Source organism: Apus apus, chromosome 2 (assembly GCF_020740795.1).
Source record: "Apus apus isolate bApuApu2 chromosome 2, bApuApu2.pri.cur, whole genome shotgun sequence".
Lineage (NCBI taxonomy): Eukaryota > Metazoa > Chordata > Aves > Apodiformes > Apodidae > Apus > Apus apus.
The window spans coordinates 84,816,356-85,313,315 of NC_067283.1; the positions used below are offsets into that span (position 1 = coordinate 84,816,356).

The 496,960-nt window shown below is 40.3% G+C and overlaps 6 protein-coding genes and 1 long non-coding RNA gene across 17 annotated transcripts; 3 read left to right on the forward strand and 4 right to left on the reverse strand.

Moving 5' to 3' along the window:
• Positions 1–273: 273 nt before the first annotated feature.
• On the reverse strand, positions 274–29,129 carry ZPBP (zona pellucida binding protein). The gene is made up of 8 exons (XM_051610262.1): positions 29,009–29,129; positions 22,904–22,984; positions 19,752–19,877; positions 13,771–13,914; positions 11,700–11,918; positions 8,862–8,938; positions 7,154–7,331; positions 274–735 (listed from the first exon to the last, which is right to left on the reverse strand). The coding sequence occupies exons 1-8, from the start codon at positions 29,127–29,129 to the stop codon at positions 644–646; spliced, it is 1,038 nt and encodes a 345-aa protein (XP_051466222.1). The 3' UTR covers positions 274–643.
• Positions 29,130–30,172: 1,043 nt separating this feature from the next.
• On the forward strand, positions 30,173–57,956 carry SPATA48 (spermatogenesis associated 48). Its single transcript, XM_051610263.1, has 10 exons — positions 30,173–30,262; positions 31,693–32,212; positions 36,356–36,438; positions 39,154–39,227; positions 39,872–40,010; positions 40,462–40,529; positions 41,475–41,516; positions 42,055–42,162; positions 54,527–54,634; positions 57,836–57,956. The coding sequence occupies exons 1-10, from the start codon at positions 30,173–30,175 to the stop codon at positions 57,954–57,956; spliced, it is 1,353 nt and encodes a 450-aa protein (XP_051466223.1).
• A 50,992-nt stretch (positions 57,957–108,948) lies between these two features.
• IKZF1 (IKAROS family zinc finger 1) lies at positions 108,949–176,571 on the forward strand. 4 transcript variants are annotated; one of them, XM_051610006.1, is made up of 9 exons: positions 108,949–109,012; positions 121,695–121,748; positions 128,557–128,676; positions 155,628–155,687; positions 157,771–158,031; positions 163,627–163,794; positions 165,765–165,890; positions 169,995–170,129; positions 174,459–176,571. In XM_051610006.1, exons 2-9 carry the CDS (start codon positions 121,709–121,711, stop codon positions 175,163–175,165), a joined length of 1,617 nt encoding a protein of 538 aa, XP_051465966.1. In that variant the 5' UTR covers positions 108,949–109,012; positions 121,695–121,708; the 3' UTR covers positions 175,166–176,571. The 4 variants fall into 4 exon arrangements, with proteins under 4 accessions (XP_051465966.1, XP_051465967.1, XP_051465968.1 ...); XM_051610007.1 differs by lacking the exons at positions 108,949–109,012; positions 155,628–155,687 and adding an exon at positions 109,651–109,953; XM_051610008.1 differs by lacking the exons at positions 108,949–109,012; positions 155,628–155,687 and adding an exon at positions 109,651–109,953 and having other exon boundaries at positions 169,995–170,099.
• Positions 176,572–195,468: 18,897 nt separating this feature from the next.
• FIGNL1 (fidgetin like 1) lies at positions 195,469–200,308 on the reverse strand. The gene is made up of 2 exons (XM_051610004.1): positions 200,283–200,308; positions 195,469–197,619 (listed from the first exon to the last, which is right to left on the reverse strand). The coding sequence occupies exon 2, from the start codon at positions 197,609–197,611 to the stop codon at positions 195,536–195,538; it is 2,076 nt and encodes a 691-aa protein (XP_051465964.1). The 5' UTR covers positions 197,612–197,619; positions 200,283–200,308; the 3' UTR covers positions 195,469–195,535.
• Positions 200,309–203,687: 3,379 nt separating this feature from the next.
• On the reverse strand, positions 203,688–279,217 carry DDC (dopa decarboxylase). 3 transcript variants are annotated; one of them, XM_051610010.1, is made up of 14 exons: positions 279,046–279,217; positions 259,925–260,161; positions 253,715–253,828; positions 252,981–253,100; positions 247,472–247,606; positions 243,982–244,125; positions 234,271–234,337; positions 232,121–232,215; positions 230,257–230,324; positions 225,135–225,211; positions 221,419–221,438; positions 220,588–220,686; positions 211,032–211,133; positions 203,688–207,631 (listed from the first exon to the last, which is right to left on the reverse strand). In XM_051610010.1, exons 2-14 carry the CDS (start codon positions 260,123–260,125, stop codon positions 207,416–207,418), a joined length of 1,458 nt encoding a protein of 485 aa, XP_051465970.1. In that variant the 5' UTR covers positions 260,126–260,161; positions 279,046–279,217; the 3' UTR covers positions 203,688–207,415. The 3 variants fall into 3 exon arrangements, with proteins under 3 accessions (XP_051465970.1, XP_051465971.1, XP_051465972.1); XM_051610011.1 differs by lacking the exon at positions 279,046–279,217 and adding an exon at positions 265,909–265,964; XM_051610012.1 differs by lacking the exon at positions 211,032–211,133.
• A 4,726-nt stretch (positions 279,218–283,943) lies between these two features.
• Positions 283,944–435,195, reverse strand: GRB10 (growth factor receptor bound protein 10). Of its 6 annotated transcripts, none has more exons than XM_051609643.1 (17): positions 434,767–435,195; positions 398,853–398,950; positions 370,841–370,934; positions 344,037–344,253; positions 341,096–341,237; positions 309,485–309,641; positions 303,592–303,707; positions 300,996–301,070; positions 298,611–298,748; positions 297,886–297,996; positions 296,733–296,831; positions 293,996–294,073; positions 293,213–293,329; positions 292,253–292,319; positions 291,146–291,233; positions 288,304–288,397; positions 283,944–287,080 (listed from the first exon to the last, which is right to left on the reverse strand). In XM_051609643.1, exons 2-17 carry the CDS (start codon positions 398,901–398,903, stop codon positions 286,934–286,936), a joined length of 1,791 nt encoding a protein of 596 aa, XP_051465603.1. In that variant the 5' UTR covers positions 398,904–398,950; positions 434,767–435,195; the 3' UTR covers positions 283,944–286,933. The 6 variants fall into 6 exon arrangements, with proteins under 6 accessions (XP_051465603.1, XP_051465604.1, XP_051465605.1 ...); XM_051609644.1 differs by lacking the exon at positions 434,767–435,195 and adding an exon at positions 423,632–423,648; XM_051609645.1 differs by lacking the exon at positions 300,996–301,070.
• Positions 371,509–378,620, forward strand: LOC127380533 (uncharacterized). The gene is made up of 3 exons (XR_007888518.1): positions 371,509–371,559; positions 373,417–373,476; positions 373,573–378,620. It is a non-coding gene; the product is annotated as an uncharacterized LOC127380533 (long non-coding RNA).
• Positions 435,196–496,960: the final 61,765 nt, after the last annotated feature.

Here is a 496,960-nt window from a genome sequence, read left to right on the forward strand (position 1 = left end):
AAAAGTAAAGGAGTATCGTAAGAAGTACCATGGTATTTTATGTTATCATTTGTTTCTTCAGGTAAGAGCAAAAATGTTACGCTCAACATGGTATCATCAAAGATGGAACAGATGACTGACCCAAGTGGAATTTTGCATTCTTTGGGAAGAAGTTGCCAACTGTTCAGTAGTGGTATTATAGGTCATCTTGAAAGAAAGCTTTCAAGATGCTTTTGCATTCAAGGCTACATGGCAACATTCATGACCTTTCAGTGGTGGATGTACACTACAAGCTGCTCACTATAATCCTCTTAACCAACAACTGAACAGACAGGAAGATGAACTACAATATAGACTGCTAATGTCAGTCTGTATTAAGAGCTGCTGGGGTCTATCAGCAAAGGACTAAGCATGCAAAGTATCTCTACTTTTGTATTTTCTCCTTGTGATTTAATTAATTGTCTCTATATGTATTAAGCTAGCATAGCACTCCTAAGTGCTATGACCTAAAACATTACCAATATGCTGATGAATCATTCTTTCTTGAAAACAAGTGTATTCTGTAGATGTATCCAAAACAAAACTGTACATTTAAAAAATATTTATTAATATTACCATGTTAAAATTCATAAGAGCTACCACAAGAGTACAGATCCCTCGGTCCTTAGCACTTGGTTGCTCCATATACCAAACTGCTGTCGCACTGAAGGCAGTGAGTTCCATTACTAGGATTGTATGATCCTGGGCTGCATGCAACTGTGGTCAAAAAAAAAAACAACAAAACAAGGAAAAAAATGTGGAATTTAAGTGATAATAATAATGAAATGTCTGGAATACATCATTATCTACTTGAAAAAAGATCAGATTTTTTCAAGCATTCTGCTAGTTGATAAAAAATGGTATATATTTTATAATGATGATTTATTACAACATATTTTTCTCCTGATCACTTTTCACTCCACTGACAGGGGCTATCTTTATTAATTACATTTTAATATGGCCTATATCCAATAAAGTTTTAAATAAACTGCTATAGTTGCTTGTGTGACTAATATAAGATGAAATAAAGCTGAAATCTAAGCTCTGATAATTATTAAGAAGTAGTTCAAGAAGAATACATCAAACCAGAAATCAGTTTATGATGCAGAACAAGTGTTCTGAATTAAACATGTTTTTCCTGTTGGATCATGTTATGCCATTTGATAAAGTCTGTACAGTCATCTGCTAAAGGACCTTGCCACAAAAGACTAACTCAGCATTATGTTCTTAGCAAGAAAAGCAGAATGTGAGCTATTTCTTTGTAACAATGCTGAGTCATGCTTCAGTCTGGCAATGCCAGTCTTTCTTTAGGATAGATCTTTAATTAACAGCATTAGTGTTCAGTATGCAAAGGTGATTAAGACCTCTATGCCTTTTGCAGAATGGCTGCTTACCTGCTTGCTGTGTTTTGCCTGGTTAATAATGAGATCTTAGTCAAGGGCAGGTTGGACAGGGCTTTGAGCAACCTGGTCTAGTGGGAGGTGTCCCTGCCCATGCAGGGGGGTTGAAACCTGATGACCTTTAAGATCCCTTCCAACCCTGAGCATTCTATGATTACTGCACAAACCTTCAGATGTTCAGTATTTGGTTTGATTTATCTTTTTTTCTTGAGGCTGGCAGGAATCACTTGATCCCCAGTGCCTGCTACTAGCTTGCCTAGCATTTTTTGCCACTGAAGAAGGTTTCAGAGGTCTTATGAAATGTTAGAGAGCAGGAGTCCTCTGCAGGTGATGTCAAAATCTTACATTTTTGGTACATTAATGCAGGCAGACCAAGAAGGCTTTACTGGAAATAGAAAGCTTTACAAATACATGTAATTGAAGGCATTTTCCAACCTTTCTGTCCAGAAAATCAATCATCTGTGTACCAGAGAAATAATTTTACTCTTTTATATTGAACTTTTATATTGAAGATTATAAGCACACTTCTAGGAAATCCTTCAGAATTTTCAGTTTATTTAATTGGAGCAAGGTAGACTTCTCTTACAATGGGATAAAAATGTTATTTCTCAGAAGCATCATCTGTTTGCTATTTAGCAGAAAGCATGAAAAAAAAAGCAAGGAATCTGAAGTAGGAACCTATAGCTTATTTAGCCAGCTGCTGGAAAGTTTCTTTAACCTTAAGTAAACTTGTTTTAACATTTTCATTAATGGAAAACTCCTATTGGAATATTTTACATATTTCCCACTTCACAAACTGAAATTCACGTTTTAATTTGTTCTTGTATCCTATAAGCTAACTAGTATTTGGCACTCTCCTCTGATTTTTAGGACTATTTCAATATTCTCTTGAATACTGTATTTCCTTTTTTAACTTCAAGTTACTATTTTTCAGTAATGTAATCATCACACTGTGAGAAAGAACCAAAGAAAACTAAATTAGGACTATTCAGTATCTAGTCTACTAAAAATACCACAGAATTCAAGCTCTGCAGAATACTAATACAGGACAAAAAATATTTCATAAAGCTAGTACAAGGCATGATATCAAGCTGTGTCTCCAGAGGAGCCCTAAGCAACATATGACATCTTCTACTGTATTTATATCACAGCTGCATCTGATTAAATATATATATATATATTTATAAAGCAGAAAAATTATATTTAGAAATTATGATTATGTGAACGTGACTCAATTGCCTATGTTAAGTAAAATGTAATGGTAGATCATACCTCATGTAGCTGGAACCAAAATATTTAATTAACTTATCCTTTAATAATGTGCTTTATTTAACATAAAATAATATTAAATGATTTCTAGGATTTTTATTCTCGTCAATTATGTTTATTCAGGCCTGCTTTACAGAGGCAGAAGAGTAAGTGGAATTATTAATCAGCAGTAAATCTGTGTCTTTAAGTCTTTGCCTCTCCAAAACCACTCAGTAAAGGATTCTGGCTGAGGTGGTACCTGGTACCTGATGAACAAAATATTGGTATGTTTTACCTCCAATATTTTCTGCCAAGATTTCTCTAAAGATAGATACATCACACCGTGACTAATCAGGTCAATGTGTTTCATTGACTAATTCAAAAAGACATTTAGACTAGAAAATGGGAGTAGAAAGTGAGACAATAGCTCGATATTTAATGCCATTTTAATAAAAAAGCAGAGGGGGGAAAATAAATGAGGATACAGTATGATATAGAAGATAAGACCAAAGCATGGGGAAGAAAATGAATGCAAGTTCTAATACAGGAGAATCAGATTGGTAGATGATACAGTAAGTGAAAGGGTTATGCTTAGTGCACAGGTTGTGTGATGGCAGTGTGAAATGATGGATTGTTCACAGAGCACTGCACAACAGCTTGGAGGAAACAGAACTACTAGAACAGTACATGAAACTAGATATTCTAAAATCAGTAGATGAAAGAGAACAGGTGTAACTGAATATCCATCTATTTTGCTGTATGAGAATTAAAGAGAGTAGGTTTGTTTATGAAGCCTGCAGAGGATATGCATAGATCATTATTTCTCCATGTTCTTGGGCCTACTCCATAACCTCTTCCATTCTGTCACATCCTTACCAAGATCCAGAGACTAGAAAAAGTTGCAGTATTCAAAGCTTAATGTACTCTAAATTCGAAAGTCTGAGTAACATCTGTTTCCATGTTCCAAAACAGAACTGCCCCATGACAGGGTAACACAGATGATAATCTGTGTTTGCAATGTATCTGCGGTGATACCCTGTGACTGGAACTAACCTATGACTGGTAAGAAATGTTTCATGAATTTTGCAGAAAAGGAAAAGAGAATCCAAAAAAACACAGAACAGCTGATCAGGCTTCCATACTATGTGAAGATTTCATGAATGAATGCTGGAACACATGCAGGTAAGTGGAAAGTAATACAATTTGATGTTTCACAATGAAGATAAACACATAAATAACTTGAAAGCAACTGATAACGCAGCACACAGAAATGTAATAAACTGCAGAAGACTATGATAAGAATGGCATTTAACAAGAGTGCTGAATGATGCTTAAAAAGCGAAATAAGCATTGGACAGAAATTGCTAAAGGGATTGCTCATGAGCTTCCTCTTAGATGGACTTTACTAAGTATTTCCACTACCAAGATTATCAGAAAAAGTCCCAGTGAACTATGCTGACGACAAAACTGGGAGAAACTGTAAGGACAAGACTTTAATAGGCAGAAAGAAATAATAGAACGAGAAAGGTTTGTATATTTTTTTTTATTAAAGAGTACTGTGAGCAAAATCAGTCACAGTGAAAAGGGGAAGCATGGTATTGTAACATAGTTTGAGAGAGAGGTTCTTAGGACCAAAAGCAAAACACTAAAGATGTAAAAGGCACTGGCAAGAGCTCATCTGAAATATGCTGAATTCTATTCACCCCTGTCCAAGAATACTGAACTCGACACAGGGCATGTGAGATACAAGCTTGCTGATGCAAACTAACAAAAGCAGGTAGAAGTAGCTACCTTGTTCTGATAATAAAACAGGAGACTCAAGTTAAAGGGCATTCTTCCCATCAGGGCAAACGAGAATGAACTTTCCATGAATTAATTTAGATTGAAAGCTTGAATTTCTAACTACAAAACAAGAGTAGCTAAAGAAACCGAAACTCCCCAGTTGTTCTAAAATGGACCTTAAAGCTGTTTTAAACTGATCACAGGATCTGGTTCCTGCAACTACAAGGGGAACTCAAGAAGCTGAACTCTGCTGTACTTCCATGGAAATGTGTTTATCAAAATGTTTCTGTGAATAAGTTAATATTTTGAAAAATGTTCCCCCACTAATAAAGATCTAGAGAAAATATTTTATTTTCTATTTAAGTAACAGATCTAGGCATTTTAGCAAATCACAACTAATTCTCCCATGTTAGCATGCTCTCCTGAGAACTACTGCATAAATTTTGAGGCATTGAAACAATTGTGGAAAACCTGTAGGGGGCAGTATTGCTGAACAGTCTATCAAACACGACCAAATAGACTGAATTTTAGGTGGTTTAGTTCAATTAAGTCAATATCAAGAAAAGAAAATGGTCAGAATCTTCTAGAATATACAAAAGCTATTTCAAATATAAAACCAGAATAGTTTTCAGATTTACTGAAACAGAAGTAACTGGTATAAACTAGAACAAGGGAAATTACATAAATATCTTAGAAAAAAAGCTTTAAATGGTGAGGATGTGCAGTCCTGAGTTATCTTTCCTTGCAAGTCTATATAGTCTTCTGAGATTTTCAAGATTATGCAGGATACATCTGTTGGAATAACTGAAGCTCATATTTTGCCTTGAGGTAAAATGATAAGCAGAGGACCCTTTCAGTTTTGCTGCCTATGAGAAGGCATTTTGGACTCTGGGAAAGCAAATTACTAATTTTACCAAGAGTTTAACTACAGCGTGTTTGAGCATACTGACATCCTGACAGGATGACATCCCTAACTATGGGAAGTAGTCATCAGTCAAGTTTCAGGGCTGACTGTTTTAGATGCTTAGGTACCTCAGGTGTGAAAGCTTACCCCTGTATCTGCCAAACAGGTGTCTGTTACAATTCCAGCTGAACATGGATCAGCTTCATGGGCTGACACTGGTGTAGGGCTGTGCAGTTTTTCTGTCTAGCACAAGAAGTAAAGGAGCATGGCAGCTAAGAAAACAGTATTATTTTTTACTATTTATGTTAAATATTCACCGGAGCCAATATGAAAGTTTTGTTTTGAAGAAAAAAGGAATAAAAACTAGTTTACAGGGGAATAAGATATTCCGGAGAAAACCCCAAAACAAAACTGCAGTCCATACAAAACAAATTATCTTAAAGTAGACATGCTTTTCTGAACTTGTTTTTCATATCAATTTCCTTGAAACCATATGCAACAATGTTCTGTATTACAGTAAGTGTAATAAAATAAATATTTATATGTATCTCTTCCAGATATGTCACGTTTTGCTGGAAGACATGGAGCAAAAATTTAAAGTTCCTTCTGATGAAGACAACAAACCACAGAATCATCACAGAATCATAGAATGGTTAAGGTTGTAAGGGACCTTTAAAGATTATCAGGTTCCAACCTCCCTGCTATGAGCAGGGACACCTCACACTAGACCAGGCTGCACAAAGCCTAATCCAGCCTGGCCTTAAACACCTCCAGGGAGGGGGCTTCCACAAACTCCCTAGGCAACCTATTCCAACACCTTCCTACCCTCATGGTGAAGAATTTCTTCCTGATGTCTAACCTAAATCTACCCTCTTGTAAAAAAAAAACTGGAAAAACAATTTCATATGGGAACATTTTGCATGTCCTCCAATTTTTAGTTGTCTCTGTTTTCTTCCATATTCTTACTAATTCTTTTCAAAGTGTATTCTGTTCTGTATGCTGTGGTTCGATAGGTAATAGAGAGTTTTCTTTCACTATTTCTAGGTCTGTAGGGAATGACGGAGATGTCAAAAGCCTGACAACAGATTTATTCTGTTTGTTGTCTTCCACTGTTCTTTTGAGACTTCAGGTTCAATATCTGGGACTCATATGAATAACCTGGTCTTGGGCGAAATGCCATCTGGCAAAGCCAGTCTTTAAAGCACCGATCCACTCCTCAGTATCTATGAAGGGCAATATCACTCATTTTAATATAAGAATTGACAAAAATAAAATCACCAGAATTCTTTCCCTCCCTTTCCTTATTCTTGCAAATGGATTACAAATATTTAAAAATTTAATTCTATTTTGCAAAGCTACACAGAGCGATCATTTTATCTATTATTCTTATTTTACTCCAATCTGGAGCAAATCTACATTTAAGTTTGTTATTAGATAAAAGCATTGCATTATTATGCCCCCTTTTATAAACTTAAGAACAAAAATTACTGTCTTGTTTGTTGCACCATAAAATAGTGCTATCTAGAGGTCTGAACTTAATCTGATTAATTTTAATTTAAATTAGTCCAGAGAAATTGTGAGTATGGCTTGAAATCTAAATCAACAAGTTCTTAGAAAAGTTCTGCCCAAGTACTAACCCAACCTACTACTGATTACCTTGACAGACTTGACAAGATCACAGTCATAAACATTAGGGCATAGCAATTTAATAAAGATAATAACAAAATACTGAGTTCAATCAGAGAAAAAAAACCCACAAAAACATTTTAACAGCAGTACAATAAATTGATTTGTCACTTACCACAACACTCTGGACAGTCTGGATGCATTAGAGGATTAATTCCATACCCTGGATAGCAGCGATCAACCAATACTGTTTGTAGAGTATCTTCAATGTAGTATATTTCAGACAACGGTTCAGAACCTTCCCTGCTAAATTTCAGCTGTTTGTTAAAAAATATCTGTATAAATTCTTTTGCCTAAATTGAAACAAATAATATTTTTTTTTTTCAGAATATTTGATGGAAAAAGGTCAGAATACAAGAAAAGACAGAAGAGTATGAGTTAGGATTAAGATTTAAAGGATGTACCACTAAACCTTTTGATCCTAACTGAATGGAAACAGGAGGACAATCTGACATTCTTGGATATGTTGGTTTTAATTTAAATAAACCTCAATTAATTAATGCATTGTCTTTGAAAGTGTTCAGATTACACAAATAGAACTTTAAAAGCTAATCAATGGCAATTTTGCCTACATTAGACATCTGTAGTCCAAAATCAATAGACTCAAAGGTTTTCCATCTATATAGGTTTTTTATCCCCATATATTATATAGGTTTGCTTGTATTTCAGACATACTTTCCATCTTTATTAGCTATTTCTGTTCAATAAAAAGAAAATGCCAAAGGTCTCCTGGAGCCAAGTTAAGGGATTGTTGTTGTTGTTGTTATTATTACTATTATTATTATTATTATTATATCAAATATAATAATGAAAGACTAACTCACTCAAAAAGGTTTGCACAAACACATTCCTAGATAAGGAAAAACATTCCTTTCAATTAGTGCAGAAGTAGCAGCACAGAATCACAGAAATGTTATTCTATTCCATCTCATCTACTCAATCTTTCTAGCCAAAGGCTATGTTTTGTTTTGTTTTGTTTTTATCCTTTATATTCTCTGGAATTTTGCACCAATTTTTATGAAGTGTCTTCCACTGGAATATTAAATAGTTTGTCGTAGTAGTTAAAATTAAAAATGTGACTTCTAACAGGCTAAACATGTAACAAAAACCGGATCCATTAGCAGTCTGACAAAGTCTAGCAGTAAAAAGTATCAATGCTGCATATCCAGAAAGTGCTTCATTTGTATACAGGGATTAATGATATATCTATATATCGCTAAAAATGAAAAAAAACCACCAAACAACAAACCCACAACAACAAAAACAAACAAACAAAACAAAACAAAAACCCACCAAAGAAACAAAAAGGAAAAGAAAAATTAAATAAACCAATCCAACAACAAAACACAACAAGAAAAAAAACAAACAACCAAACACAAAACCAAACCAAACCCCAAAACTTTAAGCAGCTTGCAAGGTTTGATATAGACACAAATTGGCAAAACCAAATGTATTCATGCTTTCTTAATTTGATCCTCTGTCTGTATGAAAAAGATTAACTTGAATCACCAGCTTTCCCCACAAATTTAATGTTTTTTTTCAGATAGGATGGAGGCTGCTTAATCAGTACAATGTTATTTTAGACTCCCTCACCCAAACCATTATTTGCATGCCTTCTGTTTCTTGGTATTTTTTCTATACTTCACTTCCCCTTTCTCCTTTCTCCTTTAAGAACTTCTGAATTGGTTAAACTGGTGAGTGAAAGTCTGCCTTCTTCTCTACTGTAAAAGCCAAAAGTTTGTTTATTTTTAAAATGTTGTTATACTTGACTGTGAGAGTAGCTTATCGTGTTAGTTGCCTTTTTATCCTTCTATCTACTGTACCTTCCTCAGTCTATGAGATGCTTCACAAGCACTTCGCTGACCTAGTCTGTTGTGTTTTTCTCGGCCTAAGCAAGCAACTGGAATAAAACACAATCTGTTTATAGACGAACAAAGACCATTAAACCAACATTTTTATTTCATTTATTTACTCGTTTAAGATTCTGGTCAGTTCTCATGTAAGTATTTAGGACTTTTTACCATATTTCAGATGTCTAACTTGTAATGTTTTAAAGAAATCACAGTGCTTGTCCTCTTACATACATTGCATGTCTCTATGTAATTTTCAATAAACTTACATATGATATGGGAATGGTCATTTATTTGTAAATTCAAATGGCAAGGAAATGTATAATTCTGTATTCTTCCCAGACTTATAATTATCTGAATTGTTTCAAAAGAAATAAGCTACTACCTCCCTAATTACCTGCCTGCCATTGCAGTTTGATGAAGACTCAGGTTTTAAAGCAGTCATCCAGGAACCCAACAGTTCAAGCTTCTGACTACTTCTGTGATGGAACTATCAATCAGAGCACTACCTACTGCTTTTAAAGATTTTCCTTGCCCCCTCCTTGCACAAGTTCCTGCACTTAGTTCCTGAGCCTCACCCATTCAGCCCTTTACATTCTCATAGGAATGCCTTTAGCACATAGAAACAAAGGACAACTTCAATATTGACTGAAGAAAAAAGGTATTTTTGTTATAATAACCCATTTGCATGGGACCACATTCCTTATAAACTGAATAGTACTAACATGCTATGGTGAAGGCTTGGGAGACAGACAATTAATCTGCTGGACTGCTCTCCAGAACTGACATTAGAGTAAGTTGCCATGTTAATAATAAAATTATATGTTAACAAGTGAATTTAACTCCTTATAAGCTGTACCTACCTCCATCATGGAAGCAATTCTGAAACACCAAATGCTACTTAGAAATCAAAAAGTACTTTCTAAGACTTCAAGCTACTTAAAAACGTGTACCACTGTGTCCTTTCAAAGTTTGCATCCACCTAAATGTCTAACTGGAGAAATTTCTCCTCCTAATATTCAGATATTTTATAAAGCTTGAACTTCAGCTAAATCTCATTTATCCAGTTTCAATAACCTTAGGACTGACCATAACTAACTATGCCATCAGTAATGTGGGTCTTCAGATACGTGTAATCCACTGCAAATACAATTTTCAGAGAAATAAAGCTAATATTTTCATTGATTTTATAAATAATTATATTTGTCAATAAAATTAAAATTTGAAATAGGAAAATTGAGCAAAATTAGAATGACAGAATAATAAAATTATTTTAGTTAGAAGGGGCCTTTAAAGATCACCACCTCTCAGGGCAACCTGTTCTGATGTTCCACCACCCTCATTGCAAAATATTTCTTCCTAATATCTAGTCTAAATCTACCCTCTTCTAATTTAAAACCATTACCCCTTGTCCTATCGCTGCAGGCCCTGCTAAAACGTTTATCCCCATCTTTCTTATAGGCCCCCCTTTAGGTATTGAAAAGCCACAATGATATCTCCTCAGAGCCTCCTCTTTGTTGTTTAATTTGTTCAGAAACTGAACCTTTCAAATGGCATGTGTTGATACATAGTGACTAATCTAATAGAATATATGAAAACCATGGTCTTTTTTAGACCTGAAATAATTAGTAATTTCAAGAAAATATTGCAGATGTTCCCATGTACATTCATCTCAACAACTAAAAATGGCATCTCTTTGGCTTTTAGTGATCTCTTTAGCAACAGAAAGTACTTCAAGTGAACCAAACATATACTGGGGACTGTTTTACAGGTTCATTCAGGCCTCACCCACACCATAAAGGAGTTGAGACTGTCTTTTCATATAATTTCAGTATTAAGAAGGAATATTCCGAGAACAAGTCTCATGAAAAAAAAAAAAATCTCATTTGGGCTTACATGACATGGAGGTTTCTGACTACCACAGTTAATGCTTTTAGCAAAAAACTGGTATTGGAAACATCTTCTGAAAACAAATAAATGTAAAAGTGAAAAATTATTCTTAATAAATAAATTTCAGGTAAGGTCTTTTATGTATAGATACAAATTCATTTATGTATAACAAACTAATAAATGCATCCAAATATCAGATAAAAAGTTTTATACCTATTACTATACATAATCACACTCCATAAGAATTCTTAAATATCTCCTAATTTGGTTACATCTTCACAAGCCAACTAATTATTTGCTTTTAATCAAGCCAACTCACTATTTCTGGCAACTCAGTTTTACTCAGGTCTCCTTCAGGCTCCTTTTGTTTTAAAGAAATAGAAATGTATTAAAACCAACTCTTCCATTGTTGCCACTTTAAGAAGGAAAAGTATTGCAGTTTATGGCATTTAGCTTTAGTTATAGAAAATTAGACATCCACTCTTAGTCTGTCATTTGGAAGCTGTTTATAAAGACCAAGGAACAGCCCTGGAGTGCTTTATACACCTTTTGTAGGTGGGTAGATGAAGCTAATCTGGGGAGTTAAAGCATATGGTGTATCACCTTCCTTCCTATGTTAGTATGCAACAAGGGACATGATAATGTTTTATGATACAGAATTAAAAACATAGATGTATCCACAGCTGCAGAAAGTTCTAAAGCTCTTATGAAATAATGTAAAAGATGCACTTTAGAGCAGATAACTTTTTCTGATATTGACATGAATTTCATATGCAATACTTTAGAAAAATGTCACACTCAAGAAACTTTATTATTAAACCCTTGCAATACTTTCTGCATGTAAGCAGTAAATACATTCAATTCTAAATTCTAAAAATTTCTACATTCTAACCATTATTCAAAAGCAAAGCAGATTTTTACCTGAAAATGTAAAGAAGATTACATTTTGTCCACCAGCTCTCTGCATTTTTAAATTATGGCATTCTGAATGAACTAATGTAACCTTACAAGAAAATTCAGCAACAAGTTGGCTTAGTTTTTGAAGCAACTTTTTCTCAAAACAAGTATTACGAGAACTGTTGCAGGGAGCTGCATGATAACGGGCTGTGAACTCATAGTACCTTTCAGGATCAGAATAAGCTGCAGGAAAAAATGTGGAAGATTATGAGAAACATATATGAAGTAAAAAGAAGAAAAGTTATTTTTGTATTTGAAAATAAAATTGCCAGTTTAAATCCTTAAATTATAAATAAAACCTATTTTTCACCACAGAGAATTTTTAAAGATAAAATAGTGTATGCTGGGCCAGCTGAAAACACTTAAGAGACTTTTATAAGTCAACATTTTATTTATATCCATAGGTAGGTCTTACTCCTTATTATTGTAATTTTTTTAATTTTTAAACCAACAGGAGATTACAGAAAAGGGATCATGATTATGAAAGCTAAGGTTAATCATAGAAAATACCCTTTAGTATGTGACACAGTAGTTCATCTCACACATTATGGCCATTTATAGTAGTATGTTACATATTTTTTGGTCAACTATCACTGAAATATTTTAAAGGGCTTACAAACTGAATTGCTTTCCCCAGAGTTCAACAGAAAATGTAACTAATAAGATGAACAGGAATTCTTCCTCTATGAGCAGAAGTAACTGAAAAAGCTTCCATATAGGTATGAAATTTACTTTTATGGATGGATCAACTATTTCACCTATACTGCAAAGCTAAATGCATACCTGGGCATCTTTTACAAAAAAGCCAATGTACCACAAAATGCATGTTTCTAGTTTTTTCATTATAGTCACCCTACTTACCCAAAGCTGAAGATCAACAGCACAATGTTAAACAGAAAACAGGAGTAAAAGAATGAAGAACAGGCAACATGGTATGGGTAGAACCACAGAAAGGAGAAGGGGGTGGCAGGGAAGAATGAAGAAATAGAAACTAAACCAGCTGAAAGTAGAAGCAGAACATCCAAAATATGGTATCCAATTAAGACAGCTCATTATATCCTCTACCTTGCCTTTGCCTCCCCTGTTTCCTTTGCTCTTCTGCTGCATATTCCATATTTTTTGGTATATATATATGAAACTTGAATTTTGTATGCTAACATTCATATTGGATCCTTACTGAAGGATGCAAGTCTGAATTACTGAAAACTGTAACCATTTCCATCAAAACCCTTTCAAAGAAACTTTCCTTTCTAGTTCTGTCAATCAAGCTAGCTGCTAAAAGTCATGGTTATTCTGTATGGAGGCTACTGTGCCTAAGGAAAATTAATTTACATCAGAGGTTAATTTAGGTTACTGTGCTCTACCATGTTTCTGAATGATCACTAGTACGCATTTTAAATTCAAGATCAGACATCATTCCTGCTGAAGGCAAAAGGAGCTCTAGCCTACATCTCCACAAGAACAAAGTATCCTTTACCGAAGAAAATAATGAATAAATGACATTGCCTTTACAATCTTTCACTTTACTGAAGACTTTTTACTTGCTGAGAGTGAAGGAAATGTAATCAGAACAGGAAAGAATAAGCTTCAAATATTACATCATTAAATGATACATACTTAAAAAACACAATCAAGTATTAGTTAAGGCATTAACATGTGTGAAGTAAATCCATAGAGCTGTGCTAAAAATAATCTCATAAAGAATAATTCAGTTTAAAATTATACTATTTTAATGTTATTAAGGAATACTGACCATTCAATCTGTTAAGACTTCATTATGTTCTCTGTTTCTTTTTAAAAAAAGAACTGTATTCATAAGTTTCTCAGTCAGCCATTGAGCTTCATTTAAGGCTCTGACATTAAAGGAACTGTCTGGAGTAACTAATATTAAAAACAATTTCCCAGAGAAACAGAATGTCTTTATCTCTGCAAATTGAATTATAAATAAGCCTACTTATTTAGAAATAGCAACACACATTTTAAAAAAGAAAAATTTTTCAAGGCAACAACAAACTTACCTGGTTTGATAACTTACCATAAATAGAATAATTCATTACGAGGTTTCTATCAGGTTGCATTGCTGTTAGCTTATAAACAATGGAACAACTGTAAACTCCACTCATGTTGAAATGTCTCAATATTAAAGTTCCTGTTGGTGATATCTGCACATTGCTATTTTCTAGTAAACACAAAAATGAAATAAATGTATCTGTCATCATGAGAAAATGCAGAAAGTAAGAGTTATTTACTGCTAAAATAAATTGTTATTTACTGTTAACCTGTGCACAAAATAATACAACTATGGATTCTTCTGAAGGCACAGGACTCAGAAACTGGAGCTAACTGGGTGTCACCCAATTCAGCATTGCACATATATGCCTTATTGCTTCTGTGTTTTTAAGCACTGGTTGACAAAGCAGTCCTAGAAACCTGTTTTTCTTCGATCTCAGGCATTTACCATTCCCTCCAATAATCACTTCAAAGAGCAAAAAACTCTCTCCCCCCCCCCAAAAAAAAAAAAAAAGACAAAGTGGGCAAAATAATCTTTTCTTATACTTCTTTATAGTGAAACTGACTATTAACCTTTCTTCTTTCAGGAACTGCCTCATGAATTAGCTGCTGGTGGTGTTTAACATACAGTACACTTCAAAGTAGGCAAGACAGGAAGTTCAAGTTAAGTATTAAAAAAAAATTACATGTATATGCCAAAATGAGAGTCATATATGTTTAAGATTGTAAATTAATCCTTCCATACGGAAAGATATGTGCTGTTACAGTGCCCAAAGTCTTAACACAACTCCTTAGTTCAAGGCAGAGAGAAAGCAGGATCCTACTTCAAGGGGGAAATCTGGAGCATGGTTCTTCAACTAGGTTTTTTAAAGAGAAAGAAAAGCACTGCTTAACGTCAGATATGGTCACTGATAACAAGCCATACAGTTGTCCCACATAGCCTGCATATGAGTTACATGATGACAATTGATTAGTCTTTTCCTGAATTGAAAAGTCCTCAGGCAGTAAAAATATAGACACAGGTTTCTCAAACAGCAATATGCGGCCCATCTTGCTGGCAGCTGTCAAAGAAAACCTTGGAAACCACTAGATTAGTGTTTGATTATAATGGATTTAAAGGTAAAATACTTATTTCAGTAAAATATTTTGAGAATGGATTTCTATTTCCATTTTCACGGGGCAAAAATAGATAATTTTAACATACTAAATAATTTAGACATTTTATGTAGATGATTGAAGCTTAGATAATTAGTGTGGTGCAAATGCAGCATATTTTTAGTCTGAAAAAAAATCAATGCTAAGGATGTGAGACCTGTACCACACACATTTTAGGGCTTTTACTTCAGACCAGTCCTAATCTGGTTTTACAGATTGAGCATGCATTATTTCTCAAAGCAAACATTTCCAATTAGCTTAATCCAAGAGATTCAGTTTGTGCACTCAAAGACCAGACCATGATCCAAACAAAACATGGAAAGTGGGTACAGTCAAGCAATTCACTTCAAAGCCAGAATTCTATTCAAACAAACTTGTAACTGTAGATGTAAGTTTATTGTCCTGGCATATGATTTTTAAAAAGATATTGGGGGAAAAAACCAGCCTCACTGAAGTGCATTTTTTTACATACTTGGCAAGAGGGTGTAGGACAACTTTGTTGCCCAAGAAACCATTTAATCTTTTAATAACTGAATTTTGCCACATATATCACTGGGTTTGGGAAAAAAAAAGAAAAAGAAAAAAAAAAAAAGAAGTGGCTGGTAAAAAAGACTATTAAAAAGACTGGAAGTGCAAATTCTTTTACAAGAATGGTTTGGGATTCTGTATCAGTCTAGGCTCACATTAATGGCACACTGTTTTTCATTTTTTGGATGCTGAAGAGGTTTTCATCTGATGACAAACTACTAAAGACTGCTAAATCTATAGGATGTAATTTGCTCCTGTGTGCTGGAACAGCTATCAGGAAGTGACAAGTGGTGTTCCTCAGGGATCAGTACTGCTTAACATCTTTGTTGGAGACGTGGACAGTGGGATTGAGTGTATCCTCAGCAAGTTTGCTGATGATACCAAGCTGTGTGAAGTAGCTGACACCCTAGAGGGAAGGGATGGATGCCATCCAGAGGGACCTTGACAGGCTGGAGAGGTGGGCCAGTGCCAACCTCATGAAGTTCAACAAGGCCAAGTGCAAGGTCCTGCACCTGGGTGGGCACAACCCCAGGCACAAATACAGGCTGGGGGAAGAATGGCTGGAGAGCAGTCCTGAGGAAAATGACTTGGGGGTGGTTGTTGAGAAGCTCAACATGAGCCGCCAGTGTGTGCTGGAGCCCAGAGAGGAACTGCATCCTGGGCTGCATCAAAAGAAGTGTGGCCAGCAGGGCCAGGGAGGTGATTCTGCCCTTCTACTCTGCTCTGGTCAGACCCACCTGGAGTACTGTGTACAGTTCTCGTGCCCTCAGCACAGGAAAGGCATGGAGCTGTTGGACAGGGTCCAGAGAAGGGCCACAAAGATGATCAAAGGCCTGAAGCACCTCTGCTATGAAGACAGGCTGAGACAGTTGGCACTATTCAGCCTGAAGGCTCTGGGGAGACCTTATAGTGGCCTTCCAGTATCTGAAGGGGCCTGCAGGAAAGCTGGGGAGAGGCTTTTCACCAGAGAGGGTAGTGACAGTACAAGGGGTAATGGTTTTAAACTGAAAGAGGGGAGATTTAGGTTAGACATCAGGAAGAAATTCTTCACCATGAGGGTAGTAAGGTGCTGGAATAGGTTGCCTAGGTAAGTTGTAGAAGCCCCCTCCCTGGAGGTGTTTAAGGCCAGGTTGGATGAGGCTTTGTGCAACCTGGTCTAGTGTGAAGTGTCCCTGCTCATAGCAGGGAGATTGGAACCTGATGATCTTTAAGGTCCCTTCCAACCTTAGCCATTCTATTATTCTGTGATTCAATTATGAATATTGTCAGAAAACCAGCACAGATTTAAGAACTATAGTTCCGATCTTTGGCATATATCCAACTGCCCTGTGTGGGCCAAAAGCAACTCCATTAGTTGACTGGATAGATGGAGCATCTTTAAAATCTATCACTGACAGCTTTGCTATACTTACAAAATGCATTACTGAACTGCAAAGATGATAAGAAGCCTGCTAAAGACAAAGCTTGGGAATCCAGTCAAGAAATCTGGTCACAAATATTTTTTGAAAGTCCATCAGCAGAAATGGAAAAGTAAAGTGTTTTTTTGGATGGATTGAGTCATTGAGTTTATTTCAGAATGTTATCCTGCCTTGAACAATGAATGGTTCATATACCAGAAAAGATCAGAATGTTTACATAGTAACCATTAGTTATTTTAATGGCATGTCTGTGCATAAAGAATCTCCTTTTGGATCATGAATTCAAGAGCATGTCACGTTATTGGAGTGGGTTTTTTTCTAGTGTTATAAAAGAAACCACACTTAAAATGCCTTGCTCCATCCATGGGATTATCTGGATGAATACTGCCTATGTGGACTAATCTGGCTTCACAAATCAGACTATTATCTTTAAAATTATATTTTAAAAGTGATTAACCTATCCACCCCTTTTAAAAATCTATTTCTTTTCCATATTACTCCTCTGCAGCAGGTTCTGTAAGACAAGTGAGCAGAATTTCACATCATATTTTTCATGATAATTACATTATATGATTTAATATGTCTCTATTACACAAGAGACACTTCACATGCATGAGGGGCAAAAAATCAACGTGAACAAGTTCAGAGGTTCCCAGCAGTCACTGAAAAGAGGCATAATTTGAAACAAAACAGAAGTTGTTTTTTAATTCATGCTAAAAGAAGAAGCCAGACCACTTTCCAGGATCCTCAGGAATTAGAAGGATGCTAAATAGAGGCATTCCTGTGAGAATTATGTTACAGAGACTAAATCCCTTAACTTTCCATACCCTTGTATAATTATATTACAAACTAAGTGTTCCTGTATTTTAGTTTTGCTATTTACTAAACTTAAAACCAACAGCTTGATTCTCCTTCAAGTTCTTTCAGTGCAAAGAAATAGTTACTCCCCATCCTTCCACCCCATCTCTCATTTGGACCAGTTTTACAGTAGAGCAACTTCTAATTATACAGTAAGAGCAAAAGTAAATTACAGCAGAATCAGGCCAATAGATTTTTCAGAAACAAATTTTTCAGGCATTTAGAAACAACTACTAATCCAGGTAATAAAATCTAATCTTCAGATCAAGCTACTGAGCATGTTCAAATTTTAAATATGCAATATCTGAAGATGTCCAAATAGGTAAATACAGTGATGAGTTACATATATACATGCACAGAAACATAAACTAACATGTTATATAATAAACCTGAAAAGTGTCTTAGGAATGAAGCATATTCTGTTTTGTAGTCCAGACAGGACTCTGATGGTCTCTCAGGAAACTTTCTAAGTCAAATATCAGTTATAAGGACAGTATGAGTATACATATACAAATCTACTAAAAGCAGCTTCATACTTATTCTGATTCTCTTTCCTTCCCTCTCCACAGAATACTTCTTTGATACACCAATAGTTGGTTTTAGAATATCTGTGGTTAGCTTGTAGTTGAGAGGCTGAGCACGGTATTTGCCAGTTGCTTTGTTTTACAAATCTACAGTACACACTTTTTTTAGTAAAAGTCACAATATTCCCCCACAAATATTCCTTCTATGCATATAATACATGGCAATGTGTATGAAAAGCAGCAGATTTCCTGTAAATCCAAATTCCTAGGTTCATTTTCACCAAACTAGAACAGGCCTATGCCAATGTCTCCATTCGGAAATAAAGATCAAAAGGCTTTCTCTTCTCTTGTTCTCTTTGGCTGCTAAGAACACCATCAAATTCAGAAAATCTCATAATCGTTCTGGTTGGAAAAGACCTTTAAGATCATCCAATCTAAACCTCCCCTGCTGCAACTTCAGGCCATTTCCTCTTGTCCTTTTGCTTGTTACTTGGCAGAAGAGACCATCCTACACCTCATTACAACCTCCTTTCAGGTAGTTGTAGAGACCAGTAAGGTCTCCCCTCAGCCTCCTTTTCTCCAGACCACACAACCCCAGTTCCCTCAGCCGCTCCTTCTAAGACTTGTTCTCCAGACTTTTCACAGCAGTGAAGGCTACCTGCAAACTGGGCTGCATTAGTAAAAGTGTATCCAGCAGGTCAAAAGAAGCAATTATTATCTCCCTACTTGGTACTCATTTGGGCACTCTGGAACACTGTGTCCAGTTTTAACTCCTCAGTACAAGACAGATAACTAACAAACTGGAGGAAGTCACCAAAAGACTTCTAAGATGATTAAGGAGTTGGAGCATAGGACAAGAAGCAGAGGAAACTAGGATTTTTACCCTAGAGAAGTCAAATTAGGGAAATGCAGTCCTTAAGTACCTAAGAGTGGGGAAGAATAAACCACACTTTTTAAGTGCACCACAAAAAGGACAAGTTGCAATAAGGGAAATTCTGATTGAAAATACCAAAAAAAAAAAAAAAAAAAAAAAAAGGAACAGGTTGTACAGAAAAGACAGAGAGTCTCCAAGGAGACTCCACTCAAGAGTCTCCACTCAAGTGGTCAAAGTCCTGAGCAACTTTGTATCTGAACGCAGTGTGTCATAGAGCAGGCATTTGGGCTAGATCACACCACACATCATCCTATTACTCTGTCCTTGCTAAATGCTCCCAGCTGTCTCTCAGTGCAGCAAAGAATGTCATCCTCAGCCTCTGTTGGATCCAACATATCCTGCTCTGCCTAATACTCTTTAGATATGGCACCGTTCTTTTGAGAGAACTAAAAATGTGTGTTAGTTTTCTTACTTTCACCCCTTTCTTTCTGAAAAGTGAAACTTAATTTCTACAAAATACATACAAACACTCACAAAGTATCCTCAGTTACTTCTCCATTTGTATTCCCACCTTTATAATCTTCATGCTTTGGGGAGTTGGGGGGAGCAAGGGGAAGGGGAGAGGGTGTGGGGGAAAATAAATATTTACCTGAAGAAAGACGACCGTCTGGTCCATACCACTGGAATATTGGATCAATCAGTTCTAAGTTTCGCAGACTATTCGTAAGACATAAAATATGTGGGCTGTTGTGATACAGCCTGACATAAACTTTAACTGAAAAAAAAAATAATAAAAAATTATCATTACCATCAAGTATTCATCAATGGTGTCCTAACAACAAGGTATATTAATTTCAAGTCAGTGGTTCAACAATAATCTTGAATAGAGCTCTAATTTGGGGACTGGTTCTGTTATCTCTACTGTCAAAATGAAACACAAAACAGAAAGTAGTCTTTTTTTTTCTCTAGAAACTAAAATTAAGATAATTCTTTTCAGTTCTGGCTTATCTGGTTGTGTAAACAAGTATCACAGTGCACTGTAATATCTTTCTGAAGGGAGTATGTAACTTAGCAGGTTCTCAGAAGCATGGGCTTCTGCAGCGTTCTGTCTCAACTGGTCTCTAACACACACACACGGAGAGTGAAGTTGTCATTTCCATTCTGTATAGCAATTTCCATTTACCAGTGCAGTATATATTTGCTTATAAAGGGTTTTGTGTTCTAGCTTACTAAATGGTGAGCTGCCTATTTTTTTAATGCAGTCATAATGAGACAGGAAGTAAACTGCTTAAGGAAAGGGTTTACTTAGTCTTTCCCCAGGGTAAAGCAGGTATGTATGTCTTGTATGTGATTTGTAGCATACAGGTGCTTCCAGATCTTCAGTTGTTTCTGAAACTATGATTGGTGCAGTCATGATAACTTCCATAATATGAATGATTTCAACATGTACAATTTGTTTTATTTCCCTTCCAACTGACAATCTGCAAAACACTTATCCTCTTCAGAAGCAAGGGATGCTGAATACTTCTGCTCTAGTGAGGTCAAATTTGAATATATCACGCTCTCTATCAGGCTACCCTAATACCATTGAAAAGTTACAAATAATAGAAACCATTACAGCTACAACATTCGTGATTTGGAGAATCTGACTAATAATTACAACTGAATCAAATAAGCAAATTACCACAATGCTGTCTTACCATTGACTATTTCAGGCTCCCCTCAAGTGGAAAACAGTTTAAATATTTGTTGCAGGAAGGCATTAATGCTCAGAAGAAGTGTTTTCACTTTTCCAATGTGTCAAGTGGTGGCAATGCCACCACAGTTTTATCTCCTCACAAAGTAAGAATGTTCACTTTGATTAAAAATTTAAAAGTCACTTACATTCACACTGTAGTATTTTTTTAAAACAGAATAAAGACTCAGATATAACATTTAATACATATAGACTTAGATAGAACACTTAATATATAAGAATAGCTTCAGAATTTTTATAGTCTTAAGATCAGAAGGTATGTCCATCCCAGCTAATCAGTTTTTTACAGTAGCTTATATTACAGAAAACAGCAAAGTATAGGTTTTCAATTGTACAATAGCATAGTATGGAAATTAATGTAATTTACAGGTGTTCTTTCAGTTTTTAACCCCAAAGCATGAAAATGAAGGTGAATTCTACATGTTAATGCACCTGCCAATCTGATGTTTTTTTCCATTGTAAATCCTTAATATTTTTGCTCAAAATTTACTGACTGGCTTTAGTAATAATCTCTTGGAACAAAATTGTATACATTGTATATCTCTCCCATTTCACATTTTGTTTTTATTTCCTCAAGGTCACTTTGTTCTGTCTTGTATACATAATAAAAAGTAACAAAATTATAATGTCATTATTATCATAAGCTGCCTAGATGGTAAATTCAGTCCCACTGCTGTAAATAACCATGACAGATTTCTAAACACGTATCATAGGAATAACACAACAGACAGACATCTGATAGAAAATACTGGCTGAAAAAATATCTACCAGGTATAACCTCATTCTTCCTTTTTAAAAACAGCCTCACCCTTTTAGTGAGATTTTTTTGCTATTTTTCCTATTTGTTTATATTCTCTCAATTATAAAAAAAATCCCTTAGGTAGTGATCAAAAAAAAATCCATTTATGTCATGTATTTTAGAAGTGTAGAATTTGAATAGTGTAACATTCTATTTAACCAAATTTTGGTGAAAAAAGCCCTCAAAGTAGAGACGTTGGCCAGCATCTCGAAAGAACACTGAATCCAAGTCTAGTATATTCACAATGGTCTGTCCTTGAGAAGGCAGAAACATTCTTTATTGATACTAAATTGTTCAGAAACACAGTTGGTACACAACATTTTTAGTCTTGCCTTCTAAATTTCAAATTGCCCTGCATCATTCAAGTAGTTGCCATATTTACAGATATGAGTCAGAATTGGAAGAGAGAAAAAGAACACTAATAGGGTGAACTTCTAGGTCACTCAGAGCCATGATTTAACATCAATGCTAAATAATATTATAAGTTAAATTGCTAAGAGAAACCTTTAGATAAATTCTTTCCCAGAATTTTTGTACCTTTGGACAAAAATTCATATGTCTAAGAATCTGAACACCAAAAAAAAGGTTAAAAATGTAAAACTAAAATTGGAAAACGCACATGGAAAAAACTATGGGGAAGAGTATTAATGAAACCAAGCCAGAAATGCGCGTTCAGAGAAAAAGCAACATGAGTAAATATATGGGAATGAGGAACAGCCTACTATTAAATTTATTTTTCAGATTTTTCAATAATTGTTTTGTTTAATGAGAAGAGATAATACTAGTTAATGAGAAAGTGATATTACATTTTGGAGCTAGATGTATTTAATTTAGAAAGCAATGAATTATTTTCTTAATTTTTGTAGGATGTAACATAAATGTCAAGTCTCGAGTTCTACCAACATAACAAGCAAGATAAGTTGGAACACCTATCATGCAAGAAAGCAGCATTTCAGAGCAAGAGTCCTACAGCCAGGTGGAGTGCTACAGAGAACACCGTTATTTTTATTAAAATTACAGAAAATAATTATTGTTGTTTCATTAAAATGCTGAGTAGGAATAAAAAAAAATAGCAATGAAAAATAAATGTCAGTGAAAAATATATATTGTGGGATAGCCTATTAAATACACCTAAGTCAGTACACTTAAAACCATTTAAAACAATTCAACAACAAGGGATATAAAGAAGGGCCTTTTCTTGGTGAAAAAAAAAAAAAATCATTAAAATTTGTTTAAAGAAAAATACCTGGAGATATGACAGATCCCACTATTTTTAAGCTATTGTATCTTGATCCCGCACTTCTTAAAAATGTCTTTGAGGACTGAACTGTTAAAAGATAAAACAATGACATTAATACAACAATTTAATTTATCTGAAAAAGCAAGGAGTATACTTTAGGTTAATCTAAACTCTTTAATAGACTTGTTCATCAAAGGATATTAAATGAACACTTGCATAATGTCTCAGACAAGGAATGACCCTCACTAAGGCAACAAAAACAATGACAAAAGCCTGATACAGAAAAAGCATCCTGATTCTGAACAGCACTTAAGTTTAGATTAAGTTTTCAATATATTAATGTTTTACAAAAGAACAGCCACATTTTATATTACGACTGTTCAATATGGGGATAGGTACTGTCCAAAATGAGGTTGAAATTTAGCTGCATTGTTACAATACCCTCTGTCGGGATCTCAATCAATGTGTATACTGATGTATAATGAAGTAATGAGCTTGGGTTCTGTCATGATTGTGATTTACTTAATTTTGCCATGAAAAGAAATATAAGGTATTTTATGGCTACTTTAAATGGAATTTCTTTTCTTTTAAATAGAAATGAAAAACACATTCATGATTTTGCAAAGCTTTGCAAGACATGCAGGGCTTCTGAAAGAAAACTGAATATATTTCAGGCCAGCATTCCAGTACAAGTAAGATCTGAGATTCTTTTACAGAGATACAGAACTGAAGCAAGCAGATAATGGTTATTAGACATCTCAGCATTTTGTGTTCTTTGTCTCCACCTCCTGCTTGGAAATAACAGGGGCTACTGGGAGTTAAGGTATGTTTGTGATTTCTAATTCTTTTGGGGAATCTGGGAAAGTAAATAGCAAAGAACAGAAAGGCTTGAATACCAGCAACAGCAATAAAATATGGAACATAGCAGCAGCAGCAATTTTTTTATGAAGATGGGCTAAGTAATTACATGGCATCAGACTAATGTTTGTTGCTAACTTAGGTTCAATATTAAAAAACTAAAACCAGCAATAAACACTCTGGTAAACTGGTTATAGATTAAGGCATTTGTTGAGGGTAAGGAGAGTGGGGTCAAATTCCCACTTTCTTTTGATTTATCCTGATTTATGCAATAATGGGAAATTATCCATTCACCCCCTCTATTACACAAATAGTAGCTGTACTTCTCTACAGCACTGTTGCAGAAAACAGAACCAAGGCAGACAAGATAAATAAGGCAAGTTAAAAGAAGTGTCTGTACTTGTCATTTCTGATGTGACTAGAGTATGCCATTGAAAAAACTTAGAAAATAGGACAAAATATAACCTTCCTTGAGAAAACAAACAAGCAAGCAAACAAAAGAGAGAAGATAATCCTAAGAGTAGTCTCAGATATGATGGATTAACAATTTAATATTTTGCAGTATATCTTCACTGTGTACCATTTCCACAACTTTGTTTGAGGAACAAAATTTTTAAACTAACTTAATTTTCCCTAAAGACCTCCTAGGAGGATTGGAGAGTTTTTATTGAAAAACAAAACTGGAATATTTATGTTAAGTCTTTCTGAATTCTACTGCACTGGCAGAAACAAAATTAATTTTTCACTAAAATTCAGCTCCCAAAAGAACATTATAAGATTGTCTATTGACAAAAATCAGCATATGCTATGTTTTTAATAAAAGCATACTAATTTATAGCAAATTATGAATCCTACCTGAAAACCAACCCATTTTAAAATTCCTTCTGCCACTATTATTTATACATATTTTAATAATTGTTAAATTTATGTATCATAATTGGAAATGAAAAATGTAATAATAAACAAAAATAATGAGAGAAAAAATTAAAACAACAATCTTACACAGAAAGTATTCGAAGCTTATGAGAAGGCAACTGAACAAATGCATCTAGAAAAGTTAAGCATTGGAAACTGACATAGCATGAGCAGATATAAATAACTTCATGAGATGTTTAGGCACTACTTTATCAATGCAGAAAGAATATTTTTTTACAATAATAATTTAAACCCAAAGATGGAGCTCTTGACCTTTTATTCAAAAAGAGCTAGTAAAAGTGGAAGCAACACGGTTACTGAAGGACAGTAATCTAAAACTTATGGAATTCCTTTTTCTGTATCTTCAATGGCAATGCAGGCAAGATTTTGAGAAAGTCAACTTAAATGCTTATTCGTTGTATACACATTTCAATTTACATAGCAGCCATTTCAATCAGTGAATGTTTCTGTCCACACATGAATCCCAACTCTTGTACACTCTTTCCCTCATTTTCTACGCTACCTTTTAATTTTTTTTCCAAGTTTTTCAAGTTTCCTACTTTAATTCGTTTGCTCTCCTCCTAATCAACTGGAACAGTTCTTTCTGAAGCAGTTTCTAACAAAAATGATCTCCCAATTCCCACTCTCTATTTTAAGAGTGCATATAATCAAGTTAAAAATAACATTTTCATAGAAAAAAGAAGTATCAAGAGGTCATTAAATCCCACAGAAAGAGCAACAAAGGACAAGGGAAGTGCTTAAACTGCATTTTAAAGTCATTAAATATATTCTTCCATCCCTTCGATTTGACCTTGTACTTAACAAGCAGTGTGAAAAGTTGTTTCATTCATTTTTGAGAAGAGTAGGTGAGATTTCTGAATTAATTCCTCCAATTAAGTTTTATGAGCAGGCCAATGCACTAGAATATATATATGTAGAAATAGTAACTAGAATATATATATACATATATGTAGACCCTATATATATAGGGTCCGATTCCTCATTGTCTTGTACTTCTTATAGGTATAATACAAGCTGTGAGCCACAGTTCATTCTGCAGAATAGCACAGATAAAGAAAAAGTTTTACATCACTATCAGACACACAGAAGTGTAGAGTAATTTATCCCCAAATGTCCCAGCTGCATAAAGAGCCATCCGTAAAGACTGAAATTCAAAGGAACATTTGCCATATAAAGTAGCAATGCTACCTGAGGATGTAAAGGGCTACTTTAAAGTCTGATGGAGTTAAAATCAACAGCTTTACTACTAATTCATGTAACTGAAACAGAATCAAGATCCTGCAGAGGGTTAAATGTAAAATGCCAACATCCTGTTTGATGCATCTAAAATCTACTTGGCAGATGTATATATACATTCTACCCAAACACTGAGAGAAACTGAGCACATGTATTTTGAAGAGGTTCTGCCTAAAGGGGTTCTGCCTAAAGGGTTCTGCCTAAAGGGAAAAGCATCCCAATTCAAGATCAGAAGTAGCAGGTGGCTTGTACCTTCACAGATAAGCAAACCCTTCTGCTCCTTCCTGGTTGGAGAGGGTTAAAACATTGCCAGGTAAAGAGGAGTTCCTTCCCACTGCCTCCCCAAAGGAGAAATCTGTGTAGGTGAGTACTGACCAAATCAGCATTCATTCATGTGCCCATTTAGTTGAAAGGGAATGCCATTCACCCACTTAAAAGTTTCATATAAAGTATACTCTACAATTTCATGAAGTATTTTATTCTGAATCTTTTAGTCTTAAAATTAATGTTACAGTTGCAAAATCAATTATCTTCAAAACAATTCATAAGAAAATTAAATTTGGTCTGCAAATTGTTGTGACAGGAAACAGTTTAAAATGAGCCTTAAGTAAACAATCAATTTATTAATTAATAAAATGCTGTATTACTAGAATGTTCAATTGGCATAGTTTCAATTAACTTATCTGGAAATGAAAATTTTATGAAGATACAAGAAAATATTTATTTAAACTATGGTAATTGCTTTAAGTTCGTTCAAAGTAATTATATTTTGAGATAAGTTTTGTAAAGAGGTTTCTGCACTAAAGAGTATATAAATAGCAATGCCACTTAAGTAAGTTATTTTTGCTCAATCATGCTAATAGACAAGTGTTTTTCTATATCAGAGTATTTTAATCACAGCTGGCACTTCTAAGCTGCCTATTGATGGAAGTGCTGTGCAGAACAATTACCATTTCTAATACTAGTCATATGAAGTCACACAGGAGAAAGCCAACTTCATTTTGTCATCTGTTTCAATCAAGTTTAAAACTTTTGACAAAAAGCCTGCAAGATATGAACCACATTACATTTTTCAAGTAGGCTTTCATATTTCCTTTCTGACAATTATATCCCTAACACATTTCATATGTTTAAAAGGAGCATTTTTTCCTTATCCTACTGAAAGGTAAAGTTTAGAATCTTGTAGCTTTTCAGTAAGATGGAAACCTCTTTCAAATGGCTCAGAAAAGTTGAATGTAATTAAGTCATGTTAAGAAATATGCTCCACGTTGTCCTCAATAAGTTTAATTATTCACTTCAGGAAAAACACATAAGCCAAAACTGTCAGCATTAGTAAACAAAAAAAAACAAAAAGAAAAATCCTTAGAGAAAAATGTTCATATTCTTTACATCAGTCTGAACTCAGACTATATAAATAACACTCCAGTGCAATATACAAGTGTTTTTTTTTTAGAGTTGATAATGTCGATTATGCCTACTGAAACCAAAGACAGAAGAAATCCTGTGACAACAAGGTTTCAGTGCCTATATACTGAAATACTGCTCATGAAATACTCCTTTTTTTTGTCAGAGAGCAGAATACCTTTGAACTTCGCTTCTGATCTTGCTAATGGAAAAGACTATGACTTTCTAAAGGAACTGGTGAAACTCAATCATAACCAGATTATAGAATAAGATCTAGCACATATGCAGACTAATATTAAAAATAAAATCTAATTGAATACTGCCTAAGTGATTTACTATAGTCAAGTTTCAGATCCTCACTAGGAAGCAGAAACTGTCATTTCAGGGCATTCCCACTCTTAAGAGTTGAGAGGCCATACAGCTGGATTTCCCAATCAGTGAGAGCTGACAGTGCAATTATGTACACAGCAGGTACAAGATCAGCACTAGTATGCCAGAACTGCACAGTCTTGGTACCCTACCACATCACTACTTCTGTGCCTCTGAGCCTTCAACAAAGTTATGCAGCACTTTCAGCTCAGTACCAAAGTTACCAGGTACTGACTGTGCATGCAACTCGCTTGTGGTATTAAGACTCCCTCAGGCTAGCAGCTTCCTTGGCACATAGGAAGGAGGAACACCCCTCTCCCCAGTGCTGTTCATTTTTGAGGGGAAAAAAAAGATTACTTGGATAATCTTTAGCTTTCCTACACCCATCTCTACCTTCACAGGTAGAAAGTAAGTTTAATCCCACTGGTGAATATGGTGGATGTAGGTGGGCAAAAGCATTGACAGGTATTTAACAGAACCCACAGGGGAAAAGCTGGATGTCCAATGCCTCAACTTATGACTTATGTGGAGAGAAAAGAAGTTTCCCACACCTGTCCAATGAACAACATACAAAACGTATCAGTAAAACCTCTTAGAACTACCAGGCTGTAAAGAGAGTCAGGAATGTAGCAACATATGCATCTATTTTTGTTGAAAAAGTAAATAAATGCATGAGGACAAGTCTTAAGGAACTGGAGTTGTTTAGTCTGAAGAAAAGGAAGCTGAGGGGAGACCTTACTGCTCTCTGCAACTACCTAAAGGAGGTTGTAGCGAGGTGGGAGTTGGTCTCCTCACTAGTAGCAAGAAATAGAAGAGCAAACAGCCTGAAGTTGTGGCACAGGAGGTTTAGGTTCGGAAATTAGGAAAAAATGATTCATGGAAAGGGTTATGAAGCATTAGAATAGGCTGCCCAGGGAAGTGGTGTGAACATCCCTGAAGGTATTTAAAAGATACGCAGATGCGCTTAGGGACACGGTTTACTGGTGGACTTGGATGGCAGCGCTAGGTCAATGGCTGGACTTGATCTTAAAAAGGTCGTTTCCAACCAAAACGATTCTGTGACAATGGAATAGACAAGAAATGAACTCATGAAAACCTGTAAAATCCACCTCCGATGCTGCAGGTAGGGCAGGGGAAGCAGAGAGTGAGCTTTCAGCGCCACGACAGCCACCTTCCCCGAGCTCCGCCTGCAGGCCCCGAGGGACGCGGGTGGCCGGCGCGTTGACCCCGGCCGTCCCAGCACCTGCCCGAGGCCCCGGCTGTCGCCGGCCTGAGGCGAGCGGCGTCCCCCCCCGCGCGGGACGGTACCTGCGGGGGGTGCCTGCAGCAGGAGGAGGAGGAGGAGGAGGAGGCGGCAGGCCGGGAGGTGGGCGGCGGCGGCCGTTGCCCGTCGGCAGCCCCGCGGCCGGCCATGTGCCGCACGCCTCATCGCCAGAGCCCCCAGTGCCTCTTCCGACCGCTGGGGCGCGCGGCAGCCGTTAGCCGCCCCCAACGGCCGGCGGGCGAGGCCAGCGGAGGGCCCGGGCGCCGCGGGGGTGGGGGGGGAGGGAAGGGGCTGCGCTGCCTTCCAGCCTTCCCTGCCGCGGGGAAGGCGGCGGCGGGGGCTTTCCCGGCCGCAGAGCCCGGCTCTGCCCTCGCAGCTCTGGCGAAAGAGGGGAGGAGGGGGAGGCTTTCACATCCTCAAACGCCAGGGAAACATCTGCCGCCGCGGCAGCTCCGTCCTCGGTCGCCCAGCTGCCCGGTTATAGCGTATTTCATCCCAATCCATTAGAGCACCAGCACGGCCGGACCTCCGCGCCAGGGGCAGCTCCTTTGAAACGGTCAGGCCTGCGGTGGTGCAAGGGTCCAGAAAAAAAAAAAAAAAAAGAAAGAAAATGAAAGAAAAAAGAGCAAATAAGTTTCCATTGCAAAAGCAAAGAACTGCTCTAATCTAGTCAGTGTCGTGAGCATTAGCAGCTGTGCTGCTCAGCCTTTATTGCCCTGTTACAAAAGGGCAATTAAGAAGGTGTCTGGAATCGCAAGGCCTGTGCGTATCCCTGTGGCATAAGAATATTTAATTTGTAGTAGGTTAGAGAAATCATTTTTTTGAAAGAATGGGGGAGAAGAAAGTTACAGATTGGGGAAGCAAATAAAGTCTGGCAAGAAAATGTAACTGTCTTGGAAAATTCGGTACGTTACTGTGCCCGGGAGGAAAAAGAGCTGTTTACATCAAAGAATCAAAAAGATTCCACAGGACTCCTTAAGTAAAGTAAAAGGCAGACACCTAGTAAAGAGTACTAGCTTACCTATATGACCGGGTTATCAATGTTCTTCCTTAAGTAAAGCATGGGATCACTTCTGAAAATTGATAGAAATAATTCAGCCTTACGTGGCAAATTTACTTCCCAGAATAATCTGGACAGAATCTCTGTCAATGAAATCAAAGATGAAGCTTGAATTGTATTTCATTCTGCAAAATTAATGTGGCAAAACATGAGTCATCCTTGCAGTGTCTTCCATGCTGTGCCTTACCTGGCTTCCATGTCTTTGCCTGTCATCTTCCTAAAAGCTTTCCAGGAGAAGGTAAGAAGGCTGGGGAAACATTAGTCTGCAACACTGTATATTATTTCTAGTGTAAAACTGAGTATATTTGATACGGAGATTACTGTCAGTAAATAAAGACAGCAGTAGGACATTTTAAAGGCTTGTAACAGGCATAAGTCAAATTTGGAAGCATCTTTTCACAAACATGAATGTGCAGTAGAAAGTGGACAGGAGTTGTTTCAGACAAAGGATTCTGTGTTTGCACACTGTTGGCTTAGCCTTACAGTGCTGGTACTGCATATATAGTATTCTCATTATTCACTTTTTAGCCCTCTTTAGTTCTTACAACCTATAGATGAAAAATGTCTTAATAAAGAAGGAAGCTTTATTTATTATATTCTGCTCCATCAGCAAATTACTGCAAAGAAAAATCAACATAATTCTGCATCACAGAACACAACTTTTCCTTACTATAAAGCTGTACCCTAATAGATGTTAGACCCATTTTTTGTTTCATGTTAATAACGAGCAAGTTCGGAATTCAAGGAAGTTAACATCTATGTGAGACTAATGTGAGAGAATTTTCAGACACTGTGCCCTCATTTCTCCTGACAAGACCACAAAGTAAATGCCCCATAATGTTAATTGTGTCCAAATAAACATAGTTTGATTGTTCTGCAGTACCAGGTATTTGCAGATGACATTGAATTCATGCAAAGAGGACCTCTATAAATCAGACTGCTTTTGTCTAGATTGCTAAATGAAGACCATTGAGCTTGGGATTTGGAAATGAGTGCTGCATATTCTGACCTGCTACATTAATGGATTTGCCAACCTGATACAACAAATGGCAAAACTCTGGAGGAAGTTAAGCTGCATGGAAAAATCTGATGACAATGTGCTTTATTCATTCCAAGTAATAATTATTAGTTTTCTGTATTTGCACGTAGCTGCAGTTGTGTTTGATAATTTTTCTTCATGTTAAATCTGTGTTTCTATTTAGTTCATATTTATGATACCAACAGCTTATTTTAAAATACTTCAATGAAAACACTATACAATCCTTAGCAAGACTGAAGACTTCTTAATTTTGCCTGTGCTAGATGAGTAAGAACTGTTAGTGCCATTTCAAGTTGTTATATGTGCCCACTTGAAGGACTAGGTTACTGTGTTATGGCATGAACCCTATTTCACACCAGGACATGTTTCATTGTGAGGTTGTTTCCGTCGTTACCAAGGAACAAAAAACCTCTGCTCATTCCATGGCTGTGTTCTTTCTGTACCAGACGAGATAAATCTCTTTTCAGGAAAAAATTCACTGCTTAAACTACTGTCTTGCTCTTTATGGTTTCTATGTATGGATCTTCTGCCCTCTATTTTTACTGTGGTTTGTTGGCTAGGATTTCAGAAACTTGGAGAAGCAGGAGCAAGTAGAATCTTCTGAATTTACTGTCACATAGGAACAATAGAAGAGAACGACTGTGGTTTCCCGTGGAGCTGAAGCACAGGCAAGTGCCTTTAAAAAGTCCACCTTGTCAGCTGAACCGGTTCACAAGATGGATCACCAACAGAATCAAAGTCCGTTAAAGAATACCTGTGTGTCGGATAGAAGAGGTCCTCAGAACAGATGTGGGTTTCCAAGCAATGAAAAGAAAAACAGTAATTCTTACTTTCATTTCAGTCAATTCCCTATTCCAGGATGGCCAAATTGCCCTCTGTTCCCTCACCGAATTGATGTGCCTTTAGTGGATCCCTGCTCAGGTTTTGTGAGTCCAGGAGCAGATGCTGACCTGCAGCCTAATGTTGGAAGAGTTATTGAATCCCTGGTGGACTACAGTGATGTGAAACCTCACCAGCGGATCCCCATCGGAGGACAGAGTGGCCAGACTGCGCACAAGAGGCATATGATCCTCCTGCAGGAAACCAGCCAGAACAGAAGGTGGAACTCCAGGAGTGTACCAGCTGCTTCTGTCAAGGCAGAACTCAGAGGTAAAGCAAACTATTGTTTTTTTTATTTCTTAATCAACAAAGAAATTGGTGATACTTAACAAATAAATACAGTCAGTTTCTTAACTCCATCCCCTGATGTTCTAAAAGAGCAACCTCTTAAAATATATTTGGCCTGAATATTAGAACAGACTATTTCCTAACAAGCTGCAGTGCAGCACTTTAAAGACCCAGTCCAGTGTCTAGTTGGTTGGAGAACAGAAGTTCTTTAGGACTGCCATCCCATGTTGATCAAAGTACATATTACCATCTTATTTTATATCAAGATATTACACATAAAGTTGAGTCTGATCACTTTCTATTGATTATAGCATCAAAGTGGAAATTCAGTCTTTATCATGAAGCAAAATCAGATTGATGGTTAATATTCATAGTTTTCTGATTGACATTTTGGAAAGCAGAAATACCTACCCAGGCCTTCTAAGGGCAGGCCTAATTAGCAATAAGGAGTATGCTTGAATTTTTATAAAGATGAAGCCAATTCAAATGATTTTCATAGAGAAGTGCTCATTACAGGTAGAACAAAATTTTGTGAAAACTCAGGCAACTTGCTCATGGGTGGGGAGAGGCATATCTTAGAACATGATAAAGAAATGTAAATAAGCTCCTGGTTCCATCTCACTCCACATTTAGCTCTACTTTTATCTGTGTTATTGTCACCATGAAGTCTCCAGGTGCTATAAATTCAGGCAGTGGTTTTGGTTCCTTGTTTCTGTCTTCAAACTTTGCATCTTAAATCACTTTAAGTTTGCTACAGTCACATAATAAAACCCAAGAAACCACAAGGGATAAAAAATAGACTCCATAATTTTCCTTTATTTTCTTGCTCACCGCATATAATTTTCACTCTTATTTCTCAGTTACGGTGTTCTCAGTTTACATATGAAATTAGACCTCAGACACCAATCAAAACTGATCAGCTGTTTTTTTCTGCAAGTCTCTGTAAAAGGAAAGGGGAAAGAAGATTTGAAAAATGCAATTCTATCTAACCATTAATTTTTCAGTGTAGAGAAAAGCAAGGAGAGACAGAGATAGAGATACTCTGGCAGATAGAGACACAGCTGAAATGAATACAGACAAAATCTGACTTTTCAGTCCATAACCCGGGTTACAGTCAAGAAAGTTTTCTGAAACGGAGAGAAGTTCCAGAAAGCAGATAGAAACTGATGGGTTTCTGGTGATTCTTCATTGGGTCAAGTTCACTATTAGAGTGAAGTACTGATTCCACTGAAGCTGTCAGAAAAAGTCAAACTTCACTTAGGGACAAAACTTGGAACAGATACAGTCCAGTATAAATTTCTTAAGGAAAACTGTGCAAGTATTCTTCCAAACATAATATTCATTTACAAGTTTTCCTGTAATGCTGAGCTATTAACCACAAATATGTAAATATATATATAAAAAGTAGTTGAGTTTTTAGCTACTGTTTTTAATGAGACTACATAAACCAATTCAAGATTTCAGGTATATGATTCAGGAAGCTACCAACCCCCAGGCACGTGGTGTGAAGAAAGTTGCTAATCCTTCTAGATAGCAGTCCTCAGACATTCCACAGCTAAGCTGTTCGGAGAAGATGTGCTGAAAGAGATCAGTCAGGCATTTTGCAATCAGATTCTACAGTCATGCTCTATACTGTCTCAAGGATGAACATAAAAATACACAATAGAAAAAGCCTTTGAGATGGATGAGCTGAGGTATATAAAACATCTGCAATAGACAGGAGGTTCTCTGTTATAAGAAGATGTAGCACTATGGTTTTGGGAGTCAACAGTGTTACTCTGAACTTCCCCAGCAGTCTTTTGCACCTACTAAGCAAAGCATGTTGAACTAATTCTGGTTGCATTATACTCATTTTCTGATGTCCTTTGTATAGGAAGAATTCCCTTCCCAATGCTTCCTCTCCTGAAGCAAGAAGCATTTTCTCCTGAGTAATGATTACTCTGGAGAAGTAATCAACCAGGAACAATCAAGAATAAAGCAGCACATCGAGTGTGAGGCATGTCAAAGTAGGATTCCACTCTCTCCTACCTTTCAAATAATGATAGAAAATTACTGTAGGCAATGCTGGTGCAGCCCCAGTTTGTAACATAGGTACTTAGTGAGATAAAACCATTTACCTGCCTGCAGAAAGAGAAAGAAGAAAGGTTAGTCAGAGGCAACAGCTTGTAAAGCAAAGAGCAAAAACATTATGGAACTTGAAAACCATCAAATTAGCTATTCAAGGACACTCATAAATAACATGCATAGCTGATAACTATTGTAGCATATAAACAAAGTCATCTAAGAATGCAAAATGGCCTACAGTAGGGGCAAGAATATCTGTGCTGTTAAATAATTACCCATAACACAATTAAATATATAATGGCACAGTGCCTAATAAGCTAGTAGTTCACCTGGAAATAATGCATAAAAAGTCAGAATAAACTCTTGAGGGCTGAGTGCCATCGAATAAACAGCTGTGGTTTCATGAAGGATTTGATTATTTATGGTCCCTACATTTAAATATTTCACTGTGCTTTCTTTTCACTTGCCCAATAGCAGAGTGATGCTTTATTTGTTCAACAACTTTGTTCTATCTCTGTAGCTTCTTTTGTTGAGCATATTTTCCCAATATAAACTGATGGTTTCTGTGCTTATTTATAATTAGTTTTCAGGGGGTGATTTCTAGCCTTTTCTTTCAAAGGAACAGGAGAGTAGTGTTCATAGGTTATATTTATTTATCACATATAAAGAGAAGTAGAATAATTAACCAAAGACCTAAGCACAATAATGAGGAAGAGTTATCCATCAGCCCATCCAGTTGGTGTTATTATCTCTTACTGGGCCCACTAAAGCTAATACCCCTACTAATTACAAATATATAAGGTCAAAAACAGTGCAGACTTTTTGAATGATAGTGAGGTGCAGTGAAGCTTGCAAGACTGCTGGTTTTGTGGAAACTATCTGCATATGTCTTTATATGATGACATAAGAATCCCACTTTTTCCTTTAAAAATAAACCAAAAAGATATTCTGGCTTTCATGACTTCTGGGAAACAGCTGAGAAATATGTATGAGTGCATCTTCAGTTTCTGACACAGACTCTAAACCACAAGTTCCCCAAATTCATTATCCATCACTGAATCCTGCTTTGTGAGTTTAGGAGATTAGCTTAAGTGATAAACTGAAACTGTCCATTTCCCGTGTTGATAGAGAGAGTGGTGTGATGGCTGTGTGGCTGCCTACTTCTTTTAGTATAGTATAACAAAATACATTTTACAAATACACCTTTCTCAAAGTCACCAAAAGCAGCACAGTAGTTAATGGCACAGCAATTTGAATGGTGTTCTCATACATATCCCTTATCTTATTTATAGGATTATTTTGTGAGGTGAGGTTTATCCTGATTCCTGAAAGATACAAGTTGTTTCTTTGTATGTTGTGATTTGTTTTGTTTATCTGTTGATTCTCCCCTAATACCTTTTAACCCCCCTGACCAATTTCTGCCAAATTTGATGGAGATACAAGCATCTGAAAAATAATTGCATCCCTGCAAGATTTTTGAAAGTTGAAGTCTGTGGAGAGGAAAGACATAAATGTGTGTTCTTCTTGAGGGAGCTGAAACTCATGTAACATCTTTCTAGTTGGCAGCAGCTCCCTTGGTTATCAGCATGTGTGTACTGGCTCAGCAATGAGTACATATGTGACTCTACAGTAACTGAAGGGAATGGCCTCTCGGTGGGAGAGCTTCCCATCAGGGAGAGCTCAAATTATTGGAATATGAAGTTGGGAGGATGGAGGAGAGAGAGAACTATCTTGAGGAAATCTGTCATCTTCTGGTCAAGGAACAGCTTGTTTATTGCTTTTAGGGTTTGCTAATTTGGATACTTTCCTTTATATAGTTAGTACTGTACACAACAATATGTGGAGTAGGCCAAACCATAGCCATGTATGTTGTGGTATTACTTATCACTTACTTTCATCTTCCATGTAATTTAATGTATTTTTGAGGAACTTTTTAATTCAGACTGGTAACTGAACATTGGTGCATCCATTTTTATGGGAAGCCATAAGTTTTGTTCATCTCATTTAAAACAACACAGTTTGCTGCAAATTTATTAACACAAATGAAGCTCGCTCTTTCAGGTTGGAGAGCTCCAGTGAAAGCTGCTCCCAGTCTACCTGACCGAAGCCATATTTTTGCATTTTGTGTGGAACCCAGTCTCAAGGTAAGTGTCTCATGCTCTTCTTGGAATGACAGGAAGCATATTAAATTACTTTGTTTCTAGTCTGATTTCCATTTCATCTGCCTGTGGCAGTGATTACAGTAGTTCAGTGAAATTGGACTTTTAAATTTCTTTGTTTAATTATATTGAGCTAAGGCCTAGATTTCAGGTAGCTGTATGTTAACATGAGCAGATTTTAATGGTGTCCATCACTCTGATAATTTTCCCTTTTTGTAGTGTTACTCTGGTTAAGACATTTAGACTATCATGTGAGACAGATACTACCAAAGTCAGTTATGTGTAACTGGAGACAGAGCAAAAATATCAGAACATAAAAAAAATACCAAAATCTCATGCTTTATATAAATACTCATTAATTTTATGCTTAGGCACTGTCTTATTTGGTGCAAATCACAAACAAGTAAGCAAATCAAAACACGTCAACAATTCCATAGCACTAGTCTAATTAAGTCATTCCCATTCTGAAAATAGCATCCATCCTTCTACACTGATGAAACTACTCATAGTCCTTAAAGTGTTGCACATAATTAGATAGAATAGAATAGAATAGAATAGAATAGAATAGAATAGAATAGAATAGAATAGAATAGAAAACAACACAGTAGAATAGACTATTTCAGTTGGAAGGGGCCTACAACAATCATCTAGTTCAACTGCCTAACCAATTGTCATGGTTTGACCCAGGATCAACAATTGAACCAGTGACAACAATGCTCTCAATCCCCTTCAGCTCCCAGCCAGGTAGGAAAAAGAGAGTAAGGAAAGAGACTTTCTGGATTGAAAATGAAACTAGAGAGCTTTAATTAAATACTAATAATAGAAGAAAATATATACAATTATCTACAAGTGTGTTCAGAAATGTGCAAAACCCTATTGCCTCCCCGCAAACCCAGCAATTCCCCTGGCATCTCCTGAGCTGTGAGCAGTTCCAAAATGTCCTGGAACTGCTGGAATGAGCAGCAGAGCAGACAGGAGCTGAGGGGAGAGTTATGAGGGTCAGGAATGCACAGGCCTAGGGATCAAAGTAGACAAGTAGATGGAGTCCTCCCTGGATTTCAGCCATGAACGGAAGAGAAGGGAGAAGAAGAAGGGCTTGATATCCATGATCTCTGAATTTCTGCCGAGAGCAATGTAGATATATGGAATGGAGTACTTCGGTTTGCCAACTTTGCTGTCTGTCTAGCCCCCTCCTCCCTATAGAAGGGTTATAGATACAAGTCTTCTGCTCCCAGTAGTATCCAAAGCAGTAGATTCAACAAGAGCAAAGTGTCCTTCGTCTCTCGGTAGTATCTATAAACATCCAAGCGTTATAAGTCCAGTAGTTGGGAAACTTGTGTGCTGCTTAAAAGAGAGTTCACAGAAGAAGAAAAAAAATCAGTAAAAAGAAAGTTGGCTTCATCCTGGCTCAAACCAGGATACCAATTCAGGGCTTACCAAGTTAAAGCATATTGTTAAGGACATTGTCCAAATGCCTCTTAAACACAGACATCGACCACCTCTCTAGGAAGCCTGTTCCTGTGTTTGACCACCCTCCTGGTAAATAAATGCTTGTAATGTCCAGTATAAACCTCGCCTGGCACAGCTCTGAACCCTTCCCACACATCCTATCACTGGATCCCAGGAAGCAGAGGTCACCACCTCTCTCTCTTTCCCCTCAAAGTTGTGGAGAGCAATGATGTAGCCCCTCAGCATCCTTTTCTCCAAACTAGACAAACCTAGAGTCCTTAGCTGCTCCTCATAGCCCATAGCTCCCCCCAGACCTTTTACCAGCTTTGTTGCCCTCCTCTGCATGCATTTGAGGACCTTCACATCCTTCTTGAATTGTGGGGTCCAGAACTGCACACAGCACTCAAGATGAGGCCCAACCAATGCTGAATACACTGGGATAATCCCCTCTTTTGACCAGCTGGTCATGCTGTGTGTGATGCACTCCGGGATGTTATTTGCCCTTGTGGCTGCCAGGACACACTGCTAGACTCATAATGAGCCTGCTGTCACCCAGCATCCCCAGATCCCTTTCTGCAGGATTGCTCTCAGCCACTCCACTCTCAAATCATACTTGTACCCAGCATTACTCCATCCCAGATACAGAATCCAGCATTTCAACTTTTTAAATGTCATCCTGTTAATCATAGCCCAATGCTCCAATCTCTCTAGATCCCTCTGCAAGGCCTCTTGTCCTTCACGAAAGTCAACAGCACCTCCCATTTCGGCATCAGCAGCAAACCTCTTGATGGTGCATTGAAATCCTGCATCCAGATTGTTGATAGATACATTTAATAGAACTGAGCCTAGAACTGAACTCTGAGGGACACAATTTGTAGCAATGAATATCATACAAACACATCAAGCATATTTGTGGGACTGCAAAATGTGTTTGCTATGCCATTTTATAAAAAATAGAACAAATGAAAAGCTACATTCCTGAGGAGTAAGAGAGGCAAGGACATAGTTTTTAAACTTATATTCAGTATATTAAATTTTCCTTCCTGAGTAAAACTCCTCAGAAGTAGATCCATTCTTGATCTCCACTGCTGGCTGGTGAAGTATGAGAAATGGCATGTTTCACATTCTGATGCAAAAGAGGATAGCAGACTGGGAAAATGCATATACGTACTGTTTGCTCTTTAAACAAGTAATCATAGTATCACATGCGCTGATAGCATTGCTTTCTGCTATGTGTTTTATTTCTCTTAGGAATCAAGTGATCCTTCTGCAAGGCGGAGAGAAGAAAAAGCAAGGAACTATTTCTACAAGTCCAGTACTCAAAAGTGAGACACAGTTGCTTTTAAAAACAGTTTTTGCTTGTACTTTGCTTCTTTTTTTCATCTTTGTGCTACTATGCACTTTAAGGGAGCCGGACATATAAGACTGCAAAGCATTGTTCTAGCTCAGGGTAATTCTTATGTTTTAACAGCATTTAGCATAGGATTCATCTATTGAGTTTTAGTTATCTAAAAGCTTGCATCCAGTCTGTGCCTTTCATCTCCACTTCCTCTATAGGTAGTGAAGAGAAACCAGAGTTTCCAAAAGGGCATCCTGTACATCTGTCTTCAATGCCTGTCACAGGCATGATATGACTGGTGTCTGATCTCCATGTCTCGTCTCACTTAACTGATTATTCAAATTTAGACAAAAGAATACCCATCATTACTGTAAGCTTATTGGAAGATAAGCTATCTCTTTCAATTAGTAAGTGAGAAAGTTTTAAAGAAGGTAAGCCTGTGAAATTGTACTGTAACTAATTGTTCCTCAAGAAGCAACATATAATTCCAGGCTTTTTGTTTTTCTTTAAATATACACCTTTGTTATTTTCTACATCCTTTGTCACATAATTCCTTATTATCTAGCTACTGATGTAATTCACTAATGATTATACAGGAATTTTTTGTCTTCTTTTTTATTGCTGATCTAGAGCTTACGAAGAAGTTCCTTGGGATGATATATTACCTTCCAAAATCCAGCCTCCAGAATCAACAGTGGAAGAGTTGGCTGATCCTGTTTCCCAGTGTTTCACAAAAAGGAGATACAATCCTGAACCTGAAATAAGCCAAGTCAGTGAACAATTTCTTGCCAACTGTTTTTAGGTTTTGTGAAAGAAATGTAGTCTAAATTTTGTGGGGCTCATATGCATAAACCCACAGCAATATTTTCAAATAAAACCCAGCATTTAAAGCCATCAGCACACTCCAGTAATCATTTCTAATAATTTAATATTTTTTACCTCCTCCTCCACCCCCCCTGTAAATTGGTATAGAAGAAGTTACACATGCACAGTACCAAAAGAGAGGGTAGAGATGTTGATGAAAAATTGGTTGCTAGGAATGATGATGTAGCATAACAAATCTCATGTTAAGTTAGTTGTGATTATTAACTGTAATAATTATTATTGTTAATAAACTGAAATTTAGTCCTGCAATTGTTTCTGATTGCTGCATGAAAATCTACTAAGCCAAATTAATTTGGTAATGTTGCCTTACAAGAAGCATCTGGTTATCATTTTAGCTTGTTGGAGGCTTCTGGGACAGATTTCAAAGAAGATCATTTACCTCTCCACAGAGACCTATTAATTTGTAAGTTTCATTTTTAATGTGAATATTAGGGTCCTCTGAACACTTCATTCCTGAAGTCTGTGTGCAGTTAATTATTTCAGAAGGCTAAATTTGGAAGCAGAAAAGAAGATATGTGTGAAGTAGATTATTGATGTGACTGCATAGACCTGATGTTTTCATTGAGACCTGGCATTTATGAAAACACTGGTAATCATACACATGTACAAACTCAAGGTTTTATCTGCTGCCTGTAGAATCCAAATCAATCTCAGAATGGAGCATTTTAGATGAGCCCAGTAAAGGGTGACAGGAGTTCCAAAGGTCTCAGATAAGAGCCAGGTAGTGATGGGGAAAGAAAGGTAGGTCAAAGCAAGATAGGAAAGCTAGATTTGCCTCCTTCTCAGGCCATGAGCCAGCAGGTTTGCTTGGGCACTCTATGGACAGGTGTGCTACTGGGCACAGTCAAGCATACCATGGGAAAGACAGGTACCTCTGCAGGGTGGGAGGCAGCTAGAAAACACTGTCATTATGGTACCTTGAATGTTACTCCTTCAAAGGAATATACATATGGACAGTGAGAGCAGAGACAGATCAAGAGAGGAATTCAGACCTGATGTTAAATTTTCCTCTGTTCTCAAGAACTGAATTAAAGAAGTGTTACAAGGAGAGAAGCAGTTCATTTTTAAAGAAAACTTGCATATACTTTCTTAGGAAGTTGACTGAAGTCCCAGTATCTGAGGATGAAGATTAAAAGACAAGATTCTGCCTGCTGAACTGGGCCATTTAGCATTTATGCCAATCTAATAATTTACCACGGTCTTTTACCAAATTCAAATGAGCACTGCATCATTCCACAAGCAAAACTTTTGACTTGTCACCACCTCTCTTTTGAGACCTCATAAATATTCTATCAGAATATTCTGTCTGGTGAAAAAAAATGTGATTGATCTGTTCTGTTTTTAACAGTGTAAGCCAAAGCTCTCGGACTGGTCATATCCCTTTGTATACGTAAGTACAATGTCCCTGGTTTGTTTCTACTTTCTGCATTTTTTTATTAAAGCTAAGCAATCCCATCTCTCATTTTCTGATGCAAGAGTTACAGCTGGCCTAAGTTATCTAATCTTAGATTTGTTTCTGGTGCCAAGGAAGAGTGTGTGCTGAGTCTCCTCTGCATGTGAGTGACTCCAGCCTTTTATCTGTAAACTAGAAATCAGGATCCATTATGTTCTCTTTGGAAAAACGTCCCAACCTGATTATGGGCATAGCCAGAAGGGCAAGAGATAACATATTTCTTATCTTTTTCCCATTCTTCCTAGGGCTCCTTTCCGCATGTATGTACTAGGGCTGTGATTTTTTCTGTGCTGCAAGTTCAGCAGATGATTGATTTCATCTTGGTACATGGCAAACACACAGGGCATGTTGTTTTCTTGAGGACCATTTTAATAAATAATTTAAAAATTGGAGCATGTAGTATATGGTTCAGCAGCCTCCACCAGCTGTCTTATAAATAATGTACATATCTTTGATTTCCTTTCTATCCAAACAGTGGCTGTGTTGGTGCAGTAGATTTTGAAGACATTGACAATGCTGACGCAGACTTAATCCTACTTAACCATGTGAGAACTTCAAAGCCTCGCTACACAAGCACTGCATAGTATGTTTCTCTTACTAGTATGATTTTTATGCTGCCTTTTGAGTAGTTGTTACTTGTGAAAGGGGAAAAAGCAGTTGAAAATCTTGCCTTTGGCCAAAAGAATGAAAAAAAAATGGAGGCAATGTGCCTTACTCTTTATAACGATTTGAAAGAGGTCTGTTAACACATGAAGCAGGGCTTTCAGATTCAAGGTTGAACTCCAAGAGTCTTTTTTAATAACTGAGTCAGTAGTAAATGGTAACTACAGTGGTAACTGCCTACAGTGGTCAGTGTAGGTTTGTATAAATCTAAGGGACCATCCAGCCTAAATAGAATTAGTCAAGGAAGCTGATAAAAAGTAGCAGAAAGATGTCTATTGAGATGATGGTGTAACAGATTTTATCCAGCTGCTTATGTTATGGTAAGCTTAAATGCAACCTGTTTTGACCAAGTATTAATTTCTCATAGAACATTATGGCCAGATGCTTTATTGTGTCACAGTAGTGTTACATTGTCAGGGAAACTGTACTCCTAACACCAGGCATCAAGCTTTTCAACCAGAAATGTTGATTAGAGTTGCCCAGGGCCCAAATGATCCTGCCATCCATCTAGTGCTGAGTGGTCATAATGAAGTGACAGTCACTGTCTGTTGGTCCAAAAGCTACACTTAGTGTGCCCATCCTGGGAAGGAAAAGCTGCCTGGGGTAACAGCAGCGCAATATACCGTCTTGGTGTAATAAACTCCTCACTATCAGCAGACTGACCTAGGCTGGGATAAAAATCAGAGTATACTCTCTCTCCTGCTCTTAACCTTGCTAGAGTAATTGCACAACCAAATTTTAAGAACTCAGAGACACCTTTTCCTTTTTCTCAATTGAAAAAGACTGCATATGAAGCTAGTCTGATTGAATCTGCTAGATCATACCCCAAAACACCTGACTTGTGGTTCCTAATGATTCTGAGACTACCTAACACAGGCATTTATGTAAATGCCCAGCAGTAGAAAATAAATTTGTGTTACATTCAAGGCTCAAGTGGGGAGAACATAAAAGAGTAATTTCTGAGCTTAGCATGCTCTTTTAGCATTTCTGTTGATACCATTCTGAATAGAATCCTTACTTCCAAAAAACGGTGTTTCTTTTCAAACTATGATATGCATACATACTTAAAACATTTCCTGTTCTTTAGTCTTCGCAACAGGCCTGTTGGGTAGAAGTACATACACCATTCTTTGATGGGTCGCTACCCAAGTGTGACATGAATATTACCGTGTTAAAAATGTGTGATTTTTAACTTTAGCCACTAGATGGCCTTTGTGTTTGCAAAAGCGCCCTGAATGCCAGTAGAAACACCTCCTGACTTTTTAGCTAGATCAAACTTTGACATGCAAAGGATTTCAATTTAAGCCTTTCCTAAAGTTGTCTTTAGCAGCTTGAGCTGGTATTAAGCATTTAATTGAAAACTTTTGAGCAAGTAAAACGGTAGAAGTAACAACCTAAAGGCAAGAACTAGAAGTGGTAAAACAAAAGAGGTTGCTGCAGACAGACATGTTGTCTGGAACTATTTGAAGTATATATATGGTATCATGGTGGATTTTTAAGTTTGAGCAAAAAGTCCTGCATTACCTTCTACAGTATTCTCCATGTCATTTGTCTGGTTTTTAGTAAGTGAGGCCATGGGTTTAATTGATTTCTGGCAAATATCTCTGAGACCTAAAAGATTCTGACATTTCAAAGCTGTGAAAAACCTAGTTCCTCCTGGAAAAGTCTGTTAAGTTCTTTATCAAGCATATTTAGTCGCTGTGATTGCCAGACATCAAGATTGCTATGATTTTAAGCAGAAGAAAGAAGAAGGTCAGAAAGACATAAAAGTGACCCACTAAATTTTTTTTTTTCACTTTCTGTGTTTGCCACTAGTTCTGGAAAGATACATAAATGTATTAAGGCTGCTAGACTCCCACCAAAATCCTTGAGAACTTAGATATATGCTTTGGATTTAGAAACCTAAATATACTTTATAATTGTAAAAATCTCTTTGTAGACAGTCACTTTCACTCTTTCATGGACTAGCAGTTGCACTTCCTGCCTCTAGCACTTGGGCAATAGTGTCGGTGCTCAGGCATTACTCCAGAGTGAGAGACTATTCTTCCCCAGACCATGCAAGAAAGTGGTTGCCATTCAAATTATCAGCAAAGCTGAAACTAGCTAAGAGTCATCTGTCATGTAATTTTGCAGAGACAAACAGGAAGAGTGGTGAACCTGGGCATGTTTTGTATGTTACCCTTGCGCCCACCCTCTCTTCCTTTTGGCAGAACAGGAAACCATCTTCTGTTTTTCTTCTTTTTTCTTAAGGAATTAGAAAAAAAGATAAAAGTCATGACTTCTGCTACAGTTGAGCCTAAAAGCCCTAGCATAAGTTCAGTGTTGTGAAAAGCTGTTATGCATGTACCCAGCACTCTAGGTAATACTCTGGGGTCCTTACAATGCAATTTGTTTTACAGATGGGAATCCATGTTCCATGGGATCAAGCGGTTTGCCCAATCCCATTGGGAATCTGTAGCACTGTTAGGAACTAAATGTTATGTATCCTGAGCCCTAGCCTTTTTTAAAAACAAAACAAAACAAAACAAGATCTAAGCTTTAAACTATTGAAATTATGCCTTGTTGAATCTTGGTTAAAAAAAATAATAATTAGCACAAAATGATGGTTGTAGTTCTTAAAAGTTAGGCTGTGACATAAGTGAAGACTTAGGAGCTAAGTAATTTTTAATCCAGTTTTTTGCTGTGGTTCAGACATGGAATTGCTATGGAAGCCTTTACCACGTGTCTTAAGTGTTGTGACTCATCTAGAGGTGCTAAATTTATGAGTCTGAACTTATTAATCAAAACTATGTTCGTGATATGGTGGCAATCTAGCATGATCAGTGAGCATGTCCATAAGGGAGCTATGGAAGTGCTTTTCTCACATCAGACTCTCCATCTTTCCTTTTGCCCAGAGATCCTGGATGGTAATTCAGTTCCTCTCAGTCTTTTCCAGGCTTTCATTAAAGCCTGTCTTGGGGAAAAGGGATCAAGTACACAATCTTTTGAGGTCTGTTCCAGCCTTGTAGAGTAATATCCTGGGTTTGTGTATGTACTCCTGAATCTGTTTTAGGATGAAGACCTTCCCCTCTTTCATCCTTGGCTATGTTGCAATGTTTGCCGATAATTTCTATAATTTCTTTTTGAAGGACAACATACAAGATTATTTTTGAAAAAAAAAGACCAGTCAGATCATTACGATGTTGTTGTTAAAGAACACTCTGAATCTCTTTCCAATTCAGTTCTGTTTCACCAACAGATCTCCAAAAATCTTTTAGGAAACTTGTTGTGATCTCAGTTTATAGCTCAGTGCTCCATCAAGTGGACTACATTGTCAGAGCACGGGAGTTGCCGGCTTATCCTTTTGTGCCACTAACTAGTGAGTTTCCAGATTTAATGCTTTGGTGCTTTCTTTTTGTTTTTGTTACACATGCTTGTGTAATTTTGTTAGGTATACTGGACAACAATTTTCCAGTGGATCAAGTGGCTTTTGTCATATTTTTAAATGTACTGATTTTTGTGTGCGTATTTTATTTTTCTTCTGAGTTTTTTTCCTGCTTTCTCTGCTTGTATGTCTGCTTTAAACTCTCTTCTTGTATTTACCATAGAATCATAGAATGATTAAGGTTGGGAGGGACCTTAAAGATCACCAAGTTCCAACCCCCCCTGCCATGAGCAGGGAACCCTATCACTAGATTAGGTTGCACAAAACCTCGTCCAACCTGGCCTTAAAAACCTCCAGGATGGAGCATCAACAACCTCCCTGGGCAACCCATTCCAGTTCCTCACCACCCTTATAGTGAAGAATTTCTTCTTAATATCTAACCTAAATCTCCCCTCTCTCTGTTTAAAACCATTACCCCTTGTCCTATCACTATCTTCTCTGATGAAAAGCCCCTCCCTAGCTTTCCTGTAGGCCCCCTTTCAAGTACTGGAAGGCTGCTGTAAGGTATCCCAAGAGCCTTCTCTTCTACAGGCTCCTATAAGGTCTCCCAAGAGCCTTTTCTTCTCCAGGCTGAACAGCCCCAATTCTCTCAGCCTGTCTTCATAGCAGAGGTTCTTTGTTCATATTGGTGGCTCTTCTCTGGACCCTTTCCAACAGCTCCATGTCTTTCTTGTGCTGAGGGTACCTGAACTGTACACAGTACTCCAGGTGGGGTCTCAACAGAGCAGAGTAGAGGAGCATAACCTCCCTGGCCCTGCTGGCCACGCTTCTTTTGATGCAGCCCAGGATGCAGTTCCTCTCTGGGCTCCAGCACACACTGGCGGCTCATGTTGAGCTTCTCATCAACTACCACCCCCACGTCATTTTCCTCAGGACTGCGCTCCAGCCATTCTTCCCCCAGCCTGTATTTGTGCCTGGGGTTGTGCCCACCCAGGTGCAGGACCTTGCACTTGGCCTTGTTGAACTTCATGAGGTTGGCACTGGCCCACCTCTCCAGCCTGTCAAGGTCCCTCTGGATGGCATCCATCCCTTCCCTCTAAGGTGTCAACTACTCCACACAGCTTGGTATCATCAGCAAACTTGCTGAGGATACACTCAATCCCACTGTCCATGTCCGCAACAAAGATGTTAAACAGCACTGGTCCCAGTACTGACCCCTGGGGGACACCACTTGTCACCTGCCTCCATGTGGACATTGAGCCATTTACCACAACTCTCTGGGTGCAGCCATGCATCCCATTTCTTATCCACCAAGTGGTCCATCTGTCAAATCCATGCCTTGCCAGTTTGGAGTCCAGGATGTCATGTGGGACAGTGTCAAATGCCTTGCACAAATCCAGGTAGATTACATCAGTAGCTCTGCCACCATCCACCATCTCTGCAGCCTTGCTGTTTAAGGCCACCAGATTGGTCAGGCATGGCTTGCCCTTAGTGAAGCCATGTTGGCTGTCACCAATCACCTCTTTATTTTCTGTGTGCCTTAGCAGACTTTCCAGGAGGATCTGCTCCATGATCTTGCCAGGCACAGAGGTGAGACTGACCGGCTTGTAGTTCCCTGGGTCTTCCTTTTTACCCTTTTTAAAAATAGGGGCTATGTTCCCTTTTTTTCCAATCAGCTGGAACCTCACCAGACTTCCATGACCTCTTAAACATGAAGGACACAGGCTTAGCAATTGCATCCACCAGCTCCCTCAGGACCCGTGGGTGAATCCCATCAGGTCCCATAGATTTATGCACCTTCAGGTTCTTTAGATGGTCATGAATCTGCTCTACACCTATGGTGGGGGGTAATTAATTCTCCCAGTCCCTGCTTTCACCTGTTGTGGCCTTTGTGTTGAGGCTGGAGCACTTGCCAGAGAAGACTGAAGCAAAGAAGTCATTGAGGACCTCAGCCTTCTCAATATCCTGTGTTGCTGCCTTGCCCGTTTCCTTCAGGAGAGGGCCTACAATCTCCTTGGATGTCCTTTTCTCCCTAACATACCTAAAGAAGCTTTTCACAGAATCACAGAATCTTACATCCCTGGCAAAATTTAATTCTAGCAGTTATTTGGCTTTCCTCACCTGATCCCTAGCTGCTCAGACAACCTCTCTCTAATCCTCCCAGGATACCTGCTCTAGCTTCCACCTCCTGTATGCTTCCTTCTTAAGCTTGAACTTTTCTTCAAGCTGCTTACTCATCCACACTGTCCTCCTCAAGTTTCTGCTTGACTTCCTCTTAGTTGGGATGCAACACTCTTGGACCTGGAGAAGGTGATCCTTAAATACCAGCCAGCTTTCATGGGTCCCTCTATCCTCCAGGATGTTATCCCAAGACACTCTCTTCAGCAGATCCCTGAAGAGGCTGAAATCTGCCCTTCTGAAGTCAAGGTTAGTAAGCTTGCTGTGAGCCCTCCTTTCTGCCCCAAGGATCTTGAATTCCACCATTTTGTGGTCACTACAACCTAAGCTGCCCTTGAGCTTAACATCCCTCACTAGGCCTTCCTTGTTGGTGAGGACAAGGTCCAGCACAGCACCTCTCCTTGTTGGTTCCTCAATTACTTGGAAAAGGAAGTTATCATCCTTGCACTCTAGGAACCTTCTGGATTGTTTGTGTTTTGCAGAGTCGTTCTTCCAACAGATGTCAGGGTGGTTCAAGTCTCCCATGAGTACCATGGCTTGTGAATGTGAAGCTGCTCCTATCTGTCTATGTAGTGCCTCATCTATATTATCCTCCTGCTCAGGTGACCTGTAGCAAACCCCCAACATGATGTCACCTTGGCCTTTCTTCCCCTTAATTTTAACCCATAAGCTCTCTGTTGGCTCCTCATCCATCTCCAGGGAGAGCTCCATGCACTCCAGCTGGTTGTTGACATAGAGGGCAACACCCCGATCCCACTTCCCTGTCTGTCCTTCCTAAAGAGTTTGTAACTCTTTCTTTTGCTTTCTTTTCTTTTTTTTTTTTTTTTTTCAAAGCCATAAATTTTAAATTCCATTGAAATAAATGAGATAAAGGCATCTGCTTAAAAATATTTCCTGAATAGGGATAGCATTGAGTATCTCTTCATGTATTTAGCAGAACTGAGACCTCTGTGATATGTTTTAGAAGACTTTGGAGTCTGAACTGATACTGTCTGTTTCCTTCGTTATTTTTCCTTTGTTTCTTACTGATTTGATTATTAATTATTTGTTTTTAATATATATTAATTTGTGGAAGTTGAATACTGCATTTGGTTTTATATGTCACCTAGCTAACCATATTCTAGGTAGGGAAGCAACTGGGAGCTAAGGAGTATATTTTGTGCAGCCAGCCAGGCTTTCAAAAACAGCTCTGCAACCACAGATTAAAACAAGAATTCTGAAAGAGCTCACATTCTGGGTGCATGTTGATTGCTAAGCTGTGAAAATCTGGCCACAAACACCACAATGAAGCTTTTAGGTGCTGAGCACTTCTAAAAATCTGATCCCCTGCTCGTAACTGCTGTTCCAACCTAAATGGGTATCGAGAGAGGAGGATGGTCTGAATTCTGAGGAAATGATGTATTTTCAGCTTCCTTGGGCAAGTTATACAGGGGAGGAAACTTTGCAGCACAGCTACAGTGACTTGCAGTAATGCTCAGACTGCTCAATTCTCTGGGCACTTTTGAAAAACTCCATGTTATTAATAAGTGAAAATAAGTAATGACCCGAATCATTCTTTCTTGTTATTAACAAGTACTTTGAAAAAAAAAAAAAAATGTTCCTTATTCAGAAGTGTATTTTGAACCTAATAATTTTGAAAGCCATGCAGAAACTGGTTTTACTGCATGATATGGATTCCCAACATAATTATCTGCTGTTCTCATTTCTTAATCACCTTGATAGTATGTAATTTTGTATGATACTCCTCCACTTCTAGTCATCAGCTTTTTCCTTTTCTGACCTCTTCCCCAGTCAGCTGCTGAAAGAAGGTTGTGCTCTATGTGGTATTTTAGTTCTGCAGGTGTTTTAAGGGTCAATGGAAAAAGAGCCTCCTACGCTGGTAATGGGGATTTCCTCTGTAGCATTCATGGGCAGGGCACTGGTAAATGCTCAGTCTGACAGACACAAGTAACTCTCCTCCTTGGCATTGTTAGAACTTCCTTACACCCTCAGTCAGTTAGCTGAACTTAGTGTGGATTTAATGTGTAGCACATTTAGTGCATTCCAGCTTACACAGCAGCAGTTCATATCAATCAAGTGTTGTATCTGCCTCATTTTTTGCTCTTTTGCATGCCTTTTGTGTTACAGCACAGCAACTTCCTGATTTCTTACTGTGGTACTTACTGCAGCCTACCTCTTCAAATTCGACAAAGGAGTTAGGACCAAGATTATGTTTTCTAGTTCCACATTAAAAGTCTCTGCCTCCGGAATTAAGTAAAAATCTGTGAAACATTAGCATTTTAAAACTTGCTAGTAGTAATTCATCAGCTTTCAATACTCAGTAGATGGCAGTGCTTACACAATACATGCACATTCTAACAAAGTGGTTTTTACTTAGCAGCAGTTGAGAAGCATCAGCTAATTAAATGCCATAAGGTAAATTATAATATTAGTTTTTGAAAGATGGAGACTGAGGAGGCTGAATCAACTTGTCCAAGGCCACAGTTGTCTTTGTCTGAGAGAGGACCAAAATCCATTTCTGGAAGCAGTTGATTGAAATGGTAACTTAACACATACAGTTTCTAAGAAGAAAAAGTCCTAAGTGTTTCAAGTCCTGCACTTCTTGACAAAGCTATTCCTTGAAACTAGCCTTTATTCCTGGTTTCTCAAGCACATTGGGCAAAATGCTACTATCACGTCAGTATGTCTGTAGTGACTTCAGTCATATGTCTTCAGTGTAGTCCGCTTCCAACTGACTGTATGCACGCATCCCTTATCATTTCAGGTTACCACAGAAATCTCACAGGCCACAATTAGCTAAGGACAGGACCCTCTGCTTCCTTGCACCTTGCATAGTCATTTTCATGGGCTGCCTAAGAGCTTTCCCACACTGAATCTTTTCTTCAGAAACTGACAGTTTGTCTGCCATGTCTTCCTTTTTAGAGATTTTTTCAGTTTGAGTAATTCGGGGAGTGAGGGTGGGGGATGCTGGAATATCCTACTTTGATATTTTCCAAATGAGATTTATAGCTAACTTGAAATGCTTTCTTGTTTCTGAAAAATATTGCCCCTGACTAAAAAGAGGGATTGAAAAACTCGAAAGCAGAATAAGACTGCTTGAAATTATAGAAACAAAATGCTCCAGTTCTATATGATTCAGAATATTTCTGAGGAATGGCCATTTTGATGGTTATATCCTTTTAGAAACCCCAAATCTATTTGTAATACCCATTTCCTGTCCTGCTTTGATGGTTGGAGGAGAAGGGTATGAACTGCAACCTCAAATGCTCAATTCAAAAATCCTGTTGATCCCATTCTTTGCTTTGCAAACCATTGTTTGACTTCACAAGTTCTCTCAGGTATGTTCTTTCCCATCGCAAGAGACTGAATGTATTGAGCTTTCTGACATAGCATTACATCTGACATTTTTCTACCAGGGGTTATTCTCCTTGGCAAATAGGATCATGGAGTAAAAGAAAGGCCACAAATGTGTCACGCATCAGTTTTCCTGGAAGGGAAGCTTGAGATGGATGCCAGTTGCAAGTCTTATGTACTGTGACTGAGACCTGAGAGGCTTGCGTTATAATTGCATTAACCGAAGGCACTAGTTAATGACTTAATCTGGTGGTTTGGTTCTGTGAGATTTATAAAACAGTGTTTCTGAAAAAGAGTAAAATGTTAGGAACTCTTTGCTTATAAGTGCAAGGTAAGAATCTACTGGATTGTTTTCACTAGACAAATTTTTTGCACAGAAAACTTGGACAGCTCAGTCGCTCAAGCTGAAGTGCTACATCCAAGATTTTCAAGAAATACAAATTATTTGGAGGAATCTGGATTTTGCTCCGATAAAAACAGCTTACATGGGATTTATGTGGCAAACCTGGGCATCCAATGCCCTGGAGACACCCGGAGTATCACTTCCAGCTCTTGCTTCAGAACAGTATGGGTCTCCCACAGGTCCTGTGCTACAGGGATTTATCTCAGATATCTTAAGGTAGCTCTCAAACAGCTCTAAATAGCAGTGTGGGTGTCCAACTGAAGTCCACACTGTTTTTTCCTGAACACTACCAGGAAATAAAAATCTTCAAAGACATCCTGAGGTAGACCTATGAAACAGAGGAACCCAAAGCAGAGACACTCAGAATCACTACATTCCACCTGAAAAACCTTACAGCTTGCACAGATTCAACTATCAACACTGTATGTTTCTTTTGTTGAGACTAAGAGCTGCTAGCATGATAACAAGGAAGTGGATGAACAAGAGAGATGTCATGGTTACAGAAAGAAAGCTTGATGACGACAGCAAAACCACAGAGGTGTTTTGTATGTTGCCCAGTGGTAGCCTGGCACTTAGCATTTTCTTTGGCAGCAACAGTCTGGTTTAGCAGTTCATTAGAGAAAACACGCAGAGATAGACAGCACAATCCAAAAACAAAATACCAAAGGGGTATTTTTTTTAACCTCAATTTCTTCTGCTTTATCACATACGTAACCACAGCACATTTTTGCATCTTCTTTGCAGGCTCCCAGGAGAGCAGCTGCTTTACTGTGATGTAAGGTTTCTTACTATCCTGGTGGGTTTAGCTTCTCTCTGCCCATCTCTCTTCTATTTCAGAACTACATCCTTGCCACTTGTTATGAAATTACCAACTTCTGTCAACCCATTCTAATAGACAGTCTGGAAGAAACCTTCAGCTTAGGTCATCTCTCAGGCTTGATTTTTTAATAAGTTGACCATTTGTGGTGGTTTTCTCTTTTCTTCTAGTTTCACAGGCTTTGAAGATCAGAAGATTTTTTATCAATCGGATGCCTCACAGTGCATGATGTATTTTAGTATCTACACAGTTGTATAGTTATTACGTGAGTGGAATCTCTGCATATGCAGATGAAGTTTTCTACACAGAGTTGCTTCGTCTGCACATATCTTGACAATTGTCTACTTCAACATGAAAAAGCAAATTTGTCTGCAAGCCATTTTTTCCAGTTATGAAAATATGTTCTATGGCTGTATTATACATTCAGGCATACTTGTTTCCCCTGCATGGCTACTATCAAGACAGACAGCAGACTTGTTACTCGTTCAGCCAGCTACTAGACTATTCCCTATAGGTAACAGCTTCCCAAGTCCTAAAAAGTTGATGCACTGGTTCTACAGAACCATCTTCTCTGGGTGGTCATGTGTCACACAGCCCAGGGAATAAAGCACTGTGTGAATGTCTGGGTTAGTGCAAGGCTCTTCCAAAATGAGGCAAAGAACTAGGTGGTCTTTCTGCTAACTGTGGGTACAAAGACTACAACATATACCTCAAATGTTCCTGTGGCAAGTACAGCTCACCCATAGTCCTTTGTTATAACTGTTGTAGGTAGATACAGCATTTTGTCATTACTTCTGCTATTCTGGTTAGGAATTTGAGAGGCAAGTTTCCTACTACACAAGTCAGTGAATTTTCTGGTGAAGCACATCTCTCATTTACGTCTGGCTTTGCATCCTGTGCTGACCTTAGTTGCAGAGAAGTAGCTGATCAGCTGTACTGAAACTACTGAAACTAATAGTTCTGTACACTTCATAATTAAAGGAACTGTTTATTTTTACTCAGAGTACAGGGGAACCAAAACATATCTTGGAGATTATTTTAAAGGAGCACATTTATCATTCATGCAGTCTGAAGACCCACAAAGACTAGTGCAGGTTTACAACCTAAAGTATTTAGTTCATTCAGTGGATAAAACAGCTTGTCACGAGCTATGTGTATGGGCAGTCTGGATATATGTAAAATTCAGCAGTGTCCTATTTTGTGCTGTCAATAGAGAATGGGACTGGTGATACTCTCCAAATAAGTTTGTGCTGCAAAGAAGCTGTTGTACTGGGGATTTAAATTGTTTTATTTTTATCTTCATGTATTTTCCCATTGAACTAATATTAGTACCCTCATTTGTTTTTCTTTATTTTTGTCTGTCTCTCCTTCACCTTAATCTTCCGTCAATTGCTATAAAAATTTTCTGTTGTGCTCTCTTAGATAAGTAGAATTCTTTCCTCTGTCTAAGGAAATTCCTTTTTTAGTTTCACATTAAAGCCTAGCATCAGAATTAACAAAAGGCATTAGTTTTTGAACATGTGACACATAGTCTCTCAGTTCACTGGAGTACTCAAGCTGGAATTTCACTTGATGTTTCTTAAGCGTTAATAATACATACACAGGTAAATACATTCTTAATAAATTCTAGAGGAAATTTAGACAACTTTAGAATCATTTAGGAAATAATTTGTAGCTTATGTCATGGGGAATCACACTTGTTGGCCCTGCTACCTGAATTCCATGTTTGGAGCTGGAACCTAAATATGAGCTAAATCTGTATCGTAATTTAAAATAAGATTTTCCTTGAAAGCCCCTTGACCTGATTTGTTCTTTAAGATTAAATTTTGCTTGTCATCAGGAGTATTATACAGATATTCAACATAAACAACTGAAAAAAAAAAAAAAGAAAAAAAAAAGTCACTAAAGAACTTACTTTTGTCAAGTCTAACCAAAGATTTTGGTCAGATCATCAGCTAGCTCATTAAAAAGTTGTTATACTGACCTTAAAGAAGCTATGCCAGTTAATAAATTTAAGGACTACTCATTATATTACGAAGAGTTTTTACCTTGTTCATCTTTGTTGAACACTAGCTATTTTAGATCTGATCTGTAAGTCATATTTCAAGCCTACAGTCATTTAATGTACTCTTTGTTCCCCCCACCCCCCTTTGCCTTTTTTCCTTTAGCACTCCAAATATCCCTGGATACACTGGCAAGGTTCATTGGTCAGCAACCCACCCGGCAAATTCTAATTTTCCATCAACAAACCCATCAGTAATTGCACAAACGCATGGGTAGGTATGAGGTATATTTCTCAGCTTGTTCAGAAACATTACAGGGAAGAGCCTAATTGCATTTATTTAGTTAAAGAACAATTAACATGTTCAACAATTAGCAGCAATAACAACAATAACAATTAGCATGACATTCCATTGGCTTAAAAAATATGGAACAGTTGGGGTTGGATCCCACCATATTATTATCACGCTAATCTGAAATGCTTTTGATGTTTTAGAATTTTTCTGGAACATTGTAAGGTATGGATTGGGAAGGTACCTTAACACTGAGGTAAATCATGATTTCTAAATGTGGATTATTTCTACACTGAAAATTATTTTTTTTTCAGCTACGCTTGCTAAGTACTGGCTTACATGACTTTTTTTTTTTTTTGATGGATTGATTGATCTGCGTGTGTTTGGAAAGAGTTCCATGAATGTCAAAGTGAAAAATTCCCAGAAGAAGAACGCGTAATGTTGTGTTTCCAAAGTGGTATTGGCAGACTTATGAAATGGCTATTTGCTCTACAAAAATAGTTGTTTAAAATGGGTGAGGCAAAATCATGCCATGCCCCTCACTGATGCAGCCCAGGACCCTGTGACTCTGAAATCATCATATCCCCACAACACTGTTGTGGCTACCATATGAAGCAAGTTAATAATCTTTAGTTACTCTGGCTCTTCCATACAGGGCTTGTTAAGATTATGGACCACTTTAAGTATTTAGGTGTCTAACTCTTGTTGGTTTCAAAAGAGCTGAACACCTCAGAACTGCTGAAAAACCGTTTTCCTTTTTTAGCACAAAGAGCTTCTGACAGAGTCAAAGAACCAATCTAACCTTTCCACCAGTAGCTTCAGAATAGCTTAAAAACTATTTATTTCCCCTCTCTCCTTTATGATTTTGTGCTTTATATCCTGATTTCTTGATATTCATAATGATCTAGGGCAAAGCTGAACTCAGAACAGCCTAATGCAATACCAACTTGCTTGTAAATGTCAGAGACAAATAAAAAGGGAAATACATCTTAGCAAAGATCATCAACAGACTTCCAGATTTCAAGAGCATTGTGATCTAAGAAAGGAAAACACATCTGTTACTTCCTTTTACTTTCTACAGGTGTTACAGCTGGTGTAGTTCATAGTGAATGAAGTTTCTTAGTTTTTAGTGGATAGCAAGAACAAGGTTCTTCTTCTGTGCTAATAGAGACTTTCCAGACCAGGATGGAATCCCCTGACTTTTTTGAAGAATGGTGTGTAGTAAACCAATAGCAAGTATAATCATACCCATGTAGATCATGTCTTACCACCCTTTTTCTGTGCTGAGTGGTATGCTCCCCTGCAGGCAAAATTCCAAAAGTCCTGTATTACTTTATCTGGGGCTACTTCTAGAGGAAGACAGTGTTTACTGACTTAAGATGGAATAGCATAGTCCACTATGAAACTGCTATGTAAAACTATTAGGAATGCTGGGAATCTCTTCCCAACATTAGTTAGTGATGCCCATAAAAGAGAGATGTTTAACATTCAGTTCCTTCCCTTTGTAAAATAAATTGTAAAAGTCCTGCTTATTTCAGTGGTCACAGGCCATGCTAGACTGTAGTGGAGGGGTGAAGAGAGGAGAGGTTCTTTTTGGTATTTGGAGTCAGACTACCCCAGTTCACCTCCACATGCTTTTCATGTTGGATGTGATCTCATTCTTGCTGTTTTCAAAATGGTGACCTCTTTTTTTCTTTCTTTGATCATTCTCAAGCCATGACTGTAATAATGTCTCAGAAAGTAGCAAGTGATTGCCTGTGGTGAATGTTTTTATAGCTGCTTTATTTGACATGTCTACAATATACGGTCAGTCTCCAGAAGACAATTATGGGTATTAGAGGGAGTCTCTTGTCTACTGTTAACATGGTCTAATAAATGTTCCTGTCAAAAGTGTCAGCAGTATCAGATAGACCAGGCAGCAGTCAACCACTTCCACACTGTATTTTTATCACATAGAACTTCCATGGTATGAGGGGCAAAATCCTTTATACCTCTTTTAAGCATTTTGAATACAGCAGGATTGTATAGGGTATAGAACAGAAGAAATACGGTTTCTTCATCTTCAAATAGAAATACTATTTTTATATATCAGGTTTTATTTATGTGTTTTTATTGTATTTTGATTTTCAGGTGATCCCAAGTTGAAATCAGGTTTCAAAGTCCTTTAGTGCAATTAAATCCTGGCAGCATTGTTCAGCTTTTGCATAGGAAGAAAGGTTTTGTATGCTTGTTTGTGTTTTGTTTTGTGTTTAAACTAGTTGTCCCTGCTACCCAGAAAACAGAAATCCATTTTCACCATGAGTTGTATGGAAATGTGTTTGCCTTGCCATTATAGTTCATATAAGATAGTACTGAATTTAGTTTGATTTTAGAGAGACAGATTGCAGCTTTTCAGCAAGTTGCTTTGGAGATTTCAAAAGGGATATTTAGGTCAGAAGAAAATATTTTACGTTTAGAGAGCAAATGAACGTAAGATTCTGTGGTCAGTTATGTGTAGACCCTGCTTTTGATTAAGTGTTTTGCAGCAGAGGGGCTTCACAAACTTAGGTTGTAGGCGTAAGATTATGTGTAGTGCTTCTGTCTGTAAAAGGTTAGAAGAATATCAGAAATCTAGCATAAATCGTTCCCCTCCACAGAGTCCCCAGCATATTTTCTGATCCCCATCTGAGTAGACTTTTCCACAAGGACTAGTCAACTCAAGCAGGCATGTCATGGTGGCAGCATGTGTTTTTTCTAGACTTGAAAGCCGAACCTCCAGCATCAGCAGAGTTAGGTCTCCATGCACCACAGGGCCTGACGTGCTTGAATGCATTCAGCGTGCTCGTAGCAGTTTTCCACAATGTGTGGGTTAGTTTTGCAACTAGTTAGCTGAAGCAACTGTGTGTGTCCAAGGAAGGCTGAAAGGAGGCAAGAGTCAGAACATACCCTTCTTACAGCTGCTGTAGGGGTTTGTCTTTCAACACATTACATATATCCAGAAAGTAAGATTTAATACTCACAGGAAGATTCGTCACCACTGCTCTAATGGTCTTACAACATTTAATACTGTGGAATATTGCAGGTTATTAATACTCTCTGAGGCCAATGGCTGTAACTTTATGAAGAATGCAGTGAGAGGGAATGTTTAGCAATATGCAAACACATTTTCTAAGTCTTCCTTTCTCTGTCTTTTTGTGATTGCAGATACATAGCAAAAGATGGGAGCTTGTCGCAGTACAATCAGAGACGTTTTTCTGAAATGGTGACTCCAAATAGTATTCAGAATTCTTTCAACAAGAGAGAACAAGAAACTATTACGGTTTAGAAAGTGTCAATCCTTTTTTACCTGTGTAATTGAGAGCCTCAGTGTCTGTCAGTGAGGAGGAAGGAAATGTGTGAAGATGTGTGAATGTTTTAAATACGGAACAAAAATAAAATAACATAGAAGTGGGTGTTTGTGGTACTCCTTATTACATTATGCTCATATTTATGACTTACTAGAGTTGACAGTTAAAACCATATTAAAAACAAGAGGAGTCATAAGTCAAAGGCTTGAAACTGGTTCTCTATACTGGATCGTATTGTTAACTAAGATAGAAAATGATGCTGTAGCTGTTCCATCCATTGACATAAACATTTTGTGTTTGTGTGTATATATATATATATGCACACACATATGTAGACACACATATGTAAATGCATTATTAACTGAGAAATAATGGCAGAGCAGCAGCCCTTCTCATCAGCTGTCCTAAGAGTGCCTTGCAAAGATGGTTAAATGTCACCGAGTGAGATTCTAGTCTTTGCCTGTGCTGGCTCTGTGTGTAGTAGTGAATAAAAGGAACCAGGCTATGTTCTCTGGTTTGGAGGCTAATTAAGACTCTGCAACTTGCACCCATGCTTAAATTCTCTTATGCTTAAACTGAAAGCAGTTAAATAGGAGTGATGGAGGGCTAGTACTTAAGCCTTTGTCTTGACACTATTTTATGACAGTGTAGACTTCACAGGGAAGTTGCATCCCTGAGAAAGAGACGACCAAACTCAAATCTCTAAAGGAGTTCTACTGTACTCCAGGGGCCAAAGCAGTTCAAATAGTTTATTCCAATTTGTTCAGCATGGCAGCTTGCTCAGAAGTTTTTCTTGTGGTCTCTGTTGAGTTGTATTATCCAAATAATATATATTGCTGCTCTATTATTTCTCCTGCTTGCTTTTCTCCAGTAGGTTTCTGAGGTACGTATGTGTGTAACATGTTTATAAGAAATAGCCTTCCCCTATGCAGTTAAGGGCTTTCTGTGCTTTAAAATGCACCAATGGCGAAAGGCTTTTTCAAGAGCAAACTGACTATTCATTAGAAACATGCAAAGGTAGGGAATAGAAACCACAGAGCCAGAAGACAGCAAATCCCCAGAAAGAAGTAACATCCCTCAACAAAGGGGTTAGATCCTCAGCAACAATGATGTGAATTGAGCATCCAAATCCCTGTTGCTGATGTGCAAATCTCAGGCATACAGGGTATACAAGCCCCTTGGGAATGTGAGATGACAGCTAAGCAAGATAAGCACTGGCACTAAGGTATACCATTTCTCCTAATAGGACTGTAGAATATTGTTTATCTTGAAGAGAAGCAGAAAATTCCAGTTCTGGAAATGTCTGAACTAACACAGACTTTTAGCTCTCTGTATTTGCATCATGAAAAAAACAATGATAACCTGATTTTAAGAGATCCTCTCATCCAATCAGTTTCTCTGTATGCATTAAATTAGAGTTTACATGTACATGTGTAAAATTAAAGCCTACACGCAGGTATAGAAGGGATGCAACCTGCCATTGCCTTTTGTATTTGTCTATTTTGGAGCTACACATGTATACAAGTCAGTGAATATTTTAGATTAAAACATAGTCTCTTTTGCAAATGTGACTTATTATGTCCCATTGAATTATTACGTACTACATTGCAATAGATTTCTCAGGGCGGTGGTGAAGTCACCATCTCTGGAGGCATTTAAATGGCGTGTGGACCTGGTGCTTAGGGACATGGTTTAGTGATGAGCTTGCAATGTTAGGTCTAAGGCTGGACTGGATGATCTTGGAGGTCTCTTCCAGCCACAGACTGGCATATTTGTTACTGGTTACAGAGGCTATGTTTTTATATGCTAGAGAAGGACCTTTCAGAGCCCCAACTCTGCAGTGCAGAGAGAATGATCTGCCTTTGGGTAAGAATGCAGGAACTGTCTTTGTGCTGTGCAATGCAGTGTCATAGGCTGTATCTTGAAAGAAACTTAAATTCCATTCAAACTACCAGATGAAAACTTACTACATTTTAAACCAGCAGGTGGGCTGAGAACATTGACTGCAAAGACAGATGCCATCGCTTGAGTAAGTTCAGATTGGATGCTTTTAAAAACATCTTGTGCATTGCATAATTAAAGCATAATAATCTAAGATGATGGGAGCTATATTTAAAATGGGGCAAGTTCTTAGCTGGATAACTCAGCATTGTTTGCTTTGACTTTATAGACTGGTTAAAAGCCAGAATCTCTTAATCTAATGAGTGAAAGCTGTGTATTAGAAATCCTCTAGATAAATCAAAATGGCAAAAAAAAATTAGATTTACACTTCTCTATACTGCTAGATCAAGCTGAAGAAATTTGTAAAAAAACCCAAAAAACCCACAAACAAATAAACAGTGGGGAGGAAAGGTATTTTTTAAAAGTCAGTTTCTAGTTACTTTCAGTTTCTCTGAAAACTTGAACAAAGAGCAGCAAGCTCATAGGCTTAACAACCAAATGAAATGGAAGTGCTTGTATCCAAACTAGAAAGACCCTCATTTAACTTAAACTAAAACAACAAAAAGCATGTTTTCAAACTTTTTCACGTTAAGAAGTTCTTATGATTTTGACAAATTATATTTTGATCCTGAAATTATAAGATAGTATTCCTTGAAACCTCACAGAGGGAACATTTCATGTATTGAAAGAGAAAAACTTACAAAAAATAGTTACGTGATACATTCAATACAAGGCCTATTCGTATTTCTACTGGCTGCAATTGCAGAAAATAACTCTTGCAGAAAAGAGCTCTTGCCATCATGTCCATCCTATAAATATCACCACTTGATTTAATCTGAACCTTTCTAGATTCACATTATTCATAATACTTATTATTGCTATTTTAAAATTTTCTGACTCTTCCACAATATCCTGAAGAGAAGCAATGAAATCTCCTAGAATATCACTTGATACTGAGCCATATGGTATAAAGTATATGATATAAAGTACATGGAAGAGGGTTGCTACTAAAGAATCTGTTTTGCCTCCAGTTGGAAACCAGTGAACAAGTACTTCAGTTCTTGGGACAACTTCTGCTTTCCTCTGTTAAACGCCTTGCTGAATCATAGATGTTGTTAATCTATACACAATGTTCATAAAGCAGTCAAATTTCAAGTCACTAAAAATCTTTTTTGGATCTGTTCCTTTGAGTTATGGCATCAACACCGAGATTAACAGGAACAGAGTTGGCTTCCGGTGTGTAGTAAAACCACTGAAAAACAATGCTGCTGAGAGAGAAATGGTTTCCTGGGTAAAATGTAGTTGGTTTTCCTTCCACAGTCTAGCCTTCTAAAACAGTGCATTTACACCACGCAAAAAGTCACTACATTTTCAGCTTGTTTTGCACAATTACTCTTTATAACCAACAGGCTTTGGAAGTTAAGTGCTTTTAAGTTATTTTGTGTTAAGTAGTTATTAGCATAGTCACCGTGCTTTAAGTATGGTCACTTGAGTGTAAATATATATGTCTTAAATAATTCTATTTCTTTCTAAGTATCTCTAAATAATATCTATTTTTTTTGTATGCATAGCTACTAAACCCCTTCAAATGCATTTCAAATGCATTTTTGCATTAGATCGAATGGATTCATCATAAAGAAACATTTTGATATGGAAAAATAGGCTACAACAGAATAATTATCACAACTCTAGCTAAAGTTCATATTTTTTTAGACTAGATTCTTTTCCCTATTGCTCCTTTCAGAAATAGGCATTTTAAAAAATTGGTTTCCTTTGGTTTGTTTGTTATTTTATTCCTAATGCTTCTCATCTGCCATCTAGTAAAGGTCATAGAAATATTAATGTACTTCCAAAGCAAGAGGACCAAAAAGCTTTGCTTTCAACATAGCTTAGAGTATGGGGATGCAAATTGCAAAAACTCAGTGGCCTGTATCTTCTCACAGAATTATTTAGTAATGAATATACCAAGTGAAAGAGAAATGTCTGTTGGGTAAACAATACACATAAACAACTTCATGGTAGGAAAATAAAATGATATAAGAGGCTGTGGTGATCCTAGCCTGAAATCTTGAAAATGACTGGAGAAAATAAGGTGCTTATAGAGGAAACAGAAAGCAAAAGCATATCATATCTGGAAATTTTGTTTTGTTTTGCTGTAGGTAGAAGCAATTTTATTTAATAAAATACAATTAAAAATAGAAAAACTTCATAACCAAGTAGACAATTTGTGTTGCTTTCAGAAGTTATTTGAGAGAGAATATATTATTTCTTTGGAGAAGTTTAGTAGAGCAGAGGAGAAAACATAGTGGGATATTCCCCTCCACTGATAGCTAGAAGCTCCTGGTTTTGTGCCTCAGCAACTCTCAGCCACTGCCATCTTTTCTCTCCCACCAGATATGTGGGACTTGGGATCATTTCTCGCACTTTGAAAACAGGGCTCTGATTTTTCCCGTGTACAGGAATACAAAGGAGCCCTGCAAAGTGTGTATTGAGGCATCGCAGAGGAGATTGCTCCTAAAATACAGCCCTGTCTTGTGCTAAGGCAAGACAACTGCTTAACATCTCATCCATGGTTCATTTGAAATTAGAAAATATAATTGTTGGCTTTATAGAAAGGAGTGAAGACACCCCTACACTTGCATGTACTTTTGCCTGACATTTAAAGACAGTAACTCAAGGCTGTGTCTTGCATCTTCTCTGAAAAACAGGAGCTCTGACATCAACCTGAGGACATATGTCTCAGTAAGGGCTGAGAAGAAAAATAGTCCCCCAAATCCCCTCATTTATTAAATTTGATTTTCACTGGGAGTTTCTCAGAGAACTAGGAAACAAGCCTAAGTATAGTTGCTTATGGGACCTGACAAAGCCATTGGTGCCACTGTGTGCTCATTACTTAGTTTAGTTATGAGCATATGAAGTATGTTTATGAAATATGTATACATGCACACATGTAGGGTCTAAAAGTCAAAGGTCTTTAGGCGTATACATTCCCCTTACTGGTGGTTTCATTTGCTTGCATGTGGGCACATCACTAACTCAGCAACTGAGCAACACTAGAGCACCATAAGTGGTTTGTTCCTACTGCCGTGGCTTATACTGCAAACCTCTGACAGTGTCTGTCTCTGCTACCACTAAAAAGATAATAATCAGGTTTCATCTCAGATAAAACTCATTGTTTTACTACTTTTTCTTGCTCTGCATGAAACAAATCTGTATATGTAAATTATATGCACAATAATTAATTTAGAATTTTGCAATGAATTTCTTCAGCATTCACACAATTGGAATACAAAATGAAATTTCCAGGACTTCCTAATAAAGATCTAAACCACACAAGTAGCAGTATGAAGGAATTCAATTAGACTATTCACATTAATTACATTTGTGCTGCTTCTCTCATCTTTGATGTGGCCCTTTAATTCAACAAATTATCCCTGTATAACCAAGTACTTATGAACAAAGCGGAGCACACAGTACTGAATCTTGTGGTGCAAACTTTCTCATTTACATCAATGACCACTGAAAACCTATAGATCACTCACTTAACACCACTTAAACTAGTTAACTGTTTAATTGCTGACAGGAGGTCTGGTAATATGCAAATACTACAGTTATTCAGTAAAGCAAAGACATATATATTAAATCCAGACACTTCCTTCAAAAAGAACCTTTGAATATTCAGTGAGTCCAATACTTTCAGTTTAAAAAGAAATCTTAGACTTTCTCTTTAAAAATTGAGCTAAGTTTCATAGAAGACCTCTGTGTTTTTTGAAGAAAGAATGTTCAATGTATTCTGCACCAGGTGTGAGTAAAATTCTAAGTTGATAAAATAACTTGCAGTTTTGTTTCATGTTCAGTTCACCAGTGACTGCCAGTCAATTCAGGATAAAAAGCCTACCCAAGATCAGAAAGAAGGCCAGTCCAGATGACCAGGCACAGACCCCAGAGTTAGGGTTTTCCAATTTGCTTACTTCATGTTCTCAGTTCTCTCTACCATCATCTCCTCCACACACACACTCTTTTAATATGGGCATAATAGTGCCTTGCTTTGTAAACAAATAAGGTCATGACAGAAAGGGGACAGACAAAACCTAAGTGCTCTTACTATTATTCTGTACTGAAATTAAAATTTGAGCTAATTTGTTTTCCCTCTGGCTGCATGTTGCTCTTGCTATTCCTCCATTTGTCTAATTCCAGCCCTAACCTGAAAAGCTGTTAGTGTGAAATCTGACAGAACTTCCTAGGCTCATTTCCATATATTTTTGCTGACAGCCTTGCATGGGACAATTAAATAATTTGGGTAAGCAGTCACCCCAATCAAAATATTTTCCAGTTAATTAGCAGATCAGATATCAGTGAAAAAGCATATAATTATATTAGCCACCATCAGTTTGACAGAGTAAATATGCTAGTATGTACACATCTCAAATAACGACACAGTCAGCAGGCTGTAAATCAAAATAATTTACACTTAAAATAGTTAGAGAATAAAGGAAAAATTACTGGGATGACTGAAGGTTTCATAGAAAGCAAGCTACATCACAATGTAAGCAATTAAGAAGGAAAGTGTTAATGATATCTTTGATAAAGTATCTGAAATGCAAGGTAACTTGGATTACTTACTAAACTGGACAAGCTCCAAGAAAAAAAGAAAAAAAAAAAAATTAAAAATGCAAAAGCATCCAGTGACTTCAGTGCTATGTAAATCAAGCTGCAGCTTTCTAATGGCTAAGAATTAAGTGTATGGAGGGCAATATATGCCTAAAGCAGAAGCCAGGTGGGATTTGATTACTCACATCAAACCACTGAGATTAATTCACCTGCTTACAATATACATCAAGATCCACAAACTGCCAGCATATCCTGAAGTTGACCCTTTGGCCTCAAAACTCCCTAAATACTACAGCTGTGTCCACATTGGTGAATTAAAACACCTCAAGGGCCACTTGATGGCACTTGAGTCTAGGAATGGCCAATATCCATACTGTTAGCTCGATAAGACTCCAAAACAAGGACGCCACCAGTAGGAATTGGTAACTCCTGCTGATTTCCAAATGTATGTCTGAGGTGGTTTTGGGTGGATGGAGAAGAATGCTGCTCAGCATGAACTGAAAATATGCCAGACACTGTGCTAGAAATCTAGTAGTATAGTTGGTTCAGTTGTACAGCCGGGAACAGTCCCCAATGGTGTTCAAATTGCTCACACTGACACAGCTTCAGATATTTGCTTCAGAGCTCACACAGAATTACCTGACACAGTGCACACCTAAGCCAGATCAAATCCCAGAAACCAACAATAACAGTAACAAAACAGTTTCCACAAGCAGATTGGCCCCTGTGAATTAGGATATGTCATTCGGAAGCAGAGATACGTGTAGGATTCACAGCTGCAATGGGAATAAGTTGGCCATATGTCTCAGAAAAGAATCACGGAGTCATAAAAAAATGTAGTTTGGAGGTCTACAGGTTGTCTGTATAAATTCCCTGTTTAAACTGAGGCCAACAGTGAAGCACAGCAAGTGGCTCTGAGCCTTGCTGAGCTGGATGCTGAAAAATCTCCAAGAACGGAGACTCCGCAGCCTCCCTGGGCTACATGTTCCAGTGCTTCCCAGCTCTCCCTGGGAGCATTTTTTCCTTGTATTGTCTTTCTTACAGTTTGGGACCACTACCTCATGTCACTTGGCTTTGCACCTCACAGGAATGTCTGGCTCTGTCTCTTCTGTAACCTTTATTTGATTAGTTGAAGACTGTAATTACACCCTCCCATCTGATTCCTTTTCTTCAGGCCAGAGTAACCCAGTTCGTTAGTCCTAAGATGACATACTTGAGCCTGCAGCCATCTCTGTCATTCTCCCCTGGATGCTCTTCAATTTGTCAGTAACCTCTCCTGTCTCCAGGAAGCTTATGGTTTGTCCAGCCCCATTGAATCCTTTAATCCAGGTGACAACTGAGCTTCCATACCACATAAAGCAATTGTGAGAAAGAGGACAGAAGGGTAAGTAGATTCCCCAGATTGTTTTTTATTAGAATGTCTCTTGTAGACTTTTTTTATTGTAATAAATGCTATACTCCTCAGTAGACAGTAGGGTTTTACAGACACGGTAAATATTTGTGTGTGTGTGTGTGTTTATATATATGGACATATATGTGGGTATCTCCCACTGGCTAGGTTAAAGTGGCTGCACACCAAGTGTTTCAGACAACCCAGCTGCAGATTTTCACCTGCCACTCCTTATTTTCCTCACATCCCCTTTGTCTAAGTTGGGGATGTAATTTCTAAATTTGAGATAAATACCTCAAAATTTGACCCTGCACTACCTTTAAGACACTTATGTCCTTTTTCTGGTTTGGCCCTGAGTGACTTCTCATTATAAGAAAATTTACTTTCATTTTTGCACTGCCCCTGAAGCAATATGTTACTAGTCAACCCTAAATTCCCCTCCTGAGAGGCAACTCTGTAGTATGGATGCTATTCTTCAGCCCAGGAGAGGGTATCAATTGACTTGCAACAACTAACCTGCTTCCATACACTGTTGCCGGAAGTGTACTATGAATTTCCTTTTTGTCAGCTTCGCCTCACTCTAATTTACCTTTCAAGTGGGCTAAGGAAATGCACTGCTACAGTCCAGTTGTATTAAGAAAAAAAACGCCACCAACAAAAACCAAACCACACCACCCCCATTCTGGAGTACTGAATAGCAGAGAAAAAGAATCTAATATGACAGAGACAAGCTCCCATCATATCTTTAAAACTTTCCAGGAAGGAAATCATGTCAACTTTCTAAAGTTCCTCTTCTATCCAGACATTTCAGTTAGAGCTGTGTTTTTGTGTATAATAAATTGCTTCTAGTTGGTTGAAAATCATTTTTTAGCTCTTATCTCTGTGATCGGTTACCTCTGCTGTTCTTTAATGGCCTTCACCTCATTATGCAACTAGTCATTAAAAGCTTAGTATCCAGTACAATGGTAGCTTATGTAAAGTGATCTATGAGAGCTTTATATAGGCTTACCAGCCGCAGCCTTAATTTTACTCATTCGTCTTAATTTTTTGTAATCATTTTTTGTAAAAAGGGTATAATGTCAGGCATGCTTCCCTGCTACTGACAGATCCAATCTAGCAGATAATTACCATAAGGAAATTGATGCTTTAGTGTGCAGGGGAGAATTTAATTTACTCAGACATCCTACAGTACAATGCATTCCAAAAGATATGAGGATTTAAGTTTTTAAGAAATTAAATTTCACTATTTAACATGATTACTTATGTTGAACATCATTAACTAGGTTTTTTTTTTAACCATTTGATAGAATTACAAGAACAGTTATTTAGTCTAAAATCCAAAGTCGTCTTTATATAAGGGTTAAGGATCCATGAAGTACAAAAAAGAAGGTTGCATTCTTTCTCTCCCCCGCTCCAACACCAGCCTTCCAGCAACAGCATTAAAAAATCTATAGAGATTAACTGAGCCAATGCATGAACTATAGAGCTTTTTCCAATGATGTTTTAATAGATGCTTTGTTATCAGCCCATTCCACCTCAACTCCATCAGTCAGGAAAGCATCTTTAGTCCTATTCACAAATACAAACTGTTTGTGTTTCTAAAATTATAGAGTCATGAAGGAGTTGCTGAGATCCCAATTAAGCAAGGTCATTAACTTATGTATACTTTTAGGCATTTGATTACTTCAAGAGAAATCCACGGAATTTAGAATTAGATTCATTTAACTAATCTCTCTAAAACTGTTTGCTCTCTATGAGAAAGCATTCTTTCTAACCTACAGCATCTATACCTTGCAAGCAGAACACACACATCACATCCAGGATGGCCCAAAGGGCTGAGTCTTTTGAAAAACAAAATTTCCAAATCCAGAAAATACTTAACTGAATTTTCTAAGTCTGCTCTTTTTTCTTCTTTCTTTGTTTGGAGTTTTGCTAAAAATTTGCAGACAACTTTTCTTCTTTCTATGTGTTATGAGGTTGTACGGTCAGAGAGCAAAAAATACAAAACCATGAAGAGTGTACAACAAGTATCCATCTGCAAGTTCCAGGTTCTATCAGTACATTTTAAATAGCATCTGCACGTACCTCATCTTGGTAACTGTTGCACAAACAGAGCTAATGCTGACTTTAAATATTCCCTTAAGACACAATTTCCATTTTGGATTAAAATGCCCTTCCCAAGGATGAGAAGCCCCTCTCACATGACACTCTAGAAATGACGCTAACCAGAACCTTGGCTTACACTCCATTAGGAGTGTGGTCAGGATGGAGGGTCTTCGCTTTAGTCTGGAACAGGAGAACACCCACGGAGTCCTGATCATGCTCAGTCTGATGAGCATTTCTAGATGGTGCAGAGGACTTCTGATCAATGTTTTCTCTTATTCTTTATTACAAACAAAAAACAAAAAAAACAGTAAAAACAAAGAAATAATTATTTCAGTAGGGATAGAATAAGGTCAACTGTTGGTGCCTCAGATAATCTACTTGAAAATAGCTTCTGCTGTCTTTTCTTAAAACAGCTTTGTTAAAGGCACAGCTTTCCCATTTACAGAAGAGAAGCTAAGAAACTGTGAACAGGAGGGAATTATATGACTCAGTATTATTTCTAAAATAAAAGGTAAAAGTGTGCCATTTTTACTCACAGCCATAGACACACAGTGTTAAATGGAAAGAGCATAATGTCAGCAATGACATCAGTGCTGACTTCGAAGGAGGTTTTTAGAATTACGCTTATAAGAGTGCCCCAAAATTCTGAAAAGGGCCAGACAGTAACAGCAGAAGCCCAGACGGTTATGACAGTGTGCTCTTACACAGTCAGAAGGGACTGCATGTCACTGGAAACAATGTCTCTCCCAGGTCACAGTTTACCTGGGAGGGAACGGCTGACACGGATGGAGGAAGCAAGAGGGACAGTCAGTGGCTATAGCAGACATTGTCTGCTGTGGTCCTCCACTTGGGTTATTTCTCTTCCAAGTGAGTAGATCCTCTTACACTGGAAAATACTTTCTCCTCTGTTTTTAACCATGATCAAGCTTCAGCTAGCAAAATTATTTTACAGAAATTCTTAAGAAATTAAACAGAAAAGCAATAGTTTAAAAGGAATTCTTTAACTTTCTGAAGCTTGTCAAAAGTCTACCAGCTTACATAAAAATCCCTTGCTCTGAGAAGAGAACCTGCTTGGTAGATACTTGCTTAAACACTGAGCTTGGCTTGTCTGTGCTTCAGAAAGGGGGTTCTTGGCAGCTGAGGAGATGAGCAGTTGAAGGAGATACATGTCTCATCGGTGCAAACACACCAAGACCTCTCTCCTAGAGGTGTTTGCAGTCTTTCAGAAATCCCAGTCCTACAGCTTTCAAAAGAAGTAGAGGAAAAACTATTAAATTCAATGGACCCTCAATTGGTATCCCAAGTTGTACTTTCTGAATCATTTTCTGCCTTAGACGCTCTAGAAGGGAACTTGACTAGTGCATGACATCCTAGCTGGTTACTTCATCACCTGCTCTCAAGCACATGATTCTTTATAGGCACCTTACAAACTTACATATACTGTATCTGTATGGACCACAGTGCACACTTACACATACTTATACACATTTTTATTATATATATATGTACAAACATATATATAAATCTGTATATAGTGTAAAAAGTATATACTTTATACATTAGATATAGAAAAAAGTATAGAAACACATACTTCAGCTGTTTACTAAGGCACACACAGACATATATTGCTGCCAAGTCCAACCCAGCAGCCTTTGAGCCTAGGAAATATTTTGTTCTTTTACAAGATTCTTTCTTATAATTTTTTTTTTTTTCATCTTACAGCATCCCCAGAGCTATGAAAAAGCAGTGAGGGTTTTTTTTTGTTCTATTTCAGGTTGTTGTTTTGGTGGGTTTTTTTACACAGAAGAGTGTGTTTTCCTTTCCCCTTATACTTAGAACACAGTTTTACCCCACATTTCCAAAAAGTTGTAGCTTCACACAGAGGCCAGAGGTGGAAATTTTTAACCTGAAGGGTGAAAGGTTGAGATAGCTGTTTAGGTGGGTGACTGAGGAGAGTGGGTTAGAGTGGAAATTATTGCACAATATGAACAGAGACACATGGGGGGTACCACTCCTGTAACAGACTGGTTTATTAATAAGAATATGTAATGGGGTATGCTGCACCCTTTCAGTATCTAACAAAAGCCCTAACTTCCACTGATAGATAGCCAGAGACCATTTTTAACCTGATGGATACCCTTGTCTTCTTCCTTGTTTTTTTGGGTGTTGTTTTTTTTTTGGAGGAGGGAGCAGCTAAAAGAAGGAACAGTTTAATGTCTCATTTTTAGCCAAAGAAGGAAAGATTATATCCCCTACAGGTCTATACCTGCGCAGAGCCAAGACCAGACTCCCAGGGATGTCCCTAAGAGAGCTGAAAACCAAGTCTCACCTTTCTGCCTGAGGTCTTTGGGCTTCTGATGTTCAGAAGACATCAGGACATTGTTCACGAAACAATCCAACAAATTAAAAAAACATGGTCCAGGATACTTTTTGGTTAGAGCCAAGTGAGGCATCACTGCAGACTGCAGGTAGCCAGGATTATATCCAGAGGGAGTGCCATTGTGGGTGAAATACGGATTTGAAAGACAGCTTTGGAGACTATGAGAATGAGAGTTGTCTCTCATATGGGGGAGAGGGGCAGATAGCTTCTCATCTTACTTCTTTATAATGAGACAGATGGCTCAAATAAGCTCCCTCCCTCAGTGGAAACGGCAGGCCTTCCTCTTGCCTTTCGGGTATGCCACAGCCATACAACTCATCCTGCAGGGCCCTGGCTTCTGGGGAGGTGCTGGGACAAGGGCACAGCCATGAAAATGGCATTTCACCCCCAGCGCCTCTGGGGCAGCCCTACAGCCAGGGCACCGCGGGGCCACCCGGGCCTCCCACCGCCCCCGGCTGGGTGGCTGTTTTGCAGCACCCTGCGCTGATATTTACCCCTTGGGGGAGTCCCTGTAAGATCACGCCGGGGTCACAGAAGCGCTAACGCGTCTTCGTGTCCCTGAGGAGCCTCATCGGGGGCCTTCGCCCAGCCCTCCGCCCGCAGGCCGGGGCTCCATCGCAAGGCGCTCAGCCTGCCCTGCGCTTCTGCCCCGCAGCCAGCCCAGCCCGGAGGGGCTCGGCCTCCCCCTGGAGCAGGCCCCGGCAGGGCTGCCCCTGGGATAGCTGCGCCCGGCTGCCCGGGGCACAGCCGCCCGCGGGCCCTGGGGGGCCTCCTCCTGCGGAGCTGCGCCAAGCCAAGGCGCGGGCGGATGGGCAGCAGGTGAGCGTCCGCCGGCTCTCGCCCAGGTGTGCTGGCACTGGGAGGCAGAGGGTGGAAGGGTTGGTCCCAAGCAGCACAAATCTTCAAACTGTCCAAAGGTACGCGCTTTATGTTGGCTTTTCCAAGCCCGGGGCTGTGAAAAGGTTGCTTAAAAGTTAATGTCAAGCTAGTATTTTTTTAAAAAAATATTTTAAAATTGCCTTATACCAGATTTTTCCTTAAGGCTTTTGCTCAAATTGATTCCAATTCTGGTTTTCTTCTCCTTAAGTAAATGAGTTTGTGGCTTTTGATTTTAGAATTGTGTCTGTTACAGCTGAGGCTGTTTAATACAATAGAGGACAGGCTGAGGTGTTTTTCTTCAGTTGTGAACCCTGTGTTTTTCCTGGCGCCTTCCGCAGAAGCCCTACCAGGGAAGCGCGGGGCAGTGCCGCCATTTTCCGAAGAGGCAGCCGCAGCTGGCCCCTGCTCTGCAAGTAGTTATGCATGTGCTTACCTTCATCACGTTAGAGGTTTCATTAATTGAAATAACGTTGCTTGTTCCAGTAAATATGTATATAAGCAGGCCTAGCAAATGGCTAGATAATGCCATTTTCTGGTATTTTGGCTTTGCTGGAGATGAAAAGGTAGGGCAGAAGGGTGACCCCAATGATGCTGCAGGGTTGCCAGAGGGAACGGAGCTTTCCCAAGTGCTGGGGAAGCTTGAGATTGGGACACATTGCTGCTTCTCTCCATGGCATTATCAGCACAGCCAGGCTGACAAGCCTTCCCATGACATACTGTTGTCCCATCCTGAAGTGGAAAATTCACCTGTGCCCCACATTTGACATAGTTTTAATCCCTGAATTGTCGTAACTTGACTGCAAATTCCCTACTCAAGGAAGAAGCAGGAAGGGAAGATCAAGGTTTGGGAAGGACAGGAAATGAGCACACTGACAGTGTGGGAAAGATTCCGACCAAAGTGGCAAACCTTGACAAGAGGGAGATGTGGTTGGAAAATAAAATGACTACAGGAAGAAGTGGAGATGGGGATAAAATGGCTGGTGACAGCAGGGGAATGGAAAAGGAAAGGGGTGTAGAGGTGCATGTGAGTTAAGGGGCAGAACAAAAATATCTATTTGTCAAAGAAGAGAACCAAGTGCCTGGGTGTTTAAACAGGTAGGAAAGGATAGGTGTTAGAGAGTATTAGGTAAAAGTTTATTTCTACTAAGGGCAAAGCTAAAATTCCTATGGCTTTATGAATAGATGGTCTTGGTTTTGTAAAATAAATAAATAAACAAACAAACAAACAAATAAATAAATAAATAAAGCTATGGAGAAACTTTGCTATTACTGAATGCATCGATAACCACTGAGTTCAGAGTTGTGTAAATACTGAAAAATTCCACACACATTATCTAGAAACAGTTCTACTAAAGATTTAGGATTCCTTCCACCCCCCAGTCTCCAAACAAAAACAGAAGAAAAAACCCTAAAAGTGAGCCTCTGAAATGTCTGAAATGTCATCTAGCTAGACAGAGCAACTTATATGAGGGTCTGATTTTTTTTTTCTACTGTGGACATTAGTCTCAAGAGATGGAGGAAAAGAGTATCGTATATCTAGGAACTAAAATTAAAAGATACTCTGCTTCTGTCCCAGTAACCACCATACTGTCTGGTGTGAACATGTGAAATAATGTGTATGCTTACTGTTCTGATCTCCAGCTGATATGAGCAGTGACTTATTTAATTACCACTTAGCTATTTTTAAGTATCCTTTTTCATTTATCAAAACAGAATGTATTAGAGACTGAGCAGTCTTTTTATTCCAGTCATATAGTTAGGTTATAGGAAAAGAACTGTTCAGATAAATTGTATGACTAATACTCGGATGTAAGGCAGAATTACATTGTTGTGACCTAAGACTTACCTCTTCTTCTTCCAAAGATATGACTTTAAAATTATGATTAGAAAGCCTGTTCAAGAGAGGTCTGTCTTTATTTATCATTCTTACATCCAGTTAAACTTTCTGATTGGTTTGTGTTAGAACTTGATTTGTGATGTGGCCAACCAGCAAAAAGGCTGCTCCCAACTTCAGTGGCTTTGGAAGAGGCCCATTTTCTGACAGGTAGATCAGGTACTTTAAATATATCTGCATTGAAATCAGAGCCAAAGGTATAACATCACCCTATGATACCAATTGATAAAGAAGTCTGCCCAGCTGGTTTCTCACTAAAGACACAGAATTTAGGCAATGAAGGCAGTAAGTCTGCTGCAAGCTGTGCAAGGGCTGTGGTTTGATCTTGAGTGGGTGAAAAAGAATCAAACTAGTGGTTTGATAGCTAGGTGCTAGACAGTATATAGATAACTGTGTAGAACAGTTCTGCCATGGAAGACTTGGTTATTTTTAGAGTAAATCCATCTTTGTAAACAAATAAAAGAAAATATTTTTTAAATTAACCAAAATTCTCCTTGCTTTCTGTTTCTCCTTTTACTTTCCTTTTACATGGGAATTCACTTGTACTTACATTCAGTTTCTTCCTCTTCCAGAAGTAATTTGTTATCCCAGTGATCTGTTGTTAGACATCTTGTTTTCAAAGAATTTTCATGCAAGTGAAGAAATTAAAAGGAATTGTTGAAATCTTCAGTTTTCAGAGACCGAAAAGCACAGGGAAACGTTTCTTGTGTGAACTCAAGTTGATGTTTAGATTTTTATAAGAAAGGATCTAGTAAAGGAATTTTTAATAATTTTATATTTAGTAGCCTTTGAGGTTTCTCCACAGCTTGGAGACAGAGGCTCCAAGTTGAGGAGACATTTTTTGACCCCCAAATATTTCCCTAGTCCATTGAAAGTGGAACATGGGCTTAAGACAGCCCTGGATACAAATTGATTTATGATCTGATCAATAAGGGACTTTCACCAGAGAAGCAGGTTCGAGTCCTCACCAGTGAAGGTAACTTCCACATTCTAAAAGAGTCATGTAAGAATTTAGTTACAAGACTGCTCACCCTCTGTGAAGATCAGTGGCTTAGATCCCTAATTCGCAACTAAGTAATGTATTCTTGGAACAGGAGGAGAGATTTCTCCTTGTAAGAAAAGTATCTCATGCTCCCCTAGTTGGGGCTGTAGCTGCACACCCCACCCTCCCCCCCCTTTCTTGTCAGCTTTTTCATACTCTAGACAGCTGCTGATTCTTGTGGGTGCTCATGCTTGAGCATTTAACTTCTCTACAGGTATTGTGTAGGGATTTTGAGTGCCAAAGTCAGAGCAGTAAGCTCAGCTAGATTTTTGCAAGGTGAATGTGTCGGTGCCTTTGTTCTGCAAATATAGCCTTTAGTCTGTATGTCCTAATTCTGCATCTAATATAAAAGTACTTTTTGGTATGGTGCATTTTTGGAGACATCCTGATTCCTTCCTGGGGACTTTCAAACCAAAACTAGACTACAGGTGTAGGATAAATATCCTAGATAGTGACTCATTCCAATTAGGTACATAATGAGGAGTAGCATACAGTTTTAAATATCAGTCAATTGTATCTAGGAATGAATATTTCTAGTTTCAAGATGACTAGCATTAAGGGCATCTGTGTTTAATTCTAGAGCAAAGAGAACTGAAGGAATTTAAAAGAACAAGAAAAAAAAAAGATGTATATTTAGCATTAGCTCATTTATGTTCATATGACTATGAAAAAAATACGTATTTATGTAAAGCACAACTGCCCAGGGCCACCCAGCTTCACAGCTGACCTAAACTGACAGCGTTTCCCATGAAGGTTTCAAACCTTGCCTTTACATGCAGTGCAGGAAGGGATCATGTTTGTACCCCTCCATACCAGAGTGCAAAAAAAGAGCCTTCAACTCAGCAGTTCCCTTCATATCAGATGAATCCTAGAGTAGAGCCAGTGAAGTAGCTCTGTTGTGTGGTCTGTCCGACGAAAGAGGGGCCGTGACCAGAGAAGTGCTTCATAAAGATTTGTTTCCTACTAGCAGAATGAGTCAAGCCCAGAGCAAGCTGTATGGACTCTGTGCACTGCACCTGGGACATGCTGTGCATGATCAGAGCTCTAGCTCTGCCTTGATTTAGTTGAGCTCAGGTACTCATTGTAACCAAGTCATCAAAATGTCAGTTGATGTGGGCTGCACCCATCTGCCTGGACTCCCAGGGGCAGCCAGAGCTGTTGTTCCAGCACTGCTAGGCTGAAGATGCCTTGGTTAGGTCAGTCCATGGTAGAAGGCTATTATCTCTGTCTGCAAATACAAACATGCCCTCAGAGTTGTTAGAGAGGCTGACAAGCTCCCTCACACAGGCAGATCTGGCTTGTTGTCAGTTGTTCCTCCCAGCCATTCTCTAACATGATCCAACCAAAGGCCAGAGCCTACACTGCAAAATCTCAGGTGTGCTGGAAGCCTATTGCTGTATCAGAATGAATTTTATTATTTATGCTTTCTTAATATATCTCAAATTCAGTGTTGAAAAAAAAAAAATTGTTTCACCTCTGAGATTTGGCTTTCTTCTTTGTTACTGTGTTTGTTTTTGGTAAATCATAGGAATAGAAGCTCTCGACAATGAATTTGTCCTTCCTAGCCTTGAAATACACGTTTCCTCAAACTGCTTGTCTTTTCAGATCAACTTGACTTAAGTTCAGAGCTCATAGTGAACAGTGTAGTGTTTTCTCTCTGTATATATTGAAAAGGAGAGAATTAATGAGGAAATGCATAGCTGAAAGTCTCACTGGAACTTTTATCGGAACCCTATCTGAATGTTAATACTAAAAAATTTTCGAAGTCCTGCTACGTACTGAGATTCTCACTACTTCCTTCTTTCAAACAGCCTGATACATGTATATATATACACTCAATGATTTCCAGAGGTCTCTTCTAACCCCTAACATTTTGTGATTCTGTGATTCTGTAATTCTATATGTATATATATGCAGTTTCACAGTGCTTCAGATAGCACATTCATATGCTTTAATGCATTTTCAAAATGTGAATTTATTCAAAGGGTTTTTCTGTTTATGAAATGAAATAATATTTCCCTCTTCCAGGTGTTTTAATGTGCATGCTTTGTAGCACACAGTTTTCAATATTGTGATTTTCCTGTTATTCACTCTCTCACTCAGCAAAACTACTGTGTGTGAGAATGCTTACCCTAAAACAGAGGTTACTGAGCATCATCATATGCAAGAATTAGGCATGCCTATATAATGAGTGTCTTGTAGTGATCTGATGATCATTGCTGTTGCAACAGAGGAAGTTACCATATTCCTTACTTAAAACATTCCTGCAAAGTCAAGCCTGACTATCATCCGTACATTTATTAGTGCAAAAGAAGCCTACAAAATGTAGGTGTTCCCCTTACATCAGCTTATATCCTGTTAACAACTCAGATGACACTAGGCCCATTTATTAGTTTCTAGTGGTTTAACTGACAACTTTTGGTCTCATAAAATGTACTATAAATACTATCTGTAGCACAGCTTTGCTGTTCAGTAGTACGCCAAGTGTTCAGATGGTTGAGAATGCTGTTTCCCAATGGGAAATGTGGCATTTGGCAATTGTTTATCCTGTTTTCCTTTGAGGATATGAAGAAAAGGTTTTACCAAAGTAATCCCTGAGTAAAAGACAAGCAACAAAATTATTAATACCAAAGCACTGGACTGTGGAATGAATGCTAGAGTGCAAACTTTATTATACCTTAAAAGTAGATAGGGTGATTGCATACTTCTACCTCTACAGGGAAATACTTGTTTGCTCTTTCCACACATGAGATTGGTGGGAAAATTGCATGAGATTGATTTCATGAGTTTGGAAATAAGCCCTGATGTTGAGAATGACTTCACAGCCCCAACTCTGAACTCACTTGGCAGTATGGGCGTAGGAACCCCTTGCTCCCAGCAAAGTCAGTCCTGCCAGTGGTTTCAACACAAAGAGGGTTTGGCTCAGAAGAGGCAAGTTGTTATATAATGAAGTCCCACCATGGAGTGAAAAACCTGGATTTGTTTTCATCTGGAATAGGACATTTTGTAGAGAGGGAGGAAAAAACAGCCTACGCACTTATTTCTCCTTAGTCCTCTAGAGCTGTGCCTCTCCTATCTTGTCAGGAAAAGCAAGGAATTTAAGAACTACTTTGAAGTGCAGGTTTAGCTAGTGTAAGATTAACACATTTGCTGAACTTTAATTGCACTTTTCCAGTACCCAAGTTTACTGTATTCCTCATCTGCAAAGAATTTATAATTGATCTTTTTTTCTACTCAGCCTTCTTCTCAAGGACATGAGAGTTATGAGACTGTGCTCTTACACCACCTTAGGCAGCAGGCAAACTGGTTGGTGACTTTCAGCTAACTGTGGCCTGACGTAGGGATCACAAGCATACTACATTCCTACCAGCCTTTCAAGACAATTAATGTCTGTATGGAGAAAAGAGCCTAAACTCAGTGAAAGTGCAGAGTTATCCCATGCCTAGCCTAATAGCAGAAGGCAGGTGAGCAGCCAACACGTGCATATCACCAGGCTGCCAACATGTGTGTCACCTGGAGGCATCCCCTGAGCACACCACCACTCTCTCTAGTGTGCAAGGGATGTAGAAAGAGCAGGGGGAGGCAAGAGTGACAGAGAGGCACACAGGAAGGCCGCCATGGCATATGGGGGGCTGGGGATTTTAGGAGCAAAGCATCTGAAGAATGGAGTATATAATTACAGAGGAAAAAATGCTTCATTCTCGAAGAACTTTTTTTTTTTTTCAATTTAAACTAAACATTCTGATTCTTTTTCACAGTTTCTTTTTTTACATGAACTTTCCCTGCCCACACTCTTTAACCAAGCCTGTGACAACATGGAGTTAACAGTTTGGGTGGGCTGTACATTTTCCTTAGGAAGATTTTAACCATCACTTAGAAAAATGAATTAAAACTCTCATATGAAGGTGCAGCTGCAATGACATGAAACAGTTAAATGATGATCTCAGAATAAGACATGAGACCACAAGACTATTTTTTTTTCAGCCTCAGAATAGTAGCCTTCATGCTGAAGCAAACAGAAAATGTGTTGCCTGTGCAGATAAGAGAACCTTAGACTACCTTTGAAACTGTGATTCAGCACACTGAAGTTACTACTGTTTTACAAGAAGGTGCTGACTCATTTACTAATTGCATGTCAATGGTAAAACAATCAAAAAGTGTCACTCTTTTTCTCCAGAAAATGTAGGCATTACTGTTGGCAGTGATCATGAGCAAAAAAGGGCCAGAATAGGCTTTTGGGAAGGCAAATGATTTTGTGCTCTCCAAAGCTTACTGGCTCATGTTGGCAATTACAGATAACTTTCAGTAACAAATCCAATCACTGGTAACAACAGAGGTGCTTGTTCTTCTCTGGTCCTAGATGCTTGGTCTCTTGTAGTGTGATGAGGAAAGTCTTAATTTGAAGGGGGTGGTTCGAACTTTGAGTGTTGTCCTGAGGAACCATTAGAGACAAAGGCAGAAGGCAGTCAGAGACAGGTTCAAAGTTATTATTTCTGTTCTTTCATGTTTTTAAGTTAAACTAAAAGCTTAGATCAATGACCATCTCTTTTTCGTTCTTCACAGCAGCAGTAGACATTGTCTGTTCTCCACAGAGATCTCCTAAATTCAGTAAGTGTCTATAACAATGTATTTGTTATGTTTTTGAGGTTTTTTTATGAGGCTAGTTATTTTCCTTCAAAAACAACAGGCTGAGAATTAATTTTGTTCAGATTTCCTAAAAGTAGATGCAGTAAAAAACAAGGAAATGCCAGCTAAGCAGTCTTTAGTATCTGGACAATCAGTCCCAGTTGATATAACATTCAGAATTGCACTCTGATTTTATTCAGGACAAGTGATACTGTACTTCCAGTATATGACCACCCATACTGCAAAACTCAATTACTTCCACACACATCCGAATCGACTGCAGCTTCAATAATGTGAGAAGTCGAATGGAAATATGGGCTTATTCTGTGTGAAAACACAGTATACCTAGAAGTTTTGAGCTCAGTGTTAGGACTGGAAGGCAGTGCTGTGGAATCCTCCAGGCCTTGTCTCCTGATTTCACAATGCCTCCCAGGTTAAATACCTGTTCAGCAATTTTGATGCCCTCCAGAGGCATCCTTGTCTTTGACTAGATCATGTAGTAGAATGAATACCAGAGCAGCACTGTAGAGAGATACTGGTTATGTATTTCTGAGTTTGGGCTGGGTTGGTAAGGGCACTTACCATGAAACTTACACTGTGTCCATATCAGACATCTGTCATGCAGGTTGTTTAAAAGAATGTGGCCCTAGCAAACTCCAAAAATGCTTAGGAGAGAGATGAGCTTACTTTTATAGATTGGCTGAAACAATTTGGGAAACTGAAAGCAGAGACACAGGTTAAACTAGTATTGATATAACCTTCTCAAATAACTCAAGATGGGAACTGATGGCGACTCTGCCCCATGCTTCTCCAAGAGTTAAATTCTTACATCAAACCCTCTTCTCTTTCTCGTTAATTAAATTAAGGCAGGGCAGGTATTAAAACCATAAGCAATGACCAATTTGCAAACATCACTCATTCTTCCTCTAGTTCGATGTACGGGCCTCACACCCAGGGAAACCTCCTCAGCAGACCCAGGCAGTGAAGTTTGAGCTGCATCTCTCACTGTAGGACCCAAACTTGCATTTTCTGTATTCTAGCTGAGTAATTTATTTAATATGTGTAAAATGATCCTACTGCTGCCATTTGTTCTTTTGTATAGGACTTGCTGTACTAAGAGCCAGTGACCTGGAAGTAATATAAGTCCCATCATGGCTTGGCAGGAGTGAAGTGTTTAGCTGCTCAGAGGTATCAGGACCCTAGCAGTTGCATGGTGTTCCTGGAGATCAGGCATTTGCCTGGCAGAAACAAAAGTACCCGTAGGGGTAGCAAGCTCTTGAGTGGAATGGATACCAATAGTGCACAGAAGATGGATTCATGTGCTGTAGTACCTCTTGTGAATCTAGCCCAGAGCTTTCCTACATTGCCCTGCCAAAATACCTCATGTCCAACCAATTGAGAGATGACAAGCTAGGTCACTTTTTATGCTTTTTGCTTATGGTTCCCTGAAGAGTTAATTAGTATCTAGCAATAATAGTTCCTTGGTCTATTTACAGCACTTTTCAGACCCACATTAGTTTTAGGGAAACAAAGGCAAAAAGATTATATTTGCCCAAATTCACACATCTAGTGAGGCTTAACACTAAAGCCCTCACTTTCTTTCCATGTGCCCCCAAAGCCTGATTTTAGAAATTAACACTTAAAATTTGCCTGTATTGCACATTCCTGAAGACTTGTACTAGCTAAAAATGAGAAATATCACCAAATACTGCAAGAAAAAAATATCTCCATTGCAATTAGAAGGAACTTGGACAGCAAATTAATTGGAGCAGGATTTTAATCAAAAATTTTGAAAAATGCAAACATTCCCATGAGTATGTATATGATATATAATTGTAGTAATGTACTTGTATGGCATTAAACAGCCACATGATACAGTGTATAATCACCTAATCCACTGTAGGAAATAACGTAAGCAGAGGACAGTCTCTACTGGAAGTATTTCACACACAGGTATTTGGTAATACAGATGTAGTGGTGCACACACTCTCCTCTGCATTTGGTTTTCATGGGGTCTAATAAAAAACAAAACTATGGGGAATCACAGCCCTCTTTCATGTGCTTGGGAAAGTCACAGAAATATTAATCTAGTATTAAATCTGTAACATAGTGACCTAATTTTTTTTCTGGGGGGAGAGGTGCAAGGTTGATTTGGAGGTGCATCAACATCCTTGTTCCATAATTTATTTTGAGAAAATGTATTAAGCACTGATTCTCAAATCTGACCTGTAGCTGTCTCCTCAGGTTTATGGTATAATGAGGCTTATTGCATTATGTTCTTGGTCTTCTCTTCCTAGGGCATATTTGCCTTCTTTTTTTTTTTTTCTTCTTTGACCATTACGTAGCATCTCAATATTTTCTCTTTAAATATGTGAGTCAGTTGTGCTTTTAATTCTTCTAATTGCCAGGAACTGCTTGAAACAGCAGCTAAAGCCTGGTTTTTTAATTATTTTTTTTTTGTCTGTGCCTTGCTGTTGTTTCTGCATATTGGTTTTTATCATCTAAAGACCTAAAGGTGCAGAGTATTTTCTCCTCTAGTGATCTGCTACCTGGCCTTTTAATTCTCTCTTCCTTTGAAAAAGCTTCTGCCTCTGCTTCCTCCTGAAGATGCTGGCTCCTCATATCCCTGGCATATATTGTTCTACTATACCTTGTGGCAACCCATCTGGTGCAGGAGACAGCAAAGCTGATGTTGAAATGGGAGAAGTTGCTGCCAGCTTCCTGGCTGTGGAGGATCCCTGCAGAGAGGGGTATTCTCTGGGGAGAAACTGCATGCACTCATGGCAAGCTCTGTGCCATGCAAGCAGTATCAAGGATGAAGCTGGATGGAGAACCTACCTAAATTTTATCTTTTTGGAGGAATATCTGTTTGAAGAGTAAAGTGGTAGCAATTTAGAATGTATCTCACCAAATTGAGCTGCTTTGACTGATGCCTCACTGTTAAGTTTTGTTTTGCCTGCAGTTTCCCATGGTCTCTATGTGACACTTACACAAGCAAAAATGAGGTGTTGCTCACAAAGAGTTTCCAGAGCAAGGCTAATGAGGGGTTTTGTTTCCTGGAGATTAATTTATAGCTGATGTGACTCAACCTTGATAAAATCAGCTTATAAGAAGGTAGCTGGTCATTATTTCTGTTTGTTTTGGTTTTTTAATTACATATTTTTTAAAGTCTATTTTTGACCCAAACTGCTATTTTCTGGCTTGCATTTGCTCCTAGAGAAGCCAGAATGCTATTGCAGTCAGCAGCTGAAGAGCTAAGATTTTAAAGAATGAGCCTTCATAGTCTGTGTATTGCCTTGTCCTTGTATCACAGCTCACCGAGGTGATACTGCCAATGTGTTCATATATGTACTGTATTGACACTTCTGAGGAAGTCTGCGTCTGAATGTCTCTGGTTTGCACGTCACTGGATAGGCTTTTGCTTTCTGCCTCAAGAAGAAGAGTTGCATTTAGAGACAAGGGTGTAGTCTCAAACTACTTAGAACCAGTAGCTGGGTACTCTCAAAATCCAGGTTAGGGCTCCTCCTTCCTCTGTGTCACTTCATGTAAGACTCTGTGTCTGAAGTACGGGAGTTAAAAGTCCATGTGTAATGCTGAGAGAAGGACTGTTAGACTGGGGAAAAAAAGAGTGATGTTTTAGTGCAGAACTCTCTTTGTTCCAATGGGAGTGACTAAGAGAACTGTCACCACCAAATTTTGCTCATGTTGCTGCATTAGTTTAGGGTGAGAAACTAACCAGAGCCCTGCCATGTGTATATGCCAGGGTGCTGCAAACAACTGCTGCAACCCTTTTCCTGGTAACATATGTGGTGTTTGAGGAAGGCCTTTTAGGAGTGCGAGCATAAGGGCTCTCTGCCAGCAGAGACTGTTGGTAGGGCAACCAAAGGAGGTACAAAATGGTTGAAAGAATTCTGGAGAAAGTATTTTTAAAAGAAGAAAATATGGACTTCTGTTTCTGAATTAAAATATTTATGTGCAAAATGTCCATTTCTGGTGAAAATTTGGAGCATGGAGCAGGTGGGAGAGAAGGGCTGAAAAAAGAAAAACACAACATACGAAAAATTCCAAATTTTGAAATCTGTTTTTAAAAACCTTTTAATTATGGTGGACTTTTTTGTTTGCTTGGTTTGGGGCTTTTAATCAGTTCCTCAGGAGGTAACCACTTTTCCTGGTAAGATCTGTAGTTGAGTGGTATTATAAGAATTGTCATTAGTTGCATGATACATATAGCAAATTATGCCTAAAATATGCTTTTAGAGCAATTTCAAATTAAGCAACTTCAAATTTAGAGCAATGCATAATTTTGGTTATAACTACCTTTTCCCTTTGGAGATAATAAACCATTGCACTTATCATTATAAGACCATTCAGAGATGCATAACAGTCCAAGTTTAAGATTCACTCAGTAGGTGAGGGTATACTCTGAAATGTTTACAGCAAAACTGTTGACCCTTAGGAAGAGCAATATTTTCTGAAGTAGGTCTCACTGTGCTCCCTACTCAGCAGGGTGCAATGCTCAATGTTCTCTTCTTCCACCTGCTGCCCACCCAGATTATGTCAGAAACATTTGAGCGCCTTACTATATATAGTCAAGACTTTATTTTCTCCTGACAAGGTCGGTGGGAGGTGCTGAAACCGAGACGGGGGAGGAAATGAGCTGTGTGGGGGTGAGCTGGTGCGTCCTGAAGCTGGGAGGCACTGGGAAGAGGTGGGTCAGCTTCAGCATTCACATCCAGCAAACCTGTCAGTGGGAGCGCAAGGCAAAGACTTAGTGCAAAAATAAAAACCACTAACACTTGTTTGGAGGTGGAGTTGGGTGTTTAAATGAGACGCTTGAGCTGTATGAATGAAGCTGCAGGGGAAAGGTGGGACTGAAAGACGCTGGTCAGAGGAAATTTTGAATGTGCTTGCAGCTCCCCTTTGTGAGCTGGCAGAGTGTGTGCTGGGAAAATCTCCATATAGGTTATGCAGGAATGACGTAGAAGGAGTCATATATTCCAGTAGCCATATGTGATAGGAAAGTTCCCATGCTTGAAATCTTTGTCATGGCAGGGTTAATCTGTCACTTGCAATAAGTGTTATTGTTATAATTTATATAGTTGACCAGACAATATTCCTTAACTCTGAGAACTTTCCTCCCCTCCAATTGAAATCTGGCAATGGAAAACCACAAAAATTCAAGTTAATGTTGTGGGGGTTTTTTTAGGGTTTGTTTGTTTGTTTGTTTGTTTCAGATTTTGTTGCTCTGTTTTTCGGGGGTTTTTTTAACAAACTAATTTTATTATTTTTTTTTTAAATTCAAAGTTTCTACCTACACTAATGATTGATTCTTCCTTGCACTGAGACCTCCTAGCTTGAAGGGCTGAGTGCTTCAGAAAGAGGTGCAAAGAAGCAATCCTGCTCTGAGCATCTCTCAGCCTTGGAGGCTCAGAGACAAATGGTACATCTACTTTGGGAGGATATGGTGTGTTAATATTTTTTTTAGATAAGGAGTTTAAATTAAAGACATACTAAACAGTGAAATTGCAAGGGAAAGCTAACGCAGGTTTGAATGGGAAGTGAAATTTATTCTCCCTATAGAATAAAAGTTAAGTTTAATGCCTAGCCATGACCTCTGATAGAGGATTAAAGCAACTCCTACATCACCTGGCATGTGCTTTTTAGAATTTTATTTTTTTTTTCTCAGGTAGATGAGAGTCCTTCTGTGAGAAAGGAATGTGCATCATCTTAATTTTACAATGGGAAAATGCTTGTAGTCACAGAATAATAGTTAAGTTAGGAATTGAACGTAGGTTTTCTTAGCCAGAAAACCTTTCTTTGTTGTTTTTTCTTAGAATTTGAGTAACATTTATGAGTTTATATATGAACCAGGCTATTCTGGGCAGGGTAGTACTCACAGCTCAAGGAATCTTACGCAGCTTTAGGATGTAGAACAGGCAAACCATGACACACAATGAATTTAAAAAAGAGTTGGTGTACTGGACAAAAAAACATGTTTTGGAATTAGAAAAGAAAAGGGAAAAGTAGGGTGGAAAAGAGGAACTAGTTTATTAGGCTGTAACTTGCATTCTTTATTTGGCATCTATTTCACTATCTCCCATTTCCTGATGATAGTGTAATGTCCTCTCTTTTCCTGTTACCCAAGCACTTTGCAGAACATGTGTTGCATGCCTATTGGCAATCATGGACAACTTGACATTCTCAGCTTCTTTTTACATTATTTGACATCAGTTGTTTTTTCAAAATACTCCCCCCAACCAGCAGAATACATCTCCCACTTCCCACCACTGCATTACTGGCTGAAGAATGATAGATGTTGTCTGTTACAAATTTTAAGGCTACAAATCCATTTGTGTGTACTTACTTGAATTGCGCTACTGCCTTTGGCCATTACCCTTTTGGAATGCAGGGGGTGCTCTGGGTGGTCCTTGTGGCATGATACAGCCTGTGCCTTTCCATGTATTTCAAGGAAATAACCCAGTTACAACATCTTCCCAGTGTGGGTTTTACACAGCAGATTTAAACAAGCTGTTAAGTCTTCTGCAATTACTGCGGGTGTCTGACAGTGTTTTGTGGGCAGTCTGAACAGACTCTTTATGTGAGACAGAAAGACGTGTTCCCTAGCTCATGTCAGGCATATTTCCACATGTAAGTATAAAGTGAAGTCAACATCTGTTCTTAAACCTGCTGAGATGGGTTCTTCTTCACCCTGGAGACCCAATTACCTCCCAAGCACAGGTCCACTGCTGCCAGGTAGCAGGCAGCTCCCTCCATTCAGCAGACACGCATCTTGGAAACGTCGCCAGCTCTGAAGTTCAGAGTTCTTACTCTCCTCTCCCACCAAGTCCTTGGTTGCACTATCTACCCTGGGCCCTTAGTCAGAGACGGAGATGTGTTGACACAAAATAATACACCCAAACTTCTTTTCCACAGCCGTCTGTTTCTTCACTGGAAAAGCATGCCCTGCTCAGAGCACCTGTCACCACTGCTGGGTTAGGTTGGGTTGGCTTGTCATGGCCTCAACCCAGCATCGTAGAATTTTTGGTTCAAATGTATGGGTTGTAGCTGTGTGGATCCACACCACAGGAACTTCTTTATGACATTTTGTCATAGGTAATGACCCAATGAATCATCAGTCAGGACTACTGAAACTCTTAGCTGAATCTATCTCTTCCCTATCCATTTTTCAGGGTGTCACAAAGCAGGTGCTTAGTTTCTCATCCTCTCCTCTCAGCTTGACACCTTCTTTTATATAACAGGGGAGACACAACTCTCTTGTCATCACTAACAATTGGTGACTTTTTCTCAATAATTTGTGGGTTTGGGTCAATGTGGGTCCATAGTTAACATCAATATTTTCTGACTGATGATTCCGAGTTCAGAGTCGCATTTTCTTGTCAGGTTTGACAGTTCATTCTGCAGGGACTCCAGTATAGGCCATGAAGTGATCAGATTTCCTTTGTCACTTCCACTCCTGCCTTATCTCTGGACACCTTTCTTTCTGCTTTTTATTAATTGTTCCACAGTGTATACACAGGAATGTGATTATCATGCACATGTTCTTTGCTGGTCTCTTTTTGTCCTGCTACCAGGGCTTCTTTTTTTGTCTATTGAACCAGAAGCTATTAGGGTTTGTTTAGCAACTTCTTGGTAAATAAAAATGAACTTGTTATCTGGAATTACTGTAGGGTAAGCCTTTTTTTCTTGTATGAGTCTTCATTTTAAGAGAGGTTTTTCTGACGTCTCCAGTAATGCCGAGTGAGGATCTCTGCAGATTCTAGTGTCGTCAAGTATCTAACATAAATATATGGCCTGCTTTTTTTATTTTGATTTTCAGCTTAAAATAATAATAATAATAAAAAACCCCACAAACTTTTATTTCTCAGATGTCTAATTCTGCCAGTGGTCACTGTAGTGGTCAAACACAGCTACCGGGATTTCCTGCTTTTCAGACAAGTATACTGGCAGCATTCACTACAAAACTGCAATGGTGGTTATTTAATTAACTGCCAGTAGGCCCTGAGTGAGCTGCTAAAGACCACACTTCCTGTAAAAATGTTTTAAAAAATTAATATATGATTATCAGATATTAGTATGCAGAGGAAGAAGCTGATGTACCGACAGCCAGAGCAAACTGATACTTTATCTGTGATGTACGGAGCCTCGATTAATCATCAGTGGCTCCTGAACTATTCGTAGGTGGAATTTAAATATAATTTAATATACAGTAGGTTCTAGTAAATCCCCCAAATTCTCCTTCTTTTAAGCTACTTTCACAAAGCAACTGCAACATACACTTACTTGGGTAAGTCCATATTTTTATTTTGTTTATGCAGATATTAATACATACCTTCTCCCTTATGTTTCTTGTTAAAGAAAGTGATTAGATGTGAGAAACACTTGCTTGGGAATGTGGGGAATGATTTATGATCTTGACTGTTCTCCAGGTGGAATCCTAAGGAAAAATATTGCTATGTTCCATAGATTATATCACTTTGCAATATCACATTATATATCAAGTAAACTAGCAAACCTCCCTTTAAAGTGCCTTATATGCATATGGGGTTGTTTTGTTGTTTGTTTTTTGTTTGTTTGTTTTATTAAACACCATCTTGGATAAAAAAGTTGTAAAGAAACAATTCTTCCACCTTATGATTGTAGGGTTTGTAAGATTACTCTGGTAATCTTGCTGCACATGATAACTGCAGTGTTTCAAGACACAGCTGAGGTGGATTAATGTCATGATGGCAAGGCTGATAGAAATGGCCCTCCAAGAGTACATCCAGCCCTTGCAGCCAGGGCAGCCTTCACACATGAATCCTCCATTAGTTCCTAAAGCAGCAAGAGAGATGATCTGGTCTAAGAATAGAGACTGAAGAACAAGAAATTCCTGTTCATCGGAGTTTTCTGTCTCGTCTGGAACATCTAGTGCTTCAGAGGGGGGGAAATACTATGGCAATAAGGGGCTGGAGGAGGAGGGCTCTAGCTGCCCACGCTTCTCCCCATGAAAGTACACCAGCAGAATGCAATGATAGAAATGCAGGAGAGCTGCATAAGAGAAGGTCTCTTGCCCCTTTTGAACTGTGTAAGCATGGGTCTTTGATTAGAGCACCTATTGTCATGAACAGTGAGCAGCTGCTGCTGATTTGCAATTGAGAACTGAAATCTATTTAGAGAAATAATTGCCTTAGTTTCCAAGATGCTCCTGGAAATAAGATCTAAATTTCTCATTATAGTCTTACCTGGCAAAATACAGTATGTTCTAAACAATAATTAAAAATTCTTAAATTAAAAATTCTTAAAGAAGGTGGGTTTGTCTTCCAGGTTTGTACTGGAGGAAAACGTAGGAACAAGCAATCCTCTTGTAAAGGGGAGAATACCAATTGTGTCCTGTTCTCTCATAGGAGTGAGAAATGGAACACCTGTGCTCATGCGTTCATCCTATCCCAAGCAGTGCTTGGGGCTGTATTTTTCACCAAGAGTATTTTTCCTTAAAAAAAAAAAGAATCTGGACACCTTTGTTTTTTTAATCCATTCCACAGGATATGTTGTCCCTTCTTAAATTATTTTTAAGGGATAGAACTTTTAAAATGCACGCAAAATTGAGATTAACTTTTAAAAGTTTAGCCAGCTAGCCTATTTTTTAAATCTTGCTCTTGAGTGCCCTTGTTCCTTCCTTATGCTGATGATCTTCAGGATACTTTTTCAGAATGGCAAAACTGACAGTGCACACAGTGGGGGAACACAGGTAAGGCCCTAAGTACACAAAAAATTGTTCATATAAATGTCATCTTAGAGTGACTTCCTAGGTACTATCTAATACTGGGAATCAGGGCATTGGTTAAGAGGTTACTAATTCTGAGAATTCATATCCTGCATTTTATAGTTAAGAATTTCTTCCCTTTTTTTGTACTTCACAACAAAGATTGTAACACTTGCAATCTCTTTTTTAAGTGTGGTAGCAGGACTAATAATCTTCTTTGTTGAACTGAAAAACAAACCTTCCTTACATGGCACCCAAGTTCTGAAACTGCCTTATATATACTATCGTTTCTGTATTGAAGAAAAATAGGTGGCTTAGCATTTTAGGGTTTCATTTCCTACCTTTTCCTTTCTTCTTCTTTCTTTCTTTCCCTCTGTTCCAACTAGCTCAGATTGGTAAAAACTGAGAACTGCAGGATTAAACCATCAGCAACAAAAGATGTATTTCCACAATGTTAATTTTGTTTGCACAGCTCTCCCTTTAAAAGTCTTTATTTTAAAATGAAAACCCTACAGTGACTTCCTGACAATCCTATCGTATACTGAGTGTTTGCCCAACTTTTCCAGGCCTCATGGTTATCAGCTGAAATGAAGATTTGTGAGTGATTTTTAAAAAACACTGCTTTTGCCAAGTGAGATAATATTCAGCCTTTATCTCTTAATCCACTGGCTGATGCCATGCAAAGATGTGAATATCAAGAGAGAGTGCCGGCTGGGCTTCTGCCTCACAAAACACAATTGTTCCCTTGCTGTTTATCACAGAGGAGTAATAAGAACATCTTCCTCTGTGCAGTGAGCCTCCTGATCTGCTACCAGCTGAACATTGGTGCTGCCAGGAGCCTCTGGGGGCTTCTGTACCATAAAGGCTAACTGCAGAGAAAGCGTTAACATCTGCTGTCTGGATTCTAACATTGCTTTGAGATCCCTTCAAGTGCAAGGGGACTAATCCTGCAACCTTGTATCAAATAAACCCCATCTTCTGTAGCCAAAAAAAAATTAAAAAATGCAGCTCATATCCAAGTAGACTAGGCATGGTAAAGATATGCCTTGCTAAAGACTTTGGAGAAATAGCCTCCCAGTACAATTCAGCTTGTTCTTGTGACGCTGTCACAAGGAAGGAGGGGACTATTCACTAGTCACTGAGGAAGGACGGGGACTATTCCTCTTTAGTAGTACAGTATCAATGTTGAGTGTCAGTGGAGCTGAAGAGTTGGTGCTCACCTGTGTTATATCACAAAGCATAATTAAGTTACTGGAAAAAGGGAAGGAAACATAGACAATAATTGATAGCACATTTTTGTTGGCCATCTCAGTTATGAAATCTGTTTTCATGGCTTAACTGGTTTCCACCAGTGCAGGCAGATGAGGCAGATGGCTTACAGACTGTTTTAAAAATTGCTGGAGAAAGATTTCCTTCTGTGAGTGAAATTAGTCTTCTCAATGACTGAACAGGACAAATAAGGCAGAAAATGGTCTGGAGGCCTGATCAGTTTTACACTCAGATCTCCTGTGCCTGAAAGAGCTGAAAAGGAAAAATGTGTAGACTGTTATGGAGGGGAAATTGAAGAGAAACAGGGTCTTAAACATTAAGGTAACCTACTGGCTCCCTGATCTCCAGTTAGGTTTAAAATCTGTCAGCTTACCAGGTGTTAAACCCCTTCTGTAATTATTCATTATTTTTAATCTCTGGTACTGTTGCATATTGCAAGGGTGCCTGCAGGAATGATGAGTTGCATCAGCTGAGATGCGTGATGATCAGCATCTCATACATTTAATGATTGGAGTCAGACAGCAGGTGGAAACCACTTCCACCACAACCTGGCTCGGAATGCTGACTGCCTTGAGTGATGCTGATAGGGGGCAGAAAGCCATAAAACCACTCTGTGCCTCACAACCCTAGTATCAAAATTGGATCATTTTACCTGTGAGCTAAGGAAGACTCGAGCAATTAATGTATAAGCAAGCTGATCTATAATTAGCCTAAGAACTAGTTTGAGAGCAGTATTATTGTTACAAAATGTAATAGTAGTATTACATAAGCAGAATAATAATAGTACATCTCTAAATGGTTGCAGACTGCCTCTTTTGACAGCTGTGGTAGAAAATGGATCACTGGATGGTCATGAAATGAATATTTTCCCTAATCAGAATGGAGAGCTTTATTACCCTTATAATTACTTGTTTAGCAGTCACTTATTAATTTAAATTTTTTTTAGTCCATGAGTAATAAAATGGTCCTGTTTATTAAATAACATTTTAATTAGAAGTCATTTTTAACATGTGCCAAGTTCTTAATGTTTTCTCCTATGCAATTACTTAGATAAATGCTTGTATTTCTGATAACTCCATTGACACCAGCAGCCAAACTAATCCTTCCCTGGTATAGAGCTCATATAAAATAATAGGCTCCAGATGCCTTAGCTTCCCCAAACAGCTAATTTTTAGCGTATTGCAATAGAACATTGCTTATATTACTAAATAGCTTTTACATACTCCTGGTAGATACTTAATAGTTACAGCTCATTTGAATTCAAATGTCCTATTTTTGTTAAGCTAAATTTCTTACTGACTGCACTGGAAATCTTGCATTGAAACATTTTTTTAGGAAATTTCACATTTTCATCAAAACACACCTCACAGGCAATACTGACAAGATGTTTTGTAAATGTCTATATAATATTTGGCCATCCATAGAACTTGTTTACAGCATTATGAATGTTGATGTAATGTCAAGTAAATATTTTAAGTGCTAATCTCAAGATGAAATAGTCATGATCATTCTGATGGAATGAAAATGTCTGGGTTTTATCTCTTTCACAAAAGCTAAATGTTTTTGTTTGGTTTTGTCATTTGTTTGTTTCTGTTTGTTGCTATTTTTTGAATGAAGAGTGCCCACTTGGTTACACATGAGCTATTGGCACAGTTTCTTCTCCTTAGACTGAAACTCTTGCTCAGGTCAAGGAGATAGCTATCTTTTCACTAAGATGGAACATGAGCAGATCAAACACCCTGTGCTTGTTTGTGCAAGTAAAGCCCAATTTGACCAGCTAGTACACCTAATTTTGGCATAGAAACTTAGCTAATAAAGTAGGGCTGCTGGTAATAGCATGGGACCTACAGAGTCCTTGCAGTGTCATTTGATTTTAATAAGCCTTTGCCAATCTGTGCTTACTAACAGTTTTGCTCTCTAAATACATAGTTTCTACATGCTTATCTTTTTCTTCACTAGTTCTTCTGCACAAGTGTGAGACCAAAACTGGCCATCATAGGCAGCAACGCAAATTATGAGACTCAGTTGCAGACGTGGGCTTGTATTTCAGTCCTTTGCCATTATTAGGAGTTTCAACCTTGTGTCCCAGGACTACCTGAAATATTAGCCATTCAAAAGTCAGTTTGATTTCACAAGGACGATTTAGCCACTGTGAGGCATCCCTATATAAGGGATGTCATGTGTTCCCTGCTTTTTCATTAAAACTTTTTCTTTGGGATTATTCTAGTATATGCTAGTTACTATCACTCGATGCACACTCTGGATGGATAAATCCTTGTTAATAAGTTTAAACCCATTTTTGGAGGAAAGCTGAAGTGGACTAAGGGTTCAAGCTGACTGTAAATGAGAAGCACATTCTGTTCTGAAATGAACATTTCCATTCATGCACAGTGAAGAAGAAATTGTCCTGTCCTCTGGAAAATTTCTATAGTATTTTTCACCATATGACATTATCAGTGATAAGAACATAAATATGTGAAATATCTGTATTATTATTTTCTTTTAATTCATGTGTTTTGGAGAGCTCTAAAGAGGGAAGTCTTATCTCACATGTATACCTCAAATGCTATAACTCAGCCACAATGAGAACAGGACCTAAATAAATAAATAAATAAATAAATAAATAAAAAGTAAGAAAAACTTAGTCCATAATCACTTCTCCAGGTAGAAAAGACTTTGGAGAATGAAGCTTCCCAAAATGTAAGAATCAGGAGAATTTGTCTGAGGACTGATCTGTAGACCCAACTGATTACTTGTCTGCACGTTAGATAGATGAAGCAATTTGCAAAAATGGAGAGGTTTCCCTTGATTTTGTACAACAGATCCTAATTCCTGCAGCTTGTTTCTTGTCTGCTTTTACTTGGGTTGGATTCTAGCCAGTCTTGGCTGGTCGGTCTCCCCATCCCATATGACCTTGTTCAAATTTTCTCTGCTTACAGTTGTATACTGTACCTGGTAGTAGAAGCTCTGGACCCCCCAAAAATTACCTTTGAGTCTCACAAAAGGATAATCCTTACCCTGACATCACTTCAAGTGAAGCTCTGATTATATTGGTATTTCTGTGTACTTTCTCCCAATCTAGCTCATGCTAAAGGACGGTGGAATCGAATGCATGATTTTTGTGTGGTTAGAAATGGGATTTGACATCCGTATCTGGAACCTGGGCCTTCTTTGGCCTTATTGGAAATTGTCTCCAACAAAAAGATGTTGCAGTGTTGAATTCAAATGGCATTTCAGAAGTTCCCTAGACAGCTGCCACGTAGGGCAAATATTACAGTCTCTCCATCATGTTGCCTAATTCCCAGGAGTAAGGAAAACACCATCATGTTCTTGTATAATCAGTGCTCTTTGGAGGCTTTATAAGTTGACTCAGAGGCCGATCAACCTTAGTTTTAGGGGAAAATGGTAGTGTCACTTGAGCTAAAAAAACCTACAGATTACTTTGACAGTGTTGCTGAACTTCTCAGAACAGGTCCATGAGAAGGAAAGCACCTCATCTTCGCTCATGCTGACTTGCTTATGGTCCTTCTCTTAATCAGTCACATATATAATTATAGCCTGCTGGGAAACACAAGCTGGTACTTGGTAGTCACAGCCCTGAAATCTCCTTCGATAGTTTAGTTTTACCCTACAATGTCTGCTTTTTTTTCTGACAAAACACAGTGGAAGTTCCTCCTCTCACCCAGCTTCCTGCTCTCCCCACACAAGTTTTTATCTGATAGTCCTTGTTAAAGCTATAGGAGACCTGCATTCAAGTTCCCCATCTGCCTGTAGGAAAGAGCTTATATTCGCCATAAGAGAACATTGCCAGTTGATTGAACTCCTGAGGTATTGACCGTTATGGGCAATGCTGTCTCTTGTCTTGCCTGTTAAGTTCTAACAGCTTTATACAAGTGAAGAAGCAGCTTGAATCTAGGTCTTGTAGCTGAATCCTTTTCATGGCTCCACAGGAGTGGCTGGAAGTCACAGAAATTCAGGCAGCAGGGTGTACAAGTAAATCTGATTTTGCTCAGGCAGACCGGAGATATCTGTGGATGCACTATCTGTGTGCATGGTCTAACTGCTGGCTTGTGGGGTAAAAGCAGGGTGCTGGCTTCATTGGAGAGACACAATTTGAGGGACTGTCAGATTGAGGTGGCAGAGGAGTCTTGGTTTGAGATTCTGGATTCTTCTACCAAGATACCTAAGCATATAACAGCAACATAAATGTCAGTTTATGAACTTCTGTGCATCAGCTTCCTTGACAGTTGGATCTGAGGCTTGGTCCCTGCCTGTATCTGAGCTTCTTCTTCCTCTCTGAAAAAGCCTCCTGATGTGAAGATTGCCTTATCATGACAACCTCAACTCGACTGAGTGTTTGGAAATGTTTTTTAGACAAGATAAGTTTCCTTTTTACCAAAAAAAAAAAAAAAATAGAGAGAGAAAAAGAAAATAAAAATAAAATAGGAACACTGGTACACTAAGGATTAATAGAAGCTTTTCTGCTTAATCAGTCTGTAACTCTAAGAGGCTGCTACCATGTATAGCTGTTCTGGTTTCAGGGAAAGAGGCAAACAATGCCTGTCAAACTTGATTGTGAAAAGACACTAGATTTTTCTGTGGTGGTACCCCTCAGTTTCCATTGCACTGGCTTGTCCTATTTTAAATTTGTAATGAAAGAAAAAATTCTAAAGCTAGTAATCATGTGCCTTCCTTGTATAAAAACACATCTTGTTTTTATCATCAGTAACCTGTACTACACAAGAGCTCTGACACATACATTTCAGGATAGATTAGGAATTGCCTGCTGCATTTACATAACATTAAAATCACTGTCTAGATACACAAAATAAAATGAATACCTTCTTGATTCTCTAGTATGGGCTTGCATGAAAACGATTTTACTTTTTCTTGTTTCTTTTTTCTTTTTTTTTTTTCATGAATACAACAGCCCTTCTCTTTATTTAGTAGGTTGGAAGAGAAGGATTTGATAACTGAGTGAGAGGACATTTGTGTAATTCATTTTTGTGGTATTCTTGGACAGCATGCTTACTGCATTTTAAAAAAATGGGGGGCGAAAGTGCTGCGAAACAAAGCACATGGAGTGTGTGACAGCCTGGCCCTATCTGACTCCCCATCATTCCTTGCAGCTGCCGGAAGCCAACCGCCCATCTTTCCAAACCACAGGCTCATGTGGGTAATGATATGATTTCCTCTGTCTTGTGTTTTGTGTGTGTGTTTCAAGAAAAGTAAGCCCCCCAAAACTCTACACACTCAGTTAATCAAGACAATACTGGTTTCTCTCATCTTACTGAAGTGATCCTTGCAATGCTGGGAGAAGCACCTGGAGGCTTCATCTTCTATCCCAAGCAGATTGTTTGCCGTCATTCATGTTTTTCTTGACTGCTTTGCGTTTTAGCCTTCATCTCACTACTAAATACCACCCTCACCAATTGAAAAACAGAAAGTGGAGTTCATATAATCTGGTTTCAGACTGGTATAAAATCTTTAGTATCTCATCTTATTGGGAAAATCATTCATATATTACAGGAAAAAAAATGCAAAATCAAGATCTTTTGGTTGCATTTATCACCAATATTCAGATTCCTTCTTTTTTTAAGTGATAGAATGAATAGAAGATGGAGGTATCTGGAAGAAGATGTCATTTGGTCCAAGGGGCAGGCAAGCATAATGATCTCTGTAGCCATATTTTGGATGAACATGACTGCAGCTAAATAATTTTTGCCATGGTTAGAAGAAAGAATAATGTAGTAATCAAGATACAAAGGGTTGAGAACTTGGGGTTAGCTGTTATAACTGTTGGATGTATAGCTGAGATAATTTTTAGAAAAGTTTTAAAATAGTTTTGAAGCATTGGCAGTAGTCTGAATGTGAAAAACTTGGGAGAGTTCTGAAATGCGGATGAAGTATTTGGGTGACTGTCTGAGTAAAGAGGCTGGATGCTTATTTGGTGTACTATGATTGAGAAGAAGGTCGTGGTCAGAGCTTGAGGGGAAGGAATGACACCAGTTTTTGTACTGTTTAACTTGGGCTTAGAGAAATACTCACAATGGCATGTTAGATAAGACTGAAATTTCAGTTTGGAGAGAAAATTACAGAAACCAGACAGGAAATTAATTGATAAGTCTGACAATAATCAATATGGAATTGTTTGCTCAAATTGGAATTGGAAAAGCACCTTGCATCTTATTTTGGAGAGGAAGCAGGGGGAGAAGATATGTAGGATAGAGCCCAAAACATCTCCCCTTGCCCCCTTGAAAAAAATGGTTAAAGAACAAGAAGGGCTTCCTAAAAGCATGATGAAGCTAGGAGGAGAACGAAAAATGAGCCCTGATTTTGAAGTCATCAGGAAAAATGAGATTATTTAAAAAGATGCAGACAGGACAAGAAGGGAAAGAATAAGCAAGTCCTGGCTCTGAAACTTGTCTGGAAAGTGATCATTTGAGATTTTGACCAGAACAGCTGGGGATGGTATGGAGAAAATCACTGTATCCTTGCCCATACTGATAACACTTCACAGGCATCTGGTTTCGGCCACTGTGTAAGACAGAATATTGGGTTAGGTGGTCCTCTAGTGTGACCAAGTTCAGCAGTTCTTAATTTCAGTGGAATAAAAGGTGCAGAAACTAGATTAGACACTCTAGGGTGGAAATGGAATACAGGAAGTCTTATCGGTGCTTGCAGACAGTACACTCAGTGTGCTCAGATATGAAGGGGAAGTGTAGGAGGTAACTGGTCGAGCAATGGAATTCAAGGATGAGAGAGACTGCTGCGGAATTGGCATGGAAGTGGGGAAGATGGATTATATAGAAAAGTAATGAAGGGAATGAGAATGGGTGTGAAGGAGATCGAGGGATGATAGGGTGGATGGGATTACTCAGGAAACCAGAAGAATTTGAGGAAAATAATTTCAAAATTCCAATGCCTGTGGAAGTGATGAAGGGAACTTGCAGGACAAGGGAGGCAAAGTGTTGCTATTGGGAGTGTAGAGGTCATACTGGACCAACATGCAATTGTTACACCTTTGCAAATTGTGAACAGGAATAGCAGAGTGCAATTGATGTAATCTGTTAGTTTGCATCTTTTTTTTTTTTTTTTTAGTAACACTGTAATTATGCATGCATATAAGGAATGTTACCTGCTTACAACTTGCAGTGCTTTGATCAAACAGCCACTGACAGAGGTGACCATGCTGCAGTGGCCTCAGAATAGGTAAAGAAACTGCAATTACCTCATTGCTTTCCCACTTACCCTGTGGGCTGCCAGATGGGTTCCTCTTCCTACACCTCCACTGCAGCAGCAGCAGCCAGCTTTCCCTCCACTCAATCTCCACCTCCGTGGTCAGTGGGAGGTTCAGCACATAGTTTGCTTAGTCCTATGCAGTTTCACCCAGAGCTCGGAAATCCAGGGTATAAAAGGGATTGACAAGCGCTGAAAGGTGTGTTATTATGTTTCACTCTTTCAATGGAAAAAAAATATTTTGGGGGACTATTTCCCCTGAAATGACCTGAAGTATTTAGGCCTGTGCCACTGTCCACAGGCCTTGCTTTAGACAGTCTGAAAATTCCATCCTGGCAAAAAAAGGGCAACCTGATGGCAGACTAGTCCTAATGAGAGTATCTCAATTTGCCACATAGCAGTCAATCAAAACTATGTACAGTCCATTAGGATCTGAACTCACTCAAGGAACACAAGTTTCAATGCAGTAACATAAATGTCACAGATTACCTGGATGGTATTTTCACCTGTTAGTACTGGAAATTAAAAATATAGGTTTTCCCTCAAAACCCAAACCTGACAGAGAGCTTCTGAATTTGGTTACGTATTACTGCTCTCTTTAGAGAGCAAAGGTAGTTTTTTATTATTTTACTTAATCACAAATTTATTCATATGATATATTACAAGGTGTGAATGTTCATTAATCTTTTCACTTCCCCTGCCTTAAATTAGTTAATAATCTTAAATTACTTTAATTCTGTAAAACATTTTTGTTCTTAATTTTTCAAAAGAAATGTAGCAATGCTTCTGATATTTATTTCTTAATTCTTCATGAAAAAAAAAATTAAATGGCATTCTTAACTTTGTTTTCTTGTGCATTTTTCCATGAAATATTACTGTTTCAGACTGAGATCTACTAGGTCAAATTCTCACTTACCGTAGATCAGATCAGCACTTTTGCAGCTGGCTAGCTTGCCTTACTGAAGTGAATTTGTTTATGTGATGGAGTTTGGGAGTGGTGAGTTTGAATATTGATTTGGGTTTTTACTAATAAGAACTCATAGCAGCAACCTCAAGAATGACAAAGTGGCAGGAAAAGGTTCTGTAGTAAAGGTTTTCTGCAGGTATTTGGAATAAAGAAGAAAAAAAAGAAAATTCCCAGATTCTGACACTAATGGTCAAAGTCTCATTTCCTCTCTTATCTCAAGTCAGGCTATCAGTTGCAACTGAACAATAGTTGGGATGCAGAGTCTGAAGATGTATAATCACAAAACAGGTCCTGAGATTCCCTGGATGTTTGTACCAGTTGTTTAAGCATATGCTCCAAGAAATCAAAACTAACTAAAAAGTAGAGAGATGTGTATGGAACATTGACTGCTTTAGCTGAGTTCAGCAAGATCTATTGCTCTCTGATTAGAAAATTGGGTCATATATGTGGATGTTTATCATATCAGCTCAGCAGTTGTGAGTGATAGTATTTTCTGAACCCCATACACAGCGTTCTACATATTCAGTCTGACTTTTTTAAAAACCCCAAGCCCCACCACTGTTGGAGGTAAACAAGAAAAATGTTCTCATTTACTGTATACCCACTTTTATCCAATTATAAGCCAAACTTTTTCTCTATGTAAGAATAAGTACTTATTGATTTAAGAAGAAAACGGTGTATTGATCCAAAGGAAAAACACACTGTACATGTTGATCAATATTTACTCTGCAGGACAAAACATCCTGATATTCACTTCAAGACATTGATGTATACATATTACTGCATGTTTGTGTCATTAAGTCAGGTAACTGGGCTAGATTTCCATCTAACAGTATAAACTCTCTTAATGATTATTTTCTAGTCAAATATTAGTCTCTAAAGGGAAGAAGGAGTTAAAGGAACAGAAAAAGAATAATTGTTCACCTCCCTTGAGACATATAATAATTTTCGTTAAACTCAGCCAATGCCTATCAAGAGCCTCTAGACTGATTGTAGTAAGTCCTCCAAATTCCTGCTAAAAGTATTTACCTGTAGCAAGGTAAAATTGGGAATTTAAGCATACATGTCTGAAGATATTTAGATGCCCAGCTCATAATTAATTTGATGTCAATTAACTTGTGCTAATTCCTTTTAATTTCCCAAGGTGGAGCTAGCTCATCTTAATTCCCAGAATACTTTTAAAAAGTCTGTGAAATCCAGGCATCACTGGCTCCTCTCTTTCAGCCTTGTTGCAGGCCAGAAGTTTCTTCTTGCTGGAATTCATTGACATAGAGCTAACCATAAATTATAAAAAGATAAACTAATTATAATGTAATGGAGCAGTCATGGTACACATTTTTTTTCTCTGACATTTCTTTTCAGTCCCATAATAGCTCTAACACTGGGTTAATCATTTTTATTTAAATGTTTTCTTTATGGCTAATTTCACCGTAATATCACCCATCTCCATCTTGAGTCTCCTGAGGTGCTCACTGTGAAGGACACACCCAGGGAAGGGGCAGGCATGGGACAAAGAGAAGTGGTGACAGCTACACAGTTAATATTTATTCTTGGCTTAACTCCAGAACAAAACTGTATATTGCATGTTGCTTCAAACCAGAATAAATAACATGACTGTCCCCTTCCAACCACCATGATTGCCTCCTCCTCTGAAGAATCTGCCTGAAAGTTGTGGATCCTCTCTGCATGACTTTGACCACATGGAGCCCTTCCTAAGCCTGCCCATAGCTGCAATTCATGTTTACATTCTCATCACCTTGCATCTCAGTCACCTCTCACCTTGTCTCTCTCCCTTGTCAGAGACAAGCCTATCCTGTTCGCCCATTCATGTCCACTCCAAATGCTGGAAACATCATTGCCTTAGCACATGGTTTGGGAGTTTGTGTCTACTTCTGTCTCTCTATCCTTGATTTAGTCTAAGATTGTCATTACTTGCTTTACTGTACTGCTGGGAAGCTCTTGTACCCCTGACCATTCTTCCCAGCCTGCTCATTCTCTTTTCAAATTGGCACTTTCTCTGGTTAGTTGTGGGGATGGGAAGGATACGTCTGTACATACCATGCCAGCTACTTCATTTTCTCCCTTGACCCTGTGTGTAGCTCTTACCACTACAAAACTTGATAGCTACAGTGATGTAGCTCTTCAAACCCTTATCTATTGATTTGCCTGACAATATCTCACTGTTTCCTTGCATTCCCTGGGCTGTGTATAGCTGTTGGTTACCCATTGTTGGTTAAGTATAGGTCAGGAACTGTTTACACACTGCCACACATGATAGAGTCCTAATCCCTGAGTTTGTTTCCAGATAATGCAAATATATATATATAAAAAAAAAATAAAATTCTGAAGCACAGCCTTTTAAAGGCCCAGATTGTAAAAGGCTGCTCACCTGCCAAATGGGCATGTTTGCACTCAGATGAAGGGAAGAGATTCTATGTTCCCTACCTATGCTGTGCATCCACTGGAGTAAGCAGCTCTACATTGAGAGTCAGACAGCTGTGCTCATGTATCAATCTATTTGTCTTCCAGCTCACTGGGTTTATGTGGCAAGGTTTTTCTAGGGACTTGGAGCTGCAGGGGTACCTTCATGAGCTGCCCCATGACAGAGCTCATTCCAACCTGCTCTAAGATGGACCTGCTGCTGTCCGTCAGCAATGCTGATAGCATCTTTGTGACAACATATTTAAGAAGAGGTAGAAAATGCTTCACAGAGGGAGCAAATGTGAAAGAAACAGCCCTGCAGACACCAAGACCAGTGAAGAAGGAAGGTAAGGAGAGGCACTAGGCACCAGAGTAGAGATACCCCTGATGCTCTTGGAGAAGACCATGGTGAAGCAGGTTGCTCCCTGAAGCCCATGGAGACCTCAGTCAAGCAGATATCCACTCTGCAAATTGTAGAGGACCTTAAGGCACAGCAGATGGATATGACCTAGAAGAAGACACACCTTGTGAAAAGCCCATGCTAGAGCAGGCTTCTCATAGGAACTGCAGCCCATGGAGAGGAGCCTATGCAGGAGCAGGTTTTTTGGCAGGACTTGACCCAAGCTGGAGCAGTGTTTTCCTAAAAGACTGCAGCCTGTAGGAAGGATCCATGCTGGAGCAGTTATTGAAGAACTACAGATTGTGGGAAGGACCCATGTTGAAGCACTTTATGAAGGACTGTCTCCTGTGTGAGGAACTGCTCACTGGAGCAGGACAACAGTGTTCAGAGGAAGGAGTTTCAGAGACAAAGTGTTATGAACTGACCACAAGCCCCACTGTCCATTCTTCTGTCTTATTTGTGAGGAGCTAAAAGAGTCAGGAGTGAAGCTGAGCCCATTTTTTAGTTGTTTTTTATTTCTCACTATCCTGGTCTGTTATTACTTAGCAATAAAGTAAATTCATTTTCCCAAGCTGACTCTGTTTTGCCCATCATGGTAGTTGGTGAGTGATCACTGTGTCCTTATCTCAACCCATGACCTTTTTCAGCATATTTTCTCCCCTAGTCCAACCGAGGAAAGGGAGTGAGGGAGTGGCTTGGTGGGCACCTGGCAGCCAGCCAAGGTTATTTCACCACAAGTTCACAGCTGGCTTGTCATCTGGCCAGCTCAAAGTGAAGGCAGAGAAGCTTTAGTCTTCCTTGTAGGCTTGTCCTTATAATTAACTCCTTTACCACACTTCATGAAATTTTCAAAATGTTTATGGTGTCCTCTGAGTATTCTTGTGAAATAAAGACACATTAATTAACACTGCCATTTTCTCCAGAGACTTACGGTACAAGGAGACTGAATGGTTCACCCAAAACTGCACAGCGAACAGTGTCCAAGCTTCTTGTTTGTAAACTGCAGCACTAATCTCCAGAGCACACTTTATTGCTCTGTTTGTTAGACAAGAAAGCTCCCCTTTGGACTCCTTAACAGAAAGTTCTATTGAACAAAAGAGGTTTCCAACAAGTGATAGAGATCACAACGGCACTCTGACCACAACGGCACTCTGACCACACACCTGTCATCATTAACTATATATAACATAATCCAGCGAGGAGATGTACATTCTCAACTGTATCGAATACATTGGAATAAGAAGGCACAAAAGTAAGAACATAGTTTACTTAAAATGGGTTTAATTTCTCCAGACTTGGGGTCACAGAATCATAGAATCATAGAATGGTTTGGGTTGGAAGGACCTTTAAGGTAATCTAGTTCCAACGCCCCTGCCATGGGCTGCAACACCTCCCACTAGACCTGTTTGCTCAAAGCCCTGTCTAACCTGGTCTTGAACATGTCCAGGGAGGGGGCATCCACAACCTCCCTGGGCAACCTGTTCCAGTGTCTCACCAACCTCACACTGAATAATTTATTCCTAATGTCTAATCTAAATCTACCTTCTTTCAGTTTTAAGCCATTAACCCTTGTCCTATCACTGCAAGCCCTTGTAAAAAGCCCCTTCCTGGCTTTCCTGTAGGCCCCTTTCAGGTACCGGAAGGCCACTCTAAGGTCTCTCTGGAGCCTTCTCTTCTCCAAGCTGAACAACCCCAACTTTCTCAGCCTGGTTGCAGAGGAGAGGTGTTCCAGCCCCCTGATCATCTTAGTGGCCCTCCTCTGTACTTGCTTCAAGAACTCCATGTCCTTATTGTGTTGAGTGTCCCAGAACTGAACACAGAACTCCAGATGGTGCCTCACCTGAATAGAGCAGGGGGGAAGAATCACCTCCCTTGACCTGCTGGCCATGCTTCTTTTGATGCAGCTGAGGACATGGTTGGCTTTCTGGGCTGCGAGCACATACTGGAGGCTCATGTTGAGCTTCTCATCAACCGACACTCCCAAGTCCTTCTCAGGGCTGTTTTCAATCCATTTTCTGCCCAACCCATGTGCAGGACATTCTACTTGGCCTTATTGAACTTCATGTTTTTTGCATGGGCTCACCTCTCAAATCTGTCAAGGTCTCTCTGGATAGTCTGCCTCCCCTCCAGCGTGTTGACGGCACCACACAACTTGGTGTCATTGGCAAACTTGCTGAGGGTGCAGTCAATCCCACTATCCATGTTGCCAACAAAGATGTTAAACAGCACTGGGCCCAGTACCTACCCCAGGAATGCCACTCAACACTGAACTGCATTTTGACATCGAGCCATTGACCACAACCTTTTGAGAGCAACCATATAGCAAATTATCCACTGAGTAGTCCATGCACCAAGTCCATATCTCTCCAATTTAGAGACCAGGACGTCATATGAGACAGTGTCAAATGCTTTGCACAAGTTCAGGTAGATTACATCCATTGTTCTTCCTGTATCCACCAATGCTGCAGCCCCATCACAGAAGACCATCTAATTTGTTAGGCAAGATTTGCCCATAGAGAAGCCATGTTGGCTGTCTTCAATCACTGCCTTGTTTTTCATATGCCTTAGCATAGTTTCCAGGAGGATGTGCTCAATATCATCTGCTCCAGGAAGCCTGGTACATGTGTGCAGCAGGTATCACAAATTATACAGAGGGTTACTAATTAACAGTCTCCTGGGCACAGTAGAGCTGTAGAAGATGGGAGACCTCATAAGCACCAATGTTGTCTTGTAGGGCCAAGTAAGTGGACTTATTATAAAGATTAATTGAATTTTATTAGTAGAAATGTTCAGTGCAAGTGTCTCAAAGGAGGGATACTGGATTCACTACATTGAATATTCTTACCTGTTTCTGACAGTTCAGCAACAACATTATATGATTCACATAATCAAATAAAACAATTGGGTGTTGAACGGCCATGCAATGCAAGCATTCAGAGATCTTCACTGAATAATTATCTGTAATAAATTAACTGTGAATTGCAGGGAGATTGGACTAGAGGACCTTTAAAGGTCCCTTCCACCCCAAACTATTATATGACTCTATGAACTTGGGAAAACCAAGATTTGTTATCGAAGCTTTTGCAAGCAGAGAAAAATAATTCAAGAATTAGCAGTGCTATTAGTAGTTACTCCTTCTGAAAATCAAGTGTAACATACTTCTGAATCTTTCTAATCTGACTTCATTAGAGCTGTGTGATTTGAAAAAGTAGCCTGAAGTTTTAGGGAGTATTCATAAGAGTAGTTGAGGAAGAGGATGAACTATCTATTTGCCAGTCAACTATTATTCTGAACTTCTAATGTCTTCCTTATCTTATTAAATCAAGATTAAGGCCATAGAAAAATGGACCTATATCTTTTCCCTATTTCCAGTTACCTTCTCAGGCTCAATTAAGTTTGGCAGTAGTCTCTCAAGAGAAACATTTGCCAGCTCTTACACAACTCTATCAGTGGACAAATGCCTGATTAATGATGAGGATCTTGGAATAGCTCTTTTATCTGACTAGGCTCAAGGAGATCTTAATCTCTGCCTGGGTAGATTGGGTCCTAACCACTGTGATCTTCACCGTGTAGACAGACAGCCATAGAACCTGCATGATATAATATGTGTGAAAGGAAAAATATAATTCTCTGAACCTCAGGTGCAATGGGTAGCATGAAAGAAGTGTGATAATGTCTCCTACTTCAGCCCCTTTTGTATACATGGGAATTTTCCCCCTCTTTTCCAAAGAAAAATTACTGGAGAATTGTAACACAAATCTAGCTATAGTTACACTTTATTAATTCACAGGTAAGGAAGAGATCAGTAACAGGAGAACTAACACGATAGGAGATTTATCTTTTTAAATTTATATGTACACTTAATTCTCTCTGAAAAGCAGATGACTGCCTTTTTTTTTTTAATCACAGACTCTTGTGATCATCTTGTCCACCATCCCTCTCTGCCCCCCCCCGCCCCCCTCCTCAAGCAGGGTCAGCGAGAGCTAGTTGTCCAGGACCATGTCCAGCTGGGTTTTGAGTATGTTTACAGATAGAGACTCCACAATATCTCTGAGAAACATGTTCTAGTGTTTGAACTCCCTCACAGTATAAGAATTACTTTCTTGTGTTTCAGGTGAAATCTCCTTTGCCCAGTTGCCTCTTGTCGCATTGGTTAGCACCACTGAAGAGAGTCTGGATCCTTCTTCTTTGTTCCCTTCCATCAAGTATTTAAACACATTGATAGATCCCCTCAAGCCTTCTCTTCTCCATGTTGAACAGTTCCAAATCTCCTAGCCCTTCCTCATAGGAGAAATGCTCCAGTCCCTTCACCATCTTTTTTTCACAGAATCACAGAATTATTGAGGCTGGAAAAGACCTCTGAGATTACCAAGTCCAGCCTATGACCTAACACCACCACATCAGCTAGACCATAGCACTAAATGCCACATCCAGTCTTTCCTTAAACACCTCCAGGGATGATGACTTTGCCACTTCCCTGGGCAGTCCATTCCAGTGTCTAATCTCCTTTTCCATGAGGAAGTGCTTACTAATATCCAGCCTAAACTTCCCCTGGTGCAGCTTCAGGCCATGCCCTCTTCTCCTGTCACTAGTTGCCTTTCCATAGGCCATAGGGAGCATTTCAGAACAGAGAGCCAGAATTTTTGTTTCAGTTATGTTAGATTAAATCCTACATGCCACATTTTTATATGCAGAGTAATTGCTGGGTGGTCTTCAAAGCAAGAAGTGTGGTTACTGCAACTCTTTGGTTGTGTCCTAGCTGAGGCTGCTGTTGCTGATAGTCTTCTAGTCTGTGCTTAGTCTTCTGTAGTCAGAACTGTCTTACTGTAGAAGGAAACTGTGTCCTTCACTCCTCCCCTGACACAAAGGTATTCTTGTATGTAACAAAGCCCCTGATAAGATTCTTAAGTCTGTAATCAAAGACATCACATTTTGCTAGATGGGCTAGGCAACTCATGTTGCCTGAGAAGACAGCAAATTCCCTAGAAGACTTTGTGGTATAGTGACACCTATGAACTAGCACCTCTGCGCACTTCCTAAACGTAACTACTGATACTTAAAGTGTGTCTACCCTGGGAAATGTTTTTGTGTGGCTCGTTCCTGTCTCCACTGTACATGTTCTGCGGGCAGACCCACTGGTCAGTTGTTGCAATGGAATATTCTTCAGGTGACCAGAACCATCTCAGTAAAAATGTGGCGTCAGCCAGCAAAAGAAGGAGATAACAGGCTGAATGCAAGTGAGAACTCCTGAATTAGTCCTGCATCCATGTTTATCTTTGGTCCAGAGGTGACTATGAGCACCAAGTTTTAGAAGGGACACTTTTCAGTTTGGAAAAGAGAAGTTCTGATCAAGATGAGCATGGTGAAGATTTATCACCTGAAGCATGGTAAATTTCTAGAGGCACACAAGGGTAATATATGCTGTTTTGTACAGCCAGACATCTTTTCAACCAGTGATATAATACAGTGTGTGGGACTGATGATGTCTTTGGTATCCCCCTTCCCAAGTGTTTTGTTCATGTGTGCATGTCAATTTGCAAAAAGTTTCTGTTGTATCTTTGTGTTTAATGGTTATCACCTCCCTGTTAATGGACTGAAGCAGCGTGACTGGGGCATGCTGTCCATTTTGAGAATTCTGGTTGGTAAGATTGCTGTAGGAAAGCAATAAATGTGAAACAGTAACACACAGCAGTGGAAATATTGTACTTTCTGCAATGACAATTACTGTTTTAAGAATTAATCAGAAATAAACCACCACTGTGCAGCCTTGTTAGGTGCTTCCCACAATAAACCTTATAGCGATGGCAAAGTTTTCTTTAGTAAATATATTCTGATATAAGATTTAGCTGGCAATGAATTAGACAACTGCAAGGCAACTTTGGTGTTTTGTTTGGGTTTTTGGGGGGTTTTTTTGTTTGTTTTGTTGGTGTTTTTTTTTGTTATACAGTGCTCTACCTTATATCCTTTACAACTCAGTTCCCTGTAATGTCAGTGGAAATACTGCAATAAAAGGATTGTAGAATCTGGCTACTCAGGCAAGTGCATAAGTGTGTATCTGCAACTATACCATAGCAGTTTGGCTCAAACTAGCTCTAGCCTGGGTAAGCATCACTGAGACAGTGGAGCTCCCTTCAGACTACCCACTGCTGCTATCCCAGCAAGAAACTCACTGCACGAGAGCAGGCTGCCAGCAGTGGGCTCAGTGCAGCTGGGACTATACTGCTAATAATTCTCAAGGGTTTCAGCCATAAAAGGGTCTTCACAACACCTTCTAACTTTTGAGACCTCCTATGAGGTGCTAACAAACCTCAGTACAGCAACTTGCAGAAGATGCTTAACATCTTACAGGATTTGATTTCAGCAGGCTCAGCTCACATGGCCAGAAACTTGATTCTGACCTTAAAACTCTTCTCAAATGTTTAATGAGAAATTGTGGCTTGGACAATGTGAAATCTGTCTTAAAAAATACATGCCAATTCAGCTCCCCCCAGTAGGCTGGAGCACACTCAGAGCCACTGGTCTGCAAGCCCTGTAGCAACTGGAGCACAGGAGAGCAGCTAACAGCTCCTGAACTTGCTGTACCTCAGTGGAGTGTTGGTCCTTTTGCTTCAAAATATTCAGACATACAGATCTGTGGAAAGTTGCTGCATTCCCTTGGGTTCACCCTCTTCTGCTTTTCAAGAGGATGGTTGGTGAAGCTCTCCCTGCCTTTATTCCCAGTCTTGCTGAGGCAAAGCTCTGGAATTTCCTGGAGAAAGGTAGTAACTGCCAAGCTTATGGTAGCATATCTTGTGGATCTTTTTGGGGACCTTTTTTTTTATTTCTTTCTTTTTAATGCTGGGGTGTGATTCTAGTAATCAAATACTTTTATTTCCCTATTCGCAAACCTGCTGGAAGACATAGGGTATTCTGGAATAAATAAGAAGAAAATTTAGCTCTAGTTTTCAACCCTATCAGATCCATAAAGTCTTTTTAGAAGTTCTGGTAAAAGGAGGGTTCCACAACTCTGTAAAGACTCAGTGAGAAAAATTTAAAAACTCAGAGGACAAGATATGTCTGGTTCATCTAGATCCTACCTAGATATTATGCTAGTTTGTGAAGCACACAGCAATCACATCTGCAGAGGGAAGCAGTGCCTGAAATAAATCCCCAGGTATAGTCTTGACATTTCTTCTAAAAAAAGCCCAACTTCTCACTGGACATCTAATTTGGTTGTACATTATAAGCTTCTAGTAAGTAGTAGACGATTTCTGTTCTGAAGAGGTTACATTATAAGGCTTGATCTTTCTAATGCTTACATGCGTGTTTAACTTTGCATCTCTGAATTGCCCCTTTTAAGTCAATGAGATTACTCACACGCATAAAGTTATGGCTAAATTTTTTGTAATGTGAGAGCACAGATAAAGATAGGATGTGAGAAAGGAAGTAGCATTATCCTCATCTGTCAGATGAGGAACTGAAGCACAGCAAAAATGAGATCCTGGTCCTCCACAGAGTGTATATGCACTTAAGCATATGAGTAATTTCCATCAGGTTCACTGTCCATTCTGCCCTGAAGTGTAAGGTCTGGATTTCAGTGACTGGCTCTGCCACCGACTTTAAGTAAGTTACCTGAGTTCTGATCCTGCGCCACTAATACCAAGTGCTTAGAAAGCCTGGGGCGCATTTTGCGTGGGATGTCAATGACCATGTTGAGATAAAGGAGGGTGATCTGACCCCTTTCCCCTCCGCTCCGAGGCGTTACAGGTGGATGTCTGCAGCTGGCGGCATGTGACACCCCGCCGCGACCGGCTGCTGGGAGACCTCCAGGGCCCGGGAGCACTCGGCGGGGCGGTGCCGAGCTCGGCCCCTCTCCCGCACTTCCAGCCCCACTTCAAGCCCTCGCCAGGTAAAACTCCCCCGCGGGGGGCGCCGACGTGCGAAGGTGCGGAGCGGGGGCGGCTGCGGGGGGCGGCTGCGGGGGGCGGAGGGCGGGCGGGGGGGCGAGCGGCGGGGGAGGGACCGGGCGCGGAGCCGCCGCCCGCGGGGCAGCGCCGGCACATGGAGCGGCTCCGCTCCGCGCCGCCACAGCTGCCGCCTGCCCCGGCCCCGGCCCCGACGTAGCAGGTACTGCGTGGCGGTGGGTCCCGGCCGGGCACCGGCCCCAGCCCCCGCTGGCGGGCGGGGGGTCAGAGCCGAGCGGCTGCGGCGCGGGGGTGAGGAGGGGCCGCTCGGAGCCGGCGCCGCCGGGAATTTGACGGGAGAGTAAAGTAGGAGACTGCGGAGCCCAACAGGCAGGTCCTCCCGTCCCGTCCCATCCCGTCCCGTCCCGTCCCGTCCCGTCCCGTCCCGTCCCGTCCCGTCCTTTTCTTCACCTCCTCCCCGTCCCACACCCCTTTTAAATTATATATATAAATATACACACAGTATTTTATTTTATTTTTTAAAATTTGAAAACATTGCGCCGCATTTTGGGTGTAATTGGAGCGCTTCGTTAAAATTTCAGAGATGAGCAGCCACAAGGAGCTGGCCGAGAAGGGGTGTTCATTGATTCCAAGGGGAGGGAAGCGACGGGGCGGTGGAAACCCTGCCCCCCCCGGCAGGAGCGGGTGCGGACCGGTCTGTTTTCGCCTCCTCGAGTCAGCTACGGCACTTCGGTCCATTCAAAGCCCGAGTCCGGATTCCTTGCGCCTGTCATGTGCAGAGGGGTGGCCGGCACGGAGGTTGTAAAAGCCATTAGGAACTTGTAAAATTAGCAGCCCCTGTGCGTTTGAGGGGAGCTGCGTTAGAGAAGTTGCTGACTTCCGAGTAGCGGTGCCATCAGAAGTTTTCCTCCTGGCGATACAGCCTGTCACAGCTGGAGGTTTTCTTTCACCCTGCTCCACAGTTACCCTCTCTGTGAGGCGACAGTTTCGGTCTGTAGTCGTTATTCAAGAAGATGCGTGTAGTTAGAAACTGTGTGTGTGAGGAACCTACTTCCCACTGCAGCAGTTGACTGTAAGGAAACTCAATTTTGTGCTTCAAGAAAGCTGATTACTTCTTGGATTACTTCTACCTTGGTCTCGAAGGTATGGTAAAGATGGCAGACCTTATGCAAAACATTCTGTTTCCAAAATTCTTTAAAGTTAATACTGTGTCCGAAAAATTGTGTAGCTTATGATTGCAAATTATCTCCAAAAAGTGATGTTTTGTGGAATGCAAGCATTTTTAGAGCAGTATAACCATGGCTTAAGCTATGTAAATTATTTTAGAGGAATATCATGTTGGTTTTTTGTAGGTTTTTTCTTCTCTTTTTTCTTTCTTTTTTTATTTATTTTTTTTTTTTTTACTTTTTTCCTTGCACTGAGTCTGCTTACACATGTAAGTGCAAGCAGTTTTTTCACAGGACTTTGTGTGAGGATCAGAAGTTAGAATGAGAGCTTCCTGACTAGGTATTTTTCTTTTCAATAGATAGATGCTACCAAAGCTACAGCTATGTACATTTACTCTCCAACCGTCAGAAAAAAACAACAACCCTCAAATTAAATAAACCAGGTATCTAATAATGTTTATATTTCATACATTCACTTTAAGAACCCATTTGCTAGACTTTAATAGTCTAGTTTTAAAATGGGAAGCTGTAATGCACTGCAAGGGCCAAATGCTTTAAAAGATGCACTGTGTTAGCGTCAGTTGACTGCTCACATCAGTTGTAACTCACGTGTATTCTGGAATAACATGTCGTATGACTATTAAACATTATAAGTAATCATTGAAATATAAAGAAAAAGCTTATTGATGTATTACATTTTAAAATAACTACTGAAATTCCTTTCAAATGCTTGGAAAGACTTTAATCTGAATCAACTAATAAGGAGCATGTTCTGAGTGGCTTGCGGCACTGCTCTCTCACCTTCCGGGTGAATCGCATGGCTTAAGGTGTTTAGAGTCTTAGTGAAATAGAAAAACTGAAGTCAGGATGGCTTTCTCATAAGAAAATGTAGCTGCTTCTGAATTTTGCAAACCAAGTTTTTGCCTTTAGGTAACTTTGTTTGTTCTTCTTTCTCTTCTTAATGAGAGAAATTGTAAGGCAAAAAAGTGAGGATGGATTTGTTCATGTCACCATGAAAACACCCAGTATTCCTCTTAATGGGTTAATATAATAGTAGCAAAAGGTAGTTTATACTCTGTTCCTTTTCCAAAAGACACCATCGCTTGCATGAGGAAGCTTATTTCTAATACTGGCATGCTCTGCTTTGATTTTAACTCATAAATATTTTTTTTTAAACTGAATTTAAAATACCAGATATACTGCTTAGACTGCCATATCATTCCTGCCCCCAAAGATACCTCAATCCATAGCAAAGCTTTTCCACCTTATATAGGGTGGCCTTATGCCATATTGCTTTATCAAACCCTTGAAACTGCTGTGTGTGGACATGAGAAACTAAATGTAGACCAAATGCAAGACCAAGAACTCTTAAAATGATAGCTGTCCTTAGCAGAACTGAGTGGGGAAGTGTCCAAAAGCCTGCAGAACTCTGTACTTTCCTTAGTTCATGTTTCTGTTATCCCAAACTCTCTTCCAGCCTTAACGATTTTCTCACAAATATTAGTATCCATGACTATACATTTCCTCCTTTTTTTCTTTTTTCTTTTTTTTTTTTTTTTTTGAGATAAGTGGCTCAAACTCAGAACTCAATATACTGCAAGTCTGAAAGAAAAAAAAAAAAATTGAAATAATATCATAGCCCTAACAATCAAGTAATTTAAGATAAAAAGCCAAGGAGAAGGCAGATTTATCCACTGAGTGAGAATACCAACTAGACTAAGTCAATGGAAGTCCAAAACTGGACATTTTCAGGAGCCAGGATTTCAAACCTAATTCACAGGGAGATACTGGAGAGTCCTCTGCCTCCTGGGTACAGCTTCCAAGGGAAGTAACAGGAAGGCAGAGGCGTGATCTGGAATTGTACTGATTCTCCTAATTTAGTCAGGAAGCACTGGTGGATCCCAGTAATTAAACAGAGATCATTAATCTCTCTGGTCCAATGTAGTGATGGACAGATGGGCAGACAGGGCAGAGGACTCTTCCATCATTGCCCTTCATGCTCTCAGTAACCAGAGAAGCTTAGACTCTGATCCTAAGTGCATCCTTTATCCTTGCTGAGTATTTCTCAGGGTGGCTACCTAACTCCAAGTGAGCAAAGTGAGTTGATCTTTTTTGAGTAGATCACATACTCAGGAGTTGCAGTAGAGAGACAAGTTTTTTGTACATCTGTGACTTTCCACCTTGGCTCCCAGCTGCCAGTGCTCACTCCAGCAGTGTTTTGGTGGCATGTTTCTTTTTGTAAGCATGAATGACACCTTTGTCATCTGTTACCTTCAGTGTACAATAAAAAATGCAATAGTTTTCATCTTGATGTTACTGTAGCAGTTTTCCTTTCCCTTGTGGACCTTAATACCAAAAACCTGGTCTGCTTGCCACTTCCACTGCATAGCAATGCAGCAATGTAAGTGGAGAAGCAATCCAGAATTTTACAACAATGCAAAACTTGTTTCTCATCATTGAAATCGGATAACTCCAAATTGAAGCCAAAATTATTTCCAAACACATTTTATGTGAGCTTTGGTACTTCTTTCACTAATGCCACAATCTTGCAGAAAACAAGGAAATGGGTCCGGTTTGTATTTCAGCAACAGAAAACATGGGCATGATGAATTGTATGCTGTTCTGGCAGACCATTTCTGGCAACATTTTTTCCAAAAGTCCGGAGGATATCAAAAGTCATGGATCACAGCCTAATTGTGTGGCTCTTTTTCAGGAAAAACTTCCAGTGTAGACTTGTGGGATTTTTTTTTCCTTTCCTGTTTTATGTGCAAGAAGAGCTGGGTCCATAGTGAATTTTAATGTTTTTCAGTCAAGATTCACATATGTACTTGATTACATTTTGACCAGTCATTATTTTCTACTATTATTAAAAGTAATAGAATTAGACCAAAGAAAACAGTAAAGTAGTAAAATGCAGTGTAGCAATAATGGGATCTTTGGAAAAAGTTGTTATCTTTATGAATGTAAGGTGGGATGCAATTCTGGCACTGCAGTGGGCTTCCCTAGAATTCCCCTCTAGAGCAATAAACCCCACTTTTCTAGGAAGCAAAAAACTACAGAAAGAAAGATTTGGAAATTACTTTTTCCACTTTTTCCTCTTAGAATCCTGCCTCCCAAAAAAAAAAAGAAAGGGGAGGGGATGAGGCTGCACTGTGGGAAAAATTCTGTTGGGTTAAGTGTTTTCTTGGATAGCTTTAGGAGAGTGCCGGGGCTACATTGTTTCAGTCGAGCAGTGGAAGGTAAGGGCTCTAATCAGTTTTCCTGGGAGTATGCTTCTTTGGGAAACATTTCTAAATGCTTGCAACTCAATGCAAGAGTCAAAAGAGGAAAGACATATTCCTCACTGGCATTTTTTTCTGTAATCCCTCACTGGAGGGGAAAAGCATTTAGAGACTCGCGTGTCTTCTGAGGCAAGTTAGCCAGAGTTGTTCTTGTCAGCTTTATGGCAACTTTTATACGGGAGGCTACTTTAAATACTTTCCACTCATCCAATATATCTACAGTTTTATCTCCCTAGGGGTTGTCCAGGCTGGGAAACTCTGTTTCCTAGGTCACCTGTGTTTTGTTGTCCCTATGCCTGTAATCTATACATAAATATAACTAAAACTTGGGAGTCAACAAGAGTTTTGATTGCTCCTTAAATTTAAACAGAGTTCTGTTAGACCCCGAGGGTACATTGCGATGCATCTTTATTAAGCCCAAGAAATTTCTGACTTACCCTTGTCCTTTAAGACACACCCTCCCCCATGCTTTAAGCGGGTGAATAATGAAGGGATTGCAGGTCACTACCAACACAGTGTGGTGATTGCAAAGGTAGGTCCTAGTCCTGAAAATATACATGCCTGTTCTTAGCTTTATTTATACCATTGCAAATTTATATGGATAGGACAGTGCAGGCACACTCACGCTTCTCATATAAATGCCTCCAAAGGCCATTCAGACAGTTTTTGAAGAGCAGGCACACGGAAATTGTAATAATTTTTAAGCAATGGGAACTGTCCACTTCTTTAGTTAATTTTGAAGTGGATTTCAAGTGAAAGATTTACATTTCTTCTTCTGATCCCAGTTGCTCTAGCTTTGTCAGTAAAAGAGAAACTTTCTCTGTAAGACTGATCTGATTCCCTACTGCATTTCTTCATTTTTCTGCTTGTGTCAATTCACTGAGAACAGTGGAGCACTTGCAGTGAAAAGCTGGAATTGTCTGCAGTGAATTGGGTCCAAAATATTAGCAAAAGCAGACTGAGTTAACTGAAACATGTAGTGTGGAGAAACTTGCTAATTCATTTCAAATATAGTACTTTTAGGAGTTATTTTTTTGTTTGTTTAGGGAAAAAAAAATCCCACAGATCTCTAATATGCTTACTTAGGCTGATAATATCCTTTAATAATCCATAACAGCTTGAACAGTTTGAAGGGAAATTAGGAAGCAATTCCGTGATCATGAAGCAGAGTTATTGAAAGCTCCTGTAATTTGTATAAATTGACTGCTGGTATATTGCTGGAAATACTTAGCAATAACAATTCTAGGGGAATAAAGGGATGTTTTTATCTTTTCTCTATTGCATGTTTGGATATGCTGTGCTAAGGGCATCCTATTCTTTTAAAATCATATATATATATAATATGGATACAAAAAAATTGTATCTGCTCCCTGCCTTCTCTCAGGAAGTTCTGGAAGAATATCCAGGAGCTTAGTCTGACCACTCGAGAATGTGCTGTGTTCTTAGATGGAATGCCTTAATTTACACACCTCACCTTTTTTTAGTCGGTTTATTTGTATGATGGAAATGTGTGTATTTTCTTTGCCATGGTGAATTTATTCCCCTTTTCTGCTTGATTTTTAGTGAATAAAGGTGACAGAGTTTAATGCACTAATAAAATGTGGCCTTAATTAGGAAAATTACCTTCGTGTTTTTCTCATATTGTGGAAACAATTTATAATGACTCTAGTTACAATTCAAAAATCTTAAGGAAGAACCTTTTTTTTATATTTGCAATGATATCAAGTCCAGTAATTTTCACACAGAATCAATAAAAGAACACATTTTAAAAATTATCTCTTTTAACAATGAATTGTTACATGAATATAGCTCAAACAGTAGAATGCTAAGAAGAATGCATATGGAAAACACAATTAAGAATTAAAGATGCACTTTTTATCATTTGTCAGTGATTTGACAAAGAATTCCTGAAGAACTGAGAACTATGTAAGATCTTTGAGACAACTTTTTTTACACCCTCACAATTGTTCACTAACACACAAATTAATTGTACATGTGCCAGCATATAAATGTTTCACATCTGCACTGTTAGCAGAGTTCTTTTCTTAATCTTGTGTACTGAATTACAGTGCTTCCTTCATTTTGCAGACAGGAGCTCTCCATTGAAATTTAACTGTATGCTCATAATTGTATTGTCAATTTGTGTAGTTAACCAGAATTTGCACTAGGCAGGAATACAGAAAAGACTGAATAAACTAAACATCTCCCTCGACTTTGTAGAAAAAGCTGAATATGGAATTAGTGTAGAGGGAGAGAAATTGATCCACTTAGTTTTAACCTTTTTTCTCTGTTAATGCATTCCTTTAAAAAACAAACAAACAAACAACAAACAAACAAACAAACAAACAAAAAACAGAAATTGAAGGACACAAGTGCTTATTATGACTCTCAGTTTTTGGTTTTCAGAAAGGACCACCCCTCATCTTCATAGTTATTATTTACATTGAACTGTGTGATGAGGCGGAAATTAAAAATAGAATTAAAATGGTTCTAAAGTAGTCTTTCACAGAGACTGTGAAGTCTAGCATATTAAATTACAATAATAAAGCTAATTATCAGCTGCTTGCTGAGATATTGGATGCTTTTAATTAAAACTAGTCTGTAGGATTCTAGCAATTTTCTTCAAGTATTTCCACTGGTTGTGCAATACATACTACCTTTTACCCATATTTAACATCCTTCCTGTTGTGTGTTCAGCCTCATGTAGCATATTTGTATGTGAAGTTAAAACTCTATTAAAAAAAAATTAGGTCTTTCGTTTAAAAGAAAACTAAATGCTTTACTAAATTTTTTACAGAGTTGCCCCTATTAATTTCCTCTCTTGGTTATTTGTCCAAACTCATTCATTTCAGTGGATGCAAGAAGCTTGGTTCTGCTAGGTTGAGACTCTCTGTTGCAATTAGAAATGCAGCTGTGTTATCGTTCTGCATGTAGATGCAACTGCCAACCTAAAAAAACAAAAGATGGATGACACATACATGATAATACATGTCACTCCTAACCTGTTGTTTACTGTGCAAATTCTCCCATCAGGTATGTTAAAGGCTATAGGTGTTCAACAGTACTGTGTTTTTCAGGTTGCACCCTGGTTTTACTTCATTAATTTATTTGTAATAAACTTTTCTTTATATGTCATGGGTAGTTGAATCTAGGATCCATTTTAGGAGCTTTGCTTCAATTTAGATTGCAAAGTGGGTTGGGGTTTTATGTTTCTGGCTGTTGGTTTGGAGTTTTAGTTAGTTAAAGCTGCAGCCTATGTGATGAGGAGCCAATGGGACATGTCAAAGACCACAAAGATGAGACGTGCTCACACATCAGCACTCTGCTAGGGCCAGCTGCTCCAATGACCCGTGCGAGCGGTCCCTTTTCCTGCCGTGGGGCTGCTTGCACAAACAAGGGTTGCGAAATCGGCCCTTTCCCTGTGGTGGCTGTGGAAGCAAGGCTGGGGTTTGCCTCTTTGCTTGTTTGTTTCATGACAATTAACCCAGAGCTGCCACCACTAAGGAACACATTCCCCTCTTTTTATATTTGCAAAAGCACCTGCAGAACACCAGGACCCTTGTAGAAAGTTTCTTCTCCCCTCCTCCAGATTGCATGAGTGCTCATGTTTTCTGCTTTGTGGAAACTTTGTGGAAAGGTGTACCTGCCCCCACAGGATGCACTCAAGACAGAACTGGTCCTTCAGGGACCTTTCTCTCTGCTCAACAAGGCTACACCTACATAGTCAGGAAGCATGCAGCTGGATGTGTTGTATGTTTGTGGACTCCTTGCAGCACCAGAAGTAGAGCTATCTGTAGATTGAAGGACAGCTCTGAGATTAGGTATGCTGGTGTAAATCCCAAGTGGCTCCACAAATATCAAAATCTGTGATTTCATTTCCATACAGTAAGTTATGAGCTAAGTGTGAAGGACCTGTTGTCCCAGAGAAATCAGGACATATGTAGCTCGGGAAACAAAGAAGAAAACACAGTTACTGGTCTTTGGCACTGGATTAGGTCATTGCATTGAATATTATCAGTGGCCCAATCTTGCGATCTTTTAATATCCTAAGAGAGCAGGGTTTGTAGAAGGACTGTCATGCTTACAATTTTGTTTGAATTGATAAAACATTGTATAAATGCTAAGCATTCATTTTCTTGACAAGGGGGTTTACTTTTAAATTTGCATTGTAAAACAGCAGATGAAATAATAAGCCAAGATTTGAAAACAATTTACTGTATCCTGGAAGATTAGAAAAATCTTGACTTTCAATGACTTCTTCATATTTACACTCAGAATCCTAAAAGGTTCCAGTTCCTCTTCTGGTTGTAATTGACACCAGGTGTAAATGGAGCACTGCCTCAGTGATTCCTGGGGTGTGTTTTGATATATTCTTAAGACATAGCACAAGTTATATTGTAGAGAGAGAGTCAAGGAGAGTAGTCAGTCACATGTAAATTTTTCTTGGGCTCAAGATGCTAAACTGCTCAAAGGCTGACTAATTTAAATCCAACATTTTTATGTGAGCATGTAAGTTAGGTACTTCCTTATTTAAAACAAAATTAACATGGCTTTCCAATTATTTTTTTGTTTATGTGTTATTAATTAGCCTAAGATTGCAACATTTGATTCTTTTTCCAAAGCTTTATGGTAGCTTCATCTGTGAATCTAGTATTTGAAGTCTGAAGAGGAAAATGCACAACTTAGAGTTCTGCATCTGAAAAGACTTGAAGAAATAGTTCTATCAGTTTTGTAGGGAACTTTGTAGCTCTTCCAGTACTGGCCAAACTTTGAAGCTGTTTGGATTACTACGTAGAACAAATTGCTATTATCACCCAGGTGCTCATCTCTTTCCTGGCATAAATGAGAGGTATGCAAGTTCAGCATTTGAGAGCAAGATTTCTTTGGTGATCTGCCCACCCAGCTTTTGATTTCTAAATCCAGTCTCCTAAATTAGCTGCTAACCTAAATAGATGTGACTGCATGGAAGACAGTGAAGTCATATGAGCTTCTTATGCTAGTGATAAATTTGATGCTGTATATACAATTTACAATGAAAAATTGCAAAACAATTTTGGTTTTGCCAAAGCTAACAGTTACTTAGAGTCTCATGTCATACACATTTCTAGAACAGTGTTCTTTCAGATAAATCTATCTAAAGATCTATTAATTTACAAATTGACAAGAAGTAGATACTTTAGTAGAAATCCTGGTATGTGTTCATAGGGCTGTCTTGTTTTCTGGGAAGTCAGTGACAATGTTTCTGCTGAGTCTAGAGCAGAGGAGGAACAGGAGGTAAAACTAGGCATAGTTTCCTATTTATAGATTTGCCATAACAAAGATAAAAGAGATACATTCTACTCTTAGCACTTAAAATTTATCCCAAGGTGCATTGTGGCCAAGTCTCGTATGAAAAACTTTTTAACTGTCAAATAGACTAAACCAACACACTGCTGTCTTTGCAGAACTGGGAGGGGACGCTGTGTCCCATCATGTATTCTTTGCTGTTACAGCTGAAGTTAACTGGGATTTCATTAGTATTTTCCAGATAACACAGGATACTATAGTGTTGGAGTACAATTTTCCTCTATGAGGGTTTCAAAACACCCTTTAGGGCTTTTAAAAGTTCTTTTGCTTCGTGTTATGGATCTTAATCTACATTTAGAAACCACGCTTCATTGTTCTAAAGAATTGTTAAGGGAAAAAATCTTTCTCTCATAACTTTTCCACCAGCTCTATTTTCCCTCTATATTACACCCCTGGGAAATGGGTCAGCCTTGCCAAATGTTCTAAGATCACCTAATTTAAGTGTAAACCCTGAAATCATCTCTTTGAGAACTAACAGTATCTCAGGACAGACAGTCACCTAACCTCACAGAAGGCAAGCCTAGGAGTATTCCACTAAAAAAACCCAACAAACCAAATTGTACTCTAGTTTACTTCTGTTAAAAGAAAAAACAAACACAACAAAAAATCTGTACTCTTGTTTACCTCTCCATTTAAGAACTGGGAGTGTTTTCAAACTGAATTTTGCCTGATGACAGCAAGAGGCAGGAAGCAGTAGAGCTCAGAAGTGTGCTGCTTAAGTTGTAGAAATGCTGAACATACAAGGCTCGTTATCCCAAAGCCAGATAAATTCAGGACTATGAAAATAGAAGACATTTTCTCCTTTGTCACCTTCTCCCCTTGTTTCTCCCAGTCCTGCTGAAGCCCTAGCAACAGGGAGAAAACAAGTGCTGTTGGAATAAAGTGCGTTTCATGACTGTGTCTCCCTTCTGGTTGGTATTTTTTTTGGGATGTTTTCTTTTCTTAGTTGGGGTATTCTCTGTGGAAACTGTGTACTAATTTACTGATTAATAGTAGCCAGGTGACTCCTGAAGGCAGTAGTAGATGCACGGGCATTTCTTTTATTCTTCCTTTGTGTTCAGTCATGCTTGCAGGAGAAATAAGGGACTAGACATAGCACTTGTACCATACCACCTGCCATGAATACACCACTTTTCCAGTAACTGAGCAGGCTACCATTATAGGGTTTTCCCTCCTGCAAGAGAAGCTGTATTGCCCACTGACTACTTCATTTAAAATAAACCTAGTGAAAACTCTTCAGTCCCATAGGAACTGACACAAATTGTTGAGTGGTAGGTGGCTTTTTGCATTTTGCATGGCTGTAGTAATTTCTGAGAATTATATATAGACGTTAAACAAATTGCTTGACTGGAATTAAAGTTTTAAGAGCAGAATAAAGCAAGATAGAGAGTTGTTGGATACTAAGCAGTGCAATGGTATATCTGCAATAGGCAGAATGTTCTGTGAGAACACCACACACTTTCTGGAAACTGCATAAACCAAATTCTCTTCCCCAACCTATCTGTCTGCAGTCTTGTAGTCTGTGTGCTCTCTTTTTGCAAAGCTAGCACGGACCTGCTAAGGGAGGCCAGCTTTTACAAGGGGGAGCAGTAGTGTATTGGATCTCAGGCATACAGAGGACATGAGGAGACCGTAAAGCTTATGAAATTAATAAATATGACTATGGCTATTATGCTTTCCCACTGAAGCTTCAGGGCTGAAGATTTTTTTGGAACAGAAAACAATCATGGAAGCTGGGCTAAAAAGGTTAGGATAAGGCTTGAATCCTTCTGTAGGCACTCAAGCTACATCCTCCTCTGCTTCCAGCCCTCAAGATTCCAAGAAACAGAGTCGATGGGGCAGATAACTTAGTTATAAGAATCAGCAAAGAGCCAGCTGCTCTGCTTGGTAGGATGTAAAGCCAACCAGACCAGCTAAAGATATGACCTAGCAAACCATGGCTGAACAAAAAGCTTGTAGGCTTTTTTTCCCCTCCCCACCTGAGGCTACACTTCCAGGTGGGGACCAGGTTGTGCTGGGACTACCTGCCCTGGCAACACATCTATAATCGAAGGGGCCACCAGCTGTCCACAGCCAGCACTTGAGCCTTGGGACCTGCAGTGTCCCCTTCCAACAGAAAACCTGAATTTTGTTTCTACCCCACTAACCCTCTGCATGCTTCTCCCTGGTGCTTGTGGTCACTGGTTGCTGCTCCTCGGAAGATGGTATGTTGCAAGCAGAAGGCAGGAGCTTCCCGGTATCGCTCGCCATGCCGTGGAGCCAGCCATCTGTCAGCAAAACAGGAAGGCACAGGTTCCCTTTCCCTCCTGGGCTCGTTTCGCTATTTTCGGGAGCTGTGCTTCTCCCCCACGCAGCGCCGGGCTGGTGCGGTCTGAAGGAAGAGCTCCTGGGCGAACGAGGGGCCAAAGCCTGAAGCTGCTGCTCTGCCCATCTGCTGTGGCTGGAGGTGTATTCATTATTAATGGAGGTAGTGGCGGTTGCTGCTCAGATATGCAGCCCTGCCTGGGTAAATGAGACATTCTTCAGCAAATTGCTTCGTTTTTTGATTGCTGATTGTACGCGTGTCACCAAGCTGACTCAAGGTTCATCGATGCATGCTCAGTAAATTAGAAAGAACATAACTATGGATCAACCAAGAGAATGAATTCTGTGCCTACAATGACCCAGGGCCATTTAATTTTCTGCTTAATTTTGTTGCAGTCAGTTTGCATTTTGGGTTATTATGCAGTAGGAAATTAACAATAAATAACAAATTTGGTCCTCCTGTGCTTGTAATGATATTTTTATAAATCTTTGTAATGCTATTTTTAAAAGGATCAAGGTCTGTGCCAGTCTGATACTCCAGCAAGTATGCAGGGAGGGAATAAAGAGAAAAATACATTATTCTTCCCAGATAATCTTATAGTTAAATAGTAAAAGGTTTGGTGGTTGGATATTTTTTTTTTCTTTCCCCTTCTTTCTCCTTCTCTGCATGTGTGGGGTTTTGTTTCGTTGGGGTTTTTTGTTGGTTTTGTTTTTTTTTTTTCCCTTTTTCTTTGTATGTATGTATGTGTTATTTTGCATTAACTTAAGGCTCTTCCTCTCTTTTCAGACAACTTGAGGAAAATGGAAACAGATGAGGCTCAAGATATGTCCCAGGTTTCAGGTGAGGTCCTTAACAAATAGTTATACAAAGAAAATACTAAATTCCTCCTCATCTTTCTAGCACAATACATTTTTTCTTGTTGTCAATAAAACTGCTTTGGGTCTTTTTTAAAACCAGAGTGGGAATTCAGATATAATTAATGATATAACTTGATATCAAGCCCAACAGTGCATGGATTTTTTGAAAGGAACTGGGTAAATAAAGAAGTCAAGGGAATATAGAGGCATAGATGTAATTTTGCATTCAACCTGTGGTAGCATATCCCTGAGCATGGTCAGGTGCACATTTACACTCCTCCTTTGGGGAGAAAAATTCTCATTGTTACAAAATAAATATAGAACAAACAAAGTTCACCATGTGGGAGGGGGAAAATATTAATTAAAAGAAAACTGCATTTACTACATAGGGTTACTTGACTTTTTCCAGATCATTTAGTTTTACTTATAAATATTTAAAGAAAAAAGAAAAAGAAAAAAGGACTGTTTGTCAGGAGGCTTTACACTTGTAACTGTTTTTGTCTAAGATGATAATATTTCAAAAAAATTTTAAGCAGCACAGAAGTTAGGTTTCTAAAATTTGCCCTATAGTGGCATGGATAGGATTTTGCAGTCTTACCCATATTGATATTCTTATAGGGGGTTTTATTCTTAACTTCTTTGGCAATAGGTTCCTTAAAAAATTGCCTTAGCAAGATAAAACGTATTCATATTGTTGTGCCTCCGCAGCTGAAAAAGACCAAGTTAGTCTCTTTCCTAGTTTCCCTAATATGTTGGCAGCTGCAACGGTTAATGGCTTTCAGTTTTCACTCTTAGTGTTCTCCCTGGAGCAAAACAGCCCCATCACAGGGGCATTTCCAGGCAGATACCTGGGTGTGTGGCTTGTAAGAGGCAGCTCCCAGGGACTGCTGGCTCAGGACCTGGAGGCCAGCTATAGGAGATCATGAAGGTCTGGGTACAGCGTGGGCGGGTAGGTCACTGGGTTTTCCTGAAATATATAAACACAATGTTCTTTCCCTTTTTTTTTTTTCCTTTTCTTTTTCTTTTTTTTTTCTTTCTTTTTTTTTTCTAAAAATGTTGAGGAGTTTTTTCAAAAATTGGAATAAAGAACTTTTAGTGTCATCTGAAAATTGAAAATCAAAGACATTTTCCATCTGAAAGAACAACAACATAATAATCCTTCATGCCAAGAGAAGATTTTCAGTTACATTTAGTATAGGGAAGTCATTCCTAGTCAGCCCTGTGAAGGCACATTTCATTCCCCTCCTCAAGTAACAATTTTAAAATTGTAACTGGAGATACTTATGCATCAGTGTTTTGTTGCATGCTGAAACAATTTGTACATGAACTCAAACCTGTCCTATACATTCTGTGCTTAAAGCATGTCTGGCCCTTGCAGAAAAAGCAGTTTTAATCCTCTATGCAGATAAAGCATTGTGGACCTACATGGAGCAGTGAGAGGTGCCATGATTCAAGCCCAGCTCCTCTGCCTGCTGCAGAAAACCTTTCCTTCTTGCATCAGCTCCTGGGGGCAGGAGCACTGACCTCTGAAGCAGCTGAGGCTCCCCTCGATACCCACACCTAACTTTTGTGGTAATTTTTACAACAGTGTTGCTGTGAGCTCCACACTTTCTACCTCTTACAGGGCATTGCTTTTGATATAAGGAGGAATAGTGAGAGATGACGCTTTGAGTCAAGGAGTAGATTAGAAGGTCACACACTCTGTCTTCTTTATGGTCTGCCTCTCCCCTTGAGAGGCAGTATTTGCAAGCAACTTCACTGTTTTGAATGTTTGAAATATTTACATAATAGATGTGTATCTATGTATAAAATTAATTCTCAAAGTTTCCCAAGATTTCAACCACTGTAGTGCTTTATTGTGCTATTTAGCTTCTCTAGCAAATCATGCAGATGAAAGCAGTGCTCTTCTGTGATGAGAGAGGGTTGTCTTAAATATATATATATATATATATATATATATATAAATATGTATCAGTGTAAGAAGAATTTTACTTCTGACAAGCGGTACATAAACATTACAGGGGGGAAAAAAAATCTGCTTTGAACTCTTCCTGCTGTTCCTGTCACTGAGCATCTGGTACTTTCTGTAAGCAGAGGCTGTGAGTTCAACAGGGTTTTTAGCTGGGTTTTGTGAACAATTGGCCAAAGAAAGAACTTGCTAATTTACTTTCATTTATGATTTGAGGTATGTATGAACTCAGCCTTCTGGAAACAGGAATTTGTCAGATTAGATTCCACCAATACTGCCTCTTTGTAAGCTCTTAATAGACCTCAAAAGTAGAGAATCTGAAGGTACAGGGATGTTACCTATTACCTACTTCTTTGTCAGGCTGGTGAATCCAAAAGAGTTTTCCCCTCTTCTCCTCCTAGGGATCCACATGCTTCTGAGATGCTTCCTTACATGATGAGGGAGCTCTACTATATATTAGAAACCAGATAAAAAATTGCACAGTGCCAGGAGCGTGGGATTGTCTTGCCAGCTGAAAAACAACTTTATTTCTTTCTCCTGCTCTGTGAGTAAAGCCTGTCAGATGTAGCTTACTCTCTGAGTCTGTGGATTTGGGTGTCTTGGTTCACTACCACACTTGATTGTGTTTTAAAACCAAATTAATTAAAAAATAAAATTTGTTTAGGTTGTTTCTTTGGGTTTTTTTGCTTGTTTTAGTTTTAAACCCAGAAATCAAATTGGTCTCTATAAATAGTCTTCTCAGCTCAAAAGTAGTTTTGCAGCCATGTGCTTTATGCAGCTGTAGCTCTCTCAGGTGTGGCAGGGACGAGCAGGGCCAGGAGAGCATAAAACTAATGTGAGCAAGCCAAACCATGCATGCACACAGGCATTCCCACTTCTGGGAATCCAGGCATGGCTGACTCCTAGAGGAACTGAAATACCATGTAACCAGCACAGAATTCACACTTTTTATTTTTCTCCTGAAAGTGATATTTCATGAGACAAGCAGTTGCAGTTCTGAAATGAGGAGAGAGCTGACATACATTTAGCCAAATGGTATCCGGCACCCATACGAGTCAGAGAATGCAGATAATATCTCACTTAGCTAGCAATATTTTCCTTACCTTCCTTTCTTTTCTTTCTTTCTTTCTTTCTTTCTTTCTTTCTTTCTTTCTTTCTTTCTTTCTTTCTTTCTTTCTTTCTTTCTTTCTTTCTTTCTTTCTTTCTTTCTTTCTTTCTTTCTTTCTTTCTTTCTTTCTTTCTCTCTTTCTCTCTTTCTCTCTTTCTCTCTTTCTTTCTTTCTCTCTTTCTCTCTTTCTCTCTTTCTCTCTTTCTCTCTCTCTTTTTCTCTCTTTCTCTTTCTCTCTTTCTCTTTCTCTTTCTCTCTTTCTCTTTCTCTTTCTCTTTCTCTTTCTCTTTCTCTTTCTCTTTCTCTTTCTCTTTCTCTTTCTCTTTCTTTCTCTTTCTCTTTCTCTCTATTTCTTCCTTTCCTTTCCTTTCCTTTCTTTTCCTTTCCTTTCCTTTCCTTTCCTTTCCTTTCCTTTCCTTTCCTTTCCTTTCCTTTCCTTTCCTTTCCTTTCCTTTCCTTTCCTTTCCTTTCCTTTCCTTTCCTTTCCTTTCCTTTCCTTTCCTTTCCTTTCCTTTCCTTTCCGTTCCTTTCCTTTCCTTTCCTTTCCTTCTCCTGCCCTTTCTTTGTCTGTCATTTTCTCAGTTCTAGGGCTTGACAATTAAGGAAGATGAAAATAATAGTACAAATGTTTCCACATCTAATATTAAAAGATCACACTAGCACCAACCAGGCTCCGCTGCCCTCTGCAAAAGCAGGAAGAATTTTGCATTTGGTGTTCTTGCTAGGTCCTGGGAAGGTGGAAATGAGTGTATCCTGGGCTGGTATCTCCTGCCTGAGAGCTTGGCTCCTGTCCCAGAGCAACTCTCTTCTCATTGCTAGAGGTTTGAAGTTCTGCTAGAGAAAAGGGAACATGAATTGGGTTGTGACTCTCATCCAGAAAAATATGTATGTTGCTTTTCTTGCATAACTTCTCTGGTGATTCTAGTGTTTCCATAGGAATCAACCTTCAGGATTAAATACACCCCACATTAGGTTGTGAAAGGATAGAGAATTTCTGGAGGATAGAGGATTTATGTAAGAAATCCTGCCTTGTCTTACTCTTTCATAGTTGTAGCTCCAGCACCATCCTGGCATTAACTGAACGACTCTCAGAACTGAGTAGAGATGTTAAAGAAACACCAGGCCATGGACTTGGTAGGAGTAAAGGATGCATAAAACCTTACTGGGCTGGGCACTTTGTTCCCTTCCTCTCTTTCCTTGTATTACAAGGGCAGAGATGAGGAAGCTCAAGTAGAGAGAAGTTGAGGGTCTTGCTTGCCGCTGTTGATAGGTTAGGCACTTATCTGATAATTCCCATGCAGAAATGGCAGTGTTTGGAAAACTGAGACCATTTTTCAGAGCTTCAAGATGAATGGAGCCTGCACTTGAATTTAGCTCTATTTATGATTTAACCAATAGCATAATGAATCAATGGCAGTGCCAGAAACAGAACTTCAGCTTCTACAGTTCCTTGTCTTTTTCATTGGATGTGTCAGGTGGCTCTTTAAAGACACCTCCACCCCTGGCTCCAAGATTGGATTGCATTGTTTATTCTTCACATCTTATTTTTTGAGCAAAAACATAAAATGGGAATGGAATAAATCTACAGTAGTTTGCTGTTATGTGACATTTTAGTAATTTACCCCAGTTCTTGCCACTAGGTTGTTTCGTTTTTTAGCTCCATCTCTTTGACCAGTTACTGTTCTGGACATGCCTGTCAGAAATTATGTGGGAAACTGTTCCGTCCTTTCTCCCACCCCCTTTCCATTTCTAAATTAATTGGCAGAAGAATGTTAGTGAGATTTTGTATCTGTAAGATTACCATTTAGTGGTGAACTTATTATAGTGTAACAATTTGAATGTAGTTAAGGCATGAAATACAAGTATCTTGGAATCCAAGACACAGAGCTCAACGAGTATATCTATTTTAAATCCACTATTTTTACCCTGCCTTTTTGCATTCAGGGATTTCTCAAGCATGTGTAACAGGAAGAAATCAAGTGATACAGAATGAGTCATTAAAGCCAAGATTACTAAGTTTTCTTAACTGCAGCCTCCTGCAAAAAGGGACGAGGTCCATGATGCTAGTCTGATTCACGCCACCTGTGCAAACCGCTATTAATTTAACAAGTAGAAGACTGATATCTGTTTAGTGATCCAAACAGTTCACCATAAACTGTGAAAGTACTGATCTACTAACAGGTTTCTATTCCAAAAGACTGGTTTGACTTATCTTCAAAGCATCCTACTTAGCCTACCTACTGTAGGATGCCTAATTAGACACAAAAAAAGTTCTGATTCTGTTTGCCACCCCTTATCTCATAGGTCTGATATTATGTGTTTGTATTGGTTTGTAGCCAAAAGAGCCTTCAGGTTTTTAGCGTGAGCATTCTTCTGAATCTAGACTAAGCCAAAACTGTTTTGGTTTTTGTTTTGTTTGTTTGTTGTTTGTTGCTTTGGGGCTTTGGGGGATGTTGGGTTTTTTGTGTGTGTTTTGTTTTGTTGGATGTGGAAGTTTTGAAAAAGCTGAAATATTTCAGTTGTCTCTCCTCATCTTATCTGTAAGAGACACTTCAGCTTGGCAGGATGGGACTTGTATTGGAAAGTCACTGTCAGTTCTTTAAGTTCCTTAAATCCCACAAAAACAGTGCAGAAAACTACAGGAACCATTACATAGGGAGCTAAACAATGAATGTAAAAAACTATTTTAATTAACTTACTTCCTGCTTTTACTTTCCTCTGTTGCAAAATTCATAGTCCTTCTTTTCCATTTATGCAATCTGTCTTCTCTCTTATACTTGCATCCAGTGGGTGTGATTTTGCCCATTTAAGAATATTATAATACCCATAATAAATGTGTGAAGTCATTTTAAAAGAAGCTCTGCAATACCATGGGCAGGACATATATGCTGTGACTGAAAACTAAAGCAAAAAACCTCACCATTTCTAGAATTACAAAACTTAACTAAACCAGTTCCATACTACTTATAACATACTAAAGCACCAGACTGTTTTCTTCTGCAAAACCTTGTGTGCACAGAATACTGGGGTTTGTTTCCTTTTTACAAATAAGAGACCGTAAAGCCCTTGAAGTTATGCTTTGACTGACCTCTGCTAATTGTCCATGGTTTAGGATGTTCCAGGAGCTACAGGCACTTAATTACTTGTAGGCACAAGGACCAGCCAAATCTTGATCTGTGGGTATTAGGGATGCTTGCTAAAGCTGTAGTTGAATTTTTAGGCTGAGATTAAAAAAAATATTTTTGGTAGCTCTGTTAGAGCTCCAGAATACTTGTGGGTTAGACTTCACTATCTCATTGAAGAAAATCCCAATGTGCTCTCAAGGAGCATCTGTGGAAGAAAAAAAAGTTTTTACAAAATATGACCATTTGATAACTTTTGTAATTTGTCAGTCTACATTGGCTAAACTAGATCTTCTGAGTATAGCAGGTCTAAAATATCCATCTGTGTTGCAGATATCCAAAATGTTAAGACTGATAACTGTGTATCCAGACTTGGAAGAGACACTGGCCATCCTTTATTTTCTCAAATACCATCCCCCTGTATTGAAAATATGCTTTTTCTCTATGACAGCAGGTTTTGGTCCTAAGAATGTCATGCTTTTAGTAGTGTTTAGGGTTTTTGTTAAGTTTTACTTGGTTTGTGGTTCCTCTTACGGTATTTGAAATTGAGGCTACTCTGATGACTCACTGATGCTACTCTCTTCACTACTAGGAAAGGAAAGTCCTCCAATTAGTGATGTCCCAGATGATGCAGATGAACCTATGCCTGTACCAGAAGACCTTTCAACTAGTACTGGAGGACAACAGAGTGCTAAGAATGAGAGAGTCTTGGGTAAGATGACTAGTGTACTTTGATAAGAAATAATAGTACTTAGTATAATATGACAATAATGTTAAAGTACTATATAGCAAGACATTATACAAGCAGGTCATGTGCTTTTCCATCTAGTTCAGCACAGGATCACTCAGGTGCTTATTGTTTTTTGTAGAACCTTCTCTTTGGAAAAGGCAATTTGAAGGACAACGAGCCTTTTCATCCACAGAGAAGTCATAAAGATCCTGTCATGTATTTTATTTCTAAAGCATGACTGATAGCATGCAGATCTTTCCAGGAAAGATGGTTCTCATTCTCTGTAGGAAATGGAACTAAATATATGCTACCAGGTCTAAATTATCTGAACTAAGATTTTATAAAAATCAGTAAACTCTCAGGTATTTTTAGTATTGTTTATATTATTAATTTGGATGCTATCTTGAATGTTATCTGTTATTCCGTTTTCTCTAGAAAGGCCATATTAGAACACACATAGTATTCATATGTTTCAGATTCCAATACCTGATCTTTATTTACCCTTGTTGTTTTTTACTGGGAGAACTTCAGAAAACATGTGAATTTTGTTCTCCTGGGTAAAAGTCCACAACTCATAAAGTCTGTTGGATTAAAAGAAATTATTTTCCAGAGATGATTTTGCAAAATGCTGATGATTCTCAGGGATCCCAGACTCGACTCCAAAGACTACCAATACTGCTGACTATTGCATGCATTAGTTCACATGTAGTCCACTAAAAAAAGACTAGAGTATGAAGTTTGTTTACTAGTAGGGGGAAAAAAAAATTTAAAAAGGAAAGAAAAAGCGCAATGACTCCCAGAATGCTGTGATTGATGCACTTGCTGATAAAAATATTTCAGGAGAGGAGTGGCTATCAAAATATTTTCATCCACAAATAAAAGTATAGTTCATAATTTTCATATTCCTATTGTAAGAATGAGGACCAGGATGGAAAACTGTTTATAGAAAGATTGCATGTGCCTTTCAGTGTTTTGTGCCTAAGGAAGTCAAATAAAGAATGGTATGTGGAAAGGCAGGCACAGAAAGCAAAATAACCAAGTCAAGGTAATATAGCAAGGACAGTGTCAACATTAGGAGTAGAGTCTACTCCCAAATGTCAGCACTAGCTAGTTGAGAATGCAGCATCTTATGGCTTTCCACTTGATCCTCTCTTACCAAACATGTGAGCATAAAGTTCAGCTCCTACATGATTTGACATACCTTATGAAAAAATTAATTTTTAAAAATGCTTTAAAATCAAATCACTTACCTAGTGCTTTGTTTCTCAGCCCAAAGGAAAAGCTCCTGCCTTTACTGCTTGTGCATCAAGTCAGTAAAATGAGTTAAGCCTCCTTTCTCCCACAGTAATTAAACCCTAAAAAATACTTAAGCTCTGATGTAAAAAATAATATATTTTTAAAAAATACCTTGTTCGAACACAAACAGGATTTTTTATTCCATTGAATTTACTTCATCTCACAAATATCATACAGAACCAGCAAAGATGAGATTTATATTTGCTGATTATGTAATTATTCTCCCAAAAGTTCGATTATATATCAATATAAACACATATTAGAAATTACTGTAATACAAGAAGGAGAAAATGTTATCTTTGGTGTCCTAAATGTGATAAGTTCCATATGTTATTCTCATTAGCTTTACTTTGTGCACTCAGCAATAAATTAGATTTTCCAAGTCCTGTCTTCAGCACTTTTTCTACAGCCGCTTTCTCTATCCATAGTTCTTTGGTTTTGAAGGCTCATATCTTGTTACGAGATATTTACCATAGTAAACAGAAACAAAGGCAATTCACAGTACTCTTCTATGAATGATCTTTAACTGTAGGTATCAACTCCAGTGCTTGCAATGTTTTTCTTTTCTGTAAAGCTGCATACACTTTTACATCTTCTACTGCTCCTTTTTCTAGCACTAAACTAACTTTTTGAAAACAGTATACTGAAAAACTAATTTTCCTTTTTTATGAAAAGGGTCTGACCACATACCCAAAACATATCAGGAGACATATGGTTGCCATGCATATTTTGGATCATCATTTAAAACATAAAATCTGTTAGAGATAAACCAATACCTTAGGAGTGGTGTTTGGCCCATATGGTCCCATAGATGTATTAGGGATGAAGGGGCCTGTCTTTCTATGTAGGCATTGGCTTGGTGTTCAGTGCAACCTGTCATCTCTAAGTCCTAAGATCTGTTTCTCTCTATCACCAAACTTAGGAAAAAGCAGTTTGAAGAACAACAGATAGGTAAGAGAGTATTGTAAAGACCCACTGATGTTGTATGTATCTTGTAGCCTATGATAAGTGACAGGTGATGCACAAGAGCAGATACAACTAAGCAGCAATTTTTCTCTTTCCTAATGTCCCATCTGCTTCCTTTGTCAAAAGAAAATCCCCTGTGCACTTTGCTGTATTTCAGCATATGATTTACAGTGCAGTTCCACCTAATCTGTAACACCCTAAGAGATCAGCTGTCCATCCAACATGCACTGAGGAAAGGTAATTAGAGCCAGACATTTGTGGAAGAGAGCCACTAGGCTCTGGAAGACTTCTTTGTACATGTAGTGTTCTAGAGGTAACAATAGAAATAGCAGGTTTGTTAAATGAAAAGAGTAAGTATTTTCTTTATCTTACTAAAATTAGGTGAGAAATACATTGTTTATTTTAATCACCCTGTGAGATAGAAATGTTCAAATGACCATTTGCTCACTCAGATTTGTAGTAACACTTTATGAAACATTTAACCCCAGAGTCAAAAGTTTAATTACCTTTTTCATCAATTTAGCATTTTAAAGGTCAAAGATTAGGGGAAATAAGCTATTTTCAGAAAAGAAAAATATGCTGTACTTCCTCCACATTTTCAAAAGTCTCATTTCTTGCTCCTTACAGCCCTTGACTGAGACTTGAACACAGTGCTATAGACCTAAGAGAGAGAACCATTTGAAACGTCTCTCTCACTGAGAATGAAGGTGTAGTAGACTTCAGAAGTTAAAGTACTCAATTTACTTTCCAGATTTTATTTTATTTATTTGCTGCCTTCAGATTTTGAGTATCTCACTTAAAATTATTAGAGAGGGCGCAAATTTCATAAGGGAGGTACTCAGAGGTTCATGAATAGTGTGCTTTGACTTGTGTCTCTAGACAGAGAACCTCAAGACATGCTTTCCTTCTGACCAATGCAAAAATCATAAGTGGGTGTAAAAAGGTCATTTGTGGAAGTAAAGTCATCAACAGTTTCTAGCAATAACCCCAAGCAGCACAGCAAAGCAGAAACATATTAAAAGATGTGTCCTGGTGACTGCTATGTCACTTCATTTCCTTGATGAGCTTGTTATGTTTTTAATGTTGTAACTTGCAGAATGCCACTATGTGTAGAGCAGCTTCCTCCTGCAAACTTTATTTCTGCTGCTCTGTCTACTAGATCTTCTTCCTTCCTTGTCTTCTTCTCCACCCCTAATTTTCTTCTCAGGCTGGTCTGGGACTTATAACTTTTTTATTATTTTACCTTTTTACTTTGCTCATGCACCTGCTCTACATTTAGCTTTTCTAGAAAACACAGACATTTTCAGACAAGCAATGGTCTGGATTTTCACAGCTCTTTGAAGCACTAGAGACTTTTACCATCTCTCCTAAATATACTTTTGAACTTTTGATGCAAGACAGAAATACATATCCCATTGAAATTCTGTTCCGTTAAGAATTAGTGCTTTGCAGCCTATTTTGGATAGGCAGCCCTATTTCCCATGCTAACCTATAACGCAGGAGCTGATTTGAAATATCTTCTGCTGATTCTTACTGTCTCCATTCAAATTTCAAGTTAAATGTTGCGTGCACCTTTTGTGGATTATCAGTACTGAACATCCTGTATGTGGTAAACAGTTGCAGTTTAGGGCTGTTTCGGCCCTGCGACTGGATCCTCATTGAAGCCATGTGCAGGAAGCTAATGATTCAGTGAGCTGTAGGTCAGAGCCTACTTGATGCAGAAAAAGGCATTTGCTGCAGTGATAGCATTTGCCTAGAGAGGCAAATAGTACTTTCCTTTATCCATGACTGCCCATAGCATAGATGGCCACTGATGAGTAAAAAACAAAAACATCATCTCACAGTGTTACTGGCCTCAGACAGAGGCTCTGGGCTTTCCGTTTCTGCACAGGCAGCTGCTGAAGATGACCTTGTAGACTTAAAATATAGAAGTCAAAGGTTTCTCATGAAAAAAGTGATCACCACCATAGTCAGAGATTACAGTCTTGACCTGAAAAATGTAAGGCATAGAGATATTATTCTTTCTGAGAGGAAGAGGTGGACAGAACTCATCCCACAAAGTTGAGTTGAAACTGTTGGACAACTGACAGAAGGTGCAAAAAAGTAACAAGTCAACCTAGACATCAATCACAGAATCACAGAATGGCAGGGGTAGGAAGGGACCTCTGGAGATCATTGAGTCAAACCCCTCTGCCAGAGCAGGACCGCCTCAGAATCTAGGGCAGGTGACACATAAACGCATCTGGACAGGTCTTGAAACTCTCCAGAGAAGGAGACTCCACAGCTCTCAGGGCAGCCTGTTCCAGGGCTCTGTAACCGTTATAGTAAAGAAGTTCTTCCTCCTGTTGAGGTGGAACTTCCTGCGCTCTAGTTTGCATCCATTGCCCCTTGTTCTGTCACAGGGCACAACTGAAAAAGATTGGCCATTCCTTCTTGACACCCACACCCTTCAGAAATTTGTATAGACTAATAAGATCCTCTCTCAGTCTTCTCTTCTCTAGATTAAACAGGCCCAGGTCTCTCAGCCTCTCCTCATAAGACAGGTGTTCCAATCTCTTAATAACCCTTGTAACCCTCTGTTGGACGCTCTCAAGTAAATCCCTGTCCCAGAACTGGACACAATACTCCAGGTGGGGTCTCACTAGGGCAGAATAGAGGAGGAGGAGGAGGAGAACCTCCTTCAACCTGCTGAACACATTCTTCTTAATGCACCCCAGGATACCACTGGCCTTCTGGGCCACAAGGGCACATGGCTGTCCCACGGATAACTTGTTGTCCACCAAGACTCCAAGGTCCTTCTCCATGGAGCTGCTTTCTAGCAGATCAGCTCCTAATCTGTACTGGTGCACATTGTTGTTCCTCCCCAGGTGCAGGACTCTACACTTATTCTTGTTGAACCTCATTAGGTTCCTCTTTGCCCAGCTCTCCAGTCTATTCAAATCTCACTGAATGGCTGCACAGCCTTCCAGTGAATCAGCCAGTCCTCCCAGCTTCGTATCATCAGCAAACCTGCTGAGGATACACTCAGTTATTGAAGCAGAACCTTGTGTAGCTGCAGAGTTTTGGTGCCTGGCATCACTGGGAACCTGGCATTGCCTTCACATCCTGGGGTCTTCCCTTGCAGCCTTGGGCATTCAGAGGTGGTAACCTGCACAAGTAGCTAGTTACTGGGCAGGCAAGTGCCATCACTCTGAGCTGATTTAGTGCTTTATTTCCTTAAAAGGAACTTAACCATTTGAGAGCATGGACATAAGCATTGCTGAGGAACCACCAGGCCAACCACAACAGCTTGCCATTACATCAGTCTGCTGCAACTCACACATAGCTGGGTGGAGACAGAGTAAAAGTGTGTAAAGGCTGAAGACAGGGGGGAGAAAGGAGAAAAGCCAAAAAGGGAAGTGCCCCACCCCAGCTTGCAAAATCAGTCCTGTTGCTTGAGACAGGTCCATCTCACTGCTGCCTCGGCACTTCTGTAGGTCAGGGAAAAGAGGTTAGGAAAAAGACAATCAGAGCTAAATGTCTTTGTGCGCTCCTCCTGTAGGAGTTCAGTGGCAATGGAGACAGTGTGTTGTGTATGACTAATACAATACACATGTGGAATATACGTGCATGGACATACATAACAATTCAGAGAACTAAAGTAACCTGGAGGGCTGTGTTATGTGTTGTACTTGCTCAGGTTTCAGCATCTCTGTTGCTTAAAGGTGCGAAAGTGTGTAGGAGCTGATGAGCCATGGTAAATAATTGCTGATACTTGGTGTCTCACTTGATGTAGCCCTACTGACTCTGAGAGCAGGGAGAAAATTTGTTTCAAGATGGTTTGGGGAGCTTTAAGAATTTTCTTTAACCCTAAAAATGAAATAGGGCTTGAAAGTCCAACAAAACAGGCTTCTGAAGGAATTGAAAAACATGTAACTAAAATATTTTAGAAACTTTTAAAAATAGGGAAGTTGGAAATCTCCCCTCTGGTTTTGTCCAAAGCCCCTGTGTCTAGTCCCAGTGTACCAGTCCCTAGGATGGACTGGTATTGCATGCTCTGAGACCCTGCCAGGATGACTCACCTGCTTTCAAGGGGAACACAGGAGATGGCTTTGTCAGGATTATTTTCATTTTGTATGCAAAACTCTCCTGGGAATTTGTACTGAGGAGGATGCGGTTGGTCTAGTGTGAGAAGGCATGTGACAATTTAATTAATGACCTTTTAACATGCTGTATGGGCTATGTGGTACATACCAGCCTTCAAAGGTATGTTTTGCATGTGCATAGGGTGAAACAGTGTGCTAGAGTGATGTGCAGAAGGCCCAGTTATATGGAGCTGCTTGGAAGCTGAAGAATTGCTTGAAGTAATTACTTAGAATTTAGCAAAATGTGCACAAATTTTTAGAAGGCCAGTGAAAAATAGCCCTTGTTTGCAGGCAGATTCCTTAAAAATGCTTGCTGCAGGTGATGGATGGTGAACATTTTCAAAACACGCTTGGAAGTAGTTTCTTGAAGGGAGGGTGAACCAGTCTAGAAATGAGAGCTGCCACAGCCCCAGCGTAGGCTGTGCTGTATTAGCATAGTTAACTCAGCCCATGCAACACCAGGGCAGAGCCACTGGGTAAGCAATCACATAAAAATTTGTTCACTCATGCAAGAAAAGCACATGATAAAACCAAATCCTAGAAAAAATAATTGATCCTAAAAAACAGATATACTTTTCCAGCTATGTCTGTTTCATTTTGTGGACAGTTTTTCCTCTCCTCGCCCAGTTGGTAGAAGGATGGTTTCTGTTGCTGCTGTGTGGCAACGTGACTTTGCAGTGGTGGTGAAGCCATGGTTTTTTCCGAGTTCACCAGCCCTCTGTAGCTTGTGGACAGTTTCATGGCTGCCTGCTGGGTACTGCTGTGTTTTCAGAGGAGAACACTAGTGCAAAAGCCAGGGAAAGCCTGGGAGCTGTGCATGTTCTGTTTCTTCAGTGTTGAGAAAGCTACAAGCATTTTTTCAACTGGAAAGAGACAGTATGTTTAGCCGTGTGGCTTTTAGGTACGGATACTGAGCCTGCTGATCTAATCTGTAGTTAGAGGAAGTTGTTTTATCTGAGCAGAAGAGATGTGCCTCAGAGATAAGCCCCATTCTAGCTTGGGAGTTAAAATTATCTAGCAGGATCTCAGCTGTGGCTGCAGCACAACTCAGAAATACAGGGGTTTGGCTGGAAGGGGGACATATTTTAAGCTGGGGAGAACATATATAGCTGCAACGTGCTAAACCTCAGGTTATTTTAAGGGAATTACTCTGTGTCACAAGGTTGGATGGACCTCCAAACACCAGCCATCCCTCTATTCTGTATTATTTCTTGCTTGATTTTTTTGTAGGCTTGCTTTCTCCCTTCAACAAGTTCTCATTCCACCTTGGTGCTCTTCAGGGGTGCACCCTAAGTGAAAAGCTTAAGCACTGGACTGAGGCACAGTGTAGGGACCATCTGCCTCTACAGAGGTGCTATTTCAGAAAAAGCTGCTGTTTTGATTTTGTTCAGCTTCTCACATTTCTGTAATTTCAGCTCTTGCTATGGTGCCTCCCTGGGAGGAGACGGTTTCTGGCTGCAGAGGACCTGCAGTGATGCTTTCCCCTCAGGTGCAAGCTTCCCAGGCTCTGACCCGCAGCAAAATGTGCAAACATAGTGTCACTGTGGCTGCATCCCTGCATTAGAGACTTGCAGGGAAGGATTTGCAGGATGGCATAGCTGTGCCACCACAGGCTTCCCCAGTGTAGAACAAGACACTTAGGGAAAGAGCAGGCAATGAAGAGAGCTCCGTTTTGCAGCTGTTGTCCTAAAGCCAGAGGCAAACACCACACATTGCAGCAGGACAGAGATTTGTTCCCAAACCTTTCTCAGTGAGCTCACTATGTGAGATTTATTGAAACCTCAGAAGATGATCTCTCCAGAAGAAACTTTGCCCCATGTGCAGTGAGCAGGTAATGCAGGTTCAGCCTCAGCATTTCACTTACGGTGTAATGTGACCACAACAAGCTGGAGGGTGGAGCAGCCAGGACCCTAGGATTTTGGCCTCCAGAGACAGCTTGTTGGAATTTCTGTCCTGCCTCATCTAGCTGCCTCCCTGAACAAGTGAGCCAGCAGAGCAGCAGCCCAGAAGCAGGTTAGACATGCAGCCTGCAAAGTGAGATGCTTTTCGCTGCTCCCTCTCTCCCCAGGAAGTGAATTCTGTGTTGTAAATGTGCACATGAAGGAAACATAATTCCTAGGAAAGGAATCCATTTGGTGTGTCCTCTTTCCTTGTTTCTTACATTTTTAACTTAGGAGTAGTGTATAGATCTTGTATTGATTGCCATTAAGGGACGTGATTCCTAGAAGCACTTAGATGTCTAAGTTGCTGACTAAAGAAGAGATCCCAAGAAGGTATCTAATCTGTCCTTCTACCATCAGACTTAGTAATACCACAGGCACCAAATGGGATTTTTGAAAGTAACTCCTACTCCTTTGATTTAAATGAGATTTCAACCCTAACATGCCAAAATCAATACTTAAAAATGGGATTACAAATCCCACTGAAGGTTTGCTGAGAATTAGTAAACGCAAAGCAAACACAGAATTTCTCTCAATTTCCAGCCAAAGCAGGGTTGATCCAAAAAGAAAAGTTAAGGTTCATATTTTGCTTTTTGGTTTTCACCTTCCATTTTCCCTGTTTCTCCTTCCTCAAAGATACTCTAAAATTATCATGTTTCAAAAATGTAATAAATGTAGAAAAATTGGAAAAATGTAGCAGAATTAATTGTCTTCCACTCTTCCAAGCCACATGCCAGACTTTAAACAGAAAAAAAAAAAAAAAAGAAAAAAAAAAAAAGAAAAGAGACTGAAGAGTAAGGAGGAATTTCACATAAACCAGTTGTGTTTGTTTTTTTTTACCCTGGAAATGTTACTTCTGAGGAAGTAGGTCTTACCAGAGTTTTCAGTAACTTCTGGATTATTTTATAGAACAACATAAGAACTTGCCTGCTCCCTGACCCCTCCTTTTAAAAAGATAAAGTTTGAGAGCTTTAAAAGGAATTGGTAATTCTTTCATATAACAGAGAATATCTGCACATGATTTTGCTCTCCCTGCTGATGAAGTAATGTAACAGAAATGTTTAATGCAATGGAAAGGTGGGTTTTAACTAAAGTTGGTGACACTTTCAGCTTGTGTTGCAATTAATAGGAGGAAATATTCATTCTCCATATTTCATAATTTAAAAGCATCCTGTATTTGTAAGAAGCTGTGATCCACCAACATCCCCACTATGGATTTTAACTTCCCAAATCTTTGGTGGTTTTTGCGTTTTTGTTTTTATCTAAGCTAAGAGCTTTGTGTTCTGATTTTTAATCACTGCTTAGGGTTCTTTCAGAGGGAGATCAGTCCCTTCACATTTGCAGAGCTGTGCACCTCAGCACTATAAGGACTGAGTTATTGAACCTGTTTTTTCCTGCTGTGAATATGTGTTGCAATGCTCGGAAGTGGTGGCAGTGGTTGGTGTTGAAGCGGGATGGTTTCATTAGCACTGAAATGGCGTCTGCCAGCTAGGGAACACTGCCATTTCTGCACTCCTCACAATGCATCTGGGTTTCAGAGATACCTTTCTGGATCTTTCCATGTCATAATTTATTTTTAGGGGAGAAAAAAACATGCACATAGAGAATTCATTATGAAAAATTCATTTACGTTACTGTGGGGTGAACTGAGACCCACTGCTCCATTTTTGTGCCCAGATTTGCAAAGGGAAAGAAACGCCTATGTGGACAAGGGAAGTGTTGAATTGTCCACAATCCATCTCTACCCCAGCCTCCAGCTGGTTGTGGTTACAATTCAGGCTGGGAATGTCTCTGTCTCTCCTGAGGAGAGCACTCCTCCTTGGTTTCCTTAGGCTGAAGTCCAGAGCAAAGAGGTGAGAACATCCCTTCTGCATTAACATGGTGCCAGGCCTTTCTGAGTCGAGGTTCATCCTTTTTCCTCTCACAATCCAAATAAATTTGTCACTGGCACCTCATGTCTCTGGGCATTGGAGGGGAGATGGAGAAGCCCTGATGGCCAGTGTGGTCACTGGGACTTTCGTCTGCTGCAGGTGTGGACTTACCGCATCTAGAAGTCAAATGGGAACCAGACTTTTTGGAGGAGGGGTTGGGTTTCCTGTCCCTTTGTCCACATAATGGCAAGTAGAAATAAAAATAAGGAATTATAATTATGCTAGCAAAATACTTCAGTGTCTTTGGAGCCCAAAACATATAAAAGACGAGGATGGAATAATAGTATTGAAGCATTAGCTCTGGTTTTGTTTGTTTAATCTTACCAAATTGTTGGTAGATCCTAGTAAAATTGGCATCCTATCATAGGCTTATTGTGGTGTTAAGTGGAATTTTTTTTTTTCTCCTTGCAAAACAGACTGCAGAAGTCTGATACTGTTTATTCTGTAATTATACATAAATGAGTCTGTATGTTCACTGTACAGTGTAACTGTTGGCAATAAGTTTTTGCCTGTGTGCCCTGAAAGAGACTGATTTATACAGTGCACAATTTAGCCCTTGGTGTTAAGGAGGCAATGCAAAAATATTTTTCATTTCTGAACAGTGGCAAAGTATTTTCCAGCCAACAGGAACCATTTTTTTCAATTTTCTTTCTTTTACATGTATCAATGCACATGTTTATACACATGTACATAAAGATAATGTCTGTCAGCACATGTAAAATTATATGCCTGCAAAGTCAAATTCCTCTATGTGTATGTCTATGTAAAAAGGTAAAAACCAGCACACGTGTGCGAAAGAGCCCTTATCTTGAGAGCTGAGCTTTTCATTCTTTTTAAGGGGAAACAAAAAGACCTATAAAGTGCACTCTGCAAAATAAATGCATGTCATAATTTTTTTTTTTTTTTTTCAGACCTAAAAGAGGAAAAGGTTAGTTCCTGCTAATTTGTCTGTATCCCTATAAGAAACCTAAGTGTAACTTCCATTTGGGAAGTGGGCAGCAGCTGAGGAAGACCTGCTTGTACCCATTGCGGCTTTTGCAGTCTGTGTAGAGCTGCTTGGCTGAGGTGGCTGTGAAGACATGGTACTAGAAGGACCACCAAGGAGTTCTTGAGGAGGGGAGGAGCTCGGTAGAGAGACACATAGCTTCTCAGTCTCCTGCTGCCATTCCTTGCCCGAGATGAGGCCCCAGAGAGGTTCTCCTGCCTGCCACTGCTGGGGTGTGGCAGGGTAGTGAAGGGTTACATGGGCTCTCAGGATCCTCCCCCACAGTTTATAAGTACTGGTCCTTTCCAACTTCTGATGTTTTATTTGCTTAATTTCTTACAGTGTTATTCAGGTAAGGTTTGTAACAGAGAGGTAGGATACATTGATAAAATGTTTTTTCCAGAAGATTCTTTTACAGTCCAATTTGGTATACCAAATTGGTATTAGGATTGCACAATAAAGCTTTGGGGGTGTCTTCTCCCCACAGCAGAGGGGTAGATGGCTGATATATTGAAATAATCTAATGGAAAATTAGGATATAATATCTTCTATCTCTCATTTGAGATACAGCTTTCCAGTAAAAGCTGATGCATGCCTGACTCCATAACTTTCTTGGTGATGTTTCAGTAGCTAACTGAGCTAATGTATACAAAAGCATGATGAAAAGAACCACTGTAATGTATGTAGTCATGGACACTTCTGCTCTCCTATCTTAGAAAGAGATAATGATATTCAGGGAACTTATGCATGTCTTGGGGAGCTACAGCTGAGTGCAAAATACAATCCCTCATGAAGGCCAGCCTAGTTGAGCAAAATGCAGTCCTTGGCCTTCCTGTGTGAGGACTGGTTTTTGCAGTGCAACAGTGGTTTTTTTCACCCCCTTTTTTACCCTCAGTGAGACAGAGCACAAATAGATATATTAGTTGCATACTTCCTGAGAACACAGTGATCCACACATTCTGGGCTGTGGGTTGTGTTTTGCACATTCAGGCATAGGATGGGAGTTTATCAGATAGCAATGGGGAGCTCTAGCAAATAGCACATTTGCATCAGCAGAAACACATTTCACAAGACTTGCTGGGAAGGTTTGCCACAGATTGCCCCCGGTCCCGCACTACTAACAGCTGCTGCACATTCATTCGATAAAAAAGTTGACAACAGAAAATGAAACTTTTAACGTTTTCTTCTATGAACACTTGAAAAGCACATTGCCCTGAAGGCGTGAGCCTGCGGCTTGCATCAGCTTTGCTGGGCCTCCATAGTGCCTTTGAAGTAAAGGAATGTGAAGCTGTGGATGAGCCATTCTTCATTTGTCCTGGTGACACAGCGGGCTCTTGGTACTGCTCTGATGCAAGTGACCAATATGATGTCTAACAGCTTCCAAGAATCCAAAGGCCTGCCAGAAGGGTACAGAGATCAGTGGAATTTGAGGGCCTTACATGTTCAGAAATATTCAGCCAGCACAACTTTGTGGTTTTGTACTGGAAAAGGCATAAGCAACTTTCCTAGAGATTATCTCTTCCAAATTAACAATGCATCATTTCTCAGTCCCATATTTTCGTCTCTGGCTGCTGACCAATTTATCAGGTAAACGTTAATTTTCTGAAGACCAAGTCTGGACAGCCTCTGATTTATCTGGCCATGATCTGGTTCAGCCTGTGTAACCCAACAGCCCAAACTGTATTTCCAGATATATGTGTTCCTAGGTGGTGGAGTGAGCAGGAAAGAATAAGAAACAGTAACCTTTGTAGAACTGCTTTGCATTTTAAAGGGCAAGAATTTTCACACTTTCCATTTGCCTCACTCTTAGTCCAGCCACACTGTCTGGGTGCTAGTATGAAGTTTAAGTGCATTATGAACCCTGGACCGAGTAGTAGTGATGCACTCTCTTTGGCTTGGTAGAAACTAGGAATTGCAACTTGGTAGTTCATGGGAAAGGTTTCCTAATGTGTAATAGCACATTAGGACACACATTTGGGTGTTTCTACACTTAGAATCCTTCTTGTTTGGTAAAAATGCAGCGCAATGACTGCGCCTTTGTAATAAAGTTCAAAAGCACTTTACATATAAACTGGGCACATTCTTTAGAAAGTGGCAAAGGGATTCCTTCAAGTAAAAGGCCCTGACAATGCCTAGGATATGCAACTAGAAGTAGAGGGGAAATTTGACAGAAATTTTGCCTGCTAGACACTTTCAAATATTCCATAAATGCTGAGAGAGCATGAAAATGAGAGAGCAGGAAAAGCCAATGCTGATGGTCTGAACAGATCATCAGCCCTTACGGGAGGCAAAGTTTTGATCATTCTCATACTTGGAGCCAGTTTTCACAGCACAGGTCTTGTTCTGGTTGTGTGTAATTGCGTGTCCTCTTTGTGTGTAATTGCGTGTCCTCTGTGCATATTAGCTTTTATTATTAGCTCTGTTTATGTAAGACTGAGAAGGGGATTGAATTAAGATTTGGATATTTCTGCTGCTGTTTGTCTTCAATTGTTTGATCAGCTTTGTCTGTGAATGTGTGTTATGGCACAGGGTTCCTGGGAAAGGAACAGAGCTCTCTTGCTCTAGATGCTGCACAAACACCAACAGCACATCCCAAAGAACTTACAGTCTTATCAAGGCTATATATATACACATGATTGATTAATTAACCCTTAAAATTCCTAGCTGAGGTAAGTGTGAGGTAGGGCTGAACAAGATGTGATCAACTGTGTTGTGGAATCTAAACTCCAGCTAGTATTTTAGAGACCAGAGGGCCACTTTGTTTTCCCAGTAGCTGCAGAAAAATATCTTTGCATGTTCTTGCAGGGTGCAGTGGGATTTATTTTCTTCAAAGTATGCAGCTTTGTTTTAAACATGTCTCTTTAGCTTGAAAAGTAAGATTGAAAAATATAAAAGAGGTAAATGTAAATAAATGAAGGATTTGGTGATGGTATGAGGGAATAAAATATTGGTAGTGAATTATTAGATAATTTTGGGAATCAGGAAATAATTCATTTCCCAACTTCTAATTAGCCTAGATCTTAGTACAGAGGAGCAATTCACTGTATTGCTTGGACTTTGGGAAAAAAACTGAAGGCTGATTTCCAGCTCCATGCCTGATTTGTACAGGTGGAAGTCCTGGGTCATGCCAGTGCAATGAGAGAAGTTACAACCTGGTGCTGGTGTGACAGAGCAGTCATTGCAGCTGGTCCTGTGAGGGTGGGTAGCTGAGGATAAAGTTGGGATATAAGCCCAAATTTCAGAGAGTCAAATCCATACTCTTTTCCAGACTTTTCTTTTTGCTGAGATGTTTCTGGAGTTCTTTTGCATTACAAAAAAAAACCAAAAAACAAACCCAAGCAAGTAAACCTCTAGCAATTTGTTTTAGGAGTGAGATTTCACGCCTCATAACTGAACATGTACCAAACATCTCCAGCTGAACTGGAGATGACACAGTTTTCAGTATTTAGTCATTTCCTACAAAAAAAGGTACAGACTAAGCCCCTCTTTTGTTTCATTTCTCAGACCATTGATGGCTTCTGCCATGCTGGTTGCAGTGTGCCAGGAAATTAAAAACTGGGCTGGATATTTTAAACAGCTTACACTTTTTTTCTTAAGATAGTTGCCTTTGGGATTTTTACATCTCTCTTGGAATAAAGTGGTAGCATGGGAAAATACCAGCTGAGGAAAACTATAATTCCTTTCCTGCTTCTGAATCATTAGTCAGAGGAAAAAAAGCCTACTTTTTGACCTTAAGCAATCTAAGATTAGGGAGAGCTAGCTGAGAGCTCCAAGTAGTTGATAGCCAGTATTTTATGTGTAACAGAGGTTTATCAAGCTGGACAATAATTCTGCCTCTGCATAATTCTGTAGGACACATCACAGATTATGGGTAGCATTTTCATAAATACCTAAGTGATGCAGCCTCTTGAGCTAAAACTGCTGCCTGCCCCATGGTCCCTGGTTACCTTTTGTGGGACACATGCCAGGAGGTTGACCAACCTCACTTGTTAGGACACTTGATAGGTATGTACCCAGATATAGGAATCATTATATACAGCAACATAGCTTTTGAATTTAAAAAAGTCTTCTTGTAATTGAAAAAGAATTGAAAAATGCACAAATAGGGAAGTAAGGGCACATGATGGATTAAGTGCCTTTCCCATGGCCACACAGGAAGTCTGTGGCTGAGCTAGGAATTAAACCTAGATTTCCTCAGTCTGTCTCCAGTGCCCTGTCCCTCTTTGAGACCATAAAAGTGTGTTTGTTATCAGATTTTCTATAGGCTGAAGCAGAAGGCTACTGTTTGTGAGGAAGAGAATTATTAAAAGATAAGTACTATTTATAATTGGTGAGCAACTGAGAACAGTTCTGGACCAAATATCACCCATTTCTATTGCTATTTAATATTCTCTTTTTTCCAAGTTTACATCAGCAAAAAAATCCCCTTGTGGTATTGCTCCTTAACCAAGCAAACTAGTCAGGCTTTTCCTTATGGCTAGGATTGCAATAGAGGCTAATGCTTAGTTGTTTCCATCTGTCCTAGTTTAACAGTAAGTAGCATTATGACTGGCTTGACAGGAAAATGATCATATTTCTGCCTCTTTCACTTGAGATTTCTCAACCAAAGTCAAATAGAAAAATTGCATCCATTTGCTGTGGAGAACATCCATAGTTAAGTTCTCTCTTACGATAATCACTTGACTTGCCATAGCATCATTTCTTGAACAGCTGCATGACTGGATTCTGTCTTTGGAAATGCTGAACTAAAACAAAAGGGACTCCACTGAAGTTAAAACCAGATCAGAAGTAGTAAAGCCAGAAGAAGGCAGGCAGGTCATGCCCCTCAAATCTAAAATATATGTCCTCTCTGTAATAGATAGGACATGATAAGCCAGATAAAACTTTCACAATGGTCATAGTCCCTCTCACATATGTGTACATGGCTATTACACAGCTTGGTCACCCTGCCATCCCTAGAAGATAATGCAGTGTATGAACTAGGCCACTGTGAACTAGAAGTACTGATGCTGTATCTGTAGGGAAGTGGAAGAGCAGTGAGAGCTGCAGGATCTGACATCATAGAATCATAGAATCACAGAATTATAGAATGTTTTGGGTTAGACATGCAGTGCAGGTCTCCAACAGTCACAGCTATGCAGGTAAAGTAATCTCTTCTCTGTCCCACACATCCCAAAATACATTTACTTTAGCTGAAGAACTAAACACTGATCAAGTGGCCCAGAAGATATTTCCTAGTTCACAGATAAATGGTAGGGAAAATAGCTGAGCCTGTTGATATTCTCTGTGCAAGAATGTTTCAAAGAAAGTGAAGGTTCACTAGTACCCATTTCTTATCTCCTGACAGCCTCCTTTGTGGGGGAATAGCCACAAATGGTTTTGAACGAGCTCTTCCAGAAGGGTAGCTTTCATGCAGTGATGAACTAATAACTACACCTCAGTACACCTTTGTGTAACAATTCTGTCTTTATTGACATGCAGGATTTCACCACTACCTTCCAGAGAAACTACAAAATTCAGTTAGCCACCGGATAAGATAAAGACTGGATCTTGACTCAAAAGAAATGCATAGCTATTACTCTTGTGATATTTATAGAGGGTCACTTGTCAAGTTTTTGCTTTCTGCTCAGCCCTTTATCAGACAAATTATTGCTAAAAAGTTCCTGAGAAATGAGAGTGTAAAAAGCTGGGTCCCACTCTGTTCATAAAAAGGTTCATGTTCTGCTTTGTATCACTTTTGCCTACAAATGGAGAAGAGAAAATTCTTCACGTGAATTTCAAATACTTTCTGCTCCAGCCAAGTTTCATTCTGAATGAGCAGGACAGAACAGTACATGATCTCAGTGGAAGAACTTCCTAAGCTGTCTGCTCCATCCACTGTCAGCCGGGCAGGACTGCCCAGTTAGGCAATCCCTACTCTGCTTTAGCCAATTTCCTTCTGTACTCTTCCATCACTGTCCTCAGTGGCTGCCTTCAGCAAATAAGACCATTGCCTAACTGAACCTTTTCACCCTGAGGCAAGGCATTTGAGGCCTTTCCTTCATGTTTCGTTTCCCTCTTTTCTTTCCAAGAGTGATTTGAGGAGTCCCTCCTCTTAGCTGATGTGAACATAATGAGGGGAGTGGTGGTAGGACCAGGTTTGGTGGAGTCAAGCTGCACACAGATCAGCACAGTTCAGGAACTGTCTTACAGTGGGTGAGGAGAGGAAGACAAGTCAAGTGACGAAAGTTGGAGAGGAATCACAGAATCACAGGAATAGTAATCTAGATGATTACTGCAGAGGCAGAAAAGGCTAACCCTACATATTTTTTGTTTAAATTCTTATTATTTTATTTTTTTTCTAAGCCACCAAGTATAATTCCTGGTCTGTGCTTCCCTTTCTGTCACTTCTCCATAATTCTTAGCATTTCAGTTGGGCTGCTGTCTCTCTGATGCTTCCTCTTTTCCTGCTTTCCTATATTTCATTATTTGCCCTTCTTCCTCTTCAAGTGCTTTTACAACAGAGTGAGGAGGATGTGGAAACCCAGTTACAATATGACACACAAACTGCAGTGTCACAACTACAGCTCTTCTGCTTCACCTCTGGGAGTGGGCAGAAGCAGTTCAGGTTGGAGAAGCAGGACTGGGAGGATGAGGGAAAGAAAAGAGATTTATAAATAGTGAAGAGAAATGGCATCAAGCCAGAAGATTTCCAGCTTAGGAATTTAGGATAGTAGCTTTCCACATAGTATAATCCCAAACTGAATCATCACTCTGTACCTCGGAGAGATGGCAGTCTATGCCGGTCTGAGGATCTTCCACAATACTGTTGCTGCAGAGAAGATACAGCCCTGTTGCATTTCTAAACTTTACTGTAGATACATGAAATTTGAGCAGACCTCTTGGTCTGTATTGTGCACAGCTCATAGCATTGCCATTTCAGAAAAAAAAAAACAACACCAAAAACAACAAAACAAAAAAAATCCCACCCACAACCAAACAAAAACAAACAAACAAACAAACAAAAAACAAAACAAAACAAAAACAAAACTCCACAAAAAACCCAAAAAAACACAAAACAAAAAAAATCAAAGCAAAACAAAACAAAACCCAAAGCAAAAAAACAAAACCACAATAAAACCTCAAAGGAAAAAATATTCTTAGTACCAGTGTCTATGTGTGAAGTAAACCTTTGGAAGATGCTGTGGATGCAAATGAGAAGGTACTGTAGCTTTCCTGAGATACCAGGCACCTGGAAAAACTCAGTCTTTGCTCCAACTACTTCCTAGGGAAACCATTAGTTAGAAGTGCTCTCTTCTCTTCTCTTCTCTTCTCTTCTCTTCTCTTCTCTTCTCTTCTCTTCTCTTCTCTTCTCTTCTCTTCTCTTCTCTTCTCTTCTCTTCTCTTCTCTTCTCTTCTCTTCTCTTCTCTTCTCTTCTCTTCTCCTATGCCTCCTAGAGTAGCCTTTCAACTTGGGTGATTTAAGTTTATATCATAGCCACTGGTGTAGGACTTGCTCCAAACTACTAGGCCACGACAGATGCTAGGGAGATAAACAACTGTAGGGTGGGAGGAAATAGGTAATATGTCCAGACTGCTCTGTGCGTTTGTGGAAGGAGTTAGAGGAACAGTAGATAGAGGTTTCCTGTTAAGCTGGACAAGGGGGAAGCTGTGATGTTTCTCAGCTAAGGCTGCAATTGGAACCAAGTTCAACAGCATTTTCAGTGTGAGCTTGCTGTTTCTCCATCCCCCCATAAGAAGCTCAGGTTATCTTAAAAATCTGAATGCCACTACAATCAAGGAAACTTAAATTCCCAAATCATGTAGATCCTTCAAATTTGTTCTCCACTGCCTCACAGTTGATTGAAGTCTGTGGGGCGCTGCACTGGAACAAGGGTTCCATAACCTCCCTCTGCTGCCTCTCCTGCAGACTGGGAAGCAATGCCTGAACTAGCTCTGAGCTTTGAAATCAGAATATGCCAATGCATGTCCTTATTGTTAACTACCTCTTCACTGATCAACTTACAGGTTATGGCAAACAGAGTTTGTGAGGAGCTAAGACATGCCTGCTTGCATGTGGGTGCTAAACAGAGGATGGTCCTGATTTTCAGAGGTGACTGGATTCCCAGAATTCAGCTTGAGATAGCAATCTGATTTTTCAGTGATCATTGTTTTCCAGGTTGATCTCTGTTCTGATAATCTTGTTTCATTAGTGTCTGAAGTTGGAGACCCCCAAAACATCAGTTGCTTTTATAAAAATCTTCTGTAGATGGACAAATGTTAAAATAATTGATAGGGTTATTGAAATCAGTGGAATAGTTTAGAGAAATTCAAGCAGTATTTGAATGCTGGTTAAACAATGTTAGATTATTCCTAACCTCAGCCAGAAATGAAGGCCTTGATGGAAGAATTTCTGTGGTCTGAGTTATGTAGATTTCTCCTGCGGAAAACAGTCAGTTTTGGTCCGGTCATGGAGATTCCATCTTGAGTGGTCTTATTGGAGACCATTTAATTCAACAACTACTATATTGAAAGCCTGTTGCCTTGAAGCTCTGCCAGCAACATCTTGGCTTGGATGCTTTGTTGATCTATCCATGTTAAGAAAACGGTTGCATTTTGATGTAAGATAGTGATACTCAGTGTGGTGATTGTGACTGTCTGAAGATTGTGGTCTTGAACATGTTTCCAGGGAATTTGAAATGTCAGATTATTTATTCAAGGGAGCAGTCAAATAATTTTAAAGTGCCCTTTCACATTCACCAACCTTAAGCATTGCTGAAGATTTGTTCAGGGCCTGAGTGGATTGCCATGTAGGCCTTTCTCTGGCCTGTGATGATGGACGCATGAGGACACCTGCACCAGAAACCCGACTACACCTCAGCTTGGAGTTCCTGTCTGCAGGACAGTTCCTTTCTGATTTTGGAGATGCCCTTCAGAACTGGTATAGGGACTCCTAAATTCAGTAGTTTCAAATCACAGCTGAGGCATGCTTGCAGAGCAGAGCTAGGAATTTCAGCTAGAATACTGTTCCTGATGTGATACTTTTACATATAGAAAATTATTTTGCCTGAACTTCTATCATATTTTCCCCCACATCTTTCTGAGAAACTGTTATTTCTTTTAATAATCTCTCCTTCTTTTTGAGTCAGCTGTTGCAGAAAGGTAGTGAAATCTAGGTTTTTCTTTTAGCATTGTATTCAGAGACTGAAGGAAACAGTATATAACTTTGCGATTGTTATATGTCTCACAGAAGAGGCATCCAGCTTCAGGGATGACTCCTCATGGCACTAGGATATTTAAGGTTGGATTCTGTTCAGGGAAAGGAAGGAGAACTTGTGTTTCCTGAGGTGAAAGCAAGGAAACAGCAGGCACAAAAGATGGCCAAAGAAGTGAGGAAAGACAAGAAGTCTTTTAAAAATGTAGACTGAACTGAATTTGCAGATTTTCAGAATAATCTGGATCTCTGAGTGTTTGAGAGTCTCCCATCATTGTCTGGGGTTTCTTGTCATTTCAGCACAGAGGACTGATTGCCTGAGGGGGACTCCAGGCCCCTGCAGCAAAGCACTGGCTGCAATACACAGTGTGAGAGAATATATTTTATTCTTTTATTTTTTCCCCTCAGTAGCTATCTGGTATGTCCAGATTCAGAAAATTTCTTTAAAATTTGTGTAGAACCATTTATGCCTTCCCCAGAAGATGTAGGTTAGGACTTCCTTTCACTGGACTATTGAGCACAATGTAACTAGGTAAACAGCAGTATATATTGCAAAACCTTCTCGCAATATTTCTACAATCCAGAAAGAAAAAATAACGACTCAATAGCCTTGAATGGATACTTTAAGAAAAATAACTGAGCACTAAAGATTAACAGATCTAAAGCAGGCTACCTCAGGATTATCTTCCTTGCACAGTCCAAAGAGAGATAATTTTCTTTATCACTCATAAAGTGATGACTACATTTGATCTGCTTTATTCTAAAATTAAATTTTCAGTATCCTTGGGGTTTTTTTCCTGTCTGGCAAAGGGGACACAGAAGACTGTGCTCTGCAGTTTGTTTTCTGAGGAGGCAAGATGATAAAATAGTCACAAAGTATTCCTTCTCAAGTGCTGAAATGGCTAGGTTCTTCTCCTTTTCTTCCTCTGACCTCTTCTCAAAAGAGAAGATGGACAGTGCCTTGGCACAGCCACCATAGGCACCCTCTCAAACCTAAACACAGCTGTTTGGTCTAATTTTAGATCCACTGACCCTTTGACAGCTGAGGAACTATTGACACTTGCATAAAATAGCACTAAAGACATCATCACAGTAGCTAAACAGTCCCTGATAAAAGTCCTTATGTCCATCTCACTGGCAACAAAGGCACAGCACAGTAAATGTTCATATGGGTGGACTTGCAAGGGCCTTATCCTGACCAGGGTAGCTCTGTGTCACTCCAGGGACAGAATTAAAGGCATTTGAGCAGCTCAATGAGCTGGAGCATGAAAAGGGGAAGGTTTGCAAGGGCTAACTTTGCATTCAGGGCAAGGCAAATTTAGGTCCCCTGTTCATCTCTGGCTGTCTCTGTGCCTCCTATGCCTCATCACACACCAACCTGGCTGTACGGCAAGCCTAGGAACTGTGTCCCCTCCTTACTACCATAGACGCAAGAAGACTTCATTGCTCCCAAGCAGTAGCTTTCTTCTGCAGGGTAATGACTGCTGTCTTCAGCAGGATTAAAATTCCTCCGCTAGTGACAGTTCACATAATTTGTATGTAGGTGATCACCTGAAGTGTGTAGCTGTGCTTTACATGTATTTTTGCATTTGTTAAGCCCTTTGCTTTGGCTAGGAATCCCCACAGTAACCCCTGGGTTTGCAGGAGGGTAAGGATAACTTCCAGCCATGACAGCACGGCTTCATCTAAGAACCTGTCTCTCTCTCCCACCTGTGAGGAGCTGCTTTGGTCTCCCAGTTAAATCTCAATGTCCTCTTGTCCAAAACACTAATCTTTGCAAATGCACACACTTTTAACATTCTTCCAGGTTGCCATGTCTGACTGCCATTAGCTAGAATTTTGTTGCATTAGTTAAGGACAGGTTAACACCCATGAATTTTACCAAAGCATGCTTTGTGGGAGGATTAAAGAAGGAGGATGCCTTACAAATGTTAGTATGTCTGAGGCTCTGCTTCTCTTGAGTTACTGTTGCTGTGTGGGGAAGAGCACAAACCGCAATGTTTGTGCCAATAGTGTTTCTGGAGAATGCAGGTTCACAGGTGCCAGAGTCGGCATGTAGATGTGTGCATCCACACAGATAATAACCACGTGTGCTGGGATCATTTTCATATATGGTAGTGTTTTTACCTCACTGTTATGTCTTGTCATTTGGGGTTACTTTGCTTTTTAAAAATGCCTTGCTAAATGCCCTTTTGCTACTTCCTCATCCTTTAATGTTCATGTCAAAAAAATCTGATGGAAGCAGAAGAGACAAAGACAAAGAGGATGAGAAGCTCTGTTCTTGCCATCATTCATCAGCAAACTGTTCCCTCCAGTCTGAAAATCTTCCCAGCTTACTTCTCAAAACAGAAAAGTGTTGATAAAGTTTGTTACCAACAAGCTGGCGGCAGTTCCCTTAGCTTCTCCACCATGCAGCTAGTAAAAGACTGAGAGCACTTCTGTGAGGGGAAGCATGGGTTACACATACATGGGGAACTTGGGAAATAGGTTTAAGATGGCTTTCCTTGATAATGCTCTTTCTGTCACCTTTAAAACTGATTTTTTCTGGTAATTCAGATGATGAACATTAAGTGGCCAGGTAGCTAACAGTCAGCTGAAAAATCATCTTGAATCCTATTCAAAATGTACCAGTGAGTACCACAACAAAGAGAATAAATATGAACTAGAACAGCCCCTTGGGTTGGTTACAGATTGTTCCCTGCTGAAACAGAAATTCAGAAAGAGATATAAAAAGCACCTAGCTCCAAGTGTGTAAGTAGATTTCAGAGGCATTAATTGTCTCTGTCTTTAAACTGTCTGTCTTCACTGGTGCATTAGAGGATTCCCACAGGTAACTACCAGGATGATATGGGGAACCTGCACATTGGAGCAAGCAAAAGCTACTTTTTGTACCTACAGAGAGGACATGCTTTGCTGGTTGTTTGGTTGACTTGTTTGCATTTCCTATGGCTGAATCCCATTGCAGTCCCTGGAAGATGATGTTGGTGTGTTTTGCAAAGCTGAAGCTGAGTGGTGCATGCCAGCAGGTGCTGGCATGGGCTCTGGTACCTGCTGGGCACCTCCCCACAGGCAGCAGCCGGGAGCCCAGCAGCGGGAGGAAGTGGCAGTCATGGGTGAGGACATGGGTGGAGCGCCTCATGCCGGTTGTCCCATGGGAGATAGCTTATCTGGGAACGCCTGTGTTTTTTGAATAATATACATTTGATTGAAAGCCAAAATTGGAGTAGGGAAGAAATTGGCTGCCAAGAGCTGATTTGCACTTGGAGTCAAAGGAGGGGCAGGACAGACCCACAAGGAGGATCTCCTTATCCATCAGTACCAGTTCACGCTACCTGCAGGTGTGCCCCAGTGGTTCCTGCAACTAATTTTCTTTCTGTTATTTTTGTTTCCCTTAAAAAAGCCAGCTGAACCTCTCATTAAGAAGCCTCCTTTTTCATCTGTTTCCCCCTCTTCATCGTGTTACAACCTGTGGTAAAGACAACAGCTCTCTCAAGCAAAACAATAAGGTGCTAGCACCCCATCACTGTCCTGCCTTACCAGCCTTGGACGTTTACCTCCCACTGTGCCAGTGGTTTCTCTGTCCTGTGACACAGTGAATGCTGAGCCCTTTTTTAATGGAAGCCCTACATAACAGCTGGTGTAGCATCGTCTGCATAAAGCTTTTTATTTATTCATGTTTTCATTTTGAACATAGCTATTAGCTTGCATTGTAGGCTCTAACTTTTCAAGCAATTTTGTGCTGGCCTATAACTTTAAGGATTTTGCAAATGCAGATACCACAAATGCTTGATTAACTGGGCAATGCAATGCTGTATTTAGAAAGGAGAGGGCAAAACACTTGAATACATTTGCTTTGTCTGCAGCTAAATAATTAGTTAGTTTGAATCAGTCCTACCCACGTTGTGTTGTGTCCTCTAAATTTTACTGATAAAGGACTGAGTCCTTTGCATAACTGCCCAGACCTTTTGTTGGCCTTTTTCACAATTTTGTGATTCTTCATGTCACTTCAGAAGCTCATAGGGGAAAGATACTATTAATGGAAACATAATTTAAGTTAAATAATTAGTCTTTGTTGTTGTCAAAAGGAGACAGTGAATAGTGACTCCTTAAATTTTCTGTGGACAGACAGCTCGTTGATGTGCCTTGTATTTCTGAGAATGGCATCCTTCACCTGCAGTGCTCTTACAGGGTGAGAGCAGAGCTGATACCATAGGAAATGACCATGATGTAAAAAGAACGGGGGAAAGGTCTGGATTTCAGGTCACAGCAAAGTGCTAGAATTTGGTGCACTGTAACAAAACAGAGTATCTGTTTTGTCTTAAATCCTAAGTAAGAGGTGGAATGCCTGCTCTGTTTTCTGTTTCTTCACCTATGTAAACAGGAAGAGATCCTGATTGCTTTTGTTGACAGATATTGGCATGCTGAGGTGATTTATTTTGGCCTGATAAGGGGTTTTTTCACCTTATTCTGCCTTTTTAGCAACATTTTATATATATATACATATATATATACACATATTTATAAATGGTGGTGTTAAACTTTTTCTCCTCCTCACTGTAACATTGCTAATCCGCTGTTCAAATGAGCCAGATATTGTTGTAGCTTCATCTGTCTCCTGCTTGAATAGTCGTGGTGCTTCATGAAAAACTCTTGTTTCATTTTAAAGTTACCAGTTAAGCATCAACTAACACCAAGAAAATACTTCTGACTTGTCTTTATATAACAAAAGAGCCATACAAACAAAAAATTACAGGCACCCAAGTTATCTGAAGCAACCCAAAGAGAGGTCTTTTATATGCTATTTGTTACACAGTACCAAAAAGACATTCCATGGACCAAAAATCAGATTGTTGTGGTTATTTTCAAAGAAAGGCTGAAGAACAACTTCTTAAAGGCACATATTTGCCACAAGATGCAGTTAGGTACCTACTGTGATAAAAAAAGGTGCTCAAATCCCAATAAAAGTCAAAGGGAGTTAGGGAAATGTACTGTTAAATGCCCCGGAAACTTCAGAGTGATTTGTATGCTCCTGTAATTCTCTAAATTCCTTTGATAGTCAGGCCTTATGCTTGTTCCTTCTTTAAAAGTCCCACTGGAGAGGAATATGACTTGGGAGGTGATTGCTTCCTTCCAAACGGGACTTTGGCCCAGGTACTTAAACTGATGCTGTTGCCAAAGTGGGAAGGATTTTACATCTGGGAATGAGTCCCACAGCTATCAAGGAAGGTAAATTGGCAATGGATTGAAAACAAATCACTAGTTCTTCACGTGCTGCTTTTTTTTTTTTCTAGCTGCCTATTTCTCTGTCCTTTAAAAGTCACCCTCCACATCCTGTTTCTCTGGATGTCCTTTCCTTTACTCCTTTCTCCCTACTCCTCCACTCATTACAAAATACCTCTCTTCCCTCTCCACATTGCTTAACTCTTTCCAGGGAAGTGTGACCCTGTCTCCTTCCCCTCCAACCTGCCTTCCTGACTGTCCCAGACAGAGTCTTGTGGTGAGCTAGCTACACTGCTCTTCAGTGACAAATCATATCATCACCCCTTGGAGTTATAATTATTTATTTATTTGTCTGCATGGAGGCATTAATTGAGCAGCACAGCTACAGCAATCCAGGGACATAGCTGTGGAGAGCTTTAGTAAAGACTGATTGGATCAATATCCCTTTCATTGCTTATGTCAAGTAATGAACTCCATCATCACTTGTGTCAGTGTGGCCCATGACATGTGAGTTTGCATGTGGCTACTCACATGCAGGGTATAGTGTGTGTGTGTGCAGATACATTGTGAGGACAAGACTTAGAAATAAAAAAAATAAAATGCTGATATACACAATCATAGACATAGACATAGACAGACAGACAACAGACCGACAGACAGACAGACAGATAGATAAAATTGATCTCCTTCCATGGCACAAGACTACCAGGCATGAAAAGAAAACAATGCAATTTCACTTTTTATAACTGCAGTAACTAGAAGCAAAGACATATAAATAAGAGATAATTCTCACATGATGTTGACAAGAAAAACCAAACAGTTGCATGTTGGCAAAAAAGTAAATCCTGAGAGAAGGCTTGCACTGTAAGGGTAGGTGGTTTCCCTTGGGGTTGGAAAAGGCTGTGTTAGGTGCTCTGCTCCTGCTGACCCTTTCAAAAAAGTTAAGCAAAAGTTCCTCTTGACTTCAGCAGGAGTTAACATGTGAGCAAGGGGAATACCCAAGAGGCTTTATACATCTAGAAAACATGATAAAACTTGTTGCATGCTTTGGAAGAAAAGGGCATTTTTACAAATGGTAATTGTTCTGGCCAGGTCAGGATTCCCCTGCTAACTGTCCTGCTGCTGTTCCTGCTTCATCCTAAAATGCTTGTGTTGCTTCTATGATGATAGTTCTGTCTTTCTCCTAGGTATTTCTTTTATAGCAATAATGGTATCTTCTTTTACATTTACTGCTAACAGTACCACAAACCAGCATCCTGTTTGCCTTCTTTATTGCAGCTGCGTATGGGGCAGAAGGCTTTAGGGACTTTCATGCAATAATTCCCAAATCTTTTTCCCGTAAGTATACTGCAAACTCAGCTCACTACAGAGCATTTCCATCTAGTTCCTGCTTGTATGATTTTTGTTTGTGTCATTTAGCTTCTCAGTAGTGTGTGTTTGCCTGCATATGTTACCAAAGGGCGTAAGTAGTCAGGTCTTTTTGCTTCATTCACATGTATTTTGTTTTAACATAAAGCCTACTTCAAAAGCCACCTTCTCCAACTACCTGGCAGGCAAGGAGTTTGTAATTGTTCTGCATAAAGTTATTTACATTCAAATTATCATTACTGTAATTAAGAAGGGGAAAAAATTGTATGTGAATGATAGAAAATCTGTCAAATGCTCAAGCCAAGTAGTTCTATTGCTTCCATTTGCTATAGTGAAAACAGCCGTATGGGGTTGTAGTCCTGTAAATTTGCAGAACAGTGTAGATCACTTCTTTTTAGCCAGTCATACCATCTTTGTAAATTATTGTTTAGTGAGTCTTTTTTTTTTTTTATATATATTTCTAAATTATCTCCCTTTTTAGGGCATAGCTTTTAAAGGAAAAACTGCTATTTACGATATGCACTCATTCTGTCTTGCATATGATTTCTATTAAAAAGGCAATATTTGAAAAATCATTCTGCCTAGACAGGTAGACTATAAAGGATGTTCATCAAGCAGTGTTCAGAAATGTGAACACCTTTATGCTCAGCATGTTTCCCAATAGGATTTTGAGTCAGATACTCTTGTCAGTCACATCCATGCAGTCCCACTGGGACACCTGGGAGGCTGCAGGGTGTAGCGGAGAAGAGTTTGTCAAACCTTTACATTTCAAATGAATGTCAAGATCTTCCATTTCCTGGGGTAATTATTGCCTATAGCTTAATTATGACATTACTACACCACCACTTATGAATAAGGCTACCATGAAACTACTTTTCCACAAAAAGGAAACGACCTGGCCCTTACTGGATGAAACAGATCCTTCTTTTACTCAGCTAGCCGCTAAAGACAATGCTCTCCTTTTTGGGGTGGGGTGAAGTAAGAGGTTTTTCACTGAAAGGAAAGTAAGATTTGGTGTAATGAAATGGTCTTTTTCAGCCTAATGAAGAATAATTTTTTTCACCAAAATTGTCAGATTAGAAAGGAGGGGAATAACTGTAAAGAAGATTAATTCTACACAAAACACTATACAGTCCTGTGGAGAGAAGAGCAATGAACACTGGCATTTACTGATCTGAACCTTGGCCCTTTGCCATAACATTTACCTTTGCTGTGTTCATTTCAGATAAAATTTACCAACCCACATGTTAGCACATGTAGTGAGGTTATGCCAGATTTATACCTGAATTATTCTTCTAGCTGCCAGAGATTTTCACCTATGGGTTTGTACACAAAGGACTTAACCCAAAAAGTAAAAACAGTTCTACTCACCTTCGCTGGTTGGACTATACTTTAATAGCAGCTCATAGCTGTAGAGATCCTCTCCTCTTAGTGATCATAATTCTGCTGTCCTAAAAACACAATTGTCACTCCTATAATTTCCTGTAATGCTAGCTTTTGCTATTAAATTCTTCCTTCAATCCTTCCCTACCTTGATTTCTTTATCAGTGTTTTTACTCTTTGCTTTGCCATTTTCTTTGCTTACCTCATAGAGATGCAAACCAAATATTTTGATTCAGTACAACCCTTGGGATATTCCTGCCAAGTGGAGAATGTTGCATTTTCCATCCATTTCCATCCATTACTTTCTTTCACAATTGTTCTGGACAAATGTAGGTGAAGTGGATTCATTTTAAGTTTCATTCCAATTAGGCCATAGTGTCAAAACGAACAAATGCAAAAATCTCAAAGGGACTTAGGAACAGACTTGTAATGTTTGGGTTCCCAGCTCCCTGCATGCCTTGTATTTGTCTTACTGATACTCACCGTTCATTGCTCCATGTGTTGCAAACTCATTGCATTGCCCATAGAAATGTAGTTGTGTTTGTAGCTTTTGTTATTTAGGTATACTGTACATGCTGTTTAGAAGTTAGCTCCTTTGATGTGATTGTTTCTTTGCCACCATATTTATTCTGTAACAACACTGAGTGGCATCCTCTATTGTTTTTTTCAGCTGGTAATATTAAAATAGAGACTCAGAGTGATGAAGAGAATGGGCGTGCCTGTGAAATGAATGGGGAAGAATGTGCAGAGGATTTACGAATGCTTGATGCCTCAGGAGAGAAAATGAATGGCTCACACAATGGCCCAGGCAGCAAGGCTATGTCAGGAGTTGGAGGCATTCGACTTCCTAATGGAAAGCTAAAATGTGATATCTGTGGGATAATTTGCATCGGTCCCAATGTGCTCATGGTTCACAAACGAAGCCACACTGGTAAGGCCTGCCATAGTTTTTCCTTTAGTTGACAAGAATTGGCTGCATATTAGGAATTAGGACTTATTTTCTGTTTCATGCACATGTTCCCTCTTGCAAGATAATGCAGCATCATTGGGCATTTGGAACTCGGTTAATTCATTGTGCCATTTTGGACAGCACAGGAACTGGGATTTCTTGATGGCAGTCCCATCTATTGGGCTAGAAATTGTGCAGTTTGTTTGATTTGAAGCTACATGAAAAACTAAAATGAAGAAAAAAGTGAAGAAGTCTTGCTTGATTTCTAAAAAATTTCTGAGTGTTGCTGAAGAAAAACCCATTTGTGGCTAACTCTGAAATTGACCCAGTTCTAATGTTCCCAAAAATGCAACAAAGCTCATTATGGAACAGTGATTATTGAAGTGATTGGTAAAATAAATGCTATGGGAACTGTACTGGCAGTCTTAGTAAAAAGAAGGGGTTAATTTGATGTCAAACGTTTCATGAAGTAAAAACAAGTACTTTCACTGGTCAAATGTGGACTAAAGGGTTTCCACTGGAACACTAAGAGACATGTCAAGATGTGCACCACAGAGATGACTTTTCATTATACAGTGCTGTGAATCTTCTTGCTTCAATTTTCTAATTCTAATTAGTCTCAAAGAGTGCAGAAAATTAAGAGACAGAAGCAAATAAAAAACTAAAGACAAAGGTGAGTCGCATTTTATCTGATATAAGCTGTCTAAAAATTAGACTTACAATATAAACTCTAGGGACATAAAAAGCTAGAGAAGAACTGAACTGTACTGTTGTGCTACACAAGTTACTTTGAAAATAAATAAATAAATAAATACTCATGCTAGTGAACACACAGATACTTTCTTCCTCTACATCCCTCCTATCAAGCTTAAATGATTTCACCAGAATTAGTGAAATTAGCAAAGTATTTTCAAAGTGTAATGGAGAGGATCCATGAAAAGACCCTGAGTGCCATCCATCCTCCCCAGTGCTAATGCCTGTCATTGTAACTGTGGCTTTTCAAGCTCTGGAAGGGTGCGCTCTGTTAGTGTCATGTGGGTTAGACATGTTCAGAAGCAGTGCTGGTGATAGTACTTCAAAGTACTTGTCAATTCAATATGATAAATCCCTCTGCCAGGGAAAAGCTGATCATGATCTCTATTGGAAAAGCCGCAACTCGTTCTCAGAAGAGAGGCTGCAGCCTACTTCCTAGATATTAGAAAGTACCTGTTGGTCAATTGTTTTCTTTTTTTTCTTTAATTGAATGCTAATGTGATCCTTTAAAAGTTGATAAATGCATATATGAAAAATGACTTGGAGAAGAGACTTTTTAAACAGATCCATGGGATTGAAGAGGATGCTGTAGTAGTTGAAACAAAATATTGCAACTTAAAATGCACTTAGATGTAGAAGTCTTTGTGCTCATTTGAGGAAGCTGCTGTTTTAATTAAAAAAAAACTGTTGCCGCTTGGGAGGAGCTGTTTTGGATTCCTGAGGGATAGAGACATTGTTTGCACCAGAGCTGAATGGCCAGTGTGGGAACACACCTGATTTTAGGGAGGTAGTGGGTAGAAATGCTGTTGCCTCCAGTGCACTGGTTGGTTCCAGGCAGGCCAAGACTCCAGAGGATGATATGGGGCAGCATCCCTGAGGCCACCTCACTGATTTCCCTGGCAAAGCCATCTGGTTGCTCAAACTCACTGCCTGGCAGAAGGACTCATGTGCCTGCCAAGGGTGCTCCGGGTGCTACCATGCCGGGGCTGTCTGCCCTTTGCAGAGCCCTCCCTTTGCCAATGGGACCCTCTTTTAATCAGGGAACATAATTTAAACCTGCAGTGGAAGCACCCCACAAGCTGCACTTTGCTCAGCAGGACCCCCGCCTTTTACACTTAATAGAACTAAAGGGTGTGAAGTTGTGCCTCTGAGTCCTTCCATGGAAAGAAAGCCTTGGCTTTCTCTCCCACCTCACTCTCAGCTCCTCTCCTGAGCAGCCTCATCGTGTGAACCCAGGCAGTTTTTTGGGAGCCTGGCAAGGGAGTGGAGGCTTGGAGCTGGTAGTTTAAATTAAAGGGACGTCATGGAGAAACGGTGGTGACTGCTTTTCCTTTCAGCTGTGCTGCGAAAATTAAAGTAGAAATGGGATATACTATTACAGACATTTAACTGACTACACCGAAGCCCATTTCAATACATGCCCGGTGAAGGAATAAGCCTCGCAAATGAATTACTTTGCTGCTAATTCATGTAAAACCTGCATATGCAGTGAGGTTTCCTTAAATAAATATTTGATAAGTGAACAAAACTGTAGCACACTAAAGTGCCAAAATAAAATGACTGCCTGACCTGATAAAAGGCATAATTACTTTTAATGAATACACCTGCCAAGCGCAGATATGCAGAGCAGCACCTGATATTTCTGCCCCCTCCTGTCTGCAAGCAGCTGTACAGCACTGACTACTTCCTAAAGCCTTACCTGTTGCTCCCATCTGCGGAGCAAATCCCTCTCAAGATGCCCAGCTCTCCTCACTGCCCTTCCCTAAGGCTTCCAGTATGTTGATTTTCTACAGCTTACTGCTGTCTTGCTCAGTGTTTAGGAAAAGATGATGTAGAAAAGAGAGAGAAACCCCCTCCAGCTCCCTGGTGCTGAGACTTCAGGGTATAGATTCCAGCTTCAGTTGCTCTGTGTGCACATATATGTGTGCATGTGCATACGTACATACGTGCACATATATATATATATTCCCTCCTTATGTGTATACTCCTTTAACTTGTCACCACTTAGTTCACTTGTGTCTTGCTAGTTGGGTCTGAATGTCTCAAATTTATTTAGAAAACTAATGCCAAACGGAGAATGAGAATTTAAGGGAAAAAAAAGGACAAGAAAGGGAGCAATACACACTTCCGAGTATTAGGTAGTTTTGTCATTTTATTGTTTAAGGAATCAGAGAGATTTCAATCAAGACAATAAATACTCATCACAGAGTAAGTGTCCAGGGCCCATGCTCTCACTAAGGCTTACAAATCACTCCAATGGAGGTTAATTCAATTCAGGGCCCTGTTGCAGTTTTTGCTCCTGGGCCCATATTCATCCACAGCTACACCCCATGCAGTGAAATCAGCCCAGGATAGACGTGCTGTTCAGAACTGGAAAGAAAATAATACACAGACCTCACTGTTAAAACGAAAGATGCATTGAGTATTTTTTCTTTTTTGTCCTGTCCCTTCCTCATTTTGGGGGGATAGTGCCACATTCAGTAACCTTCCATCAGCAACTGTCCCCATCGGAGCAGGGCTGGGAGCTTTGCTGGGCTCACAAGGCAGGTGTTCCCTACCCTGGTAGTTGCAGCCTGGATGATCAAGGGCTGGCCAAGCTACACATAGTTTCAGGATCTTTCAGTGGCAGTGTCATTTCCCCTGTACAGCAACATGAGGGCAGGTTCCCTTACATTTAATTCCACTATTAGTTTTGTAGAAATATTTGGTATGCAGCAGTCTTATTTGAAGTGCTCCAATTTGTCTTCTCCACCCAGTGCAATATTTCACTCTGTAATTGCAAGAGCTGTAGGTTGGAGATACATTTCATTCTTACTTGTCTTTAAATTTCATTCCTACTTGTCTTTACATTTCATTCCTGGAATATTTTTACTATTCTTGATTTCTCCTCTTATGCTCCTCTGAGTAAAAATAACAGCAATGAAAGCTAGCTTAGTAAGAATTATTAATTTCTTCTGAATTTGTGTCCCCGATAACAAACTGACTTCTTCATTACTGTTTCAGTCCATTTATGAAAAATACCTTCCACGCTGAATAACTGCCCCAAAGATTAAGAGGTAAAGCAGACAGACTCTTACCCATTTTCTTTTTTCCCTACCAACTACTGTGCATGGCTTATGAAGTACATTGCAGAATCCTGTAAGGCTAGTGCTGGCATTTTGGTGGACCACCCCAGTAAAACCAGTTGCAGATACAGTTTAGATGAATAGAGCTACTTGATGGATAAAGACAGGAGCTTGACAAGGGAGTATGCTCACCTGCTTGAAGCTGTTGGACCAATGAAAATATCTTTCCATAAAGTAGATTCATTTTACTAAGTGCTGAATGCTAAAGTTGCCATCCCTGATAGTAGAGTTTGCTGATTTTTGGGTTGGGACTGCACTGCTGTCTAATTGATTTGCAGCTGTTCCTCTGCATTACCCAAAATTCGAAACCTATCATGCTGCACATATATGCACATGTATGGACATAGAAGCTGGTCCCTGATGTGCAAATACATGATGGTTAAGTGAGAAAGAAGAAAGAAATTGTATAATTTGTGTTTCTTTTTTATATATTTTAACTTCAGCTGAAATTTTAAATTCAATATTCCTGTTGTATAAAGAAAATTAAAACTAAGAACTGGTCACTTCTGGGCTGTTTCTAATATCATCAATGCATTATAATTACTAAAGCAGATTACATTTATGCCTAAAGAGAAACAGAATTCAGAAAATTAGTTTCAAAGGCTGGTTTGATTTTGGCGAGGGCTACAGAGAAACAGGCGTGCAGGAGGAGTTCCTGCTGATGGAATGCTCTCATGTATGATTTTTCCTTTACTCCTGTCTGGTACAACTGGAAACATTTTATTTTCCAGTGCTTTGAGAAAAGAACACATCTATCTTAATTTTTTTTAAAAAAACAGCTAAACAAGTAAATGAGCATATTGATTTTAAACAGCACCAAAAAGCAAAAAAACAGCCATATCATTTTTTGCAAAGGCTGGCTGATTTGCTTCCTTGATAACAGGCAGCAGTTTAGACTAATCAAGGCTGTGTTACTTGTGTTTCTTCAAGTTTTTCCTTGTGTCTGTCCGAAGTGTAGACCAGCACAGCCCATTTTTGCAGCTCCTCTATTCATACTTTACCCAGAAAAGGGCTGGGACTTTGGACAGGGCTTCCTTTGCACTGTCTTAACTTATGTGATTTTAGTCTCTCTCTTTCTCTCTCTTTCTCTGTCTCTTTCCTGATTTGGCTGCTTAGGGACAGACAGGTAATGGAGAAGAAATTGAAAGGGAAAATACAGGGAAAATGTAAATGAAAAGAAGTTATTATAACTGTTATAATGAAGTGCCTTTCATTTAAATATAAGAATGTAACGCTGAAATGAACTTGTGATCCTGAAATGCATTTTTAATGAGTTTCCTTTTTATTTTGCTGCTTCAGTGGCATATTTTAAAGACCCTTTGAAAAAAGCCACATTAAAAACCCCACCAAATGCCACAACATGCAAAATTGGATATTGGTTTATTCCAAAACTGCTGATCAGGAAGAGTGGCTCTTCAACACAAAATGTTGCAGTCACTTTATTTAAATGAGTTTGAATTTGCATTGTGATGTGCCATTCTGATTTAGAAAAAAAAAATTAGATTTTCAGATCAAATTGACCCAGCCAGTGAAGCATTAAGAAACTGGCAGGTTTAGTCTGAAAGCCTCATGTTATATCAAACCTGCAGCCGGTGGAAGTCACAGAGCAGCAGTGAGAAAACAACTTTCTCGCTGAAATCTTGCTCTTGTTACCACACAAGATTTTTTGTACTCACAGATTTTCTCCTTCTCCCCACAGGAGAACGCCCTTTCCAGTGCAATCAGTGCGGAGCCTCCTTTACACAGAAGGGCAACCTTCTGCGCCACATAAAGTTGCACTCGGGTGAAAAGCCCTTCAAGTGTCACCTTTGTAACTATGCCTGCCGTCGCAGAGATGCCCTCACAGGACACCTGAGGACTCATTCAGGTAAGTGTAGGTGGGGGACCATCCAGGGCCTGCTCCTCACCACACCTGCTGAGAAGATGGGGGCATTTGTGGCCACCAAGCCTTGGAGGTCTTCTCACCCTGGAGAGGCGAGTGGCCCCATGTTGGGGTTAACCAAGCTGTGAACTTGCTGCAGTGTTTTACCAGCAAATAAATGACTAAACTTATCTCACACTCATGATCCTTCACCAGAACTGTTTTTTCATCTATTTCTTGGCTGATTAAAGGTTTCTGTATTAGGGTTTCATCTTACAAGCCTCATGTGAATAATCCATTTCATGGAACTACGAACATGAATTAAAGCTGAGGAACGTTTTAGGGTTTGGATGGCATTTATCCACATACCGAGATAAAGTAAGGTCTAAATCCAATAGGTTTTAAGCCACAAAGTCTGAAAAACCTCCTGTCTGGTAGTCATTCTCAACTTAAGGAGTAAACACCACCTACAGCATTTAGCAACTCTTATTTGTTGCACCTTACTTTGAAAGAAAAAGGGTGGAGAGGATGGAGAGGGTGAGAGAGAAAAAGATAATAATTTTCAAAAAAGAGGACTTGTCTAGAGTTTTTCAGTGTTTTATCTCAACAGTAATACGGAAATAACTGAACTTTTCCATTGCCATGAACCTCTTATTGACAGAAGCCATGGTCACATACCTTCTGTGAAGCAAAATAAATTTAGCACTGTTAAAGTGCCTTCAAAAGCAGCGTGTTGTCTCACCTAGTTTCTCAAGCCAATCTGGAAATGCACTTTGTTATTTGGACAGCAGACCTACAAAACCCATTGCTGGAATTGACATTGGTAACTTTACTTACCAAAATTGGCTTTGGGACCAAGTTGTGGGTAGCAGAAGGGGAGCTTGCAAAGAGGCATTTTTGTGTTGTGTGAAACTATGGAAATGCTTCTCTAGCTCACACATTAAACAATAAAATCTATAGTATTGGTCCCACAAGTCCAAAATAATTTCCACTTCTCCTGTTTGGTCTTGGCCCAATTCAGGAAAGCACATCTTGAAAATCCTATTTTGCCACCTTCTCCCTTGCTCTTACTGATTTTCATGGTTGCAGAATTTTAAACATTTTTTCTCATATACACGAAATCACACCTAGATGCTTTCGGCACACAGGAACCCGTAGCTAAAGAGACAGTACATGAACTATAGACTGTGATTAATTGCTACAATTGACATGACTACGTGATAAAACAAGCCTAATATGGATGTCTGAGTCTGATTTTCACCTGAGAATTTGTAAATAAAAGTCAAGTTAAACTGTGTAGCCATCTGCAATTGTGAATTTACATATAAGGTGACAGTCTTGCCGTGCTAAGACAAGATTCAGCTCCAGAAGTCCATGAAACTTTATTGTGACTGTGAAATTCCTGGAACTACCTACATCTGGATTGGTGTAATACAGAAAAATATTTTGTCATGCCATTTCTCTTGAATTTCCAGAAGCAGAAAACGTGAAATCTACCATTGTCCTAAAGGAGTTGAGCTGATTCTGGTTACCTCAGAGCCAGCTGTGGGCTGGTGTCTCTACCTACATCACCAGTTCCTCTGTTGGCAGTCTCTTAAGGGAGATGGGAACTAAAGCATCTACACTCAGACCTTTGAAGTTGTCTCAGTTTCTAACTTGTGTAGATGCCGTTTTTGAAGATTTAATGTCACAGTTCTTATCTGATGTTAATCATCTGAAATCAGCTTGCAGCACCCACAGAATTGGCCTATTGATGTAAAGATATACAACTAGTTTTCCATTGGTGTTTTTTGGTTTGGTTTGGTTTGGGGTTTTTGTTGTTGTTGTTTGGGTTTTTTTAATTGATGAAATCTGTCTTCAGTTCAGCAGAGCACGCATTTATTTTTGGAGTGAGCTTTTTTCCTCTTGCTCTTGCCATTATTAATATGCTGTTGAACAACTCGTCTGTATCTCTCAATTATTTGTGTTTTCTTCAGTTGGCAAACCCCATAAGTGTGGATACTGTGGTCGCAGCTATAAGCAGCGCAGCTCTTTGGAAGAACATAAAGAACGCTGTCATAACTACCTGCAAACTATGAATATCTCAAGCAGCCTTTATTCAGGTAATAAACGTGCCTGTTTGGGGGTTAACATTATCCTGTCACGTGCGCAGAGAAAGGGGTGCAAAAGGAACAGTAGCATTTGTGGCAACTTTTGCTTTGTGGAGGCACGCACACACAGCCCATCCATATGATATTGCATCTGGATTTATTCTAGATTTGATAAATATTTGGCTGTTGTCTCATTTTATTTAGCTCAAACAGAAAGCCAAAGTGAAGCACGGTCATGTAGCAAAACACTAGCCAGACCTGGAAAATTTCTGTTCACCATATCAAGACAGCATGACTACATCATCTCACTACCTTTCCCTTTTTCTTGGAATCCTGTATCACAGTGCTCTTGGTGATGTATTCTTGATAAAGACTTAATATCAGTGCTCTGGTAGGGCTGCAGAATCTTCTGCATACACATCTCCGGGTCTTCCTAACCACAGCTTAAGGCTTTTACTTGTCTGCCAGGACCAACTCATCTAGCAAGGTCTTTGATCTCACTCTTCCAAGCAAGAGGACATGAAGCCAGAGGCATTTAATTTAGCCAGTTTGACTGACACAGTCCAGAAAGGCTAATAATTTGCTGACAGCCTTCTTCCCAACACCCCGCCCCCCCCTCCTTTAAAAATGGGAGGGAGGTGAGGAGCTGTTGTGTTTCTCTGAGAGTATGTTGAAGATAAAGTTCATTCCCTAGAGAATATAAAATCTAAACCTATGCCCAGAAATAGAGCAAGCATAGTGGCATTTGGATTTTTTTTCTTTAACAAAGATCCTAAAGATATAAAATACCTTTGTGTGTGCAGTTTTAGACAGAGAATATAAGAACCAACTTCTGTGGTGGAGTTTAATCCCATCCAGTGAGTTACCTTGCTTGCATACTTTTTTGATCCTGTTAGTGTATGTTATTTGGTTTGTCAAAGGACAAAAATGGAAGGTTCTCTTTGACCTATTTGCAATAATGCCTCATGTAATATTTTCTATCTGGACAGAACCAGAATATGTTTTTACATGGTATCAAATAATGTAAAGTGTATGCACATAATAATAGCAATGAATGCAGCTGAGATGTTTCTGGCAGGCAACATGTTAGAGCAGTGCCCCTCCTAATTTCATTGAGGGCTGGAGAATGTATAAATAGAAAAGCTCAAAGTAATATAGAGTAGGCAGCAATACTTATTCCTCAAAGAGGTGAAAGAATTTAAAAACAAATACTCTGTCTTGAGATTCCAGTGTCTGGCACATGGATTTGAATGCCTGCATGCAGAACATGAAAATCTATGTGAATCAGTAACTGAACTACTACTGAAGTCTTATGAAGCAAAAATGTCCAGATGAAACTGGTGTCAGGAATCATAAACTTCGAAATAATACTATTTTAGAGATGAGCCTTTGTTTATAGCAAATCATGACTGGAGCGTTTACACTACCTGAGGACTGAATATCTAATATCTCTCTAAAACTTGGGGAATTCATGAATGCTCTGGAAAAATTACTTCTTACTTGCATATATTGAAATATCATATAAATCGATATTTGATACAATAGCAGTGCTTTTGCAAATTAAAAAATAAATAAATTAGAGGATTAACTCTGGGGCTACGACCTTGCAGCCAGCCAAAGACTTCACTCTTAAAAAAAATGTAGTGTTCAGTTAATAAATGTATTATTTATGTTTCTAAAAACTGAAACTTTCCTGCATTCTTCCTAGTGTTTTGCTCTCTATTCTATTCTACTTCACTGCAAACATATCATTTTGCCATGTTTACATTATTTCCCTTATAAACTCAAAGATTAAAATGTACAATTTAACAGCTGAGAATGAGTGGGTGTCCTGGAATTTTTAGTGCATTCTACATTATATCTAGAAAAGCAAGTAGCTACATTGCCACTGTTCTTATAAAATTTTGAATGAATCATGATATGGAGCTATTAGAGCTATAATTCAGGCCCCCCTTTTTTTTTGTCCTGACTCAAAAAAGTTGGGACAAAAATCTACCATAGAGCATCTCATTTGACATTCTGCTACAGCAGGATTGCTTTTTACTGCATTTTGAAAATAGCTGTGTGGTATACATAACAAAAATGTAATTTGAAAGGACCTAAAATGGTAGAAGAAATAATTCTTAAAAGGGTCAATTGCAAGTCTCCAGGCACTTGTGGATTTTCATTTGGAAAGATTTAGTTAGTTAGTTAGTTAGTTAGTTAGTTAGTTAGTTAGTTAGTTAATTAGTTAGTTAGTTAGTTAGTTCACAGACACCAAATTACAAAAAATCAGTTATCCAGTTGATATCAAATTTCAGGGAGGTACAGTTGCAAAGACTGGAAATTAGTATATAATTCAATTTTCCCATTTTTTTTAAATAGCAGTTTTAAAAGTGTGGAAGTTTGGAAGTTGAATACATACCTTACCCTCTCTTCAATTGACTAGCAATCGAATCTTACTATATCCCAAATAGATATTTCTTGGTCATTTAACTTTTAACTAAAAATTCAATCTTTTGTTTCCCTGTTGAACAGGCTGCTTTAAAACATTCTCTGTAAGTCTTGTCTTGAAGTGGTATCTGGAAGCCTTAGCCAGCACAAGCGGCTGGCATGTGCTTGTTCAGTGATGACTAGATACCATCAATGTCCTTCACTCTTCTGCACCTTTATGTCCAAATTCTGCTCATATATTCATTGATCACTATCTTTTGTGTCTTGTGGGGCTGGGGCATAGTTCCATGAGGCTCACTCTCAGTGTCACTGTCGCTTCAGTACGTGCTGCTGCAGCAGGGATTCAAGAACTGTTTGTATGCTCTTCAGTTTGGTATTGCAGAGTGGTGCAATGTAGGACACTTGAGTTGCACTTTCCAGTTATCCAGCAGACCCTGATTACACATCTTGCAGGAACAATGAAACTTCCACGATCATCCTTTTATGGTACTGCCATATTGCCAAAAAATAATGTTGCATAGGTATGGTGTGTTCTCAACTGTTGAGAAACACCCAGGCACGAGAGTTCTGTGAACCAGTAAATCCAGGGATAAAACAAATTCTCGGCAGACACAGAAGGCAAAATGTAGCAGAGTGGTGCACCTAATTGAAATAGCCAGCAGAAGCAAAGTCTAAAAAAGAGTATTTTGCTTCTCCCTTTAATAGCAACTCACAAGTTCAGGAAAAATATTCATATCCTAGCAGCAGGTAAAAGTAAAATTAACTCCTTTCTCTCCTGTATCTGACCTCCTTGGCAAAAAAAATAAATAAATAAATAAATAAATAAATATATATATATATTAAAAAAAATCAGTTGTGCTGTGATCTTGCTGCATATCAACTTTCCTTTAGATATCAGAAGTCAGAAATACCATTCCATACACTTTTCATAGTCATTGTTCTAACACTACATTTTCATACATCCCGACTGTCTCTACAGGAAAGTACTGAAGTAAAATGTAGTGAAAGTGAAATAGTCTCTTTCCTAGAGCATCAAAGCTCCTTTCTAATTCTACAGTGTCTCAGCAGCAGTATTGCAAAGCAGTGTTCCACTATAGATGTGACTTTATAAACTTACATCGTTATTTAAAATCTAAAATTGCATCAAGGAAGTACAGAAATATTTGCAGGGGGTGGGGAAGGATGGGGAGAAGTGAGTTGCAAATACATCTTCCACTGCTGGAGTTGAGAAGTTTGTCCATTTTTCCTGCTGAAGAAGCAATGATCATACAAGTGGCTCCCCTGGGAGAGGTGCAGAGGTGCAGTTGGGGGGTGACAGTGGGAGGGTGAAAAGACTTTTTGTATGGTGCTCTGTGTCCAGTATAACGTTAGGACCTCATTTATTTATGGCAATGCAGAGTGGCTGTAGAACAAGGGTGGAGTGATTACATTATGTACAGGCAGACACCTTGCAGTTGCAATCTCATTTTTGTATCCTAAACGAGGGAAGCATGAACATAGATTAATCAGCATGAGGGACTTTGTTACCAAGAGTCAGCAGCTTCCTGTGTCTGCAGTGGTGAGCTCCTCCTCCCAGCTGGTTGGGAGCTAAAAGACCTTAGCTGAGAAACAATAACCTGAAGACAATGGTTCCATTAAAATGGAACAAGCTTGCCTAACCCTTCTGATGTCATTTGATTTCAGTCTTAAAAGAGGAAACTAACCAGAATGAAATGGCTGAAGACCTGTGCAAGATAGGGTCAGAAAGATCCCTCGTGCTGGATAGACTAGCAAGTAACGTCGCCAAACGTAAGAGCTCTATGCCTCAGAAATTTGTTGGTAAGAGTTAAACGTTTGCTGTCTCCTAAAAATAAAACAAACAAACAAACAAAAAACCAAAACAAAATACCTCACAGGATTTTTACTTTTGCTTTATGATTTTATTTGTTTTACTAAATTAGCAATATTTATCTCTATAAAAGCAGATACAGCGATGTGTTGAGGAAAAAGAGAAACACCAGAACTTCTCCAGCATACATTTTTGCACGTTTGATTTTCCATATCTGGAGATTAATTTTAGGTCTTCTTCCTGTCTTTTTCTAATGCTTGTCAACTAGATCATTTCAAGATCTGGACAGGCTCTTGAAGTTTCCTTAAGAACCTGAAAATAGGAACAGAAGTTTCCTATTGGAAAAGCATTTGACTACTCTTTCAGGGTTATTTTATTAACTATTAACTTCTTGGATGACATCCAGATCTGGATATCTTGGTGATTGTGAAGACACGTGTGAACAGTTGAGCATACGCTCGATAATATTCTTCACCCCTTCATAAAGTCTGTATACTTTTAGAGCCTAAAATGAATAATGGAAAAAAATAAACCTAGATCTGAGAATAATACTTAAATGAGAAGGTCTTTGAGTACATTCTATAAATTATGCAAAATTATGCTTCATGCTCATTTGCTTCTAGTAGTTTTTGTCTTAACATGAAAAAATGGAGGCTGCAACTATAAAAATGGAGGCTACACCTGTATTGTTCTGTTTGGTAAGCCTGTACCAAGTAGTGGTTATATCAGTTTCGTAATAGTGAGACCCACAGACAATATTTTGTCAGCCATGTAGAGTTAATCTTAAATTAATAAAAACACGAGAAATAGAGGACAGCTTATATTCCTATCTATTTAGATTCTTTTATAATTCTCCGCACATCAGTTTATAATATCCTATAGGAGACAACCAGAGAAAACTGAATTCCTTGGAAAAAAAAAAAAATTAAAAATTAGAAACATTAGGAAGGTCTTCAGTCAAAAGTCAAGGCAAAAAAAGACCAGGTTATGGGACAGAAATTCGAAAAACACCTTCTTCAATGAGGACAAAAGGGTGAAAGGAAAGTTAGTATTTCCGAGACAAGGAAAGGGGAACCTCAGATACATCAGGAGGTGTAGCAATAGGTCTGAAATTAGGTTCAAGATTGTCTTCAAGTCCAAAGGCAACAATTCCAGGAGGCAGTCAAAGATAAGAAATACTTACACTTATAAAAAGACAAAAGTTGTAGTAGAGGTAGTTAGCAAAAATACGTCAACTATGTGATGCAAACCATATTGATTTAGGCACTCTTGTAACTGATTCCATTAGGCAAAGTACTAATTCTCTGAAAGCTCCAGGAAGATCAGAAGTGTTAAAATTTAAAACGTACTAGCAAGTATCCTATATGCAGTGTATCTGTGGGTGTGGACTACCTTTTTCTCTCTCCTTTTTTCTCTTCACTCTGAGAAACAGTAAAGACAGCCAGTTTAACTATGAGTTTTAGGAGGGAAAAGTTCCCTGTCGGTTAGTTATTCAGAGTGCAGTGTAGGAAGAAAAACCTACTGACAGCAGATATTTATGGCAATTGTCTAACCTTCAAAAGGACAAAGTTTTCTTACAAGAAAATGCCCCCAAATCCTCTCCTTTCCAATCTTCACCTGCTGCTTCATGTAATAGGTACATTCCTGATTAACACAAGGTTGGACTGGCTGATCAGGAGAGCTTTTGGGTAATAAAACATGTTTATTGCTGTAAATTACCGTGTCGTCCCAATCCCCATGCTGAATTTCAGGGAGAAGGAGTAAATGGTATCCTTTGCATAAGGGAAATACTGTCTGCTGCTTCACTACTTTTTCTCAAGCCTAAATTCATTATCTTTCAAAAGTGAGATTGTTCACCAAATTAAGCCAGTTACCTGTAAAATTTTCTCTGTATTCCAAACTGGAATATCTCCCAGACCCAAAAGCAGAACTGAGTCATCCAAACCAGACAGGGAGAACTTCAGACAAGGTTGACATGTTTATCATGTTAAAACAATATGCAGCAAAGTGAGGGTTTAAAAAAAAAACAAAAACAAACAAAAAAAACCCACAAAACAAAACAAAATGAAATGAAAAAATAATAATAAAAAATGCCCACATGCACTGAGAGCATTTTTACTATTTAGGTACCTGCTGCAGAACCCTGAGCTGTGCAAAGCTTGAAGTGCATCACACCATTAGCAGTTTAATTTACTTATGCTCTAATACCCACAGAAATGAGCTATTATTTTTAATGAGTGCAAGTATTACCTGCATTGCCCAGATACAGAATTGATACCTGCCTACCTCAAGTTTGTGTCTATTTCAGACAGTCTGCTTGGAAACAAATTTTGCTTATGAGCACTGGATCTTCTCAGTCCAGCTAACAACCAATTATGCTACATAAAGCAAATACTACCCAAGAAATAGCTACTAAAATCATGCCTTCTGGAATTTTGTGTGTAATGACCAGTCCCACTTTTCAGTGGTAACATGGAATACAGTGCCCATGGAATACAACCGATTTTGTCCTCATTTTTTTTCCCCTTGAGTGAAGGGTATATATTCATTTTAGGTACTTAATTTGAGAGTCTTTCAAAACTTCTATTTTGAGTCTTAAACTTCAAATAAAACTATAGCATTAGAAGGGGTAAATCTGGAAGAAAAAAGAATGCATCCCAGTAGAGAGGTGCTCAAATGGGCAGAGTAACAGGGAAAGGAAATAAGAGGAAGCAGAAGCTTGTGCAGCACAGCTAGAAGGTGTCTCTAGCCATGCCCTACATCCCTTATAGGAACTTATGCAATGCTCAGAGTGTTTCTTTCTCTGCTTGCAGAACATGGACACACCAGTGTGAAACCTTATCTTGTGGGAAAGGCAGACTGCAAGACTTTCTACACTTTAGCCCAATCATTGCAATAGTGTCATGCTAGAAGTTTTCTGGGCTCTTCACTGACTTTGAACAGTCAATCTGAGTAGAAGTTGGGTGGAAAATTGTTGATAAATTAAAGTGAAGGTCTTCTGGTAAAATTTCCATGCTCCTAATAGCATTTCTTTTCTACAAATTAGGACTTTTCAGGGCCTTCCAGCAAATGTCGTGTTGATAAGGAAACAGTGACAGCACCTCACATAGATGTTTGTGGCTTTCAGTGAATTTCTCAGGATCTGCAGATCTAGAAAATCCATCCCCACTGTAAACAATATGCTATCAGTAGACCCTAGGAACCTGTGGGAATTTTTTACCCCTTTGCATTTGCACAGACATATTAGGCGTCTTATAATGACATTGATGGTTTACGCTGAGAAGACTCTTCAGCTTCATAAAATCACCATCTGTGCACTTGAATAGTTTCTCCCACTCCTAACTTTTACTTTCTATCTTTTCCTTAGTCCAATCTGTCCAGAAATTTTTAGAAACTGCAGTGAAACTTAGTGCTCAATACTAGGGTATCCAGCTAGAGTTACACTAGTGCAATCTGATTTTTAAAAAAATTGAGTCCCCCCCTACTTTTGGCATCCCAAATCAAAGTTGAAGTTACAAGTAAAAGTCATCTGGCTCTACATAGGGCTTTTTACCTTATAGGAAAAATATATTCCAACTACAAATGCACTTATTTTTTTTCCATGGCTCTTCGCTGTTCCTGCAGATGATAACTTTTTAATACAACATTCCTAGTTACATGAGTAGATTCTGGTAATGTGTCTAACAGTAACAAGGCTTATTTAAAAAACAAGGGAGGGGGGGGTGTGAAGGTGGCAATATGACAATTTAATTTATTTATTTATTCTCCAAAATTACATATGATCACATTGCCAATGTAGGTTATTTGTAAGAAACTGAAGATCTACAACTAAAGCAAGCAATTTCCAGTCTAAAGTTGTAATTTTTTAGGGAAAAAAATATTGATAATGTGCTTCCTACTCTGAGACACAAAGTTGATGTTCACAGTAACTGTGCTGGTACACTGTCCTCACTAACCACAAAGGCATGTCTCAGCTCACTGTAGGAGAGAGATGAGGAAATCCAGTCAGAAAGGAGAGAGAGAATAAACCACTCAATCTGGAGCTTCCATGAGTCCCCATGTAGTTATTGCCAGAATTTGTTTTCACCCATTTGCTTTTCCAAAGACCTCAAATTATTTTACAAGTTTTAAAAAAAATACACCAACTAACCTTTTTTCTGACCACCTATTATTAGGGAAGCATGAATAAGTCAGGTGAATTTCAGAGGTGGATTTGATCAACTCTTCTCTTCCATGCTGCTGTTTTATTAATCCCTGCTGCTTGGATCCCTAGTTATGTAGAAATCAACCCTCTAACTCCCACCTGTTTTTCACTACAGGTGAGAAATGCCTGTCTGATCTTCCATACGATGCCACCACTAACTATGAGAAGGAGAATGAGATCATGCAGACACATGTTATAGACCAGGCCATCAACAATGCCATCAGTTACCTGGGAGCAGAGTCCTTGCGTCCCCTTGTCCAAACACCACCAGGTGCTTCTGAGGTGGTGCCTGTCATCAGCCCCATGTACCAGCTCCACAAACCTCTTGGGGACAGTCAGGGTCGCTCCAACCATACAGCTCAGGACACCGCAGTGGAAAACTTGTTGCTGCTTTCCAAAGCCAAATCTGTCTCCTCTGAACGGGATGCCTCTCCCAGCAACAGCTGCCAAGATTCAACAGATACAGAGAGCAATAACGAGGAACGCAGCGGTTTAATTTACCTGACAAACCACATAGGTCCTCATGCAAGAAATGGCATCTCTATAAAAGAAGAAAGCAGGCAGTATGATGTCTTGAGGGGAGGTACTGACAATTCCCAGGATGCTTTCAAAGTGATCAGTAGCAGTGGGGAGCAAGTCAAAGTTTACAAGTGCGAACACTGTCGAGTCCTTTTCTTGGATCACGTGATGTATACAATCCACATGGGCTGCCATGGGTTCCGCGATCCTTTTGAATGCAACATGTGTGGCTACCACAGCCAGGACAGGTACGAGTTCTCTTCCCACATAACTCGAGGGGAGCACCGTTTCCACATGAGTTAAAACTCCTCCTCAACAGCTGTGTTACTGGAGCTGCATGAGCCACGACAACAACAAACACAAGTCAACTGGACAGTAAAAGTAACAAGAGAATCAAAAGTTCAGATATCTCCCACAAGAAAATATTTTCCTTTGGTAGCATGCATTGCAACTCAGTTTTGTAAAATGCCTACTGAAGTTTTTACTGAAAATGTTTGATGATAAAAAAACCTTTAGTAATATAAGTAGGAGCTTTTGTAGTCACGTAGCTGAAAGCCCTTCCCTTAACTGATGCTTCTTGCAAACCTCCCTTGCCAAAACTGTTAACCATGCGCAGGATGCACCATGCGGACAAGGACAGGACAGGCAGGAGTGGCCAAGCTTTTTCTCTCTTAATGCCCTGAGCACAGAGCTCTAGCACCAGATGTGTGGTTTTTTGACTTCCTGGTATTATTTGACTCCTTTGGGAAGGTTAAACTCAACAAAAGATGGAGGGGCCCATCTCAGATGACTTCACACATAGCTGGGGGTGGGATGGGACCCCTCAGCCAGAGGGTCCTGAATTGCCTTGATGGTAAAATTAGAACTTCTCCATCTGCAAGGGTGCTGCTTGTATTGACATCACAGCACGCCTTGCTTGTGTCACTTCGCAGGCAAGCAGGCTTGTGAAAGATAGAAGAAACACCCTTGTAAGATACTCTGTGAAGTACAAATTGCATTTAATGTATAGAAAAAGGGTATTGTTGGCTCTTCTTTTAATAAATGTTTTTTCTCCCTATCCAATAAACCACCACTTTTTGTTAAGCAACCCCTCCTCTCTCTTCATAAACAAGTTACAATATATTTAAATTTTCTTTCTTCCTTTTTAAGTTTTAGTTATTTAGAATTGTGTGATGTACAGTTAAGAAAAGCACTAGCTAGAAATATATGTGAGAAACATCTCCTTGTGCACATTTTTCATCTTTTTAAACTGCTCGGAAAATATCCAAATGTCCTTTTCTTACATATGAAAAAAATCCCATTTTGCTTACACAGAAGATGTCATCTTGTAGATTGTGTGGCTCTACTCATAAGTGTTGCACTTAATTATTTTTAAAGCACTGAGCTGAATTAAACCAGCCAGTCAAAATTTGTCCCCTCCTCCATTTTTCCTGGCACTTGCTGTTTAATGAGGGACCAAGCCCTGCAAAGGAAAGGCTTCCTGATCGACAAATCGTTTCACCATGTGCCTAAGTTACTTCTATTTCACCGGAACTAATCTTAAATATTTTTAAAAATGGTGTTTTGCTGAATGGAGGAATGGAGACCAGAGACTGCAGCACTTTGCAAAGTGTAGTAAAATCCACCAAGAGCTTACTCCATGGTGCTGCACATACTGTAATTTCAGCTAGAATAAGAACTTTTATGATGAATAGCTTTTAACCTTAAACACAGTTGATATTAAAAAAAATATTAAAAAAAAGTCTTCTTCACTTCCTCTCCCAAGCAGTTCATTCCTCTCCCTGAACACCCTCATACTTTAAGATTGGGCAAAAAAGAAATTTTTGCAGCTGCATAAATATCGATCATCAGCACTGCAATACTTCCTGGGCAACATTCTTAAAAAAAACCCATCTTATTAATGTATAAATACTTCCAGTCTGCATAATACATGGATATTATCCAATAAACACAATCATACAACAAACAAGACTAGCAATCTTGTCATCCAGTTACACAGTCTCCACGCACAAGTGCATGCAAGCATATGTAGATTTTGTAAAAGAAATTCAATGGAACCATGAACTCTTGTACCGAGGCCAGTTTGGCCTGATAGAAGTAGCTAAATTTGTTATGCATTTCCTACATTTACGTACTGTTATTATAGGCAGGCAGAGTTTCTTCTTCTGCTTTCACTTTTGCAGGTGTAAGTCAGGAGCAAAAACACTGAAGTTAAGAGGAAAGATACTCATGAAATAATGAATTACAAATACATGCTTTTACAATCTCATGTCTTAGCATTTTGTGCCAACAGTAAGACACTTCATACGACAAGTGCAGCATGTGTGCGTGCCTATTTAGTAGCTTGGTCACCAGATGTGACTGCTGTCTATGAATGTCCATAGACTGATGCATATACCCACAACAGTGAAAAACAATTACTAGGACATGTTAGCCAGGCTAGTACAAACCTGTAGTAGGCCGGTGACCCCCCAGAAAAGCAGTACTGTAAAATACAGACCCAAAAGCAATCCTCCTACTCCCACATTATAACTCAGTTGGCTTAAGAGACATTGTTGCTTGTTACCTTCCAGCTTGAAACACTGTGCTGAGGGAGGGCAGGAAGAACCATCAGCCACTTTCATGCTCCAACTCTGGTTGTGTCATCAATGCCAGCTACACTTCCAGCTTCAAGACAGACTGCACCTGGCAGGGAGGGTAATACTGGAGCCTCATGGCTTGGTTGGGAATACTCTTCACTGGCTGGATGGCAGGCCCCAAAGAGTTGTGGTGAATGGAGTTTAATCCAGCTGGTGGCTGGTCATGAGTGGTGTTCCCCATGGGTCAGTGTTTGGGCCAGGTCTCTTCAATATCTTTGCAGTGATCTGGATGAGAGGATCAAGTGCACCCTCAATAAGTTTGCAGATGACACTAAGTTAGGAGGGAGTGTTGATCTGCCTGAGGGCCGGAAGGCTCTGTAGAGGGACTCACACAGGCTGGATCGATGGGCTGAGGCCAATCTGTGACATTCAATAGACCGAGTATCAGATCCTACAGCTGGGTCAAAACAACGCCAGGCAACGCTACAGGCTTGGGGAAGACTGGCTGGAAAGCTGTCCAGAGGAAAAGAACCTGTGGCTGCTGGTGGACAGCCAGCTTAATAGGAGCCACCAGCGTGCTCAAGTGGCCAAGAAGGCCAGTAGCATCTTGGCTAGTATCAGAAATAGTGTGGCCAGCAGGAGGAGGGAAGCGATTGTCCCCCTGTCAGCACTGGTGAGGCTGCACCTTAAGTACTGTGTTCAGTTTTGGGGCCCTTCACTACAAAAATGACATTGAAGTGCTGGAGTCCAGAGAAGGGGAACAAAGCTGATGAAAGGTCTGGAGAACAAGTTTTTCAGGGAGCCTCTGAGGGAACTGGGGTTATTTAGTCTAGAGAAAAGGAGGCTGAGGGGAGACCGTATTGCAGCTACCCAAAAAGAGGTTGTAGTGAGGTGGGGGTTGGTCTCTACTTCCATGTATTAAGCAATAGAATAAGAGGAAATGGCCTCAAGTCATGCCAGGAGAGGTTTAGATTGGATATTAGAAAAAAAAATACTTCACCGAAAGGGTTATCAAACATTCAAACAGGCTGCCAAGGGAAGTGGTTGGGTCACCATCCCTGGAGGCATTTAAAAGATGTGTAGATTTGGTGCTCAGGGACACTGTTTAGTGGTGGAATTGCCAGTGCTAAGTTAACAATTTGACCTGATGATTTTAAAGGTCTTTTCCAATCAATACAATTATATGATTTTGATGAAGAATGATCTGAAGAGGACCTTCAATGGTGGACCTTACAGTGATGAGTTTCTTCTTTTTTTTTTTTTTTTTTTTTTTTTTTAAGTAGATATGGATTCATATTTTCACAGTTGATAGGGATACATATAGCTATTCTTATCCCTCTCCACTTTACCAAGGGACAAAGTAATTTCCCAGCCCTGCTGCAATGACCTGTGAGAAGACAGGTGCTAACTGCACAAAAACATTCTGCTTTTACTGCTCTTACACCTTTTCCTACTGCTCTTGGATTTAGGCCACTATATGCCCCATGCCATAATTTTTTTAACTCTTCATTTTAAGACAACGCAAACTATAAAGGGGAGGGGGACAGAAGCTTACTCAGGTGGTTTTGTTTCTTTGCTTTTACTAAAATCCAACGCAAATTAAGCCACTTTCATTAACTGTGTAAACAAGCACAGCTCCAGTGGAGTTTAAGACTTCCTTGAACGTTGCTTTTATATGATTTCTCATCAGTGGGTAGTTTCACTGCCTTTGCAACATCTCCGTGCACCCCTGCCCCGTATGTGTTTCTGTGTCACTTTTCTTGTTGACATGCACATGCCCTGTCTGTATTTGTGTGTATCAATATTTTATATGTATATGCAATTTTATATATATATCTAAAATGGTTCATACGCCATGATGATGCACTGTCAGTCAGAGTGGTTTTGTTTCCTGGGTCTGGAGTTTTCTAATTTATTCTATACCAGAATATATTGATGTTGTATATTAACTGCACAGTAGCATAAGTAAGTATATTAAAACACAGTTTATCAGAGGGCATAGTCTAAAGGCAGGAGTGAACAGCATTCTCTTTTCACAAAGGCACTTTTTCAGGTTTGCCTTTTTTCAGTGTTTTTCTCTTTTTTGCACAAAATCATCTTCAATTTGTTTAGAAACAGGGGTCTCAATTTTATTTATGATAAAATGCAAGGATAGCATGGAAATAGGGTGTCGTGTGTGTGTACAATGAAACAAACTGTGCCCTCAGAAAAATAGTTTAGTTTAGTCTCCCTTTTTTTTTCTTTTTTTTTTTTTACTATGGTGCAATAACTTGATATGGTTTAGCTGAGCCCTAAAATGAGCAAATATGGCGAATGGCTATAAGTTTATATCTGTTTTTCAAAAGTAAAAAATAACTGCTTCCCAGCCCTTCCCCAGACACTGCCTTTTCTAATAGAAAAGTTGTATTTTGCCTTTTTTTTTTTTTTTGCTATGCTTTTATATTGTAACTTCAATTTTCTTTGAGAACACTGTATTTAAACAAACAAACAAACAAACAAGCAAATTCCATAAAAATTGGAAATGTTATTAAATTATGTCTGAAAAGAGAGATGTATCTTTTTAAGACAATGGAACGTGGTAAAAAAAATCCCAAACACAACAAAAAAGAAAAACCAAACCTGAACGCCAGAACATTTCTGTCATTCTCCAAGTGGGTGAAGAAGTCATTCAGTACAGATGGAGGCCCTGAAAGTGTAGGGGGGGTGGTGACTGTGTGTTGAGGTGGGCAGTGTATGGTGAGATGCAGGTGGGCAGCCTGGTGGGCAGCGAGGGAGCGCTGAGCATCGTGCATAGCCTCAGCTCTGCTGCCACACCCAGAGCCCACGGCATGGTAAGTTCATCCTTGCTGTCCTCACAACCCATCTTCTGTGGCCAAAAAAGAGCCACGTTGGGTCAGTCACCCTGCACTCACCAGTGGAACCAAACAGCCTTGCTAAGTCAGCTGGAAATCAAGTCCTGAATTGGCTGCCTCCTGTCCAGAGTGTCCCTGGCCCCAAAGCTCGCACAGCTCCTTTGAGCAGGTGAATTTGAGAAAGTCACTTCCTTTCCAGGTCTCTCCTCTTGCCCTTCCCTCCCACCAGCCAGCCAAAGTTATTACAGAACACAATTACTTCTGCATGTAGAGTCATGGTAATTCAAAATAAAACACTGAGAAATTATTTCTATTTGCCATAACAAAGGTGATTTCTCGGCAGGCGTCCCCATTTCCTTCAGATTCCAGCACAGTAAATTTCACATCACATATTTAATGCAAACAAGAACCACTGGTTTGCTTAGAAAAAACATTGCTTATGAAGTTTTAGAAATATTTTTTTTTTTAATTTGTAAAACTCTATTATTATGAACAACAAGAGATTTTTAAAAAACCCCACCAACTCTAGTTTTATTACAATTAATTCTTTTACAGGTTCCCAAAATCTACATTATTCTTAAGTTACTGATATGGTTTCATCATAAACTATGACTACTTTTCTATAGGAAGGAACCTTTTAATGTCCTAATTCTTTTGTTCACCCTCATAGCTAGTTCTCAGTAAGTAAAATGAACTACAAATTTCTGTTTCAAGAGGTGACTTTTCTGCAAAGTAAATATAGTCTGTTAAATACTAAACACAAAAATAGACCAAGTATAACATTTTCAATCAATGTTATTAAATCCTTGACCTAAAGTAGGGATGACCACAGATTTAAATGCAAGTTTGTGTACCTAAAAATCTATTCTGGGTATCTATCTTCTACTTTTCAAAGACTTGCTTAAAATCATCATACTGATATTTATTCCCGCTCCAATAGCTTGATTAAATTGTAGAAACTCTTGCAGGTGCCACAAGACAAATTGTTTCACAGACACAAACAGACAGCTACCAGGGATGAATATTTTCAGCCTGGAGTCCCCCAACAGACTTCCCAATCCATATCCAAGCAAGTAAATATCAAAACAGTATTAAGATGTGCCCAGCAACCAACGTTTTCTAGTCAGGCTTTGAAATCAAGAAATACACTAAAACACACAAGATTCTTTTAGCAGATTTCAAAAACGAGAACTTGGAGCCAGACCTGGAGCACGCAAATCTGATAACATTGCAGTTTCCTTTTATTTGGGGTGTGGAGTGGGCAGTGCTAGGGGGCTGGAGCGGAATAATTCAACATCTTATTTGAAGAAGAGAGGTTAGAAACGATCCTGACTTTGCCAGCACACTGAGGATATTGCAAGGGTTTTGTCAGCTGGTGAGATGGTAAAACATAAAGGAGAAGCTTTCATTGAAAGCCTTGAGTTTCAGCAGCAATACCAACAATTTGAAAGCTGAAAATGTTGCAAGTGGAAAATCAAAACATTGGCTTTCTGAAAAAACTGCTTCTGCCTGTCTTGTGGACCTAATTCTCTGCCACGGGCCAGCCAGGTTGTGTCCACCTTGTGGAATGCAGTCAGCTTCTTGTCTGGAAGGAAAATGGTACAGGAGAACAAACTCTGGTTTAAATTCATTATGAAAGACAAAAATCCCTCAGGCCTGGCCTGTGGAAAGTGACAGAAGCCTTAATCTTAACAGAAGATCTATTACCCTGGTTTCCCAATTTTAATTTTTGATCCATCTTTTTTTTTTTTTTTGGCTACACAGATTTTGAATTTTCAGGGCTGCCGAACATGCAGTTCTCTGTCACTGGCAGCTGCAGACATGCAGCATTTCTGAAATCCTGCCATAATTGCCAGAAGATGGGTTTTCAGAAAACACGATGGCCAAAAATGTGCAGAGTTTGGCTGAAAATGGGATAGAGGAGAGTAAGAAATCCAAAGCTGGGCTTCAGACAGCTTTCAACACATTTAAAGAAGAAAAAGGATGCAAGTGAACATGGCTGAAGGCCTGCTCTTGCTAAATGAGCAGATCCCTGTTAACTGCAGGGAGCCTTTGGCTGCATTAAGCATGAAAACTTTTCTGGTTTGTGTTGTGTTTTTTTTTTTATTTAAGGTGAGGTGTCACTGCTTTAAAGCCTGGCCCAAGACATGGAACAATTCCTGGTTTTATCTGTCCCGACCACACATACAAAACATGTGAGTGACAGAAGGCAGCTGCTGCTGTTGCTGCTGCTGCTGGTGGCTGCAAATCACACAAACCAACGCCTTCCTGTCCCTTGGGAGAGAAGTGAAGGTTCTGGTTTATAAGCAGTTAGAGAAGAAAAAAAAGAAGAAAAAAAGAAGAAAAAAATAAAAAAAAAATCTACACCTTGCAGCAGACAGTGAGCCTGGGGCTGGCAGGGTGAGGAAGTTAATCAGCACCGAGCAGGCTGTTCGGGATGAGGCCAAACAGATGGCTCGTCTCTGAAACGGCAAAACGGGAAGCAGATGTGGCCACCGCTTCTCCCCATGCATAACTGGGAACCAGCCGGTTGGTGAGGAAATTTGCATAACAAGGATAATTTGGTATCAAAACTGTCCCTAGAAGTGATCTGAATGGATCTGGGCACAGTTGACAGTTTTCACTTCTTGTTTCCCACTCAATGTTCAGCCAGATTAAATTTTAATTTTGAACCTCCTGTTTGCCTGAGGTTGCTCTTAGCTATCTTCTAGGGAAACCTATGGCACAGGCAGGGAGGACTCGGCAGGTCTCTGCTGAAGCTTTCAGGGCCAAACCCCTGTTCAGTCCCTGCTCAATCCATTGAAATTTTAGTGACTAATTTCAGTGGGCTCCGATTTTCAATTTGAAGTCCATACACTTCACGTTCAGTCCTCTGACTGCAAAGCCTCACCAGCCTGGCAGGGCCCTTGTACCTGCCAGCACTGCCCAAAAGTCTTTACCAAAAATGCTGGGAAAACGACATTAATATTGAAGGAGCAGTTTAACACATAGATATGATGTACTACAAGTAAGGGAGGGGTTTATTTTTTCTGTTCCTCCCTATTTTTTCAAAGGCTATAGTAATGTCTATTTGACTACAGCTTTTACTTTAATAGTGTTCCTGTTGCATTAACAAGGACTTAACATACTGCAACCTTAATATATCACATCCGTTCAAGGAGAGATCCAAAAAGCTCTAAACATCAAGGGAGGTTCAAATCTCAGTTCAAACATTCCAGTTTTGTTTCACTGATAGTTGTAGTGTACAAAAAAGCACCTTTATCATTTTAGGGAGATTCCTGCATGAAGCCATGGGAGAGAGTATGGGCTCATTCTCTACTGTGTTGGAGAAAAAGAAGAGGGAGTAAATACTTCCTCAAAACATAGATTTGCCAGCACTAACAAAAGTATTGTTATATTAATTTTACTTTTCTTTTTTAGCACAGCAGGCATGCAATTTAGCTCTCCACCTCAGAAGTCCTGCTCTGAAACCTTTCATTTTTGCATTGCATCCAGTCACTTAGTTCTAGACTAGTAGTATATATAGAATTCTATTTGCATAGTCTAGCAAATGCACATGGGAAATGCACTTAACACACACGTATGTAGGGGGTTTTTTGGACTCATAAAATATTGGTACAAATTAAAATGATTACTTCTGCTTTGGAAACATCTGTCTCGCCATGCCTTTGCAAGAGTAAGCTGGCTGTGCCACAAACCGGTGTTACCAAGGTCTAACGCAGATGTTCTAATAGTAACTGACAGGACAATTCCTATTGCAGTAATAAGAGTAAACCTGAATAAGTGAAAATAATCAAGGTGCTGAAGAACACACAGTACTAACAGACCCCGCAGCTGAGGCACGGACAGCTGCTTCTCCCCAGGTCACAACTACACTACATTTAACTGACCTTTAAACACAGATTGGATCCTGATCAGCAGAAATAACAGACATACAGAAGAAGAAAAGCTAGAGCAGTTTTAGGATGACAATGAAATGCTCATATTAATAGATGAAGAAGTTTAAAATGAAGCATTTTCAAGAAAAATTTCAAAGCCCAAAGCCAAAGGAGGAGACTATAGGCATTTGCCTGAGTTTCATTAAATAGTTCTTGAGAGATGAGCCATAATTTGGTCATTGAAGGTAGGGGGCAAATGTACCAGAAGTGATAGGAAGACCAGAAGGGAAATGAAGGGTGATAAAAGATTGGGTGGAAAAATTAAGACATCAAGTTCAGCAGTGATGAAATTATGCTCTACCATAAGAGTTATTACTACAGAATTAAAAAAGCCAAAAGCAGTAGATTTCGGGGTGTGGGGGGGAAATACTCTGCTATTCTTAATAGCTGCATGACTTTTATAGTAAGGGTTGGCCACTTCTCTTGATTCTTCTTCAACCTAAAATAAATTTGCGAACTAAAACTATTTTTGTTTGGATTTTAGAACTTCCCCCCACCCCACCAAATCCAGACAGCCAGGGCAGGTGTTCTTGCTATACATTCATACTTCCTTTTTTCTTCACTACCTGACAAAGCAGAGAATCACATAGTGTAAATCCTTTTTAACAATTCCTTTCATGTTTTCATTAACGTTAATAAACATTCTCTTTTCTTAATAACCCAGTATCCAGAGACACAGTTCTGGAGAATATCTATTTCTGTTTCAAATACAGGAGGTGTGTAGCTCTGTCGACTTCAAGGAGTGTGTGTGGGGGTAAGATTACAGTAAGTAGGAATGACTCTGAACCAAAAAGCAATACAATTTCATTCTAGTTTCCAAAATCCAAGATACAATTTTGGAAAAGCTGGTAAAGAGCAGCACTACTGTGAAACTACTGCATCCTTCCCCCTTCCCTGAAAGGGAAATTGTAGCACAAAAAAAGCTTAAATTCTTTACGCAAGATCATGCAATGAGTTTTTGACACAATTAGGATTGGTAGCCAGGTCTTTTAACACGTGCTTATTCTCCAGCCACAGACTAGGCTTCCTCTTCAGTGGGTACTAAACGCAGAAATCTCTATTTGCAGTCTCTTGCACTAACTCTTAAGAGCTGTAAATAGGCCACAGGCCTAAGAATTCAGGCTTTAGAACACATCAAAATGTGTGTGTGCTCTATGTGTATACATTATAGGTGCCTCTAATTAAAAATATTCAATTACTTATATACTTTTAATAAACAGTTGCAAGTTTTCCTTCCACTGCTTTGTTATTGAAAACATCTTATTACATAAATTTACAGGCTATTTTGACCAAACATACAAAGACACAGTCCTTTCCAGGATCAGTTGTTGAAATTAAACAGCTTTTGCCTTTGTGAATGTGTTTAAATTACATATAAAAGAGGAAAACTGTATTGAGAGAGGGGGTCTCTGCCTGACATGTGGCACTGTGGGCCCTTTCTCAGTTTTCCTATGGACACATCATGAGCTGCTCAAATAACAGTTTTATGGTAACCAGCTGATTTAGCAAATTGGGATGCTTTTCTAAGCCTTAAAAACACAATACAAAATCACTCGGTTTGCCCTCCCAACTATGTCAGGAAAAATAATAAAAAATAATAAAAAATTAAAATAAAAAACCAAACCCAAACAACAACAACAACAAAAAAACACAGCAGGGTAATAGCTCTGTGAAAGTATTACACTTCAAAGCAAAAGAAGCATATGATGTCTTTAGTTAGCAGGATAATTTACAGCAGAAAACAGAAGGCTTGCTGGAAACTTTGCACAAATACCAACGTGCAAAATAGAAACTTCAGATAAGCTGTGGAAAGAGGGTGGGATTTCCAGAAAATAGGGAAGGACTTGTTACACCCTCCTTGTCAAATTTTGCAGGATCACCACAGCTTCTCTGGAGAAACAGTATCTGCAGAAGGGGAAAGCTAAGAGCTTTCCTTTTGGTTCTGCTTCTCCTAAATAAACTGCTTGCCTAATTTCCTTTGCAATTAGAGAAATATTCAACTCAAAACCCATCCTTTCCACATCTTACTGTGCTGTGTACTTCTGCTCCTAAGTTTCTGGCTAGTTCCATAGTTTTGTATTATGAATACTATAATTACACCAACACCTTACTTTTTATCAAACCCTAGGTTGCACTAATATTAAGTGAGGTAAAGTCACTGGGGCAGTAAGAAGAGGGTGCTGGTGCCCTTCAGCAGCTCTCAGCAGAGCTTCTCCAAAAGGCATGCAGGAATGGAGGGCCGAGTCCCTTCGCTATTCGGGAAGTTACACAGCTCATCTTTCTCAGTGTTTTCTGAGGTCACCCTTGGAGCTTTTCTTTTCCAGAAAAGCAGAATAAATGCTTTCTCACAGGCAGGGTCTTGCTTCCTAAGCTGTCCTGTCGCGACTGGCTCCTAACAACCCGTTACTCAGAGCCCTTTCCCAGCCTATGCACACCCAGCATCTTCAGCCTGGGACGTGCTCTGCTGAAGCGCATCACCTCCTCGAGTGTCCAAGCTGCTGGGAGGGCGCGGGATGATGCAGGAGGAGAGTAGGTAGTGCTCCAGCCCTGGCCCTTATCCATCAGACAACCACCTCAGGGACATTCATCTGTCTCCAGCCTTAACCAGGCACCTTGAGACATCCCATTTCCACTCAGGGGATGTATTCAGTCCCACAGCACACTTTGGCATGTTTGCTAGCCTGTGCTTAGAAAGGAAATACTTGGAAGAAACAAACATGCAGAGGCCTGGTGGCAGTGGAAAGGGGAAAGTAAATTCACACGATGCAAAAAAATATATTCAGGGGGTGGTAAAATACAAAAAATGATGTCTTCAAAAAATGGCACTTGGCTCATTCTTGGTGTTTTTGAAAAGAAAACACTGGGAGGAACAAGGTAAATGTGAAAAACACTGGCTTGTGCAGTCAGCTTTTTAACAAGTTTTATTGCAGTGATAAGAAAAAAAAAAAAAAAAAGGAATAGTATACATGCCATCTACAATCAGCAAAGTGGGCCTGGAAACAGCTGTCACAGAGATGCATAACTCATAGAAGGGATTTATAGACTTTTTAAAGGTAGCCCCATATGAGTTTAAATTTAAACTATGGATCAGGAAAAAACAAAATAGGGATTTGGATTGATTTATGGAAGTCTTGAGAAAGTATGTAAAAAATTCCCAGACCCCACAGAGCACCTTAGCCTGCTCTAGGAACACAAAAAATCAAGCACATGTTCCAAGCGAGCCCCTCTGTCCATTCAACAGCAGGAGAGCCATGTTAGGTGGCATCATCCCAGGTGCCAAGAGGACACTCCTCCAGTGGCCACCCCTAGCAACAGCAGCAGCCTGTTCAGACCCACAGGCCAGAAGAAAAGAGAGATGTCCTTGCCATTTCCTTTCTGTTCCCTCAGACAACTGGTCTTTAAGGCAAATGCTCCCTTCAAAATAGGAAATTGCAGCAGCATCCAGCTTTCCCCCAACCATCCATGCCACCGTGCTGTGCTGCTGCCTTTCCAGGGATTTGCTGAGCCATGCTACCAGGTTGAAGACCCAATCTGTAGTCCAGCAATTTGTTGGTTCAACAAAAGGCATTGCTGAAGCACACTGCCTGACTCAAAGAGCATACACTTCCTGTTGTTGGCAGAAAGCGAGACTTCGCACTGTTCCCCCTTGCTTCCTTTAAAAACAGTGCCAGGAATTGATGTAAATGGGCTGCAAAGCATCTGACCCACAAAGCAGGGAAGTGAGAAAGTGTAGGACTCAGGAAGATAGAGCAGTATTAGCCACCTATATCTAAACATATTGGGGTTTAAGTATATTCAAAGACCTTGGATGGTCTTCACCTGAAATGTGCGCAAGGGGCTGAAGTCCTCAGCAGCTCCAGCAAATTCTTTTTCTGTGAAATCAGTCAGGTGGTTTCTTCAATCAGTAAAACTACCTACAATGCCCACCAAGACAGGCGTGCCCTCAGCTGCCCAGACCACTCAGTCAAACATCACCCAGAAAGTTAACTCATTGTCCAGCACATAGGAGTTCTGTCTTCTGGGGCTTCTGTCAGGTGGGTCAGGAGAAGGTCCCTGCACTGCTGGGGCAAGAGTGGTGCCAGATGTTTTACACTATTATGACAACACTAAAGATTTTCACTTGCAAGGTCACATGAAGAGAGCAACAAATGCCATTTGCTATTAACAAGAACTCAAATTAATCGAGACTGTCGAATTAATTGGACTCAGCTCCTGTTACCTACCTGTTCTGAACTACATTTCAATGCAATTTCAGTATCTTCAGGCTGGGAAACTGCTCATATTCACTCATTTACTCTGTGATTTAAATTCCTAAGATTGAGGATCAGTTTCAACACAAATGCACTGTAGCAGGTTTTTCACCTGTTTCCCAGCCCCAGGGTAATATTACAACCTGAGATACAAGATTAAATTTATTTTTAAAAATAAATAGGGAGTTCTAAAGATGTCAGCTTGGTTTTCACAGCTCCCTCCAAAAAAAAATCCTAAAATTCGGAGTCCACTCCATGAATCAGCAATAATCCTTAATAAATGCCAGTAAGAAGTCATTAATAAGGGATGACTTTAAGGGACAAAACAAGGAAACAACTTTGACTACGCCTGAGGCTTTCCTTAAGAAATGGGTGGACTTCTTTGGGAAAAGATCTCCATCTGGTGGCAGGCTGTAAAAAAGATCAACTCAACACGAAAGAGGTGTTACTTCGAAAAGATTGCTGTTACCAGGAATGGTGTGGATTTGGTGTGGATATATTTTTTGTCCATAAATTTCTAAACTTTCTATAGGATAGAGTGAGCAAGACAGCTTGCTAAGTTTGTCCTAAACACATGGCTAGCAAAAGCATTTGAGCTTCTTTGCCTCACGTTTCCCATCACACAACTTTTCCAACTGACAGAACTGTGGGAAAGACATCCCTAGCCTGAGGATGATGAAAAGCAGCAGAATCATGGCCATCTGCATTTGCAAGCAGGTATGTCCAGGATATTAGGACTCACCTACAGACAGTGGGTATAACCCTCTGTAGCAATAGAAATAAGGCAGGACTCCTTTCCCATTGCTGTAAGGACAAAATGATTCTAAAAAGATACACATTTTGATGGAGACTATGCTACACAGATGAAAGGTAACTTTTCCTGGTATAAATTACCCTTGTTCTCACTAGAGGAGGGGGTTTTACTGTCATAACTATTCCAGGAGTTGTCCTGCCTTAAGTATTTTTAAAAGCACATAAGAAATAGTTACCAGGAATTAGTCCACAGCATGCTCAAGTTTGTCTCTTCTGACAAGGACAGATTTACAGACAGAGCATTAGCATATATTTTTAGCAGATGACAGTAAAAAGTTCCTAAAATTTTCATCTTGAGTTCTCTTGCATTTCTGTGGTGCAAAACTTCTGGTTTTGGAATGACCTCTGATGTCACAATGTTTTAATTATCCCAGTTCATTTTTTTTCAGTCAGCTGTAACACTCACCATCATATGGCAGTGAGGCACCACAACTAGCAGGGTGGAACCCTTTGCATTTATCATTAAAATTGCTGGGGAAAAAAATCACAAAGGATGTCCAGAAAATAAGACTAAACACAGAACCTGGGAAGCAGTTTGTTATTACCACCTCCCTTGTCACTGTAAACATGTTTTCTTCCTCTTCCTTCACTCATGTTGTAGCTATACCAGCCCAGAGTTTCCGTGACCTCCTTGAAAGTGGAATTTATGTATTTTTTCTAATTTTATGTTATGGCATCCTTGGAGTCTCTGGATCCACAACAGCTTGCAGAAACCAGCTTCCAGAGTTCATGTCCTCTCTGGAAAACAGCTCTCCATAATTTATGAAAATTGGGGAGTCTTTATTATTTTAATTACATGGCTTATCCTTCATGGTAGAAGATGTATTTCCATTATGTAGTGTAAATATTTAGAATGCAAGAAATACAACATATCAAGAACATTTGAACTCCCTATGTCCATATCTCACAACTCTTCTATTTTTTTTCTTTTCATATTTTCAATTAAAAAAAAATCCATAGGTGAAATAATAATGAAGGTTAAACCTTTCTTCAGAATATTGAATTAAATATATGAGCACAAGCTATTTCATGACAACTCTTGTAAAAGCTTTATTGGTTACATCAGATCTGTAAGGATAAGCATCACCAGTTCTAACTGGCATAAAATTAAAATATTTATTTGGAAAAGAGAAAATAGACATATCTTAATCACTGCTGAATAATATTTCTGACTGGTGACACCTATTACTCTGTGCAACAGGTTTAGGTGGAAGGACGATCCCAACTGACAGGCATCCTTTCCCCTGGCTGTAGGTAAAGTTTTACTAGAAAAGTTTTACTAATACCAGTTAATAGAGTTGGAAAATCATAGAAGCATCTCTAAATTTAAAAGCAGAAGTCTAGGAAATTTCACACAGAATTGTCATGGTTGGAAAGGACCTCTGGGATCGCCTAGTCCAACCATCGACACAGAAAAAACCCAACACACAAACAACAACAAACAACCCACCACCCACCCACAAAAAAACCCAAACAAGCAACACAAAAAAACCCCACCACCTCAGCCACCAGAGCATGCCCTGAAGTACTACATCTACATGTTTCTTGAATACCTCCAGGGACAGTGACTCAACCACCTCCCTGGGCAGCCTGTTTCAGTGTCCACTGGGAGGTTTTATCACATAGCTTTGGTGAAAAGCCTCACAACAGCCTGAATGCATTTCTAGCTTGGATGTTTCATTATGCTGCACACACCAGTAGCCAAAGGTGGTATGTTCAGAAGTACGACAGAGCACAAGGTGCCACCCTATCCATGAAGCCTACAAACTAACTCAAATAGAGGAGCACTCAGAGGGTGGAGAGACCATCTAAGCTGCACACACCCAAGTCAGGATGAACTACATGGTTGTGACGCTACAACAGAATCGACAACAGCAGCAGCCCTGCCCCTATTTGAGCTTGCACAGCTGGAGGTTCCTCTTTCTGGTCCTCTCCTCTCAGCCCAGCTAATGACCCCAGTCATGCCAGGGTAGGGGAAATGGCAGTCATTCCCCTTTTCCCCAGTAACCCACACTGAGGAAGCCCAACATCATCCCTCTGACAGCCAAAAAGCAGATTCAGTATCTTTTCAGCATCCCTGCAGCTGTCCTTCACTTTCCTTGACCCTCAGCTTCTGAAAGAGAACAATATTCCTCTAGAACTGGTAATATGCCTTGGCAATATGGGAAGATATATACAGGACATATCATACAGTCTTTGAGTCTTTTACAACTCTTGCATTATATTAAGATAGAAATTATTGAATTGTTGTAATACCAGTGCACAGCTAACTGTAAAACAGTATTTCAAGTGCTGTTACAGACAAATGGCAAAGCCATATCAAAGAAGATTGATCATAGAATCATAGAATGTGTGGGGTTGGAAGGGACCTTTAAAGGTCATCTAGTCCAGCTGCCATGCAGTGCACGGGGACCTTTTTAATTAGATCAGGCTGCTTAGAGCCTTGTCAAGCCTGACCTTGGATGCTTCCAGGGATGGGGCCTCCACCACCTCTCAGCAACCCTTGCTAGTGCTTCATTACCCTCATTGTAAATAACTTCTTAATGTCTCATCTAAATCTACCCTGCCCTAGTTTAAGGCCATTGCCCCTCGTCTTGTTGCTACACACCCTTGTACACAGCCCCTTCAGGTACTGGAAGGCCGCTATAACATCTCTCCAGAGCCTTCTCCTCTCCAGGCTGAACAGCCCCAGCTCTCTCAGCCTGTCTTCATAGGAGAGGTGCTGCAGGCTTTGATTATTTTTGTGGCTCTTCTCTGGACTCGTTCCAACAGATCCATGTCCCTCTCGTGTTGGGGGCTCTTGACCTGGATACAGAACTCCAGGTGGGGTCTTACAACAGTGGAGTAGAGGGATAGAATCACCTCTCTTGACCTGCTGGCCATGCTTCTTATGATGCAGCCCAGGACATGACTGGCAGCTGTGTCAATGTTTTCATTAGTGATTTAAGTGATGGAAGAGGCTCCACTGCATAATGCTGCTGCTGAAACCAGCTGGGAAAGACGGGAAAACACAGTAAAATCAAAAACTCGTGAATCTGAAGACAAGCATTGTTTGAGCACCTGCAGTTCAAATCATCTTCAAAGTCTTAGTAAGTATAAGTGCCCACCAAGACCAATTCCTCACTGCCATAAAAATTACAATGTTAATAAGAGAAGTGGGAGTCTTGTTTGTTTGGTGGGGTTTTTTCCAAAGAAATGTTGGCTTGGGAGTAGTTCCACAATTTCTATGAGAAAAACACACCAATGCTCTCAGAGACCAGTCTGCTTTTCATCCACTTGCTGTCAGCAGATGATGATCATGGCTGCTTGATCAGCTTTTTATCTCCTTCTGTTGGCACAGTTTTCTATAAATGAAAGCCCATCTGGGGATTTCATATTGCTCTTAGACAACTTAGCTAATTTAAATTCAAGACGCACCAAGAAAATTAAGAGTCTGAATTGTCTTGCTTGCTAATAAGACCTCACCTTTCCAGGCCTGCAATTGTTTACCTTTTTTTAAGAGAAACTAGCAACTTGTGCATCAAATATTACTGAACCACAAAGCCAGGGATGAGTCCTGCATTTCTTCTTATGAAGTTCAGCCAGCCAAAAAGAATAAATAATAAAGCACATAGGTTTCTGCATACACTAAACAGATTCATTAAAGTGGATTTATCTGCACCATTTCCCTTAAATTACAATCATGCCCCACTTCCATGAAGTTTTCTGTATTTTGTGAAATTATGCTGCTGGGGACCTAATCTCATTTGGTATGTCACAGGTTGTGACATACATCTTGGACTAATACTGGAAGTCCTGCTGACTTGAGAGTCCTGCAGCAAAGCCCAAATATTGCTAGATGGCTGAAGAGGGAGTTGTATTATCTGCATCCTGGCTAAAAAATGAGAAAGAAACTCCACCTAATGTTCCCTCTCGGTATTCTTATGTATTTTCTATAACAAAAGTATGCTCACATAACTCAAGAGAGTGCTAAGTAATGAATAATGTGAGGAGGAAGAATATTCCTGCCTGGTGCTATGGGTCTTTTACCTTGTTCTCAAGTTCCACTTTCCAGAGGGGAAACACAGCAGCACAGCATTTTTCTCACTGTCCTTGCTGTCTTAGGAGGCATTTTATTTTCTGTCACCCTGTGCATTCTCACTGCTCCTGTCAGCAGAGCCATTTCCATTAACATATGAATATTCTGATACATAGATGAGCACAGTATGCTCACATAGCTTACCAGAATAACTCCCAGCATAAGTAAGGCAATTATTTAATCATACATAAGGGTTTTATTACCCTTGAGCAGCCCTTAGGTTTTACTACACAATTAAAACTCTCTGGGGTTTTCACTCACTTGCCTGAGAAAAGATTTTAAAGAGAATGTTTCATTTTTCATTAGGGTTGGAGAGATGTTTGGAGAAAGCAAACCCACTGAACTTACATTAGCAGATTTAGTCTCATAATCTTTACTCAACTGGTGCAAAAGTCAGTTTGGATCCCATCACACATTCTTACAAAATAATCTAATTATTCTAGTTTCACTATTTCAAAAATAAACATACGTTTGCATGACTGAATGCCTACATCTCTGCAAAACAATTTTGAATACATACCAGACTTTAATAAAAACATAAGCTAAGAACAGAACTTACTTTTTTAATGTTTAAATCAAGACGAGCTCCAAGGAATGCCAAATCTTCCTAACTACTCTGAATGCAAGGTTCACTGTGGTCTCATAGCCCCTGTAGTTCCCCAATGACTTTAAAAAAATGCTAGCCAAACTGTGTTTACCCATTTTTAGAAAAATCTACATATGACTAGCTTTTAAGCTCTGCATTTTCCCCCAATAGGAGAAAAAGTGCTCTAGAGAAACTGAAAGCAAAGCATGGACACCACTGCAGCCAGCCTTGCCACTTTAACAAAGCGAATCCAAAATAAAGCTTTTGTTTTCCATTTGGGGCAGCTCTGTCCAGCCAGTCGGCAAGGACAGGTTATGTGAACAAAAGGATTTGCACTTATTTCAGACCATAAGTAAGAACACCAGGAACAAGCCAGCTAGGAATTTTACCATTGCTACCTGAAGATTTTTTAATGAGTAGAGGAACCCAGGTGATGTTGGGACACGGGATTTCTCCCTCCTGGCCACGAGAGAACAGTTGGGTGCACTCTCAGTCTGAGGCTTCTCCCATCTTAGTTTGATGGATGCAGCTGATCCATCTTGTCCCTCATCTCCAGCTGTACAGGACTGAAGGTCATCAGCAAGACAAGCAGGCCCCCTCTCCAGCTTTGCAAGGACATCACATCCACAGAGCCTTTAAAGATTGCCACAGCATTTAAGTTCACCTAAAATCTATGTCCCTGGCTTAAATCTGGGCTCTTTCCAGGTGCTAGTTTCATCCTACTTGCCAGCTACTCCAGCATGATCGCTGGCAAGTTTTGTTAGCAAAGTTTGCGCACATAGCAGGATCCCTACAGCACCTGGCTCCAAGCACACTGGCTGGCCCATGGCTGGCCTTCAGATCCTACAGACACTGTGACCCATGGCCTCTTCTCCAGTTGCAAGTACCTGGGCAACAGACACAGATGCCGCACAGAGAACAAAGTCAAGCAGTAAATCATCAGAAAAAGGATTTAAGAAGCTGGGATAGACCACAGCAACGTGGCGCAGGGCTGTCAGACAAGATCACTGCTTACACGAATCGTCCCCTTTTACCCACCCTTCTCATCTTCCCACATCCACCTTGACTCTTTCTTTCCTCTGCTCCTGTCTCTTCTCAAACAACGTGCCCCTAACTACTTTTGCCCATCAGTCCAAGTTTTGCCACATCCCTGCCCAAAACTGGTATTTCTGATAACATGACCTGGGTCCCCTCAGTCTAGCATGGCATTACTGATACAGCAGTGGGCCTTGCAAAATTTCACCCCCAGTGCTTTCTTCAATTATACATGATGTTTGACCATCCTGCTCTTAAATAATAGTGAAATTTCTTCATCTGTCATAGCAGCCATCTCTATTTTTTTCTCAGCTTCTCACTCTGTTACTTGTGTTCAGCAGTTTCTCACAGAGTGACGAGCAGTTTCTCATGGCCTTTCCAGTTGTCAAAATCTCAGATCAGGGCCTAGGCCTCTGCCCATATAATGTAAGGGAATTTATTTCAAAGACAGAAACAAAAAGAAGTGCAGACACCCTAAATTATCATGCGTTTAATATGCAAGAGTGCTAAAGAAAACTTTCTACAAAACAGTTAGGATGCAATTATCTACCACAACCGAATGTCTGGTTCCAAGTTTCATAGAGCTCTAGGTCCTTCGAGGAGACGCTGGGCCTCACAGTTCTGAAGGCACTCTCAAAGTCCACAAAAGCAATAGGCCGCACCTGGTCTGGCAAGATGGTTGCAATGTCCATGGACTGAAGACTGCGGATAGGGCCCAGAGAAGCTTCTCGACAGAGCTGCGTCATGTCTGCCCCAGAAAATCCATTTGATTTCTTAACTATAAGCTCAATTTCCTCTTCATTTAGAGAGCAGTGCTCCTTTGACATTAGACGGGTAACAATCTGCTTCCTAGCTGAGGCTTCTGGAAGAGGAATATACAGTCTCTTCACTAGTCTCCTCCGGGCAGCTTCATCGATTTCTTGGGGCCGATTTGTTGCTCCAACCACTAGAATACGATCTTCAGTAGAGGTTGCTGCCCCATCTAACTGGACCAAAAATTCAGTTTTTATTCTTCTTGATGACTCATGCTCCCCCTCTCCACGCTGGGACAATAGAGAATCAATTTCATCAATGAAAATCACTGCTGGCTGTTGACATCGCGCCACAGCGAACAGTGCACGGACCATCTTTTCCCCCTCACCCACCCACTTGGAAGTCAGAGAAGAGGCACTGATGCTAAAAAAAGTGGCTCCAGACTGGCATGCGATGCACTTGCCTATAAGAGTCTTGCCAGTCCCAGGGGGACCAAACAGAAGGATGCCTTTAGGAGGACCACGTAACCCAGTGAAGATGTCTGGCCGTAGCATAGGCCAGACTACTATTTCTTTTATGGTAGCTTTAGCAAATTCGACTCCAGCAATGTCATCCCAGTTGACAGGAGGCCCATGGTCCATGATCTCATGCATTATGAGTTCAACCATTTTTGGTTCTATGTTTTTCAGTCGTTCATCTACAGGAAGCAAAGGATCTGTTGGTTCTCTTGCATGAGGTTTACACTCTACTCCTCCATTTTCATTTCCATCTTGTTTTGGAACTGGAGGAACAAACTTGCCAAACGGACCCCGAGATCTGCCTGCACCCAGTGATTTTTTCACACCTCCGTATGAAAAGGCTGGTGCACGCTGGGGTAGGTTTTGAGATTTCTTCTTCTGATCCACCCACAGCTGTTCTTTTGCAGTTCTAAAGCTAGGAATACTGCTCTCTTCATTTCTGCTTCTATTCCCTGAAAAACTATCAGTTTCTGTAATAATGGAAGCTTGGCATGGAGCAAGGCCAGGAAGCACTGCGCTGCCTTCATCAGCGAGACTATAAAATGCTTTTCTTTTTCCAGAATTTGCAGACCAGGCAGGTACAGCTGACTGATTGGAAAGAGACAAATTTTGTCCATCATGACAGTTACTCAGCATTTTCAGAGAACTGCTACTTGTCGCTTCTTTACTTCCAAATAATGGAGTTGCCTGAAAACCTGTATGAACCTGCTCACTTAAGGAGGCTGAAGACACAGGAAGTGCATCCAAAGTTTTGGTCACAGGGGGCACACTGCTCTGAAGAGACTTTGAAGATGAGGGATGCTGAAGGAGATCTGGGGCCCGACTTGCACATTTTGCTGAGCCAGCACAGAGCTCGGTCTCTCTAGCATTGCAGAAGACACTGAGTTTAGGAAGACCTGGAGCAGCAGAGGCACTGACCTCTTTATCAGCTGGTACACAGGCATCTGCTAGTGCCATCTGAGAGGTCTGGAAATTTTTGCCAGCCTGCATCCTCCCTTGCACACACTTCAATTCAAATACATTATCTGCAGTCAAGGCAGGTTGCCACTTGTCACTGTCATTTTGCTGACACTTTGCCAAAGTCAAAATGTTTTCGGCATAGTTATTCAAGCCAGTCTCTATGTTGTCAGAGTCAATAATTGCAGAGTATTTCTCTGCATATTTTTTAAACAGGCTGTCAGCACAGACCTGGGAGATCTCGGAGTTTGCCCATGCATACTGAATACGCAGGATTTTGGCACGGTATTCATCTGCCTTCTGTCCAGGTGTGCAGGTGCCAGAGGTAATAGCAAAGTAACTTTTCTGCCAGTCACTCAGGTGTACGGTGCTGTGGCTGGGGGTTTCCATCACTGACACTGAAACATACATCAAAATATCTGCTGTTATAAAATGCATTTCACAGCTACTTACTTTGGCTGCTTTTCCCCTAAATACATACACATTAAAACATACATTATTTTAATTGAGAGAAATAGCACAGTAGATCTTTAAGCTACTTAGCCTGTCTGGACACAACACTATTTTTAAAAAAGCAACCACCTTTGTGGTATAAAGCCATTTAGACTGAGGTTCTCTTTTCTTTCTTGTCCAAAGAAATTAGAAGGAAAAAAATAAAAGTTAACTTCTAACCAGAGGTCTCCTGGGGAGGTAAGTAGACTGCAAAGAATGGTAACAGATGGCCAAACAAAAATTGGCCTTGTTAAATGAAATCACCAGTGCTTTCACTCTTATTTGACAGAATATGGCACAGTGCAGAGGCAGGCAGATGATACATAACTGTCAGAAGGATGAAATTTATTACAGTCATAGTAATAAAAATTAAATAACAAAGCCAATAAATAAAAGTATATGCAAATTCTCTGAGGGAATGTAAAAGTGGAATGGATAAGCCTGAATGTAGTAGACTTTCAGATGAAGAAAATATTTAGATTCATAGCAAATGTTCAAAACTACTTGTTCCACTTAGAATATACTAAAATGTCCCCATTTTACATTTGAGAAACAAAACTCTTGTGTGTTTAAAGAAATGTTTATCAGTTTTAGAAAGCATAATTTAAATTCCTTCAGCAATTTTTTTTTACTTTTAGAAATAGTAAAGGTTACATTTGGCTAGGAAGGAGCATTTTGCTAGCCTTGAAAAGATATGCTTGCTTATGATGTATTTTCAAGTAACTCTTTCTCTGCAATGTATCTCATGCAGAGGTATTTCTGGCAACATCAAGAATTCATGATTTCAGAAGAGACAGAGGCACAAGCAAAATTATGAGAAGTGTCCTACTGCATCAACAGGGTTTGCAGAAAGCTCCTAACACAGTAATTCTGATCTTCTCATCTGTCCATAAGGGACATACATCTAATATGACATGGCTGAAATATATAAAATTCTAATTTATCTTTTTTTTTAACTTCAATACGTACTGGGATGTTTCAGAGTATTTAAATAAAACACTGTTGAAGTGGAGGTTCATATATTCCACACCCCTCCCAACAGAGTATAAATCAACTTGCAGTCTCCTGAATCAGCTACAGACTGCGTGAGCACCGATGAAGGTACAGGTGTAATGTACATAAAAGACTAGGGAGAAAGAGCTGAAGGCATCTGGGGTGTGTGCATGGGTCCTCTCTGTTTTATCTCAAAAAGTGCTGCATCAATGTAAGACAACAGAGAGCACAGTATGATTATGGCAAGGAGCGGTTTCACACATTAATAAATCAGTAAGGAGATACATTATTTTGGTTTGGATTTTGTTGGACTTAAGCCCAACTTTGTAGAGCTGTTTAGAAAAGTCAGTGTATCTTTTACGTGCAAATTCAGTGCCTTCACATGGAAAGCCAACTTAAACCAACATAAAAATAAGACTTCCTCTGAAAAATTACTGTCAACTTTCACACTGTGAGAAGTCCAACTTGCACCTTGCAAAAGAGGTGTAAATTCCCACCATAATCCATCTGTGGCCAAGCAACAGGTGAACAGGAGATGGAGAGCTGCAGCCTTTTATTTCTTTTCTCTAAACAACTACTAAACAACAAAGTAACCGCCACTGTGCACGTAACCTTATTTTGTAACCATTGAATCAAAAAGCGTCTTAGGAAACGTAAAAGCCAAGCTCAGAAAAAAGTTTAGTAGCAGGCATTGGCTGCAATGAAATACCTCCATAGATTTACATCATTCAGAATATAAGAACTCAGGTTCACCACCACTTTCTTAACGATTTAGTAATCACCTTCGCAGCATTGAAAGAATGTTGTTTAGTTATTACTCCTTTTCCAAAGGAAACAGCCAAACACATGCATGGATATAGTCAGTCCCACCTCAACAGCCGCAACTGTTGCCAGACGTTGTGGACATCGTACTTTCATCTAAGTGTCTAAAGTCGAGGGCTTATCCAAGCATTGCCAACAATGAATTCCTGGCATCCAAGCGTTCAGCCGCAGCAAAGAGCACGTAAGTAACCAGCTGACAAGCCACGTGCTGGATGCAACCACATTCCTACCTGCACACCTATTCCCACTCAAAACCTGGGGAAGCCCGGCTTGCCCTCAGCCGAGAAAACCAGAAGGGAAGCACAGCACACCAGCCGCCCGGAGGAGGCTCAGCCCTCCCCTCCGCAGCGGAGCCGGCAGAGCCCAACACCCCCCAGCGGCCCGCGCCGACACAGGCTCAAGCCCGGGGGGCTCCCGAGCGGCCTTCGATCCTCCACGCCTGAGCGAGGGGACCCCCCACACACCTGGACGCCGGCGGGGCCGGGCGGGCCGCCCGCGCGCGGGCTCAGCCGCGGGAGGGCAGGGAGGGCCCCTCGCGCCGGCGGGAAGGGGCGCAACGGCCGCCTCCAACGGCCGGGGCGGGGAGGGGGCGGCGGAGGGGGGGGCAGGCGCAGCGGGAGGCGGCGGCCGGGCCGGGGCCGGGGCCGAGGGAAGGGCCGGCGGGGCGGACGCGGAACTCCCCTCCTGCCGCGGAACTCCCCTCCTCCCCTTCTCTCCCTCCCTCCTGCCCGCCCGGCCGCCCGCGCGCACTCACCGGCCGCAGCGGCCGCCAGGCCTCCCGCAAATCCCGCGCCCAGCCCCGCCCCGCCCCGCGCCGCACCGCCCACCAATCGGAGAACGGGGCTCCGGGAGGCGCAGCCAATCAGAGGGCGGGAGGGAGGGCCGGGTGGCAGTGGGGCGGGTTGGCTGCGCTGACGTCCTCCGCTCAAGCCCTGCCGGCTCCCTATTGGCTGCGCCTGAGGGGGACGCCGGCCAATAGGCGCGGGGTCCGTGCGCGCGGGGGGCGGGGTCGTGTGCGCGCGCGCCGGGGGGGGGGGGAGGGGGTCCGGCCGGCGGGAGGCGCTTCCCGCTCCTGGCGCGTGCCCGGCGGGATTCCCGGCGCTTGGGAGGGGCTCGTGCGGGAGGGGCCTGGCTCCTCCAGCAGCAGCAGCGCCCCAGGGGCGGCCGCCCCATCAGCACAGCCCAGCTCCCGCCGCCCGTCGCTCTCCTCCGGGCTGGCAGCCCCCCTGGGGTGCCCGGCCTTCTGCCCAGAGCAGGCCAGGCCAGCAGAGCCCCGGGGCTTCCGCAGCAACCAGCTCCCACCGCGCCGGGCAGCTCCCGGGGGATGTGCCCAAGCTCCAGCAGCTCACCTGGGGGTCAGGTGTGAGCGACGGGCACCCGCACCCTCCGCGCAAGCCGTGCTTGGCCGCCACGGGCACCTGTCCCGTCTGTCCCACTGTGGCACCAGCCGCGGGGCTACCAGGGCTACCGTGGCAGCATCAGAGGCAGATACAAACGTGCTCGGAAGAGCTGGACAGGCCTTGGGGAGAATAGTTCTGCTAAAGCTCTCGGCAGCAGGAGCTGGACTCTGGCAGAGGGACGAGGTGGGTAACATGATGCCTTCTAGGGCAAAAGGTGGTGGCCCATGAACTGTTTCAGGTCATAAAATCATAGAATCATTTTGGTTGGAAGAGACTTTTAAGATCATCAAGTCCAACCATGAACCTAACTCTGCTGAGTCCAGTGCTAAACCATGTTCCTAAGCACCACATCTACGTGTCTTTTAAACACCTGCAGGGACAGTGATTCAGCCACCTCCCTGGGCAGCTCATTCCCACGTTTGATGAACAGTGAAGAAATTTATTGTAATACCAATCTGGACCTTCCCCTGGCACAACTTGAGACCATTTCCTCTTGTTCTATTGCTTGTTACCTGGGAGAAGAGACCAACTCTCCACCTCGCTACAACCTCTTTCAGGTAGCTGTAGAGAGTGATAAGGTCTGCCCTCAGCCTCCTTTCTCCCCAGTTCCCTCAGTCACTCCTTGTAAGACTCGTTCTCCAGCTCCTTCACCAGCTTCGTTGCCCTTCTCTGGGGACACTGCAGCACCTCAATGTCCTTCTTGAAGCGAGGGGCCCAGAACTGCACACAGTACTCGAGGAGCAGCCTCAGCAAAGCCGAGTATGGAGGGTCAATCACTTCCCTACTCCTGCTGGCCACGCTATTCCTGATGCAGGCCAGGATGCTGTTGGCCTTCTTGGCCACCTGGGCACACTGCTGGCTCATGTTCAGCTGGTTGTTGACTAACAACCCCAGATGCTTTTCTGCTGGGCAGCTTTCCAGTCACTCATCCCCAAGCCTGGAGCATTGCATGGAATTGTGATCCAGCTGCAGGACCTGACCCTTGGCCTTGTTGAACCTCATACCTTGATGGGTCTTGGCCCATCGATCCAGCCTGTCCAGGTCCCTCTGCAGAGCCTTCCTACCCTCAGACAGATCAACACTCTTTCCCAGCTTAGTGTCATCTGCAAATGTACTGAGGATGCATTCAATGCTCTCATCCAGATCATTGATGGTGATATTAAAGAGAACTGGCCCAAACACTGAGCCCTGGGGAACACCACTTGTGACCTGCCACCAAGTGGATTTAACTCCATTCACCACAACTCTTTGGGCTGGGCCATCCAGCCACTTACTACCCAGCAAGGAGCACACCGGTCTAAGCCATATTTAGCCAGTTTCTCCAGGAGAATGCTGTGGGAAACAATGTTGAAAGCTTTATTAACATCCAGGTAAACAACACGTGCAGCCTTTCGCTCATCCACTAACAGGTCAGCTTGTCATAGAAGGAGATGAGGTTTGTCAAGCCAGATCTGCCTTTCATGAATCCATGCTGACTGGGCCTGATCACCTGGTTGTCCTACACAAGCTGCCTAGCAACACTCAAGGTGATTTGTTCCATGACTTTCCCCAGCACCAAGGTCAGACAGACAGGTCTGTACTGCCCTGGATTCTCCTTTCGGCCCTTCTTGTAGATGGGGGTCACATTTGCCAATCTCCAGTCAACTGGGACCTCCCTGGTTAGCCAGGACTGCTGGTAAATAATGGAAAGTGGTCTGGTGAGAACTTCTGCCAGCTCCCTCAGTACCCTTGGGTGGATCCCATCTGGCCCCATAGACTTTTGTATGTCTAAGTGATGTAGCAGGTTGCTAACCATTTCTCCTTGTATTATGAGGGCTTCATTCTGCTCCCCATCTGTGTCTTCCAACTCAGGGAGCCGGGTATGCAGAGAGAACACCTGGCCCTACTACTAGACAGTGAGTCAAAGAAGGTATTAAGCACCTCAGACCTTTCTTCATTGTTGATCACTGCATCCAGTCAGGAATGGAGATTCTCCTTAGCCCTCTTTTTGTTGCTAATGTATTTGTAGAAGCATTTCTTGTGGGAGTCCCCAGCTGGATCCCACCATCCCACATTCAAATTAGTGCACCAACCTAGATGCAAATGAGCACACTGTGCTGCAGTCACACCTCTGGTATTAACATAGTCCCTTCTGTGTGGGTGCACATTTAATTCCCTACGAGAAACATTTCTTACAGTTCCTGTCAGGTTTTTGTTACACATCAAGCTTGTTACACCATTACTGCAGACAGCATATGAAACTGTCTGCACTACTACACAAGCTTATCATCTACGACCAAATTGGGCTGACGTTTATAGCTGGTAGCACTGCTGCCATCAAATTTCCCCCAAGGCCTCATTTCCCTTGGGTTGCACAGGGGCAGGGTGCAAAGAAGCTGCAAGCTTCCCTAGGGAGCACAGGCTGCAGCCAGGCAGGGCAAATGAAACAGGCCTCTGCCTTGTCCTATCTGAAGCAAACCCAAACCACTGGGTGGCTGCCTCCAGTGGCAGATCCAGCTGCAGGACTGTGCAGAACTTCATGGAAAGGTTGGCATCACCCCTGGTTAAGGCCAGACTTTTTCAGACTTGTGTTGCTGAGGAGGAAACTTTCTGCAGGAATGCTCATTTGCAAAGTAATTTGTTTGAAGAATAACACTGAGAAAAAGTCACCAGTGGAGAAAATCGGGGCATTAACGTGACCTGAGTAGGAAAGTTGGACCCCTTAGAGCACATCTGGCATGAATGGGAAAAGCTTGGTTAAGAGTAAAAACAGACAATAGGCAGTTTTGGTTTGATTTATTAATTATTTAAAACCTACATGTCTGTTTCATAGGCTTTGGATACAGACTTTAAAGCAACTCATCAGCTCACAAATTATAATAAAAAGCACTAAACATCAGGTAATTTTTCCATCTAGGTCATACAGACTCTAGGTATGCTACTGTAGATATTATCCACCAATGGTTATTTAATCTGTCCCCACCACCCTGGTCTTCAGGGTTCTCAGTTTTATTTCTCATTTGCTCCTGTCTTTGAGCAGTTCAAGTTTATGCATGTCTCAAGGTTTAGACTGCTGTTGTAAGGCAACTGCAATGGGAGTCCTACTCCTCAGATGTGGTATCCTTACAGGAGACAATAAAACCCAACAAGAAGCAACCATAAGCAGAATCTTGTGTGTAAAGGCAAGAGAAAATTAGACATTTAATCATTATAGTGAGATTCCAAATATAATATATTAGCAATACTTTCATAAATATTTTCAATATTTCACCATCAGTAATAAAATACAATCTGTCATTATTATTAAGTATTGCACTAGCACTCTACTAGTTTTTTAAAATATGTATGGTTACTGAAAAGCTACTTTTTCCTTCCTTTTCAGTAGCCGTGCTGTCTCCTTGGTGATGTGGATATTCTACTGAAGTACAATTCTGAGATTTTGTAATTATTTTTAACATCAAACACTATTAATCGGCACAGACTATATTAGCTTTGCACACAAGGCACAATAAATCCAGGTTCACATATTAACTATTCATAAATGCAGTATTTGTCACTTACAGACACGTTGCAAAATGACAGAAGAGTAACAGCAGTTGTGTTCTGTCAGAAATGTTCTTGTCAACACTTTTGTTCTTGAGTTGATTACATAGCCTAGATTTCATTTTCAAATGACCTAACATTAATAGTCTATGCAGGAACTATCACATGGGAAAAAGAGGGTTTGAGACACTGAATACTAAGAAGGCCTTCACCAATTACAACATTAACATAATTCCAGAATTTCAGAAAAATTTGAACAGTGAAATTCAGATTCCTATATTGGGCTGGCCATGGGAAAATGTAATTCCATGGGTCTTGTCACTGCTATTTATTAGAAGATTTACTTATATCACTTCTTTAAAAAATAAATTTTTTTTTTGCTGCATCTATAATATTTTAAATTAACTCTTGTCCTAAATTATTTGCCAAAAGGAGTTTTGGTATCAGGACAAAAGCTTCTTCTAAAACTGGTGCCCATATGCTGAAAATGTTTCACTAAATATCAGTTTTGGCAACATTTTTCCACAAATGTCTAGAAGGACCTGTGTTTAATTCTCAGCTGTCGGGAACAATTCACCTCTCCTGGGTCTGAATGCGCATCCTGCCTGTGTTCCTGTTCTGCAGCAGTTTGGGGCTCACACAGGCCTCCATCACCCAGCTCTGCTCTGGTTTCCATGGAGAAGATCTACACCAAAAGCCTTTTACATTCAGCTTTGTGTTGCCTTACCTTATGCATTTATTTTCCAATACTTATTAGATTTTTATTTCCATTATAGCCACATAAACCTCAACAACTCCATTTCATTTCAGTGGAATTATCCCGGATTTACTCTATGATAACTTTGACCAGAATCTCTTTTTTTCTTTTCCTGGACAGACCTGCTTATATATTTCACATACGAAATACTGGTCTGCCTCATAGAGAAGGTGTAATTCTTCCATGGCTCCTAGATTCTAGTGTTTTCATAACATAAAAGCTGTAAATTTGTATGTCTGGCCCCTATGTGCTATGGATTGTTTCCCAAGTCAGGCTGAACTGAATTACATTGTTTTTAAAAAAAACTAATAAAAAATAAAAGGAACAACTGCCAGCATTTTCCATTCTCTTTAGTCTACTAATATATTGAATTGTGCTGCTACAGATACACCCAATTTCATATTGGTTCTGCTAAAGAGAATGATGCTATCAAAATTTCTGATACCATAGCTGAGATCAGTGTCTTGTGGAATTCCTCAGTCACCTGCTCAAATATTACTTGGTTTTGCCAGATTAATTTGTCATCCCTTTATTTCATCTGGAACCTGTGACATCAGTTCCTTAAAGAAATAATAATCAGCTTTTCCCCAGTTTGCACCTTGAGGTGATTAGAAATCACCAGAAAAATCTACCTGCTCCATAGTCAGCTTCTTTAATCCCTTCTGGAAACACAGTGGGTAGGAGCAGACTGTGCCAAGTTAACTGAACTGTCCTGGTGCATATTTCATGGTCTACTTGCAACTTCCCAAATGTAGGAAGTATACTTGCAAGGGATGGAGGAAGAAACCTGAATGGTTGTGCAAGTTGTTCAAGATGCTTTAGAACCTAACATGAGCAGTAGAAGGAAAAAATTAGAACAAATTCAAATGTAGAAATCAATCCTACAGATTATTTTTCTTGGAATAGCTATTTATTTTGTTCTTCTTTACGTAGAAATAACTGGAATTTTTGTTTTCAAAATGGCAAAAGTACTTATTCAAGTCAGATATTGTTTCTGACTTTTATTCCACCCCTTTTCTGGGTCTGCCTTCAACAAAATGACATATCAATGGGTTAAGTCAAGTACACATCATTTGACTTTCTCTGGAAGTTAACTGTTTTCAATATTTTCATATTCGATGCACCACTGTTAATGCAAGAAAACCACCAATGGGGGCAGCACAGCATATTTGGGGGGGTTAGTTCCTTTAATTTCTATTTTTATTGTAATTTGTTCTCTTATTTGTTAGTTAATATCAGAAATAAAGACTAAGATTTTTGCCGTCACATTTCTTAATGCATTCTGTCACAGATTGATTACACAATGAAGTAAGCAGAATGGTAGCCATGAAAAGAAATCACAACTCTGTTTCACAGAATATAGCTTACAGATTATTTTCAAGTAATCACTGCTTATAATAACTCGCTTAAAATATAGAATACCACATTGCACATGGCTTTTGACATGACTCTTAAGGAAGAGCTTTTAAGAGGCCTCATTGTGAATGATCAAATAGCTAGCATTACCTATTTGCTGAGATTTGACAAAACAGCTGTTTTAAAAGCAAAACCTGGAGAAGAAAATACAAAACCTGCCACAAGGATGGGTAGTGTTCGTTTGTGCTCACTCTCCCCTGATCTGGCTATGTCATGAAGGAAGTCTGGAAGTCCTAACTTTATTTACCAAGTTACTGCAGCCAGCATGTCATGACATGATAGTGCCCCAAATCACGGCAGCAACATTTGTGAGTGCCTGTTTAGATAGGACCTGAATAATGTTATAACCAGGTTACTGAACTTCCCCCAACTTGGTTTCTTTCTGAAGTCATAGTAATGTTAAATTAATTGGTTATAACACCTCACTGTTTTATCTGTGAAGAAAGCAGTGGGTGTGCTAGAGATTAATGGGGATGATGGAGCGAGCACTAACCTTTCCATTTCCATTGCCTAGTTCAATAAATGCTTTTGAGTACCAACTGGTAGGAAATGACAGTTGGAGCCCCCATGGCTATGTGCATTGGCAAGATGAAACTACAGTACAGAAAAGGAATGACTAAGGTTACAACACAACTTGCTGGCAAGGATTTTGCTATTACAGCTGGGCTACATAACAACAGGTTTTGTATTTTTTCCTTCATAATTTCACTTTCCCACCTGCCTCTAAAATAAAACTTGGCAGCACAGAGAAAGCCAGTTAATTACCTCCTCCTCACTGCTACTTCACTGCTGTTACTGCTGCTGGTGGTTTTGCTCCCATGTTTTCAGAAGATCAGTTGCCAGCTGTGAGATGTGCTGCCAAGCAAACTTGATGTGGGTGGATTCCACTGTGCGGGAACAAACAGCAAAACGTAGCACAAACTTCTCTTGCAGGTGGCACGGGACCAGATGAATCTTCTTGGCCTCATTTATGATTTTAAGAAGCACCTCATTTAGTTCATTTGAGCCCTGAAATAATTGTATTTCAATGGATATGGTGATGATTTTCAGAAGCAAGTTTGAAATGCTACCAAGCAGCCAAACCCAAGTACCACAGGTAACACGCAGCCACTTTCTCATCTCTCAGTGCTTTGCCATCAAAGGATTATACAAAGATGACAGTGCAATAGATCATTTTTCAGCCACAAAGAGATTTATGGATTAACTGGGGTTTAGAAGCAGGTTTCACACTGCAGCATTTGTGATAGCTGAATGCTTTTTTGTGACCTAAGGTTGTGAGCTATGTAACTTCATATAAAAGCCCTCGTTACTGCATCCATTTCATTACACTTTTCTTAGATCTAATCAAACAAATGTGGGAGGAAGCTTTGCAGTGAACTGTACTAACATTTGTAAAACAAACCTTCCAGTCTTCACTTGAGCATGGCTGCTGCGAGAGAGTCTTTTGAATATGAAGTTGGAAATCTTACCTTTAGTTAAGAAATAGTTAAGATAATGTATGCCTGGCATAAGTAAGTTTTACTGAGGAGCTGTAACTTGCCTGCTTAGCCTTTTCCATATAAAAAACAAAGCATAAGGGAGACAGAGTTTCCCACTGGCACCGAGGATAAATGCATTGTTTTCATGGTTTTGGATCATATTAGAGTTAGAGCTGAACCCAAGTCAAAATCTTGTTTTAGGAAATTTGGATGAAAGCCGGAAATTTGTGGCTTAACCATAGTCTTCTAGGAGATACTCCACTGGAACGGGTTGCCCAGTGAAGTTGTCGATGTCTCCTGCCTGGAGATATTCCACTGGAACGGGTTGCCCAGTGAAGTTGTGGATGTCTCCTGCCTGGAAGTGTCTGAGGCCAGGTTGCACAGGGCTTTGAACAATCTGGACTAATGGGAGGTGTCCTGCCTACAGTAGGGGGGTTGGAACTAGATGATCTTTAAGGTTGCTTCTAACCCCAAACATTCTGTGATATGATATTTATGCAACTTGAATGTTCCTAACTAAGGAAAGGATCAACGTCAGGGTTTAGCAAGTCCCCACCCACTATGGGTCAGTCTCTGGTGACAATGATATACTGCTTTCTTATCAAAGGTAATTCATCATTAAAATTATGATCCTTGCCATTAATATAACATTCACAGCACTAACTTTTTTTCTGGGGGGGGAGAAAGATTTATATATCTTTCTTCTGTTCTACTTTCAAAGCTGCACCTAGAGGCTGCTGTGACACTCAGGAGTTGTGTCAAATCCAAGTTAGTAGTGACTAATCCTCTCCAAGAGCTTTGAGAAGCCAGCAGCTAGATCTGATTGAGTCTGTCAGCTTCAATAACACAGTATTATCACCCCCTTGGAGAAATTACTAACCTGACCTCTATTCATCTGCAGACATGACAGGGAGACCAAAACTTAACCCTTTGGCACAATACATTTGATGAAATAAAAATAATTTGAAAGTCATAGATTATTAGGCCATTTGTTCAGCAGTGAGAAAGGCAAAAAAGTAAAAGTTACAGCTAAGCAAAACAAGTTAAAAAGGATTTCTCAAGAACACAGGAAGGAAAAATACTTCATACTTCTACATCTGTGCGTTGTTGCAGTTCAAGTCCCCTGTCCCTCAGTCCTACTGTACTCACGTAAAAGTTCCAAGTATCCTATTTCTCAGATGCATCTTAACATTAATTACAGAAATCACAGGAAGATTTTTGAAAGATTTAAAAAGCAAATAAAGCTGCAAAACCAACTATAAAACACTTCATTAAAAAGAAAATTAAAAAAAAATAAAGCTTGTTAGCTGCATTTTTTTTGACAAGGAAGGCAAGCAATGAAACTTTTGTTTTCAAATTTCTTAGCTAGGTGTCCAATATTTACATCATACTGAAAATTGTCTTTCCCTGTAGATCTGATTTCTTCCTCTGGGGCATCTGGCACAAGAGACCAAATGTAGATGAACCACAGGTCTGCTCAAAAGTGATGATTCCTGTGTTGCGATGTTCTATTTCATCAGGACTATTCCATTAAAATAAATGTAGAGCACTGACTAACAGCTATCTCTGGATCTGCAAAACCAGTGCTTGCTGGTTCCCTGTGACAGAGCAGACTACAACCAACACCTTATTGAGCACTAGAAGCCTCAGAACCTATTCCTCAAAGTCATTAAAAATTTCTTGAAAGGAAAGAAATTATATTCATGTTTCCACTTACTGGAAAAACTCCACATACTGTAATCTATCTGATCCCCCAGGAACAGACCATTTTTTTCTTTTATTTCACATAACATAAATTCAAACAAAACCATTTTCCTATTTTAGAGAAATTCCCCATCCGCTTATTGTTAAAGATTTGTTAGTTCCCTTAGCCAGTTGCATCAAACTCAGGTAACTGGGGCAACTGAATGACTGAGAAAAGAACTTGTGTAAAGTAGTAGCACCACACTACCCAGAAGGAGCCAAGACGTGCTTGTGAGCCCTCAGAAAAAGTAAAAGCTGATTCAGGTATCATGAGAACTATAAAATACCAGGCTGTTATATTATTGCTTGGTGTTCAGATTCATTGTCACAATCTGGGCCTTTACAGAGGCTTTAGTTGCAAGCTTGTCTATTAAATGAATTCCTTACCTAAACCAAGCCATTGATCCCCTTGTAATGTCTGATCAAACACGTGAACCCTCCCAACCGCTGCAGCATTTATACCCTGAGTGCAGAGTGAGTTCCTGTTGGGCAAGGTCTAACTTGGCGCTTACAGACATTTGGGAGAAATGATAGGCCAAGAGGGGCAAAAGGGTCATGTTGAGAAAAAAAAAACACAAAGGAGACCAAGGCTAAGGGCAGTTGGGAAGCTGGCATCCTATGCAACCTGTACTTACTCATGTATTGCTCCAGTTTGCCCAGTGTGACTATAGGATTTTATAAATGAAAATGTATTTTTTAAAGAACAACAAAACAACAAAAAAGTTTACTATTCTAATCTTCATCTAGTAAAGACATTATATATAAAAATACATATATAAATTGTCTATTAAATATATAGACATGTAAAATTAAGTTGACAAGAAACATATAATAGACACATTCATCATATATAGATGTCTAGGAAAATATAAACAATCACCTTAATCAAAGCCCATCAAACACTGAACATAACAGTAATTGTGTATGACCAGGTAGACTAAGACCTTTTTTTGCCCTAACTATATATTTCCGTGCCCACATATGCTTGAATTTATCTAAGCATTTTGTTAACATTTTAACAAAATTGTCTTAAGCTTCTTTCTTTAATCTGCTTTAAACTACATGAACCCACACGACTTTCCTTAAAAAAATAATTAAGTATATTGGCTACAAAGACAATATTCTATTGCAGGTTATCATATTGCTTTAAAACATGACAGAAGAATAGGAAGCCTTAGGTGCCTTACCTTCAGCCGAAAACAAACTAGTCCCAAGATAACCTCAGCACAGATCTCAAATCTTTCATCCTGAAGGACTAAATGTTCAAACAGATGTGACAGCCTGACATGCTGAGAAGAGAAAGATAGGATCTATGTTGTAGAGTTTTGATCCATCAAGAGAAAAGACGTGCTAAATCGTTTCCATCCCTAATATTTTTTCTCTGTTCCCTTTTCTGATATGTGCTAATATTCACATATCACCATCTGTGTATGTGGTTTTACATCCCATTTATGACTTCCAGAGCTGTTACTATATTACTCTGTCTATCTTAGGCCATACTAGCCTGTTTCTTAATTAAACATTTCAGCACAGTTTTATAACTGTAATGAAACCAGATTAATAGTAAATAATGGTAATAATTCTTTTTTAGGTTTTCTACACCCTCAGTTTTGATTGAGGATGGCTGGAGAGTCTGAAACTTATTGCGATGGAAGGGGGACATGCACAGAAATAGAGGAAATTATCACAGCTCCAGTGCAAAATAAGTTGTAAAGATACACTTCTTAGAAGAGTTCACTTAACAGGAGAATAACTGTGAAGAAGGACAGGACTTGCTCACTCTTCTGACCCGGGTGCTCAAGTTCAGTTGGAAAGAAAGGTGACATCAGTGTAATTGAGAAAAGTGATGACAACCTCAGCCAACCTGCTTAAAAGCCACTGGGGAGAAAGGAGAGACATTGGACAGCAAGCCAGAGCAATTATTTTGAAGCGTAGGAAACCAGTGCTCTTCCAAAATAAAACAAATAGGGAAAATACCAACAGGCACACTAACTACCAGCTGGGAAGTCTTAACATCAGCCAATGATGCTTTCATACTCATACCACATTTTGCTTTCTTCCCAACAGAAAATTAATTCAAAAGCACTTGAAAAAAAAGAACCCATATCTTCATCAGGTACCTGCAGTACCTTATCCAGTGCCCCTCTCACTGGCTATCCTCAGTTTAGTGCTCCCTACCCTAAAAAAGGAGGAACCAGCTATCAGAGTTACAGTTTGTCTTCATGCAATAGCCAGTCTACACCAACAATTATTAGCAACATCTACAATGATGTTTAAAAGTTTCTTAGCTTTTATGCATATATGATTACAAATTATTTTATAAAAAATTAAAACCAAACTCCATTTCTTCTCCTTCCTTTGCACTTTGCCTTTTTGCAAGCTCAAGGACAGATACCAAACAAAAATGAAACATTTCACTTTAGGCCAGGGTTGTATGTGGAACATTTCATTTTACAGGAACTTCTTCCAAAAGGGAAAGAACATGGCAAAACAGGAATTACAGGAAAAAAAAATAAAATAAACAAACAAAAAAGAGAGACATGTTTTGCAGTCTAAATCATAGCTTTCTTATGTTTGTTTATTTCTTAAAATAGAAAAGCATTGTTTATATTGAATCAAAACATCAATTCAAAACCTTCATATTGGGCATACAGCCTATGCAACCCTATGCAACCAGCCAATCTTACTGTTGTTACCACTTCCTCTCTGCTGTTTGTTACATCCAGTTATCATCTCCCCCTAAAATTAGAATGAAAGCTCTTTGAGTCAGGAACCAGACCAATAAAACACCCAAACACTTCCAAGGCATTTGAATGTTCTGCTAATATTGTTTTATTAATATAAACAGCACGAATTTACAGCTATGAAAATTGATCAGAATTATGTGTATACATACAGATACTTCTATACACAAGTGCATGAAAGCCATATGTGAAATATGCACAGGTGTTGTCATGATCTTTTACAGCCTCCTCCTGCCCTCAGGGTCTATAGCCTCAACCAGACCGATGTCCTTTACACAGCTCTGCAAAATTTCACACTGCATATCCTAGGTCTTGGAAATCAAAGGCATAAAAAAAATCATGTTCAATGTGATGAGAATTTTGCAACTGTTCTGCTGAATGCAATCACCAACTGAATTTAATCAAAATTTACCTGGGTAAGAACTGGATAAAACAAAAAATGAAGATTTGGCTTAGTGCACTAGTTTGTGCATTAAAACTCTGGACCTATGCTATTCGTGGTATTTCTGTCTCTTTATTTACATTTCTGTTTTTGTCTCACTCTTTGCACTAAAGGATTTTTCAGGAATTTGAAAAACATAAAAGCAAGGAAAAATAGAGAATATTCAGTAAAACACAAATCAAAATTCTGAAAGCATTTTGTATTCATGTTTGGGTGCATGTACTTTCTATCCATAACAGACTTAACAATAAGCAACAATTTGTAAAGCCACTGGGGGGCACCAAGGCTTTTAGATTTTACAGAACTGAAAGGAGAGAAACTGAAGTTTCGCCTGCCTAGCTTTACTTAACACAGTTACCCAAGGCCCTGCACCTTTGAACCACAAGCTGTTAACCTGAATTGCTTTTACAAAGATTGTTGCAACCAAACATAATTAAACCCAATAAAGTTAAACATTAAGTCTGTAAGTTCAAAAGGCTTTTAGGTATCACACCTGCCTCGGTGAGCCCAAGAGCTGAACCTACACTCTGGATGTGAGCACAGCAATCGCTCACAGCAGGACATGGGTGGCTTTAGTGCCTCCACTTTTCAAGGCAGACAGGTAAACTGTGAAAATAAAGTCCTCTTTGGAGAACCACAGGCACTTAAACTAAGTATGGTGAAGCAGAAGAAGTAAAAATTGATAGGCTCTTCTCAGTTTTGTGTACATGGCAACCTGACCTATGGATATTTTAACCATCCAAGTGCTTTTGATTTTGACATTTGTGTCATGCTGTGTCCCTGGTACCATTAACTTAAAGTTCATATAATGATATATATTATATTAAATAATGTAAATATTGTGTTAATATTTATTATAAGTTAATAGAAATATTATATATGATTATATAATTTAATTAAAAGGTGGACATGCAGAAACCAACTCACATACAGTTTTTGGCAATATTATTTGTACAGTTCCTTTATCACGTGTGTTCCCAAAATGGAATAATATGGACTGCGTTAGAGGCTTGAAAATCTCAGTATACAGGAAAGGAAAACTAGTCCTCTCTTCACAGTGAAATTTAGTAGATTGATGAAAAGAAGCTTGTAAGGAATTTTTGTGTATCACTATGTCAGATAAATAACCATTGATCTGCAGTGAGAAGGGAAAAAAAGAAAGGGCTCTAATTCATTTGGTTATTCAGGATTAAGGGAAATGTGTTACATAATCACTAGTGGGAGCAATAAACTTGTGAGGCATTAAGATGTGGCTCCTTTTTAAATAAAATCTGAATTTGTGTATGTATATGTGTAAATATAAATACATACAAATAGAAATAAGTAGACATAAATAGAAATAGCAAAATAGAAATAGAAATGCTCATACATTGAGGTATGTAAACTGAATTTTGATTTTCGGGCAAAGTACTCAAGAATAAAATAGTTTTTCACTGACAGGAGAGTACATAAATGTGTACATGCAAATAAGTGTACCAGCCTAACTTTGATCACTTCACACTTTTCCTCCTAGAGAGGAATGCCTGCCTTAGCTCACATCCCACTACACGCTGAAGGAAAATGCTGTCAAAGAGTCTTCTCAACAGCCACTCAGACTGTGCCACTCCCCAGCTGAAATGCTCTCTCTGGCACTGCTGCTCTGTACAGTTCCAGTTTCTTGGTCTTTGCTGTTAAGTATTAATGGAATTCATTATCCTCAGCAAAGAAAGAAGTATGTGGTACTTTGATTTCTTCTGGTCCTATGGAGGATTCATCTGAGTCCAAGTATTCATGGGAATCACACAGAAAAACATTAACTGCTAAATTTCTCAAATTATTTCTGAGCTCTTTGAGAGGACTCAAAACAATGAAAGAATAAATATATGGTCAAGCAATTTGCAAATGGGCCATTTACGAACCCTGGGCCATTTGGGTTTCATATTTATACTGACTCTGAGTGTTTGGAATCAGTCCAGGAGGCTGTTATTGTTGTTGGTTTTGCACTCTTTGTACATCTCCTCCTTGGCTTTGGGACTTACCTCCAAAATGTGTATTTTTCTCTCCCCACATCCTTCAGAGATGACTGTCCTCCCCTTTACCACTGCTTTAAAACCTATACTTTGAAATAGGTTAATATTACATGTTGTGTGGGAAAGGACTGCATAACTGGAAAGTCTGGAAAACAGAAGGTACTGTATCTAAATCCAAGGCACACATTTTCATCTCCCAGGAATATTTTAGTTCCTAAATGCTTTCCTCAGTACATGCAAATGCCAGGTTGCAGTGGTTATCTAGTAATTTTGATTCAGATCTTAAGGCTGCAGAAATAACGAACATATTTTTCTTAAATCATACTAATAGATAAAAGAAAAAAAGGAGGGGGAAAAAAGACTTTTATTTTGGTGGCAGTTATATGCAAAAAATAAAAAAAGTTTGTGAACAGATTGTTGCAGGTATCTTTGGCCTTCCATATAGAAGCTTGCTACTCACATAACAAATAGGGTGGCTTCTTAAGGATGTTTTTTCCCCTCTATATTATGTCAGAAGCTTATCACTGTTGAAAATCCTTGAGATTTGTGCTGAAAATCACTTGGCTCTGCAAAAGAAGCCTAACTAGAAGTCTATCAATACTGGATAAATCTTCCTGCAGTTTCCTATGGCTTAGGAGCTGAAGTGTCTTTTTTTTTTTTTCCAAGATGGTCACTGCATTTATATTAGGATTTGTATAAATTCTGAAAGGAACCGAATCCCTGGGTCCCACATCTCCCAGCGAGGCCCAGCCCTGCAGCCTTAGCTGCTGTAGTAGAGCATGAAAAGGAATCAAGTGCCCTACACACAGACACATGGACACACAGGTATGCATCTCAAACGCAGGCACCCTCTTCCCCAGCCCAAGGAGCTGTTTCAAACCTCGGCTCTTCTGCCTGGCTCTGTGCCTGGCCCTTTCCCTGGGACGACTCCTTCATAGCATAACAGAGGCAGCTCTTCTTCCCACTTCCCCAGCTCCAGCCACTCTGCTTTCCACTTGAAGGCTTCAATACCTGCATCTTTCAGTGTTGCCAGGTCTCTTCTCATTCTACCTATGTCCACTCTATGACCCACTGTTATAAATGCAGCTTCAGAAATAATTCTGGCAACTACAGGGCTTTACTTAAAACATGGCTAGAAGTCCCAAGTACACAAGATACAGTACCAGCTATTATCGTCAAGGACTTCCTTTGCCAGCAATGGGGATATAAAAGCTGTTATTTGCAAGATGCTATGGCATATTAAAACAGAAGATACCTCAAGAGATATCTTAAATGCTGCTAGAATCATAAAATCATAGCAAACTTGCTGAGGGTGCACTCAATCCCACTGTCCATGTTGCCAACAAAGATATTAAACAGCACTGGACCCAGTACCTACCTCTGAGGAACATCACTCAACACTGGTCTCCATTTGGACATTGAGCTGTTGACCACAACTCTTTGGCTGTGAACATCCAGCCAGTGGTACCATCCATCAAATCCATATTTTTCAAATTTAGCAACTAGGATGTCCTGCAGGACAGTGTCCAGTGCTTTGCACAGGTCTAGGCAGATGATGTCAGTTGCTCCTCCCTTGTCCATGAATACTGTGACCCCACTGTAGAAAGCCATCAAATTTGTCAGGCATGATTTGCCCTTGGTGAAGCTATGTTGGTTGCTACCAACCGCATCCAAATTTTCCATGTACCTTAGCAGAGCCATCAGGTGGATCTGCTGCATGACCTTGCTGTGCACAGAGGTGAGACTGACTTGCCTGTAGTTGCCCAGGACTTCCCTTTTTTTGCCTTTTTGAAAACGGGGGTTGTGTTTGCCCTTCTCCAGTCTGTGGGAACTTCACTAGGCTGTAATGACTTCTCAAATAGGATGGAAAGTGACCTTGCAATCTCATCTGTTAGTTCACTCAGGAGCTGTGGTTAGATCTCATCAGGTTCCATGGACTTGTGCACTTTGAAGTTCTTTAGATGGTCTCGAATCTGCTCTTCTCATACAGTGGGTAGATCTTCCTTCTCCCAGTCATAGAATCATAGAATCGTCAAGGTTGGAAAAGATCTTCAAGATCAAGCCCAACCATCCACCCTACAACCCCTAACCACTAAACCATCTTATGAAACACTATGTCTACCCCTTTTTTGAACATCTCCAGGGATGGTGCCTCCACCACCTCCCTGGGCAGCCTGTTCCAATGCCTCATCACTCTTTCTGTGAAGAAATTTTTCCTGATAACCACCCTGAACCTCCTCTGGTGCAACCTGACCCCATTTCCTGTTGTCCAATCGCTGGTGACCAGGAAGAAGAGGCCAAGACCCACCTCACTATAACATGCTCTCAGGTAGTTGTAGAGAGCAATGAGGTCTCCCCTCAGCCTCCTCTTCACCAGGCTGAACAGCCCCAGCTCCCTCAGCCTCTCCTCATAAGACCTGTTCTCCAGACCCCTGATCAGCCCAGCTGCCCTTCTCTGCACCCTCTCCAGCACCTCAATGTCCTTCCTATGCTGTGGTGCCCAAAACTGCACACCGTGCTTGAGGTGCAGCCTCACCAAGGCTGAGTAGAGGGGTAGAATCACCTCCCTGGTCCTGCTGGTCACACTATTTCTGATGCAGACCAGGATGCTGTTGGCCTTCTTGGCCACCTGGACACACTGCAGGCTCTTTTTCAGCCAGCTGTCAATCAGAATCCCCAGGCCCCTCTCTGCTGGGCAGCTCTCCAGCCACTTCTCCCCAAGCCTGTAGCATTGCCGAGGGTTGTCGTCCTGCCTTTGCCTTCTGCAACTTGAATAGTGTGGTCAGAGCTCTTGACAGTGAAGACTGAGGCAAAAAGTCAGTGAGTACCTCTGCCTTCTCCATATCCTGTGTGACCAGGACTGTTTCCTTCTGGAGAGGGCCCACATTTTCCCAAGTCTTTCTTTTACCACTGGTGTACCTGTAGAAGCTTTTCTTGTTATCCTTGATGTCTCTGCTATCTGGACTTTAGCTTTCCTAACCTGATCCCTGGCTGCTTGGACAACTTCTTTGTACTCCTCGCAGGCTACCTGTCCTTGCTTCCACCCTCTGCAGGCTTTCTTTTTACATGTGTGTCCAGGAGCTCCATGTTCATCCATGCAGGTCTCCTGGCATTCTTGTCTGCCTTCCTTTTTGTTGGGACACATTGCCTCTGGGCTTGGAGGAGGTGATCCTTGAATATTGACCAGCTCTCTTGGGCTTCTCTCTCCTCCAGGGCTTTACCAAGCAGATCCCTGAAGAGGTCAAAGTCTGCTCTTCTGGAAGTCCAGGGTAGTGAGCTTGCTGTGCATCCTCCTTGTTTCCCTAAGGATCCTGAATTCCACCATTTTGTGGTCACTGCAGCCAAGGCTGCCCCTTAAACTTCATGTTGTCCACCAGCCCATCCTTGTCAGTGAGGACAGGGAGAGAGCAAATAAAATGCAATTATTTCTTGAAATTTAAGTTCAACAGTGAACTGCTGGAGGTCGAGCTGACTTTTTAAAAAGCTGCTTTGGAACCCACTACATTTAATCATCACTCATTTGTGGGAGGAACTTAACAGTTCCAGTTTGACAGATGTAGACAGTGACCCAAATTCTACATTTAATTACCCCTCTTGCCCTTTCAAACTTGCAAACATAAAGCCATAAGTTATTTTTCTCTGTACACCAGGGAAATACAATGAAATTGTAGACATACGCATTCAATTCAAGAAGTCCTTGGAAATCTGAATTACCTTTACAAATAAGGGAATGCATTTAGAATTTTACTTTGGAGTCAGTATCTTTAAGAAAAGATAATATATATTTAGCCTTCCTGAACTGTGTTGTCACAGAAAGTATAAAAAAATAGTATTTTTAAATTTTTTTGTCTTTTTTTTTTTCCTCATAGAATCATAGAATCTTAGGGGTTGGAAAGGACCTCAAATGAGTCCTGCTAACTCTTGCCCTAGGACCCTTTGTCTCCTGCAGCACAGGGTCTTCCCACGCAATGCCAGCAGGCCCGGTGTCCTGGAAATCAAACCATCCAGGAGTTTTGTCCCCTACGCCCTTCAAGTCTAGTTTAAAGCTCTCTCAATGAGTCTTGCCAACTCGGAGCCAAGAATCCTTTTCCCCCTTGTTGGTAGCTCTGTGCCATTGTTTGCTAGCATACCTGGTGCCCTGGAAACATCTCCACGATCGAAAAACCCAAAGTTCATCCGACGGCACCAGCCTCTAAGCCATACATTAATCAGTTGTGTTTTAATAGTCCTTTCAGCTTTTCCTGCCACTGAAGGAACTGAGGAAAAGAGCACCTGTGCTCCTGATCCCACAGGCATTCGGCCCAGTTCTCTGAAATCCCTTTTCATCGCCCTGGGACTTGCTTTGGTCTTGTTTATAATAAGACAAGCACTTTTTGACTGGATAGTCAAATTGTGGAATGTCTGGGAGACGGAAAAATGGAGCTTGTTGAATGTAAAAGGCCATGTAGTTAATATGGGGTTTCCAATCCTCTATTTTCCCAGTGAGGTATTTAGCCCTACTTAAAAACCTGGCATGATATTAAAATAATTGCAGTCTCCAGAAATCTAACCTGAGAGAGAAACCCACTAGAAAGTGTAATGGTAGCCTGGTAAAGCGATAACGAACCTTGTAACAACTTTTCATGAGAAGTGTATGTATCATCATACATCAGAAGGGTACGTATCAGATTGCCACAAAGATGGCAGAACATCAGGATTGCCACTGTAGTAAAAATTTATCTTGGTAAGCCTCATTAAGGATAAAAATCCAATTCAGGGATCTGTATAGTCAGTTGAAAAATGCAGTGTGATAAAAACGAGAAGCAAGGAGCATACCCTCCATCCCAGAATCTTTTCAAATCAAAAGAGACTTCCTCATGCAGTAATTTTACAACTGTGGAAAAAGCCTTTCTTAGGAATTAATCTGTTTAGTAAGAGAAAGGAATGTTTCTGCAGAGAGTTTGGTATACTAGACCAGACTCTTAGCTAATGGATGTTTTTATAAATATTTAGAGCCAAGTCATGGATCACCCCTCACTAGAAGTTTCCCTAAACTTCATAAAGATGAAAGGTATGTTTGAACTTGACTTTACTGCTACAGAGGAAGTATATTTATAGTTTAAACTGGTGCCGGGTGTGTTCTTTAGGGATTAAAAAAAAATTCTTTATAATTTAAGAGTAAACTTAAATAGTACTTATTCATGACAATGTTAACAAAATGTAAATTGTACACATCCTTTTTTAAAAATAAGATGGATTTTAAATGGGAAACAAAGAAACTGCAGAGGTAGACATGCCCAATAAGTTACTGTATCATAATTGCCGACCAATGACCTTAATCGTAATCTAAAGATGCAATCAATGCATGCATTTCAATAAAACAAAGACGTTATGAATAAACATATTTTCCAAAAAAAACCCACTGGAGTGCTCTGGCTGAATTTCAGAGTTGAACCCAACTGTCTGTGCTTTCTGTTGTGTACAGAAGTTGTGGAGTGTAGATAAGTAGCAATCTCACCTTCCCTTGCTGCCCCACCACAGGCTACCCAAGAAAGCAATTTCAGGTCACCTTACGGATGTGCTCCTGCAGTCCCTTGACCCCATACATCCTCAGCACAAACCAGAGCTTCAGAGAGCGGAACCTTCTTCCCAGGGGGATTTGCCAGTGCTGCAAGCCAAGGGGAAGGAAGGGCACCCATGTTAGAAGTCACAGTTGCAGTGATACTGCAGAAACTGTACATTCTGCAATGATTTTTAAGAGTACCACATTGCCACAACCTACAGGCCATTGCTAGAGGTGGGTCAAATGATAACAGAAATGTTTATTTCTGTTTAATGCCCTGGTGTGACTGTTTAATGCTTCACATTTTCAAATGAAAATTAGAAAAAGAGATTGGTGTCAGAATGGAAGGACGACAAGGAAAATCCAATTTTCTTTGCACATCCTGAAGCCTCCTCGAAGGCTTTGGAAAAATAAGTATCTTAGAAGCTCATGTACACTGGTTTGCTTACAGTTGTGGGGCTAGCATCTACATGACAGCCCCATTTTCCATTTCAAATTAACAGTATTTCTATTGGTTAAAGGTTAAAACACAAGTGCATTTAAAAAATTAATTATTCACTATGTTAAGGGGGAAAAATCTTTAGGATATTTCTTTCTACTGCCGAAACTTTGAGATATCACACACACAAGATGATTTCTGCTTTTCAACAATTTCTTTGGAAAACAAATAGAGTTTAAAGTTTCAGCTTGAGGAATGTTCAGTATTTATCAAACTGCATCCTTCCTGGAAAGACATAAGGTTTTGAGGTTTATGGTAGTAATAGAAAAAAAAAAAGTCCTGGAAATATAAGTGTATACAAATAATAATATTAATTATTTTGTTGATGCTGTACTTACCCGATAATCTGTTATAAGGCCTGGAAGGTAAAAAAATAAAATAAAAAATTATCACATTACTTCATCACCACAACCAAACCCTAAAATCATTCTAATGCTATTAAAAAAGCTGTCTTTTTGCTATCCTCTATGTTTGCTGCAAACTTTAGCATCATCAGTGTCAACAGGACAACTAAAGACCCAGTAGCATACTTGGCAGCATGCTAAATGAAGGTGCTTCTAGTAAGCTTCTTTCTTTACCTAGTCAGAATATACTACTAACAAATTAAACAGTTTTCAGAAGAAAAACCACAATTTTCCTTTCTGTTATACTTCAGATGACATGGAGATGATGGACTGAATACTGTAATTAGTTTCCTCTTGTAAGGAAAAGAAGTAGTAGATAAAATGACAAATATTAATGTTGTTTGAAACAGCTTGCAGAATCCCCAAACTCATTTAATCATTCGTTCTATGCTTCTGATTATATTTTATACTAATTTGTATATTTGTTGCTAATTCTTCAGCATGTCTAATAAGTTACTTGGAAATTTGATTCAGAATTGATCTCTTCCTGTGTGGAGAATAGTGTTCTGTGGTTTTTTGTGGCTTTTCATTTGATGTAGTGAAAGTCCCTTACAAACACAGATTGACCAAGCCAGAAAGCAGACCAGGGAGGGAAGTAGAGAGCATTATTAAGTTGGTTTTTATATGGGCACAGAGTAAAGATACATTCATTTTTTTCCTTTAATCAGGTAATTAGACTGATTTCACAGTAAAGGAAACTGTAACATAAAGCTGGATTACTTGCAGTAAACCAGCATCAGAAATTAAACTGAGCAAAAATCTAAAGCACTTTTTTCAGGAAATGTTCACGCATCTGCTTTGCTTTCTTATTCTGCTTTATTTTTCTGAAGTGGAGCATAAGCTTCATAGGAAAGTATATACTTAAATACCAAATGAAAGTGCTGCCTAAATGCTCCCGGAATTATGAACCACAAAGTACTATATAGAACTGCAGCTTCTGTGTTTGACAAAAATGTCATTTATGTAATTCTCAGCCTTCATATTTCTCTTGCCAATGTCCTCTCATCTATGCAGTCAAAACATAAGAAAAAAAACAGTCCTTCCTCCCTGCAACATATAGCCATTTGGTTCTTTAACCATTACTAGGTTATTTTCCAGATGAAAAAAAAAAACAACACTCAGTAACCTACAATGATTAACCTGTTCCTGGACTTCAGAAAACTAACATGCTTGTCTCGGCTCAGTAATGAGGTAATTTGATAACATTCATATTATTCTGCATTCTAGCACCTTTTTTTTTTTTTTTTTTTTGATAGCTGCAAGGCTGGTAGCAAAGAGAGTAAAGCAACTGGTGATAGATAAATAATCCTACACTCCTGGCTGTGTCTAATGATCCACAACAAAGCCTTTCACAAGCTGTGAAGCAGAATGCAATCAATGATTAGGCCTTGATTACAAGCGTTAAGTCTTACATCTGTATTTAACCAGGAGGAACTGCATTGTGGGAGCCTATGTGGCATTCACAATGGAGTGTACAGCTGCATTCTTTCTAACACTGTCATTAGGATTTGACCTACATCTTGGGTTGCCAGGCAAGCTAGTATAATCTTCCTGGTTTGATGATGCAAATCGCATAAAATTGTAATTAATGACAAAATAAAGACTTTCCCCTTGGGGGCACACATAATTGCCATATGGTTATGAAAAGTAATTGCTCACAGACAGATATATTTTTCTGCTCATTTAAATTCTTGAGTGAGAGATGAGTGACATCAAAAATGCTACTTTGTTTGCCTTGTAAACCGTGAGGAAATTCTCAAACCTGAGACATAAGGTTATCAGAAAATAAGACCCGCCATTAAATAAGTCCTATTTCCAGGAGTGCTGACATCCCATAAATCATACAGGGATCAATAGGAACAATAACAACCTAACACCTTGGCAAATTTTACTAATTTTATTGAAGGCATAAGTGTGGATTGGTTTTAACAGTTTAACTAGAGGTATCTGCATTTGAAAAGCATTGTCCAGCTCTTTGGAAAATTTGTATCAAATAGTAATAGAGCACAGAAAAAAACTTAGCACCAATAGACTGCTAGTAACCAACTGACCTATCTGGAATCACCATGTCCAGGTCACATAACATATTATCACAGCTTCTGAAGGTGAGGGGAAAGGTGAAAAACTTATCCAACTGGGGAGATGAAGTTTTCAGGTCAACTAGGTAGCCTCACTGAAAGTACCTAGTTTTAAAAAGAGTTTGATTTTTTTCTGATGTTGCTTCACTTGGGGAAAACCTACGGCTCTTGTATCAGCACTGTCAGCTGGCACAAGGATATATTTTCACTTTAGTTAAGGTTGTATTATTTCTCCTCAAGATAAGTATTGCTCATGTATATTAAGTAAAAGCTTGTAGTAAGTGTAAGCGTGGTGTAAGTACAAGCTTGATGTAAGTATATTTGTCATAACTTGTATTTTTCTTTACAAAAAGGCAAAAAAAGTAATCTTTTTTACCAACCCTAGCCTTTGGAGGGTGAACCCCAGCTCCAGAGTTACTGCATTTTGCTGTTTATTACACTTTCAATATTTGCATTGCTTAGAAATGTAGAAAAGTGATAACATGCAAAATTTCTGCCAGTTCAGGATTAAGACAAAGGAATTAATTTTTCTTAGGGCTTTTTAGTGAATGGTGGATTCTGGATGGTATTTAAATGTCCATGAGTTCATAGCCACAATAGAGAAAAGTACTCAGGATACACTTCTGAACACAGATCAGTACCAGCAACTCCAGAAAATTATGAGATAGGGTAAATGGTAAGAACATCCACCTGTGATTCAACCTCTTGAGAAAGTTATGAGGGAACTTGCACCACATATTGACACTGCACTGCTGTGACCTTCTTCACAATTAATCTGTTATTAACTGAATGTGTAAAAACAGGCTTCAGGATGGTAAATACCACTCTGCAGTTGCTAGGTATGTGCAAGGAGCAGCACTTACCCATTAAGGAGCTTTGTACAGGGCCTATGATTTGTAAGTTCTTCGTGAGCATTTTGTGAAGGGCTTTTGTGAGCATTTTGTTAGAGACAGACAGATAGCCTGCACTTACCTCCTTCTCTCCACAAGATAATGTCCCAAATAGCTATCATTCAAAACAGAGCACAGATATCAAACTCAGGTCACCTTTTCTTTGTCATTTCAGGGAATGTTTGTTCTTGACAGGGATATTTCAAAATTTGAATCAGAGCTTGCATGCATAACTAAGAAAAAATGTTACAGACTTCAGAAACCCTAAAAAACATATCAGATCTTGAAACTATTCTGGAGAAATATATGTTGGGGAAGGCAGGTTAAGGGACTTTATACACAGCACCCAATATGTTTATCTGACTACCAAAAGATCATTGAGAATTTCCTCAATGCTCCTACAAAAACTCAGTTGCAAATATGGAGCCTGGGGAAATCCCAATACAAAACTATTAAGATAATGCTTTATAAAATGGCTTTTCATCAATTGCTTTTTATTCTCATGAAAATCTCACTAGATCTGTGTTTGTACACACTCCTTGGGGTACTTTGAAAATGTAAATAGGCTCCTAGACCACTTAAGTGGTTTTAAGAATTTCAGTTTTCATCTTAAATCCTTTTTTCCCAGTAAGTATCAGTATGCAAACATAATAATAATATTCTCATTTAATTATAAAATTACCAGACTCCTGATGGTGATGCTGCAGGTAAAGAGGTTCTAATTTAAAGGCACCTGTTAAATCTGACCTTTTTTTCACCCTGTATTAAAAAATAAAAAAATAAAAAAGAAATTGAGAAACTTAAGAATGAAAATGTAAGAGATTACATTTCCACAAGAAGTGAAGGCAAATTGAGTATGTTTAAACTGGCGTATTTCCTGAGCACAGCCTGTGCCATTTTCAATGCTTTTTCACAGCCATATCAGTACTGTAATTACAAGTAGTAAAGTGCAAGGCTCAGCAGAAACGGGCAGCATGACTGCACGACTGCATATTTAAAAACAGACAAGAAACAGACAGAGAGGATCTTTTTATGGTGATAGACACTCACACCAGAATGTGAGACTAGCTAAAGCAATGCTAATGTTTGCAGTCAACAGAAGTTGCTTTGAAATTACTGCAGTACAAAGTTGTGTGGGAAGAGCTGTGGCTTCCTAGACACCCTACACAGCCGTGCTGAGGCTCTGGGGATGCTGGCCATGGGCTCTCCATGCTGCAGTGGTGGTGGCAGCAGTGAGTGGTAGGGACAAGCCACCTGGTCCAGACTCAGGCTTCCCTCTTGTACCTTGAGCTGGATCCAATATACGATGACCGACAGACACACTGCAGCACAATGTAGAACTGAGAAGTGCACCTTCCTAGTGCCAGTGGTGGTATAATGGAACTGAGGTTCCAAAGCCCGTGTGTCTCTTTGAGAGAGAGTAAGCTACATCTTGCCAATGGGTAACAAAAAAGATCTTCCTGGTTTATGCATCACTCTCTGTGTAAGATTGACTCATCTCTACAAATTATGGAGTGTATAGAGGCAGAAAAAGAAAAAAAAAAACAGAAATCAAAAAGAGAGGACTGCTACCTAATTTTATTAAGCCTATAGGTATTTCACAAAGTAAGCAATAATTATGACAACATGGGAACACTCTAAATGGCAGAAGTCCAAATCTCTTATGATCTTCTGTGCATCCATTTTGTTATGGTTTTGGGGTTTTCTTAACATTTAATGTAAAATTCTAACTAAAAATCTGATTTGCAATATTTTGCTGTGTATATATAAATGCACAGGCCAGTGCATACTCCCAGTCTCATTCATGTCTAGACTACACTCTTAAAACATCTTATTCAAACAAACAAAAAGCCCTTCTCTCACTTTTCTGTTCAGGAAGCTACCGAGGTTAACAAGGTATTTGCCTTCAGGTATGGAAAATGCAGAGCTGGACATAAGTAAGCTCATGCACATGAAAAATAGTAAAATACATTTAAAAACTCTCAAGCAAAACAATTAATAATCTATTTGTGTGTTGAAGATACCCTGTGGACAGAAGGAAGAAACTATTATCTGAAAGCGGGTTTAATCCAGGTAGATATTGTGAACAAACCTGAAGTTGTTCTACTGCGGTTTATTTGATACATTTGATTATTTTGATGTATTGATGTTTCAGTAGCTCATTTCACACACAACAAACCCTAGTTACGAGCAATATTTTTAGTTGCTTTATTAGAGCTGCATTCCTGCTCCTGTAATAAGCTGCACTAAACAATGGGACACGTAACTACTCTGGAGGAACATCTGGTCACTTAGAAGCTACAAAAATGCTGTCACCTTGCACTGCCTTAGTGATGTTACTGCTTTTTTAAAAAACTGTGTCTGTTCAGTCCAAGGACTTCACAGGTCCTAATCTGGCAACCATGAAAAACTACCTAAAAGTATTACTAAAATGCAACCAAAGCCTGGGCATTAATGTATATGAACCAGTTGAGTTGCACCTTTCTAGACCATGACTGGATTTTACCCTGTGTATTTAAACTTCTTTGCAGCAAGTGCTTGTGTGGTCTGGTAATGGACAGAAATGATGTTCTTAACTTTCTTTGCAAATAGCCCCGACTGACAGAAGGATCATGAATATGTATTTCAAAAATGTCATTGACAAACTGTAATTTTTTTAAGGCTTGATGCTCTACTAAAAGACTTACTAAGATATAGCTCGAGTGGCACAGGTTTACATATTTAGTACTCCATAATAACACAAAACACACTACAAAAGTCCTGGTGAATAAAGTAGTGAAAATCTGTGAAAAGTTACTTGCTTGGATTGCACAACTGCAGCTTTTAACAGCCTCAGTCTATTCTGTCCATTTTAAATTATAGATACAATAACCAAAAAGGTGACTTAACATTATAAACCAACAGGAAAATTTCACTTCCATCTGCAGATAGGCTTTTACTGTAAGCACCTTTCTTCCAAATACTAAAACAATCTTCCCAACCTAAAGTTAACACTTAAATCCTGAAAAGAGTAGTAAAAAAAGCAAAAATGCCAAGCCTGCAAGATTATTATTTTCACTGTCTCTGAAATAGGACACTTCTTCCTATTTAATAATACTCAGAGTACCAATTAAACAAGTCAGGCAAAACTTACTGGTAGTTTCAAGGCAAAGACTCTAAAGGACCCTAACATTTTAACAGGGAAAACAAACCCTTCTTGAATATTACATTCTTTTACAGGAAATTGACTGCTCTTTTCTGCACATCAACAAGTCTAAGAATATCTTACAAAAGGTTTATCATGAAATTGCCTCCAAATCCCAAATTACATCAGTGCTACATATTGCACTGGGTAGTTAAATAATCACATTACAGATCTAATGGCTAGATTATCTTAATCAACTTGCAGGGAAAAGAATGGGAGTGGCGTGGAGCACCTATGCTATGAAGACAGGCTGAGAGAGTTGTAATTGGTCAGCCTGGAGAAGAGAAGGCTCCAGGGAGACATTATAGAGGCCTTCCAGTACCTGACAAGGGGTTACAGGAAAGGTGGGGAGAGACTTTTTGTAGTGATAGGACAAGGGGTAATGGCTCTAAACTGGAAGAGGGTAGATTTAGGCCAGACATTAGTAAGAAATTCTTCACTTTGTGGGTGGTGAGAGACTGAAACAGGTTGCTCAGGGGAGCTGTGGCTGCTGCCTCCCTGGAAGTGGCCAGATTGGATGGGGCTTGGAGCAACCCAGTCTAGAGTAGCAACCTGGTCCAAACCACCATGGCAGACGGGTTGGAACCAAATGGTCTTTATGGTCCCTTCCAAGACAAACCCTTCTGTGATTCTATGAAAGTGCTGAGGATACTGGGTGATTTAAAAGCCTGTCTATCAATGGAATTCAGCTTGTAGATTCTGAAACAGTGTTTACTGTTTCTTGAACTCTTTCAATACTATAACAATATCATGCTTAATAATTCCCATTGATCCTAAGGGGACTGTCTCCTTCAGTTACTTTTCCTCATGAGGTTCCTTCATCCTTTTGTTGTAACATTTCACCCTTTCAGGCAGTGTTACAGTTGATAAGAAGTTGAATTTTGGGCAAGAGCCTTAGAAGTAGTTGCTCAATGGATCTGGCTTCAAGACAAAGAGTTTAAATTTAAATGTATACTTCATTCTTTATTAAGTGAATAATAAGTATATATAGATGCCTTGCTGAAACAAAGCCTGAATGGCTGTAGTTGTGAAGTTTTCATTTTAACTAAGGAGACATGTTGCAAAGATTCTCAATATTCCTTGCAATGGAATCTTCGTATGTATGACAACATGAAGCTTACCTAACAAAACGCAAGAACTAAAATGAAGAAAAATACTTTTCTAAGGCTAAATAAAGTCTAAGCTTTGCTAAGAAGGTGGCTCTCTTTCATGGGAGATGGAAAGACAAACTAACAGGCAGTATAACTGTATATACCTTGTTTTCCTGGAAAGCCAGGGATAGTACCTTTAACATAGTTCCACAGGGTTTTCAGCAAAAGCAGTATTAATGAGAAATTAAACTGGTAGGGACTAAACTGTGGCCTTCAGTTGTCCTACAAATATTAAAGAGAATGATGGTGTATTTTCTCATTTCCAAGTGGCTACTTTGTTAATAGTGTCTTTGAGTGATGGAAAAAAGATGGGAGAAACTAGCATAGGAGTTACATCATCTTCCTGTTTCCAGATATGAGAGAGACAGTTATGAGGTACTTATATACTGGAGTGTTGGGTTAATCACTGCCACTATTAAAGAACCAGGATCAAAATATAAGCCATTTAGTTTAAGTAAAGGAAAAAAAAACAACACAATTGCTTGTATTAGCTGAATAATATAAATATTTGTGGAAAAGTTAACTTTGCTGAGGATGTTCACTGAGCCAAAGGATAACTAAAAGCAACTGAGTGATCACAGTCTCACATTTATTCTCCTTTTAAATAAGTGGACCTTTTTCCAGATGATGTTTGATGATGTTTTAGAGTAGTCTTTTTAACATTCAGTTTTTCCTTCTTTTTTTGATTTTTGCAAATTGTGTTCCATTGTGACTGAAATGAATGTTTTCATTTATTTTGATAAATAGTCTGAACAGTTGTTTTGCTAATAAGTATAATTAGTCATGATGCTGGTAGATGCTTGGTTCTGATAAATTCCAGTTTGGGACACAATAAGATCATCTATTATGGAATTTTATTATTACTGCTATTATTACTGCTATCATACTTTGCTTTGTTTCAAAGCATGTCTACTACTGATTTCTATTTGGAAACTTTTTATATAAAAAAGTTGTCTTTGGTGTCATCTGGGGAAACTGAAAATCAGTAGAAAATTGCACAAACAGTCCTTCTTAAAAACAATTGCTTCTCAGCCAAATCCCAAGCATTTTTAGAAGGTTTTTGATAGAATCAAGGCTCAAACAAAATGAAGTTTTATGGAAAAGAAGAAAAAGCTCTGGTTAGCATCGTGTTCATTTCACTAACATCCTTAAATGAAGTTGTTTTATTTATGTTTTAAACAGTCACAAAATGGAGAAAGCATGAATCTGCAGATTTTTCAGGATTTCTTTCTCTGGAACATAATGTAGAGCTCTTCCTATTTCTAAATTTTACTTTTTTAAAACTTAAATTAATGGAAATTAAAATAAGTGGAAGAGTGAATGCTGTAAATATTTTAAAATCATTATAGCTATCGAGAACATCTCATTTCAATAGAGAAATATAAATAAATGTCTACTGCTAGAAAGGCAAACTAATTTAACATCTGATTTTTGTCTCTTGTAATGATTTCTTTTACTGTAATACTTACCACATAGCAGAGCAGTCAAAATTCACTAGGAGCCATTTGTGAGGATTAAAGTTAAATGAATCTGCAAACTGAGAATGGATAAATAAAAAACAAAATTATGAAAGAGAAAAGGATCCATGTGCTAAAGATACAACATTGTCAAATCGTTTGAGTACACATCAACCATGAATGAAGTATTGACATGGAGTTTTATAGATAATGTTCATGCTGATGTCACCTTAATAACTATTGTAGTTAAATCTTCATTTACCTTGGGGATGGAATTCAGGTTAGGTGTGCAGCTAGCCTACTGGTATTATCAATATTTTGACAATTTGTTAACAATTATACTGTTTAGATACATATGTTATGGAAAAGTTTATCTCTCAGTGTAAACTAAGAAAAAAAAATAATAATTTGCATACTTAGGAACATCCACTGTGGCTCATACCCCAATTTCCAGTAACAATTCACTAAGCTTTCTATTTCCAAGAATGTTCAACATACACACCCAAGATTCATACATAGAGACAAATGATGTATTTCGTTCAGAATCTGCATATCACATCCATTCATTCAACTACAGCTGATCCGAAAATGACTTCTTCCTTTTTTTTTTTCCCCCCTTTTTTTACTGCCAGGGCATTTTCTTTTAGTAGAAGTCATTTTTTCATCTAAGTCAAAAGAAAAACAAAGCATTCACAAAACATGTTTATGTAAACATGTAAGAGGCCTGTTTTACATGACATATGTTTAAGCATGGCATCAGAAGAAACCAGGTAGGGAGAGAGACTCCATGTGGGAAAGGTTTGTCTGTGCTCTGTGGGTTAACAAAGACAGAAGCCATCAGCCTTAAAAAATTGAGATGGAAGCCTAGAAGCACCAGGTTCTGACTACTCCACATAGCACTTTTCTGTTCTCATTTGCTTCTCATAACCTTCCCTGTCACTTGTAAACAATTAACAATTGCTGTCATAATAGGACATTATCTGCCTGTCTGTCTATCTATCTATACATCTAGCTAGCTAGATGTACCACGTAAGGTATGAAACCTATTCACGGTTGCTAAATATTTACTCTTACAATAACTGCTGGCCCAGACAAGGTACGCTGTTTCATTTCCTTCAGGAACCAATAACAATAATTTAAAAAATATTCCCCCACAGGAAATTACAACAAGCTTCATTTGCTGATAAAAAGGAGACAGAAAGAAATGCTTTATTTGTTAGGGGGGTTTCCCTCCTCTTCTTCATTAGTCACTACCTATCAGCGATGTGTTTAAACTTCTGGCTTTACCAAACAGTAATATTTTCTCCACTGACATGGAAGACAAGGACTTATCTGGCTGTCTGAGGGGAGCAGCAGGAAATTGAAGTATTCTTATCTAAGCAACTCAATGCCAAGTAGCTTAGTGAGGGGAGGGGGAAAGGAACAGGACTGTTGTTGGAGGAACATTTCATTTCAGCTTCTTGGTTATTAAAACCTGTCTGTTTGAGATAGAGCTACTGGCTCGCTCCTATATGACTTTCAGGATGTAAGCAAAAACTCAGACATAATGAGCTCATTTATTTGTTACTTTTCTTTTTCTTTCTTTCTTTTTTTTTGTAATGTAGAATTGGGGTGTTATAAATGTGCCTTTTCAGATATCTGGGAAATTTTTCCTTTTCTCTGTTTTGTAAGACACTTTATTGATTCTCTACTAGTGGCTGTTCCAAATGAACATAAGTAATGCAATAGAATATACAGGGACTCGTAGTGCAAACTGAAGTGCAGCATACTCAAGAGATTCTAGAAGAGCCATTAGTGTTGTATGCATAAGAAACACACAAATTCTATGGAACGGCAAGGCTTTAGCAGGCTGCGAGAGAAGAAACATTTCATTCACCTCCACTCCATTTAAAAGATGCCTGAATTCAGGGCAGATGAATGCACTCCCAGCATAGGCTGCATCAACATGTATCCAGATATTTTCCTTATTACCTAAAACAATAAATAAATAATTGAAACAGAAATAAATTAAAAGCAGATTTAAAAGCCCTATTAATTTGCATGAAATCAAGTGCCTGAGAGATTTTTCTTTGATGCTATTATTTTCCCAATTTGAAATTAAATTAACAGATTAAATGTTTCTACCATCTGGGTTTCTGTAAATACATAAAGAAGTATACATAACATATTCTTCTTTCTTCCCTCTTCTACTGTAACAGAGCCCTTACATGTCTAGGTTTATCTTATTTACATTAAGCAACATAAACTATTAAATTATTTTAAAGAACCATTCTAAAATGCACTTAAAAAGATGTACCTAGAGATGTAGTTTAGCAAGAGGAGCTAGAGCTTCAGCTGTGCTCCAAATTTTTAACTCATGAATCAAAAACACGTTTCTAAGCAGTATTGTTTACATATTGATATATGTGCTTGCACATGTTTTCAAACTATGTGCAGCAAACTCTTTGTTTCAAGAATCAAGGCACTTACGCAAGAGCAAACATAAAAAAGTTAAGAAAGTGCTAATTTTGTTCAGTCACGGAATCGTTTCTGGAGAAATATTTTAGCATATGAGCCTCATGTACTCTCTGTAGCTTGGTATTCACATTGTTTCAGATGACCTATATTAATACACATGGTAACACTTCTGGTCTGTGAGCTGATGACTGAGCCCACAAAACGTCTTTATTCTAATCATCAAATAATTCTGATGGGAATTTCCACATACTGAGGTATACCCATTCAGACCTGTAATTGGGAACCAAGTTCATGCTGGAATTTGCATTCTTGTGAACTACATTTTCTTTTTCCATAAATTTCTGGGAAAAGCTAGTAAAATATCACTCATAGCATCCATGACTTAGTTGTATTAGAAAACATGTTCAAAGTTCAACAGATTATTTTTAAATATACTTGGTTTGAGACACTGTCTGTATTTCACAGGACAACTGCTCATGTATGTTAAGAAGAAATTAACCTGCACACAGAAAAGCTAGCATGAGACTTATAACTTGGGTATTGAGTAATCCTGCTGCTGATCTCTGGTGCACAAGCAGAAGATCATGAGAGCAACTGGTGAAACACACGTGATTAATTTCTGTATTTAAAAGCATCAGTGTCCTATATAATTAGGTCAGGTCTATAGGAATAACCTGAACAGCAAAATAACCTCTAGCTTCTAAGAAGACTACTAGAAACCTCTTCAGAAAAGAAGACTGGGAAAAACTGAGTCTTTGGAGCTTGTGCTGAAGGGCAGGAAAACTCACAGAACAAGTCACCACCACACAAACCCAAAGGTTTTCGGCCCCACCTGAATAAATTAACAGAACATCAAATCTAGTGGTGTTTCTAGGAGGCTGCTTCCAATTGCTTATAGCTATAAATTTCCTGTTCTAAATGAACACTTCAACAGATGTAGGACACTTCTGTTGCATTTTCATCAGCCAGCAAATGCATGCTTTTGAGCAAGCCTTGTGTAGATCAAAGCTTGACACAACAGGACATAACACTGAAATACTTAGGGAGAGTCCATGACTTGGACACTGTATTAAACACCCTGGTACTTCTCTTGTTTTCTTACAAAGTGGAAGGAAATCAGGGAAGGCAGAGGGAGGATGAAGGAGAATACATGTGGATTTTTGGTGCATATTTCCATGCTTTTTATAATTGTTAGGCACAGAAAGAAACAAAACACTTAAGAGTTCAGCATTTCCCTGCTCTTCACCACTGCTCTAGATGCATTTGTAGGTAGAAGGGCTTGAAGGAAAATGTTACCAACTGAAGCACTTACAGTATTTTTTAACTGACAATGTTCCAAAATATGCTCCCTAAAACAAACCCTTGAGGCAAAGGCCTCTCTACACTTTAACAGTTTGAGAATGCAAGATTTCTGCTTGAGTTAATATTAGAAAGAAAACTGTATCTGAAGGTCTCATCTGTAAGTAGCCTTATTGAATTTGGATAATGACACTGCATAATGACCTGGAAATTACTCACTGTGGCTTAAACTGGTATCTGCAATTTTAGAAAGCAGCAGCAAAAACTTACAAATAGGACCCAGTTCTAAGAGTTTGTCAAAGGAGCAGCAAGATGTGGTTCCAAGTGTTGCACAGAACTGCAGAGCCAAAAGGACAAAGGTAAAAAAAAGTGTTACAGCAAAGAAAATTATCAAATTTATAAAAAACTGTCTGCAAAGGCAACAATAAACAGAGAAAATAGATTTTATAGGGCAAAATAAATTTATTTCAGTCAATACCTGACCTTCAGTAGAACTTTCAAGAATCTAATCTTTTTTTTCAAAGGTCCCATAATCATCCATTGAGAAACATGCACAAAACCAAGTGCTAATAAAAAATTGACTGAAAAGTAATGTAATATAGTCACAGTATTATATTAATGCTATATTTCATATATTTTCTGTGTTCCACATGCTTATCATGTGGCCCAATACTAACTTCACTTAAGCAATTATCATCAAAATGATTTGCAGTTTACAGCAAATGAGCACACTCAGAATTTGAGCAACTTCAAGGTACTGGAATTCCTGTTGACAGCACAGATCATAAAATGTTATTGCCTGAATTAAAGAGCCACAGCTCTTTAGCAGAGACTTGTAACTGATTTGCACTCAATGGATCTGCAGCCTGGGACCTGTTCACTAATAGCTTATGGTCACTATTAGGTTCACAGGATTTTTTCCCAAAGAAAATTTTTCTCCCAAATTCACCCTAAAATAATGGAACCATTATTTCTTCACTCTGCTAATGTCTCATTTAATGTATCCTGCTGCATGACCAGTGGACTAAAAGTAGAGGCAACATAAATGCTGAAGCTTCACAGTAGAAAGAGGATATACTGAGGTTAAAATGAGCTATGGAATATGCAGGTAGAATTTTAACCCAAAAAACGCAAGTTCCAAGTGCGTATAAATTGATGTTACCTTATTTTGCATTGCTACACTTATGTTTTAAACACCTTGTCTCATTTTTGTAAACACTAATAAAGGCTGGGTCTGGTTTTTGCCCTGTACTGAATTTTTATACAATAAAAGACACTTTACAATTTAAATAGGCAAATAAAGTATGCTGGTTTTTAGTTAGACTATTGAAATAAAAGAATTCAGATAATTTATCCAATGTCACACAAATTATACTATAGCCAGGAGATTATAAATATGTCAAATCCAGATTTTTTGGGATTTTTACTTTGTACTTCTGATTGCTTTTTCGGACAAGTACACTGTTATACTATCTCTTGCTTTCACTGTTTTTCACCATATATCTGCAACTAGCCACTTTTTCGTGTGTGTGTTTGTGAGTGTGCACAAGTCTCTCAGTGAATTCCTGTCAAGACCTGCAAGAAGACAAAGGAACACCTAGATAATACTTGTCCATCCACTAGATCTTTCAAGGAACAAACATACAGTCATATCAAAACATAGATACAATTATGCATTAAAATTCTACAACTACTTTAAAGGAGGTTGTAGCAAGGTGGAGATTGGTCACTTCTCCCGAGTAACAAGCTATAGGACAAGAGGAAATGGGCTCAGGTTGTACCAGTGGAGATTTTGATCAGGTACTAGGAAGAAACTTCTTCACTGAAAGGGACACTGGAACAGGCTGCTCACGGTGGTGGTTGAATCACCATTCCTGAAGGTGTTTAAGAGACATATAGATGTGGTGTTTAGGGACATTATTTAAGCATTGGATTTGGTAGAGTTAGGTTATGGTTAGACTTAATGATCTTAAAGGTCTCTGCCAACCAGAATGATTCTCTTATTCTGTGATTAAAACTCCATACAGCCCATTTTTGTCTCACAGCTCCATAATGTGGAGGACTTCGTAACAATGCAGGGCCTTTGAGGTCACTGCTTGCCCTTGTAGCAGGAGTGATCCCATCAGGAAGCACTTCCTGTGGTTCCTTCTCTGCTTTGGACTTCTCTGACTCATCCAACATGCCAAGTAATATCTTATTTTTCTTAAGTCTCTGCTTAGTTTGTCCAGTACAGTACATTTGTCATACTAGAGAATGTCCTCACTGAAGAACATGCCTTAGTTGTGGAGCTGCTGCAGGATGGAAATATGTTGCCAGTGCCCAGCTGAGAGGTGCAGATGGTGGCCTGAGTGTGTAGGACAGAGTAGTCTTCTGGCCTCTTCTTTTGCAACCATCATGGTACAAGTAAGCACTTCTGTAGGAAAGTATTTTGGTCACGTTTACATTACCTGATGTTCACCCTTTCTAGCACAACAAGCTTCCTACTTCTGAGAAAAATAATTTAGTGTAATTATGCCACTAGCAAATTGTTTGTGAAAATCCTATCATCTGTTTTAGCCTAATAACACATTTCACTTGCCAAGGGTATGCTCTTTTTTGTTCTTCTATCTTGGACATTCTCCTGCTGTCTCTCCTGCATTTAGTGATGTACAATCATAGAATCATAGAATCATAGAACTATTCAGGTTGGAAAAAACCCTTGGGATCACTGAGTCCAACCATCATCTCTACTCTACAAAGTTCTCCCCTAAACCATATCCACCAACACCACATCCAAATGACCCTTAAACACATCCAAAGGTGGTGACTCCACCACCTCCCTGGGCAGCCTATTCCAGTGTCTGACCACTCTCTCTGTGAAGAATTTTTTCCTAATGTCCAGTCTAAACCTCCCCTGTTGCAGCTTGAAGCCATTCCCTCTTGTTCTGTCACTAATTACCTGCGAGAAGAGACCAGCACCAACCTCTCTGCAATGTCATTTCAGGTAGTTGTAAAGACTGATGAGGTCTCCCCTCAGCCTCCTCTTTCTCAAACTAAGCATTCCCAGCTCCTTCAAGTGTTCTTCATAAGATTTATTCTCTAGGCCCTTCACCAGCTTCGTTGCCCTCCTCTGTCCTCGCTCCAGCACCTCGATATCTCTCTTGAATTGAGGTGCCCAAAACTGGACACAATACTCCAGGTGTGGTCTCACCAGTGCTGAGCACAGGGGGACAATCACCTCTCTCCTTCTGCTGGTCACTCTATTTCTAATACAAGCCAGGATGCCATTGGCTTTCTTGGCCACCTGGGCACACGCTGGCTCATATTCAGCCGCTTGTCAATTAGAACCCCCAGGTCCTTTTCTGCCAGACACTTTCCAGCCACACTTCCCCAAGCCTGTAGCATTGCCTGGGGTTGTTGTGGCCCAAGTGCAGGACCTGGCACTTGGCCTTGTTGAAGCCCAGTCCATTAACATCAGCCCAATGATCCAATCTATCCAAGTCTCTCTGTAGAGCCTCCCTATCCTCATGCAGATCAACACTCCCACCTAGCTTGGTGTCATCTGCAAACTTACTGATAATACACTCTGTGTCCTTATTGAGATCATCAAGAAAGATATCTCATTAATTCTCGGAATTCCCATTATTCAAATGTTATGTAATGCCACATTTTTCAGGAGGATCTTTTTTCCTTCTTTTTTAAAAGGTGACACACATCAGCACTAAGTATTTCTGCTCTAATTAGGCAGACTGCTTGTTACCTCCCAATATTTTACCCTTTTATTTGTTCCCTTGAATACTCCTCCTCATTCATAAGTTGTCACCCACTTTCAAGCTAGAGGTTTTATTGACTTTTTTAATTCTACCAGCTATTGGATATTGCAGACTGTTACAAATCATTTACAGCCACATCTTGAAGCAGGTCCTATACCCATCTCAGGACTAAGAGTTCGTTTTCCCTCTGGGTTCCCTAACTAGTTCTCCTTATAACTTCTCATGAAGTTTTAAGATATGCATTTATTTTGGCTTTTTACATTACCCATCAAGCTTTTTTTTTTCTTCTTTTCATTCTATAAAATAAAGTGGCAACAGCACGTTAGAAAGGCCTGGTCTGATTATGAGACAAAGAGTTGGATAAATGTGATGGGATTTTTATTTAAAAGTTCCAGCTTTTTAGATAATTCAGGCAAAGTGAGAGATGGTTGATTTACTACTTATTAACCTGTATTTTTTAATATTTCCAGGAAATTCCACACTAACATAAACATCCAGTAAAAAGGGCAGGTGGATATGTATTCAAAAAGCCAGAAATGTAAAATCATACATCCCAAGAATATTGAACTTTTTTGATATTCTATTGATATAGAGGTAAAACCTCTCATTTAAGTACACTTTTGAACATTTCTGTATCTATATTATACCATATACATCAGAGAGATTTTAAATTGCGGTAGGGAGCTGAATTTGTCCATTTAATTGAAAGTATTCAGATAGTACTCGATTATATAAATTCATGTACACTCTTAGAGGAAGTAATATCCTGCTTTTGTAGGGCAGACCTGAATAAATATAGTCATGTAAAACTCTGCAAACATTTTATCTCTGACAGCACACATGTTCCCCCAACTTAATTATTACAGCATTATTAATAACTATGATCATGGTTCATTGGACCAATAAAAAATATTAGCCATGGGAATAGTTATTATTAAAAGAAGAAAGGGACAATTCAGTATTTTTTCCATTTCAACCTATTAAGAACCTGAGTTTAAAACAAATGGAATTCTGAAAATTAAAAGCATATTGAATATGTGGTCAAAATTTTGCTGCTAACACATTTTTACCTCAAAATAATCTAATCTTTATCTGTACTAGGCCTTCCCATATTCCTGAGTCCCATGAGAAGAACAGAATACTTACAGTGCCTTGAGGTATGCTTGTGACTTTTCTGGAAGTTTAATAATCCTTTGAGGAAGGTTTCTTTAAAAAGATTCCACGATGTTTTTTTTAAAAAGGAAAAAGTTTGTTCCCTTTTTTTACTAAGAGGCCATGCATGTTTGAAGTGAAAATATGTTTATTGTGTTACTGTCTGCCTAAGATGTTCCCACAATTAAGAGAAACCTGCATTTCAACTTTGGCTGAACTTCAAATTGTGTCAAAAGTAGCAGAAGATGTCATGATGAAAATTCTATTTTTTGTATATATATAAGGAATAAAGGTTAACCCATTAGATTAGAAAATACCCAAATAAAGAGTGCACTACGGACCTAGGTCTGCTTTTATACTGCTTTTATATTTTACACTAATACGGTGTGGACTTTCTGACAAGATTAGAGTGTTATCTTGGCTAGTCCAGCAATTAAAATAATGGAGAGTTCACAACAGAAAGTTACACACTATTGTTATTAATGTTGCAGTGCAGTTAGAGTATTCTCCTTCTAATCAGCATAAAGAGTATGTTGCTTTAATGAAAGATTAGATGAGTTCGAACATATGCTTAGTTGTTTAAATAATGTCTTATTCTGTAAAGTATACCTCAGCTTCTAATATAATTTTGTTGTCTTCTCTGCAGGTGTCCATGCCTCAAAGCTACCTGTTTTAATTCCCAGAAACCACTTAAAGTGACAGCATCTGCTCTTGTCAGGACTTTCATTAGCCCGCTTCAGTCCTACACAATGAATCTAACTCAATTTGTAACCTGTGTAACATCGGCAAAATCAGATTTGTGCAAAGGGCGGGGGAAAGACTGTATCGCAAGCAGGTCTGATGGCTCAGTATAGCCTGCAGGCCTCAGCCTTTTCGGGTTGTTCACTTCAAATCTGACTCAGCCCTGGTCACGAATACAAAGCAGCTAAAATGCTTGCATCAGTTATCTCATGTATCACTTTCCTGAAATCAAGGGCTATGTCAGGAAACACGGATGAAACTTTATGATGCCTGAGAGCAGTAATTCTCAACCTTTTCAACCAGAAGATCTCCTACAGCCTTTGAAAAAGATGTGGATGTATTTTGTAGTATCACTGCAGAGCTTTTCATTTGCAATTAACTAAAATGAGGCAGAACTTTCAATGTCATCTTATTATTTTTTTCTCCTAGTCAGTTGTTTGCCAGCTTGCACTCACAAGAATGTCTGTGGCTTGAAGAAAACTGCAACAGTTTTACTAAACCACCATTAAGTATTTTACAGAACAGCCATCATTCACAAACTGTGGGCTAAGAAACATTGCCCTAGACATCTGTAAATATCTCAAAAGTGCTTCTGCCTAATGGGAATCTCTGGTCAGGATCTAAGTGTTAGCTTCTACTGAAAAAAATGGCTCCTCTGTCAGTCTAACTCTGATTTATTGTTTCCCACATGAGTCCAGATACAAACAGTCTGTCTTTACACTCAGCAGATCATCCTTCAGAAGAGTAGTTTCAGCTAGACTCAGAGAAAGACTGGGCCTTTGCTCAGCAGCAAGGCAATCATGTTATAGGAGCTTTATACTGGATGAGGTTGTTGAATTATATTGTACTATATATATATGCCAGCTACAATATATCAGTGTTGATTTATGAAAGCATAAAGCTCACAGCCCGCTTACATTCAAGTGAACCAGGCTTGAATGCAGTGGACGCTACATCTGAATTACATAGAATCACAGAATGGTTTAGGTTGGAAGGGACCTTAAAGATCATCTAGTTCCAACCCCCCTGCATGGGCAGGGACACCTCCCACTAGATCAGGTTGCTCCAAATCCCATCCAACCTGCCTTTGAACACTTCCAGGGATAGGACATCAGCAGCTTCCCTGGGCAACCTGTTCCAGTGTCTCACCACCCTCACACTAAATCATTTCTTCCTAATGTCTAACCTAAATCTCCCCTCTTCCAGCTTAAAACCATTAATCCCTTGTCCTCTTGCCTTGTAAAAAGCACACACACACCCCCCTGGCTTTCCTGTAGGTCCCCTTCAGGTACTAGAAGGCTGCTATAAGGCTCTCTCAGCCTGTCTTCATGAATTTAACCAAAATTTTTAAAAAATTTAGCAGTGTTTAACTTAGTGGTCTCCACATTTGAGCATCCTGGTCAACATTCATCCAACTTAGAAGCCTGTCTCAAGCTGGGAGCATAAAGCCCAACTGAGAAAGTTATTTACACATGTGCTTAACCACCAGCAAGTGTTTACAATTGATGAAATGGATATTACTTCAGCACAAGCTTTAAAGCTCCCCCTTAACTGGTGGCCAGATGAACGGGTACGTATCGGCAATGCTTGGAAATTGCTCCTCACTAAATTGTGACTTTAGTGTCTCACACCTGACACAGTTAAGTGCTTTGTTTGCACAGTCTGCTTGCTTTACTACACGAAAATATCTCCATTTCAAATTCTGCAAAAATGTTTTGAAAGAGACAATTTAACACAAGTCTGGACTTATAAAATGAAACAAAAGTAGAGGTCTGGGTAAGGCTACTTGGCAATAGTCTTCACTGAACAAAATTATATGCACATTACTAGAGCTACAAGATACTGATGGTGGATAAGGATTCAAACAATCATTTTAAACTCAATACCCCTCCCAAAATAAGGCTGACTGCCAAATCCTATGTATGTGAAAAGCAAACCTGTAATTACCAGATTGCTGTGATGAGAGAACCTGTTTCTCATCAAGCAAACACATCCCTGATTCTCCACTCACCTCATTAGGCAAAGCATTTCTGTTAAGTTCAGTGTAACAAGAAGTCCTCCTTTATTCATCAACTGTAAGAGGAGAATCATACCTACAAGGCATTGTAATTTGCTCATATTTTCTTTTTAATCCCCTAGAAAGCTGCTTTTTTGCTTTTTTTTCTGATAAGGGAGACTGCATCTGCTTGGATGCAACCAAGACCTCTTCATTAAAAATGATATCTTTCTTGTCTCTTCAGGCAGTTTCTTCCACTAAACTTTTTGCTTTGATGTTGAATCACTCCCTTAGTGAAGGATCAGTGAATACAGGCAGACAAGGAATAAAGTAGTGTAAGGTATTCCTTGGCAATGTGCAGAGATTTAACACACCTTTTGAGTTAAGAGGCCAACCATAAAGATAACGAGATCTAGTTTAATCTAAGATGACATTTTTTATATATACAAATAAATAGAAGACCTAGCAGAGGCCATGTGAACTCAGACTGGACCTCTACTGTCTTTGAAAGCCTGTTTTGCACAGCTAAGCAAACAGAGGAAGAAAAACAAGAGTTAAATAATCTTCTGTACAGGTGTAACTGAATGCATGAAACAGTTTTTAATTTCTCCTTGCTACACACAGAAAAACTAATAAGGGATTACTACTTACGAGGAGCAAGTTGACATTTTTTTGCTAAAGGACAAAAGATGAAGAAAAACCACTTTTTTTTTTTGTAATTAGTGCACAGAGACGTGATATAGTGCTGTACTTGTAATTTAAAATTAACGGTAAGATAAACTAGTAGAATTTTGTACAAGATATTATGAGCTGGTTACCATATAACAGTGAAATAAACCAAGCCTTATGGCACGTCTTCACTTCAATGGGTACAAACCACAAAAGAATGTTCATTTAGACCACCTTGCAGATGCTTTGTTTCTCAGTCATAGTCTTTTTATATGCTAAAGCAATTGACCATCCCAAAGACTCACTAGTTCCAGGCAGGCTAGAAAACAGCAGCGTTCTGCACGCATGAAAAACACTTTTCACCCCTGTCATCCTGCTACTACATAAAAAGAGACATTAAAGGCTAATAACAAAAAGAGTAAAAAGATCACATTTCCAAAAGAGCCTGGTGAAATTTAAGCATCTTTGTCCTCTTTGGCACTTATCCATGACTACATGCAAGCTTAATCTGCTAAGTCTTCTAAAAACAGTTATTAGACATTTAAGTCACATTAGCCCTTTTCAAAATGATACCACATGAAAGAAAAGACAAGACATGACTTTTATGAAAAAAATTGTGACATATTTTTGACTCTATGAAAAAAAAAAATAATTCTAAAGCTCTTGGTTTCTAAAGCACTTTTTTCATCCAATTTTTTTTTAGTGGAAGCCAGTAGAAACATACTATTCATAGCATATCATACCCCTTTGTAGATCTGTGCAGATCATAGCCTATATAAAGTTTTGTAGAAGCATAATTGTTGGAAACGAGCAAAAGATTTTTTTGATTATGTACAAAAACACCATAAAGGTTGCTTACTGAGTGAAAAAAATAAATTGTAAGTAACTTGAAATAATAATTTGGTGTTCTAAACTGACAAGAGGAGTAGATCCAATGAAAAAGTAAATATTCTTTTCAACCAAGTACTTATCATGGTAGAACCAACAATCTAACATGTTCTATGTCAAATATTGGGGTATTATGAGTTCTAGCTACTGAGATATACACATTTGCTTTTGCTGGAAGCGGGAATATCTCAATAGGACAGTGGACAGATAGCAAGAAATTATGACACCTTAAAACTTAAAACACAGATTCCCTGTAGCTCACCTGATAAAGATAAGCCATATATTCACGAGTACCTGTTTGACAATGCCTGATCTTGCTGATAATTAGGGTATGCAAAGGAGGCTGATTTCTTTGCTAAAGGTATTTCTTGAAAATACTTAAATTTGAGATACCATAATTTATTTTATTGCCTTTAAGCTTGTTTTATGTGTAAGTTAGAACTTGAAAACTAAAAGTATGCCTTTGTAAAAATGAAGGTTCAGAATTAAAGTGTTACTAGATTATAATATTGCAGGACTACATGCAACTGCAAAATTAATTTATTCAACTAATATAACTTTAAGTCCTTTTAAAACCATTTTTGCTGAGAAGTGCAACCAGCTGCTCAAATGTGTTGCTTATACTGCATAGAAAGGTGTGTGAAAAATAGTTACAGAACCTGTCCCAGTATCCTACCGAGGCTGTCTATCGGTCTCTTTGTTAGGGATGAAATAATCTACTTACATCAAAAATAGCTTTTCAGAAGCAGTAAATCCACTGATTACTTAAAATCCAGTACTCACAAAGAATGGGATAAGACCAGAAGCTTTGTCTTCATCCAAAACTTTCTTCAGGGCTGAACCACAAACCCGAAATGTATCATCTGAAGAAATATTTTTTATCTTCACACCGCCAATTAACGCAGCCCTTTCCACTGATGAATGAGCCTACAAGGAAATGGGCAGGTTTTAAGACAGATACTTTTACTGAAATGTAAAAAGTTTGTTTGAATTTGAAAACAAAAAATAATTTATTTCAAGTAAAGTAATGTTTGAGATCCCTGAACTGTTGCTGGTACATCACAGCTATGTACCGCTCCCTCTTTCACAGGGATAGGCAGACAGACACACGTACATACATGTACATACATACATACAGACACCCACACCCACAAATACACTGAAGTATTCTTGAAACCAGAAAAGAGTTCAATTAATCTGAGAGCTTTAATTAACATGTTCACCATTAGGTAGGATTGATGAAGAGCTTCAGGATTTGGCTCCAAATCAACCAGAAGACATGCAGATAATCAGCTTGTCTGATAATCATTCAGTTGCTAACTAGCATATTTTTATGGTGTACAGCTTTGCTGAACCCTAAAAAAACATACATCATGGTATGGTATATATAGATATTTTTTTTTCTTACATTAACATTTTTTTTAAGATTACGTACTGAATAAATTGTGGTCCAATCATTCATTCATTTTGGTGGGCCATTAAGGATTGTTCCCTATATGTTATTGTGTTCATAACATATTTTATCTTAATTCCCCTTAAGTAATATTTTTTAGAATATAAAGTGCAATCTCAGTAAATAAAACCAAAGATATCACTAGGAAATTCTCTTAAAATTGCAAAATACTATATTATAACAAGTCTGTTAACAGTAAAAGGTATGTTTAGCCACAAAATACTCTTCTTTAGTGGCTAAAACAAGGAAAAAAAAAAAAAGGCTATTTTACCTTCCATCTTCTACAATTTTATTAGTTGCCACTAATTTAAAAGAGAAAAATTCCTCAGCTTTTCATATCATGAGTATTCTCATTCATGATTTCTGTACTACCCTTGTTGGTGCTTGTTAGTGCACATGAGCAGTTACTAATTCTGTTCTAATTTAGCATATAATCACAGAAAAGATTAAGCCATGACATAAGTTGAACAAGACCAGATAACGATAAAGTTTCTGCCTTTCAGCTTTACATATGCCTGGAATGACACATTTTAAAGGCAGATTGACAATCAATTGACTTGTAGCTCAGCAGTGCTTCTAGTTCAAGTATTTTAGCAAACTAATTAGGCACCAGCTTGACAAAATATAGACATCTAGTCTTGAAATATAACGGCTTCCAAAGTGAAAAACAATGAGTACCATAGCAATACCATACTTCATGCCAGTGTAAAATGAAAAGAGATCTTTTATAACTGATTGATACAATAATTGTAAATAAGCAAAGTACAGTAATACACTGAGGTTGTTAGCCAGTCAGAACCTCAGAATTCCTGCCTCGAGTCTCCAAAACTGTAGCAAGGCTCTCTGATAACAAGAGCCACTCACAAACTTAAGTTAAAACTGCCAAGATGCTTTGGAATTATAATAAATCTTTAGTGATCTGCTCCTCCATGGAATTCCTAGTCCTAACCAAAGTATTCGGGGCTCTCCCACCCTCCTTGAGAGAGCAAGGAACCAAACAGAAATCAGTGAAATGAGTGGGCAGCTGCTTAAGGTACCCAAAGAAACATGGGAGGAAAAAAAGTTAATTAAGGGAATGGCCTGAGAAAATATGATAATATCAGAAAACTACCCTGACTTCTGCCCTGGTCCCAGTCAGATGTTTGCAGTCAGGGGTAGCTGGATGCTGCTTTCAGCTCTGAGGTCTCACTTTCAGTGTCCTAAAGCAGAAAGGGATCCACTTCTGTTGTCTGCAAACCCCTAAGTAGTTACTGGGGAAAGCTTTGTTGCCAGTCCTGTGCTGTACTCAGGAGCACAAAGCAAAATTATTGCAATGGCATAAAGATTTTTCCAAAAATGCCAAGAAGCTAAAATTATTTCTCCAGGTATATGAGACGTGAGTTCGTCTTTCTGCTCTGGGTCTCCTTACTAGCCAAATTCTTACCTCCCTCCTAATAAAATCTTGTAGTATTGTGCTGTCATTGCATGGTTTTCTCTTCCACAACATTGCTTAAGCTTACTTGCTTTTGTGGATTATTACCTATGAGTCACACAGGTCTGTTCTTAATGCAGAAGGACCAGTGAGCTGTGCAACAATCTTCTTTGAAAGGTCAGCAATATCTAAAGGCAAATCCTTTGCAAACATAAGATCCTCTGACCTTCAGTAAGCAGGAAGGCCTGTCAGTCTTCATTTCAGGTCAACCACTTACATGGGACAAAAATGAAAACAAATAAAAGGCTTTGTGCATCACTGGGTCAGAGTTTGAGCTCTGGGACCGGCAGTCTGTGCAACACAGACTGTAGGGCCGCAGACAAAAAAAGGACAAATCTCCTTTGTGCCTTTTGAAAACTGTTATCTTTCCTCATAGTTTCTTGTCCTGACTCTTCTAGAAGTGTAGCCCCTCTCCCCATCAGCAAAGAGCAACTGTACTTTTAACTTGTTCTCCAGGGCTTTTTAACACACATTTAGAAGTAAATCAAGGCAAGCCTAAAATCTGGCCATTTTGTTTTGCATGATCAGATATTACTTTAAACTAAAAATCAAGTACTAAGAAAGTTTCTTTTTTCTCATTGACATTTAGATAAGAAAATGTCAAAGCTGCTGACAGAAACAACTTGGCCCTTTGTTAGGATTAGTGTGTCAGAAAGGTAGGAGAAACAGAACTCACAAGACTAAAATTTGCTTTCATTAACAATAAAAGCCTCTCATGGTCTTGGCCTGCTGAGAATTTAGCCTAACTCAGTCTGCTAAATATCACTCACAGAAATCAAGGATTATGTTTTATTTTTTCTTAGAAGATTTCTTAGCTGGGTTGATCTATGGAGATCTTACAAGTTTTTTTCTTTAGAAAAATGTTTTGGGCTTTTTCAAGTACTCTGACCAATTTGCTTTATAGTCATGCACTAGGTTTGTCTGTGTGCATGCACCTGCATCCCTGCATGCATACAGGGGGAGGATGTATGTGTGTTTGTTTGCATATGTGTATGTAGGAGGAAAAGAATGTATGCACACATGGACACACAAACCTAGATGTAACAAAAGATGGTCTAGACTTACTCAACATAGCTAAAATTAACACCTTACTCATATATCTTTATTTATTTCAAATGAGCTCTTTTTTTAAAGGAGCAATACTTAACGTAACACTGACCTCCAGATACTTACTCTTTGTATTATGATAGAACACATCAGATTCCAGCCCTCGTATAATTTCCAGTAAGATTTAAACAAGCAAAACTAATCACCAAGCTAAAGAGTTTATACTCAATTCACCTGCCCATTGAGATGGCTGAAATTGTTAAGTATCGCCCCCATGTTTCCATGTTTTTGAGGGTACTCACCTGATCAGAAGCATAGGCCACCAGCCTGCCCATGATGTCTGCTTCTGTTAGCTCAGGCTTTTCTGACTGCACCTGCCTGACAGTTTTTGTTCTTGCAGCAAGCAGTGACATCAGGGTGGCCTCACTTGCACTTCCCTGTGGGACAAATTGAAGGAAGGTTCAAAACAAAGATACTTCAGAAGAAAAAAAGCAACATTTTCCTCCATATGAATCTGCAAAGTTCTTAACAAAAACTGCATATAAGAAACTTTGCAATCTCATGCTTTCTGAAAATTTGTGTGACAGCAAGGGAGGAATCTCTATTTGATCTTGGTCTCCTCCACCATGATGTCTTGTCTGCTCTCTTTAACTGCTATGCTTGCTCAGCTGAGGTACCAGCCCTGCAATCAGTGCTAGAATGCTGGACTCACAGACTTGAACATACATGAAAAGGTACTGGAACCAGGCACCAATCATTTGTTAGCCAGTAATAATGGCAGAGTAACTGCTGATTTCCGTTACCTTGGGTTTCCAAACATTTAACTTCCATCAGAATCTGACTGTCAGCTGTCATTTCTGTCAAGCAATCTGCACAGTTATAATGCTTAATTAATATTTAGTTAGCCTGGGCAAGTAAATTACTGTGGCTGAATAAGACAAAACACTGAAAAAGTAACAACAACAAAAAAGAGCTATGACTTAATATAGTTAACTGCTTTTCAAAGTATTAGTTACATATGTTTTCTTCACAAAAAAGAAAAAAAAAACCCTACAGATAAAAAGAACAGTCACACACTATTTCTAAATTTCACTTTTACTCACAAAACATGAGTTTACATTGTGTCTTGGATACTCAGTTACAACAAAAAGGGGAATTCTTTGTATCAACTGATCCATAAACTTTGCATTAAAATACAAGTTTACACAAATTCTTTTTATAGTCTTCATCTAAAGCAGGCACATGAAACATGCTCTAAACTGCTCTTTTAAACTACAAGCAACAGTTTGTAAACACCTGTTCATAAATTTCAACGGTTTTGGGAGTCCATATGCAAGATCAAGTTTTCAGGTACTTTCAAAGTTGAACAATTTTCACGTGTATCTTGCTTATATTAGTAAGCATGTCTCAGAAATATCCCCAGTGTCAACAAGTTAATTTTGAAGTGATGCTTCTTATCCTGTACCAAAATTCTATCCTCTCTGTTATAGGCCTGTGTATACTTACCAATTACTACAAATGTTTAAATATTTGGGAAGTCTTATTTCTTCTCTGGAGGTGGGCCTGATGTTATATATTTCATACATGAGAATGATCCCAGTGTACTCAGACTTTCTCCCAATACTGAAGTTAGCTGAGCTACTTATATGAGACAATGTCACATGTCAACATCTCAACAGTGATTGAACTCAATCCAGCTGAAATTCAATAGCCTCATGAACGGAGTAAGTAGGAAAGAGAACAGACTCTAAACATTTACTAAATGTATTGTCATGACTAATCTGCCATTCTAGTGGTGTGGGATTTGAGGAATGACCCCAGGGTCTGCATCAGAACACAAGCCAAGCTTTATACAGTTTTGTCTGTTTCTTATAGCTGCTGCTGCTGCATACAGCATTATGGTAACTGAGGGGGAAATTACAGATACAGAAAGGTATAGGAATAGAAATATTCCTCTTCGGTCAAGTAAGGTAGAACTTCCATGTGGAAGAAAGGGGTGAAGGAAATTCTGTCCATTAATTGCAGAAAACATGATTTGGCACCTGCCCATTTAATCTTATTCTGCATATGGTCTGTAGCCAGATACCCAGAATACTCTTCAGGGTATCTGAACAGTGAGAAATCATGTCCATCTGTAGTTCTCAAAACTTACAATGCAAGACTGTATGCACACAATTATCTTCATCTTACACATGAAAAAGATCTCATTCTTCTTACTTCATCTGTCTAAAAAGTTAAATATCTGAGACAAAGTAATTGTTTAGGGTCCCTTAGTATTCAGTTTAGAGAGGTAAGCATATCCAGAAATCAATAATTCTGTCTATTTCAGGAAAATATTCTGGACTGAGATAAACAGTTCCTCTAAAGATACCTTCTTGTATGTTCAAATGTATCTGATAAAATGTGCAATGAATCTCACACAGTGTAAGTTTGCTCATGAGAAACTTCTGACATTGTGTCTCTATTAGCAAAACTATTTCTGCCATGCTCAGCACAATATTATCTAAGTAACAGTGAAAAAAATACCTGTGCTTCCTGACAGTCCTGTAAGCTAGAATACAATGACTCAAGTCCTCGGTATCCAGCAGATGTGAGGAATGTTTTACAGTCAAGAAAATAATCTATTTTCTGAGAAGCTGGGGTTTTCCTTATTTTTTTTTACAGGCAGTATATAATCTTCTAAAAAACTCTGCATAATCAGGTTACCTGCACAATGGGCATACATTACCAGATGATGTTGCCTGAAATACCATTTCCAGCAATTCAGCAGATAAGAATAGTCTTCATTTGTGCAAACCCGTGCCACTTCTTGTGATGTTTGTGCAGTTTTTCAGGTAAGTTTTATGTCCTCATAATGAAGTCAGGCAACACAAAGCTTGTGTGCAAGACCTAATTCCATCTTGGTGTTGGGCAAGTCACTGAATATAACCTTTCTAAATCTTCACAGTAAAGTTAGCTCTGGTACCCTTGCATCTAATATGTAGCAAATAAAACTAACTGTTGCTTTTATTAAAATATGTATTTAAGGGGATACATTAAAATATTTCCAATACACGTGGAGAAAATTACTTTTTTTGTCTTCTTTTTTTGTAATGACAAGGCCCTGTAAAACTGTTAGTGTCTTTCCAGGACATGTAAGGAATACGTACATTAGAGAATTGCACACAAATATAGAAAAGAAAATGGCTGTAGGAAATTCCAAAGGTTAAAGCATTAATTTGAGATCTAGGTATTTAAGCCCCCACTGTTCTGGAGACTTCCTGGCTGGGCAGGCAAATGAATTAGACTCAAGAAATGATTCAGCCTTCTGAGAAGTGCCTTGAGATGTCCCAGCATCCTGGCTGTTCATCCAGGCTGTTGCATAGTCAATGTGTACAACAGCTCTTGTATGAATTACACAGAAACAAAGATGAACAGGGAAGAGCCTGTTGCCCAGCTGAATCTTGCCTCTTGAAATAAAGCTGGGCAAAGCTAAAAAGCACCTGAATCCAGCAACTTGGAAAGGCTTTTGGATGTCTCATGATAGACACAGGCTTTTTCACCTTGCCTCCGTTTCCATAAGTCACACTTTTTATACTGAAGCTTTCAGTGCTTGCAGAACCTGGTTTGCAAGGCTTTTCTATTCACTTGGCACCAAAGTCTCGTACTAAGTATTTTGAGGAAAAAAGCCCTTGGTTCTTGAACTACCTGGCTAACTGACAAGAAAGATAAATCAGCAGTGTTCCTTGTGAGGCCAAACATAGGCCGAATCTCATTTTGTTTCACCCTTAAAACACTTTTTATTTGCAAAGCAAGAAAACACCTTAAAATTCCAAGTAGGTACACTTATCAGCAGTATCTCTAGAATGATCAGCAGGATACAAGCTTTCGGAAGGAAGTTGCTTTCTCACTCATTTTTAAAAGCTATTTTTTCTCCTCTTGAATGGTGTATTCTGCATTAAGATGATACCTTTCCTTTTACTGCAAGCAAACAAAGGTTGCCATGGCAAGCAGGCTCAAGAGCTGATGTTCATGTCCACCAGAGCTCTGAACTGAAATTTCCTTTCATCTTTTGCCATTTTCAAGTGTCATCCTGCACACAACAACAAAGTGCTTCATATTGACATAGACTTTCAAATGTAATTAAGAGTCTGTATTCACAGGCTCAGTTTTACCCAATACCACAATAATTACTTGGTATTTACCAAGAGAATGACTGGCACTTTTACACGCTCATGTTCTCTTTGCCTCACGCTCTGTTATTTGTAGCATTATTGTTTCAAGAGCAAGACAAGAACACAGCAGCACAAATGACTTCATCATAAGCAGGAGCACAGAGCACTTTCGATTCTTGAAACTGTCTGGTTTCTGATGAAAATTACGGGCAATCCAGCATTGTCAGCCTGGAAGGGCAATAATTCCTGCTGATAACCATCAGGCATAATTGCTTGTTTGCACTGGTACAAAATAAATACTGTTGAGATGCATGACGAAAGCTTGATTTCTTGGGCAAATCCCGCCCCTTAGTAATCATAGCGGGAAAGATCCTAACAGAGCAAGCAGATGAGTAAAGAGTTATTCTGGAAATACATTGGTGTAGATGCAGCTCTGCCTAGGAGAATCATAGCAGTTGGATTAAATTCATACTCTCCTGGAAAGATGTTGGGAAGACTCCATTGGAATATGCTGTAGGCATTTGCAGCTGAGATCAAAGAAAGTAGTCCTCACTTCTAGCATGTAATTGAGACGTATTTTAAAATATTATCTTAGGATAAAATGGATTTTGCCTCCTATGACCAGACTCCAGAGATTACCAAAGGAGCACAGAACAATTATTTAAAATTCAGTCTTTTTCATAGTAAACGTCTATTTTGGTTAGATAATAGCTTTAACCAGAGTCTGCATTTACAAAAAGACTATGTGCTAGTGGAGCCATGGCTGACAGACAACATAGCTTTATTACACATGTAAATTTGCCCATTGATGATAAATTCATAATTGTACAGATGTTCTGTTCAGACATTGCAGGCTTTCATTAAGCAGCCAACTTCAAAATTTGGGGGTTTTGTTCTATTTTGGATACTGCAGTGTAGTCTGAAAATTATATTATGTACAGATACAACCCTTTAGGTTCAAATTTTAAGCACCTCTTAATTTCAGTTTAGTATTCCAATATTTTATTTTGTTAAATATAGAAAATTTCTTAAAATAATTTAACCTTCTTTGAAAAGTACTGATCAACTTTCTACTGCATTCTGTTATTTTTACTTACTCTCTCCCATGTTCTTATACACTGCTTGATATCTCACACTTTATTTCTGATTAAAAAAAAAAAAGGAGGGCTGTTTTGGAAACTGACTGAAGTAAACAGTTGAATATGTCGAAAGTGGACATCATGGAAACTTTTGTAACCACTTTTCATGATGCTGTACTCAAAATCATCAGATATATTTCTATTTGAGAAGTTTTTTTTCTATTTTCAGCCATAAAACATTGCAGTACATTGTTGGTAGGTATGCACTCACTTCACCTGATCAACAAATTGAAGTTTCCATCCCAAATTACTTCTACAACATAATGAATTTTAAACCCAAATTGTGCTGTTAAGTTGAACTACTAACAATTATTCACAGAGTGTTTCAGAATTCAGCTGCTCTGAAAACAAAACCATCATTTTCATGACCAATCCTACCCACCTCTGGACATTATCACAGCACATCAATCTTGTGGCAGAAAAAACACATCTTTCCTTTATTTGTGTTTGGTATGAAGATTTTACAAAATCATAAAGTCCACAAACTTATCCTGTATTATTTTCATGTCTCCTCTTACCTGAATGACTCCTCCACCTTGGCCACCGTTCCCAGCTAAAAACTCTTCAGGTAAATTAATCATCTTCCCTAGCCAATCCAGCATGACTGTCTCCAGCTCTGTGCAAGCTGGACTTGCAGCCTGCAATGAAAAATAGAGCAGAGGGAATAACCTCACTAGAGAGTGAGGAGAAATAGGATCCACCAAAGCAAGAAAAACTTTCTGTCTTTTGACTATAGAGGAAGAAACTAGCTGACTAACTTCACCAGCTAAATTAGGGATCTAAAGACCATTTTCTGTATGTTGCTTTTAATACTTACTCAAAAAACGTCAAACTATCAAATGTCAAAGGTAGGATTTGCATATTGCACTTTTTTTTAATATCAAGTACCAACCTCTTTTGAGAAGAGCCCATCTCAATGAATGTGGGGGGTTTTATCATAAATTTCCATTCATCCAGATGATAAGAGAAGTAATAACCCTGGGTGACAGGCAACAGTCAAACTACCTAATGAATTATCAGTAAGTTTGCACTGGTACCATGAAAAATTCTGAGAAGAAATAGCCATTTATTACTGGAGTCATTCAGGGTGTCTGTGAAAACAATTAGTCAGGGTAACTTATGTATAAAAATAGTCTTGTGACTACACTGCTGTTAATCAATAATTTATTTGAAGAAAGTTACTGAAATGTTTAAAATCTTGGCAAGGCGAAGCACCATTACCACATAGCAATATGTACCCCAGTAAACTTACCCAAGAGAAGCCCATACATCCTATTCCACTTGACAACATATCTGCAAGAAGAGCTGGGAAGGAAGAGGCTGCAGGAAAGTAGGCAAAAAAGTATGGACTGTGCCAGTGAGTCACCTGTATTAAGGGGAAAATGGTCATTTTTAACTAATGCAGGAAGCAGAAACAAATTGCCACAAAATCAGAACAGATTAAAGGTTGGGACCAGTCAACAGTTCTCTACTACCTGCTGTAATGCATGATCCCATTTTTTTTTAAAGCCTACCTTGTTTTTTGTCATTTTTTTTTAATCTATCTTTTACTCAAATTAGAAACAAATTTGGTTTTGCCCCCACCCACTAAGCATTCCAAAATAAGATTTCTCCATTTGTCTGCCTAGAAGGCAAGAATTGCATGGTTAGTGGCAGTGTGAGTTTCTGTTCAGAGGGCACTGTTCTTGAGGCCCTGCTTTCAGGAACTCCAGTATTTTGTTCTTTCATCTCTGTCATGGAACTATCTTAGCAAGAGTGTCTCCAGTGCAGCAGAGGCCCACACAACTTTGTTGCCCACAATCTGGAGTCTTTTGCTAAAATTCAGGCACTGAATCTGGCCAAAAATCTTGTCACTAAAAAATGAATCAATCAATTTCTGTACCAAATAACTTCTGTAGAAAATGAAGCTATCTTCTCCCTATAACAAATTGTGATTTATGTACAGTACCACTTTATAGGTACTAATATGAAAGAACAACATAATAACTGAACAAATTGTAGTCAATTGTCTAGCAGCAGCAATATTTAGAATTATCTTCTGTGTGTCTAAGCAATTTTAAGGGTCTGTAAGACACTTGATAGTGCTCCACAACTCCAATCTAATAAAATTTGAAAACAGGAAATGTACTGCCACACTGCAATGTTCAGAGAAATAAAGTGACATGATATGTTAGGCAAAACCAGCTTTCACATTTAAGATAAAAGGCAAATTCTAGGCGGGGTTGGGGGGGTGGGGATGAAGTGGTTCTAGAGGGTGAGATGGACTATAAGCAAGAATTCAGCAGAATGCATATAAGATCTTTCCTTGGCTGAAAGTCCAGAGGCTGCTGAGTTATTGAAGTTCAGCCTTTTCTTACACCATTTTTTTCAGGATTTTTGTTTGGTTGGTTTTGTTCAGTGTTTTTAATACTTGAGTACTTCTGCTACAACTGGAGGATGGTAAGAGCATCCTGAGAACATCACTTGCTGAGCTCAGTGCTTTCTTACTTGTTTTTTCCACATTCCCATCTTTAATGAATTTTACTTTTCACACTCCCCTCTCTCCCAGTCTGTGACAAGGTTTCTGTTTCTGGAGCTCATTCTGGCATCATGGTACAGCACTGTTCTGCATGCTGCAAATAATCTTTCTGTTTCTCCTTCTAACCTTCCTCATGCCATTAACCAGCTCTTCTTCATGTGACATGCTCCATGCTAAGGGGAAACTGTCTTAAGTCCTATATACGAAATGAATCACGTATCACTTTCTCTTTTGTAGTGTACCATATATAGTATTTTGGATGTCCTATCTCATATGAAAATAGTTCCTATCCACTACAATTTTCCACTGTCTAAACTAGCCCAGTACCAAGTATGTTCGAGATTTCATCTTTACTGGTCACTAGGTCCTGCTCATATCATCTATCCAAAGACAAGGTATCTCTTATATCTGGTCCGGATCTGTTTCTTTGCTGTAACCAAGTTATAGAGCACTTGTAGCAAACACCTTCCTTCACAAATGCGACAAAAATGGGATGGGACATGGCTCTTCACAGGAAAATAATAACCAGATTAAATAACACCCAACAAACAGTGGTCCCAGATACAGTGGACCCACGTGCACAGACTTTCACTGACGTCCCTAATGAGCCAGGGCTGCCACTGTTCATCTCCCCAGCTCTAATCCTCTGTGATCTGGAAGACTTGTGACATTCATCTCGGGTTAATCAAGTTAAACTGCCTACTTGCTGGAAGCCATTTGTTTGATGAAACACAACAGATTCCAGTTGCACCACTCACACAAAGTGAAAAAGCCAAAAGCCCGAGGGCAAGTACAGCTGCACTCCTTCCTTCTGCTTCCCTTCCCCCCTTCGCTTGAAGTAGCAGTAAAATTCATTTATTTTACCATGTTGGAGCACACACACTTAGTCAAACACTGCAAAGAGTGTGACATAATTTATGTTTGTTTTTTCAGCCCTCTGCTGATAAACAGTGATACACAAGAGTCTTGTGCTCAGTAATTACCACTCTAATGCTTCTTATTTTATTTCTCAGATTTTTTTTATTTCTCTGGCTTGCTTAGTCTAAGCAAGAGTCTTCCTTTGCCACACACTAAGGATAGGCACTTCAGCTGAAAGTTCATAGATTAACAGATACAATGTGAGGAAAGTAGTACTGGTATTTGTAATTACAACTGAATTTGATCGTTTTTGGCTCTAAAGAGGGAGGAGATACATTTCAAGAGAACAAAGCAAGTCTGAAAGAGAAATGTAACTCCTACTGAACATTTTAAATGCAGATCCCTTCCACCTTGGCTTCCTGCTTGTGAATATCAGAGTTCAGCAGTTGTTCCCTCAGTCCCTGTGTTAATATTAGAAACTCAGCACCATCACACTCATTATTATTTAGTGGATTGTCCTTTGAAGTTCTACATCAAACTTCACAAGAACTCTCCATAAAGAAGTTTTACCATTCATGAATGCTTTTTCTTTTATAGGGTAAAGGCAGCAATGGATACTTCTCTGTTCCTTTACACAATTAATTGATCCTTACTGCTCTGAAGGAACACCATTTTAACATTTTCAGTTATCCAGTAAGTAGCAAACATCTGAACACATCTAACACACTAAAGATATTAACATGAAGGAAACAAGAATCACTTATGGGCAAAACAAGGTTTTATGACCTCTGTCATATTACTTATTCTCTCTGAAGGAGCACAGTTCCTCATTTATAAAAAGGAGACAATTCCTCAGTGAAACACTGGACAAGCACTGCAGATGAAAAACACTAGAAGTACTTATAAATCACAGAATCACCAAATCACCAAGGCTGGAAAAGACCTTCAAGATCATCCACTCCAGCCTATGACCTACCACCACATCGGCTAGACCATGGCACTAAGTGACACATCCAGCCTTTCTTTCCTGAGGAAGTGCTTCCTAATATCCAAGCTAACTCTCCCCTGGAACAGCTTCAGGCCATGCCCTCTTGTCTTGTAGCTAGTAGCCTGGGAGAAGAGCCCAGCCCCCACCTGACTACAACCTCCCTTCAGGTAGTTGAAGAGAGTGATAAGATCACCCCTGAGTCTCCTCCAGGCTAAACAACTTCAGCTCCCTCAGCCTATCCCTATGAGACTTTCCCTCTAGTCCCTTCAGTCTTGTTGCTCACCTCCGGACCTGCTCCAGCACCTCAATATCCTTCTTGAAGTGAAGGGCCCAAAACTGTACACAGTACTCAAGGTGAGGCCTCACCACTGCCAAGTACGGGGGCAGAATTACATCCCTACTCCTGCTGGCCACGGTATTCCTGATACAAGCCAGGATGCCACTGGCCTTCCAGGCCACCTGGGCACATTGCTGGCTCATGTTTAAGTGGCTGTCAACCAGTACTTCCAGATCCCTCTCTGCTGGGCTGCTCTCCAGCCACTCCTCCCCCAGCCTGTAGAGCTGCATGGGGTTATTGTGGCCAAAGTGCAGGACCCTGCACTTGATCTTGTTGAATTTCATGCCATTGGCCTTGGCCCAGCTAAGAGAGGCAGCTACCAGATGTAGCAGGTTGTGTAGTAATATCATAGAAACATAGAATGGTTTGAGTTGGAAGGGACCTTAGGCATCACCAAGTTCCAACCCCCCTACATGGGCAGGGACACCTCCCACTAGACCAGGTTGCTCAGAGCACCATCCATTATTGCCTTCAACACTTCCAGGGATGAGGCTTCCACAACTTCCCTGGGGAACCTGTTCAAGTGTCTCATCACCCTCACACTAAAGAATTTCTTCCTAAGGTCTAACCTAAATCTCCCTTTTTCCAGTTTTGAGCCATTACCTACCTCTTGTCCTCTCACTACAAGCCCTTGAAAAAAGTCCCTCCCCAGCTTTCCTGTAGGCCCCTCTCAAGTACTGGAAGACCCTTCTCTTCTCCAGGCTGAACAACCCCAACTCTCCCAGCCTGTCTTTGTAGAATAGGCACTCCAGCCCTCAGATCATCTCTGTGGCCCTCCTCTGGACCTTCTCCAGGAGCTCCATGTCCTTCTTATGTTGGGGGCTCCAGAACTGGACACAGTACTCCTGGTGGGGTGTCATGAGAGCCAAGAAAAGGGGGAGAATCACCTCCCTTGACCTGCTGGCTATGCTTCTATTGATGCAGACCAGGACACGGCTGGCTTTCTGTGCTGCCAGTGCACAATGCCAGCTCATGTTGAGCCTCTCATTCACCATCACCCCTAAGTCCTTCTTCTCCAGACTGTTTTCAATCTATTCTACACCCAGCCTGTACTTGTGCTTGGGATTGCCCTGATCCAGATGCACTTGGCCTGGCTGAACTTCACGCAGTTTGAACGAGCCCACCTCTCAAGCCTGTCAAGGTCCCTCTGGATGGCATCTCTTCCCTCTAGTGTGTCAACCTCACCACACACTTCAGTGTCGTTGCTAAACTTGCTGAGGGTGCACTCAATGCCCCTGTCCATGTCACTGACGAAGATCTTAAATAGCACTGGTCCACGTACCTACCCTTGTGGAACACCACTTGTCACTGGTCTCCATCTGGACATGGAGCTGTTGGTCACTACTCTTTGAGTGCAACTATCCAGGCAGTTCCCTAACCAATGAGTGGTCCACCCATCAAATCCGTATCATTCCAGTTTCAATGCCAGAATGACATGGGGGACAGTGTCAAAAGCTTTGCACAGGTCCAGGTAGATGACATTGGTTGCTTTTCCTTTGTCCACTGATGCCATGGCCCCATTGTAGAAGGGCATAAAAATTCCCAAATTATTAATCTCTTATTTTGAATTGGATATTATATTACTGAACATTCTGAAGTGTTCAAAGTAAAGTGTTTTCTGTTCTAATTCACAGACAAAGAAAATGCTAGTATTTTCCTCCAATGAAAAGAGAAAAACAATGGTATCTTTAAGAAGCAATGAAAGTATTTGCATGTGTTGGACATAATTCTCTTCTCATCTATACTGATTTAATTCTGTTGGATTTAAGACTTAACCCACAAATCTTTGAGAAGAGTGGAGAAACTTCCATTTACTTCAGTGGAGCTTTTGCCTGTGAAAGGACAGCAGGGTTTGCTCCACGGGAAACAAGATAAGGTCATATCAAATATTTACATTGGTCAATGAAGTGACATTCTAGTTCACTGACTTAATACATTGGCAGTTCCACATCCAGTCATATAGCAATCATATCACCTAGGTATACCCAGAAAAACAGCCCAAAGAGGTTACTGCAGAGATCCAAAGGAGAGATTCCTCATTAATGTTTACTAATAATCCAGTCCTTTTCAAGCTACCTACAAGCCTTAGGAGACAAACAGGTATTCAAAATAAAAAAGGTATATCATGAATGAAAAAACAAGAAAGAACTGGACACATGCCAGATGCTCTACTTTGTGTTGTCTGTCAAGCACCGATTTGCCCAAGAACTAATATTTAGGTAGTGGCCATCTGCTTTAAAAGGCCACTAAAAGAAGTTGACATTTAGGAGACTAAGTCAACAGAATAAGTATTGGTGCGTATCCTTTCTAGTCAAGTCTGTAATAAAAAGAAGTCTCCTAAGAGAATTTTAACATTTAAAGATCAGCTTGAAGGAACACTCCAGGCACAGCAGAGTAATAAAAATCCCATTTTATTAAATACTTACTGTGCATTGCAAGTAGCAAAAACACTACCTGAAACCGAAAGTTATAAAGCTTTGCCTTAACCAGTTCAAGGAAGGAAAGCGGATTATTTCCAAAAGCAAGCCTTGCATGAAGCACAAAAATTGTATTATTTCCAGAAAGAACAGAAAACATCAGCTGTACAGTGTTAGGTCGTATTTTACATGTAAAGCAGACTTCTGCCTTCTAGAAACTAATCAGTGTGAGTACTTACATTTGTAAGGTCTAGTTGCACAGCCTGCAATCTGCACCTTCCTTAAAGTCTTTGAAAACCTAAATGCAGTATTAAACATTACACCACATATCCATTTTTTCTTACCCCTGGCATAATGATCTTCTCAATGTCTTTAAAGACATCCTCAAAGCTCTCAGGATTCTGGGGTGCGCAGTCTGGAATAAGAGGCCTTAGATATCCTGGTTCCACATCTGGGAAGACCTGTCTTTTATCTATCTTCTCAAGGTAGTCTGCAATATAGTCCACCATCTCCTTCCCTCTCTTACGGAACTCTGCAGCATCCATGGGTATGAGAGTTTAACACTTATCTTCAGAAAAACCCTAAAAAAAAAAAAAAAGAAAGAAAAGGAAAAAAAAAAAAAGAAAGAAAAAAGGTTACTTTTGAAAAAATGTTACTAGTTTTAAACCTGTTATTCAGATGATTATGGGATGACTCATACTGCCTTTTCAAAAAGACCACACACTCTTTTATTACTGCATGTTAGACCAATGCCCATAGAGTCTTGCATTCTGCTTCACTCCAGTATTAGCTGGACATTGTGTAGAATAAATCATGCTGTTAAATCTTGGACTCCTAGGTCATGATTAATTATTAACTTAATACAGATAGGCTGTATCTGGCACAGAAGAGTAGTAGAAGCATATCGATGAAGATTCAGAAATCACAGATTCAATACCTGCTGCTGCTGGTTGACACAAGGATGTTGCTGGCACTGTTATATGGCACATTAACACCTCCTCCCTTCCTTATAAAGACAGGGTCTAAGAAAATAGTATGCTGTCTGTCTCTATTACAATCTATAATAACAAGCTCTAATAATCACAGTTATAACAGTGATCCACTGTGTTGGCCTGTCATTTTATCTGCTTCTTTCTTCCTGTCTTGCCTCAATATTTAGCTTCTTTACTCTCTCACTGTAAATGCACATGCTGTGCCATTTACAAAACCTTATTTCTTACTGAGGTTTCAATTAGAATTCACTTAGAGTTGATCCATAGTTGATTTTGCCAGAGGATGTGAGAAAGCTCTGTCTGGGGCTGTCGCTGTTTCCAAGATGTTGGGCTGGAGCTCCAGGTGTGGTTTGAGCTGGGCACAGACTACATGAGCACACTCAAGGTGATGTATGAGTCAGCTGAGATGAGCTGGAGTTTGCCTGCAAAGTGCTGTGCAAACATACATCCATGTTGCTAGGGTGCCTGCTCCTGCCATCCTGGACCACCCAACTTTTTACTGTATGTTGCTGTGTCTTTTGAGTGCTCAGTGAATACAAGGTTGAGACCATGATGCCTAAAAATGTCCAAGACTTTATACACTCAGATTGAGTGAGTGATACTGTTCCTTGGGATGTACTAAGAAAACTGGAAAATGAAACAAGGATACTCACTGCTGGTGTACGAAATTGTTATGTTTACTTCATAAACCTTCAGATCTTCACTTTGTAAGGGAATAATATATTAAGAACAATATGAATATTATATAATTAAGAGACAATTTCTTATATATCAGATATTTGTGCTACGGATTTATAACTGAGGACATAATTTTGAGAAAATAGAGACCATTCTGGGCTTTATTATATTTGAATCAGTCCTGTCACATTACGAAAGACATCATTGATAAACACCATCCTAGAGACATCTCTGTTCCTACACGTAGAGGATCTGGGATTACTGCAGAGCAGCTGCTGCTGCTATTTAAGAAGGCAGGGTGCTGCTGTGGGTCGTGAACCACTTCTAGCCACCAGAGAATAACTGTTCTTGTAGTTATTTTGTTAAAGTTATATTACTCTCTTTCGCCATCATGTAAGTGTTTGGGTCTCTCTATACCTTTCAGAAAGGTGAATCTGGACCTTCCTCAGATCTTGCTATGAAGTTGCTGGAAGCACACTAGAAGTAGTCATTACAGTCCTCTGATGGGAAGCTTTGTGTGTCCCCTCTGAAAGGCTCTGTTTAAGCATGCAGGGCTTTTTCTACTTGTTTACAACCAGGATGATTCAATTTCCTCAATAACCCCCAAATCTTATATGCATTTTTGTTATATGCATAACATATCTTTGATTGTAGTTCAAATTTTTAATAAACTTTCTAAATAAATCAGCACGAACTGGAGCAATAATTACACATCTTTGTGGCAGCAATCAAATACACACCAAGGCTCAGTTCTTTGGTTTAGATATTTTTGCCAGAAGAAATCTAAATACTGTACTGTTTTACTTGTTTTTCAAAGTATCTCTGTCTTAACCCTTAACTTATGCTATCATTACTTCTTTTTTGATACTTCATTCATCATTTCACTGCCATTACATGCGCTAAAGAACTTGCACGTGGTAATCTGATATTTTTTTCCTCTGGTTTCAGAGATGAAAGCTGTGAAAATAAGGATTTAACACACAACTGCCAAATTAGTGGGAGATGCCAGAAACTGAACTGACTCAGAACTTGAGAAGTGTGTGTTTCTAGCACTACTGTTGCTCACCACTGAATTAATGTGATTCCTATAGAGTTTTACACATGGATCAGTTCAGATAAACATCTCATTCAGCATCTGTGGGTCCAATGAACTGTCAGTACAGGTAAGAGTATCACTATACTACTCCCTAGCTTTACTTTGTATCATTCAAATATAGGGCATCATTTAACATGTGGTCTTTTCCCAAAATATAAAACAATTAGCAGAAATAGCATTAAGCACAAGATCAAGACAGCTAACAAAGACAAAAATAAATGTATTTTATCATATTACCACATTATACTATGCTATATAGCTTGTGACCATTTTTCTACCACTTAGATTTTTTTGGATCTGAAATTTCTTTCTATTCCAAGTAATACTTGTATCATCTTCTTCCTGTATACTATGCTGATATTATTTCTTGTCATTTGTATCATTAGAAGTTTGGACAAAGTTCTTTTTTTATATCAGAATAAGCAAGTAGTTTAGATACAAATATCAGATAGATACACATTCTGTGGTTTCAGCCTATAACCATGGAAATTAAATTTGTCAACTCAGTTTGACAAGATATACACATTTTAGGTAATCCCTGAGATCTTATTTGATAACTACAATTCTTCCGAAGAATTGGAGGTCCACTGGCTCATCCTAACATTGTTTTGGCTGTGCTACTTCTGTCATAAATCACTGTTGCAATATCATTCTCAAAGCTCAGGATAAAGAATTAAATTGCAGGGTAAGGGCACTGTTTTGCATGGGAGGAGTAAGTGAACCAGGAAGCTTAAAAAGAATGAGAGTATGAACCATCCATCCCCAATGTGCCATACTTGCTGCAGTGTCATAAACTGATATAAACTAGTATCTAGTTAGCCTCTAATGAACTTTCAATTCAGTTTAATCCAGTGAAATGCATCAATTTGCTTCAATCTGAAGCAAAGTATTTAGTTCTTCTTTCCCCCAAAGACAATACTGAGAAATTAAAATCTATCTAAACATCTATCTATTTTTACACATCCATGAATCTTCTTTCATAAAAGTCCTCACCTGAAAATTCCTTACCTAGTGTAATACACATATCTCACAGGAACTGCGATGGCATACTTCTTTTAGGAACACAGTGATCCTTTAAATTTTCCTTTTACCTCCTATTTTATATCTGTTCTTCTGTGAGTGAGAAGGCCTGCTTACACCCTCTTCCCTGTTTTTATTCTCTTCCTCAATTGTTAATTATAGTTCTCACTTCATCTGCATGAAAGTATTACTTGCTATAGAAGCCACATCCAGTAGACTGAATATCTGACAATTGTAATGCTTACCAGCTAGTATCATAAAAATGCAAATTACTTCACCTCTCTGCCAGTACAGAATATTTCTGTCTTCTACCTCTCACATGCATATACAACACATGTACAATACAACACAATGCATAGAGATCTTCCCTCTCAGCTGGTATATTTTAGATATATAGAATGTGATTTTCTAAGAAGCAAAATACCTCAGACAACTCAGCCCTTAGGGTCTAAAATGAAAACACTGAGAGCATCTGTATGCTCTGAAGGGCCATGCATGCTCGAAATATCCACTTAAGTTGAAGGGACTTAAACTGCAAAATAATGCAGGCCAAGTTTCCAAAACTAAACGGAAATTTCAGAGAAACTGAGCTTCTCTCTAAAGTATTTAACAGTGGTTTATTTTCTTTAAGGCCCATAAAGAGTGATAATGGACCCATACTCTCAGGGATCCCCCACATCCCAGCATGAATTTCAGCAGATTCCACATCTGCCAGCTGAAGCCCAAGTGAGGAAAGCACACTTTCTCAGGAAGCATCCTGCCTAACTATCAACCTCTACCACTTCGTAAGCACAGCCTATTCAAATTCATCGTCAGCCTCACTCTGATTGATAAAATACAATTTTTACCAAATATACGTTATGTCTGAGTGCTTTTGTTCCCAGCAAGGATCAATGGATTGTCACCACTGGATACCTCTTTGGATCAAGTCCTACTTTACTGGAGAAGATAGAGTTTTGCTCTTAACTACAGGTAAAAACAAGAACAATACTGTTAAACCTTAAATTATATCAATGTATCTTTTCAAATATTATTCATATGTAAACCCTTGGCTCTTTGATTTGGCTGGAATTTATCACAGGACACAATCTACACTACACAATCTAAAGCTGGCATATCCTTTGCTACTTTGTTTAAAGTACTCCATCTACCTCAGTGCACTAAAATTAGACGATGGTAACATTTTATTTTAGTGAAGTTAGGGAAAACTATTACTAGGCTTTAGATTGTGTATTCAGTATAATTTTTATTTGCAAACTGTTTTCTGCTTTATTTGAAAATGAACCACACAAATGAGCAGTTTATGCACAATTAAGTATTAAATACATTTATAGTTGTAATATTATGTGGACAACATTGAGCTTGTTCATTATTTATCTTTTAAAGTATTGTCTATAATTTTGGATTTATTTTTTTTTATTTTCTACATATAAATGTAAAATATATCTAAATACCACCTAGAAACTTGTTATGAGAAAGAAAAACATGAGTGCCTGTTCTCCAGTTCAGCAACGGAAAACATGAAACAGCTACCGTAATAAAATCTTCTAGCAGCTCCTATTATTAAATACAGAAAGGGAAAATGCATAGATGCATTAATAGCACCTTAAACTGATAGCTGCATTGGCTCCAAAAAAAACCCCAACCCAAACCAAAAAAAAAAAAAAAACCAAAACAAAAAACTGTAATTTTTTCCAATAAATTAGACAAGTGCAGTTACTATTCTGACAACTGTTTGTTGCAGAACACAATGTAATTTAAAGGCCTGTGGTGCTACAGTGACAGCACTGAAGCCGTGAGGGCTTTCTTCTATTGAACCAAACTAAAGGCTGTTGCTGCTGTTAAGCTAAACTACTACTGGCAAAAGGAGTATTGCCTGAGTAAGGACTGTATGATGAACTTTATTCTAGCATGAGAAAAAACTTAACTGGATCTGTTCTATACTTCTACATTTGCACAAGCCAAGAATTAGGTATATAAGTTACAGGCCCTACATTTAATTTAAGAATTTCATTTTCCAGTTAGAAGTGCTGGTTTTACTCATTGCTGTCACTGGTGCAGTCTGCAACTTAGTAAGTTTTCTTTCTGAGGTTTATAGCAATATATAGGGAAAGGGTTATTTCTGAGAAAAATCTCTCCCTAAAAAGTCATGCATTGAATTTATCTTAAAAAATTTATTTTTCAGAATATTTGACAGATAATTTCTCAAGGTTTGCTTGGTTGTTCAAAACTGTTGCACTTAGAAAGACAAGACAGAAACTTTTGGATACATGGGATTATGTATAAATGTACATAAACAGTTATAGCTGATACATATCCTATGTAAAAACAATCAAACACAAAAGGAGAGATGCACCCTACATTGTGCAAACTTACGTTAAAAAGAAATGCTTTTTGAGTATCCCGGATTATCCCTAAAATAACACAGGCTGGCTTGTATTAGCCAGGCTCCAACTCTAAGTAACCAATTGTTTCATTAATCCAACTGTACCTACTTGAATTCAATAACCACAATGATTTAAGGACAAATGGTGTTACTTACAGCTAGCTGGTAAGGTTCTTCCTTCTCCTCTGTCTTTCTCACTGTCTTTCTCTGCTCCTCTGTGACAGCTATAAAGCACGGAGGATGCAGTTGCCAGCATATTTAGGCAGTGTCCACCTCCCCTCAGCCTATCACAGCCACGCGCTTTGCATTCAACATGCAGCAGCAGCATCTCCCCCTCCTCCCACCTCCTCCAAAATATACTTAGCAAAAAAAGCAACCCGAAAGGCAGAGGGATCTGACTGAGAAACAGCCCTTGCCTACGTGAACTGTGAAGTGGTGTGTTCCCTTCCACAAACTCCACTAACACGTCTGACAGTGAGTGTTGTCTGATCATGTGCTCCTGGTCTGTGTTATACACTCCAGGACATTTCTGCTGTGCCTGTTGCTGTAAAAGTAAGTGCTTTGAACCTATTGTATGAAACATTGTTTTGAGGAAAGTAATACAGATATGGTTGAAATAGCACTCAAGTAACTGCAGGCTCCGAAGGTACACAGATAGGGTTAACATCCTTGGATGTGCTGTATCTATCTTTTTCCAGTTTCTCTCTTTCATCATACATACACTTAAAAGCAATAGTTCAATATTTGTTATCCTATTGTAACAAAAAAAAAAAAAAAAGTTTTATGGGGAGTTTTCTTTCCTAGATTAATCCAGGTAACCATCTGTTATTTTTATTTAGTTCAAGTTTATTTTTTAAAATAGTATCAGCATTTCACAGTATTGAACAGCTTATAGCCAGGTAGCGTAGAAGTTCTGGGACAGCCACTGCACCCAGACTCCACTCTCCACTCTCCACTGCACTCCAATGCACTGCAGTATTACAGCAAACATTTTTGTGAAGGAGTAAAAAGTTCTGGCTGTCAAATATTCTAAAACTGCCATGGCTGTGTTTGCTTTTTAATGATATAAGGTCAGTTATAACTCTGCTACAATGCCAAAAAAACCTATTCAAAATTAAAACGGGACCTAAAATCAGCACATCAGCTTGAGGGTTTCATTGTGCTTGTTGTGCTAGATGTCACCCTGTGAACTGAGTTGCATTTTCAGTTCTGGGGTTATGTCTGCTATAATGATCACTCTATGACCTTGAAAACATCATGAAATCCCAAGGTCAGTTGCAGCTGGCTCTCAGCTGTTTTCCACTGCAAATCAGCTCCTGAGTGCTTAGGATTACAGCCTGGACAAAGTGGGACCCCATAATGAAAAAAAGTGTTTTGGAGCTTTTCCTATTTTTTATTTCTCCTGAAAAGGCAGAAAATTCAAAATATATTTTAAGGGTACAAGAGATGCAGAAACTGGAGATGCCTCTAGTAAACATAGAGATAAACATAACTTCAATGCAAAAGGTAAATAACATTCAAAGGAAATGTGTTGAAGTACCACCTTAAAGTCATCTATATGTTTTTACTTTTCTGCTGTACCTGTAACTTACCTTGAAGTTATAGGAAATAATTGCACTTTCTATTAAAATAATGTATTTTTTTATTTATTGGGAAGAAAAAAGAAATAAAGTGTGAGAAGTGTAATAGGCAAAGTGGGAAAAGGGAATGAAATGCCCTTCCAAAAAGCATATCCCATGTCTCTCTGTAATTCTAATAGTTCTTCTGGCTTGTACTACTTTTCATCATTCTCTTCCTGAACTGTTGGCAATACACAAACCTTTGCTTAGCAGAATCTCTCTCTAGTGGACAAAAGCAAGATCATTATTTTTTCTGCAACAGGTACTGGCTAAGTCAGACTTGCTGTTCCAGACTTTTCAGTATGTTGGCTCTTTCACAGAGAGTAACTTACCTTACTGCTGAAACACAATGAATTGAGATGTCTCCTTTACTGCCAAACTGTTTCAAAATTCAAGATACCAATGTGTGAGAAATAACAGATGATCCTAAAAAGTTTAGAGGCCAGAGCTTGCTGGTAAGGAACCAACAGATCATATTATTCACAGCTAAGATGAGTAAGGCTTCAAAATTATTTTGCACATGGAGGTACAGTAATGGTACTAGTTTATTAACAGTGCTGAACTCTTTGGTTAGCAAATGAAGTGGGAGAGATAACTGAACCAGAGGCTCCAGCACAGCACCAGAGAATGATGCAGACAACGTGTTATCAGTCACTTTGCAGTCCCATTGCCAATCCATATGCACAGACATTGATCAAAGTAGAGGGAGCTAGACAGTTCATACTCAGTTTCCAACAGTTTTTAGCTCTTCCATTGCTATACAGTGCAAATTAGAAACTAAAAGGTAGTTTTCCCAAACCTTCAGTCCAGTTATGATTACGTGGCATTACTTTATTTTTCCCTCACCTGAAGACCATGAGACTCATCACATGCTAGTCTCCCAGTGTGGCTCTAACTACTAAATTTGGTCAAGACATGTTTGTGCTTGTAGATCACAGAATGTAATATTATTTGAACAAACGTGTTCTCACTTACAATGTAAAGATATCATCAATATCTTAGATACTGAGAAAATAACTTGAAACAACTACTTAGTAATCATACTAGCACAACGTTTGTGCCTGTTTTCAACAGTTGGTGTCAAAGGATCAGTCACAGTTGCCTAAACTCAAAAAAAACCCCACTGTTTTGTTGCTTAGTATTTGGTTTACTCCGTAACTGTAGTTTGAGGATGCTACTTGGAGGCTGCAGGCCTTTTTCTTGCTTCACTTACTGTTGCTCCTTCAGAAAGAAACAGAAGGAGAGCCCTGTCTTTTTTTTTTTTTTTCCCAATATATTCTTCCATGAATGCAGTAACATCACTAATGGAAAATAAAACTATATATAAAATAAAAAGGAAAGAAAAAACTTTATGAATTACTCAGAGGTACTGGAATTAAAAGTCCTCACATGTTCCACAAAAAGAGGTCTAAACCTGCATAAGCCATAATGATGAGACAAGACAGAAGAGAATATTTTAGCAGAAATGTGAAGCTAACAATTATTTGAGTAATAAATAGGTGCATTTCATAGAATCATAGAATGTTTTGAGTTGGAAGGGACCTTAAAGATCATCTAGTTCCAACCCCCTGCATGGGCAGGGACACCACCCACTAGATCAGGTTGCTCAGAGCCCCATCCAACCTGGCCTTGATTTCCTTTGAAAGAGAGTGAGAATTAAATAAAACCTTCAGACACAAATAGATGGATTACTTTCATAGCACAAGGATAAAATGTAATTCTCCTGCAGAACATAAGTAGACTTTGCAAGAGATTAGTCGGGAGATGAATCTCAGACAGTGCTGACAAACTGGGAAAGGATCTGTCTTATCTTTCATGAGTATTTTATGTGTGCCTTGTTTTGTCCGTTCAGTTCTGTATTGGTATCTGTGTGAACATGTGAAGGTAAACTAAAGAAGGATAAAAGGGAACTGCTAACAAAGTGAACATGGACACAGCCTCTAACACAGCTTTGGAGGAGTTAACGTACCACTTGATGATTTGAGGAAGCCTAAGCACTTTACTTTTATGGAAGCATGCCTAGAGAAAAGAGAGAGGTGTGAGGAACTGAAGAAGTGTCAATAGAAAAACTGACAAGCTGTGAAGAGTCACAGAGACAGTGAGAGCAGGCTGCAATCACAGTAGGCAGGCTCTTCCAATACACAGATAGGAATAGCTTCTGCTGTGAGCTGAGATGTCCTTACCTAGGGGTGTAGGCACTGCTGGGGCACCCATCCAGCTATTCCTTGCTCACAGAAAGAAACTTCTCAAGCACTGACCACTGTGAGCCTCACAGAAGCTCTGGCTAAGCCCTGTGCTGTTAGGACTTCATGTCAGAAAAGCAAATTATAGCAGTTAATTTATGAATGGAATAGTCCACTGTGTGGGTGAACCGGCAGACCCAGGTAAGACATGAGAAACAAGATGCCTTGAGAGACAGAGGGAACATAGTGCAGTGCTTGTTCTTACCTAAGTGATTTGTTATGATCACTGTTTACAAAGATATCAATGATCTCATAATGCTTGAAGAAAACATTTTGTCACTGGCTGTGATTAATGCATTGTCACGCAAACCATGCACTATCATGCACAGCTTGCAATAAGCTTGGAAGGGCATTTGCCACCAGTATAAGCTTTGACTCATTCCTTATGGGATGAGAACAACATAGGAGTCTGCTCATAAGGAGCATGTTGGTGCTCAATTGCCTGACCCTACAGCAGGTATTATGGCAAGGGATCACAATGGTGTTTCTTGCCCTTCTTCCCTGACAGCTTTCCTGAAAAGGTGTCTTTGACTCCCCTTCAGTCCTGTGCTAACATGAGCACCTTTCTAGAAAAGACCACTGTCAATTTTCTGGAGAATTTATGCTTAATAAACATAAAGGCTACCAAGTACATCCAAGAAAGATTAATTACTTTACACATATCACAGACCCAGGCCTTTGGAGAACTGAGTGGAAACTGAACCTTTCGCATCCACAGGGCTCCTTGGTCACAGACACATTTTCACAGCTGAAGCAATGAGTCAGGTATTATTTTCTACCTTCTGCTATGGATTATTGACTCTGTCTTAGAGGCGGCAGTGATACATGCACATGTTTCAACTGCTTGAGTGTAGTGTGTGATTTTTGCTTCTGAAGATGCATTTACACTGAGATGAGAGGCTTTTCATTGGAGCCATGTGACATGGATTAAATGTTTTGACACGGTTAGGATTTAGCAGCAATTCAAAATTCATTAATGGTGTGAGATAGACCAAAAGGTTGAATTTTAGCAGCATTTAATGATTAACCAATTTAAAGATTAACAAGCTATGCAGTAGAATATATTATAATCAAAACAGCCACTTAATTACAGATTTGAAATGTTTATATTAAAACACTTAGATAGGTAGAGAGGTGGATGGAAGAGATGAGCCTATCGTTAATATTTCCCTCTTTTGACATTTAAAGTAAATACAATGCATCAGCGTTCCTGAATGGATGACGAGCCTCAAGAAGTCTGACTCACCCTGGCCCTTCATCAGCTTTGCCAGCAGTTGTTCTTTAAACCTCAAGGAATTTGTGCCTGAGAGGCATCCCAACTCAGGGAAGATGCTGGTCACAGCCTGCTGCAGCCTGGGAGAGCTCAAAGGGTCTTGCTTAGGGTTGCTATTTATAGGGTCCAAGATAACTGACTTCCATCAGTATTTTTTTATTATTTTTTTTTTCCCTATTTTGGCCACAGCATGTGTTAGTTGATCGTGGTATCTCAGCACTTGTGCAATTCCAGTACTCTCTAGATTGTACCACTCTGGTGCTGACAAGATCAGGCTACCATCCAGGCAGAATCCAGCAGGAGTTTTGGGTGTGGTATCCAAGCAGCAGGAGTTTCAGGCATAGTTAGGAAGCGCCTGATTGTCCCAACTCACTGCACTTGTAATCAGAACAAGAACACAATGTTGGCTCATTCTGAGACCACAAAGTAGCCTTGTAGAGGTAGCTGCACCACCACAGCATGTGCCTGGAATGTCCTGCTCTTGAATCCTGGCAAGGTGGTTAGCATAGCCAGCACCATTTCCTAGGACTAACAGACATAATTTGTAAGCAAGCTGATCATATAATAATCTGCTCCTCTCTTCCCCATTTCAACACTGTGGTTTTCAACAAGATGTGATGACTCCCGTTATAGAAAAGCCAGACCACCTGTCAACATTGTGACAAGACAACATGCCCACCGAGCATTGCTGCCAGGATGTGGTGACACCCGTTATGGAACAGGGAAATGTAACAGCGCCTGAGATACTGCTTATAAAATCAAGCAGCTGCAAGTCCTGCTTGGACAGCAAAACTCATGATCCCCAAGTGGTCTGGGATGAATCCACTCTTGTCTTCTGACTGACTGAGTGACTCATGTTCTTTTGGGTGAAGTCTGAGTCCAGATGATGATTACTGTATGATGCATCCATTATTAAGAATCTGACCCAATCTGAAGAGGGTCCAGGTGACTAAAAGCCTGGGTAACTAAAGAATTGAAATAGTAAGAAAGCTACTCTGATTACTATAAATTTTGCTTCACTGAAAGTAGGATAACTGATAAAATCTTTGTGCAACAATAAGCTACAGTAAATGCTAAAAAATATAGGTAACAATAAGCTATGCTGATAATTAAATATTTTATGTAATAATAAGGCTCTAATTGAAACTACAACCCTGTAGCCACTCTATCATCTACCAAGGATCCCTAGAAGAACCTGTTTGTCCCTGTAGCATTGAGTGACAGAGCCACCAAGTGTTCACGTGCTCCATCCTGCCAACTCTGTATGAAGGGAAATCATCTCCAGCGAGGAGGCAAAACAGCCAGCCAGGAAAGACAACAGCATAAGCTGCTGCAGGTACCTTCAGCACAGTGCAGTCAGCTTTATCCCCACTCAGAACTGCCTGCCATCTCTTAGCCTTATGATTCTGTTCACTTCCACACCTCAGATAATCGCAGCTTCCACATTATCATTAGGAGAGACAGACTCTCATTTAGACAGGATTTACAAGTGACTGGAGGAGTCAGGCAGTTAAACAGGAAGGATAGTCCTATGCATAACACCTTTGTGTTCAGAGACCTTAGTTCAAGTTCTTGTTTTCAAGTACAGATGCAAGTCTTTGCCATATGCTGTGCAATTCTGAGTAAGTCCTCAGGGGCAGCTTCCATAAAATATTTTGCTAGGAAGGGTTGTTCTCTTCCAGCTTTTTTCTGTGTTACCACATTGGGGTCCAACTCCATTTGGAATCCAAATGACCTAAATCTAGGCCAGGTTTAGAGTGGCAGCACATCCCCACCCACACTTTGGAGAAGTCTGTCTCTGATCAAAGGCACAGATTTTGAACTTCTGTGTGCTGAGGTCAGATGCTACCAGTCTAGAAGCTACCTGGCTTGTTGCAATGTATGTAACGTTAAGTGTGGTAATGATTATCCTTCCCTCAGCATACTTTCCCTCCATTTCTGTGTTCTCTGACCACTGAAGGTGAGTGAAAAATGACTTAACGTTACATACATGACCTCCTTGCGAATGAAGATACTTCCTATTCACTGAAAAACCATGAGAAAAATTGTTATATATTCAAAGGATACTTAAAATGCACAGTGTGTAGGAACTGTATTTTTTCAAAAGACCAATCCTCCTCTGAAAACAAGTACTGGATTCACTCCTACTGTGGAGCAGTGCTGAGCAGTAAGAATTGCAAAAAGATGACAAATCAATACTTGGTAGCAAAGTCAGCGATATTAGATGTGATACTCTTTGTAATAATAACGTTGTAATAATGCAATGTAATGACATTCAAAGCTTCGTAATAGTGATCTCTTTTCCCCACTCAAATTTTTGCATTTTATATACCAAACATATGCACATCAAAAAGAAATGCTTAAAAACAATACGAAGCAAAAAACCTCCCTCACAAGTTCTTTTTAGGAATGAGGTTGTGGAGGCTACACTTCATGCTGGGAACAAGCAAGCTAAATCAAAGACATGTGAAGATGCCTTTCTCAGTAAAGCAAGCCTATAGGTCCATCACAGAATCTGCAGAACATCAAGATCACTGAAGTTTCAAAAACAATGAAACATCAGAGTCAGAGATTATTTTCTAAATAAAAAGGTAAATTAACTTTATTTTTAACAGAAATTTTCAACAGCAAGATAAAAAAAAACCACACAAACAACAACAACAACAACAACAGGTGAGAAAGAAGGTACTAATAGACAGTAGTTACTGACCTGTAAAAAAGTTGTTTATTTTGTAAGATTAATAACACTGGCTTCCCTACACCACCTTTAATACCTAACTCCTGCTGCTGGCTATGAAATTTTGCCCAAATTGATGTGCCCTTAAAATGACTCCTCATAAAGAGCCACTACATAAAAAAATGTTACTCCAAAAGGGTGCGACGTGTTTTTAAGAAATATATTCTGCCCTTGGAAAATCAGAAAAAACTTTGCCCAAAGGAACTTCCCAAACAAAGAAAAAGTTGTAGGAACAAAGACTGAGATGGTGGGGGTTTTTTGGTGTGTTTTTTTTTTTTGGTTGGTTGGTTGGTTTTTTAAACCTTGGATGGAAAAGTGTGAGGAAGCCATAGTAGTAGCAAATGAATAGTTCACCACTCAATCTTAAGGTTATTTAAGGACTAGAACACAGTAAAGTAATTACTGGGCTGAAAAGAACAACATTCAGCATGGTAACAAACTATTATAATGGAGACAAAAGTTGTTGCTTTTGTTTTTTTTTTAAAAAGGGAAGATTAAATGTTTTTATCTTAGGTTCTTATATAGTACTAGAAAGGAAATCACCCTAAACCAGGAGCATGCTCGTTAGGATGTACTCTAGAAATGTCCTTTAATAATCTTGAAAAAGGAAGAGGTAAAGTTAGGCTTAAGAACAAGCCAAGGCATGGAGTCACACAAAAGTTCAAAAGCTCCTCAGTTCAAGAAGGACAGGGAAGTGCTTGAAAGAGTCCAGCGCAGAGCCACAAAGATGATTAAGGGAGTGGAACATCTCCCTTATGAGGAAAGGCTGAGGGAGCTGGGTCTCTTTAGCTTGGAGAAGAGGAGACTGAGGGGTGACCTCATCAGTGTTTACAAATATGTTAAGGGCAAATGTCAGGACGAGGGAGCCAGACTATTTTAAGTGATATCTACTGATAGGACAAGGGGCAATGGGTGCAAACTGGAACACAGGAGGTTCCATGTAAGTATCAGAAAAAACTTCTTTACTGTGAGAGTGACAGAGCACTGGGACAGGCTGCTCAGAGAGGTTGTGGAGTCTCCTTGGCTGGAGACATTCAAAACCCGCCTGGACACGTTCCTGTGTGATGTGCTCTGGGTGATCCTGCCTGGCAGGAAGGTTGGACTAGACGATCTCTCGAGGTCCCTTCCAACCCCTAAGATTCTGTGATTCTGTGAAAAGTTGTGTGCCATGGGCTTCAGATCAGCCTTATAACTAGCTAAGCTGCTGATGCAGCTACAGAGAATCCTTACATTTACATATAATAATGTATTCTATTTTGTGTGCGTATCTTACCTTTCACAAGAACATAGAACACATTTTGTAAGTTTTTTTCTTTCAAATTTAAACTTAGCATCATAATAAATGTAATTTTCAGTAGCCTAGCACAGTAAGGTACCTGTCCCAGCACAGTGTGGCAGGTAGGGCCTGCAATATTTACTCAGGAATAAACACCTATGTACCTGGTCTCCAGGTATATAAAGAGAACAGCACAAACTGGGCCCATTTAAAAGCTGGCCAGACAGGCTCATGAGGGGACGAATCATGGTATAGACAATCAGCATGGAATCTCAGGTAGCTCAGTGACATTAATTCTCAAGTAACATAGCACACAGAGGGTGGAATAGTCTTCAAAAATCCTAAGGGTCAAACTAATGGATTTATTCAAAGCAATCTTGGTGGCACTATTGCATAAAAACCTCTGTTCAATAAGTAATATGATCAAGAATAACAAGAAGTTTGGCATAAGTTGGTGAATTATATGAAAAATATTCCAGCGATTTTTGATCAATTGTTAAAGTAGTTCTAAAATATTTAATATTCTCTCAGATTTTCACTTTCAAAAAGACTTCACTGCCTTCTTGCAGTTTAAGAGACGATTCCTCTTCAAAGACATTTACCCCTCCTTTAGGGAAGATTCAAATGAGTGGGCCTGGTTAGCTTTGAAAACAGAACAACATGAGGGAAGCCAAGGAAAAGATAAGGGGAAGAAAGAGTAAAGGGAGGATTCTTTTTTCACATTTCAAAACCCCAAGAGGGACTAGTCAATGAAATTAAAAGATAGCAGCTTAAAAACAGACAGAAAGGAAACACTTTTTCACATGATGTGTGGTTAAAACTGCAGAAAATATAATTACCACAGGAAGCACTGCAGTCAAGAACTCAACAAGATTCTGATGGGTTTGCAGATGTACAAGGATATCAAACATATCAAGAGCAATTTAAAACTGCTGGAAGGCACATGTATTTTTTTTCAGGGAAAACTGTCCAAGCATTTTAAAACTGCACAAAGAAATATGCTAATCAGAGTGAGATACAAAGAAAAAGGTCTCTGCAAGATAATGCACCCAAAGGATGCCATTAAAGAAATGTAACCTCCTCCTAAATCCTTTACATTCATCTCTCTTCCTCCCTTTTACAGGAACAGCACAGAAAGGGACAATATGAGCCAGTTCCTTTATGGTATTGTCTCAGATTAAAAGCTGTCTGCCAGCCATCTCCCTGGAATGCTGGCATTCCAGCAGCCTGTCCAATGTATCTGGAAATGTATATTCACCTTGAAATTCATATACCTGGTTCTAAAAGTATCTGGATTGTTTCTAATTTTCTGAGCTGACATTGCTTTTAAAAGCAGAAAGCACCATATGCAGTATTTCTATAATGTCCCATCTTGCTTTTCTACACCACTAAGTAGTCATAGTAATAATGCTTAGTTCCTGTTACTTCATGTTAACTGGACCTGCACTGTTGTGTCAGAGAAAAGAAAATCTAAAAATTGTCTCCAGTGTTAAGATCAGAAATGTCCCATGTCATCTGTCCTTGTATTTCTTTCAGTGACTGAAACCTTTCCACCTTATCTTTGTTCAAACCACATCAAAAGCTTCCTAACCCCTCTGCTTCATATCAAGTCTTGTAAAGATAGGCTGCATGTAACAGACTGGGAGATACATCCTCTCTAGAGACCATTTGAGACGTCAAGCTGTACTTGAGTTACATCTTTGCCTTCAGGTAACTCCATGTTCCTACATCCAGACTTACAGCACATTTAACTGATGGATAATTCATGGAAAAAAAACATTAACGCATGCTGCTATTAATCCTCACATAAGTCGTTATCTTCTTTAGAGACAGGATCTCTCTGTCTTTGAAACTGCAAAGAATAAAATCAGGAATAAAGCAATACATCTACATAATACAAGAATAACAACATTAAACTACATTTAACTCCCTATAAGCCATCCAATTCCTCTGAAAATGTACAACTCAGAAGAGTGAAACTAAAACCTATTATACATTCACAAAGCCCCGCAAACTCTCCATGAATTAAAATAAAAATAACATTCTTTTCAAAAGCAAGAGGGAAAAAACAGTATAGCATTACTTAGTAATAAACTGGAAGAGCAACCTTTCAATTGCCAGCTCTCTGACAAAGAAACTAATACCAAAATCCCAACTTATATTTCAAGTAATGACTATTTTCCACAAGATCTCCTCTGCCATTTATTTATTTGTTTGTGAATAGATGGAGATACAATCTATAAAGCAGGTGAAAACTATACACCAAAACAGCTGTTGCATTCAAAATGTTTTCTAAACGAAAGATATCTTTGCCAAGAGGTAAAATATGTAACCAGCATGGCATCAGTTAGATGCGGATACACTCACTGGAGGAACAGAGGGCCTGTGTACATGCTGAGGCAACGGAATTAGCTGATCTGAGTAACAGGATTGTGATTAGGATATGCTGGAGTTTGTTGTATAGGTGGGACTACATTTTTTCACTTACAAGTGAGGGCATTACAAAATACTGTTGACCATACATTTTTGCTGGCTATACAATATATTATCTGTGACTGAAAAGAAATACAACATTTTTGGTGCTTCAGAAGAGTAAAGCAACCACTTTTTCATGTCTATCAGGGTAAGAAACATATGCTAAAACAGGAACATAGGAAAGAATGAAGCAACAGGGAAATTTCCCAGGGCTGTGTATCAATTGACCATCCAAAGAAACCCTCTGATAACTTTAAATAATCTTTAGCGATTCTCTTACCATTAGTGTAACAACTCACCATTTCAAACACCATTACCCATCCACTCACCTACTTGTTTTGGCTCTGCACACTTCTCCTGAAACAAAAGTTCAACAGAAGCCAGCTGACTGGCAAAGGGGGAAGGTAAAATACATCTCCAGTTTTATGCACTTTCACAAGATTAATTCGCTAGCTTACAGCCACCTTTGAAAACTCTCCTGTTCATCTCCTTACTCCCAAACAGGAGATTTCAGCAACCTCTTTGTTAACAGAGCTTTTATATTCTCTTCCAAACAGATGAATATTCCACCTACCCCAGTCCCGCTATTTCACTCTACTAACTGCACAGTATGGGACAAATAGGAAGCACAACAGTCTCTGTTTTACCAGGGAGGCAACAGCTTTACCCCAGTACGTGCGCAGAAACAACACAGCTGTGCAACTAAAAACCCACAGTCCACCTCCTTGGTCTCAATAAATTCCCCATTCTTGCGAGAGACGTTAAAGTTCCCTCACTTTGCTTTTAGCCTGTGTTACTGATGGAGGATGCACACTTCCAATGTCAGACTTCCAGCATGCTCTTCCCTCAAATGTCACTCTCCTGAGGAAATGTCAGCATGTATCACAGTTATATTGGAAACTTGTTTTTCATCACACTTTCATTAAAGTATCTATTTTTCCCCCTTTTATTTACCATTGACATAAACGGTATATTTGTGTAACCCAGATGGTATATGGTAAAAATTGTCATTTTATGTCTCTTTTCCAAATACATTTCTGTGAACAGGAGTTCCAATTTTACTGTTTTCTTACTCTCTGAACCCCATCAGTTTTGAAATAACTTCTGCTGTTCTACATTTAGTCACGCATAAAATTGTAATGTCAATGTATGGAGATTGCTCCCTGTGCCATAAAAAGGACCTCTATAAGAGGACAAGCCCAATGCAACACATTTCCAATGAAACCAAGCTATAGGAACAGAAGAAGTGAATTTTAAAATAAGTAAGAACTTTTTTTTTTTTTCCTGACCAAATTGAAAAACGTTAATACAAGTCCCTTGTCAGCTGGGATTCTGCTTTGGCATGCCATCATTCTGAGATATTGCCATCCCTCCAGCCTGCTTCACTTCACCAGCAGTGCCCTCAAGTCAAATTTTAGAAGCAATTACGAAGAGATTATCTTAAAAATGTTGTGAGTTGCAAAGATTTTTTAAACACTTCATGAACTTTTACCTATTTCAACAAAATTGGTTTACGCACATGCCAATGAAAATAGAATTACATTTAGGATATTATGCTGCAGTTCTAAATGCTCACTAGCTTAATACTTAACAAATTACAGCCACTTGTATCAGATTATTTGGTGAAAGTACAGAGGTACCTTCACTTTCGGACGTGAGTTTATCCTTACCTGTCTGGAGATTTCACTCCTTTTCCAGGTACTTTTGATACAGGTGTTTTCTGTAGTTCCCTTATATTCTCCTGACCTGAGGACGAGGTCACCAGAAGCAGCTATTGAATCTCAAAAAAATTTCTAGGGCTTTTCCAGTAACTATCTGGTCTTCCTTGCTACAATGCTTGCCTTGCACTTCTTTTGTTAATCGTTAACCACCTGTAGCACTATGTCCATCAGCTTTATCAGTCATTCTTTGTCAACAAAGGGAAAAAAGAAAACTTGAGAACGAATTCAGCAGCAACTCACAGGCTTTAGGATGGGAAGGACACGGGGTTTTTCAACTTGCTCATGGAGCCTCCAGTGAGCACACCGTGGGCGTCAGCGAGAGGGGGAACGGAGAGGAACAGCGCCAGCAGATCCTGCCTCTGCCCTTTTGAAGCCAGGGGATTACGCTGATGAAAATGCCACCACAACTGAGATGCCTGGGGCAATTAAGAACACACCAAAGCCAGACCCGGGGGCAGCTGCAGCCTGGCACAGCTCCGGTGGCAGCTGCTGTGCTGCGGTGTCACAGCAGACAGGCCGCTGCCCTGCTCAGCTGCCTCCATAAAGCAACGCAAGGCCACGCAAAGCAAAGCACAGCACCCTCGAATGTTAAAGGCAGGGCGGTGAGAGCCAACCGACCCGGGCTCCGCCGTGCGGCCCAGCCTTGGCCGCCCTCTGCCGGCCTGGCCTGCCGGCTGGAGGCGATGGAGGCGGCGGGGCCGGGCCGGGACCCCCGCCCGCCCTGCCCTGCCCTGCCCTGCTCTGCCCTGCCCTGCCCTGCCCTGCCCTGCCTGCACTGCCCTGCCTGCCCTGTCCTGTCCTGCCCTGCCTGCCTGCCCTGCCCTGCCTGCCTGCCCTGCCTGCCCTGCCCTACCCTGCCTGCCCTGCCCTACCCTGCCTGCCTGCCCGCCCTGCCTGCCCTGCCCTGCCTGCCCTGCCCTGCCGTGCCCTGCCTGCCCTGCCCTGCCCGCCCTGCCTGCAGCTGCCCGGTAGGCATAACCCGGCCTCCTTCAGCTCTGGCATGAGGCAAAGTCCGGGCAGTATTTCAGTTGTCCTGCACTGATGTGACAGGCATGTCTGTCTGTCTGTCTCTCTCTCCCACCTTATTTTTCCTATTGGAAAACTGGCTTTTCCCGTTTCAGTCAGAAACGGAGGCCGGGAACGAACAAAAATGGGACGTCATCATCACCAGCCCGTTTGTTGGGGGCTGGAAGAGCTCGGCGCCCTTCGCAGGGCAGCAGCTGCCTGGGGGCGGGGGCGAGCGGCTCCGGGAGTGGCAGAGAGGCCGGCCCCTTCAGCCGGCCAGCTGGGCTGCGCTGCTGGGCTGTGTGCGCTGCTGAGGTGTGTGCGCTGCTGAGGTGTGTGCGCTGCTGGGCTGTGTGCGCTGCTGGGCTGTGTGCGCTGCTGAGGTGTGTGCGCTGCTGGGCTGTGTGCGCTGCTGGGCTGTGTGCGCTGCTGGGCTGTGTGCGCTGCTGGGCTGTGTGCGCTGCTGGGCTGTGTGCGCTGCTGGGGTGTGTGCGCTGCTGAGGTGTGTGCGCTGCTGGGCTGCGTGCGCTGCTGGGCTGCGCTGCTGGGGTGTGTGCGCTGCTGCTGTGTGCTCTGCTGGGCTGTGTGCGCTGCTGGGGGACCGCTCGGGAGCAGGCTCCCCAGGGACACCCCGGGATGTGAGCAGGGGGAGTGCCAGCATGTGCTCCTGCCCTTCTCTCTGTGTATCTGGTCACACCTGAACTACCATTCGGACGCTACTGCCCAAAAGTAACTCTGCACTCTATTTGCCACCCAGTCGAGCTGGACACTCTCTTTAAGAGTTACATCTCTGACTGCAGCTGAGCTGAGCCTGAGAGCCCATAAACCCAGGCTGGAGTTTGACTCAGAGCCAGCAGCTGTGTTCATTTCACTTTCCTGCTCCCCAGTTGTGGCACCAGAATCCTGCAGCCAACAGATGGAAAACACCTGATTATAGCAAAGCATACAAACCTGGGTAACCAACAAGTGTCCTAAGACCCTGTTAATTACAGCTCAGTGTCTTGTGATGAACCAATTGCTCTTTCTAAAACATCTGCTAGTATCTGTGCAAAATGATGAGCAATTAGAGCAGAATGTCTTCAGGCTAAGAATTTGCCTAATTTATTTTGAAGTCTCAGATGTGACTAATCACAGTATCTAATGAAAATCATATAGCTCTTGGACATAGTTTTGGTTATATTAGATTTTCAAATACTAATTAAATTGTGCTCCAAGTTAAGGAAGGAAGACGTAAGATTTAGGATGCAGAAGCAAGCCAAAGCAAGGCAATGCAGATATTTCAAAGGAAGATGACTCTTTTCTTCTTCTGCTGATATTGTTACTGAAGTTTCCAAGATGTTAGACAATGCCTTGAGACACAAAGCAATATACAAGCTGAACAAACCAGATTAAAGTGTCACTGAATTAGCAATAGCATAAACCCAAAGTCATCAAAAGTTTGTTTGACTTACTTGAAGGGAAATGGCTCATCTGGTGATGTTCTTCTCATCTGGTTTTGTGGGTACAGGCTGAAGCAGCAATTTGGTGATAAATTAAATATAATATTAGGGATCTGTGTATCAGGGTAAGTGTTGTAACCACATGCTGTAGAACACTAGTCTGTTACAAAATGTATTCAGAGGTTCAAATGCATTTGAGCTGTTTTGCTAAGGGAACTCCATGCTAGAAGGCTTCATGTGGGATCAGATATCTGATTAACCTGATGAAGTTCAACGTAAGTGTAAGAGTCCTGCACCTGGGGAGAAAAACCACCATGCACCAGTATAGATTAGGGGTTGACCTGGTAGAAAGCAGCCCCATGGAGAAGGACCTTGGGGTCCTGGTGGACAACAAGTTATCCATGGGGTAGCAATGTGCCCTCGTGGCCAAGAGAGCCAATAGTATCTTGGGATGTATTAAGAAGAATGTAGCCAGCTGGTCAAGGGAGGTTCTCCTCCCCCTCTACTCTACCCTAGTAAAACATCTGGAGTAGTGTGTCGAGTTCTGGACTTCCCAGTTCAAGAGGGACAGGGATATGCTGGAAAGAGTCCAACGGAGAGCTATGACGATCATTAAGGGACTGGAACATCTGTCATACAAGAAGAAGCTAGGAGACCGGGGGCTGTTTAGTCTTGAGAAAACTGAGAGGGGATCTTATTAATGTCTATAGATATCTGAAGGGTGGATGTCAAGAATGGGCTAGTCTCTTTTCAGTGGTGCCCTGTGATAGGACAAGGGGAAACAGCACCAAGCTGTAACACAGGAAGTTCCACCTCAACGTGAGGAAAAACTTCCTTTACTGAGATGGTGACAAAGCACTGGAACAGGCTGCCCACAGAGGCTGTGGATTCTTTCTCCAGAGATTTTCAAGACCCATCTGGGTGTGTTCCTGTGTGATCTGCCCTAGCTGTTCCTGCTGCAGCAGGGGGGTTGGACTCGATGATCTTCAGAGGTCCCTTCCAATCCCTATGATTCTATGATTCTATGACTACGTCTGTTGTCCTTCAAGTAATGTAAAAACAGACTGACCTTCTTTCAGGCAATTCACAATTTAATTCAAATCTGTACCATATATTTATTTCTGGCCCAGACAAATTTTGTCCTGGTGACGTTCCGGTAACACAGGTTACCTGCTGTTAATATCTAGGGCCAGGTTTTACATGTATCATTTCGCATTTGCCACAGTTGTGGACAGTTTGGATAAACATGTGCTATCCTGCCTTTGGACAGGCTCACCTTTTTAACTTGCTGCTTTTTTTTTTCATGCCGTCTTGTCTGTTTCAGATGAAATATATACAATAAAGTGGAGTTTTGGGGTTGGTTTGTTTGCTTGGTTTGTTTTTTTGGTTTTTTTTCTCACAGACTTTTTCAGAATTGTAGTCTTTGACTTTTAATGACTACAGAGAGGGCTAGTTTCAATGTTAGCACAGCCTCCTTTAGATAAGCAAGAAGAAGGTATCTTCAAACCTTTCCATACGCAAGCAGTCCCCTTTGCTCAGCTCAGTGAAAGCTACTGCATGCAGGAAAGTGAACTCTAAGCACTTGAGTGTGCACCTGCAGGTAGAAAACAATTTCGGAAGATCAAAACCCAAAATAAGCACTCTGCCTTTATGTGCTGATGAACGAATTTCATAATGCTAACATAGAACTCATCCCCCAGAGCAATACAAACTCACATGAAGATGCAGAAGCCACAGTATGACTAAGGCTTGAAGCAGAATGCATTTGATGGCTTCTACGGATTAGCAAGGCAGAAACAGGAAAGGATTGTGTCCAACAGAAAAGTGAAACATTTCCAACCTTCTATTATTCTATCTACCAGAAGAACCACCAATCTTCCCCCTAAAAATGGCTTTTTTAAAAGCAAAACCGTATTTTGTGCAGTGTCCTTTTCCACCCAAATGCAGATGGCCCACTGGAATACAATGATTACAGGGGTAAGTAATAGCTTTCTAAAAGTACTATAGAAAAGTTTTCTATCAAACAGCTGTCAGGGTAAATAAAATGCAGAGTGTTCATTTTCAGTGAACTAGAACTTTGTTTTGTGATCCAAAAGACGGTCATGGTGTATCTCCTGATTTGATTCTAGCAACCTTCCCAAAGGAATTTTATAAATACCATAGCAAAATATCTCCCATTATTTACCTGAAACAAAAAGGGTGAACAAATTCTTTTTTAAAGGACAGTCTGTCCTAATTGGAATTATAAGACAGAACAGCCAGAACAAAGACATCTTGGGGATTCTGTTTTCCTCTTACATCTTCTTAAAAGCTGTTTAATATAACCCACCCCAAATAACCCAAAATTAAGGCAAGAGATCCATGGTGTACAGATATATTGAAAAGAAGACATTAATTCCAATATAAAATGAATAGCATTGTATTAACGTTTATTTCTAATTACAAGAAACAGAATATCAGTCCCTTATTTGTACAAAAATACCTGAAAGATTACAATTAGGTTCACAAGCCAAAAAGCTATTTACAGTATGAAGCAAAGCATATTGAATAAAGGTTTTGTCTCTTAAGTTAATACCTTTTGCATTCCCTGAAACTTTAAACTTTATTCCATTTTACAGTCACTAAATCTTGCATTGTGACAATATAATTTACGATAAGCAAGTCTTGCCACTGGAAAGGTGCATTGATTGGTCAAACTGTCAGGTATTTAGTGCAGAAAAGATAAGACAAAACATCTAAACTGAGGCACGTGTTTCTTCAAGATTAATTAACAAATAAAAGGTTTTTTTGTATTTTAACACCTATCGTAACATAACTTAACTAGTAACCTCATTACCAAAATGGTTTGGCATTTTCCTTCTCAACATATTCAAGATTGCTACATGAAGTATTTATTTAGAAAATAAAATCACAGGCAAAAAGATAAAAATTCAACAGGCTCCAAAACAACCCTGAGCATCCCCTTTACATTCATGTCATTTAAATACAAAAATAAGAGTCAAATGTCCTTCAGTCCTTGGTATTCTGAGCTGGCAGCCAGCTGAATCTGTTGGAAAACTAAGGTGGTATTGACTGTTTTCCAGCAGAAAGAAGACAAAGCAGTGATCTGCTTAAGTAAGATTGTTGCCACTTTGAAGGTGGTCACTTTCTCAAAACAGCTCACTTTAGCTGGGAGAAGTACAAAATACTAAGTCAACCATCTACATAAAAAAATCATGATTCATAGTCAAACTTTTATTCTCAATTTAAATAAGATGCAAGGTTTGTTTTTTTTTTTTTATAAATATGAAACACTGCAAATACTATCTGCCTACTGGGAAAAATGCATGGTTGTCACTAAGCTATGTAAACAGAAAAACTTAAAACTACAGCATAAATGGTCTTATCAAACTGGTAATGTAGTCAATACAAGTATCTTTTTTCTCCTAATAGGGGCCAAACAGAAGCATGCAAAGTGAATTCAGACTTAAGTTAGCTTAATTTCAAGGTTTTAAAATACATTGGCTAGAAAGCAGGAACACTTATTTCACTATGTACAATTAAAAAAACCCAACAAAACAACAAACAAACAAAAAAGGCTTCTACTAAAAACAAAATCAAGTTTCTTCATTTTTAATATCTAGACATTAAATGGAAAAAAAATACTAAATGTGTTCTGTAAACTAAAATACAGTGTTTCTATACCATTGACATAGTTATAAGCTGATATGGATGACTCAGGCAGGTTATGGTTTGTCTTAAGCTATTCTCAACACTACATGAAGACCTAAAGATGTAGAATTGGTTTTCCTTTTTTACCCTTTCAGATGGCTAGGATTTCAAACCCAGTGGCAAGCATTAGTAAGGATAAACTAGCCTGTGTAAATCATTTACCAGAACGGTCCATTCTGCACCACACCCTGCAAGTTGGCAGGGGGGGAATACTTCTCACTGGCTAACTGCATGAAGCACTGGGAAGTTAGTTCAGTAACAGTTCCTGCACCAACCACGTTGCTGAAAGAATGATCTTCGCAACTGGAGGATCCAGGTGGGACTCACCTAACTTTAATACTGATTTATCATCAGAAGGAGTTATTGTGTAAACATTAAATAGTTCTTTTAAACATAAACAATAAAGTAGTTCTGATGACAAACCAGCACCAGAGCAGGATACATCTTGTCTGCCATCGGTACTAGTGTGCTTTAGTCTGCATGACACAGACATCACCAGTTACCTTGATGGATGATACCGCCAGCAGCTAGTTCACCATCAAATGTGCTTCCATTCCTGATATGTTCTTTCTCACCATGTAAATTTTCATGGCCCTACAGAAAGCAGAAGGGGTACAGTTCCTTTTATGCCCTGTTGCCCAGGAGAGCTTTGTGTCGCTATAGCTTCACTATATGGAAAGAGCTCTTTGAAACAGTCTGAAAATTCAAGGAGCTATAAAGCTAAAAACACTGTTTTGTTTTTTGTCTTTTTATTTTGTCATACTAAGACTACCTGCAGAAGAATCTTCTCACAAAAAAAAATGGTGGTTTCAAATACAAGTGTACTCATTCAGTCCTATTCTACTTAGTAACAGTAAATTTCCTCAGGAAAACAGTCAAAAGGCTGTAAAAAACAAACCACCACTCTGATAATAAAAATTTGTGCATAGAATCTAATACAGTCTTTGCATGACTTGGATGCCACTAATATGCCATCAACATACTACAGCCATAATGCTACAAGTCAACAGTTTTTAAGAGTACATATATGGTGGTAAGTTCTTTTAGAATTGTATCCTCATTGCTTCTTCAAAGACATCAGCAGATCATCGAACCTCAGGTCTCCAGAGAAGTTGAGACACGCGCGTGCGCGCGTACTTCCTGATTTTCTTCTAGATCCTTTTAGGCTGAAGCATTTCATACATTTTAGGGTGCAGATTAATACCCAACTCCTGCATGAATTTTAAAAGCCACATCAGCTCCTAATATAGGCTGCATACAATATCCGAAACAAAGTAGGAGTGCAAAAAACGTGATCAATACAAAAAGTAAACACACTAGTCTTAATTGTCAAGATTATTCCAGGGCAAGAGTTCTTTTCAAAGATTTCTCTTCACACTTGTTCCTGTTAAGTGGCCCAGCCAAGATAGTTTCCAGTTTTGTTTTAAATTTACTCATGGTTTTACATACCCTCCCCCCATTTTTGGGATGCTGGGACACTCAGCAGCAATCACTCTTAGGTGTTAGACAAACCAGCAATCTTGGTCTGTTGGCACCTGTCGAATCCATCCCTTTCAGAGTCCCAAGGTGCATATTTTTATTTATTTTTACCAACTTACAAATCTGCCAATTCCCCAGTGTCAACGTTCTCTTACAACTACTCTTCTAGCAAATCCAGTCTTCAGTGAGAGTCAGATTTGAGGTCATAAGGCCACACGGATGCAGTGGTGTTTGAGTTTGCAGGGCAAGACTCCTTTGTTTAGTTGATAGAATTCAACAAGCTGGATTAGATCACTGAATTTGGTGTTCCCATCATCCAGGCTGAAAAATATCTGTCCATCATCTTCACACTGGAGAAACAAAACGTCCTTTTCAAGTTAAATTGCACATGAAGAAATGTGAACGTGGCAAAACATGAAGAGTAAAAGTGTGTGACATAAGATAAATGATGGACAGCGCCCTAACAACCTACTGCCCAGAGATGTTCATGAAACTGTGCACAGCACTATAAAAGAATGCATGTTAAGCCAAGGTGAAATGTTGTATTTATAAAAGCAAAAGAACACGGGCAGAGTGACTAAAGACAGCAATGGTCTTCATTACATAAAACAAACATACCCCCCAAATATTTGTTAGCTGTTTGTAAAATTGGCAGGCAAAGCAAGAGGAGAGGGTTTGGACCAATAAAGAAATCTGCATGATCTTAAACTTCTGATGCTATTTTTGATCAAGATAAAAATCAAATAGGTTCTTAACATCTCAGTGTAATGCTATTTTAAGATCAGCATTACTGGATAACCTCCAGAACTTAAAAGTTTCCCTAAATTATTCCATGTGTGCCTAAGTGACAGAGAGACAACTGCTGCTGTTGTTTCTGTCAGTCACAAAGAACAAGTTCTGTGCATTACTTCTATACCTGGGTGACTTATCAGAAGTGTTCCAGGCAATGCTAACAAAGAATTTTAATCATACATTTGACAATTCTAAAGAATACTTGCTAATATATTTGACATCCCTGTCAATTGTGTCCAAAGAAGAACAATGAAGCTGATGAAGGGGGTTTAGAGCATGTGTCCTACAAGGAGCGGGTGAAGAAACTGGGATTGTTTAGTCTGGAGAAAAGAAGGCTGAGGGGAAACCTTCTTGCTCCCTACAGCTACCTGAAAGGAGGCTGGACGGAGGTGGGGATCCGTCTGTTCAATGAATTTACAAGTGATAGAGGTAATGGCATCAAGTTGTGCCAGGGGAGGTTTAGATTGGATGTTAGGGACAATTTCTTCAATGAAAGGGTTATCAGGCATTGGAACAGGCTGCCCAGGGCAGTGGTGGAGTCATCATCCTAGAGGTACTTACAGTTGTATAGACATAGTACTTAGAGATATGGTTTAGTTAAGGACTTGTCAGTGCTAGGTTAATGGTTGGACTCTAAATCTTGAAGGTCTCTTCCAAACAAGGTAATTCTGTGTGATTGTGTGTGTGAATTACATCAGTAATTAAAAAGAGGTCTCTAGATGTTGGCAAAGCTTTATGATTTAATATTTTTTGTGATCAGTATCAAAAACAAATTACTTACCGGCAAGATTTGAAAATGCTTTATTTTTTGATGATGGCACAGCGTAAGTACAAATGCCTTTGGATTGCTTTGGCTGTCACGGAGAAGAAATAGTCTAGAAGAGAACATTTTCAAATACACACTGAATACCATGATAGATTTCTTTATAAATAATCAGAACTACTAAGTCACTTTGTGACTACTATTTGTGACTGTGATTTTGTGCTATTGCCCAACTCTTCTTTAGTTGCGTTAACAGGCAATGCTGTAACTGGCAATTGACTTTCAATTGTTATACCATCACTGTGCAACACAAATAAATGGAGAAGCAAGAAGTGAAAAATACTTAAAAGTATTTCTTCCCCTATGCATGTATGCATGAGGCTTTTTTTAATGGTCCCTCCAACTGGGCTCTCCATTACTGACAGGTACTCTTAAGAGAAGAAAATGTTCCCGTTTAACTCCAAAGCAAATCTCAATTTCTGTAGATGGGAAAGTAATACATGAGAATCTGTTCCCATTCTCTAGTATCTTGCATCAGTTTACAGAAATCCAGTGTTAGCAATATTATGTTTAGGTGAAATTGCTGCAATTGCACAGAAACTGCTCAATACTGTCTTAAAACAATGAATCAGTTAAGTAGCATTCACATTATCAGGATGGGGAAAACGCACACTGATTTTTCATCTAAAACAGTCACAGTATTTCCCCCTCAGCATCACTGAAAAAGAATATACTTTAGGAGTATAGCTAGCAACATCATACACTATGTAACTGTCAATTTTAAGTTGACCCACAAAATTAAAGCCCTAACTCAAATGGTTAAATACATATTTAGAAAAGGAGAAAAAAAAAATAGGCAAAAAGTGTTTCCGCCTCTTGACATTTATGAACTAAGGAAGGAGAACCTCTCCATGCCACAGGAAACAAGAAAACATATTTGGCATAAGGTTCACAGGACCAAACACTAGCTGATTTGTGAGATGGCCAAACACAATACTGGGGCAGGTCTCAAGCCCTCTTAATTGCTTACCACTAAGCCAGGAACACACTTTTCCATGGCTGAGTTGCAAGAGCTGGTTGTTGTCTGATGCACCCAGAACTTACTCCAGTTCCTCAGGACCAATTGAGAAATGTCAATACCACAAAAATGCGCCATCGTAACTAGGGTGAGTCCAATCATCAGAGACAGACATGTCTTGCCACCACCGGAAACCATGCATGGTATTTGAACATTCTTTTTTAGTCCTAGCAAGACCAGGTGTGTGGAAAAGGGACCAAAGACTTGCACATTAGGATCCACCTCAGGGAGAAAGATCTCACCTGCCCTGTGGTTACTGCAGATCACTGAGATATCTCTAAATTATCTTTCATCTAGCCATTTCAGATAATGCATGGCATCATAAACTGGTGGCACAAAGCAAAGCTCAACACAACTGATCCTGCAAGTGTTTACTCAATCTCTGGCAAGCAGCAGGCCTTCCACACAAACAGTGACTACAAATATAGATGCATCAGCTTCCAGACACAGCCAAATTATAGCAGTATCAGCTGCATATATACACTACTGAACATCTTACACAAGCAATTAGAAGACTGGTAACTTCCTACCTTTTTATGTTCGAGAGCACACAGAGCAGGAAAACACAGGCAAGAATTTCCTATGCTGAAAATAATTTTTTGTACCATCTCAGAGCACATAGGGAACACAGTTCTTCTGCCACTACTAACTGACCTCACTGCAGCCAAACTAAGCAATCTTCACCTTCCACAGCTGGCTGTCACAAATGTAGCTGCCACTACAAAGGCACTGGACACATATGAAAACCCCAGGAACAATGGCCTCTGCATTCTCAGCCTCTCTTCTGTTTGACCCGCTAAGCTATAACCCAGCAGCCTTAGCCCAGCAGAAAACCACAAATAATAGAAAAACACTGCATGATGAACATGCACTAGCCATTTCTGTTTCTCTAATGTACTTCATTCTTCACAAAAAGTAGTGATGCTTCTGAATCAGAAAATGCCTAAGAAAGGTTTGATCTTCCAAGCCAACGTGGCATGGAGCTCAGTTAACTGAAGGCAACCATGCTCTTCCCATCCTAGAAATAATGAACTGCCAAACGCATTTTAAGCAACTCCCATTCAATAACCATAACTATATATAGATAAGGGAAACAGATGTTCAGAAGATATTTAAATTTCACATACAGGCATTTTAGAGTGCTGGAACAGGTACTTTGATTTTTTTGCTCTACAACAGAAATAAATAGTGAGAAACGAGGAAAAACTTTACTGTGAGGGTGACGGAGCACTGGAACAGGCTGCCCAGAGAGGTTGGGGAGTCTCCTTCTCTGGAGACTTTCAAGACCCATTTGGATATGTTCCTGTGTGATCTGCCCTAGGTGTTCCTGCTGCAGCAGGGAGGTTGGACTCAATGATCTTCAGAGGTCCCTTCCAACCCTTATGATTCTATGAAATCATCATTAACTTCTCTGATTCATGCAAAAGAACACAAATGGCTGATTATAAGTTTGTGGGAAAAATAGTCTGAGAAATATGTCCTCAATACAGATTACAGGAATTAATTATTTTCAAATTCTAACATTCTCTAAAACTCGATTGCCTCAGTTGGAAAAAAGAAAAATGTGTGTGTTCTTAATATTTTATTTTTCAAATTAAGAGTTAGAACCCCCTCCTACAAACACATGCTCTGTCTTTTTGAAATCCAGGCATGTTATAATGTGACTACTCAAGAACCAAGTTACTTGGAAGTGCTTACAAACCTGTAGACCCTTAAAGCAGTTTTGCTTTTATCTATATGCTTACCATCAGATAATAAATACTAAACTACAAGAATACCTACCCATCTACAAGCCCTTGTTGCTTAATAATCCTGTGAGATTCTTCTCTAGAGATTCTGCCGTGAAACCAATGCTGTGTCCTATGAATAACTGGAGGCAAGAGAGAAAAGAGGGAACACAGGGTGCTTAAAAACGGTAACATGTGTAACAGTTTTTTCCACATACTAATTATTTAAACATTTTAGGTGGGTATAGTGTCTTTCAACAATCTATAGAAAAAAATGAATCAATATTAAAGAAATGCACCAGCTGTTGCATCTACTTAATGTACCAAGTAGACAGTTAACCCCATGTATTTACTGATTTGCAGGTGTATGAGTAGGTTAACGAGAGAAATCTCTGCCTTTTTTGTAATTTCTGCCTTCTACTGCTGTTTTGGAACTTCATTAGTCGGGACTAAACAATTCTTAGACTACCACATATAAGCTAACAAATTAGAACCAAGTCCCTTAACTCTCAAATAATGAAAAGCACTTTAGCTTGTGCTTTCAAGGGTGGAGCTACAACCAAATATTTTGTTTATTCTTTTATTTTTTTCAAATGGCATTTTAAAATTCTGCTCAACAGAAACACAGAAAATAAACAGAGAAGAGCTGTGTTTCCACTAAGAAGTCCATTATACAAATGCGCTATTTCCTATTATTTTAATAAACATAAAATCTTAAAGAGATGTTTAGGATTCACATTACAGGCATCTGTATTTTACATTATTCCATTTTTATGGAATTAATATTGTTTTGAAGACTCCCATTTTTACTCTGTATAGAATAACAGATCACCCATTGACCTTCCTTGTTTGAAACAAAGAATTGACTTCCGGATTGTTTTAAATGGAAATATTTATGGAGTCTCAACTTTCATAAAATCTGAGTTTCAAAAGTTTAAAATTGAAGAAAAGCTTGAGTGTGCCTTCAAAGGTAAACAAGTTCCTTCTACTACGTTTGTATGGGTAAGCAAGCATGTTAATGACATAGAAGCTACTGATAAACACAGAGTATTTGACATTGAGGCATTAATACTACATGACTGCACTCTGTCTCTATATGAAATGTAACTTTTATTTACTCATAGAGACCTCTTATGCTATGCTTAAAACCAGCAGAATTTACCTGTACTCAGTGTGGAAGGATGGAGTGGACTTTGGCTACCCAAGATGTTCATTCTTGTGCTACGTTTCTATAGAGGAAAATGAATGACCGTTAAATCCACACTAAAGCCTCAACAGAAGAGATTAAGTGCACATGCAATATAGATTTAATTTACAGGAAGCTGGGGGCTGGGCAAGTTTAATGCAAGGATGAGAAAAAGAAATGCAACTTTGAAGGGGGCTAATCTACAAGCAGCAGCTCATTTCAGTTGGCTTAAAACACAAGCCAAATGTTAATGATGGAAGCTCAGTATCTAAAAATAAAGAAAAAAATAAAGAAAAAAAAGGAAAAATAAAGAAAAAATGACAGAAAAAAGAAAAGTCTTATATGTTTCTGCTCAGGCAAAACACCAGGCACTCAGTAAATCAAGCAGTTTTTCCCTCCCGTACGTAAAGCACCAGCTAGTGCTTCAGTAATGACTCCTGTTCCCTAAGAGACGAGCATGTGGGAAAACTTGTACTGCAGCTGTCTGTCCACAAGACACTATAAACAAGTTACATCAGTTTCCATTGCAAGAGGTCCTGCCTCTTGTATATTCTGCAATTAAACTTACTGGGAGCAAGCCATTAGTCAGAGCCCCAGCCTCTTCCATGTGGGGAAGCATTTAATTTGACATATTCCTCCTCAGAGACTGGTTTTGCAAACTGGCAGTAAAGTTCTGGTGGGTCTGCTTTCCCCCTCAACTTTCCTCTGGACACTAGGGGGACAGAGAAGCAGTGGTAGAAGGTTGTTGTGAATGTGACAGTTTTGCTAAAGATGGATATTGACTTTCAGATCTGCATGCTTGCAGTGTGATTGCTTCAGGTCGGAGCTAAGCTATACTGTGACCAGCACTGCACTAACATCATAGCACACTCTGTGTTTTGGCTCTCAACAGACACTTACTAATTACAAAAAGAGAAAAGAAGAGAAGATAGCTACCCTCCAAGCATGTCCTTCTTCCAAGGCAGCACTCTGTGCTTCAGCAGGATTTTCAATAACTCTTCCTATTTGCCCCGAAAAATCCATTGCTACTAGTGAGTTTTCAGATACACTTCTCTGAAAAGGAATTTTCACTTGTTTCAAAAAACAGGGAAAGAAAGAACCAGCTTGAGAGTTTCATTTCAACATGTTTTAGCTTCAGAAAACTGTCCACAGTTATCCTTTAACAGCACAGAAAATACATAATTTTTTTTTTTTCCTCCTTCTGGAAGATTTGCAGACACAAAAATAGATGGCTTTTCTTTTTAGGCCACAGGGGAGGGAGAGGATTCAAAGGCTGAGAAGAAAATCTGTATTGCTCAAGTTGCCCACTTGCCCTATTACTATACTCCAGTCATTTTCAGGGCCAGTTGGGATCCAAATATAGGATCTTCACTTTTACATAGCTAACAGTCAGCTCTTGGCCCAACATATTTTAAGAGATTTACGTCTTAGTTTTGCCAGACTAAGCTGGCTTCTGCAGAGACAACCAGATGTCTCTGTACTGTACATCTCCAAGTGCCTGACGCATCCAAGATTTTTCAATCACGTGGATCATGTAAATCTAAGAGAATGGAGAGCCAACCACGTAAACTGTACTCATGTGAAACATGAACTTTACATTGATTTGCTACACAATGCTGAATTTACATTTCTTAGCGAAAAATTTTCCACTTTTAATATGCAAAAGCAAATGTATCTTTTCCTACATCATACATTAATGAGGTAAAGTTCATTACTTACTACTGGAGTGGAAAAGTGTGGAAGCATGGCTTTTCTCTGCTGGGGAATTCTGTAATTCTGATACAGTAGCATTCCATACTGTCAAAAGAAATGCAAGGACATTGTTTTTCAAATATATACCAGAGGAAAAAAACTGCAGTGACTTCATAATGCCACTCACACTAGAGCAAGGTGCCACCAGTTGATTATTTTCATGATCAGAAGCTGTCCCAAAGCAATGTGCATTGAGAAATAGTGGCTTGCAATCAAGCAGTAAATACGCACAAGTTTTAAATAAAAGACAGCACTTTTACAAGCCTGAGTGAAATACACAGGTAATTTCTGCCACTCTCAGCTATCACCCTGTTTTCCTTGTAGAATACAAGCTTTCACTGGAGGTCAGAACACACATATAAACTCCCCCTCTTTTTACCCTCTAGTAACATGAACTTAAAAAAAATTATTCTTAAGGTGTTCAATCTTGGTTTTCATAAAGATAACAATTAATAAACTTTTAAATTTGCTATCTCAGCAGGAAATAGTACTCTTGGTACTTTTCTCATCCTTATAAAAGTAACGTGATTGAATTCCAGTCATGCTCCTCATTGAACATGATAAATTTTAGCAACACTAGTAGTAGCTGGGATGGTAGGAAAACACCTACTCAGTGCCTTCTCTAGGGGTACAGTGCTTAAGTATAGCTACATTGCTTACTGAATCTTCTAATTGAAATTATATATATAATTTTGTAAACAGGATAATATATGACTGTGGAAAGCTAAATCAGTTGGCAAATAAAAAGGAGGGTCACAGCAATAGCCTTGAGGCACAGCCTTAATTTACCCTGACTATATACCTTTAACCAGCTTTCAGTGTTCCTTAAAAACACACCCTCTTTCTCCCCTAGTGTAACTGCCTAAGGGTGACTGTTATATGCCAGCATACAGAAATTATTGCCATATAGAACTGTTGCTGCCACAGGTCACACTGCACAGAAAGTTTCCTCTGAATGGTCACAGCAAGATGGAATTCTGTATTTGGTAAGAATAGCTAATTATGTGAAGGTCCTTCCAGGCCATTCAGGAACATTACTGCCTCGACCAGTGTAACCACTTTCTTCGGAAGAAGTGATATCATCAAGGCACAATCCGCGACAATTACATGATTCTCTATTTGAGCACTTTCCCCACAACGCAAAATTCTGTGCAAATAGGGAAAGGATAGCTGAGAAGAACCACTTGGAATTGTCAGGGGACTAAAACTCTTAACATAACTGTTAGTGTGTATTAAACACAAGTCAAGTCCAGTTAAGTACCTGGAGAGCAGATTATTATAGCCAAAAGAGGCATGAGCTCCATAGAAATCAAATATGCCTCTGGGACTGCTTCTTGTATCCTGGCCCATACTATGACTAGTGCAATTGCTTTTGTAACAGCTTAAAATAGGAGTTTGTGTACTGGAACACGGAATCTCTTACAATTAACAAATGAGATAATATTTGGAGAGCATTCAAAGACATGTGCTCTGGTTTGGAAGGTGACCACTTAATGTAGGTGGTGAACAGGCACTGTGTTTTCATACTGGCAGGCCTAGAAGTCTGATCGGCTTACACGGTTTTGCATGATGAACAGTCTGCATAGGAGAGGAACAGGTAATTGTAGCAAACATTTGTCATATCTTGGGGATAAACAAAAGAGATAAACTTTTTTTGAAAGGGAAGGGAGGAATAAACAATGCTCATGAAGCAACGGGAATGCCTGTCACATCTCCTAGTCAATGCCACACATGGACAGGGAAGCAATTAAACCTCATACTTTTTCTGATGTACCCACTGCCTTCCAGCTGCTTAGACACACACTGCTGGAATGCATCTTCTTCAGCAGGTGGGTGTGCAGCATTGCTTTGTGAATGCCTTTATTTTGTAATCACATTTTGTATGTTATACTTTGATGCAGAATATTAGTGAGTAGGGTAACTGAGCAGAAGGGAGATGGGATTTTCATGGGTAACACATTATCTGTACATCTTCATTATTTTCTTGTATATGTGTATAATGCCTGTAATATGAGGGAGGGTGTAGTAAGGTACAGAGAAGAACACAGTACTTTTCAAGGCAGCATCTTCAGGGAAAGATTTAAAAACAAACCAACCCAAAATTTATGCATGTTTCCCCATGAAAATCAGGAAGTTCTCTGCTTCAAAGAGCATAAAATAGTCAGGTTTCTTCTCAGTTGCTTCCCTGCTGATTTAGTTTCAAAAAACCTGTGAAGCATCCTACCATATTATCAAGAAACCTCATTGTTTGCCCTTAGATATGAATCAATTTTCACCCAGAGATAGGGTTGCATATTTTTGTTACTTTTTTTAATAGAGCCTTCAGAAAACTGGAAGAAAAAATGGCAAAGGCTCTGGATAGCAATTTGTTCTAGCTAAGATAACCACTTACCATTATCAAACCATTTCCTGTAGCTTTATGCTAACTTGCAAATATCTTGTTAAATGGTTTTGTGTTCCTTTTTATTCATTCGCATATTATAAATTAGGCTCCAAACCAAAATGATACAAAATTCATATGTGGAAGGAATTTTGCTCACTGCTGTGCTTGACAGCTTAGGAGGTACAGGTCTACCTGGTATTTTGCTCTTAGCTGTTACCATTTTGGAGGCAGATGACGTTTAAGAACACATAAGTATTTTATCATGGACAAAAGCAACTTAACTCTAAGTGTAGTTCTTTTCACATAATAGAGATTAGGTACCTTAAGTAGGCGAAAGGCAGTCATCCAGCACGTCCTGCTTTGCTCATCTTCAGCACACAGTAACCTCAGTTCCTTAGTTTCATTTCTCACTCTGTTGGGCTATAAAGTATTAGAGGGAAGTCAGCTACATCCTCTAGAAAACTAACAACACTGTAAGTTTACTGCAGAGTAAAGGCAGGTACAGTATTAGTCTGAGAAATGACCAGGAAAAGCTCACAGCACCCTGAATTAAAGCTCAGGAGAGGCTGAGCATGCTTTGAAAGAAATCACTTTCTCAGCAAGATAAATGGCAGTGCCTGTTTTGAAATAGCCTGCAGTTCTCTAAGTTTATAGGAACAAGGTACTCAGGTCATGCTAGAACCAGAACCAAGGTGTTGAGGTGTTTTCTTAAGAACTGTGAGAAGTTTTATGAGCCCCCATTTTGAGATGAAGAACCAAAGTTTCCATAAATTAATGTTACTGAAAGTCTTCTTCCATCAGCTTAGGATCTGGCCTGCAGCAAGCTTCTACTCTCTGAGGCAAACCCACGTTTTCTAACTCCAGAACAGCTTCCAGGAAGGAGACTACTTCACTTCTGTCAATAAAAGCAGCTCCCAGCCTTATTCTCAGAAAATTACACAGAGCTTTGAAACACTTCCCAAACCTATCCATCAGCACAACGGTTCTTAATCCTCAAGGACAACTGCTTGTTCTTATTTCCATTTTCCAATACAATCTTCTTTAAATAAATGCAAACCTCTGCCACAATAATGGTACACTTATACTCTACAGGAGCTTGATCCTTTGTTGTTGTATTGTTTTGGTGCTAGTTGACCAGAGAAACTTTCTTATTCAGTTAGACTACTTGGAAAAATATGTTCATCTGTGAAGTGAACCAAGGCTACCTCACAGGCACACCATGCTTCAGCACTGACCTGATTTTGCACAGAAATATCCCAAGCCAAAGGAGCACCAGATAAAGTGTTAAAAGTGTCACATAAAATGTTGGCAAGATTCACAGGACATGCCTGCCAAATGAAAGACGTTAAAGATCAAGTCCTCATGACAGAAATGCTTGCAGAGTTTTACATACAAATCCCATTTAGCTACAGGCATGGGGGATTCTGAGCTACCAACACTATCTTGAACTTTAGAAGAACTTAATGAGAAATACCTTTATACAAAATCCATACTCTGCAGGTGCATTGTACAACTTCTTGCCTGCTATCAACGAGAAGATATTGCTGTCTTCTAGGTCAGCCAACAGTTGCAAATGTCTTGGCTCCTGGGAAAAGAAATACGTTTTATCAGAGGGAAGTGTAAGATTTGGAAGATCTTGCTGCAAGCTTTGCTGTCTCTCAAAGCCAACCCCCAACAGAGGGCAGTGCATGAACACTGTGCTCCTCTTCCAGGCAGCCTGATGTGGGCATGACGTTACCTTTTAAATATCAGCTACTAGCAGAAGACGCTTTATACAAGAATCTGACAGAACACTTATTCAAACACATCACATTAAAAATTGAATAGCCCTTGACATTGCTCCTAAGAAATCTGAAATTTACATAATGTAAGACAGTGTTTAAAGTACTGTTTAAGCTAAATTCATGAACCATGTGCTTGGAGAGCATTTCTCTTGCTATCCTTGTTAGCACCACTTCAGTAGCCAAAATTATGTTGTCCAGCTAGTTTGTTTTTATTATATAACAATGCCATATAGTTATTTTCATGCACTGAGCCCAGGGCTTGCTTGTCATTTGATCATGGTTTGCTTATCCTTTTTTATATGATAAAAAAGGGAACACTGTGTGCAGATATTTAAAAACCAGCAAAAAATACCCACTGCAAAAGCAGAAAATGCTTTCACATGCTAGCACAGTGCAGCTTCATTTTTAATCTTACCTTTGAAGTTCCTTTTGTAGAACAATAAAGTCCTGATCTCCTCAAACACACATACAATTTCTTCCATGATTTCCTACCCAGCTCTTTCACATGCAAGAAACCTTGAATTTCAGGGCAGCTACTGGAGTTTAAAAAGTTCTGTTGGAGAGGAAAATGCAAATGAAGATTGTGTCCAATAGACGGATCATAAAATTGTCACTGAATTTGCAGAACAGAGAAGAAAATGGCAAATCATTTTGCTGACTTGGGGTGCAGTTCCACATTATGCTTAAACTGACCTAGATGTTTAAACTGATTTCCAACCAAAATGGATATTCCTGCTCCTCCTGTTACATCTACCTGGCTAACTCCTCCTGCCACTGGTATTTTCCAGTTCTCTATGTCACTACTTAAATCTTCAAAAGGCTAAATAACCATTTCTCTATATCCACATTCTTCTTGCACTTGGCCTGAAGGGACACATAAGTAACCTTATTAGTTCTTAAAATAATATATTGTCACAACAATTCTGGCAACTAATCTAACTTGGAACCATTGGCCAAAATCTGCAAATTGTTCCTGAACTTCTAGAATGGTAACAGCCTATTTCAGGATTTCCCACATCAAAGTCCTATACAGCACAAGCACCTGTCCAAAAACAGGAGGTGTGACACACAACAGAATATTTAACTAAAAATTAAACACTGAGCAGTCAACTAAGTGTCAGCAATTGTACTAGACTTGAAGATGGAAAACATTTAATTAGAGGGACCACACATAGAATAATTTGATTTGCAATACATCAAAAGAAGGAGCTTGATGGATTGCTCCCTTATTACAATGGGCCAGATTTTTAAATGACAGAGGGTTTGCTGAGAAAGTTAAATGCCAACTAATAAATTCAAAAGTGCATATTAAAATGCATAACCCTAAATGCCTCTGCAACTCCTTAAAGTTGTGTTTTAGTGTTATTTGCTAGACAATGCCCACAGGAAACAAAACTAAAAATCAGTGCCCCATGTCAGAACTCTTAGTTGCATTAAAAGCTAGGGTTTTTTCCCAGTCCTCCCCATCTCATCTAACAGAATGGAAAAGAACAGCTGGTTTTCCTGCTATTTGTACTTCTCAACTGTGAAAGGGAAAGACCAAAAGGAGAATATATTCTCTCTGTCCACCTTTACCAAAAGTAAACTAAGTTGCAAGATTTTTTGCATCTCTGAGCCTGGGAAGTGGTCATGGGACAAAATGAGTGCACTGGTTCAAAAGTCAGTCGAAACTTCTTGCATTTATACAGCCAGTGCATATTTGCAAACATGAAAAGTGACAGAAATCAAGCTAAAATCAGTTATTTGTATGTATACTTGCTTCATGTATTTGTGCCCTCTGCCTTATAATTTGCTTGTTATTTGTGGTACTGTCTTCCAGGCATCACGGGTTTGTATTTTTAATACAGTATGCTTTTAATAAATTGTGGTTTCATTTGGCCATGTGTGTTGAATGTCCCCCATTTGAGAAAATAACCAAAAAAGAAAAGATTTAGACTACAGGGTTTAGATCAGACTGCTTAACTTCAGAGGTTTAAGTGAATGAGTGACTTGGTCAGAGGGGTAGCCCACCCTTCAGCATCACCTTTGGAGGCCAACCAGCCACCACCACAGTTCTTGCATGAGCAAGCAAGAAACTGTACAGTGACATCAAAACTTCAGTATAAACTCAGTGCACATGCCACTGCCATGCAGATTACACAGCTCTACCAAAATCTATGCGTAAGGTACACAACCCTGTAATTGAACTTGGGGAGCTTTAAATGGGATTACTTTGCAAATCATACAATTTTCTGTAACTGCATGTACTACTTAGGGAATTAATTTTCTATATGGAACAGCAACTAGTTGGCTGAACCATGGGGAAGTTGGTCCTTATTGTTGATTCTCACCAGGCACATACATGGGACATACAAAGCAAAGCAAAACCTCTCACTATCTCAAGCCCATCTTCTAATGTACACATGGATTTTTACACTTTCCCCTATGCTATGATGTGGAATATAGAAGAGTACTTCTGTTTTGATTTTTATAAGGTATATTTGTTTTTCTACAAATATGTCTGCTGAGATTGTTTTAGGAATAACACTAGATGGCCAAACCAGGTACCCACAGAGTAAGGAATATTCATGGAACAAATATGTATGAACATCAGCTATAAATACTTCGTGTTTATAACTTAAACCTTAATGCCACTGGGTAAGATCTTTGTCAGGTATTTTCAGTATTAGTTCAATATGCTAACCCACTACAATGGTCCTTCTCCAAACAGTTATTTCCAGACCTTTGAATTCCCTCTTCCTTCCCCTCAACCTTTCCCCTCCAGCTCCAAAACTATTTGTCCACACAGTGCTTACAGTACCTGCAAAAGTTGTGACTGTGGGATACTGCCATTTGTTTGCTGGCACCAGGCAACCATTTGCTCTGGAAAGAAATTCTAGACACAAAAAGAAGACAATTGAAAGTCACATTATATTTGAACACTTTCACATAGAAAAAGTGGAATTTTCTTCCAGTCATTAATTTTTTGAAACTATCACCCTTAAATCAACCTGGAGATCCCCTGACACAGAAAGTAATACCAAGGCTTCCAAGTGCAGTTCTTCCCTTCCTTCTGCTCACCAAACGCCCATGCAGACAGAATGCAGATTTTTAAAATACCTAATTTGCAGCACTTCCTCTTCTACTGAGGGCTTTCAGGAATCCCTAACAGTCTCTGCTTCCTAGGAAAGGACTGGATGAATGGTCCTGCAGGTTGGGTATGCAGTGACTCCTTGCTACTTGCGTATTTTGCCACCAAATGTCTGGGCTTCCCTCTCTGTCCAGAAAGACTGTTCAGCAAGCAAACTCTTTGTAACTTTACTTGCCATATGGAAGATGCAGAATAGAAGGAACAACAAGTTTTCTCTACCCTGACAGGGCTAAACCAGATCTAATGCATTAAAAGAACTCTCAGGTGGGGACCCTGCATGACCTGCAGTATGTACACCTTTACCTTTGATAGCACTTTATCCAAAATACAGTTATTTCGTGCTGTATCTGCTTGACCCTAAAACCTACTTAGTCCCTCAGAAGGCTCTAAAGCAAGTGCCATTCACAGACCTTAACTATGAAAAGAGCTCATGTGTGACTCCTGATGCTTTGATTTGGTTGCTCAACAGCCAGGTTTATGATCTTGTCCCTCATCCTGCGATCACAGAAGCAAGTATTGTTAAACGTGCTTCTACAGAGCTTTTTGATTTCAGGCATCCAGTAAAATATCTCATTTACACTGAATCTTTGCATGACAAGGGTCAGACAGTTTTCTGACTTCTGAATCGATGACTTGACTTCAGATTTATTCCTCTGGTTCCCCTTTTCATTTGTCATGTTTTAAAATGCCTATGTAATTTGGTACACTGAGCTTACTATCCACAGCAATTACGTTAAGTCATTCCTGAAGTCTTTAAACATTATTTGAAGCATGAGGACATGCAAAAATTCCTGGAATAAACCAGCAACTGATTATAACAAGATGCATCACAACAAAAGCACTTCTAGTTTAGAATATTTGTCACACTTCAAACAATATAAATTTCAGTCTTTGGGGCATAAAGGGCTGAAGAGGAATCACCCTTCTGCCAGGTAAGTTTCACAAAGAATTATGAAAGCTAACATTTACCAGCCTCTCTTGAGCAGAAACAGTGCCATATGGCAACAGCTAATGCAATGGATAGGGAGCCTTCACATTCTTACACCACAAGAATGATTTATTCTTTGATTGCAGGAGTCTGGGACTGAATGCCAAGCATTCTGGGTTTTACTCCCATGCTCTGTTATTAATTAAAGTATACCACATGAAACCAATGTGCTAGCTCCTATGATACCAAAATTTCTCTGCAACACTCAGATGTTCATAGGTTATCAGATGGGGAGATCAACAGAAGTGAAAAATTACTAACACTCCATGTAGAGAAATGTTTCATACAGTAAGACAAGGCACAGCCTCTGAAACAAGCACTAGCAGATGACAAACGTACGTGCAAGCACACGTGCGAGGCTGCAGCAACTGTGCATTAGCGTCTATGAGGAGAGGAATGAATGTATCATCCATGCTAACTTCAGAAATGAGTTTTCATGTGCTCTCATGTGTTTTATTTCTTTTGGCACCACAGATGCCTGACTGGCCCAAAATCTGTTCTCACCTAAACCCCCTCTTGACTATCCTTCTTCAGCTATCTAGATGGGTCACACCAGCTGACACTGGCTCATGCCAACAGCCCATTCCAACTTAATTGTTTGGATGAAAATGTGAAATATCATCCCCAAATAAGCAATTACATGGTAAACAATTTAAAACTACAACTTTCAAAGGATTGTACAAATCCAGGAATAAGTACAGGTATGACATGCAATACTTCTCAAGCACAAATATATACATGAGGACAGAGAAGGTGAGTTACAGTGGTCAGTAAAGAAGGCAGAACACACTAGTAAAGCACAGCCATAGGTGAGACACTGTTCAGCATATATAACAATAAACTGAAAATTCCTTGTATGCAGTAAGTGCTTTAGGGGTTACTCAGAAAGAGCTTCAGTTGTTACTGTCAGAGATCAAAAGGTTTGAATACTGCACACTATGTGATCAATTTGTTTCAAATCAAGTAACTTTGAAGATAATGAGTAAATTGCACTTCTGATTGTTTTTCTTAAACCAACAAAGATTTCTCAGACTTGGTCACTTTCTGACATAACAATAGCCATTTTGAAACAAGTATATTTGGTAACTTGAAAACACTTGAGGTTTTTAGGCTGGGAGGAGAGTGCAACGAATTTAAACACTGGTAAAAATTTATTTGGAAAGAATTCTCCTTTTTGTTTGGTTTTGTTTTCTTTTTATAGACGTTTAAGACATTAAAGTGCTCAACAATGTTATTGCAATCCACCCCTCTGTGGTGTAAACAACTAATGAGACTTACCATGGGATTTTTGAAAAATTCATATTTTGCGTAATTCTTCCTGAACAAAAATTTACTTTCACTTCCCATTGTGGACTCAACTTGAACTATGAGCTCATGATCTTCCAAGCACCTCTCTGCAGAAAAAGAAAATTATGTTAAACACACAGACAACTAGCAGAAGCAGTGAGACTAGCTTCCAAAGAACAGAAACAACCCAGTGTCATTCCGTTACCTTTAAAGAAGTTAATAAGAAGTATTATAGCTTTCAAACCTTACTGCAATGAGGCATTTAAAGCAACTAGGGCATAAGTATTACAAATTTGAATCTGACGTGGCAGTGTTCTTCAAAGATTTCCTACATCAGGGTTTCACAAGCATAGACTTTTAAGAAATGTAAGAACAATTTTTGTGTGTGCAGTAGCTTAAACAATACACAGGAAATTCTTATTTTGGTGCTGGCTACATTCTGTGTAACTGGTAAGGTGGACAGATTAAAGGAGAAAAAAGTTGTGGAAAGGCCACCGTTAGGTCTTGAACTATCAGAGAAATACAGTGTCCTATTTGATCACACTCTATAAAACCAGTTCATTTCAAGGTGAACTTCAGGCCTTTATTGTAGATGCCAGACAATGGGGTTTATTATGAAAGAGGTCACAGGATCTACTTTACAGGAATACTGACAAAGACAATGTTTTGTACACATGACAGGGCAATTTTCTGCTCTAGATTTGGTTACAAGGTAACTCCTCATAACCACTTCTCTGGTCAAAAGAATGGCACATCAAAGCATGAGTAGATAGCTTAACAAATCCAGTTCACTGAAAGCAGTAACTCAAAAGAAAGCAACTGGGCTAAGTGTGCACTACTTAATGAATTCAGTATCTTGGCAAATCTTCAGAAGTTTCTGAGAAAATATTGAGATATTTCTCAAAAGTCTTAAGAGTCAGTATCTTCATCCCTTATGTAACAGGAAATAAATTTTTTAAAAAGGTAAAACAAAAAATAACTTTCATAGAGCTCTATCCAAAATGCATGTGACATGCTGGCCAAAGAAGGTTGGAGAGGCTCTTTCACACTTGGTGTTCTGCATCCTCATGTTCCCATGGTTAGAAATGCTAGGCTGACACCCATATTCTCTTGGGGTTTTTTCAAGATAGAAAGCAAGAAGTCATTGGTATCTTAAGAAGTAGCAAGCTCTTGAATGTCACTTGAAATATTCAACTTAGTAGATTAATGTAAAATCTTTGAAAGTTTAACATATCTCTGAACAATCCCATTGTCTTTTTTTTTTTTTTTTAACCTGCATTTAAGACTGTCATTTATCACCAGCATTTACACTGCATTTGCAGTGTCCAGTCTTGCCATAGATTTTGTTTCAAGGTGTTAAAATTGAAGATTTTCCATACTGGGGTGCTCTCAAATAAAGAGCTGCTTCTTAGTGCATTAGCCGTAACACCCTTTTTAAAGGGCAGTTCTCTGACTAATGTACACAACGATACTGCTGTTGGTAGCAGTTAACTAAGGACATCTTGCACCCCCTGAGCATTAATTACCTAACTTCCACATTTTCTAGGGGTTTCACAGGTGAAGTTTCAAGTATTGTTGCTGATCTATTGCTACTGCCCTGTTTTTAGGCAACCAGTTATGTCAAATCTCCATATTGTAATGAGGATGGTGGATATATGAGGATGGAGGGCCTTTCTGTTTTGTAAAGTCTGCTTCCTCCAAAAAACATTTAATTACATTGGTGTGAATCTTCATCACAGTCTGAACCCTGAAAGACCATGTGTCCTGCTACTGCCTGCTTCTGCCATCACACAAAGCTTCAGTCTTCACTTTCCTAACCACTGAAGATCGCTTGCCTAAGGGCAGGGACAAATCTGGTCCTGTTCCTTCTGTCCTGAGGAAATGCAATGTAGATGAACATTGTCTATTTGTTTTGTATTTTGATAATTAGTTTTTTTAAATATACCCAGTGACTGTTTCTTAGATGCTTTAGGCAACTGACCTAGATGCATTTCTTCACTAAACCAACACCATTCCGAGATTCTGTGGTGATGCTTCTGCTGATTTAATGTTTACATTTTCATTGTGATGGTAAAAACCATCTTGAAGTAAAGATGCAGCATCTCATAGCACATATATGTAAAAAGGAAGCTAGTCCTAGTCAGTTTGCTACTGCTTCATAAAAGTCACACACTTGGCAATTTGCACTTGGTTAGTACAAATGGGATGAACTGCCACTTGACACACCAGCAACTGAACCTTAACCCTGCTTTGAGCTTCCTGCTACAAAACTAGAAGCACAAACATCAGTCTTTTAAGTTCAATATACCAGTCTGTCTTCAAGTGGCATTGCAGCTGAAGTGACAAGAAATGTCTCCTTTTAGTTCATCTGATAGACTCAACTCAGTCTCCTCTAGACGCTTCCTCGAAGAGGACACAGGAGGAGGGTTCTGTGTTTTGCAGGGTTTTTTGTTAGTTGATTTTTTTTTTGCCAGAATTGCATACTATTATTATCTGAATTTCTACAGAGCTGGAAGCTGTACAAGGTGGGGAAAGGAGCTGGATTCCACTATGAACAACTTGCAGGTGTGGCACAAAATTCCCAATTAGAGAATCACTACAAATGACAGGTGGACTGAAGTGTGAAATAGCCTGCCGTTTCTGTATTTTTGCAAGTGCTGTGTCTAACTGTTCCACATTTAATTTGTTCAGATTAAGGCAAATCAAACGCAATGCACATGTAAACAAGAAATTATATGCACAAAACTACGCAGCAATTCTTTCTTCCAACCCTACCTGTATTTCAGAGCTTTACTACTTGTCTTCCCTGCTTCAAGTATATTAAATAAGATGCACAGTCAATTGTGGAATGGGAAAAATGAGGTTTGTAGGTAGGGATTCTTTCAGTATCCAAACACATAGTCTGTCTTCATCATCATTATTATTATTATTATTCCTGTTAATGTCCAAGACAGATATCTCATTTCCCATCCTAAATTGATGATAGTTAAGTATGGAGTAGCATACAGAGAGCATACTACATGTTATGGCCAGATTAGGTGTATTTCTAGTTGCAAAGGAAATGATGGTATCAATTCAAGCTTCAAAGACTGCTTAAGTCTTGACTATAAAGTTGTTTAGATACTAGTGGTACAGTGCAGAAGGAACCATTTCCACAAGTTACATCTAAGCAAGTCTGATGGTAAATCGTCACACCATTGTCTCCAAAAGAACACAAATACTTTGTGCAGTCCAATAGCCATTTGAAGTTACTTGCAAGCACGTGTTACTTGGAATATACTGGACTACATGTGTAAAGTAGCAGTCAGTGAAGGTTCCCTAAAAAACTGGCACCTAGAAGATCACCACAATGATAAATGCACAGCTGGCTTAAAAAATTTGCTGTTGTCCTCAGTCTGTCCAATAGTAAAAAGATAGAACTGGTTCTGCAAACTGAGCTCTTTTGGAAAGTAATGTTAGGCAAGACCAGGGAAATAAAAAAGATCATTAACTTAATGAAGGAACTTGCCTCTTTCAGTGGGCTTCAAGTTTACCACCTACAGCATTAAGTCAATCAAGGATTTCTTGAGTAAGAAAGAATAACTTCTGAAAATGTAGAAAACTCACTGCTCTTAAACCGTACTTCTTTCCACACTGCCTAGTATCTATTTGCCATTGTTTCATACTTATACTAGCAAACTTATTGCTGGAGGGCAGAATATGGAACATCAGACATCTGCTAGTAACTTCACCTATGGTGCAAACAGATTACCACCTTGATCTGACAGGTCCCTGCAACACAGGGAAGCACTTAAGCTGCTGAGAAGCTAAAAATGAGCAAATAAAAAAAAAATCAAACTGCAACCAGAACTGGGCAGATGTATGAAGTTGGTTCAAGTTTTTATTGACTATGTTACAGTGTATACTTTGGTCCCCAAATACAAGAAACTGGACGTTGTTGTCTCCTGTTAAATGATCTCCTTTTTTCCCTTTTCTGTCTGCATCCTTTTAAATACCTGAAATCTGTATCGTTACATCTTTTTGATGCTTTAAATAGTTCTTTGTTCCCATTACACCCTGAAAGGCTGCAATACTTTTCACAGAGATCTACTGCGTGGACTACAGAGAACAGCCTGGAGCAGTCCCTGTGGAACCAAGTGGGGTGGCTACTTAAACTCCAACTTGCACACCCCGTTTCTCTGGGACAGCCTGGGCCCCGCTTTGTGCTTCAGTGTGAAACAGAGGTCCAAGGCAGGCAGGTCCCCACGTATATAAATGCAGCCCGATAAGTATCTTGCTCTTTTCCCATCATTGTTAATTACCAAGTTATTTGTGTGTAAACAGAAGCTTTTGATTTCCTAATCAGCCTCCTGCCCGATTCATTCAGAGATGTCACACACCAGAGTTTGACAGCACAATTAGTCACCATGGAAGCTATTGTGATGTCACAAACACTGAATTGTGGCATCATTGAATGAATCTGGCAGGAGAAGGATGTTGGTTACAAAGGAGAAGGCTTCTGTTTACACAATACCTTGGTAATCAGCAATGATGGGAAAGAGAATATAGAAAAAGGGAGCCTGGTAGTTTAATGAGCATTGATAAAACTGAAAATGTATAAAGGTTGTTAGAAGCTCACATGTGGCATATTAAGCTATGGAGATAAAGATTCTGTAATTTATACCTTAATTCTTCACCTTGCCCTATGTCCTCAAAACTGAAAGTATATCACAGGCATATACAAATAAGTGTTTCATGCTAACTTTTTCACATATTTCTATATCAGGAGAGATACCAAATAAAACCATTAAATAATCAGGATGTTCCATGAATATTTTTTAAAGTGCTATACTATACAGCAATTAATTTATCCGTGTTTAACAGTACTGGATTAGGGCTCTACATCTCCAGCAAACTGTTTTCTTTTATGTTTTTTTGTAAGGGCTCTGTACTACATTTTCAGACATAAAAAACCCTCTTGTTATCTACAGATAGCATTCACATTTTCAGTGCGGGTGATCACAGCTTACGATTTGTCTATTTTCTAGCAAAATATTCCCTGTGAAGTGTACCAACTAATACTCCAAACGCTACTTTCTACAGCTTAATTGTATACCACATAGAATCATAGATAGCCTATCTGAGCAATACGCAGTTGCAGGCTGCTCAGCAGAACCCTGCAACTAATCAGTGCCACAAAATAACAGGAAAAGCAAGAGTGAACAACATGAGATTCTTTCAGGTACTGTAATTAAACCAATTCATGGTGTTATTTAATTCCTCACCGTTCTTCCTCTTGCTGCCTTCTTGAAACTGTAACCATGACACCTTAATTTCAATCAGGTGGAGGAGCTGCTGCCTGGAGAGCAGATGCCACTGCTGGTCCAGAAATTGCCCATGGATTTGTGGGTGGTGCCACCATTTTTTTCCTTGCCTGAAGTCAAGTTTAGCCGTCCCCCTCCCCCACCTCAGCATGTCTAGCTTTCATAAGCATTACTGTAGGTATGTAAAGCTGAGTCTCTTCACCCAGGTCTTCCAGCTGGTGATGAGTTGAGCTGTTTCACAGGACCAGTGCTCTAAGGATCAAGCTTAATTTGCCTAAGCTGGTTATTTGCAATAGCTTCAGACACAGCAAGCTTGCAAGAGCACTAGCATGAAGATTAGACAATTATTTTTCTTTTTTTTTACAATAAAAAACAGAGGATGGGAAATAAGAGAAGGACTTAAAATGGCTTAAGCGCTTAACACATGAAATTGTAATACACAGAAAGCACATATGTGACTTCAGCTATTTGTACAAGTAAAAGCAGGGGAAAGAAAACGTTCCAGCTGGAAGTACATTAATGCAATTTACACATATTTTATTTTCCCAGGTAACCATGCCACCCCTTTGACCATTCCCTACCTAATCCTAGGTGAGGGTGATGCTCCACTAGAGTCCAGCTGTTATCATCCACACAATGACTTTTGTAAACGAGCAGCTGACAGAGGTCCCTGGCTGTCATGTCTGCTAGAATCTCGACCACTTTGCTTGTTCCATCTTCACTAAAGACTTTTACATCCTGCAACATAAAGGGTACACTTACAGATCAACAGCTCTGAACATAGGCAAACCACACAGCTACTGTAGAAAAGCATCCTCTTGGTGTGAGGGTTCCAAGCACCTTGGCAGTCAGGACAAATTACATGGATGATTCACTTTAGAACACTTTCTCTCAATGCCCCCTTGCCCTATTTCTCCTCCCCCCTCCCCAACACCTCCCTGCACTAAACAAAGATTGAGCAGGGTTAATAAGATCACATATACAGAAAACGCAAGAGAGCAGGTTCTGTACAAAGATGTGTTAAGGTAAGCAAACATGGAACAGTACCGAGAGAGTACTTCAGCAACAGTGGGCAAGAGAAATTACATCCAGTCAAACACACACAATCTTCTCTGCGATCCCGTCGGGGGCCTCCGAATCTGTACCGAGGAGCAGGCCAGGACCCTCAAGATTAAAAATGGCTCTCTTGTTCCCCACTAACTTTTGACTGTTTCGCTGCGGGAAGTCCCACTTGCAGCTCGCCACTGGATCAATTAGCTAGCACAGTCCACACATTTCTCTCCCTGCCCCAGCTTCTCTTTTGATCCTAGCTTGAAAGTAGTTCAAAACCAAATGTGCATACGCTGCACATCCTAAATATTAATGGAGATGAGAGAACAAGTCAGGAACCTTCTCCCCACCTCCTGAATCATACAGATGCTTTCGCTCTTAGCATTGTTCTGCTCAAGCAAGAGACACTTGCCGCAAAATTATTTCTGCGGGCGAGCGTGCGGGTCTGAGCTTTAAACCAACTCGGCGTTCCAAAATGCTCTGCGTTCTACAGCAAGAGAAGGCGAATCTAACAAAAACCTGGAGGGTAATTTGATATGGAAAAATCTTACCTCAACGGCACGTAAAAGGCAGCAGTCGGAAGAACAAGATGGCATTTTAAATAGATATTGCCTCCTGAGAGTTTGTTCTCTGCCTCCGCCGACCCTTTGCAGCCTACGGCTGGGCGCCCGGGATGCCGGCACCGTACCTGTCACGTAGCCCCTGCTATGGGGACTGTTTCTGGGGAGGGAAACAACTCTGCCAGAGCTCCACTCAAAGGGTTACACGCAATCTTTGCGGTAGTGAATCAAACCACACTGTGTAGACCAATCCTAGCCCTCCCTCCGACTGATGTAATCATTTCCCACACACTATCAGACTTCCAAATTATTCCCGCCCCCCCCCCCCCCCAAACAAAAAAAAAAAAAAAAGAAAAAAGAAAAAAAGAAATTACAAAGAAAATTTGTTTTTATGACCACCCAGGGGCGTTTGAGACCCCTCTGGCAGTCCCGGGGTTGGGAGGCGGGGGGGGGCGGGGGGGGAGGCCGAGCCCCCGCTCGCCTGCTGCCCGCCCGGCCTGGCAGCGCCCGGTGTCATCTGCCTGCAACTTCAGCACTTGAACTTCTCCTCCCGCCGGGACGGGACGGGCCGGCCCCGGAGCCGGCTCCGCTGCCGAGCCCCGGGCCGGGTGCCGCGGGGCCGGGGGCGGCGGCCGCGCTGCGTGCCCAGCTCCCGCCGGCGGCAGCCGCCTCGTCCTCCTCCCCCGCTCCCTCCCTCCCCCCATGCTCCGCCGGCTACGGACAAATTCAAGCCCAGTGAGGGAGGAGTTAAAGCCTCATCCAGCCCAAGTGACTCAAAGCCGCGCGTTCAGGAAACGGCTTCATCTGACAGCAGGGATGAGCCAGCTCTTTCAGAAAGTAGGCTCCGGAGGAGAGGGAAGGAGACGTGAGGAGAGGAGGGGGGAATCCCCGTTGCTGTAGCTGTGGGGAAGGTATGCGTGCTGCACAATGTTACAGCTGCACTCCCGCTCCTGCCAACCCTTAACCAACCCAGACGCATCCTCGCACGCACAGAAATTTCTTGGGGTGGGGTAGTGGGGGTGCCCCGCGAGCCTGTTTTCTGCGATCAGCACCCATCTGACATCACATTCTGTGGGCGCTCGGAGCCCGAGGGGCAGGGGGAGCGACACCCCGCAGGCATCCCCGCGCTTGGCACTCGCCTTCCCTCCCCGGGCGCACAGCACACCCAAAAGCCAGCGTTCAACAAGACCGAAGTTTCTCTTTTATCTGTTTTATTTTCAGTGGGGAAGGCGGAGGGACCGATAACACCCGCTTGCATTTTTATTTATTTTTTTTTTTCCCTTATACTTTTTAATCGCAGTAGATTGGAAAGGAATGACACAACCGAAAAGTGGTGCTGAAAGAATTCCTGCCTACTTTCGGCTTCGTCTGTGCCACATAACTCCACTTTCTGTGCTGAAACTTTCGGTTGGATTTCCTGCCTCAGGAACCGATCGGGTGACATCATTCATTCATTCATTAGTCACCGAGAAGCACAGCCCTGTGCTCTCTGCCTCAGCCTTCGCAGGGCAGCCTGCACCAAGCACGTAACAGCGGAATGGCCACTTTCGCAACACTTGCAGCACGAAATCCCCTTTTTCTTCCCTGCAGTTTTACTGGGGAAAAGGCAGCGACATAGGGCAGGGTTGCACCTGATCCTTCCAGCTGCCAAGCCCCCAGGAGAGAGGGGAAAGCCGTTCTGAGGGTGTCTCTCAAGTCTTGCAGGTGGAAAAGAGAGAACCGTAGGACAAGCACCACCCTTCCTTCCCTGCTCCCAAGCATGGGAAGACTTAATGGAGCATGGCCACTGGAAGAAAGCTGCAGCTGTCTTTTATGCTCATTCACGCTGTGCACCCTCAGTATGAAGCAAAGGGGTCATAGGTATGTGTCCCGCCCTCCCCTCCCGGGGTTTGAGCCGATGTTACCAGCACCTCAGAGCAGGCAGAGGACACACGCTGGCTGCTGCTCGGTGTGCGGCTCTGCTGTCGCACCGTGTTCACCTCCCGCCAGCCGGGCCCCGACGGCAGCGTCCGGCTGTTCCCACGACTATTGGGGCTACCTCACAAACGTGGCTACATTCATACACCGGGCCGGTCAGCACCGGGGGTTTTAATGACACCTTTAAAACCCAGGGACGGGTGTGTAGTGGGTGGACGGCCTGAAGGCAGGAAGGAGCAAGTTAACCTCACTGACTATTAATAGCGCTGTGTTTGCTATCAAGGACAGCGCAAGGCCACGTATCACCACGGACATCACAGATGGAAGAGACTGCACCAGGAAGGTATGTCATGGCCTGAAGTGAACCTTGCCCTGGAGGACAGGAGAGAGACAGGGGTGAGACGGAACGCCGTGCTTCAGCCGAGGCAAGAGCGCAACGGTCCCTAAGAGGCTTACACGGAAGGTAAGGGGATTTTATGGCCCCACACAACGCTGCAGAGCATGATGTGTAACGACAAATATGAAACCAGCTCGACGACAAAGCTTCAGCTCAAACTTTCTGACAGTTTCTGTGACAACAGAGCCAGATAACTACATTCCTGTAACACAGAGTGGGCTTAATTTAAAGTCAATTGGTCAAGTCCAACACTCTCACATTTCCTATATTTTTTCTTCTTTTTTTTTCAAGGAAGCATTTCCTACTTTAAGATATTAAGGGCTCCTTATTCAAACTTCTTTCAGTAGAAACACTGTTTCACTTGCAGAACTGATTCGGGGCTTATAATCTACAAAGGAAAACGAGCTAGAACTCATTTTGAATAAAATACTCCCAATAATGAAAACACTTAGCCTGAAGAGAGGTTCAGGAAGTTAGTCTGACACTTTTGCCCTGCATCCCTCCAAGAAATGCAGTGAAATGCAACGGCAGACTGCCTGCAACAGTGATTTACAAAAGGCCCTAATTACGTCAGCAGCACAAGGCACCTTCTATTCAAAATTAAGGTTAAGAATGCTAAGCCAACCAGAGCACTATATTGGCTGAACATTCAGTGCTTTACAGTGCAAAGGAACAGATAACAGACTGCACCATTGTTCTGGGAAGAATTCTTCCTCCAAGCTTTCTTTTTTTTTTTTTTTTTCTTTATTGAAAGACAGAAAGACTTAAAATTAAAAATTTAAAAGAACATTAATATTCATCACATCAGTGGTTTCACATAATGGGTCGTGTATATTGAGTACCCTCATGGCTGTTTCATCTTTCAGCCTTAGTTCCTCAATCTCACTGCAGTATTTCGTGTGCATCAAGTAATGCAAACATTATAAGGAATGAGGGAAAAAAAACAAACAGTCGTGCCATGGTCATGTTGTTTCTTCTCCACTTTCCTGTTTGTACTAATTTGTTTCCCTTTTCTGCAAAATAAAACCTATGACTAGATACAATTATCATTTAAAAAAATCACACTTTTAAATGACGTTATGCTGAAAACATTCAGCATCAAACAGATACAAATTTGCATTCTACAATCTGAAATTAATCCTGGTGTAATTTGTATCAATGCAAGCCAACTTTTGTTATCCTGGACTATGACTAAAATATAAGGAGAGAGTACCAGTTATCAGAAGGCCTCTGACTAAAATCTAATAGGTTTCAGTACACCAGTTGTTCAAGTTTCCCTTTATATGAGATGAAGATCAGAGACATCACAGAAAGCCATTAAGATACACTGAGAAGTCATTACCAAGAGCTGCATGAACTGAAAATTGGTCCAGCAAGTTTTGACTGTCATCCCCCAATTTCACTCATAAAGATTGTTCAGACATGAGAACTGTACCATCAGTGAGGTAAATAGAAAACTGAACTGAGATGCATGTATCTTTGTACAAGCAGAAGGAGCAATTTATTGCAGAAGGCAGTACCAGCCAGGTACTTGCTGTTTTCACAGGAATACTGTTTTGATGAGATCATTTTTCACAAAAGCTTTCTATACTCAAAGCTCATGTGCTCACAAGAGCAGAATCACTGGAGGAATGGGGAAGCTTTCAATTAGGGTCAGACAAATCAAAGCTGCTGAAGACTCAAGCTCTGCATGCAGGTTACTCTTGAACTGCTGTTTTCTAGCTGAAGAGGTAACAAAAAAGGTTTTGCTTCCTGACGTTGCAAACCTCTGATAAAGAAAAGCCTTTAAGCATGCTCTGTGCATGCCTGACAGACAAGCAACTCTTGTCAACCACATCTATACACTGGAGCACCAGCCAGGTATCCCTTACTTGCCCAGCAGCACTAAGGCAGCTTTATAAAACATGGGAATTTCAAATGCTGCAATTAAACGAGTATCTAGGTCAACTCTATGGCTCTTTTTGCCTCCTCTATTGCACAGCTTGTGCAGGAAAAAAGCCCTTCAGACAAACAGCAGCAGCAATACGATGCAGATAGGATCACTTATGTACAAGGTATCAGATAGTACTTCCTTATACAATAAAAGTATCTGTGAGTACTTTCATTATTGCTTTTTCTCCCCTGCATATAAACATAAAACCTTAGGAAATGCTGAGGTTAAGGTTCTCATAGCAACATTAACGCTCTCCTCTGGCATATACTATATTTAGGTGCACATTTAAAAGCCTATGAACAAAGGAGTAGGACTCTTGTAAGATCAAGACCTTAAGTCTTTGACTTTCATATTCAGAACAGAAATCCTAATAAAAAAAGAAGGGACTTAAGTTGGCCATGTTAGAAAACCCTGATTCTGCCCCTCTTTGCTTTATATTGAATTATAAACCCATTTTGTAGAGTCAGAGGAATAATTTGACTTTAAGGGCAATCACAGTATCATCATATATTCAGTGGTCATCAAAACCCAATACTGAAGGCATGAACTCTGTGAGGGTCATACCAGCAAGACAGGTTTTGGTAATCACAGCAGTGTGGGCAGAGAAGAGCAGTGCAGGATCAGTGCCAGGTTCAAGTCAGAATCTATATTTGGAAGGACAGCACTTCCAAACCTGTCCTGTACGAACTCCCAGTCCCACATTCAAATCAGGTAATTTTAGAGAGTTACATTCCTTCTGAGGCTAAGGGGGAGAGAGGTGGTGTAGCTTAAGATCTAAAACACACACTAAAGGCATTTGTGTCTCTCTGCTAGATGCAGAGGGCATCAAGGCTCCTGACTCTGGACTTCAACTGGATGCCGTAAGCTATATTGGCTGAACTCAGACCACAGTGACTAATCAAGCAAACCTCTCTCTGCACTACTGCCATAATTACATACTGGAATTGTTGACATTTGAGCTGAAAAAAAAACCAACACACCAAAGTGTGTGATGTTGCATATACACAAAGCACATTTAAAGGAACATACACAACGAGCACATTTGGGGTACTATTAAAGTTTAAAATCTGAATACTATAAAAAACAGCCAAAATTTTTTCTCCTCTCATTCAAAAGTATGCATGAAAATGGCTCTTTGTTATGAAGACACCCTGTGAAGTCTATATTCATTATCCATTTCTATCTTCTCAAAACTTAAAGTACTAATGCTCTCTGTATAGGCTTAGGCTTGCATAGAAACTTCATCAAAGCTTGTTCAAAAATCTGAGCTGCTTACATACGAAGGCATGAACTGTGTGATGTACTTTTAAGAAAAGGCTGTACAGAGCAGAGCATGTTTTCAAGACACAACCACTATCCACATGAATTAAAGATGTATTCAAATGTTTGCACTCATACTTAGAGGCTGAAGGTTTGGAAACCATAAACTGGTACCCTACCATTTCCGTATTTTACAAAAAAATAGCAGAATGCAGTTTAAAGTGATAACTACAGAAAACACACTGATTTTGTGACAGTATCCCCAAAAGCTGTTTCGCTCTTTCCCACTTTGGTTTAGTGTTCACATGTCCAGATAAATCATTTGACCCATATTACATCATCATGTCTTCCCACTTGATTCCTCGTTTGCCTTTCATTTTTTGATAAAAGAAAGGAGAAAGACTAAATTTTTAATGCTTTGAAGAGTAACAACAGGCTTTTATTAATTTTGCTGCAGCTTCTGGGTATTTGCAGGATGCTGGAAGAGAGAAAGCTTGGGAAGCAGTTTGGATTGGCTTTGACAGGGTACCCATCCACACCAGTGGGAAGGCAGCTCAGCAACAGCCAGATCACCCAGTCCCAAATCTGGGAGTCCAGGCTCTTCCTGTGGTCACAGCACTGACAGCTTACATTTTCTTCATTGCCTGTATCCTCCCTCACTCAGCATTTCCCATTAGTTTTGATTATAAGTCTGTAAATGAGCTCTTTTCTCTCCACACAGCTCCTCCCAGCAGCAGTTGCTTTTCATGCAAAAATCCTTTCTAGTTTTGAGATCCTTTATGTACAGAAGAAAAAAAAAAGATAGTAACAGGCACTGTTACATTCCTTTGATTATGTAATGAAAGACATTAAGTGATGTGGCTGGCATTAACCTTTATCTTTCATATATTTTATTGTTCAATTTATCCCTAGATAGTTTGCAATCTTCCTCAGCTGTGCTTACAGAATGCATTACTTACTGTCTGAACTTACTCCAAGAGAAAGGCTTAGTAGAAAAGTTCTTGCAAACACAATTTAAGTCACTAGCAACCCTACAAAGGGTAATACAAAGAAAAAACATAATAATTTCTTGATTAAAATTCTTAAGTAACCAAGTACAGAGTATCTTAAACTGTTTTGCCACTATAAATTACTTTGCAGAAAAAGAATTATTACCACATCTTCCTTGCTGCACAGGCTTTCAACCACAAGAACCACATTCATTTGAAGCTTGGCAGACAGAGGAACAAGGCTCTAGGGAGCAGTTTCCCACAGGACTTAGAAACACGGTGCAGGTCCCAAAGGCTTAGATGGCTCCTTCATTCCCAGCAGGACACTGACAACTGAGCCACTTACTATCTGAGTGCCCGGGCCATGCTATGATCCCAAAAGCCATTTCAACATAGGGTCTACCAACATACGGATGGCTTCTCACTTTGATTTACTGTTGTCCAGGAACAACTTCTACATGGGTAGTCTGCAAAGTTCCCCTTGCACGCTATTCTGAGGGCAAAGGAGCAGAGAGGTTGCAAAGCAGAAAACAGCAACACCATTAAGGGTTGTATATGTAGTAAGACTTGGCTTCAGCCTGCCATTTGCATACACTGGTCCAACCACATAGGAAAGGGATCAGAGACCACTTTTGAAGATGTCTTTGGGAAATGAGGATTATTAGTATTTTGAAAATATACACATTCTTAAAGCATGGGAAAACCTTTGGGGCAGTGACTGTTTCTTATCTGATACAATGGGACTTTGGGATTTTGACTGTGGTTGATATAATAACAGAAAGAAAACAAACCAACAACAGCCCAATAATCAGGGACAATGCCAAACAAGTGATATTTGGAATGTCCAGACATGACAAAAAACCCAAATTATTTTAAGAAACTGTGGTTATGAAATTTGTCTTTAACAACTGCAATCCAATGTACCTAGTCTGGTAGCAAAGGAATTTAAGCAAGTGCAGGATGCAGAGCTGGACAGAAATTACAAACTTAGAATACAATACAAAGGAAGACCAACTTCCCACTCCTATTTCTTCCTCCCTGCTCCCCAAAAAAAAGTAATCACAAGGAGTGAAAAAGCCAAGGACTTGAGGACTTACAAGTCTGTTCCCTGGTGCTTGCAAGTGCAGAGTTCCTAAGGTTTTCTCTGCAGCCCTGAAGGCTAAAATTAATCTAAAAAATAATAAAAACAAGTTCTTAGCTGAAGCCCCAGCTCCTAGATCTGAAGTCTTGCCAGAACTGACAACGCCAGGGTAAAATGAGCTTTCACGACACATACTGAGGTACACTAGATTTTTTAAAAAATCATGTCTTTACAAGAGTGCCTTTATTCCCTTCACATCCTGATGAACCAATGCTGACATCCCAGACCAGGCAGGTACACTAAAGCTGCCAGGAGAGAGTGGGAAGCTGGAAAACAAAACAAAACCCGAAACATTTTAAGAAAAACTCTGTGAACTTACTAAGTGTAGCTTGATCAGAGAAGAATCAAGTATGGTATATGACATGGAGACACAATACAGGGCTACAACCAACCAAACCGGGAAATTTTTAAGATAAGAGCAACTTAAGGTAGTGAAAAAGGTAATGTAAGCTAATGGAAAAAAGGACAAACTTGGAGGAAGACTCCTAAAATAAAGAGGCCATAACTTCCAGGCGCTCAAGGAATGCTGACCATTTAACAATGGGAACCTGAAATATAAATACACCAGGAAACTCACAGCCTAACAGCCTCCATGTGCTGAAAATCCCCAAAGCTCAAGCACACCTTGGCAATATAGTTTTCCTGCACTCCGATAGCATGAGTCGCAACTCACAATAGGTTTTCCCAATAGGGCTGAGTTCATACTGCTCTGACAATAAAAGAGGGGTGCTTTATAATGAGTGGGTGACAAGCTTAACTACAGCAGCCTGGCAAAGCACTCCTAATGCCTGGCTGTCAGCTGCCTCCTCGCTGTACAGTATTCAGCAATATTGCTTAACTTCCCGTCTCCCAAGCTACAGGCTCTGGAAGCTGGCAATTTCAAGCAGTGAGTATCGGCTAATTGTTGCTGCCTGCAACGTTCAGGATGTTTTATGGGTCAGTTTGTCATACGCACACAATAAATGCTTTTAACAGAGCTGCTCACATTGGGAGAGTATTTCTGCACCACTGTGTAAGCATCAATTGTGTGGCCAGAATTAACCCCCTGCAGATCTTAGCCCAGGAAAAGTTTTGGGCTCACATTATCCTCTTCTCAATGCGCATATAATTCCCTTTTCCAGAAATTGCTTTAAGGGGAAACGGCTCCAAAGAACTGCTCTGCTGTTTGATTTTTTGTAAACTTAAGACAGCAGAGGGATAAAATGGTTGTCCCATAATTTAAGATTGATATAGCAAAAGTTTCTGGGGCTGATGCAAAATGTGGGCTTATGTCATCATGACTAAGCTAGATACTCCCTCTTGAATGCAGCTAGCCCCATGTAAACCTCAGTCCCTTCCAACCTGCTAATAATTACTCATTTTCAGTGGGAAAAAGTGAGAAAAGTATTGGAGAAAACTGAAACACAACTATACAAGAGATTTATCAGCATACAGTGTCCAACCACCCTGCCCAAAACCTCCTACCATAGAGATCCAAGTTATCAAGAAATTTTTCACATCTCTCACTGCTGCACCCATCCATCCACACATGCTACAGCAGGACCAATGCACAAGTTTTAACCTCCACAACAAATGCCTCTGACTCATCTACTCTGAGTTCCCTCTCCAGGGCTTGCTCCAGACCATTTTGGCTACCCCTTCCTCCTAGTAGGGGCACCACAAACAAAAAAACAAACAAACAAAAAGCTCATACAACCCATCCCTTTGCTTAGCTTACAGGGACAAATTCCCTGCTGCCATGGTAACCACTCCAACTTCTCTTGTGGAACTAGAAATAAAAAAAATTAAAAAAAAATAAAAAAGACAACTTCCCTGAGAACAGACGGCTATATAATGTTAGTTCTCCCTCCCCATACTCATCATTGTTAGCCACTAAATCAGCTATATCTGGCATATTTAATTTGGGCTAAATAAAATGTCACTGATGTAAAAGATGCTGAACAAGCAATACATGACATTATAGAAACAGAGAGCTTAGTATCTGAACATAGCCTATTAAGAACTGAAAGGATTCAATTAGTTTTTACCAAAAGCTGAGAAACAAAGGCAAGTAAATGTCCTCTATACAATCTTACTCACAACAATGTCCCCTGGAAGCTCTCCCCTACGTCTAGGTGTGCAGAGGTTTCCAAGCAGTAATTCAGATATTAGGAAGTATTTCTATCGTTAAAGAGTGGTCAGGCAGTGGAACAGCCTGCCCAGAGAGGTGACTGAGTCACCATCCCTGGAGGCATTCAAGAAACATGTAGATGTGGCACTTCAGGGCATGCTCCAGTGGCCGAGGTTGTGCGGGTTTTTGTGGGGATTTTTTTGTGGAGTGTGTATGGTTGGTTGTTTTTGTTTGGGTTTTTTTTTGTGTTGATGGTTGGACCTGGTGATCTCAGAGGTCCTTTCCTATCATAACAATTCTGTGATTCTGTAGTTCCTGGAGAAACAGCAGCCCAAATGTGAAGCAGTTAGCTCACTAAAACTGGTATTATTCAGCTGGAGTCTGCAGCCTTCATTCTAATTTTCAAAAAGAAGGTTACTTTGCTAAAGCTACACTAAATAAGATGTTCAGCAGACATGCACACAAGTTGCTTTTAAAGGAACTGTGGCTGTCTTTTAACAGTAACAGTCTCTCGCCTCACACTCTCCACCCTGTTTTCAGCAGCTTACTTTGAAGTATCACACACCACTCTTGCAACTCCTTATTTCATCCCTGAAGATTAACATGTCACCTCTCTGCATCTCCCATCACAGGTCATACCATGGAGATGTGAGCACTGCTTCCTATTTGCTGACCAACACAGCTACCTGTTCAAAAGCAGCTCCTCTTACCTTGACATCAACACACTCTCACAGAATCATAGAATCCTAGGGGTTGGAAAGGACCTCGAAAGATCATCTAGTCCAACCCCCCTGCCAGAGCAGGATCACCTAGAGCACATCACACAGGAACGCATCCAGGCAGGTTTTGAATGTCTCCAGTGAAGGAGAGTCCACAACCTCTCTGGGCAGCCTGTTCCAGTGCTCTGTCACTCTCACAGTAAAGTGTTTTCTGATGTTTACATGGAACCTCCTATGCTCCAGTTTGCACCCAATGCCCCTTGTCCTGTCACTGGACATTACTGAAAAAAGCCTGTCTCTGTCCTCCAGACACTCGCCCCTAACATATTGATAAAGATTGATGAGGTCACCCCTCAGTCTCCTCTTCTCCAAGCTAAAGAGACCCAGCTCCCTCAGCCTTTCCTCATAAGGGAGATGTTCCACTCCCTTAATCATCTTTGTGGCTCTGCGCTGGACTCTTTCAAGCACTTCCCTGTCTTTCTGGAACTGAGGGGCCCAGAACTGGACACAATATTCCAGATGTGGCCTCACCAAGGCAAAATAAAGAGGGAGAAGAACCTGGCAGTGATTCACATCAGGCTCCTAGAGCAGGCTTTCACTTTTGTGTGTTCATCACTATCAGCATTCCACTGACACCAAATAGATTTCAGTGCAAAGCTTCACTGAATCATATAAACCTCATTTCACAGTCCTTAAATGCCTTCCATCATCTTTCCTGCCAACTGGCAATCTTTTGTTCTAAAGATGTACTATCCCTTATGATTAGTTGAAAAAGCATTTGAGTTATTTCATTTTTAGTGCCTCCAAGGCTGAGGTTTTCCCATGAGAACAGATCATCTCCTAAGTGCTCTGGTCCAGGTTCTCAGTATTTATAAATCACATGACTGTCTTCTCTCTATTTTTGCTGATGTATGAAGCAGAACAGATACTTAGGTATACTTTGATTGCCACTGCTTAGTTGCAGTACTATTGATGGTCAAATAAGACTAAACATTCAACACAGAAATCCCTCCATAAAGTAATTTTTTACAGAATTCTTACAAGATTTTCAAACAAATTATATCGATAATGCCAGCACACACTACGCAAGTAAAAATATTACTCTTCTTAGAAACTCAGAGGTTATAAATCAAGCAACAATGAGCTTTAACTTCATAATTCCTAACTTACTATTAAAGATGCAACACCGAGCTTATAAATTTCAAAATCATAATGCCTTTAAACATTTTTTTCCATTATAAAAGTTTCAGAACAATCACAGAATCATAGAAGAGTTGAGGGTGGAAGGAACCTCTGAAGTCATATGGTCCACCCTCACTGCTCAAGCAGGGCCATCTAGAGCCTGGACAACATTCAGACACTTTGGAGTATCTCCAAGGATAGAGATTTCACAACTTCTCTGGGCAACCTGTGCCAGTGCTCAGTCACCTCAACAGTTAAGAGTGTTGCCTGATGTTTGAAAGGAACCTCCTGTGTTTCTCTTTGTGGCAGTTGCCTCTTGTGCTGTCACTGGGCACCAATGAGAAGACCCTGGCTCCCTCCTCTTTCCACCCTCCTTTCACATACATTCATAAGATACCCTTGAGCCTTCTATTCTTCAGGCTAAACAGTCCCAGCTCTCTCAGCCTCTCCTTATATGAGATATACTGCAGTCCTCTAACAATCTATGTGGCCCTTTGTTGGACACACTTCCAGTATGTCCATGTCTCTCTTTACTGAGGAGCCTAGAACTGGACCTGGTATTCCAGGTATGGCCTCAAGAGTGCTGAATAAAGCAGAAGGACCACCTCACTCAGTCTGCCAGCAATGCTTTGCCTCTAGCAGCCTAGGACATCATCAGTCTTCTTTGCAGCAAGGATGCACTGCTGGCTCATGTTCAAGTTGGTACCCACCAGGACCCCTATGCCTCTTTCTGCCAATCTGCTTTCCAGCTGGATGGCCCCCAGCAAGTACTGGTGAGTGGGGTTATTCCTCCCTAAGTGCAGGACTTTGCACTTGCCCTTGTTGAACTTCATGAGGCTTCTGGCAGCCTGTTTATCTAGTCTATAATCTTACACAACCTTAGTGCAGTTACATAAAACCCAAAATATTAACTAAAAGCATAACAAATCTAGTGAAGCTTGATCATAGTTCAGGAACCCTAAGTGAGTCTTTTCTTAGGAACTTTCATCAGTATTTTCCCAGGCCATACCACAGCAGTTCAAAGTTCCCTTTAAATCACGTGTTTCAGAAACACTTGAAGGCCATTTGTCAAAGGCTCATGAACTGAACTGTGTAAATCCAAATATAAGGCAGTGTGCTGAAACCAATGTCATAATAAAAAAATGCTTCCTGATATAGAACTAGATAACATAATGCTAGAGATCTGATGCCAAAGCTTACATCAAAGAAAATACTACTTCTTCATTCAGCATCTGCTTCAGATTATTTTACATGGAAGGCACTGCTGCTCTGAAGCTGTCAAGGCACAGTCAGCTTCCAATTAAGCTATCATATATTTGAAGTTGATTGGAAGCAAAGCTTTCATCCCCCTAAAAGTAAGTAATCAGAGGTAATTTCCAAATGTATTTGTGTTGTCCACCCAATTAAACATCCCGAGCAGAGGCAATAATAGAGCCTTCTCTCGAACTGAAAAGTTTATGCAACAATTTTCACGAGGCTCCCATTAAACGTTTAAAATAATTAGCTGTATTAGAAAGACATGTACATTCAAAAAGCTCACATGCCACAAGATTCTTTGTTTAGCATAGGCAAATTAATATGAAGAAGATCCCCAGAGGAAAAGACTAAACACTGGGCAAATCTTTTATTTAAGACAGGAGACACTCCCCAGAAACCAATTCTGTATGGTATCAACTGGGAAATTTTTTAACAGTGGCTTTACTACTGTATCTGATAATGGAGAAATCAACCACTTCCAGGATTCAAAAAGATAACAACAAGGAAGTTGACTTTGTGGTTTTTGTGTATTATAGATAACACAAAACAGTCATGACTTTAAAGTGTTCTCCATTCTTCCCGTCTCCCCTCTCCCCAAATTACTGGCAATAAGTTAAAGAAATCCACCATGCAAAGGTACCAGATACTATTTCCATCCCCACATGAATGACATTTTTTTTAAAGGATTTTAATAGCTCTGTATTTACATAATGGGTTTTCTTTAAGAATTATACTGAGAAAAATCTAAGTTATCAAAAATCTTCTGAAACTGAACCACAGAGAAAGTGAAATAAATGTAATGGCACTGATGTCAGGTTTATTTTGTCTTTTCACAAGTTTTTTTTCCAGATTGACTGGCAGGAGTTAGAGCAAGCTTTGGACATCTTTCTTATTCTGACATTTCTATTTTCATAAGTGAGTTAATTTCATTCCCATCCAAAAATAAAACATTTTTTTAAACGTTGTGCATTTCGCAAACCGATTCAGCTATAGAAGAACAATTTTAAGAAGGCTAGACTTAAAGGGCAAAAGTACTACTTAGGTAAACATGTAACAGAAGATATGTAAACAACTCAGTTTAGGATCGCAGGCAACATAATTTAATACTCTCTTCTAGACAAAACTTTCATCCATAAATAAATATATTAATGTAAACAGTGTTCTTCCTTTCCCTCTCCCCCCAAATACTAGCTTGGTTTTTGGTATGAATCTGAACACTAAGATATGCTTCCTTTAAACTATATGCTTAATGCAGTCTTGCATTCATGTAAACTAGTAACACACAATCAAAGCTCCTTCTGTAGATTTCAAATTACGTTCTTCTGTTCCATCACCTTGAAGAATTTATCAAGTTAAATACATTGTTGTACATGTCAAAACTAATTTAAGTTAAAAGTGTCCATTAAAAACATTCTGCATTAATAATTATTACTGCACTTTTAACTCTGTGTCCACCACGAATCTGCTGACTTCAGCGAATATCACTCTATCGCTTGTTATTCATTCACGTAGAGAAAATTCTACATGTGGGAACACTTAATTGCTTTTTCCAGCTTCAGAAGGTTGTGTCTTTAGATCGTGGTTTAGCATAACCACCATAAGGTTTCTTATCAGAGAAAAATCTTATCTTGCCTTTTGTGCAATGTAGAAAAGTGTCACAACATTTGCTTCTTCCACAGTTCCCCCATCTTGTTGCACAAGATTACACATGGCAAAAGTTAAATTTTTTTTCCTAGCTCCAGGGTATTAACAAAAAATACTCTGTACTGAAACTATTTTGAGTTCAACTGTTGCTCATACACCCTTCAACATAACAGACACTGACCTGACCCAAAGTGTAACTTACTTCTTACAAGTGGTTTTGTGGGTTTGTTGCCAGAGTTCTGCAGGTTCTTCTCTCAGAGCACCCAGCTGTACAGAAAACAACCCAAGTTTGCTTGGCTCACATTAACTGAGGCTTTGCCAACCTATACACTCCGTGAATTTCACTTTTTAAAGCGTAAAAGTGCATGAACTTACTCAAGCTATACAATGAAAACTGTGTTTAAAGAGTAAGTGAAAAGGTGCATCCTGTTCTAGGTGTCATGTAACACATTTCCTTTCCACGGACAGTGCTGCATTAAGACTAAAGGTTTAACCTTCTCTGTTAAAACCATTATTTTCCACGTGTACAGTGGGTTACATAAATTTCAAGGCAGCTTCACTCTGGAGTTCAACATGAAAACCACCTTGAGATGATAAACTCAGCTTTTTAAACTAAAACATCAGAGAAACATCCTCGTGACTTTGAAGATAATTAATCTGGGGACATTAATCCTCCTTCACAAATGAACTTGTATTTGTTTCATTTAATTTTCTACTCAAAACAAGAGCTGAGTTTAGCTTTCCCTAGTACAAAATCAGTAGGCAAATCAGAGGTCATTTACTTTTTGAAAGGGTCATTCAATTCTACAACTTTCCACCTTTGAAACTCCTGCTATTTACTCTCCCTTATGGCCTTAATGGTTCTTTTAGAAGAGATATTCCCCAGCCTGCCTGATTTCCCATTTGTTCCTACCCAAAAATATTCACAAGAACTGGCATCACTATAATGTATCAAGTACCAGTGGTAAAATAGATCTATCTGTCCATGAAAGTTTGTATTCCCTCCCCAAATCTTACATACATTCATCTATTGAAAATGGCTACCTCAGATGTTCAAACACTGCACACTGAAGTTAAAGCACTAAGGAGATGTGTGGAAGAGCCCTGACTTCAATTTGCACAACCAGAATGTGGTTAGAAACGGATCATTTTTCACAGGCCCTTAACAGATGATGGAAAAAAATCAGCCCTGCAGCTGCCAGCATCTCTCCAGCTATACAAACTCTGCTGTTTCTTCCAGGAGAAACTGAGGAGGAGGCTGGCAATTCCCACTTAGAAAGAAGGCCAGATTTGGTCCTAATAAACCATTTTGTTAACTTAAGGGAAGGAAAGGATCTTCTCCATCACAAATCATTACTTAAAGGTTTGGTTTGCATTTTGCCCAAACTACACAGAGGTGGTAGTCATTTCAGCTGTCACTAGCCACTTCAGCCAAAGCACATCTAGTCTTCACTAATCATTCAGGGTCCCACTGTGGTCAATGGAAAGAGAAAGAGCCACTTCAGTGCAATTTGTTGTCTTCCATAGTTCTTCTACCCTAAGATAGCATGAACATACCTGAAAAGGAATCATTGCACCCATTTTTAAAAAGGGTAGAAAGGAGGACCCTGGGAACTATCAACCTGTCAAGGCTCACCTCTACACCAGGGAAGTGCATGGAACAAATCCTCCTAGAAGCTATGCCAGGGCACATGGAATACAGGAGGGTGATTTGAGACAGCCAGCATGGCTTCACCAAGAGCAAGTCCTGCCTGACCAAACTATTTGCCTCCTGTGATGGAAGTGACTACATCAGCAGACAAGGGAAGAGCTATGGATGTCATCTATCTCTGTGAGGCCTTTGACAAAGTCCCCCATAAAATCCTTCTCTCTAAATTGGAGATATGGATTTGACAGGTGGACTGTTCAGTGTATGAAGAATTGGTTGAATGATCACATCCAGATAGTAGTCAATGACTCAATGTCCAGATGGAGATCAGTGACAAACAGTGTCCCTCAGGTGTCCATACTGGGACCAGTTCTATTTAGTATCCTCAACAATGACACAGAGAGTTGGATCAAATGCACCCTCAGCAAGTTTGCAGATGAGACCAAACTGACTGGTGCAGTTGACACACCTGAAGGAAGGGATGCCATCCACAGGGATGTGGACAAGCTCAAGAAGTGGGCCCATGTGAACCTCATGAGGTTCAACAGGACCAAGTGCAAGGTCCTGCACCCAGGTCAGGGCAATCCCCAGTATCACAGAATGCCAGGTTGGAAAAGACCTGAAGGATTATCTAGTCCAACCTTTTAAGGTAACACTGTAGTTTATAGGAGATGGCGCAGCATCCTATCAAGCTGAGACTTAAAACAATCCAATGTGGGAGAATCTACCACTTCCCTTTGGAGACTATTCCAATATTTAACTGTCCTAACGGTGAAAAATTTATCCTGTGTCCAATCAGAATCTCCCCAGGAGCAACTTGTGCCCATTGCCCCTTGTCTTTTCCGTGTGACTCCTTGTAAATAGGGAGTCTCCATCCTCTTGGTAGCCACCCTTTAAGTACTGGAACATTGTAATAAGGTCTCCCTGAAGCCTTCTTTTCTCAAGGCTGAACAAACCCAGTTTTCTCAGCTTCTCCTCATACGGCAGGTCCTCCAGCCCTCTGATCATCCTTAAGGCCCTTCTCTGGACCCTCTCCAGCCTGTTTGTGTCCTTTTTGTAGAGCAGGGACAAAAACCGAACACAGTATTCCAGGTGTGGTCTGAGAAGCACTGAGTGGGATGACAACTTCTTTATCTCTGTTGGTGATGCTCTTGCTGATGCAGCCCAGCATCCTGTTGGCTTTCTTTCCTGCTGCAGCACACTGTTCACTCATGTTGAGGAGGCTGTATCAACACAGGCTGGGGGATGAAGGAATTAAGAGCAGCCCTGAGAAGAAGGACTTGTGAGTGTTGGTTGATGAAAAGTTAAATGTGAGCCAGCAATGTGTGCTTACAGGCCTGAAGGCCAACCATATCCTGAGCCGCATCACAAGAAGCATGACCAGCAGGGCAAGGGAGGTGATTCTGCCCCTCTTCTCTGTAAGATCTCACCTAAAGTACTGTGTCCAGTTCTGGAGTCCTTAGCATAGGAAAGACATGTATCTCTTGGATCAGGTCCAGAGGGGGGCCATAAATATGATCAGAAGGCTGGAACACCTCCCCTGTAAGGACAGGCTGAGAGAGTTGGTTTTGTTCAGACTGGTCAAGAGAAGGCTCTAGGGAGACATTACAGTGGCCTTTCAATACTTTAAAAGGGGCTTAAAAGAAAGATGGTGACAAACCTTTTAGCAGGTCCTGTAGTGACAGGACAAGGGGTAATGGTTTTAAACTAAAAGAGGGCAAATATAGACTAGATATAGGGAAGATCTATTTTTTTACTATGAGCGTGGTGAAACACTGGCACAAGTTGCCCAGAGAGGTGGTAGAAGCCTCATCTGTGGAAACGTTCAAGGTCAGGCTTGACGGGACTCTGAGCAACCTGATCTAGTTAAAGATGTCCCTGCCTACTGCAGGGGGGGTAGACTAGATGACCTTTAGAGGCCCCATCCAACCCAAAACAGTCTATAACTCTGTGAAAGGTACTCCTCTATCTCACCACTGTCTGGAGATACCCAGACAAGCAGCTCAAACGGGATATTTAATTTTTATATAACAGTAGTTCACAGAAATAATTCCCACCCAAAGGCTGTTTAAAGGTGATAGTAGTTCTTGACACTGTGAAAAACTGTAAGTGGTTGCCTAATATTACATAAAATTATAAAGAGACCAGGGAATGTAATGAATTATTACCTAAGATTTGTTCAATAGTGGTATTTGTTAGAAAGTATTGTTTTACTATGGAATAAACTTAAAGGCAAAGAGATACAATTCTGCGAAGAAATTTGTGTCCCTGCACAAAGCAACTTTGGGTTGGTGTTCTACACCAACAGAAGTGGTTTTGTACACAAATAATGGAAGAAGTCCTTCCATAGCAAGGTCAGAGTTCTGCACTGACATGCAAGCTGAAACCAAGCCATTTGAGCTACTATCAACTCAGACTTTAATAAATACCTTCTTTTCAAATATTTCTAATGTATGTCTTGAACTCAGTGAGACTGTTCTGGTTTGAAAAATCTATTTAAATATTGTCACACAACTAAAAAAAAATAGTTTCTACTTCCCTACATTTACAGTTTTCAAAAATACATTGACAAAGCAGTCCACCAAGAAAAGCCACTAATTCTTCTACACTCCATCAGTCCTCATACTCAGATATTGCCTCTATTGCAGATACTTTGCAGTTAAATGTTTAGAAAAGACATAATTGTAGTCAAGACGAACTCAATTACGTAGAAAGCAGAGGTTGCTGCAAACTCAAAGAAATGCAGTCACTGTGAATCATGTCCGGCTCTATGAATATATCTTATATTATTTTTGCAGGAATTATATTAGGGTCTCCCGTTCTTTAATGGCTGCTATTTGAAAGTCGGGCAATTAGCAACTCCAAGACTCTAGCTTAGGGGAGAAACAAGCCCTTTGCATGCACATCGTCCTCAACCATTTTGCTAGACAAGAATCAGTTCACCACCACAGCTTTTACAGCTGCACGTTAGAGAAGGCTTGAGAAAGAGGCAAAGAGGAGAAAGTGATGTGGGCATGTTTTACAGTGCTGCAAAATTTATTTCACCATCTTCAAAACCGCTGTATTATTTATTTATTTATGGGATAAAAGTAACATATAGAAAGCTTTCTATAGAGTTCATTCAGCTCTTTCATTTTAATGGTTATACATCAACATAGCAGTCTTTCAACTTAGACCTGTTTGGACATCTGTTCGATAGATGAACTGCTAAAGACACTCAAAGCCAGCATTTGCTGCACAAGAAATTTCCCTACCCACTAAAAGGCTTCATCGTGTCCCCACCCTGTCTCACTTCTTGCAGAATTTCCTGCTGTAGTTTAAATGCTAAAGGTTTCCTTTAGACAAAAACTGACTTCTGGAGAGTGCTCAAGTGTTATTCCATGCACATAAGAAGAGGTTAAGTGGTAATGAAACCTTACAGACACAGCAGCGAGTGCAACCTTGGGCAGAGCACAAAATTAATTTCTTGTTAGCCGGATTGGTTTGAAGTTCCTCTGTACTGCTTGAAATGTTGCAATTAAGTACTGCCCTAAGCTATGCTTAATTAGCCTGTAAGCAAATGCTCATTTGTAACTTGCATGCAGTGCAATGTAGAACTCAATGTTCACTGAGAGTAAAGGGAAATTACACTGAAGGTACATTTGTGCAAATATAGCTGGCTGCCTCCTAATTTTCCCTTCTTATTAATAATCTAGAACATACTAAGAAATGTTTCATGCTGTACAAATTGTTAGAAATATACATTCTCTATCACTGGAGCTGAATGTGGTGCTCTTTTGTCTTCCACCAGCTGCCAAGCACTCCACTCCCCTTGGAATGACAGCCTGCAGACATCTGTGCAGTCAAAAAAACCCCAACCCACTCCCAAAAAGCATTCAAAAACCTCAAGAAACTAAGATGCAAATGATGATGGATACATATGCTCCAAGATAAAAAAGCATAAACAAAACTTTCAACAAACAGCATTTTAAAAGTGGATCCACCCTCAGGGGTAAAACCCAACCTTGGCACCTCTCGTGAAGCAGACAGAAGACAAAATAGTAGATTCTCAAACACATTTAAGACTTTTAAAATGCTACAAGTGGAATGATATTAGCTTCAAGTATAACAAGGACATTTTTCAGCCAGACATTATTTGAGTGTGCTTATCAGATGACACTCATTTGACAAGGTTGTAACACAACAGGCAAGGCTCAGCCTCAACTGGGCAAGCTTTATAAAGCTCTGCCAAGCTAGTTTGGTGAAGAAAAAAGTCCAAAGGTCAGCCATAGAAGAAAAATCCATAGAACCAGCAAATAATTCAGAAAAATACTTTGAGAATATAAAATACAAGGTTCTATTTGTATGAGTAGCTGTTGTTCCTACAACATCAGCTTTCAGTTCTTCATCTAATGAAGAGGGTGATCTTTATATGTTTAATGTTTATTTCTTTTCAAGCTGCTTCATAAATCCATTGCAAGGTGTATGACAGCATTGCAAGCAATCTTTTGATCTTCTCCTATGTATGTTCATACACACAAACACACACAACCATTTAAATAGAACACTACTCTGGAGTTTGGGACAACTCAGCAAAGAGCATTCACATAAGCAAGCATGACAAATATTTTGCAATGCTTAAACTGTGCACCCTATACCTGACACTTACCAAAGATTCCATCTGTAGCTTGTTCTACACAACTGAGTACCTGGGTAAAGGGAATTGATGCAAACATCTTTAAAGCTATTTATAAGGTCCGGAAATACTGCAGGTGGCTTGCTTTCAGTGGATTTCAGTAAGCAGCAGGGAAAATAAATGTGACCAGCAACATTATGACAAGCAAGTTACTACAGAGTAATTAGCTGCTCTTAACAGTTTGCAGGCAAGGACAAGCTCAAAAATTACTCACAGAAGCCTAAGGGCAAATTGTCTGTAAAATTAAATCCTGGTGTTTTACCACCAGGATGCTGTTGTTTAGCTTAAAATACTCTTTTTCATGTTTTGCACCTCATTAGTTTTTCAGGGATTTTTTTAAGTAATGTTTTTTCCTTAGGGATGGCTTGCTCTCATTTCTGTTACCTATTCTGCAAGGAAAGTAGGGAAATGTGATTTTTAAAGGTGAACCTAGAAGGCGTGAGGAAGAACACGTGCAAGGTCACCATAGGGTAAGGTATCCCACCTTCCCCAGCAGCTGAAGAGCACAGACATTATTCCCAGCACTTGAAGCATTCCTTGCCCTCTGGCCTGATGCCTCCTGCAGTGGCATGGGCCCTTTGGCAATGGGGAGGCACAAGTGGAGATGATGTTCCCAAATGTCTGGATGGGTAGTGCACACTGGTGATCCTAGGTGTGTACAGGGTACAGGAGCGAGCACAGAAAGCAGGTATAATGAATTTATCAATATCCCCGAAAAGCAGAGCAGTTCCTCACTCCAGCCTGACAAAAGATCTAGGCAGATAAAAGGAGTGGCTGGAAGGATGTAGGTGTTATAAAGTGACACCTGTTTGGTGAGAAACAAAAGCAGCTTTAAAGGTCTCTTCCACTTTACCCCTTTCCCCCATAAAAATCTGCAGAACAGTTTTCGCTTCGCTGTTAGTGAAATTTCATTGGTAATAAGTTGGCTGAGACAGAGTTGCTTTATCCACCTTCCACAGAAAGGTCCCATGCTCAACATGGGATCTCACATCCAAACTGTCCCAGCTAATAGTCAATCCATTTTGCTTCTGAGTTCTATTCATTCCTCCCTCAGCAACCAGAGAAAAAGCAAACACTCAGGGCATGAAGCATAACAAAAATTTTTCCAACTCTGTTGTTGCCTGAAATGCAGCAGGAGAAACTGGCTCAAATAACCCTGGCAGCAGCAGGGTCTATCACTGGAGAAAATAAGCAATCCTAATGCCAACGGAGAAACATGACATGTAGCTTTTATGAATCAGCAGTGGCTTGCCTTTTTACCAAGTCCAGATTAAACTCACTTTTATGTAGGTTTTGTAAACGATGTTACAGCCAGACTGAAGCAAAATTGAAGGTACTTACATTAATTAAACAAAATCTCTTTTTAGTACAGTAATTCTGCACTCCTATAATGAGAAATAATAATATAATAAGAATTTGATAGCAATAAGGAGACTATAAATCAAGAGAACAGAGAATTGAAACTCATCCCACAATGATTTAATTAACTCAGCAGTATTCTTCTAATGCAAAAATGTTATTAAATTCCAACTAACATCCCCTCTGTTTAGGAAATGGAACAAAACCATATCTGGAAGCTCTGGAGCAATGGAGCAAATATATCCCATTACCACGGCAATGAACTTGTGAGTTTATTCTTCCCCTGTGCATCCACACTGCCTAAGTGAAGACAGACGTTTCAAACAGATTCCCACTTTCAACATGGGCACAGTTCACTGTCTGGGTAAATACAGCAAGCCCAAAGAGGCCACTTTCCTGCTGTAAACGAACGGCATTACTCCTAATACTTATGCAACCGCTGTGCTGATGGTTTGGAACTAAACATTGGCTTTTCCTACCTTCCCTAGAAGTAGATGCCAGCAAGCAAGAGAAAAACTGGGCATCTTCCTAGTCCTGCACTACCATATGTCCACAGCATCCACTGGTGGATCACCTGCAGCTCAGCCACAAGTGCCAACACAGCTGCTTCAGCTCACCTGAAACTTTGGAAAGGACTTCATGGTCAACTCAACTGCAGACTGCTGCCAATGACGTGGTGCTGCAAGGTCACGTAGGATATACAGCAGAGCTTCTAACCCATGAATTGGTACTTCCTTGCTTTTGTCCTACTGGGTGGCAGAGGTCCAAAAAAGGTTTCTATACAAAATGTCTAAAGCTGACCTGAACTCACACCTCAAGTCCAGACAGCAGAGATTAGACTCAACGTAGCTATTCCCACTATGTTGAGTAACTCTTTAAAGGCTATCAGTATAAAAGTTATGACATGTGAATCATCTCAACCATTCACTTACAGTATAATTACAATCACTCAATATAGTTCTGTTTTTTTTTTTTAATTCCCTGCTGCACTGACGCTTACACCCAAACCCACTCCTGCTTGCCTTGCTAGGCACAGAAAGAATTACAGTTTCTCTCATGTTACATTTTCCCATTTTTCTGCGTACTCTCAGCCTGGTAGCTTTTCAATTCTGTCAATTCCTGATCAAAGCATAAGACAGGCAGGTTATATTCTCACTGTGAGACTATAAAGTATACAGCGAGTGTAATGTGACGCAACAAAGGATGTGCAAGGGCACGCATAACTAACACACACACACAAACACCTATAGTGAACACACCAATGCACAGCTTTTGCAGCTTACAGGACAAGCTGCTCAGTATTTACACAGGGCAGTCCTAAAGGTTAATTGCAATGCTGTTACCACTTGTAAAACAGATCTCGAAGATAACTGCAAGTGTTACTGTGTGGCTGAACCCTAGTGGGGCTGCCAGCACACGTGCAGCAGGGCAGGTTTGGGTCAGGCTGGTCCCGTCCCATGGAGTGTGCCAGACCACCCTTGGCTGGGAGATGTGTCCCCGGCGTGCTGCCCCACTGGTCCTCACCATGCAGCCCTCCTCCCAGCACGCTCCCACTGCCGGAGCATCACTTACGGGTAGGGAGCCAAAATGCTCCTGGGAGCAGGGCCAGGTTTGTGTCATTAAAAACAAAAAATCCCAGCAAATAACATACTTTTGGGTTTGAGCGTGAGACACCCTTAGTATTTCCAGTAATTCATGTTGGGACTGTAACTACTGTTCTGGCACTTCCCAAAAGCAAGAACGAAGAGACTAATTTCTTTCTACCACCAAGCCTCTTGCTGTAATAAGCGTGAAGGAGAAACCACAGCTTTGAATCCCTACTGATCCCAGTCCCTGGCAGACGGTGAGGCTCCAGCTGAAGACCCACAGACCACCCAGCACTAACAGTGCTGAGGACCTCCCGCCTTCAGCTCAGTCCCACAGACTTGTTAGTCCTCAGTTATTCATCACCCTCTTCTTCAGTAACGAGCAAATGAGACTTTCAACACCATGTGAGCTCAGCATCCCACCCCCCTATGATTTCTTCAGGAGTAATGGGACAACATGTTCTTGTGATACAGGGAACAAGACAACAAGTAAGGCAAAGTCTTTCCTACACTGTGCATCAAATTTAACTCACTTGGTTTGGGAAAGTGTTACTTCTGCAAAGGAAAGAGGGGCACCCAGGGAAGTTCAAGGTCTAATTTCACACAGATCACAGCCCCACAGCACAGGCCTGATCTTCCTCAATTTCTTTCCAAACACAATCACAGTTTTCTCACAAAAAGGCATCCAAGTTAAACATATTACAGAGCAATCTATGTATGATTTATTTATTTTATTAAGAGTCTTGCTTTAAAGAAAGATCTGAAGAAAACAACATGATATATAGATACCCATGGAAACCTGTATTTTATAGATATGCCAAAGGGAGCACCTAGACCAGGACCTAAGGAATTATCCAGATTAATCCAGCCTGTTTAGAGAAAGTGAAGACCTGTTTGTTGACTCAACCTGGTGTCAGGATTTCTTTTCCAAATGTCTTGATGCTAAAGGTTATTCAACTGCAGAATTAAGTACAGAATTTGTTGTCACATTCAAAAATCTAACTTGGTATATAAAGTTTTCATTATACTAAAGTTTGTATTTTTATACACCTCCTCTTTCTGTAATCAAAATCCTTGTCTTCATAAGAGCCAATATAAAAGTTTTACAGGAAGAAAAAGATGTTTAAATGTGCATCAAAACATGTAATTAAAACAATTAAAACAAGTCTGTTTACAGGAGTTCCCTTGAAGGGTAACTAAATCTGGAAAAAGGAACGACATTAATACATACCCATTTCTGAACTTAATTTGATAGAAAAGAGTAAATAATTTTGGTATACCAAACTGCTATTTGGAAGTTTGCCTGGGCTGTATAGAGGTGGGATGTGAGAAATTTGCCCTATTTTTACAGTTGAAAGCTTCATTGACTCACACTAGATACTTTAGCCTAATATCCTGTGGCATTGCAGTGACCTACATGTAATTATTGCATGATTTTTCCAAAATATTTGTACACAACCAGAAATTATAACCTAAGTTACCAACCAGTTCTTAGTTTATACCAGGAACACAAAGATGGACTTCAATTAGTGGTAACCTAGCTGTCTGATGTTTTTAGCAATCTTTTGGACAAATGTTTGGTCTTCGTTTGGTGTAATTTTCTGGTTTCCATTTTTCTTAGACAAACATATTTATCCTGTTAAGTAAATTACATTTGAAAAACTTTCAGTTGTTCCTTCTCCCAGCCGACAATCACTGTCCTTCTCAGGCATGGGGTATGCTCATGTTTGTAGCTGTGCATGATTTTTACAAACAGAAATGTAGGGGAAAGGGAGAGGAAAAAAAAAATCAAATGGTCTTGCAATGCCCCACTGTGTCTGCCAGAAAACATCCTTCCTGCTCTTGCCTTTACCTGCCCTTTCCAGCACAAAAAGTGGGAGAACTTAGACGCTCACAGAATCTGCTGAAGTTTCTCCTGGCTCATGGCTGAGCTCCGTGGTGAGAAGCAGACAGGTGGTAGAGGACAGAGAAGCACATGATGAAAGAGGAAACATTTGGTGATGCACTGCTCAAGTAGCTCCTCTCCCACCAGCCTCCTCCTGCCCAAGCTCATGGACAATGCTACTCTTGGCTCAAGAACTTAAGAGCTTTTTTTTGCAGCTACTGCTTGAAGGGTAGTATCTCTTCCAAACAAGAGATATCTGAGGTGTCTTGTTCACCACATCAGTAGCTGAAGCAGCTACTGACTCAAGCTAGTTGGTACTTGTCAACCAGGTACCCAGCAGCTGGTTGAACATGTGATTAAAAACTATGGTGGTGCCAATTTCTACCAAAACACTATCAACAAGTCGACACAACATTTCTCACCATAAAACTTAGCTCAAAGTGGGCTGTTTCCACCTGCAGAACTGTAATAAGGGATCATAATGCTGAACTCCTGAGGAGCATATATCTACTTATAATTTTTTAACCTCTACTGCTAGGTATAAGTTGGTCACACAATTGAACAGCCCAGATCCTGCCACTGTGGAAGGTTCCTCAGTGCAGGACACCCTTCAAAACATAACCTAAGGGTTCAGTTACTTCTCTTCTAAGTCTTTTACTACTAAATTATATTTCAGTTACTCAACCTGCCTATGTTTAATTAAAAAAAAAATATATATATCCACAGCTTAGGCTGTGGCTTCTTCCTACACCAGAGAAGATTATCCAGGGTCCAATAAAAAAACAGAATCTGCAAAGATTCCAATAAGCCTAACATTCCAGTTTTACCTCCAAGAGTGATACATTGATGGTCCCATTAAATGACTATCCCATTTGCCTACACATGGTTTTAGTTTTGTGCTAGTACAGAAGACTTCCTATTTCTCACTGTTCTCTGTCTTCTGGGAAGCAGCTGCGATGTGTTCCTGCAGCCATCAGCTTTAAAAGCAGTGTTCAGATACTGATGGGTAGCAGAGCTAGAGGTCACATACTGCTTCCTGCTGTGGTGAAATCAGTACCATTACCCAACAGATCTCACAAAATTGTATTAAAAAACGTTATTCCCGGTATGTGCACTTTTTTGAGTAAGATACAGAAAATGCTTTATTATAATGAGAAAACAAAATATATCCGCTGCAAAGAAGTAAGCAAGGCTTATTACAAGTATTTCTCTTTGTTTTACTGCTTTTACCTCTTTCTGTTGAGCCAAGAAAGAGTATGAAACAAATGCAGAACAGCACAATGTTGGGAACTGCTTGTTAAAAAAAGAAAACCGATCAGACGCATCTTAAGAAGAAACGTATGTTTCAAGCTTCAGCTACATGAATAAAATTTTGCATGTGAGAAAAGATGACATCAATTGTTTTCAGCTGTAAATGTGTTTCAAGCTTTATGACCTGAAAGCTTCTTCACTCATTCGTCCATTCACACATGCATCCTTCTCCTATAAGGAACAATATACTGTGAAAAAACTTTTAATTTAGTAAAAACTGGAACAGAGCTGGCATTTCTTTATGCCCAAAGTTTGGCAATTTACATGAGACTCTTCTCTAACATGACCAGATCTTTAAATTCCTTTTATCAATGCAGAGTTGCATTTTAAAATTATTTTTAAATAAGACTGAGTTATACTATGAGGAACAATACTAACAACACTTGGTTTCTAATATCAGACATCCCAGCTTCCCAAAGACCCCTCCACTGTTTCAGATGGTCAGCAAACAAAATAACTGCTCATTCCTGAAATCCCATATAACTACATCAACCTGGGTCCCTTAAGTCCCCCAGACATGAAGTGACCAAAGGCACATCCACACCATGTGTGTGCTGTGATGCCCTGTGTGATCACAGTTGCAGCACTGCCGGCTGCAACTGCTGTTCATCTCTTTACAAACATATGCTTGAGAGGCACGAAGGGCATTACTTTTCACTAACACGTCATTTACCCTGTGTAATTACAACGGCTCATTCCAAATTCCAATTCTAATCCTCATTTATAATCTGCATGCAGAGAACCTGAAATTAAGCATAATTTTGTTTAACCTTGGTTTGCATTTAATGTTGCACTTACATTTTTCTCAAACGCAGCTCAATTTCACTAACAGCCACACTGTTGCAGTTCTTTAACTAAATTCATACCTTATTTTGTTAACTAGCTGTTTATATTGCATATATAGACATTTATCTAAGCAAGAGTGTGTCCTAAAATAATTTATTCAAATTTCTAAACTTTACATTTTTTCAATGTGATGAAGTTGGAAGGATGTAAACGTATTTGAAATTACTAGTTCTTTACTCCTGATGTTTAACAGACTTCATTGAAGGGAACTACAAGTAGATTAAAACCAACTAACATCATATGATGAGGCTTAATTGTCAGATTTTTGTGTTATCTAACACCACTCCATGTTTAAAATTGAAGTATTAAAAATACTGCACATACTCTTTTTTTTGTTATTTTTGTCCATCAATATTGTAAAACTAAAGGGTTTTTCAATTCTGTTCCTCTACTCCTTCATTAAAGAGAGGAAAAGAATTAGAGAGGAAAAAAATACTTTCCTATCCTTCCCTCACTCTGAACCAGTGTTTCTCATCTGAACCCAATCTGTTGTTAAACTGAAATGAACAATATATCTGCATATACAGAAGAAGCCATTATTCTCTAACATTAACTCCTCATCTCATACTCTGAAAGTTTTATCATTACAATGGCTCATCTTTGATATAAAATTTCAGTAAGAAGCGTATCTATGCAATATAAATATTTATTTCATTTTAAGCCCTGAAAAGGGTTGTCAAATTTCTATTTTAAGAGAAAATTTAAAGTAAAATTTGAAAAAAAACCCTCTTTTATCCTGTCTTTATAGCCATTTTCTTACATACCTTAAAGGACTGTTTACTTTCATTTCATGTGCTGATAAACCACTAGTTTCTAAATTCAATCAAAAACTGACAGATCATTTAAGATTCTTAAGAGTTTACAAAGTGATCTTTAGAATCAAGGGACCTCTGAAGATCATCAAGTCCAGATCCCCTGCTGCAGTAGGAATACCTAGGGCAGATCACACAGGAACACATCCAGATGGATTGTGAAGGTCTCCAGAGAAGGAGACTCCACAGCCTCTCTGGGCAGCCTGTTCCAGTGCTCTGTCACTGTAAAGAAGTTTTTTCTCATGTTGAGGTGGAACTTCCTGTGTTGTAACTTGGTGCTGTTTCCCCTCATCCTGTCACAGGGCATCACTGAAAAGAGACTGGCCCATTCTTGACATCCACCCTTCAGATATTTATAGACATTAGTAAGGTCCCCGCTCAGTCTTTTTTCTCAAGACTAAACAGCCCCAGATCTCTCACAACCTTTCCTCATGTGACAGATGTTCCGGTCCCTAATCATCCTCGTAGCCCTCTGTTGGACTCTTTCCAGCATATCCCTCTTGAACTGGGAAGCCCAGAACTGGACATGGTACTCCAGATGTGGTTTTACTAGTTCAGAGTAGAGGGGGAGAAGAGTTGGTTAATTTTAGTAAAACATAAAGCTAAAAGCCAAAGAATCCCTGAAACTGGAGTATCTGGAAATGTAAGCACAGGTTCATCAGCAACATCAGTTTGCTCCATAAAGACAGCTGTGCTGCTGCTGCTGCCATGTTGGCAAATGCCAGGAGGCGGAAGGGAACTGCCCGTTTTGTCTCCCCTGAGTCAGATTAGCACTGCCTTGGCAAAACAGCCTCTCTGCTTAGCCAGTACCCAGGCCTCTGATGAAGTCTTACTGAATTCTCAACTGAATGACGCAATATTTTCATACGGCATTAATTGGTTATCTGCCTTACTTGCACATATAGGAAATACAGTAAAACCAATGAAGATGCACTGTCTTTCAAGAAAGCAGACAGCTGTTTATGTCAACATAAAGCAACACCGAAGATGCGAGAGTCTACATTAAGATCTACTTCTTGTAGCTGAACTGCCCACAGAAACCCTTTCATCAGCCAAAGCAGCTTACAAACTAACTGAGCAGTGACACAGAACATCCATATATTTTTGGGTACTCAAGCACACAACTGTTCTAAGCTAATAGTTAGAGCAATCTGTCTTTTGATCCCCATGCAAGTCAGCAGAGTTTACAAAATAAAGATTTTTGATACTATCTTTAGTCTTTAAACACGCCCCAGGACTGACAGAAAACAAGATGATTGTTTCTCAGAGCGTGGAATGGGATAGAGAAGAAAAACTGTTCACAGTGTCACTGAGGTTATTGCTCTGGACCACTTGAGAGCTCAGTCTGTGCTATCTTCACTGCTGAATACCCAGAGAGCCAGTCAATCAGCTTTCCATGGGCCAATTCTCCTCTGAAATCCCATTACAAGGAGCTGTGCCTAGTTACATGCTCCAAGAACATCATTTTGCTTTTTAAGCAGCTTCATCAAAAACAGCAAAAGAAAACAGCACCATGTTCTTAAAGAAAACAGACAGCTGTTCAGTGGCTTTGTGACACCTAGAATATGCAGCATATGTACAGACCCCCCTCCAACTCTCAGCTAATTAACTTGACTTCTGAATTAGTAAGTCATTACCTTGGATAACAAAATCTGAAAGATACTAGGCACTACCACTTCATTCGTAACATGCATGTGTCTCAGAGACATGCTTAACTTTTATACTTCATACTTAGAAACCTTTTAAAAAAGGTCTCAAGACTGAAGACCCGCTCTTGGCCAGTGCTGCCCTTCCCACAAAGTCCGGAAGTGTTTCTACTTATACTAATACTTTCTTTCTGCCTTCAAAGTCAAATAGTCCACTGTTAGTTTGAACACAAATGGACAACCAAAAGCTTCGGCCCATACTCACATGCTTACTAGCAGGTTGACTCTGAGGTAAAGATCCAGGGGCCAGTACTGGAGAGCTTGCAGGACTACAAAGCTCTGGGAAGGGGTTTGGGATGGCCGGCAGAGATGATGTTCTGAATTGCTGTTCTTCTTCTTGAAGACGCCTATAAACACAGAAGCACTAAGCATTAAGAGGAGCAAACTGGCATCACTAGACCTGGATCTCCTGCTCTACTATTTACAATAACGATGCTAATGAAAAGGAACCAAAACCACTCTTTCCCAAGGAACTAATACAGAGTTACAGCAACTGCAAAGCACAAAGTGGGTAATTGCATGTGAAAAACGACCAGACAGGCATCTATGCTTGCTCTGTTGCTTATAACTTGATTACTTGGGTGAGCATCTGAAGTAACTGTGTAAATAAAATAGACAGAAATATCAGTCTGTGCTCTCTGTTATATGCACTGGCTTACAAGCTTAAGCTCTGTGTGCCAGAAAGTCAGTTAAGCTCTTCCAAAGCATCATGAAAGAACAACAAAACTGCAGTCACTTGGAGCCAAATTCCACATGGATCTGCAAATGAAGATGTATCCCTTCATTTGTGTAAAGTCTCTAAGCTGAGAGTGAAACCAATATTGTCACCTCATTAAAACACCAGATTCCATCCCCAAGCAACTCAGCATTTCTTGGAGAAATGGAAATACAAAGACTCAGCTTGAGCAATAAACTGAAATTACACCCTCCCACTTTATGCTAGTTGTACAGTTACTGTTCAGACAAATTTGAATCTCCTACACCTCATAGCTTTATGCAGCATGCACAGAGGTTCAAGTTACAGTTTATAATACACCTATACTGCCCACACAAACAAAAGGAAAACTAAAGCCTACCAGTTACCACAGAAAAGCTTGAGAAGATCTAAGACCTATTCATGACCACAAAGATTGCTTCACGTTTTCCTGCTGCTAGAGAGCATCCCCACTGAAGATGTAGCACATGACTGTAGCGGACTCTGGCCCGCAACACCTTTGCAGAAGGCACCATCTAGTGGCAACCTTGGAAGTTTCCAGAGACAATCAACTAACTCCTGGATTTGAAACACAAATCATTAAGAACTCAGTTTGCTCTCATTTATTCCCATGCCTTCAGCAAGGAGAGACTTCTTAACAGAGCTGCCTGGGAGACAACTGCTGGGCTTGCCTCTGGCAGTGTATCCCACCCCTGGGGACACTCACTGCCTCTGCCTGTACCAGAACCAGGGGCTGATAAAATAACTACTGAGAAATCTGCTCCGCAGGTAGCTTTAGCCTGTAATGTAGTTGTTTTGGTGTTCCAATAGTGAGCCTTACAGATTAAGGGTTTTGCTATAAATAGCTGGTTCCAACTGTAAGTATGAGCCATGCAGCCAACTACCTGACTTGCTTGATTCATTTATTTTTATTTTGGTACTACTTTCCTACTGCACAGGGTAAAGGAAAAGGACAGCACAAGATCTCTCCAGCCCAGCAGATTTCTTGTATTGGCAGCTGAGTAACAGTGCAAGTTTTTTACTTACTGCCATTACAGGAAGTGGAACTACAGACTTGACACAATTAGAAAAGTGTGTTTTTCTTTAAATGAGAATTGACTATGCTGTGTTCTGCTCATACTGCTGCAGTGCGTCATTTACTTCATGAGTGATACACACACAAAACTGTGCTCTTAGAGAATTACCACAGTCAACCATTCCGTTCTGCCATCCCTTTCTACACAAAAGGGTCCTAGATAACCCTGAATAAAAGTTTTGCCATTGTTTTCTGGAATGATAAACACACAATGTTCTTGTGCGTATGGAAGTACAGAGTTCAGAAAGGCAGAGTGTTCTCAAAAAAGAGTTTCTAAGTTTCGAAACTCCAGAAAGTTTATATTAAGTGTTTCAACTGAGGTATTTACAAAACATGGACATTTATAGTGCTCTAGAGAGTGCATTCTCTAGTACAGCCCCGTTCAAGGTTAAATATGAAATACTTGTAAAAATGATTGCACCATTAGCTGAATCAGTTGTATTGCAGTTACTGCATACTACCCATTCATCCAGAAATGCTGCCTGTCTTAAGAATACCATTCCCATAAGAAATACATCAGCATAAAGAATTACAAGCCACCTTTTCCACATCTGGGATTTTTTTTTTATTATCATTAGTTGTCACTTCCTTTGGAGAAGGCATTGTTAAATAGAAGTGAAACTTCACATCTCTCTGATTCTGGCAATTTACTAAGTCATGTTGACAGGAGCTCTTTTCCTCCAGCTACCTAAAAAGATTTTAAGAACATCAGCATCACCTATAGCCTCTCCCATCACCAAGAGTATTGCACTTAAAGCTTGAATTCATGCCCCCAATCCTGACAACAGGGAGACAACTCAAACACACCCTTTTTTTGTGATGACTCACATAACGCACTCAAGTGAAAGAGCTAAAAATGCTCTAGGAAAAACAGTCAAATAACTATGATGTGCTCCTTTTTTGTCTTGAACCACTCAAGAAACCTCCACATGGGAGGTACTTTTTGTATGTCAAAACTAGCTGAATGCACTCTCATCCACTTACATGATCTCTTACGTTTTATAAAACCAAGAAGCTGTCAGTAGGCACCATACCTGAGTGAACAGTTTGGAAATAAATTCAAATATGGAGTTCATTTCTACACATTGGTACCAAGGATACATTTCTACATGTCTGCTACTACAGGTACACCAAACACTGACTTTTAAAAGGGCAAAAAAGTGACGTTTTTCATTTTTCAAAATACATGGAAAATTTATGTCCTTCACCTACCTGGTACATCTTTTTTCCAATGCAAAAGTCCAGTCTAACACTGCTAGGCTCCTACCGAAGTTGCTCTCCTATTTTCAAATGTAGTTCTTTTGAAGCTAGTTGAAGACAACTTGAACAAAAAGGAAGCAAGTTCCTTATTCCTACCTGACTGCCATAATGCGCACTGGCTGAGACCGCTGCACCTTCTGCCTTGGAGACATGGGCTGCAGTGTGCCAGGTCCTGAGGACGGCAACTGACTGCGGCTGAGCTGACCATTTTGGAGGAGTGGAGTGGTTTCCGACTGCATGCTGCATGTAGAGTATAAACTTTCAAATGAGGAATTCATGTCATTTACCAAAGCTTCCAGGTCCACATCGTCATCTGAAAGGCAAAAAAAAAAAAAAAGTCAGCATAACACATCTGGAAATCCCAGATAAAAGAAGTCTGGAAAGACCAAAGACTAAGTTTCAGTAAAGTTATCACATAATTTTATAGCTATCCTTTGACATTGCAGAAAACATGTATTTATTCTAGAGCAGAAAAACACAGCTAATAACAGTTAGGCATGGACATCTATTTTTGTCTTCCTTGATGAAAAGCTACTGACACAGAATGAAATACTTCTACTATAGTATTCACTATATATATACGTTTAGAACCAACATTTGGTGGGATTTTATATCTCACCAATGCTAACGTGAAGCATCACTTCACTCATACTGATAAACGAACATACATTTCAGAAGCATATCACTTACAAATCCCCCAGTTCAGCTTGTCAACATATCAAGTGTAATAAACACTTGGCAAGATCAAATAATTTAGAAGAAAAATAAAGCCACAAAAAACACAGGACAGTGTTCCAGAAGTCAATAGATAGAAGACAGAATCATTTGCTGCACATGTCAAAAAGCAATCATTATAGTTTGTTAAAAATCCCACCTGTACTTCTGCGCATTTTTGTGAAACAGTATTTTGAAGGGCAACACAAGCTTTTAATTGTCATTCCAAGGCCTGAACAAAAAAAAAATCTGTATCCTTGTTCTTTAAATGTGATAGAGACATCCCTGCCTTAAAGAGTCTGAAGTGAATCAACCTGGGATGTGGCGTGGGTGCCAGGAATAAGATCAGCCTCTAAGAAGTACACCAACCTTTCTCTATATGCCACCTTACCTCACAGTAAATAAGTAACTTGTGCTCATTCGTTCCTCCTTAACAATCATAATTACTCTGCAAGCCCTTTGCACTAACTCTGAAATCCTGTTTCAGAGTACTATAATTACTCCCTAGCAACAAGTTACACCACTCCCTATCAGGAGTTCAGTGGACTGATGAACACACACATCAATATCTGCTTCTGGTTACTGCACAGCCACTGCCTGAACAGCTGCTTCAGACTAAACATAACTTTGTGTATCCACAAAACTTCTCTAATTTTCCAGCAGTACCAACTGGCCTAGTAAAATATACCATTGTTGCCTGCAAACCTTGTATTTTGTCCCCCATAGACATGCCTCAATAACCATAACAGGATGCAAATATGGCATTTACACAGCAATCGTTTTGGACACTGACGATCCCAGTTCTTGGTGTTGGATGAACCAAAGACCTGCTCAGAATTAAATAGGTGCTGGTCATGTACCTAATCTTTGAGCTCTATTTTATGACTTGAAATACTGTTTTCCCTACTGAAAGTCAGTAGGCCCTTTACTAAAGTAAAAAACTCTTAACCTTCCCTGAAAATGTACTCACAGGATTTCTAGGTTTGAATGCGAGTCAAAAAAACCAACAAACAAAACCTATTAACCAACAAACAGGTTTGTTCCTTTCATTTCTTTATGGTTATTTCCCTCATTCCCTGTACTTTACAGCTACTACCCTACTACTAAGACTCACCTTCGGTAGGCTACATCATCTTCTCTGTCAGCTAGTTCATGCATTTTCAATAGCCTAGACTTTGCTTTGCTTGGACAAAGTCTACAATAATTTTCCTGCTATTTTTAGGGAACTCGACCCAGAGCTGCAATTTAAATTTCATTCCATCTTCCAGATTCTCATCCTATTTGGCGAGGACATATCAAAACCACTTCTTGAGCAATCACAAGGGAACCACACAAATAGGACTATAAAGAGGGGGAGGCTGAATTACAAGGCTTTCGAATTTTATCATTCATCTTAAGTACCAGAAGACTGAGCTGCAGGGTGTCAGATGGCTGTCAAGTAAGAGCTTAGAGGTTGGATGAAGGAGACATAAAAGACAGACTCTAGCCACAGAGTCAGGGAGTAAATTACAGCAAGTAACAGCAATTGTTTAGCAGGGTGAAAAGCAGAAAGGGAAGAAAGTCAAGGCATACATTCTGTGGAAGTCCGTATGGCTTGGTCCCTGAGGGTGCTAATTTATTAACAACTTAGACAAAGCTATCAGCATGCAAAATCATTAAGTTTTCAGATTATTGTAACATGGGAGGGATGATTAAGAGTTAGCTCCAACTATTCCTGAATAATCAAATAGGCACAAAGGTGTAATACAAAGTCTAATATGCATAAAATGAGGCACTTCATGCAAAATGCTAAGCAAACCAAGCACATAGTTTAAAGCATTGAATTACCATTAGAAGGCTTTTAAGCATATCAATTACGCACCTAAATCCAATTTCCAATGGAACAGGCACTGATGAAGTGCATATAGAGTTTTCCTAATAATATGTTGCACTGAAGTCCAGAGTCTGGTTTCACTCTTCTGTCAGCTCCTTTTCTTCGCAGGTGCAGCACTGCTAATAATAGCCCTCAGTCTTGATATAAAACTTTTGTAGGAGCACAGACCCTTAAGCTTTTTGAAGACAAAGCCTGCAATCTTGAATTTCATACAGTTTCATCTCTATACAATCGCATTTACTACTAAATACCATTATGTTTTGGAGAGATTTCAGCATGTTGCAATAGGAAACCTCACTGCTGTAGCCTACCTTGGAAGTGCCAGCAGATGTCTCAGCCTGCCAAGTAATTCAGTATGTTACTTGGGATGGCTTTCTACAGAGTTTAACTAAATAAATGTCAAGGAAGTAATCTATGGAATTTCTAAGCCACTATACTTTTCAGAATGAAACTCCATGTACAGAGAAATTCTTCAAAGTATCTTTCTCTACCAACCACCGAAAACCAGCCTCTATCAAGATTATCCTGCACAGGTGGAAAAAAAAAAAAGCTGACAAACTGATTTTGAAGACGCTTGCTAGTTAACAGCAAAATTTGCAAATCACTGGGCTTTGAGCCAGTATGGCATCATGCTGGTTCTTAAAGTACGTGCACACAAATTTTTCAACTGACCTGGAGAATCCCCCCCTTGTAGGTTATAGAAGGCAGAGTTACAAGCAGCTGAGGAGCCACCAGCTTTCCAGACAGCTTGCAGACATTTGCTTCCAGGGATATGAAGGGCTATTTATTTTCTTTAACGTGCATTGAATTCCCCCATAAGATCAAGGACTATGAAAGTGGATATTAAAGGTCTGTTTTTTTTCTCTTTCAACTGAACTGCAACTTACAACATCCATGCACAAACATGCAAGCAGCCTTTTGCTTTTGAAAGTAGTTTCTAAACGAAAACACTGGCAAAACCTAGTTCTGACAAACTTCTGGTGGTGGATGGGGAACTAGCAGTTTTGTAGACTTCTTATAATAAAATACTTGCAATGTTCTTTCCCAAACTAGAACCAAAGCACACACAATGGTAGCTGTTTGAACTTCATTTTGCTTCTTTGCCCACCATTTGTTAAACTTTGGCTTTGTTTGCAAACCAGCTGCACTGGATGTTGCAAGCAATATTTTTGGTAAAGTAAATCACTATTTCAATTACAAGGAAAAATTTAAAAGTTCAATTCAAGGAAAGAAGAAAACTTTGTTATACTTCTACTGAGCTAGTGAGCTAAGCTATCAGGCTCCACAGAAGCAAAAGCACTTTGAACATAATTTGAGTGTTTTTAAGGACACCACAGGAGGGACAATAACCCCAAAGTAAAGCCTGAGCCAACTTTAATCTGTGTTTAACCATGTCCCACTTGCCCTTCTGCTTCTAACCCTTCTCTATCCCCTAGATCCTAACTTTTTTATTTACCTATTTTGGTTGTTGCTGGCCTTGATGTGTCAAGCTCAGCTAACTCGACTAGGCAGGATCCCACTTATTATGAAGCTGAAATAAGCCCTGCTCAGCTTCATTAATGCCAGCCTCCTGGGGAAAGTAAGTATTTCCACAGCTGTCAAGGAGCTTGCTGTACTGCAGAAATTCTGTTTACTGAAAAAAAGCTGAACATGGAAAGGATCCTGGCTTCCAACTACAGACCAGGTTGAATTTAATGTCTCTAAATGGCAGCCCAGCAAACACCCTTCTCTTTTACATACGGCCTGCAGGTCATAGAGAACACTGTGAAAAACATCACAAGACTTAAGTGAGCTTTGATTTAAGAGGCTTTGATAAACTGTATGGCACAGATACATAAATAATTTCCTTCTTGTTTGCTCATTTCAGAATGTAATACTCCAGCATTATCCCTCACACCAGTTTGCAGAGAAGACTGATGTGAGTGCTATTAGGATTTAGCAAAACATTTCTAAAAATGCTGTACCACTTCTCTGTCACCATGGAAGTAAGTCTGATACTATATGAAGACTAACAGCATGTATATAAAATAGTGTTTGATATTACAGTAAGGCAGCTGTTGATGGATCACCTTTTCATATTTGACAGCCTAACTCTGGCAATCAGTTCCCCAAAATTAGTTTCAGTGCAGCACATTCAAGACCCTGTTGACAAAGCAAAAACACTAAGATACAACTAATGTAAGATTTTGCTCAGGTTTAGCTCAGTAGAGGATGATATTGAAGAGGTTAGCAGGTGCTCCTGAACATATTAATTAATCCTCAAGGAGACAGAAGCAAAGAAAAGGGAAACAAAATTGCACATAATACCGGGAAAATACATTTACATAGAAATTAACAGCAGGACTTCACCAGAATTTTAATATTTAAAATACTATGGTGATCACCTCAACATCCTGTTTCTAAGCTCCTAAAACTGTACAAAAGTTATTCTGGTTCATATTTGTGATAGAAGTATGTTTTGCAAGGTTTTTGATACTATGTTTTATGATCAGGAACAGCCACCCAAGTATGAAGCACAACAGTGAAACGTGCATACAAAGTAAGTGTACAAAGGATCCCTTTAAAAACCTCCAGAATTCAGCATGTCCCTCCAGTGCCATATCCAAATACTAGTTTGGTGGGATTTTTCAGAAATTCCAAACACTAAAACATTGAAAATATTGCTGACAACACACAGTTGCAACAATGCACAAAAAAAATCCACTCTAGATACGACTCATATTCCTCTGTTCCCTTCTCCCTCTGAACTTGTAATTACATTTGCTATGTTTACAGAAATGCCAACCTCCCTCCATAACCTGCTTCAGCTTCCACCACAGGCACCAGTTTCCTATTTGAATTGTTTTTCTTGTACAGTGGAAGAGCCCCTCTATGGTTGCATGCATTTAGGACTTGAGAGCTACTACACCTGAGACATGCATGCAACAGAAGGTGGCTGATACCAAGCAGATTTCTTACAATGTTCTTTAAATGTCCCCTTGTAACCTCTACGGTGATGCTGCGGCTGAATGACACCCTTGAATTCCCAATCCCTGCTCCAATCCTATGTAATCTATCCCCTCCTACTTTATTAGAAACTACACACAGACTGTAGTTTTGCACAAGAAGCAAAAAGACAATGTCAAAAACATTTGCAAACCCTATCCTTTCACACTCTCCTGGTCAGCTGTTGGACCCAATTATAAAACCATCAAGATTGACTTGGTTCAGCATTGGAAAGCTAGAGGGTTTTTGTTACTTCACACAATTCCGGAAGACACAATCCCAACTCCTATACACATCACCAAGACCAGAGTGTTTGCAGTCTGAATCAAAATTGCCAAGTCTGAACCCCAAACCTTCAGAACTTCAGGTAGCCTAGGAGCCCCCTTCTGGGACTCTGCTCTGAAGTGTCCTTTCCTTTACCTTCTAACATTCATCAGCTTAAGTGAAATCCTTTATTTTGTTCTGTAACTACGGGGCCCACAAAGCATCACATCAGTGCACGTGCAGCTTCCAAAATACTTAATGAGCTGTGCTGTGGAAAGGACAAGAAGAAAAGATGCTGGTCGGTAAAAGAGCATGAAATTAAGATAGGCTTCTATGCTCTTTGAGCGCACTGAAAAGCGACACAGAGAAGTCAGTAGGGAACTTATAACTATTCCAGTATTCTCCACATACATCTATTCCCATTTCTGCCAGTAAGGCTGGGATGGCTAACACCAAATGTGTGGAGATCAATTACAGGTGCTGAGGACAATTCACTTTATAAACACCTCTTTAGTAAAGGTTCATGGTTGAACTCCAAAAATGTTCTTAAGACATCCTTTAGAGATTTCTTGAAATAAAAGACACAAATTAAATTGAACAAAATTATGTTGCTAGGTAACAACTATAGAAATAAGCTACATATGAAAGGTGTTGGTAAAAAAATCAAAACATTACCAATTAATAGGAACAACTGGCTATAGGTGTCCTACAGCAGGAAGGAATGAAATTGTACTCTTGCACTAGTCCTTACCACATAAATCAAGTTTCAGGAAATCTGATTTAAAAAATGGAAAATAAAAAATAAAAAAATCAGTTCTTGTCCTGTTCACACTCCTAACATTTGATATAATAAAAAGATTATGAAAGCTATGCATTAGGGGGGGAAGAGATGGATAAGGAGGGTTTGTTCCTTTAATTCCAGAGACAAACTAAGGTTTGTGACAAAGACTGTAATGGCTTTACCCTTCGATGAAGCTGCAGTTAGTCACAGACAACATTCAGAAGCACCCCCCAGCATGCATGTTCCCATTTCCAACCCAAAAACCATAGTCACATTGGTCCTTTTCTGTAGTGGCTAGAAGCTGGTCGCCCTGACAAATGATCGCTGTATGCAGGTATCACCACCACCAAGCCCTTGCCTGACTCTGAGGAACACATAGGTGCTTAAGGACTAATGGGATTGCAATGAGAGAGTGGTTTGAAACCCAGAGAAAAGGTCTAAACCATCTAGAAGGATCATTATGGATATAAATGCCAGCTTTATTACAACTATAAGAGATAAGATAAAATATGCAAAGTTATGGCCAGTCCCCTGTACAGACCACCAAAGCCCATTTACAGAACAACAGAACAGAGCTAGGATTCAACTTCCCCATACTTACTTTCTAGTAGGATATTTGCAGATTTAAAATTAAATTTGTTTTTTAAAAAAATAATAATTCTAAAAGAATCATCAGGTCAGAGTTTGAACCCAAAGTCAAACAGGACACCAGGTGGTCCCGTGTATTAGTGAGAGCTGCAATTTGACACAGCAAAGGTCAGGTTTAGTTGCTTATTTATTAAGATTATGTACTTTTACATAAAGGAAACTGAACAAAAAGCTTTAAAATACTGGGTGTTTTCCTTATGCTTACATGAATAAAAATTATTATTTTTAAAAATTTACTCTACCATTTCTTATATACACATTCCTGCTCATAATGCCCCTCTAAAGTTTTACTTAGGTATTTTATTGCCCACGTCAGAGAATAAAACAAAAAAGACAGCAAATCAAATATACACAAACAATATTAATACATAAGTTAAAGAGTACAAAAAGGAGTTAAAAATTCAGACAGATGAGAAGAGCCACCACGTGTCTTAGAAGTCTAAAGCTATTAAAGGCAAAGTTAAAAACACAGTCAAAGCATGTACTGCTTTCCTTTAGGGAATCTGTGTTCTCCCCCCCCCCATTAAACACCATAATACCCAGCCAAATAATCCCAGTTGAACAAGTCATACAAATCAACCTAAGCACCCCTGCACAGTTTAGTTCCTTCTGCTCTGCCAAGAAAGCCCAAACTTTATCCCTGCTTCAGGAAATCTGGTGAGTAACCTCCTAACATTCTGCTCTGTAGCTCCAGCCAGAGCTGCTCCGCCAGAGCATCACCTGCCTGCTCAGGGGAGTCCCCGCCTGGCAGCCAGCAAACCACAACCTTCTTGCATTGCGGGGGAGGTTAATTTCAAAGGCACTCCATGACAACTTCAAGCTTTCTAGTGAGAAGTGGCTGGAGTAACCCAAAAAAGTCTGTTAGTGCTTCTCTTCAAGAAGAGGTCCTCAGATCTGATGCTGAAGCATTATTCCTCAACTAGGCATGTGCATCATCACTTGATACCTAGGCTAACCTTTAATCCTACTAACTAAGTTCTAAAATTTGCCTTGAACAGGTTTATTGCTGGCTTAGAAAGCACATTTAAGAGGATGTAATACAAGTTCCAAAAGTTGCTCATGGCAATTAATGAATCAGCTATTCCTCCAAGTTAATTAAAGATTGCATTTTCAGCACATTAAATAGTTACCTAGTGGTGACCCATGTACTGACAAAGCAGGCAACAGGATTCTTTCACTTTTTAAGGTACTTCCAGTTAGAATTTAGTTAACAGTACTGAAGTCCCATGACAAAGCAAAATGCTTTAGTATCTGGGTAGTTACGACTACTTTTACCAATTGCTTTAACAGTTTAGTCTTAACTCAAATTGTTATTTCAGTAAATTATCTACAAGAAACTAAGCTGAGGAAGAGCTGTTGGGAACTGCAAAACTGCATCAAAAAAGCCCCCTAACAGCCTCTGACTTGGGTCTTTCAAACCCGGAATCTGATAAATACCGAGTAAATTGCCTACCTTAGCATTATTTCATAGATAAAGGTGGTTGCCTTGACAGCACACTGACATAAACTTTCCCTACATTTCTTAGCCCTACTAAGGGAACAATGTTTTGGGGCATACATGTAATTTCAACTGCACACAGACACTTTGCCCTTGAGTCAGCTGTCTATTTTAGGCTCTCCTTTCCCTAGCTGTTGTGTCAGAAAATCAAGTAGTCCTCCTGGGTGCAGAAGAAGCAGCTCTTCCCTGGCCTTGCCAGCAAGAAACGGATAATTTGAGACAAACTACTGCTGTAACAAAGCGCAAGCCTCCACCGCATGAGAAGGGAACGCCAGAGCCTCGCCGCACGGATCCCCAGATGGCAGAGCATATTGCTGCAGTCACATCCCAAATGGTGCTGTGGAGCCACTGCTGAAGGCACCCGTACCCCACACCACTGCTGTGGAAACCAGTCCTTTAAAAGCTCCACGGTGCTTCTCTCTGACACAACTAAGCAGACCCTAAACAGCTCCTGTTAGCCAAGGAGGGATTATTTTTTTTAAGGAAAACAAAACATAACAAAAAACACAAACAACAAACCAACAACCAAATAAGAACATTAAAAAAATAAATTAAAAAGACAAACCATTGTAGTCAATCACCCAAAACCAGCAATAATACAAAAAAACCCCAATAAAATCTGATTTTACCATTCAGATCTTAAATAAAGAGCAATGACATCAGCCTAAATTTATCTAGACCTAGAAAATGAGAAATATACTTAAATGTCTTCAAGACTCACCAAATTGAGTTTCCTTTTTTAAATCAGTTATTCGAAACATGGTCCTTCACCATTTAAAACCCCTCAGGCAAGATGTACCAATTAAAATAAGTCAGGTCTGGTTCACTTAAGGGCGAAAGCCACAGATGTGCTATGCACAAGATCCACCACGGGTTGATGCGAGTCAAAACCAACCGGCCAATTCCATCTGTTCTCACAGGACCCAGACGCTCCCTTCAGCAATGTTCAGGTACTCAGCGTGCTCCATGATTTTGGGAAGCCAGCTACCTGCTCTCCTCTGTCTTGCCAGTGTTCCCCAGGCTGCGGGTAGGGACCTTGCAGCCCCCATTGAGGCTCGCCTCCTTGGACACCCACAAAACAACGCTGGAAGCTGGATACAAGACATTTTCTCCCAAGGGTACTCTTAACAGATCATCACTTGTTAGGAGGCAGTCTCCATCCCCTCCTTCACCCCGCATCATGGGATGCCATCAGTACACTCAAAAGAGCTTGCAAGGCCCCCAACCTCCTGTGCTGCACCTCCTGAAACCACTCCCACCACTTCTTAGGAGAGACACCTCAAAAACCTGTGGACACAGGTTCAGTGCTTGCAAGAGGTTAGACAACCTGCTCACCTCATTCCGTTTCATGCCCAAAATACAGGCCAGAAAAGCAGAGAAGACTGGTTCCTCCACCAAATACACGCCCACATATTTACAAACCTAGAAAGCCTTAGACCCATAAAGAGGCAACACGTGAACAGGACAGGACAGAGCTTAAGGTAGGCCAAAAGTGTTGCTGCAAAGCCTTAATGTTCTGAAGGAGTTATCCTGATGGCTTTTTAGCCATGTCAGCAACTCCAGGTGAGCCACTGTGGTAACACCACCCACTAGTGTCCCAGCAGCAAGCCATCACTGCTTCAGTTCCATGACTGAGTGATAGTTCAGTGATGCTACCTTAGCTTTGGAGGTAACATGTATTCGGAGCTTAGCATATTCCAGATTTACTCTCTGATGCATATTTTTTCTACCTAGTCTCTAAAATTCGTTGTAATTTTCCAAATACTATTTATGGCTATTTTTGAGGATAGAATCTACCTTAGTGTGGTCACTGAACACTTCATCCACTAGTCTTTGACTTGAAGACCTTGTAGTTTAGAAACCTATCATCTGCAGCACTTTGATTTCAGAGGGATATTTTGAAGTATTTTACTGTGCCTGAGCTCTCTGGGACCTTTCAACCACTTAAGGACAAACCACAAAATCATATATAAAAAGAGTAATTATCTTTTGCTGCTAAATAGCATCAAGCTCATAACTCAATTGCAAAGATCAATAAAAAATTAGCAGTCTGCATGAAGCTTTTTTTCTGCATAAGCTTACAAACATACAAGCTTATACAAATTTACAAGTGCATGTACATGTAAACTTGCAAGAAATGTATAGCAATTAGGAGTGTTAACAAGATACACAGCCAGTTTAAGACATGTTCTTGCGCAGTTACAACTCCACTCAGACAGTGGTGCTGTAACACACCGTAACACTGCACTGCTTCTAACCTCATGCTGTACATGTCATAAATTGCCCGCAATCTTGATTTGGACAGAAAGACTTAAAATATTGTTACTGCAATCCTACTCTAATTAATGAAATTACATACTAATTGCTTTGGTCAGTAGCACCTTATATATTTTAATTACTTAAGCAGCTGCTTGCTGTTAAGAACTCCAAATTCAGCTACTTCTCATTGCTGTATTTTGATCTTCTTATATTTAGCTGTTTTGACCCATTTAAGTGTTAGGGTTTTTTTAGCTGAAAATGCAACTACCTTGACAGAATCTTCTCCTTTTTAATAGGCAAAAGGAACTGAAATAAATTAACAAATTCAGACTGATCTTTCCCTTGAAGCTTCTTGGCTTTAAGTAAAGTGCCACAACCTTCTTTATTCTCAGTGCAAGAATGCCAGCTGCTTTGAAATTATGCACCACTAAAGTACCCTCACATGACACAGCTTGCTATACTGAAGTGCTGTCATGAACCACTTGCAGCACAGTGTTTACATAAAGGCAGAAATAAATACTGTTCTGCTTATCACAGTCAGATAAGTTCAAAGACAGTGATGACTGAGGTTTATTGTTACAATGCTGCACTGTGGCAAAGAATTTTATTGCAGAACTGACATCAAATTACATCAGAGTTGTTTTTCTACAGATTTTGCTCCCCCCTCTTAATATATGAGCTTAATACCAGCTCAAGCTTAGTGTATCTGCTTTATTGATGATGCAAGAAATCTGAGTTACAGAAGGGTACCAATCCAGTTCATTTGGGGACATTCTTAACACTGAAAGATTTTTTTCAAAGCTACAAGCCACCAGAAATAATACAACATTGTGATATTATCTTGTACTATTTTACTCCTCTTTACATAATTAAAAATGTTTCTTTGGAACAACATCTTTTCATTCATGCACCTCCATCTTTTTGTGAAAACCACCTGACCAGAAAAAGAAACAGAGTCCATTTCCTTATTTGAAAAATATACAACTTGAAGCACAACCCACAGCAGCTGCATCAAAACATTAAAACGTACAGGTATCTAAAAATCTTTTAAAATTTAGTAGTAAAAAAAACAGTGAAGGCTTTCTGGTTTCTGTTTATGAAACTACACATTCTCAACTCTAATCATAAAACGGACGAAACTCCAACATAAAGTTTGAGAACAGGAAAGACCTGCACTAAGAGCTCCTGTGCCACATAAAGCACTAGAACCAGCTTCAATGTTTTCTCCATCCCCCCCCCCACGGGCTGCCTCTCGACTTTCAGTTGGCTCCCGGTGACCAGCGGTGTCCCCTGGGGATCAGTACGGGGCCCAGTCCTACTCAACATCTTTACTGATGACCTAGATGTGGGGATTGAGTCCACCTTCAGTAAGTTCGTAGATCACACCAAGTTGGAGGGGAGTGTCAATTTGCCAGAGGGAAGGAAGAAGCTGCAGAGGGACCTGGACAGGATGGGTCGATGGGCTGAAGCCAATGGCATGAAATTCAATGAGACCAAGTGCAGGGTCCTGCATTTTGGCCACAATAACCTCATGCAACACTACAGACTGGGGGAAGAGTGGCCGGAGAGCAGCCCAGCAGAGAAGGACCTGGGAGTACTGGTTGACATCCAGTTAAACATGAGCCAGCAATGTGCCCAGGTGGCCCGGAAGGCCAATGGCATCTTGGCTTTTATGAGGAATACTGTGGCCAGCAGGAGTAGGGATGTAATTCTCCCCCTGTACTCACCACTGGTGAGGCCTCACCTCAAGTACTGTGTACAGTTCTGAGCCCCGCACTGCAAGAAGGACCCTGAGGTGCTGGAGCAGGTCCAGAGGAGAGCAACAAGGCTGGTGAAGGCACTGGAGGGAAAGTCTTATAGGGATAGGCTGAGGGAGCTGGGGTTGTTTAGCCTGGAGGAGACTCAGGGGGGACCTTATCACTCTCTTCAACTACCTGAAGGGAAGATGTAGTCAGGTGGGGGCTGGGCTCTTCTTCCAGACAACTAGCGACAAGACAAGAGGGCATGGCCTGAAGCTGCTCCAGGGGAGGTTTAGGTTGGATAATTAGGAAGTACTTCCTCACAGAGAGGGTGATGGGACACTGGAATGGACTTCTCAGGGAAGTGGTGGAGGCACCGTCCTTGGATGTGTTCAAGGAAAGGCTGGATATGGCACTTAGTGCCGTGGTCTAGCCAATGTGGTGGTGTCGGGTCATAGGCTGGACTCGATGATCTTAAAGGTCTTTTCCAGCCTTGGTGATTCTGTGAACTACTTCTTAAGAGCTACCTTGAATCAGGTGAAGAGCAATATGTTTTGTGCTTGATTCAAATAGATTTCAGATTATTACTACCTTCTTCTTTGCTTACAGTCGGTACCATTTATTTGAGAGTCACTCACTGCTCTTTTCTACCCTATGAACCCCTCAATTTTGTCCTTATTAGTTAGTCCCTCTGTTGACCCTTCCTCCATAACTGAGGATGCACTAGAGAACTCTTTCTTCCCACATACTCTCAATAAAATACATCTTGATTTAATCTGCCTGCATAAGACATGTCAAGTATTTTGACTGCTGTTTTTTCAGTCAGGCATCCATTAACATGCAAAAAGCACTCACACTGCCTGTATTGGGTCAGCGAATAAAGCACAGTATGCTAAACAGCAGCATTTTTCCAGGACAACTGAATCTATAGACAGGGCCCTAATACAAATATAAAATATTGTAAAGGGATCACCAGCCTATTACTATACTTGTACAGGTTTCAGGGATAGATTAATCCTTAAGTTTCTTCCAAACCTATTTAAAAGCTTTTAATCCATAACACTAGAAATGTCTTTTCCACCTCACAGATTTGAAATGACAAAGTAGGTAACTTAATAGTACAAAAGCATTTCTTCTCTAAGCCTTCTGTACCAGATTTGTTGGCAGAGGAGTGAGTCTTCCTCTGTGTTTCTATGGGACAAACATCATCCTTGATCTGAGACAGGCACAACATTCAACATTAACCTCTTGAATTCACTGCCCTCACTCTGTGTAGGTATCTACGTTCGCCTGAAATACAGTGAAAAATTGCTCACAAGCAGCTCAATAGAAAAGACTCCATATATGTAAACTATTTTCATGTTAAAATATCTGTATTTCTAGCCCAGTTTAAGTGGCTAAGAATGCTTTTACTGCTGCATCTCATTTCACTCGTCAAACCAGAATAAACTTCCTTCAGAGAAAGTGTTTTTTTGCTATTACAAGTACATGAGGAAGTGTGCCAGCACAGCTGTACCACCAAACCCCTGGGAGACACCAGGCCCTGGGGAATGTAAATGGTCTGAGAAACGCCTACTTGAAAGGACATCTTTTTTTCAGGGCAAAGTCATCAGCACTGCAATCACGAAGTCCTCTTGCTCAAACACTCCCTCTGTAAGAAAGGAGGCTTTCACCCAAGTCATGCCATCCACAAACTTCTCCCCAATAGTCTCAATTTGCCTTGGAGCCAACAATCTGCTAGATTCATCTCTAAACTTGCTCTTCAGAAAGTGACCTCTCTGGTTTGTATTTCACCAGCCTAACACAGCAGGAGACATGTATCTTGGCCCAGACTGCTCAGTTATTTTGCCATACAGAGAGAAGGTTGAGAGTTTTTTTTATTTTGCTTTGTTTGGTCAGTTTCTTAAACAGACGGTTTATAGAGATACACAATGGTGGAAAGATATTACTACAAATACCGTATCAGTGAACATCTCGGCTCCTACAGTAATGAAAATGAATTACAACTCTTTCAATAGCTTCACTTCAGCTACATACTAAAACAATCTTAGAGAAATTCCATGGCTTTTCACTATTCTTTAAGCCCCAAGTGGTTTTCCTTTATGTCATTATCCCACATTTAATGCCAATTTTTCAATATTTTTTGTTTTAGTAAATGCTCCAAGGTTAATTTGCAAGGCTGGTCCCTGTTCCGAACTTTGATCTCAACCCAGATTTGCACACATTTCCTGACACCCTCACTACTATGAGTCAAGAATTATGCACCTTCAATCAAAGCACATTTATAGTACTTAAAAGCTGCATTATCTTTCACCACTTCCACATCACACAGTGCATACAAACAAGCCAAGCTACAGAAAGGCTACCGCCGTGTCACAGTCTATGGTTTAACCCATATATCAGGATGCTATTCCACATATGCTTACAATTCAGTCTTGATTCCATCTCTTCAGAACTGGTTCGCAACTTAATACCCTGAACAAAGCAGGATTTCATCTTCAAAAATAGCATGCACACTACAAAGCAGATCTCAACCACATGCCTGATTCAAGTTCTGCAATAGCAATGTCCTCACTTTGCTGATGGGGAAAACGTAGGTAGACAACTACAGTCCCATGTACACCTAATTTGCAGAATGAGTGCTAACTAACAATGCATGGGAGTCATGTCTGCTGCTGCCATCATTAACTGCTACAGTGAGCAATAGCTCATTTGCATGTTAGCTAAGAGTCTGTGCCACTCTGCAGTGCAGACTTCAGAGGTTTTCCAGTCCATACAACTCCCAAAATGAGTGAAAAAGGAACCATCCCTCCCACAGAGACCTTACTATCAAGAAAGTAGGCAGCTAGACAGAGGTCATTCGCTACCTTCAGATCTCCTTCTTTCACTGAGGACTGGCTACGGGTACAGACAGAGCACTGCAGAGATTCAGGGCATACAGGAAGAAGCAGTACATTTCTGTAATGCAACCCTGTACCATTTTACTCTGTTCTTGCCCTCTTAAGCTGACATCGTGAATGAAGCTTTACTCATTTTTTAAACACAGAAATCATGTTGATACTTAAATAAACAACTTTGCCACTAAGAGAGCCTACTTTCACATTTACCCAACACCACAGAAATTTATTAGCCAGATATTTTTAGTGTCATCCATTTTTTTCAGATATACCACAGAATATATTCTTCTTGACATAAATAAGTTAAGCTATACTTGCTGATAGAGACCATGAGCACATTCCACGCAACTTGTTTGTCTTGACTAAAGGAAATACATCCCTGTGTTGGAAGAAAATCTTAAAATTCACAGTCCTCAACTTCCCAGTCATCTGGCAGAACCAATCTCTTTTATAAACAGATTAGAAAAGGCATTTCTAAGAAAGATTATGTTTAAGCTATAACTTTAATTGGGCATTTTCCTCTCAGCTGTAAGATGCATTGCATCTTTATGTGACAATCCTGGTTTTCTAGTATATTTGTTCCCAAAAATTGTTCTAAAATGCAGAAAAGGATATTAAAACCTTAAACTAGTTCTATACTTGTCCAGACTGCTTAACCTAAATTTGCTGTGATAGTGTCAGCCAACTTTTAAAATCCATTCAATTTTTAAGCATAAAGACAACTTTTGTTTAGCATGTATAATTCTTTCTCTAATTAAGACAAGCTAACAACTGAAAAGGGAGGGCACCAACTTGTTGAATCATAAGGAATCCTAAAGCAACAGAAGGCTTTGATAGGAGAGCAGCTGTATCACAAATAGGCCCCATTTCACTCCTGGGAATGAGTCTTACCTTTTTTTTTTTAAAAAAAAAAGAGAGGAGCAAAGTGAATTCCTGTATTCATTCCTAAGATGCTAAAAGCTCTGCTTGGAGGATGGAGCTCATAAAATGGTAAATTAACTTATATTTTTGCCCCACCTGAGGCAAGGAAGAGACAGAAACCAAAGATTAGGACACTTTTATCGTTAGGACAAACAAAGGAAGGAAACTAAGAGCTGTACTGCATGTTCTCCACCCTCTCACTACTTTGACAGAGACCAAAAATATAACCTTGAAGGTCAGGGGAAAACAAAAACCTAGAAATTGTTTGCAAACAAGAGGGCTGCATTGTGTCAGCTTTTAGAAATTATCTGCCATCACAAGAGAGATCAAAGATGGGTGGCTGATCAGACACAGGGTACAAATCAGTTCAGTGTGCCTTAAATGAGGGTGTGAGTAACTCAGGGCTTTACCTGAAGGAGGTAAATGGATTTCATGGGGGGAGTGGGATAAAAATTATATCTAGTCTCAAAATTGCTAAATGTACTGGTGAACTAAGGCTGTTATAAGGTTTCTTGTGAAGCCCAAGTCCAGTCAATCTCAAGAATTAAGGGAGCAGTTTACAGCATTACAACTGCCTCCACTTTGCCACACCACTGCTACCATACTCTAGGAAGTTTCATAGAAGAGGGAGTCTGTTTCTCACCACCACCCCCCACTGTCACACTCAGAAAGCACAGAGATGTACAGTAACACTGTGCTCTTGATTCTGATTTTAGCAAAGTTGACAGATTTAAAAAAGAAAACAGCCTCCCCACCCCATTAAAGTAATTTGAGCATTATATGCATTACAGATTAAATAGTAATCAATTTCTGATTTATTTATAAGCGACAGTCTTTTGTGTTTGAATAAGCAGAATAGTTTTAATTCAGATTTGACCACAACAGTCAGAAAACCAAATCAGTGCCCTGGAGCTTTCCATGTAATCAGATACTGAACAGCAGTTTTTTCTCCATTAAGGCTGACTCTGCATAGTGACGTTGTACCTTTATCTCAAAAATCAGAGACACACTTTCAAAACTTATTCTTTTAAGCAGTATTTCATAACAGGCAGTATAGCTGCAGTGAGTATGGATTGTTTCCATCTCTAAATATACCCTTTCTCTTTATATGTCAAACTGTCTTTGAAAGTTAGGATTTGGTTTTGGTAAAGGTGTCAGAATCTGAAGTTAATAATGTGATGCTGCAGAGACACTGTTTTTACTGAACAACTGCCATTGTTACAGCATGATTAAAAACTAGGCTACATAATAAATCAACTTTGCTAGCTGGAGAGCTCATTAGTACTGAGCCTATTTAAGTGCCCACAGCCATGTTTTGACATTTGGCTGTAACACCTTCACTGAAAGTTCAAAAGCTTCTTACATAAAGGCAAATACACTTAAAACATGCCCCCTAACAGGGAAGTATATGCAGAACACAAGGATGTGCAGGAGGATTGTGGAGCAGCAGAGGCAAGAATTCAACTCAGCCATGTTAAAAACATCACCCAAAAGCTATCAAAAGAGTCTTTGCTGATAGTATCGATTTCCATCCTTCCACTCTCACAACATGTTGACAGTACATATTTAGTCAGATTACAAAAGAAAACAAAGCCAATAAAGTTATTCAAGAAAACATATGAGCACATCCCAAGATCTTCCAGTGAACTTGTAATGGTTAAATTAGAAGAGAGCATTTCATATTGCAAAGCTCACTTATGGATCACTAACTCAAACAAAAGAACCATGCCACCTGTAGGCAGAGGACAACCTGAGACGTCAAGTCTCCCCATACCAATTTGTCCTGGCTTGAGCAGAACAGTAAATAAGTATATAAACCAATAAAAAAAACCAGTGCAATCTATCACACTTGGCTGTTTTAACAACCTGCTTACAGAAAGGATGGGGATGATGCAAGACGCTAAGTATATACATTTACAGAGGAAAGACTGCACTACCTGTAGGATTTTCAACTTAATTTGTTCACAAAGATATGAGATAAGCACATTAAAAATTATCTCAGCTCAGGCACCTGGGAAAAACACCTCATAATGAGTGGGCATTGAGATACTAGCTTCCCTCTGATATCCAAGTTTCCCTGAATACACCATTTCCAACAGGAGCACTGAACCCATGAACTCAAGCTCCAGAAAAAGTAAGCCTGGACAAGGCCACCTCCATGAAGGGCCTGCAGGTTGATTTCCCTGAGAAGGCCTCTCTCAGCTTGTGCAAGGTGCCTGTTCCTCCCAAGCAGTCACCAGTGAGGCTGTTGCATCAGGCTGCCAGCAGACAGGCACTCGGCAAGCAGCCAGCTGCCCCGACACAACTGGAGTAGCTGCACCAGCACAGAAAGTATTTGTGCCGCCAATGACATCACCTCACTGAGCTGATATACCTCTGGGGAAGCGTGCCAACAGTAAACAAATACATGATGTGAACATTTCCCTCCTGCTAACACACCAGAGCCTTGTAACAAATGAATCGGTTCATGCACCCACCCTCGCCCCTCCCCAAAATGTGCCACTTCACTCTGCCGGTTCCTGTGCAATAGCTGCAGTGCAGAAAGCCAGTTTTCCACAAGATGCCCAGAAGTGCACCCCTGGACAAGAAGAAAGAGCAACCCTATACTACCTCTTGCATTATCCAGCCAAAGGATGCAAAATGACTGACTGCTGCAAGAGTCTTAGCTGTGCTTCAGCACTAGCAGGAAATGCACATCCCTTAAAATTAAGGACAAAAGTAAATTAAAAAGGAAATTTTATTTTAAAATTTATTTCACAGTGTCTCCCTCCCCCTATTTGATTTGAGGTCACGTCAGCCTTATACCAGCATGTCACCGTTTGACCAGGACACAGCACTAAGCTAACTTGTTCTCCAACAGGTAGCACATTAGGGGTGAGGGAGGTAAATGCCCTTCTGCTCTGACAAGGATCTGAAAGAAGCAACAGAATCACACCACCCAGAGGCCCAATTTACACTTTCCCCTCCCAAATCCTTAGACAAGAATTTAACAATAATAACAAACAAGCTTATTCTAATCACCCTAAATTCACACCTTGTGAATCTACCCACCCAGGGATACAAATCTTGAAAGAGAATGTAGAGGAACACAGTTCATCTAAATTCAGTGTGAAAAAAAAAACAAACCCCAAACCACTTTCTCAGGTCACACACCCATACAGCTCACTCCCTGAGTATGGTGCACCCTGGTCTATCTCCAGCACGGAACCCTACTCCCCAGCACAGCTCCACCTACTCTCCCAATGCCACCCTTCTGCCCCAGAAACCATCTCCTGTCCCAACACAGCAGGAAGTCCATTGCAAACCTGGTAATAACTTTACAATTTTTCCATAGGACACAGTAGAACACAGGCTTAAAATTTACTTTTACAGCCATGTAAATCACAGAATCACAGAATCCTAGGGGTTGGAAGGGACCTCGAAAGATCATCTAGTCCAACCCCCCTGCCAGAGCAGGGTCACCCAGAGCACATCACATAGGAACGCGTCCAGGCGGGTTTTGAATGTCTCCAGCAAAGGAGACTCCACAGCCTCCCTGGGCAGCCTGTTCCAGTGCTCTGTCACTCTCACAGTAAAGAAGCTTCTTCTGATATTTACATGGAACCTCCTATGTTCCAGTTTGCACCCATTGCCCCTTGTCCTACCACTGGATGTCACTGAAAAAAGCCTGGCTCTGTCCTCCTGACACTCCCCCTTAACATATTTCTAAACTTTGATGAGGTCAGCCCTCAGTCTCCTCCAAGCTAAAGAGACCCACCTCCCTCAGCCTTTCCTCATAAGGGAGATGTTCCATAGGGAAGATTAATGTTTAATATTGCAATACTTTCTGCTTTACATTTACTTTAAAATTCTCAATCTTTTCTACATCTTCACTTGTAAAACTTCAAATTAATAAAGGCCCCAAGGCAAGACATGTTATACTCGACACAACTAAGACAGAGGGCTCCTTCCCTTCAATCATCCTGCCTTGTCAAAGAAATTTACTTGAAGCACACACTGAATCCTAGGAGATTACAAAAAGGCTTAAAATTCCATGCTTGTCAACTATGACTTTTTTTTTTTCATTCATATCAGGTGGCTTCAGAGGGACACATCTAGTTTTAAATATGTCCAAAAATTAAGATTGGCAAAGCTGATACTTACATGTTGCTATATGAAAAAAAGTTGAAAAAAATTAAAATACAAAAAATTAAAAGAAAATCAGTCAACTGTAAATGTGTTTCTCTGAAGATAAAACATTTAAAACATTTTTAGACTTTTTCTTCTCATTTCACTGCTTTCCCTCAATCTTCATCAGCAATGTTATTATATAGAATTTTCCTGCTAAACTCAGTCTATTTTGTCTTCTTGCAACTTGCTGCAAATCTCTGAAATTATCTGTACTAAACTCCAACGTACTTTGTCTTATCGTTTCATCTTTCTAATTTTTTTATTATTTTTTTTTCTCCAGAGTTTAGTCAGCCCAAGGGTTTGGGAACTAATATAATGAGGGGAGTCAAACTTCTACACAGCTATTATGGGTGCCCTCCTAGTAACTGTGCTAACAAGATTCATCACCAAGCACAATGGAAGCCTTCTCCAAAACAAGACAAAGGTTCTGTAATGAGCTAGGCAGGAAGCGGGGGCTCAGCAATCTGTGTAGGGATAGTCACTGTAAATCTTTTTGGCACTAATGGTGGGCTTTTTTTCTGAGGCTGGACTACAACATTTATACAAAGCATGAGAATTCATGAATGTCTGGCAGCTTTTGGTATTGTCTCTGCAATACAAACAAGACTATCCGTTTTTCTCTCTACATTTTCAATTCAGTACCAGCTGGATTCTGCAAAACATGGGTTAGTTCTGATACACCAAATAACTGACTCATCCCAGTGGGGTCCCACAAGCACATCAGAAGTACCACCAGCCATTACTAAACATGCCCCTCCTTAGCTACAGAACAAATAAAGCCACTTCAATCTCACATGCCTACTTTGTGGCAGATACAAAAGAAAGCGTATTAAAAAGTAATGCTAGCAGTGGTGAAGAGTAAGAGTGCTATACAAGATTATTTCTCTAGGCCAAATTTTAGGCACTGTAATACTGCATTTAAGGACATATTCAAAAGTCTGTCCTTATTGACACGTGCTTGTGTTTTTTGGATCTAGGCAGTGTGCTCAAATGGTAGTTTCCACCACCGCTGACATTTACCACTTCTAGAAGTGAAGTTAATGTATTAGTTACTAGCCAGTGAGGTACAGGAGAGCATCCACCTCAAGATGCAAGCTGGACACTGCCCTGGATCCCTCCAGTTTCAGTGGGAACAAGACATAGGGGCAGGAAATCTAATGCTAGCTGATCCACAACCATAGCATCTTCATCATCTCACTACTGGCAAGATTTCCTACCATGACTACCGAAGAAAGTCCAAAGAATGAGCTGGCTGTTGAAAATGGACTGCTGTTGGCTAAAACAACTCCTATCACTATTTTCAGTCTGCTGCCAAAGCCACCTGGCCACAGAGCCAGAGGCACCACAATATTCAGCTCAGTTCTGTCTGCAAACTGCTGTGATAAAAAGCATCATACCCAACAAGAGTCTAGAGTGACTCAGGAGAGGAAGACCTTATGCAAATGCATTAATAAAAGGAAGAGAAATCTTTCATCACAGACCCATGGCAATTTGTATACACACTGACAATCATCCTACAAGTACACACACACAGAAAATGGCACAATTGTGTCTCTAATGCTTCCACTAAAAGTCAAGGTGACAGAATGCATCTTATTTATGTCTGGCTCAAAAATCCTGAATAAGAACTAGCTACACAACCTCAAAAAGTACACGTGAAGTACTGATAAAAGGTACTGCCTATAAACCCCATGGCCAGGACTGGAGTTGGCACTATTTGCTGCTTGCTAGAAAAACAGAGAAAAATGAGCTCCAAACTGTGCCTCAACGGAGACAAGCCCAGAAGAACAGAATAAGACAAGAAACAGCGGTGGCAAGGTTGGCAGGTCAAACTCCCCTGAAGTCTGAGAGTAACAAATTCAGTTGGGCTTACAGTTTTCTGTAGCATTATGTATTTTTCTGTCTTACTCCATATGGAAAGGCTGCTCCTAGGCAGCACAGGGAATCCACAAGATTGTCCTGCTTGCTTGCTACTGAGACACATTCAAGGTTAGCTGTGGTGGTGGCACCGTAGGGCAATGTGCTCAAGCAAGAGGAATGGAGGCTTCACTGCTAAGGTGCCTCAGAAGAGAGAAGAATCAGAAGCATCCTTTGTGATGGCACAGGGAGAACAAGTGCTGGAGACCACCATCTCTACAAAAGGCCTCAAAAAGCATCTCCATGCACATACAAGTGTTTTGACTCTGCCCCTTGCTATTGAACAGGGTGCAAATGCTGTAGGCTACACACTGCAGAGAACCTGTCATTGCGCAATGTTAAACATTTGTGAGTGCTAAAAATTCTGCAAAGTGAAATGCAGCTGAGGAGGCTACAGCTCCTTTCATCTCCACACTCCATTCCTGATGGGGGAAAAAAACCAGAAAAATAACAATACCTGTCCCATCCTAAGCATGCACTCGTGTCTTCTTTCTCCTGGTGTTTTTAAATATGATAAATAATAATGTTCATTGTTTCTTCACCTCCTTCCCTAGCTCTTCAGGTAACGCCACATAGTTTAGACATTTTTCTTCTCCAACGCTAGAGGCTTTACTACAACTTCTGGAAGAATTGCTCAAAAAATACTTGACTTACTGTTTATTAAATGCCAAATCCTGGCATTCTCCAACTTTCAATTGGTAGCTGAAATGTATCTGTTCCTTTACATCAGCTGATGCTGTTATTGTACACTAGGATGAAGCTCACTCTTTCCTATTTGATTTATGAAGTAGCTTTTGGGGAATAGAGGAAAATATCCCAGGTTCCTGCTTTCTGTATGTAGTGCCTTTATAAAAGTTGTCCCAAATAGCAGAATAATTGAAAAATGAATACTAAATAATGGCCTAGATATACAAATCCCTACTGCTAAAGTAAGCGAGTTTATCAGCATACCTACACATAATCAGTTATTGAATTACTTCTAGGAAAAAATACTATTACAGCTGCACTCAACTTTCTACATGTGTTTCATATGAAACCTGACTGTTTTAAAAACTCCTCAGTTTACAAAAAAGTATTGTCTATTCCCCAGTCTTTACAAAATATTATTTAAAAATAAAAACCTGAACAGTTATAAAGCCTCTGCTTGTGTAAAAAGAGTGATTCAGCAGGAAACACGTACTTGAAATACCCTTCACAAGAAAGAGCTTATTCACGCAGGGACAGTTGGCAGAGATATCTCAGTCTCCACTTGAATGCTCCTTTTCCAGCTTGAGTTGAAGGGATGCAGATGCCTGGGAGGAAGCTAATCACCATTTTTATAGGCCGTGGAAAGCAGGGTCTCGTTCAGAATCGCAAGTGCTTGTACCAAAGCTCTCCCAGCAAAAAGCAAAGGGCTCTAAGTTAATGTTCAACAGAAACTGGCAAATCTGCTACGCTCACTGAGCAATGTGGTCAGGTATGAATTAGAAGTGTATACATAAAATAACGTAATAAGTATGGCTGCTCAAAGTTCAGCTGCAGCGTTTAAGGCACAGCACTCAAAAGGGAAAAAGGCACGGAGCATCTAACACATGAAATATTTCAGCTAATTCTAATCCTTCTGTAATTTCTGCTCTCTTTAAATATGTATTAAAACAGCTTTGCTGCAAGCCAATCAGTCTTCCTTAAAAGTCTTGCAAAACACAGGAACAAAAGCTTTAGATCTGCTAGCCAGCATAAGCTGAAGTCAGCAAAGAACACTGCATGTAACTGGAAGCAAAATTTGCCATAGTCTGTTGTAAATACCTTTATCATCAGCGTAATCAAGGCATACCACTAAACAGATTCATTTATTAAATGCAAGCAGTAGTTCTGCAAGTTACTTCTGGATACAGGTTTACTCTATGTTTTTCATCAAAGTCAGAGCCAGCAAAGCTTTAATAGAAAGCTTTAATGGATAACACAGTTTAGTGTAAGAGTACGAAAGCAAACAGCTGCCACAGAACTTAAAACCTCACCTCATGTAAATAATATAGTCTTCCTATTTATTGTGTGAGTAATATGACTGCATGGGAGCTAGTTCAGGCCATGTCAAACTCCCTCTGAAGCTCTTCATGTTGTATTTTTTTATGTACTATTCGTTAATCAGTTACTGGAATATGTGGCTGCTCCTAAATACTTGTACTTTCAAGTTCTTGGATAAGAAAGGGTATTTCATACACCGTAAAAGAGTGTAGACACTCATATTTGGACAGAAAACACACACACAAGACATGACATAATACCATGTCACTTCCATTTTCAAAATGATACCGAAGCAGCAAGTACCATGTCTGCAAGTCACGTTGCTTCCCTCCAGCATTGCAAAAAGACACTAGTGCTAAAGCCCAGTGCAGCATCAGAAGCTACCACTGGGCATCCGGGTTCAGTTCTTAATCCTCCCCACTTACGTAACAGTGTTTCATGGTCACAGGGGCAGGCAAGATTAATAACATTCTAAATACCTACTTCAGCAACAAAATCAGTAAGGTTTTAGAAACACTGGATTTTATTTCTGTCAGTCAGCTGACTTACGAAAAAAATCCCAAACAATTTGTGGATGTAAAAGTGATGTTCAGGAAATACTAGGCAAAATACTAATAGGGTCTTTCTTCATAAACAGTACCTCTACAAAAAACATTACTTCAAGATAGCTGCTTCCTAAATTAATTAGGACCAGTCTGCACATAGACATTTGTCTCAAAGTAGCCGAGGCAGAGGCACACATCAGGTGACACTGTATGGATCTGTCCACAGTGGTACAATGTTGAGAGAGGAAAAGGAGTATCTGAATAGGAAGTATTATTCTATAAGGCCAATTTCATGTGACAAAGTTAGCATTTTGCCATCAAAATGTAGTCATACCTATCTATTCAATAAATAATTAGACCTCACAAGCAGCAGCCATGCATACTCTCACTCTAACACATGAACTTTGACCACACAGTATGAGTTTCCCCAAAAAATCCCTTGATTAAAGAAGGATATTTAAAAATAATTTCAGAATAAGTCACCTATATAGGTCCGCCTTGGGATTTGTGCATCCCAAGGTAGGTGAAATTAATGTAGCAGTACCATTCTAACACAAAAATTAAAAATGGAATTTATAAACTCTGTTTTGTAAGTATGCAAGCGTGCCACAACACACTGATTGCGCTACAAGTTTTAGATTGGATAACACAGCAACCTGAAAGCAAAGCTTAAAAGACTTAGGGGCTGGGTGGAGTGGAGTAAATGAAAATAAAATCTTCATTTCATTCTGGGACTTACTTGTGAAACTTAAATAGTCTTGATGATCTACAAGTCATGAAAATCCAGTCTTGCTGCCCTTGGCAAACAGAATAAGCTGGATTCTTAAAGGAAAACTTAACGCATATCGTATATGGTAAATATTTTAAATAATATATTTGTGATCTTTTTTTGTTTCAACAGCTTTGTGCTGACTACATACTATTAGTTGTTGCAGTCAAGAAACAACATGTGAAGATGACCTTCAAGACTTGGTTCCATATTAAGCCATCACAAACCCTGAGGATGAGGGGGTTCATTGGTTAAGACAGCACTCTCTATTATTAAGTATTCCAAAGACAAAAAAATAAAGCTGAACTAAAAGGTCCCTGATATAATACTAATAGTCTTTTTTTAGATATCTGAACAGATAAATTGGCAAAGAAAGATTTCCAAGATTTATTTTACAACATCTAGCTCAGGACCTCCTTTCCCCAAATGCACCAATTTCTATAATGCAAAGCAAGTAAACATACTTCTCTTCTACTGCAAAGCTGAGCCACCACTCTGAACCCTTCTTATAGCAGTCAAAGATTTTTCAAATACAACTTTAACATTAAAAATATTTAATTCCATTTCAGTTAATTCCTTCCTCCCCCCTCCTAAAAACAGGAAAATACTCCTGCAACCCAGGCTAGCAATCCCAGTTTGGGCTACAAGGCTTGAGATGCACTACAAGTTCTTAGTCATCTTCATCCACAGCTCAAAGGACAGTCATGAGAAAAAAACAATTTCCCAGCTCTCCTCCTCCAACCATCCAGAAATTATTTTTGGGTTTTTGGTGGGGCTGTTTGGTCGGTGGGTTTGTTTGGTTTTTTGTTTTTAAATGAGAAGGAGAAACCGCAACATGGAGGTAAAATCTGTCTCTGCATGTGCAGAGCCTTGGCTTTCCCCTGCAGAGCCTGGATTCCCACCCACAACTCCTCACCTTGGTGATGCAGGGAGATGCGGTTAGATGGTTCTTGGAAACTTGGTTCCACCAGATCCCGCCGACCATGAGCTGAAGTCTGATCTACATTGTCCTAAAAACAAAAGAGCAGAAAATCTTATCAAAAACAGACAGTTTGTATTCCCTGTAAGCTATACTGCCCAGAGCCAAACCACTGATAAAAAAAATCCCTGCCATACCTCTGATGGGAGAAACCAGTGTCAAAAAGATCACAGGGGAACACTAGGCTATCACATTAATACAGGTGTCATGAATCCAGAATCAGTAACTATTCTGTTGGCTCATCTGTACCTTTTTTTTTTTTGCATTTCAAACTGGGAAACAGTGTTGTAAATGCACTTCCTAGTTTCACAGAAGTTTCTGTTTGCATCAAATTACGTGGAGGCTTAGGGCTTTGTTTTCTTTAATTCCAAGTTTCTGGCTTACGGGTTTGTAACTAATTAACTGGACTGAAAGATTCAATAGTGAACGACCAAACCTCAAGAGGAATCAGAAGTTCAGTGCAGATAAACATCCATGGCTCTGGATGCCAACCTGTATTTTTTTTTTTTTCATACTAGAACTCTCACAAGATCGGGTTTCAAGAAGTTTTTACACAGACTGAATTTGGCCAAGTCTAAAATACCACAGTTTCTAACAAAACTTGCCAGGAGAAAGAAGGAAAATTGAAATATGAACAAAAAAATAAGAAAAGCAAGGTAAGTCACAATGAGTTTTAGAAGTATGAGAAGGAAATTTGGAGCAGGTACACAGTTTTAGAAAGCTGTCATACCTTTTCATATACCAGTTAAGGGTGGGTATGGAAAAACAGAATCAATTGCATGAAGCTGACTACATTAATACATCACTGCCCATAAACTGTGCTGCAGTGATATACATCATGGTATACATGCTGTGCCCAAAGTGTGGGATAAATACACAATGGCATGACCTGCATTTATGTCAAAATATAGCAATCACCTTCACAGCAAATTATGTCCTAATTATGGCAGAGCAGTAACATGCACAGAGCGAGTGGCAATTCAGCTGTGTGCAACCATGAGTTCTCAGCCCAATGTTACCAGTTTACCAAACATAAGGTAATGTCAAAAAACACAGTTGGTGCAGTGTTTGTGGATAAGAACTGTATATACTTTCACAGGATATAAAATATATTATCCTCTTCTTGAGGGAGATTGTCTCAAACAGCGGATACTTGAGCTTTGATTCAAGTACTCAAGCACTGCTCTTAAGACTACCATCAGGGATCAAAATTCAGGAGCTCACAGGTTTTTATAACACATTAACTGCCCACAGTGGCATGACTAAGGGAGGTTTTTACAAGCAAACAATATATGATCAGGTATTTCAGGTATCCATCTATCTGTCAGATATAACTGGGACCAGTCAGACTTCTGCCTCTATATTGGCTACTTCCCCTAATAGCTCTTTACACCCTTGTCACTGATTTCACAACACTGGCTGTTTCATGAGCCTCAGGTTTTTGTAGCTGCTTCTTAGGACTCAAGAAAAAAAAAAAATCAGACTTCCTGTCAGCATTACTGTATTTGTTTTTACTTTCTTGAGACATGACAGTATTTGTTATCTCTTTCACTGAAGCTAACAGAATACATGTTAGGAACAGTCTCTGGCTTTCAAATCCTTTGCAACTGCAGTGTAGCTCATACTAGCATTATTACCACTTTTGGAGTGCTAGTCATTTTCACTGGATGTATCTCATTTTACCTGGGATACCACACAGCCAGCACTGACCTGGCTCACATCATCTTAATTTTAAATTTCATGCAGGAAATTTGGGACTTGCAGTATGAGAGAACCATGTATGTAGGAAGCAGAAAGCACATACAAAACTAAGAGTCTGCTTCCAAGAAAGTTTAGCATAATTCTTTCAAAGGCTCCAAGGACAACAGAGGGGAGGAGATGCTTATCTAGGAAAAGTTTCAGCCAAAACAAAGCCAAATTCAACTGCTTTTCAGTTATTTCAAACCTAGTACAAAGGTTGAGAGGTGAACATCCCAGGCATGAAAAAGCAGCAGAACATTCTTCCTCCTAGTGCAGAGCTTTGTTTGTTTCCCTCCATGCAATTCACCACCATGTATTTTTACCAGGTAGCTAAAACCCCACTGGTGCAGTTTAGCAGTGTTAGTTCTGCATCCCAGGAACAAGCCTAGACATCCCACACATGGCTGCAGTTGCGTATTGCCTTTTGGCTGGGAAGAGTAACAGGGCACACCAAGAGAAACAAAAGGTAGAACAAGAAAACCAGTTCTAAGCTATTTGTTACACACCTAAATGTGTTTTCAGTGTCTCAAGACATAGAAGTTCCTAGTGGAAGGCAAGATTCATGCAGTAGTAGTAGTAACAGAGGATGAGATGTGGCCAAGATGTATCTTTTTATCTTTGGGTTTTCCACAGCAGTAACACAAACACCTGAGAAGACTCTATTTCAGGCTGGCTGCAAGCCTGTAACTCTTCAATTAAATGAATTTTTTTTAACTAGCAATTGCCAATAATATACAAGAATAGTATTCATCCTCTCTGGAATTACCTTACAGCTGTACCAGAAGATGCCGAGAACCACAGGCCTTATTCACAAAGCTTAAGTTGAAGCCATGGTAAGATACATCGAAGTTTTAAGAAGCAGAGGTTTAAATGACTAGAGATTGCTGGTGCAACCTTTACAGGGCTGATGCCCCTGTCGATTTTGTTAGATGCAGCTTGAGCAAAGCCAGGAGCCAAAAGGCTTCCTCTGGGCACTGAGAGTCAGCACAACCCCAGGTGCTAACGTAAAGCGACAGACATGCATAAACAAAGCCACACCTGTTAAAGCAATGTGGGCAGCAGAGGAGAAAAGGTAAGGGCGGTGCAATTTAAAGAGCTCGGGGTAGTTTCACATGACCCTCCAGAATCTGTTTGTGTCCGTTGTGCAGGGACAAACAGTGGCACTTTGCCAGCTTCAGTAGAGATCAGACAGACACTGGAACAAGGTTAAAAGAAGAAAGGAGGAAAAAAAAAAGTTAGGTAAGTTTCTCCACAGCAGCAGCTTCCTTGCTGGGCTCCTGCCGAGGACCGAGACCCAGGCGCTCCACAAGGTGGGCACCTGCTTTGGTCCATCACCACCCCCCTGCTGCCACTGAAACCAGGCTCCTGGTAAGTCATGTGTTTGCTCAATGTTTTAATCCCCAGCCCTCCCTCCTCTTCCAATAAATGCTCTCAATATGAAATTAAAGCATGTTACTTAACTTACTGCACCATCCAGCTATTGTATTTTTAGAAGCTAGCTGAGCATTAGCCCTCACTGACTTGTTTGCATGTACTACTTTCTGTCAGTCAGCATCTGCGACCAAGGATGACTTAATTGAGTGTCTAGGAAGAGTGCTAGAAGGATCTGAAACAGCATTTATTTCTTACATACTCATTAGCATTTCATACAGTCAAACACCATCATTACATGTTAGGTTTCAGTGTCCTTTTGCAAACCTACATTGCACAATGCAAAATGTAACATGCTTGCATCACATTAAGAGCCAAAGTCCACTCATAGGCAGTGTTATCTCTACATATCAGTAACCAGGACAATCTGGATTTATTTTTCAATCTATAATCAAGCCTTTCAAGTTGCACTGCTTCAACTATGACACGCAACATTTGCTGCTGTTTGTGCTAGCATCATAAGCATTTCAGTTATCAAAGAAAACATTAAATCTGCTGGTTTAATCAGAGAATCAGACAGTCATATACTATAGCAGTTCTGCTGTCTGCTCACAAGGTCTTTATTCACTTCTTCCACTCCAAGGGTTACTGTTCCCACCCGCAGTTTTGCTTAGAAGAGTATCCATCAGTATGAGACAGTATTATGAGGCTGACAAGCATGTTGCTGCTACTCTATTGCTGCTTCTGTCAGCCTGGTTCCTTCAGCAAAGGTTATCCAATCATTTAGGATAATCCTACAGGTAAATAGGGCTTAGAGAAGGGCGGAAGCAGATCCCAAAGTACAAATAATAAACTATCATCTATACTTTCTTTCTCCCTGCTTCTTTGCAGTGAAAGGGACCTGACTTTAGCATAGACAGAGTAGCTTTCTGTAGAGGTCTGGAAATCCCCTTTTACTGAAAGGTTCAACTTTTTCAGCAGTCACTGGAAGTTTATGAGATGGAGGAAGGCAACAAGTGGCAGCACAGCTTCTCGGAAGCTCCTGGGAGCATGGCCAGACAGAGGATGTCCAGATCACCAAGACAACAGTCCCTGGTTTTCGATTTACTGTCACTGTCTGCAAACCCACACAGCCATTCCCCTGAACAAAAGGTTCAATTGAGCAAAAGTCACGCATACTCATGCCAGCAGTCCCACAGTGACAAATTAAGATCATGACACACTTCTAATGTCTGTACACTGTCCAGCACAAGAGAAAGTCAAGTCAGATGTGCTGATGGGTCCCACTGTGGTCTAGGAGGCTATCAACGTAGATACACCTCAGTTTTCACAGAGGCCCTCCTGCCACACCAGGAGCTCACTGCCTACCTGGCAGTGCCAGGTTATCACATCAAAGTAGATGTCTTCAAACTAGTTGAGCAAAAAGAGAAAATTAGCCAGGTCATTTACCTGAACCACCTTAGCTTCACTCCATTCAGGCAACTTGTGTAAAGCAAAATTAAGTATGTTGTGTGAGCTCAGATTGAGGAAACTACTGCAAAGTGTTAAAAGTATAAGTTTGGTTTCCAAAAAAGCAATTATTAAAATGCACTGAAGAGGTGTCCACCAAGGGCCGTGAAAGAATAGACACTGCTCCAGGTTTCAGAAGCAGGAAGAGGATACTTTGAGAAATCAGACCATCTATCTGCAACTTGTTACTCTTGCACAAAGAACACTCTGAGGTAGACAAACATTTCTTTACCTGACCCAACACTGCCATTCTTAACATGCTTCTGGAGTTTCCTTAGGCAATAAACAGATTCCGCAGCATTTCTTCTAAGGACCACTTCATATGATTCTTCAATTCCCATACAAATGAGTATTAGGATGTAAAAGTAACTTTCTGCCTCGTTTTCTAAGCTATGTTTCTTCCTTACACCATGATTTTGCAGCCTTGCTTAAAGCCTTACTTAAAGCATCAAATGTATTCAAATATGGTAAGTGCCAAGTAGCCAGCTATTTATCTAAGCGAACTTTCCTATAGCTTACTGCTATCTGCAGCCATCCAGAGTTTCTGGATGTTCTGTCACTCAGTTTTACTCTTAGCCCTGTGAAGGCTATTACAGGAAGAAATCCACCAAACAGATCCAGACCAATATTCAAGCTCTAATCCAAACTCCACAGTCTAGATCAGCTAGTAATGCATATGACGCTCCTTGCCTAAAATATTTAAGTCACTGGGCTTCTTAGTGCTAAATACAGCAGCACAGTCCCCTACCAGGTAGTTGTTTGGTACTACATATTTTCAGCCTGCCAATCCAGAGCTTGAAGAACTATGTTTCAAGTACAGTCACGCAGGAAGAGCAGGGCTCTTGGTTTTGTCCAAAATCCCTGCTTTGTAAATAATTTCAAGTTTACTCAAGCACAGTTCATATTTTTTACTGTCTTCTGCCAGAGATCCAATCACACGTTCCCTGAGCCAGTGTCACAGAAACATAGAAGAAACAGGCTTTGCACACTAGGCAAAAAACTTTAAAGTGCATTCTCAGACAACCCACATATTACATAATTAAAGATCTGTAACTAGTTTTCCTGCCTCTTACCTATAGTCATTTGACTAGATAAGAGCCAAGTGAAAGACTCAGTAAGTCAACAGAGTAACCGTGAACCTAGAATTTTAGCATTCCCATTGCTAAGAGAGCTTGTACAAACAAGGGCTTAAAATAAAGCTACTTAGCTTTGTCAAAACTCAAGACTCTCTCTCCTGAAGTAGCAAAGCCACTAACTGTAGGAACCCTTCTGATTTCCCAGTGCTAGCTGTCAAGACTGAGAGCGATAACCCTACAGATCAGGAACAAACAAACCCAGTTTGTGATTACAGGAATAGCAAAGGTAGCAGCACATTCCTTCCAATGCACTGGAGCACCTCTGATCCTCGCTGCCACGAATCACCAGAAACATGCAGGGCACATGGATTTATTGCTGTCCATACATTCATACAACCCTCAGCAGACTTCCCAGCCCACCATGCAACATATACAATAGCTATGAGAAACACAGCTTATCAGGAATAGGCAAAGAAAGAAGGAAAGTGAGAGAGACTGACAGACAAGACAGACCTGCGTTCGTGATCTATGTCTCTGCAGTGACAGGGAATTTGTTAAATGAATCACAGGAATTATATTACATCCCATGATACAGAGGAAGGCAGAAAGGCTTGCCACTCTGACCTTGGAGGAACTTATCTCCCGACCCCCGTCTGGATTTCTACAACCCACTGACCAGAAAGTCCTTCAATTCAGAAAAAAAAAATAAAATAAATAAAAAAATAGGGTTTGGACCCTGTTGCAACACCAAAACTCTTGTAGTTTGTGTGCCTGGAGTCAGTGAAGTGTTTCTTCTCTTACAGCAAGAAAAAAAAAATCTTTCTTAAATACATGGGCTGATATGGTCATACAATATACTGCTATAGCTGAGCCACAAGGTTGTTTTCCTGAAAGTGTTTCATATTTATTTTAAGGAGTATTACCAGTTATGTGACTTGTCGCTACCTGCATTGCAACTGCTATCAGGGAAGTGCTGTTCCACACCAAAAGCTACTGTTACTTACTAGCCAGCTGCTGCCTTTTTTTTTCTTTCTTTCTTTCCCAAAAAAGTGTCTCTTTGCACACCCAGGAAATAAACAAACATAAATCTAATCTGTCAAGAGCTGGACCACGATTAACAACCTCCAGCTGTATCTGGTAGCGGCAGTTTACTCATGAAAGGCTTTTCCAGCAAGGCAGGAGTGAGCACACCATGTTTAGCTGATAGCTTCAGTAATGCACTTGCACAGCACCCATACACACTAGCATTGCAGATGCAGCTTCTTTAGGCTGGTCTTTGCTAAACTGGCATTAGCAAGGTTTTCAACACTACCAAACCCAGAATTTGGCAAGAACTACATCAAATTAAATTTCTCTCACTCGATGTCCCCTTGTAGTATAAACTGACTGCTTCTGCAAGAATGTAGCTGCCTCCCAGTACTCTGCAGAGAAAAAAATGGATAGCATATTCCCCAGTTTGCACTGTTTGGACCAGACTGCCGTTTATTATGGTAGAAGAAAATTCAGTACATCATGGTTGCTGTCTTTTAATCAGCTAGCAAGGAGGGAATCCAACTGACAGGCTTAGAAATGCTAAAAGCTTTGTTCTATTTTTAATGAGACTAAAACCACTGTGGCTGTTAAGAGACAGTTTACATAGTTTACAGCTAAAATAAAGTCTTGAAATACAGAAAAGAAACAAAAGCACAAGGTTCTCAAAGAAAGCAATCACTTCTTAGAACTGTCTTCAGCTAGAAAGCACTTCAAAAATGAAGCAGTTACGTTCTGATAAAATGTCTTTTTGCTTATTTTTTAAAAACATAAGCTAGGTTCCTTTTAATTTCTAACAACACACCACTGAATAAATGAGGTTTATATTAAGAAATTATTCCCAGTTGAAAATTATATGCTTATATGAAAATTCTGTTTCTTCTGATGCTGCCAACAGATCCTGATAATGTATCTTTTGCTTGTGCTTAATTTAGCCTTTCCTCCAAAGCAAGTCACTCTCACTGGCAAGGGACTGCCACTGATAAAGCTATCAAAACCCTAATTTACTGCATGTTTCAAGCTCTTTGGTTTTGGTCAATACTGACTCCACCAATAAAGTCCCTGAAAAAAATATGCTTTCTGTGAGAGAGAATTGTTTTTACCAACAGGGATGAAGCAGAAAAATTGAGGTTTTACTTTGAGGAAGTAAAAAGTCAACTAAGAGGCTTTTTATTGAGATTATGCATCTTTCTTTTATCACATAAATGATACTTAATATACTAAACTACTTACATTTAGCTAAAAGCACAGCAAAACTCTAATGAACTTTGCAATCCATATGTGTTTACTACTATAGTGGATGGTGCTCATGCAATCTAAGGGAGTAATGCAACCCATAATGATGTCTTGCTACTCGTAAAACCTTTAGCCTATTCAAAAATCCTCACCAGGGTGATTTTTAATGTTTTGTCCAAGTTTCTGAAGTGCATGGTCAGACTACACTCCTTCCTCATCAAGGATGAAAAGAAATAAAGGGAATATTTGTACCTAGGTGCTATGGGAAATTTCAGCATGTTACACATCTGCTCACACAACTATCCATTCTGAAAAAGCATCTTCAAAATTATTTTATTTTAGCTACCATAAAAAAAAACACTTACGATGTTCCTCCAGGGGAAGTTGTAACACACAGAAAGAAGGGACAGGATATTTGATCCTTTTCAACCCGCTGCCATCCCCATGCTCAGACCTGTGAATTACCAGGCATCTCATCTGTTCTACTTGGCATCAATTCTACTAGAGCTCCTTTTTATAGTGGCACTGCTGGCCAGCTGCTTCCAAGAACACTGGTTTTTGGAGTCAGGTTTTGCCCAAGCAGACAGGAGACGTTCTGTGAACTGCCTTGGACAGTCTGTCCTGGCACAGGCTAATGATGCCTTGCACTAACCTTGGAAGGCTCAATGCCTGAAAGGATAACCTATCTGATGGACTCTAGGATCCTGCACTGCACATTTCTGTGTCTCATGCAGAGGAAGGGAGGAGAAAAGGGAAGATGCTACATAGAGTGCAGGAATCACTACTTCCATTCAAGTGCATTCTCTTTAAGAATAGATACACAAATCTCTGTGCTTTGGGAAGCAGCAACCACAGCCAGACTACCTAAATTACATTTAATTGTATGCACCCTTATAACTAAGCAGACCTGAAAACTGAAGACTGACAAAACTGTAACAAAGGCATTAAAGTAGCATGAAGCACAGAACAAAGGAATTTTTCCCATCTATCCCCTTTTGTCTTCTTGATGGTTCAGCATCATACTGAGGTTTGAATGGGGCCAGTGGGTGAAGATGATTCTTCACAGCCCTTGATAGAACTGATAAAATTATAAACCTCTCAGGGGAAAAAGAGCCACTTTGCTCGAACAGATCATTAACATTCAGGACACCAGCAAGGTCTTCAAACTGAAAAGCTGATTATGTCACATTGAACAACAGCTTCACACAAGACTACTTTGCTATCCTTACTTGCCTCAGCTATCAGTGATATGGACCTTATCTCTCTACTTTCTAGTCAATTTGCTCAGTTGCTGCAATTTAGGGTGTGCTTGTACCCCTCCTCTCCTTCTCTGAAATGCAATCCTTGGCACTAGATAAGTGCTTAACTACATCTAGAAATGGCTGTCCCATCTGATCAAACCTGTGATCCTCATATCAACCACACACCTTCCTGCTTAGATCAAGAGCCATTTACCTGCTACATAATACAATCTGCCCCAGAATTAATTGTCCACCTCAGACAAGGACAACTGTAGTTCAGGTGAGTTGTTTTCAGTTACATAGCAGAACTAACTCTTTACACATCTCCAGAACAGCAAGCCTTATCAAAAAGATATTCAAGAATCTCAGGTATGGGGTAAAGATACATATACCTTTGCTCCCTAATCTAATTCTAAAAAACAACAAACACAGAAATCACAGACTTTCCTCCTTGAGGAAAGTTACCTAATTGCGGGTAGCTCTACCAGCTACTCTGAATCAAGAAAATGGCTTTATCAGAAAATCTTTATTGACTTAACTTTCTCTAAAGGAAAAAAAATTGAAAAAAGCTTTGCAATTTGTATTTAAGTAGTAACAGATTACATGAAAAGTTGCAAACTGTCCCAAGAAAATGTAACAAAAAGTGTAAATCTTCAGTTTTTCTCAAAAACTGGCACTCAGGAAAAAAAAAAATTCACTCATCTCTTCATGCTTGGAAAGTTTTGGTTTTGTTTAGTTTTATAACTAGTTGTTTACAGCATAAGTGTGTCAGGTGACCACTTATTTTGTGCAGCTTCTCCCCCATTTTTGCTAACACCAATTGGACATATGCAATAAAGTTACACACAGTGTGTCAGAACATACACTGCAATGATTCAACATGGTTAGGAGCAGCAGTTATTTTAATTCTGCATAAATCCTCTGAATACTCTGCTACATTAAGGCCTCAAAAGACCAAAGAGTTTTCATAACTACCAGTATGCTACTGGAGAAAGGTTCGGTGTGCCAAAAATTGCCAAGGTAGCCCATGAAACAAAAGAAGCAAACCACCCCAAACAAGACCTGCCCAGGTACAGAGTTTCCAAATGGGTAGAGATTTCAGAGATTGCAAAGCTAATCAGGCAGAAGAAAAGTTCAAGAAATCCTGCAGTTACAGTAATGCCAAGTGCACAACACTGGATCTCATGCTGGTTTTAGCAACGCTGAAATGCCACAGCTACCAATCCTGGGAACATTTCTGCAAACAGGTTTCTACCATTCACTCTGGGGAAGACAGGATGCAATCACATGAGCTGATATTCAATCAGTATAAAAGTGGCTTTAAAACACCTTTCTTTCTTTTCTCTTCCCTAAAACTGCTGCTGGGGGAGAATAGCATGCAAGTTGTTTATTTGCAGGTCAAGGGGCTAGCAGCTTGCATATAAGCAGCTACCACCCTTCATCTGATGGTGATTTTAACCCCAGGGTTCAGGGTGGTAACTTTTACAGCACAATCAGTACTTATCAGACTGCTTCCTCCAGTTCTGAGTTATTCTTTCTGACCCAAAAACGCAGATCTATGGAGTAAAGGTAGTGGGAAAGATTCCTGCTGAGATTAAAGTAAAACCGGAGATTGAAAAAAAAAAAAAAAAAAGAGGAAGAAAAAAAAACAACTTTGAACTAGTCTTCAGAAGCAAGTTGAGGGTGAGAAGAACAAGCCACCTTGAACTGAAGTTGAACTAAAGAACATTACAGCTAACTAAAACAAGACACTTAGCTGTGGCAAATTACCTGGGAGCTCACCAGCACACCACCGCAATACTGACAGTATGTGTATAATCTTGCATCCTAATAATGCATGTTATTGTGTCAGTATCCCTGGTTCCAGAAGATGCTAGTGGGATAGTCACTGAGAAGTTTCTGGTCTTGTGGATTTGGGTTTATTTTAATCTTCAGGGCAAGTCATGCTCCAAAAGATATGCTGTCAGAAAACTATTTTTCCAATCTGCTCTCATCCAGCATAGCACTTATGGTTTGCAACTAAACCATCCAGACAATTCATGTTCAACAGCCAGTAGTCTGTCATAATTTTGAGGGAATAAAGGACTCAAAAAAAAAAACAAGGTCACAGCCTTTTTCAGAATATCTTTAGCACTCTTGGTTAACCATTTGCTCGTGTCAGGAAAAAAAAGCAAGAACATTTCATGTAGAAATTCCACCAGCATGCATGCAGGAAGGCATGCTACCCATCAAACTTACAACACCACCTTATATTTCTGTATGGCCAGAAGTAAAGAAATGGGCATTCTGAAGTCTTAATTCACATTCATCTTAGAGAACAAGCTCCACAAGTGCCTCTGCGTGCAAAAGGCTTGAAGTAACTATCTCAAATGTTGATGTTAATATCTGGTTTGAAAAATTCAGAGTCTGTCATGAATTTTAAATGAAAAAAAAAAAATCACATGAATTGAGTATGTGTGGGTAAACATGCTGTAAATTGCTTTAATAAATGGGTATCTGCTACACTCAAGAGACTATCTGAAATGATCTAACAAGTACAAATAAGAAGTTAACACTGAAGAACATGTATGCAACATATTAACCTAGAGGTACTGTCTGCAGAAATCATTCCAACAGGTCACAACAAGTAGTTGTAGCAGTGTGGCCACAGCAACCACTCCTGACTTATCAAGGGGTTTCTGTTTCCCTGCTAGTCAAGGAAGGGTAAGCCCGAGAGAGGGGCAGGAAGTCCTCAGAGAAAGCAGCATGAGAGACAGCCCACTTGGATGTAGACCTTGGGAGAGAGTAAACACCAGGGAAGGCTGGAGGGTGCCATGCCAAAAAGGAGGCTGAGAGGACACCTTACTGCTCCCTGCAACTACCTGAAAGGATGTTGTAGTAAGGTGGAGGTTGGTCTCCTCTCCTAAGTAACAAGCAACAGAACAAGAGGAAGTAGCCTCAGGTTGTGACAGGGGAAGTTTAGATTGGAAATTATGAAAAATTTATTCACTGAAGGGGTTGTCAGGTACTGGAACAGGCTGCCCAGAGAAGTGGTTGAGTCACCATCCATGGAGGTATTTAAAGGCATGTAGGTGTGGTGCTTAGGAACATGGTTTAGTGGTGGACTTGGCGGTGTTAGATTAACAATTGGACTTAATGATCTTAAAGGTCTTTTCCAACCAAGATGATTATATGATTCTATGACAAGAGACAAGTACTAATAGCTTGGGAAGCCACAAAGGACAGTAGTAGGCCAGGAGATACCTGTGCTATTGGCTAGCACCCCTACATTCTCCTTGCTTCCGTCACACTGACAAGTCTCTTGTTCTCCCCCTCAATGCTTGTTTCCAAAAGAGGAATGCATCATCTTGGAGAAGGTGAAAGCTTCTATCTTTGCCTATGCCAAACAACTCAATTTTTACAGGCAGGTGGATGGGGAGGAACTGGAGACAGATCAGCTAAATCACGTATCTGACCTACTCACCAGCAAACAGCACAGTTCCAGCTACAGCCAGCACTGGATGCTACTAAGATTTCTGGAGTGGGTTGAAGATAACTTTATATCACAAGTGATCCGTGAGCCAATCAGAGAAGCACTCTGCTCGACCAACAAGCTAGAGAAGCCAACTGATGAACAAAGAAGCAGCAACTGGGGAGACGGAGTGATGGCAGCTTGAAGCCATGCTAAGAGGAAGGTAGCAACAGTAAGCAAAGGAAGCAAGACTATAGCAGAATTGTAGTCCTGGACTGCAAGAAAGCAGGTATTTTGTTTCCTCAAGGATCTGCTTGCCAGGTTCCTACATAAGGAGACTGCTCTGAAAGACCAAGGGGCCCAGGACAACAGGCTCATCTCCCAGGAAAGCCTCCTCAAAACTCAAGAATGGTCCATTTTGGCATGCAGATAGTCACAGGGGGGGTGACAGAAAGCCAGGGTGAGTGGACACGCAAACTCCTGTCTCAGCTCAAATGGCAAAACGCAAATAAAATCAAAGCAGGAAGAGGTTACACAGAAAGAATACGGAGATTCTACCCAAGCAGAAGAGCTGGAACATGCAAAGGATGCCAAGAAAAAATACAGAATGCTTCAACAGGTAAGCAGGGGCAAAAGGATGGCTGCTATTAGTCTACTTAGCGCTCAGTTGTGTACAGGACCCGGCAGCTAAGAACACAGAAGACCAATAATTTCTTAGCCTTTATACTTCACCATAAAATTAGTCATCACTTCTCCCAGTTCCCTGACTATCTAGGGGACTAAGCCATTACTCACAGCAAAGGAAGGTTACGGATCACACAAGCTAGCTGGACCAAGTCCCTGGGACCAGATGGGATGAGTTAGAGGGTGCTAAGAAAGCTGACCAATGCCACTGTGAGGCTACTCCCTCCTATTTTCAAAAAATAAGTCAGTGATTAGAGGAGGATTCTGATAATTGCAGAGGCAAAAATCACATTCACCTTCAAAATGGTCAAGACTGAGGACATGAGGAACCTGAAGCCGGTCAGCTTTGCCCAGCTTCTGGCAAGATTACAGAGCAAGTCCTCCTGGAAGTCACTGCCAGGCACAGAAAAGCAGTTAGTATATCTATTCTGGCTGTTCCAAAGAACAAATCACACCTGAATTCCAGCTCACAAATTTATACCATTTATATTGAAGGTTTTCTCTCTCAAGAAATCAGAAGGATTACACAGATCATGGATCATTATGCTGCCTTTTGATTTCCTCCTACTGTTGCACATGCTGGGTTCTTCAAATATACAGCTGAAAATTTACAATATTGGATGATCTTATGGGATTTTTGAATATCTAATTATTTTCATTAGAAAAGCAGGCACTCCATTTTTACTCCTCACAGCCCAAAGATTCTGCCTCAGATACAGCTGAAGACTGTAGAAAAGTTAACTGCAAACTTGAGAAGGACCTACTGGTAGGCAGGTAGTGATGAGGTGGAGAAAAGAGGTTTGAGAGTAATAAAGAAAGATTTTAGGGCATTGGGATGACTGGTCAAGGGCTCAGGTGCACAAGGTGTGTTCTCCTCTGTCCCTCCAGTCTTGGGGAATGATGAGTGGGTTAACAAGAAGAACTCACAGATCAATGTCTGGCTCCAAAACTGGTGCTACCAGCAAGACTTGGGGTTTTTTGATCATGGTTTGGTTTGCAGGACACTGGGCCCACTGACACTGGATGGGAAGACCCTGTCTCACAGGGGAAAAAGGGTACTACGGCAGGAATTAACAGGACTCATTGATAGGGCTTTAAACTAGGTTGGAAGGGGATGGGGGATAAAGGCAGGCTTACTACAGATGAGCCTAGGGGTGGTGGTCAGGTCAGCTAGTCGGGCAATCTTACTAAAGACCCAGCTTAAATGCCTTTATACAAATGCACAAAGCATGGGGAAGAAACAGGAGGAATTAAGAGATGAGGGTGACCCTGCAGGGCTATGAGCTCATTGGCATCACTGAGACCTGGTAGGTCTGGCTCCTATGGCTGCAGCATCAGAATGGAGAGTTACAAACTCTTTAGGAAGGACAGACAGGAAAGACAAGGTGGGGCTGTTGCCCTCTATGTCAACAACCAGCTGGAGTGCATGGAGCTCTCCCTGGAGATGGATGAGGAGCCAACAGAGAGCTTACGGGTTAAAATTAAGGGGAAGAAAGGCCAAGGTGACATCATGTTGGGGGTTTGCTACAGGTCACCTGAGCAGGAGGATAATATAGATGAGGCACTATATAGACAGATAGGAGCAGCTTCACATTCACAAGCCATAGTCCTCATGGGAGACTTCAACCACCCTGACATCTGTTGGAAGAACGACTCTGCAAAACACAAACAATCCAGAAGGTTCCTAGAGTGCAAGGATGACAACTTCCTTTTCCAAGCAATCGAGGAACCAAAAAGGAGACGGGCTGTGCTGGACCTTGTCTTCACCAACAAGGAAAGGCTGGTGAGGGATGTTAAGTTCAAGGGCAGCTTAGGTTGTAGTGACCACAAAATGGTGGAATTCAAGATCCTTGGGGCAGAAAGGAGGGCTCACAGCAAGCTTACTACCCTTGACTTCAGAAGGGCAGATTTCAGCCTCTTCAGGGATCTGCTGAAGAGAGTGTCTTGGGATAACATCCTGGAGGATAGAGGGACCCGTGAAAGCTGGCTGGTATTTAAGGATCACCTTCTCCAGGCCCAAGAGTGTTGCATCCCATCTAAGAGGAAGTCAAGTAGAAACTCCAGGAGGCTGATGTGGATGAGCAAGCAGCTCCTAGAAAAACTCAAGCTTAAGAAGAAAGCATATAGGGGGTGGAAGCTAGGGCAGGTATCCTGGGAGGATTACAGAGAGGCTGTCCCTGAGCGGCTAGGGATCAGGTGAGGAGAGCCAAATCCCTACTAGAATTAAATCTTGCCAGAGATGTTAAGAACAATAATAAAAGCTTCCTAGGTATGTTGGGGAGGACATCCAAGGAGAGTGCAGGCGCTCTTGTGAAGGAAACGGGCGAGGCAGCAACACAGGATATCACAAAATCTTAGGGGTTAGAAGGGACCTCGAAAGATCATCTAGTCCAACCCCCCTGCCAGAGCAGGGTCACCTAGAGCACATCACTCAGGAACGTATCCAGGTGGGTTTTGAATGTCTCCAGTCAAAGAGACTTCACAGCCTCTCTGGGCAGCCTGTTCCAGTGCTCTGTCACTCTCACAGTAAAGAAGTTTTTTCTGATGTTTATGTGGAACCTCCTGTATTCCAGTTTGCACCCATTGCCCCTTGTCCTACCACTGGACGTCACTGAAAAAAGCCTGGCTCTGTCCTCCAGACACTCCCCCTTATTTGTAAACTTTGATGAGGATGCCCCTCAGTCTCCTCTTCTGCAAGTTAAAGAGGCCCAGCTCCCTCAGCTTTTCCTCATATCGAGAAGGCCGAGGTCCTCAATGACTTCTTTGCTTCAGACTTCTCTGGCAAGTGCTCCAACCTCAACACAAAGACCATGACAGGTGAAAACAGGGACTGGAAGAATGAATTACCTCCCACTGTAGGCGTACTGCTGGTTCATGACCATCTGAAAAATCTTAAGGTGCATAAATCTATGGGACCTGATGGGATTCACCCATGAGTCCTGAGGGAGCTGGCTGATGAAATTGCTAAGCCTGTGTCCATCATATTTGAGAGGTCACAGCGGTCTGGTGAGGTTCCGGCTGATTGGAAAAAAGGGAACATAGCCCCTATTTTTAAAAAGGGGAAAAAGGAAGACCCAGGGAACTACAAGCCAGTCAGTCTCACCTCTGTGCCTGGCAAGATCATGGAGCAGATCCTCCTGGAAAGTCTGCTAAGGCACATGGAAAATAAATAGGTGATTGGTGACAGCCAAAATGGCTTCACTAAGGGCAAGTCATGCCTAACCAATCTGGTGGCCTTCTACAACAAGGCTACAGAGATGGTGGATGGTGGCAGAGCAACTGATGTCATCTACCTGGATTTGTGCAAGGCATTTGGCACTGTCCCACATGACATCCTGGTCTCCAAACCGACAAGGCATGGATTTGACAGATGGACCACTTGGTGGATAAGATATTGGCTGGATGGCCACACCCAGAGAGTTATGGTTAATGGCTCAATGTCCAAATGGAGGCAGGTGACAAGTGGTGTCCCCCAGGGGTCAGTATTGGGACCAGTGCTGTTTAACATCTTTGTTGGAGACATGGACAGTGGGATTGAGTGTATCCTCAGCAAGTTGACACCTTAGAGGGAAGGGATGCCATCCAGAGGGACCCTGACAGGCTGGAGAGGTGGGCCAGTGCCAACCTCATGAAGTTCAACAGGGACAAGTGCAGGATCCTTCACCTGGGTCGGCACAACCCCAGGCACAAATACAGGCTGGGGGAAGAATGGCTGGATAGCAGTCCTGAGGAAAATGACTTGGGGGTGGTAGTAGATGAGAAGCTCGACACGAGCTGCCAGGGTGAGCTGGAGCCCAGAGAGCAACTGCATCCTGGGCTGCATCAAAAGAAGTGTGGCCAGCAGGGCCAGGGAGGTGATTCTGCCCCTCTCTGTTCCCATGAGACCCCACCTGGAATACTGTGTACCGTTCTGGTGCCCTCGGCACAGGAAAGATATAGACCTGTTGGAGAGGGTCCAGAGAAGGGCCACCAAGATGATCGAAATCCTGGATGGACCTCTGCTATGAAGACAGGCTGAGAGAGTTGGGGCTGTTCAGCCTAGAGAAGAGAAGACTCCAGGAAGACCTTATAGCAGCCTTCCAGTACCTGAAGGGGGCCTACAGAAAAGCTGGGGAGGGGCTTTTCATTAGAGAACATAGTGATAAGACAAGGGGTAATGGTTTTAAACTGAGAGAAGGGAGATTTAGGTTAGATATTAGGAAGAAATTCTTCACTATAAGGGTGGTGAGGAACTGGAATGGGTTGCCCAGAGAGGTTGTTGATGCCCCTTCCCTGGAGGTTTTTAAGGCCAGGTTGGATGAGGTTTTGTGCAACCTGATCTAGTGGTAGGGTTCCCTGCTCATGGCAGGGGGCTTGGAACTTGATGATCTTTAAGGTCTCTTCCAACCTTAATGATTCTATGATTCTACTGCAACAGCATAATATTAATCAAAAATACTTCTTTTCCTCCACTCAAGTATCAGTTTTACAAAAACCCACATGAGCTGAAATAATGGTCTGTCACTCTGCTACGCTAATAGCTTCAATAACTTCTTCAAGAAAGGTGCCAACACCACTTTGTCAGAAACCCCCTCCTGAACTGTGCAGAAGTATTCAGTATTCTGGGGAACTTGCCAGCATGACAGTATTTACTGTATGACTAATATGCATTAATGAAGCACAAATGGACAACTATTTACTTGTGCTAATAACTAAAGCGCTTTATTAGAGCTAAGGCCCCTAGCATGAAGAATTGCCAGGTTCCTGCACTTGCCAAAATTATGTCAAAAAAATGGAGCCAGTGTGTAAGACATCAAGAGCTACAACCAGTGTGTAGTAGAGTCTTAAGTCATTGTTTAACATTCAGCTTGCAAAGGACAAGCATGCTCCAAAACCACTGGCTGCTTCCGAGGGCTTTTCTTTTCATTCTAGAGGCTAGAATTTCAAATATGCACACTGGTCGTACCAGTACACAAGCCAAATCTCTTAAAATAGCAGTAAAGCCTGAGAGCTTTGCTGGGCATTTGTGTTCTACCTTTGAATGCTTGTTGCTCTTTCAAAACCAGACAGAAAAACACTGTATCTTAATGCCTCAGATTAAAATATCAATACTATCTAGCATAAAAGGCCAGTAATACCAATAATCTGGCCTTTTCTACATGAAGGGTTCCTGAAAGCTGATCAATTTGGTAAAATTCCATCCTGAAAAATCAAAGCCAACACTTCAAGAACAAAGTCCTTGCTCTCTGCTGCACTCTCCCTCCCACATCTCCACAAAGAGAATGTACCTGCCACTCCAGGAATGAAAGATACACCTGAAATGTGGCAGAGTTTTGTTGGAACTTAGAGAGAACTTCTAAGAGAATATTTCAGACTGTGTTACATTAGAAACTGAAAAAAAATGCTAAGAGGAAGCAGAAGAAGCAAGTGAAGATCTTTTCAGTCATCGCAAGTTCTAGGTGGACTTAGTATGTTCTTCCTTAGCTTTACAACACCAAAGCCATGGTGAATTTAGGATATCCATTCTTGTTTGAACCAGTAGCTCCAGTTCAGGACTCAGCTGCAGCACTATGACTACATGTTCTGCAAGTGTAGGAACAAAATTACCCCTGCCATAAGACATCACATTAAAATTAAATTTGGAAAATGTACCCACAGTTTCTTTCTACACACAGAAAAATTCTCCTCTCAGAGTTGATCTCACTTAAACACAGAATCACAGGATTCTGGCTGGTGGGTTATTGCTTGGGTCCCCCACCCCTTCCTTTTTAACTTAAAGAAGAAATTTTAAGTGCTTATGAAATACTGTCGTTCCTTTGATCAAACCTTTAGACAGTGTAAGGCAAGAAAATCTACTGGGTATAACTTTTAGTGAGGTTTGTATCTAGATATATTTCTTGGAAATACTTAAGTACAAGCAACATCGTATCTCCAGTCTATTTCCAAGGACAGAAAAGGCCTGTTTGAGCCAACTGGCACTAAGAATTATTCGAGCCACAGCACTTTCTTGAAAAGTGACAGCTCCAGATGCAGAGCAATCTTATCTTCCTCTTAAAAAAAACAAAATAATCTTTTCCAGTGGTTATTTACTCATTATATAGAGCACAGAACATCTGTAGGAGGAAGCTTCATTAAAAACACACCCCCCCAAACTATTACTAACATAAATCCAGTGACTATAAAATAGCCAATTAAAAATAAAAAATAATAAAATTAGAAAAAAACCCAAACCACTTCCTTTTTTTCTCTATGTTTACACAGATGTCTAAAGTATGAAAGCTGTCTTACGACCAGTGCATCAACTTCACTCTTCCATTACGTGAGAGCTGTTACTAACATCAAAACACTCATACTGGTAGTCCTCCAAAATAAGCAGTTGGTAAACAGCTTGTTAATTATTTATTCATCTAGAAAAGTCTTAGTTCGGTGCTAAAGTCTGTTAAACTGATTGTCACCATCACTTCAGAATGGTCTTGTGAAGTTTTGTGAGAAAGTACCAGAAAATGGCCTGTTTTTATCCACATAGAGATGTCTTTACAATCTGGAAGTGTCATCTTAAAAGTTGCAAGCAAGTCAGAACCTAAAAAGATCCATTGGTTTTGATTTTCACAGGGCCATTGAGTGATTGAGGTTGGAAGAGACCTCTAGAGGTCATCTGGTCCACCCAACTGCTCAAGCTGGGCCACCTACAGCCAGTTGCCTGAGACCGTGTTGAGATGGCTTTGGAGTATCTCCAAGGATGGAGATTCCACCACCTCTCTAGGCAACCTGTGCCAGTGCTCGATCACCCTCACAACGAAAGAGTGCTGCCCAATGTTCAGAGGGAAACTCCAGTGTTTCAGTCTGTGCCAAGCTGCCTGTGGTCCTGTCACTGGGCACCACTGAAAAGGGCCTAGCTCTGTCCTCTTTGCACCCTTCTTTCAGGTATTTGTATACATTTCTAAGTTCCCCCCCTTCATCTTCTCTTAAGTAAAAAAGTAAGCTGTAGATTTAAAAATGTATGAAAACTAGAGCTAAATCAAGTGAAAAAATTAAGAGGCTGCTTGCATATAATGGTTTAACAAGATTTAAAGATATGTTGTGTACTGTTCAAGCATGATCATGAAACAGGAAACTAACAGGAAGATGCAAAACTAAGCTTTACTTGTAATTTCCTCACTTGGCTTGCAAGATGTAAATTGTTTTCTCACCACTGTCAGTAGTAATGTAAGCTGTAAGTAGTACAACTGACCACTAGTATGCTTGGGGTCTTTTTTTGGCAAGTTGAAAAATCTTATATAACTAAAAAAAATGTGGACCTAGCCACTTGAAATTTCTTGCTCACATTCACATTCAAAAAATACCTCGTTTTACCAACCAACTTCTGTGTAAATAAGAATACAAAGGTAGAAGTGCAAACAGTCAAGTACAGACTTTCAACTGGAATTGTAGAAAGGTAAACTGGTACAGCAAAACAGTAATTCATGGGTGTTTCTTGTAAAAAGGGAAGTGGTAATCAACTGTGTAACAGCTTAGAGTGCAATACAAATTTCTCTGCCGTTATTTTGCTTCATACATAACATTCCAATGACATGTGATAGTGGAGGTGAGTGCACTTCCAATGACCTGTTTCGAAGTGAGCATCACAGTTTTATTTCAATATGAGTGAAAACGATTGCTTTGGGGACAATTTTTAAACGGGTTTCTTTCCAAGAAAAACAGACAAGAGGCTATAAATCCAGCTCATTACTCTTCAACAAAAACTACCAAGTAGCATCAACTCTAACTACAAAAACAAATCTGCAGTCTATACTCAAGGAGACACATTTCATAACTTCATATTGAAGGCAACATGTCTTGTAGAAACACTCACTAATGTTCTCACTGCTTTGTAAGTCTGCTGCAGTCCATCAACCCTCTAAACCACATACATGTAAACTGTTAAAACAAGAGCATCATCATCAAAACAAAAATCTGTTGACTGACACCATATTTCACAAATCTGATTACTTTCTGCATTGGCAATAGCAACTTTTCAGCATCATTTCTTCATACAATATGTAGAAGAACGATGCGATGCAATAATGCATCTAGTGTGTTGTTTTTTTTTCACTGAGCTATGCTTTGAAAGCCTGCTTTTGCACTCTGGTCGTTCCTTATTGCCCTGTTAGCATGAAAAACACAAACTCCAGGAAAGATTCTGTACAAGCAGCATCCTTGTATACTTAAGCCTAATGAGAATAAATCAAGCTGCCATTTATTTTTAATCTTAAAAAGTCATAAATTTGGTTTGCATGGCAAGGTTTTGGTAGCTGGGAGGAGGAGGGGACAGGGGGGAAAGGACTAGAGAGGAGGCTTCTGTGAGAAGCTACTAGAAGCTTCCCCCATGTCCAACAGAGCCAATGCCAACTGGCTCCAAGATGGTCCCACCACTGGCTAAGGCTGAGCCCATCAGAAAAGGTGGTATTGCCTCTGTGAAAACATACTTAAGATTGGGGAAAACACTGCAGTGGAACAACAACAGAGAGGGGTGAGAAAATGTGAAAGAAACAGTTCTGCATACACCAAGGTCTGTGGAGAAGGAGGGGGAGGAGGTGCTTCTGACACCAGAGCAGAGATTTCCTTGCAGCCCATGGCAAAGACCATGGTGAAGCAGGCTGTGCCACTGCAGCCCATGGAGGTCAAAAGGGGAGCAGATATTTAAAAAGCACAGAAAGGAGGACCCAAGGAATTAATGACCTACCAGTCTCACCTCTGTGCCTGGGAAGATCATGGAACAGATCCTCCTAGAAGACATGCTAAGGCACATAGAGGACACGGAGGTGGTTCCGGACAGCCAGCATGGCTTTACCAAGGGCAAGTCCTGCCTGACCAACCTAGTGGCTTTCTACAACAAAGTGACTACATCAGTTGACCAGGGAAAAGCAGTGGATGTCATCTGGACCTCTGCAAGGCCTTTGACACAGTCCCCCACAACATCATTCTCACTAAATTGGAAAGATATGGGTTTGATGGGTGGACTGTTCAGTGGATAAGGAACTAGCTAAATTGTCGTGTCCAGAAGGTAGTGGTCAACAGCTCAAAGTCCAAATGGAAAACAGTGACAAGTGGTGTCTCTCAGGGGTCAGTGCTGGGCCCAATGTTGTTTAATATCTTCATTCATGATACTGACAGTGGCATTCAGAGCACCCTCAGCAAGTCTGTTGATGACAACAAGGTGGGTGGTGTGGTCGATATGCCAGCAGGATGGGATGCCACCCACGAGGACCTGGACAAGCTAGAGAAGTGGGCCCAGGTGAACCTCATGAGGTTCAACAAGGCCAAGTGCAGGGTCCTGCATCTGGGCCAAGGTAACCCAAGATATTAATAGAGGCTGGGAGAGGTCACACTTCAGAGCAGCCCTGTGGAAAAGGACTTGAGGGTACTTGTGGATCAAAAGCTGGACATAAGCCACTAATGTGCAGTTGCAGCCCAGAGAGCCAACTCCATCCTGGGCTGCATCAAAAGAAGTGTGGCCAGCAGATCAAGAGAGGTGATTCTCCCCTCTACTCTGCCCTGGTGAGACCTCACCTAGAATACTGGTTCCAGCTCTGGTGCCTCCAGCACAAGAAAGATGTGGACGTGTTGGAACGCGTTCAGAGAAGGGCCATGAAAATGATGCAAGGGCTGGAGCACCTCTCTTATGAGGACAGGCTGAGGGAGTTGGGGCTGTTCAGCCTGAAAAAGAGAAGGCTCCGAGGGGACCTCATAGTGGCCTTTCAGTACCTGAAGGGCCTACAGGAAAGCTGGGGAGGGTCTTTTTACAGGGGCTTGCAGTGAAAGGACAAGGGTTGATAGACCTTCCACATAGGTTTTCAGTCTGCTTGGACACAAATTCTGCAACTGATTTTTGTTCATGCTGTGCTTTGTAGGATAAAGACATGTTATTCACACAGCATGTATACCTATATTAACACTGAGTATCAGACTGTTCAATTCCAAAGTGGCAGAGCTAAGACTAAGTCATACAGAAGGCATCTGGGTTTCATAGGGATGAAGGTTTTGGCACCCACCAAGGTAAATCTGAATTAGAGATAGAAACTTTTTTTCCCTCCACTAAAACAGAAACCCTCTTTAACCACTCAACCAAGGCAAACTCCTGAAAATGTAAAAAACAAACCAAAAAACCCACCCCACTCAATAAGACAAAGCACCCTAGAAAAACAATTATCACCTCAATATGACACGGACTTGGATCAGACACCCTCCAAAAGGGTCTTCTGAATTACTATATCATTTTATGGAAAACAAGGATCAAAGCTGCCAACCTGGAGAACCTACGCCTTGCTGTTCTTCTAGTTGAAGGCAAAGAAATGGCAGTACATCATAGATTAACTGCAAAAGACCTTTAAGATTATCAAGTCCAACTGTTGACCTACCACTGCCAAGTCCAGCACTAAACCATGCTCCTAAGCACCACATCTACCCATCTTTTATATACCTCTAGGGATGGTGACTCAACCACTTCCCTGGGCAGCCTGTTCCAATGTTTGACAACCCATTCAGCAAATACATTTTCCCTAATTTCCAATCTAAACTTCCCCTGACACAACTTGAAGCCATTTCCTCTTGTTCTATCGCTTGTTACTTGGGAGAAGAGACCAACCCCCCACCTCACTACGACCTCCTTTTAGGTAGCTGTAGAGAATGATAAGGTCTCCCCTCAGCCTCCTTTTCTTCAGACTAAACAACCCCAGTTCCCTCAGCCACTCCTCATGAGACTTGTTCTCCAGATCCTCTACCAGCTTCCCTGCATTTCTCTGGACTTGCTTCAGCACCTCAATGTCTTTCTTGCAGTAGGGAGCCCAAAACTGAACACAGTAATCAAGGTGCCACCTCACCAGTACCAAGCGCAAGGGGACAATCACTTCCCTATCTCCTGCTGGCCACACTACTTCTCGTAACAACCAGGATGCCATTGGCTTTCTTGGCCACCTGGGCACACTGCTGGCTCATATTCAGCCAGCTGTTGATCAACACCCCCAGGTCCTTTTCCACTATGTAGCTTTCCAGCCACTTTTCCCCAAGCCTGTAGTGTTGCATGGGATTGCTGTAACCCAGGCAAAGGACCTGACCCTTGGCCTTATTGAACCTCTTACCACTGGCACTGGCCCTTTATCCAGCCTGTCCAGATCCCTCCATAAAGCCTTTCTACCTGCAAACTTATGGAGGGTGTCCTCGATCTCCTCATCCAGATTATTGATAAAGACTTTAAAGAGATCTGGCCCCAACACTGAGGGAACACCATTTGAGACTGGCCACCAACTGGATTTAACTTCGTTCACGACGATTTTTTGGGCTTAGCCAGCCAGCGTTTTTTGCAGTAAAGACTGACAGGTCAGTAGTTCCCTACAGATCCTCCTTCTGGATAGGCATCACATTTGCTAACCTCCAGTCAACTGGGACCTCCACAGTTAGCCAAGACTGCTGATAGAAGATGGAAAGTGGCCTGGTGAGCACTTCCACCAGGTCCCTCAGCACCTTTGGGTGTATCCCAACTGGCCCCATATACTTGTATATGTCTAAGTGGTGCAGCAGGTCACTAACTGTTTCCCCTTAGATTATGGGGGCTTCATCCTGCTCCCCAATCCTGTCTTCCAGCTCAGTGGGGTGAGTAGCCAGAGAACAACTGGCCTTACTACTAAAGACTGAGGCAAAGAAGGTATTAGAAACCTCAGCCTTTTCCTCATCCTTTGTCACTATACTTCCCCCCACATCCAGTAATCTTCATATCCATTAATCTGACATCATTAAGGTAGGCTTTTACTACAATAGGTATCCTCTAGCTTATTAATTCTCTTAAGTATTTGCTTCTCTACTTTGGAGTGCACAAAGCTTCTCCAGTATGATGTGCAATATTCTGCTCTTATCTAGTCAAGAAGACTATTAGCAAACCTGAAATCCACAGGTCTGTACACAAAGGAGAAAGCAATTTCCATTTTCTGCCTATTTTGTGACCAAGTACTTGTAGTGCATTTTATGCCAAGTTAGACGATGACTGTGATGTGAACAAGTACTTTCTCTAATAAGAATTCAGCTCTCTGAAAAGAAAACTCTATTAATTATTCATAAAGTCATGCCTGCATCTTGGTTATGAAAAAATAAACAGAAGGTAGGAATTAGAAGATTAACAGAACATTCCTGCATGCCTAGAATTTTGTCCTCAGAAACTAAAAAGAAAAAACCCATTTTGTTATTAATGTCACTGAGACTTGTACCATTCATGCATCAAAGGGTTAAAGAACTAAATCTTCCCCAAGAGTTCAAGTCACTGCATAAATACTGTTGTGACTACAAATTGCAAAAGAACGGAAACACAGTAAATCATCCCATTTTTTTTCTGAGAAATTCTGGGACTATGTTCTGAATTTCCAGGAAAAGAAGACAACCACTGCCAATTCTCACTGCCGGATTTTTACTGAAGAGTTCGAGAATTTGGACAGGGCTCCTGAAAGCCACTAAAAGGTAGTATTGATTTTTTTTTCACAAAGATAGAGATTGTTCCTAGGAGAATGCACTCAGTGTGACTGGTTGATGTGGTAACTCCTGAGAAAGTTGTTTTTTTAAAAAAACACTTTTAAACAAGACCCAAAACCTTCTAAAAGCAGCAACCATTGCAAACAAAGAGCCCAGTAAGAATGTCAGAGATCTATACTTTACTCATCTCTCCAAAACCAGAAAAAAAAAAAAGGGTACAGGGAGCTGGCGAAAAGGCATACTAAAGGATATTCTGTACTGCATATTCACTTACCCAGGTTGTCATTTCTCTTGCTGTCTACTTTGAACATAATCCCAAACTCCAATGTACTAATATATTCTAAACACTGAAGTACAGGATAAAGGTCCCAACCTTGGGGACTCTGGAGGAATGTTCTCTATAGCCTTGCGTTCATATTAAGTCAGGAAATGTACTGAAAAAAATAGAATACTTCACACTTTAATCTAGAGCATATTTAGTTTAACCTTCTTTCAGCCCTTTACCAACACAATGCTGGCACTGTAGCCAAATTTGAAAGACAAGTTGATGAAAGCTTCTAAGTCAGATTTAGTAGGGGTGGAAAAACAGATGTTCAGGGTTTTGTTGGGGTTTTTTTTAATGTGAACTTCACTTCTGACAGAAGGCACAGTAGTTGTGAATGGGCTTTCAAAGCTAGTCTTTAAAATAGTTAGGATAGTTAACAAACAGTAAGCTATGACCAAAAATAATTAACAGGGAGTCACTTTCCCACTGTCTTAAGTCACACATGTTGCTTTGACACTTCTAGTCTGTTGACTGCTCCAGACTTAAGCATATTATCTACAGGATTTGTAAGAGCAAGGGGAATTACCACAGAAAATTCACTTTCTTACTGTTTATGAACCACCAAAGACACTATTTTCATTAGAAAGTTTTGACATCCAGAAAAGAATTTGCAGCTCCAAAAGGATTGCCTACAATATCAAGTTTCTCTTACACAGCCTTTCTTCAGCTTCGCATCGTGACTCAAATGATACCGTAAATTAACTGGAAACATAATTTCACCAAATTTTGAAGGCCAGGCACACCTATTCACATTCTTTTAACATTATAGATCCCAGTATAGTAGCAGATTTTTGGGACACTCTATTTCTTAATGTCCATTCTATTTTTATAGCTGCAGAAGCAGTTATAAAGAACTGTTATGTTCTTCCTCTTGTCAGGAAAAGCATTCAGGTACATTCAACTGACAACTCAGCACATACTAACATTAGTCTTTTAACTTATTTGAAGTTCCCTATGTATCCCTGGGTGTACTACAAAACAGATGTATAAATCCTAAAGAGGTTTGTCAGGGATTTTGTTGTTGTGTTTTTTATTTCAAATGCGTAGCACGACTGTAGTAATCACTACTACTGATGTTTCTCTTGGGAGAAAAAGGTTTTTATGTCATATGATAGTCTTTAATTATTTGTGTATCTGCAGGGCCCAAAATCATAACTGAATCCTTTGGGTAGCAAGCACACTATGAAAACAGAAAAAAAGGGCAGAAAACAGGTCATGTCCAAAATAAGAAATTTGCAGATCCATAAAAAATACAGAACATGCATGATGACAACTCCAGCTGCCTGGAAAAAAAAAAATACAAGAACTTTTAAGTGTATTTTTGCCTAGCACCTTTGAACTGAACTAAGGTGGTTTTTTTTAATATATTCTTTGTAGTATGACATATTGGCTGCTTAGATACAGCATAATGACTTGACAAACTAAGATCTAACAAAGCAAACAAAATCTCTGTCTTTACTCCTACAAATACAGCATTCAGCAAACACTGATACTTTTTGGTACAAGGCATTTCACTGGTATTGTAGCTTGCCCTTCTTTTTTTTGGAAACCAGTGCCTTCTCCCAAATATAAACTGGTTTTTTCAAGCAGAGGTATGAAAACTTAATCAGTATATCTCAGTGGCATTTTTTTCTACAGCAGATCTAGAATACAGGATGGTAACAGAGCCTCTGTTCCCAAACATTAGCAAAACCCAGAGAATTGCCAGACTGCTATTAGCAGTTTGATGAAAAGTTTGAATGCACAATCAAGTCACTGGCACACAGCAATACGATGCTACAAGCTGACAGGAACATACAGTTTCATAACTTACTATCCGATAAGGAAGATGTAAAAAGGAGTCTGGGCAGCCAGCTAAAGCCATTTGTTCCTTCAGGTTTTCTTCAAATTACATCTACTGCTTCACAGGACCTGCAGAGTACAAACAAACTGTCAGAAACCATACTGAAGACATTTCATCAAATTATTATTGAGAACAGTTAGAGGGAGAAGATAGAGAAGAGCAAGATGAGGTGACAAGGATTTAAATCAACTTGGAGTAGCAAATCTGCACATTTGCTGTCTGTAGCCCCGCAAAAACATTCAACCTGGTTTTTCATTCAACAGTCCAATGGAACTATTCCCAGGCTGAATGGCTCCTCCCTTTTTTCCAGAGTCCAGGCAAAAAAGAAAGCCTCTCTTCACACATAGATCCTAACTATTTGAAGACTGTCTCTCACCAACTGAGGATATGTTCTCAATTGTGGAAAGAAAACACTGAAATTTGGGAGTTAATTAAGATGACAGCCACTTAAACAGAATCATTTAAGTTGGAAAAGAAACACGCAATCAAGTCTATATACAGCAGTAACCATCAACACCTAGTTACACAACAACTTCTTCCCTTTACCCATTCTTACAGCTCTATTCTAACACAATATAGCAAACAGTGTCCCATGCAAATCTGCATTCAAGTCTTGCAATTGCTCTTCTGAGTGATTCTTAGCAGCAACTTTACAACATGAGTAGTGTTGTATTTACACGTCACTTCCATGATCAGATTGAGATTGAAAAGAAATCTACTGCACACATGTACAGGTGCATGTGCCTAAGGAGCTAAAAATGCAAAAGAGAAGGCAGCATTAAGCTGATGTCAAGAAAGTGATTTTAACTGCTGCTTCATAACAGAAACTAAACAAAAGCATACAAACATATAAAGCACCATTTGCTGGTCCCAGTATTTCTCCCAACCAGCGGCATTCAGCTGTAAATACCTCTGCAGTATAAAACACATGATGCCACCTCTAAGCAGATGAAAAAAAGGGTGAGTGGGGGAGAGCGAGCAAACTGTAAAGCGCAGGCAGAACTTCTACCACAAGCAAGACCTCTATCTTGTTCACTGTTAATTATCAATTATGTACTCAAAACAAAAGTCTGTTTTAAAAAAGCTACCCAGTGCTCTCTAGCAGGCATGAGCTGTCACCAAATCAAAGCCCTCAGCAAGATTTATGGTGCAATTAAGTCACAGACAAGGATGAAAGACATCATGGGAGAAGATCCCAGAAGAGTCCACATAAACCATGCACACATAGCAGAAGCTTTATTTTCATCTAGTTGCAGAGTAAGTTTGGCTAAGTATGATACCCTACTTCTTTATCAGAAAGGCAGGCAAACTCCTGGGAGCTTCTTTCCATGAAGGAGTTACTGGGCTTCTGCAGTTTTCCTGAGCTAGTAACTTCCTGAGATTGAATAATGTAGCCAGTTACCCTGGGAAGAAACAGTTTTTGGCAACAAGTTTGAAATCTATTTAACCCAATATGCATAAATCAAGTGGTTTATTCAATACAGGTTTTTTGGCCATAACATTTACTTAGGTTTAAAACCAAAATCTTATGGGATACATACATTGCAGGGGAAAGGGGGAAGACCACCTCAAACATCTGACTCTGTAGGCATGATATCCAATTGGTTGCTACTAGTCTTCAAACATATGTACAGGGGTCTACAGCCATCTAACTCCCACTCCACAGTTAAAAGTCTGCAGTCAGTTTTTAAGCAGGATTTGAAGAATTAAGCACAGATTTACAGAAATCTCTTTTATCTTGGCTGATGTAGTCGGGGGTGAAAAAAAGAAAAGTTTTCCACTTTGCAGAGTACAGTTTTCTGTGAGTACATCTAAATTGAAATTAAGCAAGCAACTGGAGTAAATGTTCTCAAATTGGTACAACTCCTCAAGAACAAAAGAACTGTATCATTAGCCTGTAAACCCACAAATTAAAGAAAGTTTAGGTAAAGGAATAACGGAAAAGAGTTCAGCCTTGCCTTGCAACAGTTTTATGTTTATTATCACTTCAGTATTTAGAAAACAGCAAAAGATATGACTGTTGTGAATTTATCTGAAGGTTATTTCAGGCCGAATATCAAAATACCAGTCTCTCTTGGTGTTTTGGCAAAAGGCACTGATTCACTTGAAGCAAGATAGATTAAATATGTTCCTAAACAATACCAGACCAATTTGTCTACTCTAGGGCATGCTGCAGTTTATGCCACAACCCCATTACGCCAATGGAAGATCATCAATTATCTCTTAACAAAAGTTGGAGTCAAGACTGCATAATTTATCAAGACCCATTTGCTTCACTGCTACATTCTTGAGTATTCATTTGTTAACACTGCAGAAACAGAGGAAACCAATAATCTCTAGATGATATCATTCCTTGTCAGTCATACATTAACACCAATTTAAGATCACATCTCTTTTGTCTGCTTAAAAGTAGTTTATCAAAGTAGTCCTAACCTAGGAATATAAAAAGCCTTTGCTCACCTTTAAGATCTAAGGCCCTGTTGTACCACATCACCAAGTAACAAAATTGTATAGGGAAAGAATTCAATATCAATTCACATGTTCATCAGACAAATATTAAGATTAAAAATTAATCAACTTTTCCTTTGCTATTGTCTTTAAACATGATAATTAGCTTATCAGTTCTCTTCAGAGACTGTAACTGCATACAGACTTACATGTTCTTCCGTGTTCTTTCCATGCAAGTTAAATGGCAAAAATTGCAAAGAGATATTTAAGTGCCAAGCTATAGCCCTTTTCCTAAAATGCCTTAGGTGGGGGAGGAAAACCCCAAATGTTCTAAATAGAAAACAAGGTATTTAATCAATCACTGTTAAAAACTCAGGACATTCAGTGGCATGAACTGTTGCGCAGCATCGAAGCAGCCTGTGCATATTCAAAACCAAGTGAGTCAATGTGCTCGTATTTGCTTAACAGGTCTTCTTGGACAGAGTCCCTGAAAGGACAACCCCAATAAAGCAAGTTTCAAAGGTCATAAGATTCAGTTTTGGTATGATACACTCAGTCTAAAGAACAGTCTCTTGTGAGGTGTAGCTTTGACATCTTGGCCTCTCAAAAGCATTAAACCAACATGCACAATCTACACAAAGATCAACATTCATTCTACATGGAAACATTGTGGGGACGCATCCTGGAGATTACTGCTGCTCTGAATGAGTTGTTTCTAGTCACGATCAAATTACCCACCTAACCAGTAGGTTAAGTTACCTATTAACAGCAAATTAGGCCTGTCACCAGATATGCTTTTTTGATTTATCACTTGCTCCCTCCATATTTCCAGCAAAGGAAATGGCATCTCACCCGGCACTCTGAAAGCACAGCCAGCCTACACACCTACAGATACTGCAATAGGAAGATGGAAGGGGTATGGTCACTCTGCCAATTCAGGAAGTTTTCCAGGTTCTACATGTGCCATCTGTCAAAGTCTTTAAACTCAAGAGAAAAATAATCTTTAAGATAAAATCACTTGTGGATTAGGTAGGAAAAAAAAAAAACCTGACAGAGCTGTAAGACAAGCTCCAGAGCTCTTGAAAACTGGAATCACACTATTCCGTGAAACAACTAATTTGTAGAATATTATTCCCTTTCAAGTCCTGAGTATTTAACAATTTTTATTCTGTCATATTCTACTTTCTGAAACTGAACTACTATGGAAAGGGGACAGGGAAAAAAAGCATCAATATAGCCCTAAATTTTTACCTACCTGAAAACATTTCTCCAAGACCTCAGGTTTAACATACTGGCTAAAAGTCCTTCCCTCTCTTTCATATATCTTTTACTCTCAGACATTCAGTGTGACTACTTCCGTTTGTCCCCACATCATAGCGTGAGGCTTAGCAGACCAAACCTGCCTTCTTAAAAGAAATTAGAATAAAGTCTTAAAACAGAGCACATACAATACTCTCCCCTAAGTTACCTTCAGCACTGTCTGGGTCAACTCTACTGGACTTAACATCTTGAAAAGTCAGAGAAAAAAGACCCTGTGTTGTTGGTCCACACCAAGAACAATCTGCAACATCTCTTTAGATGGCTTCAAAATAAGGTAGTTAGACTGCATCTAGCAATCCTCTACACAAACACAGGGCATGAGGACACATACGCTCATGTTTTCTTAACTAGTCTACTCCTATTGCCATAGTTACAATGGAAATAAGATTTGGATATGAGCAGCATGAGGTATGCCAGTGAATTTTCAGTATTTGAAAGGTTTGACAGCTAACACTGTTCCCAGCTGCATTTAAAACGTGGAACCCAGATGTGCTTTTCCATGCAAGGACAAGACACACAACTTCTCAGAAGGAAATGTAACCACTTGGGCTGGAAACAAAGTGCTGCCAGATCCCATAGCTAGCTGGACCAAAAACTTGGTGCTCTTAAGGGCCTTTTCCAACCTATATGATTCTATGATAAGGAAACTGGATCCCAAAGCACCCTTGGCAGCACCCACCTTGGCAGCAGTTTGCCACCAGACTCCCTCATAGCTTTAGCAATCAGTACCTAGAAGTATTTCTAAAGCAATTTCCCCTCTTTTGGTGTTGGTTTCAGAGAACTATGTCCCTTTACAAGACTGAGGATGCCTTCTGCCCCCAAAGCGATCACTTGGTCAGCAGGTCTCAAAGTGTCATTCCTGTGTAAGGAACCACTCAGGGGACTGAATTCATCCTTTTATTTTCCACTTTTTATTTTGTTCACTGCAAACACATTGTCGCTTCCCTCCCCAGCTCTGAACATCCTTCCCCACACTCCAGGTTTTTTTACACTGAAAACCAATACTTGGGCAACTCCCCTTCAAACAAGTTATTTTTCCTGATACTCCAAAGTACTCCAACCACAAAGGATTCAGTGGCATTATCTTTGACATCCTAATGGCCTACAGAGATTAATATCAGATAATATTTTAGAGAATTTGCAGATTTCCCAATTCTTTCCACTTCCTTTGTACGAGTTGGCATGTGCAGACTCATTTTGTTATACATGCACCCAAAAGGAATTTGCAAGTCTATGATACAGAGCAACTGCCTAACTAGAGTAATACTTTGAACATATCTTTGAAAACAAAGCATTGTTCTACTTAAAATTTCAAGTGCGTGTTGCGCACTAAAAAGAAAAGCACTGTTCAAAATATAAATCATCAATCAAAAGAACTTTGGTTATGTCCAAACACTCCCACGATTCCATACTAAAAAATCTGGTCTTATAAAAAGAGGGAATATAATTCTCTTTGCCATTCTTAATTGCAAAGCTGTTAGTCTAAATATTACACCTTGTAAAGGAAGCCATTTGCCATTGTAATTTTGCCAGAAAGTGAAGAATCTTGGCAAAAGCAATTCAGGCTTCTGAAAGCCAAAACAGATACATACTTCAGAAGCAGCACAGAAGAGCTGATGCCATCCCACTTTAAGTCTTGCCAAATAAAATTAAATGAAATATATACAGTTCAGCATTTTTTGGTTTCCCAAAGCTGCCTAAAATTCTGAAGAGACTCCTCAAGACTCATAGCCTGTGAATTCATGTTAATCTCCTGACAAGGCAGCTTCAACTGACAGCAATGATAAAAAGTCAGAGAAAAATAGTTACTTTGCACCATGCCCATTTAAGTAAGGATTTTTTTCCCCCTTGTCCCTAAAGGTAGTATTCCAGTTTAAAAAACAAACCCATAAGGAAGTTTGGAAAGTCTGTAGTTTCACTATCTCGCTTGATCTCTCAAAATCCTCTTCTGCCTCTTAATAGCTAGATCCATAGCTTTGAAGCAAGAACTTCGACAACTAACCAGACTGTACCCAAGACTAAACGAAATGTTAATTATACAGAAACTGAAATACAGAGCTATGTAGCATACAGTACCCAAACCCATCAGCAAGCCATCTGCAGAAGTAAAGTGAGTCCATGAATGCATGACTGGGACAAGAGACACATAGTGAGGCAGCCAAGGACAACTTCAGCTGAAAATGCTGTGACTAATGGTCTCTTCCAGAGAAGAAAAAATACTGCCTCTACCCTCTGTGTTGTCATTTTCTTTCCCTCCCCTCCCTTCCACAATTTAGTCACATTTCTCATAATCCAGAATCCAAAATATTGTAATTTTGGGAAGCAGTCTAAATAATTGTTTCCTTCTGTTATTTTAGATTTTTATTATCCAACCTAAAGACTTAGAGGGAAGTTATACAACAGTTAAGATGATTTAATAGCCTGTTACTGCCAAGAACAGGACAGACATCCCACTCTCCTTCAGCCCTTGCTCTGTTTTCTTCCGCCACTTCCTCCCAGCAACTCCATGGCACTCCTTATTTCCCTCTCTTTTGTGCCATGTACAGTCCTTAATGAGTTCAGCTTGCAAAAAAAAAAAAATGTTGTGTTAATTAACTCATTTGTTTTGCTGGGTTATTTTTCTGCTGAGGAAGCAAGTGCAATAAACTTAGATCTGACAAGCAACTAAGCTGGCACAATGTGAACAGCAGGAGAGCATGAGCAAGAGGGGAAGGGAACAGGATTACCCCTTCCCAGTTGCAGCAAGCTATTATGTTGGCTGATGCAACCTGTGAACTTTCATTTTCTTTGTTTATGCCATTAGGAGCTGGCAAATCTTTCCTACTTCACGTCCATGAGAATTACTGCTTTCCAGGCATCTCAGAGAAGATAAACATTTGGGTAAGTCTCCAAACAAAATATAAAGTTGCATTTTCTAGAAAGAATTTGCTTTCCCCTTGTGGTACCAACTCAACTGAAGTCTGTTCTTGTTGCATACTTACTAAAGCATTGCCGTTTGCATCTAGCAGCCTTCCACTGGCGAGAATGGTCCTTACCCCTGCACAGTGGGGGGATTTGAAAGCCAGTAGCTCTAGACCCCCAAACCAGAGACCAAGGCATTTTTTCTACCTAATTCTTACACAAATACAGCAAGTTCAGCAGCCTACAATGCTTTTCTTGAAGATAGACGGACCCTTAAGCTATGGTTTTAGCCACAATCAATAATCTACGCGCCTGCCACTAAGCATTACATTGGAAAGATTTAACTGACTCACTCCGCTTCTCTTTCCTAAGGTGACAAGATGGTAGCATGGTACCCACAGCTGTGCTCTTTACAGCCTCCTGACAACAAAAGTTAGGAAAGCATACAGTTGAAACATACATACGCAGGTGTGACAGCGAGACTCTCAAATTAGAGTAGCAGCCTATAGAACCTGTACCCTGTTCCCAGCTTCTGTTCCCTCATTTCTCCGCAACACTCCATTTTGGAGGAGAATCTTCCACAGCATGCAGAAGCCTTTTCTCCTCTTCTGACTGAGACAAAAGCAAAGACATATGTAAAAAAGAAACAAAGAACAAGAGGTTATTTTTTATCACGTGACCTACAGATCAATTTTTCAAGTGTTTTAAGTCTGTTTCATCCAAATGATCCATTCAATAATCATTACAGTTATTTATAGCCTATTTTTTCTTGTTTGGATGCTTTTTAGAAGGAAGTTTCCCTCTTGGTAAGATCTATGCAGGGGCTTAATAAAGCTTCTCATCAAACCTGCTAGTTTGTGCACTGCAGTACTGGCTAGAGAGCACTAACCATAAGAAACTAAAACCCATGTTTGTGCACAGAAAGCTACTGGCAGATTCTGTCAACATCATGCACATTCCTCCCAAGGTCTCTCCTAAACTCCACAGTTTTCATGTGAGTCAAGATACTTCCCCTGGATCTAAGAAACCGTGGAACAATGTCATTAGACAGGGTTTTTCATTTTGATGATTTACAGGGCTTAATAGTGATAGTTAACACAGCAAGTATACACGTGTCACAGATTATTTTTTTACGAGTTATTAACTAGGATTACCAAAAGCTTTCCTTTAGACAGCAAGGTTCATATTTTTAAGGCAAATCAACTGACAGAGGCTTTTACAGTTATCTATAATTTATGTTAGTGAATAAGCACTAGTTTATTTACATTGTCTAATACTATGTAAGTGGTTGAAGCTGGAGGGCAAGTTAAGACATTTCAATTCAAACAGCATGCTACTCACTAGAGATGAGATACCATAAGAGGTACACTTAAGTGCACAGGTTATTCTCAACACATTGCTTGTTCACAGTTATAACACTCAAAAGAAAGTCTTTCTGCTTAGGCTCTGAAAATAATATATGCTGGGAGCAGAGACATATTGTCCAGTATCAACAGTATGTTAATTCATCCTCTGAAGAATTTTGTGGTCACATATCCCCAAACACAGTTTATTCTAAAGAATTCAACTGTTCAAACAATTAAGATCAAGATGCCAGATTAGCTGAAATGCAGCAAAGAAATAAGTAACAGTAATAAGTAGTAAAAATAAACAAGCAAGCCCACTTTATCTCTCATGCACAGCAGGGTAGGAGTTACCACAGTATAGCTGGTAAGCAATAACTCATTAAAGCCACATGGAATTCAACTATGTAAGTGAGTCCTGGACTACATCAAATCCAAGCAAGTAGACGATGGCCAACTCTACTTCTAGCTGCAAAGAGCGCAAGGAGGCAATTCCAGCAAGTACCATGCTGCTCTGGAGAAAAACAGAAATCTCCTCTTATTCCAGAGGAACACAGTAAAGAAGTTCAAGAAGCGCAAAGGATAACCCAAAGAAAACTAAAGCAATACACACGCCCTGGGTCATAAAAATTGTGCCAATCCAGCTCAGAGTACACAGAGTTTGGAGACTGCACTCATTCACTCCCACGCAATGAAGAACCAGCAGTGCCAGAGCATACTGAGCTGCACAAAATCACTTACAGTTTTAAGGTACTGATGTCATAGATACCTCATGTGTATTTTAACACTGCCTTACTAACAAATCCCAACACTCTCTTCTTAGAGGAAAGTGACCATTTTGTAATCTCAGATGTATTTGCTGGTATTATTCAACACACAAACTCCAAATCCACGGGTGGCTCACAGTTAGCAGCAGGCAACCAGTGCTACAGCAGTGCCTAACTTCCAGGGCACAACAAAATTGATACTGGTGCTCTATTCTTGAACATAGGCTGGAAATTTTTAAAAAATAAATAAAACGAGATAGGAAACGCAAAAGTCTTCTTATCCCCCTATGCTTTTCAGCCACTGAACAGTTTCAAGATGACTTCTCAAAAGCAAGTACATTGACCTACTTGAAAATATACCACCCTGGGACAAACAGGGCGTAGCTTTTTCAGCAAAGTGTAAACAAAATAGAAAATAAACTTAGAGAATAGGTTAATATTTTGTAGAAGGGTTAATGTGTTAATGTTCAACAAAGCTGAAGTCTAGCCAACTGATCACATGTTCCATGTACATTAGTGTACATTTATTTATTGCTATTAACTTGCACCTGCAGAGAGGAAGAAAGAGAATATTCTTTCCTTTGATCTTGAAGGTCACAGGTGACAAAAATCTCAGCTTAATGAAAACTGTGGTGAGGCTGCAAGTGTCACAGCTTCCATCAACCCTTTCAAAACACAGTGTTAGAAAGCACAGGAAAGAAAACTGAAGTAATACCACCCAGGCTTCATAGACTATGTCAACTTAATTAGAATGGTATTTTGGCAGCACCCAGAGATTACATATCGAAGGCTGGGTAGCAGGCCAAATACTTGACTTGTCTAGAATACTTTGCCAAGCCACCTACATTAAGAGCTACTTCCCTGTTCTTTCAGGATGCCATAAATGAAATCTGTTGTTTCAGGCCTTACACGACTACTTAAGCGACATGAAAGAGTGAATGTCACCAGCACTGAAGGTTAACTAAGTATGTGTTAAATGAAAAACATCCCTAGTTAACCTTCAGACTGCAGAGCAGCTGAAGGGGAACATTTGTTCTCAAAGGGGCTCCAGATGCAGCCAAATGCCTTTCCTATGTACCGATATATTTTAACCCACAAAACACCTGTACTCCAAGCCTGGAACCCACACACAGGTCCAATTTGCATTCTCCTACCCCCAAGGCTGTCCAGCTGGTACTGGCAGCAGTAGAAAGGAGGGAGAAGACAGCGGATAAGCATCCCCATACACAACATCATTTCATAGGCCTGCTGCACATTGTCCACAGAAACAAATCAATATCCAGGCTATGTCCAGAGCTGACCATCCCTCAGAGGACAGGCATATCCCACGTGGTGGTATGTGTTCCATGCACAAAGGAATCATCCACCCCTACACTCTCACATCAGTCAGTGAGGAGAAAACTGTGCTCCTTACATGCAGTTCATCTCATTCCAAGGAAGCTATCTAGAAGAGTTCAGAGAAAACTGAGGTTTGAACTAGATAATCTCAGACACCTTCCAACCTATGTGATTCAATGCACATCACTGGAATGTCTGGTTCTCTCCATTGACTACAGAAGGAATTTAGAAAACTGGCTCAGATGGAGACATCCATGACCCAGACACCCAAAACCAAACTCTCAGCACCTCTGGACAAAACTGACAATCATACTGGACCAGTCTCATAGCATCACCAGACTCTTTGCCTATGCAATGCAGAAGTCAATCCTAACAAAGCTTCAGTTTCTCCCAGCAACTTCGATGGTTTAATTTCACACTGTGTTCATACACATACACATTTGAGCCTTACAACATTCAAGAAACATTTGGACAACACCCTCAGGGACATGGTGTGAACTTTGGAGTTGTCCTGTTCTGGGACAGTAGCTGGACTTGGTGATCCAGGCTACCTGAGGAGGTGGTTGAGCCACCGTCCCTGGAGACATCTCAAAGACAGATGTGGTGCCAGGGGAGAGGGTTTAGTGGTGGACATGGCATAGTTAGAGTAGTGGTTGGACTCGAAAGATCTTGAAGATCCTTCCCAACCAGAAAGATACTGTGATACTATGTTATAAACACACATACATGTAAGTGAACTCCCAAAAGACACTGCAGTGTCATAAACCAAAAGATTTACTACCAAAGCAGCTGATAAGCTCTCTTTCAAAAGCCTGTCTGAATATCAGAAATTTGAAACTTCCAACTGCTACCCTTAGTTGGTGAAATAACTCAAAAATTTATTTTTGGTTCCTCTGTATTTTGATCCATAAAAGCAATCACTCATCACCAATGAAATCAACTTGACAGATGTATCAGAAAAGTCTGTATTTTAATTTCAGTCCCACTAATTAGAAGTACTATTTTATTAAAACTCAGCTCTGTATGAAGCAATGGCTTCATGCAACTGCCTGCTTTAGACAAATCCTTACCACACAGGCTTTCATGCTACCTTCTGTCATTGGAAGAGGGCAATCTTCTCCTTCACATAAGTCTCTGCTGCTTACAGACCTCGGAACTTGTTAAGTTCCCCCTCCTCCTTCAAACAGGCAACAGTATCACAGAATTCACCATTGATGTTTGGTACTCTCTCCTTTTTAAAGCATTGTTGGTCTTCGAAAAGTTGTGATGGTTCCCAAGCCATAATATATTTGTTTTCTGCAGCATCTTTGCCTACTTATCTTTTCTAGTTTAACAACTTCTAGTCCAATAACTCATGTTAGTTGATAGCCTAAAATAAGCAGCAGAATTTTCATGAGGACTACCTCATTTAACTGAGAACCACTTCAATATACAAAATCAGAAAGCTTCCCTCCATAACACAAGGCAGAAGCAGAAGCTTTTTGAAGCTGATCGCCTCTCAAGAGCCAGGCTTGAGAAGGCTACTTAATAGGGAAGAGCAGCTCTTCCTCCACAGTGGAAGAAGCTAGGCACAGCTCCCAGAGAAGCTCCCACTTGTCAACCTTCCCAGTGTTGTCTCCTAAACTACAGGTAAACCCCCATACTCTGTTCCTGCTGAAGTGCAACAGCACATTACCCAATATGGCCCTCTGGTCAGTCTCAGTGGGACCACACAAAACAGCAACACAAGAAAAACAAATAATACAAATATAATTTTTCCTACAACTGCAAATAGCAGCACTGGTAAGAAAAGATCTTGCAGCTGAAGTAAAGAAATGCAGGGTAGCAGGAAAACACTACCAACAGAAGCAAAGTAGAAATTTTGAGCAAACCAAGGAACAACACACCTGAATTTCTCCCATGGTCTGAGAGTAGAAAGACATGGCTGTTTACTACCAGACTTAGATGACAGAACCCCAACAGTCTTTCCATACAGATGTCTGTCAAGCAAGTTAAGCCCTTTAAGGTTTAATGACTCTCAAGTTTTTAAACACACACAAAAAAACCCCCCAACAACTTAGAAAGAGCAGAATCATTTCACTTTTGCAACAAGTCAGAACACAAACTATTGCCTCTGTAGAGGCCATGTGCACCAAGAACAACTAGGCTCTTCCCAGCACCTCAGCAGCACTGAAATTTTCCTTTTCTGGAAGGAAGGTAGAACATGTCTGCAGAGCTAAAGATCAGTAAAGTTAAGAAACTGCCCAGTAGAGTCAGACAAAATTAAGTAAATATGTGATTCCTACTTACTGGAAAGTCTCTCCCTGGTATCCAGTGACAGGACACGTGGGAACGGTTCAAAGCTGCACCAGAGAGGTTCAGACTAGATATTAGGAAACAATTCCTTTACTGAGGAGTGGGTCAAATGCTGGAACAGGCTTCCTAGAGGTAGCTGATGCCCCAAGCCTGTCAGTGTTTAAGAGGCATTTGGACAATGCCCTTAACAACATGCTTTAACCTTTGGTCAGCCCCGAGTGATCAGGAAGTTGGACTGGCAGACAACCATTGTGCATCCCTTCCAACTCAAAATACTCTATTTCATTCATAGGACAACATCCCAAAAGGGCTTTATCTGAATGATTGGTACTAAAGTAAAGCTCAGGCTATCCTCTTTAATTTTTAAATTTCTCCTGATATATTAGCAAAGGCTCACATGCATTATAAGTCAGTTACTTCCAGTGTTGCCTAAACACCTCCCTCTAGAAATTTCCATGTCTAAATAGACTCAGGTGCTCTCTTGCCATCAAGTTTAAGGAGCTTATGGAAAAACAACAGCTGGTTGAGACACAGTAAATTATCCCTTAACAACTCTATTTTCTCTCAAAGTAAAACCAGTTAGTCAACAACGATTTAGGAAAAATGGGTTTATTTTGCATTGAAATAGACTGGGAAGTTAAAGGGGTCAGCTGCCACACCTGAGGTGAAATGCTGACTACATCCTATCTCCGCCTTGGGAGCCACCTGACATCCACTGCCATGGCAAGAGCCACAGAGCCCCAAACTTTATACAGGATTCCCACTTCTTATCCTGCAGTTGAAGCACATAGTTCTTGGCCAAACCACTGCTTGCACCAGCTGCTGGTCATCTGCACCAGTTGGAGAGGGACTGGTTAACAGTATGAATTTCACAAAGCCACAATTGCAAAAGAGATATGAGCAAGTCCTCTGTTGGCAATTAGAGCTCCAGATTTATTTTATTTATTCTAGTATAAAAGCAGATGTTGCAGTTATTCAAAGGTTTTCACAACTTTAATTGTTGACATTAATTGTTGTTAATCTTTCCCATGAAGTGGAGACAGACAGACGCCACCCATATTTTGTGAAGATGATAGCGTCCTGCAGGGTATGAGTAATTCAAGACAGTATTGTGTCTTCTCTCTCCTCTGTGAAATACAGGGGTATTTGGATTGGCTGGCAGTATGGGAGAAAAAGAAAGAATGGATGACTCAGCTGGTTTATTTATTTGGGGGGGATACATCTGCTACAGGATCGAGCCATGACACCAAAGCTTCTTTTCCTTCCCCAAGAGCGGGTGAAGCTTTCAAGTGGCAGCTAAGGAAACGCCGCATTTAGATTTCACAACACCTGAAATATCTGATACACAAAGCACCCTGTCCACCTCATTGAGCATCACTCAGGCTGTAGTACTAAGCAGAAAAGTGTTGAGTTTCACAAGGCAATATTAGGTTTCATAAAAAAGTTCTCAGACTGGACAAGAAAGCAGCATTTCATGATTTGTTAGGAACATTGCAAAAGATACACAAGATTTTCCCAGGTCTTTTCGCTGATTAGTGGGAGGCTTGCCTGAGACTTTTTGCTCAGGCATGGAAATTCTGTATTCATCTCTGCCACAGAACTCAGAAACTGACTTTTCTAACCAAGAAGTACATTCCTCTGACTTTGTTCTGCCAAGTGTACTGGAAGATGTTAACTTGGTGTCCCAGTAACTTGAGAACCAGCACCACAGAAGAGGGACACAAGTTCAGAAATGAAACACAGGATGTACTGATGCTGCAACAGGCACTCCCTATAACCTAAGGCAAAAAAAAACAGGAACCAGGATAGTTGAAGATCAGTTTCATGTTTATAGTTATCTTCAAACAAATGCCCAGAGTGAACCTGGAGATAAGGCTGAACCCAAAGACCAGACTGGAAGGGCATCTGTTACCAGTTCTAATGGAGAATACAGTTAACCAAGTCCTCCCTCCCTCTTACCCCAAAACTCACCTTAGCTGCAAACACCTTCAAAGTTTCTTGACAGGAAGAAAACATAAGAAACTAAAACAAAAATGGTCCTTAAGAGAAGTTATGCTTGTTCATTAAAAATACAACGTCAACCTCCAAAAGTTTATCAGGCACCATATTTTATATATACACACACACTAAACAACTCCTGATCAGATACATTTTAAGAGCAGCATAAAAAGACTGCAATAAATTCCTAGAACTGAAAGAATTCAGCCAAGACTTCTGAAGGAAAACATCAAATTGCCAAGCTGTTAATTGCCATATATATCCTGTCACACCTAGACTGATTTGGACATAGCATGAAAGATGGTAAGTCAGATCAGGGTTCACAAGCAAGTGCAAAGCAAATTCAGGGAACTGAAAAATCAGGAAGTGACTGCTTTACCAAAATAACTAGTTAAAACTAGATAACGGACATGGATAACATAAGCTGGCATGAGGAAGAGTCTGTACAGCTGTTGCAGAAGTTATGACTCAAACCTACCCCAAGGTTTATGATACTGCATAGACAAAGTGCCATTGGGGCCTTTTCCCTAACTTGGAACTCTTAAAAGGACCTGAGCTGCTGGAGTGTTTTCCCCCTTAACACCCAGATGAGAGATAAGAATTAAAGTTAGGAAAACATTGCTTCTTCCATACAGGGAGTCTCAAATTACTGTAGTGGCCATTATTTTCAACATATCCACAAGCTCTCTGAAACCTTACAAACAGGGAGGCAACACAAAGTTTGCTGGCAGTATGACACATTCAGTCAGTGGAGCTGGAGCTTCAATCAAAGCACATGGAACAATCTCAGGATTACGAGCAAATGGGCAACCAAGAGAGCAACGCTGACTTAATGTCCACAAACTCAAACCAACAAGCAGAAAGAAAAATAGTCATGCCTGTGTATACTGCTGAACTAAGTGTTAGGAGTCTTGAGTCTTGTTTGAAAGTATCATCTCGGGGAGGAGCAGAGACGGGAAAGGCAGACAATACCCCACAAGGAAATACAGTATTAACAATACAGCCACAAGCAAAGCAGAATCTTGACAAGTCATTAAATTCAAGACACACACACTTTTTGAAAACTGTGCGCTGTTATGACACTAAAAGGGTAAGACAGAATTAGAAAGAGTACAGAGCAGTTCCTAAAGCAGAAACTAGCAGACTTGGATCAGTGTGGCAAAGAGAGACAGCTGAGGGAGAATAGGACAGACATCTAAGACATCTAGTCAGTTACACAGGACATACACTAAGTGCCCAGAGAATGACCAGTCCCTCTCAAAACAAAGGAGTGAAAGATCTGAAGTAGTTAGGAAACATGAAAATAATTCCTCTGGGGTGACTGGACCTACCAATGTGGTAAAATAGTAATTTACGCTAAGTGCTTGGAGAAAGCTCATCAAGGGACAGCAACTACAGGAACAGAGATGCACACTCTGGAAAACTGCAGCACAGCTCACCATAAAGCAGAAGGGCCTAAAAGCAGAGGAAAACTCCTTGCAGGCTTTCTACCTAAGCAACTGCTACCGATGGCCCAGAGACACACAAACCTGTCCTTCATTAACCTGTGGTCTAATCCACTACAGGGACAGCCACATCACAGCAAAATCCAGAAGCAGAACCTCAGCACTGCCACATTGCATCCTTCAGAAAATACTGCATTAATTTAACAGATTTGCACCTTTAACAATTTGGCACAGACGGAAACGCTACAGTTGCTAGGCATCCTCCATGCAACATTTACTTTTAACAGCAAGTCCCACAGGCTGCTGCAATAGGCAGAAGGTAGAATCCACGTAGCTTGTGAGTTGACAAAGCAATACCTATATGCTGGCTCTCTACAACACAAACCATGACCTGCTTTGCCAGGGCACCTCTCCCACTATTTCCATAGAAATTTACTATGTCCAAGATGTGACATGCTTCAGCACTGAATAACAGCACTGTCATTTTCATAATGGGCATCTAGGAAGTCTTTCTTTGCATTTCAGGCCAGTACAAGAGCAAGCCAAAATTAAAGAACATTAAGCTTTCTGCACAAATTGAATAGAAGACCTCCTGAAATCACAACATAAGTTCAACACCATACTGAAAGCTGTTACAAGACCACAGCTGAACAAGGCCTCGAATTCCTCTTTAATTAGCTTTTTATTTTGAATAAAATGAAAAGCCACTCTCAAAATAGCATGAGAGCCACAACACCAAAAAGATTTTGGCTTTTTCATGTTCTCAAAATAGCACGCTAGAAAGACATCTACAAAAATATAAGTTTTAGGTACATCAAGCTTTTATCTCGAGAATCAGCACAAGTCTATCCCATCCAGCATTTGCTTAAGTCTACATACACAATACTGTTCTGATGAGCAGCAAAGAACTCTGACCAAATGTGACCGATCACCTGACAGCTCCCAAAGACCAGAGGATTTGGATGCTGGAGTGTGTTTGCTCCTTCCCCACTGCCCCACACACCTGGAGCACACAGAAAATCCAGATTCCTCTAACTCGCTTCACTGAAATCTGAGTGATCTAATAGAAGGTGGCAGCAAGAATCACCACCAAAAATAAAGACATCAGAGAAATGACTGAAAGATCAGGCAGGCACCTGAACATGCAAGTTATTTTCACTGTATTTCTCGATACAGGAAAGCAAGCACAAGCAGCACATTTCAGGAACCATACCCCCTTCTCTTCCATTACCCATAGGCAAACAAGGGGAAAAGTAACCGTCTTCAAACCAGTCCCTCAAGACCTTGGCTGCCCAGATTCACCCTGATTGCCCTTCAGCAGGGTAAGGCGAAGCTTGCTGGCTTGTGACGCGAAGGGCACCATGCAGCAACTCTCGCCTCCCGCTCCCTGCCTTCTAGGAATTTCCCAAGCCACCACTGGAGGATTAGGAGCTGCAATGCTATTAAACACTGCAGTATTAAAATCTGAACTAAAACACACAAAGTCTGCCTTAAGAGAAGGATTTATTATTTTTTTTTTTAACCTCTGTCTAATGAACACAGTGACAAAGCAGAATCAATACTGGCAACCCCACCAGCAAAACAGCTGAGTTCACTTGCACACTGCAGCCTGCCGGCTACTTCAGATTACTGATTGCAGAGCAACAAGTTATTCTCTCCCTAATTGGGTCCCAGTCTAAAATAGTCCCGTTATTTTTAGTATAGTACTTAAGTATCTGAACTGTGCCCTGTACTGCCAAAGCTGGCACGCGTTCCTGGCCATACCAGGAATTCCGATATTAAACAAGAACACACATGCCACATAACCAGGCTGACTTTTGTTCTTCTGCGTTGTCATTAGTGGAAGACTTTAAACACTTTAAACACTAACAGCTGGCCAAAAAAGGCACAGGCTTATATGCTAATTATGCCTTTAAAGCCTCTCCACCAGCTACTGTGCAACACGAGAATCAACCCAGAAAGCACAGAGGGAGGGGTATGATACCACTGATGAGTTAAAGAAAGAAGACAGTCAGTTTGCTCCTAACAGGGTAGGGTACAGACAGAAGATAAGAATGGGATTATTTAATCTCTGCTTTGCTCGTTGTAAGTCCATGCAAGTTCTGGAGCACTGGACGAGAGGAGAAATCCAAAATGCATTCTGTAACTCATCCCTCTTCCATCCCCTTCCACACTGCACTTACACTATGGATAAATTTAAACTAGTCAAGAAACAAAAGGCCTGTGTTAAATATGTTTACATACACACAGAAGGAGGATTACGTAAGCTCTGTCTAACAAACAATATGCTGCTTCTGCAGAAGACATGAGTTGATCAAAGCAAGACTTGTGCATGTTTCCAAGTCAGTCTTCCCACCTTCCATCAAAGGGGTGACAACCGTCCCGCAGTGTGCTAATTCTGAAGCACAGAGAGCAGAAAAAAATCCGATATAGCCACAGGCTGTTCCAACAACGACTACTTGCCTATGTGAGCTTAGTGTTGCTTACCTTGCGCTTTCATCAGAGGCTTGTTTTTGTTAGACTAGGAATAAAAAGTTCCTATGCGGCATTTACTCTGCCTTTTTATCAAGTACTTTGCAGAAGGGAAGTCAACCCTATGAAAGAGCTTTCAAGACGAGATCCTAACCTGAAAGATGGCTGCCAGCCAAGAAAAATTTTTAGTCTCTATTACCACTAGACCATCTGTTCTTGAAACTGTACGTTCCTTTTCAGAAGGGTTCTTATTTTGTGAACAGTATTAGCATTGTTCACTGTCTCTGCTCTGTAAACATCCCTTTATCCAACATGTTTCTAGATCCGGTGGTAACACAGGACCAAGCCTCTAGTTTATCATCTAATTATCTAGACATTTTGGGTTCATCAGTATATTTCAGTACTTCCTTTTAAGCTATTCTGGTCTTATACAGCAGAAGCACCATATATAAAACCTCATGCAGCTTCTGAATTATGGCCGAGCTAATCAGGGGCACCAACAACATGATGTTCTCAAACCCCAATCTGACAAAACCAGCTGAGGTGAAGATTCAACCTTTTGAAATGTGCCCACTAGCCATTTCAATGCGTTGACTCTGGATGAAAGAATTTGCCTTTGTATTTGAAGAGAGCTCTCTGACACTGACTGTTCTCTCTCATCTCCAGGTTTTAACTGGCTTCCAGTTAATCCTCAGACTCAAGATGTTCAAGTGTTGCTTTTGCCCATACATTACTAAAAGCACCTGGCAGCTAGCAGTTCTCCCTTGCTAGCTATAGAGGTCAAGCAAAGTCCGTTAATCTGCACTCCACTGAAAGAGCAATAGCCCGAAGACAATTATTGCAATACCAAAATAAGCAAAGGTGAAGCAAGAGAGAAAAAAACCCACACCATTCTATAATTCTGAAGTAATAAAACAATGATTAAGGTAAAGGTTAGTCCACTCATCACTTCCACAAGAAAGCTACAGGTAGCATGGCCAAAACAACAAAAAAAGACTAGTAACTAGGGATAAAACAAAGGGGGGGAGGGAGAAACACAGATCAGACACTACTTAAAATCAACTCTCACTCGAATTGGCTGGTTTTCATGAAGGTCGGTCAAGAACACGTTGAACAATTTGGGTTTTTCTCAAAGCTTTAAACCATTAGTAGTCATTTTTTAGAGTTCATAGAGGATTGACAAAGTAACAGACGCTGGAGAATGGCAAACAGTGATATCCTAAAGAAGTGGGAGGAGACAGAGTGGAAAGAAGAACCTGACTAATTATAGTTTGTGTATTTGCAAGTGGATTGCCATTAAACACATCTACAAGCACCAAGAAGAAAATAAGAGACCAAACTCAACAAAACTGCTTGTTTATGGATAAACCAGGTCAAACCAACTCAACTTTCTACTATGGCAGAGTAATATATTTTAGGAACAGAAGCAGTAGACACTGATTGTTGACATTAGCAAAACCACGTCAAAAGATTCAAAACACACTCTTATGAAAAGTTAAGAAAACTGTCATACAGGAACTAATGCAAACAGTCATCTTACTGCAGATTTGAAAGTGACTGGAAAACTGTACTGATTTACCATTTGCTTGGAGTCAAAAACATTGAGAGATTCAGAAAACAGCCTGACAATACTGAATAACCTCTGCAGTGGTCCCACACTAATACATCTATATAATTAAGGAGAAAATTACACTCATTAAACTTGGAGAAGCTGCTAACTTAAAGCTGTCAGCATGCCAGAAGACTGAATTCAAAGCAAGTTTTAGAAAATAGAAAAGTCTTTGTTGAGAAAGAGGCTAACATCACACAGGAACGTATAGAGGAACATATGTGAGAATCGTGAAACGACAGTTCTGTTCTACTCATGGCTGATAAAGCTTCCAGCACAACGCTATATCCAGTCTTCAGCAAATTTCAGAAACCATCAGCTGAAAAGAATCCAAGCAAAAGCAACAGGAACATCACAGAACCAGAAAAATATGACATCTGGGAGGAAAACAGAAAAAACAGAATTAACTGGAGCTCAGTCAAAAGAAGAAAAAGGGTCATGATGATATCTCTCAAATATAGGAAAGTCTGCTGCAAAGGATGCAAGAGTCTGTTCTCCAAGCTCACAACTTTCAGAACAAACAGAAAGGTTTAAAAAGCAACAAAGATTTAGGAAAACATTACTGGGTGGAGTGGCAGGGAGGGCGTGGTGTGAGGGCACTGGAGGGAGAGAAAAGAAAAACAGTGTCCAAATTGCTAAAAGGAAAAAAACCATTGAGTCAACAGACAGACTGTCTGGGGAGTATATGGAGTTCCCCCATCACTGTCACCAAACTGCCATCAAAAAACACAACTATACTCCAGCTTTTCATTGACTACTTGACACCTCTAGATTCTCCTCCAGATCTAGGACTGCGTTACAAGAAAAATAAGCTTAACACAGATGCATTGTCTCTTTCTTGCAAGGACGTTACTCGAAGTGAGAATACCAACCAGCTGCATGCCAACTGTAACCTTCAGAGCTGAAACGCCTTTAGGAAAAAAAACAAAACCAAAAAAGCAACAAAACAAAACAAAAAACTCACTGAAAACCTTACACGTTAAATATATTTTTTAAAAGTCTAACCCATGTATTTCTCTCTGTTAATACAAGGATCCACCTATGTCTTAATGCTATACAAAAACCTGAACGTGACAACAGAGGCAGGTGGCCAACAACACCCTGAAGAGAGCATCACCAGGGATACTGCTCGAGTCTCACTCTGGAGGACAAATAGCAGAAACACCACTTTGACTCAAATGTCTTGAATATTTTCATATGCTTAGACATAATCTGTGAGCTGTAGATCTCAATCTCAAGGTTTCAGTTTTTGTCAGGTTTTTGAAAAGTACATAGAGTGGAGAAATTTCTTCTTCCTGAACAGCATGAAAGAGAATCATCTATACACGGTTGCCCCAGCACAATTAACTGAAGTCAGTACTGTAAGGTGCAGTCCTACCATTCTGCACCTTGGTATTAACACTTGTTCAGTAGCAAGCATCTCTTGAGGTCTTTTGGGAAAAAAACCAAACAAATCTCAGTCACTTAATTTTTTTTAAACTCATGGATTGTGAGCATTGAGCTGTACCCACCAGCATACTTCAAACTGCATTTGCATCTGTTCTCACTATGTAAAACCTCTGGGAGTATTTACAGGAAACAAACTCTAGGCATAACTGCAAACATTATCATCCTATTCAGCCAGTTTTCTCTCTCCCGTTTCCCTCTCCACACACTACAGTTTGGCCTCCACCATTTGCATGGATGGAAGTAGCTAGGGACGGGCATTTCACGTCTCCCAGATCCACTACTACTGCATGGAAGACTTATTTTAGCCTTTAACCATGCAACTGGAAGATATTTATGCATGCCATAGAGGCTTAAGGGGGACTTTGGAATTGCATTTGCTTTATATTCTACAGTGTCAAAAAGACAGTAATTTGCCATATTGTCTTCAGTATCCTATAGTAAGATGCTGATGCAGGGATAAATATTTGTAAGGCTAGCTCATATAGCTTTCCTTAAAGCTAACCAGATCTAAGCCCCCTTTTTTCAGAGTAGGAATTATATGTAAATATCGCAGCAGCAGCAAGGAGGATCTAAGAGTTAAGATCAGGTTTCTATGCATGGGAGGGGCCTGCTGTGGATTTACAGGATTAGCACCAGTGCCCTTCCCTCACTATCAGGAATGACTGTCTGCTCCTCACTTTGCATCTTTACAACTGCAGATACTGGGATTTTGGAGTACAGAGCTGACAGTAAAGGCAAAGCATTAGTCACTCCTAAAGACCGAAAGGGCTGGGAAATGAAAAAGAAGGGAAAATTACTTTTTTTCTTCTTAAATATAAAAGCAATAGGTGTAGACATTTTAAGCCAAGATAGTTGACCAGGCATTGCTATATTAGGGAGTTCAGATGTGCCATCATTTGCATTCAGAGCAGAAACATTTTTTACTCCGATGCCTCACCATGTGGTAAACCCTGGAACCCCCCAGCTGTCCAAACAGCCACCAGACCACAAGACATTGCAAATAAACATCTACTCCAAAGTGACACTTGTGGCTTAGACCAGGACTGAAGTCAGGCCAAGCTTTAGGCATAAATTAACTACCTGTTTCACAAGTAGGATGTTTACTACGCATTGTGGCATAAATACTCAGTTCTCTCCCCATTTATTTCTTCTTTATAACACCTCCTCCACCTTTGAAGAGGCAATCATGTCAGAATTTAATTTCCACAAGTTGGGATACAGACGAAAATCCAAAGCAATACAGCTTATGGGAAAAGCCTGCTGTTTCCAAGGGCTTCCTGGAAGCTATTCTTTGTGCCTTCTCCTCTAGGCTCTCACCACGTCCCCCAAATTCTCGCCTTAAGAAGCTTTCCCTCTGCTCTCCCCTCCCACTGCTGCAACGCACACATATGAACCAAGAGGTCACTTAGAAAATGTCAAACAAATCCTCAAAAACAGACTGAAATGGTTTCTAATCTTTCTTTTACAGTAAATATCACAATTTTTTTTTTTAAGAAAAAACAGCTATTTGTAGTTGGTGTTCATTTACATTCAAAATTCAGGGTAAATTTCCATTCTTAGTTAAATTTTAGGGTTTTCATCTGTATTTAGTTCTTCCTCCCACAGAATGGGATGGCTCAATCCTTTCTTACAGATTGCAAAAGGGCAGAGAGACTTTGCAGTGCTTCCTGGTGGAAGATGACATCACAATTCAAAGTTTTATTAGTTAGCTCAGTTTTAGGATATAGCTACTTTTGCGCTGCTCTGCTTTGGCTTGTACAAATACTGTTATTTTTTCATTGACCAGACAAATCTATACGGAGATTACAGCCATGCTGCAAAATCATCTTAATTGATAAAAAAACAAAAAAACAAAAATTTGAAATCTAGGCTACACTAAAGCAACAGGTTGTAAACAAACTCTTCTAATAAAAGTGGCAGAGTGTCATTAAAATTCATTTAACCTACTTAAAATATTTTATTAATTTTAAACTGTTGAAGGATTTCAGAAGGTGAAAGCCACTTTTGATAGAAGTCCTTTCAGTCCACTGGTTTTCTGGGGACCTCATCTGACATGGCTAGGGCATCAGGACGTACACATTACGCCATTACAGCAGTACTTTAAAAAGCATCCCACAGAAGATCACAGGAAGACACAACCCGAAGCTCTCTCCCCCAAGCCCCTCAGCTCCACACACACCCACAGCCCTGCGAAGCTGCCATGCTACCATCGAGCCAAATGGCCCCAGCCCAGCTTGGAACTACAGCTCCTGCTGCACACTCCAAGAGGAACCAGCCCTGTGCAAACTGCGTTGCTGAAAGGCTTCATTGTAAGGTCTCAAGGTACGGATGGAGCATTCAATGCATGTAGGATGTGGCACAGAAACCCTGGGTGTTTATGGAACCGCAGAGTAGATAATGCCTCACTCAGGTGCCATAAGGGGGCTGTGTAAAACAGTAAATACACTCAGAGTACATACTCCACTCACTAAACAGTAAATTTTAATTGAAACCATGCTGATGATGTCCTAATCCTGAATCCACAGAAGGATGCCTGTCACCCTAACCATGACAAGCAGGATGGTCTCCATTTCACTTTTCCCCTCATCTTGCCATGCCATGTAAAGACTTAGCTTTATATACAGATCAGTTATAAAGCCTCTACCAAGTTCCAGCATACTACTGAACTACATCAAGGCTCAAAGGCCCTTATGAGCAAATCTTCAGTATCTGTAAGACACTCCAGAAACTCTTTACCATAAACACAGCCTCCACCATGAAAACTCGCTTTAACTCAGTGTCAGTGTAAGACATTAACACAGTGCATAGCAAAGCGGCACACTAGCCCTGCTGCCGTATCACCTCTCTTCTGGCACACCTTTTCAAGACTCTTCTTTCTGTGGGGTCTGTGGTAGCAGGGGAGGGACCACAGGGGTGGCTCCTGTCAGAAGTGTCAAGAAGTTCTCCCAGCTCCAAGTCAGACCCACCTCTGGCCAGGGTCAAGCCCAACAGCAGTGGTGGAGGTGCCTCTGCAACAACATTACTTAAGAAGGGGAGAAGACACTGCTAGGCTACCTGCATCAGAGAAAGCAGTGAGGTGTGATGGAAACACCTATGCAGACACCAAGTCTGTGAAGGAGAACGGGGAGCAGGTGCCAGAGCAGACACTCCCTTGCAGCCCATGGTGAGACAGCAAGCTGTCCCCCTTGCAGCCCATAGAGGACTACAGTGGAGCAGATATGGAGAAGCAGTCCACGAAGGACCACGCTGGAGCACACGCAGACATGCAGCCATGAAGGATCCCACGTCACGGAAGTTGTGTTTGAAGAAGACCATGACTGTGGGATCCTGTGCTGAAGCAGTCTCTGTTCATGTGGAACTATACCTCATGGGATGGGGACTCATGTCTGAAGAGCTCCTGAAGGACTGTTTCCCACGAGAGGGGTCCCAGACTGAAACAGAGTGCGAGGAGTCCTCCCCCTGAGAAGAAAGGAGCAGCAGAGAAAGTGTGATGAACTGACCACAACCCTCATTCCCTGTCCCCCTGCACTGCTCGGGGGAGAAGGTAGAGAAATCGGGAGTGAAGTTGAGTCTAGAAAGAAAGGAGGGGTGAGGGGAAGGTTGTTTTAAGAACTGGTTTTACAGTTCATTATCCTACTCTGATTTGATTGGTAACAAGTTGATTATTCCCCCAAGCTGAGTCTGTTTTGCCCGTGACTGTAATTTGAGTTATCCCTTCCTGTTCTTGCCTTGACCTATGACCTTCTCATTGTATTTTCTCCTCCCTTTCCAACAGGAGGGGCTGGGGGAAGGAGTGAGCAAGTGGCCATGTGGTAGTTAGTTGCCAGCTGAGCTTAAACCATGACACTCCTCTACAATGCAGGTGCTCACCACTAACTCCATCTCGCTGAACACAGACACCACTGAGGACTTCTGGCAGTTGTCACAACCCTGAGATGCACACACCCGATCCAACCCCGAGAGAATAATGGGGTATTTGGGGAGTCAGGAGGGTAGACAGCGTGGCCACAGGGAGAAGATTATACTACTAAAGAAGGAACTGCAGGGAGGCAGCCCTGGCCTCAGATCAGGAGAGCGAGCAAAAAAAGCTGCTTTAGGGAACCTCTGCTCTTTCTGCATAGTGAGGCAGGATTTAGAAGACTCTGCAAGCTCCACACATAAAGCACACAATTCCTCACTTGGCTTCAGAATTGGAACTTAGAATTGCAGAACTAGAGGATACTGGCAGGAAGAGGTGAACTAAGACCAGCTCCTGGATGAAAGCATCACTGCCCACACAGTGCAATGATTTATGGCTCAACCATAGGTTTAAGCAAAAAATTCACTCTGACCACAAAACTTGAATGTAGATCTCTACTGAAAAAATTGAATTCATACAAGCCACAGTTGTGCACAGGAAGAAAGCTTCAGTCCCCACACGCATGGATGCTTCTCTGGCTGGATAAGCCTTCCCTGAATCACTGCCAAAGTCAGTACAGATACAACACGGCTGCAGTCAAGCATACTAGTTGGCCAGATCTGAGAAAAGCAAGAAACTTGGCATTTGTAAACAACCATGTTAGTGTGCCCACAGAATTGCTTCTCTTTCATTACTTCCTTCATCACAATAGCCCAAAAACCTAATACAAGTATACAAAGAAATTGAAGCATTATGAGTAGCATTTGATATAAAACCTGAAATTTGTTCAGCAGCTGGTACAGCATGCTTGAAGTAAAACACAGGGGATGGGGAGAACATTTAAAACACGTTTTGTCGCTCTCCAAATGATTTTGCAAACTAAACTGGTTTTAGACAGAAGCAGACCCCTGTAATGACAGCTTAGAAAAGACCTCTTCCTCAGACCATCTAAGAGTTCACAACCAATGGAGCTGGTATCCAGCCAGAAAGACTGAGCTAGTCAACTAGCTCAAACTTTTTTGTGTTAAAATTATGAAAAAGGTCAACTAGAAATGTCTCTGAAGAGAAACACCAGTCACTGCTGTGCAGTCTGGAACCCAAGAACCCAAACACCAAGTACTCCCAAGCTCTGTTTAGTAAAACGAAGGAAAGCCATGACATGTCACCTTGACCCCAAAATGATTCTACATTTACCCCAGGCAAGTATATAACAAAAATTACTGAAGAACTTATTCTGCTTTTCAGTTTACAGGGTAAGGTGGTTTTTTTCAGGCTAAAGCACACTAGTTTTAGCAAGGCAGACAAATGTGCAGCTCTATCCAAAGCAACCCCCTCAAGAGCCACAGGAGTTTAGGGGCAAGAGCTGCCCAACAGTCACCAAGACGATTTCCCAGTAGACACAAGAGCAGTCATCTCTAGTGCCTTCATTTGACTGGCTATAAAAGCCCTTCTTGGTCAGGGTGGAGCCACTGAACCATCTCACAGGAAGCTCTAGGACCTTGAGACTGGGAACAGTCAAGACATTCCAGGAAAAAAACACTTCTGCTGGTAACTCGCCTGAAACAAGTATGTTTTACAACAGCATTTCAGGGCAAGCCAACCAAATCTCCATTGCTCCTCACAGTACTATCATAAGTATTAACAGTCATTATTTTAAGAACTTCTCATATAATGAACAACTGATTTATTACCAGTTACTTCCTCAGTTGCTCTGCTTTATGGTGATCAGATAATAAGGTACAGCTACACATACCTTACATTATCTTCCAGGAGAAAAGCTTCAAACTCTTCACACTGCAGATTTTTCACAAAAGAAATTTGTATTTTGGCACTCTAAAACTACAAAGTTGCTTCTATCCCTGATGGCTGCACACTAGCAGTCTCCCTGAAACTCTGAGAGCTGCCAAATTCACCTGATAGGCTACTTCCCATCACCTGTTCAGCTCATCTGAAGTTTAAATGAGACAGACCTGGGGAGCAAGCCTTGTAAAGAAGAGCTGGACATGAAGGACCCCAGAAGTTCTCAGAGAGCAATAAAAGAAAAACTGAAAGTCAGGCTGTTACAGCACTGGACTCCTTCATCCACTTTGCTTTTTAAAACTGTCCATTTTCCAAACACCCATAAGAAATTCTCGAACAGTTGAGGAGTTGAACAAGTAAACCAGGATAAACTATATACTTACCAAAATTAGCTAAGGCTAAGACTAGCAAAGCACCTTGCAATGCCATTCCCCTACTAAAGACTGTTTATCAGCAGTAGTATTTTTCCAAATAACACTGGGGGAAGGCAGGGGAGGGGAGTTACCAGACCATGACTCAACCAAAGGCTGCATGTGCCATCACACACCTGAACTCATCCTGTCCTTTACAGCACCACCTACAACATTCTTCCTAATGCTCCTCTGATTTTCCATGTGATAACATAATCCACCTTTGCTAGCAAGGAACTCCTCAGAGATTTTTCCTGACCTTTTTAGCATCAGCTCTAGAAAAAAGCATGCATGCTGAATGCAAAAGAAGCTTAAGCTCACATCACAGATGCCAGCAACCCAAAAAGCATTTGCTACGCACTCCTATGGCTCATCTTGTAGCCTCCTTGCTCAATTCTTCATAAGCCATTTTTTTGGGGAAAAAAAAACACAAAACAAACAAACAATGCCTCCTCTGAAACCTCTCAAATTATAAATGTCATTACTATGGGTAATATTACAATAGCCTACCAGTAAAGAATGTCAAAAGCTACCAGTTCATGAAAATCATGTATGATCTTTGACTTTTATTTTTATCATTTCTAGAGCATAATAATAGGCTATTTGGATTGCTTTCCCCTTAGGGGGCTTCATTAAGAACCACCATTTAAAAACTAAAACTAAAGCTCAGTAGCCAGCAGCCAGCAAGCAAAAACACCACAAAAACAAACAAATGCAAACAAAAAAAAAGAAACTTTTAGCCTCAACTTCTTGGACTTCAGGATTCCTGGAATGAAACACTGCTTCACAGAAGAAGGAAAAAAAAAAAAAAAAAAAAAAAGACTTAAAGTTTAAAGTTGGTGAGCTTTTTTATGCAGTGATAAGAATGCATGCACTTCTGTGTCTAGATTATAGATGCTGATGGTAAATCTGCCTCTAGCATAAGATTCAACAGCAAGTACTTTGTCCTCACAGTTGCATTACACTGATACCTCCCTCTTGGAAATTGTTTTGTTTATTACACTTCCAGCTGTGGCTAAGTACAGTAACTGGAATATCACAGTTCAAGCTGCACAGAAGAAACAAAAGCAACCTGACCCATCGAGAAAGCGTCGGCAAGCACTTGAGCCATTGTTCTGCAAAATATCAAGGTCTGAATTCTGACATAATCCCCTGACATCTCGGGTGATGTCAGCACAAGCAGCTATTAGAATGAAGAACAATCACCCACAAGACATTAATTCAGGATGAATCAATGGCTTCGCAATACATATTTCTCCTTTAACATTTTCCTAAATGGACGTCAATACATTTAAGCCAGAAGGCAAAGCAGGCCTTTTAAGAAAGGCTTTGGCACAAGAAAAAAAAATATCACAAGCTTCTGAATTTCTAGCTTTTCCAGCTCCTCGAAGTTTAACTCCACATTTGTTCTTTGATATAATAAAAGCTCCTCATTTCTTTCCAAGGATGCTCAGAGCTCTAACAGTACACTAAGCAAGACCAACCTACAGATTTTACCTTCCCCAGTCCTTCTCACCCTCTCTCCCAATTCCCATTTAAGGAGCAAGTTTGCCTATCTGAATCTGTACCTAGTAGTTTGGCAGAGATTAACATCACAGGAAAGAAGAAAGGGATTAAAAAAAAAAAAAAAAGGCAGGAAAAAAAATTACTTCCCCATTTTTATCTCAGTTCTTGAAAGCTTCTGGTCTGATCCTTTTTAATGTATAACTACCTCATCCTACTATCCCCCATTAAAATCATGACCTGCAAAAATTTTATAATAGTATGTCCTTTAGAAAAAGGATCTAAATCTCTGCTGCCAGTTATTTTTGAAATCTAAAGAACTCTTACAACATACGAAGCATGCAAAGACACAGAGTGCAACTGCACCTCTCTGACTAAGAATATGTTTAAGTGTCAAATTGTCCTGTAAGAGGAGTATCTGCAGTGAAAGATATTTGGGTGACATTTCAAGGACTCCCTTCCTCATGGTTTCAAAACAGAAATCAGCACCTGAAGATGACCCAGAAATAAAGCTAATTCAAGGGGAAAAGAAGCTCGTGCAAACTTAGTCTGTGTTACAAACCAACAACATGAGTTAGAACAGAGCTGTAGCCACTTAATCAAGTCATCACAAACACAGAATTTAGACCCCAGGCACTGCAAGAAGTATCCAAGCACTCACCAAGTGCTAATCTCCATCATGAAAAAGAGTATACAAACTTAGAGATTCTTCCTGCTCGTTGATTTTCCCACCAGGGATACATAATGGAAAAATGATACTGGTGTCAAGGAGTATTACCCACCCTTACTTATCCACAGCCTTCAGTGACCACAGGCTCAGCTTCACAGCGGCTGCTTGCTTTCTCCGATTCGTCTGTTGATGCAAATGATGCAGCTCTAAGTGTGAAGGGAGGGCAAGGATGACGCAATGAAGTTCACTTTGTGAACAAATGTAGAAATCCCCACGACTACTCAGCAGGAGAGTTCCTTCCCAATGGGCTATAGGTTTAGTCCAACAGGATGGCATCGCATTTCCTCTATGATTTGCCTGCCAGGAAAGTAATTTCCTATTTTTGTTCTGTTGAGAACTAGTAGAATCTGGCACTGATGGAGGCTGGGAAGGAACAGGCTGGTTTGCTAGTGGTTTAACCAAACATGTGTTTACAATTACCCCATTCATCATGACCTGCCTATGCAAAACTGCCTTTTTGGAATTTGCCCATGTTCCTTGGCTTTGGCCTCTGGAAAAGCTGCAACAGACTCACTAAGAAATGCATGGTTTGAATAGTACTGCTGCAGGAGCAGGACTGTCCAATAGTTAATACTGTAATCATTAATACAACTGTTGGGCATTAAGATCAGCGTGGCTGCTCAACTTGTTGCCATTGGCCTAAGGATCACAGTTGAGCAGCAGAAGGGTAAAATAATGGGAAAACCTCTTGCAGTCTTCCCCTGGAGTCCAACAAAAGAATACAACAGAAATAGGACACTGCATTTTTTTCTCAGATACTCTATAGTATTCGCCTGCAAGAAGAGAACACAGAGACGGTCACTGTGTTCCCTGTAAACTCAACCAGAGCACTCATCACTTCTGTATCCAAGGACCATGAGTATCACCACAGGCCTAAAGCTCTTCTCAGAAGTAAACTCCACGTTATAAATAACTCTTGTGACTCCCCTCACCCTCTCCCCAACTGTCACTTTAGGAAAGAATTAGCAGAGTCTGTCCTACCTTCAGCTGTAAAAAAGAAGTTTCTCACTGCCGATCCTTTAACCACAAAGTCAAACTATTCTAGCTAACAAGCCTTATCCTATCGTACCTGAACCACCATAATCTCAAAACCAGCTGTCCTGAAAGCTTCCAAGAGCTCCATGAGACAAATTTCACCTCTTTTCAGCTTCAGGAAAAGTTAATTCTCATTATCAATGGGGCAGACTTTCATGCCACATGCCCAGATTATGCCAGATTGAGTCCAGCAATCTACAAGCTTGATACAACCTGTAATTTTATTTCATACCACACATCAGAGAACCACACATTTTCCTCTACCATATTCCTGTCTCCAAAGTTATCTTTTGATGCCCAAAGTTGTAATGACTTACCAAAAGTTTTCTGAAAGGCTTCAGGAAGGTAGAGGTCTGTCACACTAATTTACAGTATTAATCACATGCTCTATTATCCATGCTGCTGGAGAAGGTCTCCTACACTGCTAGAAAGGTCACTCACTTTAAACAACCCATCTTCATGATGGCCAGCTTCTGCTGTAGCCATTCACGAGTGGTAATCTGCATGTTCCCACAGGTTAGTTAATTGTGATGCAATTAGGAGGTTTCATTAAAAGCTCTCTTTGGCTTGTAAATGAGCATTAATGTTGAATTTTGAAGCATCCACGTGATTAATCCTGCCTATACTTTTGTTCAATCCATACTTTAGTCTCTGGTCCTTTCCACTATGGGTTTTGCCTGTAAAATCCCAAGCAGCCACATAGCCCCCACCTTCTCCTAACAGAAAATGACTCACCCAGTCCTCAAAATCTCATGCTTTCCTGAAAGTGCCTTCCAACAAGTTTTCAAGTTCTCTGGCAGAACTGGCTCCTCACTGTTAAACAGAAAATGCTGGTCTTTTCTGTTGCAGAGACCAGGTAAGACAGAACCATTCACAAGGACCTCCTCTAAAGTAGGGCTTGAAGTTGTAATGCCTTCAGTCCTGATAGTCATGTCCATTTGCTCTGCATGAACTGATCCATCTGTGACTTAGGAAAGACCCTAGGAAAGCAAAGAAGGAGATGAGTTTTCAGGCAACAGATGCACATCAGTGTGAATGTGAAGGCCTCTCAGAATTAGAGTTGCAGGAAAACTTGGCATTGGCGGTGACTCACTTCATGAATCCTTGTCTTCAGTGTTTCTATACTCATCATGACTTCACAAGCTCCTAGAAGCCCCAAACTACACCACTTCCAGATGAACAAACCTATATGAAAAATGTAGAATCTGTCCCGCTCTCACATCAGCTTATCCACTGAAGAGGCATTGGCCGTCAGAAAAAAGTATGCCAGCAAAGGGACTGTAGGTTATATCCAGCCAGATCTGAAAGACTAGTCTGGCTGCCCCATCACCAAAAATATAAACAGCCTGTGTGTAGACAGGATGCTTCAACCTGATCAACAGTTTTCTTTTCTGCTGCACTCATAGCGGAATCTGGCTTCCTTGGAACAGTCCTTCCCACATCCACAATGCAACAGAGGAGCCATACTGAGCTAATGGGAGAACTGCTGTTCAAAAAGACCATCCAATTCAACAGATGGCACGAGAATAGGAAAGACCTGGCACAGGACTAGCTCAGAAGTGCACAGCTCAACAAGTACAAGGACAGAAAAGTTAATGAGGTGACATCTGTTTGCTTGATAATATTATGTTTCATAACGACCACTGGTTTGGGAGAAAAATTCTGCTGAAAAAAAAAAAGAATGCTTTGCCACATCCAAGCTGAGGTTGCAAAGTGCTCTCCTGACCAACAGACAGTGCAAGGATGACAAACATGTAAACAGAGTTCAGTGCTTATAAAATTATTTCTTGGCAACCCCATTCCTCACAATTCCTAAAAAGATCGTGGAGTTTCACCTTTAGGAAACGGCTCTCCATTCCTAGATCTCCGTTAGGTGAAGAGTCGCAACTGGTATATTTTGGACATGCCCAGGAGCAGGTCAAGTTTCCAAGAAAAACAATCCTAACTTCTTAGCCTGCTTTCCTACAGAAGGAGGCTTATGCAATCACACCGCAGCCAAGCCAGTTGGCAAGTTTCATGTAAGCCTGACAGAGGCAGAGGTCTCAGGAGTTATCTTCCCTGTTTGTGAAAACACTGGGCCAAGTGGATACATGTGAGAAATGCTGTACTGTGAAGTGGCATCAATACCCGAATAGTTGAGATAAAGCCAAAGAAAAGCAGTCTTCTTTAGTCTTATTTTTGGACAGAAATGCTGGTTTAAAATAAGGAAAAGCATCTCCTCACCAATAAAGCTCACGTATAGGTTTAGCGCTAAAAGGCAAGCAGAAACCGGCAGGTTTTTCACCAGTGCTTGCTGTCATAGGTGAACTTTTTATCTGAACAAATACTTCAGTGCATCCCAAAAACGTGTACCTCTGGTCATCAGAGGGCACCACCCTTTATCTCTTCTTCCCCCCTCCAGCTTCCAGGTCTCTGAAGAAGCACCAAAGTGCATTTCACTCCCCTCAACACATATGCACTTCCCACGAACGAGCTCCACTGATCTAAGGGAAAGTTTTGCCTGGAAATTGTGCCTCCTTTAGCACTATCACCATAAACCTCTATAACCAACATGTATAGGGGCATGACAGAAGGGAGAAGAGGAGCAACACGATGGTCCCACTGGGTGTGATGCTACCCAGGAGCCCCCTGGCTAACCCGCTGCCACCAATATGCACACCCCGGGAAGCTGCCGGTGCCTCACAGTCTAGAGGGACATCTGCTACTTTGGTGCTGTCAGAAAACAAACTCCCAGTGCAACACTCCCATGCTGCTGGCAGGAGCAGCGCATGACCCAGCTATGCCTTTCCCCTGCCAGCTGGGAACTCCCCGCCCTGGAAGGATCCCTTTGCCAGAGAGATCCAGATACTTTTCTCCCATTTACACCCCAAGCGCAGCTGAAAACACAACCAAAGATTTCTAAAAAAACCTTTGCGACAATTCTTGCTGTAGTCATGTAAGTGCTCACAAGTTAAGAGCACTGCAAATATTTTATTCAGAGTGTATGGCACATGTTGAGGTGGAACTGAAATGCAGAGATCCATTTTGCATTTAGGCAGCACTTTTGGACTAAATAATAGAAAACACAGGAATACACTACTGAAACCCAGGTGTGGCTGTATCTGAGGATGAAAGCCAACTCATACAGCAGTAAGGGAGGGGATATTTTGATTAACAAAACCAAGGAAAACCATGGAAGTACCACAAGATCTTTAATATGTAGCCAGGGCAAACAAGACCTACTTTAAGAACAAATAAAGTCCGAGTGAAGAAAGTAAATCAGAGTATAACCTGGTAAAATGATCACTGGAGGCAAGCGTCAGGGTCTGCTGCCCCGTCAGTTTACCATTTGGAATGAGGCTACCAAACATAGCTCTTCAGGTTTTTTTGTTTGCTCTAAGTCCTCCTGAATTTGTAAGAGTTGAGCTTTAGAGGAAGAAAACCCAAACACCTTTGATATGAGCATGTAACTGTACAAAGACAGCCAGAGGAATATGGCTCTGGAACAGCTCTCCCTCTTCTGCTCCACTCTGAGGCAAGCCCTCCAGAAAGACTTAACACTGCACGCAAAAAGCATCCTGCTGAGCCCCCCCCCCACCAAGCACCCTTTCTCAGACCCAAAAAGCACAGACAGGACTGCCAATTACAGTTTTGAGCATATTTCCTTTTTCCATGTAGCTTTTATAATCTCCATGTGTTTGTGGTGGGTTTTTTTTAACCTGTCCTCATAACTCACTCCTTTTAATCCTAGGATTAGCCTGGTCGCCCTTCTCTGTATCTTTTCTAGAGCTTTAAGTACAACTAGCTTCTAGACACAGGAACAGATCAAGTTGGAGTGGTAACACATGCTTGCTGTACATCCTACAAAATTTTAGTTAAAATGACTCATTGTTCAGCACCTTTATGAAGCAACATAATTTCAGTTGTCCCTTAGAAGGACAACTTAAGGTGGTAGTCAGCCATGTCCCTCCTATTCCCCTCTCCCTCGCCCCCCAACCCTAAATTCATTCTTATTTAGCAAAGGGAAAAGCAAACCACATTCTTCGGGGCTGTTTTAGAAAACCTGATCAATGCTGCTTTGACATACCAGCAACACATGTTCCCATTTCAACAAATGAGAATATTTCAGGCAGACCACCACTTCAGATAGAGTGGGGCTTCAGGCTGCTGAATCAGCACTTTCCATCCTGCTGGCAATACAGAGTTATGCGACGCTTCAAAGGAAAGCAGGGGGAAAAGGGGAAGGCGGGGGGGGGGAGCTGGCCCTTCAGCAACAGAAGCGGGCAAGAGGATTTTGCAGGAGTTCATCTGCCAAACCAATTAACTGCAAACTGTTCTTACAAAGATGCCACCGTTTCAGCCCCAGCTTGGGGTACCACAGCGGTACAATGACCGAGCCATGCGTGCGCGGCTCTCCCCCAGCGGGGTGCGGAGGAAAGAGGCACCGGGAGCCCGCCCCGGTTTCGGCTCTCCGAGGCTAGCGAGGGGCTCCCGGCAGCGCCGGAGGGGCGGCGGTGCGCAGGGCTGCCCTCCCGGCCGCCGCCGCGGAGGAGCAGGGAGGTGGCAGCACTCCGGGGTGGCATTTCTGCCAACTGCCCATCCACCGGTCCTCCCGCAAACGCTCCAAGGCGAGTGGGGGAGCAGGGTCGGCTGGGGGACACGGGGGAGCTTCGGAAGCACCGCCAGCAGTTGGCGGGGCAGGTCTTCACCCGCTCCTAGCGCGGGGCGACGGCAAAGCCCGGCTCCCGGCACCGCTGAGGAGAGGCATCAAGCAGGCGAGCAAACAAAACGCGGCAAGGAAGCCCCGAGACGGAAGAAGCGGCCACTCCTCCGAGCCCCGCGGCGAGCGGCCGCCGGCTGCCCCCCGCCCGGCCCCGGGGGCTCCCCGCCGAGCGGCAGGAGGTGCGCGGGGGTCGCTCCCCGCCGGCACCGGGGGCTCGCCGGCGGCCCCAGGAAAAGGAAGTTTGCTCTCGTCCTTCTCCTCCTCCTCCTCCCACCGGCCTCCGCCACCGAGGAGCCGGCAAGCCCCCCCACCTCTCCTCGCCCGGCCTCCCCCTCCCGTGGCTCCCCAGGGGCAGCCGCCACCACCACCGCCACCACCTCCCCCCCCCTTGCGCGCCCCGCGTCGCCCCCCGGCCCCTTACCTGCTGGGCGGCCGGCCAGCCGGCACCCTCCCGGCCGGGCGCCGCGCACTCGCCAAGTTTCGGGCGGGCGCGGGGGGTCGGGGGAAGGGACGTGCGCGGCGGCGGGGACGGGAGCGCGGGAGGGAGGAGGGGGGGGGTGGTCCTCCGGGTGGCGGAGTTGCGGGGAGGAGGTGGGGGGGGGGGGGGAGGAGGCAAGCTCTCCGAGCCACGCGCCTCCAAAACAACACCACCAATCTGAAATAATTAAAAAAAAAAAAAAACAAACAACAAAACCCCAAACACCTAAAATTCAAAGAAAAAAAAAATCGCAATTAAACAAACAATGTAAAAAAAAAAAATCAAAAACACGGCCAAGGGGGACGCTCGCGCCTCCGCAAGGCGACCCTGTGCTGCGGGAGGGATCTGCGGAGAAAACTTCTGCCCGCCCGCCCGCCCGCGCTTCTGCCACCGCCGCCGGCTCCCGGTGCTAACGGCGCCGCGCGCCCGCCCCGCGCCCAGCTGACTCCCGGCGCCGCCCCGCCCCGGCCCGCCCCGGCCCCGCCGCACGCAGCCGCAGCCCCGCCGAGGGCAGGGGGCGACAGGGAGCCCCGCCGGCGGGGGGTGGCCTGGCTGTCGAGACCCTACCTGGGCGAGGGGTCTGGTGGCCATCTGTTCAGGAGGGTGTTACGGGGGCTTCCCGCCCGCCTAACGCAAGCTCGCCCACAGGTAGCACCGCGGCGTGCTTTCGGTGGGGGAGGAGGGCTGTTTTTTCTTTAAAATAAAGCCAGCAGAGCAGCCGGGGGCATCTGCAAAGGCGAGACACTCGAGTGTGTTTTTCTTTAACTTCACCTGCCCACCCTGTTCCCACGTTTTGCCCCCACAAAGTAGCCCGGGAAGGTGCCCCGAGGCTCCCTCCGGCGCTCCAGGTAGCGCCGAGCAAGCGCTCGGCGTGCGCCAGCAAGGTGGACTGTTCCCCGAGCTCTGCTGTATTGCAAAACACTCTTATCTCCCTGGATCCTCACCCTGCCACCAGCGCTCCTACAGACTGCTGCTTCTAACTTTTGCGCAGTGGGACCTTCCGTGTTTCGCTCTCCGGATCACCAGAGCTTTTGCCGAAGCTCCAGGCAATTCTATTCGCAAGTAGCTTGCAAATAACTTGGACTGCGAAAAAGCTCTTTTGGAAGTGAAGCTGCACGCTTCCCTAAGAGCTACTGTTTTAATGCGGATAGACTTCAACGCGAGCCGCTTCACTGCAGGAGAGGAATATTCCGTTCGCCAGGCGCAAAAACACCTCTCCTAAGAAGTGGTCAGCACTATAAAAGGAAATTAAGCGGAAGAAATCTCTGGGCTTTTCCTCCTCAGGCAGATGCACGTACACGAATGGGAGGACTGCGGCTGAGCGGCCGAGCTGAACGTATTTTGAAATGTAACATGATACCTTCCTTGCTCTTGCTTTCTTCCTCCGTGGCTCTTCTTTACTATATTTAAAGGAATGTTTTTCTTATCAGCCCGCCCTCTCCGTCCTCCCGTTTGCAGCCCTGCGCTGATCTCGCTCTGATCTCACTGTGCTCACCACTCACTCTCCCTGTTCGACTCCTGAAATTCTCTCTCCTGTCGCCTCATGTGTGTCACCTCAGCCTCCCCGAGGCACGTGCCACTCCGCTGCCCGCTCGCTGCTCGCCCACCTCATGCCTCAGGCCCCCCGGCCTCTCCCCGAGGCCAGGCTTCCCTCTGCCATCTCCGCTTGATGCGGTGCTGAGCGCTGCTCTCCAGCCTGTCAGCGCCGCCATCACCTGTCCCACCCCGTCCCAGCCAGCCCTGTCCTTTGAGAGCCTGCTCCGAGCACCACCACTTCTCCACCCCTAGCTCAGCCCTCTCTTCCCGCCACCAGGTTGGTCTGCCCTGACTTTCTGTGAGCCACTGTTCATCCTTGATTGTGAATTTTGGGGGTTCAGCCTTGGAGGCTGATACCTCACTGGAGGAGCAGCTGCCTGCTCTCTGCTGCTAGCAGAAGGCCACCATCCAGGTTTCTATCTAGTGAAAACAAGGTAGGTGGTCTCAGATTTCCACCTGAGATTTCTCCAGAGGTAAAGAGGCACCAGCTATCTACCTAGGACAGCATGGGGGCATCACAGCCCCCTGTGCTTAAATAAGGAATTTTCTACGTGTGTAGATTGTAGAATGGTAGAGCAGCCCAGCTTGGCAGGGACCTCCAAAGATCATCTGGTCCAGTCTTTCATGGGAACGGGAGCCTAGATGAGATTATCTGGCACTCAGTCCAATCACATCTTGAAAACCTCCAGTGATGGGGATTCCACCACATCACTGGGGACTTTGCTTCAGTGGAGGATTGTTCCAACTGTAAAAAACATCAAAATGAAACATCTGGTGTAACCTGTACATATTACCCCTTGTCTGCTCCTGGTGGCTCCTTGTGAAGAAGCAGCCTCCCTTGTCTTTGTAGCTGTACCTGTATGGTTTGACCAGTACTTGTACAATAGTTGCCCAGTTCTTGCTGCTTTTGCAGAGCCCGCTGCCGTGGGCGCAGCCAAGGGCTTCAACACATGCCCCTTCTGCACACTGTTTAGTGCTATCTGCTCTGGCACATTCTTCAGCTGTGCAATGAAACACTTATACTTTGTCATCCGTAGTATTTCCACCCTAGAATATCAGTTTACAGCCCCGGCGTTACAGGCTGTCCTCAAAAAGCGGGAAGTTACGTAACCCAGCCAGCCACCAGCAGGATCACATTGCAGGGATTCCCACCTTCCAGAACATCCCCCAACTATCCCAAAAGCCTTGCTAGCTCAAACTCAGAGGCACTTTACACATCTAATCTTAAAACCAGGGACCATCCTTAAAAGTGCTGCACCCACTGCTGAAGGGAAACTGGAGAGATAAAGCCCAGGTATTTTTGAACTGTCACGCAGGCAGCTACCTGGCTGTCTTCCAGCATGCTCTTTCTTTAAATGTGTTCACTGTTTCTGTATATGAGACTGCTGATCTATCAGTTAATCATATTGAGTAAGTACCTAAAATTAACTTTTAAATTATTAATGCATGAGAACATATCCGTTTGCCATGTGCATTATTTTAAAGGATTGCAGTGTGTACACTGAATGCCATTAACATTACATTTTGAAGACAGTAAATTGACTTGCATGGAAGTAGAAGAGTTGATGGATTCCTCTACAATTGCCTTTGACAATGATAAAATGTTCAATTGGATTATTATTAAGCATGTGTCTGTACTTAAATTTCTTTCTAATACATACAAAAATAAGAGACTGACCAAGTCTTAATAATATAATATTTTTCATTTTGTGGTGGGTTAAAAAAATAGATACACTTGTGTATTGAAAATACTCCCCTGACAAATAAAAAACACTAGGAAAGATATGTTTAGTTTCCAAGGCTACAGCTTTGTCGTCCAAGACAAAACTCTACTGTTATAAAATTGTTTATCCAAAATAGCACCATTAAAACTGTTAAATGTGGAAGTAGCAATGCATCCTTTCAGTGGCAATGAGGGACATACTTATGATAGTCATCTTTTCCCTTAACTAACAAATATCTGAATAAACCCTACACTATGCCATATCATGAAAATAACAGCCTAAAATGCCAATTATTTTCTCTAAGGAAAAAAATGTTGTCATTTTCTGCAAGAAAAACCACACAAGAAATAATGATGGCAATAACTTTCTGCAACTGTGTAAACATTATTCCTACTCAAAGTCCAAAAAGTAAAGGCAAGCATCAGCTCAGAAGCCTTGATACTTTCAGGACTTCCATGCAAGGGGATTGCACCCAAGAGAAGTTTGTGCCAACTCCCTGTTTTCTTCTTCTTTGTGGAGTTTAAGGTTCGGGTTAGAGAAGGCTGATTCCACTGACCTTTGATGGAAGAACTAATGAGACTCCTAGCTGTGCTCAGGGAAATGGATGGCACTGGGCTAGAAGAGGATGGGCTGTGCAGTCCCCGCCTGGCTGGAGAGGGTCTCGCTACCTCGAGGCCTGTGGTACTACTCGGTTTAAGCTGTCATTCTGTTCTCCAATTTACTACTCTCAGAATTATCAGGAAGGCCTGAAAAATGCCATCTTTGCCGTTTTTACTCCTCAGAAAACTTACATTAATGTAAGTCTCTCATGTGCTTAGGCTTCAGAAGTGGTTCTGAGATATAAGCAGAATATAGGCATTCTCTATCTATTTAGCACTACATTTAAGACTAATAATAAATGGCAGTTATCAAGTTCAAGTACAGTGGGCTTGGTTTGCTTTCCACTGAGAGTTGAACTCTGCAGGGTGACTTTTCTTTTTGGAACTTATCCAAAGGACACTAAGCTCTACAATTCAGTTAGCTCCAAGAGAAAAAAAAGGTCATTTAAAAGTTTTACTAAATTGACTAATGACAACTGTCTAGTGGAGATGATGTTTTCTTTAGAAACATTCTTAGGTTTTGTATATATTCAGAGAACGGGGATGATTCCCTTTTCTATTACATTGATTTAGGGAATGAAAATCCAACAGCAGAAGATCTGAAGAGGAGAGATCAGAATCTGGCCACTGCTTTCATTCTCAAAGGCACTTTCATGAAAGCACTGTATGAAAGTCAGCATTGAGCATCATCTGTAACTAGTATGAATGATAAAAGACTCAGTGATCAAAAACGGTCAACATGATCATTATTACCTAGTAGGTATATAGGCAAAAATGCTGACCAACCTTTGAAATGGTAATAAGTTTCTTTTGTCACAGACAAGGCTTTTCACCTTAAATACACGGGAAGTCTTCTAAAACATTAAATTGTTAATAAGGCTTAATTTGAAACAAAACCGACTCAAAATTATAATTTGTGTTGCTTTTACTATATTTGAAGAAAATGTTTCAAACATTTCTAAAAGCTATCCAGAAAAAAAAAAAAGAAAATAAAAGAAATACAGAGGGAAAGGAAGGAAAAAACATTTTCCTTCCTTTATGTCGACATCCTTTTCCATTATATTTATTTTATCCCTTTATGGTGGAGATTGAAAGCTGAGAGGAGAAAAAAGCACTAAGAAATGAAACATGTTTATAAAAACATTCACTAAATATAGCTTAATGAGCCAAAGGATACCGACTGTATTTCAATATTCTCCAAAAGACCAACATTTTCAAAACTTTATATATTTTCCCCCCAGTATTCACTCAATTCTGTTTTTAACTGACCCAGCAGAAACTCTAGCAATTACATTAATTTTAGACGTGTAGACAGTTCATCTTCTGCCCAGTTGTTACCAAGAGGATTGTTTAAAGTAAGTTCAGTACAGTAAAGACTTTTCTGTAGTCTGTCTTTAAAAGACTAGCAACAAAAAAAGAAGAGCTATGGCAATACCATAGCTGAATAAACTCACTGTGTTCATAGACTACATTGTGGAGATCTACTTTTTGTTGCTAGGTAAGTTATATCTCTATTTACAGCTTTTTCAAAAGGCTGAATAGTCAGGGACATTTTGTAATTTGAGACGGAGTCCTAAGCTCCAGTGAGAGAGATTTGCTCTTTCTGGGCCGTACAAAACAGAGCAGCTACACAAGGTGGTGGAGAGGAAAAGGGATTTTTAAGAAATTCTGGTGATCCAAACAGCAACAGCATTAGAAAGGCAAATACATGCAACACACCTTTCTACAAAAAGCACATCTGTTCCCAGTACTAGCTCCACAATTAGCACATTGACTAATTCAACATTAATAACTATAAATTGCTGTTTTCTCTCCCTTCTGATAAAGTGATAAAGAAAATGAGTACTTTTGGGCATCAAAATTAAGTGAAAATCAAGTGTTAAGTGAAATTACATGTTAAAAGTGATTTGCTTTTTCCAAATGAAAGTCAGCTGCTTTCCAGATGCATAATAAGTTTTCAACAAGGATGCCTGATAACACTAGATGGGAAGAAAAATTCAAAATTATACTGCAATAGAGGACATTCAGTTCAAGCTATACTATATGTTCTCATTTTTGACATGAGAAATCAGGATTTATTCAAAACATGTAGTGCTCATTCACAGCTTTGCCACAGAGGAGGAGAGAACACAACGAGAACTGTGACTCAGAATGAAATCTAGCCACACTACAGTCAGTGGCAAAACTCTTAGGGAGCTTAGTGTGACCATGTTTTCATCTTGAGTCTTTTTTTGGTTCCTGGGGGGAATATAATTTTAAAATAAAATAAAATAAATCTTCAATGCCATAACTTGCCCTACACACTGAAGCTTTTAGGGATGTATTTTCATTATTGCTGTACCAGGATCTTCCAGCTAGTGCCATCTGAAAACCAGAAACATGATGACAATGTAAACAAGAAGGGATTACATGGAGGTAGATTTTACCAAGCTGAGAGTAGAAACGCAGCTGTACTGGACCCAAACCAGATCTTCCCTTGGTTTGTGCGCTGAGCTGTGTGCAGATAGATCCCAGCATCCTCTGAATTAAAATATGCCTTTCCAGAACTCAGCCTTGCAAGGTGTCAGCATGCCTTTTGTTGGCTTGTAGGGTAGAGATGCAGAAGACATGCATGAGGCAGGTTTTCCCTGTGTCCTGTAGCCACCACCAGGCCCTACAGCAGCCAGCTCATGTCTCGTATTGCTCTCCAGTGCAGGCCAATGTGAAGTTCTGAGAACATTCCCATCGTGTGGCTTTAAATGAGCAAAATAGAGATGTCTAGTAGTCAATTCAAGTCTGGACTGGACTTCTTGTTTTTAGACTGGTGTTTCCAAAGGCAATTATATTTTGCTTTCCCTATGCAGAAATTACAAAAACTAAAAGAAAATAAATCAATCAATCCCCAAACACACAACAAGCATACACTGCATTACCATCTAAATTAATCCTTTGTCATAAACTTGTAGACCCTTACAATCTCACCTTAGCCACTAAGCCTAACCTTTCTCAGAAATCATCTTGCAGGAGGATATCCCCCTCCTCCATCCATAGCAAACAGTGGGTAGTCTTCTTATACAGAGGACTGAGAATTTTCGTTGAAATATAAGTTGTGCCCATGGTGATTTAAAATTGTATTTTCTTGTCTATTGATGTAGCTATACGAGAGAAGTAAGAAATAATTCTCCCATTCAGATGATTCCTTTTTGTATGGAAAAATATTTAATCAGCCAAGTAGAGAGCATGAGGATGAACCCTAGGCTTAGCAGTTAGTACACCCTGTAGGACAGGAGAGACCCAACTTTCACTCTCCAAGGTAAGAGAGATTTACTACATACTGTTTCAACTGTTACGTACTGGTTTAACTCTTCCTTCTTTTCTCAGTTAATTATTTAATGCCTCATTCAGCAGAGGCCACATTCCTAACTTGCAAATCCTGATGGGACTTGCACTTCAGATTGTCTGGCCAGAAGTAGGCATTTACTCTATCTTTATTACAAAGAAAAACTTGGAGAACAAATTGTTCCTGGTGATAGACATCCTTTGTTATGAAGGCAATCTTTCAAGCCAGAAGGAACTGCTCTGTAGTTGCTATCCTGACAAAATGCAGATCTCCTCTCTTCTCAAACTGTGAAGGCTGCTCTTTGTCAAAGGACATCCTTTCTGTGATTGTCAGAGGTATGAAAATAATCTGCATATATTCTTAGTTTGATTTGTAACATTCTTAAGAAGTAAATTTTGGGGCATTGTTTGTTTGGCTATCAAAGAGTGTAATTAAAGTTCTTAAGGTGAATTTGCCCCTAATTGTTTTCTTCTGATACTTTATAAGATGTGAAGTAGAAAAACAAAGACATGGTGCAACATAGTAGCCCAGACGTTCATCTTCAGCAGTGCTGTAGGTGAAAGAAGGATGACAGACAGTGAGAAGTCAGAGGGAGACTTGCAGAAGCTACTGTAGCAGCTGAGAGGAGATCTACTGGTTCTCCACAGGAGGTTCTCACTATCTGTAGCTGAAAGTTTGGGGCACGTAAAATCTTGCCACTGATAGCACAAGATTTAGCTATGCTTTATTCTATTATTCTAGACGTAGTAGGTGCACGTCTGCCTAATACCATAAACCATTTGGACCTCAAAAATATTAGTAAAAGCAAACAGAAAATATCTTTGCAGAAAATACTTTCAGGACAATTACATCTACCAGGAACGATCAGTTCTTTCTCCTTGACCAAGTGCATTTCTGACATACACTATCTTGTGGAGATATATAGGTGCAGCTGCATGGCTAAAAGGCCTCAGCAGGACTTGTGCTTCAGTGAGGAGGCTCCCTTGAAGCAGGAATGCATCTACTCTGTGACCATGTGCCCACCTCAAGAGTGTGGGTTCTATGCCATGCAGCCCTTGTTCTAAGAAGACAGATGACATTTCTGGTCTTACATTGATCGCTTTGTAGGTTCTCCCTCCTCCCCCCAAAGATCTGATGATCCTCTTACACTGGTTATTGTTTGGGAAGCATTTGAAGTGACCTTTAGTTCACCCATGCCTCAGGGATGAGATCATTTAGAAAATGCCATATTAAAAAAAAAAAAAGGACTCCATTCTGTGGACCACAATGGGGTGACGATACAGCAAGGATATTTACAGCAAATCAATGAATCTGTCTAATTACTGTCCTCTAATTTGGAGAATTTGCTTCTACATTGGGAGACATACTACTGGTGGATTGTTCTTCCCTCCTTAAGACGTAGAGCTACATATGTCATATTATGAAAATGTGATACAAAATTGGTTCTAAAAATTTACCTTCAGATTACTCACCAGGAAGCAATTGGAGTCAGGCCAGGAGCAGATGGCAACTCAAAAGGCAATCCTCTTTCTCCTCAAGAAGTACTATTACTTTGTACTTCGCTAGCAGTATTGATCTAAGAAACCTGCTGCCTTTTACAAACAGTAACAAATTAAACTTTATAGTGCCCTGGTAGCACAGTGAGTAGGATTTCTCTACCTTAGCATGTGGGGGAACTGATGCATATGGAAGTCATGTTTACACCATTCCCATGCCCACTGTTTTCCAAGAGATCTCATTCTCCATCTGAAGAAAAATCAGCATCTCTAAAATCCCAGCATTTTGCCACAAGCTTGGCATCCAAACATCAAGCATGTGAAATTAAGGGATGCTAATTAGAGGCAAAGCCACTGGCAAAAAGAGTCTTTCCCAAGTCACGAAAGAAAGTACATAGCAGGACCAGGACCCAGGGTAGCATAGTCCTGCCTTGTGCTGTGTAGGCTCACTTTGTGAGCCTGCAGGGAGTACCTGGCTACTCCTGAAACTACTTGCCTACACAAGGCACCTCTTGGACAAGTGAAGCACTTTTTTAAACTGGAACCAAAATTCTGAAAACTATTTCAAGCTAGGCACTATACCCTGCAACATTGCTGCATACAGGGAACCTGCTGAAATGGTGAAACTCTGCACAAACAGGTAGACAGTATGCTCCCCTAGTCAGGGCCAAGCAAACTCTTTGGTAATGAAGGAGACATTTTTACAATGGTAAAAGCAGGAAGATTTTCCTACTTCTTACACTGATACAGTAAACAATACAGTAATGATATTGAAATGTGAATAATTTCAGCCCAAATATAGGGGGATGGTACAAATAAGCTAATTCGAGAGGGGAAGAAAGCTTGCATACTTCTCAGACCTTATTCTATAATTAGTGAGGTCAAAAGCAAAACCCTCAAGCATGGACATTATTTGGCATGCAGTGAACAACTCTGTTGTAAATTACAGTGCATAGCCGCAACAGCAGATCTTAAATGGGTATATACTCTCTATAGAAGTGGAGCTAGAAAAACATGAATCAGCTGAACTTTATCTTCAGGTGTATATTGTGAAATACATCACATGGTTTGCAAGGCTCACAATACCACTTAGGTAGATTTGGAAACTTTGTCATGATATGAGGTGGGAATTCTTCTCACAAATATTTCATTTCATGCTTATCAAAGGGTGATTTCTCAGGGATCTTTGAAAGCCAACTCTTTCAAAACAGAAATCCTTTTGCAATTATCTTCACCATGTCACTAAGCAAAGGAGAAAAAGAAAGCTAAACCAATGTCAAACTACATAGGAAACAAAAATAAAAGTTTCTGGAGAGGCAAATCTCTTTTTTCAACTAGTAGTCCAGAAAGGTAGTATGCAAAGAAAAAATATACTTTACTTTAAAAAAAAAAAAAAAAAAAGGTGTTTTTCTTTATAGAATTTAATTAATGCATTAATTTGAATGTATTTCACTGCTGACACTCATATACTCTCAGGCTGCTTTTCAGGAAAGCAGGCTGTATTATGCACTAGGATGCAATTCTGGTCACAATGAGGTCAAAGTGTAAGCTCAAGTCAGACTTTATTTCTTTGTCTCCAAACTCTGCATGCATACTAAGATTTTAATTGTTCTTTATTTCTAGGAAACTGAAGTGAGGTACATTGAGATCTTTATATTTTTTGCATACTTAGAACTTTCCCACGCATTGAGGCAAAGAGATATGGCACCTTTCTATTGTCATGTGTGGACTGGCCAAATGTTACGGAACAACAAGAAATAGAAGTATTTCTCCAGGACATTAAGACACTACCTAATTGTAAGTTTTCAGAAAACAAGCATAACTGGCCCCAAAATACTAATACTGAACATGTGGTCAGATAGCCCCTATATCTGCAGTCAAAGAATCCTTTGATTCCGGTGCATAGAGCACTTGCTGAGGAGCATAGCCCTCTTCATCATAAGAAGGCAGGCATCAAGTATCACATGATAATCATACTTGGCTATATAATTTCAACATCATGTCATATGCATTCCTGCTGCCTAACCAAGCATGAATATCTCTGGGAAACACCAGTACCTGTATCATATGATAGGACAGAGACCAACGGGTGTGCAGGAAAGGCAACAAGAGTGAACAGGCTGTGCCCTTGGATATACTGGTAAAAACACTTGATGTGGCCAATGTGATACAATATGTGCTTCCATGCTCTAGGGACTGATTACAAGTATAATATTTTTGGGTTAACACCAGGTCACTGCAAAGCAAGGATCCCATTTAAACAGGAGGCTCCTGGAGCAGAATGGAACTGATGTGAAACTGGAAGGCACAGTGAAACCCATGCTTTGACAGACATGAGACTTCATTCATTTAACAGATAGCATTCACAGACTAGAGACACCCTCCCAGCCTGTATTACTTGCTACATCAGCATATTCAGGATTACTTAGAGAAAGAGAGTAAGTAAGTTGTCTTCCATGACCAGCAAAAATCCTTTTCTCCCTTTCTCCTTGAAAAATACAGAACCAGTAAAGAGCATCCCAACATCCTAAGTCCCATTATTTATATTACAGCAGTTCCCAGGAGCTCTGATTACACGACAGGAAGTCATTGTGCTGGTCAAACAGTGAAAAACATTTCATTAACCAATAGAGCTATTAGCCAAACTCCATCTTATTAGGTGCACCCCACCATTGAATACCCCATAATTGAACTTGACCTCAAATGCAATCATAAGAAATCAAGCTATTCCCACTTCCTCGAAAAGGAGGGCTTTGCAGCATAGGTACACTGCTGCAAACTTGCAGTGCAAACTCTAGATTCTGCATTAAATAGAGCTTTGAATTTATGATGACACTGGGATAGTTGTATCTGTGCAATCTGCCCCTGCTATATATGAGTGCTAAGAACCACTGATAATAACAGAACTGGCTGGAGTGACTTGGGTAATCAGGCTACTAACCCTCTAATTGCATGTAGTCATGGCAGGCAGAAACTCTGAATGCTTGAGGACTCCTATTGTCTAATTCAGTCTTAAGAAATTCTCCTACTTAGTCTACAATCCCTTTCATGAGCTTGTCAAGCTAAATGATAAAGCAATTTAAGTTCCTTCTCTCCCCTTAATTCCTCCCAATTAGAAAACTGTATCAGAATTGCACTCCTCAGGTAGTCTGCAGCCATCTTTTAATTTCCAGCTGAAATATATTCACAGCCAACCTTATTTCCTTCCTGCCACCATTTGTCTGTCTGGTCTATTTGTGACTCAGTCCTTATTTATGACTCACCAGTGTGAAAGATAAGATTTGTGGCTTAGCGAGTGGCCTAATTGCCCAAGCAATGATTATATTAAAAGCGCTCAAAAGGAAACATGTGAGTGCCCTTCTTAAAGTCCAATTAAGGAAGTATGTTTACATCTAAACAACTCTAAATAAAAATTTTAAAATCCATTTGACCTGGAGTTTCCTTGATAAATATTTAAGCTATGTTTGCTAATCACTGCACCAATTTTCTCCCTGATCGTCTTGTTCAACATGTGTATGAGGAACAAGGCAAGGCAGCAGCAATTATAGGATTATGCTACCTTTCTTTAGCCTCCAGTTGTGGAATTGACCGCCTTTCATGATGTCCCTGCTAGTCTGCAGTTCAGACAATCTTGGCAGAGCTGAGGGAATGCAGGCAACTTGGCAGAACAGCTGTAACAAATGGCAAAAGTTATCTTTTCTTGCCTTTCTGAAGGAGCATGTTCTGGCTTTGGTTCGTCAGTTCTGCCCCATAAAGGTCCAGCCGGAATTTCAGTTGCTTCTGGCTGTTGGGAGAACAGCACTGGAAAAGTGCATTTTTTCAAAATCCGCTTAGGCCTCAGTCCTGCAACACACTAATTGTGCTGGGATTGAAGGCTCTACAGGAGCAAAATTAAAAGATCATAAAAGATCTGGAGAAGGACAACTTAGCAGTAGTTATTAATTTTATTATTCTTGCAGGACAAGCTAGAGGCTTTAGCAAAGATGAGACCTCCATTGTCCTCAGCACCGTAAAAAGCCAGAACAAATGGCTAGTTCTTGCCCCAGGGAAAATTACATTTGGTGGAGAAATAGAAAACATTTTCTTGGAAGATACTTTCTTGTTTCATGGCAGTCAGTCAAATCCCAGTTTCAACTTTGCTATCCACCATCTATTTCACAAATGCTACTTTGGGATCGATCCTTGGCTGACACCATGCTACCTAAGTCAGCCGAGCTGTGCTGATTTATGCTTGCTGTGTCACTTCAGTGAAGACAATGAAGTTACTCTGACTGACAGCAGCACAGGATCTGGCCCTCAGATGCTGTCAATGCCATTTAGTGCCTCTCTTCTGTTTCCGCTTCTTCCTTAGCGCAGAGACATTATTCTGGCTGACTGCAAGCTGGAGCCAAATGCAGCTCCCCTTCCTGCACCCAGCCTCCTCCCCAGCTCATTAAGTCCTGGAGGAATGGGGGATGTGGGAGGGGAAAAGATCCGGCCCTTTCGAGGTGGTTCCATTTATAAATATTGACTTTAATGTTAATTTCATGTAGTTGCTTGTAAAAGTCTTTTAGGCTGAAGCAGAAGGCACGCTGCAGATGGCAAGGATATTTTTCACAGTTTTTATGGTGGATAACAATATACTTGACATTTTGCTCATTAAATGTGAGCCCTGGTATGTGAGTAAACATGCTAGGCATCTGCGCTCTAAAATTACCAGTGTGAAAAGCAACAACTCAAATGTTTCAGTCAATAAATGTACAGCACAGAAGCAACATTCAGCAACTTTCTGAATGCTGTGTGCAAGGCAAGGACTGAGTTTGCTGTATTACATGGAACACTCTAGAACCAACAAGGAAGAAATAACATATTGCTTTACAGTCCATATTTTGCAGGGAGAAGCATCCAAAAAATCTCTGAAGTCAGTGTAAACACGTGGTAGACCATACCCATCAGTTTGTGTTTCTAGAGGAAATAAAAAGTGCATAGTCAAGCCACAAAACTGCATCAGAAAGAAAGGCAAGTAGCCAGAATTAGCTGAAAAGGTGGAAAACGATCTATGGAGAGAAAGGCACTTTGCTATCAGGAGGAACAGTAGAAGGAGTGGACAGACAGATTTGCAGTGCAATGTGAGCAGTTGTGATGAGTGGCCAATTAGCAGATCAGAGAATGATGGCACAGAACTGGTTCTTCTGCTTTCTACCATGGGAAATTTTCTGCTCCCCATCCTCAGGTTTTGACACATTCTCAAAGAGAGGAGAAAGGCAAAGGATTAAAACCCAAGCTCTTCCAGAAACCAGTACTACTCAGGAAAAAAAAAAAAAAGCAAGTTCAAATTTTAAAAATAAGGTATACCTAGGTTGAAGTAAGAGGAAGACTTATGTCTCTTAGTTTTATTAATTGATTTAGTATGTGTTTTGGCATATTACTTCCTGACAAGGCAATCAATTTGTTACTTAATTCTGTATGATGGAAATGGGTGTGAAGAAAGTGAGACTTACCATGTGAAATGGTGATTTATTTAAAAAAATTAGGAGGTTTGAGGTAATCCTAACTTCTTCATTATCCTCCATCTCTCACAGCAGTATTGACCTATACAAACTTTTTTTTTTTAAATTTGTTTCCCAATACACATCCATGTCTTCTCGCTTTTCTCACTCTTTCATCTGCCCTCAAGTGTCTCAGTTAAGCCTACCTTCACCCAGTGTAAAATTCCAATTTTCTTAGATAGTAACTCTTCCAGTCATGTATCTTTTCTCACTCTCCTCCCAATTAAAACTCCTAAAAATTATTTTATTACCTGCAGGGTGACAGCTCTTTGGTGTGCCACATCATGATTTTGGAGACAGTTATAAAATGAAAATATTTGAAAATCAAGCTGAAATGTGAATTCTGGTATAAAACTGACTATACTAGTAGTATGGGATTACTAGGAGAGGACTCTGCCAACTGAAGCGCTGGATAAATTCCTGGTAATAGAAGTGGAAACAAAATCAGATCCTTAATTCACCAAACTGAAAGAGATTGGATGTATTTTACTCAAAGAAAGTAAATATTCAAAACCTTTGCACATTTAGACCCATCTAGTCATCCAGTCTAAGAATCCTCATCCTCAAATCACATTCATGCCTTTTTGTTTTCTATACTCACAGAGCAATGGGAACTTGAATGAAAACAAAAGCAAACAACCAAATCTTGCATTTGTTACAGGATGGATTAAGACAGGGGCAGTCTGACACATCACACTCAGCAAGATCCAAAGAATTACTGATGTCCCAGAATAGGGTAAGTTAATTTTCATAATAAACTGTACATCAGGACATCTTCCTGATATTTGAGTTTGTCCCTAACACATATTCATCTCTCTTCTTAATTACTTCTTTCTCAGAGGTTGGCCCCAACTCTTGTATATACAATATCAAAGCTAGTGGGGATAACTAGCACACTATAGTTATGTGGTGTCCAGAAATTACTATGACAACTAGGTAAATATTTTTTTTTTACTAAATCAAATACACAGCAAGATCAGTCTAATGAAATTATTTCTGAAGGTTTAATGTCAGATCTGAGGGATTGATGGCCACCATAGCAGGTTAGCTGGCTGTATAGGTGTCTATATAAAGGTGTAAAAAGACCTAGAACTTGACATCACCTGCTTAAAAGGAGTGCGTGACAAATAGCAACAAACCTAAAAAGGGATGAAGGGAGCAAACATAGTTAAGTTAAACAGAGGTCAACACTGAACTGATACCCACTAAATAAACACATTAATTGAGTCATATATTTTTCCTATGAGTCTGATGTTTCTTCATGCAGTACTGTGAACTTGCAAGTAGTGAGAACTGAACCTCTGAAGATCCCATTGAAATCAATCACATAAAATCCACTGAAAGAAAATAGTTTCTTTCCTTGTCCCCATTAACTTCAGGAACCATCAGGTAGGTCCCTCAAAAAACCTAAAGCAACATCTCATAGATCAGGTATGACACAACTCTTGCCAACTCAAACATGCTGAATTGGGATTTACACGACTTCTGTTTTACGTTCTGTATCCAGACCCTGAGAGCTGAAGCAGAGAATCTGGGAAGTGGAAGAAACATATAATTGGTTTCCTATTTGTAAATACTCTACTTCTGTTCCACTGAGCAGTCCCTGTGCTTGAAGTATCTCTGGAAGGCAGGAGGTGTTATGGCCACTTGCCAAGGGAGGGTTTAGTGTGAAGACGGGTGACAGGACCTAGAATTTGCGTATGCTGTCCCATTTTCCTATACGTGCTCATAGTCAATTTGTTGTGATGAATGATCTGTTCCACTGTTAAATGCTATCAGGCCATAAATTTTCACTCAGCAGGGAATGAATAAGTTCACGTGTTCAATATTAATATGTTCCTTAGCTGACACCAGGGCATTCAGAGCATCAGACATTTATTCTGGACAGATAGCAGTGAGATATTTCCAATTATTCCTAACAAGCAAACTTGACATTATGACATAGATTCTATAATTTAGAGGAGACTGTGAGTAGTAAGCTGTGATGTCTGTTCTGCCATTTGTGAAGAAGAAATCCTAGATACTTGTAAAGCAGAATTGCAGAGGTTTTGCTAACTATCAAAAGAACAGGCACATTACTAGCATGGCCTTTAAATGGTAAATATTACTCACACCCCAACAATCCTGAGAAGCCCGAACGGCATCATTTCAGTATCATGGTGTGGTCTGCTGTGACATAACAGCTAGCCCAAATAAAGCAACTCCTATGGTGATAAAACATTTCAAACTGAGAGCCCAGAGTCTTGCTCAAGTTGCCACGTATGACGTATTGCCAAATATCAGTCAATATGGGCTTACCATTTACCCAGCCTGCAACAAACCCGCTGTACTGCAGCAGCTTGAAATGCCTCCACAAGGCAATGGACACATGTTCTGGGTTGGTATTTCTGGAGTCTGTTGTTGTAACTTTGGAAGAGAGATAATACACTGTCAGAAGTAAAGAGTATGGTCATTCAGGAATCAGCATCCATTCCTGAACACGGCAATGTGTGTCCTTCGTCTGTACAAACACCACCATTCTGAATTGCTAATGGGAAAAGGATGTTTTTGGAGTTTTGCCACACAAAACACATTTAGTGCTGGTTTTCAAAATGCCTTCTTTTCCTCACCTATTGTGCTTTTCCATGACTGCAATCAGGTGGGGAATATCAGCACTCTGTGAGCCCAGAGTAAGCGAACAAGGAATGACTGGCACATCTCCCTAAGAGTGGCAGCGTATCCATCTAACCATTGAATCAAGTATCTATAAGGTCTCTCTCGTATTAAATATGCATCAACCACACACATTTTCATAAAAAAGTACAGTCAGTATTTATCATGGGCATTTGTTTTCCATTACCTGGAAGGAAAATGTTGGCTGAGTTTCTGGACAGAGTATCTGGAATTGTCAATTCCATAGTAGCATTTGGTCTGTTAGAAAGCTGATCTAGACTACTATTTTCAGAAGAGAGGGAGGGAAGATGGACTGTTCCCCACATTCCTGAAGAGAACAATGCTGAGGGCCTGGTGGCATGTAGCACCTGACCAATTGGGCCTTTGAACATAGCAGGTGGGGTACTGAACCTGACCAAGGTCCACCAGCCATGTCCTACCTGTGAAGATGGCCAGTACATAGATGCTTATGGGGGAATATAGCAGCAGAGCAAACACAAAGTGGTGCATCCTGCAGTAGTTCCCTGTTCTCCAGGTTTTGTGCCTCAGGGATTCCCTGCATCAGAGTTATTTTCTTTTAATTTATTGCATTTGGCAATCACTTCTTGAACCCATGCAAATCTTTGGTCCTCACAAAATTCTGCAATTGAACTGAGGAACTACATGCTATGACTTGCGTAAAGTAACATCTCTGACTATTTTAAACCTGTTGCCTGCTATTCTTTTTTTTCTTTTTTCTTTTTTTTTTTTTTTAACATCCTCTGGTTATTATGTGAGGAAAGAAATGAGGCACCATTCACTGTCCATCTGTTCTCTCCCTGTTTGTCATCTTGAAAGAAAGTGGACCTGGAGACCTCAACTCTGCTGCATCCCTCCCTCATTCAGGCCTTTCTGCACTGCTTGAAAAATTTTGTACCAGTCTGCCCATGGTGAGAGAACAGTCTTATCTAACTCCACTTTGTCCTTGCTGCTGCTTCTTAATTTCACATGCTGATAGAAGATAATCGTTCTAACTAGCCAGAGCAGGATCAGCTATCATGGGAAAAGAGGAGAGGAGAGGAGGGAACAAGAGAATAAATTTCAGAAAGCATGCAGAAACAGGAAAATCTTAGCACGGTCTCCCTCTTAGGGGGTTTCTGTGTGCCAAAGTGAAGATGGAGGAAATGCAACAGCTCTTTTTCCCTAACCCTGACCCACAGCTTGTGGAAGGAGAAGTTGCAAATGCTCCAGAGTTGGTCCATTCCTGACACAGACTCTCTGTGCTGATGGTACCTAAAGGAGTCTGGAATAGGTAGCCAGGGAAAATGCCACAAGAGCTGTGCCCTGCAGGGAAACACAGGACATCCAGGGCTGAAAACAGGGACAAGAGTATCCACAGGGATTTGTCTTGAGGTCTGTGCTGTGCAAGGACCTATGAATTAAAGAAGGATGTGGGTTAAGCCATATCTCCGAATGAATTTGCTCTCCTTATGGATGTTACCATCACTCAGAGCAGAAAGGAGCCTTTCACTGCAGGACCTGCTAAGTCTACACTAACCTACTTCCATGCCAAAGCAAACATTATTCCCACAGGCCCCTCTATGGTACGTGAGGAGTACAGTTTCAAACCTCCCCTGCTCCAACAACTTTGGGCACCAAACACAAGGCTGCGGGCCAGCTTCTCAGCTGGTTCAGGCTGGCTTAGCTCATTCAAAACCAGTGGAGCTCCACTGCCACAATCTAATTGGGGTTTTGGCTCAGTATTGAGCCTTCAGCTCCTTAAGAAGACAAGTTGTAGATGTGTTTACCCATTGCAGGCAGCCATTTTTTTTCCCTTCTGTTCTCCTCCCTTTTACTCTCCCCTCTGCATCCATCTCCCCCTTGTCCCCTCGGCTACCAGAGCTCACATAAAAGGTATTTTCAGTTAAACTTTACAGGGGGTGGAAAGCACTAAATCATGGGATAGGAAAATGAAGTTCTTACTCTGCAGTAATCAGAGGCAAGAAATGCACTACCAAAACACAACATGTGCAATGGTGCACTTTAACTGGATTCCAGAGCACAGAAGTATTTGCAGCTCTCAATTATAAATTATACTCACATCCAATATCTCGGATTTGCATATTATTCAATCATAAAACTGTCACCATGAATATTTTGGGGCTTAAATTACGTAGAGATGATATTTTATTGCACAGAATTTTTTTTGCATCTCTGTGGAAAGCTGGCAGCCACCCCACTGCCCAGGTCCAAAGGGGCAGTGACAATTTAGGAAAAAGCTGAGAAACAATCCAAGAAAACAAGCTACATATGCTTTGTTATCTAATTGTTTTTTTAATATTGGCGGGAAAAAATCATGGAAGGAAGCATGGTTAAATAAAAACTGACCTTGAGTAATTTGAAAGATAGACCAAGCAGCAGCATAGGATATTTTCACAGGAATTGACCTTCACTTTGATTAGGTTCCTGTTTGGGGTAGAGCTAACTCATGCGCAGGATTGCATAAGCTACCTGTGAGTGGTAGCACTTTAGCCTGGAGGAAAACAACTAGTTGTCACTCCTGTGCTGCTATGGAGCAGGTAAAGACAGAAGGTGTGGTGGCCTGGGCTTTTGGAGAGCAGGAAAATGCTGCAGAAGTTTAGGACTTGACCGGGCCTTCTCCTCCTGTGCTAGCTGCGGAGCTGTGTGCACCTGGATTTGCAGCCGCAATGTCTCCTTAGTCCACTTGGGGTGGAAGGAGAGGTGTTGAGGGGGAACGTAAGGTGAGAGGTGATGGGGGCTGGCCCTTTCTGACTTCTCCAGGTGGCAGAACAGCAGGCAGAAGAAGACATGAGCTCAAACACCTCTTCCTTGGCATAAAAGACATGTAGGGAACAAATTGCAACCCCCAAATGTGACCCCACCTCATGTTCAGGAGCAGCACAGCTATTGTCTGTTCTGCACACAGCAGAACCCAGATGATGAAGATGTTCTCAAGCCATCCAGGGGGCAAACTTGCTGTATGCACCTAGGAGCTGTGTGCCAGACCACGTGGCTTTCACTTCTATATTTTATCTGAGCTGGCATATTGTGCCCAGCATGAAATATGATGGAAAATCACTCTGCTTGAAGGGTCTTGAGTTTTGCTTGTTGAGGTATGTGTGTGTCTTAAACTCTGGGAGGGGTGAAATAACTAAATCATGCCATAAAATGTAAAAAACCCCAAACAAACAAGATTTTCATTATGACTGGACTTTGATGAAGTAAAAACAAGGAAACAAGACAAATAATGTATAAACAACTCTCAGCAACATTTTCTCCAGAGCAATAGAAAATTTTGTTAGCTGATGTTAATTTTCATGCTTCTGTGGGAGAAGTGAAAAAGGCATGCTGAAAGTGATATTTTTGAGATGCCACTAATAAAAATGCAGCATAAAAGTAGCACCTTAATTCTGTGTTCCTGCTGGAGAGCACACTTTTTCAGCTCAATTTTTTCCTGTTGCTGCACTCTGTGCACACAGCTACCACCAAATCATAGAAGCATATCATAGAATGGTTTGGGCTGGAAAGGACGTTAAAGATCATTTAGTTCCAATCCCTCTGCATGGGCAGGGACACCTCCCACAAGACCAGGTTGCATAAAGCCTCATCCAATCTGGCCTTGAACACTTCCAGGGATGAGGCATCTACAACCTTTCTGGGCAACCTGTTCCAGTGTCTCACCACCCTCACACTAAATAATTTCTTCCTTATGTCTAACCTAAATCTCCCCTCTATTAGTTTAAAACCATTATGCCTTGTTCTATCCCTACATGCCCTTGTAAAAAGTCCCTCCCCAGCTTTCCTGTAGGACCTTTCAGGTACTGGAAGGCGACTATAAGGTCTCCCCAGAGCCTTCTCTTCTGCAGGCTGAACAACCGCAGCTCTCTCAGCGTGTCTTCATAGGAGAGGTGCTCCAGCCCTCTGATCATTTTCGTGACCCTCCTCTGGACTTGCTCTGACAGCTCCATGTCCTTTTTATGCTGGAGGCTCCAGAACTGAACACAGTACTCTAGGTGGGGTCTCACACAAGTGGAGCAGAGGGGGAGAATCACCTCCCTTGACCTGCTGTCCATGCTTCTTTTGATGTAGCCCAGGATACAGCTGGCTTTCTGGGCTGCAAGCACACATTGCTGTCTCATGCTGAGCTTCTCATCAGCCAATACACCCGATTCCATTTCCTCAGGGCTGTTTTCAATCCATTCTCCATCCAGCCTGTATTTGTGCTTGGGATTGCCCCCACCCAGGTGTAGGGCATTGCACTTGGTCTTATTGAACTTCATGAGGTTGGCATTGGCCCATCTCTCAAGCCGGTCAAGGACCCTCTAGATAGCCTCCCTTCTCACCAGTGTGTCAGCCTTTTATGATGAGATCACAGCATTGGTGGACAAGGGTAGAGCAACTGACATAATCTACCTGGACTTGTGCAACAAAGTGTTTGACACTGTCCCACACAACACCCTGGCCTCTAAATCGGGAGGATATGGATTCAATGGATGGACCACTTGGTGGATAAGGAGTTGGCTGAATGTTCACATTAAAAAAATATGGTCAATGGCTTGATGTCCAAATGGAGATCAGTGATGAATGGCATTCCCCAGGGGTCTGTACTGGGACCAGTGCTATTTAACATCTTTGTCGGCAACATGGACAGAGGCACAGAGTGCACCTTCAGCAAGCTTGCTGATGACACCAAGCTGAATCCACACTCAGAATTTCTTAGGCTAGCATAGCTAGCCTCTATCAAGACCAATTCATTTCCCAAATTACACTTCATACAACCAAGTTGTGCTAGCAGGGACCCAGTTTCTCTTTCTTGCCCTCATTTCTAGTTCTGGGTGGACCTTACCACAGATAAGCAACTGTTTTGTTGGCATCTTCATGGGTCACAAAGGGACAGGATACCCAACAGGCCTGATGCTACAGCCTGCCTGGGAACTCTGTATATGCTGGTCCGAGGCACTTTCTGACTGGGGCGTTCGTTGGACTTCACTGGAAGAGGTTGTGTTAAATAGAAGTCCATCCTGGGCAACTCTTCTCCTGTGCCCCCTCCTGTGCATTTGGGATAGTGCCATTTAGACAGGGCACTGCCTGACAGCAATTGTCCATGTCTTACATGGTGCTTATCTCAGTTAGCTCCTGTTTTTGCATGTGTTGTGTCTGGAAAAGTACAAGCAGGATAACATGCTCTGGGCAGCTAGGTTAAAGCACAAGGACGGTAGCTGGTGGTAATGGATGCCTCAGGCAGAGTATCTCAAGCATATACTTACCAAGCCTGCCTCATATGCTTTGTATAGCTAGTTCTCTCCAAGGGCAACTGCAGGCATTTATCCTACTACTGGCCACCTGTACATCCTGTGTTCAGCCATTGTCTCCTCAGATGCCACCTTTCTGAAGAACTTATCTTCCCACAACTGCCCAAACCCCAAGCAGTCCTGCTTAATGTTCCCGTGTTCCCCACAATTTCTATTTTGAAGGTGGAAGGCTCCCTGCTCAACCCCCCACATCTTGAAGTTGGGGTCTTGAGGGGACAGGAGGGTACCCTCTGTCTCTGCTGCACCCCTGTAGAGCTAGTGCTGGGCACTGCAGACCTGCCTGCCCCCTGATTCTAACCTGCGCTTTCTCCCTGGTGGAAAACCCTGCTCTCATTGCAGAACAAAAGTGCTTCCACGTCTGCTGCTTCTCTGCACTTCCCTTGCTTCTCTCCAGAACGAGTGTAACTGTGGGGGAGGGAGGCACAGAAAAAGCATTCCCTTCCACACAGAGGATTTGCAGGCACTTCGTGCTTTTGTTACATAAAATTTGAAGAGCGGATTTGCAAATATTCAGCACTGATGTAGCATCTACAAAGGTGGAAAGGCTCTGTAAGAAGAACCCTGGGCCAAACATGTATCAGAGAGCACGGGGGAAAGAAAGTGTATAAACCTAAAGAGCATCCTGTGTTATCTTCCACTGATATTTGCATGTAGAGCACAAATATTTGTGAAGTGTAAAACCTCAGTAAAGGAATGGCCTCAGAAAGACGTCTCTAGATGCATATTTGTTTTTTCAAAGAGAGTACATAGCTATAAAACTCTCCAGCCAATTTTTTATTATTATTATTTTGTTAGACTGCCTTTGCAAAACGAGCTAATAAAACTAAGAAAACTGATGACACTGGTGCTTGGACAGCTATCAGAGGAAAAGGATAAAGTATTAGCGTAGGGAGAGAACTGAAACATTTCCAGAACTCCATTAACAGAATGAGAAGTGGTTTCAGAGAAGATCAGCTTCTATATTAGGAAAGCCTTACTTATTTCCTCTGAGATTCCACCAGTCCCATGGGAGAAAGAAAAGGCAGTGGTGGGGGTAGGAAAAGAAGAGCAGCAAAGAGGCAGGAACTGAGAAGACAAAGTGGAGGAAAATACTTTGCTCCTGTGTATGGAGGATAAAAAGGGGATCCTGTCTGAGCAGAAGAAGAGCTTTATTTAAGTAGCACTTGCCACACAGTTCTTCTGTGGCCTCCCAGCATTGGGACCAGATGGGAGACAGCACTTTTCATCCCTCAAGTCAGCAGTACAGCCTGAGCATGGGGGGATTACAGAAGACACCCACACATACCTACACTGGTGCAAGCATGGCAGCAGGGATGGGAGGCTGCAGAGAAAGTGCACACACAGACACACACACACATATACCCCTGCCTCAGGAGGGGGACAGGACAGCAGAGCAATCAGAAATTATTGGAGAAGTGTCCTTTTAATGCCTGAGCCATAACAGCAGGAACTGCTAGACGCTGAAGTGACAGCAGCAATTAAAGACAAGAACAGCCAACATCTGTTGATAAGATGTGCTGTTGCGAGTGAGATGTGTTTACAATAGCTGAAAGAGATTAGAAGAAAATTTCTACTCCTCCCCACTTACTCACTGCATTTGACAGCTCTCTTGATATTGTAAGTTTCAGTATCTTTACTCTTTAGTTAGTCAGTTCTCCTTGTTTGTGCAAGTTCTATTCATGACCGTGCAAAAGAAAACAAAATTTAGAAAGACAGGCAAATACTAATGTAATCCCCTTCCCCCCAAAAATGTATGGATTTGCAGGTGGTCATATTTCTAGTTCACTCTTTGAAGAAAAAAGGGAGTGTAATTTCTAGTTGATATATTTTATGTAGGAAAGAAGACCTAGGGCAAAGTAAAACAACTTACAAAAGTACAAGAAGGATGGGGGGAAGAGGTAGAAACTTTATTATAATAGAGAGATCGTAATTTGCTGTACAGTGAAAACATGACACCCCAATGAACACCTTTGCAACACTAGCCTCTGTGAGCTCTCTCCAGTCTTATTCACTGCTTTCCTCCGTCTTGGTTACCCATGCTCATCAATGTGTTCATCACGCATGGATGAATTTATGGCAGCCTGGTTTGCTGGGATTTTATACTTCATTTACATGGGTGTAAGCCACCAGACAAGTTACAATGGTAGCTTTGCAATCACCACATGGGCACATGGGGTAGGGGGCAGGAAAGAACTGAGATGCAATCAAAATGTGATATGAAGCTCAGCATACAAAAAACGTTCCTTATGCTGCAAAACAGCACAGACTCCTCCAAACCTAGAACTGAGAATCCATCTCTGGTCACCATGAGGGACTGAACATCCAACAGGAAACTCCTACAGTGGCTGGAGCAGCAGGACCCAAGGATGAAATGATTGTTGCCTGAAATCTATGAGGTCCCAGATTTCTGATGAAGCATTTCCCACTCAGTCCCTACAATACCTCACCTGAATACTTGTAATGGCCCTGCTCTTCAGCTACATGTTTCTACCACCCAATGATAAGACAATTAATTAATTAGCTCTCCCGCTTGCCTAGGAATGAGAACAAAGTCAAATGAGACAGGATTCTGTGGAGGAATGCAAATACAATAATAAAAGAATAAAAAATAAAATCCCACCCAAAGTGAGGTGGGATTTAATATGTGAATTTAAATCTGTCCTTGTTGAAGGCAATGCAAAGAAAGGTACTGCTATAGATATGTAAAGGGCCTCACCAGAGTAAAGGCAGAACTACACATCAGACAGAGTTGTAAAAAGGAAATTCTGACTTTTTACTCAAATGGCTTCTGAACACAGTACACATTTTTCAATCCTGCATCCATACAGATGGACTGGATATGACATCTTCTGGAAAGAATCCATGTATCTTCCTCAATTATGCAACTCCTGGGTGACCATGAAGCTCTGGTCTGATGTGGCCTCCGTGTTGCTCATCACTATATATCCTCGTAATTTCTGAAATTCTTTACAGATGTCAACAACTTTAATGTCTTCCAGCCGCCAGTGAGCTGCCCCAGAATGAGAGTCTTCATTCTCCATTCAAATCCAGAGCTGGACAGTTTGTCTTTAAACACAAGAACTGGAAAAGTCCCAGATTTCTCAGGCTAGCTCATAGTTCAGTGGCAGACTACCCAAAAACTAAGCAGGGGAAATAGAAAATAATTTCTTCTTTGTATGATGACTTCTCAGACCTTGCAGCCTGTACTGCAGACTTTATATGTTTGTATTGTGTTGTGGTTAAGTCCTCAAACAGCCTTGATAATTAGTCATCCAGATTCTGTAGCAATTTTTAGGAACTTCCCACTAACAGCCTTCAGGTCAAAGGACATATCCTCAAAAGCCTCTTCCATTTGTGTCTGCTGGAAAACTCTCCCTAACCTATCCAGTGAAATTTTATGAAAAAAAACAGACTTTGTTCCTTCTTATATTTATAGGAGTTAGAAGGGTAAGAACATTGCAGGTCTTTTCATGTATTATATAGGTGAGAAGAGGTCCAAGATATTCTGGTTCCAAACAGACATTATCACAGAGGCTTTCTTTCAACAGGCATTTTTCTCCCTGCTTACAATTAACTAAAAGGAGTCCATGTACCAAATGGATGGTCCAGCAGAGAGAATAGCCATGGCTAGGAGGATTTCCTTCAAATTTACCTGAGCAGAAGATTCAAGATGTTAGTAAAACTCTGAGCATAAAGCCTTATTAGTCTCTCTAGACAGCTAAAGGAAAGTCCTTTTTCTTTATAGCTAGTAGCATATGTTTGTATCAGATAATATCTCTCCATCGCATCACATGATGTTAGCAGTAGGATGATCAAGGGTAAATGCAAGGCAGTGGAAGATAATTCAGGCTAACCCAAATGGGTGAATTTATCAGTCCTTCATTTACCATTGCACAACTGAAGGCTACACACACTTACAAGAACCTTTACTATTCAGCTCAAATAGCTAGTCCCTATGCTTCCTTGTGCTTTTTAAAGCTGCTGACCCTACTTTAATCAAAGTGCATAAGGAATTTTCCTTCAGTTTTGGTGGAAGTGAGGCCAAATCCCCTGTAATTTACAGAAACAAATCTAGGCTTCCTCATGCTCCAGTGCAATTTCTGAGCGGATAGCTGACCTCATTTCCCTAGGCGGTTTGCTGACAGATAGGGAGCAATGTACCTGTATGTTCCTCAAGCTTCTCTTCATTACTGTGTCTAGTAGTTTAATACTACATGGTGCAGTGGGTTCCTTGGGAACAAAAGCACAACCAACGTATAGGGGAGCTCTGTCCTATCACGTAAGCCAGGATGTAATGAATCACACATTTACAACCTAGTAAAACCCTCACACTGTCTACATTATTTAAAAGCTTGGTTTTGAGGCATATATGCTTTGCATTGTCCTTTAGGAGGAGTAAAAATTGATTGCTCTTTTTATTAGCCTGGCAAACCTGCTCTGACACCCAGTTCCTGGACAGGGATGGGCTGAGCAGTGTTCAGCATAACTAGGAGGCAGTGGTCAAGAAATAACTTCAAAATCTGTTTTCCTTCCATCTTGGGGCCATTTCATACTGGACTGTGCAATAATACTATAATAACCTACACTGGCAATTACCAGCTCCAGCGGATGGCGGATTTCAGGTTTGCAGATATTGTGAGGACAGGCAAACTTCATGGTGCCCCAGACACACAGTGCATGCAAAATGAGCTAAACCATCACCATGAACAGTTACCTCATTGCTGTTCAGCCTTCTTGTAAGAAATCAATTAAGTCTAACTTTTGATCAAGGTGCAACACATGCAAAAGTACATGTGAAGTTTGCCTGAAAGGACTAACAACACGAAATATCCCACTGATTTACAATGAAAGTATTTTTGCACTGCTTTGGACACAGACAAATAAGGATGTGGAGGAGAAGAGGTGGAAATATGGAGAGGAATGCCAAAAAAAAGTAGATCAGTTTGCAACCTGTGGTCTGAAAGACTGAAGCTTCTTGTATTTCAGGAACATAAAAATTATCACAAATACACTTATTTGGTTACTCAAACCACCAGGGATTTTATTAAACATGCTTAGGCCTTACTTAGTATAAGTTATTACTTGCTTTTCTCAAAGATTGGTTTGAATTTCAGGAGAGAAGCCATTTTTCAAAACATGGATGGTAAAATACATGGGGAGAATAAGAAGATTTTGAAATAGTTCACTTAAGAAGGACTATTTAAATACCTTTTTCTTTCTGAATACCTTACTTGCAACAGACATACAGCTCACAAAGGTGAGGTGGTTATGAGTACCGAATCATCTCTGTTGAATTAAATTGAATTAGACATCCTGTTGGCTGTATTCCTGTGCTTAGACATTTACAGGGTTGCGCTGTTGCCTAGGGAATTGGCCTCATTAGGAAACTATATGATATATAATTGTGACTATGAAGTAATTTAGACAAACCATGACTGGCTATACTTCTTCTATATCAAAGAACATGAGAAATCCCACTTGTGCCAATTCTTATTTAGCTTTGGTTTCAGCATGTTGGATAGGCAACAGAGAAAGGATGTGTCACATTGGTTATAGCCATATAAATGATAAGGAATTGTTAAACGTTCTGTATTTCATGGAGGAGAGCACTTCAGTCTGGAATACTAGGATTATATGAAAGAGCATCTCAGATAACACATAATTCATTTTATTCAGTGAAAGGGCCTCTAAGCAGATCAGGACATTTAAATAAAAGCATTAGTTATGCTAACAGAAGTAAGATGTGCCTATATATAAGTGCGTGTATGTGTATATATGGTTTTATACACACACACACACATATATATCAATAATATTTTTTAATTTAGCATTAATTTTAAATGCCTAGAGATATTTTAATTTATTAAAAAAACTCAACAAAAACAAAACAACAAAACCACACACAAAACCCCCACAAAACAACAACAAAATAAAAACACACACACAAAAAAAAAACCCAAAAAACAAACAAACAAACAAACAAACTCCACCAAAACAAAGCACTAACCTTCGTCTGAATCCAAAAGTAGGAACTGTACAACAATCTAATTTCTATCCAAGCCAGAACCTGGATGGTGCTGGGTTTTGCAGAGCTTTTATTCTTGCTTAGGTGCAATGTTTTATATAAACACACATTTTTCAAAAGATTCTATTTAAACTAGGTTGAACTAAATCACTCGCAAACCAAATGACATTTTTTGAAATCAATGTAAGAACAACTTTGTTGTGTAGGCAAACCCTTAAGAAGTGTCAAATGTGGGAAGCAGAGATTGTAGATGCATTTATCTGATAGTGTTAGCAGGGAGGTCTTCAACACTGCTATTAGTTTAAAGCAGTAATTTGTTGGCATGTCTAGCTTTTGGAAGGGCTAAGTCTCTACTCAAAGCTAGTGGTCCTCTGACTTCCCATCAGGCAGAAAAATGAAGCAGCAGACATTTTTAGACTTGTTAAGCTTCCCTTAGCTTAGCGTGTAGGCATGGTTTGCTGGGATTTTATGCTTCATATGCCACATAGTTACCTTACTACCTGGCCTTTACATCCACCAAAAACGTATGTACCTGTTGCCCCAAAGAGCAAAAAACAGTTCCATTTAAATCTGCAGTTACTGGGCCCAACCTCATTGCCAACTGCTGGATAGGAAAGCTGGTTAATGAAAACAATAGTAATGCTTAAGTATTACGCATCTATAATATAAAGACCACAATACTGACAGCAGACCTGCAAACATATACGGGGAGGTTTCTCTATCAACATTATAAAAGAAGATCTCTGAATGAAGCACCACCATAAGCTTGAGTTTGCCAGCTGTGCTACAACACATGCTTCTGGGGTTGTTTTCTCACATACAATATTCTGGGCTTTTGGAAAGCTCACATGTAGCCTGGGTAGGCACAGTGCATGGGTAGACATTGTTAGAGAAAGGTGTACATTTCTATAATTCTGATTCTTCCTGCGGGCACTCAGTGCTGAGCTGTCAGAGGAGTTGTTGGAGCAGCAGGTGCAGAGATAAAGGACTTTCTCTTGCAGGACATCTGCTCAATGTGGATTTCTCTCATCCATGCAAAGCCATATTGTGGCCAATTGAAGGATGAACTTCTCCCAGAGTTTGCTCCCTGCTGTATCCAAAATCCTGTGGATTTACTCCTTTTGATCTTTAGCAAGATCTGCCTTCCTCTGGATGCCTAGTATATGCAGCAGAAGTACGTTTTCCCTCCTGAGATGGGAACTTCCTGACTAGACTTTTCTTTCCCATATTGTTTCATCAATTGTCTTCTGATGGAGGAAAGCCAGGCACAATGCCAAGACCTTTGCTTTGGGGCAAGGAGATCTTCAGGGAGCAACAGTTGGAAAGCCTCCACAGCAGGAGCAAGCTGTGATGTGGATTTTGTGCCCAGTTCATAATTCTGCGTATAACATCTAGAGATAATCTAATCTTCCCAGAGAAAGATAGGCTGTCAGTGAGGAAATTTGAATCCCACCAGTTAAAAGAGGAGAAAGTCCATGACACACCAGCTAAACAGATTAAAGGTGTGGGGAGCTTTGCAGGGGAGATAAGGTGACTAGCAGTAGCTTTGTAAAGTAAGAAGGAAGCTAGAAGCAGAAAAATATCTAAATGGAGTGGCAGTAATGAAAAATAAAGACTTGTTTTAAGGGGTTGAGTGAGTTATGGAGAGCTGACCTTAAAAGTCACCTTATATTGGCTTTTGATTTTGTAATTCACAGCATTAAAATCTATTGAACTAAAAAAATCCTAAATTATACGGCTGTTTATCATTAATAGCATTATACTAGTGAATTTGCATCATGACATGAATGAAACTAATACCACTAATAACAGTGTCAGCACTTCCACCATCTCATTTAATCTTGGTTAACATGAAGAGGATTAAGAAGTCTTTGAGTCTCTGGTTAGTTTCTCATGCATGTCCTAATCACCTTCTAGATGCATCTTCTGCATACAAGCACTAATTGCTCTGCTCTTCCCTGCTTATTTCCATGTAACCATCACCTGTAACAGGCCCATTTGGAAGAAAAAAAATACCCAAACCCAAAAGCACAGTACTTAGACTGCCCTCTTGCTTTTTTTTCACCCTTCCAGTCTGGCATGATTTTAACAGGTTCTATCTTGAGAAGTACTAAATCCAGAAACCAGTATTTTATGCCATCTGGAAACTTGATATCCTTGTTTTTCAAATGGCTTACAAGAATATATCAATTCTAAATACTCAGAAATTATGGGCTGCTAAAACTTAATTCAGAGCAGCATAAAAACTAATGGAACAAGGTAAACATAAAAATTAAACTGTTGCAGTGCAGCAGGTGATGGGGGGAATCAACACAAAAGAGATGTCTGAGACCTGATGAAGGACTCAAAAAGTTTTCCAGACAGAAACGTAACTTGAAACTGCAGAAATTTTCATGTAGCACCTGGAAAGAGCAAGGAGGGGTGGGCAGGGTATAAGGCTCAGGGCCGACAGAAAAGGAGGTTTGCAGCAGCACTTGGGAGTGGGCAGTAGCATCTAGCAGGATGGAGAAGTCAGCCAAGACGCTCAAGCTGGGAGATGGTAGCATTTTTATTGTTAAATACCAGAAAGATTTAAATAGAGGAAGAGGTGAGAGCCAAGGAGACTGGAAAGAGAGGCTCAGTAATCATACCAGAGGAAGAGAAACAGACTGAGGAAGCAGCAAGTGCAAGGGCTGCAAGGATGTGCTGCTGCTGTTCTGCAGCCCAGGGTAGAGAGTCCTTTGCTGTGGGTGCTAGGAGAACTCTGGTACAAAAAACATCTTCTCAAGCTTGGCACTGGGTATAAAGCTTCAGCAAACATTTATCTTTTTTATGTGTGTGTATTTCAAAGATAGGCACTGGTGTGTCCAGCATGATTCCGTGGCATATCCACAACAAGTGTAGAGGGTGAAAGAAAGGCAAAAAAGTATGCACAGAAGAAATAAATAAAATTCAAATAAAGGAATCTTCCCTACCCTGTAATTCTTGGTTGTAGTGTAAAATCAATCTTATCTCCCTGAATAAAAATATTTGCAAGACAACTTTTGAAAAATAAATGAAAATGTGAACTGTTTATTGTTACATAATGGGCAATAAAAAATAATTCTGTGAGAAATTTTCAAAAACTTGGTGAGAGAAGGGAATTTCCCACTGTCTGATACCTCAGGGAGTCATTGTGGAAGTGTAGGAGGTTTGGGTTGAGAATGTGTCTTGGTATTGCAACCAATTACAACATTGAGCCAACCTAATCCAAAGCCCTTTTGCAAAGTTTGGGTCTGCTATACTAATTGAGAATGTTCAAAGAAATACATTAGACACACACAAATTGAGGGAAAGGACCCTGTCTTCTATGAATGGACTAATCTTGCTCTCTGTGAAGGAAAGGGATTTATCCCACTGTTTCATCTGGAAGGAAAAACCTCCACCCTTACAGCTGCAGCAGACTTTCCAAACCTGACTAAATATTATTTTTAAAAGCGAATCATTGATCCGTAAATGCATCCCCAGATGTTCATATTGAATTCACAGTATTCAGCATGCTGAGCTTAATTGTCCATTCAAATCACCCTGACTGAGGAGTACTCTGCTTAAGGGAGTCACCATATGCCAATATAAAACCTGTGTTAAGTGACTGGAGAATCAAGCCCACGCTGTTTTACTTTGCATCACTTTGCATTGCTCTAATCTGAGGGAGAAATAATTGCAAACGTTTTAACTGTGAAAGAATAAGGAGGCATAAAACCTTCAATCATATTTTAATATGCAGTCACCCTCTACTTTCATAAATAGGAATTGGAATAATTATAAAGACATAATTTTTAATTGTCACTCATCATTCAGTTGACTCCTTAAGTAGAACACACATTTAATTAATGCCTTAGATTTTAGCGTCAATTACCACATTAGATGTATTCCCATATTCAATCCATCTGCTGCAAGTAAATACTTTGCCACTGCACAGTTATACTCTCATATAGGAGCCTGATCACAAATTTTCCTGCCTCCTCATGACCTATTGTACAGCGAGTGTAAAAATTTGCAAAACACAGGCACAGGAAATAAGTTTTGGCTTGAAATTAGAGATATTTTCTTATAAGCATAAGGAATTTGCTCAACTCGTGGGTATTGGTTTAGCTAAGAACCACATGTTGCATTTAACAAAGATGCAGAACATGTTTAGGCTCTAAGATGCCAGTATAAACATCTTTGATTGCCCAGCAAACAGGGTATAGAATGTGGTTTTGTTATTTCATCATTTCACTTTCTTTTTCAGGCCTCTCATAATTAAATCAAGTCAACTTGATTTAAAGACATCAGGTGATTTAGATTTAACCATGTTCTTCAGTAAATTGCACTAACTTTCACTGGCAATTAGTTACATCAGCATCATTATGTCATTTGCTATAAGGCAAAGGCTTCCCAGTCATTCTTGTTGCCCTTTTCTGACCTTTTGTAACATTTTGTTGCCCTTTTCTAGTATAAATCCTCAGACTTTCAGCTGCAGTCTTTGTGTTGCCTCAGGCAGCTGCAGGAATCTCTCTTCCCTGTTCTAGCTCAGTGTCCCCTAGCTCACTCATCCATCTAAGGACTCTCATGTGCCTTCTAAACAGCACCAGGTGACCTAAACAGGTTAGCAGTGTGCCACTGCTCCTAGTCTTTTTTCAGGTCACTGTGTTCCTGACTGCTGCCCTCCATGCCTTCTACATCCTTTACTCCCACAATATAAGGGAGCACTTCCTTGACAGAGGGAGCAGGCACCACTAAGCAGCCTGCCTTACCTGGTGAGCAGCCTGATGCAGGCTCAAGGCTACGGCAGACTCAGCACACACACTCCATACGCCAGCCTAACAGTTGATGGTCATTCCATTGCTACGGGGAAATGGTAGTTTGAATGGGGAGAAAAAAATAAGGCAAAGGAAGGGAAGGAGAATACACAAGTGACCCAAATTTGATTGGGTTCAAGAGAGAGGCAAGGGGAAGCGAGAAATATTAATGAAGAAGATCAGTTTTACCAACCAGTCTTTCTGTGGCAGAACTTGGAGGCCTTTCACTTCCAATTTCTATTTTTTCACACCCCACCAAGAGCACCACCCTCACCTCTCAGCATCACCAGAACAGTCAAGAGGTACCCAATGTATTCAGGTGCCCAGGAATCTGCTGAAGATAGCCTGCTAGACTGCTTGCAATCATTTTCTGGGCCATTTTTTGTTGTCCTGAAATTTTTCAAGCATTCATAGGCTTTAGGTGCAATGGTTGGTACATCCTGGGAACATTTCTGCGGGGAGCAGGTAATGACAGTCTTTACCCCAGTGATTACAGAGTGTCAGGAGGGAAAGGAATGTGAGCCCAGATGGTTCCCCCAAGGTGCCAGAGGCACACTGACAATTACCTCCTGAAACACAACATCAAATACTTGTGCTCATCATAGGTATCTTCTCTCAGATAAAGTTATTTCCTCCAGCAAAAAGTCTGGATGAGTGAAAATCCCACACTTACCCATGGTCATCTGCTGAACTGGCATCTTCAAACTGATAATCTCTATTATGACTTCCCTAGCATCTGCCCATTGGGTGGAATGACCTGAAAATCGGGAAGAACAATGCACCCTAGGATCTCAATCAGTGCTGGCACTCCTAATTGCTGCCCTGCACAATGGGCTGCTGTGTTAGTCCTGCTAAGGACTACCCTGGGAACACTGTCATCTTCTGAGTAGTCATCTTGGTATTTTAAAGTCGCCTTAAATAACTGAATAGTAGGACTTTAGCATTTGCTCAATCACCTTGCAATTTCCTACATTGAGACACACTGCACATGTTGCAGAGATAATATCTAGTTCTTTAAGCCTGCGCCTTAACTCACTTCATCAGTCATATAATTTAAAGTTACAGGACAGACTCAAATGCTCATTTAAAAGGTGAATATCCAAAACATTGAAAATAAATACCCATCAAGGTGTTACTTTATATTAATGATGCACTTAGAAATTTTTATGGGGTTAAAAAAAATATTACGTGATGGTCCTCTAAATTACAGTACTGTGTAGAATACGTACTCTATGAGAGAATTCTGAAAATGGGCATGAATCATTAGTGTAAGCAACATACTAACTTGATGAACTTTGTAACAATTGATTAAATATTACTTGAACTAACTTAATAAATGTTTAGAAATAACAGGTTCAGCCTTACCTTAAAATGCAATTTGCTTTAGTAGAGTTTTATGAGCAACTGAATACCACGGACCACAATTTAAGGTGAACAGCTATGAAAATGCATGTATCTTAAGGAATTTTGAAACACCAGTACTCTTGTATACTTAGTTTCACCATTTTATGTTGACTTGTTCAAGTGCTAAAACGCAGTAATTTAAGTTCAAGACACTGTCTCCCAAACAGATGTGTATCTAATAGACACAAACCTCACATTTTGGAGATAATTCAATGACATTTCACATCCAATTCAAGCAAGGCCTTTGAACCAAGCTGCCTGCAGTGTGTTTAAGCTTTCTATTAAGTAGTAGTGAAAAAGATCCTTTTCTCTCAGATTTTCCATATTGTTCATCAGAAACCTAAGCAACTCCCCAACTCCAAACAGAAAAATTCATGAAAACTTAATTGCAGAGGTGCCAGTTCTCATCACCCATTCACTTAGCAGCTGAAATTATTTTTTTGTTTTGTTGTTCCTATGGAATCAGTTCCTTCAGTTGCTGAATGAACAAGAGTCTTACTTTCTTAGTGCATATAAATGACAAACATAAAGCTCTTGGGGGAGATAGGGGACATAAGAGCAGTAAATAGAAAACATCCACTGAGTTTTATGTGAGAGGAGAGGAGAGGAGAGGAGAGGAGAGGAGAGGAGAGGAGAGGAGAGGAGAGGAGAGGAGAGGAGAGGAGAGGAGAGGAGAGGAGAGGAGAGGAGAGGAGAGGAGAGGAGAGGAGAGGAGATCCTTAGGGCTAATGCTCCATTTTAATGCAGTCACTGAGTGCTCCCACCAAAAAGTTCAGTATTGGGGCAGACTGGCATCTAATGTGCCTTCATTTCTAACTTGCTAAAAGCAGAAAAAAAAAAATATCCCAAATAGTCTGAAGTACAGGTACAGACAAAGGTGGTTTCCCTATAGCGTTTGCATGAGTTTGATTGAGGGCTTGTTGTGATGTTCACTTTTCCTTTCCCCACATCCATCATAGCCTTTTTCTCACAAATTATGCTTGCATTGGGATTAAGCTCTGTGTTCTCATCTAACTCATTCTTCTGGTAATTCCTGTAATGGGCAGGGCAGAAATGGCACAGGAAAAAAAAGACAGAGTCAGAAAGCAGGAGATGCTATCCAAAACCCAGGAGTTGGGCATTTCTCCACTATTTCTGAGACTCATTATTCTTTCTGTCCACTACATTTATTGCCATGGTGTTTAGGAATTTGAGCCCTGGGTTCCCATAATGAGCTATTTCTGTGAAGTGCTGTGTAAAGGCAGAACAAAGAGATGGTCCTTCCTTTAAGATCTTACCATGGACGACAGCAGATGGTGATGAGCAGACAGAGGGGGAGTACAGGAAAACAACAAGACAACTGTGAAACTAATTAGGATTGTAAAACTCTGGACAAGTCTGGTCACAATAGAAATATTAGTGGTTTTGGAGGGTACATTATTTCAGCTTCAGAATGAATGAAGCAGCAATCAGAATACATCTACAGGCAGTGTTTTATATGTCCTTGTTTCTGAGAAGGGAAAATCTCGTAGAAAATGCCTCAGATCAGTATGGATGCAAACAAAATATGGAACCTCTATATAAAATCAACACTTTTCTTTCCCTCATTTTGTTAGCCTTGTATTATTGCAAATGGATCAAAATGCAACTCTTATTTGATACCTAAGAACAGTTAACTATCCTGTTCATGTGTTCAGACGTCCTGCATGGACCAAATGAATGCTCTGGTTTTTCCTTTTGTCCTGCATGGTAATTGTGGTTTCCTGTAAGAAACCTGTTCATACATGATACAAATTTTTTCCGCTCCCAGGAGATTTGCTTCTGAAATCAGCAATGTCCCTGTGTTAATGAGGAAAAAGACACTGCTGTCTTTTGGTTCAGAAATTTCAAGCTCTGCTTCTATTTCCCTGCACCGTTTTCTTTCTCCCGGAGACATCCACATGCTGTCATTGTCTCCGCATTAGTCACGTCTCAGGGATGGCAGAATTAGCTGAGAATTTACAAATTGCTTTTATATCTTTGGCTGTTTGGGCTTCAAATTCCTCTTAGGTTCTCATACATTCCATCTTCTGCTTGTGCCATCCGTCACTCGTGCTCCTTGCTGTTATCTTTGACAGAGAGCTGCTCGTAAGAAATATCCCTTCCTACAGTTTTCTTTGCATTCCTAACTTGCTTCAAGTTATTAGGCTATATAAAGCAATGTGGTGCTTCTCTCTGATTTATCTCCATAGGCCTTGGCACCACGCTAATCGCCAAGTTATGACTGTCTGTGTATTGGGCGAAGGAATGTGTGGGTAGCATTTGTCTCAGTGAGGAGGGAGTCCAAGAGCCAGCCATAAGGATATTATTAACATTGAGTCTTAGGTTAAAATATCAGCCTGCCTCTTCAATGCACTGAAAAATGTGCTTGAAAATGTTACCTAAAATTCTAGGCTTCAGCAACAATAGAAAAACCACCCTCCAGCCCAAGCTCCAGCTTCATTTTACAGTCCTCAAGTCAGTCACAGACTTGACAAAACAGCCATGAAATAAAAGTGTGTTTCAAATGTAAAATATTAATGGCACACATAATGATATGTGTGTTTCCTTCTATTCTAGCTGGAGTCCCAGCCACAGTAAGTAAAATTCTGTGTAATACAGATGTGAAAGTGAACATAAAAACTTGCCTAGGAAGAAGCCACCTTCCCTGCACTTCACCACAGAGAGAGGGAAGGGGAATAACTAGAGGGAGGCAGTAACTGTCTTGCCTCTGTAGCATATGGTTTACAAAGCTAGTCAGAACTATTTTATTTATTTACTTATTTATTTATTTTAATTTATTTATTCTTTCCAAGTACCAGGCAATTTTCTGTAGAACAAAAGAAGTAATGCTGATATACATATCTCTAAGGTACATAACATAAATATATTTAAAATATATTGAAATATATATGAAGCTTATATGCACAAATGTTTTTATTTGTGTGCGTGTGTGTCTGTGTGCAAAATATTACTGACAGGACGGAGGGAATTTATCTCAACCAGCTTTGGCCACCAACAATTTGGTGTCTAATCCAAAATGACTATCTAAATTGTCTCTAGAGATGAGGGGGACCTTAGGATGGGATTACCTCCCCTACAGACTACACAAGTCTGGATTCCTTTCCCTTTAGATGGCTTGGGTCACGTACAATTGTTATATACCAACAAAATGTAGAAAATGGACTGTTCTGGAGGAATTAATGTATTAATGTACTTTCTCATAAGGAACACTAGCATTTTTATACAGGACCAGATCTTTTCAGATCAGCTGCACTGATTAATACTGCACTGGGAATGTAGTGAAACTGCAGATGGAATAAGGTGCTGCCTGGCATTTGGTCCACAGCATTCACACAGAGCAAGGCTCCATAGAGACATTTTGTATACACACTGCAACCTACACAATACATATTGTGATCTTGGCACCCCCCAATACTGTTGAATACCTTTGTGCATGAGCAGGTAGCTAGTCAGCATAAGAAAGTCTGGCAGAACAAATTTCAGGTGTCACTGGTTTACAGCAGATACAGAAACACTTTTCTTAAGTAAAGGGACATCAGAGAAACACTTTGTGCTATGGTTTATGATTACTGTAAAATGATAAGATGCTCAGGGTAGCAAGCCAGACGCCTTTCGTTGGACCTGAATATCTTCTCTTCAGTGGAGGGAATTAGACAGATGTGCTTATATCCTCAGTTTTAACATCTTTGTGTTCTTCAGAAGCCACCCTGAATTTCTATCAAAAAAGACTGAAGACAAAAGATAATGGAACTTAGCTTAAGACGGATACCATTCTTCCTGCTGTTTTCTTCAGTTCCTGATGAATGACTCGGCATGAGCTAGTGTTGAGGTACAGCTCAGTATTTCTGAGTGCCTCCTGCACTTGCCTTGGTTGGATTCAGCAGGAGTGAAGTAGACATTTTGTAGTGAATTAAGAATATACCAACATCTTTTCTCCCACCTGTTTGTAGAAGTGTATTATCTTGTGGTCAAAGAAAAGCTGAACACAACTCTTCTACAACAGAACATACAGGAAACTACTGGGAATATCACCTTGCATTAGCTTTTAAAGTGCCTTAAGACACATCAGGATGCATAGTAAATACAGCCCTGTGTGCAACTGCCTTTACATGGATATTTTTCAGGTATACTTGTAACAGTCAGTTACAAATGTTCAGTAAACAATAAATAATATTGCTGTGGGTTACTACCCAAATATTTTTAGTAAATTATTTTCTGGCCTTGAAGGACATGAAGGGGGAATGCTTGTAGCAGTTACTAAAAGGAATTACTGTGCTTCTAATTTTTTTCTTTAAAAGAAGTGGATTTCCCTCTCTCTTTTTATAAGATACTGTTTTCATGGGCAATTACTGGCCTTAGTGCTGCATATAACACTGTTGTATACAAAGCATCACTGTCTGACCTCCTCGTCAATTATGCTAAGCAGTACAGCTGCTTTTCCCTAACTGATGAAATAAAACAAAATAGCTTGCTTGCTGGAGGACATTGGCTCTCCCAGGCAAAAAAAGGCAGAAGTGAAGTGAGACCTTTAATCTAGTTTGAAGCTGAGAAATGTGCCAGGGGTTGCTGGTGATAGGATGCCTACGTGTGCTCTGGCATCAATGCAGCTGTGCAGCACATCAGTAACCAGGGATGGAGATGGAGCCCTTCTATCTCCTTCTCCAAACAGTAAAGTAGAGGGCATGGAGCATAAGGGAGCAAAAATATGGTGTGAGTCTTAAAGACAGCTCCCAGTAAAGCTGCTAGGCTGCTCTATTCTGAACATTGCTTCCCAGGCACTTGAAGAATTTGGAGAGGGAACATACATTTATAGGTGATAAACAATGGAAGAGAATTTTACCACAGCCTGAAATAAGCATTTTTTGAAAAATGGTTAAGTAAAGCTAAAAAAGGCACCTCCGCTGATGCCATCTGGTGCTGCCCATCAATCAGAAAACTATTATATTTTAATTAGGGACTACCCCTGGTACATCTTCTTGTATCAGTAGCACCACAGACGCAGATACAGAGAACTCTTTATGCTCTTAATTCCCACTTTGACCTCCACTGCTCAGTAATTTTGAAGGGAGTTAGCTTTCCACAGGGCTGTTAAGTGATTTCAAACATTTGTGGACTTTATCCTTACTCTTCAGACAGACTTCAGTAAAATAAAATACTCCTCTGTAGCAGTAAGCTCAGCACTGGACCTTAAGCTACAAGGACACTTTACAAACCAATGAGAGGATTAGCTTTCCCTATTTACATGTGAGGAACCTGAGATATGGAGGAACTGTATAACACAAATTCATAGCATTTGGAAACTGAATGTTGCCGAAAATGTGTTGCTGAAGATCATGCCTACCTCCAGTGGGACATGGGAACAAGTCTTTCCTTTATAACTTAAACAAATAAAAATAAAAATATAATAAGAAAAAAAGAAGAAATCCTTGTGGCCATCACGATTACAAAGGAATATCCTATCACCTTGAAACAACTGCTCCATTATTTTGAGGCTTCACTGTGGTGTCAAGGACCTTCCAGCAGAGTGAGGGAAAGACCCATCCTGGATCTGTTTTCCAGACAACTCTCAGATGAAGAGGACAGGCAATTTTCCTTCTTGGCCCCCTGCCACTCTGTTAGTTAGGTTGCAGTGAGCCATGTTTATAGTTCGCATGGCTGAAGATAATCCTGACAATACATACAGTATGAGGAGAGTACAGCTGGACTGCTGAGAAAATAAAACATCGGAGGATGAAAAAGCAGAGGAGGTGGGTGTTTGGGAGCTCCGAGCTTTTCCCCCCTCCAGCCAGGATAATCAACACAGTCATAAATTGAAAATTTATTCCAAGACAACACAGAAGTTACTCAGAAGTCGTCATCATCACAGGGCTGTTGTTCACAGAGTCCGCACAGAGTTGGAGGGGAAAAAGCAACTCTGTGAAGGGAATTGTTATTTTTATCAGTAGTTAGTCATTATTTTGTGGTCTTTCCAGATAAGAAGGCAGAACATATTACAGTACTTATCACCAACATTATCTGCCATTAGACACAACTGAACTGGATTATTGCTTCTATTTTTTATTTGTTTACATTTTTCAGCTGCAAAGCATTTACATAGAACTCAGCTCCATATTCTCCCTTTTATGTCTTCCTAACTATGTATAAATAACATACTAAGCAACAGCTTTTTCAGAAATTAAGAAATCATTTTTGACAGCTGTGAGGCTTTTGTGGCATTAAAGGTGACACTGGTCTTATGTGGGAAGAAAATAATTTAATATTTCTCTATTCCAGTATAATATAACATTGATACATGCTCCCCATTAATCCAGAATTGAACTTTATGATCTGAAAAAGTGTAGTATCCATTTATGCTACTTTTTAAAGACAGAATATAAATCCTGTAAGGTACAGAATGTACTTGATGGGTTCTTGTTCTAATTTAAGCACTAATGAATAGTGTATAAACAACATATATTGGAAGAAAAGTAACTAAGATTGTTGAAGCCAGTATTGTAGCCATTTCTTTGACAACCTCTTTTTTCTCTGAACTGTATGCCAGTCAGGAAATTTTTCTACTTTTGTCTGTAAGATTCATTTGTTGCAAAAATTTGCATCAGGTTTGGGTGAGCACTATGTCTGCCCAAAGCTATATACTGCATAATTGTAGCATCTGAACTAGATGACTGAAAAAATTTAACAAGATAACGTTGAAGAGCAATCAGCAAAAAGAAAACAAGAAAAGTCTGTATATGCAAACTAATTTCAGAAGAGATGTTTTAAAGGAACAAGTAAAGAACAAATACTGTGACCCTACAAACAGCTCAAGTGTCAAAAGTTGCTTCCCTATAAGCAGCTGCCAGGTTATTTATTCAAACATACACTTGTAAATCTCTTCATCATTCAGCAAGCTCTTGGGATAGTCCCAAACAGCATTTATCAGGCACCTATAACTGTAAAAATCTCTTGAACATCTGTCCTGGAATTGACTCTGACAAGCCTCTAATCAGCTTCAAACAACAAGTGTTGTTAACTACCCCCCCCCCCCAACCTCATCAAAAAATGTTCTTCCTTAATGGTGGAATTCCCACTTTCCCTCCAGTTCCCACACAGTGTTTAGTCTGGGACTATACCCAGGTATAAACTCTAACAAGGCAAGAAATAGAGACTAGGCAGTTGCATATTCCTTCTCATATTCCTTCCCTTTAAGGACTACACTGACATATGGAAAATGTACTGCAGGCAGCTTTTGCCTATCCATAATTCACTCATAATAATTTTTCTCACCATAATTTTTCTCTTTCCCCTCAAGGTCTGCATGCTAGATGCACAGTATAACAGAAGTGCGAATGTATTACAGGCTAATTCACATGAAAAATAGAAATAATATTAAATAAGGACTTATCTGAGATATTCATTTATTTACTTATTATGGAAATAGGATACTGAATAGGTAAGATTTTATTGCCAAGTATTTAGGATAATTTGTCTGTTATTGACAAGCTTAGAAACTTACAAATTTCCATTGAAGTGACCGTTTCCCAGCTCAGTTTTTACTACTAAAAGCCACTGTTGTCCAGGGTGCAACATTGGAGTGAGCGGAGCACATTAAGGACAATTTAACCTGGCTCAGGATATCTCCCTCTCCTTTCGTCTGACAGCTTTGCTTTCTGCAATTGTTTGAGAAACATGAAGAAACTTCAAAACAGAGTCTTCAGTGTTTTTTTGTCTTTCATGTCATGGCATTTATTACTGATTCGAGTCCACAAAATTAACATAAACTAATTATTTACTTGGGTATTTTAAATAAATTACTAAATCTGGGCAAAAAGGCAATATCTGGCCTTTGAGCACAAGGGAGCTGCACCTACACAAGGCCCATGAGCTAGAAACATGCAGGAGTTGCGACAGGAACCGAATTTGACCTTTTTATTTGTTCCAGGAAAATCTTATTCATCTGTGATACCAAAAATGTTGTCCATGTCTCTTTGGTTTCAGCGAGGCTGGGAAACAGGAATAAAGCAGTGGTAGGACAAAAGCTATTGTTGCAGATTTCCCAGCTCAGCTAAACCTGGGACTGGCTGGAAAGCCCCCAAGAATCCCCAGAGACACCCAGCCTGATCTGGAGGCTTCTGGAGCCTTATCCACAAAGAACAGGGATGTGAGGGTCGGGCTTGGAAAACAGCAGGAATATCCTCTGACGCGGTATTTCTGTATTGCCGCTTCCTGCTCGGGCTGAAGTGAGGAAGCGTGAAGTACGTGTGGCTTTTTAAAGCAAGGTTCTCAGAGCCCTGGCTCGGTGTACTCCTCTGACAAAGGTCAGGAGCCAGGCAGCAGAACTAATGAGATTGTGTGGGATATAAGTGGCAGGTAGACATGGCATGCTGTCCCTTATATAGCAAGCCGCATTAAGTGGATAAAAGAGGGTGCCGGGGAGCAGGTATCAGGGTGCTGGGCCTATTTCTGCACCACTTTTCTCACAGCTGATGCAACTGCCTCCAGGTGCCCTCTGAACCTTGGCTTCCTCTGCCCCACAAGGAGCAGGCTGCAGAGATATTTTGCAGTCCTCAACAAATGGTTGGATATCTACTGGCATAAAAGATAGATCAGAAGTGATAAGCATTACCTTTTCTATAGTACAGCACCTAAGGATGAAGGAACACTTGATACTGTTACTGATACTGTGCCAGAAGGATGCAGTTGTGTCTAAATCACATCAGTCTGCAATTTTAATATAAAATTCATGTTTTCATTCTTTCTATTTGTTGACATCCACGCTACACTGAAATAAGATTTACCCAGAACATTACAAGAAAAAACTATTGCCATACATTTCTACAGTGCTGCTGTTAATATTTAATGGACAATGAGACAGGTGTCCCATTTTATGAGGCAATAATATGTTTCCTGACTGAATAAACTATGAATGCTGAAGGGCTGAATAGTTTTGCCCCTACGTGGGAACGTGATTACTGCTAAGGGAAATTGGATGTCTATTGTATTCTACAGTGTTGTCCTAATTTAGGAAGGGAGAAAATCTCCCAAGCTGCCTGCCAGTCCAGTTTGCTGTATTCAGCCCCCAGCTTCTGTGTCTCAGAAGCCATCATATATTTCCGCTGCTTAGTACAGAAGTGAAGAGTGACTACCATATCTAGAGCAAGAATGAAATGGTGCTATTTACTCTTGTCCGCTTCAAATTTATCTTTCTTAAAACTACAACAGAGAGAAAAGGAAAAGCAGCTTTTGCTGCATTCGAAGGAGGCTGCTGGACTGCAGGGCCAGCACACCATCTATGTCTGACACAAGTCAGTAGCATGCTGGGACGTGATGGGTAAGAGTTTGCCTAATTGCATGAAGTCAGAGCCTTCTGAAATGACGCCAAGATGAGCATCTGTACTAGAAATTCAACCCCATGATCAGGGTCTTTTTTGTTCTGCCTCTAGCAGAATCTGAAGGGGTTCTTTTTAGGTTTGTACTAAAAGGCTTTTGCGCTTGTTCTAGGATGTTGCAGATGGTCTAAGAGGAAATGGAGGATCTTTGGACATTTCAGTGCTGAACATCTATGACGGGCAAATGCAAATAAGTGACCCATGTTGTCCTGTGTACTCATTTCTGTATCTGTAAGAACTATAGAAAAAGAAAGCAGTAATAATTTATGGTGATATAATCTTAGGTCCCATGTAAGCATAAGACTCAGAGTATGTCCTCCTGTTTATGCTGTCTTACATTTCAGCTCAGACAGTACACTATGCAGGGATAATGTTACCCTCTTGTTCTGTCTTTCTGAGTCAGATAGAGCTGATCAGCCTGAGTTGTTACTCTCAGGTGCTATGGTGTTCCATTGAAAGACCCTGTAAGGGAACCCCATTAAAAGCCCTTTTTGTGAAATAGGTAGGAGACTAAAGAAGCTGTGCATCCTCCAAGGAAATCCAGAGGTGCAAAAGGCCGTTTTTTTTTTTGTTTGTTTTGCTGTTGGTTTTTTTGGTCAATCTTTCTATCATTAAATTGATTCCTGTCTTCTTGTTACAATGTTGGCCATGATGAGTCCAAGACTATTACCTTCCAGTGAAAAACCAAATGAGTAGATAAATGCAGCAAGCTCACCTGGTCCTATTTAAAATGGGGCCTGTCTGATGGGGATCGACCTGGTCACACTGGGAGGAACAAAGTGGCTGAGAACCAAATAGTCATTTTATTGGGGGGAGAGTAAAATGGCAGCGGCTCTGCCACAATTTTCCTTCTTGGTCTAATTTTATTCTTATTTTGTAGACATCTTGTGGGTGGTTGCAGCAGGAAGGAGGCAGTCAGGTCTCAGCACCTCAATGGGCAGCAACTGTGTGTGCAACGGGTGTGCACATCCCAACCCCACCTGGGGCTGGCAGGGGAGAGGTGTCGTGTGGTGGCAGGGGTATAAGGCTGGAAGATATGGCAGAAAGTGGACCAAGTAAATGAAAAAAGGGATGAAATAAAACCCTCTGCAGAGTGCCAACATGGCTGGATCCTGGGGTTTTTGCTTTATGCCTTTCCCTTAATATTATTAACCACCATGGTTCTACCATTGCTTGAACATATGCAGTGGCTGTGCATAATTATTTCAGATTTTCTAGCAGGAAAATTGAGGTACAGAAAGGATGAACTCAAAGTTAATGACAATTCCAAGCATAAGACAAGTCTGCCATAGTCTTTGAGCAGCAGTGAACCTGAACAATTCCTTTACACTACACCCTGCTAACATAGTCACTTTTATCTAGGAAAACAGGCAGATGCTGCTGTGAATTTGAATGGCTCAGTTTTTCCTGACTGATACTTGATTTTCAAATATATAAATAACTCTACCCATCACATCTCATGTGACACAGCCCTTTGGTACACAGAATAGTAGGATGCACAGTACTTTATGTGCTTAGACAACAGGTGTGGGAGAAGTCACACAACAGGGCACATGTGAAAGGGGGCATATTATCGAGCACAGCCTTTAGATTTTAGGCAGTTCATAAACTGACTAATCGTCCCTTCATTGATCTCTATCCAGCAAGTTTTGACCACATCTTTTTTTTCCTGAACAGCAAGGTACTGCCTGTGTAAGCATTTTACAACCTGCGCTGTCATTTTCTTTACTTTATAGAATTTCCTGTGTAACTCTCATCCCCAGTTCTGAAAGGTGAACATCCAGTTTAGAGGAGCTATTACTTAACTTGTTTCACAACTGGGAGGAGGAGGGAAACTGCTGTGTGATGTCTTCTCTTAAAATCCCTGATCTCATTTCTTTTGTTTCCTCTCTGAACAGTTATCTCCCACCCAAAATGAAAATTAAAGAGAATAACCACAAATGTCAGCTCCAAGAATCACAATAGTACAGATTGGAAAATGTACTCTGAGCAGGATCATTTTATAATTAAACCATTTGTCTTTCACAAAAGGTGTCTAGGCTATTCTTGCAGATACATAGTTTTTATGAGTTGTATTTTATGCAGATTTCCTTCTTGTTGGAGAACAGAGTATTTAGACACAGTCAGGCCCAGCAAATCAGCTTCTTCTACTACCATTTTTATTTGATGGGTTTAGCACTATGTCAGACTACAGTCTTCTTTCAGTTAGTGGTTAGGATTATCACTACATACAAATGTTCCTCATAAATAGCCACAGGATCTGCCTCTGAAAGGTGCTTAGCAGCTTTAGCCCTGAATGGTATGAGTCTGGCAATCATCCCACCTTTTGGGATCAGGAGGACAGAAAGGGCTGATGATGGAGCCAAGGGCATGATTTTCTTTTCTTGCAGTTGAAATTTTCTTCAAGATGCAAGGCAGTTCTTGTAACATTCGTAGTTTGAGTTGTGTCCATTTGAAATCACTGTTCACCTTTTTTCTTTGTTCATTTTTCCAAAGTTCCAATGACTTAGTAATTGAAGTCACTAGACTGTCTACAGTAGAGGTGATGGGACACTCCAGTGGGCATTTTACATGGCCTGGCACTGTGCCTGGCAGTAGCGGGGTGCCCCTTGCCCATTCTTCTCTTGGGTCTTGTAAGGACTGAGAGATGATGGCACAAACCTTCTCAGTCCTGCTGACCCCATAAGTCAGAGTCTAGGTGATGGAAATCAGTGCAGCTCCATCAAAGTCAACCAGAGAAGACATGGGCAACGGTTTGGAGACAGCTCAATACATCAGTGCTTTCTGCCTTCCAAACCCCCTTTATTCTGTCCACCTCAGTTCTCGCCCCGTCTTGACTTGTATCTATTGTCTCCCAGGCTTCTCAACTCACAACTTATGAAAAACATTTTGTGATGTTCTCTTCCCTTCTATAGCCAGCATTTCCTACTTGTCTAAGTGCCTCGCATTCTCCACAGCTGGCCTCTAAGACAGTTGCAGCCACTGGTGCAGGGCTGGGTGTATCGGCTATGGTCACAATTTATTTTTGGGATGCAGGAGTATGCCCACATCTCAGCAGCTGTGAATGCTGGCATGTGCTGGGGACAGGAAAGGTTTACATAGCCTGGATTCCAGGGGACTGATTTAGAGCAACTCATTTTGAGGCAGTTGGGCAGATAAAACCTATGCCGACTCCCTCTGGAAAATTATCATCTAAAAACAATGTCATCTCTTCTTCAGTTTTCAGGAAGTGCCCTCAAGAAAGCCAGCTTTTTCTTTGGGTCCTCTTTCTGTCATGCCCTCAGTCCCTGGTGGGCAGAGGAGAAGGGGTGGGTGTTGGACTTGGGTGCTTAGCAGTCTTTCCAAGGTGGAGGATGACCCTAGTAATGCTAGTGGTGTCAGGCCCACTTCTCCTATGAGCATGTGGGCAATCAGAGCCATACAGCTCAGCAGCTTTGTGTGTTGATGGAGAGGTGATTTGTGGTTTTTTTCCCTTAGGGTCAGTGTACCCAGACCACAGTGAGACAGCAGATGATTAATTTCTGACACTCTCTGGAACAGCAACTAGCCCATAAAGTATTTTGCCCTAACCCAAACAAGATATGATGCAATGATTAAGGCAACAATTAAAACTCTGACCATCTTATTTAAGGGCCATGGCAATGACAGCAACAGCAGAACAGCAGAAGAGTTCGCCCTCTCTGAGCATGCATTTCTTAGTGACATAATAGATTTCAAGCTTTAAAGCACCCTTGTGGTTGTGATAAATTAAACAATTCAATATATTAAACATTGGAGAGACAGATAGCTGGTGAGTGCCAGCTGATGCTTGGCTCACGTAAGAATAAAGCAGCAGTGATCCTGAAGCTTTACTTCATGTAGAGCTTTGCTTGTGATGGGGCTTGCTTGTGGTGTAGCATGAGGGACTGTAACTTGTCCAAGCTGCCTTACAAGAATCACCTGCTTCTCATCTGCTTCTGATTCGCCACCCGACAAATGCTATCTCCCCTGCACAGCTGGTAATAGAGACATGTCCTGAGATTGCAGCTCATGAAATATCTGGGTGGGACAGCATACATTTTAAAAATGCCTGATGCATGTAAATTGCTGAAGCAACCTCTTTTTGCTTCACAGTTTCATTAACGACAGCCACGTTACTGTGTTTTATATGACTTACTGTGCTTGTCAGAAGACTCATTTTCTGAGGCAGGGACTGTCCCTTCCCCTCGTGGTATACACAGTTTTTTCCTTGCTGATGTAAGAAGCAGAGGGAGTCCCTTCGTTCTCTCCTGAGCAGGTGCACTCCAGTGTGCAAGAATCAGACACAAGGTGGATCACAACCAAACTTACCCTTGTCTGGAGCCCATGAGTGAGACAGAGGGTGCCTGAAGAAGTCAGACAGACAGAATGGAAAGTGACCCCACGTAACCTGCTGTCCGTCCCAAGGACTTGGGGCAAAAGGTGCAGGGTCAGCTCGTTAGTACAGAATGAAATTTCTGGAAACCACTGTGATCCTTAATATTTTTTAAAGGCTATTTGTGTCTTGAGCTTTTGAGCTGTGAGGGAATTGGACCATACTTCTATCTAGAGTGTAAATAATTTGTGGCTAGTGCTGTTTTTATCTCTGTGCTTCAAACAACACTCAGCATACTGCTGGAACCAATCATATAAATAAATTATATAATACATCTTTGGATAACCTAAGTACCATGCTGAGCAGTAAGTTGTTGAAAGTTGAAAGATGCCAAAGCCAAATTTGAAAATAGAAGGAGATAAAACATTAGATAATTTAGTCATATTTATTAGTTTTTCATTTTCTATAACAGGTTGGTAATATAGAAAGATATTTGTGTTAAAATATTGTTCTACAGAACAGATGTTTTTATATTACATAATCAATTGTGTTTAATAACCTATTACATGACATGCTGTAGTCATAAGGCATTGTTAAAACACTTCTGCAGATACAACATTTACTTCTGATTAAACAAGTGTGCTGGTAGTTCACTGTATGACAGAGTAATTAAATGTAATTATTCAGTCATATGAACGGCACAATGGGCTACTTTAAGCAAATATGAAGAATATCTTTTTTTTGCTGCTACACTTGAGGCAAAAAAAAATCACTCTTAAACAATTTATTGTTGAGCTTCCCATACTGTTGAAGTTCAAAATAAACCATATTTCCCTATTTAAACAAAGCTTATTGACAGTGGAAAAGTGCTAGTTCTCAAAATACAGACTGCAAAGTGAGGGCTGAGATGAGCAAAGTCTTTGAACAAGTAGCAAGTATACTCCTCTAGAGACAGCACTAATGTAAACAGATTTAAATCCATTGAGCTAGAGAAACAGAAGGACAGAGATTTTAATCTTTTCTTATTCAAGGATTCTTGCCTGAGCATAAAAGAGGGGTAAGATGCTCTGTACTGTAAGGCTGCATGTAGAAAAAAAACCCCAGCCAACCAACCAAAAACTAAAAGAAGAGGGTAGAAGCCAGATAATCTGGTTTCAAAGGAAATTATGCCAGTGAGGGAGAGTGTGAGAGAAATGAGCATGAAATTATCATGGATAAAGAAGGGAAGGCAAGAGCTCTCTAGACAAAAGGTCCCCAGAGGCTGGGAAAGGCACCATTTCTTTCTTACCATTGGTTTTCAAGTACATTGATGAAAATATCTCCGTATAGAACAGATTACAGAAATCAGTCTCTGCTACATTTTGGCATGATACTGATTTTTGCTGCATGTCCTGCATACTTTTATTCTTGATATCTCAAAGGCATTTGACTAAGTAGAGTGGCAGGTAATGGCCAAGATTGTGTCTGCGGGAGATGAAGGAGAAATAGTGGTCTCTGGGCAAAGCACCACTTAAGATTATTAGAAACTGGCACATGAAGAGCACCCATGGTAAAAAGGAAACTGTCCCTGTTAAGGTTAGCAGGTCAAGGTGTCCTTGATGTGGATTACTTGATCACTAGCTTCTTAGTACAAAGTTTGAACTTTAATGTGTATTACTTAGCTGCATATCATATAACCTCAGTGTATCTGTGTGGTAGAGTATCCTGATCTGGGTGATTAACATTAGACCATGAGTGCTAAAAAGAGGAGCAGGAAAGATAAAAACAGTGCCCTAATTAAGCAGCACCCCCTCAAACAGATTTACAGATTCAAGGTGACTCCTCAGGCCATGCTCCTCAGCCTCGTGGCAGGGTTGTTTGCCAAAGCTCAGAGGAGAACAACTGAAAGACAGCGATCTGCTACAGGCCTGATTTCTGGGAGAAGAGAGGGAATTGTCACTTGCAAAGGCTGGCATGCAGAGAGCCTGACCCTAAAGTGTAACTGGGCTCTCCAGCAAAAGGAACTATTTGAGTTATGCCTACTCAAAGCATGAGTTAAATTCCAGGCGGAGGTTCCAGTGCCTGTAAAGGGCAAGCATCATGCTCAGCTGGCCTGAAGGTATAGCCTGGAGACGGAAGTAAGGAGATCATTTGCTCATAACCAAGGAAGAAGAGAAGGGACCTGCCTTCTTCTTGGAAAGGATGCCCTAAGGGAGCTGGGAGAGGTCTCAGGAGAGGTGAGATGGGTGACAGATGAGGTCAGGGAAATGTGAACTGCAACTACAGCTCATTCGAGGAACATAAGGTCACATTTACAGTATTTGCTGATGAATGGTGAGATTTTACTGCACATCCTGAGCAGTCTACCCTGTGCTGTTAGAAGCCATAAAGTAATTCAACGTGTGATAAGGGTGTAACTTGATACCCATCAAGTCTGAAATCTCAGTTTCTGCAGAGTCACACCCTTCTGCTTAGATTAACTGTTGAATAATAAAAGCCTTTGGACTTGGCATTCCACAAAATGTGAAATCAAGGTTAAATGTCAGTTCTTCAGTCCAAACAGTTAGGGCTGGTTGAGGTGAGGTGATCAGCTACTGCAAGGGGGTAGGGCATGCCTCATACAACCAACTGTTTTTTCCCTATTTGTTGAGCCAACTGCAAGGGTTTTCCAGCAGACTGAAAGCTAAAAACTCCTACTAGGGCAGCAACTTCTCTCCACTCTTTTGTTTACCTCACTCAAAAACCTTGAATTGCGCTTTAAAATAGTTGACAACGTGTAACCTTAGGAAACCACATTCCCAGTGTTCGAACATATTTTGGGGCTTTCCTAATTTGATATTAAAGTGTATGAGACACACTGGCTACCATTTGGTCTGAAGGAAACAACAGATGCCAGGTAAAATAAGAATCCAGTGCTGCCAGTTGCAGGGCCTGGAGGAAATACCAGAGATGTCAATGGAGTAGAGGACGGTGATAATTCTAGGCTATGTCTACACAGCTTGTCAAGCACAAATAGGGAAAGTCTGGTGCACCTCCTGACCCCACGCTCTGCATTTGTGCCACTGACTCTATGACATTTCTCTGTCAGCCTGTTGGTATCCACATTGCATAAGAAACTCTGAGCTATAAATTGTGTTTTCTTCTAGGTGAAGCAACATCAGCAACCCTTCAAGCAGGATTGCTTAGACGTGATTTGTGGCCACAAGGGCAGATGGGATAGACGGTGGTTGCCAAGGCAGTAAAATTCCATCTGTCCTGTCTGCACGATAGTCACAAAACACCTTCCTCATGCCTTCCCTCAAGCACAGGCCTGCACATCCCTCCATTCTCCCTTAGAGTGACATCTGAGCACCAGTGTCAGAGGGTTGTTGGTGGATTGCAGTGTGCACCTGGACCACTCTAGATAGGCAGTATTAAATGTACCCCTGAGATTCAGAGAACATCACCAGAGGATTCTTTCTGGTGAAGCTTTGCATGGAGAAATTGAACTTCAAGTCAGTTTTTTCCCCTGGTCCTGATAGGAAGCAAGTTCCAATGGTGTCCTCCACCAGTGGGAGGGCACACAAAAAAAGCTGTACATGTTTTCCCCCATCTCCAGGCTTTCCTAGTGGATGATACCATTTAGGTAACTGTCTGATGGCTGAGTTTTTGCACCTCTGCTGCATTTTAAGTTTTAGCTTTTCCTCTTTACTTTTCTGCTGGTTATTTCTTGCAGACAAGGGCTTTTACTTCTCCTTCCCCAGGGTCTCCTTACTGTCCCTTCTGTGACCTCTTAATTTCAAAGGTATTGTTCTAACACCTTTTGTCACCTCCTGTACCTAAGTGAAGTTCAAATGTCCTCAGATGAAGGTCCTTGCTATTTCTTAAGAGACGAATAAACCCCTGAAGTCTAAAATGCAAGATACATGTGAATACAAAAATGATGGGTGAGCCGTGTCGGATGCTGGATCAGGAAGGCTGTTCAGAACTCCTGCTTTACAGAAAAAAATAGAACCAGCGTAGCTATAGTAACACACATATCACTATATTTGAGGGAAATCTAGTCCTCCTAATAGGTAATCCAATCAAGCAAACAAAGCAGATATCTTAGTAAATTTAATAAAGTTGTTAAAATTAATTTAAGATTAATATAATGACAGAAAAATCCTTTTCACATCATGCAACAATTTTAACTTTTCAGCCTCAGCAAATAGGCTTATCACACCACCAAACTGTGTTAGAAACAAACTGTTTCTTAGAAACCAACTTAAATTGTCAATCTGATGCTTTATACATGCACAGGCACACACAGGCACCCACGTTCCATAGGCACATCCTCTCTGCTGCCTACATGTGTGGTGCCTGTCCATGTCTATGTATTCTGTAACACTTTTTAAAGCCACACCTCTCTTTAATCTCTATCATAACAGCGGTGGTGAAATCCTGGCAGGATATGCTGGTGAAGAATTTGTGTCCTTCTGCTGAAGAAGCAAAGGCCCTTGCATGGGAGCCTCTCGGTGCCCCACTGGGGGCACTGGGCTTCAGGTGCAGCCTGAGGCCATGGGGGAGGAGGCAGCACAGGCTCGGGCTGGAGCTCCCCCTTTACCCTATCGACCGCATTCCCAACAAACTGGCAGCCTCCCCTTCTCCCAGAGCCAGGAACACACTTCCCAGTGAGCAGAGGATAAGCGGTTCCTTTTGTCTGAAAAGCAGTGAAAGATTCCTGAAGGCACAAATTTACATTTTATGATTTTGGCCCTTTTTCCATGCTGTTTCTCATTCTTGGAACTCCTTCACTCTTTTATGATCCAAGCAGCCACCCATTTTCATTTAAATCATTCCTTGAAACACACTTTCTCTGTGAAGCCTCCAGCTACAGATGACTGGATATGGCAGAAACAATGTTTAAATTCAGAACAAGGGTTTTGTTTGAGCAAATTGTTTGGGGAATAGCCACTTTTCATACTACACCTGATATACAACAGAGTATTAGCATGCAAGCAAGGATTTATTATTCACTACTTATTATTTCATTATTCTTCTGTTTAAAAGAGATCCAGCCATCTAATCACAGCACCAGGGGAATAGAAACATATCCCGTCATTTAGAGTATCAATTACAGGCCTTAAATGAGGATGAGCAAATAGTCACTGTAAGCAGTTTACCAATTTACGTGTTCTCTAAGGAACAAGGTTCCTTCTGCAAATGGACAAAGAAGAAAGCATTTTTGAGTAATCTGCTTGCTATCAATAGTCTTTTCCAACAAAACTCTGTCATAGATAAAAACTAATTTAAAATCCATTAGGGGAAAAAAAAAAAGTATTTCAGAGTATGATTTTAAATCACCTGATTTATGGATGATGTTTTGTCTCTATATGTTCTCTAAGTTAGTTTGCAGTGCCATATGGGAAGGGTTTCTTTTCACAGTAATTGTCAACGCTACAACATTCCTAATAACTTTCAGCCAACAGTGAAAAAGATTATTTTCTGGAGCTGCAGGGAAAAGCAGTGGCAGAGGAGTGAAGAGGCTGCAGGAAGCATTTCAGACAGAGCCTCTGGACCCTCTGTGCACTCTGTCTCCCTCCTGTCTGCCCGTGCAGGCCAGCACAGGCAGGCTTGTGTGCCCCCGCAGCTCAGAAAGCCACTGAAAGTTGAGGACCTGGGAAGAGGAGGAGGAGTGGGTCAGGGAAATCACCACCACAGCCCCTTTTGGTCCCTTGTGGGATTCCTTGCGCAGAAAACTAGTGGCAGGTTTCTGTGCTACATACAGCAGGACAGATAACAGTCGTGGGAGGAATGCCCAGTTGTCAGTGTGGGCGCAGAGTCTCATCCCTGAGTACATAAATTCCTTTTTTGACTCTCCAAAATTGTGTCGATTAACATCATTAACCTCTATGATAATCTTGTCCCTTTGGTCTCAAGGCTCTGTTACTTTTCATCTGCTTTCTCACTATCTGGAGACCCAGAAAAAAGGCTGGATCATGCTGACTTAACTGCTCTGTCAAGGACTCAGTAGATGGGAACAGCCATCCTTCCCTGAGAAGAACCCAGCTGAATAAAGTTAGCAGAACCATTTGACACCATTATTTGGCACCGAATAATCAGGTAAATGCTGATAAGTGGCCCGTGGTGAGACAGAAACATTATGTAAAACAAACCAAAACCTCTTGCTAAACGTTTGTGTTCACAGGTGAATACTAAGTGGCCACACGCTGTCCATTCATAAGGTGGAACTGGGAGGTCACCATACACGAGCACAGCCGTTCCCCATTGTGTCCCTTTCCCACTGAGACCCCCCCTCAGGAGCCAGCTGCTGGCTTTGACCAGGGCTGTGCTAGGAGGGGACTGTACTATGTTGGCCTGCATTGCAAAAAGTCATTAAATGATTGTGACTATACCACCCTTACCAACAGTAAATACGTGTGTGTGTGTGCATGTTGTGTATGAAAAATAGAAGAGGTCTGAAAAATACTATGGAAAAACAGGAAATCATATATCATTGGAGGGTTAAGATGCAGGTTGCCTTTAGCCTAAGTATGTATTTTCTAGTTTCTTTGGTATCTGACTCTGAACCCACTAGGTTGTTCACTTTTTCCCCTCTGAGGAGAAGAATGTTGCCACCAGTTTTGCTTGTGCGGTATGAGTGATATATGTGCTCTATTGAGCATTGCCTTATTAGAACATCCTGCAAAGTGATAACTGGTGGTGTAAAGTCCTTGCCTAACATTTATAAACACTTCCTTAGAAGAAACGCCAGGCACTCCAATGCATTTAAATTTAGGAAAGCAGCTGGTCCAAAACAGTGGGGACTGTATTATTAATCTCTCTCTGGGGCAGGACTGATCATGCTTTCCCATAGAGAGAACAGGCAGCCACACTTTAGGAGCAGCTTTGGTGTCACGCAGGAGTCTGGTTTTCAATGTAGCAACAATTTGGCTGCCCAGGGAGGGGGCAATGACCAAGCTTGGTTTCAGCCAGCCATGCCCTGCTCTGGTGGCAAGCTGAGCTTGAGGAAAGGATAAGAGATACTCAGAAGGGTGAAGTGTTGTGTTTCAGAGGGTGCTGGGGTGGGGGGAGACAGAAAAGTCATGCAATTGTTTTTTCTTCACAATAAGATGAAGGCAGTAATGAATCATTATTGGAAAAAAATTACTAATATGAAGGACTGCTGCCTATGCATGCTGAAAGGCCAAAAAACCCACAGAGATGCCTTGCAGAGCTGAGCACTACCAGAACAGTCATTGGTCTAAACAGCTAGACCTAAGCTGTAAAACTTCTTACCCAAGCACACGTTCCTCATCCCAAGGGCAGAGAGGTGGTGCCACCTGAGCCCCTGTTAATTACTGAGTATGTAGAAAGCATATGGAAAAACCTCGGGATGGGGAAGCAGCACAAAATGTCTTTGTAGAGCGCCTGTGCCAGTAACATTGCCCTACGTCCTGCTAGGAAGCCAGCCAGGGAGCAATGCTTCAGTGAGAAGAGCTCTGAAAGCCTTGATTCAATTTGTACCCAGCTCAGCTCCACGACTGTCTCTTAGCTGCTTCAAATTACTTTCTTTTTGGCAGCCCAGAAATTAAATGTTAACTCGGAGAACTGTATTAGTCTCTATTAGCAAGGAGCTGGAATCTAAATAGCTCGAACGTAGGCTTCCTGGTGTGTCAACTAAAGCAACATGCATTTATCCAATCTATAAATCAATTTGTCTGACAGAGCAGCTAAAAGTAGGTGCCACAAAAATACAATGATCTAAGCACAGTGTTTATCTTGAAATTGTTTTATGACTTAATTAAAAAAGTCCAAAGCAAATAAACAAAATGACAGAAAAAACTAGGAACTAACCTGGGAAGGCTAAAAATGCTAAAATAATTAAACATTTATTTATTTTAAGCTTTTCTCCAACTTTACAGACTATAATAGCATACTGCAGGTTTTTGGCTGGTGTTGCACGGTTTCTGTAAGGGAAACTCCCTCTTAAATAATTCTTTTCTAAGAGAAAAAGCTGAATTTCTTCACTGCAATACACCATATACAGAAAATACCTGCTTGCCATTTAAACCCATTTATCTTTTTGAGGCAGTGGCCAGCATAATATGATCAGAAGGAAAAAAAAAAAAAAGGGCAAGAAATGCTAAAATGAGCAATTACTAAGGAACCTGCCCTTAGCAAAAGTTGCATTCTAATCACTGGGCAATTTATTGTTATTTATGATCTAAAGCATGGTGTTTTATGTCTCTTATAATTTGTTATTCACTGAGTGCAACACTCGGTGTTTGTATTATTCATGGGTCTTTTTAAATCTTCTTTCTCTGCTGACCTCAATAATAGCAGCTGGGGCAGTAAGTTCCACAAGTTAATTATTTGTGGTGTATAGAGCACTTTCCTTAAAAGAACTGTATTTTACCTACATTTGCCTCCCAATTTGCTTGAGTCTCTAACATTCCTGCACTCTGAGTATGCCTACTTCCTCTATATATAGTTCATTATTTTGCTTTAAATACACCTTCAAAAATCACTGCTCATTTGTCTCCTTTGTCAGCTCCAAGCCTGTCACTCCCCTTGTGTGCAGAGTCTTTGTGTGACCATGTGTACCACCAATACTTTCTCCATCACCCTTCCTTTTAGCAGGTTTTTACCGGAGGTCTCCTGGTTGCAGAATCACTTTGCACTGGCAAAATGTTGGTAAACCAAAAAATCAGGAATTCTTCCTAAATTTTCTTCCTAATTATGAAGCAAGCCCCTGAGCAGAGCTTTGGATCAGCCACACTTGCATTGTCTGCCAGAGTTGTCACAATGGGAAAATATATTGTCCCTGAACAGATCCTGCCTGATAGTATGGTCTGAAAATAGTGCTTTGCTGGGGGTTGCCACCTTCCTGTGCTCCTCGCTGGAGCTGCTCCCCTCCCACTGCTTCCCTCCAGCTCTCCCACTGCTCCCTTGGGCTGAGGGTCTCATCTGCTTCCCCACAAGGCTCAACTGCCAGGTACAGAGAGCTGGTGCCATGCAGATCCAGCTCTAAAACTGCCTGTCATTTCCCAACTCTCTGCATTTTCCTGGGGGAGAAAGGAGGGGTTGCTCAGGACTGGGACACACCTTCCCAGTTCTGTCCCAGCCCAGCATCACTCCGGTCTTCTGTTAGCTTGCACAGGGGTTTAATTTCTTATTTAACTGTCATGGGTGGTAGAAAAGCTTCATTTAGCCCCTGTGCCTGACCCTAACCCCTCTCCTACACTGCATGCTCAGCCCTGCCTGTGCCTCCAACCTTCTTCTGATCCAGAAATGCCTCAGCTACCCCAGAGCATCTCACTGCTCTTCATAGACTTGTAGAAGGGGCGATAGAGCAGAGCTGGGATTAAAACCAAGCAGACACAAACACAAGCACTGTGTTTCTTCTGTAGCGGCTTCTTCCACTGCTGCTTGCAAACTGTGTGATCCCACCATGAGGAGTAAGCCTGGGCAGATGCTCCAGGCAAAGGAACTCCAGTGTGACCACTGTTCCTTGTCCTTGTGTGCTTCAGCACAGGAGTGCTGCAAAAAAGCTTGACCATATGGTCATTTGGTTACTAAAGATGTGAGAAGTGCCAGTGAAAGATGATGGGAACAACATTTCCAGACTCCCATTGTGCTCTCTGGTGGCTTCTCTGCTGAAAGCCAAAATTAACAAATAGAAAGTTGTCCCCATTCCCACCCCCAGCTGGCACTGTGCCTGCCTGCAGTACCTACTGTCTCTACCTTGCTTCAGAAGTAATGATTAAACAACCCATTAATATATATTTGTGATAGTGTGCAGTAAAACAAATATCCATTTGGCCTGGACACGTCTCGTCTTCTAATAAGCATGAAGTATTTTATGTTGACAGCTCAGTATCTTATAGTGAGTTTTATGTTGTGGGTTTGGTTCGCTTTTTTTTTCTTTTTCTGTTGTCAAACCATGACCTGGGCATAGGAATATCATTTGGAGCCCAGCTTTCATTTCTGAAGTTCTGAATCATCTTGATTGCACTTAAAGACTCCAAAGCTAGGAAAGAAACAGAGAAACAGAGAACCTAAAACACGTTTTTAAAATAGCAGAGATTTAAACTAAGCTCATTGACTTAGGAAAATAACCCAATGTGCTTTCTAGTTACTTGGGCTGGTGACATGAAACGTACTTCTCAATCTCATTTCAGAAGCTCAAATATTTTCCTGATGTGGTTGAATCATGCAAGAAAATACCAGTATTCATCCAAAACCACTGGAAAACCTACTCCAGCAGACCTGGGGAAAGGGGGACAGGAGGCGGAGGCAGCAGGGCAGACTAGTGAGAGGTGACCCAGCTGCCAGGGCAGTCATGGGCAGGAACAGGGCCTTGGTAGTCTTGAGGACAGAGCTCTGCAGCAGGCCTTGAGGCTTGTATGGAGGGGAAGGACAGCAGGTAGAGAGGGGCTGTGCTGGGGCATGGTGTTTGTGTTTGAATGTCGGTATCAGGAGCTGTGGATTTGCAAGGGAGTGTGTCCCTGAGTGCTGGAGGTCACACAGAGGAAATTTTTTTTCCTTGAAAAATGGAGAAAAGAAAGTGGCAAAAGCCACTGGCATAGGAGAAGCCTGCCTTTCATTGGAGCTAGGTGTCAGGGACTCCAGAAAAAAACCAGGAGGTTTTGCTGATGCATGGGGCAAAGATCTCTCTTGGCTTGACTTGTAGGGATAGACCAATGCAAGTTGTTAGTGCAGGAGTGGACACAGGCTGTTGGGGTGGGAAATGGAAGATGATGGGAGACGTTGTCTGAAAGAGGTGGAAGAAAAGGTCAAAATGGCTCATATTGAACAGTGGCTCAGCTGTAAGAAGTCATGTGGAGTCTGAAGGCAGGAGGGAGGGACAGAAGTGAGGCACATGGTTATCCAGCTCTTCCCTCATAGGATCACATCTCCTAGGATCAATTTATGCTGAAAATTGGTGTTGGGTTGGGGAAAGCCCTATCTGGACCCTATGGTCTCCCTAGAGCCACAGGACTGACATGGCATCCTGTGGTGCTGACCCAGGCTGGGAAGTGCCCAGCAAGCTACGGCAATCCTGGCTGTACCATCCAGCTAGCAGGCCCTGTCAGTAGCATCAGCAGGCCTTCAACCACCTCACTGTTTGCTTGAACAAACACCTGACAGTAATTTGTGGTGCACCTGCTCTCTCTGCCTATCTAAATTCCAGAGAGCTTTAGAGATAACAGTGTATCCTGCTATGGGGAGCCAGCAAGGTGGCTATGGACCTGGGGCTTTGAAGGAGGCAGTGCTCCACATGCAGGGCTGCTCCGCATGCAGGGCTGCTTTGCAAAGTGATGGGCTGCCACACCACATGGGCACATTGGGTGAGAGAGCAAGCTGGTAGAGCTTTGCTGGGGTGATGCCAGAGCTTGTGGAAAAACCCCACCATGCTCCAAGAAGTCCTGTGCTGTAATCACTGTGGCCATGGATGGGGCACTCTGAAGATCTGTTAAAAAGCCTGCCTTGCAGATCTGAGTTTAAAGAAGTATAAAGAAGGATAACTAGAAGAACTCTAGTATTATAGTGCTGCAGGGAAACACCAAATTTGAAGGTACTAATTTTTCTTCTGATACAAAGCCTTGTTCGGTGTTAGAAGGATTCAAGCTATCACACCACTCCCTCCATCTGGAAAGAGCTCATGCTTTAGCTTAGCCAGTATCCTATGTAAAATGGATGAAGGATACTAGAGAGAGAAGTTCAGGCTATGCTGTTCAGGTCAGGACAGGAAGGCTACAAACGCTGACACAGCAGGGGCTACCTTTACTCTAGAAGATTTGTCTGCACCCAGCAATTACAATGTCATCTCTATTTGATATGCCAATCACCTCTGCAAACTCTCTACAGAGCAATTTTCTTCTACAAATGGACTTCAATCCTATTAATGCAACTATGAGAAGTTTTTCCAATATTCAGTGCAAGACAGAAGATGTACAATATGGCAGGTGACAACACTGAGCCTTCTCCCATCTAAGAAAACACCAAGAAATCTAAAAGAAATGTTATATAATATGAGGGAGCCTGACCTTTCTCCAGACAGCAGCAACAAATTATCAGGCTGAAAGAAAGGAGAAGCAGTCCTTCTAAGGAGGAAAGCAAGCTCTGGAAACCAAGTAATTTAATGTCCTTTAATGTCTCCAGCCAAGCCTCATGTCACTTGGGGCAGTAAGGAAAAAAAGCGAGGAAAAAAAAATCAAACTACCTTTAATTCCCATAAGGAGGTCAGAGAGTTTATCATGTCCAAAGGCTTACAGCCTGGTGCGGGGGCTGCAAAAACCAGCAGGGAGCATTCCCTCAGAAAATGATACATCTTTTTCCCTCTGTCAGAATTTTGCTTCTTTAATCAGATAAAACCAGTTATTATATTCACTATAGCAAAAAAGGAAGAAAAATATGAGATTGTGCCTTTTATTAATCTCCTTTAAGGCCTTAACGAGAACCATAACAAAAAACCCAGTCTACCTGCCTGACAGCTGCTCTCATCTCATAAAAGACAGGAAAGCTGTTTATGTATTTTCTTGAAACTTCAGCTCAGAAATTCACATTCTCACTGGGTTTTTTTTCTTCCTACAGCTCAGTCTTTCAGGCATGCTTCTCGATGGGTTACTTGACATAAGCACCAAGGACTAGGGGAAAGCCAGCTGCTTGTGCCCCACAGTGGGAGAGCCTGTGGAGGACCACTGCTACTAGCAAAGCAATCATGCAGATGTGCCCAGCTCTTTATTTATAGACACTGAACTCTCAGCAATCAAGAGAGAAACGTTCTTGAAATATATATATGACCTTGCCCCTTCAGCAAATGGTAGAGAAAGCTTCCAATCCACTTCACTGATGATCTCTGTTTTCAGTTCTGGAGCCCTCAACACAAGAAGGACATGGACCTGCTGGAGCAAGTCCAGAGAGGGCCACGAAGAAGATCAGAGGGCTGGAAGCCCCGTGAAGACAGGCTGAGAGAGTTAGGGTTGTTCAGCCTGGAGAAGAGAAGGCTCCAAGGAGACCTCATAGCGGCCTTCCGGTACCTGAAGGGGCTACAGGAAAGCTGGGGAGAGGCTTTTTACAAAGGTTTGTAGTAACAGGATCAGGGGTAATGGATCTTAACTGGAAGAGGACAGATTTAGGTTAGACATGAGGCAGAAATTCTTCACTTTGAGGGTGGTGAGAGATTGAAATAGGTTGCCCAGGGAAGTTCTGGATGTCCCCTCCCTGAAAGTGTTCAGGGGCAGGTTGGATGGGGCTCTGAGCAACCTAGTTCAGTGGGAGGTATCCCTACTCATGCAGGGGGTGTGGAACTAGATGATCTTTAAGGTCCCTTCCAACCCGAATCATTCTATGATTCTGCGAATCTATAATCCTATGAGGTTCTATGAACAATGCTATAATAGAACCACCTTATAGGTAAAGAAAAAAAATTAAATAAACCTTTTAGGACTTCTTCATGCACTTCTATATAAAATAATGGAGGAAATAAACCTTTCTTGTGCACAAGTTTCTATCAGAGAGTCGTCAAAATTTTAAAGCCTGGACTATTGTAATACAAGACGACCCCACAAATTGCTCTAAAACAATAGCTTGTTAGGCAGGCAGGTACTTACCTGTAAGGCTGAGCAGACTATAGAGCCCATTTCTACCACAACAGCTACCAGTCATTCTCCTGCACAAAGAAGCTCTTCGGTGACATGGCTGCAAGGGAACTCAGATCTCAGCGTAAAGCAGAAAACACCCTTTTGGTCCTGCTGCAGCAGCTGCCTGCCATAGGGATAAGGTTTGAACTTGCAGAGGAGAGGCACACCTGGGAGCTCGCTCTGGCTGGAGATGAATGCAGTGAAAGTGAATGTTTAGCCCTTTTTTCAACTCACAAGTTTTGCAGCATTTCTCAAACATTTTCAAAAGATGGAAGAGATATAAGCTGCCCATGAACACATGTTGACAAGGCTTAAATAAGGAAACGAACACTGAAATACTCTTTCAGCTTCTATTAAAACTCCAAACCTTAGTGTTATAAAAGTGATGACCAGGTAACAACAGTGTGTGGCTTGCAAGAGCAGAGTTAA

Bases quoted from the DNA above. Each gene is read 5' to 3' on its own strand.
- ZPBP (XM_051610262.1), bottom strand. From the start codon at position 29,129: ATGAGGCGTGCGGCACATGGCCGGCCGCGGGGCTGCCGACGGGCAACG. The intron at 22,985-29,008 runs GTACCGTCCCGC...ATCTTTTAACAG, and splicing joins GCTGCAGGCACCCCCCGCAG to TTCAGTCCTCAAAGACATTT. The intron at 11,919-13,770 runs GTAAGTTATCAA...TTTTTCCTGCAG, and splicing joins AATGAATTATTCTATTTATG to CTTATTCTGATCCTGAAAGG.
- SPATA48 (XM_051610263.1), top strand. From the start codon at position 30,173: ATGAGTCATCCTTGCAGTGTCTTCCATGCTGTGCCTTACCTGGCTTCC. The intron at 40,011-40,461 runs GTCAGTGAACAA...TTATCATTTTAG, and splicing joins CTGAACCTGAAATAAGCCAA to CTTGTTGGAGGCTTCTGGGA. The intron at 54,635-57,835 runs GTAGGTATGAGG...TTGTGATTGCAG, and splicing joins GTAATTGCACAAACGCATGG to ATACATAGCAAAAGATGGGA.
- IKZF1 (XM_051610006.1), top strand. From the start codon at position 121,709: ATGGAAACAGATGAGGCTCAAGATATGTCCCAGGTTTCAG. The intron at 128,677-155,627 runs GTAAGATGACTA...TCTTTATTGCAG, and splicing joins TAAGAATGAGAGAGTCTTGG to CTGCGTATGGGGCAGAAGGC. The intron at 158,032-163,626 runs GTAAGGCCTGCC...TTCTCCCCACAG, and splicing joins TCACAAACGAAGCCACACTG to GAGAACGCCCTTTCCAGTGC.
- FIGNL1 (XM_051610004.1), bottom strand. From the start codon at position 197,611: ATGGAAACCCCCAGCCACAGCACCGTACACCTGAGTGACTGGCAGAAA.
- DDC (XM_051610010.1), bottom strand. From the start codon at position 260,125: ATGGATGCTGCAGAGTTCCGTAAGAGAGGGAAGGAGATGGTGGACTAT. The intron at 253,829-259,924 runs GTAAGAAAAAAT...CCCTTAATACAG, and splicing joins AGAAGATCATTATGCCAGGG to GTGACTCACTGGCACAGTCC. The intron at 221,439-225,134 runs GTAATTTTATAA...TTTACCTTCCAG, and splicing joins GCATCACCATCAGGAGTCTG to GCCTTATAACAGATTATCGG.
- GRB10 (XM_051609643.1), bottom strand. From the start codon at position 398,903: ATGGCTTTAGCTGGCTGCCCAGACTCCTTTTTACATCTTCCTTATCGG. The intron at 370,935-398,852 runs GTAAGTTATGAA...TTTTGTTTTTAG, and splicing joins TACATCTTCCTTATCGGATA to GACAATGTAGATCAGACTTC. The intron at 301,071-303,591 runs GTAAGTCTCATT...TTTTGTGTCTAG, and splicing joins AATTTTTCAAAAATCCCATG to AATTTCTTTCCAGAGCAAAT.